Below are 468468 nucleotides of genomic sequence, written 5' to 3'. Positions count from 1 at the left end.
GTAAACCCGGGAGGCGGAGCTTGCAGTGAGCTGAGATCCGGCCACTGCACTCCAGCCTGGGCGACAGAGCGAGACTCCGTCTCAAAAAAAAAAAAAAAAAGAATGTGATATGTAATACATTAATAATATGTTAATTGGTTGTATTATTGGTAAGGCTTCCAGTGAATGCTAGGTTATTAGTTAAGTTTTGGGGCAGACAAAAGTTATACGTGGATTTCTGACTGCACAGGGTCAGCACCCCAACCCGTGTTGTTCAAGGGTCAACTGTGTTTGTTAAGACTCCAAGAGTCTCTAAGTTTCAGGTCACAACCCCAAGACAAAGAATTTCTCTTCTCCATCCTCACCCTATCAGAGGTTCCATAGTTTGAAAGGAACCCAAGCAAGGCTCCCAAGGGACTGGGCCCTATCTGGGTTTGGAGGTGGGGAGGTGGGAGGTAAGGTCGGGCAAAGACTGAACAAAAACGCTTCCTGTTTATTTCAAAAGTACAAAAAGAGGGATGGGTCATAGATGAGAACATGACTTACCTTCCATTCTGTCTGGGGGCCAGGAGAAGAGGTATGGCAGCTGCTAGGTTATCCAAATAAATCGTCGAGCTTGCTACCCTCAGCTTTAACTACTCATTCTATCTGTTATCTAATCACAGGAGAGTGCTCAGGGTTAGGAGTCCAACCCTCACCGGATGTTCGCCTTCCTGTGGCGTGGGGCATGTGCTCTGGGAGGGGTGGTCTCTCTACATAATGGATTAAACTGCTAATATGTATGAATTCATGGGCCCAGTGAGAAGAAGAGAAGGAAAGAAAACATCAGCTCACTGGTTTCTGGGTGAAGATACTGGCAGAGCAGACTAGGGGCACCTGCCAAACATCAACAGATCCAGGTCCGTTAATAGGCACTTTATTTTATTTCTTTATTTTCTGGAGACGGAGTTTTGCTCTTGTTGCCCAAGCTGGAGTGCAATGGTGTGATCTCAGCTTACTGCAACTTCCGCCTCCTGGGTTCAAGCAATTCTCCTGCCTCAGCCTCCTGAGTAGCTGGGATTACAAGCATGCGCCACCACGCCCGGCTACTTTTTTGTAATTTTAGTAGAGACGGGGTTTCACCATGTTGGCCAGGCTGGTCTCGAACTCCTGACCTCAGGTGATCCACCCGCCTCAACCTTCCAAAGTGCTGGGATTACAGGCGTGAGCCACCGTGCCTGGCAATAGGCACTTTAATAGAGCAAGTTTCTCCAACCTCTTTCCCTTCCTTCTGTGCCCTTATTCCACCTCTAACCCCAGTACTAGAGGAACCAGTAGGTTAGGAGTCTCCTGGGAACAGCTTTGGCGAAAGACTCTGGAGTAAAATAGAAAAAATCAACCGCTATAGCAAGGGAGACTTGTGTTGCTTACATGAAAGAAAGAGGGCACACGTAAGGACACATACCCACGTCAGAGCCATGCTATTCGCGAATTAAGACAAATGAACACAGTAGGTTGAGGCCCTTGTCTTTTGGGGACTATGGGGACTCAGGCAAAGGGGGAATACAGCCAAGCAGAAGACTGTCAGACCTCTCTGCTCAGAAATGCAAATACAGAGGAAAACAGTAAAAAAGGAAGAGGGCCAACACGTGGGGACTGACCAGTACACAGGGCCACAGCCCCTCTGGACCTAAGCATGCAGTTCCACGGTAGGGGCAGTCTGTGACCCTGGGCACTATGCGGTAGGCTCTGGGATTCCATCCTCTTGGCAAATACCCTCCCAGGGATCAAGGAGCAAGGCTCACAGATGCTGGGAATAAGTCTCTAGATTAACGCTAGCAACCAATTTCCTGAAGCCAAAGCAAGGCCATGCGCCACTGCACTGCAGCCTGGGCGACAGAGCGAGACTCCGTCTCCAAAGAAATAAAATAATAATAAAAAAAAAATAATAAAAGCAGCCTCCCTGAACCTGGACTGTTCTAGAAGGGGCCTTTTGTTTAGCCATTAACTACTGCCAGAACCTTTTACTAATACACTGATCTCTGAAACCACATGTGAGCAGAAATGGTATGCCTCTAGAACAATAGTTCCTAATTTCCTCATTAGGAACTCCGTTGAGGATAAGAGATATGGATTTCTTGATTAAAAGTCTCATAGGCACTTTTAAGATTTACTTTATAGCCAGGCATGAGGTGGTGCCTGTAGTCTACCACGTGGGGAGGCTGAGGCAGGAGGATGGCTTGAGCCCAGAAGTCCAAGGCTGTAGCATGCTGTGACCACATCTGTGAGAATAACCACTACACTCCAGCTCGTGCAACACAGCAAGACCCTGTCCCCTAAAGTAAGTTGTTTTGAGGCCAGGCGCGGTGGCTCATGCCTGTAATCCTAGCACTTTGGGAGGCCAAGGTGGGCTGATCACGAGGTCAGGAGATCGAGACCATCTTGGCTAACACGGTGAAACCCCATCTCCACTAAAAATAAAAAAAATTCTCCGGGCATGGTGGCGGGCGCCTGTAGTCCCAGCTACTCCGGAGGCTGAGGCAGAAGAATGGCGTGAGCACAGGAGGCGGAGCTTGCAGTGAGCCAAGATGGTGCCACTGCACTCCAGCCTGGGCCACAGAGCGAGGCTCTGTCTCAAAAAAAAAAAAAAGAAAAGAAAAAAAAAAAAGTTGTTTCGCATCTTCATAGTCCCAGGCTGGAGATCACTGTTTTTTTGTTTTTTGGAATCTTATTTCTTGGACCCTGTGTTTGTAAGGCATCAAGACAGAGCCCTCAAGTCTAAGATGGTTGCTGTGGAGACAACCTCTACTGCCCTCTCTTGGTCATCAGACGGGAGGAGTGGTTAGAAGTGCTTGACTCCTTGTGGCACTGAAGTCCAGCAGTTTCTGTCCCAGAATGCTGGGGACAGAGAAACTTTTGGCAGCTTTCTCTTCCTCGAAGTGGGCTGGAAGGCTTACTCTTCCTCGAAGTGGGCTGGAGACAAGGGGGTACACATAGGGACCCCTGTGAAGTACTATAGCCTGGGTGCTGAGCTGGTGAAGAGCTGTCAGGGTGGTCCGCTCACACGGGAGGGAAGCAGTGCCAATCCTATACTAGACATGCCCTGGCTGGAGGCCCTAGCAGCAGAGGCCACCCTGCCCTTTAACTTAGAAAGACATCAAAGGAAGCTGAGAAGCTTAAAGATGGCCCACTGCCTGGGCAGAATTCCACAGAGTTCCACATCGCTTGCAACATCCATTGTATTTGTAGGGGGTCAGGGAACAGTGGAATGAGATGCACAACTGGTGCGAGAGACCAGGTATTACACGTGCCAGGACCCCTAGAACTCCTCACGATCATCCTCACTGTCCAAAGATTCTGTGCCTACTTCATAATCCTTCTCCAGGGCAGCCAGGTCCTCTCCGGCCCAGAGAGCTCCCCTTCCTCCATGCCCTCGTCCACATACCAGTGCATAAATGCCTGCTTGGCATACATCAGGTCAAACTTTGGGTTGAGGCGGGCCCAGGCCTTGGTGATGGCTGTGGTATTGTTTAGCATGCAGACTGCCCGCTGCACCTTGGCTACGGCACCCCTGGGCACCACTGTGGGGGACTGGTAGTTGATGCCAACCTAAGAAGAAACAAAGAAGTATAAGCACCTGGTTCTGTGTTTCCTGGAAGGGTAGTATAGGGATCCCCATAACTGGGGAAGGGGCATTTGTCAACTTGTAAGAAATAAAGATAGAGGAAGATGATCACCACCACAAGGAAACAAACAAGTCTAGAATGAGGGAGCTTCTGCAAGACAAGACTAGTGCCTTCACAGTCACAGTCAAGAAAAAGGGGGCCAGGTACGGTGGCTCATGCCTGTAATCCCAGCACTTTGGGAGGCCAAGGCAGGTGGATCACCTGAGGTCAGGAGTTTGAGACCAGCCTGGCCAACACGATGAAACCCCATCTCTACTAAAAATACAAAAACAATTAGCTGGCCTCGTGGCAGGCACCTGTAATCCCAGCTACACGGGAGGCTGAGGCAGGAGAATTGCTTGAACCCAGGAGGCAGAGGTTGCAGTGAGCCGAGATGGCGCCATTGCACTCCAGCCTGGGGGATGAGTGAGACTTTGTCTCAAAAAAAAAAAAAAGGAAAAAGGGTGGACTCTTATGCTAGGAGACAAATAAGCATAATGCCTGCTCCTTGATTAGATCATGACTGAAAAATTGATTATAAAAAACATTTGTGGGCCGGGCACAGTGGCTCACACCTGCAATCTCAGCACTTTGGGAGGCTGAGGTTGGCTGATCACTTTGAGGTCAGGAGTTCAAGACCAGCCTGGCCAACATGGCGAAACCCCGTTTCTACTGAAAATACAAAAAATTAGCCGGGCGTGGTGGCACATGCCTGTAATCCCAGCGATTCGGGAGGCTGAGACAAGAGAATCGTCTGAACCCTGGAGGTTCCGTGAGGTTGCAGTGAGCTGAGATGGCACCACTGTACTCCACCCTTGGCAAAAGAGCAAGGCTCCATCTTCCCCCACCGCCATCTTCCCGCAAAAGTAGTAAGTTTAAATGGGTCAGTAAAGCAAAAATAAAAGAAACAAACCTAGATGTTAAATCCAGGTAGTGGCTATATGGGTGTTAAATGAACTAGTACCCCTACTTTCCAGTAGCCTAAAAAGTGTTAAAGTTAGGGAAGCTCTCCAATTAGACCTACTTTAACCATTTGTCTACCCAGAATATGTTGTTTTATTTTTTAAGAAACAGGGTCTCGCTCTGTTGCTGAGGCTGGAGTTGGGGGTGCAATCATAGCTCACTGTAGCCTCGACCTCCTGGACCCCGGTGATCCTCCCACCTCAGCCTTCTGAGTAGCTAGAACTATAAGCACACACTAGCACGACTGGCTAATTTTTTTTTATATTTTGTACAGATGGAGTCTCACATTGCCCAGGCTGGTCTCAAACTCCTGGGCTCAAGCCATCCTCCCACCTCTGCCTCCCAAAATGCTGGGATTACAGGCCTGAATCACTGCACCCAGCCCAGAATATATAATACATTTTAGTGTTTCTCATCCTCAAAAAAAAAAAAAAAAAAAAAAAAAAGTCAACGTCCCATTAGTGTCTCTGGGGACAACAAGCTGAGCATGTCCTAACGGCAGTCAGTTCTTCCTGTAAGCAGCTAAAGATCTTCCTAATATGGAAGCAGAAACAGTCTGCTTCCCAAAGATATCCTACCCTGCATTTCCATTTCTGAGCTACAGGACAACTCTTCCACACTAGCAAGCAGCTATTATCCCTGCCTCTCCTCCTGTTGTGGTCATGTCCACAGCAGTGTCATGGGGCAGGAAAATTATATATGTTTTCTAATGCCACAGGTACCGTCTTTAATCTTTCTGGAGCCTTACCCCAGAACAAAACCCATAAACCAAACTAGGTCATATGCCCAGCACCCTGGGAAGGTCAACCGATAACAGGGTGGGGCATAAATGAGTGCTTCTTCCTCATTACTGCAAAAGGAAGAGAACGCATTTACAGACACAGAACACAAGAAGCCTCTGACCTGATCCGCACTTTCCCCATCATCTGATAATGGGTCTCTCTGGCTTCTAAAAGCCATCCCTTCTGAGCAGGAGCCACAGCATGTGGTTATGTCCCTAGCACAAGTGACGAGGAGGCCATTCTCCCCAGTGTGACGGGCAGCCCTAGGGAACGCCTTTTTACCAGGCTAAGTAAAATGAAATGGATACTTTTCCTTTCATCAAGGCAATCTTTTTTTTTTTTTTTTTTTTGAGACGGAGTCTCGCTCTGTCCCCCAGGCTGGAGTGCAGTGGCGCGATCTCGGCTCACTGCAAGCTCTGCCTCCTGGGTTCACGCCATTCTCCTGCCTCAGCCTCCCGAGTAGCTGGGACTACAGGCGCCCACCACTGCGCCCAGCTAATTTTTTGTATTTTTAGTAGAGACGGGGTTTCACCGTGGTCTCGATCTCCTGACCTTGTGATCCGCCCACCTCGGCCTCCTAAACTGCTGAGATTACAGTGTGAGCCACCGTGCCCGGCCTAGGCAATCTTTCAAGTAGAACCCACCCCGGCTTACAGTCCAAGGCCTGGTTTCTAGACCAGCCAAGATCTATCTAGTTAAAGGCATCCTCTGGCAGGGCACAGTGGCTCATACCCGTAACACTTTGGGAGGCCATCGTAGGTGGATCACCCATGCGCAGGAGTCTGAGACCAGCCTGGGCAATATGGTGAAGCCCCACCTCTACAAAAAAATACAAAGTTAGCAGGGTGTGGTGGCACAAACCTGTGGTCCCAGCTACTGAGGAGGCTGAGGCAGGAGGACTGCTTGAGCATTGAGGTCGAGGCTGCAGTGAGCCAAGATCATGCCAGTGTACTCCAACCTGGGTGACAGAGTGAGATCCTGCGCATTTGTTCCTCACACCTGCTCTGTAGGAAACTCCCTTCTCAGCAGGTATACAGGCTATGTGCTAACTACCCTTTACCCCCACTTGCCTTGAAACCTGTGGGATACCAGTCCACAAAACGAATATTCGCTTGGTTTTAATGGTGGCATTCTCATTCCTGGGCACCACTTCTTCACGGCAGAGCATGCAGCAGGCCATGTACTTGCCGTGGTGAGGTTCACACTTGACCATCTGATTGGAGGGCTCAAAGTAGGCACTGGTGATCTCTGCCACTGACAGCTGCTCATGGTAGGCCTTCTCAGCTGAGATAATGGGTGAGTAGGTCACCAGGGGAAAGTGGATGCAAGGATAGGGCATCAGATTGGTCTGGAACACTATGAGGTCCACATTGAGGGCACCGTCAAAACGCAAGAAAGTAGTGATGGAGGACACAATCTGGCTGATGAGCCAGTTGAGGTTGGCATAGGTAGGGCACACGTTGTGGCAGCAGAGATCATAGATGGCCTCGTGGTCTACCATGAAGGCAGTCTGAGTGTTCTAGTGTGGTGTGGGTGGTCAAGATGGAGTTATAGGGTTCTACAGCTGTCATGGACACTTGGGGGACTGGGTAGATAGAAAATTCCAACTTGAGGCTGGGCGTGGTGGCTCATGCCTGTAATCCCAGCACTTTGGGAGGCTGAGGTGGGCGGATCACCTGAGGTCGGGAGTTCAAGACCAGCCTGACCAACACGGAGAAACCCCGTCTCTACTAAAAATACAAAATTAGCCAGGCGTGGTGGCACATGCCTGTAATCCCAACTACTAGGGAGGCTGAGGCAGGAGAATCGCTTGAACCTGGGAGGCAGAGGTTGCGGTGAGCCAAGATCACGCCATTGCACTCCAGCCTGGGCAACAAGAGTGAAACTCCGTCTCAAAAAAAAAAAAGAAAATTCCAACTTGAACTTCTTGCCATAGTCAACAGAAAGCTGCTCCATCACCAGGAAGGTAAAGCCTGAGCCAGTGCCATCCCCAGAACTATGGAAGATCAGGAAGCCCTGAAGCCTGGTGCACTGGCCTGTCTGGAGTAGGAGATAACATCACTACTTTGGCCTACAAAAGTGCTGGGATGGCAACACCCCATCTCTACAAAAAAATACAAAAATTATCTGGGTGTTGTGGTGTGCACCTGTAGTCCTAGCTACTCAGGAGGCTGAGGTGGGAGGACCACTTGAGCCCAGAAGGTGGAGGTTGCAGTGAGTTGTGACTGCACCACTAGTGGCACTCCAGCCTAGGCAACAGAGCAACTCTCTCAAAAAAGGAAAAAAAAAAAAAAAGAGATGAACTACAAGAGGTTTGGAGTTCCTAGGGAAAAGATGACTTGGAAAGGCAGTGTTGTGTATATACAATGGTCGGCATGAGGCAGGACACAGGATTTGCAGTCAGAGAGCCAGGCCCTCTCTGTTTTGTTGCCGTGCCCCCTAGTTACAGCAGAGTGGGAGTGGTGGTGGCGTCCTGTTGAACATACAGATTACCAGGCCTCACCTCAGACTGGAACCCAGGAACCTGCAGCTTTAACAAGTACCCCACGTGATTCTCATATAGCTGTTCCTTGGGTAAGAAAATCATCAGTCTATACCAGACACATGGGTAGTGACAGTATAAAAGAAGTCTAACGCTAGGAGGTTTTGTTTTGTTTTTGTTTTTGTTTTTGAGACAGAGTCTCGCTCTGTCGCCCAGGCTGGAGTGCAGTGGCGCCATCTCGGCTCACTGCAAGCTCCGCCTCCTGGGTTCACGCCATTCTCCTGCCTTAGCCTCCCGACTAGCTGGGACTACAGGCACCTGCCACCGCATCCAGCTAATTTTTTGTATTTTTAGTAGAGACGGGGTTTCACCGTGTTAGCTAGGATGGTCTTGATCTCCTGAACTCGTGATCTGCCCGACTCAGCCTCCCAAAGTGCTGGGATTACAGGCATGAGCCACTGCGCCCGGCCCCTAGGAGGTATTTTATTTTCATTCTTGAGGAAGGGAGCACAGAATCAGGTCACTTCCAAGTCCTCAGTCTCTACTGAGCAGCAGAGAGTAGTCTAGGCAATCCCTCTACGCAACAGCGCCAAAGTCCTGGCTCACAGGTAGCCTCACTCGTAGTTCTCAGTGCCTCAGATAGGGGAAGGGTGAACTGGAGAAATGGTTGAGCACTAAACAGGAGCCCCTCCCACCTGGACAGATCTGCGTAGGAGTCTAAGAACGGCAAGCTGAGCTGCTGTAGAGATAGATCAAAGGTCAAAGAAGGTTTGGATCAGACAGACCTGGCAAAGTGAGGAACCACCAGGGCAGAAGCTTGAGTCCACAAACTCAAGGCAGAGCAGGTTATTCAGGCTTCCAACTCTAGAACTGCACCCAGGACAGAAAACATGTATCCCCTTAGGAGAGAGTGAATGGACTGAGAGGCCAGAGGAATGATGTCAGGTGCCAGCCCACGCTGTGGTTGCCTCCCAGCCAGGAAGAGGGTTAAGGATGCAATGACCTCCTGTAGGTGCCGGAGGCCTGCTCGCCAGTTTTCCGATTCGCTCCAGCACCAAATCGATGATCTCCTTCCCCGCAGTGTAGTGGCCACAGGCATAGTTGTTGGCAGCATCTTCCACGCCAGATACCAGCTGCCCAGGGTGGAAGAGCTGCCTATAAATGTCAGTTCTTACCCCATCCTGAGGGGAAGAAAGAACAAAGGTAAAACAAGCTGGTTCATCCCCAAGGGAACGCCAGACACCAGAACCTTTGCTGCTAAGCCTCCCCAGGTACAACTGCCCAACAGAGTGATGATACACGGCGTCCCAGAGGCCCACTTCTTTTTCTTTTCTTTTCTTTTTTTTTTTTTTTTTTTTTTGAGACAGAGTCTCGCTCTTGTTGCCCAGGCTGGATGCAATTGCACGATCTTGGCTCACCACAACCTCCTTCTCCCGGGTTCAAGCAATTCTCCTGCCTCAGCCTCCCAACCAGAGACCCACTTCTAAGGCCGGGTCCTGCCTAGGCCTGAGACGGGGAGAGCAGGTGGCACCTTCAGTGGTCCCTTCCCTCTGATCACAGCCACTTCATTGTGCTGGGTGAGGAATCAGAGTGGTGTTAAGGAGAATCTCATTTCACTTTTGAATGGGGTAAGAATACAGCCCAATGTAAATTTTCACCACAGAAAGAGAAAAAAGAAAAAAAGAATACAGACTAATGAAGAAACCCAGTCTACCATTTAACATCTAAAATAACAGCTTTAAAAAAACAGAGGAGGGGTAGAATTGTCATGATTAGGTAACTGAGGAGATCCAGATGCAGAAGGGAGGAAGCAGGAAAGCCCCCGGAAGCCAGCAACAGCCAAGTTCACACAGGCCCACATCCTACGTGGGGGCCTATTTCAGTTAAGGCCGAGCAGGGGGCCATTATGAATGTTCTCGGCTCCCTGCTTCTTACGTAACAGGCTGCCCTCAAGAGTCTGAGGACACTGAAAAGCAAGTTTTAAATTTCTGCTTTTACATCTGCTCCTTTCTGCAGTCTGCATTCTAGGCCTGATCCCTGACTCCTATCTGGCAGTTTCCTGGCAGAGCTGTGCTAATGATCTTCCTCTCAATACAGGAAGCCTCCAGGACCCCCTCTGAGGACACAGTCTAGACAAAAGCAATAGACTTCAGACTTCAGTGCCGTTCATGGCAGGGGACTGCTTGCATCTCAAGTATTTTCCCCTTAAACAGACATTGGCACTAGCAAAAACTATGGCCTAGGGGAAGGGGCACCCACTCCTCCATCCACTCACCTATGACAGCAAGTTCCAGGTCCACAGACAGCCCAGGACGCATGCTTGCCAGGCTGGGTCTCCCTGAAGAAGGTGTTGAAGGAGTCATCGCTGCTCCCCAGGGCCTTGTGGCTGGGCATGGTGCCACTGCGCTGGGTGTCGTGCTCCAGGCAGTATAGCTCCCAGCAGGCATTGCCCATCTGCACTCTGGCCTGGCCCACATGGATGGAGATGCACTCACACCGCGAGGGTGAGCCCTGAGTGGTGCAGAGCGAAAGGTGGGGACCTGAAAAGCCTTCTCTGGGAACATCCCTCGTCTTTCCTCCCTAAAGGCTGAAACTTAGTGTTACCTAGTCCAAAGTTCAGACGACTGGCCGGGTGCAGTGGCTCACACCTACTTATAATATAATCCCAGCACTCTGGGAGGCCGAAGCAGGCAGATCACCTGAGGTCCGGAGTTCGAGATCATCCTGCCCAACATGGTGAAACCCCGTCTCTACTAAAAATACAAAATTAGCCGAACGTGGTGGTGGGCGCCTGTAGTCCCAGCTACTTGGGAGGCTGATGCAGGAGAATCACGTGAACCCAGGAGGCAGAGGTTGCAGGGAGCTGAGATCACAACACTGCACTACAGCCTAGGCGACAGAGAAAGACTCCATCTCAAAAAAAAAAAAAAAAAAAAATCAAACCAAAGAACCAAAATCCAGAAGACCCAGTTCTCTTTCCAGGCCTTCCCATACTTTAAGCCAAACCACCTCCAGGCCCTCATTTTCCTTCATTCACTCAGAGTTTAAGGTGGTCATGCCTAGGTTTCTGGGGCAGGAACTAGAGAAAGCCAAAACCAAACAGCCAAATCCCACTGCACAGTGTCCTCCTTGCTGTTTGGGGTGGCTTGGGAAAGCTCAGAGTCCTGTATTCCAAGACAGGCCCACCAAGAGCTTCTAGACTCAAGCACCGGGGCCTAGAAAAGGAGGTCTCCCATGGCAGTGACTATCTCCTCAGCATCCCAAAAGGGCAGAAGACTAAGTTCAGACCTGTGGATCAACTGAGGAAGCAGCCTTGCAGTTAGAGCTAGCCTTCTGAAAGCTCACCCACAAACTCCCCTTTTTGGGGGACAGGCACCTATCCTAGACACCTGTCCTGCCAACTGCAGTACAAGCAAGCAAATTCATGCATGCAAGTACTCCTTAATTAAGCATCACAGCGGAGACCAAAAGACACACCCCACCTTTCGACTCTTTTCACTCAGGTAACTCCTATGATGGATAAACCCTCCCTCCCATCTTCTGGTCCTTCACCCCAACCCACAGTCTAGGGGGATCAATTTAAAAGGGCTGCACACCTCCCAGATATTGAAGGGATCTTCTAGGGTGACAGTAGGCAACAGTTTAACAGTCTTAGGAACTACCCTCCAAGACAGCCTCAGAGCCTTTAAGGGGGCTCAGAGTAGAGGCAGTGATCAAGAGGTTTCTGGGGTGCACAGGGAACTCTGTGTACCCACCTCAAGTTCTTAGGGTTTTTTGTTGTTGTTGTTGTTTGTTTGTTTGTTTGAGACAGATTCTCGCTGTCTCCCAGCCTGGAGTGCAGTGGCGAGATCTCAGCTCACTTGCAAGCTCCGCCTCCCAGGTTCAAGCGATTCTCCTGCCTCAGCCTCCTGAGTAGCTGGGACTACAGGCGCCCGTCACCACGCCCGGCTAATTTTTTGTATTTTTTAGTAGAGATGGGGTTTCACCGTGTTAGCCAGGATGGTCTCGATCTCCTGACCTTGTGATCCGCCCGCCTCGGCCTCCCAAAGTGCTGGGACTATCGGCGTGAGCCACCGCGCCCGGCGTTTTGTTTTGATTTTTTTGAGACAGAGTTTCACTCTTGTTGCCCAGGCTAGAGTGCAATGGCACGATTTCCGCTCACCGTAACCTCAGCCTCCCGGGTTCAAGAGATTCTTCTGACTCAGCCTCTGGAGTAGCTGGGATTACAGGCATGCGCCACTACGGCCGGATAATTTTGTATTTTTAGTAGAGACGGGTTTCTCCATGTTGGTCAGGATTGATCCGCCCGCCTCGGCCTTCCAAAGTGCTGGAATTACAGGCGTGAGCCACCGCGCCCGGCCAGTCAAGTTCTCAGTTTTAACAGAGGGACCTTAAGTCCTTGGGTAGCAAACAGGAGAAAACTCAAGAACACTGTTTTCTAGGCCCCAAGAGCTTACAGGAATCCCTAGTCAAGTATGGGACTAAAGGTCGAGGACCTCTACCTCTGGCAAGAGTCGGGCGTCCAGGACAAAGACATTCAGGGAAACAGGTTCTGAACTGGAGAAACCTGTTAGAGCTTCCCAATCATCCTGGGCCCTGCCTCCTATGCGGGAGTATGATCTCAGAGGGAGGCGGGGACCGCAGCTACAGGCGGGCACTTCTTTGTCCAGGACCGCAGCGGGAGAAATATGGGGCAGGTCCTAGATCCCCTCCAGGCTCCTGAGCGCGCTCCGCCGCAGAGCAGACTCTGCTGCCCGACCTTGCGCGCAGCGCACAGGCGACCCCACCACGTTCTCGCCCGCACTTTACTGCTCGCCAGCCTCCCTAGTCCTGCAGCGCTTGTGGAGCGCTCAGAACGTTTCTAGCTCGCACCGCCTCCCGCAGGGGAAGTAGGGTAGAAAAGTTGTGCCGGGACTCCTCGGGCGTCCCAGTGCTTTCTGCAGAGCCCATTTTCGCCCTGAACGTCCAAACACCCCTGGCATCCCCGCGCAGCCCACCCCACACCCTGGACTGCCGGGTCGCCCTTCCTTTCTGCGCTGCGGGACCTTCCCACCGACCCCCCGAGCGCCCCTGGCATCCTCGCCATCGTGCAGCACCCTCCCCCGCACAGCATCCCTCACCACCATGGTTGATCCAGTAGTTGAAGTTGGTGGAGAGTCGCTGACTGCAGACACTCCTCCGGTCTTCAACAACACTACGAATCCCAACGCGCGGTTGCTGGCTGGCCTTATAAATCCCCGAAGGGCCGCCGGTTGTGCCTCCCAGCGGGGGCTCCCATTGGGTCGCAGCTAGACAGAGGTCGTCCCCCACGCGACTCTCACTGGGCCAGGCCCCCACCGAGGCCCGCCCCTCTCTCCGCTATTGGCCGGCCGCTTAGGAAACATCCCCGCCGCAGAGGGTCATTGGGCAGTTTGTACAGCCAAAAGGAGGCAGAGTCTCGGGCGTCCGCGTCCTCCCGGCTAGCTTGACCCTCTGCTCTGTTGGGGTGAGGGCTGGGTCTAAGAGGTGGAATCTTTGGGGAAACACTTTCGTTCTGTTTTGGTTTTAGGACTTTACACCAGTGACGCCGCGGACCTGATTCGAAAAATGTGTCCGCCTTGGAGGAGGGTGCATACTTAACTTCAAAAACCACTAGAGAGGGAAAGGTGCTGTGAAGAGAACCGACGGCTGGGAGCTTCCAGAGCGGGACAAAATGCGGCTGGGGTGGATGGCATGGGCAGACAGGCATGGGAAAGGACACTGCAGGCGCCAGTAGTTGACGTTTACTTCCCTTTTGACCGAAGCAACTGCTAAGGTTCAGGTGACTCAGATTCCTGCAAGAGCAAGGGGTCCGGGCTGGCCAAAGCAGACTGAGGGGGGCCTGTGGGGTGGAGGTGAAAAGGAGGCGTGGGACCTTCAATGCTAGGCTGGAGAGTTTGCATATAATTTCCCTGGCATATAATTTCAAACCATCGAGGGGTTTTGAGCAGAGGAGTGATGCGATCACTGCAGCATTCTGAGCAGTACTGAGATGTTACTTGTGCATTATTTTTTCCAGTGATGGTTTCATATTGTTCCATGCTAAACAGCATTCACATACTTTTCCCTTTTTCCAAACTTTTCCTTAGCTGAGATGTTTTACTTCCAAATACCTTAGTGTAACAAATTAGCGCCTTTCCTTTTGGGAGGGTTAATTAGTGTTTGGTTTATCAAATGATTGGCCACCCCGCCCAGTGATTACCCTTAGTATTCGTGAGGCACATTCCAGAGGAACCCAAAGCATCGCCATCTCCCATTCATCCCCACTTCCCGTGGACAGGTGATTGCATCCAGCTGGTATAGAATCAGGCTTGGAGACTTGAATTACCTGAGGAAAATCTGCAGCTGATATGACTTTCTGCTGACAGAACTCAGCAAGACCTTGTCATTGGCCAGTGTGACATCAGACCAGCTGTCCCCTGGATGCCTGCACCCATTTTTACACAAGACTCTAGCCATGTCATTCAAAACTGTCCTGAAATGTTTTGAAACGAAAAACTTAAAAGAAGGTTTAAATCCAGGGTGCAGAGGTTAACTTCAAAGTCTGAAAAGTATTATTTGGTCTCAACCCTTGTTAATGGGCTTCATGAGGCTGCCAGCTCTAAAGTGATGCCTCTGGTTAGGGGATAAGGTGAGAGAATGTGGGGAAACATCCAAATAAGTGCTTTTTGTAAACCTCATATATAAAAAGAGTTAAGACACGGCTATTCATTGGCTGTCACTACCCCTAGCAAACAACTCAAATGTTGCATTTGAGTTGTTGCCTTTGACTGAAGGCAGGCCTATCAATGATTAAAATAAAGCTACCTAGTAATAAACTCAAAACATCATAAACTCAACACTATCATCTCTTGCTTGCCTCACCTCATGAAGCACTCATTCTACCTGCTGGTAGAGCCAGCCAGTTAAAAATGTCTTTTCATTCCTGACTTGACTCTAACCCAGGGATTATAAATGCATTTGAAACAGTGACATTCAGTGTTATTTATGGAAGTTACACAATCCCCCACCCCTGCCATTGGCAGTATACTTCTTTAATCAAACTGATTAAAACTAATCCTCTTAGAAGCTATTTGGAGTTATTTCTGTTATCCAGACTGCCTTCTAGCTTAGAGTTTTATTTCGAACTTTTCCTCCTCCTCTACTCTACATCACCCTACTTAACTCCTTTGCCATTACAGGCACACCATTTTCACACACCTCTTCAGGAATTTAAAATATTCCAAAATTCAGAGAGTCTCATTGTTGCTGGAAAAAGGGGTCCAATCCAGACCCCAAGAGAGGGTTCTTGGATCTCACGCAGGAAGGATTTCAAGGCGAATCACAGAGTGCACAGTAAGAGGTAGTTTATTGAAAGCTACTCAGTTACAGAGTAAGGCGTCCTCAGAAAGCAAGAGGAGGAACGTACCATCCCTGTTTTAAACTCTTCTTATGTAGGGGTCTTACCTATGTTAAAGCTAAGTTATGTCTATGTGCTGGTGGGCTGACAACATGACAATTTAGAAGTTTGTTGATTGAAAGAAAGTTATCCTTGGCATTTGAGTGTGTAAGTACCTCAAAGCATGATTATAACTATCTTAAAAGCATATACTGTTACTCAATATCAGGACATCTGGACATTCTGCTGTCATAGGAGTTTGTCCTCACAGGCATTACTAAACTGATTCCTTAGCCTAAACATCTTATGGCCACGGGTGGTGACTGGCAAGGAATGTGCCTTGCTGGTTTTAGATGGAGTTGATTTTTTTGTTTGTTTGTTTGTTTGTTTTTTGAGACGGAGTCTTGCTCTGTCGCCCCGGCTGGAGTGTAGTGGTGTGATCTTGGCTCACTGCAACCTCCGCCTCCCGGGTTCACACCATTCTCCTGCCTCAGCCTCCCAAGTAGCTGGGACTACAGGTGCCCGCCACCACGCCCAGAGAATTTTTTGTATTTTTAGTGGAGATGGGGTTTCACTGTGTTAGCCAGGATGGTCTCGATCTCCTGACCTCATGATCCGCCTGCCTTGGCCTCCCAAAGTGCTGGGATTATAGGCGCGAGCCACCGGGCCCGGCCCCTAGATGGAGTTGATTTTTTAAAATGGCATCACCCTGGCTCTCCTATGCTCCTGTTTCCCTAACATAATCCTCGATTTATAAGAGATCTCTTAGTCTTAAGGAGAGATGAGGTACGAAGGTCATTCTTCTGTAACTTCTTCTTGCTGATTTTATGGGCATAAGATTGGAGAAGTAAAAATTCTCTGGATGCCCCATCTATGGGCCCAAAGGCAGGATGTCTTTATTTCCTGGGTCAGAAAATGGGATGGGCTGGAAGCCTTATGCCAGCATCATGTAGAATTGTAATCTAGAAGACACAAATTTCACTAGGAGTTAAACAAGTAAGGGGCTAAGATTGGTAATAACCAGACAGCTATCAAAGGTCTTAAGAACGGCAAAAAAGCTGGGCGCGGTGGCTCAAGCCTGTAATCTCAGCACTTTGGGAGGCCGAGATGGGCGGATCACGGGGTCAGGAGATCGAGACCATCCTGGCTAACACGGTGAAACCCCGTCTCTACTAAAAAATACAAAAAACTAGCCGGGTGAGGTGGCGGGCGCCTGTAGTCCCAGCTACTTGGGAGGCTGAGGCAGGAGAATGGCGTAAACCCGGGAGGTGGAGCTTGCAGTGAGCTGAGATCCGGCCACTGCACTCCAGCCTGGGCCACAGAGCGAGACTCTGTCTCCAAAAAAAAAAAAAAAAAAAAAAAGAAGGGCAAAAAAACAGTGAGACTCGGGAGGGAGCATCTTTTTGAGATGGACTCTTGCTGTGTTGCCCAGGCTGGAGTGCAATGGTGTGATCTCAGCTCACTGCAGCCTTCACCTCCCGGGTTCAAGCAGTTCTCTGCCTCAGACTCCCGAGTAGCTGGGATTACAGGTGCCTGCCACCACACCTGGCTGATTTTTTGTATTTTTAGTAGAGACAGGGTTTCACCATGTTGGCCAGGCTGGTCTCGAACTCCTGATCTCAGGTGATCTGCCTGCGTTGGCCTCCAAAAATGTTGGGATTACAGGCAAGAGCCACCATGCCTGGCTGCAAGGGCACTTTCAATGGTTGACCAGTTAAGACACGGCCTGTCACTATTCATTGCCTGTCACTACCCCCAGCAAAACAACTCAAATGTTGCATCCAACTGAAGGTGGGCATATCAATGATTAAAATAAAGCTACCTAGTAATGACCTAGGGATTGGTGTCTTGGTTATATTTATGCAACCAGGCAGTTTGTTCATATATTTTCTGTATATCTTCTTCTATTTGACTGGAGGCATTTACATGAGTGCAGCAGGGTTTACTGATTATAGTACATACTCCCCCTTGTTCAACCAATAAGTAATCTAGTGCAAATCTATTATCCATTGCTATATTTGCTAAGGAATCAAGGAAGAGTTTTGATGTATCTAAAGCCTCCCCCATTTTATAAGACAGTCTGTAAAATGAAGTAAAGTTTTGAAGAGTTGCCTTGGGATACGCAAATTTTCCCTGTAGGGCCAATAAGCCATTGGCAGCCCCAGCCCCAGCCAATATAAGGCCAATTGCCTGCTTAGCTCTCAGGTAAGTGATGTTATGTAATTATATATTAAAGAGCTTTGCTGGTCCTATTACACATTGACCTCGGAACCAAACATTATCAATACACTGGTATCCATGGGTTCCGTGATCCCAAATGAGAGACAAGTTATTTATAGGCTGGTTGAATGGGTGACCACATAGCCACAGGTATTCGTTGGGGGTGCAAACCTGTATGGGATGGGAGTTGTTAAGAAGGTTGAGTACCTGTAGGAGGGACTGAGGATGTTACTTATCTCTTTCTTTGCAAAACAACAGCTTTAGGTCTTCTAGGGGTTCACAAGTGTAGGTTGTGGTGTCTTTCTCAGGTGCCTGTGGGGACTCGTAAAAAACAGGTTTAATCTTGGACCAGGCATACTCAGCTAGTGAGATCCCAAAGGTCTACAGCAGTGGGGGTGCTGTGCTTAACAATACTCCCCAGTAAGGGCCCCTTCATTTTGGTTGCAATCGATTTTGGGGTGATCCTCCTTTCCAAGGTGTTTGTTTGTTTTTGTTTTTGTTTTGACAGAGTCTTCCTCTGTCGCCCAGGCTGGAGTGCAGTGGCATGATCTCATTTCACTGCCACCTCCATCTCCCAGTGCAAGTGATTCTCCTGCCTCAGCCTCCCAAGTAGCTGGGATTACAGGCACTCACCATCACACCTGGCTAATTTTTGTATTTTTAGTAGAGATGGGGTTTTGCCATGTTGGCCAGGCTGGTCTTGAACTCCTGACCTCAGGTGATCCACCCACCTCAGCCTCCCAAAGTGCTAGGATTACCGGCGTAAGCCACTGTACCCAGCCTTCTTTCCAAGTTTTTAATAAGATTAAGTCTCCTAGTTGAACAGGGGAGCTATGAATATTGATGGCAGTGGCCTGCCTGACACAGATATATTGAACAAACATGCATGTAACACGTGACTCTATTTACATTGCGGTGAAGACTTAACCCCACGCCCAGTCATAGATCCTCTTTATAATTTGGTATCTTATTGCCATAAATAATGTGTTCTGTAATTCTTATGATCTCTATTTTAATGTGAATGCTTGTCAGTTGTGTCTGAATCGCAAGAGGGGAAATGTATAGTGAGGTGTGTCTGACCCCTAGTTTCCCATCATAACCTGAACTAGGTTTTCAGGGTATTTTTTTTTTTTTTTTGAGACAGAGTCTCGCTCTGTCGCCTAGGCTGGAGTGCAGTGTCACGATCTCAGCTCACTGTAAGCTCTGCCTCCTGGGTTCACGCCATTCTCCTGCCTCAGCCTCCCAAGTAGCTGGGACTACAGGCGCCCGCCACCACGCCCAGCTAATTTTTTGTATTTTTAGTAGAGATGGGGTTTCACCATGTTAACCAGGATGGTCTCGATCTCCTGACCTCATGATCCGCCCACCTTGGTCTCCCAAAGTGCTGGGATTACAGGCGTGAGCCACCGTGCCCAGCTGTTTTCAGGGTATTTTTAAAATTGTCTTTGGCCAAGAAGGGGGTCTGCTCTGTTGGGGAGCTTAGGGTTTTTTTATTTTTTAGTTTATATTCCTCCTTTTCTGTCAAGGTATGCCAGAGGCAGTATTAAAAAACAAACCAGGCCAGGCACAGTGGCTCACGCCTCTAATCCCAGCACTTTCGGAGGCCAAGTCAGGTAGATCACCTGAGATCAGGAGTTTGAAACCAGCCTGACCAACATGGTGAAACCCCGTCTCTACTAAAAATACAAAATTAGCTGGGTGTGGTGGCGCATGCCTGTAAGCCCAGCTACTCAGGAGGCTGAGGCGGGAGAATCGCTTGAACCCAGGAGTCGGAGGTTGCAGTGAGCCGAGATCACACCATTGCACTCCAGCCGGGGCAACAAGAACAAAACTCCATCTCAAAAAAACAAAAAACAAAACTAAACAAAACAAGAAAATAAAACCCCAAGAGTTTACATTTTGTCAAGATAATTCCTATGCTATGTTTATTAGGATTTTGGTTGCTAAAAAAACTGAGATTTAAAGGGTTAAAGCTTTTTTTTCTTTTTTAAAAAATACTTTAAGTTCTAGGGTACATGTGCACAACGTGCAGGTTTGTTACATATGTATACATGTGCCATGTTGGTGTGCTGCACCCGTTAACTCATCATTTACATTAGGTATATCTCCTAATGCTATCCCTCCCCGCTCCCCCAACCCCACGACAGGCCCTGGTGTGTGATGTTCCCCACCCTGTGTCCAAGTGTTCTCATTGTTCAATTCCCATCTATGAGTGAAAACATGAGGTGTTTGGTTTTCTGCCCTTGCGATAGTTTGCTCGGAATGATGGTTTCCAGCTGCATCCATGTCCCCACAAAGGACATGAACTCATCCTTTTTTATGGCTGCATAGTATTCCATGGTATATATGTGCCACATTTTCTTTTTATTATTATTATTATTTTTTATTTATTATTATTATTATACTTTAAGTTCTAGGGTACATGTGCATAATGTGCAGGTTTGTTACATATGTATACTTGTGCCATGTTGGTGTGCTGCACCCATCAACTCGTCAGCACCCATCAACTCGTCATTTACATGTGCCACATTTTCTTAATCCAGTCTGTCATTGATGGACATTTGGGTTGGTTCCAAGTCTTTGCTATTGTGAATAGTGCTGCAATAAACATATGTGTGCAAGTGTCTTTATAGCAGCATGAGTTATAATCCTTTGGGTATATACCCAGTAATGGGATGGCTGGGTCAAATGGTATTTCTAGTTCTAGATCCTCAAGGAATTGCCACACTGTCTTCCACAATCATTGACCTAGTTTACAGTCCCACCAACAGTGTAAAAGTGTTCCTGTTTCTCCACATCCTCTCCAGCACCTGTTGTTTCCTGACTTTTTAATGATCACCATTCTAACTGGTGTGAGATGGTATCTCATTGTGGTTTTGATTTGCATGTCTCTGATGGCCAGTGATGATGAGCATTTTTTCATGTGTCTGTTGGCTGCATAAATGTCTTCTTTTGAGAAGTGTCTGTTCATATCTTTGCCCACTTTTTGATGGGGTTGTTTGATTTTTTCTTGTAAATTTGTTTAAGTTCTTTGTAGATTCCAGATATTAGCCCTTTGTCAGATGGGTAGATTGTCAAAATTTTTCTCCCATTCTGTAGGTTGCCTGTTCACTCTGATGGTAGTTTCTTTGGCTGCGCAGAAGCTCTTTAGTTTAATTAGATCCCATTTGTCAATTTTGGCTTTTGTTGCCATTGCTTTTGGTGTTTTAGTCATGAAGTCCTTGCCCGTGCCTATGTCCTGAATGGTATTGCCTAGGTTTTCTTCTAGGGTTTTTATAGTTTTAGGTCTAACTTTTTTTTTTTTTTTTTTGAGGAGTCTTGCTCTGTTGCCCAGGCTGGAGTGCAGTGGCAATCTCAGCTCACTGCAAGCTCTGCCTCCTGGGTTCACACCATTCTCCTGCCTCAGTCTCCCAAGTACCTGGGACTACAGGCACCCGCCACCACGCCTGGCTAATTTTTTTGTATTTTTAGTAGAGACGGGGTTTCACCGTGTTAGCCAGGATGGTCTTGATCTCCTGACTTTGTGATCCGCCTGCCTCAGCCTCCCAAAGTGCTGGGATTACAGGCTTGAGCCACCGCGCCCAGCTAGGTCTAACATTTAAGTCTTTAATCCATCTTGAATTAATTTTTGTATAATGTGTAAGGAAGGGATCCAGTTTCAGCTTTCTACTTATGGCTAGCCAGTTTTCCCAGCACCATTTATTAAATAGGGAATCCTTTCCCCATTTCTTGTTTTTGTCAGGTTTGTCAAAGATCAGATGGTTGTAGATGTGTGGTATTATTTCCGAGGACTCTGTTCTGTTCCATTGGTCTATATCTCTGTTTTGATACCAGTATCATGCTGTTTTGGTTACTGTAGCCTTGTAGTATAGTTTGAAGTCAGGTAGCGTGATGCCTCCAGCTTTGTTCTTTTGGCCTAGGATTGTCTTGGCAATGCAGGCTCTTTTTTGGTTCCATATGAACTTTAAAGTAGTTTTTTCCAATTCTGTGAAGAAAGTCATTGGTAGCTTGATGGGGATGGCACTGAATCCATAAATCACCTTGGGCAGTAGGGCCATTTTCACAATATTGATTCTTCCTATCCATGAGCATGGAATGTTCTTCCATTTGTTTGTGTCCTCTTTTATTTCGTTGAGCAGTGGTTTGTAGTTCTCCTTGAAGAGGTCCTTCACATCCCTTGTAAGTTGGACTCCAAGGTATTTTATTCTCTTTGTAGCAATTGTGAATGGGAGTTCACTCATGATTTGGCTATTTGTCTGTTATTGGTGTGTAGAAATGCTTGTGATTTTTGCACATTGATTTTGTATCCTGAGATGTTTTTGTAACTGAGATTTAAAGGGTTAAAGCTTTTTTTTTTTTTTTTTTTGACAGAGTTTCTCACTCTGTCGCCCAGGCTGGAGTGCAATGGCACGATCTCAACTCACTGCGACCTCTGCCTCCCAGGTTCAAGCTATTCTCCTGCCTCAGCCTCTTGAGTGGCTTGGATTACAGGCACCTGCCACCACTCCTGGCTGAGTTTTATATTTGTAATAGAGATGGGGTTTCACCATGTTGGCCAGGCTGGTCTTGAACTCCTGACCTCAGGTGATCCACCTGCCTTGGCCTCCCAAAGTGCTGGGATTATAGGTGTGAGCCACTGTGCTTGGCCACTTTTTTTTTTTTTTTTTTACATAAAATCATACTCTTTATAACTTGCCTTACCAAAAATACATCTTCGTTTCCAAAACTTTCTTCTTGGGCAGTATCTCTCTCCCCTACCTACTGGTTTCTTTCTACCTTTTTTAAATAAGTAACCATTTTCTTTTCTTGAGATGGTGTATTGCTCTTGTTGCCCAGGCTGGAGTGCAATGGCGTGATCTTGGCTCACCGCAACCTCCCAGGTTCAAGCGATTCTCCTGCCTCAGCCTCCTTAGTAGCTGGGATTACAGGCATGTGCTACCACACCCGGCTAATTTTATATTTTTAGTAGAGATGGGTTTCTCCATGTTGGTCAGACTGGTCTTGAACTCCCAGCCTCAGGTGATCCATCCACCTGGGCCTCCCAAAGTGCTGGGATTACAGGCGTGAGCCACTACGCCCAGCTTTTTTTTTTTTCCAAGATGGAGTCTTGCTCTGTTGCCCAGGCTGGAGTGCAGTGGTGTGGTCTTGGCTCACTGCAACCTCTGCCTCCTGGGTTCAAGCGATTCTCCTGCCTCAGCCTCCTGAGTAGCTGGGATTAGAGGGGCTGCCACCACACTCAGCTAATTGTTGTGTTTTTAGTAGAGACAGCGTTTCACTATGTTGACCAGGCTGGTCTCAAACTTGTGACCTCAGGTGATCCTCCTGCCTCGGCCTCCCAAAACTATTGAGATTACAGGCATGAGCCACTGTGCCCAGCCATAAATAACCTTTTTTTTTTTTTTTTTTGAGATGGAGTTTTGCTCGTTCCCCAAGCTGGAGTGCAATGGCATGATTTCGGCTCACCACAACCTCCGCCTCCCGCGTTCAAGTGATTCTCCTGCCTCAGACTCCTGAGTAGCTGGGATTGCAGGTATGCGCCACCATGCCCAGCTAATTTTGTATTTTTAGTAGAGGGGGGTTTCTCCACGTTGGTCAAGCTGGTCTCAAACTCCCAAACTCGGGTGATCTGCCCGCCTCAGCCTTCCAAAGTGCTGGATTACAGGCGTGAGCCACCGTGTCTGGCCCAAGTAACCATTTCCAAGTCCATAATTTGAATCGACCCTTAGATAGCTTCTGAATTAGACAACATTATTCTTTTTCTCAATAAGACTAGTTCCCAGGAGGCTTTTGCCCTCCAATGCCTCCCAGAGAGATGCTGAATTAAACAACCCAAAGAATGAAAACCATCAAGACGAGAAGGAAAATGACAGGTTAAGTTTAGGGCATACAAGCTGAGGGTGGCATGTGTCACTAGTGAGGCATAGACAGCAAATATGCAACCGACAAAGGGGACAAGGGGGACTGAGAACCAGTAGGTGCTGGCAAATATGTCTCTGAACCTCAATTTATCCAACAACCCTGGGCAGGGGCCTCTGACTCCCAGTTCTCAGTGAATATAAAAGAACATGAGCATCCCATGACTCCTGGGGCTCAGAAGGCTCAGCAGGAAAAGCAACAACACAGGGAAGGGAAGGAACACAAAGGGCACTCACCTGTCTGTGAATCTGAAAACTTAAGAAACAGTTTGTAGAGAAAACCATTCCACAATTCTAGAAACATGTTTTTCCATATCATAAACTTTTCTTAATTGGATATAACCCAGACATCCATCAAGTAATCCAAGGAGAGCTGTGGACCAAAATTGTTGTTAAAATCTTTAGGGAAGTTTGGATTTTGGGGGGTTTTTGTTTGTTTGTTTGTTTGTTGTTGTTTTTGAGATGGAGTCTCACTCTGTTGCCCAGGCTGGAATGCAGTGGTGTGATCATGGCTCACTGCAACCTCCATCTCCCAGGCTTAAGCAATTCTCCTGCCTCAGCCTGCTGAGTAGCTGGGATTACAGGCATGCACCACCATGTCCGGCTAATTTTTGTATTTTTAGTAGTGATGCGGTTTCACCATGTTGACCAGGCTGGTCTCAAACTCCTGACTTCAAGTGATCCACCCACTTTGACCTTCTAAAGTGCTGGGATTACAGACGTGAGCCACCACACCCGGCCGGAAGTTTGGTTTTTAAAAAGCCTTTTTCACATTTTTTTCCTCAGTGTCAAATGAGTCTCTAATGTTTCCATTTTATCTAGAACTCACTGAACTGCATAAGAAGAACAAAATCTCAGCCAGGTGCAGTGGCTCATGCCTGCAATGCCAGCAGTTTGGGCACCTGTATTCCGAGCTATTCGGGAGGCTGAGGCAGTAGAATTGCTTGAACCTGGGCAGAAGAGGTTGCAGTGAGCTAATATCATGCCACTGAACTCCAGCCTGGGTGACAAGAGCCAAACTCCGTCACAAAAAAAAAAAAAAAAGAAAAAAAGGAAAAAAGTTATCCTTGACATTTGAGTGTGTAAGTATGTCAAAGCATAACTATAACTATTTTTAAAACCTATATTGTTATGCAATATTGGACAGCTGGACGTTCTGCTGCCACAGAAGTTTGTTCTTGCAGGCATTACTAAAACATCTTCAAAACGTCGTCTGGCCATGGGTCGTGACTGGCAAGGAATGTGCCTTGCTAGTTTTAAGCTGGAGTTGATTTTAAAATGGTGTCACCCTGGGTCTCCATGCTCCTGTTTCCCTAACGCCATAGTCAGCTCTAGTTTTCAGGCAATCCAAAGTATCCTGATAAACCTGTGTCCTTTCTCTCTATATATTCTCCCCATCCTCCTCCACCACACAGCAATGAAGTGACACTGTGAATTGAAGTAACACCCATCAGTCTGGGCAAGGGAGGGACAAAAGAAGTTGGAGAGGCTTTTGTGGGAACAAGAATATCCTGTTAACCTAGTGGTGAAGAATTAAGGTAAACAGTGATAGACCAGTATCATGTTTCAGGATTTATTCTTGAGCCAGTGCCAAGACTGCACATGTAGTACCTGGCTTTCAAATGGTAGAATTTCTTTTTCTTTTTTTAATTTTTTTTTTTTTTTTTTTTTTGAGACTGAGTCTTGCTCTGCCACCCAGGCTGTAGTGCAATGGCGTGATCTCGGCTCACTGCAACCTCCACCTCCCGGGTTCAAGTGATTCTCCTGCCTCAGCCTTCCAAGTAGCTGGGATTATAGGCACCCCCCACCTTGTCTGGCTAATTTTTTTCTATTTTTAGCAGAGATGGGGTTTCACCATGTTGGCCAGGCTGATCTTGAACTCCTGACCTCAGGTGATCTACCCGCTTCAGCCTCCCAAAGTGCTGGGATTACAGGCGTGAGCCACCACGCTTGGTCTGGAATTTCTTACAAATACCTTAGAACAGTTGCCCAGGCTGAGTGTCGATATGAGCTTTCTTTTCTTATTGAGCTTGAAATTTATTTCCCCTTTGACTCAGGCAACTGCTCCCTAGGATAGGACCCCCAGTTTCCAGCCAATCCCTATTTTACATCTCATTTCAGGGCCCATTCAGGACACAGGAGAGAAGGGATGATGTATAAACCCAGAGCTGCTCACTCTCCTCTTACCTCCTTGGGGTAGTAAGTATTCCCAGCCCACATTCTATCTCCTCAGTAGTTTCCCTACCATTACATAAGTCGGAGTTTATCCTGATCCCCAACTTGAAATAGACTGTCTGGGGCTCACCACGTTTGGATTGTGAAGGGACCCTGCCCTCACAGCAGCAAAGGCCTTGCTCCTGGCATCCAACATTAGAATTGTTTGTTATAGCGCTGTGCTTCCGGTACACATATGGGCTAGTGTCATAGGTTAAAAACTACTCAACATCTATTGTTTCTCTCTGAGGCAAAATGCATTCTGTTTCAACTGACTTCAAGTGAATTTGGTGGACACTCCTGCCACTTAACTGTAAATTCTGACACCTACAGATTCCAGGAATTTAATTTTCCAAACACAAGAAAATCTTGGTCATAATTGAATGGTTAGCAGATTAGCTGGGCGTGGTGGCACACACCTGTAGGCCCAGCTACTCAGGAGGCTGAGGCATGAGAATCTCTTGAACCTGGGAGGTGGAGGTTGCAGTGAGTGGAGATCACGCCACTGCACTCAGCCTAGGCGACAGAGGGAGACTCTTTCTAAAAAAAAGAAAAAAAAAAAAAGGTTAGCACTTGCTGAGGTTAACATCTTTATTCCCTTACCCTCTGAAGACACAGCCATGGTCAAAACCGCATTGAAATACTCTCTCACTAACCTGCATAACTGTTTTCATTGTCTTTTTCAAACAGCATTGAAAAAAAGTACAGTATCTTTTTTTTTTTTTTTTTTTGAGACAGTTTCTGGCACTCAGGCTGGAGTGCAGTGGTGTGATCTTGGCTCACTATAACCTCAAGCTCCTGGACTCAAGCAATTCTCCTGCCTTGGCCTCCCAAAGTGCTGGGATTGCAGGCGTGAACTGCCATACCTGGCCCCCCACTATTCCTGTATCATAAATGTAACTCGCCCACTCACCATCAGCCCACACTCTGGGTTCTCCCGTCACTCCACTGCCTGCTCCTCTGCTGATCACACTGGAAGAAGAGATCATGGCACTTCTCACTGACAATGGCTCCAGCACATGCAAAGCTGGCTTTGCTGGTTCAGTTTCCCCTGAGCCATGTTCCCCTCCATTATCGGGTATCCCCGGCACCAGGGCATGATGGTGGGCATAGGCCAGAAGGACTGCTACCTGGGTGATGAGGCCCAGAGCAAGTGCAGCATCCTGACGCTGAAACTGCCCCCTGGACCACCGCATCATCACCAACAGGGATGATATGGAGAAGATCTGGCACCACACCTTCTACAATTAGCTGCACACGGCTCCCAAGGAGCACCCAGTGCTGCTGCCCGAGGTCCCTCTGAACCCCAGGGCCAACAGAAAGGAGATGACTTGGATTGTGTTGACACCTTCAACACCCCAGCAAGGTACATGGCCATCCAGGCTGTGCTGTCCCTGTACACCTCTGGTCACACCACTAGTATTATCATACACAGCCGAGACCCACACGGTGCCCGTCTATAAGGGCTATGCCTTCCCCCATGCCATCCTGCGTCTGGATGACTGGCACCTGACCGACCACCCCATGGAGATCTTCAGGGAGCCCAGCTACTGCTTCACCACTACAGCCAAACGGGAGATTGTGTGCACCATCAAGAAGCTGTGTAGTGCCGCCCTGGACTTTGCAGAGATGGCCACCACAGCGTCCTCCTCCTCCCTGGAGAAGATCTAGGAGCTGTCCAAGTGTTTCCAGCGTCTGGAGGCACTGCTCCAGCCCTCCTTCCTGGGTATGGAATCTTGTGGCATCCACCAGGCCGCCTTCAACTCCATAAAGTGTGATGTGCACATCCGCAAGGACCTGTATGCCAACGTGGTGCTGTCTGGTGACACCCCCATGTACCTGGGCATCACCTACAAGATGCAGAAGACCACCACCCTGGTGCCTAGCTCTAAGATCATCACCTCCCCTGAGTGCAAGTCCTTGTGTGGACTGGGCAGCTCCATCCTGGCCGCCCTGGCCACCTTCCAGCAGATGTGGATCATCAAGCAGGATTAGGATGAGTCAAGCCCCTCCATCACCCACTGCAAATGCTCCCAAATGGACTGCAAGCAGACACGTATCATGTGCTTCATGGATTAATGTAGAAGTATAAATTTGCCCCTGGCAAATGCATACACCTCATGCCAGCCTCAAGAAACCAGAATAAGCCTTCGAAAATAAACTGGTCCTTGAAGCTTGTATATCAGCACCAGATTGTAGAACTTGTTGCTGATTTTGACTTTGTCAACTGTTCCCTTGGTATTTAATACCCTGTACATATCTTTGATTTATACCCTTAGTACATGTGGCTCAGTAACTTCATGGCTGACATGAGGACATGCTTGTGGGAGGGAAGTTTGTGAGTTGGTGAGTCTGTGTGACCTGCCGTCTCCTTATCTCTGCAGGTACTAATGTGTCAGAGCTCAGTGTTCCAGGGTTTTTCTTTATTCTTTTCTGAGATGGAGTTTCGCTGGAGTGCAATGGTGCAATCTCAGCTCACTGCAACCTCTGCCTCCTGGGTTCAAGCTATTCTCCTGCATCAGCCTCCCAAGTAGCTGGGATTACAGGCATGCACCACCACACCCAGCTAATTTTGTGTTTTCAGTAGAGACAGGGTTTTTCCATGTTGGTCAGGCTAGTCTCAAACTCCCAACCTCAGGTGATCCACTGTGCCCAGCCATTCCAGGATTTTTCTAGAGCCTGGCAAGAGCTCCTGAACCAGTTTCATTTCTGTCTTGCTGGTCTATTAGTGTTAAGTCTTGAGCTAGAAGTGGTTTGCATTTACACCTGTAAATTTATTCATTCTTTTAATTTATGTAAGTTTTTTGTACATAATTCTCAATTTTTAAAGAGATGACCACAAATTTTGGTTTTCCATTGTTATTTGTGTAAGGAAAAATAAAGTGCTGCAGTAAACCAAAAAATAAATATAATTTCCTCTAACCTTTAGTTCCATTTTGAAAAATCTGCATGAACTTCTTTAAATTAGTCCCATTAAAATGATAACAGTATTCAGCAGAGTTTATTTTAAATTCTCTTTAAAGGCCGGGCGCGGTGGCTCACGCCTGTATTCCCAGCACTTTGGCAGGCCGAGGCGGGTGGATCATGAGTTCAGGAGATCGAGACCATCCTGGCTAACATGGTGAAACCCCGTCTCTACTAAAAATGCAAAACACTAGCCAGGCGTGGTGGCGGGCGCCTGTAGTCCCAGCTACTCAGGAGGCTGAGGCAGGAGAATGGCGGGAACCCATGAGGTGGAGCTTGCAGTTAGCCGAGATGGTGCCACTGCACTCCAGCCTGGGTGACAGAGCGAGACTCCGTCTCAAAAAAAAAAAAAAAAAAAAAAAAAAAAAAATCTCTTTAAAACTATTTACTGAACTATTATAACGTTGTCAGACACAAGCCACGCACCAAGGGCAAATAGGATATTTATTCTGAGTCCTTATGCTTATGAAATGTATCGTCCTTAGAAGTGAGGAAGTAGAGTCAGGCGTTTAATTTTTAAATATGTATACATTTAGGAGATAATGGAAATGAAATGCTATCTGATTGAAGGGAAGAACTGATGTTTAGAAAAGTGGGCTTTGTATAGAACCACTACTTACATTCTTTTAAAAATCTTACTGTCGCCAGGCACAGTGGCTCACACCTGTAATCCCAGCATTTTGGGAGGTTGACAGGAGGATCACTTGAGGCCAGGAGTTCCAGACCAGCCTGGGGAACACAGTGAGACCCCATCTCTAAAAAAAAACCCAAAAAAACAAAAAATAGCCAGGCATGGTAGCATGCACCTGTAGTCCCAGCTACTCATGAGGCTAAGAGGCAGGAGGATCATTTGAGCCTGGGAGTTCAAGCTTGCAGTGAGCCACAATCATGCCATTGCGCTCCAGCCTCGGTGACAGAGGCCCTGTCCTCCCCAAAATAAAAACCTTATTGTGAAAATATATGTTCAGAAAAGTGCACAGATGTACAGCTCAATTTATTACATAGCAACTACCAAGATTTTTAAATATAGAATATTACCAGCATTGCAGAAGCTCTCCTCATACCCCCTCCAAATCATTACTCCTACCTTTATCATAAATCAAGTGTCCATATATATGCATAGGTCTGCTTCTGAGCTCTTTTGTTCCATTAGTCTATTTGTCTATCCTTGTGACAAGCTACACTGTCTGTCCAATAGAATAATTCTCCCACCTTGTTCCTCTCCATGACTGTCTCGGCTACTCCTGGTCCTCTGCATTTTCATTTAACTTTTACAATCAGTTTGTTGAATTTCATACACATAAACTTGTTGAGTTTTTGACTGGGATTTACTGAATTTATGTATCAGTTTGAAGTTGAGATTGTTAACAATATTAGGAGGTAACAAACTTTTTTCTTAAAGGGTTAGATAAGTATTCTAAGCTTTGTGGGCTGAGGCAGAATTAGAGATATTATATATTTATATAACCATTTACAAAACATAAAAACCGGCCAGGTGCGGTGGCTCACACCTGTAATTCCAGCACTTCGGGAGTCCAAGGTGGGAGGATCGCTTGAGCCCAGGAATTTGAGGCCAGCCTGGGCAACATGGCAAAACCCTGTCTCTACCAAAAATAAAGTTAGCCGGGTGCACTGGCACATGCCCGTGTTCCTAGCTACTCAGGAGGCTGGGGTGGGAAGCTCACCTGAGCCTGGGAGGCTGAAGCTGCAGTGATCTGTGATTGTGCCATTGTACTCCAGGCTAGGCAACAGAGTAAGACCCTGTCTTAAAAAAAAGTAAAAACTATTTTTAGCTTTAAAGTTTCTGAGCCTCAATAGGTACTGGCTGAATGAATTTGGCCTGTGGGCTGCAGTCTCCTGGCCTCATGAATTTCTTTTACTTTCTCTTAGTAATGTCATATAAGGTTTTGTGTTGTGGTCTTACACATCTACTGGTAGTTATATCTAGCCCCTAGTTTTCTAGTTCTCTCCTCAGTTGTGCCTAAGCTGCTGTTAAAACGTTCCAGTGAACTTGAAATTTACAGGCGCGCTCACTCTTGCCCTGGCTTGAGTATAGTGTCATCATCATAGCTCACTGAAGCTTCTAACTCCTGGGCTCAAGTGATCCTCCCACCTCACCCTCGAAAGCAGCTGGGACTACAGGCAGGTGCCGCCACACCCAGCTATTTTATTTATTTATTTGTAGAGACAGACTCTATGTTGCCCCTGCTGGTTCCACTGTATTCTTTCTTTTTTTGCGATGGAATCTCTCCCTGTCCCAGGCTGGAGTACAGTGGCGCAATCTCAGTTCACCGCAACCTCTGCTTCCTGGGTTCAAGTGATTCTCCCACCTCAGCCTTCTGAGTAGCTGGGATTACAGGCGTGCGACACCATACCTGGCTAATTTTTGTATTTTTAGTAGAGACAGGGTTTCATCACGTTGGCTAGGCTGGTCTTGAACTCCTGAACTCGTGATCCGCTGGCCTTGGCCTCCCAAAGTGCTGGGATTACAGGCGTGAACTACCACGACTGGCCAAGTTTCCACTGTATTCTTAATTTTGATTATTGGATTCTTACAAATTCTAGAATTCACTTTAGAAAAAAAACATGTCCACGTAGCTGCTAAAATTCCCAAACTGGTGTCTCTCCTTGAAGATGGTAAGCAGTTATTTTAGTCTGTTTGATAGCACCAATATCTCTAGCTACTATGGGCCTGCTATCTTGTCTCACATGCCTGCTTACATCTTGTTGTACTCAGGATATTGTATTAGCAAAATTGTAGAAATAATCTGAAGTTTAGGAGAATAATATCCTCTAGAGAGGGTTTTTGTTTGCTTATCCAAAGAGTTTGGGCAAACTACCACTCTGGGATCACCTTAATCTAATTTCAAAGATTAAGATCCATAATCAGAAGCTTGGCTGCAGTCCTGAGAGCCTGTTTCCTATACTGCCTCACCCTTATTCCTGGGGTGCAAAAGACTGAGGGCTTCAACCAAAAGTGAGGGATGGCCGGGCGCGGTGGCTCACGCCTGTAATCCCAGCACTTTGGGAGGCCGAGGCGGGCGGATCACAAGGTCAGGAGATAGAGACCATGGTGAAACCCCGTCTCTACTAAAAATAAAAAAAAAATTAGCCGGGCGTGGTGGCGGGCACCTGTAGTCCCAGCTACTTGGGAGACTGAGGCAGGAGAATGACGTGAACCCGGGAGGCGGAGCTTGCAGTGAGCCGAGATTGCGCCACTGCACTCCAGCCTGGGGGACAGAGCGAGACTCCATCTCAAAAAAAAACAAAAAAAACAAAAAAAAACACCAAAAGTGAGGGACACCACCAAGTCCATCCCCCTTTCACAGGCCCTGTCCCCTACTTCTGAAAGGCTGCTAAAATCACTGCTAAGCCTCTGATTCGCCTCCAAGTTTGGCAAATGCTCCCAGGAGAACGGTGGCCCATCACACCAAGCCCACCTCCCAGGGTTCCCATCTCCTCTGCCGTCCTCGTTTAGCAATTCTTCAAAGTCATGTTGGCTCTCTTGGTGCCTTCAAACCAAGATTCTGAAGTATGTTGTCCAGCCTTTCTAGTTAACCAGTGAGCTGGTCAGTCCAAAGGACCTATCCACCATTACCAGAAGCAGAAGTCCTCATAGCTACTTAGTTACATGTGCAGCCTCATATACAATTTATGAAATGTCGGTACACCATTGCCCATCTTTCAGTCTGTGTTTTTGTAAAACAACAGACGCTTATGTGGAAACAATCAGACCTTCGCAAAATCAACTGCTCTCCCCAATAGAAAACAGAAGTTTCTATACTAGGAGTAGAAAGCACAGGTTGCTTCTATCTACCTACAGCAAATAGCAGCTGATTCACAAGTATGCACTGAGAGCCTACTATGTGTGAGGGAAATGAAGAAATGACATTGGCATTTTATAGGAGACTAGATAATCAGTTGGTTGACCTTAAGCTAAACCCCAAGGTTCAGGTTTCAGCTCTCCTCTGTTTTTTCAATTTATATATTCTTTCCAAGGACATGCAGAAATCTAATTTCCATTGCTTAAATGCCTTTATTTCTTTCAGATCAAACTGAAAAGGCAGAATAGCAACTTGGTAGTTTTGGCTACTAGGGCAACATTTGGCAGTTTTCAAAAAAGGAAACAGAAATGACCGATACGTACATAAAAGTTTCACTAAAAATAAAATAAACGCAAATTAAAACAATGAAATACTATGGTTTCCTATTCAAGTCGCTATATATATATGTGTGTGTGTGTGTATATATATATGTATGTATTTGTGGTTGTTGTTTGAGACAGGGTCTCTCTGTTGCCCAGGCTGGAGTGCCAGTGGTGTGATCTTGGCTTACTGCAGCCACCATCTCTGGGGCTCAAGTGATCTTCCCACCTTAGCATCCCAAGGAGCAGGGACTACAGGTATACACCACCATGCCCAGGTAATTTTGTTCATTTTTTAAATAGAGATGGGGTCTCACTATGTTGCCCAGGCTAGTCTCAAACTCACTTAAAAAAACGCTTAGCTTAGGTTCTGGCTTGTGATGTGAGGGGCCATGTGCCCCTAGAGGCATCTACTTGGGTTATGCTCCTGACTTGAGTGGATAACTTTGTTTTTCTTTAGATGCCATAACAATGGACATGTGACCGTTTGTCGGAAAAACACAGTTCTCTCAATTGCTTGCTTACTGAAGCTCATTCAGGCTGATTGGAGGAGGAAGCCACCTTTCCAGGGGAGTAGGTTGGTTGCAAAAGTGTGCCCAAGGCCAGCTTTCACTGCAGCAGGGGAGCCCTTAGAAAGTCTGGGGGTAAAGGAAGGAGGAAGCAACTAGAAAACAATGGAAGAGACTTCAGATGGTAAGGTTTCTATTATTTCAAGTTTAGGCCTCCTGAATGGTAGAGGTGGTGACAAGAGGATACCTGAAACCTTGGTTATATAATAAACTTCCTTCTATGACGGTGAGTCATTTCAGAATAGAAATGATGGAATAATTGGAAATCAAGTTGAAGGCTTAAACAAGTCTGCTGATATCAAACTGTTGGAGCAGCCCCGGAGCTATGGAAATAGAGGCATCTGGATGGAAGTTTGTATCCTGGGTTGGCACAGAGATTCCAGTTGAACCAAAACTCCATGAGGACCGTGCCTAGTAGGTTCAGTAAATGATACTATCCATTAAAGAAGTTCTTGCCTGTGAACAAAGGAAGAAAGTTACCTGTCCAGATAAAGCGAATTATAAACGTGTGTAATCTGGCAAAGGCCTAACCCTCATATCCTACACCCTCCACTCTCATTCCAAGAGAGCCTGGGTAAACAGCCAGGGCTGGGTTTTCCTCTGGCTGCCAGATGGGGTTAAAAATCTGCTTCTCACCTTCTAGGCTGTAGCAGTGGGGAGTTAATATAAAAAGAAACCGTAAGATTTCAAAGGAAGAGGGACCACACCCATCTTCACAATAAAATGTCATTCTCAATCTAGAGCAGAGGCGCTCAAACATGGTACTGGAGATGCATCCCAAGTAATGTTTCTGGTTAGTGGTTTAAATACTGAGTTTTGTAAATGCTTTACTTTTAGTTTGATTAAATTACTGTAGATCACAAGGGTAGCTATACAACAAAGTCACTCTCAGATATTTGTATGCCTTCTTGAATGAGAAAAAGGCAGACTTTCAACTATTAGTACATAAGCATCTTTTGTTACGTGTCGTCATAGCTAAACGGTTGAATACTGCTCTTCTAGAGCAAGAAAAAGAGGGAGCCCCTGGGCAAAACAGAGCCTAGGCAGAATGTGAGGGAAGAGATGAGATTTGTGGAGGTAAGCAGTGTCCCAAAACTGGGGGAAAAAGGAGCTTAGGAAATGTGATGCAAAGTGAACTAGGCAGGAGGCATGTACGTGAGGCTTTAGGAAGCAGGATTAACCCTCTGCATGTTCAAGTGGACATGCTGGTACTCAGTATTTATATTAGCACAGAGAAGAAGGCAGCAGAACAGTTAGACCACATTAAAGGCCAGTTCTTATGGGGAGCAGGTTTATCTTTGGAGGTGGAGCTGGGTACCCTTCCCCTCAGTTACTCATGGGAAACTCGTTCCAAGGCCACATAGAAACTGTTCTTGTCATCTAGGCAATGCCAACCAATTGGTCCAATTTCACAGTCTGCGCAGACCAGAAACTTGATGTTGCCCACGTCCTTGGTGAAGCCCACATTCTCAAAAATGAACATGTCCTCAACCAGCCAGTGTTCCTGGAGGAGATCACCATCAGGATTGCTGCCGTCAGACAGAGCTGGCTTCTTTCTCATGGAGGGAAGGAAAAGCTGCAGTGGGAGAGAACATAAAGAATGCAGAAGTTGAACTGGCCCAGTTCCATCAACACCCCCATTCTAGGTACACTTCACATTGCTCCTTAGCAGGAATGACAAACTAAAAAAGAGAAGCCGTCTCATTAAGCTGTAGATGATAATGCTGGGTGGCTCTTCTTTGCCTCTGGTCTCTGCCCTGATTCTTTTTTTTTTCTTTTTTGAGACAGATTATCCCACTGTCGCCCAGGCTGGAGTGCAGTGGCGTGATCTCAGCTCACTGCAACCTCCGCCTCCCGGGTTCACGCCATTCTTCTGCCTCAGCCTCCCGACTAGCTGGGACCACAGGCGCCCGCCACCAAGTCCGGCTAATTTTTTGTATTTTTTTTAGTAGACATGGGGTTTCACTGTTAGCCAGGATGGTCTCGATCTCCTGATCTTGTGACCTGCTTGCCTTGGCCTCCCAAAGTGCTGGGATTATAGGCGTGAACCTGATTCTTAAGAGAAATGAAAGAGGGGCACCAGCTGGGTGGTCTGGGAACTCGGTCTCACTGCTGTCCTCAACATGGGCCCCACATGGTCCTAGTTTCCCTGGCTCATTATGCTTCAGACACACTGGCTTTCTTGCCTTTCTCAAACAGCATTAGTCTGTTCTGCCCTCAGATCTTGGCATGGCTAGCTGCTCCTCGGCAGTCAGCTCAAATGTAGCCTTCTTAGGAGGTCTTATCTAACCAAACAACCTGAATTAGCTTTACTTACTGCTCACTATATATATTTTTTAAATAGCTTGAGGTAAAACTGACATATGAACTGCACATATTTTAAATGCACATCAGCCTGGGCAACATAATGAGACCTAGTCTGTACAAAAAGCAATTTGAAAAAATTAGCCAGGGCTGGGCGCAGTGGTACATGCCTGTAATCCCAGCACTTTGCGAGGCTGAAGCAGGAGGATCGGCTGAGCTCAGGAGTTCAAGACCAGCCTAGGCAACGTAGTGAGACCCCTATCTCTACAAAAACCACAAAAATTAGTTGGCTGTGGTGGTGCACACCTGTAGTCCCAGCTACTCACAGGGCTGAGGTAAGAGAATCGCTTGAGCCCAGGAGGTTGTTGAGGCTGCAGTGAGCTGAGATTGCACCACTGCTCTCCAGACTGGGCAACAGAGCGAGACTCTGTCTCAAAAAAAAAAAAAAAAAATTAACTGGGCATGGTGGCAAGTGTCTGTAGTCCCAGCTACTCAGGAGGCTGAGGTGGGAGGCTCACTTGAGCCGGGGAGATTGAGATTGCAGTGAGCCACGATCATGCCACTGTACTCCAACCTGGGTGACAGAGTGAGATCCTGTCTCAAAAAGTAATAAAGTAAAACGCACAGTTTATTTCACTTTAGCACATATATACCAGTGAAACCATTATCATAATCAAGATAATTAACACATTCATTTCCCCTGGAAGTCTCTTCATCATGCCACTCCTACTTGTTTACTTATTGCTTATTTTCTGAAATTACTGTATTAATTTATTGGCTTATTTACCACGTGTCTACCTCCACTAGAATATCAGCAAGGAGCTTACCTTGTTCATTACTCGATCTCTAGTGCTTAGAATAGCAACTGGTATACAGCAGGATCTCAATGATTTGTTAAGCAAACGAGCATAGAATATCTAGCTTTGATCTATTCCATCACTGTTAGGGATATACTAGATTTATCTTATAAAAAGGAAAATCTAGTTCTACAATTTGGAATTATCAGCTCTAGGATGCTTGTACCCTCCAACCTATATGACTTCTCAATCATTAGGAGAAGGCCTCTGGCACACACAAAATTGCTTTAATTTCTTCCATATGGATAGTGTATATACTCTTAGCTGTCCCAGACTACTGCAAAATATCATGCCAGCCAAGTTTGCTACTCCTCTGCTCCTCATACGGCTGCTGTCATATCACTTATTTCCCATTTCCCACCCCATGATATACTTTTTTGGTTTTTTGTAATTAAAGACAGGGTTTCTCCACATTGCCCAGGCTGGGTTTGAACTCCTGGGCTCAAGCAATCCTCCAGCCTCAGTCTCCCAAGTAACTGGAGTTACAGTGCAAGCCACTGTGTAACACTGCTACTCCACTCATTCTTTATGCCTCATGTTCAAGGTGTCCTTAACACTTTGTTCTACCTTAAACAAAAACAGGAACAAGTAGAGGCAAAGAGAGTTAGGAATCAAAATTAAGGAACTGGGAAACCTGAATTCCGGTCTCATCTGTAACTTTCTGTGGGCCTCAATTTTCCTATATATATTTCTGTCTTATCCCCTCTACTGTAGGAATGAAATCTCACACATCTTCACATAGACGGAGTAAACGTCAGTGGACTAGTTAAGACATCTAACCAATCAACCAAGAATTTGATGTGTCCAACAAAACAAAAGGAAAACTGACTAAAGCATGAGTGTTCAGGAGGTGCCCAACAAAAGACCACCACCTTCCCTCTTTCAGTTCCCACTTGTGACACAAAGCGTCACCTGTCCAGTTGTCTCTCCTTTGATCTGTAATTTAAAGGTACTACCATAATTAACAATCCATTCAAGACATCATATTGGGTCCTGTTTGCTCTATTCCTCAACATTCCCATTTCAACTTAGACCCTCTCAGTCAGGCCCACAAGAGTATATCCATATATATGCATATGTATGTGCATCTCTGCCTGGATCTCAACCTATTTACTGCAATGCCAAGGACAACTGCTAGGGCCAGGCGATAGCTATAACACCTGGCATATAATGAGGCTTTCTGGATAGGCTACTGGGAGTGGCAACAAAAAAATTAGTGATTTGAGGCAAACTCAACTTGGTGTGAAGTTGCCAGTGAGATCCCTAACCAGATGGGTTACCTTTGTTCTGTCAGGACCCCAGCGAATCCTGGACAGCCTCTTTAGAAACAGACTGAACACCACAACTCAGTGAGACTGCTGATATACTACTAACAGCACCCTTTTAAAAACAAAATACTACCTTTCTCATTGTAAAAATACATTTTCATTATAGAAAACTTGGCAAGCATGCTATAAGATAGATGAGAATAAAAACTGTTACAATACAGAGTACACTTCTGTTAACTTTTTCGTAATTTTTTCCCTTCTGGGAGTTACTTGTGGTGGTTTCAAAACACATCCGAAAAGTCTCTGATAATCCTTCCACCTAGAGTGGAGTCCATACCCCTCTCCTTTGGTCTGGGCAGGCCATGGTGATTGCTTGATGAATGTATGTGGTGGTAGTGACAGGCTGGTTAGAAAATGGCATGCAACTTTTGCCATTTCTCATGGGACACTTGTGCTGGGAGCCTTCAGTCACTGTGTCCTAAGTCCGGCTATCCTGAGGGTGCCATGTAGAGATCAGGCTGGGGGGGGGGTCCATGTAGGGACAGAGGTGGCCCCAAATCCTGTTCCAGTGCTCAGGTGTGTGAGCCCTCCCAGCCCACAGGCAGACGCGTGACAGAATGACCTTTCTGACTGCCATCACATCAGAGACCCCCAGTGAGAACTGCCTGGCTAAACCCAGTCGAACCCTAAATTCCTGAGCAAAATATATCACTGTTTGGGTTGGGCACAGTGGCTCACACCTGTAATCCCAGCACTTTGGGAGGCCAAGGTGGCCGGATCATCTGAGGTCAGGAGTTCAAGACCACCCTGGCCAACATGGTGAAAGCCCCATCTCTATTAAAAAATGCAAAACATTAGCTGGGCATGGTGGGGGCACCTGTAATCCCAGCTACTTGGGAGGCTGAGGCTGGAGAATTGCTTGAACCCGGGAGACAGAGATTAGGTGAGCAGAGATCGTGCCACTGCACTCCAGCCTTTTTTTTTTTTTTTTTTTTTTTTTTGTTTGAGACGAAGTAAGACAGCATCCCTGGCTTCTACCCACTAGATGCCAGTAGCACACCTCCCTCATTCTGACAACCAAAAATGTCTCCAGATATTGCTAAATGTCCTCTGGAGAGTGTGGGAGGAATCAAGAAACATACTGCTTTAGACTAAAGTACTCTGGAACATAAGATACAGTAAGTGCTAGGCCCTGGATCACCTCAAAGGTAGGACTGGCAGTCTAGTTCTCCAATTGTTCCCATCTGCAGGCTACCAGGCTATTCCACTGGGTGGAGTGAGAGAGAAAGCTGTAGGCCACCTCTAACCAGACTCCGTACATACCTTTCTCCAGGCTTAAGGGCTGAGAGTGCTCCTTTAACACCTGCGGAGATGATTAACAGCCCTGCTGTAATTGCCCTAATGGTGGTTTATCTGCAATATGTCACAGTGATGACAAAAAAAAAGAGCTACCCCAAACCTTTACGGGGTTTACCCCAAAGCTTTAGTTAAGGAGCTCGGCATCTCAGAAGCTGCCTGTTCTAAGGATGGAACTGTTTTTCCCCACCTTAAAATGTGTGACACAGAGCAGGGAAAGGACTAATAAATAACTGGTTAGAATCTTCCATGAAATTTTCTACTTTCTATTTACATCACGTCCTAGAAGTTATATTTTTGCTGAAATTAGTATTTGAGAAAAGAAAGGAGAAAACAATTAGGACTGAGAGTAAGGAGAACACTGGGTTGGATTACAGCTGAGTTGTTCGAGTCCAGAAAAAGGGATAGGATTCTTCCAACAATTCTTTCTCAAGAAATAGGAAATTTCCAGAAATACTAAAGCCATTGTTAAAAAACACAACAACAACAAAAAAAAACACCTTTTTGCGTTTTTAAAAGAGGGAAAACATTTTAAAATACACAAAATGCATTAAAGAAAATTCTTAGGCCTCTTTCTAGAATAGGGGCCACTGTGTTAGTTGAGAAACAAAAATAAATGTAACATATATAATTTAATTTGCTCACACAGTTTTTGGCAGATCAGTTTAAAATAGTATCAAACAAGAATTAAGAATTTTGGCTGGTTGGAAGCTGCAGTGAGCCATGCTTGTGACGGAGCACAACAGGGAATGGGGAGGGAAGAGGAGGGGAGGAGGGAAGAGGAGGGGAGAAGGGAAGGGGAGAAGGGAAGGGGGGAACGGAGGGGAGGGCAAGGGAGAGGATGGGAGGGGAGGGGGAGGGGAAGGGAGGGCAGGGCAGAAGGTAGGTCCTGTGGGGCACAGCAGCTCACCTGGCCTACATGCTGAAACCCCATCTCTACTAAAAACACAAAAATTAGCTGGGCATGGTGGCATGCACCTGTAATCCCAGCTACTTGGGAAGCTGAGGTAGGACAATCACTTGAACCCGGGAGGCAGAGGTTGCAGTGAGCTGAGATCGTGCCACTACACTCCAGCCTAGACAAGAGTGAGACTCCTCTCAAAAACAACACAAAACAAAACAAAAGAAAGATCCTGGCCAGGCCCGGTGGCTCATACTTGTAATCCCACCACTTTGGGAGGCCAAGGTGGATGAATCACTTGAGCCCAGGAGTTGGAGACCAATACAGTGAGTGCGTCTATGTTTTTTCTGGTTTTTTTTTTTTTTTTTTGGTGGTTGTTGTTGTTTTGTTTTTTGAGATGGACTCTTGCTCTGTCACCCAGGCTGGAATGCAGTGGTGCAATCTTGGCCTACTGCAACCTCTGCCTCCTGGGTTCAAGCGATTCTTGTGCCTCAGCCTCCCAAGTAGCTGGGATTACAGGTGCCCACCAACACGCCCAGATAATTTTTGTATTTTTAGTAGAGCTGGGATTTCACCATGTCCGCCAAGCCAGTGTTGAACTCCTGACCTCAAGTGATCCGCCCAACTCAGCTTCCCAAAGAGCTGGGATTACAGGCGTGGGCTATGTTCTTTGTTTTTTTTTTTTTTTTTTTTAAGAAAAAAATATGAAGAATTTTAAAACAAACTATAAACTCCATTTAGAAGTCTCTTAATTTATGTCAGTTTATAAAGTTAGACAAAACCTTGCCATGGAAAAGATGGGAATTAACCTATACATACTACATACTAGGCACAGTGCTAAGTGCTTTTATATAAATTCTTTCATCTATCATCATCTTCATTTTACAACAAGCTTGTCCAACCCGCGGCCGGTATACGGCTCAGAACGGCTTTGAATGCGGCCAACACAAATTTGGAAACTTTGTTAAAACATCATGAGATTTTTTTTTTGCAATTTTTTTTTTAGTTCATCAGCTATCGTTAGTATATTTTGTGTGGCCCAAGACAAACTTTCCAATACGGCTCAGGGAAGCCAAAAGACTGCACACCCCTCTTTTACACAATAAGCAACCTGCATCTCATGGAGGTTAACTTTTTTTTTTTTTTTTTTTGAGATGGAGTCTCTCTCTGTCGCCCAGGCTGGAGTGCAGTGACTCAATCTCGGCTCCCAGGTTCAAGCGATTCTCCTGCCTCAGCCTCCCGAGTAGCTGGGATTCCAGGCGTGTGCCACCACGCCCAGCTAATTTTTGTATTTTTTTTAGTAGAGATGGGATTTTGCCATGTTGGCCAGGCTGGTCTCGCACTCCTGACCTCAGGTGTTCCGCCCGCCTAAGCCTCCCAAAGTGCTGGGATTACAGGCATGCCGCGCCCAGCCTAACTCTTTGAATGTTAATGAATGGTAAAGTCAGGACTCAATTCCATGTATGTTTTAATTCCAAGATCCATGTTCTTTCCATTGACTCCATAACGCCACTAACTTCGTAAAATTAATTGAGAACTCTACTCCCAAACCTTGGAAGCCTTAAAAGAACCCCGGGACCTCCACCAATCTCTAGATCAAAAGTCATCAAAATACCTACAAAACAACAGACATAGATTCCTTTTTTTCCTCCTTTGATGGAAGGCTGTTTTGGAGGAATGGGTGCTTCTTGCTCTTCTACTAGACATTACACTTCACGATCTGTTCAACCACATGGAATAATAAAATGGTCTGCATATTTTTAGAAATAATTTTGAATGATAGGATGTTCCTATGGTTGAAATAACATATTTGCACTTCAACACAGAGTTTACCGAAATAAAATTTTTTTTCAACGTTCTCACTTGCGATGATGGTGGTAGGAAGGGTATTAAAATCCCTAAACTGACAGGAAATAGTTTTTCTTCGAAATTTACTTCCAGGACGTCAGGGATCTAAGCACTTCAAATATGATTCATCTGGAAAACCAGAGGCTTCCAATGCCTCGGTAAAGTGGATTGGTTACCAGGGTTATTTTGCCGCGTCCCCTACACCAGTTGTTTCTGGGGCTCCTCTGTGGAGCAGACAGGTGCCTGTCATAAATAAGACGGTGAATTCAGGACTGGCGGGTGGGGTATGAAGTGGGACAGGAACCCGGCCACACTCGCGGTGAGCCGCGGCCGACAGGTACCTGCCGGGTCTCCTGCAAGCCGGCGGGAGCTCCGGAAGCCGGAATGGGGCGCCTCCCTTCCACGCGCCCGCGAAGCAGCGGCCCTGGACGGCGGCGGGGCGCACCGCTCCAGGGGCGAAGGGCCGGGTGGCTCAGGGAAGGGTTCCCGCGGCAAAAGACGCCGGGGCGGGTCCACGTTCCCTCCCTCGCCTCTGGCGGCCCCAGGGGCGGAGCCTCGCCTAGCGGAGGCCCGAGGGGCGGGGCTTAAGGCCGCGCGAGGAGGGCGCGGTCTCCGGAAATTGAGGAGCCGGGGTTCAGATACTGCCCGCGGCAGCTCGTCCGGGAGACTGCGGGTGTAAACGGCCTCTAACCTGCCTCCCTACCTGTCGGCGAGAGAAGAGAGCGGTCCCTGGCTGCAGCACCCGGGAGCCGCAACGCTGGCACAGCACCGCCTTCCGGTTTCGGCCCTCGGCTGACACTAACTCGCTCAGCTGCTCCGCTGGTTCCATTGCCGCTGCCGCCACAAGCTCCTCAGCCACGGCTGCGCAGGCGCTGTTTCTGCTGGCTCGTTCTTCACTGCGCTGGCGCAGCTTGGCGTGAAGCGGACGGTCACCACGTCTCTGCGCAGGCGCCCGCTTCCCCGCTCTGGATTCTACTGCGCAAGCGCCTTCATTCATTGCCTAACCTGAGTGGCTAGGTGTCGGCAGGCTTTGTGACAGGGACACTTCTTGGGACCAGTGACATATCTCCATACCCACCTGGCCACTGGGCTTCACTTAATATTAAAACCTGTTGACCTGTTTAGTTTTCTGAGATCTGAATTTAGTCTCCTGAATGAATGGGGACATTATTGGAGGCAATGTGAAGGTAATCTGGGTCGGACTTCCCATCAAGTTTTAGCCACATTAGCTTCTTAAACTACTTTGAGGGGCATGTATCTTTTCGGTATTGGAAAAAGATGCGTGGAAGCTTTAATTGCTGGTCTCTTCTACTCATTGTGACCATTTACTATGCGGCAAAATGTCAAAGCGCCTTTAGAAACTTACCACATCATCACAGTTTCCTTACGGAATCGGCACTCTTGTGCACGAAATGAGAAAGGTAAAGATCAGAAAGGCTGCAGCATAACTCTAAAGCCGCTGCTCTTCATTAACTAGAATTGTCAGGAAGGCAAGATTATTTCAGACAGAATAGTATTATATATGAACAAAGGTGAGAACAAATTTAGGAATGGTTAGACCACTGTGGCTGATCCACATTACACCTGGGGAGAAGCGGTAGTAGAGGTAGGTAAGATCAGGAAGGTAGAGTGGACTCAGAGCTCCATGGATGTAATGTCATGCTAAGGAATTTAACATTAATAACATGAACAATGGGAATCTGTGGAATTTTAGGCCAGAAATAACTGTTCGATATTTACTGTCTGATGTTAAGTACTGTAATGATCCTATCTGTGCTTCAGAGAGACAACCTATGACTAAATGGAAATAGATTGAAGAGAGGAAAAAGAGTAGAGGTAAGGATATCAGTGGCTATTACCTTGAGTCTAGCTGAGAAAGGCCCTGAAGCTAGCAGAGGGAACAAAGATATGGGAATGGACTTGGAACAATTAAAATTGTACAGAACTTAGAAACTAGCTGGATGTCTGTGTTGTGATGGGGGTGACACAAAGCAACTGCTGGTTTTCCTGGGTTAGATGACTAAGTAGCTGGTTGCCAATTATGGGAGCTTGAAAAAATAAGATGAACCACCAAATTAGGGGTATCTCTGTGTATATATGTGAGCACGTGAAAGTGTACGATTGTGAAAAGAGTGAAAAAGGAGCTCTAAGTTTTACATGTTGATCTTTCTGTAGAACATTCCATCGTAGCTTCAGTGTATGAACTACTTGTGAAGTTGGTCTGAAACTCATTAGCACTGAAGACAGCATGGGAGCCATCAGTCCTTCACCCTCCCCTGGATTTATTCCTGAGATAGGAAAAGCCACGTTTTATAGGCTATGGTTTAATTAGCAGGCGCAATCCATCTGCCAAAGTTGGCAGGTATCTTTAAGGAAAATAACTTCCTCATGTGGTTGCTCCTCCCTTTTGCTCTGGAAGCATCAGGATTGTTGCAGTTTTGCAGGCCTTCTGCATAGCTGTTTATATATCACATGCCATAATTCAAATCAAATGGAAAAAAGGACTAGTGTGACTGAAACCCTAAAATTCAAGTGGGTGCTAAGTGAATTCAAGATGTCTCTTCTTTGTTCCTTTGGTTTTCAAGTAACTCCAAGCATGAGAGGGAATAATGAATACAGCGAATCAGGAAAATATTTTACTGAAGAGAATCTCCAAAGTGTAAAGTGGCTACCTCTTACCTGTGTCTAACAGAGAAATAGCGGAACTAGTTGGCAAACACACAAGATGAACAGGTTGAAGAGACGGGAGCTACGGCTGATCCCTACATCTTTCCCTCCCAAATATCTGCTAAAGGCAATGCTGGTTAGCCACAAACTCTCGGCACTTGACACCAATGATTTTTAATATTTTCTTAAAAAAATACAAAGGAAATTAACTCTGTAGGTCAATACAATTCAAGGAAAGAGGGGAAAATGGAATTTCAGAGCAAAGATTGTTTAGGTTATCACATTCCCACATTCCCAATACCCATAAAACAAGAATTTCACTCCATGACACGGAGGAACATTGAATGATAGCTCAGAAATGCTGCTAGCTGAGGTACTGAAACTAACAAAAGGATTTTGGTTGTCCTTGATTATTCTGTCCTATGATGAATAAAATCTACACTAAAGGACAGGTAAAGAAAACTTATACCAGAAAAAAAGACCAAATGTACCAAACACAGCAGTACAAACCACTCCTTGGCAGAAGTGTGCTTCTAAAAGAATGGGGCAGCAATCAGGTAGCTGAACTACTAGGCTACTGTCACTCCCAGCCCATCCCCAAATAAATAGTGTGGAAGTGTAATAGTGTAGTAGTATTTGATTCAACAAAGAAAGGCTTTCACCCCCATTCAAGGCAAACATTGCCATGGCTAGATAAGCCCTGGCAGGTAATAAGACGACTGTAAAATCACAGGTACTTCTAGTTTATCCCCAGTTATAGTGAACTCCCACATTGATGTCATCTTCTCTCATCCCAACATTTGTTCACTCTTTTATGCTGTCTCCAGTGCGAAAGACCTTGGGGAAATAAAAAGATCCTTCAAATAATATACCCTTCTCAGTCTTCCAGGTTATGTCATACTTCAGTGCTGTTCTAGGTTCACTCACATTCCATCACATTGAGTTTAATTCACTTATTCTAACTTCAATTCTGATATACAAACCCTGACCTCCAAAAGAAGTGTCAGATGAGTCTCTCTCTCCCTTGCCCCCAAAGTTTTGTGGGGCTCTCCCTTTGGTTTCCCTCTACAATGGAACTGTGTTGCCCCTAGCTACCTGTAGATGAGAAAATGTAGTTGTTCCTGGAAAAAAAAGAAAAAAAAAAGACTTGGATTTTACCAAGCTTACTTAAATTGGTATCTTTCCAATCATCTAGGCTGGATATTACCCACATCTAGTAGGCTATACTCACCTTGCAACATATGAGGCACAACATACATATAGTACACCAAGCACGTGGTAAGTTAGAAATGACAGGAAAATGCTCCCCAAAGCAGTGGGAGAGGCAATGTGGTCTCTCACATCCATTCAATGTGCATTCTTTTCTCTGGAGTATCTGTTACCCACCCTTCTCAGGAGCAAGACCCAGGACAAGGGGGAGTACGTGTCAAATAAGTACAATCATCACTGCACTGGTGCCTGTAATCAACCTGTGCACATAGTGAGAAACAGACATTCTGGAAAGGATTCTTGATTCTCCCACTAACTGTCCACTGGACTGGAATAGCTCTGGATGGTGCTCCAACAATGGTCACTTCTCACGGAGAACACACACACCAGCATCACAGCGCTGGGTTCCCATGGATGTCACGACTTCCCAGCTGTCGATGATAGGGTCATAACATTCAATGCTACTTAGCAGGGAATTACCATCATATCTGAGTGGGAAAGAAGCAAAAGAAAGAAATGAGTCAGCTGCATGCAGTGGCACGTGCCTGTAATCCCAACTACGCAGGAGGCTGAGGTAAGAGGATTGCTTAAGTCCAGGAGGGAATTTGAGAACAGCCTAGGCAACATGGTGAGACCCCGTCTCAATAAAATTTAAAGAAAGAAAGAAATTCGCCTTCTATTCCTTTCCACACAAGTCCTTCATTAAGGCTGCCACTGGAGGCCAGGCATGGTGACTCTCGCCTGTAATCCTAGCACTTTAGGAGGCTGAGGTGGGAGGACTGCTTAAGCCCAGGAGTTGGAGACCAGTCTAGGCAACATAAAAAACTAGTCTGGCACAGTGGCATGTACCTGTGGTCCCAGCTACTCTACTCAGACTCCAGCCTGGGTGACAGAGCAAGACTCTGTCTCTAAAAACTAAAAAAAATCTAATAAAAAATATCAAGTTGCCACTGGAGATATTTACCCCTACCCAAGTCTTGTCTCCATCCAAAAATGAGGATCAGATCACATAGACTCTTGCTGTGGCTACATATTGAGTCTGGATTCGTTTCTAAATCCTCACCCTGCAATTGCATAGAGTCTCCCCCGAAGCACTGTGGCCCCTACATAGCATCGTGGAGTGGTCATACTGGTGACAGTTGTCCAGGAATCAGTGCGAATGTTGTATGCTTCAACGGAAGAAAGGTGGGCTGTACCATCAAATCCCCCCACCACATAAATATGGTCATTCAGCAGGGCTACTCCTGCACCTGCGGAAAATGAAGGCATTAGCAAATGAATGGTACTAAGCCTAGAATCTGAATTATAGAAATAAACTATCGTCACTAATGACTAGCTGAGTTCTAGAGTAGATGAGAGATATGGACTGGGTCCATACAGGCCTAGAATAATCTAGTCCAGCACAAGTTATTCCACCTATAAACCCTTTGGCTTGGACTTGAAATGATAAAAGATAAGTAACAATTGTTCTCCTTACTTTCATTAACTCAGAGCCCAACCCTTCTAATTAGGAGAAAGGGAGGAAGAGAAAAAAAGGCAGCAATAAAGGTTGATGGAGGGAAAGGAGTTGTGATTATGCTTCTGAAGCAATTTTTACCCAGAATAAGTAAACCAGAATGGCACAGTGTTTTCTCCTTTTCTACATCCCAGCCTGCTCCACTTCAAAAAGTTCTCGGTGAAGGTAAGTAGCTACTCTTTTGTCCTTATGCATTAGAGACTTTATTTAACATTTATTTAACATGTACTACACAGACAAAATTGTACTAGATATTCTAAAAAGTAGGGAGAGAACAAAGACATGAAGGCTTTTGCTTCCAAATGTATAATCTAGTTGTTAAGTATCAACTGTCTTTATCCTCACTAATATTTAGAGAAAACAGAGACAAGGAGGAGAGCAGAATCTCATTTTTACATTAATCTACAGTTTGCCCCATGCACCACCATTATATATGCAAATGTCTGACAGTACCATCTATTGTCCCTTCCCTCAGATCTAGTCTTACCAGAACGCTTGGTGGCCATTGGTGTAACATTAGTCCAATGTCCTGTATGAGGGTCATATTTCTCAACGGAATTTAAGATATTCAAGCCGTCATATCCTCCTGGAAGACAGAGATCATTCCAGAAAGAGTGGTAAATCCTCATGCCCATTTCTGGTCGGTCTTTCTCTGAGTGCTTCAACTATTTTAGTTTCAATTTTCCCCCAAGAGTTCCAGTAACTCTAAGAGAAATCTGACAGTACCCTACTTTCTGCTTATAAGAAAAAGATAATCCCAATTAATGGAAAATATATTAACACACACCAGGGTTTTAGTTGAAGGGAAGTCTATGAACTTCATCCTAGTAAAAAGGAATCCTTACTCACAGTCCACTACCCATTGAGTTCTCTCCCATTCCTGCATCCCAGACTCGATACCTAGACAGTAGATCACTCCGCTGGCCACTACGAGTCCGGCACCTTCCCGAGCTGTCTGCATATCTCCCAGCATGCTCCACTGGTCAATGTTTGGATCATACCGCTCCATACTGGTGTGACGCCTGCTTCCATCAAAGCCCCCAGAGACATAGATCATATCTGCTCAGAATAAACAAATTACAGACTATTAGAGAATGACAGATTTCTAAGAACTCTTTCCTCTACAAATTTTCCAAGGATTCTTTAAAAGTCTGGGAGCAAAAACAAAGTATTTTTTAATGAGATAAGTCAATTAAGTTTTATAGACAAGGCAGACATCCAAAAAGAATGGGGTAAAATAAAATCCTTAAAAGCATTCAAAGACCACCTGGGAGTTTGCAAAAATACAACTAGTGCCAGTTCCCCACCTAGCACGTTGGAACTTGATTTGCCAACTTTGTAGTCAGTACTGAAACATCCATGAATATCGAACAGCTTCTATTACTCTGATATTTCTGAAAGCAAAAAGGAATATTTGTCAGCTGGGCACAGTGGCTTACACCTGTAATCCCAGCACCTTGGGAGGCCGAGGAGGGTGAATCACTTGAGCTCAGGAGTAAGACATCAGCCTGGGCAACATGGCGAAACCCTGTCTCTACTAAACATACAAAAAAATAGCTGGGCATGGTGGTGCATGCCTATAGTCCCAGCTACTCAGGAAGCTGAGGTGGGAGGATCGCTTGAGCTTGGGGAGGTTGAGGCTGCAGTGAGCCGTGATCGCGCCACTGCACTCCAGCCTGGGCAACAAAGAGAGACCCTATCTCAAATAATAGTAACATTTGACCTTAATTTTGTCTCCATATTTCATGCTCCTGCCAGACAACAGGAGAGGTTAAAAACCCTGGTCCAGCCACAGTAAGATGGAAATAATTGCCCTGCACATCCAGCCTACCTCCCAGGGTGGTGGCTCCAGCAAGACCTCGTCGGACATTCATAGGGGCCACAGAATACCAGACCCCATCCTCATCTGCTGTGTAGTCTAGACATTCCACTGAACTAAGGCGGGAACGGCCATCATAGCCACCAATGACGTAGATCCGGTCATGTAGGGACACTGAGGCCACATAACGTCTCTTACGAGTGATGCTCTATGGATTTGGAGAGAAGAGGTACAGAGCATTTCAGTTAGGCAAGTTTTAGGCGTTACCTTTTGCTATCTTCCCTGTTCCATCTGCACACCTCTATGCTTCTTCACCTGTTATCATGAACCCTCCCTGAGTGGTTCACCCTCAAGTGGCTCCCAAATAGCTATCTACTGAACGAAATGCTTGTGGTGCTCTTAAAGATACAAGCTTTCTGCACATCTGCCTCTTTCCAAGGCTTCCAAAAGATTTAACAGCCTTCTGTTATCCAGTATCTGACTCCTTTCTTTTCCATAAGGCACTGGGCTAAGAGACTGATATCCTTCCATAAAGTGGAAAAGTATTCCCACACTGCTAATCAAAGGGCCAGGATTTATTACAAGAACCTTAAAAGGTAGGATGGTTGGATTTCCATGTTTTTTTAGAAAGTACTATTGTTCATTCAGCACTGAAAGAGACATGCTGAGGAAGACAGATACAAACTTTTTTTTTTTTTCCTGAGTTGGGATCTCACTGTCACCCAGGCTGAAGTGCAGTGGCACAATCACAGCTCACTGCAACCTCGAACTCCTGGGCTCAAGCAATCCTCTGCCACAGCCTCCCAAGTAGCTAAGGACTACAGGCATGCACCACCATGCCTGGCTAATTTTTTTGTTTACTTTTTTGTAGAGACAGAGTCTAACCATATTGCCCAGGCTGGTCTTGAACTCCTGGCCTCAAGGGATCCTCCCATCTCAACCTCCCAAAGGGCTGGGATTACAGGTGTGAGCTACCACGCCCAGCCCAAACTTCTGAGCTCAACTGAACACTAGGTTCAATTACACACAATTTAACATTCAGTTCAGTTTAACACAGCATGACCAATGAAATGTGCTGGGAATTATACAGACAGCTTGGAAAGGCACCTAACTAGTGGTGGCCATCTGAGTTTACCTTGACACAGGGCCACTGACATTACTAAGGCATAATCTTCTAATCTAAACAGTCAAAAACTGTTTAGTGAGTACCTACTATGTGCACAAGACTGCTGTAAGAAACATGATCCTGTTATTAGGCTTTTCTACTCTTAAGGCTGGATTAGCTACGATCTGGAGCCAGAGACTGAGGACATTTAAGCTCCCTCCCAACGAATGGCTTTTCTACTCCTAAGGCTGGATTAGCTATGATCTGGAGCCAGAGACTGAGGACATTTAAGCTCCTTCCCAACGAATGGTTTCACCATTATTTACCGGCAAAAAGCTCCACTCCTGAGTCTTGGGGTCGTATTTCTCTACCACGTCAATGGGAGACTGCTGGCTTCCGAAGCCCCCAACCACCAAAAGCACTTCATTGGCTCCTGAAGACAAAGGCAGAAAAAAGATGGGTTAGTTCAGCATCCCTGGATGGGTAACTAGTCACAGGAAGTGTCAACAGAAACAGTTCTAGGATGTCTTGTTTTATGTGGCTGAGGGATGCAATCTGAAATGGGAGATAATCATAAGGCTGTCGAATGGGGAGTTATTTCTCCTTGAGGCTGTAGCTCTCAAGTCTCTGAAACTTAAATTTCTGGACAACATTAAAACTCTAGAAAGCAAACTTCAACATGACACTGCACCATTTTTTTTTTTTTTTTTTTTTTTTTTGAGACGGAGTCTCGCTCTGTCACCCAGGCTGGAGTGCAGTGGCCGGATCTCAGCTCACTGCAAGCTCCACCTCCCGGGTTCACGCCATTCTCCTGCCTCAGCCTCCCGAGTAGCTGGGGCTACAGGCGCCCGCCACCTCGCCCGGCTAAGTTTTTGTATTTTTAGTAGAGACGGGGTTTCACCGTGTTAGCCAGGATGGTCTCGATCTCCTGACCTCGTGATCCGCCCGTCTCGGCCTCCCAAAGTGCTGGGATTACAGGCTTGAGCCACCGCGCCCGGCCCATTTTTTTTTTTTTTTGGAGACAGAGTTTCGCTCTTGTTGCCCAAGCTGGAGTGCAATGGCACAATCTCGGCTCACCACAACCTCCACCTCCTGGGCTCAAGTGATTCTCCTGCCTCAGCCTCCCAAGTAGCTGGGATTACAGGCATATGCCACCATGCCTGGCTAATTTTGTATTTTTAGCAGAGATGGGGTTTCTCCATGTTGGTCAGGCTGGTCCTGAACTCCCGACCTCAGGTGATCTGCCAGCCTCAACCTCCCAAAGTGCTGGGATTACAGGCATGAGCCACCGTGCCCGGCAACACTGCACCATTTCAACCTATTGAGATGACTGGCTGACATAATACTTGAGGTCTTAAGTGCAGGTGAGAGGCTAAAGGCACTCTCTGCACTTCTCAGACTGAAAAAACCCAAATTGGGAGGGTTTTTTTGTTGTAATAGGGAAAGAACTCTCCTAACCTTGTCACAAAAAAAAGCTGCATGTTGAAACTTAGAATCCAAGTGATGGATTTAAAGTCTCTTTTTCTGAATTGAGAAAGGGTCTCGCTATATTGCCCAGGCTGATCTCAAACTCCTAGCCTAAAGTGATTCTCCTGCCTCAGCCTCCCAAAGTGCTGGGATTACAGGAATGAGCCACTGTGCCTGGCCTAAAATCTCTTTTTCATGAACATTTCCTTCTCCAATGTAGTCAACTATATGATCACATTCCCTGCCAATTCATCAAAACCACAAGGCAACAAAAGACTAGAGTTTTAAAGGAAAAGTCTTTTTCTCTATTTTCCCAAAGAAGCTATTCTGACAGCCTTTATATCTTCCCCTTCTCCTAAGGCCTTACTCTGATAAAATACTTCCTACCTTGGCTCTTGGAGACAGGGTCTTGCTATATTGCCCAGGCTGGTCTCAAACTCCTGGCCTCAAGCGATATTTCTGCCTTGGCCTACCAAGTAGCTGGGGTTACAGGCATGAGCCACAGCACCTGGCTTGGCTTTTTCCAAAGAGCAAAGTCTCTTTGAGAAAATCCCCTGTGCATGTGCTCCATTAGAACTCATGGAGAGAACAGTTAGCTGGAGCTTTGGAAAATTCAATCACTAGGAAGCATCTAGGAGACCAAAGTGATCTTACAAGTAACCTGGACTTGAAAGAGCAAATGTAGTACCTTGAAGCTGACAGGAAACACAGATAAACCCCTAATGAAGTAATGGATTTGACAATTATCATCAATTGCTGGGCTAGAATCATTATTTCAAAAGCTAACATATTACTATGAGACATTGTGTGCTTCCTAATGGTGATGAATAGGAAGGACCACACTACCATCTAATGAGTCTTTTTTCTAAAAAATTGAGGCTGACTCTTAACAAGCCTCTAGTCCAACCACTAGTTTACAGGCAATACATAGGAGAAGAACATGTTAAATGACACTATAAAGATGCCAACAGCAGAGTCCAGAATGTGGGAAATTCTACAGGTCGAATAGCTTGTTTTCTTCAAGAAATAAATTGATTAGGAAAAACCAAAACAGGATGGAAACATTTTCTATTAAAAAGAGACTGAAAAGAGACATGAAATCACTAGCAATGTGTGGACTTTGTCTGGCTCCTGATTTGAACAACGTAAGTACTCAAAAACAAACAACAAAAAATTATGGAAAAAAAGTTACACAAACACGTACTTATGACAATAAGGAACTGTGTGATTTTAAACAGTGATAATGGCATTCTAGATGTGTCAAAAATTTTATCCTTTTTAGAGACACACGTGGAAGTATGACACATAGTGATGGAATTATATCCAGTCTGGAATTTGCTTCAAAATAGCCTGGGCACAGTGGCTCACGCCTGTAATCCCAACACTTTGGGAGGCCAAGGCTGCCAGATCACTTGAGGTAAGGAGTTCGAGACCAGCCTAGCCAACAAGGCAAAACCCCGTCTCTACTAAAAATACAAAAATTATCTGAGTGTGGTGGTGCACACCTGAAATCTCAACTACTCGGGTGGCTCAGGTACAAGAATGCTTGAACTCGGGAAGTGGAGCTTGTAGTGAGCTGAGATGGCGCCACTACACTCCAGCCTGGGCCACAAGGCGAAACTCCATCTCAAAAAAAAAAAAAGCTATGTGTTGATAATGGTTAAAATTGAGTGATGGGTATGGGGGATCATTGTATTACTATTTTTATGTTTGAGATTTTTCTTAATAAAACATATACACCCACACATAAACCGTGGAGTTTTTCTAAGAGGACACTTGTCTTATGTACTTGCCAAATAAAGTGGACCCTCTCCAAAGTGAGCCAGCAAGTAGGTCTCAGGAGTCAGCTCCTTCGAAAATGAAAGCATGGCCAGGCGCGGTGGCTCACGCCTATAGTCTCAGCACTTTGGGAGGCTGAAGCAGGTAGATCATCTGAGGTCAGGAGTTCAAGACCAGCCTGGCTAACATGGCGAAACCCCGTCTCTACTAAAAATACAAAAATTAGCCGGGTGCGGTGTGCGCACCTATAGTCTTAGCTGCTTGGGAGGCTGACGCAGGAGAATCATTTGAACCCAGGAGGCAGAGGTTGCAGTAAGCTGAGATCGCGCCACTGCACTCCAGACTAGGCAATAGAGCAAGACTCCATCTCAAAAAAAAAAAAAAAAAAAAAAAAAAAATTCAAAGCCTATGAATGAAGGGTTCTTTAGTGATTGAACTCACTTATGTCTGCCTAAGAGTACTTCAAATTGGGAGAAGCCAGGACCACAAGTTATTTGTTTTTTCTTTGGGAACACTATTCCCCTACATATTCCTTTTTCTTACTCCACCTCTTCTCTTTCTGACTTGAATAGACAAGGTAAGTGTGATCCTTTTATCCAGACACATTTCCCATGTAGATGAATATGATGCCAGCAGATGATATATGTATGAATAAAAATTCCCACACCAACCAAGAGGTATTTCCTGTGCTATGCAAATTTTAAAGTTTTCTCCTGATTTTTCAGCTCTCATTTCTGTTGCTTTATATGACTCCCTGCCCCACCCCGCCAACCAAAAAAAAAAAAAAATATATATATATATATATATATATATGTGTATATATGAAGAGGTCAGATACAGTGGCTCATGACTATAATCCTAGCACTTTGGGAGGCCAACGTGGGCAGATTTCTTGTGCCCAGGGGTTCAAGGACACTTTGGGTAACATGGTAAGACTCCCATATCTAAAAAAAATAGCCAGGTGTGGTGGCAAATGCCTGTAGTTCCGCTCCTCCTGAGGCTGACATGGGAGGATCACTTAAGCCCAGGAGGTTAAGGCTGCAGTGAGCAAGGTTGTTCCACTGCACTTTAGCCTGGGGAACAGAGTGAGAACTTGTCTCAAAAAATAAAGTAACATAAAATAAAGAAGGCTGGGAGCAGTGGCTCATGCCTGCAATCACAGCATTTTGGGAGGCCGAGGCGGATGGATCACTTGAGGTCAGGAGTTCGAGGCCAGCCTGGCCAACATGGTGAAACCCTGTCTCTACGAAAAATATAAAAATTAGCCAGGTGTGGTGGCACACACCTGTAGTCCCAGCTACTCGGGAGGGTGAGGCACAAGAATCACTTGAACCTGGGAGATGCAGGTTGCAGTGAGCAGAGATTGCACCACTGTACCCCAGCCTGGGTAACACAGCAAGACTCTGTCTAAAAAAACTAAATACAAATACAATACAAAAATTAGCCAGGTGTGGTGGTGTGTGTTTGTAGTCCCAGCTACTCTGGAGGCTGAGGAAGGAGAATCGCTTGAACCTAGGAGGTGGAGGTTGCAGTGAGCTGAGATCACGCCACTGCACTCCAGCCTGGGTGACAAAGCAAGAATGTCTCAAAAATAAAATAAAATAAAGAAAAAACCCCTCTCTTTCTTGATATTTCATTCAGGTACCTTTTGAAGGGTGGGAGAAAATAAGTAGAAAGGAAATAGATTATAATAAAAACCCAGAGAACGGACAGTACTTCTTGTTGGCTGAAATTTTCCCAATAAACATTCTGGTAACTATATGTCTACGGTGGAACTTGGTAAGAGGTGTTGGTGTGATTTGCAAAGGAGTTTGTTTTGTTTTGTTTAAAAGACAGGGACTTCCTCTGTCACCTAGGCTGGAGTGTAGTGGCACAATCTCAGCTCACCACAGCATCGACCTTCCAGGCTCAAGCAATCCTCCTACCTCAGCCTCCCGAGTAGCTGGGAGCACAGTGTGTGCCACCAAACCCAGCTATTTTTTTTTTTTTTTTTTTTGAGACGGAGTCTCGCTCTGTCGCCCAGGCTGGAGTGCAGTGGCCGGATCTCAGCTCACTGCAAGCTCCGCCTCCTGGGTTTACGCCATTCTCCTGCCTCAGCCTCCCGAGTAGCTGGGACTACAGGCGCCCGCCACCTCGCCCAGCTAAGTTTTTGTATTTTTTAGTAGAGACGGGGTTTCACCGTGTCAGCCAGGATGGTCTTGATCTCCTGACCTCGTGATCCGCCCGTCTCGGCCTCCCAAAGTGCTGGGATTACAGGCTTGAGCCACCGCGCCCGGCCTTTTTTTTTTTTAAATTTTTTACAGAGAGGAGGTCTCACTATGTTGCTCAGGCTGCTCTCTTAACTCCTGAAGCTCAAGCCATGCTCCTGCTTTGGCCTCCCAAAGTGCTGGGATTACAGACATAGGTTTTATGGCTCTAAATGGCTGGGATCCTTCGATCACTGATTCTCACACTTCTTTGCTGTGAAGGACTCTCTTATTTTCCCCTGACAGATCCTGTGTTTTGACAGACTGTCTACCAAAGTGAGTTTAAGTAATTAACTTCCCCAGCAACTGCCAACAGAGCTTCTGATAACTATGAGAGCAACAGTGTTTCACACTGAATGGATACAATGTTAGCTAAATCTGAAGTCTTTATTTTGCCTGTTCAGCTTTTTCCAGCACAAAAATGATTTTCTTTTAGAATATTTAAAAATAACTCAAGGACTAGTATAATCACCATCCCCACTCACATATTACCCCTCACTGTTAAAAAGACTTGAAAAGTTTTTTCCTTGTGATTATAAAACATATAATATACATTTTTACTGCTAAAAAACTTGGAAAATACAGACAAGTATTATGAAAAAAATTACCCACAGTTCCACAATACAAAGACACACCAAAATATAACATAATTTCCTTCCAGCCTTGTTTCTACACATTTATAAAACACAAATGGGGGCCTGGCGCAGTGGCTCGCACCTGTAATCCCAGCACTTTGGGAGGCTGAGGCAGGTGGATCACGAAGCCAGGAGTTTAAGACCAGCCTGACCAACATGGTGAAACCCCATCTCTGGTGAAATACAAAAATTAGCCGGACGTGGTGGCACATGCCTGTAATCCCAGCTACTCGGGAGGTTGAGGCAGGAGAATCGCTTGAACTCGGGAAGCAGAGATTGCAGTGAGCCAAGATTGCACCATTGCACTCCAGCCTGGGTGACAGAACAAGACTCCATCAAAAAACAAAAACAAAAACAAAAACAATCCAAAAATAAACAAAAAACCCCACAAATGTGACCATATTATATTATATGCTGATGTTTTTCATTTTGCAAATATATGAATAAGTCTTTTAGTACATGGTTATAATATTCTTAGGCATTTCGGGGTTCATAATTTTGGGTTATAAACAATCACATAAATAACCCTGTGATAAATATCCTGAACGTGAAACTTTTCCTAGTTGTTTTCTTAAAGAAATGGGAAGAATGCTGAGTAATGAACATGAATTAGAAAAAAAGTTTTTGAGCCAGGCATGGTGGCTTACACCTGTAACCCTAGCACTTTGGGAGGCCAAAGCAGGCGGATTGCACAAGCCCAGGAGATCAAGACTAGCCTGAGCAGCATGGTAAAACCTGTCTCTACTAAAAATAAAAAAAATTAGCCAGGTCTGGTGGTGCACACCTGTAGTCCCAAGTCCCAGCTACCTGGGAGGCTGAGGTGGGAGGATCACTTGAGCCCAGGAAGTGGATGCTGCAGTGAGCCAAGATCATGCCACTGCACTATAGCGACAGAGTGAGACCTTGTATCACAACAAACAAACAAAATAGACGACCATGGTGGCACACGCCTGTAGTCCTAGCTACTGAGGAGGCTGAGGTGGGAGGATTGCTTGAGCCCAGGAAGTGGAGTCTCAGTGAGCCAAGATCATGCCACTGCACTCTAGCCTAGGAGGCAGAGTGAGACCCTGTCTCAAAAAAAAAAAAGAAAAAAAAAATTTTTATATATAAGGTGTCTTTTTGAAATTGTTACCAATTTATACTCCCACCAACACTATAAAGGTGCCAACTCATTCTATTTTCTGAGGCACTGGATAGATTTTAAATCTCTGACACTCTGGTAGGCAAAAAATTGTATGTTTAATTCTTTATTACTAAGACCCTATTATTAATTAGGTTGCACTCCCTCCCTTATATCTAGTAGCCAGCTTTACTTGCCCTTCTGCAAACTGTACACTCAAATCTATATTGTTTCTCTCACGCATTCTTGTTTATTTTCTTTTTAGATACAAGGTCTTGCTCTGTTGCCCAGGCTGGAGTGCACTGGTGCAATCATGGCTCACTGCAGCCTCAGCCTTGACCTCCTGGCTCAAGCATCCTCCCAGCCTCCCACTTCAGCTTCCCTAGTAGCTGGGACCACTAATTTTTTTCTTTTCTTTTCTTTTTTTTTTTTTTTGAGACAGAGTCTTACTCTGTGGCCCAGGATGGAGTGCAGTGGTGTGATCTCGGCTCACTGCAACCTCTGCCTCCTGGGCTAAAATGATTCTCCTGCCTCAACCTCCCCAGTAGCTAGGATTACAGGCGTGTGTTACCATGCCCGGCTAATTTTTATATTTTTAGTAGAGACAGAGTTTCACCCAGTTGGCCAGGCTGGTCTTGAATTCCTGGGCTCCATCGCCCACCTCAGCCTCTCAAAGTGCTGGGATTACAGGTATGAGCCACTGCTCTTGGCCCTGTCTCATGCATTCTTATGAGCTCTTTACACACAAATGGTTTTAACCCTTTAACGCTTTACTTATTTATCTATCTATTTATGAGATAAGAGTTTTGCTCTTGTTGCCCAGGCTGGGGTGCGATGGCGCGATCTTAGTTCACTGCAATCTCCACCTCCCGGGTTCAAGCGATTCTCCTGAGTAGCTGGGATTACAGGCATGTGCCACTACGCCCAGCTAATTCTGTAGTTTTAGTAGAGACGGGATTTCTCCATTTGGTAAAGCTGGTCTCGAACTCCTGACCTCTGGTGATCTGCCTGCCTCAGCCTCCCAAAGTGCTGGGATTACAGGCGTGAGCCACTCCACCGGCCAGCCCTTTAACCCTTTAAAGGGTTGTTCCAAACCTATGTTCCTAATTTGTCATAATTTTGTATATATTTTTTTATTCAAATATGTTTTTATTCTTTGTCATTTCTTCCACTATTTTGTGCCTAGAAAATCTTTCTCCTCCAGAAGAACTCCTAGGGTTTTAATGTTTTAACCCTAAGTTGGAGACCAATACTTAAACAATCTGACTCGTGTAAAAAAAAGTTAATGAAAGAGTCAACCAGAAAGAAGCCTGTTTGTTCTCTGCCAATGATGGAGTACTTGTTAAGTGAGATTTTTATCTTTTTAATGAGAAAACCTTGTCTAGGACATCTGACAAGAACAGTGTGAAAAAGCACATTTCTAAAACTGAAGAACCTGGCAGTGGCATGGTCATTATTTTTAGGAGGGGAAGGGGAGTGTGTGTATGCTGTGATACGTTTTAGAGGAATAGGTGCTGTGATACGCTGTTAGAGGAACAGGGCAGATGCAGGACTGCTAAATAACAGGGTTCAGAGACTCACATTTCCATTTGCATTGATCTTTAGTTCAAAAAAGGAGACAGCCACAAATTAGAAAAGCAATTTCCATTATATCTTCTTTGAGACAGTAATGGGTAAGGTTAATAACTAAAAATCCCTTATTTGGCAGACTATTTTAACTTGGCTGTCAATTTAATTTCCTTCTGCTGTATGCAGAAGAGTCATTATCCTGGTAGCTGGTTTAGCAGCCAATATGATAGAGATGGGTACAGGACATGATGGTAAGAACAATCTACTTTCTAAGGCAATAACAAAGCGATACTAAGCATCTAATTGGAAACTGCTTCAGCATTTCCCTTCTAGAACTTCTGAAAAATAACCTCAAGACTATGAAGATAGTAGATTCACAGTCTAATCCTTTAACGTCAGGGTAATAAGCAAGTTCTCTAACCAAGCAGAAGCCCCTTTTGCTGCCTGTTCAGAGATACGCAGGAAATGTACCTTCAAAGAATCTTCTGGGTTTACTGATTCACAAAAATTTTCATTAGCTTTTAGTTCAATTTAATAAGCAAATAATGAGTACTATCATGCAAAAAGGAAACATTTTTCTATGTTGGAAAGTACCTTAGTGATTGAACGTTAACTCTCTTGATATAAAGAACTGGTAACCCAGAGAAGTTAAAGGACTTGTCCAAACAGCAAGTTACCAGAGTGAGTGACGGATATGGGAGTAAAAATAAAAGTAAGCAAAATGTCTTATCTCCTAGTGCCAGGTTCTTTCCACTATGTCACTGGCTCTCATGGTATAGGTTGAGTAACCCTTATCTGAAATGCTTAGGACAAGAAGTGCTTCAGATTTCAGACATTTTTGGATTTTTGTAATATCTGCATTATTTATTTGCATAACTATTTGCACATCCCTAATTCAGAAACCCCAAATTCAAAACGCTTCAATGAGCATTTCCTTTGAGCATTACGTTGGCACTCAAAGTTTTAGATTTTGGAGCATTCTGAATTTCAGATTAGGGATACTCAACCCAAATTTTTTTTTTTTTTTTTTTTTTTTTGAGACAGAGTCTTGCTCTGTCGCTCAGGCAGGAGTGCAGTGGCGTGATCTTGGTTCACTGCAGGCTCTGTCTCCTGGGTTCAGGCCATTCTCCTGTCTTAGCCTCCTGAGTAGCCTGGACTACAGGAGCCCACCACCACGCCCGGCTAAATTTTTTTTTTTTTTTTTTGTATTTTTAGTAGAGACGGGGTTTCACTGTGTTAAGCAGGATGGTCTCGATCTCCTGATCTCGTGATCCACCCGCCTCGGCCTCCCAAAGTGCTGGGATTACAGGCGTGAGCCACTGCGCCTGGCCACCCAACCTGATTTTTAAAAATAATAATTATTTTTTAAAAAACAAAAGTAGGCCGGGCACGGTGGCTCACGCCTGTAATCCCATCCAGCACTTTGGGAGGCCGAGGTGGGCGGATCACGAGGTCAGGAGATCAAGACCATCCTGGCTAACAGGGTGAAACCCCATCTCTACTAAAAACACAAAAAATTAGACGGGCGCGGTGGCGGGCACCTGTAGTCCCAGCTACTCGAGAGGCTGAGGCAGGAGAATGGCGTGAACCCAGGAGGCGGAGCTTGCAGTGAGCCGAGATCGTGCCACTGCACTCCAGCCTGGGCGACACAGTGAGACTCCATCTCAAAAAAAAAAAACAAAAAAACAAAAACAAAAAATTAGCCAAGCATGGTGGCACACACCTGTAATTCCAGCTACTTGGGAGGCTGAGGCAGGAGAATCACTTGAACCTAGGAGGCAGAGGTTGCAGTGACCGAAGATTATGCCACTGTACTCCAGCCTGGGTAACAAGGGCAAAACGCCATCTCAAAAAAAAAAAAAAAAAAAGTTCCTACCCTGGGAGGAAAGGGAGAATTGGGAGTTATTCTTTAATGGGTACAGAGTTTCAGTCTCGTTAAGATGAAAAGAGAGATTGATTGTATAACAACGTAAGTGTATTTAACATGATTCAACTGTACATGTAAAAATGGTTAAGATGCTAAATTTTATGCTAAATATATTTAATTTATTTATTTTGAGATGGAGTGCAATGGCACAATCTCGGCTCACTGCAACCTCCGCCTCCCAGGTTCAAGTGAGTCTCCTGCCTCAGCCTCCGAAGTAGCTGGGATTATAGGTATGTGCCACCATACTCTGCTAATTTTTGTATTTTTAGTACAGATGGGGTTTTGCCATGTTGGCCAGGCTGGTCTCAAACTACTGACCTCAAGTGATCTGCCCACCTTGGCCTCCCAAAGTGCTGAGACACAGTGCCTGGTCTGTTACATATATTTTACAAAAAAGAAAAAAAGACTTCCATCCAGAAGGTATACAAGTATTTTCCTATAATTTCTTCTAATATTTTCATAGTTTTTCAACATTCAGTCCTTCAGTCTATCTTGTGTTGATATGTATCTTTGTACAAAGCATATGAAACACAGATCACATTTTGTCATCTTGCAGTAATATAAAATACCATCAACAATGCCCTTTCTAAAAGTTCTCTTTTTAAAATACAGTATCTTTGAGTGGTAAGATTATAGATGATTTTTATTTATTTTTTGGTTCTCTGTATTTCTAAAGTTCTACATTGAACATACAGTACTTATGCCATTAAAAAATATAGGGGAGCTAGCCACGCATGGTGGCTCATGCCTGTAATCCCAGCACTTTGGGAGGCCGAGGCGGGTGGATCAATTGCAGCCAGGAGTTTGAGACCAATCTGGTCAACATGGAGAAACCCTGTCTCTACTAAAAATACAAAAATTAGCTGGGGATGGTGGCAGTCGACTGTTGTCCCACCTACTCGGGAGGCTGAGGCACAAGAATTGCTTGAACCTGGGAGAGGTTGTAGTGAGCCAAGATTGCTCCACTGCACTCCAGCCTGGATGGCAGAGCAAGACTGTCTCAAAAAAAAAAAAAATTATATATATATTTAGCTTATATATATATATATATATATATATATATATATATATATATATATATATATATGGGACAACTGTAATCCCAGCACTTTGGGAGGCCAAAGTAGGTGAACTGTTTGAGTCCAGGAGTTCAAGACCCAGCCTGGGCAACAAAGGAAGGCTCTGTCTCTACAAAAGAATACAAAAATCAGCCAGGCATAGTGGCCGGTGCCTGTGGTCCCAGCTACTTGGGAGGCTAAGGTATGAAGACTGCTTGAGTCCAGGAGGCTAAGGCTGCAGTGAACCGAGATCATGCCACTGCACTCCACCCTGGGCAACATAGTGAGACCCCATTTCTATTAGAAAAAATAAAATATAGGGGATAAATCACCATTCTACCTAAATCCATCAGTGAGCTGCTTAATTATCAACTAACACCTTAGCATGCATGATGAGTCCTCAGTCAGATAAAAGGAAACAATAAAACAAAATACCACCCCATACATATAGAGTAATTCATAACTTATAAAATGTTTTTATACATTATACACCTAGGCTCTTGGTACAGTGAAGCAGAGAGAATAGGAAATGGAAAGTATGGTAAATATCTGAGTACTTAGTGTGTGCCAGCTATAGTGTTAGGTATCTTATATACATTATCTCATTTAATCCTCCCAACAGCTCATTGAGATAAGACACTAACTCTCATCTTAGTGGTAGATGCATAGGCTCAGATAAATTGGTATCTTGCCCAACCAGTCACTGCTGGGGCTTGGATGTGAACGAAGGTCTATTTGCTAAGATAATAGCTAATACACATAGTTATTATGTGCCAAGAACTGTATTAAGGCTTTACATAAATAACTTTATTTACTTTTCACAACAATGTTACAGGCAGGTGCTATGATGATTCCAGATGAGGCAACTGAAGCACACAGAGGTTAAGGTTCCTGCCCAAGTTAATATACCTAGTACGAGGTAAACTGGTACCTACACTGACAGTCACTGCCAAAACCCATGTACTTTCTACCATACTGGGCTCCTTTTCTTCCTCTCTTCATTCCGGAATGGAAAAACCACATAAGGGGAAGTGAAGAGGTAGGTGGAAGCATATACTTTTCTTCCTCTCTTCATTCCGGAATGGAAAAACCACACAAGGGGAAGTGAAGAGGTAGGTGGAAGCACTACGTGGCACTAAAATTATCTGATTCACAGAATCTAAATAATATTGACAAAAAATTGTAACATGTTATGTAATGCTTGACAATGTATCAAGTGCTTTTAGATTTTATCTTATTTAATTTCCAAATAGTTATGTGAAGTAGATAGAGAAGATATCCTTGATTATAGGAAAGAAAACTTAGAGTGGTAAAGCGACTTGTCTGAGATGATAGAAGAAAAGATCTGAAACAAGGTCTCTGTACTTCTTTTTTTTTTTTGAGACGGAATATCGCTCTGTCGCCCAGGCTGGAGTGCAGTGGCCGGATCTCAGCTCACTGCAAGCTCTGCCTCCCGGGTTTAAGCCATTCTCCTGCCTCAGCCTCCCAAGTAGCTGGGACTACAGGCGCCCGCCACCTCGCTTGGCCAGTTTTTTGTGTTTTTTAGTAGAGACGGGGTTTCACCGTGTTAGCCAGGATGGTCTCGATCTCCTGACCCCGTGATCCGCCCATCTCGGCCTCCCAAAGTGCTGGGATTACAGGCTTGAGCCACCGCGCCCGGCTGTACTTCTTATAGAGTGTTATTTTCAACTACGTTGTCACCTGCAAGAAGTAGCTGAAAAGCATGCCCTCATTCTGCCAAGGTATCAGCTTACCTAGGCGAGCCCTTGTCCTGGGTCCCTGCATCTGACTCCGAAGTTCAGGCCTCAGATGAAACTTCTTTGCTTCATCAACCAGATCCCTGCATTGTAAACTACAGCGGATGAAAGGCTGAAATACAGCAGACAGTAGAGTGAGGCATAGGGGATACCTATAATACTATAAGAGTACAAATGGCACATGCAAAGAATTAACTTCTGACTACAGAAAACCAGTTTCCAAAGCCCTGTGATTCCAGGAGTACTGCTGGTAGTAACTATACTCTGAGTTTCCAGAATGATTTTTAAAATTTACTTGAAAAACAGATAATATACGAGATGAATCAAAAATCAAATGATATAAACATGTATGTTGAGCAGTATTTCCCATCTATCTCAGTGCTTACATTTAACTATTTTTACATAGTTTGTACGCCCTTTCAGGGATTATGCAAACATAAGTACATAATAACTAATAAGAATTTTAAGGGGGAAACCAAAAAGATTGTTATTTTCTGGGTGACAGGAAGAATCATATTTTGTCTGAAATATCTCCCCCACAGTCTTGTTGTAATTACCATGTCTGTTTCGGATAGCTCTGTACTAGACATCTTTCATTTGCCTCCCAACTTGCTCTGTACCCTTTTCCATTCTGCTCTCTGGCTCAGAAGACTGGCCTATATGAACTGTGTCAATAGGGCTTTCTATGCCTTCTAGCTTCTGGTTGGGATCAGCCCAACCAAAGGTCAAGGTTTCTCTCAAGGAAGTGACTCTCCATGATTCTCTTTCCTTTAAGGTTCTAGTAACCACTCCTCAACCTTGTCCCTTCGGGCTTAGGGGTTGCTAATAGCTTGTGTCCTAGATCCAGGTTATTTCACGGTCTTTTATTGTTTCTCTGAACTTGCACCTTTGTAAACAGCTTCTTTATTTTAAAAAGCTCTTCTAAAATTGTCCTGTTTTAGACTATAGCATCTGTTTCCTGTTGGGACCCTAAAGGACACAGCTCTAATTAAATAGCACTTCTATTAACCTGACCCAAGAAGTTCTCAGTTGAACTGGAAAGGAAAACAAACAATAAATAGTAGTAAACACTTATGTAGAAAGACATGGTTTCAAAAGCTTTCACATAGTTAGTTACTCAATGCTAACAATAACCTATGAGGAAGGTACTATTATCATCTCTGGTTTACAGATAAGAAAGCTGAGGCACAAATATATTAAGACATCTACTAAAAGTTCACAGAATAAGTGGTGAATTTGGGATTTCAGGCCCGAGTGTGGTTCCAGAGTCTGTGTTCCTAACCACAATGTAAAGAACTGACACAAGGGATATGTGAATTGGTTGTAAGAAAGACAGAAATCACAAATAGGAGAAAAAGAGTTTCAGATGTGACACTAACCATCCCACAACTTTTCTAATGTGAACAACTGAAGAACTGTTAGTAGTTAACTAAGAGATCTAGGACTGGGCCAGCAAGAGGAACTCTCTTGCTGGCTCACCTACATGTTATAAATCAGTGCTCCCTCGAAGTATGGTCCAGGCAACATAGGTGGCATATATGGTAAAAATTATGAAAAAGTATCACAGAGAACTTAAGTTGGAGAAACACTTTTATAAATAAACTCAACATGATATGACTGAAGTTGACACTAAAACACAGCAAATTCCTTTCATGCTGGCTTCACCAGAAGTCAAAAATGAAGAGGCTTGCTAAGTGTGGCATAAGGGCAATTTGGAGAAGGGGACAAAGTTTATTATCAGGTGTTTATACAAAACACTTAGGGGCATGTAAAACATATACAGCAAAATACAAAATTGAACCACAGATTTTCATTTGTGTCAAGAGTCTGCCAAGAAATTCACTTTTCTTAGAAATATGCTTGGGAACTACCCAGCACCACTCTCACTGGCATTCCTAGACAGGCAAACCAGGAGACTCTGTGCCTACGTTAAAATAATCAGTTTTGAATACAGAACACTAAGGTAAGAGTTTGTCAAGGTTTTGGATCCTGAGAGTGTTGCACTACTTACCTCAGCATCTATTACATCCGTGATATACCTGGGGGTTAGCAGGGGCATACGCACGTACTGTAGCAGGTTAGGCAAGGATTCTTCCCGCTCCTTCTTGGCATGCTTCACCCAGTTGATGACAGCCTCAAAGACTGGCTCTTCAGAATCCACCTGTAAATGTGTAATTACACACCATGGATCCTACTTTTCCAATTAGCTCACCATCTCAAAAAGAAACCACGTTCACTTTCTCCTTCCTGCTTTCCCATTGCCCATCACCATTATTTCCCATCTTCCAGAAACAGCTAGGCTCTTGGGAAAACATTTTTTTCAGACACAGCTAACAGACCAGGAAAAGAATTATAGTCAATTTGGGTTATACACACACACACACACACACACATGAATGATAAACAGTAGGCACATATTGGCCTTCGTTTCAGAATTTTCCCCATTCCTGAATTGCTTCTGGTCATCTCTCTAACTTTAGGGAAGGTAGGTGGGGGAATCTGTTGCCTTATTGACAATCAGCTCTTGAAATAATTTTTAGTCATAATTGTTATCTAATGATCTCCAGGCTCACCCCTCAAATTGTTCATCCAAGCCTCTGAAGCAGGAGCTTTTCTAACATCATTAGTTGCTGTTTTCAAAAGCATTATCGCCTTTCTGCCCGTGGATGCTGCCAAAGAAGTATCTTTAAAGTCTGTCTTCTCCCTGCCCTCAGGTCTAAGTCAGAGTCTCCTAAAGAGCCCGAACAGCGGAGGAAGCTCTTCATTGGAGGGTTGAGCTTTGAAATAACCAATGAGAGCCTGAGGAGTCATTCTGAGCAATGGGGAATGCTCATGGACTGTGTGGTAATGAGAGATCCAAACACCAAGCGCTCAGGGGCTTTGGGTTTGTCACATTGGCCACTGTGGAGAAGGTAGATGCAGCCATGAATGCAAGGCCTCACAAGGTGGATGGAAGAGTCATGGAACCAAAGAGAGCTGTCTCAAAAGAAGATTCTCAAAAGACCAGGTGCCCACTTAACTGTGAAAAAGGTATTTGTTGGCAGCATTAAAGAAGACACTGAAGAACATCACCTAAGAGATTTTTTTAACAGTTTGGAAAAATTGAAGTGATTGAAATCATGACTGACTGAGCCAGTGGCAAGAAAAGGGGCTTTGCCTTTGTAACCTTTGATGACCATGACTCTGTGAATAAGACTGTCATTCAGAAATAACATCCTATGAATGGCCACAACTGTGAAGTTAGGAGAGCCCTGTCAAAGTAAGAGATGGCTAGTGCTTCATCCAGCCAAAGAAGTCGAAGTGGTTCTGGAAACTTTGCTGATGGTCGTGGATGTGGTTTCAGTTGAGATGACAGCTGTGGTGGTGGTGGATAGGCGGCAGTGGGGATGGCTATAATGGATTTGGTAATGATGGAAGCAATTCTGGAGGTGGTGGAAGCTACAGTGATTTTGGCAATTACAAGACCCATGAAGGGAGGAAACTTTGGAGGCCGAAGCTCTGGGCCCCTATGGTGGTAGAGACTAATACTTTGCCCAACCACGAAACCAAGGTGGCTATGGTGGTTCCAGTAGCAGCAGTAGCTATGGCAGTGGCAGAAGATTTTAATTGGGAAATAAAGCTTAGCTGGAGAGGGGAGCCAGAGAAGTGACAGGGAAGCTACAGGTTACAACATATTTGTGAACTTAGCCAAGCACAGTGGTGGCAGGGCCTAACTGCTACAAAGCAGACATATTTACACAAATACTCATGTGTATGGGCAAAAGACTCGAGGACTGTATTTGTGATTAATTGTATAACAGGTTATTTTAGTTTCTGTTCTGTGGAAAGTGTAAAGCATTCCAACAAAGGGTTTTAATGCAGATTTTTTTTTTTTGCAGCCATGCTGTTGATTGCCAAATGTAATAGTCTGATCGTGATGCTGAATAAATGTCTTAAAAAAAATAAAAAGGAAAAGCATTATCAATTAGCCTTCAAGGAACTACTGTGTATTAGGCACTATGCTATTTGAGAAGATATAATTAATTAATCATCTGGAGAACTTAGGTCTAAGATTACATATGACCAATTAGATAATGGGAGATACACTCTAAAAAAAAACCTATGCTACAATACTGGAAGGTCCTAGGTATATAATAACACCTAGAACTTCCCAAAGACAGACACCTGAATACAGGTCCTGTGTCCCTTCTACAAGCCCCTAGAGAGTACATATTCTGGGAGATACCTTTCAGAGTGTCACTGTGACTAGATAAAAAAACACCCTGTAAACTTTTTCCAAGAACTGTGATACTCTAAAAATGCAGAAAGTGTTTCAAAAAGTACATTCATTTGAGGGAGTTACTGAACTCCTCTCCTAAGTGCCAGGCACTGCCTTGGAAACTGATTACACAATGGTGAACAAATCAGATATGGTGAACAAATCAGATATGATCCTTGCTCTTAAGTGGGGAGTCAAACTGCTAAATCAGAAAAATGAAAAAACTCACTATTATTACATACTATATAGGAAAGGTACTGGGGCTATGACACAGAACAACATGAGATTTTCTGGTTTAGACTGGTGAGGCAGGGAAGGCCTCCTTGAAGAAGCAACAAATTGAAATCTGATGGATGAGTAGCAGTTAGCCAGGGGGAGTAAGAGAGTACTCCCAGGCAGGGCCCGGCGCAGTAGCTCACGCCTGTAATCCCAGCACTTTGGGAGGCCGAGGCAGGCAGATCACGACGTCAGGAGATCGAGACCATCCTGGCTAACACAGTGAAACCCCATCTCTACTAAAAATACAAAAAATTAACCAGGGCATGGTGGCGGGCGCCTGTAGTCCCAGCTACTCAAGAGGCTGAGGCAGGAGAATGGCGTGAACCTGGAAGGCGGAACTTGCAGTAAGCCAAGGTCGCGCCACTGCACTTCAGCCTGGGCGACAGAGCAAGACTCTATCTCAAAAAAAAAAAAAAAAAAAGAGAGAGAGAGAGAGTACTCCCAGGCAGAGAGAAGAGCACACTCAAAAGCACCAGAAGTGCATTGTCCAATACACTACCCATGTGTGGCTATTTACATTCACCATAATTAAAATTAAAAATCAGCTTCTCAGTTGCATTAGCTACATTTCAAGTGCCCGATAGCAACATGGGGCTAGCAGGAGCAAACTAAACAGTATAGATATAGAGTACTTCCATCTTCGTAGAATGTTCCATTGAACAGCTCTGTCCTACAGCAAAAAGGAACTGACAGCTTGAGGAAATGACTAGAAGGCTAGTGTAGCAGAGTGAATGAGGGTGATAGAGGAGTAAAATATGAAGCTGGAGAGTCAAGCAAGGGCCAGATACAGAGAGCATTAGAATACTGGATTTCACTCTAAGTGCAACTTGAAATCATCCGAAGGTTTCAAGCAGGCTACTGATATGATCATATTGATGTTTTGTAAACATTATCCTGGCTACTGTGGGTAGAACAGTTTAAAGGGCCAAGAGCTAGAAGAGCTTAGATGCTGCTCTGGTATATCAGGCAAAATGTGAAGGTGCTTACAGGACTATAGTTGTGGCAGTGGTGAGAGAGAAATAGACACATTGGAGAAATACTTGGGAGGTCAAACTAACCCAGGCAATTGTTGGGTAAGATGCAGGGGAGGGTACAGAAGGTGTCCTTGATCTTAATTTAAAACTTTTATATGATTGGCTAATAGTTTTAAGCAGATACATGCTAGACTCTGACACATTCTAGGTTAAATTAGATACATCAATTTAAAGATGGAGTTTTTCAATCATGAGCAGAGGTTTTTTAGTTTGTTTTTTTGAGACTAATCAAGGCCGGGTGCAGTGGCTTACGCTTGTAATCCCAGCACTTTGGGAGGCCGAGGCGGGCAGATCACGAGGTCAGGAGATCGAGACCATGGTGAAATCCCATCTCTACTAAAAATACAAAAAATTAGCCGGGCATGGTGGTGGGCACCTGTAGTCCCAGCTACTTGGAGAGGCTAAGGCAGGAGAATGGTGTGAACCTGGGAGGCGGAGCTTGCAGTGAGCCGAGATTACACTACTGCACTCCAGCCTGGGCAACAGAGCGACACTCCATCTCAAAAAAAAAAAAGACGAATCAAATGAAGCAGCAGGTGTGGAGCAGGAACAAAGAAATCTGTAACTGAGTATGATCAACAGTTGTAAACACCACTGCCCTCAGACCAGCCATGAGCAGATAATCATGAGCAGAATTTAGAATAAATTAGAATTGCAGAAAAACAGCTAATGGGGAAGAAAAAACCCAAACATTAATGCCTCACTACAGAGAAAAATAGATTTTCTCCACAATAGATTTTCACAAAGAATTCTCTTGTGTATTAGGTACTGGCGTTCTTATTTTATGCTCGGAACAGTCCTGTGTACTCAGTACTAATATTATCTACATTTTATAGAAGAGGAAACTGAAGATTAGTGGTTAGGTAACACATACCACACAGCCAAGACTAAATCCCAGTTGGACTCTAAAACCCATGCTGTTTTAACCAACAAGACATCCTGCTTCCCATTGTTTTAAGTACTATTATTTTATTTAATAAGAGGAAGCATTAGCAACTGGGAGTCAGACATCTGGTTCCTATTTCTGGCTGGTATATGGAACAGAAAACAATATGTCACTTGCTTTCTTTCCAGAAAAAAAGCAAAGGGCAGTCTTGACACACATTTAAAAAAAAAAACTATACATAAGAGTTCTCAAGCTGTTTTTCATTTCAGCTTCTAAATAAGGTTAGTTATTTGTTCTCTCCGGCCCCATCCAGTTTTATTCCAAAGCCTGTATAGTTCCAAAAGAAATGACTTCTGTGATTGTTTCCTGACTTGGACAATTAGAAACAAAATGAAAACATGACCAGCTCATAGCTGAGTGATTAAGAGAATAGACTCTGGAGTCAGACTACTCGAATTTGAAACCTGGCTCTACCACTTACTAGTGCTGGTATGATGGTTAAACTCCAATCTTCACTTTCCTCCTGTGAAAAATGAAGATGTGAGAATTAAATGAGAGAAAAACACCAAGAATGGTGCCATTAGAATGGAAGCTCCAGTGGACAGGGATTTTTGTTTTGTTCATAATTTGATCTCTAGCACCTGGAAATGTTCTGGGCACACAGTAAGTGTTCAACAAGTATTTAGTAAGTGAACCAACAGTAAATGCTGAGTAAGTATTAGCTATTATATGTAGTGAATGTCAAATCTGTAGTGCTCATTCTATTCACTGTATTTTCCAATATGTGGACAAATCAAGAAAAATCAAGATATTCTAGTGAACTGCCAGTTTCCAAGTCTGATGAATATGTTTTCTGGCGGTGGCTGTGATTTCAGCACAAGGATACAACGTCCTGCACTAAGAGGCTGAGAACTACAATTTTAGCAAATTCTTGACTCAACAGCATTTGCAACAGCAGCTTCTCTGGGCTGATACAGAGCCCAGTATGTCAGGCTAGAAAATAATTCCTCTACAGTTGGAACCAATGTCACTAATGTGCTCTAATCCTTTTTCCCTCAGAACAGTCACTAGAGAAAGGTGTAAAGAACCACTTGGCTAAAATTTGATAAGAAATATACTTAAGGCCAGGAGCAGTGGCTCACGCTTATAATCCCAGCATTTTGGGAGGTCGAGGTGGGTGGATCACCTGAGGTCAGGAGTTCCAGAGCAGCCTGTCCACAACAGTGAAACTCCGTCTCTACTAAAAATACAAAAATTAGCTGGCATGGTGGCGGGCGCCTGTAGTCCCAGCTACTTGGGAGGCCGAGGAGGAGAATCACTTGAACCCAGAAGGTGAAGGTTACAGTGAGCTGAGATCACATCACTGCACGCTCCAGCCTGGAAGAAGTATACTTAACACCTGTTATTCTATTGCACAAATATCCTAGTTTTAACAAAATAAATCAGGAGAGAGTAATCATTTAGTTTACAGAAGTATATTATAGGCTTTCTTTAAATGGTATTGCCTGAGCCTAGTATTGCTTGAGCCCAGCAGTTCAAGACCAGCCTGGGCAACATAGTGAGACCCCATCTCAACAAAAATTTTTAAAAATTAGCCGGTGTGGTGATGTGCAGTTGCAACTACACAGGAAGATGAGGTGGGAGAGTTGCTTGAGCTCAGACATCCAGGCTGCAGTGAGCCATAATTGCACCACTGTACTCCAGCCTGGGTGACAGAGTGAGACTGTCTCAAAAGAAAAAAAAAAAAAATTAAAGAATTGGGCCACTGGAGATCAATACTACGGGCTTCAAGGACATCTAATAACTATATTGGACTTCTCACTCCAATTCTTAGCCTCACTACAGACCTATATGGAATAAAAACTCTGCTACTGGTACTCTGATTTAGAATTAGGATTGACTTTTCTTCTGTGTAGGTTAAGTCACTGAATGCCTGCCTGGCACAGGTAGTATCCCCTGGTAGGTGAAGTATTATTCCTTTTTCTTCGCCTGCAAGAGACAGGGTCTCCCTCTGTTGCCTAGGCTAGAGTGCAGCAGTGTGATCATGGCTCACTGCAGCCTCAACCTCCTGGGCTCAAGAGATCCTCCCACTTCAGCCTCCCAAGTAGCTGGGACCACAGGTGCTCATCACCATGCCAGGCTAATTTTATTGTTTTGTAGAGACAAGGTTTTGTCATGTTGCCCAGGCTAGTATCAAACTCCTGGGCTCAAGAAGTTCTCCTGCCTCAGCCTCCCAAAGTGCTGGGATTACAGGTACAGGTCACTGTGCCTGGCCTACTATTCCTTTAACATCCAGTTTGCGTGTCCCTTCCTTCCATCCCCTACGCCCTCACAGGACAGTTATGATTTGGCTCCCGCTTCTGTAGATCCTCACTTCCAAACTTTTGTCTCTTCATTTTTGATCCACTCCTGAGCAAAGGTGTATTCTTCTTTCTTCTACGTAATGTCCTTACTTTGTATAGGCTCATTATTCTTATTATCCTCTTTATTTTTTATATACATACATACATATATATATATATATATATATAGTCTATATCTCTGTCTCTACTAGCAGGTTGTGAATTTTTTGAAAGCAAGAACTATATTTACCCATTTGGGGATCTGTAGCACCTGGCACAGTAATTGCTACATAGTAGATATTCTCAGTAAATGTTTGTGAAATGAGTGAATGGGTAACAGAGAAGTGGTCTACAGATATCTACTTTACTTCCAATTTCTGCTTATTCTATACTCTGTTTAATAGTGATTCTTACCCACTCGGATCATATATCTAATTAAAGAAAGTGGCAAACTCCCACTCCATAAAAATGCAAATAAATTTGGTACAGGAGGGGTTAATGAAATCCAAAATACACACTTGATTATGAAGCTCTAATGGTAAATAACTGCATCCTACTTTGCAAGTTTTGTAATTGCCCAATCTTGAAGAAACCATAATATCAAGACAAATCTGTACCTGAATTTCATCGCACTTGATTAGTTTTTCCACCTCTCCTTGACTCAGAAGAATGAACTCTTCATGCTGTACCACTTCAGGAAAATGTTTCTGGCTAAAAACCTCAGCTGCTTGCATCAGGTCAACACAATTGTGGGTTTCTGCAAAATCCCTAATGCCCAGGCAATTAGAAGGGTCCAACTGACTTTCTAAGAACTCACAGCAGGCTTGTTTCACACCTAGGATGGACACAGGAAGCAAACACTTTAGAACAGTTGGACGGGTGTGATCTAGTCTATATTCTTGTATCTCAACATCTTCTCTACATGTTATCAGATGAACCCTTGTTTCAACACCTAAGAAACAGATGAGAAATTCTTTGCTTAAGGAACTTAAACCCTATTTCTGGCTTATGTACTGCGCCACTTTCAGCAAGACCTTTACACCTGTCTCTGTTTAATCTTTAAAGTGAATATTGCAAGATGAATCACATCCAGGGACCTGGCAAAATTCAACAAAAATGCCTATAAAACTCTTGGGAATCAAACTATAAAACTAATTACTAATTCAGCATAATGTACCCATTTTTCTACTCTACATGAAAACTTACTAAAAGACTAGAGTGAAAGAAAAGCAGAAGATAATAACAAATCTCATATTCATCTAATTGAAAAGTTCAGGGTATTTTATGACTATGCACTAATGCAAAAGCTTCACACTGTTTAAACCATGTATTAAAAACTAAAAATGTATCAATTATGTATATATAAAAACCAAAAACATAACTGAATTTTAAAAAGAAAAAACTGAGGACCAGGAATGGTGGCTCATGCCTATAATCCCAGCACTCTGGGAAGCAAGGTGGGAGGATCACTAGAGTCCACGAACTTGAGACCAGCCTGAGCAACACAGAGAGAACCCGTCTCCACAAAAAAATTTTTTTTTTTTTTTTGAGACAGAGTCTCGCTCTGTCGCCCAGGCTGGAGTGCAGTGGCCGGATCTCAGCTCACTGCAAGCTCTACCTCCCGGGTTTACGCCATTCTCCTGCCTCAGCCTCCCGAGTAGCTGGGACTGCAGGCGCCCGCCACCTCGCCCGGCTAGTTTTTTGTGTTTTTTAGTAGAGATGGGGTTTCACCGTGTTAGCCAGGATGGTCTCCATCTCCTGACCTCGTGATTCGCCCGTCTCGGCCTCCCAAAGTGCTGGGATTACAGGTTTGAGCCACCGCACCCGGCCAAAAAATTTTTTTTAAATTTGCTGGGTGTGGTGGCATGTGCCTGTGGTCCCAGTTCCTCAGGACGCTGAGGTGGGAGAATTGCTTGAGCCCAAGAATTCAAGGATACAGTGAGCTGTGATTGCACCACTGTGCTCTAATCTGGGTGACAGAGTGAGACTCTTGTCTCAAAAACAAAACAAAAAGTCTAAAAAAGGCCGGGCGCGGTGGCTCAAGCCTGTAATCCCAGCACTTTGGGAGGCCGAGACGGGCGGATCACGAGGTCAGGAGATCGAGACCATCCTGGCGAACACGGTGAAACCCCGTCTCTACTAAAAAATACAAAAAACTAGCCGGGCGCGGTGGCGGGCGCCTGTAGTCCCAGCTACTCGGGAGGCTGAGGCAGGAGAATGGCGTGAACCCGGGAGGCGGAGCTTGCAGTGAGCTGAGATCCGGCCACTGCACTCCAGCCTGGGCGGCAGAGCAAGACTCCGTCTCAAAAAAAAAAAAAAAAAAGTCTAAAAAACCTGGGAACTGTAAGGGAAAACAAACCACCTGTAATCCTGTGAAAACATAACTTTAATATTTTGTGCATCAATTTAAATTTCATTTATCTTAATGAAATACTACCACTTAATGGCCAGATAAAGAGTATCCATGTAGATTATATACAGTATCAGTTTTTATTATAGTTCCTTATAGATGTGTTATATACATGTATGTAAGAAAACACATAATTTCTCCTTCCTACATTTTTTTTTTTTAAAAACAGAAAAGGTGCAAATGCTCTCTTTTATAGTGCCAAATACTCATATCTGGAGAAGTTCCTTTATAGTGCTATTGACATCTGATCTCTTATTGCACAATGAGACAAAAGCCATGGCTAGTAAACATAAGCATCCATAGTTTGTCTCCAAACTGTTCATGATTAAGTTTACACTATTAATTTTCAATCTTTCCAGGGCTATTTCAACATAAATAATAGCAAGTTTTAATGTCTGTACCTTTCAACTGAAGCAGACAGGCTGCAGGTAGCAGTTCTTGTACATTCTCCACTGTCACATGTACTGTTTCTGTGTACACAAAGTCCAATAAAATTTCCATGGTAGAGGCAGTCAAACCTTGGATGTCAACATAAGGTTTCCCCTTCTCTGAAAGCTGAAAATTTGAAAGGTGAAAAAGAATGATGGTTATAATTCCACAAGATAAAGGCAGAATCTCATACCTAAGAGCTTAGAGATGTTAGTAATATTAATTGAACATATATCTTTAAAAATTATAGGCCAGGCATGGTGGCTCACGCCTGTAATCCCAGCACTTTGAGAGGCCAAGGCAGGTAGATCACCTGAGGTCAGGAATTCAAGTTCAGCCTGCCCAACATGGTGAAACCCCATCTCCACTAGAAATACAAAACTTAGTCGGGCATGGTGGCACATGCCTGTAGTCCCAGCTACTCAGGAGGCTGAGGCAGGAGAACTGCTTCAACCCAGGAGGCAGAGGTTGCAGTGAGCCAAGATCATGCCACTGCATTCCAGCCTGGGCACCAGAGTGAGACTCTTTCAAAAAAATAAAAAAGTAAGAAAATAAAAAAACAAAAGTATGCTCTATTTTGTTGGATTTTAATAAAGCAAATATGGCACAATATCTGTAGTCTTCCAAATGAAGTGGGTAGTTATCTATACCCCAGGAGTAAGTAATAGGTGACACCTTCCTGGAATAGCAATTTTGCCAGTGAATAACTTTAAAAATCAATTTCTTATTAAAATACAGATGTGTTACAGAATAGAACGCAAAAGTTCCCATGAACATAACACTGTCCATGAATTTTTAAGATAAGACACAAAATTTCAAAGAAATTTCATGTTTGTAGAGGACCTTGTGGGTTATAACTTCAGTCTCTCCAGGATTACCTAGTTCCTATCATCTGTCCTTAGATTACATTTTTTCTTCCTTGAGATAGGGTCTCACTCTGTTCCCCAGGCTGAAGTGCAGTGGTGCGATCTCAGCTCCCTGCAACCTCTTCCTCCCAGGTTCAAGTGATTCTCATGCCTCAGCCTTCCAAGTAGCTGGGATTACAGGTGTGCACCACCACATCCAGTTAATTTTTTTTTTTTTGAGACACAGTCTTGCTCTGTTGCCCAGGCTGGAAAGAAGTGGCACAATCTCGGCTCACTTCAAGCTCCACCTCCCAGGTTCAAGCGATTCTCCTGCCTCAGCCTCCTGAGTAGCTGGGACTACAGGAACATGCCACCACGCCCGGCTAATTTTTGTATTTTTAGTAGAGATGGGGCTTCACCATGTTGGCCAGGCTGGTCTCCAACTCCTGACCTCAAGTAATCTGCCCACCTCAGCCTCTCAAAATGCTGGGATTACAGGTGTGAGCCGCCATGCCTGGCCCTTAGACTACATTTGGTAATGATGAAAAATAACATGCAGCTCATCCTAAGGGACTTTCTTATGTAACACCATCCGAATACAAATAAACTATTTGTTACTTTTTCAAAATATTGGGTTAGACTAACTTAATTACTACCAGAATATTTAGTCTGAATTGTTAGTAGTATATCTTCTTGAAGCCGTGAGTACTGATGAGGCCAGATAATCATAGAAAACTGTTTAGCTAAGGGAAGAAATCTTCCACTTTACAGGAAACTATCTGAAAATACCTTATGAAAATTTTACTAGATCTTAATCTTAGTTTAGAAATTCATTTTACTCACAAAAGTCTGGTGCATCTCCATTATTAACTAAATGGCTTTATTATTTTTGATTTCTCCATCAGCCAGAGAATAACCAAAAAGCACTCTCTACCAAAGCCAAGAACAAAATCAGTCCCTAACAGTAAAAAAGTCACTAGCACATCATTTTGAAAAAACATATTAGGGTTTATTTACATTTAATACAGTACTAATATTCATAAACAATTACTGTCCCAACACATTAAATGCATTCAATAATTATGATACTGAAATATGTAAGTACATGTATTCCAGAAATTTCTCATTCAATAAACTATATTTCCATCAAATAGTTTAAATATGGAGACAATTTCACTATGTAAGAACTCAGAGCAATTATACATTTTACATTTATATTTTGCTTTAGAATTTTTCAGCATGCTTCTCATTTACTACTATTTCATCTGATTCTCACAGCAACCTGGTAAGGTAGTTAGGTCTGATATTATTACTATTTAAGGGATAAAGGGTCTAAGGATCAAAAAAAGATGCAAGACTTAACCAGTCATTTAGCTAGTAAGAGACAGATATCATTCCTATCAAAGTATTTCAGAAAAAAAAGAGAGAGCGAGAGAGACATAAAACCCAGGTCCTCTTGCCTCAATCTTGTGATCTTTCAATCAGATGACATTTGAGGAGCATTTCATGGCTGAAGAGAACAAGGAAACCATCTAGTTCAACTGCTTTATTTTATAGATCAACCCAGTGAAGTGAGATGGTTCCCAGGGTTTATACAGAATTGCTGAAAGAACTAAGCCTAGAATCCAGGTCTCTGGACTCTCTCCTTTAAACAATTACTCTTAAAAATAAAGACAAAACCATCTAGCATTTTCTTGCCTGATGTCAGTTTTTTTTAATTTATTTATTTATTTTTTTTTTGAGAGGGAGTCTGGCTCTGTCGCCCAGGCTGGAGTGCAGTGGCCGGATCTCAGCTCACTGCAAGCTCCCCGCCTCCCAGGTTTACGCCATTCTCCTGCCTCAGCCTCCCGAGTAGCTGGGACTACAGGCGCCCGCCACCTCGCCCGGCTAGTTTTTTTTGTATTTTTTAGTAGAGATGGGGTTTCACCGTGTTAGCCAGGATGGTCTCGATCTCCTGACCTCGTGATCCGCCTGTCTCGGCCTCCCAAAGTGCTGGGATTACAGGCTTGAGCCACCGCGCCCGGCCAGATGTCAGTTTTTAAAGAAAGAAATTATCACTGAAGAGAAAAAAAGAATTAATTTCCAAATAATGAAAGAGTAAAGACAGACTATTTTCAAGCTGACAAAAAACAGGATGCACAATATATAATTAGCAATCAGCAGTTCTAGTGCATTTCATGCTCAGCAGCTGCTGGGTGACACTCTCTTTACCCAGTTAAATTCCAAATGCTTCTGATGATCTTGGGTATATCTCATGGCGAACAGTATAGGACAGGGATCTGCCTTGTGATATCACACAAGTTCATTTAAAAATTAGCCTGGATTAGCTGGAATGACCTGTCAGGTTCCTGTTTTCCCTACTAGCCATGTGACTGAGCATTGGCTCATAGTATTTTTAACTATACCGGTTTTAAAATTAGATTGTAGGATACTTCGGAGGCTAAGGCAGCACAAGAGTTAAAAACTGTTCGGGCTTTAGAGTCGGAAAATATAAAATTAAATCCCACCTCTAGCACTTACAAGCCATGGCACTTTGGGCAAGTGATTTAATATCTGAAACCGCATTCCTTCATTTGTAAAATGAGATGGTAATACCTACCCCTAGGGTGAGTCAGATATGCACAACAATCACTAGCACAGTACCTGACCCATAAAAGGTAGTTATCACCATTATACCATTCTGATCCAGCAGCAATATCTTCACTAAGATGATAGAACTAAAAAAAAAATACTTGTGCTTAAAAAGACTTTTAAAAAAGTGTTTTCATAATGAAATATTTCAGGCATACATGTAAGTGTAAATTATATAATAAACAGTGGTGTACCCACAACTGAGCTTTGAAAAAATAAATCAAGATAATTTATTTAAATGTGCTCTTAAAATCAGACTTGGGATCTTGAAAAACAAAGACTTGCAATGTTCTTTTCTGTTCAGCTTTCTAAGAGTATTCAACACAATATATTCAACAGCCTTACACCACATTTCAGGTATTCTGTCAGGCAATTACTAAGCAGTTTTTCTTAATACTTTGTGAGCACTACCTGTATTCTCTCAAGCCAACCTTTTCCTAATTCCCTTTGTTAAGTGCTTATAAGTTAACATCTTTTTTCAGGTTATACACTCTATGCCTGCACAGCTATTCATTAAAAACTCTTCTTCCTTTCATTTGAAGTTATCCTAACATCTACACTGATTTTTTTCACATATTGTTAGGAGGAGTGGGGTGAGGTCTGAATCCTACTCTTCTCTCCTTCCTTCCTCCTCATCCCTCTGGTACTCACTTAAAAATTTTTAGACTTTAGAAGGAGAAAAGGCCGGGTGCAGTGGCTCACACCTGTAATGCCAGATGTGGCCACTCTGGGAGGCCAAGGTGGGAGGATTGCTTGAGCCCAGGAGTTCAAGACCAGCCTGAGCAACACAGTGAGACCCTGTCTCTACAAATAAATACATAAATAAATAAAATTAAAAACAAAAAAAGGAGAAAAATTGGAAAACAAATTTAAGAAATAGTAAAATCCAATAACTGACATTTGTGTGTTTTACTGCATATTAAACTACTCTAAGCATTTTGTACGTTATTTCATAAAATAATCTTCACAATAACCTTAATAACCAGTTATTACATATTACTATTATTCCTAATTTAAAGATGAGGAAACTAAGGCATAGTTATCTAAGTGGCAGATCTTTTTTTTTTTTTTTTTTTTTTTTTTGAGACGGAGTCTCGCTCTGTCGCCCAGGCTGGAGTGCAGTGGCCGGATCTCAGCTCACTGCAAGCTCCGCCTCCCAGGTTCACGCCATTCTCCTGCCTCAGCCTCCCGAGTAGCTGGGACTACAGGCGCCCGCCACCTCGCCCGGCTAGTTTTTTGTATTTTTTTAGTAGAGACGGGGTTTCACCGTGTCAGCCAGGATGGTCTCGATCTCCTGACCTCGTGATCCGCCTGTCTCGGCCTCCCAAAGTGCTGGGATTACAGGCTTGAGCCACCGCGCCCGGCCTAAGTGGCAGATCTTATCCAGAATCTGCCAAAACATCACACTGTAAAAATTCACAATTATATCAAAGTTCTACTATTTTATTCAGTGAAATAAGACAACCAGAGTACCACGGGAGTTTCATTTGTGTGGGGCTAACTTATCACTTACCTCACTAGTGAACATGGCACAGAAGTAATCACTACAGGCAGCCAGCACAATCCGATGGGCAGGGAAGTCCTTCTGTTCTACTCTCAATGTCACATCACAGAGGGTATTGCTCTTCCTGAGGGAGTTCATTGAATTGAGGATGGATTTAGCATGAGTATTTGTCATTATGTCTTTGGGGGCCATAATGCCTCCCATAAAGCAGTGCGGAGAAAAAACAAAATGGGTCCTTGGATTCTGAAGCTACAAGAGAAAAAAAACAATGAGCATATTCAAAGAACTAGGGAAACTGAACATATTTAATTAGTTTTACAAATTAAGAACCTAAGAGGCTTCCCTCAGACCCAAACTTACACAAGTTGAGGGCACTCCTATGCCTGGCATCACCACCACTATCTAGTACATGTAAAAGTTCTCTCTTCTTTCTCTGAATTCCTCTATCACGGAGTGTCCCTACCACTTGACATTTATTATGATCAATGCTGAAACGTAAGTAGAGATAAACAATATATGTCCTGTAAATCTTCACAAGGTTCTTGTCTCAAATGACAAATTGAAAATATACAATTTCTTAAAGGTGTTATATCATTACTATTTAATATCCTTAAGTAGATAAGTATTTAGAGGCTGAGGATCCTGCTTTATATGTATGCTTTCTATCCTAGAAGTTGCACAATGAATGTTTACAATTTAATGTAAGAAAAAGTGTGTATTCAACTTCAACTTAGAGCAAGAAAGGCCAGTCAGTAAAAATAAACTTTTTTCTAAAGAAGTAGCCAAATAATTATGTCTGATGACTTGCAACTATATCTGGATTTCTTCTTAAAATGAAACTTCAGGCCAGGCCCAGTAGCTCACCCCTGTAATCCCAGCACTTTAGGAGGCTGAAATGGGTGGATCAGTTGAGGTCAGGAGTTTGACACCAGCCTGGCCAACATGGTGAAACCTAGTCTCCACCAAAAATACAAAAAATAGCCAGGTGTGGTGACGCGCGCCTGTAATCCTAGCTACCAAGGAGGCTGAGGCACGAGAATCGCTTGAACCCAGGAGGTGGAGGTTGAATTGAGATGAGATCACACCACCGCACTCCAGCCTGGCAATAGGGCGAGACTCTGTCTCAAAAAAAAAAAAAAAAAAAAAAAGAAAGAAACTTCAATTGACCTATTACCCTAACTGAATAGTGGAAACCACGCAAGTTATCGATGGACTTACACTTGCTTAAGATATTGAAGCTCCTCAACAAGAGGGTATTCCTACTCTGTATCTGTAAATGTCCATTACTGTTAACGAATCAATATTGGAATCCAAAACTTTCTGAAATGATCCGGCGGGGCGGGGGTGGGGGGACGGCAGAAAATCAAACTGTGGTCTCCAGAAGTTCGCAACTCACAAGTAATTTTTCAACAGGAAAAATGAGATCCTAAATTCTCATCTACTTCTGTTTATAGTTGGCATTTTACTCTATAAGCACTATAGATAATCCCTCCAACAACTCTGCATGACCCATTTTACAGAAAAGGGGGTGATTCATCAAAGCATGTTTTTCAAAAAGACTTAAGTCAACTTAGTTTCAACTCTAGGTGTGTAAAAAGTCTGGAACAAATGTCCATTTACAGTGAAGATAGCCTGGGGGGTGTTTTATCGTTTCCGTGCCAAAATGACAGTAACCCTAGTGCAGAGTGGCCTTCCTTCTAGGGGATTCCTGCCTCAACACTCCAAGTCTCAGCATATCCTTCACCCTCACCCTTCTGAAGTGACCTATTTTCTAGAACTTCCGTTAACATCTGAATAGAGGGATTCCACTTCGGGAGATTCGGGGCAGGAATGGGGTAGTAAATTCCGGAAAGACTACATTCTAGAGAAGGAAACGAACTCCTTCCTTCTGATACCACCAGGCATATGACCGGCGCCTCCAGATGGAGGTATCGCAGGGGGGCAATTCAGGGGAGAATTGAGAGGGCGACTGAGGCCAGATGCCCCGCCCCCCCGCCAGCCTTCCTCCTCTCTCGGGCAAGTCTCCCATTCCCCCTTACAGGAAGACCAAGGATGGGGGGTAGGGCCATAACCCGGAGTTGACGGACGGGAAGGGCTGACTGCCATCACTTCCGCGCAACTCACCTCCGCTCCCGAGCCCACACAGCAGCGCCGGGCCCGTCCCCAGCCTGTGGGGATGGAGTGGGGCGCGGGGCCAGCAGGCGGCTCAGGAAGAGCCGAAGAGCCGCCGCCGCCGCCCCCACCCGGAGGCTCTGGAGGCTCTGGAGCCGTCCAGGTCTGGTCCCTGCGGCCGCGCGACGTGATGACGCAATGCAGCTGGAGCACCGCCCTCCTCCCGCTCGAGTTTGCGTCACGTGAAGAGGTGGTGTCACGTGACCTGCCTGTACCCTGGTGCCGGGCCTCTGCACGTTGCTAGGAAGCCGAATTAGAAAAAGGTCTGGTGGGCAAGGGCATGGTGGCTCACGCCTGTAATCCCGGCACTTTGGCAGGCCGAGGCGAGCGAATTACCTGAGCTCCGGAGTTCCAGACCGGCCTGGGGAACACGGGAAAACCCCGTTTCTACAAAAAAAAAAAAAAAAAATTAGCCCGGCGTGGTGGCCCCGACTGTAGTCCCAGCTACTCGGGAGGCTGAGGCAGGAGGATCACTTGAGCTAGGCGCAGAGGTTGCAGTGAGCCAGAGTCGCCACTGCAGAGACCCTGTTGGAAAAAAAAAAAAAAGTCCGGGCGTGGTGGCTCACGCCTATAATCCCTGCACTTTGGGAGGCCAAGGCGGGTGTATTACTTGAGGTCAGGAATTTGAGACCAGCCTGGCCAACATGGTGAAACCCCATCTGTACTAAAAATACAAAAAACATTAGCCGGGCGTTGTCGCACGCGTCTGTAATCCCAGCTATTCAGGAGGCTAAGGCAGGAGAATCGCTAGAACCCGGGAGGCGGAGGTTGCAGTGAGCCGAGATCGCGCCGCTGCACTCGAGCCTGGGCGACCGACTGAAACGCCGTCTCCAAAAAAAAAAAAAAAAGAAAGAAAAAACAAAAAAGGCCTGATGTTGTGGGGTCCGGCAGGGAGCCTGGGAATGTATCTACGGCTCGGCGACTGTCCTAGCCTGAGTTCCTCCTTACTGCTCACGAGGCAGGGCACACAGAGAGAATTCCAACGCTTAATATGCCAAGCATCTGATTGCAGCAAGTATGTTTTACCTTCCAGGTACTGAGAAACTTTTTGACATCGAGAAAACCCACGGAGGCCTCAAATTTTTTCACGTCCATTGTCCACAATGGCCTTTTCGTGCCGAACAACGCTGCGGCGAGAATCCTCTGAGCCCTGCGACCCACAGACCTCAGTATATACTCTGCATCATAATGGGCCCTGTCATCACCACTGAATTGATTCTAAGGAAATTCTAATTGATTCAGTAAATTCTAATTGATTTTGGTGCACTTATCTTAGTGACTGAAAAGGCAAAGAGGTTAATTAGTTCAGCTTATCTGAATGTCTAGACAAATTGTGTTTGGTAATACTATTTTCCTCTGTGAGCCCTTTGATTTTTTTTTTTTTTTTTTTTTTTTGAGACGGATTCTCGCTCTGTAGCCTAGGCTGGAATGCACTAGCGCGATCTCAGCTCACTGCAGCCTCCGCCCCCCGGGTTCAAGGGATTCTTCTGCCTCAGCCTCCCGTAGTAGCTGGGACTACAGGCGCACGCCACCAAGCCAGACTAATTTTTGTATTTTTAGTAGAGACGGTGTTTCGCCATCTTGGCCGGGATGGTCTCGAATTCCTGACCTTGTGATCCGCCCGCCTTGGCCTCCCAAAGTGCTGGGATTACAGACGGAAGCCACACCGCCTGGCCCTTTGATTCTTAAGGATTCTAAAACCATAGCCAAGTGGGTAGCATTCTAAATTTACATTGTGTCCCCATCTTCCATATCATACCTTCCTGATCTAAAACTGTCCCTGACTTACAAATTGTAGAGAAGAGTGCAAGATTGGTATAAAATTTATTGGGGGCATTTTGGAAATATTCGTCGATTTTAATACAATTTTCCTTCACATATACTCGTGCACATGTAAAACAATGTATGTACAAGATTGCTAACTGCAGCATTGTTTGTAGATTAGATTGACAACAACCTTAAATGTCCGTTAGTAGGGGACTGATTCAATAAAGTATAGTACATCCATAAAATCCAATACCATGAAGCTGTGAACAATTTATATACTCTATTATTGGTGCAGAAAGGTGGAAGATATATTCATATTTACATGTGTATGTGTAAACTGTATTTGAAAAGACAAAATAAATTGGTAACATTGGTTTCTTTGGGGAAAAGAACAGGGTGGGAAGGAGATTTTTGCCCTTTATAATTGAGTTTGCCTTTTGAATTTTGCATCATGTGAATTAAAAATAATGTTCAGAGCCTGATGCGGTGGTGTGCACCTGTTGTCCTATCTACTTTGGAGACTGAAGCGGGAAGATTGCTTGAGCCCCGAAGTTCATGACCAGCCTGGGCAACATAGCAAGACCACGCCTCAAAATATATTTATATGTTCAATTTTTTTTGAAAAGTAAAAATAGGCTGGGCACAGTGGCTCATGCCTGTAATCCTAACACCTTGGGAGGCCGAGGCAGGAGGATCACCTGATGTCAGGAGTACCAGACCAGCCTGGGCAACATGGCAAAACCACGTCTCTACTAAAAATAAATTAGCCGGTCATGGTGGCATGAGCCTGAAATCCCAGCTACTCGGTAGGCCGAGGCCAGATAATCGCTTGAACCTGGGGAGCAGAGGTTGCAGTGAGTTGAGGTCACCCCACTGCACTCCAGCCTGGGCAACAGGGCAAGACTCCATCTCAAATAAAGTAATTAATTAAATAAAATAAAAAGTAAAAATACTTCCTTGTTTTCAGGATGTGAAATAGTACTTTAATGATATTGCCTAATTCCTGGTGGCTAAATTAAGGATTTTTCCAAATATGAAAAGGCACTTAATAAAAGAAGCTTTGTTTAGAGTATGCCCACTCCTTTTATTCACAAAATAAAAGATGAAGAAGCTGTTAGCAAGAATATCACACCAAAGGAACTAGTTCAGACTTCTGACTTTTTTCTTCTTTTTTTTTCTCTTTTTAATATTTGTGTGTACACAGTAGGTGTATATATTTAGGGGGTACAAGAGGGATTTTGATACAGGCATGTAATGTGTATGAATCACATCATAGAAAGTTGGGTATCCATCCCCTCAAGCATTTATCCTTGTGTTACAAATAATCCAAGTATACCTTTAGTCATTTTAAAATGTACAATTCAATTATTATTGACTGTACTCACCCTGTTCTATCAAATACTAGGTCTTATTCATTCTTGCTACTTTTTTGGTACCCATTACCCTCCCCACCTTCTTCCAGTCCCCACTGTCCTTCCCAGCCTCTGGTAATCATCCTTCTACTTTCTGTCTCCATGAGTTCGAATGGTTTGATTTTTAGATCCCACAAATAAATGAGAACATGCTATGTTTGTCTTTCTGTGCCTGGTTTATTTCACTTAACATAATGACCTTCAGTTTGATCCATGTTGTTGTAAATGACAGAATCTCATTATTTTTAATGACTGAATAGTACTCCATCATGAATAAATACCACATTTTCTTTATCCATTCATCTAACCTAAGTTGATGGACACTTAGGTTGCTTCCAAATCTTAGTGAACATGCTGCAACAAACATGGAAGTGCAGATATCTTTACAACACACTGACTTACTGCATTTCTTTTTTTTTGAGACAGAATCTCACTCTGTTGCCCAGGCTGGCGTGTGGTGGTACTCTCTCAGCTCACTGCAACCTCCGCCTCCCAGGTTCAAGCAATTTTTCTGCCTCAGCCTCTCAAGTAGCTGGGACTACAGGTGCCCACCACCACGCCTGCTAATTTTTGTATTTTTAGTAGAGACAAGGTTTCACATATTGGCCAGGCTGGTCTTGAACTCCTGACCTCGTGATCCACCCACCTCAGTCTCCCAAAGTGCTGGGATTACAGGCATGAGCAACCACACACAGCTGATTTACTTTCTTTTGGGTATATACACAGTAGTGGGATTGCTGGATTGTATGGTAGTTCTAGGTTTAATTTTTTGAGGAGCCTCCAAACTGTTCTCCATAGTGGTTGCACTAATTTACATTTCCACCAATAGTGTACAAGGGTTCCCTTTTCTCATATTGTTGTCTGCATTTGTTATTGCCTGACTTCTGGATAAAAGCCATTTTAACTGGGATGAGATGATACCTCATGTAATTTTGGTTTGCATTTCTCTGATTAATGATGTTGAGCACCTCTTCACATGCCTGTTTGCCATTTTTATGTCTTTTTTTGAGAAATGTCTAAATATTTTGCCCACTTCTATTTTTTAAATATTTATTTATTTATTTTGAGACAGGGTGTTATTCTGTCACCCAGACTGGAGTGCAGTGGTATGATCTCAGTTCACTGCAACTGCTGCTCCCCTGTGTCCGGCTCTAGTGATCCTCCCACCTCAGCCTCCTGAGTAGCTAGTATTACAGGTGCATGCCACCACGCTCTGTTAATTTAAAAAAATTTTTTTTATGAGAAGAGGTCTCACTATATTGCCCAGGCTGATCTGGAACTCTGGACTCAAGTGATGCACCTACCTCAGCCTCCCAAAGTTGGGATTACAGGTGTGAGCCACTACACCTGGCCTTAACCAGATATAATCAGATTATTAGATTTTTTTCTATAGAGTTGTTTGAGCCCCTTATATATTCTGTTGATTCATCCCTTGTCAGATGAGTAATTTGCAAATATTTTCTCCCATTCTGTGGATTGTCTCTTCACTTTGTTGATTGTTTCCTTTGCTGTGCAGAATCTTTTTAACTTGATGGGAGCCCATTTACCCATTTTTGCTTTGGTTTCTTGTGCTCGTGCAGTATTATGCAAGAAATTTTTTCCAACCCCACTGGAAACAAGAATTTAAAAAAATAAAATAAAGAAATTTTTGCCCAGACCAATGTCATGGAGATTATCCCCAAAGTTTTCTTATCATGGTTTCATAGTTTGAGGTCTTAGATTTAAGTCTTTAATCCATGTTGATTTGATTTTTGTATACGGTGACAGATACAGAGCCTAATTTCGTTCTTCTGCATGTGAATATCCAGTTTCCCCAATACCATTTATTGAAGACACTCTTTTCCCCAGTGTATGTTCTTTGGGAGCTTTGTCGAAAATGAGTTCACCATAGGTATGCGGATTTGTTTCTGGATTCTCTGTTGTGTTCCATTGTTTTCTCTGTGTGTTTTTATGACAGTACCATGCTGTTTTGGTTACTATAGCTGTGTAGTATAATTTGAAGTCAGGTAATGTGATTCCTCCCATTTTATTATTTTTGCTCAGGATAGATTTGTCTACTCTAGGTCTTTTGTGCTTTCATATACATTTTAGGATTGTTTTTTATGTTCCTGTGAAGAATGTTATTGGTATTTTAGAGATTGCATTGAATCTGTAGATTGCTTTGGGTAATATGGACATTTTAATAATATCGATTCTCCCAATCCATTAACATGGAATATCTTTTTATTTTTTGACATTTTTCTTCTATTTCTTTCATCAGTGTTTTATAGTTTTCATTGTAGATTTTTTTTTTTTTTTCCTGAGATGGAGTCTCACTCTGTTGCCCAGACTGGAGTGCAGTGATGTGATCTTGTACTGCAAATTTCGCCTCCCAGGTTCATGCCATTCTCCTGCCTCAGCCTCCCAAGTAGCTGGGACTACAGATGCCCGCCACCATGCCCGGCTAATATTTTGTATTTTTAGTAGAGATGGGGTTTCACCGTGTTAGGCAGGATTATCTCAATCTCCTGACCTCATGATTTACCTGCCTCAGCCTCCCAAAGTGCTGGGATTACAGGCGTGAGCCACCACACCTGGCCGAGATTTTTTATTTCTTTGGTTAATTCCTCAGTATTTTTAATTTGTGGTTATTGTAAATGGGATTACTTTTTTTAAATTTCTTTTTCAGATTGTTCGCTGTTGGCATATAGAAATGCTACTGATTTTTGTATGTTGATTTTGTATCCTGCAACTTTACTGAATTTATCAGTTCTAATAGTTTTTTGGTGGAATCTTTAGGTTTTTCCAAATGTAAGATCATGTCATCTGCACACAAGGATAATTTGACTTTTTCCTTTCCAATTTGGATGGCTTTATTTCTTTCTCTTGTCTGCTTGCTCTAACTAGGACTTCCAGTACTATGTTGAATAACAGTGGTGAAAGTGGGCATCTTTTCAGGTTCCAGATCTAAGAGGAAAGGCTCTCAGTTCAATACAAGCTGTAGGTCTGTCATATATGGCTTTTATTATGTTGAAGTATGTTCCTTCTATCCTTAGTCTTTTGATAATTTTTTCTTTTTTTTTTTTTTTTGAGCCGGAGTCTCGCTCTGTCGCCCAGGCTGGAGTGCAGTGGCTGGAGTGCAATGGAACGATCTCGGCTCACTGCAAGCTCTGCCTCCCGGGTTCACGCCATTCTCCTGCCTCAGCCTCCCGAGTAGCTGGGAGTACAGGCGCCTGCCACCTCGCCCAGCTAGTTTTTTGTATTTTTAGTAGAGACGGGGTTTCACCGTGTTAGCCAGGATGGTCTCGATCTCCTGACCTCGTGATCCGCCCGTCTCGGCCTCCCAAAGTGCTGGGATTACAGGCTTGAGCCACCACGCCCGGCCGAGAATTTTTTTCATGAAGGGATGTTGAACTTTATCAAATGCTTTTTCAGCATTAATTGGAAGGATCATATGATTTCATTCATTTAACATGATGTATCATATTGACTGATTTGCATATGTTGAATCATCCTTGCAATCCCTTGGAAAACCCCACTTGGTCATGATGAATGATCTTTTAAATGTATAGTTGAATTTGGTTTGAAAGTATTTTGTAGGCCGGGCGCGGTGGCTCAAGCCTGTAATCCCAGCACTTTGGGAGGCCGAGACGGGCGGATCACGAGGTCAGGAGATCGAGACCATCCTGACTAACACGGTGAAACCCCGTCTCTACTAAAAAATACAAAAAACTAGCCGGGCGAGGCGGCGGGCGCCTGTAGTCCCAGCTACTCGGGAGGCTGAGGCAGGAGAATGGCGGGAACCCGGGAGGCGGAGCTTGCAGTGAGCCGAGATCGCGCCACTGCACTCCAGCCTGGGGGACAGAGCGAGACTCCGGCTAAAAAAAAAAAAAAAAAAAAAAAAAGAAAGTATTTTGTTGAGAATGTTTGCATCAATATTCATCAGATATGTTGGACTGTAGTTTTTTTTTGTTTTTTTGTTTTTTGATGTGTCTTTGTCTGGTTTTGGTATCAGGGTAACACTGGCCTTGTAGAATGAATTTGGAAGTATTCCCTCCTCCTCTATTTTTTGGAACAGTTTGAGTTGGATAGGTATTACTCTCATTACAAATGTTTGGTAGAATTCAGCAGTGAAGCCATCAGGTCCCAGGCTTTTCTTACTGAGAGACTTTTTATTACAGATTTGATCTTGTTACTTCTTACTTGTCTGTCCAGGTTTTGGATTTCTTCATGGTTCAATCTTGGTAAGTTTTATGTGTCTAGGAATTTATCCATTTCTTCTAGGTTTTCCAATTTATTGGCATATAGTTGCCCATAGTAGCCATTTTTGTTGTTGTTGATCTTTTGTATTGTTTTCTTCACTTCAAATTCACTTATTTCTGCTCTGATCGTTATTATTTCTTTTCTTCTACTAATTTTGGTCTCTGTTTGTTCTTACTTTTCTAATTCTTTAAGATGCATCGTTAGGTTTTTTATTTGAAGTTTGTCTTCTTTTTTGATGTAGGCACTTTTAGCTATAAATTTCCTTCTTAATACTGCTTTCACCATATCCTATAGGTTTTGGCATATTGTCCTTCCATTATCATTTAATAAATTTTTCAATTTCCTTCTTAATTTCTTCATTGACCCACTGGTCATTCAGGAGCATGTTGTTTGATTTCCATGTGTTTATATAGTCTCCCAAACTCCTCTTGTTATTGATTTCTAGTTTTATTCCATTGTGGTCAGAGAAGTTGCTTCATATTATTTAAATTTTTTTGAATCTTTTAAGACTTATTTTGTGATCTAACATATGGTCTGTCCTTGAGAATGATCCATATGCTGAGGATAAGAATGTGTGTTCTGCAGCCACTGGATGAAATGTTCTGTAAATATCTATTAGGTTAATTTATTCTATAGTGCAGATTAAGTTCAATGTTTCTTTGTTGGTATTCTGTCTGGGAGATCTGTCCAGTACTGAAAGCGGAGTGTTGAAGTCTTCAGCTATTATTGTGTTGGGGCCTATCTCTGTCTTTAGCTCTAATAATATTTGCTTTATATACCTGGGTGCTTCAGTGTTAGATGCATATATGTTTACAAGCATTATATCCTCTTGCTGAATTGTCCTGTTTATCATTATTTAATGATCTTCTTTGTCTTTTCTTGTTTTTGTCTTAAAATCTATTTTATGTGATACAAGTATAGCTACTCCTGCTCAAGTTTCTATTGGCATGGAGTATTTTTTATCCCATTATTTTTAGTTTCTGTGTATCTTTATAGGTGAAGTGTGCTTTCCATAGGCAACAGATCATTGGGTCTTATTTTTTCATCCATTCAGCCACTCTATCTTTGATTGAAGAGTTTATCCATTTACATTTAATGTTGTTATTGATAGGTAGAGACTTGCTTCTGCTGTTTTATTATTTGTTTTCTGGTCTTCTCTTCCTTCTGTCCTTCCTTCCTGTCTTTCTTTCAGTGAAGGTGATTTTCTCTGGTTGTATGCTTTAATGTCTTGCTTTTTATCTTTTGTGTATTCATTGTATGTTTTCAATTTGAGGTTACCACAAAGCTTGCAAATACCATATTCTAACCCATTATTTTAAACTGATGATGACTTAACGCTTATTGCATAAACATGCAAAAACTAGTAAAAACTCTACACTTTTTCATCCCACACTCTCTTTAACTTTCTGTTGTTTTCTTTTTTTTTTTTTTTTGAGACGGAGTCTCGCTCTGTCGCCCAGGCTGGAGTGCAGTGGCCGGATCTCAGCTCACTGCAAGCTCCGCCTCCCAGGTTCCCACCATTCTCCTGCCTCAGCCTCCCGAGTAGCTGGGACTACAGGCGCCCACAACCGGGCCCGGCTAATTTTTTGTATTTTTAGTAGAGACAAGGTTTCACCATGGTCTCGATCTCCTGACCTTGTGATCCGCCCGCCTCGGCCTCCCAAAGTGCTGGGATTACAGGCGTGAGCCACCGCGCCCGGCCAACTTTCTGTTGTTTTCTTTTATGTCTTATTGTACTATCCATGTCTTGAAAGTTGTTGTAATTATTATTTTGGATTGGTTCATCATTTAGCCTTTCTACTTAAGAGTAGTTTACGCACCACAATTACAGTGTTATACTGTTTTTCTGTGTTCTGTTACCAGTGAGTTTTTTACCCGCAGATGATTTCTTCTTGCTCATTCACATCCTTTTCTTTCAGATTGAAGAATTCCCTTTAGCCATTTCTTGTAGGATGGTCTGGTGTTGATGAAATCCCTCAATTTTTGTTTGTCTGGGGAGGCCTTTATTTTTCCTTCATGCTTGAAGGATATTTTTGACAGGTATGCTATTCTAGAGTAATTTTTTTCCTTCAGCACTTTAAATATGTCATGCCATGCTCTCCTGGAGTGTAAGGTTTCCACTGAAAAGTCTGCTGCCAGATGTATTGGAGCCCCACTGTATGTTGTTTCTTTTCTCTTGCTGCTTTTAGGATTCTTTATCCTTGACCTTTGGGAGTTTGAGAATTAAATGTCTTGAGTTAGTCTTTGGGTTAAATCTGCTTGGTGTTCTATAACCTTCTTGTACTTTTTTTTTTTTTTTTTTTGAGACGGAGTCTCGCTCTGTCACCCAGGCTGGAGTGCAGTGGCCAGATCTCAGCTCACTGCAAGCTCCGCCTCCTGGATTCATGCCATTCTCCTGCCTCAGCTTCCCGAGTAGCTGGGACTACAGGCGCCCGCCACCTCGCCCGGCTAGTTTTTTGTATTTTTTAGTAGAGACGGGGTTTCACCGTGTTAGCCAGGATGGTCTCGATCTCCTGACCTCGTGATCCGCCTGTCTCGGCCTCCCAAAGTGCTGGGATTACAGGCTTGAGCCACCACGCCCGGCCACCTTCTTGTACTTGAATGCTGGTATCATTCTCTAGGTTTGAGAAGTTCTCTGATATTATCCCTTTGAATAAACTTTCTGACCCTATCTTTTTCTCTACCTCCTCTTTAATGCCAATAACTCTTAGAATTGCCCTTTTGAGGCTATTTTCTAGATCTTGTAGGCATGCTTCATTTTTTTTTTCTTTTTGTTCCTCTGTGTATTTTCTTTCTTTTTTCTTTTTCTTTTTTTTTCTTTTCTTTCTTTGAGACAGATTCTCACTCTGTTACCAGGCTGGAGTACAATGGCATGATCTTGGCTCACAGTAACCTCTGTCTCCCAGGTTCAAGTGATTCTCCTGCCTCAGCCTCCCAAGTAGCTGGGACTACAGGCATGCACCACCACGCCCAGCTAATTTTTGTATTTGTAGTACAGACAGGGTTTCACCGTGTTGGCCAGGAGGGTCTCAGTCTCCTGACCTCATGATCCACCTGCCATGGCCTCCCAAAGTGCTGGAATTACAGGCATGAGCCACTGCACCCGGCCTGACTGTGTATTTTCAAACAGCCTGTCTTCAAGCTCACTAATTCTTTCTTCTGCTTGATCAGTTCTGCTATTAAGAGACACTGATATATTCTTCAGCATGTCAATTGCACTTTTCAACTCTAGAATATCTGGTTGGTTCTTTTTAATACTTTCAATCTCTTCGTTAAATTTATCTGATAGAATTCTGAATTCCTTCTCTGTGTTATCTTGAATTTCTTAGCATTTCCTCAAAACAGCTATTTTGAACTCTCTGTCTGAAAGGTCATGTATCTCTTTTTCTCCAGAATTTGTCCGTGGTGCCTTACTTAGTTCATTTGGTGAGGTTATGTTTTCCTGGATGGTGCTGATGCTTGTCAATGTTTCTCAGTGTTTGGGCATTAACAAGTTAGTTAGTTATTATAATCTTCACTGTCTGGGCTTGTTTGTCCCTGTCCTTCTTGGGGAGGCTTTCCAAGTATTTTAAGGGACTTGGACCCCAAGCCCAGTAATTCTGTGTTTTTTGCAGACTCATAGAGGTACTGCCTTGGTGGTCTTGCATAAGATCCAGAAAAATTCTCTGGATTATCAGGCAGAGACTCTTGTTCTTTTCCGTTACTTTCTCCCAAATAAACAGAGTATCTCTCTGTGTGCTGAACCACCTGGAACTGGGGGTGTGGTGATGCAAGGACCCTGTGGCCATCACTGCTGGGACTGTGCTTGGTCAGACCTGAAGCCAGTCCAGCATTAAGTCTTTTCCAAAGCCCTTCCCTTCAGGGCAGTGAGCTTCCCCAGGCACCAGGTGTGTCCAGAGATGCTGTCTGGGAGCCAGGGACTGGAGTTCAAAACCTCAACAGTTTACTTGATGTTTATTCTACTGCAGCTAGGTTGGCACTCAACCTCAATACCAAGTCCTTCTCACTCTTCCCTCCCCTTTACACAGGCATAGGAGCTTCTCCCTGTGGCCACCACAACCACCATTCCATGGGTTCTTCCAGGCCACCACCCATGTTCACTTAAAGCCCAAGGACTCTTCCATCTGCTTGTGGTAAATGCTGCCAGGCCTGGCACTCACCCTTCAGGGCAATGTGCTCCATTCTGGCCCAGGGCAGGTCCAGAAATATTGTTCAAGAGCCTAGGCCTGGACTTGGGGACCCCAAAAGGCTGCTTGTTGCTCTGCCCCACTGTGCCTGAGCTAGTATCTAAGGTGTATGACAAAGTCCTTTTACTTTTCCCTCTGCTGTTTCTCAAGCAGAAGGAGTCTTTCACTGTAGCCATCACAGCTTGGGATGTGCTGGGTCACACCTGAAGCCAGCACATCTCAGAGCCCAAGGCCCACAGTGTACTCCCTGGATATCACTGCTGGTTATTCAAAGCCCAAGGGCTCTTTAGTCAGCAGGTAATCAATCTTGCCAGGACTGGGTCCTTTCTTTCAAGGAAGTGGGTTTCCTTTTGACCCAGAGTCTGGCTAGAAATGTCACGCAGAAGCTAGGGTCTTGAATGGAGGCCTCACGGCTCTGCCTGGTGCCCTAACCTACTGTGCTCAGCTGGTATCTAAGATGCAAGGCAAAGTCCTCTTTACTCTTTGCTCTTCTCTCCTTAAGCAGAAAGGAGTCCCTTTTATTGCTGGAAGCTGCAATGAAGCAAGGGAGGGATGGGGCAAGCAATCCCTTAGCGGCTATAGATAGTGTCTCCTTAGGTCACGTGCCACACTAGTCCACTGGCTCTAAGCTCAGTCCAGCACTAAGGACTGCCTAGGGATTACAGTCCTCATGTCCTAGACTGCCTTTCAAGTTTACCTAGAACTACAGAACACTTCAGCTCATGGTGGTGAGGCTTGCAGAGAAACTCAAGTTCTAACTGCTGGGATGGGTGATTCTCTTCTGGTTTAGGCTAGTCCAAATGCTCCCTCTGTACATGGGCACTGGCTGAACCCTGCATGATTTTATTCCCCACTGTGACAGGGCAGCACTAAGTTCAATGTACAGTCTCCTGGTTGCTGTGTTCTCCCTCCCCCAAGTGCAGATTCTGTCTCCATGTCGCGTGGCTACTGCTGGGGGATGGAGGATGGCGTTGGCAATTCAAGATTGTCTGTCTTGCCTTCCTCAATGCCTCTTACAGCAATATGTAGTTAAAACCAGGTACAGCAATTGCTCACCTGATTTTCTGTTCTTGTGAGTGCTTTTCTGTGTATAGATATTGGTTAAAATTTGGTGTTCTGGCCGGGCACAGTGGCTCACGACTGTAAGCCCAGCACTTTGGGAGACTGAGGCGGGTGGATCACGAGATCAGGAGTTGAAGACCAGCCTGGCCAAATGGTAAAACCCCGTCTCTAAGAAAAATACAAAAAAATAAAATTAGCCGGGCATGGTGGCAGGCGCCCATAATCCCAGCTGCTTGGGAGGCTGAGGCAGGAGAATCGCTTGAACTCGGAGGGCAGAGGTTGCAGTGAGCCGAGATTATGCCACTGCACTCCAGCCTGGGCGACAGAGTGAGACTCTGTCTCAAAAAAAAAAAAAAAAATTTGGTGTTCTGCGGGGAGGAATGGTATAGACTTCTATTCCACCATCTTGCTCCACCTCCTTCTCCTGACTCTTGTTTCCTTCAGGGTTACAGTCCTGGCATATATTTGGGTCTTTCTCTCATAGGACACTATCCTTCCCATACAAGAATATTCCCAGTCATTTGGATATCCGACCCAATACTCCACATCCCAGAATTCTGAGTTTCTTAGGTCTATTCTGGAGGGGTGGGTCTGGATAAGGTGTCAGTCAGGTTCTATACATCATCTTGCCTTTATGGTTTGGACATTTGGTGTGATTCTGAGAGTTCATAGCTACTGAAGTGAGGGAAAATGGAGTTTTCCTTGGAACTCTAGATCAAGTACATAGAGTGTAGATGGAATCTGCAAACCCACCAGGCAAAGTACATTGCATTTTTGTACTGCCAGAGTATGGCAGACATGAGGATGCACCTCTCAGTTACTCACTGGGTGTAATCCAAGCAGTGCCTCTGTTGCTGCTTAGGACTTCATTCCCTGAATTTGCACTCAGGCCAAGGTTATGCCCCCCAAAGGCTGCTGCCTACCCGTGACTAGGGAGAGCCGAGATATGCAGACAAACCCATTTCAGGGGAGATTGGACTCCTTTGTCAGTGAAGGGACTTGTGAACAGATCAAGGACCTCCCCAAAACAACTTTGCTGAACCTTCCTTAGATTGCAAGGCAGCTTAGAACGCTGTTCCCTATTCTCTTTTCCTCAAGGTCTAGTGGCTGTCCCAGTCTTCTCTGGGCCCCTTCCTATTTTCCTTTACATATAAACATTTCCCCTAATAAAATATATGCACATTTAATTTCATCTTAGCAAGCACTTTCCTGAGAACCAGACTAACACGCAGGACATGTGAGAATTTCTTTGGGTCCTATTCATTTGCAATAATCCAAATTTACTAATGTTCCCAAAGTTATATTTTTTAAAAATTAAAAATGGATGGTGTATTAGTCTGTTCTCTGGCTGCTAACAAAGATATTCCCCAGACTGGATAATTTATAAAGGAAAAAAATTTTTTTTTTGAGATGGAATCTTGCTCTGTTGCCCAGGCTGGACTGCAGTGGTGCAATCTCAGCTCGCTGCAACCTCCACCTCCCAGGTTCAAGCAAGTCTCCTGCCTCATCCTCCCATGTAGCTGGGATTACAGGCATGAGCCACCATGCCTGGCTGGTTTTTGTTTGTTTGTTTGTTTGAGACGGAGTCTCACTCTGTTACCCAGGTTGGAGTGCAGTGGTGTAATCTTGGCTCACTGCAACCTCTGCCTCCCAGGTTCAAGTGATTCTTGTGACTCAGCCTCCTAAGTAGCTGGGATTACAGGTGTCTGCCACCACACTCAGCTAATTTTTTTGTATTTTTAGTAGAGATGGGGTTTCACCATGTTGGCCAGGCTGTTCTTGAACTCCTGACCTCAAGTGATCCACCCACCTAGGCCTCCCAAAGTGCTGGGATTACAAGTGTGAGCCACTGAGCCTGGTCAGCCTGGCTGATTTTTGTATTTTTAGTAGAGACAGGGTTTCAGCATGTTGGCCAGGCTGGTACTGAACTCCTGACCTCAAGTGATCCACCCGCCTCGGCATCCCAACGTGCTGGGATTGTAGGCGTGAGCCACCGTGCCCAGCCAGGAAAGAGTTTTAATTGGCTCACATTTCAGCATTCACAGGGAAGCCTAGGGAAACTTACAATCATGGTGGAAGGGGAAGCAAACACATCCTTCTTCACATGGCGATGGCAAGAAGTGCCAAGTAAGAGGGGGAAAACCCCTTATAAAACCATCAGATCTCGTGGGAATTCACTCACTCTCATGAGAACAGCATGAGGGTAACCACCCCTATGATTAAATTACCTCCCACTAGATCCATCCCACGACACATGGGGACTATGGGAACTACAATTCAAAACGAGATTTGGGTGAGGACACAGCCAAACCATATTAGTCAATAGAAAACACACACACACACACACACACACACACACACACACCCCTCAAATTTAAAAAAAAAAACGAAAATTTTTTAAAAAAGAAAATGGATGGCCGGGCGTGGTGGCTCAAGCCTGTAATCCCAGCACTTTGGGAGGCCGAGACGGGCGGATCACGAGGTCAGGATATCGAGACCATCCTGGCTGACACGGTGAAACCCCGTCTCTACTAAAAAATACGAAAACTTAGCCGGGCGAGGTGGCGGGCGCCTGTAGTCCCAGCTACTCGGGAGGCTGAGGCAGGAGAATGGCGTAAACCCGGGAGGTGGAGCTTGCAGTGAGCTGAGATATGGCCACTGCACTCCAGCCTGGGCGACAGAGCGAGACTCTGTCTCAAAAAAAAAAAAAAAGAAAAGAAAATGGATGGCTTATAGAGATAAGTTAGGCTCTCCCCTATTTTTTGATTTAGTGATAGGAAAAGGGGTAAAATCAGATTCTTAGCTTTTATTCTTCACCTTTCTTTAATTCAAGTTCATCAGTGTTTTTGTTATTTGTTCTGTAATGCCTAGCACATAACAGGTCCTCAAGTATTTAGAAAGTAAGTGAATGAACCAGAAGTATGCAATTAGAGAAAGAAGGTAACAGTGACTTGCTGCTAGTTAGCAGTTCTCACAAAAGCAAGGGAAGATGTTGAAAACAGGAGCAAAAGGAATTTTTAAGTGACCTGAGTCTTTATAACATGGGCTTTAAATGAGAATGACCTGGATTCAGATACTGGCTCCAATCCTGTCCCTCACCTTAGGAAAAAGTATTAGTTTCCTGGCGGGATCTGAATTTGCAGCCACTAGTATTGAACTGGAAGGAAACCTAGATATCACACCTGATATAACTCCATCCATTTTCTAGATGAGGCAATAAGCAGATCCATAGCAGCTGAAATCCAGTGTGGTCCTCAAACCTGTTAGGTGCTAGGCACTATGGAATAAGTAAATGACAGAAACACTAATGAACTGTCATTAAAGAAAGGCCGAGGTGGGCAGATCACTTGAGGTCAGGAGTTTGAGACCAGCCCCCGGCCAACATGGTGGAACCCCATCTCTACTAAAAATACAAAAATTAGCTGGGCTTTGTGGCATGTGCCTGTAATCCCAGCTACTTGGGAGGCTGAGGCAGGAGAATCGCTTGAACCCCAGTGAGCCAGGTTGCAGTGAGCCGAGATCGCACCATGGCACTCCAGCCTGGGTAACAGAGCAAGACTCTGTCTCAAAAAAGAAAAAAAAAAAGGCCAAGAATGAAAGCTGAGAATCTGATTCTATCCCTTTCCTATTAGTGAATGAAGAACTAGGGGAAAGACTTATTTTCTACCTACACTTACTATGTATTCCACAGAGTCAACGATATAAAATGACATACTAAAAGTACCAAATAGGTGCTCAATAAATGTTCTCTCTTAGATCCTCTTTCCCTGATCTCGTCTAGTACGGGGAAATGAAGAAACACACATTAGGTTGTTTTTAAATTTATTTCATTTTATGTTTTTAAGAGATAGGCTCTTGCTCTGTCACCTAGACTGGAGTGCAGTGGTGTGGTAACAGCTCACTACAGCCTCCAACTCCTGGACTCGTGCAATCCTCCCCCACACACTAAGCCTTCTGAACGGCTATGGATCTCATTTCCTCATCTAGAACATGGAGTTGGATCAGATACGATCCCTAGGTTTCCTTCCATTTCTTATACTAGCGGCTGCAAACTCAGATGCCTGCAAGGGCCAGCAGATGACTGCACTGAGACCATCATTCTAGGTAGGGACCATGATGAACTGGAGAGCACCAGCCTTCTATAAAGGACATACATAACTGCTTTTGAGCCACCGTTGATGATTCTCACTGTGCAAGGCCAAACATGTCTATGGATGTTTTTGATGTATGGGTCATCAGTTTGTGACTTCTGCCAACAGTTCCTCAAGCATTTTTTAAGACTTAAAATGGTTTTGGATTAAACATATAAAACATTCATTGTATAAAGGCAGTAAGTATCACATGATCCTAGGCACAAGGATCACACATGTGGTCACCACCTAACTTCAAATAACATAAACTTTAAAGATTCTTAGTCCTTCAGAGGTAAACATTATTCTGAATTAACATTCCCTCTTTAAAGTTTTTATCGTGTTTGTATCCTTAAACCTATCATTAATTTAGCAAGTTTCTTAATTTTACATACATGCAATTATGCAAATGTATTCTGTTGCTTCCCTCCCTTCCTGCCAATCTTATTTCTGAGGCTCAACCATCTTGTTGGTTGTCACTGTAATTCATTTTCACCAGTAGTGTTTCATTATATGAATACACCAAGATACATGTTTCCATTCAACAGTTTTGGACATTTGGCTTGTTTGCAATATTTTGCTACTAGACAGTTGCAATGAACCCTTTGGCACAAGCCAGGTTTTTCAAGAGCAGTGTGTTTCGAAGCGCGAGTAGTGACCCATTACTGAGTCATGAGAACAATTTAGTGGGTCAGCCAGCACTGTTTTTAAGTAACCTAGGGTAGGTATCAGATGCATTTCATATTGTATAGTGTCGTTTCACGAAACGTTTGAATGTTGTAACATGTATATACTCTGTGTGTGTCCACATAAAGTGGTCCTGCCAATGTATACTTCCACCAGCAGCATCTGGTCTGCTCCACATCTGCACCAACACTCAATATTAGGCTTCTAATTTGGTTTCAGTCTGGTCAGAGTGAGACAGTTTATCATTTTGGTTTTAATTTACATTTCCCTGGTTACCACTTGAGGCAGAGAAACTTTTCCTGTTGGTGTAGGTGGATTATTTTTTTAAAAGGATAATTTGTTCTTCCACTGTAGAAACTTGACCCTTGATGTGAACCCAACCTTAACTCAAGAAGACTGCCCTTAAACTGCCTGTATTAGCTGAGAAGTGATTACTGCTATCTTGTGCTATATAATGAACAGCACTCATGTCAGCTTGAGAACAATTCACAGTAGCACTGAAAGGCATGGAATGACCCCTGGATGAGACAACCTTAGGCAACGTGGGATATATCCCTAAACTTTGGGATCTATTCCAACACTTTTGATAATCTTCTAATTATTACTACTATTACTTTTTTTTTTTTTTTTGAGATGGAGTATCACTCTGTTGCCTGGAATGCAGTGACACCATCTTGGCTCACTGCAACGTCCGCCTCCCAAGTTCAAGCAACAAGTAGCTGGGATTACACGGGCCTGCCATGTCTGGCTAATTTTTTTATTTTTAGTAGAGACAGGGTTTCACCATCTTGGCCAGGCTGGTCTTGAACTCCTGACCTTGTGATCCACCCACCTCAGCCTCCCAAAGTGCTTAAAGGCATGAGTCACCGCGTCCAACCTATTACTATTATTTTTTTGAGACAGTCTTGCTCTGTTGCCCAGGCGAGTGCAGCGGTGTGATCTCAGCTCACTGCAACCTCCACCTCCCGGGTTCAAGTGATTCTCGTGCCTTAGCCTCCTGAGTAGCTGGGATTACAGGCGCCCACCACCACACGAGGCTAATTTTTGTATTTTTAGTAGAGATGGGGTTTTACCATGTTGGCCATGTTGGTCTTGAACTCCCGGTCTCAAGCAATACACCCGCCTCGGAGTCCCAAAGTGCTGGGATTATAGGCGTGAGCCATTGCACCCGGCCCTGAGAATCTCCTAATTATTGAACACTACTATAACATACTGATTTCTCTAACAAGATGGTCTGTTCTTTTCAAATGGCTCTATGAAAAAAAAAATTTAAAAATGTAAAAAGATAATTCGTGCAACAATTACATAAAAAAGCTGTATTGGGGAACGGATGCTAGGAATTCAATTAGGTTCATTTATTGGCCTGCATGTGCCAGCCTGTCAATGCCTATGATTCAAATTTGTGCCTCAGGAGAATCTGAAATTATCACAGGTCTGACTTAATCTTTTGGAGTTGTGTGCAAATAATCAAGACCATACATGTGAAATCTTTGAATGCCAAGTGTCTTCTGTACTTTCTTTTATTAACATCATAGTCTTTGCATCAAGATACATAGCAATGATAGCAGGTTTCTTTTTAAAGCTTAGTATTAAATATTAAATATCTTTCCCCATTTAAATTTTACATTACTCTGCCAAGAAAAAAAAAAAAAAATTAAAACTCAAGTTACTTGAAGCCTGGACACACTTCCATGATTAGCCGGGCTAGGTAAAAGTTGGTGGCTTGCTTCTTCCTGCTCTGTAAGCAGATCCAGGCCCTAGAAAGATGGGACCAGGGTATATAATTGTTTTTGAAAAGTGTGCTACAAAAATGGATGGCCTGTTATAAGCCAGGATACAAAGTTAAGGATGGGGGTAAGGGAGGGACATTTACTTCCAGAAAAAAAGACAGAATTTCTGAAGAGTCCCAGTCCAAAATTTTCCCAAAATGGCTGGAGGAGAGGATAAAATCTCAACATGAGTTTCAAAGTACTGTCTCTGTGAGGGACCGGTAGATGCCTTGCTGAGGAGGGTAACTGCTGGGGGGGGATGGCTAAGTCTCACCATGCCCCATCCCCAGCTAGGAGAATGGAAATGGAAAGTTTATTGCCCAGTGGGGGTGAAACTGGGCTGAAGCTTGGTTGGTACTGAATTCTCTAAGAGGTTTCTTCTGGAAACAGACAACTCAGACTCTTCCTCTCACTTCAGCAAAGAAGTTATTTTTAAAAGCACTTGGGAAGTTCCTCCTCCACCCCGCAGGTGGGAAGGCTCAGAGAAGGGTGTCATCAGTACAGCCGCCTTCCAGGCCGTAACGGAATTCCTGAAGGTTGGAGACCCCATAGAAGTGGACAAAGGCTGCTGCCACCACCAGGACATGGAAAATCTGATGAGACTGGAACTGTAGGAATAAAAAAGAGAAGAGCCTTTAGGATAATGCAAGGAGGAATAAGAAACAAGTAGGAGAAAGCATTTGCTACTTCTAGTTTCTCCTTAATTAAACAAATTTGTTTTAATATCATAAAAGTGGTATAGTTTTAAAAACACAGTCCTTGTCAGAAATACACCAAAATGTTAACACTGACAATTTTCCTTCAATGTACATATATGTACCTCCACACACTATATGATCCAGTCTCTCACCACCTTTGCCTCAGACCTTTAAATGTGGGCTGTTCATTCACCATCACAGGCCCTGCTGGAAGACTCATTTCTTACCCATATGTCAAATTTTCCAGGAAAGAAGCGCTCAGGAATTCGAGCAGCATAAAGGCCAGCTCCAGTGATGTACATCACAGCCATGAGGAAGAACCAGCCCATCTGGCCCACTGTGGTGGCCTTGACAAAGCCCTCAGCAATAGTAAAGTGCATGGTGGGCACGACGCCACTTAAGCCAAGTCCCAGGAACACGCCTGAACAGAACAGACATAAGACTGTCAGACAAGGAAACAGCCACCACATGGAAGGCACTGCTTACTCTGAAATTTCAATGTTTATGATAATTAGCTATTTTTGGATGAACAGTACATATTTAGGAAACTTAGTTACCAGATGGATAACACTCAGCAGATATTTCTTCTATGTCCTGAACGGGAAGAAGCTGTGTAAGTGCTTACTACCTTTTAAGGAGCACCAAGAACAAACATCTCGTATTTTTCATTATCTGTTAAGGAATTTAGGTAAAAATGATATGTCAAGACCCTCTGATGTCTAATTTGGGTACAGAACTTAGATGGCAAAGGCTTCAGTTGGCTCCCAAGTCAGAGAAGCGTACAGGAGGCTTCCTGTTAAGATCATAAAAGTCTTACATAACCGGGACTCTGACCTCCTGAGTAGACAGATATACCCAGATTAGCAGTTATCCTGTAGCTGCCGGGACACACAGATAAGGCAAGAGCAAGGGAAGAATGGGTACTTGTCTCAATACCATTACACTACACATAACTGAAGGGCAGGGACTACCTCTCCATCTTTGTAGATACCCTTGTTTAAGCACAGTGCATGGCACGTGGCTGGTGCTTGATAAATATTTCATTATTATTTTTCTTTTCTTTTCTTTTCCTTTTCTCTCTTTCTTTTCTTTTCTCTTTTTTTTTTTTGACATAGAGTCTTTCTTTGTTGCCCAGGCTGGAGTGCAGCAGCGCAATCTTGGCTCACTGCAACCTCTGCCCTCCCTGGGTTCAAGTGATTCTCCCGCCTCAGCCTCTCGAGGAGCTGGGATTACAGGCGCCTGCCACAGCGCCGACTAACTTTTATATTTTTAATAAAAACAGGGTTTTACCATGTTGGAGAGGCTAGTCTCGAACTCCTGACTTCAAGTGATCCGCCCGCCTCGGCCCCCCAAAGTGCTGGGATAACAGATGTGAGCCACTGCTCCCAGACAATATTTAATTAACTGAAGGTTAAAATATAGCAGATATTAATTGTAAAGGAGCTAAAGACTAGTGGTAATTGGTGGTGTTGCTGCAAGTAACGAAAGCTTAAAATAAGAGTCCAGATGAGATGAGACAACACAAAGATGTTTATGCTTGTAGCTACTACTTTGTTACCAGTGTTTATGCTCAAGGTATTTTCATTCACCAAACCAGGTATTCCATTCCCTTAGTAAAATGCCTCTGAGGGTTTTAATTTTAATCCATTGGTCTGAGCTTGGGACTCAGGTCACTAAAATTACTGTGCTTGCTACATTTTTAAACTGTCACAGACCAAGTATAAGAGTAGCTATATCTGTGCTTGCAGTTAATTGACCAGCTGGGTAATGATCTGTCCTATTAGCATTCTACTGAAATAGTATGAACTGAGCTTTGAAATTGATGCTGTTTTGAAAGTTCTGAAACACAAATCAGGGCTTGGGTGGGGTTCTCAAGCTGCAAACCTTAAGGCTCAGATAGGTTTGAGCCTATTAGGCCTAAGGTCTAAATACTTTTGAGGTTGACATATGTCTTCCGACCTACCTGCTCTTGTCTGCCGGTGCTTAGGAGTGGCAAACCGGTCCCACTGCGCCACAATGATGGCAGAAATGCCCAGGACACAGACGATGGAGAGGTAGATGAGCCGTGGCTGTGGGGAGCAGTAGAAGGAATAATAGAGCCAGGGGACAAAGCTCCCCATAATTAGAAGAGCAATCCCTGAATAGTCCAGTCTAAAAAGAACCACAAAAATGAAACAAATCAGTGGGAGAAATGAATTTGTATGGCTCCTTTAACTAGCTCTTTCTGTTCTCCACCTGCTCCCAGATTGAACCATCCCCTCACTTCCCATACAATCTATCCTGTATTCTGGATTAAAATTCCACAAGGTCACTTCTATTTTACGATGGAAAAGTCTCTAAGAATCCCCATTCAAAGAACTCTATCCCTTTCCCTTACTAGTGAACAGCTGTATCTCCCCTAGTAGACACTCGAATATAGAAATTCCATCACAATCCAGCTGGTTCCCAGCATCACACTCAGGAAGGGCTTTGAAAATTCTCCTATTCTGATAGAATGAGTTCTAAAAACAAAATTCTTAAATTGGGAGTGGCACTAAGGGATACTCTAGCTTTTTCTATCTTAGTTGACTTTTTAAATGAGGAAAATGTACCCTTCTTACTGATGTTGTTAGGAAAAACAAAATAATATACCACTGTCACCACCAAAACCAATAATAACAAAAACAAGCAAACAAATAGAACCCCAGGCTCACAGCTGGGGAAGAGAGAAAGCACACGATGATGGACATCTGGAGCTTCCAGCAATGCATGGGCAGCAAAGATAAGCTTTACTTGACTGGTGGGTAGAAGCACCAGCAGAATGAAGCACAGACTATTCACCACACCCTACTCTGGCTTGGGCTAATAGTAAGTTACGCTAGGAATGGGTACAAGGTCTTGGAAAGCAGCCAGTGCACTGGCACTCTAAGCTGCACAAAAGATAGTACTTTTCAGGTAGAAAATATATTCCACAATTGGTCCCTCCATCTGTTGAGGAGGATGCAGCAAGTCTGTTCATTAACTGTTCAGGAGAAAAGCTTCATCACCCCACTATCCCCACAGAACAGAGAGGTTTTCCTCTGGCATATCAAGAAACCTTTAGGAGTAATATGAGCTCCTAGCACCCAGTAAGCACTGGGATCTCAAGATGTGACAACAGTGCACAGTCCTTTCCTATGGTGTTCTTTCAACTCACTTGGAAAAAGTCCGAGAGACTTTCTCTGAATGACAATAGACGGTGTGAAAGAGCCAGGAGAAGCTGAGGCAGAGCACTGCACCCAAAAAGAACATCCCAAAAACCACCTTCTCCTGTAGAGGGGCCATGAAGTACATATTTGGTCTGAGCATGGTCAAGATTCCCAAAAAGAGAAACAGCACGAAACCTGCAGGAGGGTAAAATTAAAAAAACCTGTAAGAAAAAAGGGAATGTGTACGCTTTGACAGTTGATGTTTTTGAATCAGTGAGCTACGGGCAACATCACTAACGATCAGGGAAATAGAAATTAAAAGCACTATGAGATACCACCTTATTCCTGCAAGAAAGGCCATTATTAAGAAGTCAAAAAACAACAGATGTTGGCATGGATGTGGTGAAAGGGGAATGCTTATACACTCCTTGCGGGAATGTAAATTATAAATTAGTATAACCTTTATGGAAAAGGGTACAGAGATTCCTTAAAGAACTAAAAGTAGAGCTACTATTTGATCCACCAATCCCACTACTAGGTATCTACCCAAAGGAAAAGCAGTCATATGAAAAAGACACATGCCCATGTTATGTTTATTGTAGCACAATTCACAACTCTAAAGATATGGAACCAACCTAAGTGTCCATTGACCAATGAGTGAATAAAGAAAATGTGGTGTATATACACCATGGAATACTACTCAGCCATAAAAACGAATGCAATAATGTCTTTTGCAGCAACCTGAATGAAGCTGAAGGCCACTATTCTAAGTGAAGTAACTTAGGAATGAAAAATCAAATACTATGTATGTTCTCACTTACAAGTGGGAGCTAAGCTATGAGTATGCAAAGGCCTACAGAGTGATATAATGGATTATGGAGACTCAGAAGCGGGAGGGTGAGATAGGGGTGTAGGATAGAAAAACTACATATTGGGTACAATGTACACTGCTCAGGTGATAGGTGCATTAAAATCTCAGAATTCACCAGTATATAATTCATCCATGTAACCAAATCCAATCCCCACCCTTTGTAGCCCAAGAGCTATTGAAAAAAAAGAAAAAATCAGAAAGCTATGAGGTTTAGCTGTGTAACTGCAGTCAAAAGTTTCAAAGAAAGTGGCACCGGTCACAGAAACCCAGACAAAAAGACCATTTTTTGAAACGTTAGCATTTTACTTTTTTTTTTGAGACGGAGTCTCGCTCTGTCGCCCAGGCTGGAGTGCAGTGGCCGGATCTCAGGTCACTGCAAGCTCCACCTCCCGGGTTTATGCCATTCTCCTGCCTCAGCCTCCCGAGTAGCTGGGACTACAGGCGGCCGCCACCTCGCCCGGCTAGTTTTTTTGTACTTTTTAGTAGAGATGGGGTTTCACCGTGTTCCCCAGGATGGTCTCGATCTCCGAACCTCGTGATCCGCCTGTCTCGGCCTCCCAAAGTGCTGGGATTACAGGCTTGAGCCACCGCGCCCGGCCTACATTTTACTTTTATAGTCGGAAATTATGAAGTACAGGGAATTGTCTCCACCTAGAACAGTTCTGCCAGGGATCACAAAAGAATATCTAGTCCCAGTTTCTTTGGTTTCTAGGCCTTTTACTCTCAGTCTTAAAGATCAGTGATCAAGGGTCAACCAAGGTCATTAGTAGTTTAAAGGCAGAACCCCAACTGTCAATGAATCCGAGCAACTCTGTTCGGCTCTATAATCCCTCGGCAGTTAGGGAGACAATGAATTCGACTTTTCCCCATCCAAACCACTCACCAAGCAGATGGGTCCAGATGTTGCCAGTTTCTGTATGGATGCGGAAGATGCTCTTGAAGCAAGCTCGAAAGGAGGGCATGGGTGGTCTGTGACCATGTAGCAGATAGTCATTGTCCTTTAGCCAGTCAGGGAGCACATCATATGGGATGACCCTCCAACGTCCCTCCCAGACCTAGAACATATACACTTTCTCTAGGTAGGGCACTAGAGAATAGTACCTTCCCCAAGGACAAGCAATGATGGAGAACCAGTCTAAGAAGATGTCAATCAGGCTCTGAATGGTCCTAGGTAGTAGTGGAGAACCAGCCTGGACTGGGAGATATCCAAGACATAGCATGAATGGGACTAGCAGAGTCCTGACTCATATTTTGACCATTAAAAAAAAAAAAAAAAAAATCCTGGCTGGGTGCTGCGGCTCATGCCTGTAATCCTAGCACTTTGGGAGGCTGAGGCGGGTGGATCACCTGACGTCAGGAGTTCAAGACCTGCCTGATCAACATGGTGAAACCCTGTCTCTACTAAAAATACAAAAACTGGGCATGGTGGCAGGCACCTGTAAACCCAACTACTTGGGAGGCCGAGGCAGGAGAATCATTTGAACCTGGGAGGCGGAGGTTGCAGTGAGTGGAGACTGCACCACTGCACTCCAGCCTGGGTGACCAAGCAAGACTCTGTACTCCAACAACAACAACAAAAAATCCCTTTGTCTTTGTTTTATGCTAGTTTATCTGGAGAAGTTTTAAGTAAGTGTTTCTCAACCTTTTAAGAAAATATGGTGCAACCAGGCTGGGCACAGTGGCTCACGCCTGTAATTCCACCACTTTGAGAGGCCAAGGTGGGCGGATCACCTAAGGTTGGGAGTTCGAGACCAGCCAGACCAACATGGAGAAACCCTGTCTCTACTGAAAGTACAAAAATTAGCTGGGCGTGGTGGCACATGCCTGTAATCCCAGCTACTCGGGAGGCTGAGGCAGGAGAATGGCTTGAACCCGGACGGCAGAGGTTGCGGCGAGCTGAGATCGTGCCATTGCACCTGGGAGACAAGAGCAAAACTCCGTCTCAAAAAAAAAAAAAAAATATGGTACAACTTCCTTTAGGCTACTTGAAATCTCAAAATTGACATACTGAATAAAAACAAAACAATTATAAACATCATTTTAAAAAGCACACAGATCCCTCCTTTGCCCCTCTCCAGGAGATTCTATCTCATGTCCCATCCCTCCACCAATTAGATTCTAAGTTCTTTACCACGTCTTTTTAGAGTAGGGGTTCTTAATCTAGGATCCATGCACTATGGACAGGATCCAGGGAGTAGATGGCAAATCCACTCCTTCCCAGGAGTAAAAGCTCTTCAACCCAGTGGAAGCTTGCTGGCTGGGGACATCCCAGACAGGCCTGCTGCCCTTCCTCTTCCAGGACAGAAACTCATAGGCCATACCTTGTACACAAACTCCTCCATCTTCTCCATGGCGTGGTGGGCTTGCAGGGGAAGTGTCAGTACCCGCACCTCCTCCTCTTCTTCCTGGGGCACTGGACATGTTTGCTCTTCTTCAGCCTGTGGGGGAAAAACCCCACAACAATCCAGGGAGTCATCTCATAAACTGTACTATTCCAGAGCAGAGACCCAGAAAAACCCAAACCTAACGCCTTCTGCCCAGCCTCTTTCCTACAGAGGGTCTTGTGGTCTCTTCTCCAAAAGCATACATACTTAGTTTACAATACTAGTTAGAAATTTATTAATACTTCATAAATGCTGGAGTGAACATCTATGCAGTGTGTAAAAGGACTCTCACAGAGACTAGCATTGGGGGAATGCAGGATTAGCATACCAGCTCTAGGTACTGAATGACATCCTTTCCTCTAGGATAGTGGTTCTCAACTTTCCTCAGTTTCCCAAAGAGTTCTCTCTTCTAGGCCATTACATTTTCTTTCTTTTTTTTTTTTTTTGAGATGGAATATCCCTCTGTCACCCAGGCTGGAATACAGTGGTGCAATCTCTGTTCACTGCAACCTCCGCCTCCCAGGTTCAAGCAATTCTCATGCCTTGGCCTCCAAGTAGCTGGGATTACAGGCGCCCACCACCACGCCTGCCTAATTTTTGTACTTTTAGTAGAGATGCAGTTTCACCATCTTGGCCAGACTGGAACTCCTGACCTCAAGTGATCCTCCCGTCTCGGCCTACCAAAGTGCTGGGATTACAGGCTGTGCTACCAGCCCAGCCTACATTTTCAAAACAATGAAAAAGACAGAGTCTCAGAGAGTTCCATAACAATAATTCTGTTCAGAGTTCCCTGTTCACTGACTCTAGGGATGCTGTCATGATTGAAACTTTGTATCTATAGTAGCTCCCAGGAGTACCAGGGCCTCCAAACTGGTTCCATGGAAAACAGCAGTACTGACTCCAGGGCCTAAAAGAGCACACCCAGGAGAGCACTTGCCTGTGAAAGGAAGGGAACTTTTCTCTCTCTCTCTATCCCAAGGCTCTGAATCATGTCTATAGAAAGCCTGGCAGTTCAACTCCTTTTCTGGGCTATTTCTCTCCTGTTGTTGATGGTCACTGGTAAACACATTGTCCATCTTAGATTTTGTGCTACAGCTTCCAGCCAGCCTACCCCAATGTCCATTCTCTCTCTTCCTAAGTAACAAAGTCCACAGTTTTGTTCAGGGTGGCAATGTTACTGCAATTTTACTCAGGCTGCACTTTCCAACCTCCACTGCAGCTGAATATAGCTATGTAAGTAAGTTCTGGCCTAAGTGTTATGAGGTACTTCCTGATAGTCCCTTTATTTTTGTTTTTCTGAGAGGGGGTTTCACTCTTGTTGCCCAGGGTGGAGTACAATGGCAGGATCTCAGCTCACTGCAACCTCTGCCTCCCAGGTACAAGTGATTCTCCTGCCTCAGCCTCCCGAGTAGCTGGGATTACAGGCGAGTGCCACCACACCCAGCTAATTTTTGTATTTTTTAGTAGAGATAGTCCCTTTAAAAGGGAAAGAGGTGGCCGGGCACAGTGGCTCACACCTGTAATTCCAACACTTTGGGAGGCTGAGGCAGGAGGATCACTTGAGCCTAGGAGTTTAAAAGATTAGCCTGGGCAACATGGCAAGACCTTATCTCAATAAGAATAAAAGGGAAAGAGAGGGCCTTTCTTCTCCTTTCCCTTCATGGGGGGTAGAATGTGGGTATGATGGGCAACATATTAAGAGTGATGGGGGAGCAACACAGGTGCCTGACAGTGGTAGAGTCTCCATATTAGCCCTGGATTGGTTACTTCTGAAATTCTTTTGCTTGAGAGACTTCTGTCCTGTCAAACCTGTAAGGATTTTTGTGTGTTATATGAAGCCAAACCTAATCCTAATTGACTGCTTCCTTCATTCATTCAGATATTTACTGATTATTTATTGGACTGCAGGCCTTGTGCTAGGCACTGGCGTTACAAAGATGAGTGAATTCCCAAAAGCTTACAATGGGGAAAGCAGACAACAAGATGTTTATAATAGTATGATAGAGACTCGGATAGAGACATTTCCAGAATGCAATGTTCCTCCTTTTGGACACTGAGATCTTAAAAAAGAGAAACTGAGAGAGTTCTAAGGAGAGAAACTAAACAAGGGGATGACTCCTGGGAAGATGACTTACTTTGGTTGGGTTGGCGATTACCCGTTTGCCCTTCTCTTCTAGCAGGGGTCCTAGTTCAGCCAGTTCCACCGTGTCAGTTTCCCTGTTACTGGCAGGAGTCCCATTCCCCTGTGCCACCACAGATCCTTTGTGGGAAGACATCTGGCTGGTACCTCAATACCCTGCAGCTTCAGCTTGGGGAAAGGTTGGGGTCTCTCAGCCCCAGGGGGCAGAGATCGCCCTGTGATAGTAGACACTAAAAGCAAACACAAATATGAAGGATTGACAATTTATTCCTCTTACAGTTTCATTTCTATACTCTAATATTGAATAAGAAGCTAATCAACCCATATCCTGTCTCCAATTCTAAAGGCCAGTTAATTGCTTAAATGAAATCTATTCCTGTCCTCCCTCTTTAACGTCAGGCTTTACCCAGAACCTCACTGATCTTATAAGTAAGGCTGAAAATGTAACACCTAGTTGCTTGCTTTCAAATGATCTAAGGTTACTGCACCAAACTGTCACCACAGAAAAACAGCTACCCACCCTCAACTCACTCCCACAGGTATGGAACCATTTAGTGAGAAGAGTCTCACCTACCACTCCCAAAGCTCACTCTGCCCAAGAAAGGCCTAGCTCTGAGACTGAGGAACAAAAATATAAAGCCATCATCTGGCTGCAATTACTACAAGATCATCCAGGTTTAGAAATGAACTAAATGCCAACTGAACTCAGTTGGACCTTATCTACAAATGCTTTGATAAATGTGTCATGCATACAAAAGGAACTTGGTTATGGGACAGATGCCTAGTGGTTAATTTCTCTGCGAAGTCTACTAATTCTATTATAGCATTATAGCCTGAGTTCAACCCTGGGATAACAAGCTTTCATTACAATCTGTCCCGCAAGCAAGCAAGAACTTACCTGGAAGCAGGAAGGTAAAGACAAGGAGGCAGCCCCAGTTTACCCTTTGCCACACATACCTAATAACCAGCTCCGCAAGAACTTGTTTCAACCACCACAACCCATAATCTAAGCCCCACTCAAATGAGTATTTCAGAAACTAGAGACAGGCACACACAAAATCAGAAAAACCCAGAATTCCATTTTCTAGGAAAAATCTCGGACACTTTAGGTTTTCCTGGGTTGGACTTTCACAGTAGTCTTTAATCAGGCCTCAGGGAAATGCAAATAAAAAAAGAGGGAAAGAGGGAGAAAGTTTCCAAAGATTTCCACTATGCTGTAAATGATTAGTTCTTTCCCCACCCCTACCCCACACAAAGGACTTTATTAGTTATAGCAACAGCAGTTGCCAGAATATTAGCATTTTCTGGCATTGGTTACCCAAGCCCCACCCAAACCCAAATAACCACATTGCAATGCAGGGAGGGCCAGGTAACACCTGCGCATGGAGTGGGTTGCATTCCGGGAGAGGAAACTTAAGCTTAGGGAACTCCAATCTTTTATATTGGGCAGTAAACATAACTTTGCTCCTGAGGGAGACACTATATCATCCATGGCTATTCACTATATACAAATATCTTTGATATCTTGTGTTAGTTCTTTTTTATCTAAGAGTAATCACAGTTCCTTCTCAGGGATTATAAATCTCTTTCTCTGACTCCCCAACTCTGTCTGTCTCTCTGTCTCTCTCTCTCTCCCCCTCCTTCCCTCCTGGAGCTGGGACACCCTTCTTTTCCTGCCCTTGGACATCAGAAACTCCAGGTTCTCCTGCCTTGGGATTCTGGGACGTGCACCAATAGCCCCCTGGGTTCTCAGGCCTTCAGCCTTAAACTGAACCAGTTACGGACTTCCCTCGTTGTCTAGCTTGCAGATGACATACTGTGGGACTTAGTCTCCGTAATCTCATGAGCCAATTCCCCTAATAAATCCCACCTCTATCCATAGGTATGTATCCTATTGGTGCTTTCTGGAGAAACACTTACTAACACATCAGGTAAGGGCAATCCTCAAGCTTCTAAACAGTCATGAGTCATGCTACGCTCAACCCACAAGCACAGCTGAAAGCAACCAGCAATTTAGTCCAAGAGAGACAAAAACAATAACTTGCTATACAGCAGACCTTTATATGGTGTCAACACATAGGCAGTTCCTCTTCCTTTAAATGTGCAAGACTCTGACGAGATGCCAGCACACAGTCATAGTGAACAATTGGGCTCAAGGAGAACAGGAAGCTGAAGGACTCTGAAAACCTTGAGGATGGGCAACCCACATGACAGGGACACTAGGAAATCTTTCTCAATAGGCTGACCTCAAAACATATTTCCTCAAAGTGAAGTACTACTGAATCAGCACCGTTACTAAAAAAAAACATTATATCGCAAGCAAAAAACAAAAAACAAAAAACAAACACTTTATATCGCAAGCAAAAAACATAAATAGTTTTGGGCATCTTGGATAAATCTGAAAAGAGGGGCACACTTAGCTTGCGATACTGTTGGCAGTAATTTAGATCAGACCACCAGGGCAGAAACAAAAAAAACAAAACAAAATTCTGGTTCTGAGATGCAATACACGGATCATAAGATAATAAATATACTTTATTTTGGTTAGAACCCATTTCAAAATGAATGAATGGGGCAGATTCCAGCTTGCGAGCATATGACTTAACTTCTAGCCACTTAGATAAGGGCTTATGCACATTTTCTTGTGCTTGTGGTGGCTTCTCTTATCCCTTTCCCCAGAGTAAGTCAACACATTCATTATTTAGCAAGTGTATTTAGGAACAGCACCCTAAGGCATTCTAAGATACTGTGCAAAATACAAGTTGAACAAGTTATAGCACTGTTTTCAAAGAGCCAGATAACATAGGTAGTTTGTCATATGCACAAAAATAAGTGATACAATTTGATTGCTCCAGGAGGGCAGTGGAGGGAGAGAACCCCTCAACTAGAACGGCCACACACTAAATTTAGTCATTTTGAGTGCTATGTAACTATTTTACTAGAGGCAATGAGAATAATATAGAGAAAATTTAAGGTGGGCAATTAGGGTCCAAAGATCATATGCAGAATCCAGCTTGGCATTCTTACTAATTTCATCATTTGATCTGAAAAGTTTTTATGCCCTCAAGTCTTCTGGTTATCATCAGCCTTTTCCCTTTTCAGTCCAACACAATTACTATTAGTTCTTCTGATTCCCTCTAGCTCCTCTATCACTAGCTCCTATATCACCTCTACACATCTTCTAGACCCAGAGTCACCAAAACCTGAGACCCCAGTTAACTCACAAACCAGCCAACAGCTACAACTCATCATACAAAATATATCATCATGCATTAAAGTACATACAATGGAGGTCAATGGAGATCATGTCATCATAGTGAGCAAAGTCCATTGTCCAGTTTGGTCTTCTAAACTGTAGTAACACAGAGACAGGAAAGGGAGAGATAGGGATCGGACGTCTGGCAAGAAAGAAGAGCAAATAATACTAGGATCTGAAAATACCACTTCTATGGGGTGGATCACTCACAAACAATGGAGAATTACAAGTGCGTTTTAGTCTATGATGTAAAATCAGAACAAACCCCTAAGGTGTTACAATGATCCTAGGAGAGCCAACTTTCTGCCAGTTTTCTATGTCCTTATGTATTTTAGAGGAAATGCCTTTCCCCTCAAGCTTGCCACACCCAATATTGCAAATTATATTTGAACCAAACTCGACTGAGTGCATTTTTGATGGGATTTCTTCAACTCAAGCTAATAAACTTTTACCACTAAGCTTTCCAACTGGGTAAACCTAGGATATTAGAGAGTAAAGCTGTGGAGCAGGGAGGTGTTTGTACTCCTATAAATAAGATAATCTTGTGCCAAACTTGGGGAAAAGACTGATTTTTAATCACCAGCCAGTTAGCTGGAGAGTTACTTCACTGATAGTTTTTGGAGACATTTATACTGTGAACCAATTCCCAAGTTTTCCAGGTTATAGCACACCTTTCCGGGAGGCAAAGACACAAAGTTTCTAAGAGTTTAGTTCCCGGGCCTTTAGAGAGTCTGTGGGTAGGCTCTATCCATGCCTAGCCTGATTCTTGTGCTAAAGCAAGACCAGTCTAGCAGTATAGATAAAGAACACAGTCATCTTTCCCCTTATCTACTGTATGTTAGGGAGGATAGTTTCACAGCTTTGTTGGAGAAATATGAGTCAAAGCAAAAGCACATGTTTGAAATCACCAAACTACAGTAATAGGGCCTCAGCTCTCCTACTTGATGCCAAGCGTCCCAGAGTCTGAAGTGGAAAAACAATCTGACTTCCTTCGTAGTTTTTCCCCAACAGAAGAAGTCTTTTAAGAAAGGGTCTTGCTCGGTCATCCAGGCTGGAGTGCGGTGGTGTGATCTCAGCTCACTGCAGCCTCAATCTGCTGGACTCAAGCGATCCTCCCACCTTAGCTTCCCAAGTCTTAGTAACTGGGACTAAAGGCATGTGCCACCATGCCCAGCTAATTTTGTTTAGTTTTTGTAGAGATGAGGTCTCACTATGTTGCCCAGGCTAGTCTCGATCCCTCCAGCCTTGGCATCCCAAAGTGCTGGGATTACAGATATGAACCACTGTGCCTGACTGAAGAGGTGTTTTTGAGCCCTGACAGGCAAACTTTGCTAATGTTATGACAAAAAAAAGTGAACAGTATACAGGCATATGAAGGATTTTAACGCCAGCCCATTTTTTATTTTTTATTTTTGGAGTCAGGGTCTTGCTCCCAGTTCAGTCAGTTCCAGGCCCAGGCTGGAGTGTGTGGCATGATAATAGCTCACTGCAGCCTAGTACTCCTGGACTCAAGCAATTCTCCTGCATCAGCCTCCCAAAGTGCTGGGATTACAGGTGTGAGCCACCGCGCCCAGCCAATGCCAGCTCCCACTTTTTTTTTTTTTTTTTTTTGGAGACAAGAGTCTTGCTCTATCCCCCAGGTTGGAGTGCAGTGGTACGATCTGCTCACTGCAACCTCCGCCTCCCAGGTTCAAGCAATTCATTCTCATGCCTCAGCCTCCCAAGTAGCTGGGATTACAGGCACCTGCCACCACATCCGGATAATTTTTGTATTTTTAGTAGAGACAGGGTTTCGCCATGTTGATCAGGTTGGTCTCGAACTCCTGACCTCAGGTGATCCACCTGCCTCAGCCTCCCAAAGTGCTGAGATTACAGGCATGAGTTACCATGCCTGGCCTGTGCCCCCAACATTTCTGAGCAGGAAAAAGGAATCAACTTCGAGCATGGTGAGAGGAACAAAGTCCAGGAAGTGACATTAGGGACAAATGGACATAACAACATTGATGAGTACTGACCCAAGAAAAAAACCTCATCATAATTCACAAAGCTTCTAGATATAAAGATGACTGCTTATCTTACCTGTGTGATAATAAGTAGATGGGACAGGATAATGTGGTAGGAGTGTTAAAGGTTTTCAGTTTGACTTTGTATTAGAAGTCAAAGGAAATTTCCTAAGGAAACAGAGAACAAATATACTGGCCTAGAAAGAAGGGCAATTTCTTAACCTTCACTAATCTGAGAATACGGATTACTTACAATATGCATGGTGTTGTGGTCACAGAGACAAAGCAAAGAGGAGTCAGAGGGTTGAAATGGTTGTTGGCCTCTAAACGGGGGAAATAACTTTCCTAATATCATTCTACAAGGCTTAGTGCCATTATGTGCAGGAGGAATTCAAAAGAAAAGCGCAACTTTAGTTGAAGTGATCAGAAAAGTTTTGTGGAAGATTTTATGAAAGGAGCTTGACAGGTGGAGATGGAAACAGGGCATTCCAGGAGCATATATGGTGTGAACAAGACATGAAAGAGCACAGTCCCCAGGGCAGTAAACAATTCATTTTTCCAAAGAGTCCTGGAAAGGTAAAATGAGGCCAGACTGAAGAAACTGAAAATAGCCTAAAAGCCTACTTAAGGTGGTGTACTTTATAAATCAGCAATGGGGATCGGTGGATTAATGTTGCTTCCTGTTACTTTTCTGAGATTCTCTCCTACCTGCAGGCAAAGTCTTGACCACTGAGAATAGAAGGCTTTCAGATTCTACTCTACAATTAGGTATAGTTTTGCGGAGGTCTACCCTAACATGGGCCTTCACAGGAAACACTGGTTTTTATGACTGATTTCCCAAGTGCAAATCACAATATGGGTACATAAAAGTTACTCCTGGAGTAAATACACTTAGCAGCTGCAAGCCGGAACCCCGACATTGCAATCTGTTTAGCACCACCCTAAATTCCTGGCAGTATACAGATACTATACAACCTCAGGAACCGAAGTTGCACCATGGTGCCCTACCCAACTACTAGCAAAAGAGAAAAGCAGTGAACAGACCCCACTATTACTTCATTTCAGAAAAGAACCAGCCATTATAATCTTCATTTGTTTTGAAGACCGCAGCCTATGTATTCTCAGCTGTATTTTCTAGCCCGTCTTCCAAATTATTTGAGGGAAGTACTATGGTTAATCTACTAAAGAACCATGGCCTCCTGGTGCTCCTCTGACATCTGAAACGGTGTAAACTGAAATTGGCCTTGTCAGTTTCCCATTCTCCCACGGAGCACCAGAGGGAAACACTTACCTATTTTCTTAAAATCGAAGGCTTGAAGACCAAAATTCTCAAACAGAAGATAGTATACATCAATCCTAGATATCTCAGCTAATGAAATTTCATTTTCCCCCAAAGTAGCTTCGATTCTGCCCCGCATTTCAGCCTTCAGGATTTCCTTAACCCTGCAGAGCGATCACCAACCTCCCTTCCCACCCCATCAAAGTGAGGGCACTGTCACGACGTGGCTTGCCAAAGATTGTTGGTGTAGGAACCTTTGGGCTTCCCCGCCACCCCGTGCGGCTGTTCCCCGCTGAGAGGCGGTTCGCGACCTAGTCCCGCAGCACTCCCTGCCCACGCGCGGCGGCCTCGGGGCCAGGCTTAGCTCTGGCTGTCTGGTCCCGATCCCGGGAACCCATGCATCTCCACCCCGTGGGGCTAAAGGCGCAGCACTCACAAGACTGCCGGGAGTCGGGGGACAGCCGGGGACTAGCGCCCACTGCACCTAGGCCTCTTCGGAGGCGGCGCGCAGTGGGAGGGGCCGGAAATGTTTACAACCTCAACCGGCTGGACGCTGGGAGGCCGGGCGGCTCCAGGGCTGGGGCCCGGGCCCCTTGGCACTTCGGAGCGGGTTCCCCCAACGGCTGTCTCCTCCCCAGGTCTGGGTCGGGGCCCCCGGGGTCCCCGCGCTCCCACCGAGTCCCCGCCCACCGCGCAGCCCCGGGGAGACTTACAGCCTGGCGGGCGGGCTCTGCTGGGGGCCGCGGTCCCCCGCGCTACATCCCGCGGCGCTGGAGGCGGCCTGCGGCCGAGCGGCCCCGATCTTCAGCGCCCTCCCCGCGCCGGAAGGGGCGCGCGACCGCCCGCGTCACCTCCGCAGCCGCGTCACCTCCTCGCGGGCTCTGCCTCGCCCGTCCAATCCCAGGCCTTCTCGCGGAGTCCCAATCACAGGCCCGCACCCGCCGGCCACACCTCCCGCCCGGAGCCCAGCTCTGCCGCCCCGCCTTCCCTGCCGCCTGCCCACCCCCTCCGCCGCGGCCAGGTAACCTCACCCGCCCTGGGCTTGCGGTCGCTCGTCCGATTCCACACTCCACCTCGTTCCACTTCGTTATCGCAGCCTGAAGTGCGTGATGGAGAAGGAATTTCAGAGAATGAGGCCGAACGTCGGGAGGGAATACTGAATTTTCTACCATACACCTTGTCTCTCATCTCCTCTGTCCCCAAGGCTAGTCGTTTCATCTCTGAAACACTTCTTAATCCCTTCTTCAACCGCACAGTCCCTCCCTCCCACAAACTACTGAGCGCCTACCATGTGCCAGGCCCTGGGCTAGACCTCAGTCTGCCTCCTGTTATTTTCTTGTCAGAGAGCGGAATTGTTTCTAACCACCCTTGCTGGTGAACCCGTGCCCCCGCTCCTGCTCCTACAGGCACCCAGAGTGCAGATCGGGGAGACGACATAGGGTATAGTACAGCCCTTGTCTGAACCACACAACACAGAAGGGGATTTCAGGGTCTGCCATTTTCTCATTTCTCCCAAGAATGAAATAGTATTATTTTATTCCCACTTTTCAGATGACGTAACTATCATTTGGAGGGGTTCAGTAATGTGCTCAAGGTCACAGACTGGCCAGGGACAGAAGCTTGGCTCTATGTGACTCTAGAGCCCACGCTCTGGAGCCCCAGACACAGCAATACACAGTTGCTGAAAAGCAGAAAAGCAATGTCGATCTTCCTCTTGTGAGCGAACCTTCAACTCACAGGATTATTATAAGGATTAAATTATGTGATATAGATAGAGTACTTGGCACAGTACCTCAAAAAAAGTTTTAATTTTTTTTTTAGGGACACGTTCTCACTGTCACCTAGGCTGGAGTGCAGCGGTGCAATCATCAGATCATAGCTCACTGTGCAACTAGTGCCGTTCTAGAGGCAGAGAAAGTGACTCATTGTAATCTGATATAGGTGCCTCAGGGACGTGGCTCTTGGTCCTGGTTAAAAGCATGGGCTCTGGAGTCACACAGAGCCATGCTTCTGTCCCAGGCCAGTCTATAATCTTGAGCACATTACTAAATCCCTCCAAATGATAATTACCTCATCTGAAAAATGGAAATAAAATAATACTATTTCATTGGGTCTTTGTCAGGATTGAGTGAGATAATTCATGCAGGTTCTTATGATGAGGCCTGGTCAATGGTAAGTGCTTTCTAAATGTTAGCTATTACCGTGTTGCCCGTTGTATAAAACCCTCAGAAACTTCCCACTGTCCAAAGGATTGAGTCCAGGTTTCTTCAGCATAGTGTTTCAAGGCCCTTTGTGAGCTGGCTGTAACCTCTAAGGCCTCATCCTCCATTTTCCCTCTGGCATGTTGGGCCTTGGTGAACTAGTTCTTTAAAGTGAACTTCTCTTTCATTCCTCCAGGCTGTTGCACATGCTGATCCTTCTGTTGGACTGCCCTTCTCATTGTCTGCTGCAAGATGCCAGCAGATTACAATGCCCACTTCTAGGTTTGAGTTTGGCCTCAGACAATCCTAAATTTACATTTAGGCTCTGCCAGCCACTTACCAGCTGTATGACATTTGGCAAAGTATTTATCTTCAAGTCACATGATTATCATAAGGATTAAATTATGTGATGTAGATCGAGTACTTAGCACAGTACCTGGTACATGGCTCAAAATATTTTTGTATTTTTAGGGACAGGCTCTCACTCTGTCACCTAGGCTGGAGTACAGTGGTGCGATCATGAGATCATAGCTCACTGCAGCCTTGAACTCCTGGGCTTCATGGGATCCTCTCACCTCAGCCTCCCAAGTAGCTGGGCTGCAGATTCGTGCCACCATGCCCAGTTAATTTTTTATTTTTGTAGAGATAGGGTCTCACTATGTTGCCCAGGCTGTCAAAAATGTTAACTCTCTTTCCCCCCTTCCTCCCTTTCTGAATCTTTCTCAACCTCTTCCCACTTTGTGTGTACCTCTGCTATGGTATTAGTCACACTGTGTTATAATTATTTGTCACTTGTCTATCTTAGACTGTGAGTTTTTTGGGAGTCTAAGACCAGTCTTGGTCACACTTGTATCCTCAGGGCCTAGCACATGACAGATCCTTAATAAACGTTTGTATGTTGAGTGGATGAGGCAAAAACCCATGCAAGACAAGGAATGGTGATCTTCCACGTGAGAAATTCTCTTTACCAGCCTGCTTCACTGTCTGAGCCCAACATTCCTAAGCAAGATTTTCCTTCCTGGAGGTGAGGTGGCTGAGACTGTGTTACAGAGCACAGTGCATACACATATTAGCTGATCAAGAAATGTTGGATGGCACACCATCAACAGAATTTAGTGAAGGCTCTGCCCTAATGAGGGGTGAATTCTGAGGGTCCTACAAACCTTTCTCTCAGAAGCCCCAGAAACAGCAATAAACAGTTGCTGAAAAGCAGAAAAGCAATGTTGACCTTCATTCTGAGCCCACCACATTGTTTTGTTGCAATGAAAGTAACAAAGAAGAATCTAGAGAGGCTGCCCTAGTCCTACCCTGGGAAAGGGAGTAGATTGGGTCATGCTCTCATAGCAGAGGAGAAGGGCGCTCAGGACAGATGGGCCTGGGGGAGGCCAACTCTATCCGGGCATCAACAAGTCTGGCCAGGGCTGGTGATGTCAGGTTACTTTTTAAAGAAGGCTCCTCTTCCAAACAGAAAGGCAACACTTTGATTTGTGTGCCAGGTTCCCTGAAGGATAAATATGGTGAAGGATGGGCCAAGAGAAGGAGGAAGGGGAAGAGTAGCATATCAAGGGAACACTGTGAGGAGAAAGTAAGTGGGCTCAAAAATGTCCCCTCTAATGTGTGTTCTCCTTCCCCCACCTTGAGAGCCTCCAGGGAGAAGCAGAGCTCTGCCTCTGCTGAGACAGCTGCTGAGATGATCACTGAGTCTGCTGGCAGCTAATATTTCAGCACATGGTACAACTTCTCAAAGGTTCTTTGGAACACCTGGGAGAGTTCCATGCTGGCAAACCCTTCCTCCCTAGGTCCTCGGGGATTTGGAAACAAGGACCCCAGACACAACAACCCTTTCAATATCACACAGGGGCCTCAGCCCCATTTATTTGCACAGCCAGGCGTTCCTGCCACAAACAGCAGTTTTCGATTATCAGTAGCTGTTTCCCTCTAGCCTGGGCAGGGGCTGAGAGAGACAGACACAGAAATGTGATATTTCAGACTCCTTTGAGATCTGAAGAAACCATTTCCTCCTTTCTTGCCATCTCCATAAGATACCTCTGGAAGTATGCTCAACTTATACTCACATGTACAGATTTGCCCATAGGTTAAATAGTGAAGGTTAAGTAAAACTCATTGCACAGACTGTTCCTTTCATCACAGACACAAAGAAGGTGAGACTAAGATGCTATCAAGGAACTAGCCAATCTTGGACCAAGCATACATGCTCCCTTTTTTCTTACTCCATGGAAGAGACTGCTCCATGGGCCTCTCCTGGACCTGTTGCCACGGGGAGATTTAGGAGGCCTTCCAAGGAATGACTCAGCCTTGGCCCTCTTCCATGGCTACAGGAATATTGTTCCTGCAGGTACTATCCAGATTTCAGCTCTAGATGGAACGAAAATAGCTGAAACTCTCAGGAAAGGAATCTAGGGCGTATAGTGCTTGAGTACTGATGGGGAACAATGGCAGCAAACAGCACCAGGGAAGCTGGAGGATGCTCAGTAGGTGAATCGCATCTTTTGCGAGTAGCCCAGTTTGTCCAAGTTGGGATGGCAGGCCAGCTGCACCATTGGGGGTGGCCCACAAAGCAGCACCAGCACATCATCCCCTGGAGCAGGCAGGTGTTCCCGGATCATGTCGGCAGTCACAAAGCCCTTGCTGTAGGCCCAATCTGAAGTTTGGGGAGAAGAAAGTACTTAATACTCCAGATACATGCTGGCAAGCGGGTGTGGTGCCATGAAACTGGCGAGGGCCCTGAAAAGCTATGGAGAAAGTGTCAAGTAGTAGTAGCAGCTGGGAATGGGTATACTAAGCCTGCCTCAGGCTAAGCCTTAGCAGCACAGCCATCCCTGTCACCCACCTGGTAAACAGGAACCCAAAGAAAAGGGACCAGGAGATCCCTGTGTCTGTGCACTCAGACTTCTGAGTTGGCAGTGTGAGGCAAGGTTGATTTGACCAAAGCCAGAACTCACAAAGGGGCAAGGCTTTGATTTTGATGATGAGGGGTTAGTGGGATGTCCAGAAATGGGAAGGATACCTTTTGGGGGATGATCCAGAGTGAACCAGAGCTTAAAGCGATTGGGATAGCGGGCCTGCAGTTCCTCCAAGTCCTCTCGCAAGATGATATCCTTTTCTGTCTGAAATGCAAAGGGGAAGGAAAGTCTTTAGGAGTCTTCTCAGGCCCACATAAAAAGTTTTCTGCTATAACAACTTTTCAACTAAGAAAAAGAATGTTAAGGGAATGCAAAGTTCTAGGAAATAAGCAAGACTTGCAGTGCTTTTAGGGAGTTAGGATAAGGAGAAGAGGGGAACAGCCTTTATCTACATATTATGAAGGAATAAAGATGAATATTTAATCAAGAAGATCTAAGTTTCTGTGCTCCAGACTAGATGCCTTAAAAGTTTTCTTCTTTCCTTGGGGGCCAGTGAAGGAATGTGATTCAGTGCTCTGTCCTTTCTCCTCCTTATTGAAAGAGGAACCTGTACCTTACAGAGGGACCTTGGGCAGAAGCTAAAACAGGGCACTGGGCCAGTTCTGCCCATCCATACCGTGTCTCTTAGCCCTACCCACACAGCAACTTTGAAGTCTTAGGGTGGAGGAAAGCAAACCAACCTGGTTGGCAAAAAGCAGAAAGCACTGGGTTGGATCTTCAGGGACTTTGAGGATGGCCCGGATCAGCTGTAGCATTGGGGTGATTCCTGCATGAAGATACCCCACAATGAAATGTACTGGCCACACTCTGCCCTGTCCTGGGTCCTTAGCTGACCAGCCCTTTCATCTTCATTCTGCTCATTCACCACTGCGCTCCATTTTCCTTTAGCATTCTCATCCTCTAAACTCCTCCTGCATATTCTCCAACATCTGCATTTCCAGGCACCCTTCAAATTCATATGAGTTCATATTGTAGAAATCTTTCTTAGGAACCAATCTAAGACTCTTAATGAAAGTCCTTTGGAGGCTAGGACTTCAATGTCATGGATGACTACAAGTACCTCCAGATTCAAAGATGAGGGTTCTAGAACACTGTATTTGCAGAGGTTAAGTGCATGTACTTAGGCATTAGGTAGAGCCAGATACTAATTTTGCTCTAGGCCATTACAAGCGAAATAACCCTGTGGAAATCATTTAGCCTCTCTGGACCTCCATTGTCTCTCTGTAAAAGGGAAAGGCTAGTACCTACTTCATAGATACATATATATGTGTCTAATTTATGTGTCTAATATATAGTAGTGTATTAGACTACACAGTGTCTAATACATGGTAGTGTCCAATGTTAATTTTCTTTCTTCCTAGCTAGTCATTCCTAGCTGCTTCTCTCTTCTCTCACCTAAAAACTATTAGATCCATAATATGAGGAAAACCCATTTAATTTGTTTCTCTAATTCCATCAGTTAAAATTTTTTTGGTTTCTACCTGGTTATGATTTTGTTTTTCATATGCTAGGGAGCTCTAAGCATTGCTGGAAATCCCCTGATGAACAGCTTGGCTATGATTACCAGTCTTCAGAGGGTCACCTAGGAATTTGCATGGCAACAGGCAACAATAGTGGGAGAGAAAGGCCCTCAGTGTAATGCACCTGTCCCGCCGGCAATCATTCCCAGTTTCTTCGCCACTCGGGGTTCTGGTGGAGATTTCTTGTTGGGCTGAATGTTAAAATGCCCTGAGAAGTCAAGTGAAGAGAGCAGTGGAAGAATAAAGTCAATACAGCGAACTTAGAAAACAAATGCAGAGTTGAAAATATGCCCGAGGCCAGTTGAGCAGCTGCTATGACATCTGATCCTGGAGCTTGGGTGGAAGTTTGACTTGAGCCAGCCCTGACAATAATATACTTGAGGGACAATGGGGCCAGGGCTATCTGTGAGTCAGTTCAGGGCCACACAGCATTATCAACTGCTTCTGGCAAAGTGTCACTCCCTGGTGAAGGAGACAGGCACGAAGCCAGGTGTGAATCTATTTTCTGAAGTGACACACAGCAGCTCCAGGGACTTGCTAATGCACCCAGCTGTTCCCATGGGAAGGGCTGAAAGCTATCTCTGGCTCTCTCCACAGCTCACCCCGGGGGGCAAATTTTTGAAGGAGGGGAAGAGGGGCACATGTTTGCTTTAGTAATCTCCACAGCTGCCATGGCTAGGGAATTCAAGTGGAGGAGGAACTGCTTCCTGTGGCAAATGGGGCTGAGAAACATGCCTTTCTGTCGTATCAGTGCTATGTTTAGAAGGAAAGGCGTCCCCGGCCCTTACACACGTGCACACACATGTGTACACACAGCCATATTGTGCCAAGAGGACTATGGGAACTGATAAAGTGGGAGACAGGTTCAAGGAGAAAACAGGTCATTACCTTTTCCAGTATAAGTGAGCAACCCGCTTGGCCCCCGAAACTCCACCACATCCCCAATCTTCAGGCTATCTAGGTACTGAGACATCTTCCCTCCCTCAGGAAATTTGGGGTGCACACCCTTCAGGTAGACCTTACAAGACAGAGAGAAAAATACCTTATTTGGAATGTCAATGGTTTCTGAGCCCCATGTTGACTAAACCTCCCTGAGGCTGGGGCAGGGATCAGATATGTGCTATCTTTTCCCCATCTACATACTTTCTTTTTTTTTTTTGAGTCAGAGTTTCGCTCTTGTTGCCCAGGCTGGAGTGCAGTGGCGCAATCTCGGCTCACTGAAACCTCCGCCTCCTGGGTTCAAGCGAGTCTCCTGCCTCAGTATCCCGAGTAGCTCACACTTTTTTCATATCCACAACGTATATACCATTTCCGGCTATCAGGCACATCTTAGAAATTTCTACAAATCCCAGAAAGAATGGGTAAGCAGCCCCAGGGTCCCTTCCTAGCCCCTTACCTTGATGACAAGATCTACGTAGCCTTGATCCTCATCACTGGTGACAGGAGTGTACGGTCTGATGACCAGGCTGCCATCAATTCGGGTGGAGAGGTAGATATGTTTGCCTGGGGACCGTGCAGAGAACTACATAAGGGCTGTCTGTGATGTGCTGCATCCCTCAAAATACTCAAAGAGATTTGAGAGGACAAGATGTCTTGCTTCCTGCTGTGGTTCCAAGGAGTTACCAGGCAGGGAAGATTCACCCCGTTGAACCCTCAGTTGGATCTCTCATAAGCCCCCAGTTGAGGAAATGCTTATTTCCAGCGTTTCCTGCCAGTTACTGCCAGGACCTTGACAGATGAGTCAAAAGGGTCTGGGCAATGGGAAAAAGTTAGTAGTGCTTGCTCAGATGGAGTAATTAGCAAATCCTGCGGGGAAGAGGCAAGACTGTTGAGTGTTAAAGCTGGTTGGGGGCCACGGAAGCCACACCCTAGAGGGGCCCAGTGGCACCTCACAGCTTGGAGGATGCAGAGCCAAGTGGGGGAAGGGGAATGGTGTGTGGAGTAAACCGGTTGAAGCAGCCTGTTTCATGAGACCCCAGGAGGGGAGTCACCTTCTGAGGATACCAGGGAAAGGAGCCCATTCCACACTTTCCTTACCCACAGGCAGCCCCAGAGTGTGGTGGGCGGTGGGCAGGGCAAAGCGGAACCTCTTGGTGTTGTGGCTCACAGTCTGGAGGGTGGAGGACACAAGTGTTTCACCAAGCGCGCCTGGCGCTGCCACGTCCCTTGGACATCCCAACCACCATGGGTGCTGTACCCTCCATGCCAGAAGCACTCTGGTCCCCTCCTCCACCCTGCCCCTTTCTTCCCCAACTTACCGTCTTGTCTAGCAGTCGTAGCAGGTACTTTTCATTGGGGTCCAGGAGAGTGACCTGAGGCCGGCGGGACCTCCGAACCAAGTAGGAGCCCACAGCCAGGCCGAGCAGAGTGACCAGCCCCACCCCCAGGGAGGCCAGCAGGACTGGGCTCTGTGGGTAGAGGAGGCAGCGTAACCGCCAGGCTGGGAAAGAGCCCGGGGCTTGGGTGCTGACCGTCCCAGGGGTGGCGATCCCGAGCTCCAGCGCGGAGGCATGCCAAGGGCAGAGGGGTAACCTGACAGGGTCCCGAGCCCGGATGTGCGGGACCGGGACCCCAGCATCCGCGGTGGGCCCAGAGCCCTGCGGGGCGGGGTCGACGGCGACAGCCCCTGGTCCGGAGCTGAGTGGCCAGAACCAGATGGGGAGGGGTCCCCCAGTGGAGGATACTGAACGAGGGTCTTACCGGCTGGATCCCCATGACGGAGCACCTTTTCCTCCACCACCCGACAAGCAGACAGTGCGCCGCGGGGCGGGTCGGAGGGCCGGGCAGGCCTGAGGCTGGGCCGGGCAGGAGGCGGGACCTCGCGGCGCCGGGGGGGCAGGAGGCGGGGCCTGGCGGGGGGTGTCTGTCCGGGGCGGGGCCTAGCAGGAGGCGCCGGCGGCTGGGCCTGTTGGAGGCGGGGCCCGGCAGAGGCGGGGCTGGTCCTCTCTGTGCCCCCACCCGGAAAGGGAATTCCGCTACTCGGTAATTAGGTCTCCGGTGCTCATTCAAGATTTTTTAATTTTTTATTTTTTTCGCTCTGTCGCCCAGGCTGGAGTGCAGTGGCGCGATCTCGGTTACTGCAACCTCCGCCTCCCAGGTTCAAGTGTTTCTCCTGCCTCAGCCTCCCGAGTATCTGGAACTACTGGCATGCGCCTCCACGCCCGGCTAATTTTGACGGAGTCTCGCTCTGTCGCCCAGGCTGGAGGCAGTGGCTGGATCTCAGCTCACTGCAAGCTCCGCCTCCTGGGTTCACGCCATTCTCCGGGTCAGCCTCCCGGAGTAGCTGGGACCACAGGCGCCCGCTTGAATTCCTCGCCTCGCCAATTTTTTGTATTTTTAGTAGAGACGGGTTTCACCGTGTTAGCCAAAGCATGGTCTCATCTCCTGACCTCGCGTGATCCCGCCCCATCTCGCCTCCCAAAGTGCTGGGATTACAGGCTTGAGCCACCGCTACCGCCACCCGGCTAATTTTTTATTTTTTATTTTTTTTTTAATTTTAGTACAAACCGAGCTTCACCGTGTTGGTCAGGTTGGTCTCGAGCTCCAGGCCTCAAATAATCTACCCCCTTCGGCCTCCCAACGTGTTGGGATTACAGGCGTGAGCCATCGCGCTCGGCCCAAGATCTTTTAAGACCGCAGCTCCAGTCTTTCTTCCCAGCGAAGTGGTCCCTGCCACTTCGACCCGCTTATATCCGAACAGGATGGGAGTTCTGCCTAAGGTAGAACCACGCTAAATTGGGGGATTGGAAATCTCTTGAGTCTGCGGGTGCTGAGCGGAGAGTGTTAACGATGAACCGGAGACAGGCTCAAAGTAGAGCAGAAGGGCCTGAAGTTAATCGCTGTGTAGCCACCTTAGTTTTTCAACCGGTTGAATTGCAGCAAGAGAATGGAACAGCCCGGAGGAGTCTCTTACAGGAGTGAACAGTGGCATGGCAACTTCATTTCCTGGTACCTTTTGACAAAAGACTGATTTTGTTTACAGCGCCAAGCTGTCAGCCTATCAGGATCATTCAGGAGCTTCCTTTGGCTTCAAAGTCCAAGCTTCACATCCTGATTTGGGTTCTTGTGCCCTTAGGGTCAAAGAAATTGACTTTTGAGGCAGAGTGTACAGAATAAGAATCTTGCCTCTAGCACTTATTGGCTCTGTGACCTTAGATAGCTTACTCAACCTTAGTTTCTTCATCTACAGATGGATATATATTATCTACAGACAGATAGTATCTAGCTCATAGCCTTAGTATGAGGCTTCAATTGACATATGCTAACGTGCTTAATGTAGTGCCTGTCATAAAGCAAAATATTCAACAGATGGCAGTTACTATTATAACTTAAAAGACAGCACAGAGGGTCAGCTAGGGTTTTAGGAATGAGCTCTGTCTGAGGCACAAGCATGGGACAGGAGGCGGCAGGAAAAGACATCAGGAGCCGCTGGAGCTACAGATTTCCTAAGATGACCATTCTTTCTCATACATGAGTTTCTCAACTAGAATGACATTTGCTTTTTGATGTACAGTGATGGATGAGATCTCTGCAGATGTCAATGTCAACATCTTAAACTAATACCATCAGGGTAGCAGGGACATTGGAGCCCTCAGTTTTCAGTTGTATTTGGTGAACTCTGTGAATGATTCAAGAGATACTTAGTTTTCCTTTTCCTCTGCACTGGCTGAAAATGTTCCTAAGACCCCAGTACACGTTCCTCTGAATTTTTGAAGCAGCCTGCACACTGACTTGAGGGAAGTGAGTGCACCAGCGCATGGTGACGTGCCAATCCATGCAGAGACAGTTGAAAAGGGGAAGGAAGAGACCCTTCCTCTTTTCTGTTCTGAGAGAATGAAGCGATTATGTTTCGGTGCTTCTGACACCCCCACTGCTGGCTTGGTTAAGAAGCCACACTACTGATCCTTGCTACTGCCCTGCTCTGGCTAAAGAGGTTCTAGGCCTTCCTACCTCTAGTGGATAGATGTGGCAAGAGGGGGAGCTATGGAACCAAAGGAGAGCATAACTACTACTCGGGCTTCTCTCAGTGATTGCATTTTCTGAACCCCAAAGTGACACATTCTAACAAGTTTGAGTGTATCACTGGGAACCACAGGACAGAATGGTTGGGTACGGGCTTATCCTGGAAACTAAGCGTCAGACTCAGTAATTGTGGGAAAGCTCCTTTGTTCCTGAAAATGAATGCTGCAGGAGTGGTGGGAAGGGGCTGCTGCCTTGAGTAGGATAGAGATGGGGCCAGATGATCTGCAGGTCTTCCTGTCTCAGAGTCTGTGGAGAATTCCACTCCACCATGACTCACAGTAATCTTTCATTACTCCTTGTTTGGAGGAAAAGATAGACATTTCTGAATTTTTATTTAACCCAGTCTTTTAAGTTTAGGATTTCCTACTGGGTATACAATAAAGAATAGAAGAGACTGGGTTCACACCTGTAATTCTATCACTTTGGGAGGCTGGGGCGGATGGGTCACTTGAGCCCAGGAGTTTGAGACCAGCCTGGGCAACATGGCAAAATCCTGTCTTTACAAAAACACAAAAATTAGCCAAGTGCGATGGCACTGGCCTGTAGTCCTAGATACCAAGGAGGCTGAGGTGGGGGGATCACTTGAGCCTGGGAGATCAACGCTGCAGCGAGGCATGATTGTGCCACTGCACTCCAGCCTGGGCAATAGAGCAAGACCCTGTTTCCAAAAAAAAAAAAAAAAAAAGAATATAATATACTATAGTGTGAGGGGGAAGTAGAATTTCAAATCTGGGTTTTATAATTCTGAATTAGGATGTAAAACACAGTGGCCCTTTTTAGATAAGATGTCCAGAAAGAAGCCTGGAAGAAGACTTGCTCATACAGAGGAGATGGCATGGAGGAATCAGACCAGGAGATGTAATAATGACAAAAAAAAGTAACATTTATTGAACATGCGCAATATAGCAAGAACTGGGTAACTTGCTTTTCACATATTCTGACAACATCCATTTAATCCTGACAACAACTGTGAGATAGATATTATCATTAGTAGTCTCATTTTATGGAGTGGGGGGAAATTGAAGTTTAGGACAAATAAGTAACTTGCCCAAGATCGCCTACTAAATGGCAAACTCAGACTACATACCAGGCAGCTTGATGCTGAAAACTAACAACCCCACACCCCTTTTTGAACTTTTTTTTTTTTTTTTTGAGTCGGAGTCTCGCTCTGTCACCTAGGCTAGAGTGCAGTGGCGTGATCTCGGGTCACTGCAACCTCTGCCTCCCAGGTTCAAGGGAGTCTCCTGCCTCAGCCTCTTGAGTAGCTGGGATTATAGGCACGCGCCACCATGCCCAGCTAATTTTTGTACTTTTAGTAGAGACGGGGTTTCACCATGTTGGCCAGGCTGGTCTCAAACTCCTGACCTCGTGATCCGCCTGCCTCGGCCTCCCAAAGTGCTGGGATTACAGGTGTAAGCCACTGTGCCTGGCTGAACTTTTTAGTATGGAAACTATCAAACATATACAAAAGTAGACAGAACAGTATAATAAAGTCCCATGTATCCATTACCCTCTTCAACAATTACTAAATCATGGTCAGGTTTCTTTCATTTCTTCCCCAGTCCGTTCCTTCCTCCAGTATTATTTTTAAGCAAATCCCATACTTTATATAACTTTGTCCTTAAATATTTTAGTGTGTATCTTTAAAAGATAAGGACTTAAAAATAACCATAATGCCATTATCACATGTAAAATAATTAACAACAATTACTTAGTTTCATCAGATAGCTAGTCAGTATTCAAAGTTCCAGTTGTCTCTTTTTTTTCTTTTTTTTTGAGATGGAATCTCACTCTGTCACACAGGCTGGAGTGCAGTGGCGTGATCTCAGCTCACTGCAAGCTCTGCCTCCCAGGTTCAAGCAATTCTCCCGCCTCAGCCTCCCGAGTACCTGGGATTATAGGCGCCTGCCATGGCGCCCGCCACAGCACCCGGCTACTTTTTGTATTTTTAGTTTCACCATCTTGGCCAGGCTGGTCTTGAACTCCTGACCTCGTGATCCACCTGCCTTGGCCTCCCAAAGTGCTGGAATTACAGGCGTGAGTCACCGCGCCTGGCCCCAGCTGTCTCATTTTAAATTTGTAATTGTCATACATTAAAATAGACTCTTGAGCATACAGTTCTATGAATTCTAGAACATATGTAGATTTGTGTCACCGCTATAATCAGGATATAGACTAGTTTGATCACCCCGCAAAACTCCCATATGCTATCCCTTTATGGCCACATCCTCCCCTTACCTTTAACTCCTGGTTATCGCTGATGTGTTCCCTGTCAATGCACTTTTCCCTCTTCATGAATGTCACATAAATGAAGTCTATACAGTATGTAAGCTTTTGAGTGGATTTCTTTCACTCAGCATAGTTTGAGATTCATCCAAGTTATCATGCGTATTTATGGTTCGTTCTTTTTATTGCTAGTAGTATTCCGTTGTATGGATGTATCATAGTTTGTTTATCCATTCATCAGCTGAAGGGCATCTGAGTTATTTCCAATTTTTGGTGGATGATTGAAACTGGTTTAAACATTCCTGTGCAGATTTCCATGTGAACCTAGTTTTGATTTCTCTGAAATATCCACAAGTGTGATTTCTGGATCACATGGAAGGTGTATATTTAACTTTATAAAAAGCTGCCAAACTGTTTTCCAAGGTGATTTTACCATTTTGCATTCCCACTAGCAACGGATGAGAATTCCAATTGCTCTGGCATTTTCATTAGCACTTGGTATTGTCAGCACTTTTGATTTTGGCCATTCTAACAGGCATGAAGAGGTATCTCATTGTGATTTTACTTTTTTTGCTTTTTTGAGATAGAGTCTCCTCTGTCACCGAGGCTGGAGTGCAATGGTATGATCACAGCTCACTGCAGCCTCAACCTCCCCGGCTCCAGCGATTCTCCTACCTGAGCCTTCCTGAGTAGCTGAGACCGCAGGCATGTGCCACCACTCCTGGCTAATTTTTTTTTTTTTTTTTTTTTGAGATGGAGTCTGGCTCTGTCGCCCAGGCTGGAGTACAGTGGCCGGATCTCAGCTCACTGCAAGCTCCGCCTCCCGGGTTTACGCCATTCTCCTGCCTCAGCCGCCGGAGTAGCTGGGACTACAGGCGCCCGCCACCTCGCCCAGCTAGTTTTTTTGTATTTTTTAGTAGAGACGGGGTTTCACCGTGTTCGCCAGGATGGTCTCGATCTCCTGACCTCGTGATCCGCCCGTCTCGGCCTCCCAAAGTGCTGGGATTACAGGCTTGAGCCACCGCGCCCGGCCTCCTGGCTAATTTTTAAAACATTTTTTTGTAGATATGAGCTTTCACTTTATTGCCCAGGCTGGTTTTGAACTCCTGGGCTCAAGTGATCCTCCCGCCTTGGCCTCCTAGAGTGTTGGGATTACAGACGTGAGCCACCATGCGGTCCTCATTATGATTTTAATTTGCATTTCTCTAATGGTTGATGATAATAAACATGTTCTTATTTACCATCTCTATATTATCTTTGGTGAAGTGTCTATTCAAGTATTTTGTCCATTTTTAATTGGATTGTTTTCTTCCACTTGAGTTGTGAGAGTTCTTTTTTTTTTTTTTTTCTTGAGACAGAGTTTCGCTCGTCACCCAGGCTGGAGTGCAATGGCACGGTCTCGGCTCACTGCAACCTCTGCCTCCAGGGTTCAAGTGATTCTCTGGCCTCAGCTCCCCAAGAAGCTGGAATTACAGGCACCTGCCACCTTGCCCAGCTAATTTTTGAATTTTTAGTAGAGTTGGGGTTTCACCATGCTGGCCAGGCTGGTCTCGAACCCTTGACCTGAAGTGATCTGCCCATTTCGGCCTCCCAAAGTGCCAGGATTACAGGGATGAACCACCGCGCCCGGCTGAGAGTTCTTTATATATTCTGAGTACAAAACTCCTTGTTGGATATTGCGAATACTTTATTTCAGCCTGTGGCTTGTCTTTCCATTGTCTTAAAGTGTCTTTTGCACTGAGAAGATTTTAAATTTTGTTGAATTCCAATTTATCAATTTTTTTTTTTTCTTTAAGATGAAGTCTCGCTCTGTTGCCCAAGCTGGAGTGCAGTGGCACAATCTCGGCTCACTGCAACCTCCAACTCCCGTATTCAAGTGATTCTCTTTCCTCAGCCTCCTGAGTAGCTGGGAGTACAGGCGTGCTCCACCATGCCCAGCTAATTCTTGTATTTTTAGTGGAGACAGGGTTTCACTATGTTGGCCAGGCTGATCCAATTTATCAATTCTTTAAATGCAGCATGCTTTTGGGTGTCATATCTGAGAACACTTTGCCTAACCCCAAGTTACAAAGATTTTATCCTATATTTTCTTCTAAAAGTTTTATAGCTTTGTGGTTTACATTTCTATCCATAATCTATTTTGAATTTTATTTTGCATGAAGTATAAGGTTTAGGTTATGGTTTGTTTATTTTTGTATACAGATGTTGTTTTGTTCCAGCTTCTTTTGTAGAAAAGACTATCCTTTCTCCATTGAGCTGCTTTTGCACCTTCCTCAAAAATCAGTTGGTATGTTTTTGTGGGTCTATTTATGATTTCTGTATTCTGTTATATTGAACTATGTGTCTGTCCCCTCATGAATATCATACTGTCTTGATTCCTGCAGCTTTATAGTAAGTCCTGAAATCAGATAGTGTGATTCCTCCAACTTTATTCTTCTTTTCCAACATTGTTTTAACTATTCTGGTTCTTTGCCTTTCCATATAAATTGAGATTAGCTTGTCTATACCTCCAAAAGAATTCTGCTGGGATTTCAGTTGGAATTGTGTTAAATCTATACATCAATATGGAAGAGAATGAGATCTTTATTATGTTAAGTTTTCAAATCCATGAATAGAATGTCTCCATTTCTTTAGGTCTTTTAAAATTTCTTTCATTAGTATTTAATACTTTCCAACATACACATTATGTATATATTTTGTTAGATTTATACTTAAGTTTTGGCACAACATTTAGTTATAAACAATAAGAAACTTGAAGAAAATTGCTGACATTTAGTTATAAACAATAAGAAACTTGAAGAAAATTGCTGGATATAAGATGAAGCTAAAATAGAATGAAGTCCATTTCACCATAATTATTAAATATACAGTAATAGTTTAGTATGCTAATATCAACAGAAAATACAAAGTACCTAGGAAATAAAAATAACAAAGGAGGTACAGGACTCTCATGAGAAAATTATCAAATATCCTTAAATGACATATAAAGAAGTCTTCCCATTTCAGTGGACGGCAACTCCATCCTTCCAGTAGTTTGGACAAAAACTTTGCAGTTATCCTTACTCCTTTTCTCAATGCTTACAACCAATTTTCAGAAAATCCTTTCGGTTTTGTCTTCAAAATATATTAAACATTTGGCTGTTTTCACCGCTTCCATTGCCACCACGCTGGTCTAAACCACCATCTTTTCTTGCCTGGATTCCTGCAGAAGCGTCCTCATTGGCCCTGTTTCCATCCTTGTTCCTCTATAATCTAGTCTCTGCATAGTAGGCAGAGTATTACTTTTATAACTTCAGCCAGATCATGCCAAACCCTTCACTCGAAACCCTGCAGTTCTTCTGCTTCACACTTGTTTATCTTCATTATCTCTCTCCTGCTTTAGTATGTAAGCTCCATGAGGGTTGCAAACTTGGTCTGTTTACCGATGTGGCTAGGATAATGCAAATAATAAAAAAGGCAATTATTTGTTCTAGGAAAAAAATTACACACAAACTATAATCACAGAGCGCTACTGTTTAATCAAGAGGTCAAACAATTCCCAAGCACAGTGAAGCTTCTAGGCCGACTTGCCACATCTCCATAAATCCAGTCGGTCAGGAAACAGTGGGCCCTTGAGTACCCATGACACAGCAGGCAGCATGGGCTTAACAGTTCCCCTTTCCCCGAAAGTTCCAAGAGGGAACTTGGTGAACTGTAGCAATGTTGAGTGGGACTGGGTGGATGCTGAGCACACAGTGGATCTGTCTCACGGCTGAGAAATGCTAAGCTTAGGAAACCCCCAGTCTTATAAGGGGACCGCTAGCAAGCCTGCCCAATCTTTGCCCCACAGGGAGACATTATCTTTATTTTTCTGGTTAGCAAAGAAATATCTGGGGAGGGAGAAGTGGGGAGATCTTACTATCCCTTAATATGGCTGGAGAACCATGCTTCTAAATCTCTCCCAGAGGGAGTCACTGTCTTAATAAACAAACCTGCCCTCTGCCAAAGGAAGACACTACCTCTAGCTTCTAAGGCTGTTTGCTGCCCAAAAATCCTGGAAAAGATAGTCTGAGATGTACAAATGCTTTGGAGAATTGTCTCACAACTACTTGTTCAGCAGTGAATGTTTTACAAAAGCATCATAATGTAAGCATTAATTTAACTATATTGAAAGAATGGGGCTGGGTGAGGTGGCTTACACCTGTAATCTCAACACTTTGGGAGGCCAAGGCGGGTGGATCACCTGAGGCCAGGAGTTCGAGACCAGCCTGGCCAACATGGTAAAACCCCGTCTCTACTAAAAATACAAAAATTAGCCAGGCGTAGTGGTGGGCACCTGTAATCCCAGCTACTCGGGAGGCTGAGGCACGAGAATCGCTTGAACCCAGGAGGTGGAGATTGCAATGAGCTGAGATTGTGCCACTGCCTCCAGCCTGGGTGACAAAGTGAGACTCTGTCTCGAAAAGAAAGAAAAAGAAAAAAGAAAGAAAGAAAGAATAGAAGAAAGATAAATGCATATTTGTTGAGTTGGATAAAAAGACATGTCCTAACATGACAAGGAATTGTCTATAAAACAAACATTTTAAAATGGCAGTGTAAGTATATTATTTAGAAAGATGGATGCAACACTAGAAGAAATAGTAGAAAGCCTTATAGTTATGTTTAGGGAACAGAACTAGGGAAAAGGGAGGTGGGGCTGTTTTTCTCTTTCTCTCCCCTTCCTCCCTTCCTTCCTCCCTCCCCTCCTCCCCTCCTTCCCCTCCTCCCCTCCTTCCCTTCCTTCCCTTCCTTCCCTTCCTTCCCTTCCTTCCCTTCCTTCCCTTCCTTCCTCTCTTCCGTTCTCCTTCCTTCCTTCCTTTTTTTTTCTTTCTTTCTTTCCTTTCTGTCTTTCTACTGAGTTTCGCTCTTGTTGCCCAGGCTGGAGTGCAGTGGTGCTCACTGCAACCTCCACCTCCAGGGTTCAAGCAATTCTCCTGCCTCAGCCTTCTGGGTGGCTGGGATTACAGGCATGCACCACCACGCCCAGCTAATTTTGTATTTTTAGTAGAGATGGGGTTTCTCCATGCTGGTCAGGCTGGTCTCTAGCTCCTGACCTCAGGTGATCTGCCTGCCTTGGCCTCCCAAAGTGCTGGAATTACAGGCGTGAGCCACCGTGCCCGGCTGGGGCTGTTTTTCGTTATAATGCTTTTGTTGATAATTTTTTTTTAATCTCCAATGATCTGTGATCATGCCTTATTGAACCTGACCGATCAGCAGCCTTTGATCCAGCTGATTATTACCTACTTTTGAAGCACTGTCTTTACAGTACACTCCATTGGTTTGCCTCCTACCTCTGTATCTACCCTTTCCCACTCTCTTTTCTTGGTCCCCCTTCATCTGCTCTACCTCTTGATGTTGAAAGGATCCAGGGCTTGGTCCTTGCCAATCTCATGGCTTTATACAGTGACAAATCTCAAATTGTGCAACCAGGAAGTTATTAGAAATCGTGACAATAACAAGTTTGGTTGAGTGGTAGAGGTAAAATCTTGGTTGGAGGGAGTCAGAGAGAGAAGTCCATAGATTTATAAAATATAGGTATAATCCTTTCAAGGATTCAGATTATTTTTACACTATAAATCCCAAGTGCTTATATTGACCAAACACAAATCTAAATGTAAAGACTTTACATTCATGAATTTTCCCTTATAAATATTTTTCCAGACACGTTTTATGTACCATGACTTATTCGTTGAACTAGTGGTTTTGCCTTTTGTGGTGGAAAGAATTTCTTTTGACCCATCTGCTGTTTGAAGAATCTGTTCTCTTCTTGCATCATTTTGACACTCTCTGCTTTTAGGACAACTGTTTAAATGTGGTCTCACTCTGTCACGGAAGCTATTGCTGATTTATCACAGAGCAGGGTTTCTCAACCTTGGCGCTATTCACATTTTAGACTGGTCAATTCTTTGTTGTCAAGGGCTGTTCTGCCCATCATAGTTTGCTTAGCAGTATGAACCAAAAGTATCCAAGACAGGTCTCAATCAACTCAGAAAGTTTGTTTTGCCAAGGTTAGGGATGCACCTGTGACACAGCCTCAGGAGGTCCTGACTACGTGTTCCAAGGTGGTCAGAGCACAGCTTGGGTTTATACGTTTTAGGGAGACATAAGACATCAATCAATACATGTAAGACGTACTTTGGTTTGGTCCAGAAAGGCAGGACAACTTGAAGCAGGGGCTTCCAAGTCATAGGTAGATAAGAGACAAATGTTTGCATTATTTTGAGTCTTCGATCTGCCTTTCACTGAATATGCAATTTACATGTGAGGTGGGGGTAGAGGAATGATCACTTATGCCTTAGCTTGGCTCGGTGAATCTGCATTTTTACATAAACAAGAAGTCAGAGGGATATATCAGATACGCATTTGTCTCAGGTGAGCAGGACGACTTTGAGTTCTTTGTCCCGCATCTTTGAAGAGAAGCTATCAATTTACATTGCCAAGGTGAAATTCAACAGAACTGTTTTAGGGTAAAGATCCTGAGGCCCACAAGGAATTTCCTTGCGGGCAAATGGTGAGGAAGGAATATAGCTTTAAAAAACAAAAATCTGCTCTCTTTTCCTTTCTCTGCCATCGTGCTGTGTTCTTGCTTCCAGTTCTCGCCATGTCTTCTCACAGGACTTTCAGGATTAAGCGATTCCTGGCCAAGAAACAAAAGCAAAATCGTCCCATTCCCCAGTGGATTCAGATGAAAAATGGAAATAAAATAAGGTACAACTCCAAAAGGAGACATTGGAGAAGAACCAAGCTGGGTCTATAAAGAATTGCACATGAGATGGCACATATATTTGTGTTGTCTGAAGGTCACGATCACATTACCATATCAAACTGAAAATGTCACCACTCTCTGGAGAGTTCGACGTATTTTCCTCTCTGAATCTATTATGAATGCGTTGGTTGGCTGGGTTCAGTAATAAATATGTGAGGCCTTTCATTTCAAAAAAAAAAAAAAGCAAAAATCTTTGTAGCTATCTTATTTAGGAATAAAATGGGAGGCAGGGCTGGGCGCGGTGGCTCATGCCTATAATCCCAGCACTTAGGGAGGCCGAGGCAGGTGGATTGCCTGAGGTCAGGAGTTCGAGACCAGCCTGGCCAACATGGTGAAACTCTGTCTCTACTGAAAATACAAAAATTAGCTGGGCTTGGTGGCGGGGACCTGTAATCCCAACTACCCGGGAGGCAGAAGCAGAAGAATTGCTTAAACGTAGAGGGCAGATGTTGCAGTGAGCTGAGATCGTGCCACTGCACTCCAGCCTGGGCAACAAGAGGGAAAACTCTGTCTCAAAAAACAAACAAACAAAAAAAGAGAGGGAGGCAGTTTTGTCTGATTGACACAGTTCCCAGCTTGACTTTTCCTTTTGGCTTAGTGATTTTGGGGTCCTGAGATTTATTCTCCTTTCACAGCGGCATCCCCAGCTATTGCACTAGATGTCGATAGTATCCTCTAGTTGTGACAACCAAAAATATCTCCAGACATTGCTGAATGTCCCCTGGGGGGAAAATTGCTCCTGATTGAGAACTACAGTTGAAAAGAGGACCCTGGAACAATGGAATGCAGGGAGGCTGGGAAGAAAGTATATGCAGGGCGAGGGTAGAGTGGAACTAGGGAAGCAAAATCAAACACTTCTTGGTGGTCTCATTTTATTTTTGCTTTTGCTCTGTTCTTTGCCACTCTTTGTTGTTTAAAACAGCCCAAGTTTCAGCATCTATTTTTCAGCATCTGCTATACTTCTTGCACACCTTTCCTGCCATGGTAGAGGCTGGGGTGAGAAGCCAATATCTGGAGGGAATTAGTACCTTCCATGGGCACAGAAAGAGCCCTGGAAATAACTGAGAATGATTGTTCCTTTCTTTCTTTTTTCTAATTGTTTCTTTAATCTTTGTTTTCCTGCCCACTGCCCCTCATTGTGAGTGGTGCTGTGCCTTGATCAGTCTTTGCTAAGGACATGGTCTGAATCAAGTCCAAGTTCTCCATGCCTCTTTGAGCCTTGAAATTCGTCAAAGAATAAAGGGAAATTGTATTCCAGGAAGTGAGTAGAGTGTAGGATGGCCAGTAGCAATGAGCTGGCAGATGTACGCAGTGGCTAGACGGCATTCTTGCGAAGAATTAGGAGTTAACCCTTTATAAGATGATGATACTGATGGTATTAGCTAATAAAAACAAGCCCTTAGTACATGCCTGCTACTGTTTTAACTGTGTTTCATTAATTAAATCATTTAATTTTCACAACCTCATGAGTAGGAGATATTTTTATTCCTATATTAGAGATGAGAAAAAAAATGCCCAGAGGGGTCAAAATAACTTGCTCAAGAGGCAGAGCTATGTTTTTTTATTCACTCTGCCTTCAAATCCTCATTCTTAAGGTCAATGATATTTACAAACCACATGGTCACTCTAGAAAATGCCAGTGACATTGAACAAGGTTCCTATGGAAGTTGGGGATACTTTGTTAGATTTTTGTTGGTTTTGTTTTGCCTTTAGCAATATCTGCAGTGGCTGGATTGTTTTCAGTGGGCAGATCTCCTCAGGTACTGGGACAAGGTTTCTGATAAGCATGAGAGGTCATCAGGGCTCCTCATGTCTTGATATCACTGACACCGAGTACTGACCCAGACATTGAACTGCTTGCATCTCCTACCACACCTCACCTCCCTGATATCTTTTCTTCCATGCTTACACAGATTTAACTCAGTGGTCCATCCCTATAGTCATTGCCTTGCATATATTTCTAACTTCTTTGCTTCTCAATTAATTGTATAAGATTGGAAAATCCACAGCAAAGTTTAAATCCAATGGTCAATCTTCTCTATTCTGAGTCTTCACCTATTTAGCTCACCATGGCTGGGGGAAACACACAACCATGCTGATTGGCGTCATGTTGAGTTCAAAATCAAGAGCCTTGAGTAGGCCCTTAATGTTGTCTGTAATGCCTCCCTAATCCATTCTGTCTCATATTCTCATAGACAATTTCCCACCTTCTCTGTCCTCTAAGCCTCCAATACCTTTTCTCCATCCTCACTCTCAATTGATAACTTTACCTCTTTTTTTAACTGAGAAATTAAAGCAATCAGAAGAGAACTTCTACAGACTCCCTCCACCGTATCTACCTAGCCACCAGCTTTAGCACCCATATACTCTGCCTTCTCCACCTGCTACCATTAGTTAATTTAAAATCACTCCCTCTGCTCAAGCACTGGATCTCATCTCCCTTCCTCTAATGAAGAACATTGCTGTACAATTCTCCTATAAATAAATTACCAGTGATTTATTTATTGGCTTCCTTCCTTCATAGCAATCAAGTTTGCCACATTGATTGACTTTTCCTTTCCCAAAAGATTTCTCTGTGGTGGGTGACACTGTTGGATAGCATTTTACCCACAGTAGAACTTCTTTCAAAATTGGAGTCAGTCCTCTCACATCCTGCTGCTGCTTCATCAATTAAGTTTATATAATGTTCTAAATCTTTTGTTGTCATTTCCATGTTCATAACATCTTCACTAGCAGTGGATTCCATTTCAAGAACCCCGCTTCTTTGATCATCTGTTGTGGGAAGTCAGAGACCCCGAATGGAGGGAGTGGCTGGGGCCGTGGCAGAGGAACATAAATTGTGAAGATTTCATTTTAATATGGACATTTATCAGTTCCCAAATAATACTTTTGTAATTTCTTACACCCATCTATACGTCAATCTCTGAAAATAAGTTTTGGATATTTCATTTTAATATGGACATGTATCAGTTCCCCAAAATAATGCTCTTATAATTTCTTATGCCTGTCTTTTATCTCTTAATCCTGTTATCTTCATAAGCTGAGAATGTACATCACCTCAGGACCACTATTGTGTTAGCTGTACAAATTGATTGTAACTATTGTGTTAGCTGTACAAATTGATTGTAAAACATGTGTGTTTGAACAATATGGAATCAGTGCATCTTGAAAAAGAAGAAAATAACAATGATTTTCAGGGAACAAGGGAAGACAACCATAAGGTCTGACTGCCTGCGGAGTCAGGCAAAATAGAGCCATATTTTTCTTCTTGCGGAGAGCCTATAAACAGACGTGGAAGTAGGGAAGATATCACTAAATTCTTTTCCTAGCAAGAAATATTAATAATTAATACCCTGGGTAAGGAATGCATTCCTGGGGGCAGGTCTATAAATGGCTGCTCTGGGAGTGTCTGTCTTATGTGGTTGAGATAAGGACTGAGATACGCCCTGGTCTCCTGCAGTACCCTGAGGCTTATTAGGATGGGGGAAAAAAACCCAGCCTGGTAAATTTGAGGTCAGACTGGTTCCCTGCTCTTAAACCCTGTTTTCTTTTGTTTAAGATGTTTATCAAGACAATATATGCACAGCTGAACATAGACCCTCATCAGTAGTTCTGAATTTGCCCTTGTCCTGTTTCCTCAGAAGCATGTAATCTTGGTTCTCCTTTTTGCCCTTTGAGCATGTGATCTTGTGACCTACTCACTGTTCTTGCACCCCCTCCCCTTTCGAAATCCTTAATAAAACTTGCTGACTTTAAGGCTCAGGTGGGCATCACGGTTCTACCGATATTTTACCCTGGAGGCCTAGGTGTAAAATTCCTCTGTTTGTACTCTTTCTCTTTATTTCTCAGCCAGTCGACACTTATGGAAAATAGAAAGAACCTATGTTGAAATATTGGGGGCTGGTTCCCCCGATAATCATCCATAAGAAGTAACTCCTTACCTGTTCAAGTTTTATCATGAGATAGCAGCAATTCAGTCTTATCTTCAGGCTTTACTTCTAATTCTAGTTTTCTTGAACCAGAAGTACCACCTCTGCAGGTACTTCCTCCATTGAAGTCTTGAAACCTTCAAAGTCATTCATGAAAGTTAGAATCAATTTCTTCCAAACTCTTGTCATTGTTGATATTTTGACCTTCCCTCATGAATAAGAAATGTTCTTAATGACATCTGAAATGGTAAATGCTTTTGAGATTTTTCAACTTATTTTTCCCAGATCCATCAGAGGAATCTTGCAACTATCACCTCACTAGGCCGGGTTCAGAGTCTCATACCTGTAATCCCAACACTTTGGGAGGCTGAGGTCAGCAGATCACTTGATCAGGAATTCCAGACCTGCTTGGGCAACATAGTGAAACCCTGTCTCTACTGAAAATAAAAACAATAGCCATGCATGGTGGCAGGTGCCTGTAGCTTTTGCTACTCAGGAGGCAGAGGCAGGAGAATCGCTTGAACCCTGAAGGTAAAGGTGGCAGTGAGCCGAGATTGCGCCACTGCACTCCAGCCTGAGTGATGAAGCAAGACTCCATCTCAAAAACAAACAAACAAAACCAAAAAAACTATAGCCTTATTAAATGTATTTCTTAAATAATAAGACTTGAAAGTCAAAATTACTCCTTTTTTTTTTTTTTTTTTTTTGAGACGGAGTCTCGCTCTGTCGCCCAGGCTGGAGTGCAGTGGCCAGATCTCAGCTCACTGCAAGCTCCGCCTCCCGGGTTCCCGCTATTCTCCTGCCTCAGCCTCCCGAGTAGCTGGGACCACAGGCGCCGCCACCTCGCCCGGCTAATTTTTTGTGTTTTTAGTAGAGACGGGGTTTCGCCGTGTTAGCCAGGATGGTCTCGATCTCCTGACCTTGTGATCCGCCCATCTCAGCCTCCCAAAGTGCTGGGATTACAGGCTTGAGCCACCGCGCCCGGCCCAAAATTACTCCTTGATCCACCCATAGATGACAGAATGGATGTTGTGTTGGCAGGCATAAAAACAATATGAATCTTCTCATATATCTCCATCAGAGTTCTTGGGTGATCAGGTGCTTTGCCAATGAGCAATAATGTTTTAAAAGGAATCTTTTTTTTTTTTTTTTTTTTTGAGCAACAGTTCTCAACAGTGGACTTAGAATATTCAGCAAACCATGCTATCAACAGATGTGCTGTCATTCAGGCTTTGTTATTCCATTTCTAGAGCACAGGTGGAGAAGATTTAGCATATTTCTTTAGGGCCCTAGGATTTTTGGAATGGTAAATGAGCATTGGCTTCAACTTAAAGGCCACCAGCTGCATTAGTCCCAAAGAAGAGAGTGAGCCTGTCTTTTGATGCTTTGAAGTCAGGCATTGACTTCTCCTCTCTAGCTATGAAAGTCCTAGATGGCATCTTCTTCCATCAGAAGGCTGTTTCATTCACGTTGAAATCTGTCGTTTAGTGTAGCCACCTTCATCAGTGATCTTAGCTAGATCTTCTGGATATCTTGCTACACTTCAGCTCTTGCTGCTTCACCTTGCACTTTTACATTATGGAGAGGGCTTCTTTCCTTAAACTTATGAACCAATCTCTGCTAGCTTCAAACTTTTATTCTGCAGCTTCTTCACATCTCTTAGCCTCCATAGAATTGAAGAGAGTTAGGGCCTTGCTCTGGATTAGGCTTTGGCTTAAGGGAATGTTTTGGCTGGTTTGATCTATCCAGACTACTCAAACTTTCTCCCTATCAGCAATAAGACTGTTTCACTTTCTTATCATTCATATGTTCACTGGAGGAGCACTTTAAATTTCCTTCAGGAACTTTTTAACTGTATTCACAGCTCAGCTAACTGTTTGACACAAGAGGCCTAGCTTTCAGCCTGTCTTGGTTTTCAACATGCCTTCCTCTCTAAGTTTCATCATTTCTGCCTTTTGATTTAAAGAGAGAGACATGTGATTCTTTTTACTTTAACACCTAGAGGCTGGTGTAGGTTTATTAACTGGTGTAATTTCTTTTTCTTTCTTTCTTTCTTTCTTTCTTTCTTTCTTTCTTTCTTTCTCTTTCTTTCTTTCTCTTTCTTTCTCTCTCTCTCTCTTCCGTCCTTCCTTCCTTCCTTCCTTCCTTCTTTCTTTCCTTTTTTCTTTTTAATTTGAATCTGAGTTTCACTCTTATTGCCCAGGCTGGAGTGCAATGGTACGATCTTGGCTCACCACAACCTCTGCCTCCTGGGTTCAAGTGATTCTCCTGCCTCAGCCTCCCAAGTAGCTGGGATTACAGGTGCCCACCACCACACCTGGCTAATTTTGTATTTTTAGTAGAGACGGGGTTTCTCCACGTTGGTCAGGCTGGTCTTGAACTCCCGACCTCAGGTGATCTGCCCATCTTGGCCTCCCAAAGTGCTGGGATTACAGGCATGAGCCACTGCACCCGGCCTTTTTTTTTTTTTTTTCTGAGATGGAGTCTTACTCTGTTGCCCAGGCTGGACTGCAGTGGTGCGATCTTGGCTCACTGCAACCTCTGCCTCCCAGGTTCAAGTGCTTCTCCTGCCTTAGGCTTCTGAGTAGCTGGGATTACAGGCATGCACCACCACTGGCTAATTTTTATATTTTTAGTAGAGATGCGGTTTCACTATGTTGGCCAGGCTGATCTCGAACCCCTGACCTCAGGTCTCAGCCTCCCAAAGTGCTAGGATTTCAGGTGTGAGTCACCGTACCTGGCCAGTTGGTGTAATTTCGATATTGTGTCTCAGGGAGTAGAGAGGCCCAAGGAGAAGGAGAGGGATGGGGAGTGTCTGGCTGGTTGTTGGAGCAGTCAGAACACATACATTTATTGATCAACTTTGCTGTCTTATAAGGGTTAGTTCATGGCACCCCAAAATAACATGAGTAACATCAAAGATCACTGACCACAGATCACCATGACAGATATAATAATAATGATGAAAAAGTTTGAAATATTTTGAGAATTATCAAAATGTGACACAGAGACATGAAGTGAGCATATGTTGTTGAGGAAATGGTGCTGAGAGTCTTGCTCAATGCAGGGTTGCCACAAACCTTCAATTTGTAAAGCACACGATATCTGCAAAGAACATTTTAAAGTGAAATGCAGTAAAGCAAGATATACCTGTATAATTTTCCATGCTGTCACCTCCAACTTTTTTTAAGTTGTTAGATTCAAGCGAGCCTCTTTTTGATAGGAAAAGCTATATTTGCTTTCTAATTGAGTGAGACAATCTGTTTTTGGCTAATGCATGTAGTTAATTTCTGTTTTTAATAAGTTATGTTTATATTTATGGATTTTTAAAATCTCAAATGTGATGTATATCACATCGCATACCTTTTATTTTTATTTTTATTCCCTCTTTATTGCCTTTAGTGGGGGATTGGTTGAGTTTTTCTTTTCTTCCCCATTACATTTCTTTTTCTCTCTAGTTTGGGCATTAAACACTATTTCTAGCATTTGGAATTATCCTAAAAATTTAACACAAATATTTTTACTTAATGTTTAAAGTTAATATGATTACTCTTTCATTGAACTAGAAGGTTAGAACACTTTAACCCTGATTAACATCCCTCTTTCTCAATATATAAATATGTATACACACATAAAATATATTTTAAAATGAACACTTCTGTATATGGTTATATATTTAGAAATCTATACACAAATGAGCAATTACTGTTTCAATGGAAATTGAAACAATTTTAGCTACTTGTACATTTACTAATTTCTTTCTCTTTTTTTTGAGAGGGAGTCTCACTCTGTTGCCTGGGTTGGAGTGCAGTGACACTATCTTGGCTCACTGTAACCTCCATCTCCCGGATTCCAGCGATTCTCCTGCCTCAGCCTCCCGAGTAGCTGGGACTACAGATGTGTGCCATGGCGCCTGGCTGATTTTTGTGTTTTTAGTAGAGATGGGTTTTCACCATGTTGGCCAGGCTGGTCTCGAACTCCTAACCTTAAGTGGCACCTTGGCCTCCCGAAGTGCTGGGATTACAAGCATAAGCCACCATGCCCAGCCAACGTTTACTAATTTCTTTCTTTTGTTTTCTTTTCTTCTTCTTCTTCTTCTTTTTTTTTTTTTTTTTTTTATACAGTCTTGCTCTGTGGCCCAGGCTGAAGTGCAGTAGCAGGATCTTGGCTCACTGCAGCCTCTGCCTCTGGGGTTCCAGTGATTCTCTTGCCTCAGCTTCCCTGGCAGTTGGGATTACAGGCCCATGCCACTGCGCCCGGCTAATTTTTGTATTTTTAGTAGAGATGGTATTTCACTATGTTGGCCAGGTTGGTCTTGAACTCCTGACCTCAGGTGATCCGCCCTCTTCACCTCTCAAAGTGCTGGGATTCCAGGCGTGATTACTGATTTTTGCTGTTAAGTCCCTTACTGGTGTCATCAATATTTGGTTCATCTTATTATTCATACCATCTTTAAAAAATCCAACACTAAGTATGCATCCAGATATTTGCTGATTAGATACATGAAATAATGTGTGAGCCTAACTTCTTATTTTCCAATGGAAATAGAAAGATTCTACTGTAAGTGACATATTGTTACAGCTGCTGGTTTAGCTATTCTTAACTCTTTTTTTTTTTTTTTTTTTTTTTTGAGACGGAGTCACGCTCTGTCACCCAGCAGGCTGGAGTGCAGTGGCGCTATCTCGGCTCACTGCAAGCTCCGCCTCCCGAGTTCACGCCATTCTCCTGCTTCAGCCTCCGGAGTAGCTGGGACTACAGGCGCCCGCCACCGCGCCTGGCTAATGTTTTTGTATTTTTAATAGAGACAGTGTTTCACCGTGTTAGCCAGGATGATCTCAATCTCCTGACCTGTGATCCGCCCGCCTCGGCCTCCAGTGCTGGGATTACAGGCGTGAGCCACTGCACCCGGCCCTATTCTTAACTTTTTAGGAGAAGATATGGAACATATCGATGCTTGAAAGAAAGTAAAGTATCTTCTCCTTAGAAAAAATGCACTTATGAGCCTACAACAAATTTTGCACATAGTTATAGGAAATTAATGGATACTTGAAGCATCCATTCCTGAAACCCGGCTTAGCAAACTTTGCTCTGGAAAGGTCTCAACCTTGGTACATTGGAGGTTTGGGTCTACAGATGTGGAATAAAGTCAGTTCCACCCTCATGAATATACTATTAAGACTATTGCCAACTCTAGATAGATAGAGCAATAATTTCCTCAAAGAGAGATCCGAGAGCATTATACCTGTATGTAGACAAGAACAAGGCAGTGCATGGTGACACCTTCCCTATCCCTGGCGTTTGGAAGCCAGAAGGATATTGTCTTGGCTTCACCCCTCATTAGACTGTGTCATCTCTCTTAAAACTCATCATTAGGGGGACATTACATCTCATCTTGCCCGGGACAGTCCTGGTTTACATCTGTTGTTCTAGTGCAGTTTTTAAGAGTGCTTCCTTTCTCTATCAAAAGTGTCCTAGTATGGGCTGGGCGCAGTGGCTCACACCTGTAATCCCAGTCCTTTGGGAGGCCGAGGCGGGCGGATGATCTGAGGTCGGGAGTTCGAGACCACCCTGACCAACATAGAGAAACTCTGTCTCTACTAAAAATACACAAAAAAATTAGCCAGATGTGGTGGCGCATGCCTGTAATCCCAGCTACTCAAGAGGCTGAGGCAGGAGAATCGCTTGAACCTGGGAGGTAGAGGTTGCAGTGAGCCGAGATTGTGTCATTGCACTCCAGCCTGGGCAACAAGAGTAAAACTCTGTCTCAAAAAAAAAAAAAAAGTGTCCTAGTTTGAATAATAAATTATATGACCACCCTACTAAGAATGAGTAGACTTGGATCAGCGCTTGGATTTATTTCTTCCCAACCACATAGATTCCATTCTCAAACCCAAATCTTCCAGAATCCCCATTGTGCCTTCTATCTCTCCTCTTCATCAGGCTCAGTCCAGACTTTGATCTGCTTGATCAGGAGCCAAGACTCTTGAGATGCCAACACCAGCAGCCGGATACAACTCAACGCTTCCACAGACTCTTCTTCAAAAAATACTATCCGGTCCAAATTTCCTCCCGCCAGTGGCCCTAGCAGGGCATAGCGAGCACAGGATTTGGGATCCTCCCGGGGTCATAGCCCAGTTCCACTTGCCCCTGCTGCAGTCGGTACCTCCCGTCTTTGTCAGAGCCTGTCAGCACCACTATCCGGGTGACTTTTTATGGCTTGTCCAGAACCACGGTCAAGTAGTTTCCTTTCAAAGGATCTAAGATAGAGTAGCCCTTCTTGTTCAGTGTATAAGTGTACTGTGGAATCACAGCCAACCTTGACACCATGTCAGTGAGGACAGTAGCAACAGGGTTATCTGGTTCACCAAAGACCTTGTCCTTCTCCACAGGAAAGCATATTCATGAAACATAGAATAATCGCCTGTGTAGTTGAAGACAGAGGGACTGAAATGAATAGGAACATTCTGGGCCAAGAGAAGACAAAATTCAGAGAGAAGCAAGTGAGTACGAGTGTCCTTATGGAAGAGGAACAAGAAAGTGGTCAGGCGGGAGAGGTCACTGGTACGGAAAACTTTCCCAGAGATGCTCAGATGGGAGAACTCCAGGATCACCCAAGGTAGTTCTTTCCAGGCTGATAATGCCAGAGAGATGGCAGCAGCGAATTTGGGGGTGCAATGAATATGATCTTCCAACAAAATAAAGTAATCAGAGAGGTTGCTAGCAAAGTTCATGAGGAGGGCATGGTCTACTTTCTGCCTGGAATAGAGGGCTTCACAGGGTGACGAGTGATTAACGTCACTCAGATCTCCTGGGAGAGGGGAGCCACCATGGATGACCAGCAGCTTCCCGGCCCCAATCTGTGCTGGGAAGAGAGCTGAAATATTGGCAGCTGTTTGGACGAGCCATTCAGGGTCAGGACCTGACAGGTGGACCAGCACCACGATATACTCCAGCTCACGTTCTGAGGAAGCTTGGAACACGGACTGCAGGGTGTCCAAGAGGTAGCTCCCACGAGGATGCTGCATTGAGGCAATCCCCATGGTCCGCAGTCCTGGGGGAGACACGAGGCACATGAGCACTTCAGGCTGGTGAAGAATTCCTAGGACTCTCCTCCCAGGTCTTCCCCTTATGCCGATCTCAGTGACAATTCACATTCCTTTTCCTGGGGCATGTAGTCCAGATGGGAGGTTAATATCTGACCAGAAATTGTGATGTGATTTTATTTGGTCAGAGTATTGTGGTCAGTATTTTGGAAGGCTCTTGGAGAAGCTTTGTGAAGGGCAAAGCTCTCTCTCATGGGCAAGGCTGCCGGTCACCAAAGGCAAATTGCTGGATTGGCAAAGTGTCTTAGCCTGGCCTTGACCTTCAGCGTTATTTCAGCTACCACAGTTCAACCAGACCTGGATTAGAGGATCTCTGGAAATCTATGTAAACCCAAGGGTCCAACAGTCTAGTGCAGTGAGGTCTGAAGTCCACACGGCCCTCTTTGCCTGCCCTCTACCCAATGCCTTTTCCCATGGCTCCCCCTGGCTCTTTCCCCTTCCTGTCTTCCCCCCACCCCGGGGGCCGACCATGACTGAGCTTCACTATGGAACAGCTCCTTCCCAGGGTCGCTATGGCCCTTCTGTCCTGTTGGTCATTCAAGGGGTAACCAGATGGGAGGAAAACACACTCAGGATTATAACATGGACCAAATTCCACAGCCTCAGAGCACAGCCTTTCCTTGCTACATGCCAGTCACGTCCCTTTTCAACCCTCCTTCCCTTTTCTGGCTAAAATACTCTGTCTGGTCCTCTCCCAGTCAGACCACTCCCTCCCAGGTACTCACTCTTTTCCTGGGGAGGGGCTCCAGCCAGGAATTGGTAGCTGGCATGCTGGAGAAGAGGGGAGTCTCTCTGCATCTCCTTGAAGGTTCACAGATGGTTCTTGCTTTCAGAGCTGATTTGTTTGACAGCTATTTGCCAAGCTATGTCCTCCTTTTCCTTCTGAGGATAAGATATGTCAGTCCTGAGGTTCACCCCCAGATTCTCTGGAGACAATTGAGGAGCAGATCTCCCTTTTAGGACAGGTTGGGCAAGCCCCAGCTTCCTGTGCCCAGGGAAGCCGGGTGTGGGGCTCAGGGAACCGCTCTCCTCACCTTATCATGAGAACATGCAGGGCTTTCCAGCACCGGCCATGGGTCCTGAGTTGGGAAGTGGGGCTCCCAGGTTTGTGTGGAGTGCCTGCGGGAAGGGCCAAGGCTTGTGTGGAGAAAGCACTTGCCTGACCCCACCGTTGTCAGGCTGGCCAGTGTCGTCTACCTCGGCTTAGGCCTGGGCTAGGTTCTGTGACATGTGCTGGTGCCCAGTGCCTGGCCCTGTCCTCAAGGAACATAGGCCCCAGTGCCCCAATTCTAGAGTCCTTTCTTTTGCTCAGATCTGACCATGCACACATTTCTGAACCACTCCCCACACCTGCCCTGTGCTTAGCTCCAGCTGGTCTGAGGTGTTTTATGAAAAATGTGGATTTCTAAGCCTGGCCAGGAACTGTGTGGGGTTTGGTCTTCTCACTTGCAGATGTTGTCCACTTAGGGAAGTTATTTCCAATCCTTCAGGTGAGAAATAGGAAAAATAACATCTCCATGCTAGGTCCTGGCTGGGAAGTGGTCAGCACCCAGGTCCTCATCGCCTGCTGGTCCTGCCAGTCAGCCTGGTCCTCTAGAGGTGGGCGTGCACTGCCCTCTCCACACCTGGAGTCCCCTTTCTTCTTCCCTTCCCCTAGTCAAATCCCACCCATATTTCAAGACTGGTTCATATTTTTTTTTTTTTTCCTGACATTCTCATGATTCTTCACGTGTTCTCTCCTTAGTACTCCTATGATGAGACTAGAGTATTTCACAAATTTGAAAAACTCCCTCCTACTGAAGGGTTGACAAACTGCTGCAGCCTTGATCTCTGGTACTCACCATAATACACTGTATTCAACATGCTCCTCTTTATTCTCTTGGAGAATGAAGCCCAGGATGACTAAGGATACAGCAACAATGATATATCTCCATAGGCAGCAGTGCATGGTGCTGGGACTGGGAGCAGCTCTGCAAAGAAATGTGAGTTGGTTATATGTATCCTGAGTTCCTCTTGCTCAGAGAGCATCTGGGTATTTCCTTCTGCCTGGCAGCCTCCTACCTCCTTCCCCTCATCCCTCTTCCTGCACACTACTGCTTAAATATTTCCTTAAACTTTTTCCCTCCTGGTTCCACTCTTCCCACCACTTGTGCCATCTAAGGAAAGACAACGATCATAGAGTTTGATTCTGTTCAGCTTCCACCTTCTTTCTCCCTTGCCTGAATTTCCAGGTGAAATTGGAGGAGCTGCCTTCATTTATCCACTCTGGTTTAGAGACCCAACCAGAGGGGATGTGTTACCAAGAAGAGGAAATCAAGAAGTTAATTATATTTTTCTTATATATTTCCTTATATATTTGGAAATATATAATTTCCAAATTATATTTGACTTCAAATTCAAGCCAAAGACTCTTCTTGGATTTATTGACCAATACATTGGGTCTTGTCTATTAGTTCCCCATTACTTTTGCATCTGATCCTTTCCAGGATTATGTTAGGCAGATACGAGGTTTTGACTCAAATCAGAGGGATAGAAGAAAACGCGTATTAGTACATCTTCCCCATGCTGGGACTGGTAAAAAGGATGAAACCTCCAAGTGGCTAAACACTTCCAGTCATGTGCAAGTCTCCACCATATTGGGAGCACTATATCCACTGACGTCTTTTTGTCTAACAGAAAATGTGGATTTCTCCAAATTCAAGGAGAAAAACTTTTAATGAAGGATGGGGTCCCAGAGGGACTCCTCAGAGGTAGCTGAAACTGGCCACCCCTCCTAGGAGAACCCACTGTTCTCCTTGAATGGAGGTTCTTGTTCTCCCTGAATAGGGGCTGCTCACCCCTCTGAACTCATGTCAAGCACCTGTTTCTGGGTGAAGCCGGGTTGAGGGTGGGATATACTTTCAAAACCAGCTTTCCAGTCTTTTACCTCAAACCCTGACATTTGGAAAGTAACTGTCAGTTACTTTCAGATTCAAACCGGCGGACTCAAAGACAGTCGACAAAGGTGACTTTTGAATGACCTCTTTCCGTATGAGAGGGCCCCCTGGACGAGTCATTGCTGCCATGACACACCTCTGTCTCCAGGATACTGCCTCACTGTGCTGCCTGTCGTCGGGGGGGCGGGGGCGGTTTCCTCGTCACCAGAAATTGCTCTTCAAATCTCCAGTTCTCCCTTGGGCCCACAACTGCCCAGTGGGCCGCTAGAGTTTCCTTTTCTTCTCTTTATTTTTATTTTTTATTTATTGTTTTTGAGACAGTGTCTCGCTCTGTCGCCCAGGTTGGAGTGCAGTGGTGCAATCTCGGCTCACTGCAACCTCTGCCTCCTGGGTTCAAGCGATTCTCCTACCTCAGCCTCCCGTGTAGCCGGGATTACAGGCATGCGCCACCATGCCCAGCTAATTTTTGTATTTTTAGTAGAGACTGGGTCTCACCATGTTGGCAAGCTGGTCTAGAACTCCTGACCTCAAATGATTCACCCACCTCAGCCTCCCAAAGTGCTGTGATCACAGGCATGAGCCACCCTTTTCTTCTCTTTATTCGTTCTTTTCCATTGCTAGGAATGTTTTTCCAGTTCTTCCTGCCTACAGTTATAGTTTTACTTATGTTCGTGTTGTTCTTACGAGGCCATATATTTTAAAACTATAGGCTTGACTGGGTGGGGTGGCTCACGCCTGTAATCCCAGCGCTTTGGGAGGCCGAGGTGGGTGGATCCCTTCAGCCCAGGAGTTCAAGACCAGCCTGGGCAACATAGCAAGACACCATCTCTACAAAAATTACAAAAATTATCTGGGTATGGTGGCGCACATCTGTAGTTCCAGATACTCAGGAGGCTGAGGTGTGAGGATCGTCTGGACCCAGGAGGTTGCAGTGAGCTGTGATCATGCCACTGTACTCCAGCCTGGGTAGACTCCGGAGACTCTGTCTCAAAAATAAATAAATAAATAAATAAATAAAATTTAAAAAATAGAAGAACAAGAGGAAGAAAAAAAGAGAAAGAAACTGCCAAACTGTTTACCAAAGTGACTGTACCACTTTGCATATTGAGTGGGAAAACATAAACTCTTTTTTTCTATTCTTTCACACAACAACAATCAACACAGAAGACCTCACCGTGTTGGGAGCACTATATCCACTGACGTCTTTTTGTCTAACAGAAAATGTGGCTTGAGGGCTTATCGAAAACCACACGTGGTTTTTGTTTTGTTTTGTTTTCCCACACACCCAGCAACTCCAGCTGAGCTCAGTTCTGACACTACCTACCTGGACACAGCATCAGATCCCAGAGATTGAGGGCTCAGTCCTACAACAACCCTGCTCATAAGACACCAGTAGAAAGTCCAGGCCTCTGGAACTTCTGACTGACTAGCTTTAAGTTGGGGTTCCCACAACCACTTCTTTGGGTTTTATTAATTTGCTGGCGCGCTCACAGAACTCAGGGAAACACCAATGTTTACTGGAGGTTCCTGGACGGTGGTGAGCCCAGGGAGGGCACAGAAGCTCCACACCCCATTCTCTACACCTTGCCCTGTTCATTTCTTCATCTGTATTTTTTGTAATATCCTTTATAATAAACCAGGAAATGCCCAACAAAAACAGAGTCAGGTGGGAAAAGCACTCAGGAACATAATATTGTTCCAACAATGTAATTCTGCACAAGTCTGGCTGCTGAAACTGCCTTTGTAACCTGAAACCATTTTCCTCTAGTAGCTACTGAAACAACCTGCTTAGACTCGGACTTGTTTTACCTACGGCCATTACTTACCAACTAGTAGTTCTCTAAGCTTTATTAGTGCCAAGGAACTTTTTGGAAAAACTATACATAACATTCTCCCTTTTATTTTTGTTTTTTGAGGCAAAGTCTCATTCTGTTGCCCAGGCTGGAGTGCAGTGATATGATCATGGCTCACTGCAGCCTTGCTCTCCTGGGCTTAAGTGATCCTCCTGCCTCACCTCCTGACTACCTGGGATTATAGGCATGCACCACCATGCCCGGCTCATTTTTGTATTTTTTGTAAAGACAGGGTTTTGCCATGTTGTCCAGGCTGGTCTCAAACTTCTCAATCTCAAACAATTCTCCTGTCTTGGGCTCCCCAACTGCTGGGATTACAGTTGTGAGCCACTGCACCTGGCAGAGTCTGAGAAGTTTGATCCAAATTGTGAAGACTCTTGTGAATAATGCAGGGTTGGTGTTGACGTGGGAACCAGTTAGTAAACATCTGTGTCTTTAGGCGTGCCCCATGTCCTAGCCACCTTTGCCCTTTCCCTCAGGCTCCCCAGACCTTCCAGGACCTTAGCAATAAAAGAGTTAAGACCTGGCTCTGCAGGGGGCTTCTAGGACCCTGCCCTGGCATTGGAGCCAGTGCCTGTTTTGATTGGAAAGTGCTTGTTGCATCTAGATTATTAAACGTTTCAATCACCACTTCTGATACAGTGTAAAGGAAAACGGGCCAGATGCCTATAATCCCAGCATTTTGGGAGGCCAAGATGGGAGGATTGCTTGAAGTCAGAAGTTTGAAACCAGCCTGGGCAACACAGTGAGACCCCGTGTCTACCAAAAAATTTTAAAAAATTAGCTGGCCATGGTGGCATGCAACTGTAGTTCCAGCTACTTGGGAGGCAGAAGTAGGGGATTGCTTAAGCCTAAGAGGTTGAGGCTGCAATGAGCCGTGATCACACCACTGCCACTACACTACACTTAGTCTGGGTGACAGAGCAAGACTCTGACAAAAAAAAAAAGAAGACAAGAAAAAAAGAAAGAGTTGAGAGAGCCAAAATTTACTGAGCAACTTTTTTGCCAGACACAGTGGTGATGGTGATGGTGATGGTGATGGTGATGGGAAGTTACCTGCTAATGTGTTCGTGCTGAGTCCTCACAAATGCCATTGAATGTATTTATTATTGTCTCTATATTAAAGATGAGGAAATGAGGCCAAGAGAAGTGAAGGGAAGGAGCATTTATCAAGGGTCTGCTCTTGCTAGATGCTGCCCTGCTTCTGCCTTTGGCCATGGCTCCTTTTGGTATTTGCATTTTCAGACTCTAACTCCTGGGAAGACTTAGCTCAGGGACCTTAGGATACCCAACTTAACGTTGACCTCTAGCACCAAGTGTATTCTCTGGTCTTCACCCCATAAACAGCTTTTAGAATGTACGGAAGACCAGTAAAAGACAGCATGATGGACACATTCAGGTAAGATGGGTGGGGACAATATAGTAGAAGAAAAACAAAACAGAAGCAGTTACTGAAAACAGGTCTGGGTGCACTTGAGTTTCCTACTCAACCTCTTTTCTACATTAGGTTTCCTACTCAACCTGTCTTCTACATGGGATGTTAGAAAATATCAGAAAGGGCTGGGAGAAGCTGGAAGGAGCTCATTAATCCTTACATTGATTTTGGCCTCATCCCAGGTATTTTGAATGAGTATCAGGCTCTCTATAGTCAGCCCCAGCTCTCTTCTCAAAAAAATTGGGTCAGACAGTTGGGTAGATATCTACAGACCTTAGTCTACATTCCAGGAAGATGTGGAGTCACTCTGACCATGCTGCCACTGGGACCAGAGGCTCCAGACTCATTGGTGATATGGTCAGGATTAGTCTGTCCTATTGGGACAGCCTCCTAACCTGGGAGGCCAAGAGTTACTGGAGTTTCTCTGGATCCTTCCCTGCTCCCCAACTGGCATGTAATGCCTAGTTGGGATCCTTAACTAGTACCCAAGCCAGCTGACGGGGACTTGACTACCTACTCATACTCTTTTTAAATAACTAGGGCCTGTTTTTGTTTGTTTCTTTAAGATGGCTTTTTTTTTTTTTTGGAATGATCCAGCTTTGTATCAGAAATGTACCCCATCTCTGAGCTGAAAATCTCAAGCCCGGGGCCTCTTCATCTGAGCTGTGGTACAGATCATGTTCTATACAAGGGGAATGGCAGGAAGCTAAAATCCACCAATAAAAGCCCCAGTTTGGGCTTTTCAAACCGGAAGCCACACACTTTAGACAGGAATGCCTTTTTCTAATTTTGGGAAATCACCTCTTCCAGTGCTGAAGAGTCCAAAGTTGCAGGGATGGGAAATATAAAATCCCCCACTGGGCCATTGAAGTGATGGTACATGGGGTCCATGCCTGCATCCACCCTTAGGTTTCCAGACCCATGTATTCTTCCTTTTGGAAGCCATATAGAGGCTCTGATTTAATATATATGCCTCATCCTGAAGAATGACTTGCCATCGTTTCAGAGTGTCATCTCTGAGATGGCAGTTCAGCTGTACCTTTAGAAAACTATTCCAGTGCTCCATAAGGCCAGCTGCTTCTAGGTGGAGGGTAATATAATATGGCTGGTGGATCTCATTGTCAGTGGCCCACTTCTGTACCTCCCTTGCTGTGAAGTGGGTTCCCTGGTTGGACACTATGTTGTATGGGACTCCATGCCTGATGTCATGCATTTTATAAGCTCCTAGATAGTGGTGCTGGCTGGGACACTGTGGGCAGGAAAAGACAAACCATATTCAAAAACGATGGTCTATGAGGAACCACTGGCCATTCCAGGATAGAAAGACCCAGCGTAGTAAACTTGCTGCTGAGTGTCTGTTTGGTCATCTCAAAGAACGGGGCCATGTTGGGGACTTACATTGGTCTCCAGTGCTGACAGAGTGGATATCCAAGGCGGCAATAGCTCAATAGCTAGGTCAGTTTTGGTAAGTGGGAGTCTATGCTGTTGAGTCCACATGTAGCCTCCATATCTGCCACAGTAGCCACCCATTAATGTGTCCTCGTGCCACTTTCAGGTTGGCTAATGTCGGTTGGCTGAGTCATTTGTCTACATAGTTGTTCAGAGCCTCTTTCAAGGGGATACTTTCTGGTGGGTACTTTTGAAGATACAAAATTCTTCACACTTTTTACACAAGCCCATTTGTCCTTCCACATTCCTCTATCTCATCCTTCTTATCTCTTCTTCTAGTAATTTTCCTTCCAGGTCCCTGATCAGACAGCCAGACCTTTGGCCACTGTCCAGGAACTGTGAATGACCAGGCACACTGCTCAGCGCTCTGCTCATTGTGAAGATTTTCTTTCTCTGCTGTGTTTCAGGTTGCCCCTGAATGTGGCTATCATGCAGCCACCATCCCTTTTCAGCTTCCGTCCACAATTTTTTTTTTTTTTTTTTTTTTGAGACAGAGTCTCATTTTGTCACCCAGGCTGGAGTGCAGTGGCACGATCACGGCTCACTACAGCCTTGACCTCCTGGGCTCAAGCGATCCTCCTTTCTCAGTCACTCAAGTAACTGGAACTACAGATATGCACCACCACGCCTGGCTTTCACCACGTTTCCCAGGATTGTCCTGAATTCCTGAACTCGAGTGATCTGCTGGCCTCAGCCTCCCAAAGTACTGGGATTACAGGCATGAGCCACTGCATCCCACCCTACCTACATATTGAGCAGACCTATGTTTACACCAAGCTTGAGTCTTTTCCCTTTCTTTCGACTGCTCATATGGGTCCCTCCATATGGCATGGGTGTGAGTTGGGAGAGGGTATGGTGCCACTGTGCTGGTTGACATGGAAGTCTAAACTACCTGCTTCTGAAGCTTACTTATATCCTGCCCCGCTCAGGCTTGATCCCAGATGTGCCATTTTCATCTTTTGATGGACTGCTGTTGGGCCTGTACAACACTATGACTTCTGAGCTTATGACATAATTCAGCTCATAATGGGAAGTTTTGGACACATTAACCAGGTGCCCATGCTGAAGCATTTGGTATCCACCAGGGCTCAACTGCATGCCAAGAGATGTTTCTCAGAAAGCCTATAATTCTCTGATGCAGATAGTATGGCCTTACTCCAGAATCCCTTGTGATTCCCCACTGGGGCTTGTCACAAACGCTACTCTGTATCTTTCCCCGTCACTGTCTGACACCACCAAGTGTGCTGGATCACATGACCCAAGTTGCAAGACTCCTTTCCTTGTAGTCTGGATCTGCTGTAAAGCCCTTTCTTGCTCCAGGACCTACTCTATGCTAGCAGCTTTCAGTGTTGCCTAGTAAAGGAACTGGAGCAGTATTCCCAGGCATGGAAAGTATTGTCTCCAGAACCCAGGGAAGCCTACAATGTGCTGTGCTTTCTTTTTCATGGTAGAGGAGGCAAGATGCAGCAATTTGTCCTTTACTTTGGAGAGATTATCCTGACATTTCCCTAACCTTTAGAGCCCTAAAAACTTCAGTTGGCTGAGCGTGGTGGCTCTTGCCTGTAATCCCAGCACTTTGGGAGGCCGAGGTGGGCGGATCACCTGAGGCTGGGAGTTCGAGACTATCCTGACCAACCTGGTGAAGCCCTGTCTCTACTAAAAATACAAAATTAGCTGGGCGTGATGGCAGGCGCCTGTAATCCCAGCTACTCGGGAAGGCTAAGGCAGGAGAATCGCTTGAACATGGGAGGTAGAGGTTGCGGTGAGCCAAGATTGTGCCATTGCACTCCAGCCTGGGCAATAACAGCAAAACTCTGTCTCCAAAAACAAAAAACAAAAAACAAAACAAAACAAAACTTCAGTCAAATGGGGCAAGTATCTATATCTTTGCAGGGTTTATTTCCCACCCTATTTCCAAGGCCTCCAGCATCTAAGTCACTGCTTGCTTGTCCTGCCTAATAAGCATGATGTCATCGATGTGATGAATTAATATGGTGTTCTGTGGGATATCTAGGCAGCCTAAATCTAAGCATGATATCATCAATGTGATGAATTGATGTGATGTTCTGTGGGATATCTAGGCAGCCTAAATCTAAGCATGATGTCATCGATGTGATGGATTGATATGATGCTCTGTGGGATGCCTAGGCAGCCTAAATCTCTTTGGACTCTATTGTGACAGAGGCCCAGAGAGTTAACATAGTTCTTGGGCAAAAATATGAATGAATATCGTCATTTCTTATGAATATGAAATGTTTCTGACCTTTTATAATCAGAATAGACAAGAACACATTTGCCACATCAATGACTGTGTCACATAAACGAAGGGCCTATTAATATGTTTAAGTAATGATACCATGTTTGGCACAGCAGCTGTGATCATGGCTACTTAATTGGATGAGTTTGTCTATGGTCATTTTTCAGGATCCATGTGGTTGCTGCAGGGGCCAGACTAATGAATGAAACAGACATACACTAAGGACCACTAGCTCTGTATCTTTTAGGTTCTTCAATGATGGCTCTAATCTCTGCCATCATCCCTTAACCTAGGACATAATACTTTTTGATTTACTATCTTGGCCAAGGATGGGGGCAGTTTCAGAGGCTTGGTCTTCCCCACTATGATTGCTCTTATTCCATAGGCCAAGGTTCCAATATGGTGCCCCAATATGCGTTAGCTTATACTTGAGACAAATATATCATTTCCTGCTTAGGGTCTGGGAAAATGACCACTGTATGGGTCTATGGACCCAGTGGTCTCATGGTAAGCATGACTTTGGCAAAGACTCCATTTATAATCTGGCTCCCTTAAGCATTAAGCTTTGAATCTCTGGGCATCAACATCAACTCAGACCTTGTGTTCAATAGTTGTGAAAATGTCTGAGTATTCCAGAGTTGCATAAACCTACATAGATGGCTGTAGGTACCTTTGGGTAAAGATTGGAGGAATTGTTACAGGACATGTGTGTTTCAGTGTTCCAGTTTCTTTCCTTCTAAGGATCTGACCATCTCCTCTATCAATCAGTATGGATCTGAAAATTGACTCAAGTTCAGGAACTAAGCAAGGATTGTGACTCCTTATAGGGATGAATGCCCTCAGACTCCTGCTCTTTCATTCTTGCTTTGTTTTGGTTGCAGATGCTAAGTAGCATCCTTAGTGACTGCATATAGTATACATATTTTTTTTTTTTTTTTTGAGACAGAGTCCCAGTCTGTCACCCAGGCTGGAGTGCAGTGGCATAATCTCAGCTCATTGCAACCTTCTCCTCCCAGGTTCAAACAATTCTCCTGTCTCAGCCTCCCGAGTTGCTGGGACTACAAGCACATGCCACCAGGCCTGGCTAATTTTTTTTGTGTTTTTTTTTTAGTAGAAAACAGGGTTTCACCATATTGGTCAAGCTGGTCTCGAACTCCCGACCTCAGGTGATCAACCTGCCTTGGCCTCCCAAAGTGCTGGGATTACAGGCTTGAGTCACCATGCCTGGCCTTTTCTATAGATAGATAGATAGATAGATAGATAGATAGATAGATAGATAGAGATATTTCTTTTTTGAGATGGAGTCTCACTCTGTCGCCCAGGCTGGAGTGCAGTGGCGCGATCTCGGCTCACTGCAACCTCCGCTTCCCAGATTCAAGTGATTCTCCCACCTGAGCCTCCCAAGTAGCTGAGATTACAGGCACACGCCACCATGCCCGGCTAATTTTTTTGTATTTTCACTAGAGACAGGGTTTCACTATGTTGGCCAGGCTGGTCTTGAACTCCTGACCTTGTGATCCGTCTGCCTCGGCCTCCCAAAGTTCTGGGATTACAGGCGTGAGCCACCGCGCCTGGCCATCTGCATATCTTTTTCCACAGTGATACCATGCTCTATTAGCCTATTTTAACCTCTACTACTACAACTCTCTGAAAGTCATGAATAAGCCAGTCCCAAGTCCTCATCTTGCCATCTGTTTTTCTTAGATCACAGAAATTTACCAAAATTTTTGTTAGTTCACACTTGCCAAGCAGCTGACACAAAAATGGGGGTTAGCCACCAGAGAGATTTATTAGTGAAGGGAGAAGGAAAAGGCGGGAAGAAAATTCAGCCTGTAGGGAAGGTATGACAACTGTGGAAGGTGACAGAGAAAGAAGGATTGGCTAGGGAAAGACCAGGACGGCAGTGTGGTCCAACGAAGTTTGGAATAGGTTTATGGGGAGTCCTCAGGCTAAAATCACCTCTCAGAGGTGTCTCTCATCTTGCCAAAAGGGGCTGGCTTTGTACCATTCTGCTGTGGTTAGTCACAGCCCGTGGGAAGTGAAGCCTTGGCACCACACTGTGGTAGGTCCAAAGGGGAGTGGTGGGACCAATCATGCTGGCCACAGTGGAGATTTGATCCCTACACTCTCATGGCTGCCATATATGCTTGCCCCATTCCCCTGCATCTGATGTCCCCAAACCTCAACCTCCTATTCTTGCTCCCATGCCATTATTCTGTTTCCAAATTTTCTAGTTCTTTCTAACCACTTTGATTATAACTTATTAGGACACTCTGTCTGGCTTTTTATTTGAGTTCTTCCCAAGTATTCCTCTTTTTATTTTATTTTTTTTTTGAGAGAGGGTCTTGTTCTGTCACCCAGATTGGGATGCAGTGAGACAATCATAGCTCATTGCAGCCTTGACCTCCAAGGCTCAAGCAATCCTCCTTCCTCAGCCTCCCTAGTAGCTGGGACTACAGGGGTGCACCACTACACCTGGATTTGTTTTTTTGGAGAGAGATGAGGTCTCGCTTTGTTGCCCAGACTGATCTTGAACTCCTGGCTTCAAGCAATCCTCCTGGCTTGACTTGCCAAAGCGCTCTGATTATAGGCAGGAGCCACCAAGCCCAGCTCCAAGTATTCCTCTTAAAGTGTTCCTTTCCTTTTCTTTTCTCCTTGCCTTCATGGATTATAGTTTTCAAGGTAGTGGAAACCCCTCTGCAGGCCCTGCACATGAGTTGAGCTCAGGGACCAGATTTTTCTGGAAGTAAAGATTTCATAGCCAAATTGAAATAAAGATGTTAGTAAAATATCCAAAGTGTTTCCTAACAGAAATACCCAAGTTACCTATAATCCCATAGATATGACTAGAGAAGCTAGCAGAAATCACAACACATTATTTTTAGTAATTTTAATGGGGTTTACAAAGGAATGCTCTGGCATTTTGGCTGATTATGTAGAAGGGAACTGTGCCTAAACATAAAAGGTACTCAAATAAATGTTTATGGAATGAACGAATACCTTATAATGGAAAAATGAGATCACAGAGAAAAGAGTCATATTCTTAGCTGATTGACTTTTTCCTGTCACATAGGAAGTTGTCTTTAACGAATCCATTTCCTGGCTGGTGGAAGGACTTTTGTCTTCTCTCATGCACCGTTACAGTCTTCTGAGGTGAGCATCAGTTAGTCTTACTCACATGTTCCTATTCTTTGTAGAGGTCTGGCATTACTGATCCAAGGAAAGAACTTTGGATGGTAGACCCTTATAGACAGAACACTGGAGAAGGAGCTGGGCATAGTGGCTCATGCCAGTAATCCCAGCACTTTGAGAGGCTAAAGTGGGAGGATTACTTGAGCCAAGGAGTGTGAGACCAGTTTGGGCAATATAGTGAGACCCCATGTCTACAAAAAATAAAAGATTAGCTGGGCCTAGTGGCATGCATCTGTGGTCCCAGCTACTTGGGAGGAAGAGGTGAGAGAACTGCTTGGGCCTGGAGTTGGAGACTGCAGTGAACTATGATCACGCTACTGCACTCCAGCCTGGGCGACAGAGTGAGACTTTGAGATAAAAAAAAGAGAGGGAGAAAGAAATAAAAGAAAAGAAAACCAGAGAATGTCTTAAGAAACCCCTTCTACCCACCCATGACTCTAGGATCACCCATGAAGGTGACCGAAAGGATGTTACCTTCTCTTGGCCTTTCAACATGCTGTGTCTTCTGTACTTAGAATCCTGAAAGGACCTAGTAAAGAGATATACCTGACCACTTTCCAGACTTTAATGTTTTGTTACTTCTGTAGACTCTACCTCCAAACTGAGCACTCCCAGAAGTCCTACTGGAATCTCCACATATTACTTAAAAGTTACTTAATCCAGAGGTTGATGTGCCTGACTATTAATCCTGAGGGCAGAGCAGCTGTTACAAGCAGTCTCACACATTTCACCTTCTTCCCAGACTCTTCAGATAACACCTGCTTATCCAGGATGCCATTCACCAGTAGCCCCAGCAGAATGTAGTCATCACAGTCATTAATCCGATTGGTAGAGTCATAGCCCAGTTCTACCTGTCCCTCTTTCACCTGATTCTCCTCTTTCAGTTCAGAGCCAGTCAGCACCTGAACTCGGAACACTGTAGCAGGTATGTCCAAAACCACAGTCAGGTGGCTGCCAGCCTTAGCCTCCTTGATATAAAAGAAACTCTTATCCAGACTATAGGCATTCATAAGAACAGAGGCATTGGTAACATTCAGACTAGTGTGAATGGTGGCAGCAGGGTTGCCAGGAGGGCCAATGTTATTTCCCTCAAACTCTTTATCTGTGAGGCTGTTCAACTGACCTTCAAAGGAGGAGTAATTGCCCATGTGCTGGAAGAGGGAGGGGAAGAATTGGATTGGTTTTTTCTGCATGAGAAGGTCACGGAAATGAGAGAGAAGGTAGTCACAGGGCATTTCTTGGTAGAAGAGGAGAAGGAAACGAACAAAGCGGGGGAGATCTCTGGCATGAAAGAGTTTTCCAATGAAGCCCAGCCTAGAGAACTCCAGAGTCACCCAAGCTTTCCTTTCCCAGGCAGACAGTATAGTAGCAATCTGGGAGACAAATCCAGGAGCACATTTCACATCATCTTCGATCATCAGGAAATAGTCAGAGTAGTTGGTAGCAAAGTTCATCAGGAAGGCATAATCCATATTTTGCTTGGAGCGAAAGGTTACATGGGTGGGAGTGTCATTAAAGTTTTTCTTAAGGTTCTTTAAGGGAAGATAGCTTTTCAGAGGAGTGTTGATCACTACTAGCTGTCTGGCCTGGATGTATGGTTGAAAGAGGGTTGAGATATTGGAAATCATTTGATCAAGCCAGTTGGGATCAGGATCTGCCAGGTGTACCAGAACAGTGAAGTATTTCTGCTCAGACAAGGAGGAAGCAAAGAAGAGAGATTGCAGGGTGTCCAAGAGGTAGCTTCCTTGGGGACGCTGCACTGAAGAAATCCCTATGGTCAGCAGTTCTAGGATTGGGGAGAAAAAGGACCTTTGTCAACTTAGAGAAATTAGAAAAGTATTTGCTATGGGTAAGGCTATGATATTCTCTTAGGTCTTTCCATATGCCAACTTTTATATATTCCTGTGGTTATTTTACATTTTCTCTCCCCCAGGACTGACTACAGACTGTATTAGGAGTTAATATCTGGTCACAAGTTGAGAGTTCTTTTTAAAACCACTGCTGTTGAAAACAATTGTGGGGGAAATGGATAAAAATGACAAACTAATATTTGCAGCTATGCCCCACCCCAAATTCCTCCTACCCCAAATTTCACTAAGCTCATGCCTATAATTTCAACCTCAGGTGTGAATCTCAGCACTTTGGGAGACCAAGGTGGAGGATCGCTTGAGCCCAGGCATTCAAGACCAGCCTGGGCAACATGGCAAAACGCGTCTCTACAAAAATTACAAAAAAACTAGATGGGTGTGGTGGCATAGGCCTGTGGTGCCAGCTACTTTTGAGGTTGGAGTGGGAGGATCACTTGAGCTGGGAGTTTGAGGCTACAGTGAGGCGTGATTGAACTACTGCACTGCAGCCTGGCCAACAGAGTGAGACTGTGTCTCAAACACACACACACACACACACACAAACCAAAACTTCCAACACCCTTACCCCAAAAAACAAAAACAAAATTCCAATTAAAAAAACAGAAAGATTGCCCTGAACCACACTATTTGGAGAACCACATAATTTGGAGAATTCCTGGAAGACAGAGAGACTACAGAACAGGACTGGTGGAGAAGTATAAGCAGAGGAATGCATAGTCCAAAAGATATGCAAGAGAACACAACTGCACAGGTGCATCTTTCTATAGAAGGCCTCAAAAAAATTCTAAGTTCAGAGCCACCAAATATAAAGTAGAGGAGTGAGCCCTGGGATGGTCCTCTGGATACTTGATTATAGAATTATTTCCAGGACCACTGGGCTAGTGCCCACCAAGGGGCTGGTGGTGACAATGTCCATTCTCACATTAAAGTTCTAAGTATTTTTGTGTAAATAAAGTGGATGTTCTGCTAGGGGAAAGTGCATGGCATGAGTCCTGCGGCTGAAGAGAGCATCAGAAGTGACCCCAGATGTCACTCCTGTCTTACAATCGAATGAGGCAGGTTTCCATAATCACAACCCACTTTTACAAAGAGGCAAACAGGGATGGCTCTTAGAGGGAAGAAGTTCACTGTTCACTCTAGATCCTCAAATATTAATCTGAAACAAGAAGCTTCAATATAACGGAAGAGAAACAACTAAATCAGAAAGAAACTACAGAAATAGAAGCTAACAGAGGAAACAATGATTGAAGAATGCCAAATAAGTCAAATAAATACTCAGATCAGAGAGGAAATCACATTCTTTGGCAAAATAACCGGCTGATATGAATCATAAAGAGTTTGTAGAAAACATTAGTATGAGGACTTGACCAAGTTCAGGTTAGATTTTGGGGCAATAATACTTCATGCATTAGTGATGTGTTCTTTCATCTGAAGGCACAGAATAGCAGGCTGCTTCTGTTTTTATGATGTTAGCAGCCTTTGATGTTCAATGCCTAGATCTGTTAATACATTACTGGTTGCAATATGGTGATATTCTAAGTTGAGCATTCCTGCTTTGTGTATTATCTGGAATGTTTCCGTAAAGAGAAAATTCCCCTCATTCACTCTTTGGTTACCCAGTTGTAGTTCATACAGAAAAGCAGGATAAATGCTGGTTCCCTTTTATCAGCTTTCAAATAAAATAATGACTTGGTTCCCTAGCATTCTCAAATGGTGACAAAATGTGTCAGGTTTTTTTTTTTTGTGGGGGGGATCCTTATAAACTCATATATTTCATGTGTTTCAAATCATGGAAATTTTATTCTCTCTCTCTCTCTCTCTCTTTTTTTTTTTGAGATGAAGTTCACTCCTGTTGCTCAGGCTGGAGTGCAATGGCACGATCTTGGCTCACTGCAACCTCTGCCTTCCAGGTTCAAGTGATCCTCCTGCCTCAGCTTCCCGAGTAGCTGGGACTACAGGTGCCTGTCGCCACGCCCCGCTAATTTTTGTATTTTTAGTAGAGATGGGATTTCACCATATTGGTCAGGCTGGTCTCAAACTCCTGACCTCAAGTGATCCACCCACCTTGGCCTCTCAAAGTGCTGGGATTACAGGCATGAGCCACCATGCCCAGCTGGAAATTTTATTCTTATTGATGCTTAAATTATCCTGTCTTTGGCAAATAAGCTCTTGAAGTTGGATCCTGAGCTGTTCTGATACAACTTTAGTCGTTTTTAAAAGCTTCTCTGCTGTCTTCTATGACATTTCCTGCCTTGGATTTGGAATCATCCACTTTTTACAAGGAGCCCCTCCCCTTGTTGTAGTGGAAAATGAGAGTTAGAGTCTATGATCTGGCACCAAGGGTGCTCACTGTTGGTCATTTCTAGGCCCTTGTGGACAGAGCTAGAAACATTAAAAAAAAAAAAAGATAAAACACATCATGAGTTCATACCGATATTTTAAAACACATTCAATTAAAAATGCATCTAAACTTAAAGAAAAAAGTAGGTTTTCATTGAGAGTTCTTTGTGTTATTAAAACCGACAAATGTAAGCACTCCTGAACATCTTCTTTGGACATAATAAATAGCTTAGATCTGTCTCTTGAATTTTTAAAGTACTTGAATCAAGGCTGGGCATGGTGGCTCACACCTGTAATCCCAACACTTTGGGAGGCTGAGAGGCAGGTGGATCACCTGAGGTCAGGAGTTCGAGACCAGCCTGGCCAACGTGGTGATAACCTGTCTCTATTAAAAATGCAAAAATTAGCTGGGCGTGGTGGCTCACCCCTGTAGTCCCAGCTACTCAGGAGGCTGAGGTGGGAGAATTGCTTGAACCTGGGAGGCAGAGGTTGCAGTGAGTTGAGATCTCACCACTGCACTCCACCCTTGGTTACAGAGCGAGACCCTGTCTCAAAAAACAAAACAAAACAAAAACAAACAAACAAAAAAATAAGAAAAAAAAAAGTACTTGACTCAGAAAGATCTTATTCTGTCTCAAGGTTTATTTCTTCTATTAAATACTGTTGTAACCTATGGAGATCAAACGGGTGTCACAGTCAGACTTCAGGAGGGTACATGGTGCCAAAGTGAACCGGTTCAGCAAGAGAATCACAAAGCCCTGATTGAGCTGACAGGAAAAAGACCACATGTTCTCCAGCCAAACACTTCAGTAGCAGCTGCCCACAGGATTCTCGGTGACAGGGGAAATGGGACACATATTCTTGCTGCAGAGGCCAGTGAGGACCACAGGTAGATCAAGGCTGGTTCTATACTTTTGGGAGCAATTAACATATAGTTAGGGATTAAAGCTGTGAGATTGGATGAGGTCACCAAAATGGTGAGTCTAGACTGAGCCCTAGGGCACATCAACATTTAGAAGTTGGAAAGAGAAGATAAACCAGCAAAAGAGACTGAGCATCTACCAGCAATGCTGGAGGAAAACCAGAAGAGTTTGGAATCCTGGAAACAATGGAAGGGAACGTTGAATGAAGAGAGTCATTTACTGTGTCAAATGCTGTGATAGGTCAAGTAAGATAGAGATTGGAAGCTGACCAGTGGGTACAACAACGTGGAAACCATGGGCTACATAACCAAGAGTAATTTTGTTGAAAAGGCGAAGGCAAAAATCTGTGGTCTTAAGAGAGGTTTGCTTTCTTTTATCAAGATTTGAAAAATATTATAATGTGTTTGTATGATAAGAGGAGGGAGGGAAAATCTGTGGCCCAAGATAGAGAAAATTGCTTGAGTGATGTTAACGAGTGGTCAAGAGAGGTGAAATCTAGTGTGAAGGTTCAGAGGCTGTAACTAGATAGGAGCGTGGACAGTGCACCTGTACTGAGAGAAGGGAACTTTGCTGATGACTGATCATGAGTTCTAGAGGGCACAGTGGAAGAAATCAGAAGTTGAGGAGCTGGGAGTTAGGGTCAGAAAAGAAGACACATGGAGCCTTATGAGAAGAGGCTGTGTGGGATGAGAACTGCCTTGGGTTCCTTGTAGTAACCTGGCACATGCTTTTCTTAAACTAGAAATACCCATCTTCTCATGCGAAAGTTTCTTGAATCTCTCATTCCCGCTTCCCTGTCTTTGATTGGCTTATTTCTTTACTGAGATGATCACTCTGACATGCACTGACCCACAGTTTTCTTTTAGGGCTGGGTGTGGGGAACAGGCCCCCCAAAATGTGGCCATAAACTGGCCCCAAAACTGGCTATAAATAAAATCTCTGCAGCACTGTGACATGTCTATGATGGCCATAATGCCCACGCTGGAAGGTTGTGGGTTTACCGGAATGAGGGCAAGGAACACCTGGCCCGCCCAGGGTGGAAAACCGCTTAAAGGCATTCTTCAGCCACAAACAATAGCATGAGCGATCTGTGCCTTAAGGACATGCTTTTGCTGCAGTTAACTAGCCCAAACTATTCCTTTATTTCAGCCCTTCGTTTCCCATAAGGGATACTTTTAGTTAATCCTATTTCCCATAAGGGATACCTTTAGTTAATCGAATATCTATAGAAACAATGCTAATAACTGGCTTGCTGTTAATAAATATGTGAGTAAATCTCTGTTCGGGGCTCTCAGCTCTGAAGGCTGTGAGAGCCCTGATTTCCCACTTTACACCTCTCTATTTCTGTGTGTTTGTCTTTAATTCCTCTAGCGCCGCTGGGTTAGGGTCTCCCCGACCGAGCTGGTCTCGGCACTGGGTTATTACAGGTAATGTGCACGTGCAGCCTCCTTCTCAGCTTTGTTAGACTTTCGTGCTCAGTGGAGTGAAAAACAGGAGCAAGATTCTGTTCATCTGAATGGTTAAATGCTTGTTCTACAGACCCAATTTCTTGGGTTTCTATTTTGTTTCTTTAAATCTGAGACCAGAGGACCCTGGAACAGGAGGGGGTGGGATGCACTCCAAAGCTGATTGTGTTCTTGGATCCCAGACACGTCTTCAACCCAGCTTCATGTGAAGAAAAAAGCGGGAGATGTTTCATTTAACTACCTATCCAACCTCCATGTATTTCTGAATTGGACCCAAGGTTAATAGGAAAGAGGGGTATCTGGAAAAATACTTCATTTAATATCAATGTTAAATGAAATTCAGCTCTATACATTTTATAAAACACACACACACACTACAAAAATGTCGAAAATAGAGTACTGAAAAATATATTGTTTAAATGTTGACAAATAGAACTCACCTATTTCAAAGCTACATATGAAATAAAACTTTAGAAATACAAGCAAAAATAAATATATCCATAATCACACTGGGAAATATTTAGCCTCTCTGGAAATCAATAGATTAAGTAAATGAAAATCAAGAAACAGTTTTTACTAAAACAATTAACAAAATTCATCGTGTGTACGTGTGTATGTGTTTGTGTATGTGTGTGGTGCTCATCAGCTCATCAGATGATACACATTCCTTTCAGATATCCATAGAAAATACTGGCTATGCATTAGACCATGAAGACAATTTTACTTTTAATTGTCCTGAATATTGTAATTTTATATCTCATATTCTTTGATTATAATGCAATAAAGTTAAAACTAATCATGAAAATCTAACAGCATCCCTTTGGAAATGAAAAGTCACTGTTCTAAATATCTCTTGGGTTAAACAGGAAATCCAAATGGAAATTAACAGGTACTTAGAAATAAATGGAAATAAGAACATGGTAGACCACTACCTGTGGGACGTGGTTAAAGTGGGAGTGGGACGTACAGAAGTAACATCTTTCAGTGTATTTTCTCGAAAGCAACATGAAAAGAAAATAAATAAAATGAGAAAATAAAGAAACCAGGCAAAAATAAAACCAACAGAAGCAGAATGTGGAATTAAGAAGATAAAAGCAGAATGTAATTAAATACAATAGATTAAAAACTGTAAAAGATCAATAAGAGGTGTTTGTTAGAAAAGTTTAATCAGGCCGGGCGCGGTGGCTCACACTTGTAATCACAGCACTTTGGGAGGCTGAGGTGGGCGGGTCACGAGGTCAGGAGATCGAGACCATCCTGGCTAACACGGTGAAACCTCGTCTCTACTGAAAATACAAAAAATTAGCTGGGCGTGGTGGTGGGCGCCTGTAGTCCCAGCTACTCGGGAGGCTGAGGCAGGAGAATGGCATGAACCCGGGAGGCGGAGCTTGCAGTGAGCAGAGATGGCACCACTGCACTCCAGCCTGGGCGACAGAGCAAGACTTCGTCTCAAAAAAAAAAAAAAAAAAAGGAAGAAAGAAAAGTTTAATCAACTAAACCTACAGTTTTTTGTTTTTGTTTTGAGAGAGTTTTGCTCTTGTCACCCAGGCTAGAGTAAATGGTGAGATCTCAACTCACTGTGGCCTTGCCTCCTGGGTTCAAGCGATTCTTCTGCCTCAGCCTCCTGAGTAGCTGTGATTACAAGCATCTGCCACCATACCCAGCTAATTTTTATGTTTTTAGTAGAGATGGGGTTTTGCCATGTTGGCCAGGCTGGTCTCGAACTCCTGACCTCAGGTGATCCACCTGTCTTGGCCTCCCAAAGTGCTGGGATTACAGGCGTGAGCCACTGCACCCTGCCTAAACCTATAGTTTAAAATGGTGAAAACATAAATAATATTAAGAATGAAAATATGTCACAAGTAGATAAATGAAGATTTTAAAAATTACTATAAATACAAAAACTATTAAGAAAATATACAAAATTTACGAACTGGCATGCCACAAAAAACAAAAAACTATAAATGATCAATAGATACATGAAAACATGCATGATCAACAGGCAGTTGCTCAACCTACTGGTAGTCAGGGAAGAGCAAATTAAAACCAAAGAATTACAGCAGTTGAAAAATCTGGGCCAGGCGTGGTGACTCATCTCTGTATTCCCAGCACTTTGGGAGCCTGAGGCAGGAGGATGGCTTGATCCCAGGAGTTTGGGACCAGCCTGGGCAACATAGACAGACACCTGCCATCTCAATTAAAAAAAAGAAAATCTGACAATACTAACAGATGGCAAAGACGTGGAACAACAGGGCTTCATATCTTGATGGTGAGAATAAACTGATAAGTCATTTAAAACAATCTTTAGTATGTTGATTTATTTAAAACATACTTCACATTAGAGAGTGAACCAGTAATAACTGTGATGGGTGTGCTTTTTTGTTTTTATTTTGGTAGGTCATTTTAGGGATCAATTTGGCAAAATCTAATAAAGGAGAAGATATGGATGTCTTATAATCTAGCAATTTTACTCCTAGGAATATATCCTAAATAATTGCTCATGTGTGTTCATACAGATTTGTGTACAAGAATATTCATAGCAACATTGTTGTTAACAGAAAAAACTGGCAGTAACCTAAGTGTCTATCAACAGGAGAATGAATCAAAACATTGTGATGGTTCATTCAAAACGAAGTCGAATGTTTTACACAGAGTATAACACAAATGTAACATTAGGTGAAAAAAGAATGAATAGGAAGTAAAAGGAATCTCACAAACATTAAGTGAAAAAAGTAAGTTCTGGAAAAAACACACACAGTTTTATACCATTTTTATGAAGTTTAAGAACAGGCAATTAGGCCAGCTCATGCCTGTAATCCCAGCACTTTGGGAGGCCCAGGTAGGTGGATCACTTGAGGTCAGGAGTTTGAGACCAGCCTGGCCAACATGGTGAAACCTCCTCTCTACTAAAAAAATACAAAAATTAGCTGGGAATGGTGGTGGGCACCTGTAATCCCAGCTACTTGGGAGGCTGAGGCAGGAGGATTGCTTGAACCCAGGAGGCAGAGGTTGCAGTGAGCCTAGATTGCTCCATTGCACTCCAGTCTGGGTGACAGAGTGAAACTCCATCTCAAAACAAAACAGAACAAAATGAAAACAAACAAACTGCCGAAATCCTAGAGGAATTAAAGACACACACATAGAAATATAGAGGTGTGAAATGGGAAATCAGGGGTCTCACAGCCTTCAGAGCTGAGAGCCCAGAATAGAGATTTACCCATGTATTTATTAGCAGCAAGCCAGTCATTAGCATTGTTTCTGTAGATATTAAATTAACTAAAAGTATTCCTTATGGGAAACAAAGGGAAGGGCCGAATTAAAGGAATAGGTTGGGCTAGTTAACTGCAGCAGGAGCATGTCCTAAACGCACAGATCGCTCATGCTATTGTTTGTGGCTTAGGAATGCCTTTAAGTGGTTTTCCACCCTGGGCCGACCAGTTGTTCCTTGCCCTCATTCCGGTAAACCCACAACCTTCCAGCGTGGGCATTATGGCCATCATGAACTGTCACAATGCTGCAGAGATTTTGTTTATGGCCAGTTTTGGGGCCAGTTTATGGGCAGATTTTGGGAGGCTTGTTCCCAACAGCAAACAAACAAACAAAAACACAAAAAACAGGCAATAATAATATTAGTTTGGAATAATTAATTGTAAGTTTATTGAGAAATATAAGGGAAGTATAAACATCAAATTCAGGACAGCATTACCCCTGGTGGAGGGGAAAACAAGGGAGATTGACTGACGGGCCTGATTCAATCAGGCGAAAGAGCACAACTGAGGCTTCTCTGAAGAAGAAGAAATCCCACCTGTGGATAGCAGCTTCTGTTCTTGCCCTGGCGTTTCCAGCCTCCCCATACTGATGACCCACCTATGGATTTTGGACTTGCCTTTCAGCTCCCACAATTGCCAATTTAGTGCAATAAATCCCTTAATATATCTCCTACTGGTTATGCTTCTTTGGTTGAATCCTGACTGATATATCTACTTTAGGCTAAACTCTTTGTACTTTAACTCTATGGAAAGTTGAGTAAGATTTCCATTGTTTGATACTGCAGTCCACCTACTGTATCCTCTCTGAAGAGATTAAGATAAAAGTGCTTTTGATATATTGTAAACCTCAAACACAGCACAAAACTTTGTTTATCCTTTGACACATGTAAGTTAAAAAATTAAGAAAACATCATAATGATGAACTAATATAGAAGAATTTCTATGGAAGTGAGGAATAGGACAAAGATGCTTGCATCTACTTATAATGGTCAATGAAATAATGTAAGAAATGAGAGAGTGAAATGTCGGAAAGAGACAAAGTTGTCACTATTTGCAGATAATATGATGGTCTGCATAGCTAACTCAAGAGAATCTGATGAACAATTAGAACCAACAAGAGAGTCCAGGTGTGGTGGCTCATGCCTGTAATCCCAGGACTTTGGGAGGCTGAGGCGGGTGGATCACCTGAGGTCAGGAGTTCAAGACCAGCCTGACCAACATGGCGAAACCCCATCTCTACTAAAAATACAAAAAAAATTAGCTGGGCATGGTGATGGGTGCCTGTAATCCCAGCTACACAGGAGGCTGAGGCAGGAGAATTGCTTGATCCTGGGCAGCAGAGGTTGCAGTGAGCCGAGATTTTGCCACTGCACTCCAGTTTAGGCGACAGAGTGAGAATCTGTCCCAATAATAATAAAAAAAGAACCAAGAGAGTTCATTAAGATGATTGATAACAGATCAGCACAGAAACAGCTAGAATTTTTTCAAACTTAAAATAATGAATTATCAGACGTAGTGGAAAAGGAAGCCACAAAGTGTGAAGAACTGCAATATACGGAGGAATGTACCTAAGACAAATGACAAAGCTTTAATGAAGCCCATACAAGAAGCCTGGAATACATGTAGATACATAACACATTCTTGAATGGTATGATTCATTATTAATTACTTTATTATTATTTTTTTTGAGACAAGGTCTCACTCTGACACCCAGACTGGAGTGAAGTGGCATAATTTTGGCTCACTGCAACCTTCACTTCCTGGGTTCAACTGATTCTCCTGCCTCGGCATTCCAAGTACTGGAATTACAGGTGCCCACCACCGCACACGGCTAATTTTTGTATTTTTAGTAGAGACGGGATTTCGCCATGTTGGATAGGCTGGTTTTGAAGTCCTGACCTCAAGTGATTTCTCTCACCTCAGCCTCCCAAAGTGTTGGGATTACAGGCGTGAGCCACCATGCCAGGCTATGATTTGGTATTATAAAGATATCAATGAACTCCAAGTCTATCTATGCATTTAATGCAATCTCAGTCAAGAGTATGTTTTTCATGATGTTTAATAAGCTAATTAAAAATTCATCTGGAGGAGAAAAAATAAAGAATAGACAATAATTTGAAATAGGACATAAATAAGTGGGGGAGGAAGGATTAGTCTGACAACATATACAATAAACCATTAGAAGCTCAAATCATGTGGAATTAGTACAGGAACATTAAAAAAGTCAATGGAACAAAATGATTTTCAAAAATAAACCCATGCACATATGGGAGTTTCTATGACAAAAGTGGCATTTCTTCTCAGTGGGAGGAAAAGATGGAATATTCAGTAAATGGTTTTGAGATCACAGGATATCCAATTGTAAATAAAGTATATTATTTAGCTCAGATCCTAATTAAAAATAAATTTAAACTATGTGAAATATTTATACCTGAAATAGAAAAATCAGAAGAGTATTAGAAGAGCATATAGTAAAATTTTCCAAAAATAATATTGTAATAGGGACTTTCCCCCCAAAACAGTCATAAAACCTAGAAGCTATAAAAACCGTGAACGAATTTGATTATAGAAAATATTCTTTTTTTCTTTGCCTGCTTCATTTTTCCTTTATATGACTATATATGATTTTTAAAATTCATATGACAAATAACCATGAACAAAAGACAAGTGGCAAAGAGGGACATATTTAACAATAGATAAATGCAATGATATGTATATAATATATAAAATGAGCACTCATAATATATTTTAAAACTCCTATAAATCAACAACAAAAAGCAATCAACACGGTAGAAAATTACCAGAGGATATGAATAGACCATCCACAGAGTGAATAAATATGACCCTTAAACATAAAAAAAGCTCAACTGTCAAAATAATCAGGGATATCAAATTATCACAAATATCACCAAATCAAAAGAAATGTTTTCTGCCCTTCAAACTGACAAACAACAGCAGCACTGGCAAGATTGTGAGGAAATAGATATCCATAAACTGACGTGATTAATAGTATGCTTTTTTCCATGCAATTTTGAGGTGTCAATCAAAATCCAAAGTGCATGTGCCCTTTCACTCATTAGTTCCACACACAGGTATATTTCTCGTAGAAATATTTTTACATATGAGCAAAAATATATTAATTGTGATGTTGTTTGTAGCACAAAAAGTTGAAAACAATTGAGTTCTCATCAATAAGAATAGTCAAGTAAATTTTTTTACATCCACACTATGTTGATGACAGCAGTTAAAAAAAGAAGGAGGTAAGGAAAAACTCTCCAAAATATACACTTTTTTTCAAGGCAGGGTCTCCTCCTGAATTTTTGCAAACTATGCATCCATCAGAGGTCTAATATCCAGCATCTATAAAGAACTTACACAAATTTGCAAGAAGAAAAAAGCAAACAACCCCATTAAAAAGTAGGCAAAGGAAAGGAACAGACACTTTTCAAAAGAAGACACACATGTGGCCAACAACCACATGAAAAAAATCTGTCACTGATCATTAGAGAAATGTAAATCAAAGCCACAATGATGTAATGTAAATCAAACCCACCTCACACCAGTCAGAATGGCTATTACTAAAAAGTCAAAAGCCAACAGATTCTGGTGAGACTGTAGAGAAAAAGGAATGCTTACACACTGTTGGTGGGAGTGTTAATTAGTTCAACCATTGTGGAAGACAGTGTGGCGATTCCTCAGAGACCTAAAGACAGAACTATCATTCGACACAGCAATCCCATTACTAGGTATATACCCAAAGGAATAGAAATTGTTCTATTGTAAAGACACATGCATGCGAATGTTATTGCAGCACTATTCATAATAATAAAGATATGGAGTCAACCTAATGCCCATCAAGGAAAGACCAGATAAAGAAAATGTGTACATATATACCATGGAACACCATGCAGCTATAAGAAAGGAGATCTTGTCTTTTGCAGGGACGTGGATGGAGCTGGAGGCCATTATTCTTAGCAAACTAATGCAAGAACGAACAGAAAACCAAATACTGCATGTTCTCACTTATAAGTGGGAGCTAAATGATGAGAACACATGGAAACATTGAGGAGAACAACACACACTGGGGCGTACCGGATGGTGGAAGGCGGAGGAGGGAGAAGATCAGGAAAAATAACTAATGGATACTAGGTTTAATACCTGGGTGATGACATAATCTGTACAACAAACCCCCATGACACAAGTTAACCTATGTAACAAACTTGCACATATACCCCTGAATTTAAAGTGAAAGTTAAAAAAAAAAAAGACAAGAGTCTCCCCTGTGTGGCCCAGAGCTGGAGCACATTGGCACAATTATAGCTCACTATAGTCTCAAACTCCTGGACTCAAGTATTCCTCCCGCCTCAGCCTCCCAAAGTGTTGAGATTACAGGTGTGAGCCACCAAACCCAGAAAACATGTACAAATGAATGAAAGAAAAAAGCAAATCTCAGAACAATACATATAAGATGGCCTTTAAAAATCCCCCAGACATGTATATATGTACATGTTAGAAAGATATCTGGATCTCAAGAAGGGTACTTATTAGACTTCTGGGGGAGAGGAGAGGAATGAGGGAGAAAAAGGAACTATCACTTTTTACTCGCTATACAATATGTATATACTTACAATGTATTGTATGGAAATAGTTTATAATGAGAATATGTTTGTTTACTACAAATGAAGTTCCATAAAGACTGCAAGGGTAGCCCACACTGAGGATGAAAAGGGCAGGGTCTCCATCATATGGAGAGTCTAAAAAGCATCAGAACTGATTTTGCTGATCTGAAACATGTGCTAGTCCTGGCTGTGCTCTCCAGAATCATCTCTGTGCCCCAGATCTACGAAAGCATACTTCTCAGGCTTTAATGTGCATACCAATTGCTTGGGGGTCTGGTTAAGATGAAAATTCTGATTCTGTAGGTCTGGGGTGGACCTAAGATTCCACATGTCAAACATGTGGAACAAGCTGCCAGACAGACGCTGCTGACGTCCATGGACACTAGCTGTCAGTCTGTGGACCACAGCACGAGTGGCAAGCTATTAGATGCTCTTTAGAGCCCCACAGAACCCGACGGGACTACCCACTCAAGACACTGCATTGTCCCCTCCCTAGTTCTTTCCCCTTTACTCAGTCCCCCTTCCCATAGTTTTCTCCTGTACTTTTCCCATTGTCTCCCTTGTTTCATCAGAAAAGGGATTGGGAGATTCATGGAGTCAGAATTGCTATCTTTTGCAGTCAAATTCTTTTTTTTTTTTTTTCTTTTTGAGATGGAGTCTTGCTCTGTCGCCCAGGCTGGAGTGCAGGGGCGCGATCTGGGCTCACTGCAAGCTCCGCCTCCCAGGTTCACGCCATTCTCCTGCCTCAGCCTCCCAAGTAGCTGGGACTACAGGCGCCCACCAGCGCTCCCGGCTAATTTTTTTCTTTTTTTTTTTTTTTGAGACAGAGTGTTGCTCTGTCGCCCAGGCTGGAGTGCAGTGGCCAGATCTCAGCTCACTGCAAGCTCTGCCTCCCGGGTTCACGCCATTCTCCTGCCTCAGCCTCCCGAGTAGCTGGGACTACAGGCGCCTGCCACCTCGCCCGGCTAGTTTTTTGTATTTTTTAGTAGAGACGGGGTTTCACCGTGTTAGCCAGGATGGTCTCGATCTCCTGACCTCGTGATCCGCCTGTCTCGGCCTCCCAAAGTGCTGGGATTACAGGCTTGAGCCACCGCGCCCGGCCTAATTTTTTTCATTTTTAGTAAAGACGGGGTTTCACCATGTTAGCCAGGATGGTCTCCATCTCCTGACCTCGTGATCCGCCCTCCTCGGCCTCCCAAAGTGCTGGGATTACAGGCGTGAGCCACCGCGCCCGGCCCTTTTGCAGTCAAATTCTATAGGCCTGGTCCTTCATTTCAGCATCCCTGTTTTCTTCCCGAGTTATCTGTTCCCTTTCCTTTCCACTTGCCTTCCCCCTCTACCCTTGCCTAACCTGGATGATCTACACCCCCGGTGGACACTCACTTTTTACTGTGGGAGAGGCTCCAAGCAAGATGTGGGAGTTCACATTTTCAAGCGGTTCTGAGTTTTTCTGCATATCTTTGAAGGTTTTCATGTGGTTTGTTCTACCAGGATTGATCTGCATTCGGGCTCTCTGCCAAGCTACCATCTCCTTTTCCTTCTGAGGAAAGAGTGAGTTTCAGCTCTGTGATTCATCCCTTTTGGGAAAAATGGTTAGTTACATTTCCCTTTGCATAATATAATGAAATCATCTTCAGGATACAGGGCAGGTTGGCTCAAGCTCAGTTCAAACTTCTTCCTTCTCTTCTGAAACAATCCTACCCCAGGGGTTGTTACATATATAGATTACGGATCCTGGAGTAAAGGGAGTTGGGATTTCTCTAGCTCTCCTTCGCTTTATGTAGGGAATGAGACAATGTCTAGCTCTGCCATTCTTCACCCACAATTATCCTTTTTGATTACAGTCTAGTATGGGTCACCTAATCCCAAGAAGGGCATAGCATGTGTTAAGCATGAGAGATACAGGAGGCCAGTTAAGCACCCCAGTGCTTCACTCTAAATTCTTTCCCACTGGTGGCATTTCACCCTTCCAAGTTCATTCACCACCCTCCCTTCTTTTCTTTGCCTTTTCTGGGTTCTGGCAGAATTTTCTCTGCTCCTTAAAACTTTTCTTGACTTGGAGAAATGACTTAACTATTTGTGAGCTTCAGGATCCTAATGCAGAAAATGGGGGATAATGTATAACTTTGAAAACCAAGGGAACTTTTCTGTAATGGGAAACTTACTAAACAAGAAGAAAAATCTCTACATCATCAATTGCTATAAGAAAAGGGCAAACTCTGCCGAAGCATTAAATCAGTGTTATTTCTTCCCAGCCCTGAATTTTCTTTCTTCCAGAGTGTTACTATCCCTTATTGTCTCCATCAAGGAAAAATATGTTGATTCCTCAAACTTGCTTGTCTTTTTTCTTCCTTGAATGTCAATAGCATTTGTGACAGTTTCATTTAAATATACACTCACATAAATGCTTTCTTTCATTCTGTCCAGGAAAGTTTGCCCCACTTAAAATTTCTGGTACTCACCAAAGACAGGAAACTTGCAGTATCAAAGGGATTTTCGTCAATGAAATAGTAGATTGGGAGCACTACTGCTGTTGCAATAATGATGAGTTTCCATAGAAAATCTCTCATGGTGCTGGAGTTGGAAACTTGCAGAGCTGTTTCCCTATCTGTGATCCTTCAGTGTATTCTTGGATGTCTGAAATGTACACACTACTGAGAAAAGTTTTCATCTGATGGTAACATAAAAAAATTCAAATTACAAGATTATCAAAAATATCAAATTACAATTATCATTGAATAAGTATAGTTTCCAAAGCCAGTAATATTAAACCTGGGGTTCTTATATATATTCTTAAGAATCCTTAATGATTTTTTCCCCTTAAAAACAGAGCTATGCCTTTCTTACATTTGAGAAACACAGATGTATAAAAATGCATGCAAAGTGCCCTTAATATCACAGCTTCAGTTGCCCCCACTCTTGCCTGCAAGTCTCCATATCCATTCCTTCATTTTCCTTCTTCTGGACACCAACGTTTAATTAAATTTCCAGAGCTCTTTCTTACCTTGATTGCCCCAACTCCAAAGTCCCTGACATGATTTCTGCCAAAGGCAAGGTGAAGAGAAGAGACCTTGATTCTGTTTTAATAGGAGTTTCCAAGTGCATTATAGAGAACATTTCTTATTCACACATTTGAACCAGACAGCATTCATCGAGGAGGTAAGGAAGGGGTGATGGGAATAGAGAGGGTGTGATCTCTAATGAGTATTTGTAATAGAAAAATCTTGCAAGAGCCTATTGACTCCTTCACCCTACTGACTCTCTGGAGTCAGGAAGATATTTTTGCAGACTTTACTCTAGTTTGTATATATATATATCCTACATTAAGCATCATGGAATGTTCTAGAAGGAGATATCTGAAGCCTTTAATTCTCTCTCCCCTCCAAGTTCTATCCTTTCCAGAGTGCCCACTGCGCCCTGTCTACCACTAACTCTTATGTTCCATACAGATGTTGATTTGGCTCATGTTGAGCCAGTTCTGTGAGGTGGAAATCTTTATCAGTTGCTAAGCACCCTCTTCCTCATCTCTTTCTACGATCCTCGATGGGATCAGAACACACTGAAGCCATATCCAAAGGCTGTAGCTCCAAGAAGAAAAGACAGTGTGTTATTTTGTCCTCTCCAAACCTGAACCTTGAGCCACCATTTCCTCTCATATTTAGATGTGATAGTCCTATGTTCCCACAGGTTTTCCTGCCTGATGCCAGAGACTGTTTTTCCTATATATCACTGCTTCTCAGGGGCTTTGGGAGCAAACTCAGATTCTTCCAGGGCAGTCCTCTCCATTACCTGAAGTCTGGACCCTTTTTGGTTAGGCATTCATCTTTCATGACTCTTTTTCATGTCAGTTTCTTTTGTTCTTCTAGATGACTCATGGAACAAAACGTAGACATGGCACTTCTAAGCACTTGTTAAGGACCTAAGGTAGGTGATGAATGACATCAAGTCAGAGGTCCCAGGGACAATTTCCCTTTCTGACAGGAAACTTCCAGTCCCCCAGAACTTTTGAGGGGACAGTAAATAAGGAGATTGAAAAGGTCCTCACCTTGACTGGAGTTGTAGTTTCATTTGAGATTTTTTTTTTTTTTTTTCCTGGATGCACGGCGACTGACCTGACCTCTATACCACTTGAATGTTCAGGGCTTTCCCCAAAGTCAAGAAGAAGAAAATAAAATGTTTGGGGACCCTGGGATGGGGCCAGAAGGTGTATGCATCCTCTGAGGCAAGACAAAGTTAGTCAGATGACACCCCCTCCCATGACAACCATTGTTCTCCCTGAATGGGGGCTGATTACCAACACCCAGTCTCACAGCCAGCACCAGCTCATTGTGGAAGGAGATGGTGAGGAAGATCTAATATCAGCTTCCTATGATTCTGAACTGGATCTAGGGTTGTGGACTGTAAGTGGTCACATTTTTCTCCAAATAAAAATAGTTTTGGCAGGTCACGATGGCTCACACCTGTAATCCCAGCACTTTGGGAGGCCGAGGCTGGCGGATGACTTGAGGACAGGAGTTAGAAATTAACCTGCCAACATGAGAAAATCCCGTCTCTACTAAAAATACAAAAATTAGCTGGGTGTGGTGGCGCACACCTGTAATCCCAGCTACTTGGGAGGATGAGGCAGGAGAATCACTTGAAACTGGGAGGCAGAGGCTGCAGTGAGCTGAGATCATGCCACTGCACTCCAGCTTGGGCAACAGAGTGAGACTCTGTCTCAAAAAACAGAAACAAAAACAAAAAAAAATAGTTTTATTGATATTTTTCTCAATTATGAATATAATACATGTTCGATTAAAACATTAAATCAATTACAAGAAAAAAGAGTAAAAATGACTCAAAGCAATGACTTCTTCTTAATATCTGGTGAACATCTTGAATCTGTCAATCAAGGAAAATGACCTAGGCAAGTCTCAGTCATTTTAGGAGGTTTATGTACCCAAAGTTAAGGACACGTGCCTGGGAGACAGGTCTATGCTTTTCACCAAAGATAATTTTGAGGGCTTCAATATTTAAAGGGGAAAGGGCAGGATATAGAGAAATACACAATTTTCATGTGAGGGGGATAGGGGAAAATAGTCATTCATGCCTTTGGCCAAGTGAATCTGTATTTTTACATAAGATAGCGTAGACAATAGGCAGAGGAAACAATCAGATATGGATTTGTCTCAGGTGGGCAGAGGGATGACTTTGAGTTATGTCCTATGTCCCCCTCTACCCAGCACCTGTGAAAATAAGCCATCAATTTACATTGCCATGGTGAACTTTTAAAGGAAGCTTTTTAGGGTAAAGATCTTGGGACTCACAAGTGGGCAAAACGTGGGGGAGGTATGTGGCTTTTCATTTCTGTTGCCATTTTACTCAGGAACAAAAACGGGAGGCAGGTTTGCACGCTTCAGTTCCCAGGCTTGACTTTTCTCTTTGGTTTAGTGAGTTTGGAGTCCCAAGATTTATTTTCCTTTCACAAATAAAAATGAGAAGGATGGATGCAAATCTGACTTTATGGCAACAGAGGTCAGGTGACTCAGAAGCTCTCCAACAGTGTCATTTGAGCAACAAAACTTCTCAAGTGTGGTGATTTCTCGGGGAGTTCAGGGAAGAAGTAAATCTGTCTCCACAAGTGGACCATTTTCAGTTTTCTTGGGCAATTTCTAATTCTCACTTATTCCAGACATGCTGTCCTTTTCCCCTAAAAATTTCCACCACTCCTCTTTATCTGTTGTCTTCCTTATTGTCCTTAATAATTAATATCCTAAGTCTGTCTTTCCCAGCGCTATTCCTCGCACCCCACCCACCATTCCAAGACTGCTCTGGAAAGCACATACCATTAGCCGCTATCTAAGGAAAAAATGATGGCAATATAATGCGATAATTTTTATAAGTCCAGAATTGCAGTATGCACTTGTAAGACAAGTTCTTTCAAAAGAACTAGATCTGAAAGAAGAATTAATTTTTTTTTCTTGGTAATGATGTTGCTTTAATAAAGTCACATGCCCAGAATATGTTTCAGTTTCTCTCTCCCCTTTCCCTCTTCTTCTTTGGTTCCATATTTTCCATCCTCCGTCTTCTTCTTCTTGATCTTTATCTCCTTCCTATTCTTCTGCTGCTTCTCCTGGTCGCCAGGGAACACTCCTTAAAAGAATGATGTAGAGAGCGCCTGGCACAGCCTCAGCCGCCGGAGGCTGCGTCCCGCGGGGCGCGAGGCTGCCGCGGTGCAGGTGGCAGAGGCTGGGGCGCTGTTCCTCGGAGGGTGCCCGCGGAGACCTACCCTTTGACGCACCCTCCCTGCGGATTGGGGTCTCCGTCTCAGAGCAAGACTGGGCCCAGCCGCGGGCAGGGTAGGAGGCAGGGTGGATGTGGCAACGACGGTGGTGCGATGGTAGCCCCGGAGGAGCCTGTCCACTTCTTGCATCTGTACAGCCCCTGGTGCAGATTTGGATTCAGAGGTTGGGTATTTAAAGGACATTATCGTGGATAAAGAATTCTAGGTATTACAGAGATTTCATAGACAAGTACTGTCAGGAGTTTGAAGACGCAGAAGAGAATAATCACCTGTGGTGCCTTAAAAAAAAAATTTTTTTTTTGAGATAAAGTCTCGCTATGTTGCCCAGGCTGGAGTGCCGTGGTGTTATCAGGGCTCACTGCAGCCTTGACCTCCGGGCTCAAGCAAATCCTTCCATGTCAGCCTCCTGAGCAGCTGGGACTACAGATGCACATGGCTACTTTTTATTTATTTATTTTTTTTAAGCGACCAAATCTCACTATGTTCCCCAGGTTGGTATCAAACTCTTGGATTCAAGCAGTCCTTCCGCCTCAGCCTCCCAAAGTGTTGGAATTAGAGGCCTGAGTCACCATGCTTGGCTATGCTGCCAATTTTTAAAAACTTTTATTTTAGGTTTGGGGTACACGTGCAGGTTTGCTATGGAGGTAAATTGCCTGTCATGGGGATTTGGTGTACAGATTATTTTGCCACCCAGGTAATAAGCATAGTATCTAATAGGTAGTTTTTCCATCCTCACCCTCCTCCCTCCCTCTACCCTCAAGTAGGCCCAGGTGTCTGTTGCTCCCTTCTTTGTGTCCATATGTTCTCAATGTTTAGCTCCCACTTGTAAGTGAGAACATGTGGTATTTCATTTTCTGTTTCCGGGTTAGTTCCCTTAGGAAAATGGCTGCCAGCTCCATCCATGTTCTTACAGAGGACACAATCTTGTTCTTCTTTTATGTCTGCAAAATGTTCCATGGGGTACATGTGCCACATTTTCTTTATCTAGTACAACATTGATAGGCATTTAGGTTTATTCCATGTCTTTGCTGTTCTGAATAGTGCTGCCATGAACATATGTGTGCAAAACCCAATAATGGGATTACTGGGTCAAACAATAATTCTGCTTTGAGTTTTTTGAGAAATTGCCAAACTGCTTTCCATAGTGGCTTAACACTCCCTAACTAATTAACACTTCCACCAACAGTGTATAAGTGTTCCTTTTGCTTTGCAAACTCACCAGAATGTTAATTTCTGACTTTTTAATAGTAGACATTCTGACTGGTGTGAGATGGTATCTCATTGTGGTTTTGATTTGACTCTGATGATTAAGTGATGGTGAGCATTTTTTCATATGCTTCTTGGCCATGTGTATGCCTTCTTCTGAAAAGCGTCCATGTCCTTTGCTTACTTTTTAATGGGGTTGCTTTTTGCTTGTTGATTTATTTAAGTTCCTTATAGATTCTGAATATTAGACCTTTGTTGGACGTGTAGTTTGCAAATATTTTCTTCCCTTCTGTAGGTTGTCTGTTTACTCTGTTGATAGTTTCTTTTACTGTGCAGAAGCTCTTTAGTTTAATTTGGTCCCATTTGTCAATTTTTGTTTTTGTTGCAATGGCCTTTGGCATCTTCATCGTGAAATCTTTGCCAGGTCTTATGTCCAGAATGATATTACCTAGGTTATCTTCCAGTGCTTTTGTAATTTTAGATTTTCCATTTAAGTCTTTAATCCATCTTGAGTTTGTTTTTGCATATGGTGAAAGGAAGGGGTCCAGTTTCAGTCTTCTGCATATGGTCAGCCAGTTATCCCCACACCATTTATTGAATAGGGTGTCCTTTTCCTATTGCTCGTTTTTGTCAACTTTGTGGAAAATCAGATGGTTGCAGGCATGCAGCACTATTTCTTGGCTCTCTACTCTGTTCCATTGGTTTATGTGTCTGTTTTTGTACCAGTACCATGCTGTTTTGGATATGGTAGCCTTGTATAGTTTGGTAACGTGATGCCTCCAGCTTCTTCTTTTTGGTTAGAATTGCTTTGGCTATTCCACTTCTTTTTTGGCTCCATGTGAATTTTGAAATAGTGTTTTTCTAACTCTGTGAAGAATGTCATTGGTAGTTTGATAGGAATAGCATTGAATCTGTAATTTGCTTTGGGCAGTATGCCATTTTAACAATATTGATTCCTCCTGTTTATGAGCATGGAATAGTTTTCCATTTGTTTGTGTAATCTCTGATTTCTTTGAGCACTGTTTTGTAATTTTCATTGTAAAGATGGTTCACCTCCCTGGCTAGTTGTATTCCTACATATTTTATGCTTTTTGCGGCTGTTGTGAATGGGATTCATGCTGCCTATTTTTAATGAATGTACCTTCTTGGTAGAAAAGTGTAAAAAATTTGTAAAAAAAAAAAACAAACAAAAACCCCAAACAAACAAACAAACAAACAAAAAAACAATGTTGGTGAGGATGTAGAGAAATTGCAACCCTCATACATTGCTGGTGGAAATGTAAAATGATGTAGCCCCTGTGGAAAACAGTTTGGAAGTTCTTCAAAAGTTAAACAAAAAGTTAACATATGACCCAGCAATTGTACTCCTAGGTATATACCCAAGAGAAAGGAACATATATGTTCATGAAAAACTTTGTACATTTATGTTCATAGCAGTATTATTTAAAAGAGCCCAAACTGAAAACAACCTAAATGTATATCAATTGATAAATGGATAAAGAAAGTGTGATTCCATACAATGCAATATTATTCAGCCACAAAAAGGAAGTGTTGACCCTTACTACAACAGGTATTAACCTTGAAAACATGATGCTGGGTGAATGCCAAACACTAAAGGCCAAACAGTGTACCATTCCATTGATATGAAATGTCCAGAATAGCAAATCTACCAAGATGGAAAGTAGAGTAGTGGTTGCTAGGGGCTTGGGAAATGGGGAAAGGGGAGAGTTTGATCATTGGTCTAGGGTTCCTTTTTGGTGTGATTAAAATGTTCTGGAATTAGATACTGGTGATCGTTGCACAACTTTGTGAATATGTGAAAAAAAAACCCCACTGAATTGTACTTTTAAGGGATTGCTCTTATGATGCATGAATCATGTCTCTATTTTAAAAAGAACTCTAAAGTCCTAGAAAAAAAAAAAAAGAAATAAAATTATCTGGCTGTCCTGGGACTGCTATTTCTCCTAAAATATCTTCTTGTATTCAGTAACCCTACTACTTCTCTGAGTAGACACCTGCCCAGGTGCTTCTGAGTCAGATTTCTGTGGGATGAATTGATGTTGAGCATTCTCCCTGGGATCCCCTTCCCCTAGCATTCATGTTGGTGTGTCAACAACATCACACAACTTAACATCACACACCCTCTCCATTCCAAATACCACAGACAGGATTTACACAAATCATCTGTGTGAATGTTACCAGTGGAAGGGATACAAGTTACCAGCGGTGAATCTATAAGGGTGTGCAGCAACTTCAAGAATTCGACTGAGGGGCAGAAGTCAGAAAAAGAGGCTGAGGCAAGTTGCAGAGGAGTGGAAGTTTATTAAAAAGCTTTAGAGCAGGAAAGAAAGGAAAGTACATTTGGAAAAGACCCAAGTGGGCACTGAGAAGGTCAAGTGCAGCGTTTAACCTGGATCCTAGGACTTTAGAGGCTGGCCTCCTTCTGGTGCCTTGCACCCCTTTCCCATGATTCTTGCCTTAGGCTGGAAAGCCTGCATGAATAATGCCCTCCTTACCCTTGGGAAGTGAGCTCATGCAGTGTGTTTAGGAAGTTGTGTGCATGCCCATCCGAGGCTTTCTCTCCTTTTCTGGTGGTGCACCCCTGGAATGTCATATTCTGCCATTTTGTCTCTTACTGCACATGGCCGGGAATTTGCTGTCTCCTGGTGTCTGCATTCAATTAACACTTTAGTTCTGCATCCTTGGATTTCAACCAACCACAGATCAAAAATATTCAGAAAAGAAAAAATAAAATAAAACAACAATAAAAAATACAAATTAAAAAATACAGCATATAACAACTATTTATATAGCATTTACAATTGTATTAGGTATTATAAGTATTCCAGAAATGATTTCAACTATACAGGAGGATGTATGTAGTTATACACAAATACTATGCCATTTTATATCAGGGACTATAGCATCTGCAGATTTTGATATTCTTTGGGTGTCCGGGAACCAATTCCTTGGGGATACCAAGGGATGTCTATAATGTGATCATGTAACCAGGAGAGTGCATTAGCTAGGGTGGAGGAAGTAAAAAACCCCGCATTCACACGCTTCAAATATTGTGGGTTTGCTTGCTCAACATCCATTTCAACTTTTCCTAAGGTGCCTCCCTGTTTGCAGAGACTGGAAAACTAAAACCTGCATTTTCAAATTCCTTAGCAGCTAAAGTTCTCATATGATTTAGATATAGGTTTCCACAGTCAGATGGACATGTATGAGATCTGGAAATGGAACATTTGTAAAATGGGGATAATAATAATACCTATCTCATTGAGTTTGATGTGAGAGAGATATATATAAATACCACATATACATTGTATTCTCTCAGTCTATGTAATATGCTATATATAATATAAACTATATGTAGTATAGTCAAGTAGTAGCATATAGTGAGTGTAGGTGTATATATGTATATACAACACATACATATCTAGTCTATACTATATGTAATATATATTTTATAGAGTATAGTGTATATATACTTATCTATACTAGGTATAGTATATATAACCACCATATATAGTATGGTGTATGTTGCATACATATGTGTATGTATACACACACACACAATTATCTCTTGATATCTGTGGAGGATTTTTTCCAGAACCCCCTGTGGATACCAAAATCCACAGATGCTCAAGTCCCTTATATAAAATAGCATAGAATAATACATCCTTGTTTATATGCTATGCATATCCTCCTGTATACTTTAATCTCTCAATTACTTATAATACCCAATACAATGCCTACACATCACTTCATCCATATAGATTCAACATAGAACTTGGCATGCGGTAAATTTTGCTTTTTGGAATTTTGTGGAATTTTTATTTTTCAAATATTTTTGATCTGTGGTCAGTTGAATCCATGGATGTGGAATCCACAGATATGATGGGCTGACTGTCTCTCCCTCTCTGTCTCTCTTTCTCTCTATCTATATATAATAGAGTGCCTGGCCCATAGTAGGCAGCATATATGTTTTAGCTATTATTAGCTATTTTTAAAAATTACATATTTATAAGGTATAGTTTAATGTTTTGATACATTTATGTGTTGTATGCTGACCAAGTCAGGGTATTTTTGTTTCCATCACCTCATGCAGATCTGCTGGTGATGGAAATCTAAAATGCAGCCAAGCTTGGAAACCACTGGCATTGGGCCTTAATCTTGGTAAGGAACTTGGGCTTGAATGCAATCGGAAGATGCTAAAGGGCTTTAAGCAAGGGAATAATATGACATTTAAAAAATATTTCTGGCCGGGCGCGGTGGCTCAAGCCTGTAATCCCAGCACTTTGAGAGGCCGAGATGGGCGGATCACGAGGTCAGGAGATCGAGACCATCCTGGCTAACACGGCGAAACCCCGTCTCTACTAAAAAACACAAAAAACTAGCCGGGCGAGGTGGCGGGCGCCTGTAGTCCCAGCTACTCGGGAGGCTGAGGCCGGAGAATGGCGTGAACCCGGGAGGCGGAGCTTGCAGTGAGCCGAGATCTTGCCACTGCACTCCAGCCTGGGCGACAGAGCGAGACTCCGTCTCAAAAAAAAAAAAAAAAAAAAAAAATTTCTAAGCGATAGCTCAGGCTTCAGTGTAAAAAGACAGGAAGTGGGGAAGGAGAAGGAGGAGGAAAAGAGTCAAGTGGTTATAGAAGCCAAGTAGAAGATGATGGTGGTTATGCAGTTTTAATAGAAACAAGAGAAAAACAGCTGGGTTTGTGATATCTTTTGGAAATGGATTTCACCAATAGTACTGATAGATTGGATGTGGGTAGCTGTGATGGTTAATTTTTTTTTTTTTTTTTTTTTTTGAGACGGAGTCTCGCTCTGTCGCTCAGGCTGGAGTGCAGTGGCAAGATCTCAGCTCACTGCAAGCTCCGCCTCCTGGGTTCACGCCATTCTCCTGCCTCAGCCTCCCGAGTAGCTGGGACTACAGGCGCCCACCACCACGCCCGGCTTATTTTTTTGTATTTTTTAGTAGAGACGGGGTTTCACCATGTTAGCCAGGATGGTCTCAATCTCCTGACCTTGTGATCCGCCCGCCTCGGCTTCCCAAAGTGCTGGGATTACAGGCGTGAGCCACCACACCTGGTCTGTGATGGTTAATTTTAAGTGTCTACTTGACTGGATTAGGAATATACAAAGAGCTGGTAAGGCATTATTTCTGGGTATTCCTGCAAGGGTGTTTCTGGAAGAGATTGATGTTTGAATCAGCTGGCAGTAAGGAAGATCCACCCTCAATGCAAGGGGTGCCTATCCAATTGCTGAGGGCTTGGATATAAAAAGACAGAAGAAAAGATAATTCCCGCTCTTCTTCTGAAGCTGGAAAGCCATTCTTCTCCTGCTGTTGAACATCAGAACTCCAGGTTCTCTGGCCTTTGGACTCCAGGACGAGCACCAGCGTTTCCCCAACCCCTGCTCCACACCCTCCAACTCCGAGTTCTCAGGCATTTGGCCTGAGAAAGAGAGTTACATCATTGGCTTACACCTGGTTCTGAGGTTTTTGAACTTGGATTGAGCCATGTTACTGGCTTCTGGTGTTCTCCAGCTTGTAGACAGCCTATCTAGGGACTTCTCAGCCTCCATAATTGTAATCATTTGAGCCAATTCCCATAATAAAACTTCTATCTATCTATCTATCTATCTATCTATCTATCTATCTATCTATCTATCAATCATCTATCTATCATCTATCTCTATCATCATCATCAATCAATCAATCATCTATCCATCTATCCTACTGGTTTTGTCTCTCTGGAGAACTCTGAATGATAACAGTAGGTTAGACTAGATGAAGTAAATCAAAATCTCTGGGGCATCTCTGACAGTGTATGTGTCTCCCAATCACATTTGCATGGGTTCTGCTAGATCACAAGGCTCAAGTGGCAGGATAGTTTGCTCCACAACCTTGACCTTCTGTAAAGATTTTTCTTGCTCCAGGTCTGACTCAGAACTATCATCCTAATGTGTTACTTGGCAAATGGATTGTAGCAGCATGCCCAGAAGTTGAGTATGTTGCCTCTGAAATCCAATAATTTTCACCAAGCATTGGGTGTCTCTTCATGGTGAATGGTACAAGATGCAAAGCAAGGAAACATGTCTAACTTTAGAGGGAATAGCCCAATACGCCCTATACTGCTGGAACCCTAGAAACTTCATGGTGTATCAGGCTCCTGAATTTTCAGGAAGTCTACCTCCTAACTTTTGGTGTCCACATATCTGACCAAGGAATCTAGAGTAGTCACTACTACTTCCTGATCACAGGTCCAGTGAACATAATGTCATCAATTTAGTGGGTTAGTGTGACATTCTGTGCAACATCAGGACAATCAAGGTCCCTGAAAACTATTGTGACAGAAAACAGGAGAAGTGAAATAGCTCTGGGCCAAGGTGTTAAAGTACACTACTTCCTACCTTCTAAATACATACTGTTTTTGATTCTCCTTATGGTAGGAATGAAAAGAAGGCATTTGCCAGATTAGTAGCTGAATTTAGGTGCCAGGGGCTTCACTGATCTACTCCAGTAAAGATTTGCAACTCAAAACTGACTACATTTGCCACAATTGACATCAATATTTAGGATCTGTCTGGCATCTGCACTAGCAAAATGGGTGAGTTCAATGGGGAATTATGGTGGGAATCACACAATTGCACCTATTGATTCTTTTGATGATGTTCCCAATCTCTACATTTCCCCCTGGCATTGCTTTTGGTTTACTGTTTTGGTGAGAGTCGGTTTATTCTGTAATAGCCCTTCCACCATGGGTCAGGGAATCAATGTGGTGTTTATCTCTGCCAGTTCTAAGTATATTTATTTCTTCTGTACAATCTGGGATTTTTCGGGAGAGGGGACAATGAAATATGTGTTTTAGGCTGTGATGGATAGGCTGTGAGATGGGCAAGGGAAAAGACGCTGTTACCTGACTTTCTTAAACCTCCTCTTTGACCCATGGATGATGGTGGCAGTTTGGGTGTCCAGAATTAATGTTACTTCAGAGCCAATATCCAAGAATTCATAAAAAGTCTGCATATTTCTCTTTCTCTGGTTCATAGTCATCCTGGTAAATTGCTGCAGGTTTTGGAGGGAAGGCTTGGGAAGATTCTTGGTATACTCTTATTAGTCAAATTGTAGGTCCTTCCTCAAAAAGATCTGGCCTCTGTTTCAGTGAAGGGGCTCCCTGAGCTGGCTCAGGGAACTGAGTAAAATGCTATGAATTCTCACTTCTGCAACTCAAGTATGTGTTTAGCAGGCCTAAAATTTTTCTGCGTGTGTCAACAGCCTCTCAGTAAATGACCTAACTGTTTTGTCTCCTTTCTTTCTTTTCTAGAGCCTGTGGATCAGTTAGTCACTGCTACAGATCCCTGTGCATCAAAGCACTCTGATTCTCTGGCTTACTATAGTAAAGGAGCTCACCTAGTGGTTAAATGCTATTACTTGGTCTCTACACTCCAAGATCCCATTATTCTCAGTGAGGTCAAAGAACCCAATTCCACTGGGCATTTTTATTGTCATCTCCAGTTTGCAGACAACAGGTATCACAGAGCTCTTCAATGATGCGAGTGTCCCCACACCAAAATATCTGTAAATGTCTTGGTGAAGGGGTCCTCTGGACCCTCCTTGGAAGCATGGTTCCAGCATTCCCTATATCCCTGAGCCTTTAGACTCTGTTTTCTATGGCATGCCTAGTAAACTCAAGTATTCTGATCTCATTAACTATAAACCATCGTCAAATCCAGGCTTCTGTGAACACCTCCATTAGTTGTAGACCATCAATGTAGGCATTATTAATATGTTGGCTCTCTAATGCTCAGATGAGTACATTTAATCTTGAATTCCAGGTTAATGTATCTATGTCAATGAATTCAGCTGGATAGAGCCTTACATTCCTTCTCCCTTAGAGTCCACTCCCATATCTGCTGTCTGGGCTCCTGCCAATACAGATTGGTGAGGGATCTTAATTCTTTGAGTTTATAGGCCATTTCCTTCTGGAGCAGGCCTTGTACCATGTGGCCTTATGGGCCTAGAGACAATGAGATGTGCAGAAGAGGACTGGTTTCTTTATATAGGGGTAGACTGCTTATTCTAGAAAGTGAGGCTTAGAGGAATTTGGAGGTTTAAATCTCATCCATGTCTGCCAGAATGTTCCCATCTTAAGTCTCAGGGTCCCCTCCTTCCTCACCAGTGCACTTATCTTAGATTGAGAGAGGGTTGATCATTTCCTTGGCACTGCCAACTTGGCAAGCCTTGTAGATAGTCCCTGGATCTGGTTTTCAGTCATAAGTGCCCTGTGACTTCAGGACTCCTTCAAAATTGCCATTTTTTTTTTAGACGGAGTCTCGCTCTGTGGCCCAGGCTGGAGTGCAGTGGAGCGATCTTGGCTCACTGCAAGCTCTGCCTCTCGGGTTCATGCCATTCTCCTGCCTCAGCCTCCCGAGTAGCTGGGACTACAGGTGCCCGCCACCACACCCGGCTAATGTTTTTGTATTTTTAGTAAAGACAGGGTTTCACCGTGTTAGCCAGGATGGTCTTGATCTCCTGACCTTGTGATCCGCCCGCCTCAGCCTCCCAAAGTGCTGGGATTACAGGCATGAGCCACCGCGCCCGGCCTATAATCTTTGTAATTGCTATTGTTTCCATAGAGACTAAAGGCCACAGCCCCTTGATTCCTATGGCCTCACCCTCCACCTGAATCTTTTTTTTTTTTTGAGACAGGTTATTGCTCTGTTGCCCAGGCTAGAGAGTAGTGGTATGATCATGGCTCATTGCAGCTTCGAACTCCTGGACTCAAGCAGTCCTTCTACCTCAGCCTCTCAAGGAGCTGGGACTACAGGTGTGTGCCACTACACTTGATTAATTAAATTTTTTTTTTTTTTTTGGTAGAGACAGGATCTCACTGTGTTACCCAGGCTGGTCTCAAACTCCTGGCCTCAAGCAATCCTCCTGCCTCAGCCTCCCAAAGTGCTGGAATTATAGGCATGAGCCACCATACCCAGCCACCTGAACTTCATCTAGTGCTACTTACCACTGAAGATAATTTGAGTAATCATGATGCTGCCATTTGCCAAGATTATCCATGCTCCACTCCCCATCATTAAGAAAGTTATTCTCATGATGAACTGAGTAAATTTAGTTCCAGAATCCTGATCTGAGAACTAGTTTCCTGGAGCCACCGCTGCTAGCAACTACAGTTTAGTCCAGTACTGTCCAATAGAAATACGTGAGCCACGAATGCTTTTTGCCGCTTAGGTAATTAAAAATATTTCTAGGGCCGGGCGCGGTGGCTCAAGCCTGTAATCCCAGCACTTTGGGAGGCCAAGACGGGCGGATCACGAGGTCGGGAGATCGAGACCATCCTGGCTAACACGGTGAAACCCCGTCTCTACTAAAAAAATACAAAAAACTAGCCGGGCGCCGTGGCGGGCGCCTGTAGTCCCAGCTACTCGGGAGGCTGAGGCAGGAGAATGGCGTAAACCCGGGAGGCGGAGCTTGCAGTGAGCTGAGATCCGGCCACTGCACTCTAGCCTGGGCAGCAGAGTGAGACTCCGTCTCAAAAAAAAAAAAAAAAAAAAAAAAAATATATATATATATATATATTTCTAATAGCCAGATAAAATAATGAGATAAAATTAATTTTAATAATACATTTAATTAATCCAATAGATTCAAAATATGATTTCAATATGTAATCAATATAAAACATTATTAATGAAATATGTTTGTTCTTTTTCATATTAAATCTTTCAGCTGTGCATTTTAGACATATAACACATCTTAATTTCATCTAGCTTCATTTCAAGTGCTCAATAGCTGCATATAGCTACCATATTAGTGCAGATTTAGTGAGATGGTTATTAGATAAAGGTTTAATAACAGGACTATTTACACAGATGAAGGTAGTGGGGAGAAACTGGGGGCTAGTAACAGAATTGCCACTACCCCTCAGCCCCAAAGGAGGAAGGAAAGGAGAAGTTACTAGAATTAAACAGAGAAAGTTTTGCAGAGAGGGCTGCCTTGAAGGGGCTGCAGCTTTTGGTGGAAGGGCATGGCCAGAAAAGAGGAGGTCCTGCAGGGAAGGATCCATAATAAATATCCAAACCTCACCCTCTTCCTCCCTCTAATCTCATGCCAGGCTCGTATTAGCCAAACCCAACCAGAAGCCAGAGGGCAAGGGGTCCTGTAGATGTAGGCCACACTGTCTTCTGGGGCAGAGAGTACAGTAGAGAAGAGTAAGTGTGGACCTAGCATCTGGTATGATGTATCCCTTCATTAGTTAATCAGGGATATTGTCTGGCTTGTTCATCACTGTGCATGGCACCTGGAACATGATCTGGAGCATAGTGAGTGTTCAATAAATATTTGTTGAATAAATTTTGGGTAAGATGACATTTCTCAATCATTGTGATCTGGATAGAAACTCCCATTTGCTAGAGAAAGGACAGGCATAATTCCTCAGAAGAAAGCAAAAACATTACCGTGGACAAAACATTGATGTGCTTTTAGACTCGTGGGTCCTCTAGTGGTTATGTGTATGCTATACATCTCTTTTGGTAACAGACTTGATGTCCCTCCTCTCCACTCCAGCTGCAATTAATTCTAATAGCATTTCAGGGAAGCTCCAAGGAAATAACACATGTAACCCGCAGATTTCATGGGCATACAAGGATAGGAATGCAGTATGGGTTATGCTGTTAGAAGTCTTGTTGGCTCTCACCACTGTGTCACCCTTGCCCGAGTTTACTTAAGAAGTCAGTTCAGTGACTGGGCGCGGTGGCTCATGCCTGTAATCCCAGCACTTTGGGAGGCCGAGGTGGGTGGATCACGAGGTCAGGAGATTGAGACCATCCTGGCTAACACGGTGAAACACCATCTCTACTAAAAATACAAAAAATTAGCCGGGTGTGGTGGTGGGCACCTGTAGTCCCAGCTACTCACGAGGCTGAGGCAGGATAATTGTTTGAACCCAGGAGGCGGAGATTACAGTGAACTGAGATCATGCCACTGCACTCTAGCCTGGGCGACACAGCAAGACTCCATCTCAAAAAAAAAAAGAAAAAAAATGTGGCAAGAGAATAAATCATAATTTGGTAATGTCTTAAATGAAATGGACAAAATCCTTAAAAAACAACTTACAAAAATGAACACATGAAGAAGTAGAAAATCTGATTAGTTTTGTATCTATTGAAGAATTGATTTCATGATTAACTAATTTCCCACACATAAGAAAGTATAGGCCCAAATAGCTTCATGAATGAATTTTTCTAAATGCTTAAGAAAGAAATAACACTAACTTTAAATTATTTTAAAAAGTAGAGGAAGGAATACTTCCCAATTGATTTTCATGAAGCCAACATAACCTTAATACCAAAACCTGGACTTTATAAGACTTTATAAGAAAGGACTTTATAAGAAAAAAATTACAGCCCAATCTGTAATAGAAATATAGGTGCAAAAATCCTGAATTAATATTAGTAAAATGAGTCCAGCAATCTATAAAAAGCATAATATATCATATGTAAATGAAAAATTTTCCAGGAATTATCATCTTGATAGATGAAGAAAAATGACTGAATAAAATTCAATATTCATCCATCTAAAACAAAACAAAACAAAACTGGCTGGGCGCTGTGGCTCACTCCTGTAATCCCAGCACTTTGGGAGGCCAAGGTGGGTGGATCACAAGGTCAGGAGATCGAGACCATCCTGGCTAACATGGTGAAACCCTGTCTCTAAAATGCAAAAAAACTAGCTTGAGGCTGAGGTGAAATGAGAGCCTATGAATCAGCCACTCAGGAGGCTGAGGCAGGAGGAATGGCACAAACCTAGGAGACAGAGCTTTTTGGTAGGCCAAGAGATCCAGCCACTGTACTCCAGCCTGGGTAGGCAGAGCTGAGACTCCGTCTCAAAAAAAAAAAAAAAAAAAAAAAAATTAGCCGGGCGTGGTGGCAGGCGCCTGTAGTCTCAGCTACTTGGGAGGCTGAGGCAGGAGAATGGCGTGAACCCGGGAGGTCGAGCTTGCAGTGAGCCGAGATCACGCCACTGCACTCCAGCCTGGGCGACAGAGCGAGGAGACTCCGTCTCAAAACAAAAACAAAAACAAAAACAAAAAAAATCAAACTCTTAGCAAACAAAGAATAAAAGAGAAACTTCCTTAATCTGATTAAAGTATCTATTCTCCCCTAAAATACTTAATGATGAATCACTGAAAGTTCCCCTAACCCCTGAGAATAGAAATGAACAAGGATACCACCATCACAATTTCTTTTCCTGTTGTTGTTTTTGATATGGAGTCTCACTCTGTTGCCCAGGCTGGAGTGCAGTGGTGCTATTACCACCACTGCAACCTCTGCCTCCTGGGTTCAAGTGATTCTCCTGTCTCAGCCTCCAGGGTAGCTGTGATACAGGCACCTGCCACCATGCCTGGGTTATTTTTGTATTTTTAGTAGAGATGGGGTTTCACCGTGTTGGCCAGGCTGGTTTCGAACTCCTGACCTCAAGTGATCCACCCGCCTCAGCCTCCCAAAGTGCTGGGATTACATGTGTGAGCCACCACACCTGGGCCACCATCACAATTTCTATTCAACATTTTACTGTGAGTCCTAGCCAGTTCACTAAGCCAACAAAAACAATTTAGAAAAGGAGTATGATTTGGAAATAAATAAATTAAATTGTAATTATTTGCAGATGACATGACTGTATGCAAAGAAGATCCCAAAGAATCCACAAATTATTAATATGTGAATTTAGCAAGGCCACTGAATACAAGGTAAATATACAAATATCAGTTGTATTTTCTATATACTAAATACACTTTTTTGGTTTTTTCTCTTTCTTTGAATTCTAATTCTAAATACAAATAATTAGAAAATAGAATTTCCGTATGGTACCATTTATAATGCAATCAATCCTAACAATAAATCTAACAAAGGTATGCAAGCGAAACTGAAAACATTAAGACATTATTATTGAAAGAAATGAAAAGCTATAAAGAAATGGATTTTCACAGATTGGAAAACTAAGATTATAAAGATATAAATTCTTTATAAATTGATTTATAGATTCCTGCAATACAGTACCAATCAAAATTCCAGGAATTTTTTTGTGGAAATTGACAATCTGATTCTAAAACTGATAGGAAAATGCAAAATGCCAAGTTATGAAGATCTAACATAAAGCCGTAATAATTCAGACAGTGTGAAACTGGCGTAAAGATAAAGAAGTAGACCCATGGAAGAGAGCAGAAAGTCCAGAAAGAGACTCATACATATGTAGTCACCTGATTTGTGACAAAGGTAACACTGTAGTATAGTTGGGAAAGGACAATCTTCAATCAATGCTGCTGGCAAATTTGATATCCATTTGAAAAAAGAATTCATGACCCCTAACACGACATGCAAAATAACAATTTCACATGGTTTAGTGTTCCTAAAGGGATAGGAGAATCACTATTAGGTAGGTATTTAGTACTGTTAGTGATGTATTTACATCTGGTAAAATAAGTCTCTCATTCTCTTTCAGAAATTTCTTGAATACACTCATATGTTTATTTTTACAGGTAGATCTTAAAATAAAAATGTCAAATATAAAGGAAATGACAACTCATTTGGAATTTTATTAGGATTGCATTGAATATATACATATTCCTTTTTTTTTTTTTTTTTTGAGACAGATTCTCACTCTGTTGCCCAGGCTGGAGTGCAGTGGCATGCTCTTGGCTCACTGCAACCTCCATCCCCCAGGTTCAAGCAATTCTTGTGCCTCAGCCTCCTCACTATATAATGATATAGGGGTCAGTTCAGCAAGAGAATATAACAATTTTAAATATCTGTGTACCCAACACTGGAGCTTCTAAGTATATAAAGCAAACATTAATAGATTTAAAGGGAGAGAGACATTACAATACAGTAATAGTAGGGGACTTTAACACTTCACTCTCAGTAATGGGCAGATTGTCCAGATAGAAAATTAATAAAGAAACATTGGAGTTAGTCTACACATCAGACCTCCTAACTGACATTTATAGAACATTTCACCTAACTGCTGCAGGATACACATTTTTTTCATCAAAACATGGAACATTCTCTAGAATAAACCATATCTTGGACCACAAAACAAGTCTGAACAAATTCAAAAAAGTAGAAATTATGTCAAGTATCTTTTCTGACTACAATGGAATAAAATTAGAAATCAACAAAAAGAGGACCTCAAAAACTTCACAAACACATGGAAATTAAACAACCTGCTCCTGGATGACCAATGGATCAGTGAAGAAGTTAAGAAGAAAATTTTAAAAATTATTGAAACAAATGAAGGTGGAAATACAACATACCAAAAATCTATGCGATACAGTAAAAGCAGTACTAAGAGGGAAGTTTGTAGAATCTTCACTACCTTTTAAATAAGACCCAACAAAAAGAACTCACAAAAGCAATACCTCTGAATAAATATATGAAGGAATGAATTTATATATGCTCTCCATTCTTTTTTTTTTTTTTTTTGAGACAGAGTCTCGCTGTATTGCTCAGGCTAGAGTGCAGTGGCATGATCAGGGCTCCAGTGCAGCCTCAACCTCCCTGGGCTCAAGCAATTCTTCCATCTCAGCCTCCTGAATAGCTGGAACTACAGGCAGATGCCACCACACCTGGCTAATTTGTGTGTGTGTGTGGTTTTTTTTTTTGTAGAGATGGGGTTTTGCCATGTTGCCCAGGCTGGTCTTGAACTCCTGAGCTCAAGCAATCCGCCTGCCTCAGCCTCCCAAAGTGCTGGATTACAGGCATGAGTCACCATGTTTGCCCCTCAATTCTTAAACTAAAAATGCTAACTGGATGGTTTCATGTCCTTAGGTAATAAATTGCTTATTTCCCTCAAGAAACTGTATCTACCAGTTTAGTAATGTTTATGCTTTTGTTTGGGCATATGGAACACTGATGAAAATTATGGATCTTTGCTGTAGAAAAATGTAAATATGAAAACATGCAAAGGCTGTATCTACTTCTTAGCAATTCACAGACAGCTGAAAGTCCATGTCTGGACTCTTGGTGAGGTCCAATGTTTGGAATTTTGGAAGACTGGACCTTGCATGAAGGCAAATGCCAGTTCTACCTTCAAGTCACAGTTCAGGCCATTCTCAATGCTCTATAAAGCAGTACCTACCTCAGGGAAAGGTCCTAGGGTAAGAGATCCATATAGAGAGAAAACTGGGGAAGATCTTGATGTATACTTTAATCTCTCTGGCTCTTGGGGGTCAGAAGGACCCAATTCTCTTTCTGCCTCTTATAGGGATGTATCATTTACGTTGAGTACCCTGGAATGACTATAAACATGACGCTCATGACTGAATTCAAAGCTTTAATTTCTTATCATCTGTGTTGAGTACATCTCCAAACCTGATCCTTCCAGAATTCACATTGACCCTTTGATCCCTATCCTTTCTCAGACTTAATCCAGATGTTGATCCTGTGGACTCCTGAGAGCCTGTTACCAGCAGTCGTACGCATCTCACTGTCCCCACAAAGTCTTCATTGTACACCTTCTGATTGAATTTCCCCTTTATCAGTGGTCCCAGCAGGGTATAGCGGGCACACACTTTTCCCTCCAGAACAGGCTTATAGCCCAGTTCTACCTGTCCAGCCTGCTTACCAATGCCTGTCAGAAACTGTATCTGGATCACCTCGTGAGTCTGACTGAAAACCACAGTATATGAATGGCCTGGAATGAGATACTTAGTCTGGAAGTAATTTTCCTTCAGTGAATAGGCATATTTTGGCTGATGAAAGCTTTTCATTACCATGTTAGTGTAAATGAGGGCAGGAGGATTGTTGGGCTCACCAAGATTCTCTTCCTTTACTTTCTCTTTTTGGTAACATCTGTCCTTGGAAGTAAAATTATAGTCCCTAGAGTGGAAGAGACTGGGAGTGAGGCTAATTGAAACTGTCTCGCCCAGCAGGAAACCAAATTTTGAGAGAAGCAAGTGAGTATGAGTGTCCTTATGGAAGAGGAACAAGAAAGCGGTCAGGCAGGCGAGGTCACTGGTACGGAAAACTTTCCCAGAGATGCTCAGGTGGGAGAACTCCAGGATCACCCAAGGTAGTTCTTTCCAGGCTGATAATGCCGGAGAGATGGCAGTAGCGAATTTGGGGATGCAATGAATATGATCTTCCAGCAATAGAAAGTAATCAGAGAGGTTGCTAGCAAAGTTCATGAGGAGGGCATGGTCTACTTTCTGCCTGGAATAGAGGGCTTCACAGGGTGACGAGTGATTAACGTCACTCAGATCTCCTGGGAGAGGGGAGCCACCATGGATGACCAGCAGCTTCCCGGCCCCAATCTGTGCTGGAAAGAGAGCTGAAATATTGACAGTTGTTTGGACGAGCCATTCAGGGTCAGGACCTGACAGGTGGACCAGCACCACAATATACTCCAGCTCATGTTCTGAGGAAGCTTGGAACACGGACTGCAGGGTGTCCAAGAGGTAGCTCCCACAAAGATGCTGCATTGAGGCAATCCCCATAGTCAGCAGTCCTGGGGGAGAGATGAGGCACATGAGCACTTCAGGCTGGTGAAGAATTCCTAGGACTCTCCTCCCAGGTCTTCCCCTTATGCCGATCCCAGTGACAATTCACATTCCTTTTCCTGGGGCATGTAGTCCAGATGGGAGATTAATATCTGATCAGAAATTGTGATGTGGGCCGGGCGCGGTGGCTCACACCTGTAATCCCAGCACTTTGGGAGGCCGAGGTGGGTGGATCATGAGGTCAGGAGATCAAGACCATCCTGGCTAACATGGTGAAACCCCATCTCTACTAAAAATACAAAAAAATTAGCTAGGTGTGGTGGTGGGTGCCTGTAGTCCCAGCTACTCGGGAGGCTGAGGCAGGAGAATCACGTGAACCTGGGAGATGGAGCTCGCAGTGAGCCAAGACTGCGCCAGCCCGGGCGATAGAGCAAGACTCCGTCTGGTGGGGGTCGGGGGGAGGGAAGAAATTGTGATGTGGTTTTATTTAGTCAAAGTATTGGGGTCAATACTTTGGAAGGCTGTTGGGGAAGCTTTGTGAAGAGCAAGGCTCTCTCTCATGGGCAAGGCTGCTGGGTACCAAAGGCAAATTTGCTGACTTGGCAAAATATCTTAGCCTGGCCTTGACCTTCAATTATCTCAGCTACCACAGGTCAACCTGTGGATTAGAGGATCTCTGGAAATCTATGTAAACCCAAGAGTCCAGCAGTCTAGTGCACTGAGACCCAAAGTCCACAAGTTGCCCTCTACCCAATACCTTTTCCCACTGCTCCCTCTGGCTCCTCTCCCTTCCTGTCTTCCCCTCCCTAGGGGCCTACCGTGACTGAGCTTCACTATGGAACAGCTCCTTCCCGGGGTCACTATGGCCTTTCTGTCCTGTTGGTGATTCAAAGGGTGACCGAGGGAAGGAAAACACACCAAATTCCACAGCATGGCCCTGCCTCAGAGCACACTCTTTCCTTGCCACATGCTAGTCACTTACCTTTTTGACCCTCCTTCCCTTTTCTGGCTAAAATACTCTGTCTGATCCTCTCCCAGTCAGACCACTCCCTCCCAGGTACTCACTCTTTTCCTGGGGAGGGACTCCAGCCAGGAATTGGTAGCTGGCATGCTGGAGAAGAGGGGAGTCTCTCTGCATCTCCTTGAAGGTTCACAGATGGTTCTTACTTTCGTAGTTGATTTGTTTGACAGCTATTTGCCAAGCTATGTCCTCCTTTTCCTTCTGAGGATAAGATATGTCAGTCCTGAGGTTCACCCCCAGATTCTCTGGAGACAATTGAGGAGCAGATATCCCTTTTAGGACAGGTTGGGCAAGCCCCAGCTTCCTGTGCCCAGGGAAGCCGAGTGTGGGGCTCAGGGAACCGCTCTCCCCACCTCATCATGAGAACATGCAGGGCTTTCCAGCACCGGCCATGGGTCCTGAGTTGGGAAGTGGGGCTCCTAGGTTTGTGTGGAGTGCCTGCGGGAAGGGCCAAGGCTTGTGTGGAGAAAGCACTTGCCTGACCCCACCGTTGTCAGGCTGGCCAGTGTCGTCTACCTCGGCTTAGGCCTGGGCTAGGTTCTGTGAGATGTGCTGGTGCCCAGTGCCTGGCCCTGTCCTCAAGGAACATAGGCCCCAGTGCCTCAATTCTAGAGTCCTTTCTTTTGCTCAGATCTGACCATGCACACATTTCTGAACCACTCCCCACACCTGCCCTGTGCTTAGCTCCAGCTGGTCTGAGGTGTTTTATGAAAAATGTGGATTTCGAAGCCTGGCCAGGAACTGTGTGGGGTTTGGTCTTCTCACTTGCAGATGTTGTCCACTTAGGGAAGTTATTTCCAATCCTTCAGGTGAGAAATAGGAAAAATAACATCTCCATGCTAGGTTCTGGTCGGGAAGTGGCCAGCACCCAGGTCCTCATCGCCTGCTGGTCCTGCCAGTCAGCCTGGTACTTTAAAGGTGGGCGTGCACTGTCCTCTCCACACCTGGAGTCCCCTTTCTTCCTCCCTGCTCCTAGTCAAATCCCACTGATATATCAGGGGACAGTGGAAAGTGGCTGTTTTAAATTCAGGAATTTAGAAAGTAACTGTGAATCAAGCTGATAGTGTTGGTTTTGAATGCTTTTTTCAATAATACAGAAGTCCTTTGCAGAGTTTTTGAGGGAAAGCTATAGGAAGTCTTTATCACTCCTATTCCATACCCCTCTGGCAAGCAGGTCTCTTAGTAACCACAAATCAGGCATCTAATCCTCAGTTGTCTCCTATGTCTGGTACTACTCTGTTTTACCCTGGAAATGTCCCTTTTCTTCATCTATACTTCTCTACTGTCACCATTGATGGTTATAACAAATTACTCATTTATTTCTTTCATGGGTTAGCAATTTACAGAAAGTGAATTGCCTTTTTTTTTTTTTTTTTTTTTTGAGACAGGGTTTTACTGTGTTGCCCAGGATGGAGTGCACTGGTGTGATCTTGGCTCACTGCAACCTCTCCCTCCTGGGCTAAAGCCATCCTCCTACCACAGTCTCCCAAGTAGCTGGGACTACAGGTGTGCACCACCATGCCTGGCTAATTTTTTGTATTTTTAGTAGAGACGGGGTTTCACCACATTAGCCAGACTGGTCTCAAAAACACAAACTCCTGATCTGACCACCTTGGTCTCCCAAATTGCTGGAATTATAGGCGTGAGCAACTGTGCCCAGCCATCTTTTCTTAAGGAAAATAAAACGAAATTATTTCACTTCCATTTATGTTTATAAAAAAAATTATTCTGTCTTTACTTCTCTTTTCTAAGAACATTTACAGTGATTCTAGAGTTTCTCACATAGATGGAGCCTAAATGTTGACTTTTATTTAGCTATTTTCCTATTTAATAATTGAAAATGGGTTCCGCTATCAGGTTCTGCTACTCACCAACAGAAGTTTACATTCAGCATTTTGGATTTTCTCATGGAGGAAGAATCTCCAGAGGAATAAGGATATAATTGCTGTAACATATTTCCCAAAGCAATGGTGCATGCTGCCAGGGGTTGGATGTAGCTCTGCAGAGAAATGTTGGCAGCACATGGATCTTAAGTACCTCCTCCTCAGAGAAGCACACCAGCGCCATTTTCTTACCCTTTCCCCTTCTGTTCCTACTTCAAGGTATCACTGGCTTATTCTTTCCTGAGCTTTCTCCTTCTGCCTACTAACACCTCTCACCCCAAATTTTTGCTATCTAAAAACGGCAAAAATTGTCATCTAAATGGCCTTTTAAAAGGCCAAGGAGCTTGATTCTATTTATTCTTTACAATCTGTACCTTCCTCATCGGTTTTCAGATGTATTCTTATTTTCTAGTTTTTTAGAACAGGAAGTTAACTAAAGATGCCTTTATTCATCTGCTTAAGCCAAGGATACGTCTTAGGAGGACCATGCAATAGAACGGAAGAACCCTCTTGGAGTAGGGATCCAACCAGAAGAGGTGTTGTACCAAGGAAAGGAAACCAAAATAGAAGGTAAAGGGCCCAAGTATGATCCTTTCAAATCCCACATCTCCGCTAAACCTCTCCTCTCCTGTCTCCCAGCCATTATGCTGACTGATTCCTCAAGGCTTACCCTTCCAAACTCATGTTTGGTTGGGGCAGTAGAATTTTTGTAGGAACTTCTACCTCACAGTCAAGTAAAAAATCTGTATTTGAGGCCGGGCGCGGTGGCTCAAGCCTGTAATCCCAGCACTTTGGGAGGCCGAGGCGGGTGGATCACGAGGTCAGGAGATCGAGACCATCCTGGCTAACATGGTGAAACCCCGTCTCTACTAAAAATACAAAAAACTAGCCGGGCGAGGTGGCGGGCGCCTGTAGTCCCAGCTACTCGGAGGCTGAGGCAGGAGAATGGCGTGAACCCGGGAGGCGGAGCTTGCAGTGAGCCAAGATCCCGCCACCGCACTCCAGCCTGGGCGACACAGCGAGACTCCGTCTCAAAAAAAAAAAAAAAAAAAAAATCTGTATTTGAGTATAAGCCCTTCATTGCATGTGCCACATTTCCAAGGCAAATATTGAGGTAGCAAGGAAAATGGAAACTAACTGGAAGTTTCTAACCATGTGAAAATTCTCACAATAATCAGAGCAGTATGTCCACTGGTCTGGCTCTTGGATCACACACTGACAAATATAATTTGAAGTTCCTCTGAAAGCGGGGATTTTTCTGAAACTAAAAATAGAACAACCTTAGTGTCTGAAGGGCAGGGCTCTGACTGCACAGAGTAGGTGAAGCCACTGAATGTCTCCTATAAGACAGCCAAGCCTGGTCAACACTCCCAGAAGACACTACCTAGCAACCATTGTTCTTTCTGAATGGGGAGCAGGCAGCTCACCATCTCCCCCATCATTTGTAAGTGAAGGTTAGATTTTGGTGGTGAGAAATGTTAACACCAGCTTTCTAGCTGCGGTAACTACAGAAACTCTCTTTAAATATTCCATTTGCTCCTCTATTCCTGGCCCCCTTGCAGTTAGGTGAGGCCACAATACTAACTCTAGTCAATGAAAAATGAGTGGAAATTAGTATGTGTCCTTTCTGGGGTAAGACAGTAAAAAACCTCCATGAAATTCTCCATTTTTTTCTCTTCCCTTACTCTGGTGACTAAGTTGGCTATGCATTCCAGATGGCATAGCTGCAACACAGTGGAGCATCTGTCAGCCTAGTTCCCTGAGTGACTATATGGAGCAGAGTCAACACTCCTTCCTTAAATCTGGATGAGACATGTAATTTGGGGGAGAAATAAACTTTTATTGTCTTTAACCACTGAGATTTGGGGTTGTTTGTGACCACAGCATAACTTAACTATTCTGATTTAATCCGGTATTTTAGAAATTGTTTAGAATGCAATTCTATCACTTTGAATTACATTGGCAGGTTTTGAATAACACCTTCAACAACTTAGAAAGCCCTCATGGAGAATTGTAAAGAAGAGCTACAGGGAGGTGATGAGTCTTTCTTCATTACTCTCATTCCACATCCCCTTTCCATATTACTCTCTTTCCACATCCCCTTTCCAGGTTAAGATCAGGCCCTATGGGTTAGTAGATCTCTTAGTTACCACAAATTGGTCATTAAACCTCTCTTCTTTCCTAGCCCCCTTGATGTTAATGTTTGACCCAAAAAATTTCCATATTCTTCCTCTGCTCTTCTTCAGTTTTATCACTGACATCATCCCACTTTTCCCCTGGCCTTGTGGAATTTTACTGTATTTGTGCATGGCCCAGTAGTCTTGACTTGAGGAAACTCATATGCAGATTTCTGGAGTTCTTTTTCCTGCATAGTTCTCTCTTTCCTGGAATTCTGCTCTGTAATGTCTGTGGTTCAGAAATTACCTCAATGCAGAAAGCCAGGGGAACTGTGAGGCTTACTTTGTGTCTGTCCTTTCTCCCCGGGTTACTTGTTGTTCAATGTCCGAAGGCATTTTTTTCTTATATTTTATCCAATTTTCTAGTTGTTTATAATAGGAAGTTTAACACCAGTTCTAATTATCCCATAAAGATCCTAAATTCAACTTTTAAATCTAAAAAAGTCTACAATTATAGATGAGCTTTACTTAGTATTATTTTGCTAAAGGCACATGTACAAAACTATAGCATTATGCTGTGGGTCATGACTCACTTGAGACTGAGATAAATAAGCATCTTTTCCTCTTCCTCTTCTAATTTTCCTTCTCCTACCCCTTCCTCCTTTTTCTCCTTAGTCTTTAAAAAAAGTTTCCTCATCTTCTTTCTTTTCTCTCAACCAAAATGCCTCCTTTAAAACAATTTATATACAAGTAAAAATGAGCATAAAATTTCCAGTATAAAACACAATTATTAGTCTAAGAGCTAGCATTATTGTAACTTTGGTTTGAGACTCCACATCTTGTTTTCTACATCATTTTAGAGAACTAATACATTAAAAAAAAAACAATTATTAGTCTATGTTTTTGGACACACAATGTACAAAGATATTTTATGATATCAATAGCTGAAAGGGGTGGGGAGCCAACAGTATAGGAGCAGAATTTTTGTATCTATTGAAGTTAAGCTGGTATAAATTCAAATTAGGTGTCATAACTTCAGGATGTGAAGTGTAAAATCCCCATGGCAACCTTAAATAAAATGGTTATAGAATATACACAAAACGGAATGAGAAGAAAATTAACCATTTTCTGTGGGAAAAGAAAGAGAGATCAGACTGTTACTGTGTCTATATAGAAAGAAGTAGACATAAGAGACTCCATTTTGTTCTGTATTTGAGATGCTGTTAATCTGTGACCTTACCCCCAACCTTGTCCTTGCAAGAGACATGTGCTGTTGTGACTCAAGGTTTAACGGATTTTGGGCTGTGCAGGGTGTGCTTTGTTAAACAAGTGCCTGAAGGCAGTATGCTTCTGAAAAGTCATCACCATTCTCTTAATTTCAAGTACCCAGGGACACATACACTGCGGAAGGTCGCAGGGACCTCTGCCTAGGAAAGCTAGGTATTGTCCAAGGTTTCTCCTTGTGATAGTCTGAAATATGGCCTTGTGGGAAGGGAAAGACCTAATTGTCCCCCAGCCTGACACCCGTGAAGGGTCTGTGCTGAGGAGGACTAGTATAAGAGGAAAGATGGCCTCTTTGCAGTTGAGATAGAGAAAAGCATCTGTCTCCTGCCCGTCCCTGGGCAATGGAACATCTCGGTGTAAAACCCAATTGTGTGTTCTGTTTACTGAGGAAAAAATCACCTTAGGGCTGAAGGTAGGACGTGCTAGCGGCAATGCTGCTCTTTATGCACTAAAAAGGTTTATGGAGATGTTTACATATGCATATCAAGGCACAGCACTTTTCCTTAAACTTATTCATTCACAGAGATCTTTATTCATATGTCTTACTGCTGACCTTCTCCCTACGATGATCCTATTATCCTGCCACTTCCCTTTTTCTAAGATGGTAAAGATAATGATCAATAAATACTGAGGGAACTCAGAGATCGGTGCTAGCGCGGGTCCTCTGTATGCTTAGCGCTGGTCCCCTGGGCCCACTTTTTCTTTCTCTATGCTTTGTCTCTGTGTCTCATTTCTTTTCTCAAGTCTCTCATTCCACCTAACGAGAAACGCTCACAGGTGTGGAGGGGCAGGCCACCCCTTCACTAGTCTACTTCTATGAGAGTGACTACTGAGGTACCCCACTCGACATACTAAAATTTTGTCATAGCTTATTAAGGAACTATATTCTAGGACTTCCCTTTAGAAAAGAAAGAAGGAGTCACAGAAGGAAATTGGAAAATACTTAGAGATAAATGAAAATGAAAATACAACATACCAAAACTTAGAGGATGCAACAAAAGCCATGTGGAGGGGTTCATTTATAGCTATAAATTCTCATATTTAAAAAGAAGAAAGATCTCAAATCAACAACCTTACAGTTTCAAGAACTAGAAAAAGAATAACAAAATTCAAAGCTAGCAGAAGGAAGGAACTAATAAAGATAAAAGGAGAGATAAACAAAATAGAGAACAGAAAAATAATAAAGAAAATACGATGATTCACACCTGTAATCCCAGCACTTTGGGAGGCCGAGATGGGTGGATCACTTGAGGCCAGGTCAAGACCAGCCTGGCCAACGTAGTGAAACTCTGTCTCCGCAAAAAATGCAAAAATTAGCCAGGCATGGTGGTGCACATCCATAATCCCAGCTACTTGGGAGGCTGAGGTGAAGGGATCGCTTGAACCTGGGAGGCAGAGTTTGCAGTGAGCTGAGATTGCACCACTGCATTCCAGCCTGGGTGACAGAGCAAGATTCTGTCTCAAAGAAAAAGAAAATAAAGTAATTCAAAAGTTGTTTTTTGAAGAGACCAACAAAATTGAGAAATCTTTAGCTAGACTGAGTAAGAATAAAAGGAGAGAAGACTAAAGTACTAAAATCGGAAATGAAAGTGGGACATAACTATTGATTCACAGAAATAAAAAGGATTATAAGAAAGTATTATGAACAATTGTTTGCCAACAAATTGGATATCCCAGATTAAATGGACAAATTTCTAGAAACACAAAATCTACCAAGACTGGATCATTAAAAAATAGAAACTATGAGTTGACTTATAATTAGTAAGATCTAATCAGTAATAAAAAAATCTCCTGACAAAGAAAGCCCTGGATCTGATGGCTTCTCTGGTGAATTCTACCAAACACTTAAAGAACTAACATGAATCCTCAAGCTGTTCCAAAAAATTTAAGAGGAGGAAACACTCCCTAATTCATCCTGTGAGGCCGGCCGGTTTTTTGTGCCCTGATACCAAAGCTAGCAAAGGTACAATAAGGAAACTACAGATCAGTATCCCTTTTGAACATTCATGTAAAAATCCTCAACAAAATACTAGCCAAAAGAATTACGCAGCATCTTAAGGATTATATACCATGATCAAGGGGGATTTATTCCTGGGTGTAATAATGGATTAACATATGAAAACCAATGTAATACACCATATTAACATAACGAAGGGGAAGAAAACCACAGAATTATCTCAACTGATGCAGAAAAAGCATTTGACAAAATTCAACACACTTTCATTAGAAAAACATTCAACAACCTGGGAATAGAAGACAATTACCACAACATAATAAAAGTCATATATAAAAAATTCACAGTGAACATGAGACTCAATAGTAAAAGGCTAAAAACTTTTCCTGTAAGATCAGGTACAAGGCAAGGATGCCCGCTTTTGCCACTTCTACTCAACGTAGTACTGGAAATTCTAGCCAGAGCAATTAGGCAAAAAGAAAGACAGAAAAAAATCCAAATTTGAAAAGAAGAGCAAAATTTTCTCTGTTTGAAGATGACATGATCTTGTATGTACAAAGTCCTAAAGATTCTACCAAAAAAACCTGTTAGAATTATTAAACTAATTCAGCAAATTAGCAGGATACAAAATCAACACAAAACATCAGTTGAATTTGTATTTAGCAATAAACAGAATAAACAGTCTGAAAAGGAAATTAAGGAAAAAGAAATCTATTTATAATACCATCAAAGAGAATAAAGTCCTTAGGAATTCACTTAGCCAAGGATGTGACTTGTACAATGAAAACTACAAAATATTGCCAAGGAAATTAAAGAAAGCATAAATAAATGGAAAGCCATCCTATGTTCATTGATTGGAACACTTAATATTGTTAAGATGTTAATACTTTCAAAGTGATCTATAGATTCAATGCAATACCTATCAAAATCCCAATGATGTCTTTTGCAGAAATAGAAAAATCCTTCCTAAAAATTCATATGGAATTTGCCTTGAGTAGGTAAAACAGTCTTGAAAAAGAAGAGCAAATTTGGAGGACTCACACTTCCTTATTTCAAAACTAACTATAAAGCTACAGTAATCAAAATGTGTGGTATTGGCATAAAGGAAGACATATAGACTAATGGAATAGAAAAGAAAGCCCAGAAATAAACTCTAACATATAGTCAAATGATTTTTGATAAGAGAGCCAAGACCATTCAATGGGAAAAGGACAGTCTTTTCAACAAATGGTGCTGAGAAAGTTGGATATGCATGTGCATAAGAATGAAGTTGGATCCTTACCTTACATTACATACAAAAATTAAATTGACATAGATGAAAGACAAACTTGAGAGTGAAAACTCTAAAACTCTTAGAAGAAAACATAGGCAAAAGCTTCACAGTATTGGATTTGGCAATGAATTTTTGGATATGACACCAAAGGGGCTGGCAACAAAAGAAAGAATAGACAATTTACACTTTATGAAAATTAAAAGCTTTTGTGCATCAAAAACACTATCAACAGAGTAAAAGGGCAACCCACAAAGTTGGAGAAAATATTTGAAAATCACACATCTTTTTTTTTTTTTGACAGGATCTTTCTGTGCCAACCAGGCTGAAGGGCAGTGGCACAATCACAGCTTATTGCAGCCTCAACCTACTGGGCTCAAGTAATCCTCACCTCAGCCTCCCGAGTAGCTGGGACCACAGGCTTGCACCACCACATCTGGTTAATTTTTAAATTTTTTGTAAAGACAAGGTCTTGCTATGTTGTCCAGGCTGGTCTTGAACTCCTGGGCTCAAGCAATCCTCTTGCCTCAGTCTCCCAAAGTGCTGGGATTACCGGCATGAACCCCACATCCAGCCCAAATCATGTATCTTATAAGGGATTAGTATCCAGTTTATATAGAGAACTCCAAACACTCAACAGCAGCAACAACAACAAAAAAACCTGATTCAAAAATGGGCAAAAGGAGTTGAATAGACATTTCTCCAAAGAAGATATATGAATGGCCAATAAGCACATGAAAAGATGCTCAACATCACTGATCATCAGGGGAGTGTGTAAATCAAAACCACAGTGAGATTCCATCCCACACATATTAGGATGGCTATTATTAAAAAGAAACAGGAAATAACAAGTGTTGGCTAGGATGAACAAAAGTTGAAGTCCTTGTGCACTGTTTGTGGAAATGTAAAATGGTGCAGCTGCTGTGGAAAACTGTATGGTGGTTCCTCAAAAAAATTAGAAATAGAATTGCCACATGATCCAGTAATTCCACTGCTGGATATACACCAAAAGAACTGAAAGCAGGGTCTTGAAATAATATCTGTGGATCCATATTTACAGCAGTATTATTCACATTAGTAACTCAAATGTCCCTCAACAGATGAATGGAAAAACACAATGTGGTGCGTACATAAAATAGAACATTATTTAGCAAGAAAAAAGATAAAGTTCTGATTCACGCTACAGCATGAATGAAACTTGAAAATTCCCAGAGATCTCAGCTAATTATAGTAACTGCAAGTAGAGTGTTTACAGCTAGCAATGGAGCTCCTTTTTTTTTTTTTAATCCTACAGAGCTCCTATGTTACCCAGGAGAAAGGAATAGAACAGGTATTCCCTGATAGAGGAAATAGTATAAAGATCCTAAGGGTTAGACTTGGGTCTCACCCCCAAAATTGACTGGATCATGAGGTGTGGGATTATGAAGCTGAGGAAGATTGTGTTCACCCCCCAACTCGTTCTGGTCTGCCCTTGGGACATGGTACTTGATCAAACCTCTTCAATTAATAGCAACTCCTTCTTACCTGGCCCCATTGCATACTAAACCTTGGCCGTGACCCTTATAAATTAGCAATGTGATTCCCAAACTTTGTAAGGCTAATAATTTGCAAAAGCAAAAACAGCATTTATCTGGACTGATGCCCATCTTAAACAGAGTGGAATAGAGAACACAGGTTATAGGAGGAGAAAAAAGAGCATTGTCACTGTGAGAGTGGCCAGAGAGATAATGAAGAGAGCTAAAAAAATGGAGTGTCATGGTGAAGATTATTTCAAGAAGGATGAGATCTCATAGAAATATAAGAAACAGAATGTAGAAAATGCAATGAAGAGGTCACTGGCTACCTTAAGAGTAGTTTCAATGGACAGGTGAATTTTGAAGCCCAAGTTTGGTGACACAATTGTTTAGGTGCTGAAGAAACAAAGACGATGAGCAAAAGCTGTTCTTATTAGTCATGGTAGATAGAGGAGGCAGCAGTGTTTGTCATGGAGGTTTTCAGGACAGAGTAGATTTGTAAATTAGAGAAAGGAGCCTATAGGTGGGAAAAATAGATTCATTTCTGTGATTCCTGATGTGCTTATTTTTGTAGACTCAATTACCACGTACTGAGGCTATACTGCCCTCATGTGGTGCAGACTGCCCAGGAACTTTATTCTAAACTAGAAGTCTGCAAACTTGCTGTAAAGGGCCAGATAGCAAATATTTTAGACTTTGAGGATCATTCGGTCTTTGACACAACTACGCCTTGTAGAGTGAAAGGAGCCACAGATAGCTCTTTGAGGAAGACTTGGTCCCGGTTGTACCGGAACTCTGGTCCATCCGCTCCTGCAACTGACTCGCCGCTGCTCACCCTCTAGAGGAAATCATGCCACAGACACAGCTTTTAACAACATGAGAAAGACATCCCTGGAACCACAAGTTAATTCGCTGAATTAGAATTACCCTAACTGGCTAGGCGCGGTGGCTCACGTTTGTAGTCCCAGCACTTCGGGAGGTCGAGGCAGGTGGTGGATCACTTGAGCCCATGTTCAAGACTAGCCTGGGCAATATAGGGAGACCCCTTCTCTACAAAAAATGCAAAAATTATTCGGGTGTGGTGGTGCGCACCTGTGGTCCCAGCTATTCGGGGGGCTGAGGTGGGAGGATCTCTTGAGCCCAGGAGGTCGAGGCTGCAGTGAGCTGATACAGCACCACTGAACTCCAGCCTAGGCGACAGAGTGAGACCCTGTCTCTAAAAATAAAATTACCCTAACTAGCCGCAACCTAACATCCCTGGCGAAGATGTGAGCTGACTTGATCAAAAGTGCAAAGGAAAATAATCTCCAAGTGAAAGGACCATTTTGGATCCCTACCAAGATTCTAAGATGCACTAAGAGAAAAATTCCTGTGGTGAAGGTTAAGACTTAGAAGAATCCAAGATGAATCCCCATGAGAATCCACAAGCGACTCACTGACTGACACAGAACTTCTGAGATTGCTAAATTGATTACTTCCATGAGTATTGAGCCAGGTGTTGAAGTCACCTCTGCACAGGATTAATCAATTTTATTAAAGTGATTATCAGTTGGTTAAAAACGAAAAAAAGCAGCCACAGATAATACATAAATAGGTAGGTGTATTTCAATAAAACTTTATTTACAAAAAATAAGTAGGGGTCAGATTTGTCCTGTAGCCTCTGGTTTGCTGGCCCTTGATCTAAACCTGTGTTCTCAATATTTGGACTGAACATTACAGTTATCTTGGGATTATTTTTGTTTTGTTTTGTTTTTAAGAGAATAACTCCTGGTCTTAAAGGATCCTCCCTCCTCAGCCTCCAGAGTAGCTGGAACTACAGGTATGGGCCACCAGTCTGGCTCTCTGGGCATTGTTTTAAAATAACGTGAGTGCCCAGGCTACACCTCAGACTGATTGAATATGAAACTTTGGGTGTAGGGTCAGGTCACTAGTACTTTATAAAATTCCACCACCAGGGAGGGAGTCCATTGTGCAGTCATGGCTGAGAGCTACTGATTCAAATGAATATGCTTCTAGTTTTAAGTGTAGCCCATCTTTATTGAGTGCTTATTATGTGCCAGGTGCTGAGCTAAGAGCTTTCCGTACATTGTGTTATCTCAGTTAGTCCTTAAAACAACTCTATGAATTGGGAACCATTATTAAGCTCATCTTATAGATAAGGAAACTGAATTTTCGTGATTTAAGTTATTTGTTCAAGGTCATGTAGCTATTAAGAGAAGAACAGTGATTCAAACTGAGAACACCTGCCTCTAGAGCCTGAGCTTCCTATCGCTAGGCTACTCTATTTGTTACTATTATTTTTAACTGGAAACCACTCAGAACTATGTGAATTGAACTATTTTATCATATACTATATTTTTATTTTTAAAATTTATTTTATAAAATAGAGATGGGGTCTCACTATGTTGACCAGGCTGGTCTCAAACACCTGGCCTCAAGCAATCCTCCTGTCTCGGCCTCCCAAAGTGTTAGGATTACAGGTGTAAGCCACCACACCTGGCCATATGCCTCGGCATCCCAGAGAGCTGGGATTACAGATGTGAGCCACCGTGCCCGGCATCAATATACTATATTTTAAACAAGGCATGTAAGGTTAGTCACAAGCAATTTTCCCTAGATTTAATAAATGCAATAAATGCACTTTTTCTAGTGCCACGGTTCTTTTTTTTTTTTTGATGAAGTCTCACTCTGTCACCAGGCTGGAGTGCAGTGGCGCGATCTTGGCTCACTGCGTTCTTATTGTGAATCAGATTCTTCTCAGACCTTTTCCACAGCTTCAGTGCATCACAGCAATTCATTGTTTAAGTACACTTTCAGTTTGTTTTCTGTTACAGGTTTTCTCTGTCTTAGCCAGTTTGACTCCACATGTACTTAGTGTTACATGCGTCCTTATAAGAGACCACCTGAGCATGAGCAGGCTTAGTGTGAGTAACAAGGCTGTTTATTCACTTGGGTGCAAGTGGGCTGAGTCCGGGAAAGGAGTCAGCGAAGGGTGGTGGGATTATCATTGGTTCTTATAGGTTTGGGATAGGCTGGTGGAGTTAGGAGTAATTTTTGCCGGTGGGAGGATGGATGTTACAAAGTACATTCTCAAGGGCAGGGAGGATGTTACAAAGTACATTCACAGGGGCAGGGAAGGAGTATTGTCACAAGGGTGGGGAGGAATGTTACAAAGTACATTCACAAGGGCAGGGAATTTCACAAAGTACGCTATCACAAGGGTGGGGGGGGGGAATGTCAGGATGGCTTGACCATGGTGCGGCCAGCTCAGAGGACCTTACATTCCTGTCTTTTTATGTTAATAATGAAGAAATAAAATGAGAAAGAGTAGTGAAAACTTGGGGTGAAAATTTGGGGGGGCGGTATGGAGGGGTGATGGGTGACATTTCTCAGGGCTGCTTTGAGCGGGATTAGGGGCAGCACAGGAACCTAAAGTGGGAGAGATTAGGCTGAAGTGAGATTTTGGGGTAAGGGGTGATATTGCGGGACTGTTAAAAGCAACATTTGTCGTATAGAGTGATTAGTGATAGCCTGGATGTGGTTTCATAGGAATTGAGAGATTAATTGGAAGACACAAGGCCTGAATAAGAGAAGGAGGAAGACAGGTCTTAGAGGACTAATGACTGGAAGAAGCCAGGATACCCAGTTAGAGAGTGGCCAGGTGGGTCTGGCGTAATTAGTTGCCTGATTAGCGAGTTTTTGAGCTCTGTCTTTGAGTTTTTTGATGGTATCACATACTAGGCCAGACTGATTTAAGTAAAAACAACACTCTTCATTAAGAAATATACAAAGTCCTCCTTTTTCAGCAGTGAGTAAATAGAGGCCTCGGTGGTTCTGGAGGACAGCTGCAGCTAGAGTCAACCTGGGCTTGGAGGACAGTTAAAGTTTGTGATATATCTCTAATGCTAGCAGAGAAGTCATTAGAGAGGCTGCGGAATGTTGTGACAGAGGTTGAGATACCTGCTATTCCACTTCCAAGTGCAATAGTGGAGACAGAAAGTCCTAGACCCACAAGTAAAGGGATTAGTGGGATGACTCTTTTTTGCCGTGTTGGTGTCATGAGGGGGACAGGCAGTTGTTCATTCCCATCTGCAAACTGGATTTTGGGGGTAAGGAGGACTAGAGTAATGTGCCTGTCCAGTTGGCAGATAGGCGCATGAAGGTGGAAGAGCAACATAAAAAGAAGAGACCTTGTGTCAGGTAGAACTGGAGATGTAAAGTGAAAAGGTGAGAGGGTGTACTGAAAGAGGAGTCCTGCACCCAAAATCCTAGAGCTCCAGCAAGGGCAGCAGCTGTTAGAGGCTGTAATGGGGATCGATGGTACAACTGTGCAGAGAGAGGTTCGGTTCTCATGGTGTATGAGAAAGCACATACAAGCAACCTTTCACTGCCATTCATGGGGCTGGGGATAAACAAGCAAGAGGAGGGGCCAGGAGGAGAGTCAGACAAACAGGTGGAGGGTAGCCAAGGATGGAGTGAGATGCAGGGTAGGTGTCTTCCTAAACAATAGTGACTGCCAATGTTTTTTAGTTTGCCAGTAATGATAGAGAGCTTATCAGCAATGCGAAGCTGGAATGCTCCCATCTGTTTGGTAATGTGTGTGGCTGGGTTCTGGAGATAAAGAGTAAAGGAACATCTGGACGGTGGAAGGTTGACTAAAGGGATTCCAGTAGGTTGTTGTTGTGAGATGCGTAAGGGAGCAGCAACAGGGATAGTTGTTTGTGTGGGTCCAAATATTGCGGGGGTGGGGGTGGAACTGACATAAGGAGAGATGCCATTAAGTAGATGCAGAGAAGTGTGGCAGCTTGTTGGTGTGAAATGTCTGGCGAGTTCTCACCAAATCTGTCTAGAAAGTAAAGAAGTTCCTCAGTAAATAAAGATGAGGGCTATTGAAGGAGGTTTGGAGGTGCAGGGAGACAGGAGAGGTAGCCCAGTCAGCCTGTAAAGCGGGGACGGCTGTGTAAGAGCAGGAAGAAAGGGAAATGCATAGCCAGCAATTCTTTGCTAGAGGAGGATTGGAAGCAGTGAGGAGAGAGTGGGAGAGATTGATAGTATGCTGGCGGTAACTAGGGAGAGGTAGAGAGTGACTGGGGAGTGGGGGCAAGGATAACAGTGAGCAGAAAAGTGAAAAAAAGGACTTCATCAGGATAGAAGAATGGGAGTGCACCTTGCCACTGAAGATCTTCTATCCACTCCAAGAGAGAGTTAAGGGTGGCGGTAAAAGTATCGTCCAGTCTTTTTTAAGTTGGAAGCTGAGCTTGGTAAGGTGTGTTTTTAAAAGACCATTAATTCTTTCTACCTTTCCCAAAGATTGAGGACGGTAGGCGGCATGAAGGTTCCACTGGATGCCGAGGCCTTGGGAGACTGCTTGAGTGACCTGACTAATGAAGGCTGGTCCGTTTCAGAGTGTATAGAGGTAGGAAGGCCAAACCAAGGAATTATGTCTGACAGAAGGGAAGAAATGACCGTGGTGGCCTTCTCAGACCCTGTGGGAAAGGCCTCTACCCATCCAGTGAATGTATCTACCCAGACGAAAAGGTATTTCAGTTTTTTGACTTGGGGCATATGGGTAAAGTCAATTTGCCAGTCTTGGGTGGGGGCAAATTCTCGAGCTTGATGTATAGGAAAGGGAGGGGGCCTGAGATATCCCTGAGGGGTGGTAGAGTAGCAGATGGAACACTGAGAAGTAATTTCCTTGAGGATGGATTTCCATGATGGAAAAGAAGTGAGAGGTTCTAAGATATGAGCCATTGGCTTGTAATCCACATGAAAGAGGTTATAAAAGGATAAGATAGAGTGAGCCTTTGAGGCAGGAAGGAGGAATTTTCCTTGATCCAAGAACCATTTGCCTTGAGTAGAAAGGGATTGATAGGTAATAGTTTCAGTGGGAGAATAGGTGGGAGTGATAGATGAGATGGAAAAAAAACTGGCCGTGAGGGACAGATGTGGGAACACTAGATGCTTCTTTTGCTGCATTATCAGCATGAACATTGCCTTGAGCAATGGGATCTGGTGACCTCTGATGCCCCTTGCAGTGAATGACTCTGGCTTCCTTGGGCAGTAGAGCAGCCTTAAAGAGGATTTTTATTTAGGAAGTGTTGATGATGGACGACCCTTGTGTAGTGAGAAAGCCTCTTTCTGCCCATATAACAGCATGGTGATGTAGGATGTGGAAGGCGTATTTGGAATCGGTGTAGATATTGACACATGATCCCTCTGCAAGGGTGAAAGCCTGGGTTAAAGCAATGAGTTTGGCTTGTTGAGAGGCAGTGGAAGGGGGCAGGGCAGTAGCTTCAATGACAGATGTGGAAGACACTACAGCATAGCCTGCCCTTGCTGGTGACTGATGATTGGGCCTTGAAGAACTACCATCAATAAACCAAGTGTGGTCTAGATTAGGAACAGGAAAGAGGGAAATATGGGGAAATGGGGAGGATGCCATATGGATTAGAGAGATACAGTCATGAGATTCAGGTTTGGTGCTAGGTATAAGGTGAGAGGCTGGGTTGAAGTCTGTGCCAGGAACAATAGTGATTGTGGGAGTTTCAACGAATAGTGAGTACAGTTGGAGGAGTCAGGGGGCAGAAAGTATATGCGCCAACTGTGAGGAGGAAAATAGATTCTGAAAGTTATGAGAGCTGTAGAGAGTAAGTGGGGCATAGTTTGTGATCTTGAGGACCTCTAGAAGTATTGAAGTGGTGGCTGCTGCCACATGTAGACATGAGGACCAGCTTAGAACTGTGAGGTTAAGTTCGGATAGGAAGGCTACAGGTCGTGGGCCTGGTTCCTGTGTAAGAACTCCGACCGCACAGCCTTGTATTTCAGCGGTATGTAAGAAGTAGGATTGGGACAAGTTAGGGAGTGCTAATGTGGGGGCTGTTTCCAGGGCTGTCTTTAAGGAATGAAAAGAAGAGTGGGGAAAGGACTTAGGGTCTATGGGGTCAGTCACATTTCCCTTTGTAAGTTTATATAGTGGTTTAGCTAGGATGGCAAAACCTGGTATCCAAAGGTGAAAGTATCCAACCACGCCTAGGAAGGAAAGGCGTTTTTGCTTTGTAGAGGGGTTGGGGTTTCGGAGATTAGCCAGACACAGCAGGGAGAGCACGTGTGTTTTGATGAAGGACTATGCTGAGATAGGTAATGGATGGGGAACAAATTTGGGCTTTAGAGGGGGATATGCGGTACCCCTTTGAGAATAGATGTTGAAGGAGCAGGAGGGTATCCTGTTGGGAAGTTTCATAAGAGGGGCTGCAGAGGGGAAGGTCATCCATATATTGAACAAGGTGAGAAACAGATAGATGGAAAGAAAGTAGATTATGAGAAAGAGCTTGACTAAAGTAATGGGGGCTGTGTGAAGCCTTGGCAGTAGAGTCCAGGTGAGTTGCTGAGATTGGTGGCTATCAGGGTCAGTCTATGTGAAAGCAAAAAGAGGTTGGGATGAGGGGTGCAAAGGAATAGTGAAGAAGGCATCTTTGAGGTCGAGGATAGAATAACGAGTTGTGAAGGAGGGTACTGAGGATAGGAGAGTATATGGGTTTGGCACCACAGGATGGATAGGTAAGACAATTTGTTTAATAAGGCGAAGATCCTGAACCAACCTGTAAGATCTGTCCAGTTTCTGGACAGGTAGGATAGGGGAGTCTGTAAGGAGAATTTGTAGGCTTTAAAAGGCCATGCTGTAACAGGCGAGTGATAACAGGCTTTAGTCCTCTTAAAGCCTGTTATGGGATGGGGTGCTGGCATTGAGTGAGGTGATTAGGTTTAAATGGGATGGTAAGGGGTGCCCGATCAGTTGCCAAGAAGGGAGTAGAGGTATCCCATACTTGTGGATTAAGGTAGGGAGACATGAGAGGAGGATTCAGAAGAGGCCTTGAATCGGGCAAAAGGGCAGCAATGAGGTGTGGCTGTAGTCCAGGAACAGTCAGGGAAGCAGATAATTTAGTTAAAAAGTCTCAGCCTAATAAGGGAACTGGGCAGGTGGGGATAACTAAAAGAGTGCATAAAACAATGTTGTCCAAGTTGGCACTAGAGTTGGGGAGTTTTAAGGTGTCTAGAAGCCTGGCCGTCAATAGCCACAGCAGTTACAGGGGCAAGGGAAACAGGCCCTTGAAAAGAAGGTAATGTGGAGTGGGTAGACCCCGTACCAATTAAACAGGGGATGGACTTACCCTCCACTGTAAAGGTTACCTGAAGCTCCATGTCCGTGATGGTCCAGGGGGCTTACAAGGCGATCAGGCAGCATCAGTCTTCAGCCACTAAGCCAAGGAGATCTGGGAAGGAGTTGGCCAAGGAACGTTGGGTTTGAGCTCCAGGAGCTTTAGAAGCAGTGGTGACGTGAGTCGGATAGTACAACTTCCAGTGGGGGCCCATACAGACAGGGCATGGCTTAGGAGGAATCCTGGGCTGCAGGGATTCCGAGGCCCAGTGGCCAGGCTTTTGGCATTTGAAGCAAGGTCCACGAGGAGATTTTGAAGGAGCCCCTGTGAGCTGTGGCTTGGATGTTCTGAAGGTTTTGTATGCTGGAGATGTAGCTGTGGGTTATCTTACAGCGGGGCAAGTAGCTGTAACTCAGAAATACATTGCCACTTTGTGGCTTCTTCTCTGTTATAGAACACCTTGAAGGCGAGGTTGATTAAATCCTGTTGTGGGGTTTAAGGGCTGGAATCCAACTTTTGGAGTTTTTCTCTAATGTCAGGAGCGGATTGGGTGTTAAAATGCATATTAAGGATGAGGCAGCCTTCTGGCCCCTCTGGGTCTAGGGCTGTAAAGCGTCTAAGGGTAGCTGCTAAGCAGGCCATGGGCTGGGCTGGGTTTTCATATTTACCTTGGGTAGTTTCCTTTAGCTTGTCATAATTAACAGCTTTGTATGCTGCCTTTTTGAGCCCTTCGACTAGGCAGGAGACCATGTAATCTCACTTAGCTACACCTGGGGAGTCTGTCTGGTATTGCCAATGGAGATCCTCTCGGGGAACTGACCCTCTTGGAGGCCTGGCTCATGAAGCTGGCGGGTGTCTGGGTAGGACTGGGCTAGAGAATAAACTCTTTCTTGTTTATCTGGGGAGAGGTTAGAGGTCAGGATGACATTTAAGTCACTCCAGGTTAGATTGTAGGACTGAGTTAGATATTGGAATTCCTGTATATATTTAGTGGGGTCTGATGAGAAAGAGCCTAAACACTGGCTGATTTGGGAAAGGTCTGATAGAGAAAAAGGCACATGTTCCCTGACTATGCCTTCAGCTCCAGTCACCTCTTTAAGAGGAAATTGTTGGGCAGGTCGGGGAGACCTAGTCGTGGAACGAAACTGTAAGCCAGACCCGGTGTGAGGAGGGGAGGTAATAGAAGGGTTATAGGGCAGGGGAGCAGAGGCTGAGGAAGAATTGGGACCCGATTCAGCCTGGTGAGGAGCAGGCAGGGGAGGAGTAGAGAGATCAGAGGGGTCAGTGGAAAAGGAGGATTCTGAGCTTGGGGTGGAGACTAAAGGAGCGGATGGGAGAGAAAGAAGGAAAATCTGGGATGAGTCACACTGGGAGCAGAGACTAGGGAGGGAGTGAAGTATAAAAAATGCCTGGACGTAAGGCACCTCAGACTATTTGCCCAATTTTCGACAAAAATTATCTAGGTCTTATAAGATAGACAAATTCAAAGTGGCATTCTCTGGCCACTTGGAACTATTGTCGAGCTTGTATTGGGGCCAAGCGGTATTATAGAAGAAAATAAGACGTTTACGTTTTAGGTCTGGTGTTAGTCGAAGGGGTTTTAGGTTTTTAAGAATACAGGCTAAGGGGAAGAGGGAGGAATGGATGGCGGAAGGTTGCCCATAGCAGAGAAGGTAAGTTTAAAGAGGAAGGTAGAGACACGGAGAAATGGGGGTAGCAGCTACCAGGCTTCCAGTAGGCATCTCTGACTGAGTCCTGGCCTGTAACGTGGGTGAGCAGCCAAAGCAGGCATCCCTGCAATTGACCTGCCACCACGGGAATGTGGGTGAATGATCAAGGCAGGCATCTCCATGGTGATCAGACACCAAGGGAAGACTGTCTTCCCAAGTCTGTTACTGACGTCGTAGGTTCTGAATGCACGGATAAAGTGTGTCTCCTTTTTGTCTCTACCAGGAAGGCAGAGAAACTGAAATTGAAAGGGCAGAGATTGAAGGGAGGCGAGAAAGGTTAGGCAGAGAGTGAAAAAACTGCTTACCCAAGTGTGAAAAACTGCTTACCGATTTGAAATTGGTGAGATGGTCTTTGGGCTGGCTGGTCTGACTATAGTCACAAGGTGGGGAAGAATGTTACAAAGTACATTCACAAGGACGGGGAATATCACAAAGTACATTATCACAACGTGGGGGAATGTCACAATGGCTTGACCATGGTGCGCCCAGCTTAGAGGAACTTACACTTAGACTACCAATATTAATCAAAGGCAAAAGTTCAGTACGACTGTTTTAATCTTAGAGGCAGGATAAGACAGTGGTTTTTATTTTCAGTTCTTATTCTTATTTATTTACTTAACAGAGATGGGGTCTCACTATGGTGACCAGGCTGGTGTTGAACTCCTGGCATCAACTGATCCTCCCATCTCTACCTCCCAAAGTTCTGGAAGCCACTGTGCCTGGCCAAGACAGTGTTTTGTCCTGCCTCAGACTCCTGAGTAGCTGGAATTATAGGCATGTGCCAGCATGCCTGGCTAATATTTTTTTTCTTTTTTTGTATTTTTAGTAGAGATGGGGTTTCACCATGTTGGCCAGGCTGGTCTCAAACTACTGACCTCAAGTCATCCACCTGCCTCGGCCTCCCAAAGTGAACAGTGTGTTTTTTAATATATGAACTTTGGAGATAGTCTGAATTCTAACCCTGCCACTTGTATGTTAGGTACTAACTAGTCTTTTAGCATTTTAATAAACTGGAATGAGTTACCTTCCTTATGACTCTATGTATTCTCTCCTCATGCAGTAGAAGCAAAAACGAATCAGTCACCTAAGGTGTTTTCAAATAACAACCACCACAACTTTTTCATCACTATAATAACAGCTGAGAGGATTACTATGTGCTATTTTTAGTGCTTTTTATGGGTTAATTCAATTAATTATTTCAACAACCCAGTGAAGCAGGTGTTTTTATTATCTGAAATTTATAGGCAAGGAAACTGAGCTTGAGCTTCAGAGAGGTTAAGTAACTTTTCCAAGGTCACATAGATAATAAATGGCAGAGGGAAATTTTGAACGCAAGCAAGTCTGACTTCACAATCTGCACTCTAGACTACTTTCAAAATACTTTTTTTTTTTTTTTTTTTTTTGAGACAGAGTCTTACTCTGTCACCCAGGCTGGAGTGTGGTAGCATAATCTCGGCTCACTGCAAGCTCTGCCTCCCGGTTCGCGCCATTCCCCTGCCTCAGCCTTGGGAGTAGCTGGGACTACAGGCGCCCACTACCACGCCCGGCTAATTTTTTGTACTTTTAGTAGAGACGGGGTTTCACCGTGTTAGCCAGGATGGTATCGATCTCCTGAGCTCATGATCCGCCTGCCTTGCCCTCCCTAAGTGCTGGGATTACAGGCGTGAGCCACCGCGTCCGGCCAAAATATTGCTTTTTTATACTAAACTGCCTTTAGTAGGAAATCCCACTGTCATGTATGTATTCAAACCGAAGGGATACTTTTCCAATACCTCCAAAGCAATGATTCCCAGGCTTTAGGGTTTCACGGGCTATTAAAATTCAAAAGAAAATTATGACAACCAACATAGATTTGCCACTTTTAAGTTTTCATGAGAAAGGACCCTAAAAAGCAAACACCTCCTGTGATCATTTACTATTAGTGCAAAATAAATAACAATTTTCTTTTTCGAGATGGAGTCTCGCTCTTCACCCAGGCTGGAGTGTAGTGGTGAAATCTCGGCTCACTGCAACCTCCGCCTCCTGGGTTCAAGCTATTCTCCTGCCTCAGCCTCCCAAGTAGCTGGGACTATAGTTGCCCACCACCATGCCCAGCTAATTTGTTTTTGTTTGTTTGTTTTTTAGTAGAGACAGAGTTTCACCATGTTGGCCAGGCTGATCTCAAACTCCCGACCTTGTGATGCACCCGCCTCGGCCTTCCAAAGTGCTGGGAGTACAGGTGTGCACCACCGTACCCGGCCTAAAGGACAATTTAATACCAAAAAAGTAGGGTGGACATAATCTAGAAAGATAGCATTCAAATGCCGTATGTATTTATATATTGTCCTTAAATTTCCCACTTTTCTGAGGAAAATATTTGAAAACATTTTCCTTCCACTTTCTTCCTAATAGCTAGGTTAAGCCACTTGCATTTAAACATAATAACAATTTTAGTAATTTTTATTTGTCTTCCTAGCAAGAACCTGTATCCTCTGGTCTGGAGATTAACAGTGCTATTATTAATTAAAAGTTGTTGCTTTTTAATAAAAGGTGGAATGAAGGAGCAGGATCATTTGTTCCACTATAGTGGCCCATGGATTTGCTTAAAATCTTCTCAGTCTAGAAATTTTGAAAGATGAAATAAACAGTTTTGGGAACTAGCATTTCTTTCATCCAATGCATTAAAATAGTAATTACACTGCTGAAAAATGAGAGAACATTCTTGTTAAAACCCAAGTTTTTTATAGTGACAATGTAATAGGGTTTATGTTTCTTGTACATTTGATTCCCTCCAGAATCTGAATGCCTGAGTGTTTTCAACAGGGTGCCACATGAGTAGAAATCTACATATATGTCAGCCTTGTGAATTTTTTATTACACTTTTTTTTTGGTCTTTTTTTTTTCCTTTTGGTGGAGAATGGGGTCTTGTTGCTGCCCAGGCAGGTCTCAAACTCCTGAGCTCAAGGACCCTCCCACCTCCACCTCCCTAGGTGCTGGGATTACAAGCGTGGGCCACCATACCTGGCCATGAATTTTTTATTGATAACATTGTAAAATGAGAAGTCTCAGCACTTACCATCTGCATTTTGAACTGGACTACAAACATGAATTGCATATCAATAGAAACCTTATTTGAAATAATTTTCTTTTGTTAACAGTTTATTAGACATTTGTTTCATGTTGTAACCTTAGATAAATTAAATTTGAATATTTCACAATTGTAATCAATTATCTTCAGCTTCAATTTTAATTCCTAATTGATTCAAGCCTATTAGCACGACCCTGGTGGTAGTCTGTTACATAATGTTAGTAAAAGGCCTGAGGTTTTTCTCCTAAAGAACTTTGTGCTCGCTGGTTAGACTGAATATAAGACACTCTCTGGTAGATCCAGCGGATTGGATGCCTGGGTCTTAAGTTTCCCAAGCTAGGGATAATCAGCCTTTAGGAGCTGCAAGGAAGTTAGAAGGATAAAGGAGAATCACTTAGGACACCAAATAACTTCTTATTCGTCGTGGTGATACAGTAAGCATCACTGATAAGGAAGCAACCCAGGGTCCTGCTCCCTTACAGTTCTGTAACCTTCACTCAGTGACTCGCTTCTGTCTCAACACAAAGGAAAGACGTTATTTTTTCTTTTTTTCCTCTTTTTTTGAGGCAGGTTCTCGCTCTGTCGCCCAGGCTGGAGTGCAGTGGCACAATAATGGCCCACTGCAGCCTCGACCTCCCGGACTCAAGTGACCTTCTTGCCTCTGCGATAGTTTTTCATGGATGCTTCTAGTAGTTTTTTGGAGGGACGGTGTGTTAGGAACAAACTGCCCAAAAAGCTTCTTGGTACTGCCGACACTTCCCCCAAACCCTTCCGTGCTGTCCACCCCTCCCCCTAATGCTCTACAACTCTTTTCCTCCCCCAAGCCTCTTTACACTTCTAAGCCCTTACGAAGCCAGCAGACTTCACTTATCAGACCTTGCTGCAATAAACCCCAATTACAAACCATCCGGACCGCACGGGGAGGCGGTGGGAAGCATAAACAAATTTTACCTACACCCTCCTGTAATAAACGTCACAAGGTAATATGTGGCAAAATTAACCAGCAAACAACCCCAGGGTCTCTTTCCCCCATATAAAACCCTCATTTTGTAAGCTCAGGGGTGCCTCCGCTGTCTGTCGTGTAGCAGCCGGCAAGTTAATAAACTTCCTCGCCTGATCGCGGGTCTCTCTCTCGTCCTTTCTCTCGGCTAACCTTACATGGTGATAGATTGGAAACTTTTAAGAACTCCTCCTATTTTGAGAATTCAGAAATTTATTTATAGCTTTCGTAACACAGAGTGAAGACTCTTACAGACCTATGTTGGACTAGCAGGCGCTCAGTCTCTGTGGAAGATGACAGTGTATACGCATTTTGGTGCTGACGTGGACCTGGAGTGTGGACAGAGGAGTTACTATGAAGAATCCCGGAGACCAGGATGTAAACTCTCAATTCTAATCAACACAGGTGTGGGCTCCGGGTCTGAAACACCGTTCGTCTCACACGAGTTACGGCAATACCCGACACCACCCAGCACAACAGTTGTCTCTCTACCTGGAACCCGGACCCAGCTTGCTTCGCGGGTGCCGAATGATGACGTACCATTGCACCTGGCGATGATTGGTTCGCGTAGAGCGGCGTCGTCCGCCAAAGCGACTCGGACCCCGGACCTATGTTCTCGCGAGAGTTAGCGGCCTCCGGTGTGGGATGGCCGCGGAGCCGGGCGGAGCTGGCCTGCGGCTCCCGTGGCCGGCTCTCCGGTCGGAGACATGGCCCGGGGGCCCGGCCCGCTAGGCAGGCCTCGCCCGGATACGGTCGCCATGCCCAAGAGAGGAAAGCGACTCAAGTTCCGGGCCCACGACGCCTGCTCCGGCCGAGGTAGGTTAGGGGGGCAGGGGCGCCGAAACATTTTGGGGCTGGCAGCTGGGAGGGGGCTGGACCGTGCAGAGGTGAGCGCGTCTGTCCGCAGCTGGAGGGCGGCTTGGTCCGGGGGCCTGCAGCGAGGAGGAGGTCTTTGGCGGGGAAGACGCTGACGAGAGAAGGCCTCTTCCTTGAGGGTTGGTGCTGTGTTGCAGTGACCGTGGCGGATTACGCCAACTCGGATCCGGCGGTCGTGAGGTCTGGACGAGTCAAGAAAGCCGTAGCCAACGCTGTTCAGCAGGAAGGTAAGCTTTGCGCGAGCCTTTAAAGACTCATGCCGCGAAGACAGAACTAGGCATTTTATTTTCTGTTTTTCTTGCAATCCTTTAGTCGTCTTCCTGTAACCGTGTTTGCTCTTGTCAATGTTAACTTATATATTGGGGGCGGAGGAGGATTAGTCAAGAGTAGCAGTTTCTGCAGCAGAAGTATTTTCTTTCTTTCTTTGCATTTAAAAACATGTTTGCATACTCTAGTTTCCACTGCATTGTTCTTGGGTAATCTCTTTGCTGTAGTTCACATATATTTTACTCTGCAGTTTGCTTCCTTGTTTGATAACCTTGGAGTGTTCTTTTCCTTTTCGGTGTTTCTCTTGCTTTCAGTCTGTTTACTCATGGGGCTGAGACTTGTATTTTATGACACCTACTGCCTCCAGCTCAGGACCAGGGCTAAATTGGATTCAATTTGTCTCAAACATTTCTCTGTAGAACTTACGAGAATACAAATCATCTTGTATCTTGCAGGGTTTATAGTGGAAAAATTGTGCACACCTTTTTTCTTCAGGGCTGAAAAAAGGAGTTTCTGCAACTTTGGAGTCAGTTTGCCCATTACTTTCCTTTCTTTTTTGTATTTAAAATACTAAAATCTTTATTTTTTTTGGTGATAGATTCTCACTTCTCTCTCTCACGATGTTTTTATCCCCCCTTTCCTGAATGGATGCTGATACCTTGGCTAAGTTGTTTGTATTTCTGGGTGGAGCTGTGTGCCATCTCATTCTTCTCATTTTCTTCTAGTAAAATCTCTTTGTGGCTTGGAAGCCTCTCAGGTTCCTGCAGAGGAAGCTCTTTCTGGGGCTGGTGAGCCCTGTGACATCATCGACAGCAGTGATGAGATGGATGCCCAGGAGGAAAGCATCCATGAGAGAACTGTCTCCAGAAAAAAGAAAAGCAAGAGGCACAAAGGTATGGAGCTTGCTCTCTTTTGGTTTATTAGACCTGCCTGTGGTGACAAATTGAAGATGTTACTTTCCCGGTAGCACAGGAGGAGGTATAAGAGGTGATACCAGGAGAGTTTGAAGAAAACTTGGCTCTCCACAAGAACCTTGGTAGTGGGACAGGATTTAATACACTTGGGCTTTCTTCTTTCTTTTGTCTGAATTCGAGAGGGAAAGAGATTAGTATGTGTTATAGAGTTCTGGAACTGTGAACTGGACTATAGTAGCCCTTCATTGAGAACATGTTATTATCAGGTTAAAAACCCACATGGCAATGTGAAAATAAAAGGCCTTTGCAATTTCTGGATTTCTGAATGTTACTGTAAGGAAGCAGAGATGTAACCAAAAAATGTTTTCCCAAATATGTGGATTTTATGTTACAAGTTTTGTTACACACAAACATAGACGTTATCATGGGCTTTTAAGTGCTCTACAATTAGTAATGTCTGCTTCATGTCTAATAACTACTGTGGGAAATAGAAAAGTAGGTGATTTTTAAAATATCCTAATGGCAATGAAATGTACACAAATGAAGCAAAGAATAGTAAACTGATGGTATATAATGTGCCAAACCATCATTCAGATTCTGGGTTTTCCTCCAGACTTAATGAGTCAGAATCTCTTGGGATGGAACTCAGAATTTTTTTTTTTTTTGAGACAAGGTTTTGCTCTCTTGCCGAGGCTGGAGTGTAGTGGCAAGATCATGGCACACTGCAGCCTTGACTTCCCGGGCTTAAGTGATTCACCCATCTTTTGAGTAGCTGGGACTACAGGTGCTATGTCATCATGCCTGCTAATTTTTTCTATTTTTTGTAGAGACGGGGGTCTCACTATGTTGCTTAGGTTGGTTTTGAGCTCCTGGGCTCAAGCAGTCCACCCACCTCGGCCTCCCAAAGTGCTGGGATTATAGGCATAAGCTACCATGCTTAGCCCAGAATTATTAAAGCTAAAGTGGTTCTGATGATCAGCTGCGTTTAGGTGAAATAGTGAGACTGGGCGCAGTGGCTCACACCTGTAATCCCAGCCCTTTGGGAGGCCGAGGTGGGCAGATCACAAGGTCAGGAGTTTGAGACCAGCTTGGCCAATATGGTGAAACCCTGTCTCTACTAAAAATACAAACATTAGCTGGGTGTGGTGGTGTGCACCTGTAGTCCCAACTACTCGGGAGGCTGAGGCAGGAGAATTGCTTGATCCTGGGAGGCGGAGGTTAGAGTGAGCCATCACATTGTGCCACTACACTCCAGCCTGGTGACAGAGTGAGACTCTGTCTCAAAAAAAAAAAAATCATAATAATAATAAATGATGTATGTATTTTTGGTCTCAGATTTACCAGTACTTTCACCTGTACCTGAGAATCAGATAATAGATATTTTTATTTGTTAAAGTATATTGAAGTAATAAGTTAATGAAATTAATGGTATGATTGCTTTGGAATTACTCCAGTTATTGTTAGTCATATTCCTCTTTTTCAGGATCCAAAAATTAATACAGGTTGAGCATTCCAAATCTGAAAAGCTCCAAAATTTGAAATTTTTGGAGCACTGACATGATGCTAAAAGGAAATGCTTTTTGGAGCACTTCGGATTTCTGATTTTTGATTAGGGCTGCTCAACCAATAAGTACAGTCAGGATATTCCAAAATGCGGAAAAAGCCAAAATCTGAAACACTTCTGGTCCTGAGCATTTCTGATGAGGGATACTCAGCCAGTATTGACAGTCTTCATACTTTTTTGTCCTTAATTTTTAACTTAAAGTTGCTACTTATCACCATTCTATTAGGGATTTATCTTGTTTTGGACTTGTTCCACAGAATGGCTTAGACTTAAGAAAAAATTGAGATAAAATTTATTCCTTTAAAGTGTACAATTCAGTGGTTTTAGCATATTCACAGAGTTGTGCAACCATCAACATGGTCTAAGTTTAGAACATTTCCATTACTCTAAAAAGAAACCCCATACTTATTAGCATCCCTTCTCATTCCAAACCCTCCTCCAGTCCTTGGAAACCACTAATCTACTTTCTGTCTCTACAGATTCACCTATTCTGACACTTCGTGTAAATGGAATCATACAATATATAGTCTTTTGCATGTAGCTTCTTTCATTTAGCATAATGTTCTCAAGGTTCATCCATACTATGCATGTATCAGTATCTCATTCTTTTTTATTCCTTTTTGTTTGCTGCTATGAACAATCATGGACGAATTTTTCTGTGGACGTAGGTTTTTTCATTTTTGGTTAGATAGGAGTGAAATTGCTGTATTATACAGAAACTCTCTGTTTAACTTTTTGAGGAATTGCCAAACCATTTTCCAAAGTGTGTGCATCGTTTTATATTTCCACCAGCAGTGTATAAGAGTTGCAGTTTCTCTACATCCTTACCAACACTTACTATTGTCTGACTTTTTAAATTATAGTGGATGTGGATTAGTATTTGTCTCCTTGTGGTTTTGATTTGCATTTCCCTATGGCTAATGATATTTGCCCATTTTAAATTGGATTATCTTATTATTTTTTTAAAAATTTTTTGAGATGGAGTTTTGCTCTTGTTGACCAGGCTGGAGTGCAATGGCATGATCTCGGCTCACCGCAACCTCTGCTGCCCAGGTTCAAGCGATTCCCCTGCCTCAGCCTCCCGAGTAGCTGGGATTACAGGCATGCGCCACCATGCCCAGCTAATTTTTTGTATTTTTAATAGAGATGGGATTTCTCCATACTGGTCAGGCTGGTCTCGATCTCGAACTTCAGACCTCAGGTGATCCACCTGCCTCGGCCTCCCAAAGTGTTGGGTTTACAGGTGTGAGCCACCGCACCCAGCTGTCTTTTTATTACTGAATTGTAAGACTTCTTTATCTATTCAGATTACCAGTCACTTACCAGATATATGATTTGTGGCTTACAGGCTCTTAACCATAATTCATATTTTACTTCCTTATTCTACTTTACCTCCGTTAGGGTTCTCCATTCCATCAGACTGGTCTTTTTTTTTTTCTTTTTAAATTTCTTTTTATTATTTTAGCAGGTGTAATGTATTTTTCTTCTTTTTTTAAAAAGCCTTTTTTTTAATGACACATGTAGAAGAAGAGAGAATAGTCTGATTATAACTCCATATAACTATTACCCAGCTTCAACAGTGATCAACTCATGGCTATTAAAAAGTTTTTTTTTTTCATCTCTACTAAAAAATACAAAAAATTAGCCGGGCGAGGTGGCGGGCGCCTGTAGTCCCAGCTACTTGAGAGGCTGAGGCAGGAGAATGGCGTGAACCCAGGAGGCGGAGCTTGCAGTGAGCTGAGATCCAGCCACTGCACTCCAGCCTGGGTGACAGAGCGAGACTCCGTCTCAAAAAAAAAAAAAAAAAGTTTTTTTTCTCTTTCTTTTTTAAATTACCATTTTGTTTTTATATGCTATCAACTCACGGCCATTTTTACTTCAGCCATTACTCCCCCACCCCAACACACACACACACACACACGCTGGCCATTTTTACTTCAGCCATTACTCCCCCACCCCAACACACACACACACACGCTGGGTTATTTTGAAACAATTTCCAGATATACCATCATCATCTCTGTAAATATCTTAGTAGTTATCTTTTTTAAAATACCATTATCACATCTAAAAGACTTAACAGTAATTTCTCAATGTCATTAAAATCTTGTTAGACTTTTCTGTTTACTGTTCTCACATGTTTTGCTTTTCTGAGTCCCTTGGTTTCGTGTTAGCATTTATTCATTTGACATGCTTTTCCTCTTAACCTATGCCTGTCAAAATTCTTCATATCCTTCATGACTTACCTCCATGAAGCTTTCATTTACTGATTCTATTTACTTCGTTTTGAAAACTCATTTAATAATTATGTATAACACACTGACAGTTATTCATTGTTTACTAAATTTTGTCTCTAAAGACAACACTTTTGATAGTACTCTGCTTTGTAAAAGTCCTTATGGGTTTCAGTAGAGGAAATTTTTGTTTGTTTTTTTGGTTTTTGTTTTGGATTTTTGAGACAGGGACTCACTCTGTTGCCCAGGCTGGATTGCAGTGGTGCAGTCATGGCTCACTGCAGCCTCGACATCCTGGGCTTGATTGATCCTTGCACCTCAGCCTCCTGAGTAGCTGAGACTACAGGCATGTACCACCATGGCTGACTAATTTTTAAGTTTTTTTTATAGAGACTGTGTTGCCCAAGCCGATCTTGAACTCCTGGGCTCAAGCCATCCTCCCACCTTGGCCTCTCAAAGTGTTGGGATTACAGGCATGAGCCACTGCAGTCAGCCACAATAGAGGAAATTTTAACTGTCACTTGCCTTCTCTTTCAGAGAGAGAAGAGGTAATATGGAAGAAAGTGGGGCCTGGACATGGTAGACTGAGTCTTGCATGATTACTGGAGATTATAAGAGGGATAAGAATTAGAAAAGATGATGTTTTAGACATATTGGGTCTCTGTTGTGAAGAACCTAGCCAAAGAACTTGATCTAATCATAGAGTTGTGGGAAGTAGTTAGCTAGAAAAGCAGGGGCAACTTTGGGGAGATGGTGTAAGGGCTTTTTCCCCAGGAAGGAAGAAAGCTGATAATTTTAGGATAGTTCTAGGACTAGGTTTGAAATAAGGGTTAGGGTTAGGATTAGCTCAGATTCAGGTATGTTTACAAAGCATGTGTATTAACTGAACCTGAGAAGTATAGTAGACATCAAGGTCAGGAGAATTAACACTAATGAGTGAAGAAGGAAGAGATAGGGATACTTTTTTTTTTTTTTTTCTTGAGATGGAGTTTCAATCTGTCACCCAGACTAGAGTGCAGTGGCATGATCTTGGCTCACTGCATCCTCCGCCTTCCAGGTTTAAGCAGTTCTCTGCCTCAGCCTCCCAAGTAGCTGGGATTACAGGCACCCACCACCACGCCCAGCTAATTTTTTTGTATTTTTAGTAGAGACGGGGTTTCACCATCTTGGCCAGGCTGATCTTGAACTCCTGACCTCGTGATTCACCTGCCTTGGCCTCCCAAAGTACTGGGATTACAGGCGTGAGCCATTGCACCCAGCATGGATATGTTGTTAAAGAATGACTAGGTGTCTCTGGCAAGGATCATAGGTCAAACTTGCAATGAAACAAGGAGAAACTAGAAGAAAAAAACATGTTTACAGGTAGTTGTGTGTAATGAGAATGCACTGTAACTTATCTGTTTTTTTAATTTAATTTGTACTTTGAGATTTCCTTATACCATCCTTTTTTTTTGTTTTGTTTTGTTTTTTTTTTTTGAGATAGAATCTCACTCTGTCACCCAGGCTGGAGTGCAGTAGTGCCATCTCAGCTCACTGCAACCTCCACCTACCGGTTCAAGCGATTCTCTTGCCTCAGCCTCCCAAGTAGCTGGGATTACAGGCATGTGCCACCATGCCCAGCTGATTTTTGTATTTTTAGTAGAGACAAGAGTTTCACCATGAGGATGGTCTCAATCTCTTGACCTCGTGATCCGCCTGCCTTGGCCTCCCAAAGTGCTGGGATTATAGGCATGAGCCACTGTGCCCAGCCTCCCTATACCATCCTAAAGTCAATTTTGTTTTTTTCCCGACTGAAAATGTTTAGTGGGTGGAGACTTAAGAGAAACCAAGAGCAGGGCTTAATAGCATAAAGCTGAAATTTGGAGTCAGAAAATCTTGGTTCTATTTCCTTTGACTGAGTGACAAGGTTTTTTTTTTTCTTATTAGTAAAATGGGTGCAATAATATTTTTCTTATTCTATTGAAGAATTATTAGAGTTGAATTATACAATGTGTGCAAAGGCACTTTTGAAACTTCAAAATGATGGCCAGGTGCAGTGACTCACGCCAGTAATCCCAGGGCTTTGGGACGCCGAGGCGGGTGGATCACTTGAGGCCAGGAGTTCGAGACCAGCCTGGTCAACATGGTGAAACCCCATCTGTACTAAAAAATTAGCTGGGTGCGGTGGAGCATGCCTGTAGTCCTAGCTACTCTGGTGGCTGAGGCATGAGAATCGCTTGATCCTGGGAGGCGGAGGTTGTACTGAGCTGAGATTGTACCACTGCATTCCAGCCTGGGCAACAGAGTGAGACTCTGTCTCAAAAAAAAAGTAAAACTTCAGAATGGTATTGCCAATAGTTGTTAAGTAAAGGCCTTAAGAACAAAACCTATTTACTTGGGCAACAGGAGGTAAAAGTTTCCAGCAGCTAGGATGAGCAGGAAATGATAAGTTTAAAGCGTTTCCGTGGACCTATTTAAAACCATTTTCTTAACTGTGCAATCCTCGGGAGAAATGAAATGAATGAGTATCTTCAGATATGTGTGTAGAAGATCAGAGATTATTCTTTTTTCTGTTTCAGAAGAACTGGACGGGGCTGGAGGAGAAGAGTATCCCATGGATATTTGGCTGTTGCTGGCCTCCTATATCCGTCCTGAGGACATTGTGAATTTTTCCCTGATTTGTAAGAATGCCTGGACTGTCACTTGCACTGCTGCCTTTTGGACCAGGTTGTACCGAAGGTGCGACCACAGAGACCTCACTCTTTTATCTGTGTAGCTGATTTCATTACTGTTTGTGATTTGGAGCTACTCACTGGATGGTGACCTCTTTTCACTTTCTCTACTCCATGTTGTCTGGGCATGACCCAGCTTTGGACTCCTTGAGCTCCTCTCTAATTTAAATTTGATATTATTTATTATCCAGGTAATTGTCTTCCATGTGGTTGCCTCCTTCCCCACTCCAGTATCCAGTTTCAGCAAAACGTCTTGCTTCAAGTCCCAGAGAGAACAGTCTTTGACTTTTCTTCAGAGGCTTATTTTAGCTAGAATGTTCAAAGCTGCAGATGCCTATCTGCTCATCTTTCCAGCTGGGTTAGGTGTTGCTTTGATTTGCTAGTCGTCTTTAAGTATTACGCAGTTTTTGTACTTATGCAGCCTTATGTATAGTTGTAGTGGTGAGGAGTAGGTAAATTATGTGATTAGTAAAAGGGCTCATTTTTGATGCTAGGTGTGGAAGTGTAGTGACAATTGTAAACTGTCAGGCTGTGGTGGGAAAGAATGTTGAAGTAGAAAGGAGTAGAGAACTCATTGTAGACCTGACAGGAGAACCTGGTGGCTCTTCTCCAGTATAGGTTCCTCTAGGACAGGTTCTCTTTGAGCAGTTAAAGCATAATATACTGATACCAATTCAGAGTTTGCTCTTGTGTTCAGGAAAAAAGTGAGGATTTCAACTTTAAAAATGGATGGTGAACTGCAGGATTACAAGGCAAAGACGTAAAAGTTGCCAAGAGGTCAAGTAGCACTGGGGACAAGCTACCTACTGGCCAGTGGAATAGTGCAGTAAAGTTCATACAGAGACCAGGAGTCTTAGGAGACTGACCTAGAGCAGGAGAGACAGGTCACATATTGGTAGGAGTAATGTGTCATGTTTCAGGCACTACACGCTGGATGCTTCCCTGCCTTTGCGTCTGCGACCAGAGTCAATGGAGAAGCTGCGCTGTCTCCGGGCTTGTGTGATCCGATCTCTGTACCATATGTATGAGCCATTTGCTGCTCGAATCTCCAAGAATCCAGCCATTCCAGAAAGCACCCCCAGCACATTAAAGAATTCCAAAGTAAGTGAGAATTTGTGTTGGGGTTTGACTAATGGACTCTTGTATGGTAGGTCTGTTATCATGGATTGTCTCCAACTTCCTTGATGGGGAGGGGTGTAGGTCCCAGGCTGCTAAGGGACTAATGTAAACTTTCAGGGCTCAGAGATTTCACTTCTCCAAGACCTTTCTGCTGTGCTAGCTGGCTTATCTTATACTTACCTTAAAACTTTCCGGTGCTTTTAGTGTATTCTTTATTCTTTTTATTTTAATTTATTTTCATACATTGTACATTGGACCCCTTTAGATATAATGGTTTTGATGGTTTGGGCTAGGAAGAGCATAACTGAAATGGTAGATGTATGCTGTAATTTTTAAGAGGGGCTTTAAATCACAGTACAGAGGTATGACGTGAACGTCTCACTATTTTTCTCTTTCTAATGCAACCTTGACATCAGGGATTCCCCTTTATTGTTGACCTTCTTAAAGGATTCTGGTGTAGACTTGACTTCTGTAGCATTTGGAAGTGCCCTGTGCCAGACTATTGCCAGGCTCTGGTAGGTCATCTCATAGACTATAAGGTACCCTGATTCATAAACCTTAGTTCTCTCAAGTTCTTTCTGTGTTCTAGGCTCTTTTTATCTCAGGATTTCCCTGATATTTTATATTCATACATTTATATTCAAGTCTCTTGTCATTCTTCTGATTTGTAAATATGTCTACTAGCCTTTGGTCCATTCTCTCTTTTTCTCCTCCCTGGTAAAATTACTAAATCATCTTTGCCAAACAAGGTTACTCTGTTCCTACCTCAAATCTGATGTTCCATAGCATTTCCCATTCTCTTGTAGTTTGTTTTTATGGTATTGGACATTATATAATGATTCTTCTCCCCCAGTTTAGCTCTAGGGTGATCACATTCTACCTGATACATATTAATTAAAAGGGTACTATTGATTTCAAGATTATCGAGGTTCCCCCCAGCCTTGTAAACTGAGGTGGTCAGGGCCATTGGCTGAGCTCAATTTAATATCATGCTAACTGGTGGATTTAGAGAAGGAGTAGAATGCCAGGAGAGTAGGATTTCACCCAGCAGCTGCTTCTGCCTGTAATATGAGTGGACAGTGTATCTTCTCACATTTACAGTGTCCCTTTCCCCCAAAACATTTGATAGTATCAGATTAACTGTGGTGAGTGTGGGGATCATCTGAAAGTTAGCCATGCCAGGAATGAATCAATTGCTGGGAGCAGAGCAGCATTGGGCAAACTCCTCATGCTTGACACATCTTAGCGGCTCCAGTGCACAATGCAAGTGCTACTGCCTAAATTCTAAAATACCCCTATCTTCATATTCTTACCATTGTCTATTAATTTTTTTAAAGTGACTGTAAAAAGCCAAAGTAGAATGAAAACTAAGGTCTTAATCCAGATAGTAAGCCCAGGCCATCTGGCTGCTGCTTTTGTGCCTTGTTAGAGATCTTCTGAAGAGGGTGTGGGGCCTGCAGTGGCAGGTGTCCCATGCTTGGCCTTGCCACTTGTATACCCATGATTGCGTGGCATTCAGGGAGTTGCCAGCATGCCTAAAGGAAGTTGTCCCATGTTCCTGGACTCCAGCTTTTCGTATTTGATTCCCCCTCTCTCTCTTTTCAGTAGCATAGCTTGTGTGGGACACTGGAGCCGTTGTGATGGCAGCAGAAGTGTTTTCCCCTTAAAGCCAAGCCCATTAATTTTGATGGAACAGCAGGACGTACAGGGCATGTCTGAAGGGCAGGACAGCTGGCACGGCGGACGACCCACCCCTTATCCCCTGGGAGGTACTTCACTTCTTGTGCTTAACCCTAGCTGTAGCCTGGCTTTCACTGAGGGGCTTATTCTAGACAGAATTCAGCCTAGCTCTGTAGTTTCCTTACTGGCTGTCTGCTCCCAGAGGGTCCTGAGCAGTTTGCTTCTATTATAGGGCCAGCCTCTCTGCCTACCTTATGGCCTTGTATCATCTTGCCTGGTGGCTGCTGGCTCTCCTTACATTTTAATGTAGAGGATTAGCCTGCTGAATCAGAGAGGATGCCCCAGTCTCTAGATACCACGTTTCTGTCTTTGAAGATAAGAACAATAGGGGTTGATGTCAGTAACCTCTGAGGTTGACTTATATTGGTCCCTCCTCTCCTTATTGAACAGCCCTGGGATTGTCTGTTTTTATGTTGAACCAGTGTCAACTTGGGAGTCTATCTGTGCCAAAGTAAAATCTCAGCATTGGGACTGTGGCTGGCTTTAGAGCTGTCAAACAGAAAGGTTTTTGCTGATTATTTTGATTAGTGTATTTTGATTTTTTTCTTTTTCTTTTTCTTGGTTTATTTTATTTTTACTTTCTTATAGTGCTTACTTTTCTGGTGCAGAAAGATTGTTGGGAACAGACAGGAACCAATGTGGGAATTCAACTTCAAGTTCAAAAAACAGGTATGTGGTCTTCTCTTTGTTTTTCAGATAACACCTTGTTCTAAGAGATTTTCCTAGATATCTTTCTTAGTCTGTTTGTGCGGCTATAACAGTACCACAGACTCTGGGTAACTTAAAAAAAGAACAGAACTTTATTTCTTCACAGTTCGACTGGGAAGTCCAAGTTCTTTGCAGGTTTGGTGTTTGGTGAGGGCCTGGTCCCTTTGCTTCCAAGATAGTGTCTGATTGAATCCTTCAGAGGGAAGGAACACTTTGTCCTCACATGGTGGAAAGTGGAATGCCAAAAGGGGCTGAACTTAGTGTGGAGTCTCTCTTATAAAGGCTTTAATCCCATTCATGAGGGAGGGCCTCCCCAGTAGGTCACCTCCTAAAGCCCCTACCTCTTAATACTATTGTGTTGGAGATTAGGTGTCCACATGAATTTTGGAGGAGACATAAACGTTCAAATCATAACACTGGACATGAAATTGCCTTACTAAAATCAAACAGTATATAGCCTAAAAATCCAAAATCTGAAATGCCTCATAATCTGAAACTTTCTGAGTGCCAACATGATGCTCAAAGAAAATGCCTTTTGGAGCATTTTGGATTTTGGGGTTGTGGATTTCAGATGCTCAACTGGTATAATGCAAATATTCCAAAATCTGAAAAAATCGGGAACACTTCTGGCCCTAAGCATTTCGGATAAAGGATACTCAACCCGAAATGCCATGAAAACAAAAACTATGTTGTATTGAAAGACAAAGATAACAACCTACTGCAAAGAGTAAATCTTGAGTGGATCCTGGATAAGTGAACAAAGCTATAAAAGACATTTTGGGGCAATTTAGGAAATCAGAATGTGCTATGGATAATATGAAATAATTGTTAATTTTCTTATGGGTGATAATGATAATGTGGTCATATGTAAGTATATGCTGAATTATTTACGAGTGACGTATAAATGTTGAGAGAACACATTAAGAGAATAGTTCCCAAAAGATTAATTGCCATTACAGGATAGCAGAAGTCTTAAGTCACCTTTACTTTGTCAATATATTTATGTATTATTTAAACTTATTTACCATTGAAAAAAGCTTTCATTATGGAAGGGGAAGCCTCATGTATTTCTGAATGTAAGCCTAAGAGACAGAAGACAAATTACATGAACTCTCCAGTTGCCAAGCCAATGAAAATTTTTTAAAACCTGGAAAAATTATGCCAGAGGCACACACATTGTTTACTAATCTGATTACTGGCCAAGCCTTGAACAGTGACAGTATTACTCAAAGGACAGCTGTATTATTAGGTGTAATTATGATCACCCTATATTCTTATGTGGAATTACGAGCAGATATGGCAGTCGGTTTATAGAAACCCATAAACCCATTTCTCAGTAGAGGAGACAGGTGAAAACACATGGAGTGGGGTGGGGTGGGGGGTGCGGGGGTGAGGTGGGAAGGGAGGTGTTTTCACTTGTCTCCTCTACTTAGTGTCTCACTGATGAGACACAAATACTATTAGTTATTCCTCACGTGATGGCAGGTGGGTTACAGATAAGTTTGTAGTTAAAGTAAACCTTATTTTCTTATTGATTTATTTCAAAAACATGGTTCTGGGGAAGAATTTTAGTTCTGATATTTTGCATTTGATAAGATCTGCACAGTCTGTGGTATTCATTAGACATTGGTAGAAAGTCCACCATAGACCTGAGAAAGAATTGAGAGGCAGTCTTAGCAGTGGTGAAATGTGACTAGAAGCAGACAGTAGGATTACTGCAGGAAAGTGAATGCTGAGATTTCCTTTAGTTCCGAGACTTGTGATTCCTTTGTTTTCTGGGGTCTGGAATTAGGTGGCCACTTCTGCTTCCTTCCCTTTTGTACAGCAGATGTTCTTTGGAGTCTGACAAGTTACAAGGAATTTGCAATCTTTCAAACATTGTAGAACCTCTGGTAGAGGCTGTAAGTTTCCATTTCTTGTCAGATGGCAAGGGATACCATCTAAATGAAGTATAAACCCGCTCATCCAAATGTATTTCCCCTTCTTTCAAAGGGTAGATTTTCTTTGATCTCTGTATAGAAACATATATAAAGAGAGAGGAGATAACGGAAAAATGTATCTCACTAGCTTTAGTTGAGCCATAGGATTTTCTTTGGTAGACTCTTAGAGCCATATACATTTCTTCTAAGCCATTGGGTTAATTCTTAGTTCTCTTTAGTCCCCTAGGTTAAAGAGCAAGTGTACAGGAGGATTGCAGCCTCCCGTTCAGTACGAAGATGTTCATACCAATCCAGACCAGGACTGCTGCCTACTGCAGGTCACGACCCTCAATTTCATCTTTATTCCGATTGTCATGGGAATGATATTTACTCTGGTAAGTAGGGACTCAGGATGTCATTCTCAGCTCTTTTTTTTTTTTCATTCTGAAAGGAGGTGAATCACAGCTCTTTTTTTTTTTTTTTTTTTTTAAAGAGACATGGTCTCACTCTGTCACTCAGGCTGAAGTGCAGTGATAGAATCATCGCTCACTGCAACCTAAAACTCCTGGGCTTAAGCTATCCTCTTGCTTCAGCCTCCCAAGTAGTTAGGACTACACATGCGCACCACCATCCCTGGCTAATTTTTATTTTTTGTTGCAATGGATGTCTCACAGCGTTGCTGAGGCTGGTCTCAAGCAGTTCTTCCACGTCGGCCTCCCAAGTGCTGAAATTATAGGTGTGAGCCACTGCCTTCAGCTTTTTTATAGACTTTTGCTATATCTGAGGTTTGAAGGATATTTGTAAGTTTAACCATGAAGGAAGGTATCTTTAAAAAAAAAAAAAGTTTGAAATCAGTCCTGTATGTTAGCAATAGACAGATTTGTGGAGACGTTAATTATATCTGAGAATATTTTACCTTCTTTTCTTCATTGTAGGAAAGGGAATGTTTTTGCATTTTCATGTGTAGTGGTCATTAATGATTGAGAAACATTATCCTATTAGGAAGAATGATGAGATATATACATGAGCACTGTATGTCAGGACCTTGAGGCATGCATAAGGGGTTACAAATGAGATATTAAAATATAGAGTGACTGGCTCAACTCTGTCCTTTGTGTGATATTATCACTGTTCAAGGCTTGGCCAGTAATTAGTAAACAATGTATGTGCCTCTGGCATATTTTTCCAGGTTTTAAAATTTTTTCATTGGCTTGGCAGCTGGAGAGTTCATGTAATTTGTCTTCTCTGTATCTTAGGCTTACATTCAGAAATACATGAGGTAACCCTTCCACAGTGAAAGTAACTTTTTTTTTAATGGTAAATGACTTTAAATAATACATAAATATACTGACAAAGTAAAGGTGACTTAGACTTCCACTATCCTATAACTGCAATTTATCTTTTGGGAACTGTTCTCTTAATGTGTCTGTTAATATGTACGTACTCTGTCTTAAATAATTTTGTATAATTGAGATTGTGTCATATATGCAGTTTTTTTTTTTTTTTTGAGACAGAGTCTTGCTTTGTAGTCCAGGCTGGAGTGCCATGGTACGCAGTCTCGGCTCACCGCAACCTCTGTCTCTCGGTTTCAAGGGATTCTCCTGCCTCTGCCTCCGAAGTAGCTGGGATTACAGGTGCCCGCCACCACACCCAGCTAATTTTTGTATTTTTAGTAGAAATGGGGTTTGGTCAGGCTGGTCTCAAACTCCTGACCTCAGACGATCTGCCTGTCTTGGCCTTCCAAAGTGCTCATTAGTGAGGCTTTCTTTAGCATAGTTTAAACGTGAAGCTGAGAAGGCCTTATAATATTGTCCTTAATTTTTTGTATCTTTAAAGGTTGGCTGGGCGTGGTGGCTCACTCCTGTAATCCCAGCACTTTGGGAGGATGAGGTGGGCAGATCACCTGAGGTCAGGAGTTTGAGACCAGCCTGGCCAACGTGGCAAAACACTGTCTCTACTAAAAATACAAAAATTAGCTGGTCATGGTGGTGCACACCTGTATTCCTAGCTACTCGGGAGGCTGAGGCACACCTGTATTCCTAGCTACTCGGGAGGCTGAGGCACGAGAATTGTTTGATCCCGGGAGGTGGAGGTTGCAGCAAGCCAAGATCACATCACTGCACTACAGCCTGGGCAACAGAACGAGGTCCTTTCTCAAAAAAAAAAAAAAAAAAAAAAAAAAAGATGTTCGTGTTATAATTTAGAGATTAATCTTGTGGCCTAGCCAGTGTAAATTAGTGTGGACTATTTCATTTCGGAGTGAGCTATTGGAAACCAAGGTTGTGTAAGTTGGATACTGAATCTGCTTTTCCATTTCAGTTTACTATCAATGTGAGCACGGACATGCGGCATCATCGAGTGAGACTGGTGTTCCAAGATTCCCCTGTCCATGGTGGTCGGAAACTGCGCAGTGAGCAGGGTGTGCAAGTCATCCTGGACCCAGTGCACAGCGTTCGGCTCTTTGACTGGTGGCACCCTCAGTACCCATTCTCCCTGAGAGCATAGTTACTACTGCCTATCCCTTGGGGCAGCCCTGAGTCTAGTCCATTAGTAATCAGATTCCAGTTTGGACGGGGTGGCTGGATTGTATATCTGGTTAGTAATGTACATGCTCTTCAGGTTCTAGGGCTCCTGTTAGGGGAGGGAGAAATGTTGAATCAAGAGGAAGAACTACTACTATGATTTATAAACATATTTTAATGTAAAAATTTGCATTTAAAAGGAGTGGCCCTGTTTTCTGTGTTAAAACCCCATTTGGTGCTATTGAGTTTGTTCTTTATTCTTTTATCCCAGTGAAAATTGTTGATCTTGCTCTAGGGAAAAATTAAACTCTTTGAATCTCCAAACAAGGAAGTTTCAGCATTCCCTTACGGATCAGAGGAACCTTAGAGGCCTGAAATTGTTGCTTCCAGTTTAGCTGCCCCTCAAATTCAAGTGAATATTTTCCCTTCTCCCTTTACCCTTCTCCAGAAATAAAGCAGGTGACAGGGTTTTCAGAATCTTACCAGATTGACTTGTGTATCTTTTTTAAAAAATAATTTGTGATATTTATTGCATACATTTTCTTTTGCCAGTTTTGGATTTTAGGTATTTCTTGCATGAGGTTGATAGTGATGATGATGACTTTATACCCTTGGTACTATACTAGGAACTTTACATAGTATCTCAACTTCTTACAGTCTTGCAAGGTAGGTGGTATTATTCCCATTTTATGGTTGAGAAAGCAGAATTAGTGATTATACCTATAACACCAGTAAAGGCAGAGCCAGGATTCTGACCCAGGTCTTTTTGTTATACCACAATTTTAAAAGATGAGTCTCATTTTTCTTGTGGTAGATGGTGGTAAAAGGGTAAAAGGGAGAGTGTACATAGATAAAAAAAAAAGTAAAAGGGTAAGTGAAAAGTTGATTGTGGTATATACCTTATTCTAATCAGCCGAAAAAGCATAGAAGATTGATGAAATGATCTTTTAAATATGTTATTTCTAAGTGAAATGTAAAACCAAGAAAGCTATTTCAGGAAGGATAGTGACACTTTCATTGAACTGTTAGAAAGGCATTTATTATGCTAAAATGTCATTAACAAAATGCATTGCATGTTGAAACCAGCCTCTTGAACCATAAGCACTTAGCGACTTTGCTCTGCCCTGTACTGTGCTGCTTCTGCCGTCATCCTGTGTGCCTACAGAAGCCTGGTCTTCATGCAGAAATGCTTATGTCCTCCTGTTCAGATGACTCCTGTTGTTCAGGTGTACTCTGAGAAGAGGATCACAAACATTTTTCTGTTTTGCTAAGAGGAAAACCTTGCTGCTTGTCTCTCCTCCCATCCTCCAACATCCAAAATTAACCAGTGAGCTGGATATTACCTGGATATTGCCAGGAGGTGGGCATTAAGACAATATTCTTTAAAAATGAAAATCCTGTGGAGGAGAATCTGAGGCAAACTGCTAAATTTGCGGGGTTTTTTTTTTCCTTACCATCTTCCCCAGGAATATTCTTAGAAAGCATCTGCTTAATTTTGCTCCTAACAGCTAACCTTATCCCACGTTGAGGGTGGTAATACAAGAGTGAGCCTGGGTCAGTCAAAAACAGAATTTGGGCATTTAAGTGATAACAGACAAAAAACCTAAGGACAATGAGCACTTTGCAAATCTCTACAATGAAAAGTTGCCTCTTTGAGGCAGGAGGAGAGAAGCACAGTCCCTGCCTGGTTGCCTGAACTAAAGATGCCATGGAGCAGGAGTGTCTTGGTGCATTGTTCCCCGCTTAGGAGTACCTTTAAAAAGGGGGTGAAATAAATTTGGCTTAATAATTGTATTCTGACTCAGCTCTGAGTTTTTTGTGTCAAATTCCATGGTACAGTGACAGATACAGTACTAGATACTGCCTCAGCTCTCTTCTCTCAGCATAATATTGACAAACACTTGGTAAAATGTGTTATCAGTGTATCTTGGCTTCAGCCTTCCTCTGCATTGACTGAGTTGCTGTTTCTAGCATGATGCATGCTTTGTTAGTGACAGGACGTGAAGTGTCTCAGGGATTTCCTTTTGGTGAGGACCCCAGACCACCCAAAGAAGAATTGGAACTTTCTGGACTACAGGTTAAAAATAGCTTTATAACTTAACATATATATATGTTATATATTACATATATATAAATATATAACATATATATATAAATATATACCGGGATTTTGCTCTGTCAGTCAAGCAACATAAATTGACCCTTGAACACTGTGAGAGTTATGGATGCAGACCCTCTCACACAGTTGAAAATCTGCTATAACTTTTGACTGCCCCAAAACTCAGTAGCCTGCTGTTGACTGGAAGCCTTATTGATAACACAAACAGTTGATTAATGTGTATTTTGTATATGTAGTATATACCTTATTACAATAAAATAAGCTAGAGAAAAAAATGTTATGAAGAAAATCATAAAGAAGAGAAAATATCTTTACTGTTCATTAAGTGGGTCATCATGTTGAGCAGGCTGACGAGTAAGAAGAGGAGGGGTAGTCTTGCTGTCTCAGGGGTGGCGGGGAAGGAAGAAAATCTGCATGTAAGTGGCCCTATGCAGTTGAAGGCTGTGTTGTTCAAAGTCACCAATTTAGCTTCACTTACCACCCCTCAGATCAGAATTACCCAGATTTCCCTGTCTTCAAAGAGACGCAAGGAAATTATGCCAAATGGTGAATATATAGGGTGGAAGTTAAATGAGAGAAGGTTGTATGTGTCATTGATCTCAGCTATGGCATTTGCTGCTGATACAGAACATGCTGTGTATATGTCTATAAATACATACACGTGAACACATTGCATGTATATAAAAATTGTTCACACTTTTAGTGGTGCTTACTGGGTATTGGTAAAGGATTGAGTAGGCACACTGTGATGAAACTTCACAAAGCAGATGGAAAAGATGCATTAATAGCCACAGGGGGCAGGGTAAGGGAGCAATTCAGGAAAATGGAGAGGCTTAGCTAAAATTTGTCAGTCAGTAATTCTGGCATTTGAGACTTGTTTTCATACTATGTATATGTAATAGACAAACCATTTTGTAGTAACAGTGTTAGAACAGCCAGGTGCCTGAAGGCAAGCGACACAATTCACTGAACTGCATACTACAGATGTAGTATCTGGATATCAAGTTTCCCCACTTAAAAAACGGGTGCGATCAAAAGAAAAGCAAGTAATGGGCAGGAGAGAGCAAGTGTGAAAGGTAGCAAACTATTGACAACAATTACAAGGCCGAGACTAAGGCCAGTTTACGGAACAGGCTGTTAGACTCGGAACAGGGGCGAGTTCAGAGGGAGGGGGCAGAATGTTGGCAGTACTCCTGTGACCTGAGACCCTCCTCCTGCAGGGTAAAACCCTGGCACTTTGCCACCTCCGAGGCTGAACCAAGATGGCGCGCAGCCTCAAAGCGGCGCTCTCGTCACGTGCCGGGACCGGAGGCGCTTGGGGGCGGGAGGCGTGGCCTCGGGCGCGGCAGCCCGGCCCCGCCCAGGGGGCGGAGCTTGGGGGGGTTGTCCACGGAGGAAGGGGGCGGGGCTTCGCGGCCGGGCTCTTGGGCGGCGGAGGTTGCAGCTACCTCGGCGCTGGCTCGGTTCTAGGACGTGTCGGTCTGCACCGGTCGGGGGCGGCTCCCTGCTGCCTCCGAGCCTAGCTGCCTGGCCTTCGGCATTTGCAGGCAGGTGAGCGCCCAGAGCTTGGACTGGGGTAGGATGCGTCTTTTCCCCACCTCCAACTCCCCTCGACAGTTTGGGGAGGGGTCTCGTCTATCGTGCCTCAGGAAACAGCCCTTTTTGACTCCCCATGTGCTGTCTCCGGCAGGCGTCGGTACGGCTCCCCCCGCCGCCCCTCGCCAGCCTTTGCGGTGCCCTGTGCCCTTGGGGGTGAAGATGGGGGCGATGCCCGATCTGCGGGGAGGGTGTGGGGTGCGCCCTCTGCTCCATCGGCTTCGGGGGAGGGGGCCGAGTTGGCGAGTCTCCCGGTGGGAACGGAGCAGACTGCGCCCCCATTTCCCCTCCAGGAGAGTCAGAAAAAGCGCCTCTCGGCTCCGAGGCTAACCCCACTCCTTTGGGGACGCGCTTCTGAGGAGCTGAGGTCTTCGCTCTTCGCGGGGGTCTTAATCCTTCCCGCGTTCCTCATAGCACCCCTGTTCCTGTTGCTAGCTCTCCATTCCTCGAACTGCCAGCCTCAGTCTGTGCCAGAGATGCCCCCATCTCCGCAGTGCCAGGGCGGTGGGGTGGAAGGAGCGGCCAACCCGAGGCCTGGTGGGGGTGGCGACAGGGGTGGGCGCAACAGGAAAAGAGGGCTGGAATAGAGGTGCCTGAACTGGAGGGTGGGAGTGGGGTGCTGACTTACGTCCATGCAGTAGGGATGTTTTCTAGCACAGATTTTGAGGTTTTGATGGTGGGTGGGAAGAGAGAGGTCGGGTTGGAGGACTTGGAGACATGGTGTAGGTGGTTTTTTTTGAGAAGGAAGAGGGATCCAGGACAAGGTGCCACTAGGCGCTGATGTCACCTTTGAGGAGAGGTGTGCTGGTAGTTTCCATCAGAGGAGCGGAAGAGTTGAGGCCGTTCTGTGTGGAGAGCAAGTGGTTAAGGAGCCTTTGCTTAGCAGGGAGATCCCCTCCTGGTGTGCGCTTAAGGGTCCTCTCCAGGAGCCAGGTTCCGGGGATTTCCCATAGTCCTTTCCAGAGTTGTTGGATCTGGTACCTAGTACTTTGTTCAACATCCAGCAAACATTTATTGGACACCTACTATCTGCCGGATACTATGCTCGGTGCTAGGTCTTCTGAAGGCAATTTACAGCCACGGAGCAGCTGAAAGGTACACATAGTAGGCACACATAGTAGGTATTCTGTTAACACCTCCCTCACCCCCCACCCCCATTCTGTTACGTTACTGTTGGATTAGAAAAAGAAAGAACTGTGTCCACGTACTTTCAAGCAGCTGTCTGAACTAGACTGCAGCCTACACACCCCCTACCACTATTAACTGGCCAGGTAGTCCCAGGGAAGCTGCCTAAGCAAAAGGGCAGCTTGAATGATTTTCCTTGGTTATTTTCTCAGATTTTGTCCTGAGGTTTGAGGAGGCTTCCTGGGATAAATGGTATCTCAAAGTAAGGAGATAGTGAATGACAAAATGGTTATTGGGGGCCAAGAATGTCCTAGACACTCTGCGTTGTGGGAGACGCCATCTCTGGAAGATGGAAGAGTGTGGGGGAGGAGGGCGTGGAAGGGAATTCTTGTCCAGTGGGGTTGGGGTTTGTGCTGCTGAGCATGTCATGATGTCAGAACTGTGCAGTGCATGAGGTCTGGCTGCTGGGCTGTAAAGGAGGGCTGGAGGGGCAGGGCATGGCAGGCAGCCAGGCTCCTGGGTCTCGTCTCTGAGTTGATTGCTGAAATCTTAGAGTTGGAAAGAGTTGTCAGGGATGGATTGTAGTTCCTCATGGAGCCTCCGAGGATGGCAGAGCTAGAGCTAGGCAAGAGAATGAGTAGTCAGGCTGTGGTGGTGATGAGGTGGGGATGAAGGCTTAGCAGGGCCAGGGAGCTGGGTGCTAAGGGGGTTTTAAGATACGGGCGGCTAGCCGAGGCCTTCGAATGCCAAGGACATTCTCCCCTGGGCTTTAGGCGCTACTGTGTTGGCTCCATAGGTGAGTTACTGTAGAAACAAGGCATGGCAATTGAGTGGTATGGAGGGCTGTGTGTGCGTGTATGTGCACACGTGCATGTGTGTGCACATGTGTGAGTGTGTGTGCTTGTGCTTGTGTTGGAGAGGAGAAGTGGTGGGGAGCAGGGAGGATTGAGGGAGTGAAAACTGCCTCAAAGTCTGGGTCCCACGTAGGGAATTGAGAGAAATGGAGGGGAGGGAGTGGGGTCAGAGGGAGGGACAAGTGTGTATTGCAGCCACATGAAGTCACCATCTGTCCCCCTCTGGCCTGCTAGCTCACTGACCTATAATTAGCTCTGGAGGGCATACGGTGCTGGCTCACAGGAGCGTGGTACTTCGGGTGGCCAGCAGAGTGGAGGATTCCGAGGGACCATGGTCCTCGATGTACTGTGGAAGGGGCTGCTTCTAGGGTACCCTCTGCATTTGCTATACTGGGAGGGGCCTGAGGCAACTGAGAATGTCACAGGGACAGCGCTGGTGGGGGAATCAGCAGTGGGGGAAGGAGCTCTAAGCGAGGATGGCAGGAGACTCCAGGGCTGGGCTGAGCCTGAGGCCTCCCCGCTTGTTGCCTGGCTGCTGGCACAAGAAGCACGATTGCTGCCCAGCTCATTGCTCTGCTTTCAGAGAGGCTCGGGTGCTGCAACCTCAGGGCCTCCTTCAGGTATCTCCATCCCCCGAGGTGAAGTCAGCTCTAGCATGTAGTAGCCACCTGCCTTTCACTTGGTGATTGAGAGGCCTTGGCTGGGGCTGCTTCGTTTTGAGAGAGCTGGAGGAGAAGCTGCCACCAGTTAATTCAGTTGGTCAAACTCCAAGTGGTGTTCAGCACTGACTCCCTGACTGTGCCAGAGACTGAGTGTTTGGTCACGTGCTTCTCTGTACTGCTGTCCAGTGATTACATGTGTATCTGTGTTCTCTCAAGTAGCCTGTGGACTTTCTGTCTTACATGTCTTTTGCTTTTGTAACAGTATCGGATGCATGGAAATCACTCAGTAAGTGATTGTTGGATTGAATTGAAGAGGTCTGTCTTCTGATCCCGAGTTCCATGAAGCAGGGCCTCCTTGCCACTGGAGATATTTAACCTGGAGCAGCGAAACCTCTGGGGACCCAGGACACTGGTGTTACATCCCTGTGGGGGCATTAGATGCTGTGGGCAGTAGATGAAGTGAAAACTCCCCAGTCTCTCATAAAGCATGGCAAATGGGTTTATAACCCTGAACAGTAATATGAATGTATAGTATGATATATATGTATTTTATATTATGTAAATATATACTGTATATACTACTGTACAGTGATTTAACAAAGAGTACATATGCACAATATAATTTTGTAGTAAAGTGTCAGATGAAATAGCCGATTTGATTTTAGAGGCCTTTATTGCTTATTTCACCCAGCTGTTAGAGTTGAATGCTCAAAAGTTAGAGATCTACTTGATGTGCCTTCATGGCCACTGTCTTCAGATAGATAACTGTCATTTCAAAGAGAGATGGGTTTTCCATTCAATGGAAGAAAAAGCTTCCTTAGAACGATGAAACCTTCCTCATTTGATAGTGAGCTCCTTGTTCCTGAAGGATAATCAGGTCAAGACTGGGCTGCCAGGGATGTTGTGAAAGAAACTCCCACACAGGGTGGGAGGTGGCCTTTGTGACCTCCGAGAGCCCTTCTGAGTCCAGCTGTGGGGTGAGGCTGGATGGGAGAGGGCCTCAGCAGCTGCTTCAGAAGATGGCTCTCCTTTGGCCTAGAGGAGCGCTGCTGGGACTGGAGGCCTGGGGAGTGGGGCCGGACCTGGAGCTTTGCCTGAGCTGTTCTGTGAGGAGTGAGCATTTTGGGACATGCAGGGGGGCGACCCCAGCAATCTCATGGACATGGAGGCCTGGGCTTGGGAGATGGTGCAGTGCATCCCCGATGGGTGGGGGTAGGTAGAAAGTTGGGGTGGCCCCAGTTCCATGACTTCAGCTCAAACTAGGCTAGTTGTGGAGCGCCCCAAATTTTTGGTCCTACTTTGGGGCAGAGCACCTGGAGCTAGTGGAGCTTTCATTCTTTCAGTATCACCCCATCCCTCCCTCCTCTCTCGCTCATACCTTCTCACACAGGTTCAAGGCCACACATGGACTTACACTGTCTCATGACCACCAATACACTTTCATGATCACACACGCATACTGGCACAAGCTCTCACAGCCCCCATGTGCTCCTGTGAGCATGTGTGATGTTATGAATCCCAGGTGCTTGTGCATGTATGACCATACACATTTACTGTCATGGCTGTGTACCCACACGTGTGTTCTCATGACCACAATTATATGCAGTCATGAGCCCTGATGTACTTATGACCACACACATCTACACACTGTCATGAGTCTATACACCTACTTGCTCTCATGCTTATGCTCTCAGGACACCATACTTATGACCATAACTTTACACACAGACATACACACAACATACACATGCTCTCTCTCTGCCCCTTTCCCCCTCTCTCTCCCTATTGCCCACGCTGGAGTGCAGTGGCATGATCATGGCTCACTGCAGCCTCAACCTCCTGTGTTCAAGTGATCCTCCCACCTCAGCCTCCCTATTAGCTGGGACTACAGGTGCATGCCACCATGCCCAGCTAGTTTTTGTATTTTTAGTAGAGATGGGGTTTTTGTTGCCCAGGCTGGTTTCAAAGTCCTGAGCTTAAGCAATCTCCCTGCCTTGGCCTTCCAAAGTGCTACTGAGCCCAGGGCTTATGCCCGAGGTATGAACTACTACTGTGCTGGCTTCTCTTCCTTTTTGCCACACATATATACCATGCATTCTCACGATGACACACACATTCTGTTGCATGAAGACACATGACACCCCCCCATTCTCTTTTCATACTGCCCTCCACTTCTGTGACCACATACAAATGCACATTTTGTATGATGCCTACATTCCTACCTGCAGTTCTGTACTCTGGACTTTTTACACCTGGTGCCTATTAGCACTCTGGACCATCCTCTTCTCTGCTCTGCGATGGCTCCCTAATCTGATGGGTTGTTCTACGAATGCAGTGACTTTGAGGATCGTGTTTAATATTTGTCCCACATGGATCCCTAGTTTTGAAATATTTTTATTCTCCAAATTTGCCATGCTTATTACTTTGTTTCTTCTTCTACAAACATTATTTGAGGACATTTGTGTTGATTAATGGCTCTGATTAGCAGAAGATGCCTAGAGTTTTCTCTGGGAATGTACTTAATGATGTAAGTTTAGCAAAAGCTGTGTCTGTGTTCGGTGGTGCAGAATCATATTTTGGCTTGGTAACTATATGATCTCTATTAGACATTTGGAGTGTGGAAAATAGTTGGTTGGCTCCTGGTGTTACTTGTGTAGCATTCCCAGGGTTGTCATTGTTGCACTGATGTACAGCCTTTCTGAGAACGTTTTTTTTTTTTTTTGTTTTTTTTTTTTTTAAAAGCAGGGGCCTTCTGTAGACAATATTTAAACTAGGGATTTTCTAACCTCTTCATGGACTTGGAATCCTTTTATACGATTGAAACCTTAATCAGATGTCCCATAAAACGGACAGATTTGCAGTTGATGGGATTAAAGTAAGAAAAGGGAATTTAGAGCCTTTTGAATTTGTCACACCTCTTCACCCTCCTTTTGGCCCTGGACTGCCCCTAAAGGTACTTTGTCATAAAGCTTAGCTTGCAAACCCCAGTCTTAAGTTAAAGAGGTAGGTGTGATGTCTATAATTTTGGGTATTTCAGAAGAGGAACTATTTGTGGGTGGGAGCTCAGAGGCTTGTAATTCTCCCTTCCCCGCTGGTTTTTTTTGTTGTTGTTGTTTTTGAAATAGGGTCTTACTCTGTCACCCAGGCTGGAGTAAGCAGTGTGATCTTGGCTTACTGCAGCCTCCATCTCCTAGGCTTAAGTGATCCTCCCACTTTAGCCTCCTGAGTAGCTGGGACTACAGATGCATGCCGCTGTGCCCAGCTAATTTTTTTTTTTTTGTAGAGAGGATGTCTCACCACATTGCCTAGGCTGGTCTTGAACTGCTGGGCTCAAGCAATCTCCCAATTCATCCTCCCAAAGTGCTGGGATTAGAGGCATGAGCCACCATGCCCGGCCTTCCCCATTAGTTTTGACATTAGTCCTCCTAGGGTGGCAATGACAAGGGTGACCATATGGCCAGGTGAAACCTGTGTTCTGGTGTGATTGTTAACAGTGGTTTACTGTCTAAACCATGACCCTGTAAACCAAGAGAGTCCTGGTTTGGACAGTAAGTTGTGTGCTCACTCAAGTGATAGGCCATGTCTTGGGAAGAAGTGGTCCATGTCTAACTCCTGGGGAGCAGCTGGAGAGCTGGGCTTCACAGACTCAGGCCCAGGGGAGCGTGTCTGAACAGATGCTTCCTTCCATGTCCCCTGAATGAGCCTGGCATTAGGAGGCTGAGTGTATTCAGAAACTGGTGCTAACCTGTGCTTGGGCGGCATTTTATACTTAGAACTGTTTCATGTCTGTTACCTCTTTGAGCCTCATGACAACCTGTGAGAGCGCTAGAGTGTATTGTATGTTACAGTGTTCCTTTTCCAGACTTGGGAACCTGAAGCACAGAGGGGTAAAGTCTCACTGCTAGTCGTGTCGGGGGCCCAGAGAACTGGATGCTTTTGAAGGGATCTGTGGCTAGCAGTGGAAACTCTTAAGTAGGGCTCTTCCGAGAGTTTTTTCGCTGGGAATGGCTTCCTGTAGCCAGAATAGATGTTTAATTTTCTTATTGTAGTTCATTGGGCCCAGACTTGAGGCGCTCTGGGAGCCTAGGGTGCTGAGAGTTCATTAACACTTACGGAGTGTTGCTGGGTGCTGATCTCAGCACTTTGTGTAGGCTGACTGTAGACATCCTGTGTCCCAGCTGTCTGAGGTGGGTACTGTTATCATCCCCATTCACAGAGGATATGGGGAATGGAAGCTCAGAGAGATTCAGGATCTTCCCAGGGTCACCTGCATGGTCAGTGGGCATGACAGCCTTCGGAATCATCAGCTGCTCTGGAGTCTGCCTTTCAAGACAGGAGCAGCCCCCATCTTGCTCTCAAGAAGGTTTAATTTTCAGACCGAGTGTGGTGGCTCACGCCTGTAATACTAGCACTTTGGGAGGCCAAGGTGGGCGGAGAGCTGAAGTCAGGAGTTCAAGACCAGCCTGGCCAAAATGGTGAAATGCCATCTCTACTAAAAATACAAAAACAAACAAACAAACAAAAAACAAATTAGCCAGATGTGGTGGCGGGCGCCTGTAATCCCAGCTACTCAGGAAGCTGAGGCGGGAGAATCACTTGAACCTAGAAGGTGGCCATGTCAGTCCTGTTTTGGAGTTCCCCTTCTTTGAAGTCAGTCAGGGATGGACTGCCCTGGAATGACCGTCAGCACAGGTCTGTTCAGTTCCATGTGTGTTAGGGCCCTGTGTTAGAGTACTCAGAGATGGGTCTACAGATGAGATGATGTGAAGTCAGAGAAGTCCCACGAACAGAGGTATAACTAGAGGGCAGCGCTGGCTCAGCGGAAGGCAGATCTCACACATTGGAGGGATCAGAAGAGACTCCATGGAGGAAGTGGTGTTTGAGATGAGCTTAGCAGGGTGATCTAAGCTCATTAGACCAACATGGAAAGGGAGATGAGAGGCAGACCAGTGAGGAGCTGGACGAACAGGAGCTATAGGTGGGCCCTGGAAACAGGCCTCAGTGAGCAGGGCTAGGGAAGGGCTAGGGAGCAGCAGGAGAGGAGGTGGGGCTGGATTTCTGGAGGAGAGGATGAATGAGGGCCAGGCTTCTGGGGGTGCAGAGCTGGACAGGGAAGAAGGAGAAACTTCTGGGCAGCCTGAGGCATGGGCAGCTGGGCTGCAGGCCCACGGCGGGGAGAGTGTCTGAGAGTCCCAAGGATGAGGGCTCCCAAGAGTGTCTGTTTCTGCAGTGCCTATGGGAGTCGGGGGCAGTGAGGGGGAACTCAGGGAAGCTGCCTACAACTTGCTGTGGAACCAGCTACGGGCTGGGAGCAGAGATTTGGGTGCATGGAGGATGGGGCCTTCCAGGCCTCATGACCATCTTGGCTGCTCTGCAGAGGCCTTCCCCCAGGCTGGAGGAGGAGAGGGACAGGGAAGGCTGAGGGGAGCTGTCCTCCGGCTGCCATCACCCTGATGAGGGTGGGGAAGGTTTGTTGGAGGAGACATGAAGTCTGAAGGGGTTGTCTTTACCCTCTCTCTTCTTCCTCCTTCTTCTACCCTTCTTTGGCATGAGACAGACGAATTGAATCCTGGTTCTTCATTTCACTAGCTGCATAGACTTGGTTACATGACATTGCATCTCAGTTCTCACTTCTGTGAAATGGGAAGAAAAATTACATCTTCCTTGCAAATAATTATGAGGATTAAAATAATTCATACCATTTGGAAGCACAGTGCTGGGCACATGGTAAATGTGAGTGACTCATAGCAGCTCTGGCGACCGTTATTTTTCTGGAAGACCCCCGCCCTCCGCATTTCCTCAGATCCTCCCCCGACCTCCAGTCGGACGGGTGTCTGACCCTCCCCTTTTCCCTCGTAGCTGCCACCTGGAGGCTTCATTTTTGCCGAGCTGAATAGCCCCTCAGACGCTCCTAGCAGCCTTGCCCCGGGCTGTGGTCTCCGCAGGGGCTGGCAGCCTTACCCTTGTCCAGCTCTCTCCATGGCCGGGCCTGCCATCTGGTAGGCAGGAGGGAGCCAGGCCTGTGTGTGGGGCCGGCCAGAGCAACAGACCCAAGTGCCCATCCCTCCTGTGTGTTAGGAAAAGGTGGGGGTGACTTTTGGGATGCCAAAGAGGCCCCCAAGTTGCCTCTTCTGTGCTTCTGAAGGCCCAAGGCCTACTTTTTGTCTAATCCCCCACCCCCTACACGCACACTCACACCCACTCACTCTTGAGCCCTCTTCTGCTGTTTCACAGCCTGCCCACACTCCTCCCCGGCAAAGCCCCTTGCAAATGCTTGCTTTGGGGACTGGCAGCTTTCGCCTCTGAATCAGGACCTGTGAGTGTTACTTAGAAATTGTGCGGGAGTTGAGGAGGCTTCTGTTAGGCCGAGATGATAATTGCGCTATTTAAAGATGGCCCTGGAGCCAGAAGGAGCCGGAAGGAGCCAGATGCCCCATGTGGCTGTCCTGGGGCCCCCTTCTGCTCACTGTGCCTGTGCAGCGGACAGGACAGGGGCAGGAGGTCCTGGACAGTTATCTCAGGGGCATCTGCCTGGCAGTCCTCTCTGGGCTATCTCCAGACCAACTCTACATGATGCCATTTGGCCAGGGGAGGTGGAGTTGCTCCCTGGCACCTGGTTTAGAGAGAGGCCAGGAAAGGGCTAGTGAGAAGAGAAGCAACCAAAGCCAGCTTCTCAGTTGCTAAAATGACCAGGAGGATTTGGGGAGGCCAGGTTGTACCAGATAGCCAGTACCTCACAGTGGGCAGCCCGAGGTTCTGTTCTGCCTTCCTGAGAACTTCTCCAGTCCCTTTCCTGTAAGAAGCTTTAAAAACTCCACCCACAGGCGGCCAGCACTAAGGTAATTCACACTTCCATGCAATCACAGGGTGCTTTCTACTCTTCATTTACGGCCCAGCCATGAGCTCATCCCTCTAAGGTAGGCAAAACCAGGGTTGTGGGTTTTGTCTTATAGCCAAAGCCTCAGTAGGTGGTAACAAGCCTGAGGTCACCCAGCTGGTCTGTGGCAGGACTGTACCCTAGTCTCCTGAGTCCCTGCTCTGGGCTTCTTCCTATATGCTACGCTGCAGGCTGCCTGGGGATCTGCTGGGCTGGGGTCATTCCTGGGGTACCTAAACTCCTTCCTGGCACACTACAGTCTTCTCCAAAGTTAGTCTTTGCCACAAGGGGCCACTTCCCCAGCCTAGTCTTCTCTTTTGGCCTCTCATGGCATCTTGGTGTGTGTGGAGGGGTGGGGGAATATGGGGGGAGGGGGCAGTGTGCCTGGATGTGGATGAACTTGGGGAGGTAGGCTGGGGCCATATGGCGTTTCAGTCTCAGGGCTGGAGCATTCAGGGTGGAGGGGCCTGGGCATGGTGGATGGGAGAATTGGGGGAACGGCTGTTTTCAGCCTCAGGGAGACGGCAGCTCTGGACAGACTGGGGCAGCAGCCCCTCCTCTCCACTCACAGCTGCTCTGAGGGGCAGGGAGGTGTGAGTAGGCTGCCCTGGGAGCAGCAGTGTTGGGGAAAGGAGGGGGAGACCAAGCTTCTACTTTTTACTTCTGTAGCCTTCTGGGACCCTGCCCTCCACAGTGGCCGTCTGGTTTGGGAAGGATCCCCTTGACCAGAGTTTGTGTCCAGTTTCTATGCATGCGAGTGTGTATGTGGCCACGTGTGTATCTGTTCTAGGTCTCTGTGTTTCTGTCTCAGTGCGTGTGTGTGTGCATGCCCACATGCCTGCTTGCACTTCTGAGCCCCCCTGGGAAGGGCTGTGAGTGTGAGCTCTGAATTTTCAAGCTGGTGCACTAACTTTCCTTGGATCTAGACCCCGTGTTGCTCCCCAGTCTCCCTCTTCCTTTCCCCTATTTCTGCCTAGAGCATTAGTACTCTGGGGAGGGGGTCCAGGTAGGAGAGGCCAGCCGTTCCCCTGCTGGGTTCAGTCCTGCCACAGGCCTGTGCAGTGTCTGACCTCTCACCTCACACTGGATCCTGATGCTTCCTGTCCACCCTGACCCTCCTAGTCTGCCTGTTCTTCTCACCCTGAGGGTGGACAGAAGGCTTTCCTAGCATCTCCCATAAGATAAAAGAGAAGGAAAGGAGGGAAAACGTCATTTTTGGGCCACCTCCAGTGTGCCCATTGCTGTGCTGGGGGCTTCACACCCCTTCTCTCCTTCTACTGGGGCCTCTGAAGACAGTCCTCCCTGAAAAACGACTCAGGTGGTAGCTTTCTAATGTGGACAGGGAGGTTGGAATCTGATTGTAGGCAGAGAAATCCCCAGCTGCACGTGGCCTTTCTCGTTACTTCCGCGTTACTTCATCGCTGGCTTCCGTTGCTCTGACCATTGGGCCCCTGTGCCAGGCTCAGCGTATCAGCAGAGCCAGGTTGCGCACGTGCTAACTGACCTCGCTGGTGGGTTCTGCGGTGTCAGCAATGGGTAATGATGCCGAGGGAGCAGATTCTCAGCCATGATAGGGGCCACACTGTAGCCCCACCCTAGGAGAGTGGCACCCCGCACCTCTACATCACCCCTGGGTTCCTTTCCATCATTCAGTCCCTGCCAGAGGTAGGAGGCTGTGAACTCAGAATCCAAGCCTGCTGTCTGCCAGGCCTGTGTGCTGTCCTCCTTGGCAGGTTTTGGAAGTGGGGAATGACTTGAGCCAGAGCCTCCTCCCTGAATTATGGGCAATGCAGCAGGTCAGGGCTCTCTGCCTGCCCCAGTACCCAGTCTGTGCCTCTGCAAACCCTTAGCCATGTTGTGCCAGTGTCCAGGGCAGGAACTACTCTGCCCCTGTTTCCTGTGACCCCAAGAGGTCCAGCCTTTAGGACTCACAGCCACTCCCACTGAGAGTCCTTTCTACCCATTTGCATTTGCTTGGTTGACTTAAGTGATGGGGAAAATGTTGGGGGTGGCACAGAGACCCTATTTCCTCCCCTCCCACCCCCAGGTCTCAGGAGGACTCTGGGCATTCTGCCGGCTGCTCCCCTGCCACTGACCGAATCATTTCTATATTTGGCCAGTGAGCCACGTGGGTAGGGGAACCACTGCCACTGCGGCTGCACTTCTGACAGCTGTGGAGAGCAGGGGGAGGCAGAGGCTGGGCAGTAGGCATGTGCATTCCTTGGGAGAACTAAGGAGGTGCCATCAGAGTGAGTAAGCCTGGAGAAGGGGCATGCGCCAGCACTTCCCTCTCCTCCACTTTCTAGTTCAGGTCCTGTCTCCTCTGCTCCACCCCCTCCCCGATGCCCTTCTCCACCCAGTTGGTACTCATAGCAGTCTCTTTTCCCACAGACACACTGCCCTCCAGAAACGATGGGTGTCGCTAGATCCAGCTGGGACTCTGCCAGCCTCAGGCGCTCAGTCTAAGAGAAGGGCCATCTTCCAGCCCTGCTCTCCCTGCCTGTCATGGCCACATTCGGCTGCTGTCTGCATGTCTGGGGACACAGGGCACCCAGCCCCAGCCCTGAGAAGTTAAGCCAGGCCTTCTGGCTCAGTTCCACAGGGGCACTCCAGACCCCAGGCCCCTTTCAGAGCAAAAGCAACTGATGCTATGGGAGAAGCCCCTGCCCACCTGTCCACTCACCTGGCACTGCCCACTCTGAGACCCATGCACTGGGTTCCCCTGGAGGTGCCAACCCTGTGAGTCCCTCCCTGTCCCCTGACGCTGAGAAGGCCCTGCCCTCCCCCACCATGTGTGAGGTGATGCCCACAATCAATGAGGGGGACCCCCTGGGGCCCCCTCATGGCGCCGATGCTGACGCCAACTTCGAGCAGCTGATGGTGAACATGCTGGACGAGCGGGAGAAGTTGCTGGAATCTCTTCGGGAGAGTCAGGAGACCTTGGCGGCCACGCAGAGCCGGCTCCAGGATGCCCTACATGAGCGGGACCAGCTCCAGCGCCACCTTAACTCTGCCCTCCCCCAGGTAAGGCCCTAAGGCCTGCGTCTCCCTTAACCCCTTTCCCTCCCCTAGCCCTGCTAGATCCACTGGGCCCTCAGCTCATCTGCATCTGTTTGCATATCAACAATTGGAATTAACCAAGCATTTACTCTCCTTCCTCTCTCTACTTGAATTCTTTCCCTGTCACTTCCAAGCTCCTCAGTCTGGAATTGGTTTCCCCTGGAGAAATGGATGGAATTTGATGTGGGTAGAAAAACGCAACCATAGGTGCCAGCTGCAGTGAGCCCAAGCGGCCAGTAGGTGGCACCCTAGACTGGAAAGAAACCTCCTCCCTGCCTACTTCTCTCCAGTGCCTTGTTCTTGGAGGTGGCGGGTGGGGAATCACAGACAGTAGAGACGGGTGAAGCCCTAGAGATCATCTCATCCATCTCCATTACTGCACAGATGAAAAAAGCAAGAGATATCACATGGAAGATGATGGGCAGAGCTGAGTCTAGCGGCCGGATGTCTTGACATCCTGTCTCGCACTCCTCAACAGCACAGCCACTAGCTGTCCTGTAGTCTCGTGTACTGTGTCCTTTCTGTGGACCAGGCACTTTGTAAGGATTCTCCCACTAAATTCTTTTTTTTTTTTTTTTTTTTTGAGACGGAGTCTCGCTGTACTCCCAGGCTGGAGTGCAGTGGCGTGATCTCGGCTCACTGCAAGCTCCACCTCCCAGGTTCACGCCATTCTCCCGCCTCAGCCTCCCAAGTAGCTGAGACTACAGGCGCCCGCCACCACGCCCGGCTAGTTTTTTGTATTTTTAGTAGAGACGGGGTTTCACCATGTTAGCCAGGATAGTCTCGATCTCCTGACCTCGTGATCCACCCGTCTCGGCCTCCCAAAGTGCTGGGATTACAGGCTTGAGCCACCGCGCCCGGCCTCTCCCACTAAATTCTTATAACCCTGAAGTTGGTGCTATTACCACCATCGTCCTATTGTACAAATCACGGAACTAAAGCTCGGGGAGATGAGTAAGTTGTTTGTGGCCATCCAGGTAGTGTGTGGTGGAGGTGGGAACTGAGCCTGGGGCTAAGTGCCTGGAGAGGCCAAGTTTCTCACCACCGCACCTATTTCTCCCTCACTGCATTGGCCTGGGAGCTCCCTTCTGATGCCTGCTTATCACCCACTTGGTAGATATTCTAGGCATGGCACATGCTCTGGGGATGCAGGAGGGAGTGGGAGCCTAGATGGTTTGGTTCTTGGGCTGTTTAGCTTCTGCTTGTCAAAGAAACTGTGAATTCTGCCTAATAACCAGGCCCAGAAAGGGCTGGGGTTGTCTGTCTGTGAGACAGTGCTCACACTGACTGTGGGAGCATCCGGCCCTCTCCGCCCCTCGTATGAGCAGAGAGATGGGTATTGGAAGCCAGCTCTGGACACGTGGCATAGCCTACCCTGACCCAGTGGGGATGCTGCTGGGGTTGGGGAAGCAGCCCTGAGGAGCCGAAGAGCTCAAGCCTCAGTGCCAGGCCCTTGCCGGTGTGTGGGGAAGAGTACCAGGGCTGGGCCTGGGTGGGTGAGTTTCTTACGCAAAAGTGATGCTTAGTGGACAAGAATATGGAGCCCTGGTGAAGCAGCCAGGTGGGCAGGTGGGGCCCTCCTCTTTCACTGTGCACGAGGCTCTGAACTTGCCCTAGAGTGAATGAACTAGTTCCTGCCCCCAAGGAGCTCACAGACTAGGAAGGAGACATACAACCCATGTGACCGGAGAGAATGCAGAGGAAGATAAGAGAGGCCCAAAAGGGTTATTAAGCACAGTATCAGTGATAAAAATAACTGCCTTTGATGGGCTTGGGCTAAGTGCTTTCTATACATTGGCTCATTTGACTCTCATACCAGCACCTGGAGGGAGGACTGTTACCTCTGTCTTACAGATCAGAAAATGCGGCTCAGAGAGGTTAGGTAACTTGTTCAAGGTCATACAGCTAACAGGGGCAGAGCTGAGATTTGATCCCAGGCCTACTCGACTTCCCACACTGAAGTGTCATGACGGCAGGGGTTGTGTCTTTCTTGTCACTATATCCCCAGTGACCCGCACAGGACCTGGTATGTGATAGGTGCTCACAAATATTTGTGGTTGAATGATGGGCTCCCAAGTTGGTGTTCTTGACCACTCCTCCAAATGGCTTTCTGGAGAGGGAGAGAGCCTCCCCATGGGGAGTCTGGACAGCTCCCAGCAAGGCTTTATCCTTTGAGATGGGCTTTGAAGGATGATTACAATTTCATCAGGTGGTGACAGAGGTTTTCTAGGGGGAGGGAGTCCACTGAGCCAAGATGTGATATTAGGAAGGCACACCGGTGTTTAGAAACAGCAGGTGAGGCTGGGCGTGGTGGCTCACACCTGGAATCCCAGCATTTTGGGAGACCGAGGCGGACACATCATGATGTCAGGAGATCCGAGACCATCCTGGCTAACACAGTGAAACCTCGTCTCTACTAAGAAAAAAAAAAAAAAAATTAGCCGGGCCTAGTGGCAGGTGCCTGTAGTCCCAGCTACTCAGGAGGCTGAGGCAGGAGAATGGCATGAACCTGGGAGGTGGAGCTTGCAGTGAGCCGAGATCGTGCCACTGCACTCCAGTCTGGGTGACAGAGCAAGACTCTGTCTCAAAAAAAAAGAAAAAAAATGGAGAAACAGCAGGTGATCCAGGTTGACTGGGTCTTAGGGAATATGGAAATGACATGAGAGAGAAGTTTGAAAACCAGGATAAGAAGTTTGTATTTGTAGGCTGGGTGCACTTTGTAATCCCAGCACTTTGGGAGGCTGAGGTAGATTGCTTGAGGTCAGGAGTTCAAGACCAGCCTGGACAATGTGACAAAACCTCATCTCTACAAAAAAACCAAAAATTAGCTGGGCATGGTGGCAAATGCCTGTAGTCCCAGCTACTCGTGAGGCTGAGGTGGGAGGATCACCTGAGCCCAGGCTGCAGTGAGTTGAAATTGAGCCCCTGCACTCCAGCCTGGGTGACAGAGGAAACCCTGTCTCCTGTGTTTGTAGACAGCATTGTGCTTTGGGAGATTTGTAGATAGCAGTGTGCCAGATAGGTTAGAGGTGGGAGGGAGGGTACAGATATCCTGTGGTGAGGGAGATAAGACAGCTGCTGAGCTTGAGGCCAGGAGGGGGGTAGCACCAGCCTTTTGGTGGTGGTGTCATGGTGTAGGGCTAGGTGGCAGGCTGTCAAGCCCTGTCTCTGGGTACAAGCATGTGTACTTGAGTGTGTGTGCCTGTGAAAGTGTGACTGTGTTTGTGCATAAGCTGAGGGATGAGGCAGCATCAGGCCTGGGCTTCTGGAGTGTGAGATGCTTGACCTTGACCACCTTTGGCCATGGCCCTGATAGAAAGGCAGTAATTGAGTAATAATGTCAGAGGCTCATGGTTTCTCATGCTCTGGCATCTCTTGTCCCTTGTCGCCTCCCACAACCCTTCCAGCCCCTTTTGCCCTGTCTGGAGTGATGAGAGGGGATTGGGAGTTCTTCCTTTGGTCACCAATGCTTGGTGTGTGAGGGAGGCTTCAGGTTAGGACAGGGGTGAGGCCTGTTGCATTGCTCTTTGACCTCGGACATCCACAGAGTTTGGGCCACTCATTTGAAAACCTCCCTGCAAGGAGGTGATGTTTAGCTAAACAGGATATGATGAGCCTGGAATGTGGGAGCAGTCTGTCACCCCAGTATGCTTGTCCTGATGTGGGAGGGTAGGCTGACAGTGTGGAAATGGATCCCTCTAGAAATGATACTTGGTACATAGATATTTGGTAAAGCCAGGGCAAGTGCCTTGGCATTGGGAGCTGGGACACAGCCCTTGCTTGGTTGAGCAGGGCTCCTAGAAAGCCTGACTGGGCAGGTCTGCATGCTCTCTTGCTCCTATGTAGGTAGGTCCTTTGATCTGCTTATTTCACCAACTACTTGCAGTTTGCAAAGCCCTGGGATAGGGCTGGAAGAGCTCCCTGGGTCACTCATGCAGACATTATCTTCAAAACCTCTTTCTCTTCCCCCTTATTTATTTATTTGAGATGGAGGCTCACCCTGTTGCCCAGGCTGGAGTGCAGTGGTGCTCACTGCAACCTCCGCTTCCCGGGTTCAAGTGATTCTCCTGCCTCAGCCTCTGGAGTAGCTGGGATTACAGGTCTGCGCCACCACGCCTGGCCAATTTTTGTATTTTTAGTCGAGACAGGGTTTCACCATGTTGGCCAGGCTGGTCTCGAACTCCTGACCTCAGGTGATCTGCCTGGCTCAGCCTCCCAAAGTGTTGGGATTACAAGTATGAGCCACTGTGCCGGGCCTTCTCTTTCCTCTTTCATATCCATCAGTTTCTGTTTGGACTTTACTCCACCAAACCAGAAGCGAAACTCCCCTCCATCAGTTTCTAAAAGAAAATGTCATTGAATTCCTGGAGAAATGGAAATGCCAAGTGGGAGGGAGGATGTGATCTGGTCATATTGGTAGCTGGATGGGGAAGGGTCTGCAGAGCAGACTCAGTGACTTTCTCACTCTTGTGTACAACTCTGTTCCCTTGGATTCTAACACATGGAATGCATGGAGGACCCAGAGATGTGGACCCCTCTGGAGGAAGCACATGCTAGTTACAGGTTTACTGACCTGCAGTGTGGATGGATTGGGATTTTGTGGGGGAGGTAGTGGAAGTAGGGGATGGGTGAGAGGATCCCATCGCTGACTTGCGCGTGCAAGGCACTGCTTTGGGGGTGAATCCCCAAGCACTGAGGGGCCTTGGGGGTTTTCAGGAATTTGCCACCTTAACCCGGGAGCTGAGCATGTGTCGGGAACAGCTTCTAGAGCGGGAGGAAGAGATATCAGAGTTGAAAGCAGAACGGAATAACACACGGGTAAGTGGGGATGACCTTGTTTGTTTGTGTGTGTGTGTGCGTGTGTGTGTGCATGTATGGGGGTGTGTTGTGAATACCTTGACCAAGAGAGCAGGCAAGAGTGGGGCCAGGCACAGTCCTAGCTCAAGCCCCATCCTTCCCTCCTCCTGTTTCTCATCCTGGGGTGAGAGTACCTCATTTAACCAACAGTGCTGGGCTCTTCACCTGTAGTTGCTGGTTCACAGAAAGCTCAGGGTGCTGGGGAGAGGCCGGGGCAGCCAGCTTGGGTAGTATCAGCTGGAGCAGCAGCTCTGTGCCCATTTGGAAGTATTTCACTGTTTTCACAGTGGGATGGCTGTACTCATGTCTGTTTGAGGACCACGTGGACCCTGCTTGTAGCCCCTGGGGCACATGCTTACAGCCCTCCCTCTCACCCTCCCTTGCTCCCTGCCAGCTGCTTCTGGAACATCTGGAGTGCCTGGTGTCCCGCCATGAACGGTCACTGCGGATGACTGTGGTGAAGCGCCAGGCCCAGTCACCTTCGGGAGTCTCCAGTGAGGTGGAGGTGCTGAAGGCCCTCAAGTCACTGTTTGAGCACCACAAGGCCCTGGATGAGAAGGTGCCCACCTGCCTGCCAGCCCCCACATCCAGCTAGGCTGCCCTGGAGCCTCCCATGTATCCCTTCTCTGAGATTTCTGCAGCTGGTATTTAGGGAATACTGGCTCCCTCCAAACATTGTCTTAACTTCAAGGTCCTCCTTTTAGGCTCCCTCCTGCAAATGTGCCTCTTAGTAGGCCCTTCACTGCCCTTGTGCTCGGTGATGGTAGACCAAGCCCAGGCTCTTCCAGCCTGACTCAAGTGGGGTCCCCCTTTCTTCCTCCATCTCCCCTTACCTCGAGTAGGTGCGAGAGCGGCTCCGGGCAGCGCTGGAGCGAGTCACCACCTTGGAGGAGCAGCTGGCAGGTGCCCACCAGCAGGTAAGCTGCCTGCTCACTCTCTGCAGCTCCTGGAAGTCCAGGCTGGTTCACCCCTGTGCCCTATTCTGTTTCTCATCGGATTTCTCCCTGCCATGGCTGGAAGCTGCTAGGCAAGGCTAGGCTCAGCACCTCTTTATAGGAGACACTTTTTAACTAAATCAGGGGCTGTGGAAGGGTCTGGAATGTATGGGAGGTTCTCTTCTCTTTGACTCATTGCCCTGGGACCTGTGCCCTACAGGTGTCTGCCCTGCAGCAGGGGGCAGGGGTGCTGGATGGAGCGGCAGAAGAGGAGGGGACTATGGAGCTGGGGCCAAAACGCCTGTGGAAGGTAGGTCATGGGGAACTGTGTGGCCGGGATCATGTGTTCCCCAAGGTGGGAGGTTGGAGGCCCCGCCCTGCCTTAGTTCAGTAGACCAACTGCTTGAATTAAATTTGGGGCTTTCTCCAATATTTCCCCTTTTCCTTTCTTCTTCTCCCTACCCCGTTTGCAATGAAATCTGTAGATTTTTATTTTAGTGCCCAACACATGCTGGGCACATTGTACGCTTGAATCTACTTGAGTTGTTAGTAGATTTGTGTGACTTGTGTTAGTATTTTTGTGTGACATTTGACTTGTGTGGCAGCATCAGGCAAGATTCCTTCTCTCTCTGAGCCTTTGTTTCCCCAGTCATGCCCCTTTCTGGGTTACAAGAGGCTGGCATAACAGATAAAACTAGAAACTTGTTTTTCAAGAGAGACACAGGATAGCAATGTGTTTAGTCATTGTCAGGAGTGACCTCCTGGGGCCCAGAGGGAGGCAGTTGTAGCCAGAGGAGTGCTGTGATGTTGGGGACAGAGCTGTGACCTGCTCTGGGTGTGCTGTTCCTCCTCCCATCCCCTGGGATAGGGGAGTGGGGTGGGTGGGATGCTCCTGTGACTCACAGAGCTCTCTGTCCCTATCCCTGGAGGAGGATGCGGGCCGGGTGGAGGAGCTGCAGGAGCTCCTGGAGAAGCAGAACTTTGAGTTGAGCCAGGCCCGGGAGCGACTGGTCACCCTGACAGCAACCGTGACTGAACTCGAGGAGGACCTGGGCACGGCCCGCCGGGACCTCATCAAGTCGGAGGAGCTGAGCAGCAAGCATCAGCGGGACCTCCGGGAGGTGTGTGAAGGCGAAAGCCTGCTCCATGACCTCATTGTGGAGGGTGTGGAGGGAGAGCCAGGCAAGGGCTCTGGGGCATGAGACTGAACACCTGCCTACTTGCCTTGCTCCATTGTGGGGGGCAGTCATGGAAAGGGTGGGCCAAGGCCAGAAACTGACAGGGGAGTGTAGCTCATGCCCCTTAATGGGTTCCAGTCAGCCAGGTATGGGTGGGGAGGCATAGACAGGGGCAGGGAAAGGCTGGTGACCGTCCCTCTCTTCCCGTCTTCTCCCAGGCTCTGGCCCAGAAGGAGGACATGGAAGAGCGGATTACTACACTGGAGAAGCGCTACCTGGCTGCTCAGCGTGAGGCAACATCCATCCATGACCTCAATGACAAGCTGGAGAATGAGTTGGCCAACAAGGAGTCCCTGCACCGCCAGGTACCTCCTCGGGGTGTGGTGGGCATAGGCATTGTACTTAGCCCTGGAGGTGTCCTCGTGAACCTACTGATGGTAGCTGAGGAGCCCCTGGGGTCCTGCAGGTCACCCTTTGAAAGGGGAAGTCAGGCATCTCGGGTAGCCAACAACCAAGATTGTCCCTTGCTGCTTCTGACCTGTCATCTACTCTCTGCTGAGGCTGGGGTGGGGGTGGGGGCTTCAGAGCTCCCTTTTGAATCACTTCACCGCCCCCACATGCTAGTGTGAGGAGAAGGCCCGACACCTGCAGGAGCTGCTGGAGGTGGCAGAGCAGAAGCTGCAGCAGACGATGCGCAAGGCAGAGACGCTGCCAGAGGTGGAGGCTGAGCTGGCCCAGAGAATTGCAGCCCTCACCAAGGCAAGTGGGCCAGGGGCCTGGGATCTGCCTCTGTCCTCCATGTTCTGAGCTCTCAGGGAGCCAGGCAGGGAAGGGAGTGCGCAGGAGGCGCACTGGGCCAGGAGCCAGAAAACTGCTTCCCGCCGTGTGATTCCAGGGAGCACACTGCCTTGTGCCTGTCAGTTGGAAGAGTAATCCCTGTCCTCATCACCCTGCAGGGATGTGACAATCTCATAAGAAGGGGTATAAAAGTACTTGAAGGAGAAGAAACTATGTTGATGCAAAGTGTTTTTTTTTTAAAAACCTCTACACCATTGTGGTGAATACTTTCTTTCACTTGGGGCTGGAGTAGAAAGATTAGGAATTTCATCTCTGGAAGGATGAAACCCTAGAAGAGATATGGTATATATATCCCTGAAGGGGAAAGGGATGAGAGTTAGGTTGAGTACATCTTTCATTGCCAAATTGAAGCTTCTAGATCTAGGGACTGCTCCTGGTTGTTTGAAGCCTGCAGTTTTAGGATGAAGAAAAGATAATATAATTTTATTTAATGGATACTTCATGAAGTAGTAATTCCTGAGAGGTATGCTGACTGAAAACATAATAGGTCCTGGAAGAGTCAGGTAAATGCATGGATGTAGACATGCAGGGGTTAATCAAAATAATTTAGGAGTGTTTTCAGCTGGTTAGTCTCATATGGGATCTTCGAACCTGTGGCGAGAAGGAAACCGGTGTTTAGGAAGCACCAGGCACAGTGCTCAGAAGGGAGAGGCTGGCCAGCCAGTGTGCAGCTCAGCTGCTTCGAGGACAGAACCCGCAGCCTGGCTGTGTCCCAGCAGACCCAGGACCAAGACTGCTTCTGCCACTGACTGTCTCTGCGACCTGGGAAAAGTCATCCCCTCCCTTAACTGGGCCTCAGTGTCCTTACCACTATGGTGGAGTTAGACGGGATGGTCTTGGAGGTCTTTCCAGCCTCGAGGAACAAAGGATTGGGTTGAAATCACAGCAGAGGATGTTATGTGTGGGCTGCTTAGCAGTCAGCTTTAGTATCTCCCAAAGCTGACATGGAGGCCTGGGCTGAAATGATTAATACAGTCAAGTGAGTCATCACAGGAGGAGTTTAAAGAAGGATTTCCTGACTGTAAGAGATGTGGCTCTCTAGAATATCTTGCCAGCAGAGACAGTAGGGTCTCCATCTCTGGACACCCATAACTGGAAAGGGAGATTACTACACCTGGGCTGGTTTAACAGCAGAGCTGTAACCATGCAAGGCTAACATTTGTTGAGTGCTTACTATGTTCTCAGTGTTCGCCTTGGATTATTTCGTTTAGTCTTCGTGATGGTCCAGTGGGCTTGGGTGCTATTATTACCCACATTTTACAGTTGTGGAAACGAAGGCACATAGAGGTTTGGTAACTTGCGCAAGGTCACACAGATGGTAAGAGGGAGCCAGGATTTGAACCCAGGCAGTGTGGCATGAGTCCATGCTCTTCAGTGTGGTTCTATCCACCTGGAGGCATAGAGGTTTATGGTAGCTCATGCTTTCAAGTGGAGCTTTTTCTGGAAGCATGGGGATTATTTACAGTCTCTTGAACTGCTAGCTCCAGGATGTTTTAGGGCTAGGCCTGAGTGAGGAGGAGGCAGGGGAGACCTGGCAGGTATTGAAGTACCTGGGAAGAAAGGCAATGGGGATGGTGGTCCTGCTCCAAGTTGATAAGTGGAGGCTGAACTTCATTGATACCGGGAGCCATGATCCCCAGGGCCACCCTGGCACCAGGGTGCAGGGGATATGGGGCCTGAGCAGGAGGAACAGAGATCTGCGGGCTGCACCGACCCATCCCTGCCCTTAGGCTGAAGAACGGCATGGCAACATTGAGGAGCACCTGCGGCAGCTGGAGGGACAGCTGGAGGAGAAGAACCAGGAGCTGGCACGGGTGAGGGCACCCGGCTGGGCCCTCAGGTCCCCTCCTTCCTCCAGGACAGGCTCCCAGGGCGGTCTGTGGAAGGGGCATGGAGGAAGGGCCTGGCCAGGGACACAGTCACAGAGAGTGGGAGGAGGCTGGCAGGGGAGGGGGGAGGTGGTCAGGAGAGTGGAGAGAGGGGCTGCCAGAGGATGAGAAGAGGACAGGGGAGGGAGTCAAACCCCAGTGGGAAAAGGTGGTCCTCCCTGGGAGGGTGGCCTGGTGCGAGGCAGGTGGCTGTGCAGGTGCGCCAGCGGGAAAAGATGAACGAGGACCACAACAAGCGGCTGTCGGACACAGTGGACCGGCTGCTCAGCGAGTCCAACGAGCGTCTACAGCTCCACCTGAAGGAGCGCATGGCAGCCCTGGAGGAGAAGGTGCCTGGAGGGGCGGGGTTGGGATGTGAGAGGTTAGTGCTGGGTGTGGCGGGGGATGGGGGGAGGCGGGACTGCGATGGGCGCAGGCAGGATCTCACTGGGGTGGGTAGCCAGCCTGGAGAGGGGGGACTGAGACTGCACACCCAGAGGCTCAGGTCTGGATTGGGAGAGGAAGGCAGGGGCCTGGCTCACGGCTGCTCTCCCCCAGAACACGTTGATCCAGGAGTTGGAGAGCTCCCAGCGGCAGATTGAGGAGCAGCACCACCACAAGGTACCCGGCTGAGGCCAGCCCTGCCCAGCCTGGGAGGGCCGGGTTGCAGGGAGGAAAGGACACCCTGCTTTTAACGCTGCTGCTCTGATACCCGGCAGTGTTAGTGCCTATGTTAGTGCACTACATACATTATTCCATGATTTCTTATTAGAGCCCATCATAGTAGGTGCATCACTGCCCACAGGTAAAGAAGAAACTGAGGCCAGAAGCGTAGGGCAGAGGTGGACAGCAGAGAGGCAGGGCCTAGTGAGGGGCTCCACCGCAGGATTTGGAGGGAGCTTCAAACCCTGGTGCAGCCAGAGCCTGGTGATTCTGGGAGGATTTGCCTCTGTCCTGGCTTTGGCAGTGTCTGTGAGGTCTGAGAGGGTGCTGGGGCCCTCTTGCTGCCCAGCCTCATCTGCTGTGCGTTTGTGCAGTAGTGAGGCGTCAGGAGGCCTAGGCTAGTAGAGCTCTCCCCAGACAGACCCCCTCCTGGCCCTGCCCCTCTGCCCATCCTTCCACTCACTCTCCGGTTGGACCTCTTCTCTTTTGGTGTCATCTGTGGGCCTGGCTTGGGGCCCCTGGCTTTGGACTTTGCAATAAATTCTTCAGCATCTCCCCAACTCTGCTGTCCTCTTTGTCCCTCTCTGACTCCCACCCTCCCTCTCTGCCCCTCCCTGGCCCCCACCCCCACCCGGGTCTGCTGGCACAGGGCCGCCTGTCTGAAGAGATTGAGAAGCTGCGCCAAGAGGTGGACCAGCTGAAGGGCCGAGGGGGCCCGTTTGTGGATGGCGTGCACTCCAGGTACTGCAGCGCCGGAGGTTGGGCATGCCAGGATGGGGTCCTGTCGGACCCTGCGGAAGGAGACTTCCTTCCAACAAAAGACTGCCCAGGACCTCAGGGTCCTCCTCCTGTTCAGGGTGGGACACTGAGGCTCAGAGAACTTGGTCAAAGTCACCCAGCTTACTTGGGCAGTTTGGGAGGGAACACCTGTCCTCTGAGGGCTGCTGAGAGGCGAGTCATCAGACAGTCAGTGCTCTGTCCCTGCTGTGGTAGGACATAGGCCATGGTTTCTGCTTCCTTGACAGAGGGCACACCCCTGAGAGAGGCCTGCACATCCCTTGCTTAGCCCTGTCCCACAAGGCCCACTGGTAGGGAGGGCCACTCATTCCAGTTCTCTTGAGAGTCAAGGACCACCCAAGTTCAGGCAGCAGGCAGAAAGGCAGCAGGAGAGATTGGAATGAAGCATCAGAAACTTCCTTACTGGAAGTTGAGATGCCGTGGCGATCCTACAGTCTTGGCATCCCTTTTCTTGAAACCATTGTAAGAGAGGGAGCTTACCTCCTAATGCTTGAATTAGGCCCATGTTTAGGGAACCTCTGGATTTTCCCCCACATTTTGTGGAGCAATGGGTATTGAACTCAGTCCTCGAGCCTGTCCTCAGTACCCAGGCCAGAGAGGTGGGGTGAAGACAGAGGAGACTGAAGTGGATGGTGCCACTCAAGGTTCGTGGCTCTTGGCTGTTTTCTCTCCAAACCAAAGTCTCTTAGATCAGAACCCTTGCCGTTCCCTTTGATCATGTGCTTGCTCTATCAGGGAAATGGGATGAACTACCGTGAAGAAAGGTTAATGGAAATATGCATATGGATGTGTGTGGAGGGGCAGTGCTTGAAATAGGGAAGGGGATGTTGAGCTTGAAGAAGAGAAGCCTGTGGGTGTCTGGGTTGGGAGAGACTTTTAAGTACCATCTCCATGTTCACCAGGAATTATTGTATATGGGTATGAAGAGAAGCAGAGGATGGAGACAGGTAACAGTAGTTGGGATTTCTCCTACTTCTCCCATCCTGACCAGAAGAGACAACCCCTCAATTAGTAAAATATGGCCAACAGTACACCAAGCCATTTGCCACTGCTTGGCTTTTTTTTTAATGGTTGGGAATGCTTGGGTTCGACTATAGAATCATTGGATACATCATGGAATTGGGGCTGAGTTGCAGGGAGAAAAGGGGAATATGCAGGAACTTCCCTCTCCATCCAGCGACCTCATATAGTCTGTATAGACACTGTGTCCCTTCATTCTGGACTCCCTCAAGGGTTCCAAGTAGAAAGGCACAGGGAAGAAGTATCACTGGGGAGGCTTTCAGATATTCCAGGGGATTGTTGCTTGGGTTCTAAAATCTCAGGGTTGGAATAGACTCTTGGGGCAGTCAAAGTATTTTCTCTAGCTTGTGTTTCTGACAGTGTCAGGGCCTCCTAAAGCTTCCTAGGCATAAGGGTATGCCTGGCTTGAATTTTAACCAGGGACTTGGTCCAGATTATGGGGAGACCCAAGGAAAAGTGCTGGATAGAAGACCAAAAAACAAACACCCTCAGAGTGAAAAGGGCCTGTAGACATCATCCCTTCCAACCTCTCCCAGTGCCTGGAGCCCTCCTGCGCCATGTGTTTCAGATGGCCAGAGAGCCTCTGCTCGAATACCTCTTTGATGGGGAGCTCAACTTTTTAAAAGCCACCAGTTACATCATAAGCCAACCCTTGCCATTAGAAGATCTTTCTTATGCCAGATGGAAAGCCACTCTCTGGAACTTTCTCCCCTGGCTCATTCTGACCCCTGGAGCACCAGGGCATACGTCTACTCTTTTGCTTACACGGCAGCCTTTCAGACATTTATGACAGCTCCGTGTCCTGCTAAGACATCTCTTCTCTGAGCTGAAGATCCCTTGACTCTTTGGGCCCACTGGGTGTGAGCTGGGGCTCTCAGTCCTCAGCGCGTGTCTTTTCTCTCCCCCATCACCGCTCAAGGTCGCACATGGGCAGTGCAGCAGACGTGCGGTTCTCCCTGGGCACAACCACACACGCACCCCCAGGCGTGCATCGCCGCTACTCGGCATTGAGGGAAGAGTCTGCCAAGGTGAGGGGGTGGAGGGATCTCCTCAGGGAGTTTGGGGTCAATTCGGCCGCGTGCCTGGCTCCAGTTACGCAGACGGCTGGTGTGTGGGGCAAATCCTTCCCCTTCCCTCCCCTGTGTCAACGACAGCTGCAGCCCTGCGGTTGAGGCCATCGTCAGCTGCAACAGCTGTGCCCCCCGCCTTGCCTTGGCCTCCTGGTGGGCAAGAGGTGGGGGCTGGCAGGCAGCCAACAGTCCCTGAGGCCCCACTGAAGTGTGTGTGCGTGTGCCTGGGCGTGCAGGCGTGTGTATCTGGTGGTCGGGCGTGGGGGCCGGGGGGATGCTTCATGGGTAAGATGGAATTGGCAAACTTTCTGGAACAAAAGCTGTGGTTCATGGGAGAGGTGAGGGAGGGATGACAGGTTAACTGGCCCTTGGGATGGCACCTGGAGTTTTCGGAGAAGCAGCTGTGCGTTCGTGCTGTCTGAGTCTGCCTAGGGAGATTAGGGGAGAATGAGGAAAGATATGGGGCAGAAAAATGCCGAGTTCGATCTTTTGGGAAAGTGCAATTATTCGTCATGTTCTGTCCTGAGTCCAGGTCTTCTAAATATCATTTAGAGCACTGGGGCATTGGAAGATACAGATGGAGAAAGAGGGAACTCCTAGTCTCAGGGGAAGATTCATTCTGCTCTTAAGAAACTCCTAGTCTGATGGGGGAGTCACAATCTGAAGGCGCCTCTTTTTCTTTCTCCCCTGACTTCTTTACTCTTTCTGTTTATAAGAACATAGCAGCTGTCCAGGAGCTGAGAGGCTGCAGGAGCCTTGAGGGGGAGCTAGGAGGCTTGGGTCATAGAGGATGGGTGTTAGAGTACCTTTCTGTCCCTGGCCCCCTTTCTTCCTTCTCTGCTCTTCTGGCTCTCCCAGCCCAGTTCTCTGCCCTCCCCTCTTCTGGGCCTTTGCCTGCTGGATAGGTGTGTAGGATGATTTCAGAGAAGCTGCCACCTCTCGGGGTTGGCCGGACTGTCCTGTGATGAGCTGAAACTCTGCAGAATGTCTAGTCAGGCCTGCTTGGCCTTTCTGGCTCCCTAAGTGTAGTCAGCCTTTGAGTTTGTGTGAATGGAAAGTGATAGCTTTTATATAGTGCTTGCTTTGTGCCAGGCACTATGCTAAGGGCTTTACATGTATTTTCCTCATTTGATCCTCACAGCTATCTATAAGGTAAGTACCTTACCATCCCCATTTTACAAATGAAGAAACTGAGGTACAGAGAGGTTGAACAATTTTCCTGTGGTTGCACAACTAGTATTTGGTGGAGCTAAGATTCACACCAAAGCAGTCTGTGTCTGGACTCTCTTCTTAACAGTTAGAGCAGTATTTCTTTTTTTTTTTGAGACGCGCCCAGGCTGGAGTACAGTGGCCAGATCTCAGCTCACTGCAAGCTCCGCCTCTCGGGTTTACACCATTCTCCTGCCTCAGCCTCCCGAGTAGCTGGGACTACAGGCGCCCGCCACCTCACCTGGCTAGTTTTTTGTATCTTTTAGTAGAGATGGGGTTTCACCGTGTTCGCCAGGATGGTCTCGATCTCCTGACCTCGTGATCCGCCCATCTCGGCCTCCCAAAGTGCTGGGATTACAGGCTTGAGCCACTGCGCCCGGCCAGGAGCAGTATTTCTTAGAATATAATGTGCAAACAAATCACCCAGGGGTCAGCCGGGTGTGGTGGCTCACACCTGTAATCCCAGCACTTTGGGAGGCCGAGGTGGGCAGAGTGTCTGAGCTCAGGAGTTCGTGACCAACTTGGGCAACATGGTGAAACCCCATCTCTACTAAAACACAAAAAATTAGCTGGACGTGGTAGCATGGTGGCATGTGCCTGTAATCCCAGCTACTCAGGAGTTTGAGGCAGGAGAATTGCTTGAACCCGGGAGGCGGAGGTTGCAGTGAGCCGAGATCGAGATCGCGAAACTGCACTCCAGCCTGGGTGACAGACCAGTCCATCTCAAGAAACAGACAAACAAAAACAAAAACCAAAAAACCACCCAGGGGTCTTGTTAAAATGCAGAAGTTGAATTGGTAGGTCTGGTGGTATGGCCTGAGATTCTGCATTTCCAACAAGCTCCCAGGAGATGCCAGTGCTACTGGGTAGAGGTAGGGAGGGTCCTGCTCTGCAGTTATCTGGGTGTCTTATTACGACTCCTTTACCCTCCTCCTTTGCTAAGGACTGGGAGACTTCTCCGTTGCCTGGGATGCTGGCCCCGGCAGCCGCCCCTGCCTTTGACAGTGACCCTGAGATCTCCGACGCAGATGAGGATGAGCCAGGGGGTCTGGTGGGCTCTGCGGACGTTATCTCCCCCAGCGGCCACTCAGATGCCCAGACCCTGGCCATGATGCTGCAGGAGCAGCTGGATGCCATCAATGAGGAAATCAGGTTAGGGCACAGCTGGAGGGCTTGGGGAGTGCCTCGAAGGGCAGGGGGGCCCTTTGTGTTGGAAAAATCCTATATGGGTTTGCTCACCTCTTACACCTGCAACTTAGAATACCACAATTCAGGGACCCTCTGTGGGTCATCAGGCCCGCTGGTCCAGTGCCGGAGTGAGAGGAGCAGGGCCTCAGTGGACTTCTCAGGCTTCACCTCCCCTCTCAGGGCTTGCGATGTGGCTGGGCTCAGGAGGATGCACGCTGTGTTCCTGCAACCCTGCAGCTGATCATAACCACTAAGAGTGTAGCTCCTGCTTACTGAGGCCAGCTCAGGGTGAGAGCTTTGTAAATGTCACTGTCTATCTTATCACAGTCCCTGAGGTAGGCAGCATGATCCCTGTTTTACAGACAAGGGAACAGAAACTCAGAGAGGTTAAGTGACTTGCCCAAAGTCACACAGAAGTGACACAGCCAGGATTCAAACTCAAGTCTGAACTTGGTCCACTGCACCATGCTTCCTGTCCCTAATGAGGCATCAAACGGAAACAGTGACAGGGAAAGCTGTGAAAACTTTCATTCTATCGTGCCTTTTTAATGAGTTTATTAATGTTGATGACACACAGCAGGGCAATATCTGAGCTGAAGTGTATCAGAGCTTTATAAGCTGTACAGGATATCCAGTTCCATGGTTCAGTGTATTGCACAGACCAGTTACAAAGAACACACACACACACACACACACACACAGAGAAAGGTACAAACATAAGACCACCAGCTTTTTATTTTGCAAAGTAAAACATTAATTATAAGGACTGTCTATTATCACAATCATTTTGCAAAAGAAAGGACATTTTAACATTCCTGAAGTAAGAAAAACATACTCAGAATAAAGGCAAGTCCTTCTTTGTGAAAGGGAGTGGGCATCTTTACTGGAGTGTGTGTGAGTGTGTGCATGTGTATGTGCGTGCACTCGTTGCTCAGTGCCTCCCAGGCACACACGTGCACCATTTTCATTATTTCTCTCATTTTTCTGTGACACAGGGAAAACCCCATCAGGGGTCAGCATCATTTAAAAGTCCTACACTTGGAAACTGCTCACTTATACCACTTCAGACATTGCATATGTTGGGAAACTGAGGCACAGAGAGCAAAATACCTGACTCAAGGCCACCCCTGTAGTTAGGGGTAGGTCAAGAATTCTGATTTTCAGGATGGTTTATGTTCCACTAACCAAACTGCCTCCTTCCCCAGCAGCTGCTTTTGTTAAACGGAGGGAGCAGGCAAGCTAACAAGAAGGAGACATATTTCTAAGCTCCAGCGGGACAGACAAAGCCTGCCTGCCAGGCCTTGTGTACACTGCATGTAGTCCTCGGTGGCGAGTGCAGGCATCGGCCCGTGCTGCCTCCTGGTCCTGGCTGGGTCTCATGGTGAGGTCTGGTTTTGCCTCCCTTCCAGGATGATTCAGGAAGAGAAGGAGTCCACGGAGCTCCGGGCGGAGGAGATTGAGACACGTGTGACCAGTGGCAGCATGGAGGCCCTAAACCTGAAGCAGCTGCGCAAGCGCGGTTCCATCCCCACCTCTCTGACAGCCCTGTCCCTGGCCAGCGCGTCCCCACCACTCAGCGGCCGCTCTACACCTAAGCTCACCTCCCGCAGTGCTGCCCAGGACCTGGACCGAATGGGGGTCATGACCCTGGTGAGAGGCAGCTGAGGAGCAGGCCTGGCGTCACTGGGCCCTGCACCGGGGGAGGTTTTAAGGGATGGTAGGACTCATGTGCTCTCAGCTGGGCCTGCCGTCGTCTTCCCATGATGTGTGCAGACCCCGACATGTCAGGCCACCAACCTGTCCTGGGTTTGAGAAGGGCCTAGGTCATATCTTCTTTGCCGTCTTCCTTGGACAAGCCCAGACTGCTAAAGAAACTCACCCACTGCCCTCACCTCTTCCTTTCTTCCAGAAAAATAAGCCCTGGCTTGTTTTTCTAGGCCAGCTTTTTTTTTTTTTTTTTCTCTCTGGTATGATATTCTTTCTGGGCCTGTGTGAGGCATTGAATCCTATCTTCTCATCCTAAGACTACTGGGCTCCCCTGGGGTTGGCTCTAGGGCACGGAGATGGTAAGTCCAAGCTTACCCATCCCTCTCTCTTGCAGCCCAGTGACTTAAGAAAGCATAGGAGGAAGCTGCTGGTGAGTGCTGCCTGATGGCCCAGGTACTAATGGGTTCACTGCTCCCATGCCCTTTCCTTTCGGCTTCCTCCCCCAGGGCCCTTCAGTCTGAGTCTGAACTCAGAGAGGCACCCAGGGCCTCCCCACCGCATTTCTCCACGCTCCTCCACCTCTTCTGGGCTGGGTAGACAGGCCCGAGATCTCTCCCTCTATCCCCTGACGGCTCCACTGTCTGTTCAGTCGCCAGTGTCTCGGGAAGAGAACCGAGAGGATAAAGCCACCATAAAATGTGAGACTTCTCCTCCTTCCTCACCCAGGACGCTGCGGCTAGAGAAGCTTGGCCACCCAGCCCTGAGCCAGGAAGAAGGCAAGAGGTAAGTGGAGCAGACCCTACCTCCAGTCTCTCCATCCACAGGGTCCTCTCCTCCCCTCCTCTGCCTCTGCAGGGACCGCATCTCCCCTGTCCCAGTTTCCTGAATGTCTTACTTCTCTTTGAAACACCATCAGGGAAGGGAGTTCCTGTGTCTCCCTTGCCCCCATCCCAGTTCTGACACTTAATAGAAGTTCTTCCTGAGGTCTAACTTCCATCTTTCCTGCTGTCACTTAAGTATGTTTCCTCTTATTCTGTCCCCTTCTGGCTGTCACCCTGTAGTGCCTTGGAGGATCAGGGCAGCAACCCCAGCAGCAGCAACAGCAGCAGCCAGGACTCCCTGCACAAGGGCGCCAAGCGCAAGGGCATCAAGTCTTCCATTGGCCGCCTGTTTGGGAAGAAGGAGAAGGGCAGGCTGATCCAGCTGAGTCGGGATGGAGCCACAGGCCATGGTCTCTGTCCCCTTCCTAACGGAGGTCTGGGCGGGCATTGGGGCATCAGAAGCAGGAAGGTGTACTTGGACTGGCCTTCTCTGCCTGCATCCCAGGGACCAGTTGGGGGAAGCCCCAGGCAGGTGACCTCAGATCCGCAGAAGCAGTTTTCAGTTAGAGCTATTCATGGTGGAGTGGACTGCCTTATGAGGGGGTAAGCTTCTGCCTCTACAAGTGTCAGGAAGTGGCTAGATGGCTTTATTTGGCATGCTGTGGAAAGGTCTCCTGTACTGAGTGAAAGATTGGGCGTCTGGGGTTTCTTTCAATTTGGAGGTTTTCTGATGTACTGTGCTCGGGACCTTCTGGAGAAATCTCTTGGTTGTTTCTTTAGAAGAGTCAGTTCTTGATTAGAACTTATTTCTGGGTACATCTGGCCTCTGGGACTCAAAATGTGGTAACACCTAGTTATAGCTTTGTAGACATTAAATTCAAGGAAGCTCTTAGGCAAGCGTGACATCGTTATCACCTCTATGATAGTATAAAGGTCTAGTACATACTTGGCATGTGGTGAGTACACAATAAATGTTAGCTTTCATCTGCCCCCTCTCTTCTATTTCTTCTTTTCTCTTTTCTTTCCTGTTCCTCTACCTTTTCTTTCTGTTTCCTATTCAGCCATTTGTTCCACAAACATTTATTGAGTAACTACGGTATGTCTTAGTAACAGGTGCTGACCAACAGTTCATTCCTTCAAGGAGTTCAGTGTCTAATGAAAAGGAAGAAGTAAAGAGACAATTCCAGAACAATCTATTGATAGAAATGTGCCCAGGGTGCTTGTGGGACTCAGAATTCGGCTATGGAATGATGGGGACAACAGGGGTGGCCTCCTTTGGTAGCGACATCTGAGCTAAAGTGTGAAGGCCACATAGGAATTAGCTGAGCCAAGGAGAGGTCTGTGTGTGGAGGAAGGGGGTGGTCTGGGAAAGGCAAAGGTTTGTGGGTGTGAGAGGTTGGTATGTACTTATGCCTGTTCAAAGTTGAGAATAGGCCGGGCGCGGTGGCTCAAGCCTGTAATCCCAGCACTTTGGGAGGCCGAGACGGGCGGATCACGAGGTCAGGAGATCGAGACCATCCTGGCTAACACGGTGAAACCCTGTCTCTATTAAGAAATAGAAAAAACTAGCCGGGCGAGGTGGTGGGCGCCTGTAGTCCCAGCTACTTGGGAGGCTGAGGCAGGAGAATGGCGTGAACCCGGGAGGCGGAGCTTGCAGTGAGCTGAGATCCGGCCACTGCACTCCAGCCTGGGTGACAGAGCGAGACTCCGTCTCAAAAAAAAAAAAAAAAAAAAAAAAAAAGTTGAGAAGAAGGAGGGTGGGAGGAGTGGGGAGATGGGACTGGACAGCTAGGCTGGGGCCAGCTGTAAGGGCCTTGCAGCATCTGTTTTAGTTTAAAAGTTCCCCTGAGGCAGTGGGAACATTGATGAATTTTGTGCAGGGGAGGAACTCATCAACTAGAATAAATGAACCTTTGGACCCCAATGCATAATTAGACCTTTCTGCACCTCAGGAAGATGTGAATCAGAAGATAGCTAGCTGGCTGAGGAGGAGGAGGAGGGAGAGCATGAGAGAAGGAGGTCAGAGAAAGAGGAAGGAGAAAGAGGAATTCGCTGAGACGGGGAGAGGTCTGTGTGTGAAGGAAAGGGGTGATCTGGGAACAGGGAGGAGGAACATGGCCACGTCTGCTCACAATATGGGAGTGTCAGCCCAGAGAATGAAGTCCAGCTCCTTTCCCCAGTCCACAGGGGTGAGGGGAGTTGTGGAGCTGGCCACAGACAGGGGAAGCTGAAAGGTTTGATCAGGGGAAGAAGCATTTTGGGTGAAACCTTATGATTTCCGACGCTCTCCACACCATGCTGGCACCTAAAACTGAGACAGCACCTCAGATTCGTTTCTGGGTTACCCACACTTGTTGCATACTGTGTACTGTGTGGGGGTGACCAGGGCTTAAAAGAATTCTAAGATTCTGCCTCTGGCCATGAATTCTGTAGGGTTCTAGCATCAATTCAAGGAAATATTTAATAGAAGACAGAACTCTGCATGTTCCCCTTTATGGTTTTGTGCAAGTGAATGCACCCAGAGAAGGAGGCCCAAAGATGCAGCTCTCAGTGTGTGGATTTCCCCACCCCTGACCCAAGCCAGGGTCATCCTTCTCTCTGAGCCTTGTAGCCCACTTGTGTTTGGGGCTCTGCGTTTCCTTTGTACCTTGGCTTGGAGGAAGGACAGGTTCTGTCTAGGATTCTAGGGTGGGATAACTTGGGTCCATCTGGCTGGAAAACACCCCCAAGGCTGAGGCTCCCAGGGAGACTCTGAACTAGGGATGACCTGCTTGATGCCATTCTCTGAGACTGCCTGGATGCAGGGACACTGAGCAGAAGCTCCAGGAATAATGGTCCCGTCAGGCCATGGGTTGTCCTTTGCTGAGGAGCCTCCTGCTGCTTCTGTTCCCCACCCCTGATCCAGGCAAAGGAGGAGAGGCAGAGGGGTTGGCTGATACACGCATCTCTTTCCTTGTAGTTCTGCTAACAGACTCCGAGTTCAGTATGCAGGAGCCTATGGTGCCTGCCAAGCTGGGGACCCAGGCAGAGAAGGACCGGCGGCTAAAGAAGAAGTAAGAGCCACAGGCCAGATTCTGCCAGGATGGGGCCCAGCCCCCTACGCACTTCCCTTCCCCTGGGCTGCTGTGAAACTGAGCTCAGGGACCCAGACCCCAGCAAGGCCCTTCCTGAACTGAGTTGGCCTGGTCCATATGGGCACAGCAGGGCTGGGAGGAGGTTCTTAGGATAAGCCTAGGGAGAAGGAGGCAAGGGGGTTATGGGAGAGTGACCTGGGTCCTGTGGGTCTCTGGCAGGGCAGATTGAAATCTAAGTCAATGTCAGGTCACATGCAAACAGAGAGCTCCTCGCCCTCTGGGGGTGGAGAGGTGTTCCTGCCCCATTTCTTGTCATACTTCTTCAGAAGAAGGAAGAGCAGAGCAGAGGAAGTCCAGGGTGGGGAGCAAGGGTTGTGGGTGTCCAGCTCTTGCACAGCCCAGTGGTCCCTGGAGCAAGAACAGTTAAGAGACAAGGAAGAACTAGTGAGTCTGTTGTTCCTCTTCCTATAAGACACCAGCTGCTTGAAGATGCCCGCAGGAAAGGAATGCCCTTTGCCCAGTGGGATGGTCCTACTGTGGTCTCCTGGTTGGAGGTAAGCCTGAGCAAAGGGAGTCCACTCAGGGGTCTGGAGGGAAGGATGTTTGGGGTGGGCAGAGGAGTGATGTCCTAGAACTTTTACAGTGTGTTTCTTCCCTGCCAAGTGCACGTGTGCCATACCTAGCATTTAGCCCCCCTCCCCCACCCCAACACACACACATACCAGTCAGAGGACAGAGTTGATGCTACTTTTAATCTGTAAAATGAGAGAGTGAGGATTTGAGGACCTCCACATTCCTAAGGTCTGCATTTGCTATTCGAGTCAGTGGATGAGGCCTGGCCCTTGAGTCAGTGGATGAGGCCTGGCCCTTGCCCCTTGCTATTGCCAAACTCTTGGTGGTAGGGCCCAGGCCTTGAATTACCTCCCTGTGCCGCTGTCTGCAGCTCTGGGTGGGGATGCCTGCCTGGTACGTGGCAGCCTGCCGGGCCAACGTCAAGAGTGGTGCCATCATGTCCGCTCTGTCGGACACAGAGATCCAGCGGGAGATCGGCATCAGCAATGCCCTGCACCGGCTCAAGCTCCGCCTGGCCATTCAGGAGATGGTGTCACTGACCAGCCCCTCTGCCCCGCCCACCTCCAGGACTGTGAGTGGCCCTTCCCTTGCCCAGGACATTTTCAGAGGTTCTGGAACAGAGTTTGCAAGGTCTCCTGTTGGGCTTTGGGAAGATGGCAGCATTGAGCCCTGCCCCTTCCTTCCCATCCTCACAAAGGGCTCTCCCTGCTCTTCAGGAGGATATGACGTTGATTCTAGGAGGATCCCAGCAGCCTTGGTTCCCTGCCTCTCACATACCACCCCTGGGGCTCCATCTCCCCATCCCTACTCTGCCAAAATTTCCAGGTCTCTGGGCAGTTTCCAGGATGGGCTTTCTGGGGTTTTATATGGTTGCCAGGTTGGGGGAAACAAAGGGAAGAGGGCATTTGTGAATATTGTCTTGGTCCTCTAACCTCAATCAACACAAGAATGCAGACTGTTTCGCCACCCCTGGGGTGGAATCTTTCATTACTGGCCATCTCCATGATTGGGTCAGCCCCATTCCAGGTCAGCACTGTGCATTCTTACTCATCCGGGAAACATTTATCGTGTGCTTCCTATGTGCCAGGAACTGTGCTAAGCATCGTGGATATGATGATAACAGAGATGTGGCTTCTGCTGTCCACTTGCTCAGAGCTAGGCAGTGTGCAAGCTGTGGGCTGGGCCCATTGGAGGACTAGGGGAGGGAGCTTTGTCCTTATCCTTTGGGCTCCCAGCCTGTTGGGGATCCTGGGAACCCACACCCAGGACCAGCTGGGTTTCCTCTCTGCCTACAGTCTTCTGGGAATGTCTGGGTCACCCATGAAGAGATGGAAACTCTGGAAACATCTACTAAAACAGTGAGTCTGGCCCTTGGCCTTTGGCCCTGGGCCTGGGGTTGGGACTGATGACTCCCACAAGGATGAGGGAAAGGCTGTGGGCAGTCAGAGTGGGCTGCCATCGATCTCATGTGAGGTTGGTATCCCTGAGGTGTGATCTGCTCTTAGGGTGGAGGGTTGCCGGGAGAGGGGTGAGGCTGGGAGCAGTTTGTATGTGTGTGGTCCTTCCCAGGAGGTCACAAGCTTGCCCTGGGCCGCTGGTGTACTGCAGTGGAGGAGAGTTGGGCTGGGGAGGGCTTTGCCCTGCTATGGACTTGAGCCACAGGGTCTCTGCCTTTGTGCTTCCTCCCTGGTGGAGGAATGGGGAGTGTTGGGAGAGCTGGGCATCTTGCCTGGCTCCCAGTCAAGCCTGGGAGGTGTGTGTTTTTGCCACACACACATTTGCCCTGCCTCACCGCAAACGTGGGTGCACACACCAACCTTGTGTTCTCTCTTAACCATCCCGACAGGCTTTCCCCAGTCACCCAGCCAGATACTGGGACATCTTTTTCCTCTCCTTGATGGGGCCTAGGGTAGAGCTGATAGGTTTCTTGACTTTGCCTGTTTCCCCTAACACGCTGCACTTGTTCCTGCTAGGACAGTGAGGAGGGCAGCTGGGCTCAGGTAAGACTCCCTCCCCTGTCTAGAACTAGCTCCCAAAACTTCAAGACAATGTTCTTCCAGTAGGTTCTCTCCCCAGCAGGAATCTCTGAGTCCTTCTTCACATGAAAAGCCCTGGATACGGGTTCTCTGCTCCCATCAGAGCGCCCCCCCACCCCCACCCAGTACCCTCTAGCTGCTTGTTCTGGTTTCTCAGGGTGGCAGGTGAGGAGCCCTGGAGGGCTGTGGCCCCTGCATCCCTGGCCCTTCTCCTCAGTTTCACCCTTTTCCTGGGAATAATGAGACCTAGATTAGTGTGAGTCTTTCTCCTCTCGCTGTCCCTCTCAGAGGCACTCTGGTGAACTGAGCGAAGGTCTTTCATCCATTTCATGAGCAAACATTTATTGAGCAAATATAGGGATTAGGCCTTTCCTGACTCTCTGGATATAGAAGTGAAGAAAGCAAGCCCTCATGGAGGCAGTAAACAAATAAAGGAATAATATCAGTAAACAAACCATGTCAATAGGGATAAAAAAGACAGTCTCAATAAGTAAACAAATAAAGGGACAATACTGGATAGTGATGCGAGCTGTGAAGAAGAATGAAGCAGGGAGCAGCACTGTGTATATCTGCTCAGGGAAAACCTCACGAGCAGGAGACTGGCTGAATCATTCACGCCATAAAACACCCTTGGCAGAGGTGACTGGGGGGATCTGAGACATAGGATGTTAAATGAAGAATGCAGATCCTAAAAGATGCATGGAATTTGATACCAAAACTCAAAACCAAACAAAATTAATCATATATTGTTTAGGGAAATATACATGGACGATTGTAAAAAGTGTAAAACAGTTTTTTACAACCAAAGGAATAGTCAGAAAACTCAGCATAGTGGTTCCCTTTTAGAGGGGCAGTAGGAGACGTGTGGTGACAGCGAGCATCAGTGTGCAAACAGTACAGTGTGGGTAATGCTCTGCTGCTTAGCTTGGTTGGTGTCCACTGTTGCTAACTTCATTTATATGCTTCATAATGAGCATGTTACATATAGTCTTGTGTGTATCAGCTATTACATTGTTAAAAGAGAACAAAATAGACTTTTTCCATCTAAAAACATCAAGTAAGGATAAGGAAAGAGTCGGGTAGGGTTGCTGTGAAAACTGAAGCTTTCTCAAGATGGGTGGTTAGGGAACACCCTGTCCAGGTCAGGAGGCGACGTCCACATGGCACAGGCCCTGCAGGACCACACGGCGGGGTGCGTGTGGGAAAGCAACAGAGGACCTGGAGCATTCTCGGAGCCGAGGCTCAGGCCTTAGAGAATGAGCGCTGCTGGCTATTCAGACACAGGCCATCATCCTTTATTTTTTTCAATCTTCTGCCAACATTTAACTTCCTTGCTTCCTGCATAAAACCAGCCTTGTCCTGGAGTGGGACAGGCTTCCTTTGCCACGCTGCAGGTCCTCTGTAACACAGCCTCTCCCTTGGGCTCAGCGGGCTTGAGGCTCACTGAGAGTCAGGAAGGCACGTCTGCCGCACAATACCGCAAATGCAATCCAGAGTCAACAGGAAGGATTTCATATTAGCTGCTGCCGGGATAGCTACTTCTGTTCATTAGTGTAGATAATTGATATGTGAGTGGAACTGTATCATTTCGAGATCTTATAAAGTTCCATTTAAAATCCCCACCTCCCGCCACTACCAGCCCCCTTATTGAAGATAAAACTGAAATTGTATTGGAATGCCCTTCCTCCCTCATGGGTGGAGGATGGATTCATGCATCTCCCAACCAGCTATACCAGCCTCAGCCTGCCGGCTCTACCTTCCTCCCCCATAATAGCCTTCTGCATCTCGTTTCCCTAGACCCTGGCCTATGGGGACATGAACCATGAGTGGATTGGGAATGAATGGCTGCCTAGCCTGGGGCTCCCGCAGTACCGCAGCTACTTCATGGAGTGCCTGGTGGACGCCCGCATGCTGGACCACCTCACCAAGAAGGACCTGCGGGTCCACCTGAAGATGGTGGACAGCTTCCATCGGTGAGTGCGGCTGGGGCCCAGGGCCACCTCCCTCGTGGGGGCCTCCCCTAGCTCTGAGGGTCTGCCTCCAGGAAGAGAGGTGCCTTCATCTCTTTCTGTGGCCTGTTCTGAATGGCAACAGGTCTCCCCCTTGGGAAAGTCTCCCTTGTCAAATCCTTGTCACATCCTGTAATTTGAGGATTTGATCCTCAAATTGACCAGGTTTCTGTCCTTATAATGACTAGGTCATTATGTCTAGTCCTAAAGACACAAAAAGTCATTTTTCTTTACCTTCACCTCTTTTGAGATTTTCCCCCAGGTCTGAATTTTATTGCTTGTCTTTGCACTTGCTGAATTTGCTGTGTTAACTCTCACAAGACTCAAACTGAACCTAGTGTTCAATTTAGGTGTCTCATTCCAAGTTGAGGAGGAAGATCTTCCTGGGCCATTGCCCTGCTGACATCCCAGATCGGAACCTCTCTCCTTTGGGCTCACATCCTTTTTTATAGGATGTCATCCAGTCCTCTCCTCCTCTTTGCTGAAAAGATCTTCTGTTCAAAAGTGTCTGCGGCACAGGTCCCAAACTGGCAGCCCGTGGGCAGAATTTGGCCCACAGACTTGTTTTTGTTTGGCCCACATATATCTTAACAACTCAAATTGAGCTGCCAGTATTTAAACAGTAGATTTTATATACAATTCTGGATTTCTGGTTTCTCTTGAAAACTTGAAAGCTCTGTCAACACATTCTAGCTTGGAAGCAACCAGCTGGAGTTAAAGAGCGGAGTCCACTCAGGATGGTTGGGCCTGCTCCAGGGCCTCCCAGCCCCCTAGCCTCTTCTCTCACTTGTGTTACCTGCTTGGTCCCAGCAGGCATTTGTGTTGGAGAATGCAGTTGGTGGCCATGGTGCTAGGAGTTGGCAGTTTTTAGGAAGTCCTTCTTAACATCCAGCTTCAAGTTGTGTGGGTGGCTCTTTGAGCCAAGACTTGTCGTGGCTGGATAGTAAGACCAGGGATAGGGCTCTTCAAGGTTCTTTCAGGGCTCTGTGGATGTCCTGTGGTCTCTCCAACTCAGAAATCTTACAGAAAGTTAAATCTGGAAGGGATCTTGTTAGCGTGCCTGTTTTGTGGATGAGAACATTAAGGCATGGGGAGGAGCAGTAACCCAGGTCACTCAGGGATGATAGCAGAGTACAGGGGAACCCAGGTATGCTGACTCAAGTCCAGTGCTCTTGGCACCACTCTGCACAGAGCCTCCTGGCTTGGAACCCTTGGCCCATCTGACCCCAGCATGAGGGCTGACTTGTGAGGGAAGACTGCATCCTCCCCTCTGCACCCGCCCCCACCCAAATCAGCTAGGGCTGAAAGGGAATCGTTTGTCTCTGCCTGGAGGCTGCCAGACCCAGCTGCACCTGTCCCCTTCTCAGTGATTGATAGGGCTGGGGAGAGATGAGCTGTTCCCCTGCCAAGCCGGGATGTGTCTGGGCTGCTAGAGGATCTGTCAGCCTGGCCCCAGCCAGGACTGTGGAAATCCTCCCCCCAGCCCCTCTGCCCCATCCCCAGGAAAGAACTGTGGCCTGAACGTGGGGTTCTAGGTTCAGCTCCGAATCTTGAGTACTTCAGAGTTTCTAAAGCATTTTCACATCTCACCACCAAACTATGTGTCTACCTGCTTTTACTCCATGTAACATTTCACAAGCATGTTCTTACGTCTTTAAAATTTCTTTTAAATCATAATTATTATAAGAAAGGGATATTTTAAAACCTTATTTTACAGATAAGAAAAACAAGTTCAATAGAGGTTGATTTCCATCAGGTCACCCAGCCAGGTGATTACAGAATGGGGCTCAAATCCTTGTCTCTTGACACCCCACTCAGAGCTCTTTTCCTTGGGACATGGTGCTCTATCGAGCAGGTCTTCTAGAAGAGCTCCTGTTTTGGTAGGACAAGCATGCACGATAGTCATAAATGTCACCCTAATAGTGCTGCCACTACCGAGTGCCTGTAATGTTCCCAAAGGCTGGGCTAAACCCTTGCATTTATTGTCACCTGCAAGACAGGTATGACCCCATCTCACATTTGCTGGGTGCCTCTCAGCTAGGAAGGGGCAGAGCTGGCATCCAAACCCAGGTTGACTTAACTTTAAGGACTTTATATTTTTGCCATAGTATGCAGCAGCTTTGAAAGGAACTGGACTGGGCCGGGCGCGGTGGCTCAAGCCTGTAATCCCAGCACTTTGGGAGGCTGAGATGGTCTCGATCTGACCTCGTGAGATCAGATCGAGACCATCCTGGCTAACATGTTGAAACCCCGTCTCTACTAAAAAAAATACAAAAACCTAGCCAGGCGAGGTGACGCGCGCCTGTAGTCCCAGCTACTCCGGAGGCTGAGGCAGGAGAATGGCGTAAGCCCGGGAGGCGGTGCTTGCAGTGAGCTGAGATCTGGCCACTGCACTCCAGCCTGGGTGACAGAGCCAGACTCCGTCTCAACAAAAAAAAAAAAAAAAAAAAAAAAAAGAAAGGAACAGGACTGGAAATTATAGTGAGTGACATTGAAACTAGACAGAAGGCATTTCCAGTCATGAGCTGTGTGTGCGCATGCCCGTTCACAGTGGACCAAGGCTTAAACCAGCGGCTTGAGCAACACATGGGCGACTTGGGCCAGAAAAGGTTCCTGGAAGTGGCGTCTCTGAGCTCTGTTGTAGGCAGAAGAGCCTCCTGCTGGGAAGTGAGGGGAGAAAAGGAGGGAGCAGGCTGCACAATTTAATCTCACAAAGCAGTGCCCTCAGTAAGAGTCAAAAGCAGGCAGAGTTGGGAGGGACTTTCCATTCTAATTCTGTAAAGATGGAAAAGCTCAGAGAAGCTGAATGACAAAGTAGCGTTCACGGAAGGAAGAACACTATAGCTCTTCCAAGAGGGAATGAGCTGCCTTGAGAAGTAATGAGTTCACTGCCCCTGGAGGCGCTCAGGTACAGGCTCAGTGACTACTCTGAAGGAAGCTACAGGGGTGACTCCTGCCTTAGGTGGGAGCGTGGACCGATGGCCTCCAGGGTTCCTTCTGACCCACAGAATCTGTGGTTCTGTGTCTGGCTTAGTTACTGAATGCTTGCCCTGCACCTGATACTGTTTAAGTGCTTTTAGTAATTTGTGTGAATTAATTATTTCATTTAATTAATCAAGCATTTGTAGAGTACCTGCTCTGCGCTAGGGGTTTAGGATCAGTGAACAAAACAAAGACCCCTGCCCTCATAGAGCTTATATTCTAACTGGAAGAGACAGTCAAGGAATAATAAATATATGGTATGTTAATAGACAAAACATGCTAGGAAAAAATTAGACCAGGATGAGAGGGATTGGGAGTATGGGCCGGGGTGGTGATGGTGATACTGCAATTTTAAATCTGATGAACAGTGTGACTAGTGAATTGGACTGAGAAGGTGACATTTAAGCAAAGACTTAATGGAGACAAAAGGAGTAAGCTATACAGCTGACTGGGGGAGGAGTGTTCCAGGCAGAGGCAGCCACCAGTGCAAAGGCCCTGAGGCCTGCAGGCCCAGTGAGCCTGCTGTGTTTGAGGAGCAGCAGGGGTGTCAGTGTGGCTGCAGCAGAGAGAGCAAGAGGGAGAGTGGCTGAAGGGGCTGTTAGACAGGTGGCGGAGCAGATCATGGAGTATCTTATAGGCCGTTGTAAGGACTCTGAGTGAAGTAGGGATACAAAGGGGTATCTTGTTTTTGCTTTTTCTTTCACTTGCAGGTGGTAGGGGTCTTTGCATTCCAGTGCCTGGAGAGAAGGACATGTTGGTTTCATTCAAAGAACTTTTTTCCCATCAATCCAGGCCCGCTTCCTGACTGAGAGGGAGGATATGGGTTAGACAGAGAAAGGGAGTAACCCTGGGATGGTTCGCAGGCAAGCCCCTGGGGAAGGAGGAGCATGGGGAGGCTGGGGTGCTCTTTGTGCTGGAGGCAGTAGGTCTGGACGTGCTGTAGCTAGTGCTGGATGTGAGACAGGTGGCGTGGGAGTATGGCCCCACTGAGGCTCTGGCTCGGGGGCTGTGTGCCTGCAGAACCAGTCTTCAGTATGGCATCATGTGTCTGAAGAGGCTGAATTATGACCGGAAGGAGCTGGAGAAGAGGCGAGAGGAGAGCCAGCACGAGATCAAGGGTAAGCTCGTCAGGCTTGGAGAGGGTGCAGGAGTAGCCTGCTTGGCTGGTCCCTGCCTTGGGCCAAGTGGAGGGGAGGCATTCTGTCTCTCAGGGAATCTTCCAGTCTGACAAGGAAGATGCAGCCTCACCTTAGGGAGCTCCCAGTCTGATGGAGGAGACATGGTCCATGCCAAGTTGGCTATAATCCTCTCCCTCCACCCCACATACCAGACTGCAGCCACTAACTGGACAAATGCAATGAATCCTCTGGGACGGTGTTATAGACTGGTGTGCTTGTGGAACTTGGTGATCTGGATGGGGTTGGATGGGAGATGCAAATCTTAGAGAAGACCTTGAAGGTGGAAAGAATATGAAGACTATTCCAGCTTGTGGCAGGGGGATGACCCGTGCAAGGGCTCTGGGGAGAAAGCTCAGAGCCTGTTGGCCTGACCCCAGGTCCTGTAAACTGGCAGGGATGAAATGAGTGGGGGGTTGGTTCCCCAGGAGCCCAGGTTCCAGGGAGGACAGAAAGAAGATACAGAAAGTTGGGGATGGGGTGGGGGCCAGAGAGCAGGGTGGACTGGGGCTCTGGGTTTAGGGAGTTCTGCTTCTGTCCTTGGAGGGTCCTTGATGAAGCGTAGTATCTTCTTCCATCCCTTTTCTTCCCCCACACTCCAGATGTGCTAGTCTGGACCAACGACCAGGTGGTTCATTGGGTTCAGTCTATTGGGCTCCGGGATTATGCCGGAAACCTGCATGAGAGTGGTGTGCATGGAGCCTTGCTGGCCCTGGACGAGAACTTCGACCACAACACACTGGCCCTGATCCTTCAGATCCCCACACAGAACACCCAGGTGGGTAGCCTTTTAATCATTCAACCTCAGTCTCTCTCTGTCTCCCTTACTTGCTCTCTTTCTTTCCCTCATACACAAAGGCTTAGGTATCTTGGGGTTGGGGAGCTTTTCTAGGGCCTGTGCCAGAGGGGATCGCAATGTCCTCAATCCTCCTCTAAGTGGTCCCCTGTGCATAAGCAAGCCCTCATGGGAACACATGGTCTTCACATACAGGGCACACCTAGCACGGGCCTGGCACACAGTGTGCTCTTACAATGCACATCCCCATCCTGCCCTGGGTACCTCCATCTCCTCCTAACCCCACTTCATAGCTGAGACGCTGAGCCTTCCTTTTCATCCTGCTTCTCTGATCTGACTTTTCTTAGAGGGGAATGAGCCCCATGGCCCGTAGGGACCAGAGAGCCCATATCACCTTTGTCTACCACCCTAGGGATCTGCTCCTGGGCCCCCAGGCTTAAAAAAGCGAAATATACCAAATTACACAGCCCAGAGCCTCTCCATGCCTGGGCTTTGGCTCTCTGTCAACAGCTCAAATGATTAAACATCTCATGAAATTACGTTTCATCATTTTTATGGAGCTGTCATCTAAGAATATATCTAAATTTTCTTGAACCTATTTATATTTTTGGCCCTTCTAACTTCCTGTGGGTAATAGATTCTAGAAGTGCTGCTTGTTGTGTGGAGTACTTCCTGATTTTATTTGTCCTAAGAATGCCCCTGTCAGGCCCCTGGGGAAGGAACTACCTCCTCCTCATAGTTTAGGTTTGGTAAGGCTATTTGTATTTAACCAGTTCTCACCTTTTATAATTTCATAAACTCTGATTGTATTGCCTCTGGGCCCAAGCCTTTGTCTCTCCAGACAGAGTGTTCTTAATTCTTTTAGGCTTTCCTCATATAGACTTGCCTCTGTCCCCTGATTGTTTTAGCTGCCCTTGTCTGGACTGTTTGCAGCTGTCAGATCTCTTTTGAAATTCAGCCACCAGAGCTGCACAGGCTATTCTGGGAGCAGACACGTTTTGGCTCGAGTGAGGGTAGGGCTGTGTTGTCTCGTAATTCTGGGCAGTGTGTTGGCCTTTTAGGGGTGGTGGCAGTGTACAGGGCCAGTGTGTCCTGTAGGCATTCTGCAGTGACCCCCCACCCCCACCCCAGCCAGTCAAAACGGATAGGACAGATCCCTTCATTCTCCAAGAGAAGCTGGATTTCTCCCCCAAGTGCAGTTTTCTCCACTTGCCCACTTTGGACAAGCCTCATCTGCCACTTTCCTACCCACTCACATTGCTTTGTGAGATGCTTCTGAAATGTACACCTGTCCTCCTCACCTTTCACTGCCCAGAGGAGCAGTGTCATTTGGATACTTGAAATTTACTATGCTTCTCCTTTCAGATCATTTCTAAAAATGTTATGTTCCCAATACTGGCCCAGACTGTCCTTATTGAACTCTATGCGTAATATTTTCTACCCAGAAATGGACTTTTCTCTTTCTTTGATTTCCTATCTCGAATGCATTCAGTTTTGGAGGAAAGCAATAATTCTGTAAATAGCAGCAGGGACACCTCTCCATGGCTTTCTAACCTTTCTTAATTTCCTGACCCAGTCATTGAGCTGTCGGAAGAAGTAGTGTCTGACCCAATATGGAATCCCTCATTTAAAATGGTTAAGAATGGCTCGATGTGGTAGCTTAGGCCTGTATGCTCAGTATTTTGGGAGGTCAAGGTGGGAGGATTGCTTGAGGTCAGGAGTTTAAGGCTGCAGTGAGCCATGATTGTGCCACTGCACTCCAGCCTGGGCAACAGAATGAGACACTGTCTCACTCAAAAAAAAAAAAAAAAGAAAAGAAAAAAAAAAAGGTCTGGTAGCAGTTTTGAAAACTTTTCTGTTTCTGGCATTTCTGAAAACTGTGAACGAATTAATCTCCTGGGAGGCCTAAAGAAAGTCTGTATGTACACAGCCCAGGGACAACTAATATCCATAGCTGAGCAGGCTTCCTAATTTTAAGTTTTTGATGTGAAAACTTACCAGATATATTTATTTAATCCAAATCAGTCACATTCTGGTTATCCATGGTTTACATGCTTACGTACCCCTCCAGAAAGACAGGCACGATTTTCCCCTTTCAGACAATTTTTTTTTTCCAACTAGGTGAAGTCTCTTTATCTATGTGTTCTATGATCCTACTTATTTTTTTCTTAGAGACAGGTCCTGTTCTATCACCCAATCTGGAGTGCAGGTGTGATCATAGCTCCCTGCAGCCTCAGACTGGTGGGCTCAAGCTATCCTCCTGCCCAACCGGTATCTGGGACTGTAGGTGTTCACAACCATGCCCATTTAATGAAATTTTTTTTTTTTTTTTTTTTTTTGAGACAGGGTCTCACTATGTTGCCAAGGCTGCTACTTTTTTAAAAAAAATATGTTTTTCTAATTTGCTGTATATGAAAGAATCCTAGGCTTACAGCTTTACTTATGAGTTTGCTTGAAGGAGCAGCTTCAGAAAGGTGTGTAAAGCCCTCTAACAGGCTAAATGCACTGAAGCCTTGTATCTCTGCCCTTGGACCCTAGGAAAATGGTGAAAGATGGCATAAAGGTAGTTAACTATAGCCCTTCCCACCTTTCCCTCTCCTGCTCTATGGACTCCAGGCACGCCAGGTGATGGAAAGAGAGTTCAATAACCTGTTGGCCTTGGGCACAGACCGGAAGCTGGATGACGTGAGTACCTGGCCATGAATTAGAAACCTTGGGGATTTGGTCATCTTAATTGGATTGAAGTTCATGAGTTCTGCCTTCCCTGGGCTAATTGTTGGAAGGCTAGTCTAAGGGAGGAGAGCCAGAGGGGATGGGGATGATGAATGCCAGGGGCTTGAGGAAATGGACCAGCCTTAGAAGAACTTGTCTGGGGTAGTAATAGGTTGTGGAGAAGTCTCTGTGAAACTCCTGTGCAAAAGCTGAAGGCCCATGTGTTGTACTTCCGTCATCTTCTAATTCTATGCCCTGCCTTCCTATCCACATAGGATCAAAGATTTTCCCCAAGGGCCATATCTTTGGGATCACACCTTTTTCTTGATGTCTCAGACCGTATTTCTTCAGTGCTGAGCTCAGCACACCTCCAGCCTACTCAGTAAGATTCCAGCCCATCCTTCAGGAGTGTGGGTGTGTGGAGGCAGATCCCTGCTGAGTTTGTTAAATTACAGGTTTGCTCTCCTGCTCACCAGTGCAGTCTGCACAGCTAAACACACGCTCAGGCTTTTACCATCCCAGGTTTCCCTAGTTTCACCCTCTGGTCTACCTTCACACCAAGTTAAAGTTTTCCTCTCTCCACCCTCCTGGTCACTGGAGGAACAGTCCCTTGCACTTGATTTCATCAGGCCTTCCCCTTGAGTTGAGGGCATTCTGAGCTATGGTCCCCTTTGAGATGCCAACCTAAGCATCCTGCTGTTTTGTTTTGTTTTGCACTGGTTTGCTGAGGTCATAGCCCCTCCTTGGCCCCCGTCTCCTCTTCCTCCCTTCTTCCTCCCTCCTCACTTTCCTATCACTGCCCTTGCCTGTCAGGTCTGCCCTAGTTGATTTGGTTCCAAACAAGTTAAAAGAAAGCCCAGAGTGTTTTTCGCTGCTCCGTCTTCAGTCAGATCACTGTTTCTTAGTAGGGTTTAAAACAGGGCTAAAATCCACCTTTGTAGAAGGATTGCTCTGCCTCAGGGAGACACAGGGTATTCTCAGGAATTTTTGTGGAAGTGTTTTCTTCACAGAGGTACCTTGAAGTTTGGGAGAAAAAAATATTTATATAAGTATTTGTTTTGGTCATTTAGATACCTTAAAGGGGATAAACTGGCAGCCCCCCCCACCCCAACCCAGAGCTATTGCAACTCTTGAGAGATCTCTGTTTTCCTAATGCCCCTGTGGTATTGACCCTCCCACTAATTCCACATGCACTTAGGATCTCTGCTTTCTTTGTTGCTGTCTGGAGAAATGACTCCCATATATTTATTAGTGTGGTGCTGTCTAATTTAGAAGCTATGTAGTCCTCCAATCCTTACAAAAATATTTTGAATGCCTGCCCTGTGCCAGGTATTGTGCCAGGCATGGTGGTTAGTGATGACGATGTCTCACTTTATGGTAATGATCACCACATGAGATAGGTTATGATGCCCATCTTACGGATGAGGAAATTGAAGCTCAAAGAGGGAACTTATCTGCTGTGGCAGAGCAGGACCAGAACAGATGCAAGTCTGATTTCTGAGCTCTTCCCCCTTGTTCCACTTCCTCTGGGAAGCTTGTGGAGCTATCTGACCTATCAGGCCCCAGACACTTGGGTGGAGTTATTGATTAGACATTGGGGTGTACATAGAGCTGTGCAGTGGAGTTTTTGGGACTGCAACTAGGTGTGGGCTAGAGAGGATGGTTTTTGTGGGAAGCGTAGAGTAGAAGCCAGGTCCTGGGAATAAGGTAAGATTTGGGGGTGAGGGGAGGGTCTGGGGTCCAAGGAGACTGCTTCCTGTCCAGCTCTCTAGCACATCATCAGCAACCTTGAGCTGTCTCTTGCAACCACACCCTCTGCCGATTTTGGTTCTTAGTGTCCCTTCTGAAGCTTCAAGGCTCTTAAGGGCGGTATCCAGTTCTCCCTGTACATGGAGATGAGGACTGAAGGGAAATAAGGAAGAGGGGAGCGGGAAGGAGTAACATCTGACGATTAGGGGACAGGGGAGGAATGCAGAAACAGGTCCTTAGGGTTGGCTGAAGGTGGAAATGGAGACAAGGGGAAGGCGGGAGAGAGAAAAGAGGCTCTGGGCTAGGGTAAGAGCAGGATCATGGGGAGGATAGCAGTGACAAGGCAAGTTCCCGACAAACTCAGGAATGGGACTCCTGCATAAAGAGCCAGCTGCCACCTATTCATTTAATGAGTATTTATTGAGTACCTAATGTGATCCCGGGCACTGCTCAGAGGTTGGAGATACGTTGGTTGGAACAAAAAAGATTATGGTTTCTGCCCCGTGGAGCATAGAATTTGAGAGGGAGAAAGAGTGAGAGAGAAAGTGGAAGGTATGGAGGTAGGGAGAAAGGAAGGAGGTGGGAAAAGGAGGAGGAAAGAGATGCAGTCATGCATGGCTTAATGATGCTTAGCCACAGGGATAAGTTCTGAGAAATGCATCATTAGGCAATTTGATCACTGTGTGAACATCATAGAATGTACTTACACAAACCTAGGTGGTATAGCCTATTGCACACCTTGGCTGTATGGTATAGCCTGTTGCTCCTAGGCTACAAACCTATGCAGCTTGTTACTGTATTGAATACTGCTGGCATTTGTAAGTATTTGTATATCTAAACATAGAAAAGGGACAGTAAAAGTATTATAATCTTATGGGACCACCATTGTCTATGCCGTCCATCACTGACTGAAACATTATGTGGTGCATGACTGTATTAATGAAATAATCTCATAAATACATATAAAAGTGCTACTAGGATGAGTGCTGTGACAGAGAGGTACATGGTGCTGAGAATTTATCAGAGCATTTGACCCACTCAGGGCACGTACAACAAACCCTAGGGGGTCAGGGCTGGGAGGGGTTGTTGAGGCAAGAACAGGCGGGTGAATGTCCATTGTTCCTGCTAGTCCCACTTTGCCTGCATCAGCTCCGAGAACATGGGGTGGAGGGAGATTGGGCATGACTTCCAAGCAGGGTGATGGAGGCTCTAAGTGTGGGGTGCGGAGGCCTGTGCAGAGGGGGATCCTGTAGGGTTGGGGTCCTGGGTGCCCTGTGGCAGAGATGGTTATTTTGGAGACATGGCTGGCATAGGTGAGGGGGGGCAGATGGCAGGGGGGCTGCCTGCCATGTCCTTTGGAGGAGCCTGCGTCTGCTTGGTGGTCTGCCTGACCCATCCCTGTTACAGGGTGATCTCATCTGATCCCATTAGTGATAGGCAACCTGAGAAACAGGCCGGGCAGATGTTACTATTATCATTTTACCGATGAGGAAACAGACTCAGAGGGGTCACTCACCTGGTACAGGGTCACATAGCCAGTAAAATGGCAGAGCCAGGTGTCTGACTCCCGCCAGACACAGTACTTCCGGCATACTGGGCTACAGCCATTCGGAGGCCCCAGAAGGACAGGACGGTGTATATAGGGACTGGCTGTCACCTCCCATGGGCTGAGGCTGAGGAATGCCTTGAAAGGTGAATGGTCATGCCAAGCCCACTTTGAGAAGATTGTGGTGGACTGGGAAACAGTTCAACTGCAGGATGGCAGACCCAACAAGATTCTCCCTCACACACTCCCTCCATCCGCCACCCGGAGACAGGGAATTTCAGAGTCGCAGGGTTTCCCCATTCACTGTACAGATGGAAAGACTCAAGGCTAGAAAGGGGAAGTGACCTCGCTCCCTCTTTCCAAAGGGGTGGGAATGGTGCCCCTAGAACCAGCTGCAACTGGCCCCCTCCCGGCAGGGCGTGAGGATGGCAATTCCAACAGGCCCTTGGGCCTCTGGTGTTCCCCACGGTGCAGGGGGATGACAAGGTGTTCCGCCGCGCGCCCTCCTGGAGGAAGCGCTTCCGGCCGCGGGAGCACCACGGTGGCGGCGGCATGCTCAGCGCCTCGGCGGAGACCCTCCCGGCGGGCTTCCGTGTGTCCACCCTGGGGTCCCTGCAGCCCCCATCGGCCCCGCCAAAGAAGATCATGCCTGAAGGTGAGTAACAGGCGGGCTGGGCATGGCCGAGGCCCAGCCGAGCGCGGGCTCCTTCCTGGCACCCTGGGGCCGGGCCGGGTGGAGAGGGGCGAGGCCGAGGCTGGTGCCCCGCGCTCTCAGGCTGCCGCTGCACTAACGCCCCGCGGGGAGCGTGTGCGCGCACTAACCCGCCGCTCTGTGTGTTCTCCCGCGGCTGCCGACTTCTCCCAGCCGGGACGGCGGGGGCGCAGAGACTGGAGACCTCCACGGTTCGGACCTACTCCTGCTGACCCCCCACCCTCCCGCCCGGGGTCTGACGGGGGGTGTGCCCGTGGCTCGGGGTAAGTGGGCCAGGCCCAGGGACGCAGGCACCTTGCTGCTGGCCCTCGGCCCCACGCACCTGCCTTTGGCTGCCGGCCTGGCCCTGCCGCTCCAGCCCCGCTTACCAGCACTGCCCGGCTTGTCCCTTCCTGCTTCGTCTGGCCCGGGGCGCTTTGCGCTTGGAGCACGCTGCATTGCCGCTGCCGCACACATCCTGCAACCTGTCTCACAGTGTGGTGCCTGTCTCTCTCTCTCCCTCAGCTCACTCCCACTATCTCTACGGACACATGCTCTCCGCCTTCCGGGACTAGCCACGGCCCCCAGGGCTGGCTTCCTTCTTCTGGGTTTCACAGGCTCTACTGGCCCTGACCCCTCCTGCTCGTTCCCCTTCCTTCCGCGGCTCCTAGTCTCGTCCGTGACTTTACGGTTGCCCTGGATCTCAGAATATATTCGTCCACCCCCTCGGCACCCCACTACCCAGAGTCCCACCGTGTGTCCATTGTAAGTCTGGTGGGTGTGGCTGGGGTCTCCTGGTATTGTGGAGGCACCCAGGTTGTCCACACTTGGGATTCTGGGGGAAGGAGAGAAGGGCCTCCCAGGGTGGATGTGAAGCCACCCTTCCTCTTCTGGACCCAGCCTGGTCTGCACCGCAGCCTCCACCAAGACCAGGATCCTGGGCCACGGGCTGGGATGATCCTTCTAAGAAAGGGTCATTTCAGACGCAGCCCTGTTTGGGCTATTCAACCTTAGGGTCTCTTTCCACGTCTGGCTGTGCCAAATGGTTTGGCAGCTGGTTTTGGCATCCCCAGCATCATCACTCTCCCAACCCATCACCATGACTGCGGTTCCTGTCCCCATTCTCTTGGGGACAGGGAGGGACTGGGAAGGGCTACTGAAGACCCCATTCTCCCGCAGGATGGTGAGGCTGGGAAGAGGAAGACTGAGGTAGAGATTCCAGGCCCTGGCATAAGCTGAATCCCAAATGTGGGTTTGGGAAGAACCAGAGAGAAATGGATCCCTGAGCTCTGAGCCAAGGGTGAGGATGGGGAAACTCTAAGCCCCTGCCCAATAAGAGGTGCAGGCAGACCAGCCAGAGAGAAAGCCGATGGCCTCTGGGTAGCCTTAAGCCCAAAGGGCAGGGGGAATGTCCCCTGCCCCAACCATCGGGTGGAGCTTCTGCTGGGCTGTGGGGAAGGGAGGTTGTGTGGATCTTGACTCTGGGGCAGAACAGATCTAACCATGCATTGCTAGCTCTGCTCCCAGCATCCCTTTCCCTTCTCTCCTCTTCTGCCTCACTTTAGTAATCCCAGCCCTATAAAAATGAACATGATGGGTGGATGGAATATACATTGACCCTAAAGTCAAGTTTGGGGAAAAGGCAGACTGAGGCCTCCTTTCTCTGACCTCCCAGGAAGAAAATAGTTTCTCCTACAGTGATTCATGTCCCAGATTCAGGAAAACCAATGTTGGTGAAGTCAACCACTCTCCTGCTTGTCCCCACATCACCTAACCCTCATCCAGAGCTCTTTTGGTGTATAGGGACTGCCTCCTCCTGGAATTCCTAAGATCCACCCAGCTTCCACCATTTTCATTGCTTTCCCCAGCAGCATGATGGGAACCTGAGCTGAGGGATACAGGTCCTGTTTTGGTAGGAATATTATTCCCAAGGAACACCCCCTCCTCACCTACTCTCTCATCCTACCTAGGTGCCTGAAAATGTTCAAGACTTATGTTCAGGGTGGGATGATGGAACCTAGGGCTTCATCAAAGTGAGAGGAAAGGAAAAGCATCTGGCACATGTTTCTTGGAGAGGGGCCAGTGCAGTGCCATCCTGCAGGTGCCTGGAGCAGCTGCATTGCAACCTGATCACCTTGAGTTCTGAGCAGGGGCTAGGCTTGCAGGTGAGATAATGGGCCAGGGCACCCAGTCCAGAAGGAGCAATGGCACCTGGGCAGTGCCAGGGCTTAGAGCCTGCTGCTCCTTTTCAGTAGAGGAGAGGCTCATCAGTGGTGTGGTGGGGTGGGCTCTCCCCTAGGCTTGGGCAAGGCAGCCACTTGCCCTTGCTCTCCCTTAGTGTTCCCTGGCCTCCCTGCCATCAGGTTGCTGGGAGTGGAGATGGAGGGATTATTGTGCAGAAAATGAGTTGGATGGAGATAAAGAACTCCCATCCCTGCATAATGGATGTTAAGATGATGGAGATTCCTAAGATTGGTGGAGTTGGGCAATGCACAGCCATCTGACTCCTTCAGGGTGCTCTTGATGGGCTGGCTGTATGGGAGACTCAGTCCCAGCCTCTCTCCTCTACAACTCCTGCCACTGTTGGCCATGTTGTAAGGCAGTAGCTGTGCCAGGATAGCTGGGTCCATTCAGAGCACCCTGAGAAGTATTGCAGGGAGGTGTTAAGAAGAGAAATCTGAAGAAATCTGTGCAAACAGTGATGGAAGGCTGTTGTCTTGGTGTATCCCTTGCCTCATAGTCAATATATTTTTTTCTTTGGCGAGTCACCAGTGACCCGAGCCCTCCACACCAGCCTCCTGTATCTCATCAGGTCCCTTCTCAGTACTGTACTTGCTCAGTGCATCAGGAATGGGTGTATGGGTGTGTGTGGGTGTGAGTGTGGGTGTGTACGTACTAATAAACAATCTGGTTTTAAGATAATGTACAAATGGCCTCCAGTCTTTTTTTTTTTTTTTAAACTCTGAACTCACCTGAGATTTCCAGCTGCTTTCACAGTCGTAAAGGCTGCTGTACTCTGGGAAGGAAATATACAATTTTCAGAACTTACAGTCAATAACTGTCTGTTTATGTAAGCACAGGATTGATAGATTAATGTTTGGGTTACATGTGCCCAGTGGGTAAAGGACCAGATAAGGAGAGAGGAGCCTGGTGTCTTCTTTCATCTCTCTCACCTGGTCAGGCTGTCACCCTTTCCCGCTGCTCCTGGAGTTCCTTCTCCTGAATGCCCCTTGGTCACATCACTCCACTGTTCCCACTTTCAGCAGCTCCAAGCACCTCTAGCTCAGAGTTGCAGTTCCTCCTCAGTGTGGCCTAAGAAGCCATTCATGACTTGGCTCCTTCACCTCTCCTCCTCCCACCAGTCCCCAGTCCACCTAACTCAGAAACATGGTGTCCACCCAACCCCGTCACCAGAAGGCAGCACGACTGCTTCTGTCCTTACCGTTGTAGTTTTGAGCTGACAAGACCACTTCAGGCATCACTGGGGAGGCATCACCTGCCTTTCCCCAGCAGAACTAGTTAACCAGCAACCTCTGCTCTCCGGACACTCTGCACACTGCACAGGCTGGGCAGTGATTGCCTCCCACGCTGGACTGCGAGTTCCCTGCTTTGGGGCAGCCTCGTTGATCTCTGCACCCCTAGGTGTATATCCTCGAATGAATAAATGCACCAGCCTTCTCTCAGAGGGTTATATAAGGATTAATATTAGTAAAAGCTAAAAATTACTGAGTAATATTGTTTGCCAGACACTATTCTAAGCATAGTAAATACATTAACTCATGAATCCTCACAACTCTGATATATTCTTAGTATTTTATAGACCAGGACATTTTAAGACTAAGATAATACAGCTGGTAAGAGACAGATGTGGATCTCAAACCTAGGCCTTCCTGACTCCAGTGCCTTGTCCTTAACTATGATATGTGTGTTCAAACTCCTGACCCAGAGCCAGGAGTTTTTGTCTTTGTTTTTTTCATTAGGAGTAGCATGATGAAAAGGAATGCTTATCAAATGTTGCTATCTTCTCTTTCAAGTGAACTCAAGCCCCTGCCCCTCAACAAGCCTTCCCAAGCTACCCAGCTCCCTTTCGCTGACTCCTTTGTGTGTGCAACTCACGTGGTCTTTGGCTGCTATGAATCTTCGGGGGGCCGTGTTTCCCCTGTTCCCATGAGTGGTGAACTCCCCTTTGTGTAGCACAGTGCACCCTGCATCCTTGTGTCCTCTTTAAGGCTGATGGTGCCCCAAACATGGATGGAACAAGGACAGCAGAGTCCATGGGCACAAGTGACAGGAGGGAGTGGGACAAGGCACCCTGGACACAGCCCAGGGAGGGAAAACAGAGGTGAGGGAAGGTACTGGCCCTGTGCCTACAGGCCTCTGGGAGTCCCTTGCTACCCTCTCCAGGATCAAAGGTAAAATTGATGAGCCTTGGTGACTGGCTAGCCATGGGAATGAGATCTTCACTGGAGGGATCCAGGAAAACTATGACTTCGTTGTGCTGCCTTCCACTGGGACAGGGGATATAGACGGAGCCGACTTATGTGGAAATGGGAGTTTGATTTTGGACATGCTGGGCTTAAGGTGAGAACTGGACATCGTGATTCCATCCGCACTTGTACGGAAGAAGAATCTAGGTGTCTTTCCTTGAACCCTTTCCTTTGCTCCCTCTAGGAATGTTCCAAGCATTGAGGGGCCAGGAGCCCGGATCCACGTGGGGACCTGTGGCTGAGGGGGACAGGGATGAGGCACAGCCAGAATCGTGGAGGGGCTGTGATTGGAGTTCCCACTCAGGACTGGGTTGAGCTTCCTTAGCCAAGATCCCGGCTCAACCTGAAGTCTTCCAGGCCCACCCTCAGGCTTTTCTGCCCCAGCCTGGGGTCCAGAAGCCCGGGGAAGCCCAAGGAACCTAACATGTTGGGGTGGCGTTTTATCCAGGAAACAGATACCTGAGCTGAGGGGTATCTTTTCCTCTCACCCTCTGCCATCCCTCCGCCACCTCCCTCGCCAGTTGATCCACCCTGTCTACACCTGCAGCACTTAAGAAGGTTTTCCAGTCTACCAAATAAATTACTCTGAGAGGTTAGATCCCTAGGAATGCTTATCGGAGTGCCACAAGTAGCACTGTAAGCATTCAGTTCACACCAATTATCTCAGCACTCTAAGAAGTTCCTATTTACACACCAACAATTGGTATGCCCATTTTAAGTAATATTTATCTTTTCATTGTAGTGGATTCCCTAAAGTCCGTTATTAGGCAACATTTGATTAACCCGGTTTGATTTATTGTAGGTGCTTCCAACTAAAGAACACATTTGAGCTAATCTCCCTAAAGAACTCCAACTCATTATTCATTAATTGGAGTCTTCTCTGTAATTCTGTTGTGAAGATTAAGCATTTGCTAATTTAAGGAAGTCCCCATGTGGCCGGGCGCAGTGGTTCACGCCTGTAATCCCAGCACTTTGGGAGGCCGAGGCGGGTGGATCATGAGGTCAGGAGATCGAGACCATCCTGGCTAACATGGTGAAACCCCGTTTCTACTAATAATACAAAAAAATTAGCCGGGCGTGGTGTTGGGCGCCTGTAGTCCCAGCTACTCGACAGGCTGAGGCAGGAGAATGGCGTGAACCCGGGAGGCGGAGCTTGAAGTGAGCCCAGATCGCGCCACTGCACTCCAGCCTGGGCGACAGAGCGAGACTCCGTTAAAAAAAAAAAAAAAAAAAAAAATTCCTCCTGCTTTGATAACAATTGTTTATTCTGTGAAAATAACGAGTGAGGCTGGGCTCCTGCTTAGCAGAGTTTGCCATTCACACCTGTGGAATTCTAGCAAATTGTTTTTCCCTTAAGGACTTAAAGACATGAAAAAGTAAGTAGACAGTGACTACACTCCACCATGGTAGGGATCTATTGCATCCAGTGTCATTGCTGAGGACTGTTCATTCTTTCCAGAGTCTGAGCAAGACCCTCACTGTCTAATTGTCAGAATAACTGAAGAGGAGTAGACTTAAAAAAATATATCCAGCAGCCCCAGAACCTGTGCTTCAGCAGAGCTGAGTGCCTTCCTTGGCCAGCCCTTCTTATCCCAGTGAGAAGGAGGGTGAGGGATGGGCAGGTCACAGCTGCAGGTGACAGGGCTGTTTCCACCCTAGGAGCGCGGGAGGTGCCAGAGGCAGAGGAAATGAACTTGAGAGGAGAAGATCCTCCATGAATGTGTTCTGAGAATTTTTAGGGGGTAATAAAGGAGTAAATGTAGATTCCAGAGCCAAGGCATTGCAGCCAGCCCACTTGCCCTCCTCATTCTCCAGGGCAGTGAATCAGAGCTAAGAGTCATGGAAATGACCTTGGTCTTCCTCTCCAGCCCCTCCAAGGGGGAAAGACTAAACTCAGTGACACCAAGTTGAAAAGAAGAAAATCCCACCAATGGGAGCAGAGGAGGCCAATTTGGAATTCCCAATAAGCCCTGCCTGACTGGTTTGGGACAAGCAGGCAGTGGGGGAGACCCTCCCTTCTGCACCCTCACCTGAGTTCTCTGAGTCTCCAGAGGCTTCTTCTGATTGTTTTCCTTAGGCAGAGTTTCTGAAGAAACTCGGGGGGCACAGTGTTAACTCTCCTCTCCGGCAGTAAGGTCAGGAGGGTGGGTGTGGGAGAGATGGCCCAGCTGAGCTCAGAGCGGGTGCAGGGGGGTCGCTAGAGCCTCAGGCAACACTGGGTTAAGTCCATTGTCAAGGGCCCCAAAGAATTAAGTAGGGCTGGAATGTACCATGCTCTGAATCCCTGCTTTGGTAATGATTCTGAAACTTATAATTTGCAGTAAATCAGATGAACTTAGCCCCAAGCTGTTGGAATTAATAACGTTTTCAGTAGATGTCCATGTTCCGTTTGAATTCTAGCTCCTGTTAACTCCCCAGTTAATCCTTGTGTAATGTCTAACCAAAAATCTCTGTTCTCAATTTCCCACCCACCTTCTACCCTCAGGAAGCTAATATTTGAAAAATAGCACCCCAAATGAAGAGAACCCAGCTTCTCTTCGATTGTTCTTTGTGGACCCCTTTACCCTCCCCGAGCTAAATCTGAATCTCCTTCATGCTGGGAGCTGCAAGCAGGAACCACAATCCCCTTCTGCCTGGAGGGAATGGAGGAGAATGGGGAGGGGCCATGCTATTTGGCCAGCAAGGAAATGACAGTGTCTGACCCCACTGCCTTCCTCACTTCCCACTTCTCTATAGGGCTCCTGGTATTGTGACACCAGGGCAGAGGTGGGGACTAGGGAAGGGAAACCACAACTTCTAGCTCTGCACCCTGGCTGTAGGCTGAGCACTGGGCTCACGAATTGCTCAGTTAACTGAAACCGGAGGACCTGTTGGGACATGACGCAGAGCACAGCAGCCTGTGAGCAATGGCTGTGAAGTATAGTCATAGCCAGTTGTCCTCCGTGTCCCACAAGGATGTCTGTGGAATCTGGTCTCCACCTAGACTGAGGTCTAGACGTGCTCGACTTCCTTCCTCATGGTGAAAAGAGCCGGGGTCCCCAGTGCCTAGTGACCACCAGCAAGATGAGGCCCTCAGCGCTGTGGAGCCCCGCCCACTAGGGTGTGTCTGGACTGCTCAGTGGGAGGGGGCAGGGCTGTCAGTCATTTCCCTCCCTCTGCATCATCACCGACACTCTTCTGGCAACCAGTCTTTATTCATTTTTTAAAAAAGGAAATCCAAATAAGTTAGCAAAAAAAAAAAAAAAATACAAAACAATGGCAAAACCACACGATGCTTAGTTAACAAAAGAAATCACCCCCAAGAGCCCCCAACCCCCTTTTCCTGCCTGTCCCCGGCAACTTCAGCACAGGAGACCTTGGTCAGATGGCAGCTTTACAAACAACACACAAAACAAAACAAAACATAAAACCACTGGAAGGTTCCCAATATTCACTGCAAAAGTTTGGCCCCCCAGGGACTTGGGAACAGAGGATTGTTTCTCTCCCTTTCTTTTCTCTCAATTCAGGGCAGGCCCAGCCCAGCCACTGGCATCGGGAAGAGACCAGAACAGGAGACGTGCACAGCTTGTCCAGGTCAGGACACTGTCTGTGTCTCTCAAACCGTTTCACTTAGGGGGTGGAATTAGAGGCCACGTTATGATAAAAAGGAAACTCCTGAGTTTGCCCCCTGAACTGGGGCATACATGAGGGGGCGCTCTGGTCCCCTGCTTTACCTTCCTGGAAAGGGGATGCCCTGTCCTCTAAGGAGGCAGCTGAATGAGAGCATCCAGTACCTTGCTGGGGGGTGGGTTAACCTTACATGGATGAGGAAGGGGATAGTCTGGCCTATGGCACCCCAGAGCTGGCTTCCTAGCATCAGGGCAGCCTGGCTTAGGAGGCCCCTGCTACAGAAGCAGTGGCATCTGTGGTCAGCTTGGGGGGCTTGCAAGGATGCCTGGCTTGGCAGACAATCTCAGTTGGGCATGGTTTCATCTGGGAAGGCCACAGACACATCTTCCACTGTGATGCTGTCCACGATGGAGGTGAGGGAGTGCAGGTTGTGGGCATCTGTAGGGTCAGCCGTGAGCAGATGATCTGTAAGGGGAGGTGGGAAGGTGGTACCTGGGTGAGGAGTGGGGGTTCTTGAGGCCCAGAATAGAGGATGGGACCCTTGGGGTGACACAGGTTTTCCAGGACAGATGGGGGATAAAGCTCCGGAGTTCTACTCCCTAGTCCCTGCCTTTCCCCATGCTCTGTGTGTGTGTGTGTGTGTGTGTGTGTGTGTGTGCCTCTTCTCTGAACTCCCCTAGTGAGGTAGGGTTTGGAAGCAGTCACTCAAGTTGGAGCAGGATGGAGCTCCCCAGAGACTGGACCTGCCCTTTGCTCGGCCCGGTTTTGCAGCACTGACTCAGCACTTCGCAGGGACCCCTGGGGCAGGGACATTGTCCTCTCTGTGGAGAAGGTCAACCACCAGGCATCAGCTGGGGAGCTGCAGGAGCCACTATCACTCCTTTGCTGGTCAAGACTGCAGGGCTACACAGAACCTCCCAGCCCACTCTTTGGGTCCTGGAGTCAGCAGGTCCCTGGAGAGACCCAAGGGAAGAGGACTGGAGCAAGGAATAAGGTAAGAGGGAAGAACCTCGCCCAGGGAGGGACTGAGGGATTGGAGTCAAGGTTACCAGGGTCAGGCCTCACTTACCCCCAGGGTTGGCGCCGAACTCCAGTGCGCTGCCCCACTCTGGACTGCAGGAGGCGCTGTGAGAGCTGCATTCGCTGGGCACCTGCAAGACAGGGCGAAGGCCCAAGGTCGGGGCACAGCCGTTCTTTGATGTGTCTCTCTGCCTAGTCCCAGTGGGCAGAAGCACCTGTGGTGGGGTTGGAGGGTGGGCCACAGGCTGTGGCCTTCCAGCCCAGGCCATCCCCAACCCCAGAATCTTAGTAACCAGCTCCTCTCATGTCCTAGAGGCCCTGCTTCCAGGCCTTCTTGGCTTCCATCCTGAGTGGTGGTTCTGCCCTCACAGGACCCCAGGTTAAAGGTCCCTGGTTCTCCTGACTCTGGTGATAAGGGTGATGGAGACAGATTTTCTGGCCCAGTGAAGGTCACTCTGTGCAGGCCTGCTGGAGTTCCAATGAGACTGAGTGGGTTTTCTCTCTGCTCAGCCACACCCAGGATGGGGGTGGGGCAGGGGGCAAAGCAGCCTTCTCTGGTGAACTTGGCCTGGCCTTTTAGGCTCTGACTCAGGCTCTGCGATTAATCCTCACCCTTACCCGGGCTGACTGTGGCCTTGCTCCTGATCCTTTCTTCAGTCCTGTGTTCCCCACCCCCACCCCTTCTGCACTTCCTCCCCACTGCCTCTATCTCGTCTGGAAAGAACACAGGACACAGGAGGTCAGCTGGATAGCCCAGCTCTGACCGGGTAAGGGCTCCTGAAGCCCCTCGACCCTGTCTGGCACCTGCTCCAACCCTCTGAGCCCCTCTTGGGGTCTTGAGGCTGTCCAGGTGCCTCCCTCTGGCCCCCTCCCCCTGGGGCAGGGGGACGGGATGGCCACTTACCCCTGGCTGGGGCCCGCCCCCGCCCCGGTAGCGGAGGTCACGCTCCTCCTGGTTGAGGGAGCTGAGCAGGGTCTGGAGGCGCTCGATGTATTGGATGGCGCTGCGCAGGATCTCCACCTTGGGCAGCCGCTGGTTGGGGTTGAGCAGGGTGCTCCTCTTCAGGGCCTCGAAGGCCTCATTCACCTTCTTGAGCCTGCGCTTCTCCCTCAGTGTGGCCGCCCGCCGCCGGTCCACGGACACTGACTTCCTCTTACACACCTTACACGCCCATGGAAGGCACTGGCCCGGACAGTGCTCAGGGGTGCCCAGCCCCTTGTCTTCGAGGGGCCCTGGGGTCTCGGGGCTCAGGGTGAGCTCCGTCCGCTCATAGCCTGGTGGCTCGAAGCCCTGGAGGTGGACAGGCAGGTAGTTTTCCCCGTCATAGAAGCGGGGTTCCTGGTAGAAGTAGGGGGATGTCTCATACAGCTCCATGGGGTCGGAAAAGGCTTGTTCCTGCCACCAGACCCCAAGCTCCTGCAGCCCCTCACGCCAACTGCTGGGTGCCATTTAAACCCTCCCCGCTGGCATGGAACCAGAGATAAATATAGCCAACGCCACAGAAACCTGAGCCCCCTCTAAGCTGTTGCTGCACATCAAGACGTTTACAGTGGATTAGATGTGATTCCCCTTCTCTCTCCCCCATGGCCCCCACCCCACCCAGCCAGCCTGTCCCTGGCCCAGGCGGGCTCCTGTGCACGGGTCGGGAGGCCGTCGGGTGTAATTTGATTAGTTTTCATTTCTCAGCAGCCCCTGTGGGGCAGGGGCATTGGGGGAGGACACATTCCCCTCTCATCTGCTCCTTTCAATTACTCCTAGCTGGGCGGCCTGCCTGCTCTCTCCTTGCTAGTCCCCAAGAAGCTGGTGGGTGTAGGGGGAGGAGGGAACAAGGAAGGGTAGGCTTAGGCTGGAAGAGGCCTTAAGAGCCAACTTATCCATCTCCCTGCTTCCTGACAGCACCTTAACCACACTACATCAGTCGATGAGACTCTTAAAGACCTCCCTCCCGAAAGAATGGGACTGCTTCAGATTCTGGGCATTCATGGGCACTCAGTATCTGGGGATAAAAGGGATCAAGACTCAGAGCAGCTAATAGATTCCACTTTTGGGGTTCCCAAGCAGCTCTGACCTATATGTTCTCTTAGGTCTCATGTGATGGGGGGTAAGTTGAGGCAAGATAAATTATTTGGTTTTTGGTTTTCTTGGCAGGGGTCAAGAGAAATTTTCTCTTTAATACAGCGGCCGTGGTCAGAGCAAAGATTAGAATTTACAGCTTACACGTGCCACCTTCCCCAGAGCCGCAAGGTCAAGATGTACTAAGCTCCCTGTCTCCTCCCTGTCTCACTCCGGACCATTGATCTGTCCTTCTATGTTACCTCCTCAACTCTTTTTCCAACACCAGAATTTTCCTGACTCATTACTGTGGATGGGGGTGAAAAAGGAGAAAAAACAGAGCCCTTCAAACTCAGTTTAAATCTCCTCTCTCCTTGGCCATCGGGCTTGGTTGTTCTGCCTCTTCGTCTGAGCCATCAATTTTACATGTATCACGCAGGTCTCAAATGTCAGGTGGAGCAGGGACTGTATAATCTTCGGGCCTCTCAGGCCATGGTCACCTCTCAGTAGGTGCCTCAGGGTCTGAGAGGACAAATTCTTTCCAATGCAGTGGGCAGACCTCAGACACCAGCAGTGAACAAGGCTCAGTCTTAGGGCTGGGGATTATAGGGACACCCCAGACAGGGTCCCTGCCCTCGACCTTACCATCTGGTAGACAATGGTGGTCACCTCTTTCTACCTAGCCCCTGATGACCGAATCTCCTCCCAGGCAACCACTGTTCAGCTTCTGCTCATGTCAGGAGACAGCCCGTTCCATTGACGTGCAGCTTTGAGCTGCAATCTTCTCCCTCTATCTTTTACCCTTTGTTCCTAGTTTTTTCCCTTAGGCCCCATAGACCAAGTCTGATCTGTCCTGCTCCTCATCCTATGACAGATCAAAATGACAAGTTCAAGCCAGTGGCAAGGACAATGAGAGGAAGGGGAACCCTGCTGGGGACTCAGGGGAGATTACAGGGGAGATGAGATCTGTGCAGCATGTGAAGAACCAGTGTTCCTTCCTCTCATTGTTCACAGCAGGGAGCCAGGAGAATTCTGATGTCCTTTTGGGATAGGAAAGGGGGGGAAGGAGGGAACATAGCTGAACAATAAAAGAGCCCTAAGCATGTTGAGGGAGAACAGTGAGGTCTTAATTCTGTTCTTGGCCTTACCAGCATGATAGAAAGTAGCAGCATAGACTGGGTGTGGTGGCTCATACCTGTAATCCCAGCAGTATGGGAGGCCAAGGCCGGTGGATCACGAGGTCAGGAGTTCAAGACCAGCCTGGCTAAGATGGTGAAACCTCGTCTCTACTAAAAATACAAAAATTACCCGGACATGGTGGTAGGCACCTGTAATCCCAGCTACTCAGGAGGCTGAGGCAGGGAATTGCTTGAACTCAGAAGGCGGAGGTTGCAGTGAGCTGAGATCGCGCCACTGCACTCCAGTCTGGGCGACAGAGCGAGACTCTGCCTCAAAAAAAAAAAAAAAAAGAAATTAACAACATAGGTACTGTGTGGGTTCTAAACTTTGCTTTCCCCTGACAAGCTGGGCTGAAGAAGAGTCTCTATTTCCAACACATCCCTTGACAAACAAAGAAAAAAGAAAAAAAAAAAGCCTCAGTTTACACTCCAATCCTATGAGCCCTGAGAAAAGAAGTCATGTTGAAGCCACTATAGGAACCCCCGTATTTGCATCTTTTGTTATTCCAGGATCCAGTGTGCCTTACCTCTAAATAATGTGTCTTCTTCCTCTAAAATGGAGGCAGAGCTGGCTTGCTCTATGGGGATTTCAAGACCTTACTATCTAGTTGGTGAGCATGGGCTGACATGTCAAAGCTGGATTAGAAGACAAGGGAGAGCTATGATGATTCCACAGCAAACATGGGGGCTGTGATCAATTGCAAACCAGTAGATTCTTCAAAAGCGTTTCGGGAATTTTTGGGACAGCAAAATCGCTGAAGGCTGGGGCTCTGCAAAAGGCTTGGGGAGCATGCTGGGCCAGCTCTTGAGAACTGGTAGGATTCGGATGAGGAGAGAGGAGCAGGGGAAGGGGTCTTTGGGTAGGCTGGTTTGTATGGAGCTTGGGGTTCAGGTAAGGGGGCGATTGGAGACAAACTTGCACAGAGGGGAGGAGGCCCAACTGGGCAGGGAAGGACTTGAGAGCTGAGGCAAGGAGACCACACAGAACAGCGTGATGGTCATCCAGGAATGAGATGATGAAGGTCTGAACAACCCCCTCAGAGGCAGGAGGATGAATTCGACTGGGAGAGGGCGCATGTTTCAGACTAGCAAAGGACGGTGAGTATGCACGCAATAGGGGAATGGTTGTATTAAATGATAATGTACTTGGCACATGGATATTCCTGGTAAATGTTATTCCCTTTTCTTGCTTTGTCTTCTCTTCTACTTCTGCGTGCCCTGCAGGGGACCACAGCAGCAGGAATGGAGGAGGGAAAACCTGGCTCCACCCTGGGTGTGTTTATTCATTCATCCATTTTTTTTTTTTCGATCAAGTACCGTGCATTCAGCACCTTGTGCCAGGTGCTTGGGTTACTAAGACATGCCCTCTCTGCCTTCAGTGTGTTCACTGATGCATAAGGAGAATGAGTTCACAAAGTCATCTAACCAAGGTAGAAAGAGCAGGCTAGAGAAAGTGCTGATGTAATCCAGAGAAGGAATTTATTCATTCACTCCATCTGCTCAACACACATTTACTGAGAACCCACTCTGTCAGTTCCCCGGCTGGGACCTGACCTGGGGCAAGAGCAGTGCCTAGACTCGGTGCTTGCCTGCAGAAGCTCTGTCGGGCATGCGTTTGGCCTTCTGTCTGGATGATGTTTGCCTCTGACCAAACATGAGGGCAGAGCCGGGAGGTTAGGGTGACCTTGTGTGCCTGGTTTCTGTGAATCCCTGTCTGTGCGTGTGTTTGTGTATGTCTGACTACAGCAGCGTGGGGGCCATGTCAAAGCCCAGCTATGGGGCACAGACCCTCCTAGGACTGAGCTGATAGAGTGAACCAGGTGTCTTTGACCTCTCCATACCCTGATGCGGGGGGGATTGGCCCTTTACCCATCTTGTTCTTCTCTCAGAGCCAAGCTGTGGAGACGCCTCATCTAGAAGCTTGGTCCTCCTCCCCCTGCACCCCCACAAGCTGCCCTCTGATGGATGGGAACACATTGGTGCCAAGCACAGAACAGCCTTTGTGCTCCGCCACCAGCGGCGATCCATCAGCTCCAACCTGACAGCAGGGCGTCCGGCCCTAATCCCCATCCCTGCTGGCTTGGGCACACAGGGCCCCCTGCCTCTACTGTAGCCTCCTCCTCCAGCAGTCCTGCGCCCTCCAGAGGAAGCCCTTATCCCCTACTGGGGCTCCAGAGCCACACTGTTGGCTCCCCAACCCTGACTGTCTCAACTTGATTCTGTCTGTTTGCATGCTGGGCTGATGTCATTTGCATGGTAGCAGCTGGATTTCAAAATGCTTAGAAATCCCCTTCACCTGCTCCTTGCTCCGTACTACCCCTTCTGCTGCACACCCAGTCACAGCTCTCTGGCCTTCAGCATCTTCTAGTCCCTGCTGATGTTGCAGGTGGGCTGACCTGGGCTGCATAGTACTTGGCTAAAATCAAAGCAAATTTTCCATTCTGGAGTCTCATGCACTTGGGAATAGAGGAGCAAGAAGGAGAAGGGTCTGGAAGGGTGGGGGCCTCTCATACTCCAAACAGGTCTCCCACCATATATTTTCCTAGGCTGGATAGGATGAAGTGGGGGGGTGGGGGGTGGGAGGGGGGGGGAGGTGGATGGCAAATGCATGTGCATTTCAGTAGGACGTAGATGCATAAAAATTACATGCAAATCAGCACTGATTATTTGTGGGGCAGTAGCTTTGCAGCAGAATGAGAACAGATCACAGAATCACAGAATGTCAGAGCTGCAAGGCAGTCTAGAATCCACTAGTCCACCTTCTTCCTCCACACATGGGGAAATGGAGGCCCAGAGAAGGGAAATGACTTGCCCAAGGGTACAGAGGATGAATGTCAGAAGTGTGAAGGGTGCCTGTTCTGAATCCCGGAGCCTCCTCCCTCCCTGCGGCTGGCAGGTGAGGAAGTGTAAGTAGTAAGCAGCAAGTGAGTAGATATTTCCCGGTGGGCCTGGGGTCACAAGTAGGCAGACAGTGAGGGGTTGGAGAGTTTGAATGGAGGGTTTAGAGAGGCATCAGGAGAGGTACTGCTGAAGAGATGAAAAGATACAGGAAAGGTGTGAGAGAGAGAGTGGGCTGGAGGTGCCGGGCAGAGGCCTGAGGGATTGAGACAGGGGAGATTTGGAGGCAGATGCCAGGATTGAGATGTGAAGAGGAGGGGAGGGTCCCCCCTCCACCAGGCGTCTGCAGCCACACATTGTTTCCATGGAGGACTGAGCATCAGATGACCACTGGGAAATCCCGTCCCTGCCTGGAATCTGATGCTCAGAGCCAGGATCATTCTTCAAGAATTTCTGGCTTTAGGGTATGGGAAGGTGCAGACCTGGAGGTGGAAGGGGTTGGGTTGGAGGAGAGTGGGTGACGGTCAAGGGGAGGTGTTTGGTGGAGACAAAGCAGAGAGCTGGTTTTAAAAATAACCAGCACTGGGCTCAGCAGTGTGAACTGGGGACCTGGCTCTGGTGGGGCCTTTGGAAATGCAGGTGGGGATTTCTTACAAGAATCCTACGTTCCTATGGGAACAGGGCCTTCGGGCCTTCAGCTCCTGGTTAGGACAAATACCATCAGGATGTGGAGGGAAAGTAGAAGGAGCCCTGGATAAGGCAGTTCGTGTTGCTGTCCTGTCTCCTCTTTGGTTCTCAATTTCCCCATCTGTAAACCAAGATGCCGGACTGACTGGTTAGGATGCCTTTTGTTTGTTTGTTTGTTTGTTTTCCTGACTTAGCATGTGCATCTGGAGGAAGTGCTCATGGAATGAGGGTAGGAGGACTGTTTTGTCTGAACCAGGTTTAGCCCCGAAGAGTAGACTCACAGGATCAGAGACGGTAGATTTCCTAGAGATACTTTGTCCTTTTCCCATCTCCACTTCGGCTCCCAGGTTTAACCTCACTGAAAGGTAACCAGATGGTTCTCTGGACCCATTTCCACCTACTTAGAACTGCTTGGCATATATTTGTCATACTCACCTCTGGATTTGCCCCCCTGGCTGTCACCTTCCCTGCTACTCCCTCCCACCCCCGCAAATCTGCCCTCTCTGTGGGTTCGGAAGCTTCAGCATGCCGCTACCCACTCCATTCCCTGGACTGCATCTATTTCTGCCCCTTTGACAAGTTGTAACATATTTGCAAGCAGCTGCTGCCTGGGTGGAGATGCCTTTGCTCTCCTCCCAGCTCTGTCCTCTCCTCCCCAGTCCCTCTCCGGACAGCCACCCCTTCCCAGAATGTGCCCTATGACCCTCCCTACATTCTCCTCTCTGGGACTCAGACATCCAACATTTCCTAGGTTTCTGCAGGGGTGGCCAGGGCTCTACACTGACACAGAGGGAGCCTTCTGGGATAGAAAGTCATGTGGCCAGGGGTGGGGTCAGATCTCTTCTATGAAGTCCCAGGCTGTATGGTTTGAGGCAATTCTCTTCCCACTGTGGGCTTCATTTTTCTATTTTTAAAGTGTGGTGATGAATCATGTCTTCCCCACCAATCATAAGTAACTTTGCCACCTATTAACTGTAGAGACTTGGGGACATTCTGCCAGTGCTGTTGATCCCATTACTTTGATCTGTTCTGAGGACTTCATTCCATTGTTTCTGTCTGCTGGGCTTTCCTTAGAGCCCATAAACATGCTGAAGTCTCTCCCATAAAAATAAAAAAATAAAATAAAATAAATTCCTTCTCTTTTCCATGGAGCCTTCTCAGCTATGGCTTGAAAACTAACCTTCCCTTATTCACCAAATTTCTAGAAAGAGGAGTCTACACTTACTCTTTCCACTTCCTCACTTCCCATTCGCTTGTCTGCTTATTGGCTTCTACCTTCCCAAGTTACTAAAATGGGTCCTCCCAAAATCAAAGAGACCCTCACCGGGCACCATCCCGTGGATATTTCTCAGTTTTAATTTTACTTGATTGGTCTGTGTCGTTTGACAATGTTGACCATGCTTCTCTTAAAACTCTCTGCTCACTTAGCTTCCAGGACCCCTTCATCTCCTGGCTCTTCTCTAACTTTTCTCACCATTTCTCCTCCTCTCTTTGCTTCCTCTCTCCTCTCCTCTTTGTTCTTTTCACGCACTTCACCCCTGCCCACCCTTTAAGAAGGATTTTTAATTTTTAGTCTGCTTTTTTACAGTCTCCCTTTGTAGTCTCATTCTTTCACCTAGTTTTAGCTACCATGTGTATAAATGCTTGGTAAATGTTAACATCTCTTAACTTTATGTACCAAATGATGTATTTATGTTATGTATTAATTACTCCCAAGTCTATATTCTAGCCTCTGCCACTTCCCTGAGCTGGATCACATATCCAAGGTGCTAGTAGACTTCTCCACTTCCATGTCATGCAGACTCCTAAACTTAAATCTGTCTGATATAGAATTCACTCACTCTGTCCTCCATTCCAATATCCCTCTTATATGGTGACTGATGCCACCACCCACCCAGTAATTGCTCTTCATTTCTTATCCTTCCGCATCTAATTGTTCAACAAGTCCAACAATCCTGCCCTCTTCTTCATGTCAGCAATTCCTAGGCCAGGCATGGTGGTTCATGTTTGTAATCTCAACACTTTGGGAGGCCACGGTGGGGAGGATCACTTGAGTCCAGGAGTTAGAGACCAGCCCGGGCAACATGATGAGATTCTGTCTCTACAAAAAATAATTTTTAAAAATTAGGTGAGCATGATGGAGTGTGCCTGTAGTCCTAGCTACTCTGGAGGCTGAGGTAGGAGGACTGCTTGAGCCCAAGAGGTCTGAGGCTGCAGTGAGCTGTGATCACACCACTGCACCCCTAGCCTGGGTGGCAGAGTGAGACCCGATCTCAAACAAAACAAAACAACACAAAACAAAAAAGCCCCAGACAATTCCTAGATTCACATAGGGCCAGGATTTTTTTCAATTCTACCAGTCAAAGTGAGAGGGCTCATTGAAGACATGGGGCATTTAACTGAGATCACAAAAGGGTCACACCTTAGTAATAAAATAAAAACTACTCTGGATCTGCCTTCAAAAAGTTTCAAACAAGCCTCAAAACCATCAAATTCATTTAACTGTCTTCCAAAACAAAGTCCAATACTTTTTAAAGGACTATAACAAAATCTAACACTCAGTTATGTAAAATTCACAGTGAGTCATCCAATAAAAAATTAGCAGACAACAAAGAAGCAGGGGAAAATGTGACTCATAATCAGGAAAAAAATTAATTAATTGATATAGACCCAGAAATGATAGGAACGTGATAGAATTAGCAGATAGGAGTCTAGGCACAGTGGCTCACACCTGTAATCCCAGCACTTGGGGAGGCCAAGGTGGGCAGATCACTTGAGTACAGAAGTTTGAGACCAGCCTGGGCAACATGGTAAAACCTGGTCACTATTTAAAAATACCAAAAAATTATCCAGGCATGGTGGTGCATGCCTGTAGTCCCAGCTACTTGGGAGGCTGAGGCTGAGCCTGGGAGGTCGAGGCTATGGTGAGCTGTGATCATGCCACAGCACTCCAGACCAGATAGTGTGAGACCTTATCAAAAAAAAAAAAAAAAAAAAAAACTTAGCAGATAGGACCATTAAAATATAGATTATAAATTTGTTCAGTATGCTCAAGGATTTAAAGAAAAACATGAATGTAAGAGAGAATTAGAAGATATAAAAAGGAATCAAACTTTTACTGGCTAGTATTATGTATTAGTCTGCTCAGGCTGCCGTAACAAAATACCTAAGACTGGGTAGTTTAAACAACAGACTTTTATTTTCTCATAGCTCTGGAGGCTGGAAGTCTGAGATTAGGGTGCCAGCATGGTCAGATTTTGGTGAGGGCTCTTTTCCTGGTTTGCAGATGACTACCTTCATGTCCTCATGCTTACCTGGCCTTTCTTTGGTCTCTGAATGGAGAGAGAGAGAGAGAGAGATAGAGAGAGAGGTATCTCAGGGTCTATGGTATCTCTTATAAGGACACTAATCCCATGAGACCAGGATCCCTCCCTCATCATCCAGTTATCCCCCAAAGGCCCCATCTCTAAGTACTATTACATTGGGGGTTAGGGCTTCAACGTATGAATTTTGGAGGACACAAACACTCAGTCAATATTAGATCAATAGCAGATTAGACATTGCAGGAAAAGTTTGTTGAATCTGAGTACAAAGCAATAGAAACTACCCAAAATGAAATACAGAGAAAAATACCAAAACAGAAAGAGCTTCATACTTGTGGAATAATATCATATCAAGTGGGCTAACATATGTGTTATTGAAGTTCCAGAAAAGGGCAGAAAAGCCTAGAAGAAATAATTTTCTAGGTTCCAAATCTAATAAAAACTGTAAACTCACAGATCTAAATAATTCGATAAGTCCCAAAAGAATAAACACAAAGAAAACCACACCAAGGCACATCATCAAATTGCTGAAAGCCAGTGATAAACAGAAAAAATTTTAAAGCAGCCAAAGAAAAAGAGACACATTATGTATAGAGGAACAGATAGGAAAACTGATGATTTCCCATCAGATAGAATGAAGGCCAGAAGACAATGGAGCAACATCTTTAAAGTGCCAAAAGAAGAGGCTGTCAACCAGGAATTGTATATCCATTGAAAATATATTTCAAGAATGAAGGCAAAATAACTTTTTCAGACAACAGTATGCTGGGAGAATTCATCACCAGCCATTCTTCACTGTAAGAAATGTCAGAGGAAGTTTTTTACACGGAAGGAAAATGATACAAGATGGGAATGTAAAGTACATAAAAGAATGAAGAGCATCAGAAGTGGTAAACATATGGTGAATATAAAAAGACTGTTCCCCCTCGTTTTAAAATGTCTTTCAAAGACAGTTGCCTACTTAAAGCAAAAATAATAATGTGTTGTGGGGTTTGCAGCATAAATAGAGATAAAATGTATGACAACAATAGGATGAAGAATGGGAGGCGAGGACTAGAAGTATACTGTTGTAAGTTTCTCACATTATATGGGAAGTGGTATAATATTATTTGAAGGTAGACTGTGATAAATTAAAGATGCATATTATTAACACTAGAGCAATTACTAAAAAACAAAACTGTTATAACTAATCAGAGATAAATTGGAACGTTTTAAAAATACTCAGTTGATCTAGAAGAATACAGGAAAAGAGCAAGAAAAGGAACAAAGAGAAGATGAGACAATTTGAAAACTGTTAGCAAGATGGTAGATTTAAACCTAACCATATCTATAACTGCATTAAACATATAGTGGATTTAAAAGCAAGATCCAACTGTTGGCTGTCTGCAAGAAACTAATTTGACACATAAAGATACAGCTAAGAGTACAAGGATGGAAAAGTGTATGCCATGCAAAAACTAATCATAAGAAACCTGGAGTGCCTATATTAATATCAGAAAAAGTATATTTCAGAAGAAGGAATATTGTCAGGATTAAAGAGACACATTCCATAATGATAAAAGGGATCAGTTTATCAGTAAGACATATTAATCCTTCATTTATACGTACCTCACAACAGACCTTCAAAGTCCAAAAGCAAAACTGAAAGGAGAAATAGACAAATCCAAAATTTTAGTTAGAGATGTCAGTGCTCCTCTCTTAGTAATTCATAGAACAAGTAGATGAAGTTGTTACGGAAATAGAAAACTTAATCTATCAATTTAACCAGTTGATGTTCATAGGCTATTCCACTCGACAATAACTGAATACTCATTTTTTTCAAGGACACATAAAACATTTGCCAAGATCATACACTGGCCTATAAAATAATTCTCAATAAAATTTAAAATACTAATAATAAAGAGTATGTGCTGTAATCACAATGGAATTAAATTAGAAATCAATAATGGAAATTTCTGGAAAATCCCCAAATATTTGGAAATTAAAATTCTATATAGCCCATGGGTTATTACTTACTAAACTAGGTAAAAATAAAGCCCTGAGTTAAGTGCTACATAAACCATGCCACATTTAATCCTCACAATAATGCCATAAGGTAATTACAGTGATCACTGTTTTGCAGATGAGCCCCCAGAGCTCAGAGAGGCAGCTGGTAGGTTGTAAACCTAGGAGCAAAAACCCAGGTCTGTCTCATGTCAAAGCCCAGTTCATGATCAGTGTGTTATTCCACAGGCAACTAGTTACAGCAATCAAGATGGGCACCCACAGAGAGCTGTGCTGAGTACCCTGTTGGGTATGAGGGGTGAAGGATGTATTGCTGATGCTGCCTGCCTTCTCGCCAACTCCCTGTCCACAATCTCACCCCTAGGCTTGGTGCTCAAGAGCCTTCCCCATGGAAACTCTACCACTGGGTGTTCTCTTATGTTCTTCCTCACTCTTGTTCTTCTGTTGTGAGCTTCCTATGTCCCCAGTGAGTTCTTTCCTCGGCAGGGTCACTGGCTTTCCCTGGGTGCTTGATCCAAACACCTCCTAAGGCCTTCTTCCTCTAAGGGTCTCATCCTCACTGCTTTTACTTCTGGCTCCCCCATCCTGATCTCAGCAGGCCTGCTTTGTAATCCAGGGCTTTCTGGACCCTTATCCAGAAAGATGTGGATCCAGGTCCAGATGTTACAAGACCTGCAACACTATTCTTCTGTTATCCTCAGGCAGCCTTCTCAGACCAAACCAACTGTCGCTGGCCCACCTGGAGTCCACCAGTAGCCAGGGGATCCCCAGAGTCTCCAGAACTGCTCAGTGGCTCACTTTATCTTTCTCTTTTACTTAAGAGATCTTTGAACCAGACTGCCTGGATTTTAAATCCTGGAATTATCACTTGATAGCTTTGTAATCTTATGTAAGTCATTTTACCTCTTGGTGCCTCTGTCTTCGTCTTTATGCTGCTATAACAGAATACCACAGACCGGGTAGTTTACAACAGACAGAAATTTATTTGGCTCATCATTCTGGAGGCTGGAAAGTCCAGAAGCATAGCACCAGTATCTTGCAAGGGCCTTTGTGCTGGTGAAAGGTGGAAGGGCAAGAGAGGGCGAGAGCAAGAGGAGGGCCAAACTTGTTTTTATAACAACCCATTCTCATGATAATTAACCCACTCCCAAGATAATGATATTAATCTATTCATGAAGGCAGAGCTCTCAAAACCCAATCATCTCTTATTAGGGCCCATCTCTCAATATTGTTGCATTGCAGATTAAGTTTCCAATACATGAACTTTGGGGGACACATTCAGACCATAGCAACTTCCATTTCTTCATCTGTTTAATAAGGATAAGAATGGGATGTGTCTCACAGGGTTGTTGTACAGATTGAATGATTTCATATTTATAAAGTGCCTCACACTCAATAAGCATTAGTTCTATTATTTTTATGAAACAGGGCCTCATTCTGTTGCTTAGGCTGGAGTGCAGTGGTGCAGTCATGTCTCACTACAGCCTAAACCTCCTGGGTTCATGTGATCCTTCTTCCTCAGCCTCTGGAGTAACTGGGACTACAGGTGCATGCCATCATGCCCAGCTAATTTTTTTGTTTTTTGTAGAGGTGGAGCCACCCTATGTTGCCCAGGCTGGTCTCAAACTCCTGGGCTCAAGCAGTCCTCCCACCTCAGCCTCCCAAAGTGATGGGATTATAGGCATGCGCCACCATGCCTAGCTCTGTTATTAATTTACATCCTTTTGTCCTTGTCTCCTCCATCAGACTGGGAGCTTCCTGAGAGCAGAAGTAATGTTTCTTCAATCACTCTATTATCCTGGGAGCTCTCTGATGGAGTAGGGCTGCATCTCTTCTAAAGAATGGGGGCTCCCTGAGGTCAGGGATTGTGTCTCCACCATTAGACAGGGACTGCATCTGCCTCTCAGGCTCTGAATTTTTTGTTTGCCTGCTTCTCAGTTCTCATAAGAGGACTGTGAATATGGGAAACGCAGTGGAGCTCTGGGCAGTGAAGATATTCTGGGAGGGGCCCGGGAAGCTCTGTCCAGTGGATAGATCTGGCCTTGGTGAGGGAGCCAGGAGATCCTAGGCAGATTCCTTCCCAGAGCAGCTCCAGAAACAAGATCCCAAGGCAGCTTCCAGGAGCTACTTCTACCCCCAGGAAGGGGCAAGCTGGGGAGTTCTTCTAAGACACTTCTGTCTATGCACACCGTGCACACTATTCTGAGGAAGTTCAGCCTTAGCACAGTTTTACCCCTTTCAGTCTATCAGAAGACAGGAGATGCAATATGGCATTGGGCAAAGAGCAGACTAAGATAGCATTGAATTCTGGCTCCGCCACTTGCTAGCTGCATGGAACCTTCCTTTAATATCTTGGGACCTTTGTTTCCTCATAGGCAAAAATGATAGTAAGAAAACCTTGTTCTCCAGTCATATTGTGTGCTCAATAAATGTTAGTTGAGTGAAAGAATGCATATTCATTTCCTTTCTTTGGGGGAGTTTAGGGAGTGGCATAGCCAGCCCTGCCTCTGGTAAATTGAATTCTACCATCTGTGGGCTGAACAGGTCATCAAGATGACATTTAGTTCATTCCCAGCCTTTAATCCATCTCAGGCACACACTTAAATAAGCTCCCAAAATGGAACCCTTGGTAATGCATTCCCATGCTTCGGTCATGAGAAAATCCCTTCTAACATCGCATTGCCCTCTCCCTACCCCACCCCCAGTGGCACATCACAGGCATGTCTTTTCTTTGACTCTTTTCTGTAACTGGAGTAAGGAGTGTGGAAAGTTGGGACATTGGATTCTAGTTCTTGCTCTGCCATTAACCTCTATGTGACTTTGAGCATTGGAAGCTGGCATTTATTGAGCCTCTGCTCTGTGCTGAGTACCTCACTCCCTTCTCACGGCGTGACTGTGGAGATGACAGGGTCCCCATTTTACAAAAGACAAACCTGAGGATCAGAGAGGTTAAGAAACTTGCACCAAATCACACAGCTATGGAGTTCACATCTCCCTGACTCTACACTCTTTTTCCACTGCACAGTGCTGACTTCCCTAGGGACCTATTTCCTGATCTGTAAAATAAGGGAATTGGATTTAGTGTTCTAGAAAGTTCCTTCCGGTGTTGGCATTTTGTCACCACCTGCTCAGGGCCTCTGGAAGAATCTGAGGAAATTTCTGCTCAGCTTCCTGGCTTGGCTTCCTTGCCTTTCCCTGACCTTCTCGTTTGTTTGTCTATTCTCAGGACTTCCTTACCATCCTCTCCAGTGAGTTGGTGTGAGACAAGGAACCAAATGTTTCCCTGGAGTTAGTGCAGTTCCATCTGCCGCGTTCCCTGCATAGCGGTCCGTGGGAACACTGTGTTCCACCCTCCAGACCCTGGTGCCTGGAGTGTTTTCCTTGAGCCACACTGCCTGTCTGCATTCCCCTTTCTGTGGGGGCTTGGGCCAGCGTAAGTCAGAACCCATTTGCTTTTCTGTTTCTGACAGCAGATGGCTTCCTAGTGGTAGGGGCAGGGTTGGGTGGACTTGCTTCCCAGGCACAGGGGTTTTTATCAGCAGGCTGTTTCCATTTCTAGAGTGCCAACCCTTGTGTCCTCACACCACTGAAGGAGTTCATGCAGACATTCAGTGATTCACTTGTTCCACATCCTTAGCCCGTTTTGGCTGCCCCACAGTGGAGACAAAGCCCTGACTTCAGATTTCTAGCTGTGGCTCACCTCACCTGTGGTTTGCTTTCCTGCGCTTATAGGTGGGGAAGTAGAGGCATTGGGAGGTGGGTCAGGGGCCGGCCTGGGATAGGAGCTCAGGAACGTGTCCTTCCCTGATTCGGTGTCCTCCTACCGTGCTCTTTCAGTAGGGCTGCAGCCACAACACGGGCCTCATTTTTCTTGGCTGTTACTAGATTTCTGAAAGCAGCTGTTTGTTGGCTTGTGAGCTCTCATACTTCCTGATCCGAGGGCAAGGAGCAATGGTTTTGTGTTTTCTGTTTGTTTGTTTTTGTTTTATTCTTGAACCTAGAGCCAGCTGCATTCTCATGTAATGTCACCTAGTAGGGGTTGGATGGTCAAGGAAGTACCTGGGCCCAGAGTAGGATTGCCTCAGGAGGACAATGTGACCATCATCACTATGCCATCATCAACAGTTGCATCATCATTTAGGACCTTCCTGTTTACTGGCACTGTGATAAATGGATTAGGCACATTAACTATTTTGTCCCTACATTGAATCTATGAGCTAGGTATTATTACCAGTTTTCAGACCGGGAGTGGTGGTGTGTTAGTCTGTTTTCACACTGCTGTAAGGAACTACCTGAGACTGGGTAATTTAGGAAGAAAAGAGGTTTAATTGACTCACAGTTCTGCAGGCTGTATAGGAAGCATGACTGGGAAGCCTGAGGAAACTTACAATTATGGCGGAAAGTGAAGGGGAAGGAAGCACCTTCTTCGCATAGTAGCAGGCCGTGGAGGGGAGTTCCATACACTTTTAAACAACCAGATCTCGGCCGGGCGCGGTGGCTCATGCCTGTAATCCCAGCTACTCGGGAGGCTGAAGAAGGAGAATTGCTTGAACCTGGGAGGCAGAGGTTGTAGTGAGCTGAGATTGTGCCACTGCACTCCAGCCTGGGCAACAGAGCAAGACTCCATCTCAAATAACAAACAGACAAAAAACAAAAAACCCAACCAATTCTCACGAGAACTCTATCACGAGAGAGCACTAGGGGGATGGTGCTAACCCCTGAGAAACTGCCCCCATGATCCAATCATTTTCCATCAGGCTCTGCTTTCAACACATGGGGTTTGCAATTTGACATGAGATTTGGGTGGGGACACAGAGCCAAATCATATCACATGGTTAAGAAATTTGCTGTGGTGCTAATGGAAGATAAAGGCAGGATTGGAACCCAGCCCGGCTTACTCCAAAGTCAGTGGACAGTCTTCTCCATTAAGATCTACAGCCATTAAGGCTGACCTTGGACAACCTTGGTGACAACTCCTCTTTAGAGTGTGTTTACAGTAGATGCTCAGCAAGTACACATTGTGGATATTCACTACATGCTCACTGAGTAGTGAAACTAAGCAATAAAGGTCATGTCATCGAAGCAAGTCTGTTCTATGGCACAGAATGAGAATTCAGAGATCTGAATCCTCTGAATAGTTGCATGCTCTGTGACCAGGGGTGAATTACTGGCCATTTGGACCTTGGGAAAAAACAAGGATGTAATTCAGAGGGACATAGAACTGTAGACTGCATCTGGGGGCTGGATGACTTGACCTTCAAAAAGATTGTTGCAGCCGGAGGAGTAGGTGAGCTGCATCAAGTTGCCTGGGGCTTTGTTTATCCTGAGACAGACAGCCTCGCTCCTGGAGTTGTGAATTTCTGAGCATTCCATCCACCCATTGGTGGGGGTGCCTGGCACCAGTGCCTGGAGCCCTGGGAGTGGGTGTTGGCAGGATCAGTTGTGCTTGTGGTGCCTCACTCCCTGCACATGCTGCTTCTGGGCTCGAGCTTGGGGAGCAGACAGTGCCTCCTGACTGGTTTTCCTTTTGCTTTGATTTTGCTGGCTGTGCTTGCCAGGGCTCGGCTGTCAGCCTTGGTGGTTGATAGCTAACCTTTGACCTTTGACATCCAACCATCCCCCTCCCCCACATGTGCTAACCACAGTGAAATCACAGATGCACAAATTATCAACTGGGAAGAATCTTAGACCAACTGCATCATTTTAAAGAGGAGAAACTGAGAAGGAGGGAGGAGGAAGTCCTTGCCTAAGGTGACAGATGGCAGAATGGAGTAAGCCACATTGGACTTTAGCAGCCTGCCTGCCTTGTCTTCAAGAGCCAGGAAATATTCATTTAATATCTTCTACATATAATCATACCACCTTTACCTAGGTGATCACTTAGGTACACACACACACACACACACACGTTGTCCAGAGCCTCCCGTCTGGACTTCTCCTGGGTCTGCTAAGCCCCAGATCCTTCTAGATTCCTGTCACTGCCACCCAATCAAAGCTCCTTGCCCAATTTTCTACCCCTAGTGATCTTGCCTCTGTTGGGTGGCAAAGGGCTCTGACATAGATGTGATATTAGACCCTTGGCCTCTCCTCCTTCCCATACGGAGCAGGCAGAGCACTTCACTACTTATGGATATGAGGCCTTAAATTGGTTCCTTACCCTCACCAAGCCTCAGTTTTCTCATTTTGGTAATGGGGATAATAACACACTTAGCTTATTGCCTGGCACCTGGTTAGCTAATACAATGTTAACTATTATTTATTATTATTAATGGGACTATGATTATTCCTAAAAGCAGTGGCTCTCTGGAAGACTTCTCATCTAGCCTGTAGGAGGGGGCTTGGGCTCCATAACCTTTCCATGGTGGTACCCCCATCCCTAAAACAAAGTCCTGCATTCTAGGAGGCCTTGTGGAGGTCTCAATCCCTACCCTGGCCCCAACCGTTGTCAGCCAAGCCTCTTGCATTTCACGGATCTCAACTCTGCCTGTTGCAAGTTATAAATAACCCTGGCCATCTGTGCTATGAAACCCCAATACTGAGACCAAAGCAGAAGCTTCCTAGATCCCTGCCTCCTTCCCCATCTTCCCCTGCTTCTGGCAGGAGTTTTGTTTTCTCTGCTTTAGAATTTAAAGCTTCTTCCCTTTTGTGCTTCCTCCCCCATACCCAAGCCTGTGCATGGACTCTCCATCACTGCAGATGTCGAGGAACTCTCTGGGGAACAGTTCTCTTAGAAAGAAGTGCCCATTTCAATAAATTGCACAGAAGTGGTGTGCTCCCTCCTGAGCCATTGGCTGGACAGGGCCAGCAGCTGTCAGGCAGATGAAATGTGCACAGAAAACATGAGGGGACTAGAGGCAGGCACCACTCACAGCAGAGGGGCTTCGAAGTTTCAAAGCCAAGCAAATCCTCAACCTTGTTGGGGGTTGAGGGGAGAATCCTTGGGCTCTTTCCTCACTCTCATTCTCACCCTCTAAGAAAACATACTCTTGATAAGTCCTATGCACCTGGGCCCCTCTCAACCTGCCAAAGTGATAATTAGCTAATCTGGGTGGCTGTATGTTAGGGACTAAATGCTTGTGTTCCCAAAATTCATGTACTGAAGTCCTAACCCCCAGTGTGATGGTCTTTGGAAATAAGGCCTTTGAGAGGTAATTAGGATTACATGAGGTCATGAGTGTGGGGCCCTTATGTTGGGATCAGTGACCTAATGAACTTGCGTGCACACTCACTGTCTTTCCCTCACTGCCTGTCTACACCCATGGGTCATGCATACATCAAGAAAATGCCAGATGAGTGCACAGGGAGAAGGCAGCCATCTGCAATTCAGGAAGAAAGCCCTCACCACAGCTGGACTATGCTGGCACACTGATCTCAGTTCTGGCCTCCAGAACTGTGAGAAAATAAAATTTCTGTTGCTAAAGCCACACAGCCTAGGATATTTTGTTATGGCAGCCCAAATTGACTAATAACACTGTATAAATGGAATGGCCAGGACATTCCCTCTTCTTAGAAAGAACATGTGTCATCAGGGGCTTCCTGCAGACAATGCCGATGACTGACGGCCTGCTGGGTTAATGAATTCTAGTACAGAGGCAGCCATGTGTTTTTCCATCTTGAGCCAGATGATCCGACATCCATAAAGTTATAATTGTTGTACCAAATTTTACTAAATAGAAGGAGATATTTACAAATCGTAATGTACAAAATAATCCAACAACATTCATATCCCTGCCAATCTGGTTTAAGAAAGAGAACCTGGCAGCATTTTCTTTGAATAATCTTACCCATTCCTTCCTTGAGCTGAGCTATGTCATCGCTAATTTCATGCTTCTAATTTCCTTGCTTTTCTTTGTAGATTTATTATTGTTTATTTGTATCCTTAAATGATATGTTGTTTGATTTTATATGTTTTTAAATATTTTGTTAATGGAGTCAAAGTTTACATCTTCTTTTGTGACTAACTTCTTTCATCTGTGTTGTGTGTGTTGCAATTCATTTTATTTTCATTGTAGTACAGAATTCCATTGTATAAATAAACCACAACTACTCCTCAAGTTTATTACCAATGGAAAGTATTTTCCCCCAGTTTGGGAGTACTAAATACTACGCTGCAGTGAGTATTCTACTTCATGTCTCTTGATTTCCTATATGGAAAAGTTGCTTTAGGATATATATATAATATAGAAGTGAAATTGCTGAGTCACAGAGTATATGCATCTTAAATATTGCTAAATAGTGTAAAAATTCTTTTCTAAAGTGGTTGCAGCAACTTACACTTCCAAGAATAGTGGTGTCAGACTTAATTTTTTAAATTGTTTATCTGAAGGTAATAAAATTGTATCTCTTGTGTTAAAAGTTAAATATTCCTGATGACTAATGAAGTTGAACATTTTTTCAAATGTTTACTGGTCAGATTTCTTCATTTGTGATATTCCTATTCAAGTAGTTTGCCCATTTTTCTATTGGATCATTTGTCATTTTCTCATTGATTGCAGAAGTTCTTCAGATATTCTCAATGGCAGTCTTTTGTAATGTGGTGTGTGTGTGTGTGTGTGTGTAATTACAAATGTCTTCTTCCCCTCTGGTTTGCTTTTTCACTCTCTTAAGCATGTCTTTTGGTGAACAGAAAATTTTTATTTAAATGAAGTCTAGTTTGTCAGTCTCTTACTTTAGGGTTAATGCTTTTCATTCCTGTTAAACCTTTGCTCATTGTAAGGTCACGCAGATACTGTTTTTCTGTTTCCTCCCAGGAGTTTTATTGTTTTATGTTTCACATGTAGGTCTTCATATGCCTGGAACTGAATTTTGTAGGTGGTTTGAGGTGGAGGAAATTTATTTTTCCCATCATATGGATGTTCAACTGACATCATGTGATTTATTGAAAAGATGATTGTTTCCCACTGCAATGCAATGATATTTTCGTTGTAAATCAAGTAACTATATATATGCATTTCTGGACTATATTGTCTCCCATCTACCCTTGCACCAGTTGTTTTGTTCTTCTTCAAGACTGTTTTCTTCATTTAGAACCAGCTTGCCAATTTCTCCCAGAAAACCAACCAAGCAAACAACAAACAAAAAAACTCGTAGAATTTGGGGAAGGACTAACATCTTCACCATATTGAGTCTTTTAACCCATGAATTTGGTGTATCTCTCCATGTGTTTAGACTTTCTATAATATCTCTCAGCAATGGCATGTAGTCTTCATTGTAAAGAATTTTAATATTTTTCACTAGATTTATTCCTAGGTATATGATTTTGGATGCTGATATATAAAGGCTCTGTAAGTTTTTTTATTTTAAAATTGTGTATTGCTAGCATATAGGGATACAATTACTTTTTAATACTAGCTATATATCCAATGACCTTGGGAAATGCACTTCTAAGTTTTAATAGTTTACATATATAAGTTCTTTTGGACTTTTTATATTCACAGTCATGTTATTCTCTAATAATGATAGATTTTTGGTTTTACATTTCTTATTCATTTTAATTTCATATTGCCTTATTGTACTGGCTGTATCTCCAGTGTAATGTTGAATTGAAATCGTAATAGCAGACATCCTTATCTTGTTCCTGATTTCAAAGGGGAAATCTTTATATATTTTACTACTAAGCATAATATTTGGTGTTATTTTAAAAATACTTTAACAAAATCAGATTAATGGAGTTCCTTTCTTTTTTTTTCCTAGACCAATTCTAAAAAATTTATTTTGTTGGTATTCAGTCTTTAATAGCTACAAGGGATAAGGCTAGAATTTATTCTTTTTCTTTGATAATTTTTTTTATTATACTTTATGTTCTAGGGTACATGTGCACAATGTTACCTATGTATACATGTGCCATGTTGGTGTGCTGCACCCATTAACCCGTCATTTACATTAGGTATATCTCCTAGTGCTATCCCTTCTCCTCCCCCACCCAACAACAGGCCTTAGTGTGTGATGTTCCCTTTCCTGTGTCCAAGTGATCAAATTGTTCAATTCCCACCTATGAGTGAGAACATGCGGTGTCTGGTTTTCTGTTCTTGCAATAGTTTGCTGAGAATGATGGTTTCTAGCTGCATCCATGTCCGTACAAAGGACACAAACTCATCCTTGTTTATGACTGCATGGTATTCCATGGTATACATGTGCCACATTTTCTTAATCCATTCTGTCATTGATGGACATTTGGGTTGGTTCCAAGTCTTTGCTATTGTGAATAGTGCCGCAATAAACATACATGTGCATGTGTCTTTATAGAAGCATGATTTATAATCCTTTGGGTATATACCCAGTAATGGGATGGCTGGGTCGAATGGTATTTCTAGTTCTAGATCCTTGAGGAATTGCCACACTGTCTTCCACAATGGTTGAACTAGTTTACAGTCCCACCAACAGTGTAAAAGTGTTCCTATTTCTCCACATACTCTCCAGCACATGTTGTTTCCTGACTTTTTAATGATTGCCATTCTAACTGGTGTGAGATGGTATCTCATTGTGGTTTTGATTTGCATTTCTCTGATGGCTAGTGATGATGAGCATTTTTTCACGTGTCTGTTGGCTGTATAAATGTCTTCTTTTGAGAAGTGTCTGTTCATTTCCTTTGCCCACTTTTTGATAGGGCTGTTTTTTTCTTGTAAATTTGTTTGAGTTCTTTGTAGGTTCTGGATATTAGCCCTTTGTCAGATGAGTAGATTGCAAAAATTTTCTTCCATTCTGTAGGTTGCCTGTTCACTCTGACAGTAATTTCTTTTGCTGTGCCGAAGCTCTTTAGTTTAATTAGATACCATTTGTCAATTTTGGCTTTTGTTGCCATTGCTTTTGGTGTTTTAGACATGAAGTCCTTGCCGATGCCTATGTCCTGAATGGTATTGCCTAGGTTTTCTTCTAGGGTTTTTATGGTTTTAGGTCTAACATTTAAGTCTCTGATCCATCTTGAATTAATTTTTGTATAAGGAGTAAGGAAGGGATCCAGTTTCAGCTTTCTACTTATGGCTAGCCAGTTTGCCCAGCACCATTTATTAAATAGGGAATCCTTTCCCCATTTCTTGTTTTTGTCAGGTTTGTCAAAGATCAGATGGTTGTAGATGTGTGGTATTATTTCTGAGGGCTCCGTTCTGTTCCATTGGTCTATATCTCTGTTTTGGTACCAGTACCATGCTGTTTTGGTTACTATAGCCTTGTAGTATAGTTTGAAGTCAGGTAGCATGATGCCTCCAGCTTTGTTCTTTTGACTTAGGATTGTCTTGACAATGTGGGCTCTTTTTTGGTTCCATATGAACTTTAAAGTAGTTTTTTCCAATTCTGTGAAGAAAGTCATTGGTAGCTTAATGGGGATAGCATTGAATCTATAAATTACCTTGGGATTCCTTTCTACTCCTAGTTTTCAAAGAATTTTACTATAAATGAGCATTGAATGCATTTTCTGCCTCTATTGAGATAATTCATTCTTTTCCTTTCTTTGTTCTGTAAATGTGGTGAATTATGTTGATTGGCTTTTGAATGTCAAGTCATTTTTATATATAATTTTTATACCATTGCATTTGATTAGCTAATATTATGTTTAGACTTTCAACGATGTTCACGAGGGAGACATGTATAATTTTCCTGTCTTACAAAGTTTTGTCAGGTTTTAGTACCACATTTATAAATACTATCCTCATAAAACAAATTGTGGGATGTTTTTCTTTTTCTATTATCTTGACGAGTTTGTGTAAAATGTATGCCCAGTTCTTCATTAAATGCTTAGAAGAGTTCACCTGGGAATCCATGTAGTCCTAGAGTTGGGAAATTTTAAAATTACAGATTTAATTTCTTCATTAGAAATAGGACACATAATAAGTTCTGTTTATCTTAGTGCTAATTTTCATAACTTGTATATTTCAAGAATTTTTCCATTTTGTGAAAAGTTTCAAATGTATTGGCAGTTGTTCATAACGTTCTCTTACATTTTTAACGTTTGTAGGATCTGATTTGTAGTGATGGTCCTCTTAACTCCTGATGTTGGAATATATGTTTTCTCTGTTTTGTCTTTGAAGAGTTTTTTATTAGTCTTTACAGATAATCAACTTATGGCTTTGTTGATTTTTTATTCTGTGGTGTTTTTTTCCAACTGTTTCATTGATTCATGCTCTTATCTGTATTATACTCTCTCTTGCATTTTCTTTGGGGTTAACTTGCCCTTTTTTAATAGGTTCTTGAAATGGATGCTTTGATTATTGATTTTCATGCTTTATTTTTATTGTATGTATTAAGGCTTTATTTCTAATATATGAATATAAATTTCCTTCTAAGAACTGTTTTAGTTGTGTCTCACATGTTTTGATATCTTGGGTCTTTATAACCATTTAGTTCACAGTATTTTCTAATTTACATTGTGAATTCTTCTGTCCTCTGTGGGTGATTTAGAAGTATGTTGTTTAATTTCCAAACATTTGGTGATATTCGAGTTATCTTTTGTTAGTGGTATTTTGCTTAGTTACTCTGTGGTCAAAGGACATGCTCTGTATGATTTCAGTTATTTGAGGGATGTTGTCTGTCTTGTTCCTCACTGGATGCCAGTTTCTAGTGCAGTGACCAGAATATATTAGGGGCTTAATAAAGGGGTGGTCCAGTTCTTGACTTCAACATGGGGCACAGCAGTGATCTGATTTGCCTCCTGTGCTACAAGTGAACCTCAAAAGCTGGAAAGATGCTGCACCTGAACACATCCTGGGGTTTTGATTGAAATTGCGTAGAAACTACAGATTAATATGGGGGGAGTTGACATCTTTGTAATTTGAAGATAATTGACATCTTTATAATTTTATGTATTTCAATCTATAAATAGGATGTCTTTTTCCATTTATTTAACTTATTATGAGAGGCAACATAATACAAGATTAAGAGCATGGATTCGGTAGCTAAGCTTCCTGAGGTCAAATTCTAGTTCTGTCACTCAGTAGATTTGTAACCTTGGGATAGTTTCTCATTTGCTTATCTGTAAATGGGATGATTATAGTAATAGTGCCTTTCTCATAGGTGTGGTTATGAGGATTTAATAGGTTAGTAATTGTAAAGCATTAGAACCACTGGACATGTTGTGGGCCCTGCACAAGTGTTTGCTACATGAAGTAATTATTTAATGCTTCTCAATAGTTCTACGCATTTCTCCATAAAATCTTGCAAATCTTTTGTTAGATCTATTGCTAGTTACTTTACAGTTTGATATTATTTTGAATGACCATAGTTTTTAAAGTTACATTTTCTATCTGTTTTTGCTGGTTTATGAACATGAAATTGATTTAGTAAAATTGATTTTTGTATATTGATTTTTGTGTCAGTAACCTTGCCAAGTGCTTCTATTTATTCTACTCATTTATCCGTGGATTATTTAGGGTTTGCCACATAAATAAACTTATCCATGAAAAATAACAATTTTGGTTCCTCTTTATCAATTTTTACAACTTTCCTCCCACCCTCCCTCCCTTCTTTTTGCATTCCTCCTTCTGTGTCTAGCTTGGAACTTCCAGGTTGATATGGTGGTAATGTACAATCTCTTCTTGTTCCTGATATTTTAAGGAAGATAGTCAAGGATTTGCCATTAAGTATATTCGCTGTGAGTCCTTAAAAGCAATCTTTTATCAATATCTTTCTGTCCCTACTTTGCTGAGTTTTTGTCATAAATAGATTTTTAATCAAATACTTTTTTCAGCAGTAAGTGAGATGATTCCTTTCCTTTCATCTATTAATGTGGTGAATTACATTAATTTACATATTTTTAAAAAATGATAAAGCAACTTTCATTCCTGGAATAAGCCCATCTTGGTCAAGATGTGGTACATTTTTACATGTTGCAGCATCTGGTTTGCTAACATTTTGTTTAGACTTTGCATTTATATTCATGAGTAGAATGTCCTGTAAAACTCTATTCTCATACTTTTTAAAATCTGGTTTTGACATCAAGGTTCTGCTAGGTTCATAAAATGAGTTGGGTTTTTTTTCTTTAAGTCTTCTGGAGTTTTTGTAAGATTGGACTTACTTGTTTCTTGAATTTTTACTAGAGCTACTAACATAATTTCTTTACTATTTATAAGACTATTCAGGTTTTGTTCTTCTTGACTTAGTTTTGGTAGGCTATATTTTTTCTAGGAATTTTTCCATTTCATCTAATTTTTTGGCACAAATTTTTTCTTAATATTATCTCACTATCTTTAAAAAATCCTTGCAGCCGATATAATTTTGTCCCCCCTTTCAATTCTTAGTATTTTGGAATCGCTTCTTCTGCTTTTTACTTGATCACTCTTGCCAGAGTTTTTTTTTTTTTTTTTTTTTTTTTTTGAGACGGAGTCTCGCTCTGTCGCCCAGGTTGGGGTGCAGTGGCTGGATCTCAGCTCACTGCAAGCTCCGCCTCCCAGGTTTATGCCATTCTCCTGCCTCAGCCTCCCGAGTAGCTGGGATTACAGGCACCCGCCACCTCGCCCGGCTAGTTTTTTGTATTTGTTTAGTAGAGACAGGGTTTCACCATGTTAGCCAGGATGGTCTCGATCTCCTGACCTCGTGATCCGCCCGTCTCGGCCTCCCAAAGTGCTGGGATTACAGGCTTGAGCCACCGCGCCCGGCCTTCTTGCCAGAGTTTTATAGATTGTATTGGACTTTTCAAAAAACTAGCTTTTGGCAGTTTGTTCCTATTGTTTCATTTCTTCTTAATTCTCTTTTAATTGGTTTATTCCACTTTCTTTGAGTTTAACCTTTTTTATTTTTTTGATGAATTTTTGTTGTAGGGGCTGTCCTGTGCATTGTAGGATGTTTAGCAGCATCCCTGGCCTCCACCCACTAGTTGCCGGTAGCACCACTCTTCCCTTCTCCCCCAGTTGTGACAACCAAAAATGTCCCCTGGAGGGCAAAATTATCCTGTCTTGTGAAACATAGTGCTCTCTGTTTTTTCCCCCATGAGCTGTCCCTCACGGTGTCTCATTTTCTTGCGTTTAGTGATTTTTTTTTCTAACTGCAAACTTGTATTTCTAAGAGCTATGTCTATGAGAAATAAAAAGACCCTCATAGACTTTTATGAACACCTCGATGCACAAACTAGAAAATCTAGAAGAATTAGATAAATTCCTGGAAACACACAACCTCCCTGGGGAGGTTCAATCCAGACTGAATCAGAAAGAAATTGAAACCCTAAACAGACCAATAACAAGTTCCAATGTTGAATCAGTAATAAAAACCTACTAACCAAAAAAAGCCCTGGACCAGATGGATTCACAGCTATGTTCTACCAGACATATACAGAAGAGCTGGTACCAATCCTACTGAAACTATTCCAAAAAATTGAGAAGGAGGAATTCCTCCCTAATTCATTCCATGAAACCAATATCATACTGATACCAAAGTCTGGCAAGGCACAACGAAAAAGAGAACTACAGACCAATATTCCTGATGAATATAGATGAAAAAATCAACAAAATACTAGCAAACTGAATTCAGCAGTACATCAAAAGTTAATTTGCTACAACCAAGTAGGCTTTATTCCTGGGATACAAGGTTGGCTCAACATATGCAAATCAATAAATGCGATTCACCACATAAAATAGAGAAATGCAAATCAAAACCACAATGAGATACCATCTCACACCAGTTAGAATGGCAATCATTAAAAGGTCAGGAAACAACAGGTGCTGGAGAGGATGTGGAGAAATAGGAACACTTTTACACTGTTGGTGGGATTGTAAACTAGTTCAGCCATTATGGAAAACAGTATGGCGATTCCTCAAGGATCTAGAACTAGATGTACCATATGACCCAGCCATCCCATTACTGGGGATATACCCAAAGGATTATAAATCATGCTGCTATAAAGACACATGCACACGTATGTTCATTGCGGCACTATTCACAATAGCAAAGACTTGGAATCAACCCAAATGTCCATCAGTGACAGACTGGATTAAGAAAATGTGGCACATATACACCATGGAATACTATGCAGCCATAAAAAAGGATGAGTTCGTGTCGTTTGTAGGGACATGGATGCAGCTGGAAACAGTCATTCTCAGCAAACTATCGCAAGAACAGAAAACCAAACACCGCGTGTTCTCACTTATAGGTGGGAATTGAACAATGAGATCACTTGGACACGGGAAGGGGAGCATCACACACCGGGTCCTATTATGGGGAGGGGGGAGTGGGGAGTGATAGCATTGGGAGTTATACCTGATGTAAATGACTAGTTGATGGGTGCTGATGAGTTGGTGGGTGCAGCACAGCAACATGGCACAAGTATACATATGTAACAAACCTGCACGTTATGCACATGTACCCTAGAACTTAAAGTATTAAAAAAAAAAAAAAAAACCATATGGTCACCTCAATAGATACAGAAAAAGCTTTTGATAAAATCCAGCATCCCTTCATGATAAAAAACCTTCAACAAAGTAGTCATCGAAGTAACATACCTCAAAATAATAAGAGTCATTTACACCAAACCCACAGCCAACATTATACTGAATGGGCAAAGGCTGGAAGCATTCCCTTTCAGAACTGGAACATGACAAGGATGCTCCCTTTCACCACTCCTATTCAACATAGTACTGGAAATCCTAGCCTGAGGGATAAGTCAAGAGAAAGAAATAAAAGGCATCCAAATAGGAAGAGAGGAAGTCAAACTCTGTCTCTTTACTGATGATATGATTCTATACCTAGAAAACCCTAAAGACTCGGCCAGAAGGTTCTGAGACCTGATAACCAACTTCAGGAAACTTTTAGGATATAAAATCAACATACAAAATCAGTAACATTTCTATACACCAATAATGTTCAAGCTGAGAGCCAAATCAAGAATGCAACAGTAGCCATGCACGTGCACCTAGGGATATAACAAGGAAGTGAAAGATTTCTACAAGGAGAACTACAAAACACTGCTGAAAGAAATCATAGGTGACACAAACAAATGGGAAAACATCCCATGTCCATAGACTGAAAGAGTCAATATCATTTAAATGTCCATACCACCCAAAGCAATCTACAGATTCAATGCTATTCCTGTCCAATTACAAATTATTTTTTTCACAGGATTAGAACAAACTATTCTAAAATTCATATGGAACCAAAAAGGAGCCTGAATAGCCAAAAAAATCCTAAGCAAAAATAAAAGCCAAAGGCATCACATTACCTAACTTCAAACTATATTACAAGGCTACAAGTAACCAAAACAGCATGGTACGGGTACAAAAATAGACACATATGCCAACGGAACAGAATACAGAACCCAGAAGTAAATCTGCACAACCTACAACCAATTGATCTTTGAAAAGTCAACAAAAAGAAGCAATGGAGAAAGGACTCCCTAGTCAATAAATGGTGCTTGGAAAACTGGCTAACGATATGCAGAAGAATGAAACTGGATCCCTGTGTATCACCATATACAAAACTCAAGATGGGTTAGATACTTAAATGTAAGACCTCAAACTATAAATATCCTAGAAGAAAGCCTAGGAACTACCCTTCTGCACATCATGCATGGCAAGGAATATGATTAAGTCCTCAAAAGCAATTGCAACTAAACAAAAAATTGACAGATGGGACATAATTAAACTTCAAAAAGTTTGTGCACTGCAAAAGAAACTATCAACAGAGAAAACAGACAATCTACAGAATGGGAGAAAACATTCACAAACTATGTATCTGACAAAACACTAATATCTAGAATCTATAGGCAGCTTAAACAAATCAATAAGAAAAAAACAAATAACCCCATTAAAAAGTGGGCAAAACATGAACACTTTTCAAAAGAAGACGTACATGCAGCCAACAAGCATGTATGTCAACAAACTCAACATCACTGATCATTAGATAAATGCAAGTCAAAACCACAATGAGATACTACCTCACACCAGAGTAATTATTATTAAAATGTCAAAAAACAAAACAAAACAAAAAACCAAACAGATGTTGGTGAGGTTGTGGAGAAAAGGGAAAGCGTATACACTGTTGATGGGAAGGTAAATTAGTTCAGCCACTGTGGAAAGCAGTTTGGAGATTTCTCAAAGAGCTAAAAATAAAACTACCGTTCAACTCAGGAACCCCATTACTAAGAATATACCCAAAGGAAAATAAATAGTTGTACCAAAAAGACGCATGCACTTGAACGTTCATCACAGCACTATTCACGATAGCATAAACCTGGAATCAACCTAGGTGCCCATTAACAGTAGACTGGATAAGGCCGGGCACGGTGGCTCAAGCCTGTAATCCCAGCACTTTGGGAGGCCGAGACGGGTGGATCACGAGGTCAGGAGATCGAGACCATCCTGGCTAACACGGTGAAACCCCGTCTCTACTAAGAAATACAAAAAACTAGCCGGGCGCGGTGGCAGGCGCCTGTAGTCCCAGCTACTCGGGAGGCTGAGGCCGGAGAATGGCGTGAACCCGGGAGGCGGAGCTTGCAGTGACCTGAGATCCGGCCACTGCACTCCAGCCTGGGCGACAGAGCGAGACTCCGTCTCAAAAAAAAAAAAAAAAAAAAAAACAGTAGACTGGATAAATAAAATATGGTACATACACACCATGGAATACTACACAGTCATAAAAAAGAATGAAATCATGTCCTTTGCAGCAACATGGATACAGCTGGAGGCCATTATCCTAAGCAGGTTAACTCAGGAACAGAGAACCAAATACTGCATGTTCTCATTTATAAGTGGAAGCTAAATCTTGGGCACACATTTATGTAAAGACGGGAACAATAGATACTAGGGACTCCAAAAGGAGAGCGGGAGGAAGAGGGTAAAGGGCTGAAAACTTTTCTATCCTTTCTATTGGGTACTGTGTTCACTGTCTGGGTGATGGGATCAATAGAAGCCCAAACTTCAGCATCACACAATATACCCTTGTAACGAACCTGCACATGTACCTTGAAAATTGAAATAAGAAAGAAAAAAACTGTATATCTGGGAATTCTCTGATGCCTGGCTTGAAGATATTTTCCTTTCCTCCAGGAGAGTCTTTCATTTGCATCAGCCAGGCATCTGAGGGAACTGCCAGCCCTGGATCACAAGAAAGTAAATTATTGGCTTTAGGTTTCTAGAACCACGAAGATAGTGTGAATTTGTACAGCAAAGCTACATAATAAGGGCTAGCTGGTAGTTGTTAATTTTCAAGGGAGATGTTTTTCTCCCTTCCATTCAGTGTCAGGTTTAAGGCAGGCAGGTGGGGCACTGATTTATTCTGAATTCACCGTTAGACTGAATTGTAGCCTTTGGGTTTCAGGTTTATGGGATGATGCTGGGGGTGTGGTCCCCTATTGGACTTCCCACTGTTGACAAGCCCTTGGTTTGTGGAAATTGAAGCTCAGTGTAAATGCTGACATCAGTACAAGGCTTATCTCTCTGGGTGCCTGCTTCTCATGATTTTAGGCTTCTGAATTTACCTTTCATTCTTTTCCAATTTATTAATGTATTTACAAAGAGGTTTTAAATCTTTTGTCTGAATATTTGTTGTTGTCTTTACTGAGAGAACTAATTGGTAAACTACTCACTATACTTCAGAACTGAAGTCTATAATGTTTGAAAAGAATATAGTTTTCTATATTAGTGAAGCTAGCTGAACAAATTTAGGGTTTGTTAACAACAGTACAAAAGCAGTTGAATTAACATAATTTATGTAAACATGCACTCTTACTGGCCCATGCTAGATGTGGGTCAATTTTGAGAACATCAGTGAAGTCCACAAGGATAGGTACTTAACAAATGGCACCATGGAGTGTGCTTAGTCAGGGCACATCTCAATACACGTCCCAGATTTTCATCACTGTGATGGCTCTCAGTGCTGATCCCAGTCACTTCATGAAAAAAGAGAAAATGGACTCAAACATTCCCAGTGTTAGACCACTGACCAATACAACATTTCGGGCTCTGGGATTTATCCAGTGCTTTATAAAGTTCTAGGAAAACTGAGTCTTCTTGGAGAGCATAATTCACTTTCAGCTTAATAAGTTCCCTGGAAATGAGGCCCCATTCACTGATAGGGGGTTATTTATTATAAATGCATTGTCAAGTTTATACACAAAGTGGTTAAAAGCACTCAAGCCAGACTGCCAGACTTGGAGTCTAGGTTCCCCACTTAAAAGTGTGGTTGCCTCTTCTCTGTGCCTCAGTTTTCTCATTTGTGAAATGGGAATAATATTAGACACTATCCCGCAGGTTTGTTTGTAAGGCTTGAATGCATGAGTACGTGTGAACATCTGGAATGTGCCTGGAACATAGAGGTTAACTTCAAAAAGGTAAGCATACAGAAGCTTAGAGTAAGATTCAGACTTATCAAAACCTGAGGATATATCCTAAAATATGACTTTATGTCCATCAAATAGCATTGCATTCATTGCATTGCTTTTTCTTTTTTCTTTCTCTCTCTCTCTCTTTCTCTCTCTCTCTCTCTCTTTCTTTCTTTCTTTCTTTCTTTCTTTCTTTCTTTCTTTCTTTCTTTCTTTCTTTCTTTCTAGACAGAGTTTCACTCTGTCACCTAGGCTGGGGTGCAGTGGCACAATCGTAGCTTATTGCAGCCTCGAATTCCTGGGTTCAAGCAATCCTTCTGCCTCAGGCTCCCGAGTAGCTGGAACTACAAGCACATACCACCATGCCCAGCTAATTATTAAATTTTTTTGTAGAAACAAGGCCTATGTTGCTCAGGCTGGTCTTGAACTCCTGGCCTCAAGTGATCCTCCTGCCTTTGCTTCCCAAAGCATTGCAATTACAAGCGTGAGCCACCGTGCCTGGCCTGCATTTCTTTATGATTAGTGATTTTATTGTGTTTAGAATAGTCAAGCAGTAAGAAATGAAAGCAGGTTCCAGTGGTCAGTCACCTCGTCCATGTGGGCAGCTTAAGTTCAACCCAGGCATCAACATTGTTTCAAACAAGATTAGAGTGTTTACAAGTCTTGTCACATCAGTAAGACCTCAGGTCAGATGAGTTGAGTCCTTCAAAGCCTTTTAATTCTCCATGGTCCTTCATTTGGGGAAGCAGTTCAGTAAATATTTCTAACAAGTTTCCATGACTTCACCACCCAACAGCATCAACATAAAAAATATCTCCACACTCTGCTTCATCTTCCAAAATTTCAGTAAATACAATAGTTGAAGCACGAGAGCAACAACAATAACAAAAACTTCACAATTTTGGTGGCTTCCTTTATGATATAATGCAATGAATGTGATTTGCAACGTGCACAGTCTATACTCTTCAAACGAATAACATGGTGCAAACTCTGCATGGGAAGAAACTGCTGAGATACCTCTTCCTTCATCTCTCCCCTCTTTGCAGGTGTCCCATCTGCCAGCAGTGAGCTGAGTTTTTGCATGTTTATAGCCACACTCTCTTTTTAACAAGCTCTTCTTAGTTTTGGTTGAGTTCTCATTTTGTCAAGTCTCCTGTGACCTGCCTTTCAGGGCCAGGAGTCGCATGTTCCTCCCTGGTCTCATGGAGGAAGGGAGAGAGGTACCTTCAAAAGTATGAACCTTGCTTTACATTTCTGAATTTTCTTGTTTTCTTTGTTAATATTTGTTGAGCATTTACTATGTGCCAGGCACTATTCTAGGTGCTTTTCATGTAATTCATTCTGTCAGGAAGGCAACAAGCTCTTTAAGCTACATTTGCCTTTTTTGAATGGGTCAGGAGCAAAGGAAGAGTGAGAGACCCAAATAAAAATTATCATCTGCCTCTAGACATGTGCTAGACATGGCCTTACTCTGTGCCTCCTGTCTCAGTGGATGGCTCCACTCTGCACTCACCATGGGAGGCAGAAACTTAGAAGTCATAGGAGACCTTCCTCCATTCCCATAGCCCATCAATTCCTGGTCTCACGGCCGCAGCCCCACTGGCTTATCTCAGTCATAGCTCTTTTCACATTGATCTGTAACCATCTGTCTTCCCTGTTAGGACACAGACTCTCTTTGATCTCTGAATACCCAATTCCATAGCAGGCCCTCAAAAGACACTGGCTGAATGAATGAATGAACTTCTGTCATTTCTACCTAAGAATTTATTGGATTATCCTTCTCCCCTCACCCCATTGACTGCCCAACATAGGGTCCTACTCTTCTCAACAGAACTCTTACAGTAACTTCCTAATTGATGTTCCCTCTCTCCGCTTTGCCCTATTCCCACTCACTTTTCTCATTGTCTCTAAAGCACAAATCAGGGTGTGCCTTTGCTCTGATTAAACCCTTCAGTGCTTCTCATTGCCCTGGGGATAAAGTCAAGGCATCATCTCTTGTTCTGTCTCTCCTGAGTCCTGTGTCTAGCCATATGAATGGTAGTGTACGTGGTATGCGTGTGTATTTAGGCCTCAGTTCCTTTGCATGTGTGCCTTTTACCTAGGATGCTACTGCCTTTTCTCTGCCTGAAAATCTCCTGTCCATCCTTTGAGCCCCAGCTCAAATGTTCTTTGGTCTGTGAAGCCTTCTGGAACCCTACAGCCTCAACCTTTAGAGGATTAGATCTCTATTTGAGTGTTTGTGGGCTGGCTGTCATAGTCTGGTCACATATCTATGCCTCCATCTCTCCCCACCTGACTAGACTCTCAGCCACTGAAGAGCACAGTCCTGAGCTTGGTATCCCTAGCTCCTTGGCAGGCTTCAAAGAATACTAGAGGGAAGAAGGGGGGAGATCCCGTCTTCTACGAACAGTGAAAACTGTTGTTGATCCAAAGGGTCTGGAAGAAAAGCCTGCGTCGACACTGTGACTGACAGATCTGCTGAAGACAGCCCAGCCCTCATATGTGGGCTGGATGCCAGCTTCCCTCTTCTCATTTCCCTTCTTCAACCCTCTCCTCTCTTTCCTTCCTTCGTGCTCTTCTTCCCTCCCTCCCTTTTCCCTCTTTCTCTTTTATTCACTTTCCTTTCCTGCCTTCTTTCCATTGCTGTTTCATTTTAGCATTAATCATATATGCACAAGCAATATTACAGCAATATTAATGGAATTAAGTAAATAATAGTGCCCCCGCAATTCTGCTACTCCAACAAATCAGATTGGTTTCATTTGTCTATATTCCTTTCCCATCTCTGTATGCCCACATCATTTTGCATAGTTGTCATCATAATGTAGTTTTAATTTTGTAGTCTACTTTGTAACTTAATATCAGAAGCATCCATGCTCCTACATAATCTTCACAATTATTATTTTAATGACTGAGTAATATTCCACTGAATGGATATGCCGAGTTTTACTTAACTGTTTCCTTTCTGTTGTACAGTTCCAGCTTTGCCCTGTTGCAGAGAGTGCTGTAATAAATAAGCCTGTACTTTTACTTCTTTCTCTTTCTTGCTTCTTCTGTTCCCTTTTTTTTTCACCTTTTCTCTCTTCAATTTTTTTCTTGTATCTCCTTTTACCTCCTTGACTGCAGCTCTCTCTCCTAGAGCAATAATTTGCTTCTGAGTGGATACAGAAATCATGATAGTGGGACCTAGGGTTTTGAAAAAAATTACTAAAAATTTGTAATAAAATGTTCCCAAGGACACATTTGTTACATTTGTGCCCTTAAAAAGAATTACATGATAAATCTTTTTGTTCACAAGAGGTAGAAACACAGGACCAGGTGGGACCAGGTAAGACTAAATTGGAGAAGGCTAAAATCTGTGACAGGGACATGTTATTTGTAGTGGGAGAAATTGAGACACAAATGCCTATCAATAGGGAAATGGCTAAACAAACTATGATGTGTCCATGCTAGAATTATGTGTCATTTAGAGGTTGCAGAGCTATATGTACTGACTTGATAAGACGTTTTTAGTGAATTTAGTTGCAGAATATTTGTAGTTTACAATTCATGTAAAAAAATAACAAAACCCAAACCCATGATAGTACTACATATTTTTTTATATATTTGCATATATAAATGTGTGTATAGGGGTATATACATACTCTTATTTATATGTAATGTAAACACACTTCTGTGTAAATGTACATATATACACACACTTATATTATGCAAATACATAGAAAAATTCCTGGAAATATGCACATCAAACTGGTAACAATGGTCACCTCTGCGTTTAGATGAAAGGGTCTTGATTTGGGTAACTGGTCAAATGGAATTTGAGCCTGAACTACAGTGGTTTCACTTTTTTATCAAGGAAAGTGCATTCACATATTGCTTATATAATGAAACATTAATTGAAAATGTTGCCACTGTTGTGTCTTTCTGCTTACCATCTTGCACTGACCAGCTTCCGATTTAGGGGCTGGCCATCAACAAGTGAAATGTAATAGGAGAATGCTATTAAATATGCAAATATACTTTGGGAAGAGTGGGCTTTTTGCTTTTTCAGTTGTAACGTTGGTCTTTTGGGACAGTGCTGGTGGGCCTGGGGCAGGGGAGAACAAGGCCTGCTCTTCTAGGACATAAGGAGCCCCCCAAATCAGACATCATACCAGCCAGTCCTTCCCACCCCCTCCTGGCAGGTGGAAGTTAGGGGGTTGAAGTGTAGTCTCTTGCACTGAGTCCTGGATGGAGGACAACAGATGGGGCCACACAGCCCTGCTGCTCAGACCGAGGGGAACAGGTGGACGTTCTGGGGTCAGAGTGTGAATGCTGGCGATTCATGAGTGGTGCAGGTGGGCGGAGTGCCAGCTCAGGGGCAGCGACAGCTGGGCAGCATGTGGGCGGGGGAGGGAGTGGGGCAAGGGGGCTGGGAGACTGGGTGGGTCCAGCCATGGGGGAGGAGGTACTAGAGGGCAGAGAACAAGAGAGGGAAAGAGGGGGAAGCCCCCTCAGGCTGGGCAGGAGTGAGGTCAGAGGTGTCTGGCCGACCTGAAAGGCTTAGGAAGCTGCAGGGTGAGTGGACATACTGGTAGAGAAGGGTGCCCCTGCTCTGCCTCCTCACACTTCTCCTTTACCCCCAGCTGTCCCCTACCTAGGCCTAACCTGAGGCATTTGGGCCATTGCAGCAGCTGTGCCAACCCTTTGGCACTGTCAGGGCATGGGCAGGGGAGGGACGCAGCTGCCACCCACCCCCTTGCAGACAGGGGGTGGGAACGCAAGGAGGTGGCCAGGTTGGAGAAGACCCAAGCATGTGATGAGGCACTCTGCACGTTTCTCTCCAGAACTACCTGCCCATGTACCCTTCACCCCATTCTCTCTTTAGTTAAGTGTTAAGGTAGGATAAGTAATGGTCATTATTAACATTTACCAAACACTCACTATTAAGCAAGGCACAGTGCTGTTGATTGTATAATGTGTCACTGAATCCTCCCAACAGCCCATTAGGAAAGCATTATAATTTCTATTTTACAGATGAGAAAACGGAAGTTTCTTGGTTCAGTAATGTGCACAAAGTCACACACTAAGAAGAGACATAAGTGAGATTTCGTGCCAAATTTGGCACTAGAGACCAAACTTAAAACCTCTGAGGAGTGTTGAAATAACAGAGGGTTCTATGCCCAGTCGAGGGCCAGCCATCCCCCAACAAGGGGTGACTTCTGGACGTGGTGGATCAGTCTAAGTTAGCCTTCCTCACTGTGGGAATTGAGAGCAGCTAGATGAAGTGGGGTGAAAGTAAAGGAGCTGGAAGGCCGGGCGCGGTGGCTCAGCCTGTAACCCCAGCACTCTGGGAGGCCGAGGTGGGCGGATCACCTTAGGTCAGGAGTTCAAGACCAGCCCGGCCAACGTGGTGAAACCCAGTCTCTACCAAAAATAGAAAATGAACCGGGCATGGTGGCAGGCACCTGTAATACCAGCTACTTGGGAGGCTGAGGCAGGAGAATCGCTTGAACCCAGGAGGCGGAGGTTGCAGTAAGCCAAGACCGCGCCATTGCACTGCAGACTGGGCGACAAGATCCAAAGAGGAGGGTTCTGTTCTCTTGGGACTGGCTTAGTAGATTTGCCCGGAAACGGGAGGAGACAATGCTGTGGGAACAAAGCACTTTGGACTGGTTGTTAGGAGACCGAATCTGTCTCTTCCCTCCAAGGAGGAGGGTCTGTTGGGCCTTCATAGGCGCCGTCCCGTTTGGCCTTTCTGCAGATCAGCTCAGGAGAGGCTCCGGCAGGTGGGGAGCTGAGGCGCTGCCTGTTTTGTCTGTTCTGGCCCATGATGCCGGGTGAAGCATCTCACCTGAAGCCTTGCGCAGTGCTCCGCCAGGCGCTCTAATCCTGAACCCAGCTATGGCTCCTCCTCCTCCTCCCTGCCGCGGGAACCCAGCACCCAGCGCGGCGGGGCAGGGAACTCAGGCTGCGGGACTGGGGTCTGGCCCTGCCCAGCTCCTCGCCCACGCCCAGGCTTCCATTTGGCCAGCAGGGGGACCCCGAGCCCCGGACAACAGCCCTGAGCTGGGCGGATGCTTCTGGCTCTAGATCCCGCTGCTCAGCAGATCCACCCTTCCCGCCTCCCGCCCCCAGCCTCAGTTTCCTCCTCTGCGAAATGGGAAAATGATTATACTTATTTCACCGGCAATGCTATGAGAGTCAAATGACTTCTAAAGCATAAAGCGTTGTGAGACTTCCTTCTTGTACTCTCAAAGTGTATTACTCTGAACACTGAACGTTCGATCAATGTTTCTGGAGCTCTATGCACCGGGAGCTATTTTAAGCCCTGGATGAAGTCTGTCCAACTCGGGCCAGGGATAGTGAATGAAATAGAAAAGCTCAGTAAGTGAAGGGCTTCTCTGTGTCTCCCAACCCACTTGACGAGCCAGAGGGAGTGAGTGGCTTTTAACTACAGAGCAGACACCTCTAGCAAGCTGCTGTGTGTTTTTCTGGTGTGTAATGTAGGACTTTGGGATGAGCCCACAGAAGACCAGGGAGCCCAGGCCATCCACTACCTCTTTACCCTGACCTGAGGAACATGCACTTAGCGCAAATTCCTTTCCATGCCCAGTGCTGGCTGGTGACAGGGTTCAGGGCAGAGGGGGTGAGGCAGATCTCAAGGGAATGATTCTAGACTAGCACTTTGGGTTCTGCTTAACATCAGGGATGTTGGGGCCAGGATAAGACTGGAGCTGAGGGAATGGGCTGAAGCCGGAATCAGTGGCCAAGCCTGTGTGACCAGTTCTGATTCCTGAGTGTAATGAGTGAATGCCTAGTGTTTCCACACCTGGCTTCCATCGCTGCTGGGAAGGGCTTCACTCAGAGAAATAACTATGAGAATGTGTGCATGGTGGGCTCTCCTGCAGGCTCTCAGGGGACCCAGGGGTACTGGGTGAGGACAGGGGCCATCATCTTAGTTAGCTTTTTACTGAGCGGAGCAAAAACTCGTTCCTTCCATGAAGCCTCTGGCTTCAATCTCAGCCCACACACCCCAGGTCATGGCCCATGAAGCACCTGATTGGGACTTCAGAAGGATGAGGTGATGGTTCACATGGAAGATGTTGCTTTTCAGTTCCTTCTGTTTCATTCCCTCAATGGACTGCAGACTCTCTGAGTGGGCTATTGTGATGAACTGGAAAGAACCTTGGAGTGGAAATCAGGAGGCCTCAGCTTAGGGTTCAGCGCCAGCACTCAGTGGTTTCAGGTCTCTCCTTGAGTCTCAGTGTTTTTTTTTGTTTGTTTGTTTGTTTGTTTTTGAGGCGGAGTCTCGCTCTGTCCCCGAGGCTGGAGTGCAGTGGCGCCATCTCGGCTCACTGCAAGCTCCACCTCCCGGGTTCACACCATTCTCCTGCCTCAGCCTCTTGAGTAGGTGGGACTACAGGTGCCCGCCACCGCGCCCAGCTAATTTTTTTTTTTGTATTTTCAGTAGAGACGGGGTTTCACCATGGTCTCGATCTCCTGACCTTGTGATCCGCCCGCCTCAGCCTCCCAAAGTGCTGGGATTACAGGCGTGAGCCACCGCGCCCGGCTGAGCCTCAGTGTTTTAATCTGTCAAAGGGGATCATAATAGCTTCCCACCCAGGTGGGGTAGATACAGGGGATAAATGTGAGAAAGGGCCAGGCAGGTGCTCTACCTTTCATTCTGTCTGTATCTACCCTAGAAAAATGAAAACATATCCTCATATGAAAACCTGTATGTGGGCCAGGCGTGGTAGCTCACGCCTGTAATCCCAGCCTTCCAAAGGCCGAGGCGGGTGAATCACCTGAGGTCAGGAGTTTGAGGCCAGACTGGCCAACATCATGAAACCCCGTGTCTACTAAAAATACAAAAAATTAGTCAGGTGTGGTGGCTCACACCTGTAATCCCAGCTTCTCAGGAGGCCGAGGCGGGAGAATCACTTGAACCTGGGAGGCGGAGGTTGCAGTGAGCCGAGATTGTACCATTGCACTCTAGCCTAGGCAAGAAGAGCGAAACTTCGTCTCAAAATAAATAAATAAATAAATAAATAAATAAATAAATAAATAAAAACTTGTACACGAGTGTTCATAGCAGCATTATTCACTATAGCCTAAAAGTGGAAACAAGCTAAATGTCCATCAGCTGAAGAATGGATAAACAAAATGTGGCTTGTCCACAGGATGGAATATTATTCAGCCTTAATAAAGGAATGAAGTATGGATACATGCCACAGTTCAGATGAACCTTGAAAACATTATGGTAAGTCAAAGAAGCCAGTCACAAAGGATCCTATGTATCCTATGTATCGTATGATTCAATTTATATGAAATGTCCTGAATAGGCAAATCCATGGAAGCAGAAAGTAAATTAGTGGTTGCCTACGGATGGGTGGTGGGGGGAAGGGTTGGGAAGTGACTACTGATGGGTGCAAAGCTTTTTTGGAGGAAAGGTAATGAAAATGTTCAAAAATTAAATGATGGTGATGGTTGTACAATTCCATAAGTAACTCAAACCATTGAATTGTACACCTTAAATGGGTGAACTTTATAATATGTAAATTGTATCTCAATAAAGCTGTTAAAATTTTTTAATTGAGTATCCTGAATTTAGTCTGGCAACTTTATTTCTGCCCATCCTTCCTTCTTTCTCTAGTCTTGACAGCCTTCTTCTCCCTATTGGAACATACAGAAGGTAGTGGGGGTATTTGTCTTTCTTGAGGGACAAGGACACTTCTTGATGGGTGGGGAGGAATAAGGGAGCGATTAGGGAGTCAGATACCAGGCTGCCTCACCTCCAACAGACATCACATCATCTCCCCTGCCTCAATTTCCCCTTCTGCCTAGTGAGGGGAGGGGAAACAGAGGATTACTTGCCTTTGAAGGCTTGGAAGTGCTGTTGGAGGAGTCCAGGAAGGTGGGGTGCATGTGCTGGCTGGGATGGGGTGGGCTGCACAAGGCAGCATGAGTGCTTATGAGTCTGTCACATGGTGGATCTCCCAGACAGTGGCGGGGTGGCAGGTAGATTGCCCAGAGGCACCTCTTTGGCTGCAGACAGGGGCAGAGAAGCCAAGAAATCCATGACTGGTACCCCATGGGCTAGGGTTAGGGTTGGGGCTGGGCCACAGGCTGTCAGATGAAGGGGAGCTGGTGCTGGGAGAAGGCTGAGTCTTTAATGGAGCTGCAGTGTGGCTGGCCAACTGCTGGCCTTGTGTCAGGTGGGGGAGTGGAGGGGCTTCAGGGAAGGGCCAGGTTGGGGTTGAAGACCTGGGAGCCTCCCCTTAGGACCCAGTGGCAGTGGGGGAGGGCTTGGAACTGGTGGAGAACTAGATACTTCCAGTTCTGGGGACATCCAGAGCTCTGTGCCCAGCCAGCTGTCATTAACTGCTTAGCTCCTTGGGGTCTGTGCTCAGCCTCGTTTCCCTCTGATTCATCTCTTCCTTGCCACGGCTTCCCTCCCTCAGGTTGTGAGCATGCTCAGAGCTCCCCATGTAAAACCAACCTCTTTTTGACCCCTCTCTCCTGCAGCTCACCATCCATCTTTTGTTATCCTCCCTGCCAAACTCTTTCAAACTAGACTCGTCTGCACCCACGGCCTCCACTTTTCCTACCTGCTGCAGCATCAGCCTATGAGAAGCGCTCCTACTCCCCCATCCCCTGAAGCCTCTTTGAGGTCTCCACACCTTTCACAAAATCCAACCACATCCCCCTCAGACCTATCACAGCTGCCCTTCAGCTCTCAGCCCTGAACCACTCAGCACCCCTGCTTCCTGAAACGTCTGGTAGCCTGCTCCTCCCCTCTGGCTACCCTCCCTCTTGATTACTGTGGGCACAGCCCAGCTTCTCCCCAGTGTCTTCTCTGCATCCTCTCCTAGGTGGCCTCATCTCTCCCAGGGCCTTGACTGTCACCTCCATTGCAGTGACCCAGCTCCAGCTTCGATCACCCTTTGGCCATTTCCAGAAGGCTGCTGGACCCCTCCTATGGGCACAGCCAGCCCAACCTGTCCAGGAGTGGACTTCATATCCCATCCCCTGTCCCCCCAACCAGCCTGTCCATCATATCTTCCTCATCCTCATCAGCATTTTCCTGGGAACTCAGCTTGAAATACAGTCATCTTTGCCTCCTCGGTCCCCTAGCCACTATGCCCGGAAGTCCTCCCACGAGACATCTTTCCTGTCCATCTTCGTCTCTGTTCCCACTGCTTCCTCTTAGGTTTAGCTTTTCATCATCTTTGACCATGACTGCTGCCTGCAGGTCTGCCTGCTCTCACCCTCTCCTCCTCCTCTCTGCACGGTGTCTTGGATGATCTTCCTATAGCATCTTTCAGGTCCGTCAGAAAATCCTCAAAAATCCTCAAAAGCTTTCCATTATCAACAGAGTAGAGTATATTTGTCTAGTGATTTACAACCTAAAAAGCACTTTCACATAAAGTCAAAGAGGTAATGTTCTTCTTCTTCTTTTATGGATAAGAGAACTGAGGCTCAGGGGTGTGTGGGGAGTGGTCGGGCTTCACCCAGTGCTACAGGGCAGATCTAGGACTGGGGCTGAGGCCTTCTGTGGGTGAGGCTTTTAAGTGGGTGCATCGCTTACTACAGTCCTCTCAGTCTGCCCTGGGGACCTCAGCAATGTGGCCCCTAGTTGTCACCCTGCTGCCCAGCCTGGATCCAGTGCCCCTGCCAAGCCCTTGGTTTTGCCCAAAACACACCGGGTAGTTTCTCACACTCCTTGCTCAGGCTGCTCATTCACTCTCTGCCCACAAAGTCCTCCTCCAGGCCACCAGCCCGTCTCTGCAAGCACAGAGCATCCGGCGCCTCCTCCAAGGCCCAGGCTATGTGTTGCTTTCTCAAGAATCCTTCCCAGCCCCTGCCAGCCAGTATGCTCCTCCCTTGTCTGGGACCCCTGGAACACACCGCTGGGAGCTCCAGCTGATTCTGAGCAGGAATTGACCCAGCCGGGCCTCCAGCCCCCATGCTTGCAGCCCTTGGGGGGCATCTTCATAGTAGGTCCTCCACAAATGCCAAAGAAATAAATGGTGGATGGGGCTACCCGAGATTCTCCTCCTTGAGGAAGCCCTTTCAGACCAATTGGCCCAGCAGTTCCAATTACCTCCCGACCGTCACATACACCTTCATGGGTAAAACGCATCACACGGCCGGGCGTGGTAGCTCACACCTGTAATCCCAGCACTTTGGGAGGCCGAGGCGGGCAATCACGAGGTTAGGAGTTTGAGACCAGCCTGACCAACGTGGTGAAAACCCTTCTCTCCTAAAAATGCAAAAATTAGCCAGGCATGGTGGCGGGTGCCTGTAATCCCAGCAACTTGGGAGGCTGAGGCAGGAGAATCACTTGAACCCAGAAGGTAGAGGTTGCAGTGAGCTGACATCGCGCCACTGCACTCCACCTTGGGTGACAGAGTGAGACTCTGTCTCAAAAACAAACAAAAACCAAACCAAAACAAAACAAACAAAAAACCACACATCATACCTGGCTCAGGCCTCAGATGGTCCAGGTTCTAGTGTCAGCTCTGCCACATGGCTTCCCTTGAACCTCTCTCATCTGTGATCAGGGACTAATAACACCTGCTTTGCTATCTCCCTGGTGTGTAGTGAGCATTCAATGGGATACTGTCTGTGAGAATTTCTGTATTTTTATTATACCAACAAGAATGAGCTTGAAGGGAATTCTCTTATAAACACTAAACTTCTGTGCACCTGTGAGGGGCTTTATAATTATATACAGGTGTGTCCACCTAACACTGCCTCCCTCTGCTCTAAGGTGGGGAGGGTGTGAAAGCCCAGAATCTTCACTTCATCAGGTTCTAAGGTTAAAGGGCTGATGCTTGAGGGATTCTCGAGGGATTCCCTGAGGGAAGGTGGGACCAGGGCTCAAAATGAGGCTCACCTCCGGGACCTTCCCGGGCACCAAGCCCTGCCCCTCACTGCTGGATGGGTATGACTAAGTTCATTCCTTCTCTGGGTCTCAGTTTCTTTATCTGGAGGGGTTGGATTGAAGCTCAGATTTTCACTTTTTGTTTTTAAGAGCCACAAAGCTAATAAAATCTTATGTTCGAAGAAAGTCTTATACCAGGAACCCATATATGAAATAATCAGAGCTGCTTCGTCTAAAACGGGGTGGCTCCCTGAGCCCCCAAGACCTGACCCTGTTTCCTAGCCTCGGAGGTCCTGAAGCTCCTCTGTGGAGCCCTAAGGGGTCCTCAGTGTATCAAGACCCAGGAAACACGTCCTGATCCTCACTGGAGGGACTGTGTGTTGAAGCCCTTCATGCCTTCCCTACCTGAGTGTGAACTCTTTCTGGAGCCTGCAGGAGAGACTGTGGCTGTCTTATGCCTCTACCCCTCAATGCTCAGCTCACTGTCTGATACACAAAAGGGGCTCAGGAAATGTTTACCCAACAGAATAAATGAATGAATGATGATGAGATTAGGAAAGAAATGTGAACGACAACCTTGCTTTAGGAGGTAGGAACAGTTCCATGCTGTCTGGAGGAACAGGAACTAGATGGCCTTGACCTGCCCCGTGCCTCCCTGCCGCCTCACACACACACAGGGAAACACGCTGCCTGTGTTCTTCCCGTAGGCCCAGTATCTGGCCCAGAGAAGCCCTGACTGGGGAGAAGTGAGCTGGAAGGAGGGAGGGAGAAGGAGGCAGAGAGCTCCAGAGTACAAATGAGAGCAGAAGGAGGGTGGTGGAAAAGCAGAGGAAGGGAACTTCCAGGAAGTCGCTGCCGGGGCAGACAGGCATGGTTATGCGCCCCTCAGGGGAAGAGCTGAGGGCTTTCCTGACACCCAGAAATCTTTTTATCCCAACTGCCTGCTCTTATCCAATAGTTCTTCTCCTTGTGCACCCACTGGCCAGAGCAATGCTGAAAAAAACAAGACAGACCAAAATATCCTTCTGCCTGCTGGAAAGGACAGAGAAAAATTATAAAACCTCCTCCAATCCCCAAGCTCTCCCCACAGGGCTGAGCCAAGCCTTGACAGCCACTACTCCTTGCCTTCCTTCCTGGGCTCCTGAGGGGTGTGCTGGAATACTTCAGCCTCCTTGGGCAGCCCTTTCCGACCTGGGAAATCTAGTCCAATTTGGAGAGTTCCAGGGAGAAAAGAGCAGGGCTGCTCAGCAAGGTTCCCCTCACCCAGGAGTGCTTCCCCTTCAGCCCTGCCTCTTCCCCACCCGCCTCTGCCCTCAGTGGGGATGCTGCAGGTACAAGGAGCCAGTGGAGAGACCCAGGACAGGGGCTCAGGAAGAAAAGAAGTAGGATCAAGAGGTAAAAGGACCCTAGGGGATCTTTACGTTTACTGTGGCATTATCTCACCCCCGAGCCACATGGGAAATAGTAGCTTTGCATTGGGCATCTTGGAGGGCACCTAATCTTGGTACCTGTGGGATTTGGTACCAACATTAGCATCCCTGGCTGCACAGTGCAGATTTCATAATTTTGCACTCTTTTTCCCTTTCCACCCCTGTGCTTCACTGGCCTGGTGCTGCCTGCTTGCCTTTTTGATAAAATATCAGTGCTAGACACTTTCCAAAACCCAGCTCATTATGTTCTCATAACCATCCTACACAGAGGGGTATTCCTACACTGCTGTTACAGATGGGGAAACCGAGGCTCAGCTGTTGAAGGCAGGTGAAGCTGGGAGGGTCGCATGGCTGCGGTGTGTGATGGGACCCTGGTGTGGGGACGGTCATCTTGTCTAAGGGTCCTGGACACACTGTGAAACCCAGAGTTTTGGCTCAGGATACATTCCGGACACCTTGGTTCCGCCTGTTCTGCCTACAGCCTCCCTCATTGTCCTTTCCTCGCTATAGACCTGTGACCTTGCCTCTTTCTCTACTTGCCTCCATCACAAACTTCCCCTTCTCTCACCCCTGTTATCTGCCCCTCATGGGGGAGCTGGTAGTTAGAAGGTTTCCAGGGGGAAGGACCCAGTTCTGTGGTCTCCATCTCAGCCCATCTCTCCCACCTTGGAATGGACTTACCAGCTGTTGATGTAGGATGGGTAAACTGAGGCCAGGAGAGGAAAAGTGGCCTGCTTGAGGTCACACAGCCAGTGAGTGGCAGAGTAGAGCCTAGAAGCCAGCTTCCAGCTCTTCTGACTCTTGGTCAAGTGCTCTTTTCACCACACCAAGTGACCCTGCCGCCCAGGAGATCTTAGCACCGACTCTCCCACCTCTGTGTCAAGCCAGAGGACTGAGGAGACCTTGTGCTTCCCCCAGGGCCGCTCTCTGGAATAGACCCTGCCTTGGCCAGTTCTGTTTTCAGATAGGCTGGTCTAATCCCTGAGGCCTGAGAACAGGCAGGAGTGGAAGGATAGAGAAGAGAAGGGAAGAAGATTTTGGCTTATTTTGCCCAGAACTGTGAAACAAACAAATTACCTACAGGTATTATGCAAATGCATCCACTACATGTCAGCAACCTGTGTGGTAAGACGAATAGGAGGTGGGAGTGTATGTGTGTGGGAGGTGGTGGTGGGTGCTCAGGTGCCCTCCAGAGCTGAAGATGCTGCCAATAGTTAGAGAGGGTGACCTCACTCACCCATCCCCGTCCCCAAGCCGGGCCCATCTGGGTCTTCGCAGTCTCTTCTGACATCTAGATGTGTGACCATTGGCAAACTGAGTGTAAACTGAGAGAGAAAGCCTTGAGCCAAAAGTGGCTTAAGCCAAGGAAAGGTTGGAGGGGCAAGGGATGGTCGCAAAGGCCTGCATGTCTGGGTGGCAGGGGGAGTAGGCAGGATGTCAGGTGCCCTTGGGCATTTTGACAAAGTCAGCAGGGGAAGTGCAGGGGGACGGGGAGGAAGGAGAGTTTACACTTCCTAATTTCTCCAGCTAGCTGCTAGGGAAGGAATGTAATTTTGTCGTCTGAGGCACTGATTCCTTGCTCCCCCTAAAGGCAGAAATGGAAGTTATCTTTCCCCACAGAGGGCTTCCCCCTCCTCCTCAGAAGACTCAACTGCCCTTCCTCCCTGCCTCCCAGCTACCCAGGTTCTGGGTCCCACATCATTCCTCACTGTGATTCAGTGCAGCCCCCAACGGAAGCAACGTGCCCACCCTCGTCTGGGCAGAACCCTTTTCCTTGCATTCTGAGATCCAGTGACGGAGCAGTGCCCCTAGAGGCCCGGTTGGGTTGTGGCTAGCTAACATTGGGGTCCCCAGCCTGACTCTCTTTGCCCTCCTAGGACCCTGGCCCAATACCCACAAACAAGGATTTCTCAGGTTGGGATCTCTGTGAGGCATCCATTCATTTCCAGGGTCTGGTCATTAGTTAATACCAGTGGACTGCCTAAACTGAAACTGGCAGAAGGTGGCCAGGGGAGGGGTCTGGACACAGTGGAGAGAGTCAGGAGCCTGGGATTCTTATTTTGCTCCTGTTAAGATTTTCCCTGTGACCTCCGGAATTCCCTTCCTTCCCTGAGCCTGCTTCTTTATCTATAACATGAGGGGATTGAACTGGATGCCTTATGGCTTAGCGCTGTGCTACGAAGAGGGAGAAGGAGGAAGGAAAAGGAGCGCAGAGCCGGTGACACCGACAGGCGATCCTGGGAAGCCAGGTCCCTTCCCTGAGCCTCAGCATCCTCATCTGCAAAATGGAAATTGCTAATAGACTAAAAGGCAGTTCTGAAAGATGGATGAGAAAGGAATATAATGACTTAGGGTACAGCCTGCAAAACAGTGTGGGATGAGAAGATGCAGGGACTGGTTTCATAGAGAGAGCAGGGTTTTAGGATTGGGGGAGGGTGCCAGGACTACAAACTGACTGCTTTGGGAGATCCCAGAGGGGGTATTCTGAAGTCCTGCCGAAGGGATGCTGTGCCGTGAGGGGTGAGGGGTCGCTGGAGGCCAGACCAGGGCTCCCAGGAGTCCTGCATTGAGAAGGGAGAGAGTGGACACAGGAAGGCTGCGCCTCTGTCCAGTCCTGAGGCTGGGCGCGCACACCAGGCCCTTCGAAAAGCTCACATTTTTTCCAGCTTTTCTCACCCAGTATCACTTCCTTTGTTAAGAGGAGGGGGTGGGGGAGGAGACGGAGGATGAGGAGGGAGGGGCCCGCGGGTGCCGCCGCCGCCCCCGCCCCCTCCCGGTGTGCGGAGCCCGATTGTCACTCAGCTCCCGCGCCGGGGGCGACAGAGCCGCCGGTGCCCGAGTCGAGTCCCAGCCAGCTACCATCCCTCTGGACCTTACAGGCCGGCCTTGGCTTCCCCAGGAATCCCTGGAGCGAGCGGCTGCTGAAGGCGTCAAGGTGTGGGGGCACTTGAACAGAACAGCTCAGGTAGCCGGGAACTCTGCCAGCTTTGGTGACCTTGGGTAAGTCTGAGTCTCGTTTAGCCCCTGGGGCTCCCCAATGGGGGTGCAGGAGAGGGTTGAAAGAAGAGACCGGAATGCCCCCTTGGGGCAGGCCATGGGCAAGGGTCCCCGACAGAGCGGGACCCGGGGACTGCTAAGATCCAGGCACCAGACGGGTCTCAAGTGGGTGGCGCAGGGCAGGTGCGGGCACGCTGGGGTATACGGAGAAACGCCCCAGCCTTGTCCTGGGCTCCGTCCCCAGACCCACGTCTGCCACCCCAGTCCCAGGTGCGAAACAGGGGCGCTACCTCTTTAAAAGTGTCCGGGGCTGAGTCTCTGCCGCACCATGTGATTGCTTGAAAGGCCGGGCTGGGAGCTCTGCGGCGGGAGCCGGAGGACTATGAGCTGCCGCGCGGTGTCCACAGCCCAGCCCAGCCCTACCGCGCGCGGCCCGGAGCTCTGTTGCCTGGAACTTTGGGCACTGCCTCTGGGACCCCTGCCGGCCAGCAGGCAGGATGGTGAGCTCCCTGTATCCTGTTCTGTGCACGAGGGTGGGCAGAGCCAGTCGTGGGAGACCCCTCTGTGTGTGTGTATGTGTGTGTGTGTGTGTATGTGTGTGTGTGTGTGTGTGTGTTTGCGTGCGCGCGCGCGCGCGCGCGAGCTGGGAGCTGCCTCACACCTGATAAAAAAGCCAGTGGAGGAGTGAGCGCTGCTATTTTAAGTTGCTAAATGGAACCTCTGGGAATGATAAAGGGAAGGGACAAAGATTAGGCAGTGAAGGAGCCAGGTGCCCCTCTAGTCTGGGTAGGAGCTGCATGTGCCAAGTGGGACATATTTCCATGGGGTACCTGGAGTTCCAGGGCAGCCTGAGCTCCCTGCCCCTCCCAGACAGGCTTCCCCATCCCAGGCTTCCCTGACCACACAGGTGCTTGCCTCGTGCCCCTTGGTGCCCGTCTGCTGATGTGCCCAGCCTGTGCCCGCCATGCCGCCCTCCATCTCAGCCTTCCAGGCCGCCTACATCGGCATCGAGGTGCTCATCGCCCTGGTCTCTGTGCCTGGGAACGTGCTGGTGATCTGGGCGGTGAAGGTGAACCAGGCGCTGCGGGATGCCACCTTCTGCTTCATCGTGTCGCTGGCAGTGGCTGATGTGGCCGTGGGTGCCCTGGTCATCCCCCTCGCCATCCTCATCAACATTGGGCCACAGACCTACTTCCACACCTGCCTCATGGTTGCCTGTCCGGTCCTCATCCTCACCCAGAGCTCCATCCTAGCCCTGCTGGCAATTGCAGTAGACCGCTACCTCCGGGTCAAGATCCCTCTCCGGTGAGTCCACAGTCGCTGAAGGTACTCACAGCACCGCATGATGGCTGGCTTGAGGGCCATGTAGAAAGGATAAAAGGTAGAGCATAAGACCCCAAGTAAGCCAGATGTTCTTTGGGCCATTGTGCTCCAGTCCTCACTCTGCCTTCCTGTGCTCCGCTCTGCAGTGCCAGAGAAGCAGGAGGGGGATGGGTGGCTGGAGGACTGGACTGTGAACTTACCAGTGCCCATGACCTCAGAGCTGAAGCTCTTGCAGCCAGGGAACCTGAGGCTGCCTGTCAGGCCTGGGGTGGAGGTGAAAGATTTGGAGGAGCCACTAAGGTGGTGTCACAGTGAGTGCTGGGTAGGAATGAGCTGAGCTCTGCCAGTCCCGGGAAAAGGAAGAGAAAGAGGCAGAGAAGAGATTTAGGGTGCGGTGGCAACATAATGAGGGTGACACAACAGGGGCAGGAGCGCTGCTTCTCCAGCCAGACCCCAGCAGGCTTCCTGAAGGCACGCTTTGGCTCTCTTGTTCACCAGGTATCTCTGTGCTAGCCAGCTGTTCCTTCCAGGGCTTTCCAGCCGAACCCAATGGTCTGATTACCTTTGCCTCACTCCCACTTATGGGATCTCTGTTATAGACAGGAGGAAGGAAAAATGCTGGTGCCTACTCTTCTTATTGCTGTTGTGTTGCAAAACCATGTCTTTGCTGGTCACAGTAGAAGTGCTTGTGCTGCTTCCAGGCAGCACTGGGATGGGTGGCCTGATGGTGCTGTCCTCAGTGTGAGTGTCCAGTCCATGTTGGAGCTCCCTGCCTGGAGCTGCCAGGCCACAATCTCATCACCAGGCAGTGCCTTGGGCCACCAAGTGCCAGCGAGTGCCTGGGCATACTGCCAGGGACTGGCCCTGCTGGGACGCTCTTGTGAGGCGTGCTTGCCCCTTCTTTGAATTCTTGCCCCCAATAGATTCCTTTTCTCCTAGGGAGCTCTGACCATCTCCAGCACCTGCCACCCCTGGCATAACTTCTCTGGGATGTAGGGCCTCTGACCTCACTTGGCCCCTTGCCCGGGTAGGCCTAGGGACCCATGTTTCTTCCTTTGTGTTACATTTGTGCACATGTAACTTTTCAAAGCCTTTCTTATATGCATTATTTTTTCCTGTTATCATCATGCTGCTGTAAGGGAGGTGGAACAGGAGCTTTTAAAGGGGAAACTAAGACTCAGAGGGTCTCCTTGAAGCTCACTCGGAGAGAAGTGTGATCTAATTATCTGCCTTCCTTCCTGATTCCCCCATGCCCAGCAGCTTGATGCCAGTCTCTCTGCCCTGTCTACCTCCCTCCGCCCTCCAGGTTTTCCAGGGAAGGTGGGGTGAAGAAGGGAACGCAGCCAGAAGCCCCATAGGCTCATCCACTGAGGGGCCCACATGCTGCCATTAGTCACAGGTTGCTGCTGGGCTGCACATAGAAAGCTGGTCTCAGTGTATTAGAAGAGCAGGGCTTCTGAGCCTGGCCATTATAACAAAGTGTTGCCACATTTGGAAACTCATGCAGATGTTCAGCTGTAGGAAGGCTGCTGGAGAAATTCTGTCTGCTGAGTGCTGAGGTGTGCCAAAGGTCCTGTCTTGCAGTGACAGAATGTGCCCTACTTGCCCCGTGGGGCGGGGATGACTGTGCTGCTGGGGACAGCAGGCTTATTCCTTCAGGAGGCAGCTGCTGTGGCTTTGGGGCTGGCGTCCTGGGGAGCTGTCTTCTGAGGGTGGAGGCAGGGGCCTGCACAGAGGCTGCCGTGGGCCTGAGTTCAAATCCTTGCTGGGAATTTCTAGCTGTGCAAAAGTCGCTTATTTAACCGCTTTAAGCTTTAATGTCCTTATGTATAAAAGGGAACATTAATAATAGTGCCTGCTCCCTAGGGTTATTGGAATAATTTAATGAACTCATATATGCAAAGCACTTGTATTAATATTATGCCTAATATATGCAAGCCATAGGGAGGTCTTATTTGTAGTTTTATTGTCACTATTAACATACGGCTCAAGTGTGGCTGGAGAGGCAAGCCCTACTCCCGCCACTCACGCTCTTAGGTGTCATTCGGTGTCAACACATGTACACGAAGAAACACACACACAAACACATACACAACACATCTCCAAGGAGGTGTCTAAGTACTGTTAAGTTATATCTATACATGTTTCTACTCCTCTGGTGGAGTGTTGGTGCCTCAGGGCAGCAACCACATCTTATTTGTTTCTGCAAATTCTTCAGAATGCCCAGCTCAGTGTCTGGCACATCACAGACCCTCCATAAACATTGATTGAATTGGCCAGGTTTCCAGAGCACACACAGTTGAGCCTCAAGCAGATCTTCCAGAAGGCTAACCTCTCACTTTCTTGCTGTGGGCTAGACCTGTCCCCACTTCTGATTCAGGGCCATGATCACAGATGCCCCCACCAGCTCAGCGTGGCTCCTTGACAGCCACACAGCAGCAATGCCCAGGAGTGTCCTGGCACACTGGAGAGGAGCCTTTCTCCTGAGTTAGGGAAAGGCTGCTGGGGCCTCGCTTCTCAAGCAGGGATCCTGGCTGAGGTTTTGGGCCATTCTGGGCTCCTGTGTGCCACTGCCCAGGTCCCCTTCAGGAGGAACAACATGCTCTGTTCCTCTCTACGTGGCTGGAGTCAGCAGGCTGCTGGGTCTTTGAAACCCCCCTTGGCCAGAGGTCCCTGGGCACCAGGCTTGCTGGCCTGCCATGCCAGTCAAAGGTAGATGTGGCCCTGGGCACAGAGAGTCGTACTGACTGAGCATTGGCGAGGTGTGTCTGGGGCATCCAGATACAGGTGTCCGCTGGCTCTCACCAAGTGGGGCATGGTTTGGTCAGTGAACCACGAATTTTCTTTCTTTCTACTTGGCAGAAAACCAAGAGAGAAAAGAGATTCACACCATATAATATGATCCAGTTACAAACTTTTTTTTTTTTAAAGCTCAAATTGTTGATTCATTAGTAACCTGTGGTCATTTGCATATGGTTTGCATGCTATTTGCATAGCACCTCCACATGCTTGGTAATTGAAACCCTATTCCCCTCAGCTCCTAGTTCTAGGGAATCTCTATCATTTGTCCCCTACCTCCTCACCCAGAGTTTTCTTGGTGGCACTCTGGCAATTTGGTGTCTACTCCCGGGGGCTAGTTGTAGGGAAGGGTGCTAACAGGGAGCTCCCTGACCAAACCTCTCTGTGGGAAGGAGACCCCAGCAAGCGGGCTGTCCATGGCCAGCTGGGTTGGAGTGGAGTGAGGGGTGGTGGGTTTTTGCGAGTCAGGCAGACCTGAGTTTGAACCTTGCTCTGTTACTAATTAGCTATGCAACCTTTGATAAGTTATTCAGCCTCTCTGAGCCTTTCCCCTTCACCATCTGTTAAATGAAGGGGTTGGAGGCGGGGCATGGTGGCTCATGCTTGTAATCCCCGCACTTTGGGAGGCTGAGCTGGGTGGATCCCTTGAGACCAGGAGTTCGAGATCAGCCTGGACAACATGGTAAAACTCCATCACTACTAAAAAATACCAAAACCAAATAGCTGGGCATGGTGGCACATGCCTGTAATCCCAGCTACTTGGGAGGCTGAGGCAGGAGAGTCGGTTGGACTTGGAAGGTGTGTATTGCAGTGGGCTGAGATCACGCCACTATGCTCCAGCCTGGGCAACAGAGCAAGACTCTGTCTCAATATAAATAAATAAATAAATAAAAAGAAATAAATGAAGGGGTTGGATTTTAGGTCTCTGAAGTTCCTTTCAGCTCTAATTCTGTGGTTCTTCCTTATCCTGACTCCTGCCAGTGCTGTGTTGGGATCCTGGGAGGGTTTTGTTGTGTTGTGTGTTTTAGCTCCTAGGGAGTGTATGCTAAGAACAATGCTGTTTTTAATATACTTCATCTCATTCAATGTTCATAGTCTCACTAGTAGAGCTTATTGTTACCCTCATCCTATAGACAATTCTTTTTTTTTTTTTTTTTTTTTTAAAGACAGTCTCGCTGTCACCCAGGCTGGAGTGCAGTGGCACGATCTCAGCTCACTGCAACCTCCACCTCCGAGGTTCAAGTGATTCTCCTGCCTCAGCCTCCTGAGTAGCTAGAATTACAGGTGCATGCCACCATGCCCAGGTCATTTTTTGTATTTTTAGTAGAGATGGGGTTTCACCATGTTGGCCAGGCTGGTCTCAAATTTTTGACCTCAGGTGACCCACTCGCCTTGGCCTCCCAAAGTGCTGGGATTACAGGCATGAGCCACCACACCTGGCCTCTCTATAGACAATTCTTTAGCTAAATTGAGGGCTGAGGCTTAGGGAGTTTCAGTAATTTGCCAAACAGCTTGTCAGGGGCAGAAGCAGGATTTGACTCTAGGCCTAACAGATGCCTTCAACCAGTAAGCCCATGTGTATCTTGCGTCAGCCCAAGAAGCTGTAGGATTTTTAGAGGAGTTTCTAGGAAGCTGTCAGTAGGGTGATTTTTCTCGTCTGATCTTTGCCAATGACCTCTGCACTCTGCTCAGCCCCCACCCAGCATCTTCCCCTCCCTCCACCTTCACTCCAGTGGGCAGTTGAGCCCTTGGCAGTCCTGCCTCTGTCCACAGCTGGAAGCCTGCCCCACTGGGCTGCTGACCCGGGGAAGCACAGCAAGGAGTGGTGGAGGAGCCTGGCATGCTGAGCCGGAGCCAGGAAAGAAATCTGGTAAATTAGGCATGTTCACTTTTAGGCATCAATTTAGCCCTCCCCACCCTGGCTAGCCTGGGCTTTTCTTGACAACCCTGAAATGCCTTGTGTGCCATCATACCCCCGCAGGTGACTGTCTGTGGCTTGTGGGTCCCAGAACACTTGTTCTCAGGTCTTGCCATCCGCTTTCAGAGAGGTAGGCTGTCTTCAGATCCTGTGTCTGAGGATGGATTAGTCATAGGCCTGAAGTGTCTGAGAGGGAAGAGGAGTTGGAGGAAGCCCTGAAGCCCAAACTCTCACACTTGTGGACTGAGGAGGAAACCGAGGTTGGAGAGAGGAGGAGCTTACGCAAGATTACTTGGCTGGGAATTCTTTCCTCCTCTCATCTGAATACTTGCTCCCCCGCCTCTGATGTAAAAAGCTTGAGCAGAAGAGCTCTTTGCAGTCACCCGCCCCTCAAGGAACAGAAAAGGAAAATATGCAGCCTCAGTGGGTGAAGTCAGCAGATCAGTGGCAGGCTTAGAGGGGAATGAGACGGAGGGAAGTTGCTTTGTGATTGAAAAATAATTTCTCTGAATTAGGGATAGCCTTCAGGTGGGTTAGGCCAAGCAGCTTGCTGGGCCAAGGGAGAACATGGCCTTTAATTGAAGAGGCATCTGGACTCCTTTCAAGTGTGAAAGCTTCCCCCAGCTGGCGTCGCGTGGCTTCCCGGAAGTTTCTGAGTGCTTGAGGAGCAACCTGCCGAGGTGTCAGCCCTGCGTGGAAGCCGGAGAATGGCCGGGATGCCTTTTATCCAGAGGCAGAGCTGTAGGGACCACACCCTGACGTTTGCTGTTTATTTCTGAGCATGAAAGTAATCCCTGTTGATTGTGAAAAATGGAAGAAAGAATAAAGACGGTAAAATCACCAGTAATTCTACCACCTACAGAGAACTACCGTTAACATTTTGGTGTTCCCGAAAATTTTTCCACACACACGTATATATAGATATATTATTTTTACATATTGAGAACATCTATATATACATAGTTTTATATCCTATTTTATTCACTTAACATTACAAGCATTTCCCTGTGTCAACTAAAACGATTTTGTAAGGATTTTTATGGCGGTATAATATTGGATTGTATTATTACTCATCCTTTGGGTCTCAGCTAAAATGGGTTCTCCTTAGGGGGGCCTTCCCTGAGCCCCACCCCACCTGGACCAGGTTAGTTTCCTCTGTTAGGCACTTGGGTTGAATCTCCTTCTCCTTCCAAGTCCACCACTCATCACCTGGGTTGCTTTCTATTTAATGTCACTCTTTCTGGGCTTGGTAAGTTCCCAAAGGCCAGGACGACATCTGCTTACATACCCCCATTTCCCCATGCCTGGCACAGAGCAGGCATGCCGGAAACCTTTTTTGAATAAATGAATATTTGAATATCATATTTTATTTATGCATTCTTATATCACTGGCTAATTCAATTGTTTCTGATTATTTATTGTTATGAAAAACGCTTTACTGTGTAATAAACCTGAACATGTACCCCTTAATCTATTAAAATACAAGTTGAGGCTGGGTGTGGTGGCTCACGCCTGTAATCCTAGCACTTTGGGAGTCTGAGGCAGGCAGATCATTTGAGGTCAGGATTTCAAGACCATCTTGGCCAACATGGTGAAACCTGTCTCGACTGAAAATACAAAAATTATTTTGTATTTTCGTGGTGGTGCACGCCTGTAATCCCAGCTACTTGAGAGGCTGAGGCAGGAGAAATGCTTGAATCCAAGAGGCAGAGGTTGCAGTGACCTAAGATCATGTCACTGCACTCCATCCTGGGCAACAGAGTAACGCTCTGCTCAAAAAAAAAAAAAAAAATTGAAATCATAAAATCAAACAAAAAAACACTTTAATGATTCACATTGTTCATAGGGTCAGAGCCAAGTCAGAACCTGGGCTGTGTCACCCAGTAAATAGCATAGGTGCTATCTGGAAGGAATGCCTTGTGAGGTTAAATATTTCCCAACTCCCTTTACTCCAACTCTCCTTTCTCCCTCACCAATTTTACCCACACTGCAAATCCCTAGGGGGCATTTGGCATTCTTTAGCCCACTTCCCCTTCTGGGCTGGGTTGGGCAGGACTGTGTGGGTCCCAAGTCTAGTCCTTATCGCCTGGTCTCTTTCCTGAAATCCTCGGCATCCTGGTGGTAAGGAATCAGTGTCCCTGGGAGAGGACTTGGGGTGAGGCACATCTTGGTTGGCCTCATTCGGCAAGTGGGGACAGACATATGGAGCAGAGAGGAAGGAAGTGGAGAGACGCGGCTCCTTGGGCAGCGTGAATCACTCCTTTAACCTCAGCCTTCTTAATTCAAGCCCAGAGGGAACTATCACCTGCTACCGTCCAAAGAAAAGCCTGGCAGGTGGCCGTGGGGATAAGGAGAAGAAGGAGAGGCAGGTGGGTGGGTCTTGGCATACACATCCTCTTAGAAATACTGGCTTGAAGGTGGGCAGGGAGATGGGGGCAGCTGGCAAGGGGCTTCCCTGACCCCAAGGGAGAGGACATGGGGGTACCTTGTCCTGCCTTGCTCCTTATCCTGGAAGTTTATTCCCCAGCAGAACTGCAGAGAGGTGTGGGGCTGAGGGGCTGGCAACATCCATTTATCTATTTTATAAGTGTGCTATGAGTACCTGCTATATGTCAGGCACTTTGCCAGGCCTAGGGATACAAAGATGGGCAGGCTGATCTGGTCTCTACCTCTGTCTGACAGCTCAGAGTCTCTGCTGAGATGATGGATTCCCATGGAACAAGGTGGCCAAGGAGAAACTCTCACCCCACCTGTGGTGGGAGTGGGGATGGCAGGAGACTGGCCACTGATGCCTTGCAGAGCTGGGCTGGGCAGCTGGATCCCACTCCACACTCACTCCATGCAGCCCGGGTTGTGTAGGAAAGACTCTTTGAAATTACCTTCTTGCCTCTTGCTTCCCCTTTGAGAGAGGAGGGCAGCTGACTTGTCCCTACACAGGGCCCTGGTACAGATAGACCTACTCATTCCTTAACTCATTCATTTGTTCATGTATTCAACAAATACTTATTGAGTGCCTCATATGAGCCAGGGTCTGTTGAGATACTTTCATCAATAAAACAGAGATCCTCATGGAGAATGAATTCTAATGAATTGGAAATCAGATGCTAAATAATAAATGCAATACCTAAATCATGTAGAGTGTTAGAAGGTAGAATGTGCTATTGAAAAAAGAAAAAGGGGGCAGGGTAAATGGGATTGGAAATGCCCCAGCCCAAAATGGGGCTGGGAGAAAGGGTTGCAACTTTAAACAGGGTGGTCCAAGAGGCTTCACTGAAAAGGACCATTTGACCAAAAGCCTGGAGGCGAGGGAACATGCCATGCATGTGTAGGGAGGGCGTGCCATGCAGGGGAAAGAACTAGAACAGAGGCTCTAGCACAGGAATGTACCTGGAGGGTTTAGGGACTAGCAAAGGGGCCTGTGGGGCTGAGATGGAGAGATAAAGGGGGAGAGTGGTCAGAGATTATGGGCCACTGGCCCAGGTACAGCATGGAGGCCGCTGGAAGGACAATGGCTTTTACTCTGAGGGGAATGGGGAGCCATTGCAGGATTGAGAGCAGAGATGTGACATGATCTGACTTAAGCTTTAAAGGATCACTCTTGTTGCCATGTTGAGAATGTGCTTTAGGGACAAGGGTGCAAACAGGGGAGTAGTTAGGCGCTATTGCAGTGATTCAGGTGAGGGAAGACGGAGGTGGCTCGAAGCTGAACGATAGCAGAGGAGGTGGTGAGAAGTGGTTAATTCTGGATGTGCATTTAAAAATTTTAACTTTTAATCCACTTTGTATCGAAGTAAAAATTTTACCCAGTAAAGTGGATAAATCTCAAGTGTTCAGCTCTATAAAATTTTGCATATGTATATACCTATATACCACTACCCCGATCAATATTTCGGACACTTCCAGCATTATACAAGGCTCCCTCCCAGTCACTACCCTCCAAAAGGCAACCTCTATTTTGACCTTTATCCTTATAGATTGATTTTGGTTGTTCTTGAGCTTTTATAAGTGGAGTCAAGCAGTTTATACCCTTTTATGTCTGGCTTCTGAAGCTCAAAATTCTTGCCAAGATTCATCCCTGTTACTGAGTAGGATTTTCCCCCTCATTGCTGTTAGAATTCATACATTGTATGAATGTACCATGATTTGTTTAAATTCATGATGTATTTTGGAAAAAAGAGCCAAAGAATTTGCTTATGACTTGGATGTGGGAATTTTCCTATAGATTGGATGTGAGAAAGAAGAGTCAATATGACCAGACTTCTACTTCTAAGCAACTGGGAGGATGGAGTTGGCATCATCTAAGGTGGGAAAGGCTGCAGGTGGTGGAAGTAAGAAAATGAGTTCAGATTTAGACATGCTGACTTTGGCGTGTCTAACAGATATCTGAGTGGAATGTTGAGCAGGTGGTTGGATATACAAGAATGAGAGGCCTGGGCAGGTGGTTGTAAGTGTGAGAGCCATGGTATGTAGATGGGTTTAAATCCATGAGGCTGGATGAGATCCCCAAGAGAGACAGTGCAGATACAGAAGAGAGGAAGACCAATAACCAAGCATTGAGAAGGTGGGAAAAGAGGAGGCACCAGCAAAGGAGACTGAAGGAGAACTCCAGACACAGGAAGAAAACTCAGAGCCAGTGTGGTACCCTGGAAGCCAAGTGTAGACATTCCACCAAGGAGGGTTGACGAATGGGTGAAGTGAGATAAGGACTGAGAATTACCACTGGATTTTGCAAGGCCATTGGTGACCTTGACAAGGGCAATGTCAAAGGAATGATGGGGGCAAAGCCTGAGTGGAGAAGGCTCAAGAGAAAAGAGGACTGGTATCGAGTACTCTTGAGGAATTTTGTTGCAAAGAGAGCAAAGGAATGGGGCAGTAGCTGTCAGGGGAAGTGGAAGCGAGCTATCTTACGCTGGGATTTTATTTATTTATTTATTTATTTATTTATTGAGACAGAGTGTCACTCTGTTACCCAGGCTGGACTATAGTGGCATGATCTCAGCTCACTGCAGCCTCCGCCTCCTGGGTTCAAGTGAGTCTCCTGCCTCAGCCTCCCAAGTAGCTGGGATCATAGGTGCATGCCGCCATGCCTGGCTAATATTTATATTTTTAGTAAAGACAGGGTTTCACCAAGTTGGCCAGGCTCGTCTCAAACTCCTGACCTCAAGTGATCCGCCCGCCTTGGCCTCCCAAACAACTGGGATTACAGGCGTGAGCCACTGTGCCTGGCCCCCTGTGTTGTTTTTTAAGATAAAAGGGAGGCTAGTGAGTTTGTGTGCTGACAGAAATGATCCAGCAGAGAGTAAAACACTAGTGATGAAACAAAGGAGAGAATTTCTAAAGTGATATCCTGGTTTAGGCTAGTGGGGCATACATGGAGAGACTGGCTTTAGACGGGATCCTGGAGGCTCTTCTGTGGCAACATGCGGCATCCGTGGGTGCAGATGCTGGTAGGTGAAGCTCTCTCCTGATTCTTTCCATTTTCGTAGTGAATTGGGAAGCAAGGTCACCAGCAAAGAGTGAGGATGCAGTAGGAGGTGTTGGAGAGAGCAGCAAGTGTGAAATAATTCTCTAAGAAGTGGGAGAGTGACTAGGCTCAGGAAGTCTAGTATAATTGAGGGCAGCATGAAGGGCCCCCCTTAAGTTCACAATGATGAATTTGAAGTGCAACTCAGCAGCGTGGTTGTGTGTTTCTCACCAGCCACGTTCGGCTGTGTGGGCCCAGGCGTGGAGGAGGCAGAGAGTTCATTCCTTCATTAACTCAGAATGCCAGATTCATGACGACATTAAGGACCTTACCATGGGCAAGAAGGGGACCCGGGTCTCTGCCCTCATGGCACTTAGAGACTAGCAGGGAGCGAGAGCCCAGGGACACACCAGCAAGCAGGTGGCTTCGACTGCCATTTGTGAACTTAGAGGGAGCCGTGCTGGTGTTCTCTGGGGCAGGCCCTTGTTGGTTTCTCCAAAACCCCACATCGATGTCCAGAGAGACCCACAAGGGCTTCAGTAAGGCCTTGGAGGCCTTGTGGTTCCTGCTCAAGAGTTTGGATTTTTTTCTAAGTGCGCTATGAAGCTTCCGAGTGGTTTAAGCAGGGAATGACATAATTCAAATTACATTTTAAAAAGGTCAAAAGTCCTTGAGAAAATATTAGCAAATCAAATCCAGTGATATAAAAAGGATAATATATCACCACCCGAAAAGGTTTATTCCATCTAGGCAAGGGTGGTTTAACATTTGAAAAAAAAATCAATCAGTGTAATTCATCACACTAACACAAGAGAGTCACTCTGCCTGCTCTGTGGAGGATGGGTTGGAGTGGGGTTAGAGAGGATGTAGGGAGCCCAGTTAGGACTGGGGGGCAGCAGGTGGGGCTTGAGGCAGGCAGGGAGTGGAGGAGGCCGTGGAGATGGACAGAACTGGAAACATTTCAGGCATGTTAGAGTTGGAACCAACTGGAAATGGGTTGAGGTGCGATGTGGGAGAAGGAATCCAATGTGACGATGCACGCTTATGGCTTAAGGCACTGGTGGATGGTGGTGCTGTTTCTGGGGATGGGGAAGGGTGGGGAGAAAGAAGAAATTGGAGGATGATTCAGATCCTATTAGGTATCCGAATGGAAGCACTGTGATGGCAGGGCCACTGGTGTCTTCTCTCTCACCACTCTCCAGCTCTCCTTCCCTGATGTGGTCAGGCGGAGGGGCTCTCTCTTGCCTCACACAGCCTCATGGAAGGGTCTCTTAAACACCCACCAATCCAGACATTCCCAGATGCCTTCAGCCACTCCAGCTGCTCTCTTCCCACCTTACTTCTCAGGAAACCATTGCTTTCTCAGACTGGGACCACAGCAGTAGGAACATGAGGCTTCAGGCTCCCTGAAGCTTCCAGAAGGAGACAGCAGAGTTGGGGGGCCCTCTGGCTAGGCTCCTTTAGAATGTGGCACAGTGGCTTCTGGGACATTAAGGCCTCCTATCCCTACCCCAGGCCTCTGCCCCTCCCCAGTAATGCTTAGGAGAATCCTGGCCTCTGCGTGCCTCCAGGGTCTCGTTTCTCATCATTGCTGGAACCCAGACAGTGGTCTGCATTGTGGATTGTGTTAACTCCTGCACAGTGGTTCCTACTCTGACTCACAACAATCAGGGTCCTCTCATAGCTGGTGTAGAGCACTGAGTGGCCCCATTTCAGCTAATGCAGCAGAGAACCTGGTCAATCAATAAGCAGGCATCGACAAGTGCCAGCTCTAGCCTGGCCCTGATGGCAGAGCAGGAGGGATGGGGAGCCCCAGGGTTGGCATGGGGGCACGCTGTGTCCCAGTCATCCTGGCCTGCTCGTGGCAGCCCCGTCAGCTCCTGCATGCAGAAATCATCTCCTTTTGCCTCATGTAGCAGAGAACACTTTGCACTGTAGTTGGCAGGGTTGGTGTGGGCGGTGAGAGCCAGACCTCCCAACTCTCACCATGCACCCTGCTCTCAGAGGCTACCAGTTTCCAATTCTCACTTCCCCACCACTGGGAGAGCAGGGGCTGAGACTCCAGCATGGCAAGAGCCAGTTCTCAGCTCCTTTTCTCTATGCCAACAGAACTGAGGGCTCTGATGCATATCCACCCTGCTGGAATGGTAACGCACCAGTGATTCTCTAGGGGCAGGAGATGGGATGGTCTGTTTGGAAAAAGCTCCTTTAACCTGGATTTTTTCTTTTTTTTTGGAGATAGAGTCTTGCTTTGTTGCCCAGGCTGGAGTGCAGTCGCACGATCTCGACTCACTGCAACCTCTGCCTCCTGGGTTCAAGCGATTCTTCTGCCTCAGCCTCTTGAGTAGCTGGGACTATAGGCTGATGCCAGCACGCCCAGCTAATTCTTTTCTATTTTTGTTAGAGACGGGGTTTCACCATGTTGTCCAGACTGGTCTCAAACTCCTGGCCTCAAGCGATCTGTCTGCCTCGGTCTCCCAATGTGCTAGGATTACAGGCATGAGCCACCACACCCAGCCTAACCTGGATGTTTTTAATGACCCCCCTTTCCAAGAGGCATCTTCCTCCTGCTGCTTTACAGAGTCACTCCAGTGAACTGAAGGGTAAGAGCAGTCTCCCCAAGCAGTCAGACTGGAGTAAAAATCATAGTTCAGGTGCTTAGAGCTGTGTTGTCTTGGATAAGTTGCTTAACCTTTCTGAGCTGCTTCCATTTCCTCTTCTGTAAAGCAGGATTCATAATGCCTCCTTCCTAGGGTTGCTGTGAGGCTAGGAGATAGTGTACATTCAAGGGCTGGCACATAGTAGGCACTCCATAAGTGGGGCTGTTACTGTTGTTAAATAATCCAAAGTTTGTTTTTTATTTACCACTTGATGTTATGTGACCACTATGATCCCTGTGGGTTCAGGTCAGTGTCAAAATGATTTGCATGCACTATGAGGGCAGGGCATGGTACCATCCAACTCTCCTGCCCATCGTAACCAGCACCTAACGTGTGTCTGACTGGCACTTAGTAGGTGGCTTAATCAATGTCTGTGGAGTGAAGAAATGAGGGAATGCTCCAATAGAGGAAGGACACCTTAGTGGGGAAGACTGAGTAGTCAGGTTGGGAAGAAGTCATTTGGATATTTTATATTCACCTACAGAAGACAAAGGTAGGTAATGGAGAAGGAAAGGTTATTTAATTAAAACATCCCTAAGAGTTCAGAGGGTGGGGTGCACAGAGGGGTGAATGGGGTCACCAGAGCTTGTACAGCAAGTTAGGGTGTGAGTATCCTGGTCTCCTGACTCTCACCTTGGCTCCCTGCTGTCCCCATGCTGCCTGTTTGTATGCAGGGAAGAGTGTTGACATGACTGCTTCCAGGGTGTGAGTAGTTCCTCCTGATCCCCTCTTCTCTTGGAGGCCTTGTCCTGTGCAGCTCCTGGTGGAGAGCTGGCTCTGAGGGAGCTGAAGTGAGGGCTCCCCTGGGGCCTGGCAGCTCTGTAAATTGACTCTAGGGAGGAAACCGTTCAGTGTGTTTGGGGACTCAGCAGGCTGTGCCCAGCACACACACCTGCCACAATGCCCTGTTCTCTGTAAAAACAACCCCCCAACCCACCATTATGGTCTCCTGGGGCCATAACTGGGAGAGCTGATAGAGTGGCCTTGATAACAGTGATGCAAACAACATTCAGAGTGGCTGTGTCAGGTCCCAGGGGCTAATAACAGCTTAGAATAAGGGGTGTTGTCTCAGTCCGTTTTCTGTTGCTGTAACAGAATACTGCAGACGGAGTGATTTACAAAGAAATAAATTTATTTGGCTCATGGTTCTGGAGGCTGGGAAGTCCAAGAGCATGGTGCTGGGATCTGGCAAGGGCCTCCTTGCTGTGTCACAGTGGAGGGCATCACATGGTAAGAGGGCAAGAGCGTGTCAGCTCAGGCCTCTTGTCCTCTTCTTATAAAGCCACCAGTTCCATTGGGGGGACCCCCACCTTGATGACCTTATCTAATCCTAATTACCTCCCAAAGACCCCACCTCCAAATGCCATCAGCATAAGAATTTAGGGATTTAAGTTTTCAACACATGAAATTTGGGTGACACAGTCAGGTGTGAAGGCATGAAGCCCCCCTCCACCACCACCTTTAATCATGACAGGAGGCCACAGTGGCTTCAGGTTCTTAGTAGGGTGTGTATTCACATATGTACACCTGTGTGTCTGTGTGTGTGTGTGTGTGTGTGTAGGGGGTTATAGCTTTTTAATCTTTATTTATAAGTCAAAAAATGATATTCTTGGCTTCCAGACCTTTCATTCAATTCTGCTTGCTCACTTCCATGCAGCCCCTGCCCCTAGTCCCTCATTCTCCACGGGCCAGACAAGAGTCTAATGGTTTCCTGTTTGTGCCCTACCCATTAATCCTTCTTGATGTAGTTTACATGTTCAAGACAACAAGTGTTTTCTGATGGCATAAGTCTGTTCTCAAGGACGTAGACCACAGTCAGTGCGGAGACAGGCACGTTTCCAACTGCCGCGGTGGCAGGAGGCCTGAGCAGGCCTGGCCCACGTCCAGGCACATAGTGCAAGGCCACCTCCCCGGCCTGGAGGCCAGCCCCACACCTCCTTCCACCTGTACTCAACACTCACTTTCCTTGTCTCCCAGTCAGTCTCTTCTTAACCTGTTTAAGAGTTATGGAGAATGATAAAAGAAAGGGATTTGACATCAAGACCACCTCTTACACACACACACACACAGCTGTTCCCTTCTCTTGTCTAATTTCTACTTAGTCTTTAACACTCAGCTCAGATGACACCTCCCCCAGGAAGCCTTCCTTGTTTTGGCCTGCATGTTCCCACGGCTCCCTGTGTTCCCCTTTAACATAACCCTTATCAAGCTGCACTGGCCTGTGAGCGATTTGAAGGTGGGGTCCAAGCCTCTTCATCTCTCTACCCACAGTGGTGGATGGTTTCTGCTGTTTCAGTGTTAATGAATCACTGAATGAATGGTAATAGTAGTGACGCTTGTGTGCCTAGGATTGCTAGGCCCTGTGCTAAATACTTTATATAGATTATCTTGCTGAAATCCTTGCACAATTTTATGAAGAGTCCCTAATAGTATTTTATACTAATAAATTAAATAATACATCCCCATTTTTCACATGAGAGAGCCGAGACTCAGAGAAATTAAACTACCAGGTAACAGCCACACAGCTAAGTAAAACCAGAGTTGTTGAATGAATAATTGAATGCATGAATGAAAAGATCTGTACTTGAGCCTTGACTCCAGTGCTTGCTGCTGGGTGACCTTGAGCAAATCACTTACCTCTGCGGATCTCAGTTTATAGGATGGGCACCATTCCAATCCCCACTGTGGAGCTGTCTGTGAGGCAGTGCTCTTGGAACGGGAGGGAGAATGGCTTCATTGTTCAGGGGTGAGTTGGCTCTGAGTGTGCCTGTGGAGGGGTTGCCCTGACAGGAAGAGTAGGGCCTAGAGAATGTCCCCTCCCTGTCTATGCAGACTTCAGCTGTGGGAGAGACACCGACTCACACCCACCTCCTGTGCAGAGGCCCCAGAGCCACCTCATCCTCAAGGGATTCAAGCCCAGTGCCAGCGTACAATTCAACCACTGTGGGCTCCCTCCCCGCCATCCCCAAGGCATGGCTCCCTACCTCATGTGCCTGGGAGTTTGAATTCAGTCCACAGTCAAGACTTGAAGAAAAAATGTTCAAAGGAGGAGAACCAAGGACAGGGGAGGCCCCCACTGCCCACCAGACTTATAAACCAATGTGTATAAGAGGTGGCCTTGATGTCAAATCCCTTTCTTTTGTCATTCTCCACAACACCAAGGCCTAGACAGGTTAAGAAGACACTGACCGGGAGACAAGGAAAGTGTGTTGAGTCCAGGTAGAGTGAAGTGATCCCGCAATCTGCCCAGCACAGGGGAGACTTGGGGCTGGGAAAACAGGATGCCTGAACTCTGGGCCTGGGCGCCATGGTGCCCACTTGGAGGCCACCTTCCCCTCTGACCTGCACCCTCATTAGTAACTGGGAATGGCAACCCAGCCTGACTTCTCAGGGTTGCTGAGCCAGGTCTGGCCGCCTGTGAGGATCCAGTGAGTGGTGGGTGTGTGCAGGGGCTGACAGAAGGGAACGGGCGCTGAGAGTCACAGAATGCTGAGTGCAGCCTGGAGGGACACAACACAACTTGGGCTTTGGAGTCTGGCTGGCCGAACCAGTCTCCCAGTCCCAGCTCTGCCACCTGCTTGCTGTGTGCCCATGGCTATCCTCTCTGAACCTCGGCTTCTACGTCTGTGAAGTGGAACTAATATTATGCGCCTCACAGGACTGTGGAGGGAACCAGTGTGTAACCACCATCTCTCTCCAGTTTCAGGGGCTCATTCTTCTTTTCCTGCTGTTTGGTGGGAGGGAGGAGGATGGATGGATAGTGGCGGGTGTGTCTGTCTCTGTTGTGGTTGGGGTGGACAGTGTGGCTTGAGGAGTTCCTGTACAAGCCTGCCAAGGCCTGAAGTTGGCAGGCCCGGCCTTGGGGAAGTGATCGTGGCAGGGCTGGGAGGCGTATAAAGCCCTGCACTCAGGTCAGAGTGTGTTCCGCCACTGCTCACTGCTCTGGGTATGGTGCCTGGGGCACCTGCCTCTGAAATGTCAGATGGGCACCTCCCTTCTTCCTTCCAGTTCCTCTGGGAGCCCAAGGGGCTGCCTGGCACTAGAAGTTCCCAAGGAAGGAAGACTTGCAGCCTGGTGGGGGAGGGGTGCCTACATGTTGGGCATCTCCTCAGTGTCAGGGGTGGCACCGGGTGACTTCTTTGGTAGCAAATTTAATTTTATTTAGTCTTGCAAGGCTGGTATCAACATCACTTCCCTTCGCCAGTGTCTTCAAGGGAGTTTCTAGGCTGAGGGCAAGACAGAATATAAGATCTTGGCCAGGCATGGTGGCTCATGCCTGTAATCCCAATACTTTGGGAGGCCAAGGTGGGAGGATCGTTTGAGCCCAGGAGTTTGAGACCACCTGGGCAACATAGGGAGTCCCTGTCTCTAAAAATAATTTAAAAAATTAGGCAGGTGTGGTGGCGTGATCCTGTGGTCCCAGCTACTTGGGAGAGTGAGGCAGGAGGATCGCCTGAGTCTGGGAGGTTGAAGCTACAGTGAGCCATGAGCACCCCTGCACTCCAGGCTGGTTGACAGAGCGAGATCCTGTCTGAAAAAGAGAGAGAGAGAGAGAGAGAGAGAGAGAGGGAGAGAGAGAGAGAATACAAGATCTTGCAGATAACAGAGAAATCAGCACTGGCCAAGCTAAGAGGGCTGAGATTTCTGAGATGGAAAGTGCTATAGGCACGAGCCAGGCCCTGTCTGGCCTGCTGCCTGGGTTTCTGTGGGTCCTGCTGGCTTTCTCTCAGCCTGAGTCTGCTGCCTCAATCACAGGTGCAGGGGAGCTACCTCAGGAGGTGTTGCTAGCATCATGGCAGCAGAAGTAATCTCATGTGGTCCACAGAGGTGAGCACGGTGGAGATGGGCTGGAGAAGCAGCCCAGTAGGTCCTGGGAGTGAGGCACGATGAAGGGCCCAGGGAGACCCTCTCTGCCACCATTCCATAGGCAGAGTGCTTCACACAAAGAGCACTGGGCTCAGAGGCAGAGGAGACTGGGTTCAGTCTCAGCTTAAACACTAACCATCCAAGTTGTAGCTGTAGGCATGCACTGAACCTTCCTGGGCCTCAAATTTCCAACCTGTAAAGTGGCAACCGCAGAACCTGTTCTTCTTAGCTCATAAGCTGGAGTGTGCATTGGATAGGATCGTTGGTTTGGAAGTGCTTTGCCAGGGGTGTTGTGATGGACTGCTATCATTTTGCTGAGGCAGGGAGCCTCTTTCCCCTCTCTTCTCCCATCCTGGTTCCTGGCCTTTCCTTTCCTCATATCGGGGGAGGTGGCTATCCATTAAGAGAAACTGGTCTCACTGGTGAATCTGTGATGGATCCTGCAGGGATTTGTGTTCCTATTTCCTTCATGATCCAAAACAATGCCTTTCTTTTTCTGGGCTTCCTCAATCACCCTCTTCCCCAAACAAGGGTGGAGAGAGCTCCTTTTGTGCCTGATATTGGGCTGAGTGCCACTGAGCCTTGCTACTCAAAGCATGGTCAGGGACCAGCAGCCTTGGCATCTCCTGGGAGCTTGTGAGAAATGCAGAGTCTCAGTCCCCAGCCCAGATTGTCTGACTCATCATCTGCATTTTTAAAGGACCCCAGGCGATTCACATGCACATTACAGTTTGAGAAGCTCAGACAATGAAGGATACTGCGGAATATAAAACCGCAGTCCCTGTCCTCAATTTCTTCACAGCCTCACGGGAATGGCAGTACATGAAATACAAAACACTGATTTTAAAATCTACTCTTATAGTAATTTTGAAAGCTGGATTTGCTCACTCCACAACGTATGTTTTGAAGCATTACGTTGTACCCCATAAATATATACAATTAGTATTTTTCAGTAAAAAGAAATAAAATTCCATGAAATAAGCAAACAAAGGACTTGGTAACTCATGCCTATAATCCCAGCACTTTGGGAGGCCGAGGGAGGCGGATCATTTGAGGTCAGGAGTCTGAGACCAGCCTGGCCAACATGGTGAAACCCCGTCTCTACTAAAAATACGAAAATTAGCCAGGCGTGGTGGTGCACGCCTGTAGTTCCACCTACTCGGGAGGCTAAGGCAGGAGAATCACTTGAACTGGAGTGGCAGAGGTTGCAGTGAGCCGAGATCCCGCACCACTGCACTCGAGCCTGGGCGACAATGAGACCCTGTCACAAAAAACAAACAACAAAAATGCTTTAGAGGCAGCTGGCCTAGGTTGCAATGACGATTCTGACCACTAGTTGTATGACCTTGGGCAAGTTGCCCAGTCTCCACCTGTGGAGATGGGTCCCTTCCTCCTAGGATGAAGAGTAGAGGAGGGCTGTATGCGAAAGCTCAATGCTAGATGGTAGCTCTGACATCACTGGTGCAGCAGGCATCGAACTCCATCTTACGGATGAGGAGCCTAAGGTTCTGAGAGGTGACGTGATTTGCTAACAGCAGGTCTGAGTCTGATTCCAATCCAGGTCCTCTAATGCTGCCAAGAGTCTGTCACAGTGTTTTGTCACCCTGAGCCTTGGCCCCCCTAGCCAGCCAGTGTGCTCTGTGGGAGACAGTGGGCACCAGCTGAGGAGGTTGGGAGGGGAGAAAGCAGTGTAGGGGTCAGGCCTTTGTGGAATTGGAAGTTGGAGGCCCTGGGGTTGAACCTTCCAAATGTCCCAGACTGTCAGTGTTTCTATCAACTGGGTGAGGGAAGCCACTCTATGCCTGTTCCCCGACGTGCCCTCTGTGCCACTGCTCATGTCCACCCCTCCCCTGGTTGCAGTGCATGTCCTGCCTGATTCTTGCCTAGTGGAGTTCCCCAAGGCCCATTACTACTGGCTCTCTGCATTTTTTTTTTTTTAGATGGAGTTTTTGCTCCGTTGCCCCGTCTGGAGTGCAATGGCACGATTTCAGCTCACTGTAACCTCCGCCGCACGGGTTCAAGCGATTCTCCTGCCTCAGCCTCCTGAGTAGCTGGGACTACAGGTGTATACCACCAAGCCTGGCTAATATTTGTATTTTTAGTAGAGACAGGTTTCACCATGTTGCCCAGGCTGGTTGTGAACTCTTGACCTCAGGTGATCCACCCTCCTCGGCCTCCCAAAGTGCTGGGATTACAGGCATGAGCCGCGGCGCCCGGCCTGCATTTTCTTTTTCTAGCTCTGAGCACAGCACCTTGAAGTTTCCATGAATGGTGGATGGAAACAAAAGGATTTGATTTAATAAGCTTCCTCCTCCTCCACACACACCATGCGTTTCCCCCTTCCAGGGTCGTGGCAGATCGGAGTGATTTATGGGACTTCGCAGAAGTGGAAGAAATGACGGAAATTGAGTTTATTGATCAACCCTCAGAGAAGCTGCCTGGCAGGCTCCTGGCCTGGGACATTGCCAGCAGCTAACATGCTGTTCCGTTTTACCCGTGCAAATGCCGGGGGCACAGACCAGCTCCCAGAGGAGGAGGAGGACAGGCTGTTCCCCACCTCCACCCAGGCTGGGAAGTGAGGAGAAGGGCTGGTTTTGCAGTGGGAGGAGGTGTGCTAGACGCCTGCGAGGACCACCTAATTAACTGGCTTGAGATATTGGGGCTGGGTGGTTGAGGCGGGACCCTCGAGTGGAGACCCTGAGCATTCTGTAGGAGGCCCCTCAGCTGAGACCGTGGGGAGCGGAGCTCTGCTGCCTGCCAGTAGGGATGTTGTTGTTGAGATGAGCAAGAAGACTCAGGATGGCTTCCTCTTACCAATTCCTCCTACTTTCTTCACGTTTACGGTGATGATTGCAATACTCGGCTTAATGATCTGCCATGTTTGTAACTGTTTTCTAGTCATTATGTTTGTTTTCTTTTTTCCTTTTCTTTTTCTGCCTCTCTGGTTTTAATTGAGCATTTTATATGATTGCATTTCCTTCCCCAAATATTATTGAGTCCTTACTGTGTGCCAGATACTGTGGTAGGTGCTAGGAAGATGATTTTGAACCAGATTTGGTCTCCGCCCTTCAGGTACTTGCAGTTATGTGCTCTGGGAGAAAAATAAAAGAATTTTTCTGATTGTCTCACATGAGGAAGAGAAGGGAGCCAGCCCCTAGATGATCTAGGAGACCTCACATTCCCACTTCCTGCTGCGTGTTATTCTGGGGAGGGGGGTCTCTGGCTCACCTGTACCCACTGGGTGAGCCTGGGTGCCCCCCACCTCCCACTGCATCTGTGTGTCTGGGCCCCTCCTCCACAAAGCCATCCCTGGAGCTGGGGCAGAAGCCCCTGAGCACATGCAGTGGGGCGGGAGGGCTGTAGCTGCTGCTAAACTCTTTCTTGGGCTCTGCCCTGGCCTGGGTGACTGCTGGCTGGGGAGGACTGGTTCCTGGATTGGGCCTTGCCTGTGGCTTCTGCAGGGACTCTGTACACTGTGGGCTTGGTGAGTGCTTATGTGGAGGGACACAGGGCAAAGAGAGCGTCAGGAGATACCAAGGAGGGACAATGGAAAACTGCTGGGTCCCGGGGTCCTTCCTGCTGTTATTTGGGCTCTGCACTCCTTTGCCTGGTTGCAAGGTGGGGAGAAAGGCCAGGAGCGGTGAGAATATGACTGTACTTCCTCCAGGTCCCAAGAGTGGTGTCTCCTTGAGTTCTGATGCAGCAGGAAGAACTGAAGTTAGACTCTGGGAAGGACTTTCTAATGTGGAAGCACAAGCTATGGAATGCGGAGCTGAGTGTGGGGGTAGACTCTTTCTTTGGAAAGATTTCCAAGGTGGTGAGCTCTTCCTGTCCTCTCTGTTCTCCTCTACCTGCTGTCTGTCAAATCTTTTCCAGAGTGGGGGACAAGGTGCTGTGATCTTTAGGGGGCCCTGACAACCCAAGCTCAGTGAGAACAGCCGCCTCCTCAGAGCACAGCATCCCAATCTCTCCGGCTCAAGAGGCACCTCCTCTTGTCGCTCCAGGCTGTCAGCAAGCATCCAACCTGCTTTCTAGGTCCCAACCCCAGCTGGTGCCTTTGGGCTGATCTCGAGTCTGCACGGGATCTCTCCAGTGGGGGTCGGATTTATAGTCCCTTGGTGGAAATAGGCCTTCAGGCAGATGCCCTGTACCCCATGGTTCTAGGCAGGCCAAGAGATGCTCTGAAGGGAGGTGGGAGGAAGGGCATGGGTTCCCCCTGATTCCACCTCCCATATCTCCAGTATTCCTCCCTGGCCACTTCCCCAGTGGAGCTTTACTGGGGTTCTCCAGGGAGTGTGGCTTCTCCAGGACCCTGTGTAGGGTTTAGTGCTGGGCTGAGCAGGTTCCCAAACCCCCACCCCAGACTCAGACACTTTCGTCAGTTAGATCAGGGATCTAACCCGTTCTGTACGAGGTTGAGTTAAGTAGGAGAGCTGGCTGTGAAATAGATATGGAAACTATGTGACTTGCCTTCCAAAGTGAAACAGAAGTAATTTTTTGTTTATCTATGTCCTTGCAACCTGTTTTGTATCTCTTCAAGGGCCGATTGTGTATTCCCGTAGAATCAGGGGTGTGCTCCTGTTGGAGATAGCAATGGTCACCTGGTGCTACTGTTCATTGAGTGCCCAGATAAGTTACTGCGCCAGCCTCATCCTCACAGGGGGCCTGCCAAGCCAGCCTTCTCCTCCCATCGTGACCAGACAAAACAAAGGCTCAAAGAATTGTTACTTGCTCAAGGCCACAAGCTGTTAACGGTGGAGTCACAGTTTGAACTCGGATCTTACCCCACAGCACGCTTCATTCATTCATTCATTCATTCATTCATTCTACTCAATACATATTTATTTCTCTTTACATTCCATCTTGCCCCCCATCTTCCTCTCCATGGGGCACAGAGCTAGAGCATGCAATCCTTTCAGGAGGGGCTCCCTTCCGGGGAGGTGTGGGTGCCCCTCACCACTGCCCCTGGTCTCCTCTTCCCCATGAGGAGTTCGGTGCTCAGTGCCCCTCCCTCCCTTTGCTAGTGCTGAACTCAGCTCTCCACAGAAGATGATTTGACGCATTCCAGAAGAAGGGAACCGTGACCTGCTAGAGCCCAGAAAAGATCTCATTCAATCCCTCATCATCCCGACACGGACACAGAGGCCCCAAAAGGGAAAGGGTCTCCCCCAAGGCCAGCTCACTTCTGGTACAGCCTGGACCAGAACAAGGGTCTCCCAATTCCCACCACAGTGAGGTATTCCAAGGGAGGACTGCCTTCCTTTGAGGGTCCAGCATGGGCCCCCTCTGCTCTCCTGAGCCTGCAGAATTCTGTTGCTTCCTGGCTCCCTCCTTCCTGGGCTCTCCCCATGTGCCAGCTGGGCTGGAGAATTTTCTGCTGCTCTCCTAAGTGGCCACAGTCTGCAAAGACCAGAGAGGCCTATGGGAAGCCGCATAAAGCCATCAGCTCCCTTCCCACCACGGCAGGCCTTTCCACTTCGCTGGAAAAGGAATTTTGCCCCTGTTAGCACCCTGGCCATCCCAGTGAGGTCTCCCTGCAGCAGCTACTCACAGGTCATTGAGTCTGAATGCAGATGGGATGGTTTTTTCCTGTCCCACGGGATGAGTCAGAAACAGTCACCCATAGGAGGTGGGGCCAGTTGGCCTTAGTCCTTTTGCCATCCCGGTCTTCCTTGGAGAGGTGGAGAGAATCAAATCTCAGTGCAGAAAGAGCTGAGAATGCCGAGGTCTGGGTCCAGTTTTCCTGCGTGTACTGTCCAGGTGAGACACCCTCCTCCTCGAGGACCAACCCCTTACGGGGATGTGGGGGCTATACCTGAATTTGGGAGGTGAGGAGGTGGCTGCATTGTGAAATTGCCCAGGGCATTGTCTCAAAGTGCGATACCTTGGCCTCCTGGCTGTGGAAAAACATTCCATAGGATATGCCCTGGACTGGGAGAAAGGGATGAAGATCAGAGGCAAATATACTTTGAAAACATGCCTCCTCCAAATCTGAAAGCCTCCCACTTTGCACCCCACCCTCTGAAGCCCCCTCTGGATCAGAACCACAGAGCAAATCCAAACTTCTGTTTGTTGGGATGAGAACGCCCACCTAGAGAGAGAGAGAGAAGAGCTCTCTGCAGGCACACAGGTGTCCGGGGAGCTTGTGCTGTCAGTCATCCATGAAACCTTTGAGTGGGGGTGCTGGTGGCGATCTCTGCCCTGTGCGTTGCAGCACACATCGCTCTCATCAGACTGGGGATCCCTTTGCTCAGGTGCTGGGCCTCTCCTGTGGACTGAGAGTTCCTTCATGGTGGGAGCTATGCTTATTCTGCTCATGTCCAGCGCTCAGAAAGGGGCCCTGAATCCGAAGGACAGATGGTGGGGGAGCTTGCTCAGAATAGAGGGTGTTACTGAGTCACACACAGGAACCTCGTTATTTTTCCCACCAGGCTGAGGAGTTATTTGTCCTCAGCAAGTGACCAGGAGTGATTTCCAAGGCCCATTACACTAATGACCTAGTCAATTTATCCTGCTCTTTTCTTTCAAGACACAGAGTGTCTTCCCCACTCCCTGTAGCCCTGCAGGCTGGCCTGGGGTGTCAGCCCGGGTCTCCTTTTGGGGATTGATGGACACTGATGTTCTAGATGGTGAATGACGCCACAGAGCCCCTCACAGTGGGATTCAAGGCAGGATTCTTAGGCCCGATATCCTGCCCCCTCCCCAGGGCCCCTGAAGCAGACTCCCCTGGGCAATGTTACTGTTAAATATTTGGCCCCTGGAGTGTGCCCAGCACTTTTGATTGTATCTGGTTTCCTGTTCTCCTTGGGGAGGAAGAATTTCTCTGCAGGAAGTAGTTTAATAGTCTGAAAGCCTTATTTTCCTGCTCTTGAGATCCAAGTTTCCAGTTACAAGTGGCTGAGATCCTTGATAAGAGAGGAGGCGGGAAGGAGGGGACCAGAGCTATGAACTGTCACTCCCTCCCAGCCAAGGGCGAGGGAAGGGAAGAGGGAGGATTCAGTCCCTAACTATCCAAACCGCAGGACCGCAGAAAGACGTGGACCTCTGGCATCCCCCGGCCTTCCACCTCCCTGCACCCATGTCCTTCCGTGAGGAACACGTGATGAGAAACAGGGATGGCCAGGCCTGAGGACACTGCTCTGGTCTCAGCAGTTGACAAGACACTGTGTCATCCTGTTAGCATTTTCCAAACCCATGTGTGGGTTCTTTCGCCTCTGAGTGAAGGCGTTTGTAAGAGTTGGGTGGGTCACTCATACCTATAGCTCTGGCAGGGGGTTCTTAGAGATGACTGTGCTCAGTTCTTCCTGATGCAGCTTTACTCTTGAACCATCTGAGTCTAACCAGGAACACAGAAATCATTTTAGGTGTTTACAGCTGAGGGTCTTATACCAGGAATTGGTGATGAGGCAGCTGAGACACAAACAGGGAGAGTGAAGTAACCCAGAGATGAGTAACAACAGGAAGCTACCCCGAGGCAGAAGGACAAAGTGAGGAGGTGGTGATCCCGGAGCCCAGGGGCTGCAGTTGGCTGGTAGAAGCTGCACCCATGGTGGGTTTGTCTGGTGTGTGGTGGAGCCATGGAGGAGTCATAACCACTGCCTAGTGCACGGCTGGGTCAGGGAGGTGGACAGCTCCCCCCACCACCCGTCCCTATTGCTCTAGCACTGCAGTATTTCCTGTGGACCTGGATAGCCCCAGGGCTTGGGAAATGCAGCCTGCCAGGGTCAGCCCCGTGGTGATACAAAGCAGGGCAGGGCCAGGAGAGAAAGCCAAGGACAGACAGCTTCAGAACCAGCGCACTCCAGTCTCATCCCTGCAGTGGCGGCTGGCTTCTTTACACCTTTCTCGCTTTGGCTGTTCTGCATTCACCAAAGAGAATTCTGTAGGGCCTCTATGCCCACTCTCTCTTCCTTCTTTTTTCTCTGTCAGATGTGTCTTCGCTGATTGGTCCCATGGTGTGTTCACCATCTGATGGCACCTTCCTACTTTTTTTTTTTTTTTTTTTCCATTATTTTTTTGAGATGGAGTCTCGCTCTGTCACCCAGGCTGGAGTGCAGTGGCATGGCTCACTGCAACCTCTGCCTCCCAGGCTCAAGCGATTCTCCTGCCTCAGCCTCCTAAGTGGCTGGGACTATAGGTACCTGCCATCATGCCCAGCCAGTTTTTGTATTTTTAGTAGAAATGGGGTTTCACCATGTTGGCCAGAGTGGTCTCGAACTTCTGACCTCAAGTGACCGCCCGCCTTGGTCTCCTAAAGTGCTGGGATTACAGGCATGAGCCACTGCACCCAGACTGAGCTCTTCCTATTCTAAAGTGGCTTATCGTTTATGTTCTCTGAGTCAGCCTAACAATCGGTCCCCAGTGGCATCCAGGAGTGCCCTCTGAGGGTGTAGACAAGGAGAGGCCACCCCTCTGTGTGCCGCTGGGCCTCCAACTAGAAGTGATCTCATCCCTGAAAAGGACGATTCATGAGGCAAAGGACCAACGAGGAGCTTGGGCATTCTCATGATGTCTTTTGGGAATTAGCATGAGATGAAGACTTGCTTTTCTGGGATGCAGGCTAAGAGACTCTGGGGAGGCAAGTTCTGGCCAGGGAAGCCTCTGCTGGTCTCACAGTGTGCAGGGCAATGCTGGGACTCCAAGCCACTGTGGACGTGTTGGTGGCTGGCTGGTGGCCTGGTGGCAGTTTCTCATACATTTCATAAGAGGCCCTTGTCATAGCAGCCTTATGTTGCAGGACCGAGGCAGGGGACCAGGAGTTGTCTGATTCAGCAGTGGATTCCCTACAGCTCCCAGCACAGCAGGGAATGAACCAGAGAATGATTTTCCTCATCTAGGGCATCATAATTGCCTTCAGGGCTAGGGTCATGCCTTTCTAATCTGACTGTCTCTAATTGAGCACCTATCATTTAATCCTTATCTCTTGTTCCCTGAGATGTACTCACATAGCAGGTCCTCAAGCAATCATTTCTGAATAAGTGGATGTATGGTTTCATTAATGCATTTTTACATGTATTTATTCATTCATTCAACAAATAGTTATTGAGCACTGATATAGGTACTGGGGATGCAGTGGTAAACATGCCAAATAAAGGTTCTGTCCTAATGGGGCTCACATTCTACTGGAGTACTGGAGAGAAACTGATAATAAATGCATAGATAGATAGATAGATGGGGGGGGAAGAGAGGGTGTGAGAGAGACAGAGGAGGGAGAGGGTCAGGAAGTGATAAGCTCTATCAGGAAAATTAAATCTGGCAAGAGGATACAGTGATAGAGACTATTTTTCAGGAGAGTCAGGGATCTTCCCTTAGGACCTGCCATCTGAGTGGAGACCTGAGTGAATGGAGGATGCGCCTTCCCAGACATTTCAGGAGATGAACAGGAAGTGCAAAGGCCCTGAGGTGGGAGAGTGCCCCAGGTATGTAAACAAAAGAGTGTCTACTAGCATGGTGAGAGTAAAGTGGAGTTCAGGGAGAGTGAAGTGGAGTTCAAGATAAGGGGATGGGCCCTTCGGGGAGAGAAGGTCAGGGAGACTGGGGGAATGACAGGGCACCCTCTGCTCAGAGGTCAGGATCAAAATCAGAGTCATCTTGTTGATTCTTTCTCTCACCTGGACATCTGTCTTATTTCATTTTCTGCTGCTATAATGGAATAGCACAGTCTAGGTAATTCATAATGAACAGAAATTTATTTGGCTCACAGTTCTAGAGGCTGGGAAGTCGAAGATTAGGGGACCATGTCTGATAAGGACCTTCTTGCTGCCTTATAACATGCTGAAGGCATCACACAGGCAGGAGCTGAACTCATCCTTCAGAAGGACCCCACTTCTGTGATAATGAACCTGTTCCTGCAGTATTGGTATTAATCCATTCATATGGGTGGAGCCTCATGACCTAATTACCTCTTAAAGGGCCTACCTCTCTGCACTGTTGCAATGGGGATGGTTTCCAATATACGAGCTTTGAGGGACGCATTCAAACCACGGCATTCTGCCCTGGCCTTCAAAATTCATGTCCTTCTTGCATGCAAAATACATTTATTCCATCCCAGTAGCCCCCAAAGTCTTAACTAGATCCAGCATCTACTCAAAAGTCCAAAGTCCGGAGTCTCATCTAAATCAGATATGGATGAGGCTCAAGACAGGATTCATCCTAAGGCAAATTTCCTTCTAGTTGTGAGCCTATGAAATCAAAACAAATCACATGCTTCCAAAATGCAATGGTGGGACAGGAATAGGATAGGTATCCCCATTCCAAAGGGGAGAAATGGGCAAGAAGAAAGCAGTAACAGGACCCAAGTAAGTCCAAACCCCAACAAGCCAGACAACATTAAATCTTAAGAGTCTAATGCCCTGAAGTTATTAATGCCCTGAAGATTCCTGTGCCGGAGGATAAATATACTGCCCAGGTGGATGCCAAAGAAAAAGAAGATGTGAAATCTTGTGCTGAGTGGGTGTCTCTCTCAAAGGCCAGGATTGTAGAATATGAGAAACAGATGGAGAAGATAAAGAACTTAATTCCATTTGATCAGATGACCACTGAGGACTTGAACGAAGCTTTCCCAGAAACCAAATTAGACAAGAAAAAGTATCCCTATTGGCCTCACCAACCAATCGAGAATTTATAAAATTGAGTCTGGGAGGAAGCTCTGGCCCTTGTATTACACATTCTGGACATTAAAAATAATAATTACACACACACACACACACACACACCCCAAAAGAGTCTAGAATAGCCTTTTACTCCATGTACCACCTTCTGGACATATTGGCTCTACTGGGCTCAGCCCACGAAGCAACTCTCATGAACTGGAGTCTCATGCCTGCAGCTCTCCCATACTGGAGTTGCATGCTGGTGGTCCTACAGTGCTGGGGTCTGTGCAGTGGCCTCACTCCCATGACTCCAGGAGGCATTGCCCTGGTGAAGGATCTCTGTGGTGGCTCTGTCCCTGTGACAAGTTTCTGCCTGGGCCTCCAGGCTGTCCATGATATCCTTTGAAATCTAACTGGAGGCTGGCGTGACCCCACAGCTCCCACACTCTGTGCACCTGCAGAATCCACACCATGCTGACACTGCCAAGACCTACCTACCACTTGTGTTCTCTGGAGCAGCAGCACAAGCTACATCTGGGCCTGCTTGAGCCATGACTGGGGCTGCCAAGGAGCACTGTGGTGGAGCAGAGTCCTGAGGTGGCCCTGGGCAGCAAACGCCGAGGTCCCGCTTGGTGTCTCTGGAAACCTTGCTCTAAAGGTCCTCACCTGCCTTGAAAATCTCTGAAATGCCTGTGTGGTCATTCTCCCATCATCTTGATGAATAGAACCTGGCTTCTTTCTATCCATGTTATTCTCTTTAGCAAATGGTGTTTTGGCCACATCCTTACTATTCTCTCCTGAACACACTTTTTAATTCTTTACATGGCCAGGTTGAGAGTTTTCCAAATCTTTCCATTCTGCTTCCCTTTTAATGATAACTTTCATCTTTAAATCATCTCTATCTTCCTTCATTTTGCTATAAATGGCAAAAAGAAACCATGTAGCACCTTGAATGTTTTGTTGCTTGGATATTTCTTCTGCTAGATATCCCAGTTAGTTGCTCTAAAGTTCTGCCTTCCACAAGACACAATTTCACCAAGTTCTTTACAACTACATAACAAAGATGACCTTTACTCCAGTTTTCAGTATCTTGTTTCTTGTTTCCATCTGAGACCTCATCCAAATTTCTTTAGTGTCCAGATTTTCTGCTAGCATTCTAATCACGACCATTCAAATCATCCCTTAAAAGATTCAGTTGCTCCCTACAGCTCTTGTCTTCTGAGCTTTCACCAGAATTACCCTTAATGCTACATTTATGGCAGTCTAGGCATTTTTTTTTGTCTACTCCTCCAAACTCTTCCAGCCTATAGCTGTTACCCAGTTCTAAAGCTGCTTCCACATTTTCAGGTATTTGTTATAGCAACAACCCCACTTCTGGTACCAATTTTCTGTCTTAGTCCATTTTGTGCTACTATAACAGAATACCTGAAACTGGATAATTTATAAAGAAAAGAAGTTTACTCAGCTCACATTTCTGGAAGCTGAGAAGTCCAAGATCGAGGGTCTGAATCTGACAAGGGCCTTTTTTTCTGGCTCATCCTATGGCTCAAGGGTAGAAGGACAAAAGAGCACACTCTCAAGACAGAAAAGAAGGTGGCCAAACTCATCTTTTATAAAGACTCCACTCCTGTGATAATGAACCCACTTCTGCAATAATGGCATTAATCCATTCAAGAGGGCGGAGCTCCCAGGATCTAATGACCTCTCAAAGGTCCCACCTTTCATCATCATTGCATTGGGGATTAAGTTTCCAACACATGAGCTTTGGGGGACACATTCAAACCATAGCAACATCCAAACTCAGCAGCAGGTCCTGTTGGCCCTGTTCCTAAATACATCTCAAAGCCATATGCTTCTTCTCAATTCCCATGCCGCCTGCTACAGCATCCCACCCTCATCTGCCTGGATGGCTAAAATAGCCTCCTGCTGGTTTTCTTGCTTTCCCTCATTCCCTGCTGCAACGCATTCTCCACACAGCAGCCTGAGTTGTTTTTTAAAAACAGAAATTCGATTATATTATTCCTTTGCTTAAAATGACTTTCCCTTGTACTTAGAATAAACCCCAGAACACTTACTGCAGCCCTCTCAGCCCTAGGCCTCTTCTCTGACTGAGCCGGCCTCTCTGGCCTTCACCCCTGTGGTTCCTTCACACTAGCCCTCTCTTGCCACTCTGGCCTCAGCACCTCTCCCGGATGGTGCCTTCTGCCTAGAAGGCTCTGTCCCAGATCTTTCCCTGGCTGACTCGTTGGTGGTCCTTTGGCTCTTGGCTCATTGTCTCATCCTCAGAGAGGCTGCCCTGCGTATCAGCAGCGTGCCCTGCCCACTGACTCACTCCTGGGTGACCCTGCTTATTTCGCTTGGTAGGTCTTTTCACTCTCTAAAATGATCTGGTTTATTTGTTTGCATATCTATTGCCTGTTTCTCTGTCTGCAGAATGATACTTTCATGAGTCTGTTCTCTTTTATATTCCTGAACCCTAACACCTAGAACCTGGCACCTGATAGGTGCTCAATGAATACCCCTTCAATAAATGAAAGGGTGAGTCTCAACCACCTGATTGCCCCCAGAAGGAACAAGACACCAACTAAATAGCTGGGCAGCACATGCATGTGAACAGGTCATTCTGATGACTCAGAAAGAGGTCAGACCTTGTGGGAGAAGGGAGGCTCCCAGGCAAGGCACAATGGCATCCTCACAACTGCTTAGTCCAGGGAGATCTGCCTGGGGCAGGAGAGGCTTGCCTTCCGGGCCCTAGCCATGGCTCCCTTCTTCTGCTCCAAGCTTCCGCCCTCCAATCCTCACGTGTCCTCCGTCTCCCAGAGTGGCAGAGCTGGGTCCAATATGGGCTTTGCACTTGGACATACTGGAGTCTTAGAAATTCTTTTCCTGCTTTTTCCTGGCAGAGTGGCCTTGGACATGTTTTCTAATCTCTCCAAGTCTCAGTTACTGCAATTAAGAAATAAGAATAATGACACAGGTTGAGTATCCCTTATTCAAAATGTGTGGGACCAGAAGTGTTTCCAATTTGGGATTTTTTCAGATTTTTTGCATTATACTCACTGGTTGAGCATCCCTAATCTGGAAATCTGAAATGCTCAAATGAACATTTTCTTTGAGTGTCTTGTTGGCATTCAAGTAGTGTTGAATTTTGGAGCATTCAGGCTTTTGGATTTTCACATTAGGGATGCTCAACCTGTAGTATCTAAGTGATAGGGTTGTGCTGAAGTATCAATAAAACCATGTCTATAAAGTCAGCGCCCAGGGCTGGGCGCAGTGGCGCACGCCTATAATCCCAGCACTTTGGGAGGCCAGAGCAGGAGGATCACTTGAGCCCTGGAGTTTGAGATCAGCCTGGTCAACATAGTGAAACCCCCATCTCTACAAAAACACTTAAAAATAACTAGGTATGGTGGCCCACACTTGTCCCCACTACTGAGGAGGCTGAGGTGGAAGGATCTCTTGAGCCCAGGAGTTTGAGGTTACAGTTAACTGTGATTGCACCACTGCAATCCAGCCTAGGAGACAGAGTGAGAGCCTATCTCTTAAATAAATAAATAAATAAATAGTGCCCAGCGCATAGAAATGAATGTTAACGCTTACCAGCATTTTTATTGTTGTTATTATTGATCAGATAACTATTATTTTCGAACTCCTTCCTCACTTAGCCTCCAGAATCTCCCACCCCTCCTATGGCAGCCCTGCCAGGGTGTCCTGGGAAGAACCAATGGCTCTCTCTGCCCTGCCCTATTTGGACACAGGATTTGTAGACTTCGTTCCCTCATTTCCACCTCTAAACCATATTGACACTCTTGCAGCAGCTATGATATGAAATCCTTTTCTGTTCAGCCACCAGCTCTTGCCAGCACTGAGAGGCTCAACAGGAACCCCCTTCCATTTCTTTCCTCAAGCGATCCCTTTGCCTCTCAGGGTCTCTGTAGACCATTGCTCTGGGGACTCAGTCTTTTCATGTTATCATCATCAATAAGAAGTTCCGACTAATAAACTAATTCATACTATGGAGTTCATGTCATTTCAGCTTTTAAAAATAACACACAAGTGGGCGTGGTGGCTCATACCTGTAATTCCAGAACTTCAGGAGGTCGAGGGGGAAGAATTGCTTGAGCACAAGGTACTCGAGATCAACCTGGGCAACACAGGGAGACCCCGTCTCAATAAACTAAATAAATAAATAGCACACAGAGAAGGCAACTCTTAACCCAAAGGAATGTCTCATTCCTTGTGGGATTTTATGCACTTTGAAGGAGATTCTCGAGGTGGGGCTCTCCCTGGTTGCCTCAGGGCTATTTTTCTTTTTGAGACAGAGTTTCACTCTTGTTGCCCAGGCTGGAGTGCAATGGTGCAATCTCACAATCTCGGCTCACTGCAACCTCTGCCTCCTGGGTTCAAGCAATTCTCCTACCTTGGCCTCCCGAGTAGCTGGGATTACAAGCATGCGCCACCATGCCTGGCTAATTTTGTTTTTTTTTTTTTTTTTTAGTAGAGACAGGGTTTCACCATGTTGCCCAGGCTGGTCTTGAACTCCTGACCTCACGTGATCCTGCCTCAGGCTCCCAAAGTGCTGGGATTACAGGCATGAGCCACTGCACCCGGTTCCCTCAGGGCTATCGTTAAGGCACTGTCTGCCCTGCTGGCCTGTGGATGGGGCCCCACTTGGTGTTTTCCTGTCTCTGTTCCGTTGCTCTCCCGTTCGTGCACGCCTCAGCTGCATACTCCTGAGAGCAGCATCACCCTGCTTAGCTCCCAGCACAGCCCTCGGGGATGCTGTGGACTTGGGAGGGGCATTCCCAAGTCAGAGGCACCTTCCATACACCCTGACCCCATGCATGCCCCAGGACTTGCAGCCTCTGCTTCCTTTCCCACGTGTAAGGAGAGGTGAGCTTCTCCCCTGGCCCTGGGAGGCAGCCCTTCCTGTGAGAGCCTGCCCCACCTCAGCCAAGGTCTTGGGTCCAGCCCTTTCCCACAAGGGAGAAAATAGCAAGAAAAACAGATGAGAGCTGATACCCTAAGCTGCAGGGTCTGCTGGGACTGGGTACTGGAGGAGCCCCAGGAAAGCTTTAACCCCGGGGGCTCCAGGCGGTCAGAAGGGTGAGGGGTGAGGAGAGAAGAGGGGAGGGAGCCACCTCTGTAGCTAGAAGTTGTCTCTTCCCTCTCTCCTGTCAGTGTCTAGACTGTCACTGTCTACCTCTCCTCTCTCCATAGGTCATCACTGCCCTGATGTCAGTCCCAGGCTAGATCCCTCAATCCATAGGCTGGACGGCAGCACCAGAGGTCACCTGGCCCACCCCACTGACTCTGGGTGGTGCCTTCCTTGGGCAAGGTCTAGAAGTTCCCCTTTTAAATATAATAGGCAAGGGATATTTTCAACCTGCCAATCATCTGTATCTCAGCAACCCACAGTCAGCCTGGCACCCTGAAGGTGAGCTGGGCTTGGAGTCAGGAGACCCAGGCCAGTGGAGCTTCTAATCTGTGAAATGGGCATTCCCTTGTCTGCTGTGCTCACCACAGCAGCGGTTATGGGGATTACCCGAGATAGGACTGAGAAAGGGATTTGTACATGATAAATGTGGTATAAATAGCAGATGTGATGGGTGGTAGGGGTAGGCAGGACACCTGGCCCCGTCCTCTCTGCAGCAGCAGCTGTCTTTCCCTGCTGAGGTTCACCTGGGGATCTGGCCCTGCTCTCCGCTGTGTGGCTGCTGAGATAGCATCTCTCAGCCTTCAGAATGACCACCGTTCCTTTGGTCTTTTCCTGTAGACTCACTCCCGGAACTTTTTCCACCATATCTGAGAGGACACGTGGGGAACACTTTGAGATGGTCAGGAACAAGATGTGAGGAAGATGTTTAAATAGCCGTTAGGCTGTGTTTGCTGAGCATCCAGAGATACTGGAGTTTTCCAGGTGGCCATTTGTCTAGGAGCTTGGAGGGGTAAGAAGAGCTCAGGCAAAGGAATACTGGTTGGGTGTTTACAGAGTACTTGCACACGTAGTATCTCATTTGATCCTCCCCCTCTGAAGTAGGTCTCTTTTACAGAGGAGACATTGATCTAGCAAGTTGCAGACTGGCGGCCCAAGTTTGGGTCTTCTGACTCACAGTGTCTGCACCAGGCCTGGCCATTCTGCTGAGGATACAGAGGAGGGAAAGGGCTTCAATTACAGCAAGAGAGTGAGGATTGGATCTAAGAAAACTTCAGAGTCACAAGTGAACCAGTCACCTCTCAAGGCCCCTTGGTGGTGGTTTGGGGCACAAGAATCCTATGATCACAGAGTAGGAGAGGGGAACTGCTCCGAAGGTGTTGGAGTCATCTAGTCCTCAATTTCTTCACTGGGACAATGAAGGGATAGAAAATGAGATTCCAAAGGTCTCTTCTAGTCCTTATCTTCTAGATGGGGTGGAGAGGGGGCATCTGGTTCCTCCCACTCTGCAAATTGTCTCCCTTCCTACTTCTATAGCCTTCACAGAGCAGGTGGGCTTTGATGGATGGTAAAGGATCTAGGAGAAGCATTGTCTGGGGTGAGACAGACTTTAAGCATCATCACCATGCAGGAGAAAGCCGCAGATTCTGCATCCCTGGGGCAGAAGGAAATGGTCGGCAGCCTCTCCCTTCACACTCCTGGGTCTCAGAAGCTGTTTACATGCTCAGGAGGGCACTCCATCCATTTCAGAAGCTACTTTGGAAAATAACAACTGGGCAAGCTGCTGCTGCTCAGCCGGCTCCTCAGCACAGAGCTGGCGAGACCCAGCCCTTGGCACTGTCTCCAAGGCCAGTGTATAGGCAGAAGCCATGATGGCTGCTGGCTAGATTGGTTTAAAGGGAAGCAGGAACCCCTGAGATGTGAAAACGCCCAACCCTTGTGGCTCATGAGCAGCCTCGTCATCCAGATGTTACCATCTTCTTTGTGGGTCATGACATGAAAAAAGTTAGGCCCTTGACTCAACCTATTTCCTTTAAAGGACGTATCATGATCTGTAGTTGTCTTGTTTATTTTCTTGCTTTGGTGTTATCTGTCTCTTCACCCAAAATGTGAGATATGTAGAAGCAGGGATCTTTTATCTTATTCTCAGCACAGAGAGCAATGCCTAGCACAGAAAGCACTTGACAAATGCTTGCTGAATGAATGCATTCATGTATGCGTGCGTAAATGCATGAATGAATGAGTGAAAGTATCCAGCATGTAGTAGATGCTCAGTGAATATCAGTTTTCTTTCCTGAGCATCATTTCCAGTTAGCTTGGGAGTGCAGGGCTGGTTCTTGAGATCAAGCCGTTAGGAGTTAAGTGCTGCACAGTGATTGGAAGGGGAAACAGGAGGTTAATGTAGAGGTGGGAGACAGGGTATGGCAGGGGAGTATGGGACAAGGTCAAGAGAAGGGGGGTTGTGTGAAAGATTTTTTGAAATGACAGTTGTGTCTGCTGGCCTAAGAGAAGGGATGGTTTGTTAATCACCTGGGTGTTTCGGTCAGTGTAGACATGTTTCAGGAAGCATGGAATGGCGCTGCCACCTTCCATGTGGCCTTGGGCAGATCCTGTGACTACTTTGAACCTCAGTTTCCTCATCTGTCGATTGGGTAGCCCTCATTCTGCCGGTGACTTCCTACGCGACGAAGGCTGTCATGAAGCAAGGGTGATATAACCAGTGGGGGCGTGCTGAGCGCATGGGAGGAATTTTTACTTTTCCTTGAAATTCCTAAAGGAGCTCCTCCGTGATTTTCTATTATTATTTTTGTCATTAATCAGGATTTCCTTTCTCTGCAGGAGAGTGAGCCAATGCATGGCAAGCACTAAATCTTAGATCCTGAAGACTCGGCCCTCAAGCAAAAGACATGCACCTCCCCACTCACTGGGCCCTGGATGGGGAGGGTGCTCCTCTTAGAGGCCCCTGGAGGCCAGGTGTGCCTCGGAGGGGCCTTTCGAGGCAGCTGGGAGGCAGATCCTGACACTCTGCCCTCTTCTCCCCCAGATACAAGATGGTGGTGACCCCCCGGAGGGCGGCGGTGGCCATCGCCGGCTGCTGGATCCTCTCCTTGGTGGTGGGGCTGACCCCTATGTTTGGCTGGAACAATCTGAGCGCGGTGGAGCGGGCCTGGGCAGCCAACGGCAGCATGGGGGAGCCCGTGATCAAGTGCGAGTTCGAGAAAGTCATCAGCATGGAGTACATGGTCTACTTCAACTTCTTTGTGTGGGTGCTGCCCCCGCTTCTCCTCATGGTCCTCATCTACCTGGAGGTCTTCTACCTAATCCGCAAGCAGCTCAACAAGAAGGTATCGGCCTCTTCTGGCGACCCGCAGAAGTACTATGGGAAGGAGCTGAAGATCGCCAAGTCGCTGGCCCTCATCCTCTTCCTCTTCGCTCTCAGCTGGCTGCCTTTGCACATCCTCAACTGCATCACCCTCTTCTGCCCATCCTGCCACAAGCCCAGCATCCTCACCTACATTGCCATCTTCCTCACGCACGGCAACTCAGCCATGAACCCTATCGTCTACGCCTTCCGCATCCAGAAGTTCCGCGTCACCTTCCTTAAGATTTGGAATGACCATTTCCGCTGCCAGCCTGCACCCCCCATTGACGAGGATCTCCCAGAAGAGAGGCCTGATGACTAGACCCCGCCTTCTGCTCCCACCAGCCCACATCCAGTGGGGTCTCAGTCCAGTCCTCACTTGCTCACTGTCCCGGGGGTCTCCCTGAGCCTGCCCCAGCTGGGCTGTGGGCCAGGGGCACGGGGGAGGCTCTGAAGAGATACCCGCAGGGTGTGGTCCCTCCACTAGGAGTTAACTACCCTATACTTCTGGGCCCTGCAGGAGGCTTGGGAGGGCAAGGATCCTACAGAGGGACCGGGTGTCCAGAGGCAAGAGTATCCTGAGCCTCCACCTGCCTGACCATCCCATGAGCAGTCCAGCGCTTCAGGGCTGGGCAGGTCCTGGGGAGGCCAAGACTGCAGAGGAGCCACCTGGGCTGGGAGAAGGTGCTTGGGCTTCTGCAGTGAGGCAGGGGTGTCTGCTTGTCTTAGATGTTGGTGGTGCAGCCCCAGGACCAAGCTTAAGGAGAGGAGAGCATCCCCTCTGAGACGGATGGAAGGAGAGAGGTCGAGGACGCATTGGCCTGGCTGTCTCTCCTGTTCTGTAGGAGAGGGTGGCCAGAGGCAGCTAAGGGGCAGGAATCAAGGAGCCTCCATTCCCAACTCTGAGGACTCTGGGCCCCAGGCCATACCAGGTGCTAGGGTGCCTGCTCTCCTTGCCCTGGGTCAGCCCAGGATTGTACGTGGGAGAGGCAGAAAGGGTAGATTCAGAAATCATTTCTGATATTTGCTGGAGTGCTGGCTCCATGCCCTGGGGAGTGAGCTTGGTGCGGTGGGTGCTGGCTTCAAACAGCCATGAGGTGGCAGCTCTGAGCCCTCCTTCTTGCCCTGAGTTTTCCAGGGAGGAGCCTGGAGTGTAATTACCTGTCATCTGGGCCACCAGCTCCACTGGCCCGCCCGATGCTGGGCCTGAACTGTCCTAGGTGACCCCATCTCTGCTGCTTCTGGGCCTAATGGAGAGGAGAACCCTAGACATTCTGCCTGCCTGGGGACGGGGTGGACGAAGGAAAGGGTCTGTAAGGACTCAGTGTTGACTGTGGGTCCCCCTGGGGTGGGTTTAGCAGGCTGCAGCAGGCAGAGGAGAGCACCCCCCGAGAGTGTGTGGGAGAAGGCCTTGCTGTCATGTGAATCCCTCAATACCCCTAGTATTTGGCTGGGTTTTCAGGGACTTTGGAAGCTCTATTGCAGGTGTCTGGGGGTCTAGGACTTTAGGGATCTGGGGAAGGACCAACCCATGCCCTGCCAAGCCTGGAGCCCCTGTGTTGGGGGGGTGAGGCAGGGAGCCTGGAGCCCCGGTGGAGGGGAGGTAAGGCGGGGGAGCCTGGAGCCCCTGTGGGGGGGGGGGCGAGGCAGGGGAGGGGAGGTGGTCACTGAGTTGACCTTCTGAACATGAGTGTCAACTCCAGGCCTTGCTTCCAGGCCCTTCCCTCTGTTGGAAAGGGGGTGTGCCCTGGCTCCCAAGGGAGGCCCATGTGACTAATAAAAAACTGTGAACCCTGTGGAGAGCACATTGCTGGGCGCCCACCCCCACCACTGTTGAGGGCAACAAGACAGCTTTAGCAGAGAGGAAGCAATGGCGGGGGCCGGGAGGAGCTGCGAGAGTGGGCCTCTGGAGGCGTTCAAGGAAGGAAGGTTCCAGAGAGGGTGTGTCTGTTTCCATAGTTACACACTTGGGGTAGCAAACCCTGATCAGGAAGTGAGATCCTGAAAACTCACATGTCCAGAACCCCCACCCCCCGCCCCAGCCATGACATCCTGAGACCTCTCCCACTGGCATCTTCCCCATGGTGACATATCTGGAGAACCCCTCATGGTGAAACATTCAGACACCCCCGCCTCCTGGTGACACAGCACCTCCCCCTAGATGATGTTGCTCAGTGGCACAGAGGCCCCGCACTGTAACACCACGCATCTTTATTGGAGTGCTTCCCACCCAGTGCGCAACTCCGCAGGGCACTCCAATCTCTGCGCCTTCCAGCACCCCTTGAGCCCAGATAGCATGGCCCGGGGCCTACCAGGCCCAGTCCTGAGTTCTGGACAACAGCCTCTGTGGGAGGGAGGCCAGCAGGTACCAGGGGCAGTTCCATCAGCCATCGCTATGGAAGTGGGGGTCTTGGACATCTCTGGAGTTTGACTGTGGGCCTGGCGGACCTGACCCTTCAGGCCTGCAGCACCTGGAGAAGGACATGCTTCCTGAGCCCCTGGTGTGAGCAGAGCTCAGCTGCAGGCCAGAGAAGTGCAGAGAGGGGAGGGGGAGCAGCACCCTCTTTCTCACCAGGCCTCCCTCCCTCAGGACCAAGCCCAGGTCTGAACTCTGCCCACTGCAGTTCTAGATACTTCTGTACTTATGCAGAGCCGCAGAACCACCAGGGGAGGGAAGGCAGGGAAAGGTTGTTATCCCCAGTTTTCGGATGAGGAAATGTGTCCAGAGAGAACACCTTTGCTGAAGGTCACTCAGAGCTGGGAGCAGACTCTGGTCATGTGGCGGTCCACGGAATCAACCCCCTTCCGGACCACACTGGCATCGCCTGGCCCTGCAACGTCACTGCAAGTCTCTGGACATGCGTGCTAGTTGCCTGTGTCCTCAAGTTTGTACCCAGAGCTGACCACCACCTTCCCTTTTCACTCCCACCCCCTGCTCCCAGCCTCCTCTCTGTTTCCGTGCCACCCGCAGAGGTGACAGAGCGGGTGGGTCAGGCCATTTACCTGGCTCCTCATCACAGCCTCCTCCTGTGGCTCTTCAGTGCGTGGCTGAGGCTGGAAGAGAGGCTGCAGTTAGAGTTTGGGGGAAGTGGCGGGGAACTGACAAGGTTCACGGTTATACACCCTCTTCTACACCTGTCCACTCTCCCGCTTGGAAAGTAATCAGCACAGCCTGACCCCAATCTTACTACCCCTTCTCTTCTGCCTTGATTTTAAGCTCTCTGCTGCCTCTAGTTCAGCTCCAGAGAGGTGCTTACTCCTGTTCTCCCATCCTCAAACTCTCACCTTTGACCTCCAGCCGGCAGTCCACAGATGCCTCCCCCAGCACGTTGATGGCCTTGCAGGTGTAGACCCCAGAATCAAAGGGGCTGGGTTTCCGGATCTCTAGGGTGCAGACGCCTTGCTCAGAGAGGGCGCGGTATTTGGGGTTGCCCTGGATCTCCATCTTGTTTTTCATCCAGATAATCTTGGGCTGGGAGGCATGGTCAGAAGAGAGCTGGGGAGGTGTGGACTGGAGCGGGGCACTCAAAGGCTATCCCCAGGCTTAGGTGTGGATGCCTGGAGGATTCCTCAGCCCTGCTGTCCCCATCTGCCCCCACCAGCCCAGGGCACAGCAGGGCCTGGACCCTCACCTTGGGTGAAGCTCGGACACTGCAGAACAGCTGGGTGCTGTAGCCAGGGGTGGAGGTGTGGTCAGCCAGGGGCTGGGTGAATGAAGGGGCTTCTGAGAAGTCTCGCTCAATAAACCCTTTAGGTTTGGCAGCAATATCTGGGTTCAGGGGAGAAAGTCGGGTGAATCTGAGCTTACAGGAGTGAAGGAGACCTGTTAGGACTGACTGTGATCCACGATCTATGGATAGCAAGTCATGGCTTATTTGCGGGAACTTGGACAATCTCAAAGAGGCAGAGAGAGCTGAGACTGTAGCTGGGTGGGTCAGGGTGGTGAGCAGAGAAGAGAAGGTGGAAAAACCAGAGATGAGAGCATCTTGGCAGAAGGTGGAGGCTAGTAACTCAGAGATGCCATATTTCCTTTGTGTTTGTCATTGGAGACTTGACTGGCTTTCCTTTTCTAAACAAAAATTTCTTCCTAATTCTGTGCAGTTCAGGCTAGTGTTAAAAAAACTTTGCCTTCTGGAACCCACACAGACTGTGGGTCGGAGAGGGCCTCGGGGCACACAAGGGACAGGGAAAAGGGCCCAGGGTTTAACATTTGACGCAAGAGGGTCAGGTGCCTGTGTGGAGACAGTAAATACTCCTATCTTGTCCATCTATGTGGTGTGTATTAGGGTTGGGAGGCTTGTTTTTAGCAAACTCACCCTTTTTAGCACACTACCCATCCATGACCTGTGGGTCACCCTTTAGATTCCCTTCGGACACTCTCTGCCTGAAACTTGGCGGATGCACACACATCTCTGGAATAAGTACACAGCCTCCAAAGGGGCATCTTTCATTTGTGTGGATTTGCTCTGATGTGTTTGTTAAAATCAACCAACCACATCCACTACTTTACAGCCATTCTGTGCGTGTGTATGCATCATAGCTGTGGAGTGAGGGGACAGCCCGTGTTCCAGGGGCAGACGCCCAGGAGAAGCCCAGAGAGAGGGGTGCAGAGATGCCGAGGAAGAGGCAGGGACAGGGAGAGAGTTAGCACAGCCAGCTCTGGGCCCAAACCCACCTGCCTTCTGGATGTGGGCGAGCTCCTTGGTGATGGTGGCTGAGGCGCTGAGTCCACACAGGTTTTCTGAGAAGACCCGGAAGGAGTACGAGTTGCCGATGATGAGGTCAGAGATGGTGCAGGTGGTTGGGTGGTAGCGCTCCAGCACTGTGAACCATTGCTGCAGGGCCCTGGGCGTCACCCTCATTTCTCACCCCTGTCCTCGCCCTCCCTGCTTACCCTGGAGCCCTCTCCTCACAGGAACTCATTCCATGCCCCCAACCCTGGGATGCTGAACCATCCAGCTTTGGACCTCAGGGACATTGAATTGGAAGAAGGGCCCCCTGGGTCATTCAGGTGACCTCTGAAGGGTCCTCAGAGAATCCTAGAGCCTTCGCATGCAAAGTGTGGCCCACAGATGTGCAACTTCAGCATCACCTGGAAACTTCGTAGAAATGCAGGCCCTCAGCCCCCACCCTGGACCTACTGAGTCACACTCTGCCTCTTAGCAAGCTCCCCAGGTGACTCATGTGGACATTAAGATTTGAGAAGTGTGGCTCCGGAGCTTGAAAGGCTTCGGACAGCCTGGGCCAGCCCTCCTCACAGTCTTCAGGAGGCATCTGAGGTCCAGAGAGGAAAAGTCTTGTTAAGGGCCTCCTAGGGAGTCAGGTTAGCAGTGGGCAGACCAGAACTGGATCCCTAGACTCGGTCCCTAGACTCACTAGGATGGGCCTTCTCCACCACCTTGACCACTTCGTACCCTGACCCCACTCTGCCTCAGCCAGCCTCACCCCTGTCTTTTTGTCTGCCTTCTGCACCGTGTAGCCCAGGAGCTCTGTGTTGCCTGTGTCCTGGGGTGGCGTCCACTGAAGAGCAGCGTTGCAGCCCCAGACGTCCAGGAGCCGGATGCTGCTGGGAGGTCCAGGTTTCTCTGTAGGCCCAGAGTGCGAGGGGAAGTGAGCGTGAGGGCCAGGCTGGCCACAGAGCCCCTACATCCAAGATTTGGCTCCTGCCACACTCCCTTGGCCTGCTCCCATCAGCCGTCAGCTCTGGGATAGGAGGTCGGGGGCTCCAGGTCCCCCTTGAGGCAGCACTGTTCCCCTGGCTCCATACCAATCACCAGGATGTCAATGGCTGCCTTGGCCTCCAGACCTTCCACGTGCACGGTGAGCTCGTAGCGGCCCGAGTCGGAGCGCTGGGCCGAGCGAATGAAGAGGATGGAGTCCTGGTCCCCGGTGCGCACGCTCACCCGCTGGCTGTCCAGGGCATGGCCGTTGTGGGTCCATGTGGCCTGAGGCTTAGGCTTCCCCTGGCAGGGAGGAGCCCCCAGGGTGAGTGTAGAGAGGTGCCAGCGTCCCCACACCCCCTTAACTCCAGGAGTCTCAAGCTGTTCTCAGGGAAGCCTGTCCCTTTGGCCCTTCTCAGGAGGGGCAGCAGAGGCTGGAGCCACAGGGGCTGCCCTGAGCCACATCCTCCAGGTGTCCAGCCCGCTCTGGGGCCCACCTGCCCATCCCCAGGCTGAGAATCACCAATGAGTCATGTACATGATTGTGGGAGGATGAGGCCGTCTCACTGGGTCTCAGCCCAATCCTTGGAGATCCTGCCATTTCCTAGGCTCCCCTTAAATGGGGGCCCTGGTTCCCACCCAGCCTCTTACCCTTGGTGGGGGTAATACCCACCTGGAAGGGGATTTGCAGGTTGACCGTCTCTCCCACCTGGCGGATGTAGGTCTGACGGAGGTGGCGGGGGACACGGATCTTGGGGGCCTCTGGATCAAAGCAAGAGTCTGGGCTTAGCAGTGCAGTGGGGTGGCTGATTGGGGTTTCTGAGGTGGGGCAGGGGATAGCTGGTGAGGGATGCTGGCTGGGAGGAGGGTCCTGCGTGTGCCTGGCTGCCGTGGGGTCCCTCCTTGCAGGAAGGGTGAAACTTTCACTCCTGAGGTCTAGGGGCCCACGTCCCTTAAGGGAGCAGGAGGTTTCAGGAGGTCAGCGCCTCCACGGTGTGAACTGATAAGCATCCTGGGCACTCCCTTGGCGCCTCGACTCTGCCAGGATGGGATTTGCCTTGCAGCCCAGGCATTCCCAAGCACCAGATGGGCCCCAGCTGACTCTCTGTCTCCCCCTGCTGGGGAGCAGGTGCTGCACCTGTCCGGCTGCACTTCTAAGAAGGGGAGGCCACTGCTGTCTTCCTGCTCTAATACCCCCCACCCTCCACAAGCCCAGGACTTTCAGAGAAGTCCTTATGAAACCCTGTTTGTCCATTCCTCTGCCTCCAGGCCTTATTGAGAGGATTAGGATCTTTCCCTTCCTAAGTGAAGCCGGGGCAGGTATCCCCCCTTCTTCCTCTGTCACCCTCCCATAATCTGTTAGTCTCAGAGCTGGGAAGTCCTTCCTGAAGTCCTATTTCAGCCACCTGTTATGCTAAGGAATGACCTTCTGACCCTCACCTGGTCAGGGACAACCACTGAAGCCCCTGGGCATTCTAAAGGAAGCTGCAGTGGCCACCACCCCTGTCCCCTGGGGTGGGTGCTGGGCCCATGACTGAGGCTCCTTTGCAGCAAACAGGTGGCAGCAGTTGGTTGGTGGCACGCAGGGCGGAGGAGGATGAGACAGTGAGAAGGAACACGGTGTCTCTGAGGATTAGCTGAGTGGGCACTTGGCTCTGCGAGCTCAGGCATGGAATGCTCTAGGGACAGCTGCAGGGGGTCAAGAATGTTTGGCAGCTCCAGGTGGCTGAGGAGAGACAGCTGAGCAGTCAAGGATCCTGGACAGGGCCCCCACTCTGCCCTGCCCATGACAAGCCTGGCTGTTCCCCACTTATTCACAGCCTCCTCTCCCTCTTCTCTCCAGGAAATCCCCTTCTCTCCTGCCAGAGGAATTTGAATGGAGAAGTGGGTGCTGAGTCTAGCTGGGTCCATCAATGCTGGGCCTGAGGGGCCTCTCAGAGTCTGAGCTCCCTGGTTCCCTGGGGAAGCCCAGCACCCTCCCAACCAAGAGGCCTTCCTGGCATCTCCAAGACTAGAGTCGACACAGCCATACTGCAGCTGCCAGGTGGGGCCACATCTCACTCAGAGCCAAAGGCTGGGAATGTCCTTGGGTTTTGGGTGCCACCGGAGAAGATGCCCTGAAGTGCAGTGGGGCATGAGTGGTCCTGTGTAGGCATCAGACTCTGGGACTGCCAATAAAAGGCTGGGTGACCTCAAGGGATGCTCTGGGCTCCTTGGGATCTGCTTGGCCTCGATAGTCTATGAATCTAAGCTCCCTAACCCCATGGTTCCCATGTCTCTCAGGCCTCAGAGCTGAACATTTCCTTTTGAATCCAGACTTGACCCCTCCTGTGGATCCCCTCTCTTTCTGGAGGCCTTGTCTAGAGCTACAGAGTTCTGTTTAGCCTCTCCCAGGAACCATCCATCCCCTTGTGGAGGAACAAGAAGGAAGGTGGAGAAGGCCTCAGGCCACCTGCCTGCCTGTGTCTCTCCTCACCCTGGGGGACTGTGCTGTCCCCAGAGACCTCAGATCACACCAAATGACTCACTGTCATTAACAGACTGAAACCTGATCAGCTCTGGGAGGGGAGCAAGGGGAGGATTGAGGCTAATGCACCTTGCAAATAGAAATATTAGCAATGGGGATGGCAGCTGGCCTGCGGGGCCCCAGTGAGGTACGCCCTCTGCGATGGAGAAGTCCTCATGGACCTTTCGCAGACCCTCTTTTTCTTTCCACTAGGGCTGTGGTGGAACGAGGGGCAAGTAGGGCCTTCTGTCTGTTTCAAGACCTTTGAGAGAATCTGGAACCCAGGACACAGGAAATGGGCAGAAAATGAGTGTTTATGGCCACTGGAGGAATTGAGATTAGATGGGAGAAAGAACACATGGACCCTTAGCATTGAGCAGGAGACCCAGGGAACTTGACCTTTTGTTTCTGAGCATCAGGAAGCCCCTTCCTCAAGGCGTGGGGGCTGGACCACTCAGGGAAATGGTTTCTTAGACTTCCAGAGGCCCCTTGCTGCTGAGGAACCTGGAACTTTCTTCAGGCAAGATGTGATAGTGTGTGGCTTGTGCATGTGAGTGTGGGACGGGGGAAATGACTGCCTGGCTCCCTCTACCTGCTGGCCTCAGTTTCTCCATTAGAGGAGGTGTTTGGGAAGGGCTGGGGAGCTGAAGGCCAGGATGGGCTTTACCGATATTCTCTCGGATGTGGACGGGCTGGTCCAGCATGGCCGGCGGGCCAGCCCCTGCGGAACTCACTGCAGACACCCGCAGGAGGAGCTTGTCTCCCAGAGCCAGGTTCCGCACGGTCTGCTGGGTCACCATCATGGGCCGGGCACTCACAGGCACCCACTCTGAGGCTGAGGGGATGGAGAGAGTGTGAGGTCTTGGCAGTGTGGCCACAGGCGCCCCTCTCCATGGGGCTTCTTTGCCTGCTGGTGATCTGGGGAAATCGGCCTCCCTCTCTGGGCCTCATTTTTCCCTTCTTTACCTTCCCTGACTTCTTGTCAAATGGCATAAAAGACACCTGATGTTAGAGCCCTGAAATCATGGCCAGAGATGAGGTTGTTGAAGCCCAGAGAGGGTTGGACACAATTGCAAAGTCACACAGCAAGGTAGGGGCAGAGGCAGAGGCAGAGGCCAGGCTGGACTTGGGCCATGGAGGGGGACAGTGGCATAAGGGATGTAGCCCCCATACTCCCACCCCATTCCTGCTTTCTCCTCACTGTCTCTTATGCTAACATTCCCCTCTCCTGCTCCTCCCTCTCCACTTCCTACACTTCAGGGTCCTCTGAGACTTAGCACTTCCTTCCCTTCTTGCCAAAGGAGAACCCAGAGTCCCCTTACCCTTCTCTTACTCAGAGACTCCTTGGAACTGCAGACAAGGGAGCCCCTCAACCCACCCACCTACCCTTTCTTACTCTCCTGCTGGTGGAGCAAGAAAGGATAGGTGGGTTGAGGAGCCCACCGCTTGCATCACCCCCTTCTGTGTCTCTCCCAGACTGACCAACAGGGCCTGCGCACTTGTCCCTGCAACCCTCCATGACAACCTCCCCTGGGTGTATGCAAGACTTAGCCCAGAACTCACCCCCCTCTCTGCAGAGCTCCAGCACATAGCCCTGGAGGCCCAGCCTCCCCAGCCTCTCTGGGGGCTCCCAGCTCACAGTCACAGAGCTGTTGCTCACATCCTCCAGGGTCAGCAGCAGTGGGGCACTGGGGACATCTGGGGAGATGAAGAGGTTCATGGCCAAGAGCTCCCCTCCACCCCTGACATGCCTGCCTCCCTCCTTCCCCTGCCCCACCTTCAGTCACCTTCACTTGGGGGTGCAGGCTTAGTGGTTGCGGGGGCTGCAGGGGCCTGAGGGGCAGGGGCCTGCGGCTTGGGCACCTGCTCTTCCCCGGTGGACTCTGATACTGCCACTTCTCCGGGAGGCTCTGCGGTGGGCACCTTGGCAGATTCAGATGCGGTCTCCTCTGGATTGCAGGCAGGGTCCTCGGAGGTGGTTTTTTCCATCATTGCTGGACTGGCTGGGGGGCCAGGCTGGAGTGTGCAGGGGTCAGCCGTTGGGGGGCCTGGGCCTCTAGGGTGCCCAGGACACCTAGGTCCAGGCTTATATAGTCAGGGGCTGCCCCACCCCCAGCAAACGATTCCCAGCTGTGGGGTCAGGTCAAGCAGAAGGACTGGAGGGTGGAGAGGAGCCCAGGCCAGGAATAGCTCTGGGGGAGGAACCACAAGGGCCCCTTGAGGAGTCACTCCGTCATCCATCACCCCGACTGGCCTTCAGCAGCCAGGGTGCTGGTGCCCAGCTGGGGGAGGGCGCAGATGGGTGAGATGGGACATCAAGCAGGCCATGTGCCAGGTGTCAGGGCAATGGGAGGAAGAACTTCTATCTGGAGAATGAGCCCAGCTCAGGCTCTGTGTGTCTGGCCTCTATGGAGCCACTTGTGCCCAGAGCTTCTCAGACTGGGTGCTGGGGCCCTGAGAGTTTGGAACAGTCTTCCTTGTGAGCACTCCCAGCTTTGCCTCTGGGGCCCACATTCCCTGGGCTCCCACAGTTCCCAGGGACTCTTGCCTGTGCTGTATGAGGCTGAGGGTCCTAGAGAGGGAGGGAATTGAGATGCTGAGAGTGGAGCTGCTCAGAGGATGGTCCTCCAGCATTGGAACTAAGAAAGGGGGACTAAGTCCCCTGGCTCCTGTCTCTGTTGGGGGGCTGGTAAGGAGCTGGTCTCCCCTGATGCCTGCCGTGGGCCTCAGTTTTCCACCTATTACAGAGAACCCCTTGCCCTTCGGGGTGGGGTGCAGTCGTAGGCAGATCTTGAAGACGCCCCAGTGGAGGAGAGCACTCTGAAGCTTCTAGACTCTTCCAAGCAGGCTGTGGGCATGGGCTTTCTCAGTGTGCCAAAGGAGGCAGATATGGCCAGATTTCTAGTTGTTGATTCATTTACTCAATAAAATGTTAAGACTGGGAATCACTGGAAAGCCAGAAAATACCATGTGTCAGGAAGGAGGGAGAGCATTAAGAACTTTTATTGCTGGTGTTGGAGCAGTCACTCTGGAAAATGTGAGAGTTTTACTAGTGCCTAGTAAAATGGATGAGGTGCCTACTCCGTGACCCAGCCGTGCCACTCATGTAACACCCACACATGCCCCAGGAGCCGTGAAGAAGAAGGTTCATGGCAATGTCATTTGTACTTGTAAAATGTGGGGGGAAACAGCTGTCCCTCAACAATGTGATGGATAAATAACTGTGGAGTGTTTATGCAAATATAAAGCAAAGCATGGGGTCAAATGAGCAACTTCAGCTACTCACAGACCCAGTGAGAGCAGAAGAGCAAGGCACACAGAAATGGTGCGTCTCATCTGTCTCATCTACATTAAAGCCAAATGCAGTCAACACCGGGCTCTCTTCTTCAAGGTGCATCCGTGGGTGGTAAGGCCAGAAAGGAAGATGAGGCCAGTACAAAAGTTAGGATGGCGATGGCCTCTAGGCGGAGGAACAGGGTGTATGTGATCATGGTGGCTGCAGGGGTGCTAATGAGGTTTCCTTTCCTGACCTGGGTGGTGGTTACACAGGTTCTCACTACATAGTCATTCTTCAAATCAAACAAATACATCTATGCACTCTTTAGCATGTAAGACGTGCTCACAATGTAAAAATAAGTAAATGTGATTTATTCAGGGGCCTCAGCAGCATGCATGCTCTTCCCTTTCCTGGGGACTGGGGACACCAGGGTGTGGCTGCCTCTCAACCCTGCTGTCTCGGCTGGGGAGTGGCAGTGCAGGGCCTGGGAGCCTCTGGATCTGGCCCTCCCTAGATGGCCTTGCCTTCTGCTAGATGACTCCATGTCTTGCCAGGCAGAGAGCGGGTCCTGGAACCACAAGGGCCCCTTGAGGAGTCACTCCCTCATCCATCACCCCGACTGGCCTTCAACAGCCAGGGTGCTGGTGCCCAGCTGGTCCGATCTCCATCCTTGGCCTCTGACTCTGCAGCTATAAGCGAATGTGACTAACCCCACAGGACCCTGAGTCAGCCCTGGAGAGCCTGTCCCAGGCGGGGGGAAGGGCGGCCCCAGGGGAGGGCGGTTGGCTGCCCGTGAGGGCTTGCAGCCCTGGGGTTTCAAAGATCCCTGTGTGGTGGGGTGGGCAGTGGCAGGGATTAGGGAATGCTTGGCCCCACCAGCCAAAGGTGAAATGCCAGGTACCCCCTCCCCACACCCCACCGCACGCCTTGCCGAGTCCTTGCTTTCTTCGCCTTCAGCAGGGCTATGACCTTGGGATCAGTAGCATCTGCCCAGCTCCAGCTGGTTCAGATTTCAGATATTTCCTCCTTCCCTCCACTTCAAACCAGAGTCACAAACCATCACGCCAACTTGTGATTATCCCAAGTCACAGATAATCCAAACATCAGAGAATCCACAAATCAATTCTCTTTAGTTTTGGAGTGTATATCTGGAGTCTCTTTGGATAAAGGCATTCCTGGGGCTCTGGGAATTCAACAGAAGCCTGATGAGAGCATCTCCATCTCATAAAGGCTGGAAATCTGTCTATTCTTCTGAACCACCCCATCACATCCTCCCGACCTCCTATCTCAGTCCAGCTTGAGCAGAGGTACTTTGATCTCTGGATGGGTGTAGGGATGAGTGTTAGGGGAGGGATGAGCAGAACAAAGAGCTAAGCCCAGCCCTAGGACTGCTGACAGATTTCAGTCCAGCAACGGAATGGGCTGCTTCCAAGGTAATGAGCTGCCCCTCACTGGGAGGCTGGAGGGCCATCTCTTAACCACTTTGAAGGGACTCCAGTCCCAATAGGCAGGAAGGGTGCATGAGATGACATCTGCATTTCCTGCTGGCCCTGAGGGTCCAGGGTTCAGGGCTTTCTAACCTGGTCCTGTGATGAGCTCCCACCACCTTCCCGTGGGTCAGAAGAGATGGAGTGTTGGGATGAAAAGACTTCTTTCCCAGGGCCTGCTAACCTTCAGGAAACATAAAAAGTTTCTTTCAATAGGGAATTTAATTTAGAAATCTGGATGGCAATGACTTTTTTTTTTTTTTTTTTTTTTTTGAGACAGAGTCTCCCTCTGTCGCCCAGGCTGGAGTGCAGTGGTGTGATCTTGGCTCACTGCAAGCTCCACCTCCCGGGTTCAAGCCATTCTCTCGCTTCAGCCTCCCGAGTAGCTGGGACTACAGGCACCCACCACCACGCCCAGCTAATTTTTTAATATTTTTAGTAGAGACAGGGTTTCACCATGCTAGCCAGGATGGTCTTGATCTACTGACCTTGTGATCCACCCTGACTCGGCCTCTTAATATTTGGAAGGTCATCAGCCATGCTTGGGTTAAGTCCAAGGCAGGTGAATCTGAGGATGCTGGCCTCCCACTGGGGCTCTCTGCGGCTAGGCAGAGGACATGGTGGCCTCATCTCTGCAAGCTCAGGGGTCCCAAGTCTCAGAGGAAGGAATCCAGAAGAGATGGGGGAGGGGAGTCCAGTGGGTCTATTGGGCACTCAAAGATAGACCAAAGCAAAGCGCCAACACACTGTTAAGCTCTTGTACTTTATTGAGCAGCTGTGGAATTAGGAAGGGGAAGTAGGATAGGGGACACGATTACGTTCCTAAGTGAAGATTTCAAACTGGGCTTTGCAGAGGGTATAATTAGTATGGTCACTGTGTCTTGTAGGATGTTTGGCTACTTGGTGATAGAGCTTGCCAAAATGGTGTCCTTTGATAAGAACTGGGGGGCAGGGAGTTTAAGAAATTCCCTTGCCAGGCTTGGGGATCTGTAAATATTTCCATTAATCAACAAGTGTGTACTAATCCTGAGTCTTACATTGTGATGCCTCACTATCCCCGCAGCCCCATCCCTACCTCCCTGCCCACCAGGGCTGAGCTCAAATCTGTGTGTTGTGGCCCTCTGCATAGACTCCGAGGGAGGGAGACTGAGGCTCAACCTGGGACTCAGCAGGGCAGGTGATCAGGCTCCTGGCCAGCTGGAGCCAGAGGGGGATGGGGCATCCTTGGCCCCCGTGCTGTGTGCAGAAGAACAGAGGGCTAAGTTGCGGCGAGTGCATCCTTGATGGCATTGGTGAGAGGGAAGCGCAGATCCTGGCCACAGAAGGAGCCCTGGAAGTCATCCAGGTCCAGGGCCCATACCATGGCGCCTGCCAGCTGCCTGTCCTTCAGGTACTGCACCTGGCAGGGGAGGCCCAGAGGAGCAGGGCTGGGTTCCCTGGTACAGAGTGTGTACAGGGCACATGTGCTCTGTGAGCCCAGCCCAGCCCTCAGTGCAAGGGACAGGAATCTGGCTGCTGGGAGCAGGGCCTCTTTCTTTCTCTTTGTCCTGAGGCGTGGCCTTGGGGAAGCCTACCTTGCTTTTGACGCTTTCCTGGTCGTCGTATCCTACCCACTGGTTGCCTTTGGTGGCATAGGGGACCTGCTGGCCGAGGATTCTATGGACTGTGGCTCCGCGGAGGAAGTCACAGATCTGAGCAGATAACAGGGGAGAGGTCGTGTGGGGAGTCGTTCTGAGACCTTGCAGGTCACCAGGAGACGCCACTCTCCAAATCTCTTTTAGCTCCTGCTGCCTCCTGCGGCCTCACTCTCTCCAGGGTCTGCAGGCTGCATGCGTCACACAAGTTTATATAAAACAGACGCAAATGTCCCAGAGATGGTGGCTGCCTTGGCCCTGCTTAGCTTCTTCCATTTAAACAGAGATGCGAGGCCTGCTGGTTGACATTGAGGACAGGCCCAAGGACACACAGAGCAGCGGAGGCTAGATGAAACAAAACCCTGCCTCTTGACCTCTGCTCTTTCCTGGGCTGGAAGGAAGACCTCAGCCCCATAGCCAGAGGGATATCCCAGGGGCCTAGTGCTGCAGGCCCATGTGCCTGTACCTGCTGGAGACTTTCAGCAACAAATGTCCTAACCTTTCCCTTCCACTTCCTCAGGCATGCAGGGGCAACCGGACATTTTCTTTATTCCCAAAGGAGTAAAAGCAAGAACGTGGTGGGGAATCACCTTCCCCAGGGCTGCTGGTGGTGTGGGGGGAATCCTACCTTCTCCCCTAACTCCATTACCTCATAGTAGGCAAGGGTCCCTGCCTCCTTGGTGAACCGGCCTGGAATTCCTGGTCCCGAGATTGGGGCTCCAACACCAGTCTCAGAAGAGGCCAGAGTGAAGCTTTTCCCGAAGGTGGGGATGCCCATCACCAGCTTGCTGGCAGGAGCCCCCAACCTCAACATGTACCCCACAGCATAGTCCTGGGTGGGGTAGGGTGGGAACAACGTGAGCTGTTAATGCGCAGGTGCGGAAGATTGAGCAATTAATACTGCTGCTGTCTTGACAGCGATTATAGGTATAGGGTGCACTGGGGATTCCCCTGTCCCTCCGGGAACTGATCATGTCACTTTAAAGTGAATTTTACGGTTGCATTCTTGAAAAAAATCCTTTGAGGCATAGGAAGGGACTATTACTATTTGACAGATGCAGAAATCAGGTGATTGGCTCTGGGGGCACAATGGCTCCCACCTCCTCAGTTCCCAGCTTCTCCCCATTCTGCCCCCTGCCTACACTCCATTTACCCTGCAGACTACCTTCCCAGAGCCACGGAGCATACCCAGACTTTGGGCCTCAGTTTCCTAATCTGTGGAATGGGCCTCATAACCCCTGTCTTGCAGGACTGTACTGAGGACTAGAGGGGTTGGTGTGTGAGCACTGGCAGATGGCAGGTCTTGCGGCCCCTTCCTGGCCCTCCCTCCTTCTGAGAACTCACAGTGTTGCTGAATCTGTCAGGACTCGCATCCTCCTGGCCTCGGAACAGGGGACTATGATGGCCTGTGGACCCACGCCAGGCTCCATGAAAATCGTATGTCATGATGCTAATGAAATCCAGGTGTCTGAGGAGGAAGGAGATGGAGGGTGAGGCAGGAAATTATTAATCAAAAAGATTTAGGCCAGGTGCGGTGGCTCACACCTGGAATCCCAGCACTTTGGGAGGCTGGGGAGGGTGGATCATGAGGCCAGGAGTTCAAGACCAGCCTGGCCAAGATGGTGAAACCCCCGTCTCTACTAAATAAGCCAGATGCGGTGGCAGGTGCCTGTAATCCCAGCTACTCGGGAGGCTGAGGCAGGAGAATTGCTTGAACCTGGGCCGCAGAGGTTGCACCACTGCACTCCAGCCTGGGCAACACAGTGAGATTTCATCTCAAAAAAACGAAAAAACAAACAAAAAACGAGGAAAGCTTTTGGGCTCCCATTTAAGGCTCCAGCAGGATGTGAACAAGGGAAGCAGACAGCAGCCGAACAGGCTGCTAGCCTGAACCCCATCGCTGGCACACCACCCTGTGCCACTGCAGGGCATGGGCTCAGGGTCCCACAAGGGCACTTCAGTCAAGAATGGGTCCTCTGTTATGCCCAGCACACGTTTGGGAGCTGGCTTCTATCCCACCTTACCCCCACCACTCCTGCCATGCTTATCTCAGTGAAAGCAGATTCAAAGTAGCATCAACAGACAGCCTGGCGGGGAAAGACAAGGCCAAAGGATGACCTGAACCTAAGAGGCACTGGGTGGGAGGAGGTTTTGCACACCCGCAAAACCCGGTGAGCCCACTGGGGGCGGATTGCATGAATACGAGCTTCTTCAGATATGTGGGGCAAATGTTTGAGAGCCACCTGTTTCCCACCCTCTAAAGAATCCGTTTAATTAAGCACTGAGTTCACACCTCCCTGGGATCCTAAAGGAAGCTCTGAAGTCATTTTGGAGAGTCTTTGTTCCTTACTCCTGGGTTTCCCGAGACTCATGGCTCTGCTCTCTGGAGAGATGAGGCTGCTTGGCTGCTCCTTGTTCCTCACAGGCATGAGGGGCGGGGTGAGGATGAGGCGTGGGGCCAACAGGAAAGGGGGAGGCCTGTGTGTGTGAGAGAGCCTTGAGGACTCCCCAGCACTCTAGAAAGAGGCTGCTGTTGGCCTTTCCAGGGCCCAGCACTCTGCTCAGCCTGGCATGGAGAAAATACTCTGCAATGGCCAGAGGGTTTGAATAGCTTTTTCCATTTCCCTTTCCAAAATACTTTCATAGCAACTCTCTCAACTGCTCAACAACAGCCCAAGTGAAAAAGGAAAGGCAAGGATTGTTATGCACCATTTGACAGATGGGGCAACTGAGGCACAGGGCAGGTAAGCGACTTGCTCAAGGTCACACATCAAGGCTTTGGAAGAACTGGGACTGGAAGCCCAGTGTCCTCAGTCTACATGCAGTGCTAGGGCTGGGGGTGGCGGGGAAACAGGAGTGTTGACAGAGGTTCTGGGGAGGCTGCCTGGGGCAGGAGACTCACTCGGATATCTGGGCAATGTCATAGCTGCTGTCAATGGTGACCTTCCCCGCAGACACTGCTGCACTGAGCAGGAGCTGCTTTTTCCCTGGCTGGGCTTCCTTTGCAAATTCGGCCTTCATTTCCTAGATGGGAGACAGGCAGGTGAGAGAGAGGGTCCCAGAGGGCACGAGAGAGGTAGACTTGTCGAGGGGGCCTAGGTCTCTGTGCATCCCATTTGCTATGATCTCCAACCTGCCTGGGGCCTGGTGGAAGTGATAAAGTGGCTCATCAGTGGTCCCATCCTCAGGTCACCCATCCTTTTCCTAAAAAACTGACTACTCTTGTCACCAGACCCATGCACACCCATCAGCACTCAATTACTCCCTGTCCTCGAGGGAGCATCGGAACAGTGGGTGACCCCTATTGGCCCGCAGATGACTTTGGGGGACATTTGCCTTTCGGTCTGTGCTTTGTTCTAGCTGGTACGTGAAATCCCAAAGTTAAAGTGATTTTTATTGGTATTGTGAACAATTTGTTTAGACTTCCTTCTGCCCCTGGTAACTGGAGATGCTTGGGCTGCCCCAGACAGAGCTGAGAGCCGCTGGACGCAGTGCATGCTGGGTATGGGTGGCATCAGGATGGGATCGCAGGATGGACAGTGGGCATTGCACTAAGTGGGTAGTGACGAGTGGGTGCTCCGCTCAGTCACAACCTTCCACCTCTTAGAACCCCACTCCCACCTCCCACCATGGTCACAAGAAGCCTTCCTTGCTGTGTGAGGTCTTCAGGGCACGGGGTCCTAGGACACTGCAGCGAGGCTTAAGTCTCTCTTTACCTGTCCTCAGGAGGACAGCAGCTGAAGCCAGCTTCTAGCCCACCCCATTGCCTCCTACCTGCCCACCTCCCTCCCTGTCCCTGACCTGACCAGCACCTTGATTAGGGTGGTAAAATGCTGCTTGTCTCTCCGTCCAGGGTAGAGCCAGGCAAGGTCCAACCCATCAAAGCCGTGGGTGCGCAGAAATGGCGGTACTGACTTGATGAAAGTCTGGCGACTCTGGGTGTTGGAGGCCATCTTGGAAAATCTAGGACCAAATCAGCCCCGTGGTGTGCTTGCTCAGTACTGATATGCTAGGTGCCTTGGGCCTTTGGTGGGGTTTCCAGGACCTGCAGAGCTGGGAGCCTGAGGCCACACAGCTCTGGGAGGGCATGACTGGGAGAGGGGTCACCTCCAGGCATGCATGTGCCTTAGAGCCAAGCATTCCAGGTTTCCTAGTCCTACTCTATCACTTACTAGCCAGCCACTGTGAAAGGTTATAACCTGAGTCTCAGTTTCATCATCTGTAAAACGGGGACAATTATAACAGCTCACCGTGCTGTTGTGAGGACGACATGGGATCATGGGGAGACAGGGTGCTAGACACAGAGAGAGCACCCAGCACATAGGTGCCAACAATGGCCATACCCAGCCCCATTTCAAGCCCTGCTCCAACCCCACCTAATTCGAAGACTCCTCCCAGGGTCTCTCCACTCCTCAATTTCACCATTGGTTTCCATCTGTCTCTTTCCAGCCCTAATGGCAGTAGCCCCAGAAGTCCCATATTTTCGGGCCTGTGAGGTAGTAAATAGAGCGTCGGCAGGGAATTGGGAGATCCACTGTTAACTTGCTGTGTGACTCTTGGCAAGTCCTGCTCCCTCTCTGGGCTCTGCTTTCTTTGCCACACATCAGGCAGGCCCCTGACAACCAGGTAGGCCTTGTACCTAACCAGTCTGGAGCCCCTGGAACATCCCTACCGTGGGTGGGGGAGACCCAAGCTCCTCACTCCTATGCCATCATCCTGTGCCGTCCTGCCCCTGGGAGAGGCTCCTACCTTTGAGAGCCAAAGTTCCATCCTCCGACAGACAGGAGCGTCTTCAGATTGGGGTTCCTGTGGGGCACAGGGAGGTGGGGAGGGCAGGGGTGGAATGTGGTTGTCATGACACTGGGTGTGGCCCCATGTCTGAGAGGCCATAGTAGGTTTCCTGCTTTGGGTGAGAGGCTGGGTTAGGTTGCTGATGTCCTCCCATAGGACTTCTTGGGAATCCCATAGAGATTCATAGTGGTGGATCTCTGAGGGGTCACAGGCTTCATGGGAGTTACTCTGAGGTCTGCTGCCCATTTTTGTTTTCCCCAGTGGAGAAGACAGAGTATGGCAAAGTAGAGTCATGCACATTTTCCATGCTCCCTGGAGAGCACGTTGGTGGGGGGGAGAGGGTTCCCCCTTCCCACAGAGGCTCAGCTGTGCTTCCATCTATACTCTCTCATCACCCCAAATATTGCCCAGCACCTACGGTCATCCCCTCCGCCCATTTAAGCCAAGCCCCTCTAATTCTCCAGTCATAGATGAGTAGGGTGGGGCCTGGCCCATCCTTCTGGGTGGGGTTGCCCTGCCCTGGGACCAGCCCAGCTGGTCCCTCCTCTCCTGGCCAGCCCTGGCCCAACCTGTTCTTGAGTGTGTTGAGCATGCCGTAGAGTGTCACATCATTCCACTCCCAGGTGTCGATGTGATCGTTGCTTATATTGGCAAAGCTGTAGATGACGTGGGTACAGAGGAAGCGGTCAATGGCATCTGGGAAGCAGCTCCCATCGCCTTCCCGGTACTGGGACCAGCTGGTGTAGTAGCAGACCAGTTTGTATGCAGAGCCTGAAGGAGAAGTCAGGGGTGGGGCCCGGGCCAGGATTCGGCAAGAGACCTCAGGCTGAGCCCAAAGCTGAGCACCAGTGGGGTGTGGGGGTGGGTGAGGAGGAGTGGGATGCAGATGGTGAGCAAAGTCATAATTCTTAAATGAAAGGAGCTGGTTCAGGTCCCCCTGCCTCTGGGGAGTTCCCTGACTGGTGAAAATAAGGCCTGTTCCGAAAATGCTTAGAAAAGATCAAATGCAGGGATGAATACGCTACAGGCGTTGTGTGGGGGAAGGGTAGGAGCTGGTGAATAAGGGTGAAATGGGACCTGGTGCCAGCACAACAGGCTTCTTGGAAGCAGTGGCTTTGTGGGAGGGGAAGGCCCAAGACAGCCTGTGTCACAGATGGCTCTGCCTTTCAGGCTGGCACCTTTAGTGACCTGCAGTGAGGTCCTTCATCCATGAGGGACTCTGGCCCACCCTTCTCTGCCTCCTGGTGAGACTGCCTTTAACTTGTAACCCACCCAGAATGGCTGTCCTGTGCTCTCTCAGCAGGTCCCCCAAGCTGGGGCACAATATCACAATGGACCAGGAAGTCCTTCCTCGCCTCTAATTCCGTTTCTCCTGCTGCAAACAATGTGGGCATCACTCATCCAAGCAGCTATTGGGCAACTGTACTAGCGGCTCCCAGGGACTGTTAGTCAAAGCCTTCACTGAACCAGGACCTTTAAAAGTTTCTTATTTTGAGAATTTTCACATAACCAAAGAGTATAGTAAAATAAACATCCATATACTCCTCACTCCGGTTTAGCAAACGTGAATATTTCCAAGCCATTGAAAGCACAGAAGAAACTGGCCAAGTGTTCCCCTGGATCTAAGACCTCTTCCACACCTGCCCTGTGCCCTCACCACACCTCTGGACTTAAAGTAGGGGTGGAGGGATTACTCACAGCACTGGAGCAGCACCAGGACCACAAAGCCTGAAGAGAAATCCAGGGTCAGACCCCTGCAAGTGCATCCTGCCCTTCCGCCCTGCTTCCTCCCCCAAGCAACTGAGAACCCCCTTCATACCGTCGTGCCCCCACCCCACCCCGCCTCCTGGTTGCAGCCTCAGTCCCTCCCCTGGCCTCTGGCTCTGCTTCCCCTTTCCCTTTCCCCACTCCCTTAGTCCCCTACCCAGCAGGTAGAGGGCTCTGCCGGCTGTCTGGGCCTGAAAACACGACACTGATGGATTGACCTTGACTAGCCCCGGTACCTGTTTGAGCCGCCTTCACACACATTCTGGCTGCCGCAGAGCAGGTCAGGGTGTAACCTCTTCCCTTGCCCACGGCTCCTGGTGCCAGCTACCTAGACAGGGCCTCTTCCCCAGGCCCTGTACTTCCTTTATATACCTGTCCCACTCCACTCCCTGACTCAGCAAACCAGCCCTTTTATGGGAACTGAGCTATGTGTCAATGAAGGAATCACGAGGCTGGCAAGTGGAGGCGGGGGAGTACTATGGATTACCAGAGGAGGGTTGAGAAACCACAGAGTTTTGAAAACTTTGGGTCAGGTCTTCATGAGGCACCTGCCAGCAGAGAAGCCACCAGGGTGATGATGGGGGGCTTCCGGAGATGTGACTCAGCCGCATTTCCCAGCCTTCCTCCCACTCCTGCACCCCACCACTGGCGCTCTTGCCAGCAATTTCCTGGCTTTTCTGGCAGCCTCTACCTTTGCATCTTCAGCATTCACTCCAGGCCCCTGGCCAGGTGGAAACTGGGCACAATTGAGTTACATAAGCCACAGTGCCCTGAACAAGGCTGTTGTTTTCTTCCCAGGCTCAGCATTGCCCTGCCTGACCTACCCTCCTACCCTCCCCCTCACACTTTCTCTGTGTCTTCAGGCTGGGCAAGGGCCAGAGAGCCTTGGGAGGAAGGAAAGCACACAGCCTGAAACTGAGCACTCCCTTTTGGGCTCATGTCTGCTTTTTTTTTTTTTTTTTTTTTTTTTGCAATTTATGTGCTGATTATTTAGAGGGAAAGACGGGGAAATTCCCAAGAATGGTTTAAGCCCTGGTGCTATTTTGTTTCCGTTTTGAAATTCCTATAAAGATGAGTGAGATAGGATCTTTTGCAAGCTCGGTGCTGCAGTGAGGCACTACGGAGGAAATACAGGCCCTACAGGGCAGCTGCAGGGAGCATCTCAGATCAGTCAGCTCCCCGGCTCACTCAGTGAGGCTTTGGAACCCGAGCCTGATGATACAGCCCCTCTCTAAATCCTTCAGTGATCTCTCATCACTCCTAGGACAAGAACAAAACTTCTTAACGAGGCTCTCTGCCTGATTATGTCCCTGTTTGCGGATACTTTTTTTTTTTTGGCCAAATATCCAGGACAACTCCATTCTTTGCAGACTTAATAGGCAGTGAGTGAAAAGTTCAGATCTCCAAGAGCCAGAATGGATCCGAGGGCTTCTCAAGAAAGTATGTTTATTTTTCACTAATGTTAGGTAATAATCGAATTTTGTCCAGGCTGGTTTTGCAGCTCTCTCTTGGTGAGGTCTCTCTCCTCTCTCCCTCTTCTCTCCCTCTTTCCCTTTTGTCTTCCTTTAAAACTCAGCCAGTCCCTTCCCTTCATTGTAAGAGGGGTGGACAAAAAGTGGCTTGTCCAGAATCACACTTGGTGAATACTAAAGGGGCATCACTTTTCCTTTTTAAGATGACTGCCTCCTTTTGTACCCAAGATGACTGACAGCAATGATAGTCAATGATAGCTTCTTCTTGTTCATTTGGGGCGCTGAGAGGAGGAATTCTAATTTCTAATAGTGATATTATGAAGTGGCATGCAAATGCAAAATTTTTCACCACAGAGCACAGGGTGTTAAGAAAACACCTCCTATTTTCACTATCTTCCTTTGTTAAAAATTATTTCATAGGCTTACATTGGCCCAAGCCTTGCTGTCCTATGCTCCCTCCAGCTCAGTTTATTAATTCCACATGTTCTGTCTGAGGGTAGCTTTGTCACAACGAATGGCCAAGATACCCCCTGGGCCTGTGTTGACAGGATTTGCCAAGCGTCCCATAGGCTTACCACCTCCCAGCCTTATCTCAGGCCGTGACCCCCACACTCCCTATATTCCACTCATGCTTGTATGTCTTTTTTTAAATCCTTATATTTGCTCTACTGACTCCCACCACAGGGCCTTTATATATGACATCCATTTGCCTGTAAATAACTATGAAAGATCTGAGATTTTATGCTGCTTGCAAATTAATGAGATAGCTACAGTTTCATGGATGTTGGCAGAAGACAGGAGACTCCTAGGTCAGAGACAAAGGACTTCATTATCCATGGCACAGCAAGCAGCATGAACTTCATGTTTGGGTCAGTTCCCCTTAGCCCCCAAGTCCCACAAGGGCAGTGTTGGAGGAGCCCGGGTAGATGCTGTGAATGCAATGAGTTACATCACAGCAGAGGAATCACTAGTTTAAGGAACCCAAATCTTTCATGCTGAGCAGTAAGCCTTCCTCACCTTGGCCAGCCCAAGATAAGGGAGACACTATCTTTATTACCGGACAGTAAACAAATCTGCCTTTTGGTCTGGAGGGGGACACTCTTTCTATCTTCCAAGGCTGTTTGCTGTGCAAACATCACTAAAAAGATTGCCTAGAGCAAAGAAGCCGGTGCCTCTGCCCATAAGCTGTGCAGGAAATGCAGGCCACCCATGGAGAATTGCAGCCTAACACTGCTCTTCTTTGGCTGCTTTATTCTTCCTCATCCTTCAGATTGCAGCTCAGCAGGCACCTTGTCTGCAGAAAAGGCAATCTCCAGGTGACAGAAAACCTGCTATGGGGCTGTCAGAGCACTTTGTACCTCTCTCCTTAATACGTGACTCAGTTATAATTTTATATGTTGTGTGTGGGAGTGGATGCTTTATTGTTTGCCTCCCTCACTAGACTACACACTCAGTAAAGGCAAGGGCTGGGTCATTTTATCCACCTTTGTATCTATCCCCAGTGCTTGAGACATAGTAGATGCTCAGTAAAGTACTCATTGAATAAATTAGTAAATGAACACATGACCTCAAAATGGTGCATAACTTCATACTCTTATATTTTGAGTTTAAACCCTGATGTTCTCAAAATTTCATCTCATTCAATAGTTTTTGTTACCCTGTGAAGAACTGACTCAGGAGGTGCCGTAAAACCACAAAACAAGCTTCCTGACTTAATTTCCCTAATCAAACATTTCTAGGCCCCACAGTACATTGATAGTATTCAATCAATGCTTGTTAAGCAAGTGTACTAGACTAGTTGCCTCGCACTGAGGTAGACAGTAGAGACAGAAAGGTGAATGAGAACAGAGAGGCAGTCCCTGTCCTCATGAAGCATACAGTCTGGCCAAGAAGATGGATATTAAACAAAGAAAAACAAGTAATGTATTACAAAGGAAAGGTAGGTGTTAGCCTGCCCCCTGCCCACTGCAGCCCCACAGAAAAAAACTGTGCAAAAACCTGGGGCAGGAAGAGGCTGTTATGTTCCAGGAACCAGAAGAATTCAAGAGTGGTTGAGGCATGGAATTAGGGGGAGGGAGCTCAAGAGAGGCACAAGGCGAGGCTGGATCAGGAGGCAGAGGGTGGACATTACCACCATTCAGAAAACAAGTTCCTGGGAGCCTGGGCTGGCTCCTTGGGCACAGTGGTTTTGAGGATTCCTTCATTTTGCATGGCGTGTCAGGGCAAACAGAGGTGGTGTTGACGCCCCACCAAATACTTGAGGAGAATTCTCTCTTTTTCAAGCAGTCTCTTCCTCCAGAGGATGGACTTCTGCCAGGCAGGAATTCAAATCATCTCCAAATCCTCAGCTCGGCGGTGGTGCTGGCGCACAGTAGAAGCTGTCGAAGACTCAGAGGCAGAAACACTTAGAGAAGAAAACAGTTGCTTGTGAAAAGCGGAAGCGAGTCAGATTTCAGAAAGATGGGCTCGTCAAACACGAAACGCAACAAGTATTTGAAGGGGAAAAAAAATGACCCAAGGTTATCACGTTTGGTGGAGATCAGCATCGTTTTTACAACACAGCTTCACTTAACAGCATAGCAAAAATCAGGGATGAAATTGTTTTTGTCAGGGAATTCTCTTTTTTTTTTTTTGAGGTAGGGTCTCACTCTGTCACCCAGGCTGGAGTGCAGTGGCGTAATCTGGGCTCACTGCAGCCTCAACCTTCTGGGCTCAAGCCATCCTCCTGCCTCAGCCCTCCAAAGTGCTGGGATCATAGGTGTGTGCCACCGCACCCAGCTGGGAATCCAAATTTATGGGAAATAGCCAAGGCTTATTATTTTAGAGTCCTAAACCAGTCAGGATAACATATTATTTTTGGCTTATCTCCAGATGCAAATTATCCCCATCCCCACCGCGCAGTGGTACTTGGTCATGAATGAAGCCAGCAGAGTGAAGAGTTGGGCTTTGCATCTATGGATTTTCTTTCCTTGTGGGCAAATCCTTGCCATTGAGGCATGGGTTTAACAGTATATGTTGCTTAATAACTTCCTGATGCAGCATCATCAAATTGATATTTTGTTTTATTTGACCAAAATTTATTTCTATTGACATAACAGGAGGTGTTGATGAATAAATAAATACTTTCTTTTTGTATGGCTAGTGAAACCAGAGCCACATGATATTAATGCTTTACAGTGAGCTTCTGTCTGGAGGCTTTGTAAAGCCCCTAGGGCTGGGAAGAAATTACTTTTATGTGTAAAGTATTATATCAGCACCATTTTCTCTAAGATTCCCATATGTGTTAATATTCCCAGACTGCCAGGAAATGTAGGTTTTATTTATTCTTTTTTTTTTTTTTTTACTACCTCTAAGGCTGGAATTTCATCAGTTCTAAAGCCATGCCAGAGTTTTCTAGAGGATTTCATAGGTGTCATTTCCACATGTAAAATGTAGTCTTTATTCCTTAATAGTGGCTTATCATATAACAAAAATTCTTTGTTTGGCCAAATTTCAGTCGGGCTTCTGAAACTTCTCCTAGGCCCATCTGTGCGCTTCCTTGTAAAATCTGGTTTTAGCAAAGAGCCCTGCTAAGTCAATTTAGCAAGAACCCTCTACCCTCAACATCTGATCACCCTTGACATCTGACCAGGTTCCTCGTCCTTCATCATGCCCCAGGGGATGTTTGATCACCCTGGCCTGTCTGCAGCAAGAATCCTGTTAGGTCTGTTTAGCCGGAATCCCCCTTACTCCTGTTTCCTCTTAGTAATTTCTATCCACTGACCTCCTGGTCCTTAGCTACTGATTTCCACTTGCCCATGCTGTATTCATAGTTGAGTCCAATCTCCCCCTACAACCGCAAGACCCCATTGCCCTGGTTCCTGTACCTATCATGACGATCTTGAATAAAGATATCCTTACATACTTCAACAAGTGGCATTGGATAATTTTTTTCTTTAACACATACCTAATTAAATGGAATTTTGGCATGGTCAATATCCAATTATTTTCTGGTAAGAAAAAGGACAGATTCTCATTGGATCTATATAAATAACCTACATGACCATAAACATTCATTCTATCTAGAAGTGAATAAGCTATATTAATTTATTTGGTTACAGTTTTCCCCCTCAAATTTATAACATAGGATATTTGATCATAAAAAGGAAAGGAACTTGTAAAAGCACTGATAAGAGGAAAAAACATAAAGTGTGCTTGTTCTGTTCTCTCACTCAACACAATGACAACCATCAACGCAGGAGACTTCTGCCACCAAGTGTGTGGGTCTCTCGCCATCACCAAGCAAGCACTCGCAGTGAACACCAGCTGGGTGTCCTCCAGTTCAATTCTGATGCTCTCGGCCTGCAGAGAGCATCAGATCCCACAGGTTGAGGGCTCAGTCCTACAAAACCGCTGCCCCTTCAGGCATCAACCACAAGTCTGGGCCTCTGGAACTTTTGACCGACCAGCTTCAAGTTGGGGTTCCCACACTCACTTCTTTAGGTTTAATTTGTTAGAGCGGTTCACAGAACTCAGGGAAACACATTTACCGGTGCATTATAAAAGATATTACAAAGTATGCAGATGCTGAGATACACAGGGCGAGGTATGGGGAAGGGGCTTGGAGCGTCCATGCCCTCCCTGGGGGTGCTGCTCTCCAGGAACCTCCACAGGCTCGGAAGTGCTCTGTACCCAGTCATCATGGCCCTTTATGGAGACTTCACTGGGTAGTCATGATTGACAACCATGTAGAAATGTGATTGGACAAGAAGGGTGCGGTCTAATACTAATAGAGGCGATAGGGAAACCCAGCAAGGCCTGTCTGTTCAGATTCTTATTGGCCTCTATGCAGCATTCCTTCCTCCAGGGAACTGGGCAGACTCTCTTTTGAAACAGGGGTCTTAGGACCTACAATCCGACAAGGTAGGTCAGGGGATTTCTTTATGACCAGAGAAGGGGAAAGATTAGAGTATATTTTTATTGTCTAAGGCCTGCTTCTGAGGCCTATGACACCCCAACAGTAAACACAAGATTGTAACAAAGGCTGCGGGAGTTACGAGTACTGTTCTGTAAACAAGTCCAGTTGACACAGGTCATTATAATCTGATCAGGCTGCACAGTGAACTTCTGACCGGAGGCTTTGTAAAGCCCCTAGAGCTGGGAAGAAATTGCTTTTATGTGTGAAGTATTATATCCGTGCTATTTTCTTTAAGATTGCCATATTTGTTAATATTGCTAGCCTGCCAGGAAATGCAGGGTTTTTTTTTTCTTCTTTCAAAATTGTCCTGATGACATACTAGTTTATAATCTATTTTAAGATTTCCCATGGGATTGTTTTTTCTTTTGAAATTTGAAAGTTCAATTGGGACGAAGTGACATTTAAAGAGTGCTTCCATGTGCTGTAAGTATAAAAACCAACACTGAATTTGAAGACATAGGTTGAAAAAATAAGGTTAGCTCTCTCATTAATAATTTTTAGATTGACCACATGTTGAAATGTTAATATTGTGGGTATATTGAGTCAAATAAAATATATTATTAAAATCTTTTTAAAAAGAGTGCCTTACTTCAGTTTGTGTAGGTATATGTTAAATTGAGAATGAGAGATAGGGTAAGCAGATTTTTTTTTCTGATATTAATTAAAATAAAATATCAATCATAATGAAACCAATTCTTAATCCACTTAGTCCTAGCTAATTCATTTTTGTTTTGTTGGTCTTGCGTTAGGTAGATCAAACTTTCTTCTATAAAATTGTGTACTTTCTGATCAGTTGCTCTCACTCTGTATGCAACTACTCAACATGGCCCTTGTAGCAGGAAAGCAGCCATGAGAATACTGACCCAAGGAGCATGACTGTGTTCCAATAAAACTTTATTTAAAAAAAAACCTGACAGCCAGTTTTCTGACCCCTATTCTAGAATCTAGACCAAAACCACTCTAGAGAATCTGAGTCAGTCCCTTGGTTCAGTCTAACAGGTCCAAAGCCAGCTTATAGAGGGAAGCCCTTGTCCATGGGTGTTTATGTCCTGTGATATCAATAGTCCTGTTCTTTAGCTTGTAGCAGGAACCTTTAGTATATGGAAGGAAAATGGAAATACCATCCATTTATAATAAAATTAAATGGTTCTGGTTAATCAGCTAGAATGGAGGAGAATGGAGTCTTTCATTAAGGTATAATGTGCAATCGATTTGTATGAGAGAGTGGGACATTAACAAATCTCCAGGGCCTTAATTTTATCTTTATGGGTAAGAATGTCACCAATTGACAAGGATATTTAAACCTAGAGACAACATTTGAAATAAATGACATATGATAAGACATATAATTAAGTCCCATTAGGCCTTTTAAGAAGAAGCATCACTGTTGAAAATCTGAGTAATTTGGAGATCTCCTTCTGAATTTAGCAGTGCAATCTCTCTCTTTTTATGTACGTATCCTTGCAATAATGCTCCCTTTTTAACCTCATATACACATTTCTGAAGAGACATTATTTTTAAATCGTTTGATTATTATTATTATTATTATTTTGAGACAGAGTCTTGCTCTGTCACCCGGTCTGAAATTCAGTGGTGTGATCTCACCTCACTGCAGCCTCCACCTCCCAGGCTCGAGCAATTCTTGTGCCTCAGCTTCTTGAATAGCCAGGATTATAGGTGTGCACCACCACACCTGGCTAATTTTTTTTTTCTTTTTGTATTTTTAGTAGAGACAAGGTTTTGCCATGCCAGCCAGGCTAGTCTCGAACTTGTAGCAGGAAAGCAGCCATGAGAATACTGACCCAAGGAGCATGACTGTGTTCCAATAAAACTTTATTAAAAAAAAAAACCTGACAGCCAGTTTTCTGACCCTTATTCTAGAATCTAGACCAAAACCACTCTAGAGAATCTGAGTCAGTCCCTTGGTTCAGTCTAACAGGTCCAAAGCCAGCTTATAGAGGGAAGCCCTTGTCCTGGTCTCAAGTGCTCAACCCACCTCAGCCTCCCAAAGTGCTGGGCTTACAGGAGTGAGCCACCGTGCCTGGCCTAATTCATTTTTGAGACAGGGTCTCATTCTGATGCCTGGCCAGAGTGTAGTAGCATGATCACCGTTCACAGCATCGTCAACCTCCCAGGCTCAAGTGATCCTCCCAACTCAGCCTCCTGACAGGCTGGGATTACAGGTGCACACCCCCCTGCCTGGATAATTTTTAAAACATTTTTTTGTAGAGATGGGATCTCACTGTGTTACCCAGGCTAGTCTTGAACTCCTGAGCTCAAGCAATCCTCCTGCCTCAGCTTCGCAAAGTGCTGGGATTACAGGCGTGAGCCACAGCACCCAGCATCATTTAATTATTTAGAGAAATTAATGAAAGCTGATTTTCCTTTTATCTTAGCTATAGGAATTTTACCTTTGTAGCTATCAATAGCTATTTGGACCATAATAACTTTAAAAGTCAGAACTTAAGGATGAGGACTGAGCGTGGAATGAAAAGAACCTACTGACACCAACATGAAACACATACCACAGAGAATTCCAACAGTCATAGAGACGTCAAACAATTTCTTCAACCCTGTATTCTCAAACTCCAAGAAGTCTCGGAATCCTTGGACAAACACATTCACCCTGAAAATACTACCAGGGGAGTTAGATTCCAGAAACCTCGTCTGCTGATCCTGACAGAAATCATGTCATGGTCAGGCCATAGCATCAAACCCAGATTCCACTCCTGCTGCTACCAATGTGGGCACAATTGGCTACGCACCATCAGAACCAGAACCAGAAACAGACTTGGCAAGAATTGGTTTAGCTCTATCGTTGCACAGGAGACATTTCAGAGGAGCCAGAGGAGGTGGGCTGCAGATCAGACCCAAGGGGTAATGTGCACTGTCAGTTCCACCTGTCTGCTGGCTCCCTTGCTTGGAGCCAGGCGGCCAATAGCTTTGTAGAACCTACAGGAATAAGTTGTCAGAGGAGGACCAGAGACTAATACATTTGGAAAAGAAAAGAAAACAATGAACACTTCAAATCAACTCTTCTAGCTATTTTGAAATATACAATAAATTATTGTTAGCTATAACAAAAAAGAGAAGAAAACAAACTTTCACTTGCAAAGAGTGGAAGGGAGTCAGCTTTCAAACAAAACTGGCTCACCAAATACAAAGCACAAATGTTTAAAGGAAAAAGTCCCAAATGGCCTAGATGACCGTGTTCACTTTGGTACCATTTCTTCACAGTGGAAAACAGCAACTTTCTCACATGGTCATCAGAGTCACAACGTATCCTCAGACTTCAGCAGAGCAAAACTCAGGGATCAAATGGTTTTTGTTAGAGAGGCCAAGTTTCTGGGAAATAGTCAAGGCTAATTTTGGGGACCAGAACCAGTCAGGGCGACCCTGTTGGTTTTTTTTTTTTTTTTTTCCCTACCATGGTATGTGAAGTGCTGAGTCATGTTGGAAATGGGCAAAGTGTCAGCAATGCTCAGCACACATTTGTTAAACTAAACTGAACTGAAGTTGACAGTCCTTCATAGGGCCATGAAAACCTGGTCTCTCTGGAGAAGCCACATGAAGATAATAGACAAGTGATTGTACAAGGGTCCCCTTAGCCAGCCTGAAATCAGTTTCCTGGTTAGCAGACAGGGTGAAACGTGGCCCTGTGCCCCGTTTCTGCCTAGATGTGGGGAAACTGTGTTCAGGCGGCCTCTCCTGTAAGGGAGCAGTGACTCCCAGGGTCTGTGCTTTCTGGCACACAGCAGCCATGGGCAGGGGACTGGGAGTGAAAGCGGGGTAAGGAACCAATCTAGAAGTCGGGGCCGGCGGTCTTCACCCCTCTGAAGGCCCCTGGAGCAGCCATGTGTGTATGTATTTTCCGGACCCTGGTTTTGGCCCATCTTGTTAAAGAAGTGATGGCCACTCAAGCTGATCTGGGTGTCCCCCATCCCAGGGATCGACTGACTTGCTCCCGCCTTCACAGAGTAACCCCTATTCTGGTGCCCACTCCTCACTTCAGTGATTCCTCTCTCTGTTCCAGACTCATCTTCTTCTGGAACCTTCCCTCTTTCACAGGCTCACATCTAATTGCTCTATCCTCTGACTGTGTTCTTACAACAATTGGGCCTGTGAGTTTTGGGAACACCTGTGTCTATGGGGGTGTTTTAGTGCCCATGTGTCTCATCTTACCTCTCAGACTAGAGGCTCCCTGAAGGCAGGGCTGTCTCTTCCATCTGCCACACACTTTAGGATCTCCCTGAAGGTAGGGACTCTCGCCTCCTTTTCTTTTCAGATCTGGTGCCTCCTGAGGGCAGGGGTTGTGTCTCTGTCTGCTGAACTTCCCATAGCCATGTTTGGGTGAGGGCCTGAGTCTCTCAACAGATTTCTTTCACCCAAGGACCCATGTCTCTAACACATCTCTCTGGATGGTGATTGTGATTTCAAACCACTGTTTTGAGGGATGCTTTGCACTTATCTATAGGGCATGCAAAAGGTGTTCTTAGTGACGTCTTGTTGACGATCTTAAACTCCAATCCACTGGATGATCCTCCTTCTCCTCTCCATTCGGTATGCAGAAGTAAGTGGAGGTTAATGAAATACACACACACACACACCCCCCACACACACACATACTCCTTCTCCATACATTCTAAATCCCATCTACAAATGTACAGCTGTAACCTGTCTAAATAGCCTTGTTCACCATAAACAACCGTCCTCTCCTTGGAGTTGTTTTTGATGCCAGGATAAGAGAAGCACTGGCAATGTACAAAGCCAGAGCCTAGGTGACCCCAACCCCACACGGTCCTGTGGTAGAATCAGAAAAAGTCCCCAACCCCCATTCGGCTCTGCCACTTGCTGACCTTGTTAGCATGACTCAGCACCCTTGAGCCTCAGCTCTTCACAGGATTGTGGTAAGAATTCAATGAGGTATGCAGGTGAGGGTCTGGCATGGAGCAGGTGTTCTGAGGAGGCCGGTTGCCCTTCTCCAACCCCAGCTTCATTTCTGGCTCTCCTGTGAGATTTCCACCTTCTGCAGTTGAGATGATTCTGTGGCTCCCCCACTAAACACTGAATTTGGAAAACACATACAGCAGAGCTACATGGATCCCTTTTGCCATAACGAAGATGGGTCAGGTAGCAGTTATAACTCCCTTTAAGAGCCTTCAACATTAAAACAGGCAACTAGCCTGGGTGCAGTGGCTCATGCCTGTAATCCCAGTACTTTGGGAGACCAAGGCAGGCGGATCACCTGAGGTCAGGAGTTTGAGACCAGCCTAGCCAACATGGTGAAACCCTGTCTCTACTAAAATGGCTCAGGTATGGTGGCACGCACCTGTAATCCCAGCTATCTGGGAGGCTGAGGCAGGGGAATCACTTGAACCCAGGAGGCAGAGGTTGCAGTGAGCTGAGATCTTGCTATTGCACTCCAGGCTGGGTGAGAGCAAGACCCTGTCTCCAAAAATAAAAAATAAAAATAAATAAATAAAAATAAAAGCAAAACCAGCCAAACAAAGAAAACAGGCAAATAAAGGTATCTACAGACTCTCCATCCTTAGGAGTACTTAGGGGACCGGGCCTCACCCTTAGGGGACCAGGCCCTTTGGCCTGCGATGAGATGAGAAGGTCCTTCCTGAAGCCTGGGAGACGGATGCGATTTGAGAACAGCTTATGTAGTAAGGAGGTTGTGGTAGAGAGAATAATGGCTCCCCAAAGATGTCTGTGTCTTAGACCCCAGAACCTAAGAACATGTAACTGCACATGGCAAAAGAGACTTTGAAGATGTGTCTAAGTTAAGAGTCTTAGTTGGGGAGGTTATTTTGGATTATCTGGGTGGGCCCAATGTAATCACAAAGGTCCTTATGAGTGGATGATGGAGAGTCAGGCACAGAAAAGGGAATGTGACAAGGGCAGCAGAGGTAGGAGTGATGTGCTTTGAAGATGGAAGAAGGAGCCACAAGCCAAGGGATGCGGGCAGCTTCTAGAAGGTTAGAAAGGCAGGGAAATGGATTCTGCTCTGGAGATTCCAGAAGGAACACAGCCCTGTGGACATCTTGATTTTAGCCTCATCAAACTTATTTTAGGCTTGTAACCTCAAAAAACTGTAAGATATTAAATATGTGCTGTTTTAAGTCATTATAATTTGTGGTGATTAGTTACAGCAGCCACAGAAGACAAATACAGAGATTGTTTTCCCCATTGACAATGAGGAAGCAGAGAGCAGGTGACCTTTCCAAGCCACTTGGCTGCTAATGACAGAGCCTGTCCTAGAGCCCAGTCTCCAGGCTTCCTTTGACCAGGCATGGCCCAAAGCCGACCTGAGTGCAGGGAGTATGAGGACATGCCTGAAAGTGACCTTTCTCCTGCTAGGTAAGAGCCTGGAGAAGATGAAACCTGCGTGGTCTGCAATTCCCCTGATATTTGAAAGAAAGTGCCAGCTCCCTCAATAAAAATAAGCTCGAGGCAGGCCTACCCAGGTTGGCACTGGGTGAAGACCTCCCTGGTGGGGAGGAAGAAGCAGCTGGACTGCAAGATCCCTGTGCTGTCACTCAGATTCACTAAGAGGCACCTTTCCCTTAAGAGGTTGTAGCCAAGGTGGTCTCAGGGGCACTGGTCACCCCTTAACACTCTGGCCCAGGAGGTGGCACAGTCCTCCCCCTGAAAAGCAGAGCCTGAGCCAAGGCATTCAGATAAGACTCAGGGGAGGCTTGAGGGTGAGGCAGGGGAAGTGTACGCTTCGAGGTGGGTCCCGGACTGTCAGACCTTCAAGCTATGCTTGACTCCTGATTCCACACGGAGGGCGCCATTTGTTCAGGGACCCCTGTTGAAGGATGCATCCTTACTTCCAAGTCGGGGCCCTCTTCCATCTCCCTAAGGCTAGTCTTCTGAGCTCTGGTTTCCAATAAAGATACAACCTTTCCCCAGGGATTGGAGCTGGGCACCTCCTCTTTAAGGAGACAGAGCTCTCTGTCTACAGACATGACCTGACTCATCACTCAAGCCACAACTGAACTGAGAGAATATAACAGTCCCCTAACATCCAAATCACTTCTACACTCCCACTGTTTGGGTAAAGCATTACATTACTCATTGGAGCCCAGAGTCCTTCGGCTGAAACACTAATTCACTCCATTATTTATCCTGAGGGGCAAGGGAGACTTGCTTTGGGTGCCAAGTGCTCAACACATGCTATTCCAGTCACCGCCGCCCCCCCGCCGCCGCCCCCCGCCAGATCCTGGAATGGAGCTGTTGGCCTTATCCCTCTCAGTAGGTGAGCAAACGGAAGCTGAGAGAGGATCAGTGCTTTGCCCAAAGTCGTGCAGATTTTATGTGGTTGAGCAAGATTTGAACCGAATTCAGCTCTTTCAACATTGAGTGCGGGGGCTGTTTAAGGCTGCTCTCGTGGGATAAAAGGAGAGTGGGAGGAAAAAGAGAGGGAGCCCATATTGTAAGAAAATTCATGATACACAGTGGGACAATAGGACAGAACAGTAGAAATCAGGACTGTCCTAGATAGCTGGTATAGATCTTGCCAAGAAAGGAAGTCAGAAGCTAACTATAGACTGAGGACCACGGGTGTAAGAACACGGTCAGTCCCTGGATTCTGCCACTTCTCCCTGTTGGTAATTTTCCATTCTCCCCACTGTTCCCCTGCAATGACTAGCATTTAAACCCTGAAACCGAAAGGGACAGCTAGGAAGCGAATAGCCAGTCTTTGTCCAGTTCTGCAGCTATTTTAGGGGGAGAAAGAAACTCGACAATATGGTGTTTATGAGGGAAGTTTTGAGAAAACTTAAAAATAAGGGGAAAGGAGAGTGAATCCTTGGTGGCTTAGAAGGAGAAACTAAAGAGCTCACAGGAGTCTGCTTGGGACTAAGGGCAGCACCTGCTCATTCTTTCAGGAAAGAGTTACTGAGCCCCTATTAGGTGCCAAGTCCTGGGCTAAGCTCGGGAGAGTGAGGAGTGGAACCTGCTCTAGTTAGAACAGTCAGGGAGGCCTCTCTGAGGAGGTGATCTTGAGCAGAAATCTGAGGGATGAAAGGGAGTCGGCTACCTTAAGAAGAGAGAAAATGATCCAGGCAGAGAACGCCATATGCAAAGTCCCAGAGGTGAGAAAGAGCTTAGCTTGTTGAAAACAAAAAGAGTAAAGCACAAGCAAGCTGACCAGCTGGCTAGAGTAGACTGGGGAGGTGGAGAGAGGCAAGAGGCCCAGAGGAGAGAGGCAGGTCTGGGTCCTGAAGCCTGTGGAAACCACAGAGGGGTTTTGTCCTCTGTGCATTTAAACAGGCAGTCCAGGATAAAGTTTGTGTTTCGGAAAGTCACTCTGGTGTCTCTGTAGAGAATAGATTTGGGGTGTGGCAAGAGTGGAAGAGGCATGAGCATAAGCAGCTATTAACAAGGTCCAGGCAAGAGATACAGTGGCCTGCCCTGGGCTGGGGGCATGGAGGTGGGAAGAAGGGTGGACTATGGACTTTCTGTGGAGGCAACATCCGCATACCTACTGATGAGTTGGATGTAAAAGGATGAGGGAATAGAAGGACCGGGAACCACCCGGTGAGTCCTACCTTTAGCAAGGTGGACAAGGTTGTGCTAATTGTTTAATGCGAGGAATTTGAGGAGTGGGGATAAGTTTTAGGGTAGGGGGTCTGTCTCAGCCATATTAAAGAGCTGTTTATGTTTTATCTGGATAGAGAGAGCAAGCGGGCTGGTGGATACATGCATCTGGAACTTGGAGGAGAGGTCTAGGCTGGAGATACATAAATGTGGGAGTCACTGGCATCAAGATTCTATTTACAGCCATGGGAACGGATGAGTTCACGTAGAGCAAGAAGGGCAGAAGCCCATGCCCAGGCCCTGAGGCATCCTGACATTTAGACTTCAGGTGGAGGTGGAAGAGACCCAGAAGGTACAACAGCAACTACATCATTCAGCCCGACATCCACAGGACCTGCAGGTTCAGCCCCACTGTTCCAGGTGCTAGGGCCAGCAGAGGAGGGGGACGGGGCCTTTGCCCTCAAGGGGCCCAGGGTCTATATAGGAGGCAGCTGTTTGAGCCAATACTTACAATGCAATATGGTAAAGTATTTATAGAGATGGGCCCAGGAGAAGGAACTAGAAGAAATGTCTGTGGTCCCAGGTCTCAGAAGCTAGGGCTATGACTGAGTCTGGGAGGGGCCATGGGCCTCAGAGAGGTGGAGAGAAAAGATTCAGAGGGCCGGGTGTGGTGGCTCACGCCTGTAATCCTGGCACTTTGGGAGGCCAAGGCAGGCAGATCACGAGGTCAAGAGATCAAGACCATCCTGGCCAACATGGTGAAACCCCGTCTCTATTAAAAATACAAAAATTAGCCCAGTGTGGTGGTGGGCACCTGTAATCCCAGCTACTCAGGAGGCTGAGGCAGGAGAATCGCTTGAACCTGGGAGGCAGAGATTGCAGTGAGCCGAGATTGCGCCACTGTACTCCAGCCTGGGAGACAGAGTGAGACTCTGTCGAAAAATGAAAAAGAAAAGAGGCAGAGGCTGGGAACTATTCCAGGTCTGGCATCCTTCCCTGAGACCTCCAAGTCCCCTTGAAGCTCGTTGTGCCTCCTTCCCTTCTGCTCACCGCCAGCGTCCCACCCCACCTCCTAGTGGGCCTCCAGTTTCTCCACACTCCCCGATCTTCTTCCGGCAAAGCCCCCACCGCTCATGAGTAACAACATGGAGCCTGCTCCTTCCTCATTCCCATTCCGACCCCAGGCCCCCCGGTCTCCACCCCTTCCCTGACAGGCCAGCCTCCTCAGGAGAAGTGTTTTCTATAACCAGGATTAACTTGCCAAGAAAATGACCACAGCCTGAAGCCTTGCCCTCCATCAGGGTGGGATGCTGTCTCAAAAACAGTTGCCTCATTTCCTGCTGTTGAGAAATCATGCTTGTTGACCAGCTTACATTTCACATTACTAAGAAAGGAGAGAAATCTGCCCCGCTGAGCTTCTCAGACAGAAACTTGGTTAACCCCTGGGTCTGCGGGTGAGGGTCCTGCACCAACCCCCTTCTCTCCTGTCAGCTGCAAGTGCAGCGGCTGGGTTGCTGGTTTACTTTGCTGCCTGGGTCACGATGCCCATGCAGTTCACTCTCTCCCATGGCTATGTGAAGTCCACAAACCTGGACAGTTTGGCCTCAGCCTCTCTCTCCATCCTTATCCCCTGCTGCCTTTTCGCGTGCCTGGTCCAGTCTGGACACACTCTGGCCTTCAATCTGAGGTCATGGCTCTAAGTCTCATGGCTGACTGCCTGAGACTGCAATGAGGTCTGAACCCTCATTCAAAGCTTGATCTCGGCTCTGCTGTTTATTTACGTTAGCGTCCCCATGGATCATCCAACCAGAGGAAATTTCCTCTGAACATATTTAATTTGTTCTTTTTTAATTGTTTATGATTCATTTAATCTTGAATTATAATATTTGTGGGCATGCTTTATCCCCTCCCTTCTAAACTCTATCAACTCCAGAAGCTCAGGCCTTGAATCTAGAGTCAAATCTCGTTTATTTTCATCCACAGTCTCAGCCAGGAGTTTGGACATGCTTGTGGAATGAATGAGTTTTGATTAGAGTTGTAGAGGAGAACTTGAGCTGATTGATATGGGAAATGCAACCTAGGGATTGATTTATTGGTTCTGTACAAAAATGCACCGCTAACAGCTAAGAGCAGAGTCTATAAAGGGATAGAGAGCAGTTCATTTATTCACTCATTCATTCGACAAACACATATTAAGCATCTACTGTTTGCCAGAAATAACATTAGATTCTGGAGATACAGTAAGAAACAAGGCTGATAAAGTTCAGCTCACATGGAGTTTCTCTTTTAGCCCAGAAAGATGGATAGTCAACAGCAAAAACAAACAAACAAAAAAACATCGCGCAGCAGTGCCATGATAAAAAACAATTTGGAGTGATGTGAGAGAGTGACAGGGAGGTGGTTGAAAGGACTCTCTGAAAGAATGATGCTTTAGGGGAGACCTGAAGGGTAAGCTGGGTTGCCATGGGAAGATCTGGGCATGGAAGTCCAGGAAGAGAGAATAGATCAGACCAAGCTTTGAGGTCAGGGCAGGTGGGGAATAGAGATGGGACGAGTTTAATGGGTTCAGAGAACAGAAGAAAGGAAAGAGTAGCTGGATCATTTGTTCATTGCCTCAGGGTGATCAAGAGGGCAATGAACAAAGATCATCAACAGTTCAACAGGAAGATAATGGCAAGGTAGAAAATAGAAATGGTACAGTGTCAGCAGCAGAAGCCTTGATCTGCAGATGAATTGGAGTCCTGACCAATTGTTACGGTGTGTGAGCTTGGGCAACTTTTCTAGGTCTTGCTTTTCTCAAGCCTAATTTTTAGAGTTCTTGCAAAGATGAAATGGTATAATAGAAATGAGCATCTACCAAGTGACTTTGTGTAAGTGGTAGCCTACAATCCAGGTAATAATCTGAAAACCAGCCTTACAAGATTAGCGTTGACAAGAAGCATGGAGCAGAAAGTAACGATCCAGCAACTGGGCTTAACAAGCCCTCCTTGCTGCTCCTCACCTCATCGCCCTGTTTCCCTCTCCTTTCCACTGGTCTGCCCTTTCTCAGCTTTTCATGTTTTCCTTTTTTTTTTTTTGTCTTTCTCCTTTTCCTACCACTATTTCTCACTCTTTCTTTCCTTTACATTCTTTTAAGTCACATCATCTCAACTGCCTCAAATTTGGAAAACATATTTTAACATATTGGTCGTGTTTATTTTGCATGTTTTGTCTTCCTTTAAAAATCAGGTGTTCTGAATGTTTTCTACATCTTTCTTAATTAAAAAGAAACAGCAGCAGCCACGCCGAACTTCAGTAATTTTATACAGTGATGTGGCCCTCGTATGAGTATGATTTTCCACTGAAGTCACTGTCCCTTAATAGAAAATGGCTCCCACCACTGGATTAAGGGATTAGAAAGAGATTGTCTCAAGGCATTTGGGGTCTGGTGTGTTGGGAGATCTCTCTGCTGGCAGAGGGGAGGTCTGGATGTGTTCAAAGGTCAGTGGCCTGAGTCACTGTAGGGATGCTCTGGAGCTCAGCCTCGGCATGTGGCTCCACTACTGGCTGGCTGCAGCTCAGTGGCTGATGCAGATGTGGAACCTGACAGGTGGAAGGCCAAGGAAGGCCTGCGGGGTCAGCTAGTGTAGAATGAGACCCTGAGGAATCTCTAAGGATAGGCTCTGGTGTGAAGTGCAATGTAAGACACCCTCCCATTGTTGCAGGCCCCTGTGCTTGGCCAAGAAAGGACAAGTTTCCTCTGCAAGCACGAGTGTTGCACAAGGATGTGGTGTGTGTGTGTGCTTGCGCACATGCATACACATGTGTCAGGAGGAGGAAGCCATAGAGCAAGTCTCCCACATTTAGCTCAGGATGATATTGCAAGGAGCCTTCTGGTTGGGGGATCGGGGTGAAGAGGTGATGCTTGATGCCAAGTGGAGACTCTGGCCCTCCTTGCTTTCCTTATTTTCTGAGAAGAGGTAAGCAGTGGCTGGTCGTGGCTAGCTGTGGCCAGTAGGTCATCTAGTCCAACCTGCCCACTGTACAATGGGACACAGAGGACTTGGGATGAGAAGTGACTTGCCCAAGGGGTAAAGACCTCGTGATCTTCCCTCCATACCGAGTCACCTTTGCGTCCAGGTGATGGCAGTAGGAAGATGGTGGGGGGACATTCCTTCTGTACTCTGACTTTAGGGATCCCAGATGTCGAGCATGAAGCCCTGCCCTGGCTCATGTTACGGAGCCAAGTACCCTCATGCTCCAGGGTTGAGTGACGTAGCGCTGGGTTGTGCAGCAGAAGGCAGCCCAGGACTTAATCGTGGGCACAGATAAGCTACATGTGCACACAGAGAGTTAACTTTAAACATGGAGAGGGTGGAGATTTCCACCTCTAAGGAGGCCCAAGTAAGGTCATATGAACTAAAGCTACAGCTTGACTATCTTACCTTAGATGCCAAGAAGGAACTTAGGGAAACAAGGGCACCAGTGGGTGGATCTGGGCTGGTTTGGGTGGCCTGGCTCCCCCGTGTCCCTGCTGCTCTGCTTCGGACAAAGGCCAAGGACAAGCGGTGGTAATGGCAGTAGTTGTGGACACTGGGCCCTTGTCCCTTTCCTCTAGATGCCCCCCTTCTCAGGTGACCCCTTTACTGTCCCCCCTTGGAGTGTGATCTCCAAGAGTGGAGCGGCTGAGTGGGTGGGGGGACTGGGAGGTGCCCTCACCTAAGCCTGGGCTTCTGCTTGCCTGGCCTCATCAGTTTATTATTGGCCCGGGTGACAGCTGGGAATGGCAAGGACACCCTGGAGGAGGGAGTGGGTGGGGCTGGGGCCATCCTAAGCCCCCAAGATCCCACATGCCTGTGGAGGGGGTGCCAAGGAATGACGGGAATGTCTGCATGCTCTCCCTTCCTCACTCCCACCCTGAGCGAAATGAGGCGAGGCCCAAGACAAATGTCGGTGTAGACCTTTGGAAGGGTTGTTTCTTTCCTTGAGATATATTTGAAACACATTTGTTGCCCTAATGCCTGAATTAATTAAGAGGGATCTGGCTACTTTCTCTTGGCACCAAGCTCTGAACAAGGGGAAATGGGCTTTACAAACAGGAAGAGGTTGAATGAGCATAAAGAGCACTTGTTAGTAGTTAATCTAGCCTAGACCAGGTGGTGGCATCTGGGGGGGAGGCCTAGAAAAAGCACAGTGTGGAGGAGGGGGTTGCCGGGAGACCCTGCAGCTGCACCTAGCTCCACCAACCTTTCAGACGCGCCTCTGTCTACTGCTTTGCCACCTTTTCCATTCTGCATCTCCGATGGAGTTGCTGTCTTAGCCAGGGTCCCCTTCAGTTCCCCCCAAACTCAGCGACAGCAGGCCCTAGAGTCAAGGGACATGCATTTCCCATGTGAGAGCCTTATACTGTAGGAAAACTGGCATCTTCAATGGCATTTACAAGTGATAAAAGAAAAACTTCAGCTGGGCGTGGTGGCTCACTCCTGTAATCCCAATACTTTGAGAGGCCAAGGAGGGCAGATCACCTGAGGTCAGGAGTTCAAGACAGGCCTGGCTAACATGGTGAAACCCCATCTCCACTAAAAATACAAAAATTAGCCAGCTGTGGTGGCATGTGCCTGTAATCCCAGCTACCCAGGAGGCAGAGGCAGGAGAATCACTTGAACTTGGGAGGCAGAGGTTGCAGTGAGCCGAGATCACGCCACTGCACTCTGGCCTGGGCGACAGAGTGAGACTTTGTCTCAAACAAAACAAAACAAAACAAAAAACAAACTACAGCCGAAGGAGTTTAAGGAGTTTAATTGAGCAATGAACAAATCACAAATTGGGCAGCCCCTAGAATCACAGCAGATTCAGAGTCTCCAGGGGTGCCTCGTGGTCAGAACAAATTTATAGACAAAAAAGGGAAAAAGTAGAGGAATTGGAAGTGAAGCACAGAAACAGTGAGATTGGTTACAACTTGGCATTTGCCTTATTTGAACGCAGTTTGAACATTCAACAGCATATGAGTAATTGAAGTATGGCCGCTGGGATTGGCCAACACAGCTATTGTTACAGGTACACACTACTAAGTTAGGTTTTCAATTTTGTCTATTAAGCTAAGTTACAGTTCATCTACAAGGACCCAAATATTGGAAGTATGGAGTCCTTCTCAGGCCATAGTTAGTTTGCTTTAACACAATGTAGGGAAAGGCCATACCTGTGGGGGTCGACATGGAGCCAGGGGAGAAGAAGGGAGGGAAGAATGCAGGAAGCAGGTTTATTGAGCCTGGATCCTCTGGAGATCCCTGGGGGAATCTGTGGATTCCTTCAGTGAGAGAAGTGAGGGCAGTGCCTCAAGATGAACAACTTCCCCAGAAGGTTCTTAATTATTCATGGCACTTTCAACAATCTGGTCTCACTCCTTGACTTCTGGGAGAATCACAGGTTTATGGCATCTGCTCTATCCCTCTCCAGGGACACTTAAGAGGGACAGATGGGAGGGAGAGATCACTAGCAACTACCTCGATTTTACGCCACATAAGGGCTCTTGCACAGGAAACAGAGATGCTGAGTTCTGAGTAAGACAAGAGCAAGTTCTAATGCCACTTCCTACCACCCTCAGTATCATTTGGGGAGAAAGAGGAGGATCTTGGCCTAAGAAGGGACAGAGAGTTTCAGCTTTCTACCTACTAGAGGGAAAATAGAAAATGCAATAGTCCTGTAGCCACCAAAGACACTAAACTGGTGTCAGCTAAAAATTATCCTTAAAAAAAAGCATTGAGCTGATGGCTTTACTGGTGGCTGCTACCAAATGTTCAAGGAGCAGATAAGTCCTTTCAACACATCCATCAAAAAATAGAATGAGGGGACCTTCCCAGCTTGATATCCCAGAACCTTGATACTTCAGGTCAGTTTATTATTGGCCTGGACAACAGCTGGGGGTGCCGAGGACTTCCTAGAGTGTAAGAAAGAAAATATGCAGGTCCATCTTACTCACTAATATATGTGTGAAAATGTGAAAAAAATAAACCAATCCAGCAAAGTCCAAAAAAAAATTAATATAGCATGACCAAGCTGGCTTAATCCTAGGGAGTGTAAGATGAATTTAACAGGGGAAAATGAATATGATTTATTTTAGTAACAGAATAAAAGCAAAAATTTATAAATGGAAAACCATATGACAAAATTCATATCCATTCTTATAAAAACTCTTGGCAAATTAAGAGTAGAAGCACTTCTTTAGTCTTATTAAAGGCATCTATGCAAAACCTACAATAAATGGTGTATTTAACATTGAAATATTGAAAGCATCCTCTTTCAGGCCAAGAACAAGACAAAAATGTCCATTATCACTGCTTACACTCACCACTGTACTGGATGTCTTAGAGCAGTTTGCAAGACAAATGAACAAAAGGTATATGGTTTAGAATGGAAGAAACAAAACTTATTTCTGCAGATGATATGACATCACTATCTACATAGAATGCTGTGCAGAATTTGCAGAATAATCATCAAACTTAATCAGAGAGTTGGAAAAGTTGCTGGATACAACATCAACATACAAAAGTGGTATTACCATACACCAACAACAGTTAGTTAGAAAATTTAATTTTTACCATGGATAAAATTTATAACAGTAATCAAAAATTTAAAATACCTAGGAATAAATCTAATAAAAGATGTATGAGACCTTTAGGAAAAAATTTATAAAATTTTATTAAAATATATTTAAGAAGACAACTAGGGCGAGGTACAGTGGCTCACACTTGTAATCCCAGCACTTTGGAAAGCTGAGGTGGGAGGATTGCCTGAGGCCACGAGTTTGAGACCAACCTGGGCAACATAGGGAGACCCTGTCTCTATTATAAATAGAAAAGATTAAAAAAAGAAGTAGAAGACAACTAAATAGATATACCATGTTTTTAGATAAGGAGACTTAATGTCATGCAGTTGCCAATTCTTCTCAATCTATAGATTCCATGCAATTACAATCAAAACTTGGACAGAATTTTTAATGGAATTTGGCAATATAATTCTAACATGTACATGGAAAAGTAAGCGTTAAGAACATCCAAGACATTTCTGAAACAAAGAACACAGTATAAAGATTTGCTGTAATAAGTATCAGGATTTATTATAAGACTTTAGTAATTAAGATAGTGAGTTATTAGGGCAGCAAAAGAAAAATACACCAATGGAACAGAAAGACTTCCATGTGTGTACAGAAACATAATTTGTTTCAGGGATGGTATTGTAGGTTAGTATGAAAGGGATAGATTATTCAATAAATAGTGCTGGAATAACTGGTTATCCATATAGAAGAAATAAAATTAGATACAACCTTACAGCATATTTAAACGGCAATTTCAGTAAGACTAAAGGCTTAAGTGGGAAAAAAGTTACAAAACTTTTAGAAGATAATATGGGAAAACAGCTCTTGACTTCAGACTAGAGAAAAATTTCTCAAGATGCAGAAAGTAAAAACCGTAAAGAATAAGATTGGTAAATCTGACTACTTTAAAAGGCACCTAACGAGAATGAAAAGCTAAGCCTCAGCCCAGAAGATTTAGCCAAACCTGCAACCATGAGTGGATTTGTGTTCGGAGCATGGAAAGAACACCTACATTTCAATAAGAAAGATATAAACAACCCAACAGAAAAATGACAAGAGACACATTGGACTATTCACAAAAAGACAAACACATATTGCTTATAGGTATAGGAAAAGATGCTGAAACTAATGAGTAATTAGGAAAATGCAAGTTTAAACTCTAACAGGATACCATTTTACACCTCTCAAGTTGGTATAAAGTATGATATGATAATGGTGAGGATGGGATACAAGAGAATCCTGCTGATGGGAGGGAAAAGTTACACAACCACTTTGGGAAAACACGCTGCCTGCACCTGCTAAAACTGAACAAGCACATAATTCACATCCCATTCATTCTACTCCCAGGCAAATTCTACACATATGCACTAGGAGACATGCTCAAGAGTGTTTATAGTAATATTGTCCACATTAGCCACAATCTAGAAACAACCCAAATGCCTGTTGACAGTGAAATATATAAGTTGTGGCATACTCATATGATGGAATACTATACAGTAGTGAAAATGAGTTATGGCCATGTGAAGCATTGGGCCACAGAAGATACCATATAATATGATTCCATTTATGTAAGTTTCAAAACCAGGGCAAACTAAACAATTTTTTTAAAAAAATGCACATCTAGCTGGTAAAACTATAGGAAAAACCAAGAAAAGGAATAACCAAAATCTAGTTAGAATGCTATGGGATTAGGGAGGAGCACATCAGTCACTGTTCATCAGGTGCTGATAATGTTGTTTCCTTATCTGAGTGACAGACTCATAAGAGTTCCTGAACATATATGTTTTGAACACTCTTTGGTATAATGTGATATATTTTACAATGGAGACAAAATTAAAATGATAAACAGTGTCAGCTCTCACTGCCGCAGGTAAGGTGTGATGGAGAGTTTGGTCCCTGATCTGACCAGCCAAAGGGGGAGTCAAATTTGCCTGGGGTTCCAGCAGGTGTATCAGATGTAACAATGAATGCTATGGGAGAGAAGAATACAGGGGCCTCTTCTTTATGGGCTAAGAGTGGTCATCACTGTTAAGGAGGGTGCCCAGACGTTAGTGGGTTAAGCACCAAAAAGTAAATAGCCCCAAATTCCTTTCAAACTGTATTGCTCAACGTCAAACACACTAACAGTTCAAGCAGCATTTGTGCCTGTCTTCAAAGGCCATGCAAGCTTGCATGACCTAGTTTATAATTAAAGTGTGTGGCAGTCTGGTGGGCACAGAGAGAAAGTCTTGTTATAAAAAGTGGTATTTACTTTGCGGTATAGGTGCTCAAACTTCATATGTCAGATTGTCTTGGGCAATGAGAGCAAGAAGTTCACCCTAGGTAGAGGCAATAAGAATGGTTTGTATACAGAGAATTTTTAAAAAACAAGAATAAAGACAGGTTTGGCCTGTTTTTTATTATCCCCATGAGCCTGCAGCTCCAAACGGCATCAGTAATGAAGTACCTGTACTTTCTCCCGGGGTTGATTTTTTTTTTTTTTTTGAGATGGAGTCTCGCTCTGTCACCCAGGCTGGAGTGCAGTGGTGCGATCTCAGCTCACTGCAACCTCCGCCTCCCAGATTCAAGTGATTCTCCTGCCTCAGCCTCCTGAGTAGCTGGGATTACAGGTACATGCCACCATGCCCAGCTAATTTTTGTATTTTTAGTAGAGACGGGGTTTCACAATGTTGGCAAGGCTGATCTTGAACTCCTGACCTCATGATCTGCCTGCCTCAGCCTCCCAAAGTGCTGGGATTACAGGCATGAGCCACTGCACCAGCCGGGTTGATCTTTTGACCCTTGGTGATAAGCTGATCCTGGAGACCCGCACCAACAGTCCCACCAAATGGAAACACCATGAGGTCAGGGTTTATTTCTGCATTTCCCTTAGACCCTAGCACAACTCCAGCCACATGGCAAATGCTCAGGCAATGCTTATTGTTTTAAGCATTATTAAGATTACTTAATATCTTATCATTATTAAGATACTTAGGTAAACCATAAAATCAGATATTATAGAGGACAAGAGCTGAGGCATGAAGGAGGGTGCACCAGGGAGAGCAACCAAAGACATGGGTGGGCCTGGGTCAGGCCCTGACTCCACTGCTGGCTTGACTTGGACACCATGGTTTCTGCACCTGTGATCCCACGGGATTGACAGCAGAGATAAATGGACCTGAACATTAGTGTATGACTGGAGACAGAGGAAGTGTCCAACACTCATGACCTCTGAGGTCTAGACACCAATAGCAGGGTGAGGAGATAAAATAAATGCATATGATTTTAACTTGGGGGAGGAAAAGCCAGCAGTCTTCTAGAAAGCAAACTTGGGCTCTGGGTTTCATCTAGACTGGCATCTAAATTGCAGTTTTAGGCCAGGCGTGGTGGCTCATGCCTGTAATCCTAGCACTTTGGAAGGCTGAGGTGGGCAGATCACTTGAGGTCAGGAGTTCAAGACCAGCCTGGCCAACATAGTGAACCCCCATTCTCTACTAAAAATATCAAAAACTTTAGCTGGGCGTGGTGACATGTGCCTGTAATCCCACCTACCTGGGAGACTGAGGGACAAGAATCACTTGAACCCAGGAGACGGAGGCTGCAGTGAGCTGAGATCGCACCACTGCACTCCAGCCTGGGCGACAGAGTGAGACTGTCTCAATAACTAATTAATTAATTAATTAATTAATTGCAGCTTTGCCACATACTGCTTGTATAATCCAAGGGAAACAGAAAATGATGCGTCCTTTGCAAGGGTACAGTGAGGATTAAATGACACAGGTTAATTCACTTACTGTTCATTCAGTAACTATTTATTGGATGTCTAATACATGTTTAGTATGCTCTCTGGTCATGCAACAAATGTTAATTCCCCTGTCTCTTTGAAGGACAGGACTAATGGCTGGACACTAATATTAAAAGAGTCAGTGGTATTCAATAGAAGGGTTTGGAAGAGTAGTGCTCTTGTCATGAAATAGCACTTCAGTCTGGAAATCCTCTAAGTGATTTCTACGCCCGAGGATGAAAGAAGAAAAAAAGTCAGAAATTATATGGTCCAACATTTACTGAGCCTCAAACATGTGTCATGGTTGGAGAGGACCACTTAAGACATTGTGCTTGACCTTAGGAGCTCGGAACCTAGGGGAGGAGTCTAACATCTACACAGATCACGGCGGCAGCATATGTCAGTGTGGCCCAATGGTCTAGGGTGGCAAGGAGGCAGTCACTGATGTCCAGGGCACCCGAGGATGTTTCCTGCAGGAGTAACTCAGGAGCTGACTATCTTAGGGTGACTGGCAGTGGCCTGGGGGGGAAGGAAGGATGGCACAGGCAGACGTGAAGCACAGGTAGAGACATGCTCGAGGAAGGCATGGCCTGTTTGGAGACTCCTGATGGTCTCCTGGGATATAGGTCACCACACTGGATATGGGACACCAAGGGTGGTTTCCTGCCAGCAACCTAGAGCAGAGAAGAGGGAGGGTGTTGTACCAGACCACGCAGACAGACCATGCCCTGGGCATAAGGGCATGACAGAGGCTGGGGCAGTCACCAAAGGTTGACTCTGAAGGTACAGTCCACAGGTTGGGGCAGTAGCCGGGAGCCCTGACCTCAATCGGTGCTACATAAAAGGGCACCAGGCAGGTGGGATTGAGGTGACAGTTGACATAAGGGATAGGGGAGCAGTCATTGCTCTGGAGGACCTGTCCATGGGGCCGTGATCACCGCCACCAGACTAAGGGCCTACACAAGGCACCTGTGCCAGGGGAGAAATGGGGCCAAGGCAGGGCCTCTTGGGGACATTTAGAAGAGGGGACCAAGGCAGGACTCTGCGCTATAAGCTGGGTTAACAAAGGCAGCCAGGGAAGAATTGCACCCAGGTTTACCCCTGAGGACTGTGGATCTCAAAAGTATATGGGCAAATCTTCCTTAGACTCGGGATCTCATCTCAAATGTGGCCTCCACTGAGCCTTCTCTGACCACACTGTGCACAGCAGTCCCCTCACCCCCATCCTTCACTCTCTAGCCATATCTTGTTTCCTTTTCAGCACTCATTATTGCCTGAAATGGTCCTATGTTCATGTTTGTTCATTGTCTGCCTCCCCCAAGAGAATGTTAGCCTCAGGAAAGTAAAGCCCCGGCTCTTGTCCCTGCTGTGTCCAGCTGGACACTAGGCCTGGCGTAGACACGCGGTATGCTGAGAAACTCAGCAGCAGCAGGAAGACTCCAGCCACATGGGGCTTCAAGGCCAAGGTGGAGTCAAAAGAGACAATCTGGCTGGGCACTGTGGCTTACGCCTGTAATCCCAGCACTTTGGGAGGCCAAGGCAGGAGGATCACTTGAGCCCAGGAGTTGGAGACCAGCTTGGGTAACATGACAAAACCCTGTCTCTACACAAAATACAAAATTTAGCAGGGCACAGTGGTGCGTGCCTGTAGTCCCAGCTACCTGGGAGGTGGGAGGATCACCTGAGCCCAGGAGGTCAAGGCTGCAGTGAGCTGTGATTGTGCCTCTGCACTCCAGCCTGAGTGACAGAGAGAGACCTTGTCTCAAGCAAACAAACAACAACAACCTCATCTCTACTAAAAATAAAAAAATTAGCCTGGTGTGGTGGCATATGCCTGTAGTCCCAGCTACTCGGGAGGCTGAAGTGGGAGAATTGCTTGAATCTGGGAGGCGGAGGTTGCAGCAAGCCGAGATCGCACCACTGCACTCCAACCTGGGCAACAGAGTGAGACTCTGTCTTAAAAACAAACAACAACAACAAAGAAAACCCAAAAAACAAAAACAAAACAAACAAAAAACAAAACAAAACAAAAACAAACAAAAAGAGACAATCTGAACACTAATGGCTTTTAGGGAGCTCTCATTGTTCTTGTTCTGGGCAGGATTTATTCAGAAAATGGCGTGGGCCTGAGCTAGCTGGGTGACAGAGGGCTGTGGGGGTCCCACATGAGGAGCTGACATTGATGGTTGAGGTTAATGCTGACATCAGGGGTACCCAGCAACTTAACTGGGGTGGGGATATCAGGAGATGTGACCGGAGAAGACATGAAGGCCTGAGAAAGGGTCTCAACACTGTGCTGATGGGTGGGGACTTTCTCCTTTGGGCAGGGGAAGCTGTTGATAGTTTTTCAGCAAGGGAAGTGACAGGCTTAGCTCTCTATTTTAGAAAGATTAAACTGTGGTGTGGTGACTGACTGGAAGAGGGGGTGGGCAGGAAGCAGGGAGGCCAGGTGGAAGGTGGGTCCAGGTATGAGGTGATGCTGGTTCTAGCTGAGGGAGTGGCCGTGAGTTTGCAGAGGAGCAGGGTGGATGTGAAGACCAGAGAGAGGCTGTGGCTAATGCTTTCCTGAGGGTAAGACTAGTGCAGGTGTAAGACTGTGTACTCAGGGAGGACTTTGGTTATTTGGATGCTTGTAGGAGGGCGCATTCTGCTAAAAGGAGACTACAGTATTTGCTAAATTCTTGACCTATCCAGCTCACAGAAGATGAAGAAGGGCTGAGAAGGGAAGAGGGAGGGAGAGAATGAGCACTGATCATAGGGTAGGTGTGCAGGACTTCACTGACTCCTCACAGTTCTCCCATCCTACAGCAGAGGACTGAGGCTCCACTTCTTTGCCTGAAGTCACACAGCTGGAGTGCAGCAAGCCGGAAGTCACCCCTGCACCTGGACTCCACTCTGAACAGCTCATTGGGATGTGGTTGGCGTATCCCTCATTTGAGACCTCAGGGGGCAGAGCACATGCTCCAGCAGCTTGTGCTCTGGACTGAGGAGAGCAGGTTTCAGAATGCCCGTGGACAGGCAGGCTGCCAGAGTGACGAGGGCACTGGTGCTCTGGTGCTGGGTGTACTCACGTGGGGGGCCAAACCGCCTCCCCCTCATCTCACCTGTCCCAATCCTCAGCTGCCTTCCCAAGTCCCACCCAGAAACCAATTTGGAGTGAATAACAGGCTGGGTCATTAGGCTTTGTGCAGATTTTCTTCAAACAGAATGATCAAGGTGCAGCCCAAAGCAGCCAGGAATGTTGGGATGACTTTATCTAACCAGGACGCCGTGTGCATGCTCTCTGGCCCGTTTCAGGCCTTGGTTCTGGACTCAGAATTGGTTAGAATCAGTCTTCAGTTTAAATGCCTGTAAAGTGAGAATAATCATTGTTCCTTCTTCATCTGGTGAACGGGGGCAGTAGGTGAGATAGGGCCTGCAAAGGGCCCAAACAGGATTTATCTCGAAGACCGCTGAGTACCAGGGGTCCAAATTCTTACTGTAATGTTGTGTGGCTGCTCGCAGAGCACTTAACTCAGGGAAAAGTTCTTCTCTGCTGCCATCTAGTGGTATTCTGGGAATAACACCTGCGTGAAGGTCTGCAGAAGCTCCTTTTTCCAGGCTTCTGAGCCAATAACCAAAGAACGTGTTGCACTTGGGGCCGTGATCTGGCTGCCATCACCTGTGTACTGGAAACCACCCACTGGCATATGGACTCATGAGGCAAGACCTGCCACAGGGCCTGGCACATCCTGCACCGACCACCTTCCCACCTGGCTCTGACCTGCATATGTTTTTGGAGTCAACAGTGTGCTTAGAGAGCCTCTTAAGTCACCACATCTTTGGGGAGAGGGGCACAAACCAAAGATTTATTTTGCAAGTGAAAGGGGCAGCCCAGGAGACCCAGAAAAAAGGAAGGCAGGGCTGAGAGCAGAAAGCCTGGGTAAAGGAAGACCACAGAGAGGCCTGCAGGAGCCAGATCGCAGCCCACAGGGAAACCGCAGGAGGCAGGCTGTAGAGTGGGCCTGGGCCCAGCCTCGAAGCTGGGACTGGAGGGGCCTTAGGGACTCAATTCCAGGTGCAGCATTTGCAGGAGGAGCTGAACACCAGGCCTGCCGGGCAGCTCTGCTGGAACAGCCGCCCCCCTGCACAGCTGTAGAAGCTGGACCGTTCCCGAGGGTTGGGATAGAGCCCATCAGCTTTGCCCTGGCAGAACGTGTCTTGTCCAGGGCTGGGGCCATGCTCAGGTTCAGAGGGCTGACCTCGTGTTGGAACTTCAAGCTCTGGCGTGCCTGAAGGCACGTATGGAAGACCTGGGAAGACAGTGAAGATTCAACCAAGGCTCCCCCTAAGAGATCCCAAACCCACAGGCAGAGCACACAGGCAGCAACCATTGGCAGGCAGCAGCCGACACACTGCAGGCTAAGGGGAGGCTTTCTCCCAGATAAGAGAGGAACAAGCTGCTGCTCCCAGGCTGGGGGCCCTCTGGAGGGAAGCCACGGTTACAACACCCTGGGCAGGCATTGCTACAACCAGGAAGAGAAAGCGCAAAAAGGAAAATTGTTTTGACAGTTTCCTTAGCTCCTAGGGGTGCATGAAGCTTGGGAAATTACAGTATTGGGGCAAAGTCATTTCCTCAGAAGGACCCAGGACCTACAGTTCATTGGATGCATGGAGCTGTGTTCATACCCCACCTCCAAATTCCGCCACTGGCCCGGGGCACCTTACTTACTCAGTTCCCGCCGCAACGTCTGGATGAGAGGGTATCGGCCCTGGTCGCAGGAGAAGCCGGCAAAGTCATCTAAATCCAGTGCCCAGACCATCGCCCCGCCCAGTCCCTTCTGCTTCAGATAGCTGACCTGTGCAGGGAGGGGATGCAGTGGAGGAGCCCGGGGAAGCCTAGCCCGGCCAGCCGCAGAGCCTGGCTACCTCATCTGGACAGGGCCCTTTTTTCTCCAGCAGCCTCAGGCCTGTGAGTGGCTGCAGGTTCTGGAGACAGCACTGGGCTGGGAGCTTGGGTGCTGAGTCCTCATGCTGCTTGGACATCAGTCATTTTGCAGTCTCCTTGTCTTAACATAAGCATGACCTGGGGTGGGGCGGGTATGCCGGGAAGATGTGTGCACCTCCCTAAGTGGGAACCCTTCACAGCTTGGTCATGTGTGGGCTGAGCTGCTTTATTTAAGGGTACTGTATGCTGGTCAAGGTAAGTTCAGTTACCATAGGGAACAACTCAGAGTTCCAAAAGATCTCAATCAAGGCTTGCTTCTGTCTTCATGTCTTTGTCTTCCCTGAGAGCCATCTTCCCTCCACCAGATTCCTGAGGCTTCCTGAGGGTATGACTGTGTTTCCTCAGAGTGGGATTCTCTGTCCTCTAACCCTGCCAGGGGGCCACGGTGCTTGATCCCTTGCTGGCCCCAGCCTCCCTTTCGGCTAGCTCCCTTCCTCTACCTGCCCTGCTTGGGGGTCCAGCTATGTGGGCCTACATTTTGTTCTCAGAGTCCAGCCTCTACTTGCTTCACACCCACGTCTTTGCTTGTGCAGTGGCCTGCTCCCTCACCCCTAAGAATGGCCACCTTCTATGCTTTAGGACTTATCTGAAACACCCTTCCACCCTGACCCCTTCTCCCATCTCCCCAGCGAGGATCGTGGCCGCCTGCAATTCTCCACCTCTAGAAGCTGCCACTGTCAACCACACAAGATAATTGATGTGGGATGTACAGATAAACTAGTGAAGCATCCATCTTCAGGAGCTAGCAGTTTCACAGGGGAGAGTGGCATGAAACCAGGTAAATGCACTAACTCTTCAGGCCACCAATATTGGGCAGGAGAAGGGAGTCCTATAAGTAAAGCAAAAGATCTGTAATTTGAACATGCACCAGCTATTACCAATGGGCTGAATAAAGCTATATGCCTCACCATGTGTATTTCTCCTCTTCATATGTCTGTAGAATTTGTATAGTATTTAGAAATCCTTTCCAGGGTGCTACTAAATGTAGAGTAATTTTTTGTCATTTTGTCTTTTCTGAGTCAATAGGTAGTAAAGGTACAAAATACGATCACGTGGAGATTTATGAAATGTTGGGACATTTAAAGGAGACTCACCCTTGAGGTCCTGAACTGCCCTCATTCCATGTCATTGACAGGCCTTGTTCACTCAGGACCACCCCCCTGCCAGCAGAGCTGGGCCTCACCTTGGTTTTGAAGCTCTCCACATCATCAAAGCCCACCCACTGGTTGTCCCGGAAGATGTAGGGCACCTCCTGGTCCTGGATTCTCTGTTTGGTGGCCCCCTTCCAGGAGCAGACCTGTGGGAGCAGAAGGCAGCACTGGGGAGGAGGAGGGAGGCTCTTGCAGGCACCTTCCCTTCCTCACCAGGAGGAGACTAGAGATTGGAAAATTCCTGTCTGAGGAAGCCTGGAGAATCAGGATGTGCTTTGCAGTGACCTAGAACGCTGAACTCAGCTTGAGGCACCTGGGCTTAAGGATAAATTCAAGACAGTATGGATGGTATGGAATTTACCTGGCCAGAATTCTCTGCACCTGGCATCCTTACTCAGAAACGGTGGGAGAAGGAACCCTCTGCTCTCTCAGGTAACCCCTGACCCTCACAGTACCCAGGGTAGTTATGGGTTTTCCTACCTCATAGTAGGCCAATATCCCTCCTTCCTTGGTGAAGGGGCCAGGAGTGCCAGACCCTGTGGCTGGGGCCCCCACTCTGGTGTCTGACGGGGAGGCCAGGGTGAAGGAGCGTCCGTAGGTAGGCATGCCAAGGATCAGCTTGCTGGCAGGGGTCCCCTTCTGCAGCCACATTTGCACAGCAGCATCCTGGTGGCGGAAGAGGGCAGGGTTAATTTTCTCAGCCCTTGGCCTGGTTCTAAGTCTGGGGGATCCAGAGACAGAACTAGGAGGGCAGGGGCTCCTCAACTGGAGCCCCTTCGTTAGTATTCCAGCCCTACCCCACCTTCTGTAGAGCCTGCCTGAAACCCGTGACCCCAGTGAAGAAGCTGCATGGCATGATAATCAAAGAGCATGGGCTTCAGATGCAGACAACCATTCACTGAACCATTGTGTACTGATGGCCCACTGTGTGCCAGGCGCTGTCCATGGTGCTTCAGGCACACCAGTGAACAAGGCAGACACAGATCCCTGCCTTTCCCAGCAGCTTATTTAACCTCACTGAGCCTTGGTGTTTTGTCTGTAACATGGGAATAAGGAAAATATCCATCTCTTAGGGCATTGTGAGAATTAAAGGTTATAATGCATGCAAAAGGTCAGCACAACGCAATAAAGGGTCACTATGGTCATCATTGTTATCATGATTGTTGTCTTAGTTTTACCCTGAGTACAAAAGCAGGGAATCGAGTCTGCTTTATTTATCTCTGTATCCCCAGTGCCTGGAATGACACCTGATGCTCAGATAGAACAAAGGCTTCCTTACCCACCTCTGAATAAGACCTTCCCCCGGTTATGTATTACTTGATGTGACACCCCCAGGCCTGTGACGGGAGAAGGTACCCGATATGAGTGTGATAAATTAATGAATAATGAAGCCTCATTCCTTAAGCCAAGAGTATGGTTCACTTTCCCCCAGAAGTTGCCCTAGTTTTGTAAGGTCTAGTTACTCTGAGCCCACTTAGCACTTAGGTAAAGAACAGCTTTCACTACATTTATTTCACTACATTTCTTTTTGTCCATCTATACGACTTATCTTTGATCAGACTGGTGCTTTCTGAAGGCAGAAGTCGGGGCTTCTCCATAGCACTTTTGTGCAAGTTGGGAAAAGTCACCCCTCTGGCTAGAACCAATCCCCGGGCACATCGTGTGGTGAGTAGAAGGCCTCTTTGTAGAAATAAGATAACCTCCATTCCTCAGTGGATTCAAGGTACACAGTGTGGAGAGCAGGGTGCTGGAGGGACTCCAACCCCACTCACCTCTCAGCTGAATGTCTTTCTTTCTGTGTCTCCCCACCGGCACAGGGATACAGTTTCCTCCAAAACTCACACAGTCTTCCAGACGGGGATGGAGAGGCCGGACTCAGTGTGAAATGTGGGTGCCTGGCTCACTGGCTAAAAGAGGTGCTCTTTATTCATGAAAGAGCCAGAAAGTCAAAGATGTCCCACTCCAGCTGATATACAGAGATGTGGGCTCTCCAAAAGTAAAAAGCATTTTAATTTAGGGCTTTTTCTTTGTTGTTTGGTTTTGCTTGTTTTAAGAAAGAAAAACAATATAGTTATTATAAGCCCTCTCTGTAGGGTTTTATAAACCCTCTCTATATTTTAAGATATAGAGAGGGCTTATAAAGAGGATCTAGGCTGAGCATGTTGGCTCATGCCTATAATTCCAACACTTTGGGAGGCTGAGGCAGGAGGATTGCTTGAGGGCAGGAGTTTGAGACCATCCTGGGCATATAGCAAGACTCCATCTCTACAAATTTAAAACAAATTAGCTGGTCATAGTGATTCCAGTTACTCAGAAGGCTGGGGCAGGAGGATCGCTTAAGCCCGGGAGGATGAAGCTGCAGTGAGCTACGATCATGCCACTGCGTGCCCATCTTGGTGAGAGAGCAAGACTCCATCTCTTAAGAATAAATAAAATTTTAAAAATTAAAAGTGTCTTGGTTGCTCAATGAGGAAAAGTTAGGAGACCCCAACCTACCCTAGTCTAAAAATGAAGGCGGCCCTTTGCAGGTGCTGGGGGTGCTTCCATCCTTAGTGACATCCGTGGAGATGTTATCAACTTGGGAAAGCTCCTACCCCTGAAAGCGCCTTCCAGAAGGTCAACCAGTGTGACCATGGAGCACAAGTCTGCCCACTGTCTTGAAGGAAATGGGGTGGAGGTGTGTGAGGGAAGCAGCAGGCCTGCTGGCTGGAGACTCAAGTTCAAAGTGGGCTTCCCCACTGGTCACTTGTTTGTCATCAAATTGGTTTGCTGTGTCTACCATCAGCCAAGATGCTCCACAGAAGTGAGGTTTCCCCTCAGTAGGGGTAGGGACCAGGAAAATAGAAGAAAACAAGCAAGCAAAGAAACGAAAAAGCTTCTGGTTTCTCAGCGCCCTGTGTCTTTTTTCCTATGAGGGCCTTGGGGCTCAAAAGAAGCCACCAGACAGGGCCTGCTGGACAGGGGAGTCCTGCCTCAGCCCTCCGGCCACACGTACCACGTTGAGGCTGGCCGCTGCACCACTCTCCTCTTGCCTCTTGTAGAGGGGGCTATTATGTCCCGTGACCTTCTCCCAAGAGCCATGGAAGTCGTAGGCCATAAGGTTGACAAAATCCAGGTTCCTGCAGGAGGCATGGAAGAGGAGGTGAGGAACAGGGATTGGGGGCGAGGGGAGCCCTTCTTTCTTACTCCTACCCCCTCAGTGCATGGCCTAGGGAGGAACCACTGGGGTCAGAGGCAAAGGTGGCAGGCTCACCTGGCTCTGCAGAAGATGACCCAGACAGCAGTCCCAGCCAGCCCCCTTATGGAGGCCATTCTCATTCTCATTCAAACTTGTCATCCTCACCCCACTGTCCCCTCAGCACCCCCAGGCCCTCCCTATTCCATTCAAGAAGCCTCCTGCTACATTGCTATTTTGGAGGAAACTCTAGCTCAGGGTTTCTCCCACTTCAGTGTGCACACAGATCGCCCAGGAATCTCATTAAAATGAAGGTTCTTCTTCAGAAGGCCCGAGGTGGGGCCTGACAGTCCATAATTCTAACGAGCACCTGGTTGTTGTGCGGGCTGCGAGTCCACATGCTGTACTTTGAGGAGCAAGGATCCAGAAAACACATTTTCTGGAAGACAATGGCTTCCCTACCCGCTCAGGGGCATTTTCACCTTAAGAATGAGTTCCCAAGGAAGAGGGCAGAGATCCAAAATGAAGGATCTGGAACAGGCAGCAGCAGACACTGAGCAAAGCCTTTCTGGATGTGTCTTAGTTTTACCCTGAGTACAAAATCAGGGAATTGTCTGCTGTTGTTTTGGTGTAAGGATGGGACTTTCCAAATGCTTTGTAGGTGAACACCCGCTCTACCCCCGGGAAAGCTCAGTCCACCCTTGGCCTCTCCTCCTTCTGAGAGCACAGTTCCAAGCCATCTGCCTGAGACTCACCTGGCGATTTTGTCCACCTCGTATCCAGCATCCACATAGGTCCGCCCAGCTGGAACTGCTGCACTCAGAAGGAGGCGTTCCTTCCCTGAGGTCTGGGCTTCCTGCTGGAAGGTGTTGGCCAAATCCTGTGGGAGTGGAGCTCAGAGTCAACACAGGGGCACGCACCAGGCAGGCAGCCCCTGTGAGCCCCAGGTAGATGTTCACTGGTAGAAGTCTGAGAGCTGACCACAGGGCTGATCTGTGCCACGTAGATACGTGAAGCAGCTGGCTCTGGGGGCAGAGCAACCCTCATATGTGCTGTGGGGGCTCCAGCGCTGGGTCCCTGTGCAGACAGGGTGATCCCCGCCCCACCCAGCGGTACCTGCACCAGGGCTGTGAAGCGTTCCTTGTCTATGGCAGGGCTCCCCCGGCTTCCTGGGTACTCCCAGTCAAGGTCAAGGCCATCAAAGCCGTATTTGCGCAGAAATCTGATGGCTGAGTTGACGAAGGTCTGACGGTTGTTGGCCGTGGCTACCATATCTGTGAACCTGTGAGGTGATGAAGGGGAGTAAGGGCCTGCCTTGGACCAAACAGGGGGCCGCTCTCACTCAGAGACAGGCGAGAAAACACTCAGGACAGTGCGTCTCTGTGTCTGGGCCGGGAGGGGCGCTGGGAGGGCTTCTTCAGAGGCTGCAGGGATATTTGCTGGTGAGTTATGGTCTGGGTTGAGGAAAGGGGACCATCCAGAGCGCTTTCTACCCCCGAACATCAACACCACCAGGGGCTCATGGATGCCCTAGAAGCCTTTCCCAAAATTCCCTCCAGAGGCTCCCTCCAAGCCCCTGAATTGTCCCACCCCGAATCAGAGCTAGTTGACACCCTCGGAATGAAGGTTTAAAAAGAAGAGGAATTAGAGAAACTAATTTTTCTCTAATTAGGATTTTTCTCTAATGAGAATTTCTCTAATTCCTTTACTAAGGTTAGTAAAGACCCGGAGAGCCCACTGTTTTAGTTTCCTGGCAGGTTAACCTGGTCATCTTTCCTCTAGCTCACACCTGTAGAGTGCTTTGTGTTTTTATTACTATTACTAGTCTGGAGCTCGTCAAAATCCCTACGCTGCCTCAAGAACCACCTCTCCACATCTGCCTTCCTTAGTGGGAAGTCCCTGAACTTCTTGGGGGTCTCAAGTCCTTTACAGATTGATCCTATTTTATTTTTATTAATTTAGTCTGGGGACACCAGGCTAAAAACTTCTGCATTTCAATAAACAATCTGTATACAAGCATTATTTTGGAAGATGAGTCATAACTTTCATCAGATTCCCAAAAGGGTTCATGATCCAAAATAGTTTTAGAAAGACTGTTTAGAGCTTTGGGAGCCATATATTCTGGATTTTCTAGAAAACACCAAGTTTCAAATACTCCATTCCATTATCTCCATAAATCATTAAAAAATGTCCCCCAAATGCCAATACTTTGGCACCCAGGCTCAATCTCACAGATTACCTTTTATACTCAGAAGTGGAATAAACATTCTCTCTGGGACAAGATAACCCATTTCTGAGCTCAGAAAACATAGACACTGCATGTTGTCAGGATTAGTTGGGACCCTCCCTCTTCTCATTTCATGGAAGAAGAGACTGATGCCTGGAGAGGTCTGAGCCCTCTGCTGTGTTTAGACCTGTGCTTCTGGCAAGACTGGATCTGAAACAGCCTGGAACGAAGCTCACTGTGCTGCCCTCCTGCTGGGGTGCCAAGAACCCAGAAAGAAATGCAGCCCCCAGAGTTCAGCTCCCCTCTCCTTTCCCCTGACCACACCTCAGCCTGGCCCGATTCCCTGACCAGCGCTCCCTCTGACCAGGGCTCCCTCTGGCCAGTGCACCAGGTTCTCATCCAGGAACTTTACCACACAGGTGACCACAGTCAATTAACCTCTGAGTGCCGAAATTCCAGCCTCCGATGGCTAACAGGGTCTTCAGCTTGGGATTCCTGGGAAAGACAGGAGACACGGCAGGATTTACTCTGCCAGCTCTCAGGGTTCCCTGGCAGGGATGTTACCACGGGGAGGAGCAACAAGGGTGAGGACGTGTCAAAGTGTCTATGCACAGAGCCTGTACTAGCATTCCGGGGACAGCTGTAGATTGGGAAAGGGAAGTCACATTCCTGACTCCCGGAACCACCTGTCCAACAGGGGAGACACTGCTGTGTGGGCTCAGGAAGCAAGGATTGGGGCAGATTCTCAAGAGGCTTTGTGAAGGCACCCAGAACACTGGGGCTGAAGGGTGGATCAATTTCACAATGAGGAAGGGCCTTCACGGGAGACAGAAAGTCTCACAATCCCAATCCCACTTAGACCTAAACTGGAAGGGCCCTATGGGATCCCCTAAGCAACCCCTACCTCTTTCATTAAGCACAGGAGAGCCCAGAGAGGTGATACAACTTGCCCAAAGCCACACAGTGGGTCTGTGGCAGGTCCTTGGTTCTGGGGAGGTGCCTGGCTCTGGGAGGAGGTTGTCTGTCCCCCCACCACACCCCACCCACCCTGCTCCTCTGCTTTGGCTCACATCTTCTTCAGGCCATTGAACTCCTGGTAGAGAGTCTCGTCATTCCACTCAATGGTGCTCAGCTGGTGGTTGGTCATGCCAGCGAAGGCGTAGATGAGGTGGGTGCAAAGGCTGGGGTCCACATCCTTGGGCAGGAAGCGAGCCTCCCCCTGTCTGTACTGGGCCCAGTTGGTGAAGTAGCAGACCAGTTTTGCAGCAGAACCTGGCCCGTTGGAGTAAAGAAAAGAGATAGCTGTCAGCAGGGCCTTCTGGGGACTTGTCACCCTCCGTCTGGGGCAGGCAATGTCCTTGGACCTCCCTCTTCTACACCTGGAGTCAGTGGAGGGACACGACAGGCAGAAATGGCATTTGCTTTTGTGTGGGTGGAGCCTTGCAGGTGGGAAAGCATTTTCAGAGGCCAGACATGGGATCCTCAGAACACTGAGTGGGTAGGGCCATCATCTTCCAAGACTTGTTTTCCCGGGAAGCAAGTTGAGGTTCACGAGCTTGGGGCCCATCCTCATCAGCACAGCTGCTAAGAGGGCAGAGCAGCCGTGCTGCGACCCAAGCCTCTTGACTCCTTGACATCCTTAAAAGTTGCTAGTCTCAGAGTCTGAGCTCCCAGGACTAGGGTCTGGCAGGCAGGTCTCCCTACCCCCAGTTAGGGTCTCCCCTCCAGGCCCCGAAACCTGAAAGAAGGTAGCCCCAGGCAGCCCCAGCATGAGGCCCAGAGGGAATTAGACATGGCATGCTCATCTGCAGAAGGAAGGCAGGCAGAACTTTCCAAAACGGTTTGGAATACCTCAGAATACTTCATTAAAATGCAATCCGATAAGTAGCAGAGAGGAGGCCCGGGTTACAGGCCTGGGTTTATGTTTCTTTAGTCTTGCATTAAAGCCATTTGCATTTGCCTGTTATCCCTTGTAGATAATCTATGTTTATCAATATCACTGCTGAGATTCTAATAAAGAGCTAATTTTATCTAGGAGAAGGCATCTTGTCTCTAAGTACCCCACACACTATAGGGTACTTGTCTCTAGAGTACCCTACAGTGTGTGAAAAGACTTTGCAGGGGGTAGGATGGTCTGTTCCCAGTGAGGGCCTGGTGGTGATGACCCCCACTGAGGTCAGCCCTGTGCAGGGTTGACCAGGACACCAGGAAGCAAGAATGCTAGTCTTCATTCCAGCATCTGCCAAAAATAGACTTTGGGTCCAACTCTTTTTCAATCCTGGCCCCATCTGATAATGACTGTGTGGTCTCTGGGGTCTCTTCCAGTCTCTCAATCTATGATGGTGTGGTTGGTGTGAGCCAACATTTTATGCCAAGATCTTGATGGAGCGGTGAGTTTGGACTGGATCGTGTCTGTGGCTGGCGTCTAGAACCTGGGACTTCCCTTTGCCCCAGCAGGGTCTCTCTGTACCCCCTCCAATGCCCACATGGACAGGGAGGGGGCGAGGAAGAGGAAGGGTGCAAAGTGTCTATAGGAGAGTTTCGGGAAGAGAGCGCTCAGACAGGCCTCAACTAGAACCCAAGAGCATAGAGGGCTGACCCTGGGCATACACGTGGCTCTGGAGTTGTCACTGTTTCTAACCAGGGGGCACCCCGGAGTGCAGCGTGCTGGTGGGGCTGGGGTGTAGCCTGCAGTGATACAGGAGAATTGCTGAACTGCCCAAAGCAAAAGAGAGGAAGGAGGAGATGAACCCAGAGAACTCATCCTCCAGGCCACGTAGGAAGGAGCCAGGAAGCTCTTTTTCTGTCATGTCATGCTGTCACATATCAAATATTGTTATGAATTTCTGTACTATGGAGAAAATAAAGTGCAGTGGTTAACAGCAGGGACTCTGGCATGTCAGTGTCTGGGTTGAAATCCCAACTTTGCAACTTACTCACTGTGTGACTCAGCTTCCTGCTGTGTGAAACGGGGAGGCCATTGGACCTCCCATAATGTGTGTCACATGACCCCCGTGTGGGCTAAAGTTAATACATGTAAAACACTCGGAGGAACACTGCATGGAAGAAGTTCTGTTCTAGGTGTTTTGTGTGTATTAACCCTTAGTTCACACAAAGTCCTACTATTATTACTATACTGCAGAAAGCCCAGAAGTAGCCTGGACTAAAGCTTTTTGAGAAATCTCCCACCTCTCATCTTCCCCATGTTTGCTGTACCTGTATCCGCGGCTGTTCCCTCCTATGAGGCTGAGAGGGAAATGTACGTCCAACGCCACAGCCAAATGTGAGAGGCACAGTCACAGGACAAGTTCTGAGAGGCCAGCATTCCCAGGCCACTGATGCCCAGGGAATGAGGTGGGGCAAGAGGGGGACCAGGAGTCCGAGTTGCTGAAGGTGCCCCAAGGTCTCTTTTCCATTTGACACAACAAGGAGCTCCCTCCTGCCTCTCTCAGGCTCTACATCTGATCGGTTCAACAGATCGGAAGCAGTGTGTTATCCTCGCGGAGCTAAGGGGCTGGGGATGCTGAGCCAGATGAGACTAAGGTTCCTTATCCCCAGCAACTTGGAGTCTGGTGCAGAGACACATCTGAGCCAATAATGAGAGGCAGTACAAAATGCGCTGTAAAACACACAGGTGCTGCAAGAGCACAGAGTGCAGAGGAGGGAGCCAGCGACCCCAGGAAAGGAAAGCCCTGAGAGAGCTGATGTGCAAGCTGGCCCCACACATGTGCAGGAGCTCAGCTAGTGGATAAGGAGGCAAGGGCCTTCCTGGGAGGGCTGCTAGGGGATGGGGATATTTGCAGGGTCTGAGCTTTCGAAGAGAGTCACTACTGAAATCTGGAGCTCTTGGGGAGGTGTGGCAGGGAAAGTGTGTTGGGACATGAAGCAAAGCCCAGGGAAGGGGCTAAGGGATTCAAGAGCTAGCTCCAAGAAAGAGGCCACTTACCCCATGGGATCATCAGCAGGACCATGAAACCTGGAGCAACACAAGAGAGAAGGCCAGGGTTACGCCGCCATTCTCACCTTCCCAGGCCCCACAGCTACGGAAGCACAGGAGGTGGTCAGGGAGGGCTGATTTCATACGAATCAAGCTTTCTCCTTCCAGAAGGGACCCAGGAGGGCACTGTGCCCATCCCTTCATGCAGGCCAGACCATGGGGGTCCCTTTCTGGCCTGGGATGGCTCCCTGGGCTGAGGCTACCCCCTCTCTATGCCTCAGTAAAGGGCAGTGTGGATTCAGGAAGCCTGTGGAAAAACCGCTGACTTGTGAGTTATTCAGAGAGACTGCTTCTCTTTCGGAACAAGAAGAAAACCTGTTCTGGGGCTAGAAAGAACCAATCTGGAAGGGCTGCACGGGGAGAGATCACCTCCTGGGGAGGGCCTGTGCCTCTGCTCCCATCGTTCACGCTTCCTGCTGCCTTTCCACTGCCTGGCTGTAGCAGGCATCCACAGCCTTGGAGACCTAGGCCTTGACAGGACTCCTTCAAAGAGATCTCTTTCACCTGGTGACCTTGGACTTCTCTGTCAACCTAATAGAACCGCATGAAAATTTGCAAGGATGCCCAGGGTCCTGGCCCCAGGCTGCCTTCTTGCAGGACAGCCAATACGAGGTTAGAGAAGAGGCTCTTCGCAGTGGGTGCTTCTTGGATAAGGCCAACAGGAGGGACGTAAGAATATGGGAAAGACACAAAGACCCAGTGCAGGGGCCTCATTGACTCTGGGCTTTCAGGACAGAAAGAGGAAAGTCAAGTCATCCTCAGCCTGTTAAGAAAAGCCTTCCCTTGCAACATGAAGTCTCTTGGGTTGAAAGAGCCTAAGGGGGAGCCCACAGGAAAGGTAATTAAGGGGCTGCAAGCCAGGAGGCATGGAGAGGGATAAAATGACCCTCTGAAGTTCTCCTGAGTCCCCCTGCTTCCTTGCAAAGGGTAGCAAGGGGTCCCTGGACATGCACATCCCCACCTCCCCACAGCTCCCGAGACCCAGCCCACTATCCCTGACAGCTCACCTGCCCAGACCACAGACCGCACCATGATGCAGCTCAGCGGCAGGCTCAGCCCATACAAACCAGCATTCCAGGTCCTGCTTTGCTTTTATCTGGCCACCCTGTCCCACCCCAGCCAGGAGTGTTGCAATCAGGGGCACTAGCGGGAGGAGGGGTGGGAGCAGGGTGGGGCAGGGTAAGATGTCAAGTAGCATGAATTGGGCAAACTTGACACAATGACCTTTAGCAATTCTTGCTTTTCTGGAACAATCAGAGGGTGGCTCTTAGTGTTGCCAAACAGAGGAAAGCGGAAAATGGCCCTGAACCTCCTGATGGATGAACATGACCCTGACTTTGTTTGTGTAGGTGGTGAGGACCATAAGCAGCCCCAGACTTAACAGGGCTTTGGAGGAAGAGAAATGACTCACGAGTCAGGCAGCTGGGTTCCAGACCAGCTCTCTTGCTTCTCCGCTGCCCTCTCTCAAACTGCTTCTCCATCTGGAAGATAATGGGGTTGCAAATATAATTTATTTTTCATGATAGTAATATTTTCATATCCATTGATGGAGAAAAATAGACAATGATAAATAGTGGCTATGAGTTTGGTAATAGCTTGAAATGCCTACGTTTCTTATGAAGAATAATAACGGTGGACATTCAGGCCAGGCATGGTGGCTCACACCTGTAATCCCAGCACTTTGGGAGGCTGAGGTGGGCGGATCACCTGAGGTCAGGAATTTGAGATCAGCCTGACCAACATGGAGAAACCCCATCTCTACTAAAAATATAAAATTAACCAGGCGAGGTGGCACATACCTGTAATCCCAGCTACTCGGGAGGTCTGAGGTAGGAGAATCGCTTGAACCCCGGAGGCGGAGGTTGCAGTGAGCTGAGATCGCACCATTGCACTCCAGCCTGGGCAACAAGAGTGAAACTCTGTCTCAAAGAAAGAAAGAAAGAAAAAAAGAATGGTGGACATTTGTATCGGTTTCCCAGAGCTACTGTAACAAATGGCCACCAACCAGGTGGTTTGAAACAACAGTTTATTCTCTCACAGTTCTGGAGGCCTGAAGCCTGGAAACAAGGTGCTGGCAGGACCATACTTCCTCCAAAGGCTCCAGGGGGGAATCCTTTCTGGCAGCTTCCAGCTTCTGATGACCCCTGGTGTTCTTGGGTGTGCAACGGCATCACTCCAGTCTCTGCCTGCCTCCATTTTACATGCCCTCCCTCTCTGTGTCTCTATGTCTCCTCCTTTCTGTCTCTCAGAAGGACATTCTAATCCAAGATGATCTCATCTTGAGATCTTTACCTTCATTACATTTGCAAAGATCCCTATTCCAAACACAGTCACGTTCTGAGATTCCAAGTGATGTTATCCTTTGCGGAGCTGGGTGGTGGGGGGGCGGGGAGGCGGTCACCATTCAATTCACTACAGGACCCAAGTGGGGACATATTTCTGTAATGTCTGCAGACAATGTCTGGTGCATGCATGAACTCCAGGGTCCCTGAGAAAGCTCTGCAGTTTCTAGGGGATCCCGTCTTTGGCCCATGTGCTTAACATGAATGGCCTGGATGGCCACATGGGAATACTGCGTGTGGCAGGCTCTGTAGTCAGGTTCCTGGGTTTGAATTCCACCTCTGCCATTTACTATCTGTGTAAACTCAAATGAGTTCCTTAATTTCCCTGAACTCCAGTTTCTTCATCTGTAAAGGGGAATCCTCAGAGGACTGTTGAGAACGCACTCCATGGTGGCTGCCATTATTCCTAGTTCTGCCAAGTGCTGCCAGTTCTGCCGGGCCTGGGGGTGTCAGAGGGCTCCAGTAACCTCTTTGAGGCCCCTGAGAGGGTTGGACCTCAGCACTCAGATAGACCAGCCCTGAGTCCTCCCTTTCCCTGCTGCAGTCATGGCTTCTGTTTCCTTTGTGTTCAGCCCTTTCTCTCAGGAATCCTGCAAAGGAGCCTGTTCAGGGTCACCTGAGATGTGCAGAGTTGCCTGAGCTCCTTGGTGGTGGGGGAGTGAGAGTGGGATGCAGGAGTGAGGACTGGGAGGCCCTGAGCCTCGGGGAGGAGAGGCCTCTCTGGAGAGTTAGGGGCCTCCTTATCTCACCCCCACCTCCATATACACAACTGACCTGTCCACTTGGTGCATTTCTCACTGTGCCTCATGTCCCCAGGAGGACCTGCACTGCAGTGCCCAGGTTCTGAGTTTTTCCAAACACTGTCCCATTCCCCATCGTCTTTAGGTTTTCTAGAAAAACAGATAAAAAATAATAATAGAGTTTGGTAATATGGCTGGATTTAAGGTAAACATACAAAATGAATAGCTTTTCTCTATATTAGCAATAACCAATTAGAAATAGAAGTGAAGGAAATGTCTGATTCACAGAAGTGTCAACATCTATAAAATATTTATAAATAAATTTAATAACAATAATAAGTTTAATAGTAGAATCTGTAAAACTTTACCCATGGGATATAAATTTGCAATAGGATCTGAACATGTTCTTGCATGGGAAAACAATATCATAACAAATGTCAATTTTTATCAACTAAAAATAAAAATAAAAAACCAGTAATGATGGTGACACACTATACAAAACTTATTATAATTCCATTGGGATTAAAATAGCATGGAATTGCCACCACGACTGACAAACAGAGGTAGGTCTGAGCATATATGGAGAGGGCGTATGCAATGAAGGTAGCAGTTCAAATGAATAAGAAAAAGACTTTTTATAAATGCCAATGACTTAATTGTCTACCAATCTGGAAAGAATCAAAGTTGGGTCCCTCACACCATATACAGCACAAATGACACATGGTAAATGAAGCAGGGCACAGGGAGCAGAGGAGCTCAGGGAGAAACACCAGCCAGGGTGGGGTGGGAAAGGCAGCGGAGTGATGCTTGAACAGAGCTTTGAGAACAAGCAGGTTGCCAGACAAAGAGAGAAAGGGAAGGAAGTTATAACAAACACACCAGATGCTCACTGATGGAGCCTCTCAGTGAGGAAACTGCCCACGATACATGTAGGGACAGTGGGACATCATTAAAAGCTCTGTGTCCTGTTGGTTGAGAGCCACTGGTTGAGGTAGGCAGGTGGGGGTGATCTCTGCTGAGAGGCTTTGGGTAAAAGGGCACTAGACATGGCTGGAGGGAGAGGAGAGGGGTACAATGCCTTGCCAGCCTGGATTTATTTCACAGTATGTCTCAGGCTAGGTAGGGCACATCCTGGGCCCACCTGATGGCCAGACCTGAACTGCAAGATTTCAAGGAATAAGTCCCTGCCGGGAGGCTGAGACCTGGGAGCAGAAGGCAGGCCCATGTCCACCAAAGCTGGGGAGGAGCTGTCCCCAGTGACTGACCCAGAGTGCCCACCTAAGTAGGCAGGTCCCAGCCACCAGTACAGATTGCCCATGTGTAGAACTGAGAGGTCTCTGATGCCTTCAGCAAACTTCAATTAACAGCCCACCATGCCTTTGCTCCTGAATCATGTCCCTCCTGGGGCTGCCCTCCCTGGCCCTCAAGTCCTATAGAGATCACTCTGAGTTAAGCCTTGCCTCTTCCCCAGTCAATGTTGTTCATACTACCTTCTGCTATCTTGGAACAACTCCTTAAATCCAGAATAAGAAAACCCTGGCTTGGAGACAGACAGAACTGAGTGTACCTCAATGGATATCCCCAATAAATTACTTTCATAAGCTTTATACCCTCCTTTCCAGCCCCATTGGCTTCTCCCACCCCTCTCTCAGCCACTGCCAAACCCTAACCAAGTAAAACCAGTGTGCTTGATATAAAATGAGGCTTCAAAGCAAGTCCCCATCCCACCCTACTGCAGAGCAGATGCCTGTATAGAAATTCGAAAGCCTCTGCTGATTTGCATCCAACCTGGCTGGCTGAGCTGGGGCTAGTCACAGTTTCTCCAAGCCTCAGTTTTCTCATCTGTAAAATGGGGATAATACTACCTATCTTATTTGGTAATGATGTGGATTGAATAGATAATGTGTGAGAGGGCTTTGTAGGTGGGAGGACAGCAGCCGGATCTTATGGGACTGCATCTTGATGGTTGGTATCACACCGTTCTCTCTTGCTTCATGCGAGCATCTCATCTCTGTAGCTGGACTGTCCACAGCCAGGCAGAGCAGGGCCTCTCCCCACACCTCTCTATGTGTCCCTCAGTGCCAAGCACACAGGGAGCCTTCAATTAATGTTTGTTAACTGCTCCTTCCCACATCTCACCCCGTTCTTCCCCTTAGCAGTAAAAGGCATCACCACATACCTGCGTCCCCAAGTCACCTAGGAAGTGTCTTTGATCCTTCCCTTTCCTCACCCTCAATGATCAGGACCTACTAGACATCCTGCCTCCTGCTCCATCTCCTTCACCTCGTAACCACCGTCAACTCCCACTTGTCCCCAGAAGAGCCTTCCTTCCTAATTCTCTTGCCTCTGCAATCCATTCTCCTCATAGCAGCCAGAGTACACTTTGAGAAACTTAAATCAGATCCTGTTGCTTTCCTGCTAAGACCTTGCAATGGCTCCAACTTAGAATAAAATAGCAACTCCTTAACTCTATCTCTTGAACACTCCAAGTCTGTTCTTTCATTAGGACCTTTGCACCTGCCATTGCCTCTGCCCACAATGTTCTTCTCTGTGGTCTTCACATGGCTGGCTCCTTCTCCTCATTCATGCTTTTCCTGACCACTCATAGAAAGTAGCACCCTCCCCTCAAGTCACTCTCTGTTCTGTCCTGATGATTTATTCTCTCCTAAGTACTTTCATTCATTCATTCATTCATTCATTCATTCATTCATTCGTTTGTATGTAGTGTCTGTTTCCTACCACTAGAATGTAAGCTTCATGAGAGGATGGACTTTTCTTGTTTAGTCCTCTTTGTCTAGTACACAGAATATTTCCCAACACATAGTAGGTGCTTAATCCATGTCTATTGAATTAATTAATTAATTAATGTGACCTCTCTGCATGATCTGGCCCTCTATGATATTGTGATATAAGAAATGTATATTTGGTCTTTGCCCCCAATTTCTGGCACAGAACTCCTAAAACCCTTAAAATTTCTTGAGAAATAGGGGTTCTAGCTGCATCTCTTATTCTAATGTTTAGCCTTTGACCCTAGTTTTGACACAGAACTCCTAAGCCCTTGGAACTTCCTGGGTACTAGGAGCATCTTTTGTTCCAATGAGGTGCCTCTTTGTGGGCATCTGAAGGGGTGTTGGTCACCAGAAAGACCAAGCCATGATGAGAAACTTGGAACCTTCATCTCCACCCCCCATCCTCTGGGAAGGGGAGTGGGGCTGAAGACCAAGTTAATAATTAATCATGCTTATGTGGGGAAGCCTGCATAAAGATCCATTAACTAGGCTGGGTGCAGTGTCTTATGCCTGTAATCCCAGCACTTTGGGATGCCGAGGCAGGAGGATTGCTTGAGCTCAGGAGTTTGAGACCAACCTGAACAACATAGGGAGACCCCCTTTCTACAGACAAACAAACAAAATCCATGACCTATGGGGTTTAAAGAGCTTCCAGGCTACTGAACACATGGAGAGAGCAGAGCAGCTCCAAGCCCTTTCCATCTTCCTTGGACTATGCATCTCTTCCATCTGGCTGCTCCTTTGTATCCTTTGTAATATCCTTTAAATCAATGGGTCAATGTAAGTAAGTGTTTCCCTGAGTTCTGTGAGCTGCTGTAGCAGAGGAAGTGCAGAGGAAGAGTGTCATGGGAACCCGTTTTAAGCTGCTTGATCGAAGTGCAGGTCACCACCCAGGACTTGTGATTGGCATCTGAAGTGGGGGCAACCTTGTGGGACTGAACCCTCAGCCTGTAGATCTGACTCTAACTCCAGATGGATAGTGTCAGAATGGAATTAAATTATAGGATACCCCGTTGGTGTCTGCTGGAGAGCTGCTTGGGTGTGGAGAGAAATCCCCACACCTCTGGTCTCAGAAATGAAGTAGGGGGAGTGAGTGTGAGAATAGTAGGAGAATACAGTCAGTTTGTGTGTTTTTCCATTAGGCCACCCGCCTACCTCTCAGCCTTGTGCTGGTCACTCCACCCTGAGCACCCTGGTTCTATTTCATGAACATGAGTGTGTCAAGCCCTTTCCAATCTCAGGGTCTTGGCACAGCACCCTTTGCCTAGGATGTGTTCTCTTTCTCCTTCTCATCCTCTGGGGCTTGTCTCTGCTGTCGCCTCCTCAAGAGGCTTCCCTATGTCTGCATATTTCTCCATGGCAGGGCAGTCCTGCTACTCCCTCCTGAAAAGGTGTTTCTTTTTCCACCCCAGACCTTATCCTAATTTGCAATTATGTATTTATTTTGCGAGCTTACGTATTTAATGTCTGTAACTCTCTCTAGACTGGAAGCCCCAAGAGCAGGGACTGTGTCTCTTTGTCCACTGCTGTGCATCAACAATCAGTTGCCTGTATAAAGAACTGACCTCAATAGACATCTGTTGAATGAGTTGATTATTGAATACTATTTCTTCAACATCCCTTGCAACTCAATGTCAAGTGCTTAGTAAGAAGCTGGTTGATGTGAGAAGTGCAAACCACCCCTTAAGACCTCTTAATGTACTAGCAGAACCTATGCTCCCCACATTGCAATGGAAGAAAGAGAAGCCAGAGAATTTGCAAACCTTCTAGAGCTAAAGTGGAGGCTTTCAGGTTCTTCCCTTTCCATTTGGTTATCTTTGGACAGGCCTGGCTCCCAGGCAGAGGTGGAGCTAGTGGCTGCTGGCTGGTGTGGGCTTCAGTCATGCTGAAACTCATATCCTGGAGTCAGGGCACTCTCTGGGGACAGAGAGCACCTTGAATCCTCTCTGGCCATGTGGGTTCTGGCCTTGCGTCTCTAAATGTCAGCCTGTTTCCAGTGAACCGTATCCCAGTGGTAGCTGTTTCTTTCACTATTAACAGGTTTGAGCCTGAAGCAGTTGGCATGTAATAGGCAGTAGAACTAGAAGGGAAGGGTCAGGCCTAGGTGGTGAACGTGGGCCAGGACTGGAAGTACAACCCATTCAGACCCCCACATCACTTCCTGACCTGCACTCTTCAGATACCTGACATTCAGCATGAACTCCTTCCCTCCTCCTCCCCTCCTTCTCTCTTTCTCACGCCCTTCCTTTCTGTCCCTCTCTTTTTTTCTCCTTTCTTTATTTCTACACATAATCACTGTTGTACAATAATAATGTCCCATTGCAGCATTTCTTAAAATAGCATAAACCTAAAACTGTCTTAAGTATTACCAACTGGAGCCTGAAATTCCACACTTCATTGAAATGAAACAAAAATGTCCTCAATATATTGTTAAAGGAAAAAAGCAAGATGTGCCCATTTCATGTGGTAGATTGACCACAGGTATTTAACTCCGCTCTCTCCTGAAATCCCTTGAAATCGCAGTTAAAGGAATAAAGTGGTGTAAATCCACTAGGACAAAGCAAATAGAAGAGGAAACTAAAATTAGTAAGAGATGCCAGCAAACGTTTGGAAGGTGAAAACAGAATGAACAGGTGAAACTGGCTTCACAGACCTGAAAAAGCTGAAACCTTGGTCTTTCATGTGTGGCCTCTTTCCTCAAATGTCTGGTGATCAGGCTGCAGGTGGGGAAGCCCACAGGAAAAAAGAGAACTCAGGCCAAAGGACCCTGAAAAGGTGCAGGAGTCAGCAGAAAGCTGACAAGTGGGCTAAAGCTGACAAGAGTAAGTGAGGGCGACCTGTTGGACCCCTGGATCTTCTTTATCCCAATTAAATACGGGGATGGTCCAGAGGGACTGAAGACTCGGTAATACCTGGCCCAGCAGAGGATGGTGGGGGGGCTGTGGTGGGTGGGGAGGGTGCTAGACTGAAGACTGAGAGAAAGGACTGAGGAATTTAATGAAAGTCTGCACATGGGATGCTCAGAACTTCCAGCCTTTCCCCCTACTAGGCTCCCAGAGCCCCAGGCAGAGGACTGAAAAATTCCTCTCAAGGAAAGCTGGCCAGCCTAAGAGAAAAGTTACCAAAACTCAGACTACCAAACTCAAATGACATTTGAGGGCCCCCAGCAGAACAGCTGGGTTCTTCTCCATCACCTCAAGGTGGGGCCCTTGGATAAGAAGCCCACCAAGCCTCTAGAGGTTCCAGTGGGCTTCTGTTGACTCATATGGAAGAAAAAGCCTGGTCACCAGACATTCAAGGAGAGTCCCCACATGAAAGACCAAAATAAACAAAGAAGGAACTCAGAGAAATCAGAGTAGGCAGCTGCCAGGGATTCTGACTTTCTAACCTCAAACGACAGTATTCTGCTCATTAACAATGCATTACTTTTATTCTTAAAAATTACTTTATGCTAATCAATGGGCATAAAGTTTCAGTCAAGCAAGATGAATAAGCTCTAGAGATCTGCTGGACCACACTGTCCCTACAGTCAGCTATATTGCATTATATACTTCAAAATTTAACAGGGTAGATCTCGTGTTAAGTGTTTACCACAAGTAAAAAAAAATTTTTGATGTGCCTATTCATTGCACACTTTCTAGGTAACAGGTGCTTGCCAGGCACTGGGGACCCTGAGATGAATTCACAGTCCCTGTCCCAGTGGAGTTTACAGCCTGCAGGGTTAAGCATTGCTCTTGGCTGGAGTGATTGCTCAAAAGCAAATCCCCTGAGCGGTGTAACCCCCTGAGTCACTCACACCTCAGCTTCTTTTCACTGGGAGGAAGAAGTTTTGGTCTCCACCATGGGCCCTGCAGTTTTCCTTATCTTCCCCCAAACTTTTTGAAGTTGAGACTCCCCATCACTCAAGGTTTTAAACATGCTAAGGTAAGGGGCTTTAGCTTGGGGCCTTGGGCCAGGGTCTGCTGGTCCCTGAGAGGTGGGTTCTACCTGGCCTCTGGGGACCCAGGCAGGGAAGGCTGATCTAAGAAAAGACCCTTGTAGGGGCATCTTGGCCCTAGGTTTTCTCAACTCCCACTCAGGGACCGTGCCCAGGGTTCTATTTCTGGGCTTCCACCCACTCCCTGCCTGCTGACTGAGTGACTCTAAGTAATCTGTTTCCTCTCCCATGGGTTCCCCAAGATCATCATGGGATGTGTTATCACAAGGTCTGACCAGGGCTGGGCTGGGTTGGTCCTGGCAGGACACACTACACATTGTGTCCTTGTGTACTTGTTTACAGTTCTCTCTCTAATAGCTAGGTATTTGAGGGTTCCCCTTTGAAAAATTAGCATTGTCAAAGCTTTGTCTGTTTCATTCATCTTTTAAAGAAAAAAGATCATATATTTACTAACCGATTCTGTAACTTTTAATAAACTGGCAGAAATACTTAAATGGTGATAGTGATGAATTGCTGGAGGCTGAGAGTGGACTAGCTTGAGAGTTGAAACTCCTGGGTGCCCAGTCTAAAAGAGAGAGACACAGTTTTGTGGATTTTACCTCTAGAAGTCCACCAGGTTCTCATGTTGAAGAATGGAAAAAAATATCCTCATGTTACCTGCAAGGGGGAGGGGGAAAGTAATATTTTAAAATATTCCTAGAGCATTTTGTATAACGAAGGCTTGCCCTCCAAGGGAAATTACTTTACCAGAGCCTTATCTTACCTGGGGAAAAATCCACTAGCCCTCTGTAGCCATCCTGTATCATGTAAGGATAGAAAATACACAGGCTAAGAAATTATTTTGAAAGTCATGGCCCAGGAACTCGGGTCCAGTAAAATACTGAGATTTAGTCATAAGATCATAGAACTCTGGACCGGGCGCGGTGGCTCACGCCTGTAATCCCAGCACTTTGGGAGGCTGAGGCAGGTGGATCATGCGGTGAGGAGTTCAAGACCAGCCTGTCCAACATGGTGAAACCCTCTCTCTACTAAAAACACAAAATTAGCCAGGCATGGTGGTGCACACCTGTAATCCCAACTACTCAGGGGGCTGAGGCAGGAGAATCACTTGAATCTGGGAGGCAGAGGTTGCAGTGAGCCAAGATCGTGCTATTGCTCTCCAGACTGGGCAACAGAGTGAGACTCTGTCTCAAAAAAAAAAAAAAAAAAAATTATAGAACTCTTGCCCTCTCCAACAACTTATTACTACATCAACAAGGCTCCAGCATAATAACCGGATAAAAATTCAGAAAGTTGCAAGACATTGACTTTATTTTTTAAAGAAATACTAAACAACGTAGAACCAGTTTACAGAAAATTAAGCTGGAAGTATCGCTTCTCAGCCTTATCTTCCTTTACCTCCCTGTATCATCTGCACTATTAGCCACTCTTGTCTCAGCAGAAGGTCTTCCCTTGTCTTTCATGACTTCATATTCTCACCCTGGCTGTTTCTCCTCAGGTATCACTTTAGGCTGCTTTTCTTTTTAGAGTCTCTTTTTTTTTCTTCAACTTTTATTTTAAGCTCAGGGGTACATGTGCAGGATGTGCAGGTTTGTTACATGCTGTAAACGTGTGCCATGGTGGTTTGCTGCACAGATCATCCCATCACCTAGGTATTAAGTCCAATATCCATTAGTTATTCTTCCTGATGCTCCTCCTTCTCCCAGTCCCCCACCCCCAGCAGACCCCAGTGTGTGTTGTCCCCTACCCCGTGTGTCCATGTGTTCTCATCATTCAGCTCCCACCTATAGGTAAGAACCTGTGGTGTTTGGTTTTCTGTTCCTGTGTTAGTTTGCTGAGAATAATGGCTTCCAACTCCACCCATGTCTCTGCAAAGGACATTATCTTATTCCTTTCAATGGTTACATAGTATTCCATAGTGTATAGGTACCATATTTTCTTTATCCAGTCTATAATTGACAGGCATTTAAGTTGATTCCATGTCTTTGCTATTGTGAATAGTGCTGCAATGAACATACGTCTGCATGTATAATAGAATGATTTATATTCTTTTGGGTATATACCCAGTAATGAGATTGCTGAGTCAAATGATATTTCTGCTTCTAGGTCTTTGAGGAATCGCCACACTGCCTTCCAGAATGATTGAACTAATTTACACTCCCACCAACAGTGTAAAAGCCCTCCTTTTTCTCTGCAACCTCGTCACCATCTGTTTTTTGACTTTTTAGTAATAACCATCCTGACTGGTGTGAGATAGTATCTCATTGTGGTTCTGATTTGCATTTCTCTAATGATCAGTGATGTTGAACTTTTTTTCATATGTTTGGTTGACTCCATGTATGTGTTCTTTTGAGAAGTGCCTGCTCATGTCCTTTGCCCACTTTTTAATGGGGTTGTTTTTTTTTTCTTGTAAATTTGTGTAAGTTCCTTGTAGATTCTGGCCATTAGACTTTTGTCAGATAGATAGAATACAAAAATCTTCTCCCATTCTGTAGGTTGTTCACTCTGATGATAGTTTCTTTTGCTGTGCAGAAGCTCTTTAGTAAGACATAAACCCTATTTTAAGAAGGAATTCAAAGGGAAAATCAAAGATAACAGGGGAGGATAAAAACAGTTAACCAAACCAGAAAACTGGAGGAAACAGGAGCCTCTGGCACTTACAGCTTAGGAAACTAGGGAAAGAAGAGCAATATAATCCTAAAGCAAGCAGAAAAATAAATAAAAATTAGGGCAGAAACCGATGCAACTGAAAAGAGGAAATCAATGAAATCCCAAGCTAGTTCTTAGAAAAGACCAATAAAATTGATAAACCTCTAGCCAGGCTAATCAAGAGAACCTAGATTACCAATATCAGAAATGAAAAACAGATAATCACCACTGATTCCATGGACATTAAAAGAATGATGAAGGAATATTATGAACAACTCTATGCCCATACATTTGATAATTTAGATTGAGTCAATTCCTTGAATGATACAAACTAAAACTCACACAAAGAAAAATAGATAATCTAAATAGGCCTATGTGTATTAAAGTAATTGAATCAGTAATTATTAATAATAACATCCAAAAAAGAAAGCTCTGGGGCTGGATGGGTTCACTGGTGAATTCTAACAAATGTTTAAAGATGAAATTATGCTAATTCTCTAAAATCTCTTCCAGAAAATAGAAACAGGGTAAACACTTCCTAACTTACTCCATGAGGTTTGCATCACCCTAATAACAAAACCAGATAAAGTCATTAGAAGAAGTAAAATTATAGGCCAATATTTCTCATGAACATAGACATAAAAATCTCCTAAGAAATTAGTAAGAATGTATAAAATATTATAAACCACAATCAAGTGGGATTTATCCTAGGTATGCAAGGCTGACTCAACATTTGAAAATCAATTAATGTAATCCACCACATCAATAGGTAAAATAAAGAACAAAAATCATATGATCGTATAGACAGATGCAGAAAAAGCATTTGACAAAATCTAATACCCATTCATGACAAAAACTATCAGCAAAGCACAAATGAAGAGGCATTTATTCAATTTCATTTAAAAGTATGCAAAAAATCTACAGTTAACATATTTAATTGTGAGAAACTAGATATTTTCTCCCTACCAAGGGGGAACAAATTGGAAACAAGCCAAGCATGTCCTCTCTCACCATTCCTATTCAGCATTGTCCTGGAAGCTCTAGCTAATGCAATAAGAAAGAAAAAGTATAAAGATTGGAGAGAAATAACTAAAACTGTTTTTGTTCAAAGATGACATGATTTTTCTGTGAAAACATTCCCCAGAATCAGAAACAACAACAACAAAC

General features: G+C 46.4%; 14 protein-coding genes, 2 long non-coding RNA genes and 3 pseudogenes across 58 annotated transcripts; 6 read left to right on the top strand and 13 right to left on the bottom strand.

The window, feature by feature from the left end:
• Positions 1–3179: 3179 nt before the first annotated feature.
• Positions 3180–10304, bottom strand: LOC101008077 (annotated as a pseudogene).
• A 16278-nt stretch (positions 10305–26582) lies between these two features.
• On the top strand, positions 26583–27674 carry LOC103878683 (annotated as a pseudogene).
• A 4901-nt stretch (positions 27675–32575) lies between these two features.
• On the bottom strand, positions 32576–44288 carry RABIF (RAB interacting factor). Of its 2 annotated transcripts, XM_009189743.4 has the most exons (3): positions 42510–44288; positions 34668–34848; positions 32576–33728 (listed from the first exon to the last, which is right to left on the bottom strand). In XM_009189743.4, the coding sequence occupies exons 1-3, from the start codon at positions 42801–42803 to the stop codon at positions 33706–33708; spliced, it is 498 nt and encodes a 165-aa protein (XP_009188007.1). In that variant the 5' UTR covers positions 42804–44288; the 3' UTR covers positions 32576–33705. The 2 variants fall into 2 exon arrangements, with proteins under 2 accessions (XP_009188007.1, XP_003893336.2); XM_003893287.5 differs by having other exon boundaries at positions 32576–34848.
• Positions 44289–44631: 343 nt separating this feature from the next.
• On the bottom strand, positions 44632–83654 carry KLHL12 (kelch like family member 12). Of its 5 annotated transcripts, XR_004179245.1 has the most exons (15): positions 83497–83585; positions 82423–82710; positions 80308–80547; positions 75291–75444; positions 73097–73314; positions 70619–70660; positions 65692–65841; positions 63678–63792; positions 50449–50555; positions 49030–49225; positions 48099–48257; positions 47686–47784; positions 46746–46932; positions 45705–46170; positions 44632–45594 (listed from the first exon to the last, which is right to left on the bottom strand). XR_004179245.1 is itself a non-coding variant. In XM_031656946.1 (14 exons), the coding sequence occupies exons 1-14, from the start codon at positions 83563–83565 to the stop codon at positions 46044–46046; spliced, it is 2151 nt and encodes a 716-aa protein (XP_031512806.1). In that variant the 5' UTR covers positions 83566–83585; the 3' UTR covers positions 44632–46043. The 5 variants fall into 5 exon arrangements, 4 of the variants coding, with proteins under 4 accessions (XP_031512806.1, XP_031512813.1, XP_021784238.2 ...); XM_031656946.1 differs by having other exon boundaries at positions 44632–46170; XM_031656953.1 differs by lacking the exon at positions 82423–82710 and having other exon boundaries at positions 44632–46170; positions 83497–83654.
• A 17789-nt stretch (positions 83655–101443) lies between these two features.
• Positions 101444–118571, bottom strand: ADIPOR1 (adiponectin receptor 1). Of its 5 annotated transcripts, XM_009189718.2 has the most exons (9): positions 118238–118444; positions 114272–114338; positions 110982–111216; positions 108784–108900; positions 107346–107517; positions 105600–105786; positions 104388–104575; positions 102652–102845; positions 101444–102334 (listed from the first exon to the last, which is right to left on the bottom strand). In XM_009189718.2, exons 3-9 carry the CDS (start codon positions 111120–111122, stop codon positions 102206–102208), a joined length of 1128 nt encoding a protein of 375 aa, XP_009187982.1. In that variant the 5' UTR covers positions 111123–111216; positions 114272–114338; positions 118238–118444; the 3' UTR covers positions 101444–102205. The 5 variants fall into 5 exon arrangements, with proteins under 5 accessions (XP_009187982.1, XP_031512804.1, XP_003893334.1 ...); XM_031656944.1 differs by lacking the exons at positions 114272–114338; positions 118238–118444 and adding an exon at positions 118556–118571; XM_003893285.3 differs by lacking the exon at positions 114272–114338.
• A 2996-nt stretch (positions 118572–121567) lies between these two features.
• On the bottom strand, positions 121568–126984 carry LOC101004259 (NADH-cytochrome b5 reductase 1). Of its 3 annotated transcripts, none has more exons than XM_031656945.1 (9): positions 126870–126984; positions 126428–126577; positions 126207–126279; positions 125566–125672; positions 125058–125187; positions 124294–124377; positions 123330–123415; positions 122754–122853; positions 121568–122478 (listed from the first exon to the last, which is right to left on the bottom strand). In XM_031656945.1, the coding sequence occupies exons 1-9, from the start codon at positions 126882–126884 to the stop codon at positions 122318–122320; spliced, it is 906 nt and encodes a 301-aa protein (XP_031512805.1). In that variant the 5' UTR covers positions 126885–126984; the 3' UTR covers positions 121568–122317. The 3 variants fall into 3 exon arrangements, with proteins under 3 accessions (XP_031512805.1, XP_003893333.1, XP_009187970.2); XM_003893284.4 differs by having other exon boundaries at positions 121568–122387; positions 126870–126983; XM_009189706.4 differs by lacking the exon at positions 121568–122478 and having other exon boundaries at positions 122523–122853.
• Positions 126985–137550: 10566 nt separating this feature from the next.
• LOC108584558 (60S ribosomal protein L39-like) lies at positions 137551–138384 on the top strand. Its single transcript, XM_017955346.3, has one exon. The coding sequence runs from the start codon at positions 137944–137946 to the stop codon at positions 138190–138192; it is 249 nt and encodes an 82-aa protein (XP_017810835.3). The 5' UTR covers positions 137551–137943; the 3' UTR covers positions 138193–138384.
• Positions 138385–147960: 9576 nt separating this feature from the next.
• Positions 147961–158531, bottom strand: LOC101007725 (annotated as a pseudogene).
• A 4373-nt stretch (positions 158532–162904) lies between these two features.
• Positions 162905–181058, bottom strand: LOC103878644 (alpha-1,3-mannosyl-glycoprotein 4-beta-N-acetylglucosaminyltransferase C-like). Of its 4 annotated transcripts, XM_009189689.3 has the most exons (6): positions 180886–181057; positions 180630–180759; positions 179845–179881; positions 179303–179477; positions 178224–178380; positions 162905–164141 (listed from the first exon to the last, which is right to left on the bottom strand). In XM_009189689.3, exons 4-6 carry the CDS (start codon positions 179408–179410, stop codon positions 163006–163008), a joined length of 1401 nt encoding a protein of 466 aa, XP_009187953.1. In that variant the 5' UTR covers positions 179411–179477; positions 179845–179881; positions 180630–180759; positions 180886–181057; the 3' UTR covers positions 162905–163005. The 4 variants fall into 4 exon arrangements, with proteins under 4 accessions (XP_009187953.1, XP_009187963.1, XP_009187957.1 ...); XM_009189699.4 differs by lacking the exon at positions 179845–179881 and having other exon boundaries at positions 178224–178377; positions 180886–181058; XM_009189693.4 differs by lacking the exon at positions 179845–179881 and having other exon boundaries at positions 179303–179511.
• A 98-nt stretch (positions 181059–181156) lies between these two features.
• LOC103878641 lies at positions 181157–205601 on the top strand. Of its 3 annotated transcripts, none has more exons than XR_001896298.2 (6): positions 181157–181240; positions 190788–190945; positions 191663–191867; positions 197017–197098; positions 204212–204319; positions 205448–205601. It is a non-coding gene; the product is annotated as an uncharacterized LOC103878641 (long non-coding RNA). The 3 variants fall into 3 exon arrangements; XR_001896291.2 differs by having other exon boundaries at positions 204162–204319; XR_001896292.2 differs by lacking the exon at positions 197017–197098 and having other exon boundaries at positions 204162–204319.
• LOC101007373 (alpha-1,6-mannosyl-glycoprotein 4-beta-N-acetylglucosaminyltransferase-like) lies at positions 199661–222357 on the bottom strand. 3 transcript variants are annotated; one of them, XM_021928486.2, is made up of 5 exons: positions 222102–222357; positions 220057–220158; positions 206460–206594; positions 201911–202067; positions 199661–200853 (listed from the first exon to the last, which is right to left on the bottom strand). In XM_021928486.2, the coding sequence occupies exons 4-5, from the start codon at positions 201981–201983 to the stop codon at positions 199673–199675; spliced, it is 1254 nt and encodes a 417-aa protein (XP_021784178.2). In that variant the 5' UTR covers positions 201984–202067; positions 206460–206594; positions 220057–220158; positions 222102–222357; the 3' UTR covers positions 199661–199672. The 3 variants fall into 3 exon arrangements, with proteins under 3 accessions (XP_021784178.2, XP_017805950.2, XP_031512771.1); XM_017950461.3 differs by having other exon boundaries at positions 201911–202064; XM_031656911.1 differs by lacking the exons at positions 206460–206594; positions 220057–220158; positions 222102–222357 and having other exon boundaries at positions 201911–203209.
• Positions 222358–226433: 4076 nt separating this feature from the next.
• TMEM183A (transmembrane protein 183A) lies at positions 226434–244209 on the top strand. 4 transcript variants are annotated; one of them, XM_017950494.2, is made up of 8 exons: positions 226434–226657; positions 226855–226944; positions 227710–227877; positions 234258–234414; positions 235328–235508; positions 237855–237935; positions 240141–240288; positions 242213–242307. In XM_017950494.2, the coding sequence occupies exons 1-8, from the start codon at positions 226549–226551 to the stop codon at positions 242305–242307; spliced, it is 1029 nt and encodes a 342-aa protein (XP_017805983.1). In that variant the 5' UTR covers positions 226434–226548. The 4 variants fall into 4 exon arrangements, with proteins under 4 accessions (XP_017805983.1, XP_009187903.3, XP_003893330.3 ...); XM_009189639.3 differs by having other exon boundaries at positions 226436–226657; positions 240133–240288; positions 242213–244209; XM_003893281.4 differs by having other exon boundaries at positions 226436–226657; positions 234255–234414; positions 240133–240288; positions 242213–244209.
• A 1734-nt stretch (positions 244210–245943) lies between these two features.
• Positions 245944–299149, top strand: PPFIA4 (PTPRF interacting protein alpha 4). 12 transcript variants are annotated; one of them, XR_002517906.2, is made up of 31 exons: positions 245944–246085; positions 258040–258672; positions 263425–263526; positions 263960–264124; positions 264408–264482; positions 264721–264810; positions 265430–265621; positions 265897–266043; positions 266303–266437; positions 268267–268350; positions 268623–268754; positions 268963–269025; positions 269717–269808; positions 271805–271913; positions 274108–274316; positions 275762–276002; positions 276454–276489; positions 276709–276842; positions 277121–277290; positions 279840–279933; positions 280427–280508; positions 280898–281098; positions 281823–281885; positions 282501–282527; positions 284361–284536; positions 288575–288672; positions 289332–289507; positions 292142–292210; positions 296007–296187; positions 296398–296507; positions 296749–299149. XR_002517906.2 is itself a non-coding variant. In XM_021928465.2 (30 exons), the coding sequence occupies exons 2-30, from the start codon at positions 258439–258441 to the stop codon at positions 296796–296798; spliced, it is 3627 nt and encodes a 1208-aa protein (XP_021784157.1). In that variant the 5' UTR covers positions 245944–246085; positions 258040–258438; the 3' UTR covers positions 296799–299149. The 12 variants fall into 12 exon arrangements, 4 of the variants coding, with proteins under 4 accessions (XP_021784157.1, XP_021784168.1, XP_021784163.1 ...); XR_004179139.1 differs by lacking the exon at positions 245944–246085 and adding an exon at positions 246142–246230; XR_002517908.2 differs by lacking the exon at positions 245944–246085 and adding an exon at positions 246746–248051.
• Positions 299150–303885: 4736 nt separating this feature from the next.
• On the bottom strand, positions 303886–306831 carry MYOG (myogenin). Its single transcript, XM_003893278.5, has 3 exons — positions 306244–306831; positions 305389–305470; positions 303886–304784 (listed from the first exon to the last, which is right to left on the bottom strand). The coding sequence occupies exons 1-3, from the start codon at positions 306787–306789 to the stop codon at positions 304663–304665; spliced, it is 750 nt and encodes a 249-aa protein (XP_003893327.2). The 5' UTR covers positions 306790–306831; the 3' UTR covers positions 303886–304662.
• A 46896-nt stretch (positions 306832–353727) lies between these two features.
• ADORA1 (adenosine A1 receptor) lies at positions 353728–393678 on the top strand. Of its 4 annotated transcripts, XM_031656873.1 has the most exons (4): positions 354354–354454; positions 354862–355259; positions 376652–376798; positions 391556–393678. In XM_031656873.1, exon 4 carries the CDS (start codon positions 391563–391565, stop codon positions 392193–392195), a length of 633 nt encoding a protein of 210 aa, XP_031512733.1. In that variant the 5' UTR covers positions 354354–354454; positions 354862–355259; positions 376652–376798; positions 391556–391562; the 3' UTR covers positions 392196–393678. The 4 variants fall into 4 exon arrangements, with proteins under 4 accessions (XP_003893325.1, XP_021784146.1, XP_031512736.1 ...); XM_003893276.3 differs by lacking the exons at positions 354354–354454; positions 376652–376798 and adding an exon at positions 353728–353957; XM_021928454.2 differs by lacking the exon at positions 376652–376798 and having other exon boundaries at positions 354274–354454.
• Positions 393679–394064: 386 nt separating this feature from the next.
• Positions 394065–405422, bottom strand: MYBPH (myosin binding protein H). 3 transcript variants are annotated; one of them, XM_031656860.1, is made up of 13 exons: positions 405292–405422; positions 404897–404987; positions 401827–402055; positions 401603–401737; positions 400707–400874; positions 398207–398295; positions 397641–397836; positions 397319–397458; positions 396549–396708; positions 395506–395642; positions 395159–395345; positions 394877–394927; positions 394065–394344 (listed from the first exon to the last, which is right to left on the bottom strand). In XM_031656860.1, the coding sequence occupies exons 3-12, from the start codon at positions 402029–402031 to the stop codon at positions 394911–394913; spliced, it is 1434 nt and encodes a 477-aa protein (XP_031512720.1). In that variant the 5' UTR covers positions 402032–402055; positions 404897–404987; positions 405292–405422; the 3' UTR covers positions 394065–394344; positions 394877–394910. The 3 variants fall into 3 exon arrangements, with proteins under 3 accessions (XP_031512720.1, XP_009187783.2, XP_003893322.2); XM_009189519.4 differs by lacking the exons at positions 404897–404987; positions 405292–405422 and having other exon boundaries at positions 397680–397836; positions 401827–402161; XM_003893273.5 differs by lacking the exons at positions 404897–404987; positions 405292–405422 and having other exon boundaries at positions 401827–402159.
• A 125-nt stretch (positions 405423–405547) lies between these two features.
• CHI3L1 (chitinase 3 like 1) lies at positions 405548–413593 on the bottom strand. 4 transcript variants are annotated; one of them, XM_003893272.3, is made up of 10 exons: positions 413232–413593; positions 412927–412956; positions 411798–411999; positions 411187–411243; positions 410250–410400; positions 409340–409461; positions 407782–407905; positions 407087–407269; positions 406378–406494; positions 405548–406202 (listed from the first exon to the last, which is right to left on the bottom strand). In XM_003893272.3, the coding sequence occupies exons 1-10, from the start codon at positions 413254–413256 to the stop codon at positions 406062–406064; spliced, it is 1152 nt and encodes a 383-aa protein (XP_003893321.1). In that variant the 5' UTR covers positions 413257–413593; the 3' UTR covers positions 405548–406061. The 4 variants fall into 4 exon arrangements, with proteins under 4 accessions (XP_003893321.1, XP_031512725.1, XP_021784140.1 ...); XM_031656865.1 differs by lacking the exon at positions 406378–406494; XM_021928448.2 differs by lacking the exon at positions 407087–407269.
• A 28890-nt stretch (positions 413594–442483) lies between these two features.
• Positions 442484–456340, bottom strand: CHIT1 (chitinase 1). 2 transcript variants are annotated; one of them, XM_021928432.2, is made up of 11 exons: positions 456256–456340; positions 454794–454823; positions 451918–452119; positions 451286–451342; positions 449737–449902; positions 449376–449500; positions 448441–448564; positions 445926–446111; positions 445478–445591; positions 444019–444145; positions 442484–443599 (listed from the first exon to the last, which is right to left on the bottom strand). In XM_021928432.2, the coding sequence occupies exons 1-11, from the start codon at positions 456323–456325 to the stop codon at positions 443355–443357; spliced, it is 1446 nt and encodes a 481-aa protein (XP_021784124.2). In that variant the 5' UTR covers positions 456326–456340; the 3' UTR covers positions 442484–443354. The 2 variants fall into 2 exon arrangements, with proteins under 2 accessions (XP_021784124.2, XP_021784126.2); XM_021928434.2 differs by lacking the exon at positions 456256–456340 and adding an exon at positions 455852–455966.
• A 373-nt stretch (positions 456341–456713) lies between these two features.
• LOC108582604 lies at positions 456714–465658 on the bottom strand. Of its 2 annotated transcripts, none has more exons than XR_004179121.1 (3): positions 465107–465658; positions 457961–458076; positions 456714–456763 (listed from the first exon to the last, which is right to left on the bottom strand). It is a non-coding gene; the product is annotated as an uncharacterized LOC108582604 (long non-coding RNA). The 2 variants fall into 2 exon arrangements; XR_001896270.3 differs by having other exon boundaries at positions 465252–465658.
• Between the last annotated feature and the right edge of the window lie 2810 nt (positions 465659–468468).

This window comes from Papio anubis, chromosome 1 (genome assembly GCF_008728515.1).
Source record: "Papio anubis isolate 15944 chromosome 1, Panubis1.0, whole genome shotgun sequence".
Classification (NCBI taxonomy): domain Eukaryota; kingdom Metazoa; phylum Chordata; class Mammalia; order Primates; family Cercopithecidae; genus Papio; species Papio anubis.
This window is presented reverse-complemented; position numbering and strand designations above follow the sequence as displayed.

Bases quoted from the DNA above. Each gene is read 5' to 3' on its own strand.
- RABIF (XM_003893287.5), bottom strand. From the start codon at position 42,803: ATGAATGAAGGCGCTTGCGCAGTAGAATCCAGAGCGGGGAAGCGGGCG. The intron at 34,849-42,509 runs GTAGGGAGGCAG...CTCCCACTGCAG, and splicing joins CTCTCTTCTCTCGCCGACAG to CTTTTCCTTCCCTCCATGAG.
- KLHL12 (XM_031656946.1), bottom strand. From the start codon at position 83,565: ATGGACGTGAAAAAATTTGAGGCCTCCGTGGGTTTTCTCGATGTCAAA. The intron at 63,793-65,691 runs GTAAGTAGTGCA...GCTGTATTTCAG, and splicing joins CGGATGTAATAGATGCTGAG to CCTTTCATCCGCTGTAGTTT. The intron at 47,785-48,098 runs GTATCGAGTCTG...TCTGTCTTCCAG, and splicing joins CGGAGTGATCTACTGTCTAG to GAGGATATGACGGCTTGAAT.
- ADIPOR1 (XM_031656944.1), bottom strand. From the start codon at position 111,122: ATGTCTTCCCACAAAGGATCTGTGGTGGCACAGGGGAATGGGACTCCT. The intron at 107,518-108,783 runs GTATGGCCTATG...TATATGTTCTAG, and splicing joins TGGAGGAGTTTGTGTACAAG to GTCTGGGAGGGACGTTGGAG. The intron at 102,846-104,387 runs GTAGGTCGGAAG...TGTTCTGTTCAG, and splicing joins GCACCGGCAGACAAGAGCAG to GCGTGTTCCTGGGACTTGGC.
- LOC101004259 (XM_009189706.4), bottom strand. The intron at 125,673-126,206 runs GTAAGGAAAGTG...CACGGTCCCCAG, and splicing joins CACTCTGGGGCTGCCTGTGG to GCAAACATATCTACCTCTCC. The intron at 123,416-124,293 runs GTGCATTACACT...ATCTTCATGCAG, and splicing joins AATGATTGCCGGCGGGACAG to GAATCACCCCAATGCTACAG.
- LOC108584558 (XM_017955346.3), top strand. From the start codon at position 137,944: ATGGTGAGGAAGGAATATAGCTTTAAAAAACAAAAATCTGCTCTCTTT.
- LOC103878644 (XM_009189689.3), bottom strand. From the start codon at position 179,410: ATGAGAGATTTTCTATGGAAACTCATCATTATTGCAACAGCAGTAGTG. The intron at 178,381-179,302 runs GTGAGTACCAGA...CTCTTTCCTCAG, and splicing joins CTGCAAGTTTCCTGTCTTTG to AAGGAAAAGGAGATGGTAGC. The intron at 164,142-178,223 runs GTGAGTGTCCAC...CCCCAATCCTAG, and splicing joins AGCCTCTCCCACAGTAAAAA to AACTGCTGACCATAGGGATT.
- LOC101007373 (XM_021928486.2), bottom strand. From the start codon at position 201,983: ATGCAGAGAGACTCCCCTCTTCTCCAGCATGCCAGCTACCAATTCCTG. The intron at 200,854-201,910 runs GTGAGTACCTGG...TCTCTCCCCCAG, and splicing joins AGTCCCTCCCCAGGAAAAGA to GACTGCTGACTATGGGGATT.
- TMEM183A (XM_003893281.4), top strand. From the start codon at position 226,549: ATGGCCCGGGGGCCCGGCCCGCTAGGCAGGCCTCGCCCGGATACGGTC. The intron at 234,415-235,327 runs GTGCGACCACAG...GTCATGTTTCAG, and splicing joins TGGACCAGGTTGTACCGAAG to GCACTACACGCTGGATGCTT. The intron at 235,509-237,854 runs GTAAGTGAGAAT...ACTTTCTTATAG, and splicing joins GCACATTAAAGAATTCCAAA to TGCTTACTTTTCTGGTGCAG.
- PPFIA4 (XM_021928465.2), top strand. From the start codon at position 258,439: ATGTGTGAGGTGATGCCCACAATCAATGAGGGGGACCCCCTGGGGCCC. The intron at 258,673-263,424 runs GTAAGGCCCTAA...GGGGGTTTTCAG, and splicing joins TTAACTCTGCCCTCCCCCAG to GAATTTGCCACCTTAACCCG. The intron at 281,886-282,500 runs GTGAGTCTGGCC...TGTTCCTGCTAG, and splicing joins TGGAAACATCTACTAAAACA to GACAGTGAGGAGGGCAGCTG.
- MYOG (XM_003893278.5), bottom strand. From the start codon at position 306,789: ATGGCACCCAGCAGTTGGCGTGAGGGGCTGCAGGAGCTTGGGGTCTGG. The intron at 305,471-306,243 runs GTAAGTGGCCAT...CCTGTCTTGCAG, and splicing joins GGGGCGGGCCCCAGCCAGGG to GTGCCCAGCGAATGCAGCTC. The intron at 304,785-305,388 runs GTAAGTGAGGCC...CTCCCCTTACAG, and splicing joins GTTCGGCGCCAACCCTGGGG to ATCATCTGCTCACGGCTGAC.
- ADORA1 (XM_031656876.1), top strand. From the start codon at position 354,337: ATGAGCTGCCGCGCGGTGTCCACAGCCCAGCCCAGCCCTACCGCGCGC. The intron at 354,455-354,937 runs GTGAGCTCCCTG...CCTCCATCTCAG, and splicing joins GCCGGCCAGCAGGCAGGATG to CCTTCCAGGCCGCCTACATC. The intron at 355,260-391,555 runs GTGAGTCCACAG...CTTCTCCCCCAG, and splicing joins CGGGTCAAGATCCCTCTCCG to ATACAAGATGGTGGTGACCC.
- MYBPH (XM_031656860.1), bottom strand. From the start codon at position 402,031: ATGATGGAAAAAACCACCTCCGAGGACCCTGCCTGCAATCCAGAGGAG. The intron at 397,837-398,206 runs GTGGGTATTACC...CCTCCCTGCCAG, and splicing joins ACCTGCAAATCCCCTTCCAG to GGGAAGCCTAAGCCTCAGGC. The intron at 395,643-396,548 runs GTGGGTTTGGGC...CCCTGAACCCAG, and splicing joins CGCCCACATCCAGAAGGCAG to ATATTGCTGCCAAACCTAAA.
- CHI3L1 (XM_003893272.3), bottom strand. From the start codon at position 413,256: ATGTGTGTGAAGGCGGCTCAAACAG. The intron at 409,462-410,249 runs GTGCTGGTCAGG...TCTCCCATCTAG, and splicing joins ATTTTACCACCCTAATCAAG to GAAATGAAGGCCGAATTTGC. The intron at 407,270-407,781 runs GTGAGTTCTCAG...TACCCCACCCAG, and splicing joins CTGACAGATTCAGCAACACT to GACTATGCTGTGGGGTACAT.
- CHIT1 (XM_021928432.2), bottom strand. From the start codon at position 456,325: ATGGAGAAGCAGTTTGAGAGAGGGCAGCGGAGAAGCAAGAGAGCTGGT. The intron at 452,120-454,793 runs GTAAGTGGCCTC...CCAACGGGCCAG, and splicing joins CCTGCTGATGATCCCATGGG to GTTCTGCTGCAAAACTGGTC. The intron at 446,112-448,440 runs GTACGTGTGGCC...TTCCGCCACCAG, and splicing joins CAGCGGCCAGCCTCAACGTG to GATGCTGCTGTGCAAATGTG.